General features: G+C 44.6%; 7 protein-coding genes across 9 annotated transcripts; 3 read left to right on the top strand and 4 right to left on the bottom strand.

Moving 5' to 3' along the window:
• Nucleotides 1-8,930: 8,930 nt before the first annotated feature.
• Nucleotides 8,931-11,193, top strand: LOC119159620 (heparan-sulfate 6-O-sulfotransferase 1). The gene is made up of 2 exons (XM_037412433.2): nucleotides 8,931-9,624; nucleotides 10,127-11,193. Exons 1-2 carry the CDS (start codon nucleotides 9,080-9,082, stop codon nucleotides 10,818-10,820), a joined length of 1,239 nt encoding a protein of 412 aa, XP_037268330.2. The 5' UTR covers nucleotides 8,931-9,079; the 3' UTR covers nucleotides 10,821-11,193.
• A 4,987-nt stretch (nucleotides 11,194-16,180) lies between these two features.
• Nucleotides 16,181-106,800, top strand: unc80 (unc80, NALCN channel complex subunit). Its single transcript, XM_075891430.1, has 62 exons — nucleotides 16,181-16,451; nucleotides 16,982-17,030; nucleotides 18,373-18,393; nucleotides 19,818-19,897; nucleotides 20,680-20,911; nucleotides 22,910-23,168; nucleotides 24,136-24,230; nucleotides 25,142-25,243; nucleotides 26,055-26,224; nucleotides 27,936-28,280; nucleotides 28,746-29,394; nucleotides 31,436-31,627; nucleotides 33,059-33,291; nucleotides 37,262-37,500; nucleotides 39,367-39,557; nucleotides 40,596-40,744; nucleotides 42,762-42,906; nucleotides 44,082-44,253; nucleotides 45,124-45,393; nucleotides 46,127-46,317; nucleotides 47,670-47,882; nucleotides 48,754-48,889; nucleotides 49,968-50,231; nucleotides 51,513-51,638; nucleotides 52,540-52,704; nucleotides 57,001-57,200; nucleotides 58,986-59,105; nucleotides 59,246-59,335; nucleotides 59,795-60,034; nucleotides 60,617-60,755; nucleotides 61,436-61,544; nucleotides 62,581-62,653; nucleotides 63,251-63,385; nucleotides 65,724-65,910; nucleotides 66,242-66,385; nucleotides 66,846-67,030; nucleotides 70,622-70,705; nucleotides 71,782-71,850; nucleotides 71,937-72,035; nucleotides 72,633-72,729; nucleotides 73,140-73,294; nucleotides 75,855-76,001; nucleotides 76,196-76,240; nucleotides 76,594-76,778; nucleotides 77,367-77,496; nucleotides 77,628-77,693; nucleotides 81,120-81,338; nucleotides 82,223-82,380; nucleotides 88,438-88,548; nucleotides 88,883-89,114; nucleotides 90,551-90,754; nucleotides 91,860-91,955; nucleotides 96,269-96,439; nucleotides 98,774-98,897; nucleotides 99,813-100,013; nucleotides 100,712-100,807; nucleotides 101,310-101,398; nucleotides 102,022-102,190; nucleotides 102,857-103,042; nucleotides 103,875-104,099; nucleotides 105,434-105,643; nucleotides 105,980-106,800. The coding sequence occupies exons 1-62, from the start codon at nucleotides 16,360-16,362 to the stop codon at nucleotides 106,312-106,314; spliced, it is 10,305 nt and encodes a 3,434-aa protein (XP_075747545.1). The 5' UTR covers nucleotides 16,181-16,359; the 3' UTR covers nucleotides 106,315-106,800.
• Nucleotides 106,801-118,003: 11,203 nt separating this feature from the next.
• Nucleotides 118,004-122,280, bottom strand: LOC119159618 (mitochondrial fission 1 protein). The gene is made up of 6 exons (XM_037412431.2): nucleotides 122,091-122,280; nucleotides 121,479-121,611; nucleotides 119,552-119,628; nucleotides 118,958-119,063; nucleotides 118,215-118,299; nucleotides 118,004-118,121 (listed from the first exon to the last, which is right to left on the bottom strand). The coding sequence occupies exons 1-6, from the start codon at nucleotides 122,133-122,135 to the stop codon at nucleotides 118,118-118,120; spliced, it is 450 nt and encodes a 149-aa protein (XP_037268328.2). The 5' UTR covers nucleotides 122,136-122,280; the 3' UTR covers nucleotides 118,004-118,117.
• Nucleotides 122,281-164,027: 41,747 nt separating this feature from the next.
• Nucleotides 164,028-187,833, top strand: LOC119159617 (uncharacterized). 2 transcript variants are annotated; one of them, XM_037412430.2, is made up of 7 exons: nucleotides 164,028-164,173; nucleotides 168,985-169,247; nucleotides 181,058-181,289; nucleotides 182,499-182,574; nucleotides 185,637-185,760; nucleotides 186,285-186,357; nucleotides 186,804-187,833. In XM_037412430.2, the coding sequence occupies exons 2-7, from the start codon at nucleotides 169,047-169,049 to the stop codon at nucleotides 187,373-187,375; spliced, it is 1,278 nt and encodes a 425-aa protein (XP_037268327.2). In that variant the 5' UTR covers nucleotides 164,028-164,173; nucleotides 168,985-169,046; the 3' UTR covers nucleotides 187,376-187,833. The 2 variants fall into 2 exon arrangements, with proteins under 2 accessions (XP_037268327.2, XP_075747546.1); XM_075891431.1 differs by lacking the exon at nucleotides 164,028-164,173 and adding an exon at nucleotides 164,762-164,901.
• An 8,140-nt stretch (nucleotides 187,834-195,973) lies between these two features.
• On the bottom strand, nucleotides 195,974-201,382 carry LOC142766996 (uncharacterized). Its single transcript, XM_075868211.1, has 3 exons — nucleotides 200,922-201,382; nucleotides 197,768-198,016; nucleotides 195,974-196,747 (listed from the first exon to the last, which is right to left on the bottom strand). Exons 1-3 carry the CDS (start codon nucleotides 201,327-201,329, stop codon nucleotides 195,974-195,976), a joined length of 1,431 nt encoding a protein of 476 aa, XP_075724326.1. The 5' UTR covers nucleotides 201,330-201,382.
• A 14,300-nt stretch (nucleotides 201,383-215,682) lies between these two features.
• LOC119166869 (retinal guanylyl cyclase 1) lies at nucleotides 215,683-421,395 on the bottom strand. Of its 2 annotated transcripts, none has more exons than XM_075891432.1 (20): nucleotides 420,333-421,395; nucleotides 351,205-351,509; nucleotides 350,155-350,343; nucleotides 349,331-349,565; nucleotides 290,786-290,876; nucleotides 286,359-286,440; nucleotides 259,195-259,338; nucleotides 258,802-258,882; nucleotides 248,357-248,533; nucleotides 243,962-244,121; nucleotides 242,588-242,740; nucleotides 236,650-236,821; nucleotides 234,702-234,842; nucleotides 231,915-232,107; nucleotides 230,990-231,161; nucleotides 227,687-227,785; nucleotides 226,290-226,381; nucleotides 225,867-225,949; nucleotides 223,146-223,160; nucleotides 215,683-216,741 (listed from the first exon to the last, which is right to left on the bottom strand). In XM_075891432.1, exons 1-20 carry the CDS (start codon nucleotides 421,030-421,032, stop codon nucleotides 216,072-216,074), a joined length of 3,954 nt encoding a protein of 1,317 aa, XP_075747547.1. In that variant the 5' UTR covers nucleotides 421,033-421,395; the 3' UTR covers nucleotides 215,683-216,071. The 2 variants fall into 2 exon arrangements, with proteins under 2 accessions (XP_075747547.1, XP_075747548.1); XM_075891433.1 differs by having other exon boundaries at nucleotides 216,128-216,741; nucleotides 223,146-223,209.
• On the bottom strand, nucleotides 356,838-358,942 carry LOC142771208 (uncharacterized). The gene has a single exon (XM_075872713.1). It carries the CDS (start codon nucleotides 358,940-358,942, stop codon nucleotides 356,993-356,995), a length of 1,950 nt encoding a protein of 649 aa, XP_075728828.1. The 3' UTR covers nucleotides 356,838-356,992.
• Nucleotides 421,396-538,970: the final 117,575 nt, after the last annotated feature.

Here is a 538,970-nt window from a genome sequence, read left to right on the forward strand (position 1 = left end):
AGCCCACGTTGGCCTCCTGTAGTTTGCGTCCTCAATCAATCCAGGTACACCGACCCTTACCCTAAACCTGCGGGTCGAAAATTTCTTGGCCTTGTTATAACCCGTGCAGAACGCCACTTAAGCAACCTTTGCCGCAGTACCCGGATGGCCTGCAGAAAAGCGTTTTAATATTTGAAAGGGGCTGTTTGCATATGTCACGAAACACATCACAGTGTGTTCAATTACTCATGCATGAATACGCAGCATAATTTTCAGTACTAGTATGATCATTGACGTTTAAAACCAGTTGCTGGCATTCATTTGGAGCTCTGTACAACATTTGTGCAGCCCTAAAAAAAATCAATACTATGCACCAGTTCCTCTTCTTTTTTTTCGCCACCCCTAAGGTCGCCAGCAAACAATACTATGCACCAGTTTTTTTTTTTTTTTCTTTTTGGCACCCCTAAGGTCGTCAGTTCGGCAGATTTAGATTTGAGTCCTCAAAGTATGTCAAAGTATTTGACCAGCATGGCAAATGCTAATGTGGACTTTATCATTGTTTGCCGGGTGGGTGGTACAAAATACTACTTTTATTGAAATAGCAGGACTCGTGTTCACTCTGCACGATTTAGGGAATGTTGAATGATTTTGTGTAAATGTAAGCCTTCTTTCGGATACAACTGCAAATTTGGTCTCTCGTGATAAAAAAAATCAATTTTTTTTTCTGTATTCTGCTGCTCCAAAAATTGCTCCAAGGTATATTTCGGTTGTTGCACCCCTGCCTGCATCTTACTTTATAGTGCACAATGCCATGAGTGACAACTATATACTATCATGCACCTGATGATCAGTGCAAGTTCATAGGAATGGCAATTTCAGAGCAGCTCGTGAAGCTCTAGACACGCAGAGCTTCCAGGCTGCTGACCAGGCCTTTTGCCATGACATTGCAACTAAAGCATGCCATTCTTTCATTGGGTGTTGACTCAGCTGTCGGACAACGGCAAGAATCTGTTGAGGCAAGGCTCTAGCACGAAACAATAGTGTTGCAGCTGTGGCATATTGGAGGATTGCAGACAAAGGACTCCTCTGTGCATTTGATATCTGCACACCTCGCCTGACCTGTACGGCAAAACTTGCACAATGTTCTGTGATTATGGCATTGTAAATAACAATAGATTTATGCCAGGAATTCAATTCAAAATAGTACGCTACAAACTTATATGCCAAGCATACATGGGCAATTGGAATATTCACAGGTTGCAGAGAACCGTTCAAGCCCTATTCTCTGCGCAAGTTTCAGTTCACTTTTTGCGGTGAACACATAGCTACAGATGGCAAACATTTTATTGTGCCTTGATTATGCACTGTCTATTGTGGGCGTCAGTCAGATCGGGTGATTTTATTTACCTGTAAAGCACTGTGTTGAACATTGAGAGCATTAACAGGGTAGCCAACCAGTCTGAGAACTGGCTAACCTTCCTGTCCTTGCATCTTCCTCCTCCTCGAGAGCAAGATCAGTTACCTTAAAAGGACACTGAACAAAATTTTTGCCGCTAATATTTTCAGCCAGTTCGATAGATGGGATCCTGAAATTGATAGACAACCTTCATTTCAAGCCGAAACTTTGGTAAAATAATGAATTTAATGGGTTTTTCACAAACTGTTCCATCTAGCGGCAGCGCTGTGAACTAGAAAATGGGTGACGTCGAACTCGCCGGAAACTGGCAAGCCAACAATGCCAGCCATCGCCTACGTCTCTCGACTTGCTCAACTTCCACTACGGTTCCCAGAACTGGTATGAACAGCAACAGCAGCGAACAATGCTTCCGGCTAGGGCTTTCCGGCTGCTTCCAGCTAGGGTTTTCCCTTCCACAAAAGCGCTGGCTGGTGCTTTTGTAGAAGGGAAAGAGTGAAGTAAAAGGACAACTGGAGAAAAAGAGAAGGGGGACAGGAACACGTGCATCCTGCATGCACCTCTGCGAGTTTGACATCAATGCTCGCACTCGCGAGCTGCCGCCGCGCGCTCACAATCCATCAAAGATACAACCAACTGTTAAAAAATACGGGAAATCGACTCTGTTTATGGGAACAGTGGCATCTTCGGAGTGGAATTTCAAGGTTTCGCCAGTTTTTCCAATTTTTGTTCAGTATCCCTTCAAGTCTTCAGAGTGTACACACATAAAAAGTATCATGTACTTTTTCAGTGTAAATATTTTTAGTAAAAGACATTTGACTAGAAATAATTTAGCAATGCTACTAGCTTTCTATATGAACAGTCAATGTAATTAATTAAAAGGAAATGGATATTTACATAAATTCATAGCATTGAGGAAGCATTTGGTGATTCATTGAGTTTGTTTGGAAGAAAGGAAGAGCATGTTAGGAGACAAATTATGAAGCTGATGAACCTGATTGCAGGTGTTTCCTCACTGTTTTAAAACCGCTTCTAAAAGAACCAAAGGTAGTTGTAACTTTACTCTTTCACATAACGGGGATCATGTTACGGGTAATGTGGAACTAAAGGTTCATAGTCACGTAGGCTACGTATGGGCTTTAAAAATCATGAATAATTGCTCATTTTATGCCTATCTTCATGCATTATGTCTGGCACATGGTATACTTCTGTGGTTTCTCGCCAAACTAAGGATCCTTGGTTATATTTGGTTGAACTATGTTGCACATTTCTGGCGGCATGCAGTTTCAACTGTGAAAGTGAATCACAGTTTTTTAGAGTCTTTAGAGATAACTATACAAGTATTTTTAACTCCACAAGTTAATGACAGCCTTTGGAGATAACTACACAATTACTGCCGAGTGTCGGAAGTATATTCTGCAAACTAGTAGGTTTGTGCAGGAATATTATGCTTTGATGACATCTTAAGTAAGCCACGTGAAGCAGATTATTTCTAATATTTGGTGGAAACAACTCCCAGGTTGTGGGCATGTAGACTGTGTCCAGAAAGACAAAGGAGAAATATTGTAATTATGAAATGGCAGTCCACAGTTTGCTCTTGCATCGTGCTACTCTGCGACAAGAAAAAAAAATGGAGAGAAAGAGCATTACAGTTGGTTACGACAGACTGATGGCATCAGTAAGTATTATTATTATTGATGTTATTTTTTATTTAGGAGGAGTTCTTTCAAATACTGGAACTATGATTTCCTACATGTGTTATCATTGAGCCATTGTTCATGGCCCCATGTTGGTCAGCCCACAACTACACAGTGATATTTCACAGGTTGCTCTTGTCCTCGAGTGCACCAAAAGCAGATGATAGGTGTTCATTGCAAAAACAGGAGCGAAGCGCTTCGAGCATTGAACATTTTGTCAGAATGACCCCAGGTGCACTGTCGTTCTTTATCAAAGGGAACACGCGATCGCGTGACCTGCTTTCTACGGCTGCCTACAGTATCTTGCAGCGCTTGTCCGGCAGCAATAACTCGTTTTGTTTGCCAATAGGTGACGCCTAAAGCCAATGTCTTTTCTTTTGCAGTCAGTTGATGATGGTCCTGTAAGCAGCTGCCGCAGAGCGCAGACCACGTGCTCACGTGTTCCCTTTCATAAAGGACAACAATGTACAAGTGATGGGTGGTGCAAGCATCACCTCTACAGAGTTTCTGGAGAGAATATCTTTGCCTAAAAAGGATTGTAGGCAAGTGATCAGACGTTCCACTGCTGTGGTACCGATGGTTTTAGTGTTGAAAAATTGGCTGCCACATATACATTAATAGCTTGGAAAATTTATGATGTTTCTTGCAGCTTCATCTCAACACTCACTATTGTTGCACTGTCCTGCGGGCTGCTACTGTTGCAGGGTGTAATATCCTTTTACTTGAGCGAGGTCTAGGTCAGCCAAATACGAAACCAATAAGTAATATAAAAGTACAGTACACTCTCAATAAATGAAAATCTGTTGAACGGAACTGCTGCTTGAATGGAACAAATGCTTCTGACAAGATTTGTTTCATTCTTGCATTGTGCACCCCTGTTCACTCTCAGTAAACAGAACTCCTGTTAATTGGAAAACATTTTACTGGTCCCTTGAGGCTCCATTTAATGAGAGCCTACTGTAATAAGCTTTGAAGTATTATTTTAGCGGCTGGCTTTTAAGTCTCAAAATGAAGATGATAGACAGGGGGTATCCGACCCACACAATAAGTTCTGTAGCTGTTCTTTTGTCATTTGCTGTTAATTTGGTTTGACGCCCTGACCATTGCGGTGAGGACTGCTATCATTATTTGTTGTCATAAACATGTGCGGGAGAGAGGAGGGGTGCAAAGTCAGCACTGTATACGTTGATATTACTAGGAGGGGGTGCTGTCATTCGTAGGGGGGTGCGAAATCAGCCCCATACATTGACATAATAGAGAAGAGGTGTGTGGGGGGGGGGGGGGGGGCACTACTACGAACCTTCCTCTGAAGGGGAGTCCTGCAAGCACTTATGGTCATGAAAACTTAATATGGCTGTTGACAGGTGACTTCAATATTTTAGAATGAAGTACTCTACAAACGTGCTGAGCAAAGGCAAGAATAGCACATGCTCTACAGACGACTCTAGAGACCGACTCACTTGGCAACATTAATAGGCACCTAAACTGCATTGGACATCATCCACATGTTTCCATGCACCCAAGGTTTCTCATAGGGCCAGGAGTCCAGATAGTGACGCATTTAAGTGTTGGTCGGTAAGCTGCAGAATAAAGGTAAATGCTGGGAAATCGTTGCATAGCCGCAACAATGTGACATGTGCAACAGTCCAGGTTTTGTTCCTTTCCAATCTTGTGAAGATACTGGCAAGTGTGTGCAACACCCAGTCATAATTCATGCAATGGTGTTTCCTGATCTCTCCGTAGCCATAGTGGAGGCTGAAAACACAGACCAGAGTCATGTCCACTAAGAAGCTCTCGCCGATAGTCGGGGTCCCCATAGTCATGTCATGGAGGCCCTCATGAGCTCGGGAGCAAGGCATTTATGTCGTATCTGGAAAGTTAATTGATATCGCCTATCGCCTAGCTTTTAGTATGCACTAATCTGGCTTGTGCATCAGCCTGTTCAGTTCCAGCTATTCAACAGTAGCTGGGAGTCCACTGCAATGTAGTAGTCCGTTCAAATAAAGTCACATGCCTCAGTTAGCACGCTCATTATGTCACATACCAGAGCACTATATGCGATTCCTTGCTTCGTATAATTGCTTATTAGCTGGGGTGCCATTCAGCCCTTTGAGGCTTTGACGCGCTGGTACATAATTGTGTACACTATCTATTTTTGATATTTGTATCAACTAGGGGCTCAGAAGGAGCGAGATATATCGAGCTTCAGATGAAATGAAGCTCCTGCATAATAAACTTGTTTTCATTAAATTTTGTTTGGTTGTGTGTTGTGGCATATGATCACTTTGTTGAAGGCACTACCACGTTGGACGAGTCATTTGATGTGCTGTATTCTGCGAGCCATGTGGAAAGTATAGTTTTCATTTGCTGAATATGGACATAATGAAAAATTGATTTGGACAATATTTCCAACCTGAGATTTTGCTCTAATTGTGCCAAAACAGAGCATTGATTGCTTCATGGCAAATACATATATTTGATTACAATCTAATTAGTATTAGTTACTATAACAGATACAAATTAACATATTATGACATTGTTTTGTGTTACAATAGACTACCAAGTACCTTCAAATAACGTATCTATTTGCCACACTTTCAGACAGTTCTCCATAGGTGCCATATTAAAGGGTAAGAATCGCCACTTAATGGTGTTCTGCTGTACTATGCAGCAAGCAGCCCATTGGACGCCCATCAGCTCAGTGGCAGTAGACTATGTGCTATCTTGAAGCTTTGCATGGTGCCCATTTCAGGTCCATGAAAACTGCTGGGAAAATCTGCATGACAGTGCTATCAGCATAAATATGCTGGACTTTATTGTGCATATATGTGGGGCGCTAATGCGGAAGCACAAACCTTGGCCAGCTCACATTTCCCTTCAACATGTGCCACTACGAGTACATTCGAGACCATTGGTTGGCAAACTCACTCAGATTCAGATTGAGCCATGAGTCTGAGTGAGCGCGCTCGAGTAATATTTTGGGGAGTTTGAGTTCAAGTGAGTCCGGTTGGAGAAAATTTTCGTGAGTGCTAATCTGAGTGAGTTAGGCTCAGGAAAATTTTCGTGAGCTAGTCTGAGTGAGTTCTACTTTTTTGCCAACCTATGGTCTTATCTACTCATATTCAGCACTACTATCAGTCTTACCTGATTCACGTTTACACTCACATCTACTCACACGCATTCCAAAGCCGTGTCATTCCTACACCATTTCAATATGTATTGATTAAAGGCGCGAATTACCTAGGGGGTTCCTTGAGCTATTCCCCTCCTCTCCTCCCCGCGAACTCTTCCAGAGAAGTTCTTGATAAATATTTCGTATGTTTTCATTTCTTTCACATGACCTTGCTGGTTTGCGAGCTCTCGTAACTCGCTTTCGAAGGTAATACATCAAAGGGCGCCAAGAAGAGCACCGATTACGTATGGGAAATCTTGCTGTTTAAGAGCATTGACACCATGGTCGAAAGAGCTGATTCTAGGCTAACAGACTCGTGAGTCGACTCATTCAGGCCGAGCTGTCATTTTGAGTCTGAGTAATGTTTTGGTGAGCTTGAGTCCGAGTGAGTCCAAGTGAGCCTGACTCAGGAAAATATTGGTGAGTCTACGTGCAAGTGAGCCCTACGGGCAAAATATATTGCATGAGTGAGTCCGAATGAGCTCCACAAGATTTGCCGACCTATGTCTGAGACTACTGAGTAGGCACAGGGACTATCCAATGGGTGTTGAAGGAACTCAAGGACCATACAGAAAGAAGGCCACCTATCTCCACATCATAAAGAGAATCTAGTGTACCTTCACGAAGAAATTTATATATGATCTTTAGATCCAAGAAAAACACTTTTACAAAATTGCTGATGTCCGTTTTTTTCTGGTTATAGACGGCAGATCTGTGATGCCGTCAGTAAAACAAGTGTCTGCAGTGGGGAATGGAAAAAAGAGCTTGTAGTGTGTGATTTTAGGTCTGTTCAACCTTACCAACTGTCTCTGAACAGATGGGCTCTTAGTTCCAAGGTTAAGTGATGCATCCAGCATGCCCGTCCTTGATTGCTTTGCGTGAAAGGCAAAGTTGACCTTGCACAGAACACCTATATACACCTTGCAGTCAGTAAGAGCAGCTTACAACAACACACTCTGTTTCACCTATTCTTGTTAATGGAGCCGCACATCTCTTCTGCATCAAACAAACATTTTATTACAGAAATTCGCAGCAAAATGCCTATGCAGCTGCTGTGGTATGCTACATCATATGAAGTTTAGAATATTTTACTAAATATACTCGACAGATTAATTTGGGCAAAAGTTGTAGAAGCCATATGGCCAATGCGCATGCAGAGTTAGAAGTGTGCCTTTGTGAAAAATTCAAGCAAGCATCGGTAACTAATATTTGGGCATAACGACAATATTCTCACGTACCATATGAAAACGATATGGTTATTTGACTTAGTATAAATCCCAATGATCAGGTTGCATGTGTGCGCAAGTAATCAGTTGCATATACTCAGAGGGTTTCGTACAATAATACTCTATGAGTATATGCAACTGTTGACTTGCGCACACATTTAAACTGATCATTGGAATTTAAACTCATTCAAATAACCATATCGTTTTCATATGGTACGTAAGAGACAGTACTGCAGGAAGCTCTATGCTGATACTGTTGAAGTTAAACTATATATGTACAAGTTCACACATCTGCTGCGAAGTGAAAAAGAAACAAGTGAGAGAGAGAGAGAGAGATTAATGAAAAAGAGGAAGAGACAAAAAGGACGCTATTTTCTGCCTCCCGTCGCGGGGGCACGGCTCAGCGCCTTTAGGGATCGGGGAAGGGGAAGTAAAGATGATAGGAAGAAGAGAGGAAGGAAAGAAAAAGTGAATGTCATGGCAAGAGAACGTCTTGTCGTTTCTTTTTATATTTCTCACTCGATTCTGCCCTCTCCCTGCCCCACGCGCGTACGTGCGGCGATCCTTTCGAATACATTTTCGACACCAAAAGACTCCACTGACAACACGCGACAAGAAGATGAGGCGAGGAGAAACAAACATATTCAATTTCACGCCCACGAACGCTCATGCGGGCACTGTCACCGTGGCGTTTTTTTCCATTCCACTAACACCTCATTCCGCTAAGCGTGCGCAGCGCCCACTGGCTAGCACGTTGTCTTTCGAACTTCTAGCTTTCCTGTGCTAGCCACCCTACCTATGCTTCCACGTTAGTATCCACTCCACGCAACTGGATGAAGGACGATAGTTAAAGCAATTATAGCGCGAGAACAGAACGACGACATAGCGCTCGTCTCGTCGTTCTGTCATGTCATACAAACTAGCCCAAACCGCCACACTAAGGGAGGAAGGAATGAAGTTTTCCCCTTCCTCTATGTTCACAGCCTTCTAGATTTCTTTTGCCCGTCGGATTATCGGCGGTCACTTGAGAAGCGGCCGTCGTTGGAATTTCAGTAGTAGCACTACTTAAATAGGGATCTATTCAACTGAGTTTTTACGTTTTTAGAGCCTATATACTCCAAAAATAACAAAGTAATTTTAAAAAGTTGCAAACGTATTTATAAATAATTATAGTTAACCCTACGTAAGTGACGTCGCCTGAGATGACGGGCGTTTTGCGCTCATTAAGCAGGCCACCGCTTCAATTCAAGACATGGCCTCTGAAGTTTGCGAAAGTTAACGTTGCTAATCTTAAAGGCTTAACGCAAAATATTTTAACACGTAGGTAGCGCCGTCATAAATGACGGGTGTTTCGCGCTCATTTGGCAGTCAAAAAATATATACATATATATAGGAGGCTATGCTGTGTTTCACCTGCTTCTTCCACTGGGCTTCTTCCACTTCCGTCCTCCACTCAGCACACTCTCCCTCATTTTTGTCAACAAACATGGCAGCTTGCGTGCTTGCATTTCCAAAGCGATGAGTCTAGTATTTCGCTTCTTCTGCCAAGCAATGTGCTTGTGTGTCATGAAAGTATAGAGAGTATTGTGGAATGCACTATTTCACGCCGACAGTCTGTCGGTCAGTGCTCGTTTGTGCAGCATTTGTGACCGCTTTCGTGTTTATTTTGATCAGCTCCGGCAACCCCTCGTCCCGACGTTCATACCACTGGGTGCGTCTGAAGCCTGCTAACGATTGGCAGAAGGCGAAAGGACATCAGCTGGCCCATGCATCGCTGCCGGCGAGCTATCATGCTTCCAACGGCACCGAAAACGGACACCAAAGTGAACTGGAGCCCGCGACCGTCGAAGACTTCGACATTAGCGGTTCGGACGTTATCGTCCTCCTGCAAATACAAAACGCCGGTGCTAATTTTTTAGAACGTCGATTGATCGAGGACCTTGTGTTGCAAAGACCTTGTGCGTGCCGCAGAGGTCGAAAAATTTGCCACTGCTACAGACCTCACAAGCGCAGTTCGTGGCTCTTCAGTAGGTACACGCTGGGATGGAAATGCGGCGTCCATCCGGACTGGACCGAACTCAATAGCTGTGTCGATCGTGTGCTCGACGAGGACGAAGGAGTCCCGACAAAACGCAGGTAAGTGCAGAGTGAAAATAAATGATATTTTTTGTGAGCGTAATGCATTTCTGCGTTTACTAGATTTCATAGCCGCGAAGAAGTGAAGTGCTGCAGTTAATTACTTTTTTTGTCTTTAAGAATAGGAGTGGTGAAAGGCTATGTTCTCAGCATTTTCGCTTCTTTATGTATTACTTGTCAGGCACGACTTGTATATCTTGTATGACTGTTCGCTTGTAAATGAGGGTGCTAACGATTGCAATTATATGCAGGTTGTAGTGTCATGTGCATGGGACACCCATAATATGTATATGTTAACATAAAAAAAATATTAATCATGAGAGCAGTTTACGGGATTATAGTTTTGGTGCTCACTAATATTACTCGAAGAAATCAAGTCAACCAGTGAGTCTCTCTCAATGAAATGAGTGAAGGTCTAGTGACATTAATTAGCTTTTTTTTTTACTAGTATGGAGTGTTGCCAATTTTCTGCTGATGTGCTTATTTTTTGTTTATTCCTCAGATACTTTTACATAACAGTGCTGAGAGACCCCGTAGCTCGGTTCCGCAGTGAATGGCGACGGTTCCACCAGAATCGAGGTTGGCATGGCTCCCGGCCTCATCCTCACTTTTGCTTGGACCAACCGGTGTCGATGCCTGCTCCCAGTGTGTGCTTCGAAGGAAGAAGACCCGAAAATATAACCTTTACCGAGTTTGTATCCTGCTCGGCAAACCCCGCACTTAACCGGCATACACACATGCTTGCGGACCATGGTCTCATTGATGGGTGTCCTCAAAATGGTTCGGTTGGAATGTTGCTCACCAAGGAAGACCGTGACTTGGTTCTTTTGACAAGTGCAAAGAAAAATCTCGAACACATGGCTTTCTTTGGCCTGGCAGAATTCCCTCGTCTTTCAGAGTCTCTTTTCGAGGCCACATTCAAGCTGAAGTTTCGCAGAAGGGCAAGGCCACGTAAATTTCTGCGTGGTCGGATGATGGGACGCGGCCGCGTGGTACCTTCACCCGGTGAAGTTGAACAGGTCACAGCTGCCAATAGTTTGGACATCGAATTGTACAACTATGCTAAGGAGCTTCTCTTCACAAGATTTCATAAACTGAGTGACAGCGATCCAGCTGTAGAAAAAGAGGGCAACAATGTAGATTCCGATGATGACGAGAACTGGGCAGAAGAGGAGGACTTTTTTGATAACATATAGCAATATTTTACTTTAATACCCGAGGTCATTGCAGCTATATAGTTGGTCTATCCCTATGTGTTAGTACGAAAGAAGAGAAATGGATGAAGGGCTCATGTCTTTGTTAGACGCAACCTTATGTGTTAATGTAAAACAAAGAGTGTTCCTAGGTGATGACCTTCATTCAATGATCAGCCACCCCATCCCCTGTGCATGTATGCCCCAACTAGCCCATCTTTCTACCGTCGGAACCTACAGTTCTTCAGCAGAAATTTGTGTCAGCAGCTCTCTTGAAACAGCCATTAATGTTTGTAAATTGTAGCTACATTTCTATTGTTGCAAGTTGTTGTTACTGTGTTAAGTGCAGCTTTTACAGAAGCGCCATGATGAGCAACTTATGCGGGTAATGTTGCAGTTTTTCCTGTGCTGCACCGGAGGCTAATACCACAGATTTTGTTTGAAGCAGCTGCTGCAGCCTGTGAATGTGTTTGCCGTGTTGCACAATCAGGGGGGAACCTTGGAGTGTATAGCCACTTACCGTAGTGCTGAAACAAAGTACACTGGGCTGTCACGACACCTATTTATGAATATCGATGTATATACTCACGCTGGCATATGGTTTATCCAGCCACTATCATCACAACATCTTTGCTTTTGACGTGTCTTGGACGTTCCTCACATTGCTGGTGTGTCGTAGGGGAAAACAATACAAGTTGTTACCATGCACAGTATGGTGCCATAGAAAGAAGTGAGTGTCGCTGTTTGCTGGTGTATAAATTCACTAAGCTGTAAGCTTATATTTACATTTTAATTTTTAGGGTGTTGCGCTGTGCCTGCACCGCTGAACTTGCGCTGCGAAATCTGAACTTTGCATGCACAGCCGTGAACCGGTTCCAATTGGTGCAGGTGAGTTGAACAGACCTCCTAGTTTGTCTTTTTATTTTAAAACAAGACAGAAAGATACCCCAGCACACCAAATCTGCCATACTAGCATCTTTCTTTTTGTTCTTACTGTTGTATCAGCACGTGGAATTCCCCCATGAAAGTCCATTGTTCAATCATAAAAACATGTGTTGGCATTGAATTTTTACAGATTTACTGATACATACAATGCTCTGTGTCAGGCCTGGATGTTCCTTTTGCAAGGGCCTTTATTTCATCGTCACGAAATGCTTTCACAAAAGCCTTTATATAAATGTCCTTCCAATACAGTGCATTCACACGGTCAGTATATATTCATATTCTGCAAGTGTGGTTGGATGGGCCAGTTAGCAAAACATTCGCCTTCTGTGTGTGAGGCCCCATGTTTGAAACCCAGCACTGCCAAAAGTGCTTATTATGTGTTGTTTTGTACATTTATTTTTTCATAACAATTAGTATTGATAACAGGAATAGGGATGGGCTCCCTTTTTCTTTAATTGGCATAAAAGTGCTTACACATTTAAATCTTTGTAGTGAAATCACAGTGCTAGAACGACATCACAAAGTTTAAAGTATATTTCATTATTTACACTACGGTGGCATAGGAAGCAGCTCAGGTTATGGGTGAGCAGAAGTGTGGGAGCAGCTGCTCTCCAGAATTTTTAACTTGCCACGCCGTCACCACAGCTGCAAGGCCTAGAACCTATCCGTCTACAAAGTTTGCCAAGTTTAGTCTTTGGGTATCTCAAGGACGCAATTTAGTTGATATTTTCGAACAAAAATAGAATAAGTTTGAGAAGATTTTATAATCTGGTGATTTTATAGTGAGCTACTGCAGTAACCAAAATTCTAAAGGCAACATGAAGTTTCACTTAGTCTAAGTTGGTTAAAAATTGGCAGTATGCTGTGGTCAAGCGAGCATTTCAAAACTCCAGGGCTCGTTGTTATCTAATTTTATTATAAGCATACTTCAAAACAGCGCCTAAGTACATGACGCGTGCTTCTTTATGGCTGTAGTGTATGATGTGCGAATTTGCCGGCAAGTCGCCCCAGTATTCTTCAGCATGCCATGGAAAGTCGGCGCAACTTCAAATCTTGAAGATTATGTCTGTGCATAACTTTAGATCATTTATGCATCATTTCAGATGAGCAGTAGTGTTATTTTATGTCACTTCAGAAATTTGAAAAGGTCTACATTGGTTAACCTTTTGTGATACATCTACTCATATTTCTAGTGTAAAATATTTCCATGAGGCTGCTATATATTTGCACTGTTTGAAATAAAGCTTTTCACATGCAGCTGATAATATAAGGGACGTTACCAGCCTGTCATTCCTTTTTGCTTCTTTTCTAACTTATAAAACCTCCTTTCAGTGTAGTGGCAACTTGTGCAGTGGTTTTTACACTCCAAATTATTGTCTTAGTGTTCTATTAAACAACTATCTCCTAAGATGATGCTGCTGTTGCTATCATATTTGTTTTAAGTGTACCTTTTCTGATAAGGAACTTGTGTGGCTACTTTAAGAAGTGTAACCCACAAGTAGAAAGGAGCTACTGTTCTCTTATTTGTATTTATAAGTGCAGCTTCTTTAATAAGTGACAAAAATCTGTCAAATACTTCAGACCTTTACTAAAGTGTCTGCTACAAAAAGATGGAATTTAGTGATCTTTTCTTCTTTTTATTGCGATAGAAATTATATGGTCAGTCTCGGTGGGTGTTTGCTGTTGCTGTCATGTCACATATAAAGTCCAAATTGATAAAAATCTCCCAGCACATCGTATGCTCTGCTCGCAGATAGTGATCAAATGCTTGCATGTTTTTTATAAGCATCAAAAAAGACCCAGGGTGAGGAGTGGTATCCTCAAGCAGCGACTGTCAGCTTTGATTTTATGGGTGCGGTCGCCATCGCTGGCGCGTGTCCTATCTCGCTATCTTGGCAGACATCAATGGGCAGCTCGGATACTCTTCTACGTGCTGTGCTCTCAACATGGAGAGGCTGTGCCGGAGTGTCCCCGGAGTGGCTGTATTCTCTTACACCAGGGTTTCGTAAAGTTGTGTGAGATTGGATCCAAAGAAGCTAGCTGCCAGCTTCACTTCATTATAATTTATTGCTATTGAATTCATTGCTTCACCCTTGCAGTAAAACTGTGACTTTTTGGTAATATTTTTCATTGAAATATACATGTTTTATGTATCATTCTACACATTGTCTTTATTCTCATTCAATTTTCATAAAATTTGTTACGTGATATGACAGCTGCCTCAAATATCTTTTTTGCGTGTAACATCATTATCATTGTTTGAAGATCGAGAAGAACTAATTGAAATATGAAATGTACTTTTGCTGCTATTACATAATTAAGAGAGAATACTGAATGTAAAAATGTGTGAATGTATGTTGCAAGACTTCTGCTCATGTGTGTGATATTCGTCATGAATCTTTTATGTGATGTAACTGCAGCATGAACATCAATGATGCCTTGCTTTTCTTATCACATTATATGGTAGATCGTACATTGAAGGTGAGCAGTGAAACGAGCTGAAGTTGACAATATGGAGGTTGTCCTTATTACTGTAGTTGCACATCTGGATCACCCGACCTTGAGTTTGAGGGCTCAAATGTGCCCATGACGAGGGAAATAACGCACTTGGCAACAATGTCTTGATAGAGCATGTGGCGAGTCACCTTTGCAACTTGCAGTAGATATGGTAAGCCTTGAGTTAATATTGGAGGGTTAATACTTTCAGAGGGTTAAATATCCTGGCACTTTGTGTATTTGGTATGAGTTATTGCACATTCCTTACACTCTTATGCATTGTTAACATTAGACATATCAATTTTATTGAGTGAAAGAACAGAAACAACACACGGCTTGAAATTTTTCATGCTCGCTAAGTGCTGCCACTTTTAATACGCTGTACAAAAGGTCCTCTGCAAATTTTGATCACCATGACCAGTTTCTTTACCGTATATGTTACCAGTGATTTTACTCTTTACACCTTGCGTTCTGTTTTTGCGTTGCAGTAGCAGTGGAAATAAGTATGGTCTCTGCATACCTTTTCTTGTTTGCTTATGCAAGTGTACCTAGTTTTCCTGTGTGTCTGTATCATGTTACAAATGTGACGTGTGTATGTAGTACATATCACAACAAGCAATAAATGCTCTCGATGTTATGTGTGTTGCACTTCGTGTCTGTATTAGTCTCAGCATGCTTTTTCATACTATTATCATTATTTGCAGTGCACAATTTTTTTATAAGCTATTGTAATGCAATTAAAACCCATGTGTGTAGTTGTAAGAAGAAAACCTTAAAATTGTCTTGTTAACATATAACCACTTAAAAAAATAAAATTATGGCACAACCTCTTACTACGAAATTTTACTTACGGGTGGACTATAATGCCATGCACGAATAAAGACCGCTTTTGCTCCTGTACAATTGCCACGTCTTACAAGACGCAAGAGAGTGAGAAAAATGCTTGGAATCTCTTCCTGCAGAGATGAAAAATTCGTGAACTCAAGCTGTCTCTGCAGCCAATGTTTTGACATTCGTACTTGTCTTAAAGGGAGCAACTGCCTATCTTAGTGCATGTAGGATAGGCACGCACTGAGGTAGGCATTTGCAGCTCTGAGGAAGAGAAGTTCGCCTGTCTAAACATTAGATATATCCGCGCCCTGCATTCACCAATTTCGCATTTCTTCAATCTTCCGCTTTCCCCTGAACTTTAGCCTTTTTTAGATAGGCACTATACGTCATCCATCACTATTTTAAGCAAGCATACAACTCTAGATGATTGTTGCCATCAATCACAGCCAATTACAACTTAGAACTGCTGTGTAGGGTCAAATGAGAGGTTCCAGGAGTTCACTTGACGAACGCCATCAGATGAATGATTCCAGAAGAGCAGCTGAAGAATGGTCTGTGGTCCTCGATTGCTTATTTAATTGGTAAGTAGGCTTCTCTGCATTGCTACGTCATATAGGAGTTGCGCGTCTAAATCGCTTATATTCCACGCTCTGCTCGCACAGCCACTAGCGTGGAAAGGGCACGCATAGATCACACACAGCTACCGTAGAGCATGTGTAAGAAGAGGGCTGACCGCACGGAATCTGTTTTAAAGGTTGATGCTCTACGGGTGTGCTACGCGGGGAAGCATCCTAGGCTCAGGTTCGCATTGAAAAAGAAAAAAAAAAGTTGTCTTTCACCAAAATGTATATTTGTGAGACGATTCAGTGCAGCACTAACCGTTGCTCGATGTACTAAATGTTAAACCGCTATGTTACTCAATGGTTAAAGTACCAACGCAGTATCATGCAAGTACCGCTTGTAAGGGTGTCGCGGCGGTGCATGAGGGGCTAAGGTCCCTAGATGAAACAAGTTTCCTTTTCATCTAGGGACCTTATAAAGGGCCGGATGGGAAGCTGCGCAGTCACGTGTTCTCCGGATGCGGGGGGATCATCGAGCAAAGATGGACGACAATACGTGAAGAGGCGCCGGCGAGCTCCTTTAATACGAATGTTTTTTCCCCCAACATTCCCGTTGTTTTATTCTTCCACATCCTGGTTACTACTTGGTAGCTCGTTAACGCACCCCGAAACAACGACGGCTTAGGTTTTTATTGCGAGATTCTGCCGGTATGCCGAAACGGAAACTAGAAGAGGATCATCATGAACCCGACGAACTGTCAGTGCCTCTGCCGATACAAACGTTTCTCTGGCGACAGACAAGGTATGTTACTTTTTGTCAAACATACCGCATTCTCATTCGTAATGCTACAGGTGGCCTGTTGAATTGTTGTTCTTCCGTGTGATGTGAAGTCGTTCCGTACGAGCGATGCTTGCGTTGTATCGCAATGAAACCAGTGAACTCCGTATCAGCTTAGCGTTTCTTGAAGATGACTGTTCGTGATTTAAGGACTGTGGTTTTTTTATTATCCGAAGCGCGCACGCCTTCATTGCTTAAACGTTCGCTGTTTGACTGAGAGGTTTATGTTAGCGCGCGCGTATAACCAGTGCGATATGTTTGTACCGCCGCTCGTACTTGCCTTTCTATTTATTCATGAAATCATGCCGCCGTATCTGCCCACGTTGTGTATGAGCTGTGCTCTCCCTTCGTTCTATCTTTTCTTGTACTTTTTCTAAGCTTAGTTTCACAGTCAAAGCTCCCGGTTTTCAATAGCCGACCGATCAGGCCGGATCGACGTACTAAATGGGGTGCACTTATATGCATTACACTTATGCATTACCCTTTCTTTGCAGCCCATTCATACGTCCGAAAATTGGCAAAGCCCATGATGCATCAGCAATGGTACGATGCTCCAATACATTTCTCATGGATCAACTTTGCTATTGAAGGTTTTCAATTAGACAACTTTATACGATATTACAGGTGCAGCCACTGGGCCCATTGATTTTCTATACCCCGACACTCACATAAAATGTCATTCACGCTAGTTATATTTTCTTCAGAGATCAGTCATGCTGTGGCCGTAAGTAATTGTGGAAACATTAATTCATTCCTTGAGAAAACACTGCCCACTGAGAAATCTTGCAGATTAAGCACACCCATAGACATGATGCAAGAAGTATGCCAGTTTTTTTCTTTAATGACATACAGGCATTCTGCCATGCCAAAGGATTTTAGACTTCTAGTTTTTGTGAAAGCCTATTTCTGCCTGTGTTATTTTGCAGCATCGTTCATGTTTCGTGCTAGCAGAAATTGTCCTTATATAGCTCCTTAAATACATGAAAACTCTTTGTGACAGTCTTCAAGCTTTTCTTCCAAAAGAATCATTTCAATATGCATTTCAAGTTAAGGGCATGCAGTGACATCACTGAGGCTGCCATTTGGTTGTTCCTGAAAAAGTGATTGAAAAACTGCAACTTCTCAAATTTGTTAATTTCCAGGAGCACAGTGGAATCTGGAAATAGTCCAACAAAATGTCATATGCTGATGTCATGAATATTTCCTTTGTAGTGCAGAATCTCGGTGTACGATTTGTTTACAAAGCATTTCTCTGCATGCGAAGTGTTGCAGGGGGTGGTCACAAACTGCTGACTCATACACCGGTCAGCCCCGCCTTTCAGTTGCAAAGTCATGCCACACGATGAATGTGTCTGGTTGAAAGCCATATGCATCAGAAGTGCCATTGAATTCCTACTACTGCGAAGTTGAAGCATACCATGTGGTATATTTATGCGTGCTCGATAAAAAAGTCAGATTGTTTCAGGTTTTATTGGTTGACGCTCCTGATGACCCTTACATCATTGAAGAGAGATAAAGACAACTTTGAAATGCAGTTTACTATTTGGCTTTACAGCACACCTATGCTGCTAGAGATATAAGATTTCTTCAGCTTTTTTCTGATCCTGAAGCAGCTGTTATTTCTCATGCCTCTAAATTAGTGACTCAGTATGTAACTAATTTGAATTATTGTCGGTGTAGTAGTACAGCACAACAATACCTGCATTGGTTACACCTTTTTAATTGATGCAAGAAATTATGTTTGATGTGAATGGCACTTGTGGGAGCTCTGAATCTGCGTTTACTTAGTAGAGTTTATTGGTTTCGGACTTGAGTTGCTTGTGATCTCTGAGTGAACTGCAAAACAATTTCTTTGATGCCTACACTTTTTGCTCTTGTTTTTCAGGAGCAAAGAGAAGCATGCAAGGTTAGTATTTTAAAGTTTCTGTTCCTGCCCCAGTGTGAATTTAGGTATTGGGTACCAGCATCATTTACTTTTGCAGTTTAGTTCTCGTTGTGTGTTGCAGGGGTAGGTAAAAAGGAAGGAAGGTGACTCTCTCTTGAAAATATTCACTGCGAGGCATATTGGAAGTTATTCTGAGAAGGCAAAAAATAATCGAACTGTCCTGTCAGAAAATGGCGAGACAGAATGTGTGATGTCGATCGAGGTAGTTAATAAATATTGAAGGTGTTACCTCGGCTGTAATAAAATTATATGCCGTATTGGTGCTATTTCTGTCTCTCACTATCTTCTTATTAACTTTCCTTTCTATTTGTTCTACTCCTTTACCCTACATCTTTTGATGAGGGACATCCATACAATATTTGCAACCTTTTCTTCTTTTTATGATTTGTTTATGTGCTATAAATACTTCTGCTACTACATATAGCTACTGCCAGTGTAATTTTAGGACTCTGGCTTACTAATGCTAAAAGATACAAGAAAGCTAATGTTACATGAGTCTGCCTATTGGTGGTACTACCAATGTGGCAGCAAAGCAGGTCTCGCTATTCAACTTTGGTTTGAGCAGGGCTGCCCAACACTTCTAAACAAACCTAATGTGGTGAACTTCACAATTCTACTAGAAAAAGAAAAAGTCAGCCAAAACGTAAAGGGCCCCTGCAGCACTTTTTCAGCATGGTCAAAAAACACTGCTCGTCGGTAGGTAAGGCTTCTGAGAACACTTGAGACTAACGTTATAGCGCAGCGTGTGGCCTAGAAATCACAATCAAAAGTCAGCTGGAAACCTCTCACTCCTCTCTTGTCAAATGATATCATAATCCAAAATGACAGTGTCATTAACATACAGTCCAAGGCCATTGTCTGATTTGAGCACAGAGATCTGCATAGTTACTGCGCCTACCATGACATGCCTGTGCTGTTTCGCAACAGTGCTTGCAATCACACTGGAAGTGAGTCATGCGTTCAAGAAAAAAATATCCAAGGAAAGTGCTCAGGGGCACGACATGCGCATGACATAACTTCTTTCCTCTGTGCCGACCCTCCATACTTAGCTTCCACTGCGCTCATTAGGATGAGAGACGAAATAAAACAATTACAGTGTAGGCCAAATCGCTATAACTCTGCTCATACTTGACAGATTAAAAAAATTTTTGCAGCGGTCAATCCAAGAGGCAATAAACATCCATTTGATTTTTACATGTAAAAGTGTTGCAGGGCCTCTGTAATGACGACTGGCCGTGTGATCATGTAGTGTTTCACTGTGTTTTCTCCCTAGTTAGATCCATTCATGTCTTGTCACCATCTCATTTTTCCTCTACTGGTGTCATTCATTGTATTATGTGATGTGTGCCTCACTCCTTTGTTTGTCTTTTCTTCTTTGTTTCCAGTCCTTTGAGAAAGTATTGGTTCAAAATATTCAGTTTGGCTTATCACCCAGTTTGACTGTTGCTATCAAAAGCATCAAAAGGTTTGTGCCTGTTTTATTTCTTCCTTGTTGTATGTATAAAATAGCTACTCTTGCATGTGGAGCTTAAGACATGTGTCGCGGAACGCCGGCCTTTGTTACGTGTGGTGCCGCCAAAAAGATAGAGCCGGGAAAAAGCCAACAAATGAACATTGAACCGTCTATGATGATGCTTGTGGTGCACGCACTTCTTGGTGCACAACGGTGGAGACAGCAACTAACGATCAATTTTTCTTTGTTGCCTTTTGCGGATTTCCGACAAAATAGTCTGCTGACCCGCAGGTCGCGGGATCGAATCCCGGCTGCGGCGGCTGCATTTTCTATATTGAATCCCGGCTGCCACGGCTGCATTTTTGATAAATGCAAAAATGCTGTAGGCCTGTGTGCTCAGATTCAGGTGTACTTTAAAGAACCCCAGGTGGTCGAAATTTCCGGAGCCTTCCACTACGGTGTCTCTCATAATCATATGGTTGTTTTGAGACATTGAACCCCAGATATCAACCAAATCAAAGCCATTGATCAAGACAAGAGCTATTCAGTGAACAGCGTGGAGTGAGAATGCAAGTACCTGAAAGAATAATCGTTTGTACATGCACTGAATGTTATTTAATGTTACATAATTAGACCAATTTAATTAATGTAATAAATTCTGCAATTCTACAATGCTCATATCCTAATATAAATTGTTGCAAAGCTATCTTGATAAAAATTTTCTGAGTATCTGTTGAGTGTAGTAAGTGTTGTCAATCTCGTTCGGTTATCCACTGCACGGTTCCTGTTTCCAGATGGCGCTTGGTACGGGCAGCTCTGCCTCATGTGATGCATTGCTGCGCTGCCCTGCTGTACGCAAGAAAGGAAAGCTGCTTGGAGAAGCTGGGAGCAGCAGAGACCAAGCTGCTATACACTCTTCACTGGATCCTGCTGGATGCTGCCGAAGAATGTACCGATGCTGAGCACAGTCAGACTGGCCAGCTGCCTGATAAGAGCCAGTACATCTTCCCAATAACCGTTATCCAGGTGATTACACTGTCAAGCTGTTTCACTCAGGCTTAAAGAAAAGTCTACCTTGATATTCTGATGGGCGAAGAGATGAAAAGAAACGGGCTATTTGCCTTTTACCTACAAAAGCAGGCTTGCTATAGGGTGGCCGTGTAGTCTTTTTTTTAGGGACCCAGAAGGTATAAGCATAGTCAGGAATTGTACTGTCACTGCTTCTGATTTTTTTCTTTTCAGAGCAAAAGTTGTGAGATGACTGTCTTTATTTCTGTACCTTGAACTTGTTTAGGGTAGCTGGTGGGTACGTTCTTTGGCAGATAGTGCCACCAGGTTCTGGACAATGAAATTTCGATTCCTGGCCAGGTGATGCGCTGCACACAGTAAGGTGTTTCTCTTGATTAAGAAGGAGATGGAAAAATTCTCACTGTTCTTGTGCACAAGTTTATAATCTAAAATGGTCTTTGAATCTCTTTGATAAAGCAGATAGAACACAGAGGCATCATGTGCAGGTCAACCACAGTTGCTCTCATAATGAGAAGCTTGCTTCTTGTGAATGCAATCTGTGACTTTTCCTCAAAACCGTTGCTTGTGGTGCACACAAAACGACTGGCCTATGCACAGCTGTGGCTTTTAAAGGAGCTAGAGTTGAAGTAACATTAACTTGCCAGATGTCAAAGTGAAAACTTGCTTGCACCAAGACCTGCACTGTCTGTTATCTTTCTTATAGACTCTGCACGGTCTTTTCAGCCATGGTGATTGATTGTTGGTGTTTAATGTCTCAAAACCATCAGCCATAGTGATTGTATCACAGTACTAACCCATGTCCTATCCCTATTTGCCCTGGATTGCCTGCTCCAACATCTTACTTTGTGTGAAGACATGGAAGATGCACCATAAACTTCAGTCATACAGTCATGCATTCATGGGTGTGCTTTGGACTTCGTGCAGATGTTCAGTGGCAAACATAATTAATGAGTGGTTCTTCGGGTCAAGCCTTTGTGTGTTGACGTGAGAGTTCTCCCAAAGTCCTGCCGCTTTGAACATAGAATGCATTTGAGATGTTACTCTTATTGTCCATAAGCAACCTCTTGAATTATTGAATGCATCCAGACTTATTTTATATTGCTGGCCAGGTTTATTTCATACAAAGGTCGATTTATTAAATATCTCTGATACCTTTAACGTCTTGTAATGTTGAATGATTGCATTTGGTGTCACTTGTCTTCATTTACTCTCTACTAATCTTGAAGGAGCATCTTCAAGGCTGCAGCCTTTTGTGGACAAAGAACCACATGCATCACCGCTTATGTGGAGCTTCAGAGGTAAAAGACTAGCAGAAGCAGCCGATGATCAGAGCAGCAGAATCATGACTAGCATTGAAAATGCTGGCTTCAGGGTGGGCTGCTCTCCTCTGGTCATCCCCATTAACATGTATTGTGCGTGCAACTCGTTATTATAGAATCACTTGACACTATTTTGCCACTTCACTCATCATTCACTGTTGCTGATCGTTGTCAACTGTAGCCATACACATTCTATACTATCTTCAAGATGAGTGCTGTCAAGCTGAATTTAAATTTTCATTGACTGCACAGGTTCAGATCTCTGTTTAGCTTAGAATACGTATCCATAGTATAGGTTAATGAGACACATTCTCAAAATTTATTAACTTCACCTCAGAGGAAGCCCTCTGTATATCTGTGTGGGTCTGTCTGTACTTGCTGAGGTTGAAATGTTAAGGTGTTCTCTTGTGTGTCTGCATCTTTTCTGGGTTTCCCTGAGGGATTGTTACACTATCCAAATTCGAGTATACTGAGTGCAATATTCTTTGCTGTCTTGAAAAGTCACATAATATACTGCTTCTGCATTCATTCTTTAATCATATTAGTGCTTGATGAATGTTTCAAGTGCACAAATGTTCAGAAGTTTCGTAATGTCATGCCTGGATTTTGTTCGGTGGCTTTTTTCTCTTTCTCCCTAGTTCACGTGTTCCATTTTTTTTTTTCATGTGTGTTACAGGTCTTTGTATACCTGTTTGCCCCACTGATTCCGTTCCTGAAGCAGTCAGACTTTGTGGGGAGTTTTCGTTTGGAAAATGGGGTTCGCATCTGGGAGCCCCTGTGGGAGCACCGACACCCTGCGGTTCCCTGCTTCACTGCCCCTGTGCAGCCACATGGTCATGCCATGCGGGCTGCACGAAGGGGCGACTTCGACTTTCGACGACACCAATATGGTGATGTCTTCATAGGGGGAGGCCCTCCGAAACTTCGCAAGCAAGGTCACTCTCTTTTTTTTTTCTTTCTCGTATTTTAATTTTCTCCTTGCCACCTGACACCATGCCTTACTGACCAAGGTGTTTTGCTACTGCTTGTGCATTCACATGTTCGATCCACGACCATCACAGCAATAGTAGTGTAATAAGCATTCTTACGAGGTCAGAGTTCCGAAATGCTTGGGTACTCAAATTAGGTATCCGTGAAATATTCTGTTGGTGAAGCCAATGCCTATTTTATTTCTTTCAATGTCAGTGCAAACGCGCGCTTATTAACGGGAGCCGTAAGTACGCCTTACTTCAGGGAGTGGTCGTGATGTGACGCTATATGAGGGGCCGCAGTGCTTACGTCACACGTGCTTCTGACACTTTCCTCCGGAGATGCGATAGACTTGTTTCTCACTCCAATATGACACGTCTGTCAGATTTTGTTCTTTCGGGCTCCTTTTTTGTGGCTCTAAGCAACGCTGCCGCCTTGTCGCGGCACAGCGCATGTAGTAGCTTTGCAGTGACGCTTCCCCTTCGGTTGCCCACATAGCGCCACGAACGCGGCACGCTATCTCAAAACACCGTATCCTTTACAGAGCCATCGTGACCGCCAACGTAGTCAACATGAGGAATGCAAGACGCCGCCCCATGGATCTGTACACATTTGAACAAAAAATACTTCGTATGATTTTCGTTGTGAGGCACTGCATTAGGGGCTCCCTCCCCCATGACAGCAAAGCACACGCGAAGGCTAGGCGATGGGCAAGAGCAAGAAAAGGCTAGAGGAGAGGGTGGTGAACGGCTGGATCAAGCGCATCTGGCTGGCATTGATGAAATGGAGGAGGCGTTGGTGAAGCACAGACTATATGCTAATAGTGCAGCTCAAATGCTCTGCTATGATTGATTCCGTTTGTGGCAGCGCCTGTTAGCATTTAAAAATAATCATTCAAGTGAAGTCACATTTCGTTTGCTTTTTCTTTATTAGATTCTGTAAGAACTGGCACAGATGAGATCGATGGTAGTGACCATGGCTCTCCCGACGTCACAATTACGAGCAGGGCATCATCGGCTTCTGCACTCGTAAGTAAAATTCGAGGTGAACTTGTGACTACAAAGATATGTCTAAATAGCCCCTTTTTTAATTCTCATGACCTCCAGTGCGGGGAACGGTGTTTAGAATCAAGGCGAGTAAAGTGCACAACCATTTGCTTATCTGTCTCTGACATTTGTCTCATAAACATAAGAAATAGTGTGTAGTGTGAACCTGCGAGGATTGAACAATCGACAGTGAATTCTGGATTGTCATGGTACATAATTTTAGTGGAATATTTTTTATAGCTACTATACTATGTGCTGTTATGCAATGGGCTTGATAGTGGAATTTGAAATAGGTGTATGTGGGGACAGCGACAAACACTGAGTAAATGCCAGTAGATGCTGGGTAAATTGAGGAACACTTGGTATCGTTATTTGTCGTTGAATTCGGCTACAGCTTTCTCAAGATTTTTTTGTTGTTGTTACTGAAGGAATAATTAAAAGCTTTTTTTTTGTTTCTAAAAATCGTTTGCCCATGGAGGAAGTAGTTACTGATAATGAGGACAGAAGATGGATAATAATACACGAGTTATTCTTTCTGCAAAATGTGTTACATTGTAGTGTTTTCATTCATGCAGGTGTTTTGATTATCACAGCTTGTATTGAAACTTAGTTAAACGTTGTGCACACATCACACTTCATTGCACTTCTTTCTCTGCTCAGTTGCATATTGCGATAGCGGCACTACTTCAGTGACTATTAAGGGCCATTTAACCTTGACAAACATTTAAAATGCAAATGTTAACCCACATGCTGAATTCTAATATATTGTGTGAAACATTCTGTACTCTTGCATTTTTTGTCGTAGCGTGGTTTACACCCTGCTGAATCTCTAACTAGTGAGGATGTTCGCTTTGTTAACAATTGTGTAATATAAATAAAATTTTGCTTCTCAGAAAGAAGCTACCGACTCCGAAGTGAATGTGCCTGTGGCAAAAGAAAGTGAACCAAAAGTGACAATCTTGGAAGGGTGTCGTCCAAGCCCTTCAAAATCTCAGGTAAAAAATGCCAATAGCTACTATTAGACACGATTTGTGAGTACCACGTGCACAGCAGTAAGGGAACATCAGGGCCTGAATGTTTCAAGATAGGGCTTTGTAAATAGAGACAAGTGCACATTACTTTATATTTTTTCAGTGGCCATTTTTTTACTGACTTAACATCGTATGGTGTAAGGTGCTACTACATTTACCTCTTTGCATCATGTATCTGTTGAGGCCTGCTTCATGTTAGAATGATTATCATAGCGAAAGTAAGAATGAGTGTTTTATATGACTTAGTACTCAAGTTCACACCTAAAATAAAAACTTACTTCTATATAAGTGATATGACATCACAATAGCACTGTGGTTTTTTTTTATTGCATTTCAAGTAATTTTAATTGCATGTTAATATTATGTTAATCTTGTAAATCTAGATGTTAGACCAACATAATAAAAATTAGTAATCAGTAGATGTGTGTTTATATGCACATTTTGAATGTGTTCTTTACTTTTTGACATAATAATAACACTAAATAGTTATTAATTTCCTGACTTGTAGTTAACTATTATTTATGACTTCTTTTCATTATGTCGGTCTAATTGGCATGACTGAAACTATCAAAAACGCTTATAGTCATGGTGAACTTGTCATGAACAAGCAGTGTTAAATTTTGGAGTACGAGACATGTACATGTGTGTGCAAGAATCACATTGACTGAAGATCAAATGGTGCGATTCTTGAGAGCACGTTTTTACTAGTGATTATAGTATTGGTTGAGTTCACTGGAACACTGATGCCAATTAATTCCTACTTGCCTTGCTTCAGGGGGAGCTGGCTGCAAGACCGGCGCCGAAGGCAGACGATGGGGTTAAAAAAGAAGCCCTGACAGATATCTGTATGGCCACCTACCTTGATGTGTCTGTTATGAGATGCCTCTTCATCTCCCAGTGGCTGGAAGAAGGTGTGCACTGGGCCCTGCAGTTTCTTCTGAACAGGTGTGGTGTGGGAACGTCTTTGAATTTTAGGGGAAGTTTTCTTTGCCTATTCTCCCGGCTCTGTGAGGGCTAACGGTTTTGATTGTGTGGAGGATTGTCACTTATTGTTAATAAATTACTGTCACTGCCAATCGGCTGCTAATTATCTGCCTGAATTGGGCTAGTATTTATGGCTTGGGCTAGTATCTACAAGTTAGGTTTGTGCAAATATTCCAGTAATTCAAATGTTCAAAGAAACATTAGAGTATCCAAATTCACTTTGATTCAAATTTAAATTATTCAACATTTTGAATTAGTCGAAATGAACAATTAGTGTATATTAGTCTGCATGTAAATCCCTGTTAAGGTGCATTCACCGCAGGAAGGGCTGCTATTCCATGAACACATCTATTCAAAGAAAATCTGCTCTGTCGCAAAGCCTCACTTCAAGGTTGAATGAACATTTTACTGTCACATCGATTTATAGGTCAAGTTTAAAAGCTTGTTATAATGGTTTATATGCTCTGAGTACAGTAAATTTTGAAACTTAACATATTTTACAGGCCATCACTTGCATTCTACCGAAAGTCAAATCTTGATACTATTCAAAGTTGCTTCCAGATCCCTTTGAACCAAAAAGAATTATATTTGTGCACACCTTGTTTAAATTTAAAATAATATTATGCAGGTTAATTGAGTCAAGACAAATATTCTCATAATTCTTTATAATATGTGACACATACTATTCGAATTTGTTTTGAAATTATTCTAAACAAATCACTATTAGCTTCGAGTTCACTTCTAACCTAAAATTTATTGTATGCACAAGCCTACAAGCCATAGGCATGCGTACGATGGGGGCGGGGAGGGGGGGGCGGCCGCATCCTCTAATCACCAAAGAAGTGGAGAAGCGCAAAGTCAGCCCCACATATTGACTTGATAGGGAGCGGAGGCGCTGCGACACGGGCAGGGGAACGCAGTTTGAGCCCTATACATTGATCTTATAAAGAGGGGGGTGCTGCGATGAACCTTTGCTTACCCTGACGGGGAACCCTGTGCCATGCACCAGAAGTGGCCTGCCTGCTGGCAGGGACAAGGTCTTATATTGGGTGCTATGTGTATTGGTGCAATTTCTGGTTGGAATGCACAGCATTGCACCATTGCTTGTTACAGTAGTGTCAAGAAAGAGTGAAGGTGAATAACCAGCTAAACACTATGTAGGCAGCCTTAGAGCTTGCTACAGACCTTTGAGCTTCTTACCCTCACGATAAGGGCAAACTTCAAATAATAATCATAAAAAAAAAGGCTGGAAGCTTACGCCAAGCCGTGTAATGCTCAATATGCAGCAAAGCTGGTTGGTCTCATGTTTATTTATTGCTGTATCTAGGCAGAGCGTTTGCTTTAAATTAACTTGACTGCAGTGACGTTGTACTTTTGCTTAAACTTCACTGTAATGATGACAGGATCGTCATTGACTGAGTTGACTTTAGCCATTCCCATAAGCGAAGCATCTCTACCTGATAAGGCACCCATCACGTATCACATTGGCTTTTATTAAGCACTCATCTTGTTTGCCTTACATAGCGTCATCATCTTTCTTGCACTCTAGTACTATTGGGAAATGCGTACTTTCAGTGTGCGAGGCGTTGCATTTTATGTTGCATTGTTATGATGTGAATGTATTAACAAATGTAATATTTTGACAATCTCTCATACGCCTCTTCACCTGCAGGCTGCAAGGCTTAGCAGAGGAACAGGCACGCGAGGTGCACCCGCGCAAGCGGAGCAGTTCGCTGCCTGTGCCACGACCAGAGCCACCGCCACCGCCCTCTCCAAAGCAGCGGGAGCAGCCAGCGCCACCATCCACGCCTTGTCCCCTGGCAAGCATTGCGGCTTCGGGCAGAGACTCGTGCCCGAGCCCGTTCCTGCGTGGCCTGCCCCTTATGCATGGCCAGGTGGGAGCCGGCGGTGGCGGACCGCCAAGCCACCACACGAGCATGCAGGAACTGCGGCAACAGCAGCAACCACAGCCGCAACCGTTCCCTCATCGCTGCATGGCATCCCCGGACTTGCGCCGGTGTGCCTTTTCTTTTTTTTTATGAAACGGCCTCTATTTTCTATATTCTAAAACAGAGCACAGGATCCTTTGTTTTACACCACATGTGTGTCACCATGAATCAGTATATTGTGCTAGATACTAATAATGAATACTAACTGGCCACGAGACAGCAGACAAAAAAATTAACACAAGACTCCGTGAGTGCTTGTGTTGTCTTGTACAACTTTTTGTATCTTGTGTTTTGTCTTGCACTGCTTTCATTCTATTATGGATCATTATGTTGCACTGGATACCAATACTGGATACTAACTGGCCTAGCATGAGCTAATAATTTCTCACTGAATCCATGATAAGCTTTATTACCTTCTTGCTAACTTAATGGTTTACTAAGAAAATATGATGTATATTCAGAACACTGCATGTAATGACAAAAAAAAAAAAAGAAAAAGACGCGCAAATACAACTATCTTTCCCCACTTGCAGGAACAAGCGCCTCAATCGAGGTGACCTGCGAGCTTTTGTTGAAGAGGGGCTCCGTCTGTCGGAACGCATCCTTGACCGCCTGGGCCGTGATGACGACAATGGCAGCAGCAACACAGGGAACCACCACCACCCTCACCATCCGACCATTGAGGTGGCAGTGGCGGGCGCTGGAGCTGGTGGAAGCAGCAGCACCACGACCACCACTACGACCACCAACAATAACAACACTGCCGTCACTTGCACTGTCGAGGAGACCACGAGCTGGTCCGAGCCCCCTAAGCCAACTGTCAGCCATACCACGACACGTTCAGTTACAGTACCACGGCTGCTTCCTCCGCGCCCCAGCTCAGCGCTGGGCCTCCTGAGGGACCCCGATGATGAAGAAAGAGCGTGCTCCCTTGGATTCTCGGCAGCGGCATTCTTCTCAAAGACAGAGATGGTACGTGGCAAGAGCCTGCCCAGCATCCACATTGAGGAGCCACCTGGCTTGAGGGAGCCAGTCGCCATGGCGACCATTTCAGTACCAGCCAGGGAGCCCCCTGGTGCACCGCATAAACTTCCAGCAGTGTACACACAAAGTGTGCCCAATCCGATCATCACAGTTACTGAGCACTCTCCCGTTGCATCCATCCAATTCTTCATCAACCAGGTGAGACTCAGTGCTCCTGTGAGACCGCTTCTTTGTTTGTTGCTTTCTTTCTTTTTTTTCTATCTCATTCATTCAATCAGACATTTAAATGTTAGAGTACATAATACCGCTTTGATATTACTTGGCTGAGAAAATACAGGGAAAAGAAAAAGCGTTGTTATGTGGCTTTGCACAGCTGCCGTACCCTGCCTCTTCGTTCTTTGCTCAAATTGCAACATGGAAAAAGTTTGTCACTTTGATTCATAATTCAGTGCACGTCAAAGGAGCCATGCTTGTTAGAAATGTTGAGCAATCTGCTGCAGTTGACTTTACTCTATGCTCGGTTTGAGCTGGAAAGTTCTTGTGGGCCAGTAATTACTTATAATATCACGAGGCTTTCCGTAGTCAGGGACTCCGGAATAGTACTGACCACTTTGGCTTCTTCAAGATGCACCTACATCCAAGTACACAAATGATTTTTTCATTTTGTTTCCACTGAAATGTGGCCACCATGGAGAAAAATCAAACCCACGTCCTTCAGCTTAGCAGTGCAACAACTTAACCAATAAGTCACCACGGTGAGTTGTTAGAAAAGAGGTGCTGTGTCTTTTTCTTGCTGTCCCTTGTTTTGAGTGTGCACTTAGCACCAGTATGACTGGATTGTTCAAAATAGCTGGAATCGCCACTTTGTTAAATATGTTATACCCGTGTGATACGGGCACTAAAGAGTCTTTTGAGCAAGAAGACTTTTTCCGTAAAAGAGTACCACGCAGAGACACACGACAGAGAGCGATATCTTTTTTGGAAACGGCCTTTTCTGAAAACGGCGTTCAACGAACTCTTTCAAGGCAGTAAAAGAGTACCCTCGAAGCCAGTGCACACCAGCAGTTCCCAACATGGCAGCGCCCGTGCAGTCCCACTTCAGTCAAAACTCGCCCTTGACGCTCACCCAGAGCCCTCACAGAAACAAATAAATGGTCTAATTAGCAGTGCTTTGTTCCATCTCATGATAAGAAAAAAATTGTCAGGTAGGCTCTTACATTATTGGAGAGATGAGCTGTTTCTTTAACTCTGCCTGCTGAGCCTACAGCACGAATTATTTGATAGTGTTTCAAGGAAATAGTGCAGTGTAATCATGAATACATCGCTGATGAAGCTCCAAAACATAAATTTAAAGCAATTACAAGCGTCAGTCTGGAACTTACGTGTCATAGAGCGCACGACGACGACTTGATAAACTCAAAGCAAAAGCTACCAGGGTCGGTGTGTGCAGCCATGTTTTATTTTTCTCAACGCTGCCGTGTGCTTGTTGAACATGTGTGTGTAGACGTTATATGACTACGCTTAGCAGAATACGTTACGTGGATGCATTCATGTGAAGGGACTAATCGCCCTTAATATTCGCTAAGGGGCTCTGTAGCCTCCACAGTGCTGAAGAGAACTTCTGTGACAGAGTTATAGAAGGCATCAGAAATATCACATGATGATGCCGGGACTTGCACGTGCCATTTTTCACAAGTGGGAAAAGCATGCTCAGCAGTCATGCGTGTACTCGATAATCCAGTAGTCCGAGCGTCTACGGCCAACCCCGGGGACCAAGGAGCCGACGGCACATGAAAAAAGCAGCGTCTGCAATGGTAATAAGCAGACACATGGAGTTTAGTCAGACTGTGGGAAGATAAACGCTTCCTTAACTTGTACAACAAACTTTGGGTTTCTTCATCTGTTATTCTTAAATTTATTTGAAGGAAGGAGTAATGCAACAAATTTCAAATTTCTATATCGGCATACATCAATCTATTTTCATTGCTTCTCTTTTAACTGCTAGCGCCACGTTTTTGTAGCGTCTTTGAAAGAAAACACTAAAGGTAGATTGTTCGTGCTGTGTGTCTGTGCCGCAACACTTTTTCGTTACAAATCTTTCAATTTCGTAAAGGACCGCTTACGTAAAAGACTTTTGGCATGCCCATGTGATAAAGGTATCAAATTGAGAGAGTAAAAGAAGAAACATTACATCTGGCTTCCAGACCTTATGCTTTCACGCTTCTGAACTTTTTTCCAGGACTCAGCTGAGAGCCCAAAAGAGGAGACACCTCCGAGCCCTATGTTTATGCCTCTCTGCCATCAGCTTTCTATCACACGAAGCCAGACTGACTCCAACATAATTTACAGCAGTGACGATTTCAATGAGGCATCTGGGTCAACCCATTACATAACTCCTGATGGCAAAATTAATCTTTCTGTAGTGCTAAAGGTAAGTAGCCTTTCTCTTTACTTTCTTTTTTCATTCTCGTGCTTGGTGCTCTTATTTTGTACCTAACACAGCATAGTTAAAAAAAACCCACAGCATATATACGGAGTGTTTGATGATGATTGGAGCGAAGCGTCTGTCCATCTGTCTGTCTGTCTGCCTGTCTGCTTATCGAAACATCTCAAACGATGCGAGCGCTATCTAATGAACACTTCACGTACTAGGGGTGGCTGCGGCAGACAAACCTATGCCTTGAGGAGCTTCGCCCCTTAAATATATGTTTTTAAAATCAGTGTTTAATATTGGTATGCACAGTTTGTCTAAGGAAAGCTATAAAAACAGCTACAGTGAAAGAGAGTATGGAGTATTATGTGCCACCTTCACTGCTGCATTTTCGATGACATCATGCATGAATATGTGAGAAAAATGGAGCCAGTAACAGGGCCTGAAGGTTAGCTGCATAAAGAAAGGGGAACAGAATACACGTTTTCTGTAGTAGCTAACTTTGCATATTTTCGTGAGATATGCTGGCTGTTTTTCTTTTTCTCTTTGCCATATGTTGTTAGTTTGAGTTAGTATGTGTAAAAATACGGATCTTAAAACCAAGCTTAGCTTGTATAATCTGCTCTCAAGGTTTATAAAATTGGAAAAAGACGTGAGTAATATGTATAAATGTATCCCTAAGACATGGCTTAATGGCAGTACAAATTTTGCTTGTAAGGGTGATTTTTTGTCACTTTTCAGGCAGACTATATGCAGAAAAATGCTTAGTTCGCTTTGAAAACTTTCACTAATAAAATTAGAACTGAAGTGAATATGCATGTCACAATGCACAATCAAATATTTGAAAACATCTAATATTCGCCCTAGTGCATTTATAAGCAGTGAGTGGTAGGCTTCTCTTGCTGCTGTGCTTGAAGTGGTTTTATTTAGTGAAACATGTTACGACTGGTCTGTACGGACCAGGCATCTTGCCGCTGGGTGGCACAAAGCCTCAATGACCATAGTATGTTGCAGCAAATAATGGCATAATCTTTCGTTAGCCTTTAGTGCCATTTGACACTGCTGGCATGTTTTTTGAATTAGAGATTAAGAATAGATGTTGTGTGAATGCACATTTATCTGTGCCTGACATTGCCTGGCAGATCACAGATGGTGTAATCAATAGCTATTGACCATAGATACCAGAGTGAAGTGCATAGTACAGTAGACTGTCGTATTTGGTTCACCGAAGCTGAAGGAACCAGGAAAATGCATTCCGTTTGCTGAGATATGAAAAGGGTTGCGGAATTCAAGTGTGAAATTAATCATATTAGAGGTGGTTGTTTGATTTGAACAGTGATATTGTTTAGATTTACATTTACTCAGAGCCTACTGTACTTATTTTTTGCCTTGTTGCAAATTGTGTGCTACTCATTGTCTACTATGTCCCAGGCTGTTCATGCTGTCACCTTGCGAGACACCAGCTGTTCCCTTCGAGTGTGTGGGGTTGTCGTGAGCATCGTAGAGCTACTCCTTAACCTGGGTGTGCTGCCCAAGAAAATGGGCCGATCTGATGAAACATCTGATCCGTGGGGACTGGACGACTTCAAGCCAATCAAAGCCGAATCGGAGAAACGCACTGATGAGCTCTCCACACATAACCTGTTTGTGGACAGCATCATCAGGTACGTCGGCTGCAGGCATACATTTGTGTTTGTTTCGCATGAGACCATACTGTCAAGTGATGCTTGTTTTCCTATAATTGTTTACCTATAATTGTCATAATTGTCACTTAAACAGCAGATCTTAATCATTTAGTTGCGCCATTTACTCTATTTACCCGACAGGCAGAAACTGCATACCGAGTTTCATGTTCCCAGCGGCTCAAGTTGTCTATGCGGGCACACACCCGGTGGTATGCAATGTGTACCGAAATTTTTCTCCATATTTTTCACTGCAATATCTGTGGAAAGCAGATGCTAATAACTGATTTTTCAGGTGTGTGTGAATTCTCATCAAATACGACTGGGTGTTTGTGGTTGCTAACCGAGAAAAGCTTTTTTTCTTGAAGTCACATGTAAAATAGTACCATGTAAGCAGTACTTGCATGCTTGGCTTTTTACATATACAATAAATTTCACATTGTGAATACCTGGGCACTGCTATCACTGAAAACTAGTATTTTGCCAATATTAGAACACTTTTAATACTCGATTTTGCTTCTATTGAAATTAAAATAAATGTAAATTTCAAATTATTCAAAATGAATGAATAGATGTCTATTAGTCCACATGCAGCTTTTTGTGAAGGTGGTTTCACTGCAGTAAAGTGGTGCTGTACTGTGGATACATCTATCCAAAGGAATTTGCACTGTTGCTAAGCCCCACTTCAAAGTCAAATGAACATATTACCCTCACATCTGTTCATTATTTTGTAAGTTAAGTTTAAAAGCTTGTTACCTGCATATGTCTTATATGCACTAAGTATAGTAAATTTTAAAGCTTCATATATTTTACAGAGCATCACTTGCATTCTACCTGCTACTATTGAAAGTTGCTTCCAGATCTTTTTGAGCCAAAAAGAAGGATATTTGGGTATGCCTTGTTTCACTTTAAAACAATATTGTGCAGGTTAGTTGGGTCATGACAAATATACTCATTTTTTTTTGCAACATGTGATATATACTATATGAATTTGATTCAGTGTTATTCAAACAAATTACCATTTGCTTCAAATTCATTTCAAACCTAAAACTTACTATTCACACAAGCCTACTGAAAACCTATCCTGGAGCATGCAAATTGACAAAGTTTACATATAGGCCTTCTGGAAACTATGCTTACTTAGATGCAAAATGAACCAAACTAAATGCTTGATCTACTGTGATTAGCCACACACTCAAATACACGTCACTCGGAACTGTAAGATCAACTTACTGAAGTTATTTTTGGCATGATTTTTTCTTCCATCTGATGAAAGATGATATTAAGTCACTCTGTTTGCAGAAAAAAAAATCTTGGTGGATTTTGTTCCTAATTTTGCTCCTGACTAAGGAGCTTGCTATCAACCCCTACGTGTACCTGTCACGGCTTGCTACTTAACATGCCAAACCACATTCCTTAAAAGCGCACTAGACCAGAGTTGATATGTCTAGAACATTTCATTTTCCAGAAAAAAATAGCAGAATGAAACAGGCTAAAACATGCACCAATACTAACATTTAGTGATCAGTCTGAGATATACATATTCTTCATTTTGTCTACTCTGCTGTGATGGTGTGCATTATGCTGTTTCAAAAAATTGGCAGATCCCACGTACAGTGGGAATCGATGATATGCGAAGCACAACTGAAAAATGTTGATATGTCACTTTAGGAAGGAAAATAGAAGAGAAGAACGGCAGGGAGGTTAACCAGCCTATAGGCAGCCGGTTTGCTATTCTGCGCATGGGAGGGGGATGGGGGAGATGAAAGATAGAGAGGAAAGAGAGATAAACACAGCACATTAGGCAGCACCCGCGCGCAATATTTCACTTTAAAATCAGCGCAACGTTACGAGGTGGAGGTAAATAATGCCGTACAAGACTTCTGTGTCATGATTATCATGTTTAGTTGTGCCGTTTACCTTTGTCATCTATTCACGTCACGTGATACCAAATTTAGTATATGTGGAGCTAGCGAAATGACCGCGAGCACCCTATGAGCGTGGTATGTTGTCATATTCTTACATGACACTCGTGTCAGGATTATTATGTTTAACCAGCCATATATTTCATCATCCATTGCCGTCACGTAACACCAAATTTGGTATATGTGGAGCCAGAAAAATGGCCGCGAGCGCATCATGAAGGGCACAATATACTGTCATGTAGCATTGATGCGCGCGCATGGTGGGCACAGCGACGCTATGTTAGCAAAACGCGAGCACTGTATAGTCTGATGCCAGGTGTGACCGGCGCGACCAGCGTCCGTCGACGCGGCCCAACAGCAACAGGCACGAAATGCGACATGCTGCATTTCGCACCGATCCGTTACCCAGACAACACTGCGTCTCCCTGTTTTCATGATGGAGGGACGCTGGACGCGCTGAAATGCCCATGCGTCAAAGCAACGCAGCGCGGCGCGCACCTGTGAGTATATGGCAGGACCGTCTCCTAGCGTGGCAACGCCAGCGTGACGCGACGAAATGAACGCCGGCGAACACGTGCACCGCGTTGCGTCGAAATGTATTGGCGCCTTGACTGTGGCATGTAGTCATGTTCTCACATGACACGCATCTCATGATTATCATGTTAGCACTAGTCATATGCCTTCGTCATTCATTGGCATCACATAATACCAAATTTGGCTTATGTGAAGCTAGCGAAATGGCCGCGAGCACATCAGTGTCGCACGTAGTCATGTTGCTACATGACATGCGTGTCGTGATCATCATTTTTGGATGTGTCATTTACCTATGTCGTCCGTTCGCATCCCGTAATACCGAGTTTGGTACATGTGAAGCTAGCCGCCAGTGCATGATGAGCGTAGCATGTAGTCATGTTGTTACATGACACGCATCTCATATTCATCATGTTTGCACCAGTCACATACCTTTGTCATCCATTCACATACTGTATTACCAAATTTGGTATATGTGACGCCAGCGAAACGGCCGCGAGCACATCATGAGCGTGGCATGTAGTCATGTTGTTACATGACACGCATGTCATGATTTTCATGTTTGGGTCTGTCGCTTGTGTTTGCCATGCAATCATGCCATGTCATACCAGTTTTGCAACATGCCATGTGAATGAAATCACCGCAAGAGTTGCAGGACCATGAAATGTAAATCATGACATTCATGACATACATGTCGTAATTTTTGTGTTATGACTAGTCAAATATGTTCTTCATACAATCATGTTATTCTATACCAAATTTGGTATCGATACCATAATCGAAACGGCCAGGAGAGATAAAAGTCGTAGGTGGCTAAATAGATAGATAGATACGTTCAATGTCGCCGAAGTTCGCTAAGAAATGCTTTGCCTTTAAAAAATTTTATACTTTGGCTGGAATCCCCTATAAGATGAAACCTTGATAAGATGAAATAAATAAGTAACGCACCATTAAGATATGTCAGAGTAAGAAATATGAGCTTTGATTCCAAGCAGTTTTATTTCAGTCGTGCCATGATACTGCATGATTTGAAGTCATTCTCTGTTGAGTATTAGAGTGAGCCCCAAGGTTCTAACATTCTTGTATAGGTGCATTTTGAATGAATGTGCCTTGTTATTTCATTTGTGGGGTGTTAAAAATAATTATCTTGTGTGCTTTTCCACTTCGATCGTTGTTGAAGACTGAATATGCAAGATGTCAACATTTTACTTATAGCATCCTTGCCTAGCATTCTCATTTCTGACAGTTAAAGAAATGACAAAATTTCACTATGCCAATGACAAAGAATTTTCAAAGTGCAAGGCCCTTTATCTAGGGGAGTGCTTGCTGCTACAAAGAAAGTAAATAAAAGTTCTTGATAATAGAGCATAGTAAACCCTGTTTAGCAGGCAGTTGAATAACAGGACCTCTTTGTGGCTGATCAATAGGGAAATCCATAGTGGCACTTCTTCATGAAATATGGTGTGTAACGCTTCCTTGTTTCGCGCCTGTTACAGAGTGATCAAGCACCTCGGTTGTCCTCATGGCTGTGGGGAAGGCCATCGGTCATCAACAGCAGAAACCGTACGCCGCCAGGCCCATGCCTGCCTGCTTCGACTGCACCGTGCAGATGAAGCCCAATTTCGGAAGTTTCTTCGGGAACTTGTGCGAGAGCGCTCGTTGGCAGAAGTGGTGGACATCTATCACGCTTTCATGGGTTTTTGTGCCGAGACCGGATCGCTGCTATCACCTATAAGTGAGTGCAGAGCCTACAATGTACGTGCAGCAGATAGTACTGTGTTTACTCGTTCAATGAACACACTTTGTTTTCTCGAAAAATAGGAGCAAAGTTGGGGGTGCCATTATTATGCAGGGCAAATTTTATGATAGCTTTTTCTGGATGAGCGAAAAATGTGGTAGTGCAAAAAAAAGAAGAAGTTATGTCGCTTAGTCATTTGCAATTGACATACGCGTATGCTATTTGGCAACAGCTCCTTTGTTGCTCTTAACTCATCTTCAGTGATTGGAGGCGCTATTTTCTGCAAGCTGTCTCTGCACTGCTAGCGCACTCTATAAAAGCATTTTGCAGCTTTCTTTTCTTGCAATCGTTTAACTGCAACAATGGTACCTGCTGTGATCTCAAAGGGCACCCCAAAAGTGTGCGCTACAATGCTACGAAGCACTGTGCCAGATTTGTGGCAACCTCGCATGACGACTGCGCCTCCGCTGTTGGCATTGCAGCAAGTAACCAACATTGCAGCAAGCTAATACTGAAGCATCAAAACAAACCGTCAATAACAAGGTTAACGACAAAATATGGTTGCCACCTGGCTGTCTACTTGAGTAGTTAACGGTAGAATAGTTAGCCTATATCTTGCATTCCTTGAAGTACGAACAGATAACAAGCATTAGGAGTAAATCGCAACTGAAGCGAGAATCAGGGGTGCTACCATGTTGTGGAAATCGTTGCAATATTTCTGGGTGACAAGTGAATTTTTCTAGTTTTCCGTAAACCTGCGACGCGATGGCGACAAATGGCCCTTCGCGACAAACATGGCAACAGCAAGTGCTGTCGTCGTCGCTTGAAAACTGTTTGCATGTGGTTGGGCCTTAAAATTTTGTATTTCCAGGAAGTGACTGTCAGTTGGCGCGGGCAGTTTTGGGGCCTTTGCTTGCTGTGTGCGTGTCAGCTGCAATGTCTCTAGACTCACACTGTTTGTGAACCCTGCTCTGATGCACAGTTAATTAAAAGAGACAGGGGTGTGTCGTGCACAAATAGAAGAAAAACAATACGGCGCGCGGCAGAGGAGGATGGTGGGGAAGGGGAGCAAGAGCAAACCGAGGTAGCCGTGAGGAGGGGGGGGGTTTCGCATAATAATAAAAAAACGAAAACATCCAACGAGCAAGGAGGTGCCTGGTGTCAGCTAGCGGGACTGTAGCGAATAAATGTAGAGGGCGCGTTTATATCACGGGAGAAAAAAAAATCAAATTATGGTGACTGGAGTTGGGGGCGCATTCATTATACGAGTAAAATGGTATATGTGTGTATACACAGTTTCATAATTTTATGTAAGCGCTCCTAAACTGGATTGTTCACCTCAGCTCTAGAATATGGAAGGCACTGCTGCTACTGAAATGAAATCTTTACTCTAATTTACCGAAATGATCTACTAGCTAACTATTTTCAGTCAAACACACTTGGTCTCTACTTGAAAGAACCTGAGCAGGGGCTAATTTCCAAGTCAAGGGGTTATCACAGGAATCAACAGAGTGCATTATCGAAGTAATACTTTATCGATCGTGCAGCACTCTCTTACAATTTCAACAAAATGGACTGAGAGCTTTAATGTGAATCCTCTTTATGTTAGTGTCACTCTGTGGACTACATCATATCTTGTGCAATTATACTACATATTGCAGTATTCTTCTCATGAAAATCCATCTAAAAGGCATTCTGTAAATTATGTTTGGAACTAAGTCAATCCGAATTGACAGAGGAGTATGGAAGATTAGTATTCTAATATACACGTGCTGCTTTTCCAGGTAACTCTGTACATGCATTTGTTCATAAGAGTATAGATTATGACTGAAATTAACCGGTACGTATGTGTTGGAATTGCAGCTCAGAAGCGAACCAGTACCACGAGCAGCCAGGATGGCAGTGTGCACAGTGGATATGCCAACAACTTTGGAGCAGGACCAGGTGGGATCTCTGGTAAAGGCATCGAGGGTGTGGTCGTGACCTGCACCTTCAAAGCACTGGTCACACGTCTGGCCAAGTGCAGTCGTGAGCTCAAGAACCAAGAAAACATGGTGAGTTTGCTGTTTACTTGCTAAAAAAAATTCTCTGTAGAGGTGTGTTAATGTGTGATTTCGTTCGTATTAGTAAGTTGGTCTTCTGAAGTATGGATACGTTTGCTGCGAGAAAATGATGCTTGTTTAGCCAGTGAACACAAGCACGTGCACGCAAAAAAACACCATGAAGATGGTAGCGGTGCCTCTTCACTCACTCTCCATTATGTCATCATTGGTTTTGACGGTGTCTTCCAGGGCCTTAGTAGTTCTTTATTAGTAAAAGTCAATCAGTACATTGCTTTTAAGGGGCCATAGATTTAACATTGCAAGCTTCAGAAAACTTTGTTGAGCCAATGTGGCCAAAATTAAAAAAAAAGGCATTTCAAATTCATGGTGTAACAAAGCCATCAAAATTCTGTGGTTGCAGAGTGAAATTCATTCATAAAACCTTGGCCTTCATCTTCTCTTTCAATGAGGAATTTGTGATCATAAAGTTTTGTGGTAAATTCAAAGAATAACTGACCAATCTAGGAGCAATCACTACCTCTCTATAGTGTACACTATTCTGTACACTCTCTTACGCTCTGGATACAGAACCCTTTAGCTTTTTCGAATTTTATGCATTCTACTACCAGCATAAACAGAGACATAGACAATACACAAATGTGTATTTTCTACATATATGTTTTTTAAATATCATTGGAAAGATACTGCCATGTGTAATCAATGACAGCAATGAAGCATAGCTAGCTAAACAATCTCATCTTATCATTGTGTGTCATGTGGAAATAAAACTCGACTGTGAGTAGTTGTGATACTGTTGCGTTTAAAGAGAATGTCAAAAATTATGTGTGTATTACCAAAATTAGGGTTAATGCATGGCATATATGGAACATTAAAGCCTTTGCAACTTTCATAGTGTGGAATGGGGTTGTTAGCAGATTTAGTAGTCAGGCCCTTGAAATTTAAATACTAATTCATGTAGAATTTAAGCAGGCTGATTATGATGGGGCCACTGTTGGGATGCTAATATCTTCTCTCCTTTTTTCTTGGCAGTCGTTATATTGTGATCTGCGTCAACTGATGAGCTACATTCATGACAACCACGGAGGCATATTTAGAAGAGTGGCCTTGAGCGGGATGCTTGACTCTGCAGACCGTCCAAACAAAAAGAAGAATTACGTTCCGGGTACAAGAATTGTCAGGTATTGAGTCCGTTTCCTTTCTTTTTTTTTTCACTTTCCTTTTTTGTTTTTCAGTATCTATTGAGGGCAGGGGCAGTGGTCAACTGGCGGTGGAGAACTGTTTTATTTTTAATTTTACCTTGTTGCGCTTCATGTTTAATTAACCTTTTCTGCCTATGAATGTTCCCATGAAACCCGAGACCCCTGCTTTCTGGACTCACTCAAGCGAGCATAAACCTATGACTGTTCTTTTTGTGCGACCAACAAGTTCTTGCCACAGCCTAATGTCGTGTGGTTTTGACTTTTCTGCTTCAAGTGAATAGCGGTACTTACAACTTGAGTAGCAGAGGTCAGTGCTCAATTCTGTCATTAGGGGTGGCCTTTCATATTTAACTACTGTTACTATCTTTTGGCCTTATACAATGCTTGGTATTTCTGAATCTAGGCATTCTTAGTTCTGGTTAATACTCGTCACCTTGAAAATGTTACATTGCGAATATGAATACTTCTTTGTAGCTGGGCATGATGTTTTTTTCTTGGCGTGCCAATGTGACATGCTGTAAATGACCATTTTTTTTTAAAAGTGGAACAGAGCAGTACCGTATTTACTCGATTCTACCGTGCCCTCGATTGTAACGCGCAACCGATTTCCACCGTGAAAAAAAAAAAAAAGATATCGATTGCAACGCGCACCCATTTTTCTCGCTGGCCCGCACGATCACACCACTCGAAAAAACGACTCCTTTCGGGAGCGTCGTCCATTTAAATATGAGGTACGGGCAAAGCTTGTGCCCATCTGACGTGTAACAGAGCATTGCCGTCACAGTAATTTTACCGTGGACCGATGTCAGCACGCGAACTTGCTTCACCCCCTTCTTCTCGACGGTTGTGGTGCCAGGCATGTCGAAGTAAAGAGCCGTCTGATCGGCATTCTCGATTTGCCCAAGCAGGTAGCCGTTCTTGCGCCGCAAGTTTAGGACGGACCTCTGAAAACTGTGAAGCTTTTCGTCGTACTCTTCCGCAAAACTTTTCGCATATGCATGTTCCCCTTCGGAGGGAAAAGCCTTTCCTCTTCATAAAGTTAGTTAGCCAGCACCTGCTCGCTTTAAACTGGCTCCGCATTAGACCTTTTTCTAAGACTAATTGCATAGCCCACACTTGGAGCAGTTCTGTCGTCACGGGCCGCTGTGCCGCTCGCTGCTCAAGCACATACTCGCCGAGCAGCTCTTTAATTTGCGAAAACCGACCCTGCTGTGGTCCACTGAAGCCTTTGCGTGAAGCTTTGCTGTCGACAATCTTCTGCTTTTGTTTCCGCCGGTCCCGCACGCACGTTTCGGGAACTTCGAACGACCGCAATGCGGCCTGATTTCCGTCCGTTTCTGCACACGCGATAACTTTTCTTTTAAAAGCGGCATCGTGGTGCAGTCGAGTTTTTGGTGTCGGCCCTTCCACGCTGTCGATGCTAATGCACTACTAGATGACGAACTCCTCAGCACACGTACGAAGTGCCGCACATGGGAAACACATAGGCAGAAATAGCCGACGCGCCATGCCGACGCACACGAAGGAAGGAAATGCCGACGCATGTAGGGCATAGAGAAATAAAAAAAAATGTATGCGTAGGGGGCGGCCATTTTGGATTTGCCGATGGCAATAGATTGACCGTAATTTTTTTGTTTGTACTCGATTCTAACGCACATGCGATTTATGAACTCGCTTAACCGGAAAAAAGGTGCACGTTAGATTCGAGTAATTATGGTAAGTGGAATGCTAACAAAATAAAAAAACCGTGACGAAGATAGACACATGCATAGCACAACAAATTTTTGCTGTAACTCCTGTATCTGTGTCCACCATTGTGCATTTGTTAATATAGTATGGAAGCATTAACTTTCCCAATTCAGCATGCTTCATAACGTTAAGAGGTTAATGTTGACAGCCTGAGATGGGAATGTCAAAGGGATGTAGTAAATTGTACAGATGTGGTAAGTTGTGTGCTCATGATGTGCAATTTTTAAGTCACTCTTATCTTTTAAAGGCATGCAAAGTCACTGGAACACGAAGAGTTGAAGGACCCACTCTTTTCATCAAATGTTTTTATTATTGATGAGACGGCCGTTGAGAAGAGCAGTCGAAAGTCTTTCTTCAGGAAAAGAGGTGTGAGAAAGGTCCCCAGTGCTCAGGTATGCTTTCGGTGCATTCTAGTGTTTCTCTTCAGAACGTCCTACTTACTTGACAACGAACTTTTCTAACATGCAGCGGCCTTCACTTGAATTTAGAAAACTGTTAAGAAAGAGATGTATAGAAAGAGCACATGTGAAGATCTCTTCCACATGTGTAAGCTTCACAAATGCTAATACGAATACTTCTAGAAAATGCACACAAGAATATCATTATCAACAGTTGTGTGTCTGTGCACTGACTTTATATAATTTGGCAACATGCTTTCTAGAATATGTGTTAATGTGCATGCACCCATTAAGTTCAAATGATGTTAAACCTGTCACAGAAGCTGTATGAATCATTGATTCAGTGAACTTAAAAAAAAAAAAATTCAGTACAGGACTGGTGGGCAAAATCATGGGGTTCTAACCATTAGCCAAATTATTTGAACACTATTTTGGTGTAGTCGACATTCTTAGTCTACATCAGCCACTTTGTGCCAGACTATCTTTCCTAGTCACTGTATGTTGCTTGCCAACGAAAACGATAGTAGCTATGATGCTTCCCATCATCTTCATGCCATCATAGCCATGCTGTCGTCAGTAAACGTGACTGCAACATTATGGTTGATTCATGGTCATCATCGAGCCTGACCATGCGATTCTCATCGTACTGACGTCATCACATCACCATATGCTCCTCGAGAAACATTTGCCGTTATTTCATTGGCCTTGTGGCACTGTGCCCCGCTCTCGTTGTTCTGCCATCATCATCAATTCAAAATGATCATTCCTATGTTGTCTTACTATCTTCATCGTCCAGTCAATGTCTGTTGCATCTTGGTCATTTCACTGTCGTCACTGTGTCATTGTCGCACAGTTGTCATCCTGCCATGAATGCAAGAGCCGACCGTGGTGAGTGAGTGAGGGTCTCTGCACTGTTGGCCAATCTCGGAGACAGCGCACGCTGCTTGTAGCCGAAGTGAAGCAGGTCTCAGAATGGTTACTTACAGTTTATGAATGTTGTTATTAGCAATATGGTGCATTACTATGTTGCCTTAATGCTAATCACATCAATGCTGACTGCAATTGTGAGATGAGTTCAGCTGTTGAAATTTTTGTTCCTATGCTGTGCTGTATGTTTAAGATCTGCGTATTTAAGGCAGTGAACAGGTGTGTTCAAACTGCCTCCGCAGAGCATCATGGATGAGAAGGAGGATGTCTCGGCATGCCCAAGCCCAGCGCCAGGCCAGACGACACCCTCGTTTCCTCGTCAGCACAGGGCTCTGACTCCTAGGCTTAGCGTGTCGGAGGGAGACAATATCTCCCTCACTCCTAAGCACAGCAAGAGCTCTAGATTTGCACTGGGTGAGTCCTTGTTTTATGTAAAACACCTAATACAGACTGTCTGTGAATATATTTGTACTGATAAGGTAGTGTCAATCGTGAAAGGCAGTGAAAAGTAAGTTTATAAAATGGCAAACTGCAATATTTGATGCAGCGCGAAAGACAAACACATAAAAAACACAGTGCACAGGACGAGCATTTTTTTTTACATCTGCATTTTTAGTGCAGCATCAATTCTCCAATTATTCTAAGTAACCCAACTTTCCATTCTACTGCATATCTGTAATGCTTAAAAGGATTTTGGTAATAAACATTAAACAGGCCACAGTGGTCTAGTGGTCATGGTGCTCAACTGCTGACCGAAATGAAATTCTGTGACAGGGTCTTGTACGAATTCCATGATGGAATGCTCATCCCTGCTGCATATGATTGGTCAAGGCTTGCGAGAATGTTTTGAGCGGAACATGCACAGGTGACCCTCTACCAGTCCTGTACAGGGGGGAGAAGTATTCTGTTATATAATGCTTACAAGATCGCACGTCTGGCTGGAACCATTGTGATGACTTATTTGGAGGTAACAGCATTAATACGGCTTCATCTTAGAATAAAGTGTAATGGCTACATCTTTGGACATTAGAAAGCTTGGCCATTCATAAATATTCCTGACCTGACAAATTAAGCATAGAAAACATGAACACGGTGATATTGTATACTTAATTCCTTTTTTGTTTGTGCTTTGTATACCTAACTTTTCAAACCAGGGACACTTGATCTTGATAGTTATGTTTCAAGTTTATTTCTCCACCCACATTTGAACTGCTTTTGATGATACCATTTCTAGTTTGTGATATCGAGGCAGTGTTTTCAATAACAAACGAGTTTTTCGTGCAGTGGGATGGCTGAAAGGAGACCGAAAAGGCGACCAAGGTGAAGAAGAGTGTGGTAGCTCCCCCGGAGTCGGCCTGGACACATCACCGAACACGACTGAACGCCTTATTCGACGCTCGAGTGGCATGAATCGCACGCCCAAGATGCCGCCCAAGTCTGCGAGCCACATGAGCCTGACATTGTTGCGCGCTCGTCGCCGCATGGAAGACCAGCTGACCAAGCTAGGCTTCGGTCGCAGTAAGAGCAAGCATGGCAGCTTCGAAGAGCCCCCAGGTAGGTGCCGCAAAGTATGCCTCTGCACTAACTTGGATGTTGGTATTCTGGCGAGAGGGCCTGTTTTCTCTGTCTGGACAAGCAGTTAGGTTAGTGGCGAATGAGTTTAGCAGAAGCCTGATAAGTAGAGAAAAGGTTTCGGACAATGAACACAGCTATGCGGCGACGCTAACATACGATTAAAAAAAACAAAAAAAAATTGGTTATATGAAACTGCTCAGCACATGACCTTGAAGTTAGTTTTCATCACAGCTCTAATTGACTCTGATTTAAATCTGACAGTAGATGCAATGTTTTTTTTTAGGCATTGTACAGGAAGTCTCTGTCATTAATATTGCTGGGGTCCGTGGATGTTGTTGGGAAGTGCATGGCAACATTTAGCCATTCCATCGTTATGTTCGTATATTTTAGTGATTGAGCCTTGTCTACCTATGAATAGCTTGATGAGGTTTTGGTACATTTTGAAAACTGGAGTCAGCAGACTTTCTTTTGTGTACTGCAGTGATTTCCAGTTAGAAGTATATTTGGCATGTAAAAATTTGTAAAAAAATGACTGGATGTGTTAGTGTATAGGTGGTTTCGTGGGAACATAACCTTCACTTTCGTGCCTAAAACGTGCTTTGCGCATGCCTTTCTCCTCGTATTTGAGTGCAGAGTAATTCTACTGTGTGTTAACATTCACTACTGTGGTGCCAAGGTCATCAAAATGCTTATCCTTGTTTTTTTGTCACAGATCTCAGCAGACGAAACTCTTTTGACCTGGACCACAATCAGCGGGATGGCGAGATGCTTATCATGAAGGAGAGCAAGCTGGTCAACACCAAGCTTGTCTATGACGGCATGCTTCGATTTGCCTTTCTGCAAGAGGTCTGCCAGCCTGGAACAGTTCCCGATTCTCCTTTGCTGGCTGCAGCCTTAGACCTGGCAAGTTCATGACTGGCTTCTGTCCTTTTGCATTCTTATAAAGAATGTTGACTCATTCGTTGCATAAAACAGTTGTGGTGTCTGTGTCTATCGCAGAATATGGTTCCATTAGCAGAATGGCCAGAAAGTCAAACAGTGGGTTAAGCTTGACCAGTCTTCTACCTAGGCAAGAAGTAGACAACATCTGGAACAGTGGTGGATGTAAAGTGTATATTTTTTTTTAGATAGGTGGTGGCACTGTGTTGTCAGGAGCTTAGCCTTTATTCTCCACAACGGGCATTTTCCCCTCAGCAGAAGGCAGCACCGTTTTTCGCTCTGACAAAGCTACATTTTCTGTGAGACATTACTGTGCGCAGCACGTATACTTAAATATTAATCTGAGCAACATTGACAGGTACTGTGAGTAAACTCCAGTACATTAAAAAAAATGCATTATTTCACGTTTGTGATCCTTAGGGCTGCTTCTCTTGAGTTTCGTCCGAGCACGCTAGTGTCTCGTTGTAATTCCCCTACCCCTTCCCCCTTTAAGCCGGATCATCAATAAAGTTGTTTCACTCTCTTACTTTTCTCAACATATGATATACTGCATGGAACTTTGCTTTCTGTTTCTCTTCAAAAAGAAGAAATGTTATGCATGTGTCATACGGAGCTTAGTTACTTTCTTTATGCCTCTTGTATAGTAGAAAGTACAGCCAATAATTGTGGTAGCATTGTGTTTCAATCAAAACTATAAGGTGTAAGCCCTTTCAAATATCCAGTCCTGCTCAAGTTCTGTAGCTTGAGTAATTGACATAGCAGCCATAGCTTGCGTCTCATTGGAATTGCAGTAACTAGCGTAATGTGCAAATGAGACTGTCAATGAATCTTACTCTGCTGCATGATAAAAACAAGGGTAGTATTAAGGACACTGATTCAATGCCATCTTAATCATTCGATATCTTACTCATCAAATAATTAATTCTGCTTTGTCATAAATACGAGATATAAACCCTGTTATATGGACAGCAGAGTTGGGATAACGTACTCATGTGAGGTGTCAAGTTTCCATGCGGCAAATGTTAACACTTTTATGAAGTGACAGATGCAAGAATGTGAACTTAAAACTTGCAGTTTTATTTGTGGCAACACTCTTTATGTTTACTGTGAACATGAAATAAAACAAGGGAATGTTTTTCTGGGAGGTCTTACTTATTATTTAGTAAAGCATAAAATTAGTAGCACACTTAACTTTGTGTGTCATATTTTCTTGTATATCTGTAGCTCTGTGTTGCCATAACCTATTGGGAATAGTTTTTGGGATAAAAAAACAACTTGCCTTTTCATTTTCTTTTTTTTTATTCTCATGCATGCAGAAAGCACCAATCGTGTCCCGTGCGGCTCTATTTTTGGAGTGTGCTCACTTTGTGCACCGATGCAACAAGGGTCAGTGGCCCACCTGGATGAAGCTAAACCTGCCCGTGTTTCGGCCTTCTGGTCCGTTAGCAAATCGCGGCACACCCTCGGGCCTACATCGCACGCACATCCTGCAACGGGCCGCTGGAAAGCTCTTCTTTCAATGGGCTGAGGTAGGTTGACATAGTTTTGCTTCCAACTTATCGTACTTTCTTGGTACACATCATGAACAAATGTTCGTCAGCACATATTTTCATGTACGGCAGTTTATCAGATGTTGTGGCATAGTGATTGGGATGTTCTTAACATGAGGTTGTAGGTATGATTTCCTGCAGTGCTGTTTGCAAGCCAATAGGGAGTGTGTGTGAAAAATGCCTTTGTATTCGGACGATTTTTGAAACAATGCCAGGTAGCTGAAATTTGAGTCTGCAACCATTCACTATGACATATTCTTTATGTAACTGAAGCAATAGAATTCATAATTATATTTTTGATGTACAGTATTGAAAGAGTTTCTTAGAACATTTATATTAAGAAGGAAGAGTGAATTCCTAGTCTCTCAGCTGACATTTTCATTCTCTCACTCCTTTTCTTTTTTAGTTGAGGCTTCCTATATAAAAGTTTGGTTAAAATTACCTTCCTTATATAGTATTACACAATTGATGGGCATGAATGCCAGCAATACTGATTAGTTAGTTATTACTACTTTTTAAATCAGTTCTTGTGAAGTGCTTATCTTGGCATATGTTGCCATGCCAGTCACGTTAGACTTCAATAATTAACACTACTCTTAGGGAAACAGTTTGGCAAAGTTGGAATTTCTGTCTTTCGTACGGTTGCTGCTGGAACTAAACACCTCTTTTAACCATATAGAAGTTGTCAGTAATGTTTTAAAAGTATCAATGTGATTCTGTACTTTTGTATGAAAAATATTCTTTTGAGTCTTGAGCAACGAAGGAAAATGCAAGAGACACTCTTTAACAAAAATGTGAGCACCATTCTTATTGTTTACCATTATCGCAAGTTGGTTTCTGCATCGTGCAGGCTATTGGGGCCAGGCTTGAAGAGATGCTTCAGGGCGAGACTCATGACTCCCTGGAGATCGCTGCCATCACAGCCGATGAGCAAAAGCGCCGGCAGTGCCGAATGGAAGATGAGGAGGAAGACTTTTTGGACGAAGGTGATGCACAGGCAGGGGCAGATGTAGCCAGCCTGCAGTGATTAAGACTAAGATCACTCAAAAATTTCATTTGTAGGTATGAAAATATCAGTTTGCCTGTCACATTTATACCTGCTGCAGTAGTTTACTGGCTACGGCATTGTTCTGCCAGGCGAAGGGTCAAGATATTAATTTCTAGCCACAGCGACCACATTGCAACAGGGGTGAAATGCAAAACTTTCCGCATACTTTAATTTAGTTGCATATTAAAGAAATCCAAGGTGATAAAATTAACTAGAGTTTCTCCCACTACAGAATGCCTAATAATGATATCACGGTGTCCGTGCATGACACTCCGGTATTTTAACTTTTTGCTACATTTGAGGTTGCTCTTCAAGGTGGATAATTTAGATATGTTGTCTAAATCTAAACATTCGATATTCAAGGCCATATAATTACAGCCATCAATGAGTGTCTGTTCCTTCAAACCAAATTAAAGAAAAAATTTGAATAATAAGGGAAAGTTCTGCTTACAAAGAAGTAATTGTCTGTCGTCCTTTAAGGGCTCGAATAAATGAGACTGTAGTGCTATATTGTAAAAGAGCAGTTTACTAAAGTATGTTTCTAGGCACGAGGTTCTGCTAAGCTGTGTTGTTTAGGTAAAAGAGAGATGCAACAACAATTTAATAACTCTTTTTTGCCATTGGGCACACAAGTGTAAAGAAAGTGTCTTCAAGACGGGCCAATGCTAACAATTACATAGGCTATGTGGGGGAATTTTTACATCTTGTTGATTTACGGACAGCCATATAGTATTTATGCTGCAAGAAGCACCGGAAAAAATTTAACAGTAATATAGTATGTATTTTCAAAACTTACTAAGCGCAAGGAAACATGGGATGCAACTATTATCAGGACGAGCATATTGTCTCATTGTTGCTTGCATTGAATACAAGTTTTTAAGATGGATGCACACTGACTGGCTCGGTAATCACTTCAATTATATTTTCGTTATATAACCAGCCACTTCGTGAAACCTTTTCTTCACTTAAATTCGAAAATGTGAGTGAGATTCACGTGATATTTTCGTTATCCACAGCGAGCATCAACCCTTCGGGAAATGTCTGCCCCTTTGCCCTAAAGATGGCAGCTTGCCAGCTGCTTCTGGAGATCACTGCTTTCCTGCGGGAGACTTACCAGCTGCTGCCGCAGAAGTCGGCCCGTACGTCGGCTCGCGACCGGCCCACGTTTGAGCCTCGTAGTGTCAATGCTAACCGTCGCTGGAGCATGGCCCTGAGCACACTGGGGGTCAGCCAAACTTCGGCCCACAGCCTGGTCTCGCTGGCCGAGCAAACCCACCCAGGTGAGGGGGCTGTTTATTCCAGCCCAGTCTGTAGACGTGCCACTTTTCCTTCTTTACAGAAAATAATGAAGATTTCTTATATATTGCTTTTGGGTCGCCTTTTGTGTGTGTTTGTGCATATTTCTTAATAACAAACCATTCTCATAATTGTGAAGCTAGCTTTCCTGCAATCTAGTTTGCCCGACTAATGGTGGCTAGTCACGTCTGCAAACAGCGTGTTCAAGTGCACTTTGCTTGTGCCATGAAAGGGAAGATGCAGCCGCAGCTCTCTTAATATAAGCTTGCGTGGTAGACAAGCTCCAGTACATGCAACTGCGCCCTCCTCTCCACCTGACCCGTAATGTGTGCCATTATTAGTTGGGCGAATCTGCAGCACAGGGAAACGCACTTGCAAATCATTGAAAGAGTCCACGGTATGATTTTAGGAGTGGTTGGTATGTGTCGGGCTAGCTACACTTATTCTCTTATGTGGCAATTATCTGTGCAGTGCTGTCAACAATGGCAATAATTGAATAAAGAGCACATGAACTAACACTCACTTACCATTAGTCTTAGTAATACAATATAACTGTTCGTTTAACTCAAGAGTTCACACAACAAAAATGTTCCCAAAACAGAAATGTTCATATGGCTGTGGACGCCCGTTCTAAAGAAGGGGCTTTGCCAGAAGCTTCTTTCCAAGTACTCAGGACCATTCGTCATTACTCAGTGCTTGAGTGGCGTCACTTTCGTTGTAGCGAAAGTGACAGCTCAGAACCGGCGTTTGCGTAAGACGCAAATTGTGCACATTGCCTGATTGAAGCCCTACAACAACCGATCACTTCTACTCGCTCGGTGAGCTTCGTCTTGTCCTGAGGAAAATGTAACACGGACTGAAAGAGCGAGAAAGAAGAAGAGGTAGGACGCTCTCGAGCGATGGTGATTCGGCAGTGACGGTTGAGCGCTGGCATTTTCAGTGTAAATAAACCCATCACATCTGTAACAATATATTCAAGGTTGGCATGTACAAGTGAAACCTCTCCTGAGTGCTAAACCCTTAAGAACAGCAAATATTGTGGCAAATGTGAGTTGGACTGAAGAACCCCTTATTTTAAGTCTGTGGAAAAACTTAAGTTTAGATAATTTTATGGGCTGTACATGCGCCATTACACTAATAAACTGCAGGCATCATAAATCAGAGTATGGTTTTGGCAAGCAGAACTCTGAAACCGTTTATAAGCTGACTCTTCTTATACATGATCAATGTGCGAGCTCTGATGCGTGTATTTTTTTTGTTTTCAGTTGTGGTAGGAGAAAGAAGAATTAGTTTTGTGCTGCACGAGGCAGATGCAGAAGGAGAGTCAGAGAACAGCAGCAACAACACGGTGAATGTTCAGGAGGAGCTCGTTCTTCCGGATGAGAAGAGAGGTATGAGCGCTGAAAAAAATGATGGCTCACACATTTTTCTGCGGAGCTTTTTTAATCCACTGTGCTTATTTTACTTGTGATTTTGCTTGCACTCATTGCAGTAATGTGCTCTTGACGGCTCCTCACCAATTGAAGCAGCAAAATTTATTTATTCATTAAAAGTGCCAGGAACCTGTTTTTTGCCATCGAAATTTTAAAAAATTGGTTCAGTCTGAAAGCTGGCAGAAGAAACTAGTGTTATATTACCGTGCTGCGCCAGGAAGTCCACTTCACTTCCAGAGTAGACTCGCAAAGCTGCAGCTGTATTTAATTTACCATTTGTCATATCGTGTTCTTCGATTACATATTATCATCTTCAGAATCTTTGCCTCTTATTAGTGTCATGATATAGATATGTCATCTTTGCCATACTTTTTCTAACGCACCTCAAGTGATTTTTCGCTTTCTTTCCAAGAGGTGCTAAGGGTTAATGGCTAGATTAGGATTAATGTATCTTCTTTCCAAAGCTTTTAATATTGGTGTCTTAATTAAGTCGTGTTTCTTAATGTTGGGGTTCTGTTTGAGTGCATGCTTTGTTCGACTGTTTGAATGATGTAAAGGCCCTTCAGCCTTTTTTGGCAATAGTTAACTGGCCTTCATTTCTTGGGTATAGGGTGGGCCCACACAAAAGAAAAAGAAAGAAAGAGACATATTCAATTTCACAAGATTGAAGTCTCATTACCCTACAGAAAAAGCTGTTTTTCTTGATACAGTAAAAAAAAATGCTGTTATGATGTCCTAGAATGAGAGTGAAACCTTTGAACCTATGCACGATTACGTTGCACCACGTAATAAAAAGAATTTTCTTGATAGCGGAGCTTTTGTCACCTGCGTCTGTGATGTTCACTTCTTTCCTGCGCAGGCCGCCGTATCGCCCAAGGGAGGCCCCACCTGCTGCGCAGGACGGGAGGCTCCACGGCTGGCCACAACTCCAGCTTTAAGCGCTGCAGCCTCAAACTGAAAAAGCCTGGCGACCGCAAGTCCAGGGCACGGTCCTCCACGTTTGCTGAAGATGAAGAGGAAGGAGGTGGGTACCTTACAGTATTGAGGAACAATGGCTTGAAGAAATAAGAAGTTGTTGAACTAGGAAGGAATAAGGGGTGTTGCTGGAGGCAATGTTTTGACAAGGGTACTTGTCTTTATCAGCTCTAGCAACTTCTCATTTGTTACCAGTGCATCCTATATATGTGCCCAACGTATCAGATGAGCCATGTTTCTTACGAAAGTGACCTCTGTTGACCTGGCTATTGTTTTTCTGATATTCCATGAAAAGAGCTAACACAACATCAATCTGATGCTGGGAGAACTGGCCATTCGCGTAACCTACGTTCTTGTGCATGCTTCGTTCACTCAAAACATGGTTCAGAGTATTGCATTGCAAGAACATATGAGTGCTGTCATGGGCCTCTTTCTCCATGTCTTGCAAATTTTCTTCACATAAGGAGAAAACAAAATCACCGTGATGGAGCTACGCTGCTACAACAACCAAATTTGTTTAGCCATTTCTGAACCCGTTTTAGAAAGTAATGGAATGCACTTGGCCTTAGAGGGAAGCTGACTAAATATTTGTCTCATTATTCATTCTAGTGCATCGTGTGAAATAATATATAAGATACTCTGAAAAATTCCATATAATTGCAAATAATATTGGTTTCATCAAGCTATATTTTACTGTTTTCCCTGGTCTTTAGCTAATGTGACACAACACACTTGGTACATATAAATCAGATTCTGTCTCAAGAAATTATGCTGGGAATCAGTGGTCATTTCATGCCTTTCTATATACATTTTTTCGAATTATGGTACTGGTTTCCTAAATTGTACTTTCTCGCTCAGCTCTTGGTCCTTTAAGGAGTGATATGGGGCTGAAACATGGATTTTTGAAACAAAAAAATGTGTGTTTTCAGATTTGAGTTGTTCTGGATTGCTGGTTCATCAAAGAACATGCTCAATGTCATGTGGATGGCCAGTCATGGTGTAGCGAGCATGCTACACCACTGCCGGCTCTATGCCAATAACAGCCTTGTTTCGGCGAACATCCGCTTATATACAGAGCACTGTGGTGCCATCTGTCACACGGGGCCTACTTATCATTGGCAGTGGCATCTGTTGCAAAAGTTTGACACTACACTCACCAAGTTTGGTTGTTATCTAAGCGGCAGAAAAGAAGGAAACAAATTCTTTTCACAAAATGATGGTGTGCATTTCCTGCCGAGAAATCTTTTTTGAAGTGCTCTTTTGAAGAGCAATTTGAAGAGCACTGCAGAGCAGGCAAGAAGCTGAACACTAAATAAATGCCCATTGTGATGTACCTGAACGGCCACCAGGCCGTTGTGCAGGAAAAGAGACGGCACGTGCGAAACAGACACCTTTAATGGAAAAAGTGAGAGAAAAAGAACAGATGGCTTCATGCCCTCGAGCAAGTGGTAGCTCGGGAAGAGCACTGGCTATGATAATGAACAGCGCCTGCCTAGGTCAGTGAAGACGAAATTCCAACATTCATTATAGAACATTTCTCATTTGTGCCTGCTAGTCATGGAAGACCTTCTGGCAAGGATACTCCAGAGGACAAACAAAATAAATGAAAGAGTAACGCATATTGTTAGCCACAGTGACAGTAGAGTTGTTGGCAAACTGAAACTGAAGCTCCCATTTGCAGAAACTTATCGCACGACCATTTACTGCTGGTTTTTCACAATTTCTGACTTGCGCTCCTGCTTTGTTTGTGCGCTGCTTGGCTTATCTGTTTATCTTTTGTTTCTCCTGTGAGTTCATTGTGAGTAGAGCACAGTGTGTGCTGTGACCAATATGGACAGCACTAAAGCTGTGAAAAAGATAAAATGATTAGATGCAATAAATAAAGTTTTTTCATTCCATTCCATTCCATTAGATGCAATCTTTACAGAACAGTGATGTGTTGAAGATAAACATCTTCGATAAACATTTTCGACAAACTTTTTTTTCACCGTCTAAATAGGAATAGCGGGTTGGGTTGTGAAACCTTCATTTTTCTCAGTTTGCACTTTTCGAGATAACAAACCTGCTACAAAAACTATCATTCCCTAGCTGCTTTTTCAACAGCTGCTTACAAGGTGGTTTCTAGACTGAAATTTTGCCAGGAACAAGATAAGGTACTTTTCTGATCGCTTATTATTTTCTAGCACAAAGAAAATATCATATGTAGGACATGCGGTGACATGCAAAAACATGAGCTATAATTTTATAATGCTGACGTTTTTACAGAAACTACAAAAATTCATGATAGGCCTTATCATGCACTACAAGCAGCATTGTAAGGAACGGTGTTCCAAGGAAGGAGCATACCAAGAGCTTGTTTCTTTTGGGAGGAATGCCGGCGTTTAATTCACGATAGGTGGAACATTAATGGTAACTTATTAGGTTTTCGAAAGAGGGGCAGGGGGAACAGCGTTTCTTTTGTAAACGATCCACGGCATTGAAGAGGCACTCGCATGCAGCACATCATGCCGAACAGGGCGAATGGCCTACCGCATCAGGCACGTACGACTCGTTTGCACCTTAGTTCTCACTTTAAGGCATCCACCAGAATTGCAGGCAAGCGTGCGACACCAAGACTGACAGCGTGTGGAAGGCACACTTCATTTTCTACTGCGCCACTGCTATGATCAAAGTCTGCAGTCTGTCGAAGCAAGAAAATTATCATCATCATGAACCAGCAGAAGCTCACTTCATCCTCTTCCTCTTCTGCTTAGCTTCAAGAGCACGTGCGCTGATTTGTCCAGTGTGGGATGTAATAACTGATGGGCAAGACAACTAGTACAGGGAGAGAGATAAAGAAAGTAGAAATCGAGAAATTCCTGGCACGAAAAATGTTCTCGGTGTCGTAAGATTTCAACCCGCGTATTCAGGACCTGAAGGTGAGCTTCCTGACAACTAGGCTATCTGTTCCTTTTTTTCATGGTATTCAAGATCATAGGTATGGCACTTGGAAGCAACTCAATACAGACAGAGAACCAACATGTTCATTCTGCTTGTATTGCGGCACAATGATCAACATATAGCAGCACTGTAAAATTCGCATTTAATTCCAGAGTAACCAAATGACAGCCTTCTTCTATTATACACTACAACAGTGGTAAAGGTAAGCATATCGCTGGTGGAATATACCGTTTTAGCTGACTTTCCATTTGCTCATATACATCTGTTTACTGAGTGACGATGCTAATGAAGTGAGCGTCAAGGAAACAAGTTATTTGCATTTCTCTCCAACATGCGTGCGTGCCAGCAGTGCGTAGCATAGCGCAGTATCGTGCTGTACATTATATACCAAGGAGGTGGGAAAGGGAAGTTATTGTGATGAGAAAGAAAAAAGGGGAGAACTAGTACAGCGAGAGAGAGAGAAGGAAAGATTTATGAAATAAAGAAAAATGCAGAGAAAGAAACAGAAGAAAAAGATGAGACAGAAAAAGAAATATATATGAAAATGTGTACGCTGACAGCAAACAAGAGATTTTGCTAAGTTGCAAGTGCACCTACTGGACATTATTTCCTACTCATACTAAAATATTGAATGAGCACTCATTAAACGTCTAGGTATTGTTCCTACCGACATAGTTTCAGGCATGAGAAATTTAATTATATTAGTGAATGTGTGGAAATGTCTATTTAGATATATGCAGAACAGTATCCTGATGGCTCATTTGAAGACCCACGTGGAAAATGCCTGATGAGCAAGACTTGTGATAGACGAGTACGAAATTCTTTTATCTACATACGTATAACCTGCTCTTAGCAATGTCAAATTCATTAAATATATGTTGTCAGCTTTAAATTGCTTTGTTTCACCTAGGAATTATCTAATAGTATATTTTGATTGACAAGTCTTATGTAACGGTATTGTAATGAAACATTTCAATTTTCGAAATGCAACTAACAAGTTCCTTTTGCATTAAAGGAACTTGTAACGGGAACTCATTCCGAAATTGGGAGGAAATTAGGAACCGGGTTTTGCTACTGTTTTAGGGGAGCGTATACGATACTGACTACAAGCTGTGTAGAGTGCATGTGTTTATAAAAAAAAATTGTATATTTTTATTATTTTTGAAATGATATTTTTCCTAAGTTGGCATATATGATTGGTCATTATAATAGCTATCTGTGTTATTGTATTCATGCTTGAGTGCTGAAATTTATAATAGTATGTTCTAATAGCAAGAAAATAAGGAATCTCTGAAAGTTTCATCAAAACCAGTGCAGCAGTTCAAAAGTTGGCAATTCAGCCGTGCATCCATCCTTAACTGACTGATTTTCTGTTGATTGGAGATGATGACTGTGTTGAATGCAGGTCTACGCAGAACGGAGAGCATAAAGTCCCGGCGCAAGGTGAGCGCGGTCTCGGACCGCAGTGACACGAGCGAGCGGGCAGACGTGAGTGGGGAGGAGTCGCCTGGCGTGCTCAGCGACGAGCCGGCACCAGAGAGCCCCGTGGACCTGCTGGATGCAGACGACGCCACGGTCATCGCCACCCGCATGCCCTGGCTCAAGGTTTGTCTCTGCCTGAGGGCGAGTTCCGAGGCAGCACTTGTCTCACCATCAGCTTCTGCTTCAGCTTCTTCTGCTCACCTTCACAACACAAAGCTGAAGATGTTAAACACTTGAACGCACTCGCCGCTCAGCGCGTTTAAATTCATTATCGCTTGTGGTGAACTGTCCCGAAAGCTGCAGCATTATTCTATACGATCAATCAGTCTCACAAATCTAAGTGTGCTTCTCTGCATGTTAAATTATTCACCCATAAACCAAGTATGGGCTTCAACTCTTCCTCAGTCGTTCCGAAAGTGAGCTCATTTATTTTTTTGGTTTCAAGTCCACGGAAACTTGTTATTTTTTTCATAGGTTTTTGAAGAGTATATAACTGTTTTAAAATTAATTAGGCTACTCAGAAAGCCGTAACTTCATGCATTATTTTACTTTCTTTGGCCTTCTCTTCCTTTTCAAATTAGGCTCTAGAAGATGCAAGCTTTAGATCATGTCCTCTAAAATAGAACAACCACTTTTAGGACTTGTGGAGCTGTTAGAGTTTGATGTTAGTCATGCAGCATGAACTAAAATATCATTCTCACCATCGGCCTCTATCTTCTACACTGTTGCTCGGTTGGCGCTTGTCCTCTTCATCTTTTTCTTCCTTCCCAGAAGATGTGAACCGATTTGTCCAGCGTGGGATGCAGTAACCTCAGATGGGTGAGAGAATGGGTGCAGACAGAGAAAAAAGGAATAGTATAGAAAAAAAAAGAGCAGGAATAATAGAAAGAGAAAAAGACAAAGATAGACTGATAAAATAGAAAGAAAGGAAGAAAAAAAAAGAGGAAAAGAAATTGAGGAAGAGAAACAGAGAGAAAGAGAGCATATTGCAGCCACTGTGGGGGTCTCGATGTGGGGAGCGCGTCATGCTTTTGGAGTGAACGGAGACAGTAAGCACGTTCGGACCAAACCAAAACAACACACATTTATTTAATTACATTTAGAACGATGATATCTTCAGCCAAATATTTATACATCAATTGTGCTCAAACACGCTAAAATAACCTTATACATAATTACTCAACACTCAACAGCATAACAAGCACAAGGCGGCAGCGCCACGCTTGACTCACCACAAGGGCCCTCGGCAGATGGCCCGTGGTGTCGTGCACCGGGGACCCATGCGAAAGACAACTATTCGAGCCAGCTGCCATGCGCCAAAGAACCTCGCTCAATTCTCTTTTGCCACCACCAAGGCTTGCTACCAGGGGTCATGGCTGGTGCTACTGATCTAACCATGATGATGACAGTGGTGATCAACGCTCGTGTACACAACGCCACCTACCACTCAATAGTTGTGACCCCGAAATATGGCTTCTGCGCGAGACACCTGCTTGACGCGGCGCAAACAACTTTATAAGGGTTATCAGCACCCCCACACCACATATAGTATAGTATATATAACAAGGAAGTGCGAAGAGAAAGTGAGGATGAGGAGTAGGGGGAGAAGGAAAAGAGAGGGTGAAGCGTAGTACATTCCTGTACGGTATATGAATGGATCATAAAGGGAAAGGATGGTAAGAGAAAGGGAAAGGTTGATACAGCAGAGCCATACATGGTAAGGATAGCCAGAGGTGGGAAAGAAATGTGAAGGTGAGGAGGTGAAGGCCACCAGCTCTGCCCTCAGCATCACTAGTAGTTTCCTCAGTCGTAGCTGCCTCAATCTTTTCATTTTATTGCTGTTTTGGTGTTTTTCTTTCTTTCTTTTCTTTCACTTAGTTTTTTTGTAAGTGAAATTACTGTTTTCAGGTCATCGTCCAACTCTGCGGCACCTTGCACTTTACCTGCACACACCAGCAGTTTTGCCACCACACCTGCTACAGAAGGCAGATGAGGGCCTGCAATCGGCTTGCAAAGAGTGTCCGAAAGGTAGCTTGCATGAGAATTGTGGCGGCAGTTAACAGCATTCACATCACTGCTTTTTGTAAAAATGTTCGATGATAATTTTCACTCCTTACGACAGACTTGCGCGCCGCCTGTGTTTTTTTTCAATGGTGCATCCCTTGCAGGTTTACGGAGATGACTTTGGACTTATTCAAGATATGGGCAAGCAACAGGAAGATAAAGAAGGTGGAAAAAAGGACAAAAAGTTTAAAAAGGTGAAAGTCGCATTTGTATGCATTCGTATGTAATGTACAATTGTGCACTATCTGTTATTTATACGTTTTTGCATAATGCTCATTCTACCACTCTATAATCTGCACGATTCTTTACCAGACACGACTCAGGTAAGAGCTTTTTTTTTGCAAAAGGGTTTCAGCACTTGCATGGTTCTGTGGTAGCTAGACTACTCGACTGACATGCGGAAAACCTGGGTTCAAATCCCGCTTGATCCTGGATATTTTTTTCCTTGCATGCTAGGCAGACAACCACACCACCAACATTGTGATCATATAACAGCTTTCGCTGTGAAAAGGACTACAGAATTGGTTTGTGTTCTATGATGCGCAATTTTCTGGTGTCATGCATTCAGACAAATATCTACACCCTGTTTATTGGTTCCACTTTTGCAGAAGATCCTGTGGAGCAAGCTTTAATCCACGGGATTACATGTGTAGATTATCACAGGGCCGAGCTCTCCGTTGAAACGCAAGGCGAGCCTGGCGCACAATCTAGAGAAACTGGAAAAGGCACTGGACGGGGCGCGCTCGCTGCACAGCAGCGCCACCTGCCTAGTGCACGATGTCGAAGGGGGCCTGCCGCCCGAGTCAAAGCCATCTCTACCCCAATCTAGCAAAGGCAAGGGCACCGCTTCGTCCAAGGAGGAGCATCCCATGCTCAAGTACCTCAAGACGCAGGTGCTGATCATGTGGCTGCAGTAGCAGCCTTCCTCTGCAATGCTTTCTAATCCCTTTAGATGCCAAATTTACCCATTATTTCAAGGCGCTCGACTTTTTCTTGCAAGAAGAGTACTATCGTATTATGTTCGTTAATGCCTTTATTATATTTATTAAATTTAATGAAATGGTAAATAAATATCTATCAATCCTGAAGTCATACACATTTTCTTTTTGCATAAATAGAATGAAATACCAGGCTAGAAATATACTGAAACTTTGTTTTTATTATTGTTCATTAAAGCAAAAAAGATTGTGCTTTTGACATGACTCGTAGAAAGCAGTACTTTGAACGACTCATCAAACATCAAAGTGCCATCAGAAAAGTGACTTTATGCAACAGTACACTGCAAAATAAGGTTAAACTTAGTCAAACTTATTACGCAGGAGATTCATTTCATCCGAATATTAGCATATCTCGCCCTCTCTTAGCTGTTAGCCTGCACAACTAGTAAAAAATAAGTGGTGTGCAAAATTGGGTTCAAAATGTCTCAAAGTGTTGAGAGGCATTTAGCACATTATAATTGTATGTTTGTATTTCAGGTGATGAGCCTGTTTCACAGTCCTTTGTCAATGCTTATAAAGGGCACCGTTGTAGCGTCCGAAGAGACTTTCATTGAAGCACTGCCCCTAGCTTGGGAGCTGCTGCTAGAGAATGACCAGCAAATGAGTGCTGTCGCAGGTACATCTTTTTCTCTCTCCCATTATCTCTGTTGCTTTTATCACAGTACTTTTCGTATCTCGATATTGCCGCTAGGATTGCATAAAATCATACTATAGTGGTCTGTTTATTTAAACGTACACGCTGTTCTTTTTGGCAGTCAACTTTGCAAAAAGATATGTGCAGCACACAGATTTTGTGAGAATGCCCTATCTTTATGGAATGTTCCCCCATATGATGTTTGATGGCTATCTTTGTTTCATAACATTTTGGCATCGCATGTATTGTGCCTACTATTTTCACTGATGTAATAGGATATTCTGGAGGGAAACATTATTGCGGCCAGCACCAAAAATTCAGCCTTTAATAATGAAAATAAACTTTCTTTTCTTCTTCTTATCAGTTATTAATGTAAATTATTATGATTCAATTACTTCAATAGCTATATGGCTCATTGCTTTTACTAAAATGACTTGATACTATATAAAATACATTGCTACGTCCCAATGCAAAAGCGTGTACTTACTGATGCGCTGTTCGTGCTTGAATGGTCGATCCAATAAGTGTCACATCAAAAGTGATGACCCTAATGGCCGCAGCTAATCACAGATTATGAGACCATTTGTTGCTTTTTGTGATTATAGTGGTTAGTGTTATTAAAATGGCTAAGTCTCATTTTACTGTTTTTCTTTTCTTCGTAGCCGTTGTATTTATCCTTGCTGCTGTGAAGGCTCCTGAACATGCATCAGAGCTCCTAGGTCGAGAACTTAAAAGTGAGGACACGACCCAGAAGATCAATGCCCTCCTGAGGTAAAAATATTTCCCACAAGAATCGCTGCTGCTGCAGTACCTCTGGTATAACAGATTAGCAAGTGATATAAGTGCACATATAGTGCACTGATTGTGAGGAAGTATTTATTACTGCAGAAATATTGGAAAGCTTTGTCTTGTTCGGCTGCGAAAGTCATTTAAGGCTGTGCACTCATTTATCAGCATTATTGAATGTAAATTTTCGTTAACGAAAATGTACCTGAAGCATTTACTAGTGGATGTATGATTATAAAAAGTAAAAAAGAAAATTACTTTGGTTCTACGTATAAGCATAGGCAGGAGACATATGAAAATGTTCACCTGCAAGGAAGGCATTTCTGTGAACATTCAGTTGAGCAGTGTTGTAAATGGCTTATTCATGAATATTGTGACTCGGGTTAATGTAATGCTAAAAGCAGCATGTGATATGGAACACATTGCATGTTTAAAATGAAGTTGGTGTTTTGCATGAGAATGCTTAATGAGCAATGAAGCTTATATGCTAATTATTTTCTTTTTTAATACGTCAGCCACCCACAGTATTCTTATTTGGTAGATGAAAAGGTAGCATTGTACAAAGCATGAAAATTGTGCACAAATACTATGCATGAAAGCATTTACTAGATCTTGTTGGAAATGGCCTTAAGCTGTGGTGCATGCATTCTTGCACATAGTACCATGTGATAAAGACTTACTATTTGTATCCATTGAAAACATCACTGATAGTATAATGTTAGGTATTCGTGAATATCACAAGGCATTTTTTTTTGTGACTGAGTAGCGTGTGGGTGTTTAATGCTTTTGTTGACGTAGATGAATGGTTCACATGATCCACAAGAACAACGGAAGTGTTAACAGAAATAAACATATTCATAAACTCCTAGAGCCAAGGCCTCATTGTTCCTTATTATATTTGCTCACAGGCAGTATTTGTAAAAAATTTGTTTAACAGAGCTTTGGGCCAAGCTGCTATACATTTCTCGATATAACAGCCCTGCAAGTGCACTTTTTGAGAGCCGCTCCCCTGTGCTTTCAGGTTCCAGGCACTTTGGAAATTTCGCTACCAGTGTTGGCTGAGGATGGAAGAGGCTGCACATTTAGTTTTCAAGGTAATCGATGAATGTTTGTCAATCAGCCCGACACTCATGCATGGTGTGGATAGGCTTTGAATACATGCTATCATTATGCTGTGTGGTGGTGCAAATTATGCACAGCTCTACACTCATTCCGAAATGTATTCCAAAAGTATTGACCTATATTGCAATGGCAGTTGGTGTCATGATTTATGTGTGGCATTATAAATCTATCTGGCATATTTATGAACAATATTATTAATACTCAGAAATTAACATTATTTTATACAGGTATGACCCATTGTCATTGTTGCCTGTATTTTAGCCACTAAACTTTGTTACAAGGTATGTCAGTGGTTGTGTGATAGGAAGTACTTGTTTGTTGCCTAAGGACAGGCAAATAAATGTGATATAGTTATTATTGATTTATTTGGAACACTAGCGAACCCATCTTTACACCAGGTTTGCCTTGATTGGTATTGGCAGGCCTCCATTTTCAAACATCTTCTAATAATCTTGCCTAAGCTTTAACTCAACAAGAGGTGCGTTGTCGTTTCCTTACAGTCTCTTTGCAGGCCTGTAAGAGTTTTGTGTTTGTGTAGTATAAACTATACCTTTTTGGGTTAAATGCAGGTGCCACCTCCGACCATCGAGTTCACCCTTCCCAGCCCACGCATTGCCCTTGACTGTGCCCCAGTGGCTGATCCTCCGTGGATGCCCCAAGTGAAGACAAAAGTGGAAGAAGTTACCATCAATCAGGACCAATCCGTAAGGAGATGAGAATGATTTTAGTATGGGGTCCCGAATTGACAGTGCACATTTCTTTAGTGGCATAGTTTAGTATCTTAAAGGGTTTATTTTAAAGGTTAACAGAGTTTTTCTTTAGAAAGAAGCACCAAGAAGGTAGAAATATTTTCTTAAAACGTCCTCAGGGCAAGCATTAAGTTGTGTCGTGGTGTATCATACACAACAGCACAAGGCTAAAGTCACTAAATTTTATGGTGTAAAGAGATGCCAGTGAATATTTTGGTCTTATTGACATACTGTGCGGCCACCTATGCTGAAACATCCTTTACAGTGCTTTACCTCGCCAATGTTGGTTGCGATGACCTTACCAAGAACTGTAAGAAGCACTTTCTATAATGCAAGCTATATTGATTGATATGTGGGGTTTAACGTCCCAAAAGCACCATATGATTATGAGAGACGCCGTAGTGTAGGGCTCCGGATATTTCGACCACCTGGGGTTCTTTAACGTGCACCCAAATCTGAGCACACGGGCCTACAACATTTCCGCCTCCATCGGAAATGCAGCCGCCGCAGCCGGGATTCGAACCCGCGACCTGCGGGTCAGCAGCCGAGTGCCTTAGCCACTAGACCACCGCGGCGGGGCAATGCAAGCTATATTGAAAAGGATTTACGCGGCTGATGTAACAATAACTACCCGTGATGAAGAAATTGCAGCCACTGAATTAATCTAGGTGGAGAAACACCAGCTGTGTGTTTCGTGTGTTTTCCACCCTCATTGGTCAATGGCTGCAGCTTCAGCCACTTGTTATCTGACCAAATCTGCTTCTGTCAAACTCTTTACTAAATAACATACATTGGCGAAATCGATACGAAACTTGGTGGCTTTCTGAAAGAAGCTTTTACTGCTTTTCATGAGCAGAGGAAACTGTTTCCATTAAGATTTCAGTAAAATGAAATTTGTGCCTCTGGTAAGGTCACTGTACGTTTTAACATTGTGAAACTATATAGGCTGCAGAAACACAAGAAATCTGCTGCATGTGTGTGTACCGTTTCTTAGTAGCATGCTACTTGCGGAACAGCTTGAATTTTGTCGAACAATGTGATCTTGCACATTTGGCATTTGTAAAAGAACACTGGACGCCGTGAAAGCTGGGTGTCATGTGACATTCAGCATTAGAACACACGGTACAGAGAGGGGGGGGGGGAAACTAGAAGGGAATGCAAAGAGTTGAGGAGGAAATGGAGTGTGTTACTCTTATTGGCTTGAAAAAAAAAAAACGAAAACTGTTTTTGTGTTTTTGACAGAAACTTATGTGGATAGATTGCATCAGATGGAGGTGAAGATGTATTGCTAGCAGGCACAGCTTGCCAGAGGCACACTGCTTGAGTTTCAAATGAGCGTGAGCAGCGGCAACTTCCGAAAAACAGTCAGTGGGGTTTCAGTATAGTGTTCAAGTAAAGTGATGGGAAGATCCAAACAGAAATTTCATTTCCGTTGAAAGCAAACGTGGCCTGAGAAATACCATACAGAGACGTGTTAGTTTTCAATGCAAACACTTGCATAATATTGCATACTTTAAGTATTGATGCTGTTGATGCTTTGTTTTGTTCAATATGCTGAGCAATGCCCCGCCGCAGTAGTCTAGTGGCTATGGTACTTGGCTGCTGACCCGCAGGTCGCGGGTTCAAATCCCGGCTGCGGCGGCTGAATTTCCGATGGAGGCGGAAATGTTGTAGGCCCGTGTGCTCAGATTTGGGTGCACGTTAAAGAACCCCAGGTAATAGTGGAGGCCTCGGAAATTTCGACCACCCAGGTGGTCGAAATTTCCGAGGCCTCCACTACGGCGTCTCTCATAATCATATGGTGGTTTTGGGACGTTAAACCCCACGCATCAATCATCAATCAGAGATCCTTTATTAACCATAGTGTTCAAGCAAAGTGATGAGAAGATCCAAACAGGAATTTCATTTTGAAAGCAAACGTGGCCTGAGAAACACCATACAGAGATGTGTTAGTATTCAATGCGAACACTTGCATAATGTTGCACACCTTAAGTATTGATGCTGTACTACTTCTTTGTTTGAGAAATTCGTAAACAGGGGGTGTGTGTGCTGGGGCCGACATTTCGACGAGTGGATTTGTCTCTCTTAGGGTTGCGAATCCTCCATTGTAGTTATCTGAAGTGTGTGTAGGTTGTTGGTTGTGTAGACATTGTAATGTAATTTATTTTGTTTACGTTGCATCATGTAAGAGCTTTGAAATGTACGAGCGCCGGTTAACGAGAAATGTTCTTACTGGGTGTTTTCTTGTTTTTAGCCCATTGTTTCTGTTCTCACACTGTGTGATTCTGCACAGCGATCATTTGTAACAGCGACTCAGACCCGCCGCAAGCAGCAGATGGAGCTCATCCACCGAGCTCTTCAGGCCGAAGAAGAGAAGAAATGCAACGAAAGGGAAAATTTTCACATCACCTCCGTTGCCGTCAATGTGCTTTCGGCCTATGAACCAGCCCTGTTCCACGCCGTTGAAGAGCACGAAGAGGGTAAGTTGCACTATTCTCCTTATGCTGAAACAGTTTTTAAATAAAGGTTCTGAGGATATGTATTGAGCTGTTTTCACAGGTGCTAAGTCTGAATTACACGTAACTGTTTCTGTATCCAAGTGCACCTGCAAACACTTTGGCCTGGAATCCTTTCTGATAGTGTGTGAAATGGTGAACTAGTTACTCTAGAAGAATTGTGCCAAAGATTATCTGTCTTGCCATAGCGGCAGAATTATGTTTGGATCTTACTGTGTTTGTAAATAACTTGTAGTTGTTGTATCGTCAATATTTTTTTCTCATTTTCTTTTATTTAATTTAATATTCTTTCTAGGAGACGAAGACCAAACAGCTGAAAGATTATCTGCTCATCCTATACAAGTGGCACATGCCTTGTTCCCGTCATGTCTCTGTTCAGCTGCAGTGTACATTATCAACCTGTTGAATGATGCTGAGGTCAGCTCCGATGGAGTTGCAGGTAGGTTACTTAGCCACTGCAACTGTACGTTGTGTGCCATAAATAATCAAGTACATTAATGCACATAAAAGGACATGTTAGTGCATAGGCAATGAACATTTAAAACTTAAACAGAAAATTTTCGAGCCATATATGACAAATTTACTCTCAGTGTTGCCTACCCTGCTATTTAGTTTTATGCTGCAAAAAGAAATTGTAGCTTTAGCTATCACAAGTTCAAATGTATCAATGTAGGAACCAAGAAAAGTAAAAAAAAGGTGGTCTAAGTTGCAGTTGAGAGGCTGGTTTGAGACATTAAATTTCATGAACTAAATGAACAAAATCTAGCTTTGAATGTCAAATAATTTTCAGTTTTGCAAATGTGTTCATATTTAAAGTGCGGAAATTGTGCTCCGACCCTTTTAATAAAAACAAAGTGTCCTCGCTGGATGCAGTCGTTGAGTGCATACATTTCTCACAGTGTATGAAGTGGCCTACAAGGTGATTTGGAACTGCTTGGTTGAAGATACAGCACTGTTCCTGCGCCACTTCTTGGAGAGGCTAACCCGTGAAAAACCCGACTCCGTGATCCAAATTCTGAGACGCCTGCTGCGCTTCGTGCCTCGGCTACCAACGCAAGCAGCACACACACTCTATAACTACTTGGTAACTCCACATTGCTTTTGAATACACTCATACCATGCTATAATGAGTGCAGATATAATGTGTTATATCGGTTTTAATGAAGTAAGTGAAAAATAGTCTTGTATAAATAATATGTTAATGATGTGGGGGTGCTGACACCCCCCCTGTAAAGTTGTCTGCGCCGCGTGGCGCACGTGTCTCGCCCCAAGGCTTTATTTCGGTGGTGACCACCGCCGGGCGATAGATGGCGTTGTGTTCGCTTTGAGTACCACTGTTGGTAGAGTGGTAGCGCCGGCGGTGGCCCCTGGCGGAAGGCGGGCGTTGGTGGTGGGCGACAGTTGAGCGAGTCTCTTCTGCGCGTGGCGGCTGCCGCGAACGGTTGTCTGTAGCGCGGGTCCCCGGTGCTCGGCACCGCGGGCTTCGCGCCGGGGTCCCGCGTGTAAGGTCAGGCGTTGGCGACGCCGCCTTGGGTATGTGCTAGTGTGTTGGGTGTGTTAGTGTGGGTTTATCATGTTATTGTGTGTTTAGTGTGTCCCTGCGTTATGTTGTTTGTATGGTAGCGTGTTAGTTGAAATTGGTGTATCATTCGGCGGACGATATCGTCGTCTAAATTAGTTAATAAATGTATGTATGTGGGTGCGTTGTACCGACCGTGTCCACTGTGTCCGTTCACTCCAAGAGCGTGGCGTGGCGATGCGCTCGTTCGCCTCACCGAGACCCCAAACTGGAGCCCAACGTGGGGCTCTTGGAGTATCGGACGACAGTTTTGCGGTTTGGTACAGGGATTTTGTTAGAGCCGGAGTAGAGTAGGCCTAGGGGGGACTTCTTTGCTAGCGTCGGTGGTGTGCTTTGTTGAGACGTGTTTCAATTGGTCGGCAGGTTGACTTTCTATTTATTTTTTTTTGCTCGCAAGTGTTGTTATTTTTTTGTTGTTAGTTTTCAAAAACGTTGTTGAATTAGGACGAGAGCCATGCGGTCCGCATCCTGGGGTGAGCAAGGCCTAGAGCACGTGGTTTGTAGGCCAGGCCCGAAGCGAGTGAGTACGGAAGCCTCGTGGGTGGTCCGATTTTCTGTGAATAGCTGCTTCTATCTCTTTGGGCTCAGGGAGCCGGGCGTCGTTGCTGACTTGTATTGCGGCTCGACGCCGAGGCGTCGTGACACCGCCCGGGGCGGTGGACGCCGATCGCTCGGTAAGCTGCTGTGTGCGGCGAGCGATAGGGCCACCTCACAGAGAGGACGTCTCCTCGCGGCTGCCTCTTCTGCGCCTAGGCTGGGTGGATGCCGGTTGTTGCCGAGCGACTCATTAGGCCTAAGGCTCTGCGCAGCCGCCTGTCGCACGTGGCACAACTAGGTGGATCGTAGCGTTGAGGTGTTGCGCTCTGCTTCCCTCACTTTTTTTTTCTTGTGAGCACGAGTTAGGAAAAGTGATTTTTGTTTTTATTTTGATGGGCGTCTCGGCCGCCACCGATGTATTAGCTAGCAGTACTAACCACCGTACCACGTGGCCGAAAAGCCTGAAGCTCCCTCCCCTGGGCCGCGCTCCTTTGTTTCTTTCGAGTTTTGTTTTTTGTTGATGTATTCAGCGGGAGGGATGTCATCCACGGCCGGCTGTCCTGCGCATCGTCAGCGTCGCTGGCCAGGAATGCGGTCGTGAGGTCGGGCGATGGAGATGCTTGGGACCTGAGCAACTGCCTGCAGTCCGGTGCCCTCGCGAGTGCTGGTCGCAACTGGAAGACGTGTCGGCGCTAGCGACGGATCGTCGTGCCGACGGCAACGTTGCTGTTGCGGGGCCGGTACTGAGGTGAAGTCTAGCCGGACAGTGCAGCAGTGTCGACCAGCGGCGGTGTCGTGGTGCAAGGACATTATGGTCGTGCGATATCATTTTTTTGTTAAAGCTTGTGTAGCTATTTTTTTTATTTCGGGGTATGGTTTGATTTAAGGTTGGGGGAATGTGGGGGTGCTGACACCCCCCCTGTAAAGTTGTCTGCGCCGCGTGGCGCACGTGTCTCGCCCCAAGGCTTTATTTCGGTGGTGACCACCGCCGGGCGATAGATGGCGTTGTGTTCGCTTTGAGTACCACTGTTGGTAGAGTGGTAGCGCCGGCGGTGGCCCCTGGCGGAAGGCGGGCGTTGGTGGTGGGCGACAGTTGAGCGAGTCTCTTCTGCGCGTGGCGGCTGCCGCGAACGGTTGTCTGTAGCGCGGGTCCCCGGTGCTCGGCACCGCGGGCTTCGCGCCGGGGTCCCGCGTGTAAGGTCAGGCGTTGGCGACGCCGCCTTGGGTATGTGCTAGTGTGTTGGGTGTGTTAGTGTGGGTTTATCATGTTATTGTGTGTTTAGCGTGTCCCTGCGTTATGTTGTTTGTATGGTAGCGTGTTAGTTGAAATTGGTGTATCATTCGGCGGACGATATCGTCGTCTAAATTAGTTAATAAATGTATGTATGTTGTGTGCTTTGTTCCGACCGTGTTCACCGTGTCCGTCACTCCAAGAGCGTGGCGTGGCGGTGCGTGCGTTCGCCGCGCCGAGACCCCACAATGATGAATGCTCATAACAAATTTTCAGTTAATGCAAAGTTACTTTCAATGCAAATGTGACTTTGTTATAATGAGGGTTGATTGTATTACTGGAATTTCAAATGTTGATAATGGTAGCTGCTCATTGACAGAATAAGTAATTGGCATTGAAGTCAAGCATAGGTGGACCTCCCATTGCCATTTGTGAGAATTACTGAATTTCGGCGATGCGTGTGCAGTGCTGAACTGTGCACTGTTACTTTGCGGATAATGTGGTTACACCTACAACATTTTCAGTCCTAACCGGCTTTTATGTGGCTATATTCTGCTAATAGTCTCCAGGTCAGTCTTTATTGTCTCTAAAGGCAAACAAATAAAATAATAGAAGAAAAAGTAGGGGAGTCTGACCAGGAAAAAAGGTATCAATTAATGTAACCTAAGCTGTGGATGAAGAAAGATAAGGGTGCAGATGCAGAAAGCTGGAAACCTGTCCGGGGAAAACTTGATATTTGTAAATACATAACAAATTCATTGAAAATATTTAAGAACATAGCAAGTTTGTTTACTGTTGATGCTTTGTTTTTTTTTCAATATGCTGAACAATGGTATATGCTTTCTTTAGGTCTTTTGTTTCAGTAAACATAGAGCGGTTGAGCACATCAGTAATGCATAGCTCTGTGATAACACATTGCTTTAAAAATGTTACAAGATGTTCTTTGTTAAGAGATCTGAGTCTATGCTAGAAGTTTTGCCCTTTTTCAGTTTTTACTCAACCTGCCAAAGCTGTCACTAATTTTTGGTAGTATCGGTCAAGAATTTGTTAGCTAAATTTATCAACTTTCAATGTCAACAGAAATGGAAGGTGCCTGATGACTAACTAAACTGTAGGATACTGAAGATTTTGGTCAGACAGTGGCTACATTAGCCAACAAAAGGTGCTTTCTCAGTCTGGGTGAAAACTGCATAGAGTATAAGCTGGTTTGTGAAGGCTTTGAGGGACTGTAACGCAAACTCTGGGATAAACAACGAAGCCACTTTCACTGGACCACTTGTAGCTTGAGCACTTGTGGATGCATAAATATCTCACATTTTCTTTTGCAGGTTGGCTACATTATGTTTTACATAAGAGCTCCTGTAGAAGGGGGAACGGAGCTGATTGCCAACGCTATTTCAATACTTTGGCTGGTAAGTACAAAGCTGTAACTGGCCCATACTATTTGTGGTCTGTGAATGCTGCGTGGGGCAAAATTTATGAGCTTGTCGGACTCACTGATCTGATGATCACTACAAATCGTAGACGGAGAAAATGGAATTTCATTGTTGTGCCATTTGCCCTTAATATACAACAGACGTTCTCAGATTTTTTTCAACACATCTCCCCATGCATACGTGAACACACATACTGAAGCTCCACACTAGCGTCAACCACATTTTCGATCAAGGCAAAAATGCTTGAGGCCATGTGCTTAGATTTAGGTGCACTTTCAAGAACCCCTGGTAGTTAAAATTTCTGGAGCCCTCTACTACAGTTTTCGGGATGTTAAATTCCAACAATTTTTTAAATTAAGGATGCACTGTTTCAGGAGCAATTATTACACAAACATATCTTATATTTGAACACACAGTTTTTTAATTACTCCTAGTATGCATGATGCCTCTGTAATGCTACTGGGTGTTGAGAGTAATAAATTTTAAGAAATTAAAATATACATGAAAATGCGTTTTCATGGAGTTATGGTCGTGTAAACAATAATTGTCTTCAATAATGGCACAGGAAGTGTGGTTAAATTTCACACTGTAGCAAGCAGTGTAGATTAAAAAAGGAATTTTTCTTTCTGTGTTGCTTGCTAGGCACTTTCAGCATAGAACTGTTACTGTTAGCTTGTACTAAGTACTTCATACATGAAGAAAGGCTTCAGCAACTTGTTTCCATAAAAATGATTCACCTTATAAATTGTCCTTTATTATTTGTTAAGGACCGAAACTCAACTTCTCTTAATTGATGAGATTTCAAGCAAATGAAAGATTGGCTTAGTGTATGTTTATCTTACTGGAAGTAAACAGCTGTCGGAAATTTAAAATTAAGTGGCACTGATCTGCTTAATAAGTTGCATAGCTTGCCGTGGAAGAGTGATAAAGGCAATTTATCACTTAAGTCAAACTTTTTTCACATTATGTGTTTCTGATGACTAAGCTGGCAGTGAACCTCGGTGTAATTTCTTCTTGTTCACTTAGTGTTGATACCTCTCATTGTGTTCAAGGTTGTTCCCAGTGTTCATGGACTCTACTTGAAAGACCTCAAGCAAGTGCTGAGAAAAGAGCAGTGTGATGTGAGTTGGCCTTTGCGTTCATGTCTGCTACTTCACGCCACTTAATCTTGTAAGCTAGAGCAGAGGTCTTGTGTCTCTTCTTCCAGGCTACCTTATTAATCACTGCAAATGTGCCAAGTGCCAAGAAGATCATTGTGCACGGACCGGACGCAGGTGGCATTCCGTCACAATTTCCAATTCATGAGGTATCCTCCTCTCTGCATTTCTTGTTTACATCCTCTCGCATCAATGTCGTCTCATTTGTATGTTGTCGTGTGTTTGCACTCAATCATATTATGATTGACATGTTCCCATTATGATTGGCAGTTGATTGACAAGCAACATTCATGAGTTATCAAACAAATAGAATTCTACTCTAGGCAGACACTGCTAGATTACGAGGCGTATGTCGCATTTCTTGTATTTATTTAATTGGTTCTTACTACTTTAGAAAGAAAAAAACAACCTTGGTTGTTCAAATTTATCTGTAATTGAGCCTCGTATCAATCAATCAATCGGCCAGTCCGTCGGTCGGGTCGGTTTAGGTCCAGTCGATCGGTCGGGTCGGGTCGGGAATGAAAAAGCCTTAAACAATAAAGCAGAAAAACAAAAGAAAAATCATGTCTTTGGTATACATATCTGCCTCAATAGTTTCATTAATATTTATACTTTAAAGTGCCAAAGTTGTCCTACACTGATATGGACATGTATGGTTGTTAAAGTGGTTTTAATATCATGAAGCGTTAGCTTTCTGCACTCTACTCCCGCCTGCATTAATTACATTTCTCCTTCTTTTATTTTAGGATACCCAGTTTCTTCACATTCTTCAAGACAGTCTTGATTTTTTCGGCATTGAAGAGAACCAGCATAATTGCTACTTCCTTCTTGACACAAAGACAAGTATGTGTGCAGTTCAAGCAGTCTTAGTATATATTTAATTGCTTTATTCGAGACTTCTTTATTAACAGTATTCAAGCTTATGTTTGTTATAACAGTACCATTCTGTAGCAGAAAATTCAGTTCAATGAAGCATCAATGGTAGATTGTCTCTTCTTTCAGATTACTAAAGCATGTGAAATTCATTGAGGGAGACAGCATAGCAAACACAGTATGATCTGTTGTTAAAGAAACACTAAAGAGAAAAACAAGCTTTCCTGTATTGGTAACTGTTTCACAACACCACTACTCTTGCAGCAAGAAAGACACTTCATAAATAAAAGGATATTGTTTCAAGTGAACGTGTTTCTCTGCTTTGCCTTTATGAGAGCACAGCTGTTATTATTACTGCTTGCTTTCCTTTCTCCTTGCAGATCAGATGCACAATCCAAGTGCATTTGTTCGTGACTTTTACTTCTTCAAGAGGTCCCAGTATCCTCAGTTAACGTTAGCAAAAATGGATCCTGATGAAGCCTTCGAAGCAGGGCAGCAACAGGCATTCTATCTGCATTTCATCGAAGTTGGAAAGGTAAGAGTATCATCATTTCTGAGGCAAACACATATTGTCTCATGTTCATTTCTCTTCCTGACCATTAACCACCAATGCCAGAAGTTTGTGTGACTGAAATAGGTTTATTTGTTATTACTGGTCTTCCGTGTGTTACTTGTGTTACTTTAACACAACTCCTCCATGTTTTTATTGCATGGAGCATTCTCGAGTGTTTAATCAGACCGTGTAATCTATGTTGATACGACTGTCAGAGACATAGTGTGCGTATAATATATATATATATATATATATATATATATATATATATATATATATATATATATATATATATATATATATATATATATATATATATATATATATATATATAACAAGTAATTTAGGCACTGAGCAGTGGTATGATTGTTAGTATTCATATTTCTGTATGAATATGTGCTGTAAATATTGTGTTATTTCATTTATTTATTCAATACTGCCAGTGGCCTATGCAAGAGTGGTTCAGGTGAAAATGCATGTAAGGGTAACAAATTTCGTTGAATAACCTAGAAAAGAAAAAAAATTATTAACGGCAAGAAATCAGCACAGCAAGGTACATGAGGCTTCTGAAAAAAACTTTGAAACAAATACTTCAAATCGAAAAGTCTTAAAATTAGTTTTTTACATGCTTTTAAAACAAAAGCTTTTAAAAAGGTTGCTTCATTAGCACTTAAAGGGAGAGGCAACTTGAAGACACTTTTTTTTAATATTCACTCTAGAGCAGTGAAACTTCACCTGTTTATAGAACTTTTTGTGCTGATTTCAAATATATAATGAGTTTTCTTGCAAATTTCATACTTTCAGTTCTGCAACATGACAAAGTGAAAGCTATTCGCCCCCTCTTTTCATCTCAAAACTTCCATAATTTTTGACGATAGAGTGTTCATAATCTTTCAAATAAAGTGTAGAATACACAAAAATAATTCTAAAGTCCATACAAAGGATGTATTAGACATGAAAAGTCGATATTTATCCTACCCTAGTAAAGATTTACATTAAATTTCTTATTACATAATAGAAATATTGAAATTTAAACAATATAATTGGATTTCTCATACTTTGGAAAAAAATTTGGGCAAAATTTGATGCAGATCTCATTACCAGAAATCCAGGGAAAAGGAGGCGCACATTGAAAAAATATGTCAAAATCTGTGTTTTGAGAAAAACGAGTTTTTTTAAGATAAAATTGAATGTTTCTTTGAAAGATGTCATTAAATGTGATGAAATTTGTACACAAGAAAGAATAATCCTCGTTGTAGTGGCCACTGGCTCTGAAATGTGCCAGCACCATAAGTTTGTCCCTCACGGCTCCTTCGAGCTGACTCCTGTTAGACATTTCGCTCAAAGACAGGGTCATGAAATACTTGCCAAACTTTTTTCGTTCCATCTGGCAGAGCCTTGTGCCGACTGCAATCTAGGAAGAAGTTTGACAGGACCTTGAAATCTAAATTAAGTTCACTGTCGGGGAACTCAACAGTGTTGATTCGACTTTGTGGCCGCATTTGTGCCACGTACCATTGCACAAACAGCAGTGTCGTCCCCGCATACTTCCCTGAATGAGAGCTCCTTTAACCTCGCAAGATTGGCGCAGATGGTATCCATTGCCGCATCATGAACTTTCCAGCTCACGGCTGTGAATACCTTTTGAAGTTTTGATGCAATGACTTTTGCAAGCCAACAACTGCCGCAAGTTGGACTAGCTGCTCGTAGTCCATTCCTACAGAGGGCGCCGCTACAACAGCTTTCTTGTTAACAGTGTAGCTATTGTGCAAACTACAACTTTCATCATCCATAACGGAGATAAACACACGAGAAAAGCATTATTAAGCTGTGCTTCTGAATAAGTCATGGATCCCGCAAGTAGGCTTCACAGCACATACAGGTGCTGAGTGGCCAATGGCGATCCCCGATTGGTACGTGATTTAAAAGCCAGTCGTGGTGTTTGAAAAACGTGGCTAAAGCATGCTTCCTTTTCTTATTTCTTGGGCCGCAGCAGCGCAGAAAACTGTCGTTATTTAAAGAGTGAGGCTCGGCTCTTCGCCTCATGTGATCGACAGTGGCAAGCGGGGGCGCATTATTGGCGGCAAGGTGCTTCAAGACTGCACTTCAAGCCTTTGAATAGCCACTTTGTGCTCTTTAGATGCAATTTTAAAGCATTATCAGTTGAGTCTCGACATGGATTTTTTTCTTCTTCAGAATGGTAGAGGTACTAATCTTATCAGAACAGGCGAAAATGAAAAATCGGTTATTTTAAAAAAAACTAGCGTTTTTTGACCTGCATCTCCCCTTAAAAAAACTTTAAGACAAACATATTCTACAACATAAAAACTTTTAAAATTTTGTTCACTGCAAATTTTAATAAATTTGTGTGCAGTCACTACGAATATGTTACGCCAATATATTTATTGTGGTGTTGTTCGTTGTTCTGATGTTTTTGACATTAGTTTATTAGCCACTTTCTGTCAGCTTACTGTGTTTCTTCAGAATTTCGGTAAGTGATCTTTGGGTGGCAATAATGTCGTACATCATTTCCCTGCACCAGGTCTTGATGAGTCTGGCCATTCTACGAACCAGCCATCAGCTCGCTCCCAGAGTTCTCTTTCTGCATGATGAGCTGACCAAGCTACCATCGTTTCCCCGCAAAGCTCTCGAGGCTGACTTCGAACTTTACACCGGCAAGTTTGGAAAAGTGAGTCACTAAACAGTCTATTGCAATTCGTTGATGATGTATGTTGTGGGGTGCATGTATTCATAGTATCCGACAAGTTTGACAAAGATCACTGTGCAATGTTTAGCTTGTGTGGTCTCACCATTAACCCTTTACCAGGCAAATTGATTATTTCAGTGTACTTCTTAACTAATATTACAAGTTTTGCTTTCCAGGAACTTCTTGGGATGGACACACTGCATAAAATGGTGTGGGTGAAAGTAAGTATCCAAAACGGATTGACCTATATTGGAGCAGTAGTCGGTATAATCATTTATGTGTGGCATTTTAAATCTATTTGGCAGTTTCATGAACAGTATTATTAACACACACCAAATAAAATTATTTGTTACAGGTATGACCTGCTAACCCTGACTTCTTGTTATTATGACTTTAGGCTTAAAATGGTCAGGCTCAACAAAATGCATTTAAGCTTAACAATATCTTGAGTCTGCCATGGCTGCTTTGAGCGGTGGCACAGATGATGACCGCTAACAAGTCTTGGCAGTGTTTAGTAAGCATCGACCAACGATCTCACATGCCTACACAAAGCAATTCGGTTTTGTTCTTGCAGCTGATGGCCCGAATGTTTGAAGCCATGGCTGGTTTCTTTGCCCATTCATCGGACATCCATTTGTTTCTGAACGTTGTGAATGGAGCTCTCGTTCTACACCCTGAAGATGCCACTATTCTTCGTCTCTGCATGGCCACTTACATCAATGCTGCGCATCAGTTCAGGAACATCTTTGCCTCTAATGGGTAAAACCATTAACTCAATTGTGTTCCTTTCTAGTCCAAAGCTCATGACTTGCCCATCCTGGGAGTTATGCTCTGAGAGGGTTGCTTGAACCCCTAGAAAGCGCAGCGGGAAAATCAATTGGGATGGAATTGTTACGACATTCCAGCCCTGTTGTCAAAATGTATGGAGGATGAAGTCTGTGATTTGCGCTGTTCTTTTCTTTCCATACATTCCAAAAATGTGAATTCAATGAGAGGTTTAAAGAATATCTCGTAGTAACCTGCGGTGATACGAAGGCTGTAGGTATAGATACCACTGACGGTTCACTTGAATTGCTTTGAATTTAAGTGATCATTACAAAACAGTTCAGAAACCACAAATGATGTACCCTATGCTTTTCTTTGCTTAAATGTCTGTCAGTTTCATGAGTTATGCATGATATACGGTAGAAATACGAGTCCCTCAGACCATTCTCCTTCTCTTGTACTGCAGTCACGTGTGCAATAGTAGTGGTATAATTCCTCTTTAACAGGTGCATACATACGTGTCATTATCATTGTAAGAACAGCCGCACACCACTGAATAATCACTGCGTCGATGCCTTTCAGGTACCTCCTGATCATGCCGACAATCCTGCAAATCTATTCAAACCACCAAACAAATGGCTTACTCTGTAGAACTGTTGAGTTTATCTGCAAACAGTTTTACATCATGCACAGAAAACCATTTATACTTCAGGTGTGTTGCTTATTTTGATTATTCGCATTCAGCGTTCTTTTGGCAGTGCCACATGTCTGCAATAAATGTTCTTAAGCGTGCGAGAATTTCAAGTTTGATATTTTCTCCTCAATGTGTCTTCACATTTTCAGATGTTTGGGAGTGTCGCTCCCCTCCTTGACCTTGATATCAATAGCAACTACGGAGATGCGAACAAGGCAAGTGAACTTAAAAAAAACAAAAGTATGCTTGCTTAACTTAAGATAAAAAATTTTATTAAAAATCGGGCCTTGTTTTTTACAGCAAAGCTGTATATGGCAATGTATTTTTTGTGCATGTGAAGTACAGAGTGAACCTCGTGCTATTAAATGTGGCGTCCCACAAGGCAGCGTCTTGTCACCATTTCTCTTTAACAGCGTACTTGCTGGACTTCCAGGCGGATTACTGCAAGAATGTGACTTTCCTATAAGCATAGCGATTTATGCTGATGACATCCCACTCTGGGTCAGTGGTCCATCACACCATGGTCCACATCTTCGTGGTATATTGCAGTGAGCTCTGAATGCAACTTGGGAATACTTGGTTGAAGTTGGCCTGCAAGTTTCACCTGCGAAGTTAGCTGCAATTGCGTATCACCCAAGGCAACGCGCTCGTCGAAGCTTTAGCAGGCTTTGCCTCGGAGACACACCGGTACAGTGGGTACACCAACATGGCTATCTAGGTGTAATCATCGATGATCGCCTTTCTTGGCGGCCTGCTGTTAAAACTGTGAGGTGAAAATCGGTGTCTCTGTTCAAGTATGTAGCCGCCTTGACTGCTAGGGGTAACGGCATTGATCAGAAGACGAGACCACAGGTTTACTAATCAGTTGTACTCTCTTGCGTAATGTATGCCTTGCCAGTCTGGAATGTACCACCTGCTTTAATGTCTCAGCTGGAACCATGTTGTTTATTTTGCACCTTCCGCGCTGGGACAAGGAACCGAAGAAGCAGAAGAGCGCGAGCAGGAGGTAGATGCGGGGACGCTCAAGTGAAAGCAGAGCGCTTCCGAGCGCAGCTCAATAAGCAAGTATCTTTTGCCTTGTGCCTTTACGACGGAGTTGAGTCTGATCATAGTGTTTGGAACGCCATGGTCTTAAAAACGGGATCATTGTGTTGCCCTCCGAGTACTGTTTGACTTACCTCGTGAAGCACAATCCATTTCACTACTGACTGAAGCACACCAGTTGCCGCTAAGCCTGCAAGCTCACCAGGGAGCACTACATCATATTGAGCGTATGAACCGAGCCCCAGATGGCAGACACTCCTTAGCAGGCTGTTACAGCCGCCACTTTCTCGGATGGGTAATATGGCAGCTTTTTTTCAATGACATTACTGGCAATTCTGGTGAAACTATTCAGTTGCCAACATCGACAGAGCACAGCCCATGTGCCTTCCCTACCCATCTGTCAATTCCAGGAATATGCAAAAAATGGGGCCCAACCTGTTTCGCAGCTATACTAATTAGCCCATTCACACTTATTTGAAAACTTCAAAGACTGTGCAAAATTATATATGGACGCTTCTATACGCAGCGATGGCTTGAACACTTCTGCAGCTTTTTTCTGCCCTTCAACCGATATCTGGCGGTTGTTTAAAATACCGCACACCTCATCGTCGGTGACGGCCGAGCTAGCAGCGATTGATGTCGCCCTTAAGTATGTACAAGAAGGGTTACCAGCATCGAAGGTTGTCATCCTCACCGACTCTCGTGGTGCCCTTAGCAAACTCACCAGCAAGGAGACAGACAGCCCTATTATGAGCAACATCATGAAATCCATCAACAATATTCTGTCACTTGGGGTATGCCCTGCTGCGTAGTGGGTACCTTCGCACGTGGGTGTTGCAGAATCACGTTGCTTTGTTATGCAACCATGATGGCTGTGACTGTCCAGAGAATCCATGTACGATGGACAACGCTTGTCTAATTTTACGTTGACACCACCTAAAGCAGCACCCAGACCAATTGTGGTGAATGGATCGTTACCTACTCGTGTTCGTGGTTGTGGCTTGCCTGGTCATTCCCGAGCGTTGTTGTACAAACTAAGAGTGGGCTCTGTGCTGATGCATGAACGATTACATCGTCAAGGGCGTGTGGGCAGTCCATTGTGCGCAGCTTGTGGCTCCTGCGAAACACTTGAGCATCTTGTAGTGCACGGTCCCACATTTGCTACACAGCAGTCTTTGCATTAAGGAATATAAATTCCTAGGACTTAAGTGCACGATCCTAGATGACTACCTCTTTCCGAGCGGTTGTGCTTCCCGACGCGACCAGGCTCACTGAGCTCTCTTCAAATTTACGAACCAAACGGACCTGGCCACCCATTTATAGACGTTTTTTAACTTTTTTTACTCATACTCGTCAAAGTCTTCGTAATTTTTTTTCCTTCCTCATATTCTTTCCTATTTCTCCCCTCCAGTCTTTGTTTTCTCTGTTTCTTCTCTCCTCCCGAAAGAGTGAGCAGGTGTTGTGCCCCTCCAGGTGGCAGTTGCCAGCTTGCTCTCTCCCTCTTTCCTCTGTGTCCTTGTGTATCTGTGTATGCAAAATCAAATCAAAGACCTTCAGACTCTAATGACATGTGTGGCTAGTTTCCTCTAGGCCCCAAGGTCATGGTAGTCGTTTACTCTGGAACACATTCAAATAAATGAAACTAGCTGCTGCCAATTAGTACAATCCATTCATGTTCGGCAGTTGGAATGATATGGCCATACAGTAGGGCTCCCAAAGAGCAATGTGCCTAGAGGAAAGACAAAGGGAACAGCAACGGGAATGTCAGTGGCACCAAAGGGTGGCAAACACCTACGGTGATCGTGCATGAACTGCCAAGCACATGTGGCGAGTCGGACAAGACGACGCTTGTTACATCTCTAAACAGTATGAATTTGCTATGTGGACTTCGCTTTCTTTACAAGCGTACCTCACCACAAACGTGTTGCACACTGTAAAGGTGTCTGTGTGCTTTTTTGTCATGGTTCCCACCAATCAAGATAATAAATGAGCTTGCACCGTTTTCAAAATATTATGTCAGCTCTGCATCATGTGCTAATCAGCTTCGCTGGTTATTTACCTTTACAGTGTGGAATGGCTCACAATCTCTTGCACATCTTGTGCAGGCTTGAATTTTGATTGACATTTGACGAGGGCATGAAAATTTTGTTAACTGGTTACAAGGTGTGGGACACCAGTTACACGAAAATTGAGCTGTTAGGATATTGCTCTGTGCATGTTCCAGTGAGACATGATGATCATGGTATAATTGAATGCTAATTTTTCGTGTGCTTGATAATGCATTGTCTCCTGAAAATAATTTTATCCCTGACCTCTGTTTGACGTAAGATCAGCTATGTACTACAATGCCTTTCATTTGAAGAGACTTTGGTGTACTTAAAGCATGGTGTAAAAGAAATATTTTTGCACCATGGCTCGGAATATGAACATGGTTATGTTAGTCGTGAGATTACCGCCTACAGGAAAGCTTGTTATTGGAATTGTATCTGTGGTGGCTCGTATTTGTTATCCGTTTGCAAAGAGTTGTTGCTTCCTTCACCCACAAAATCAAACTATTCAAATTATGATGAAACCCTGCTTTGTGCTTCATCCTACAGATGCAGCCCAAGGCTTTTTTCCAGCTGCTGCAGTCTCTTGCACAATACATTGTTGACCCACTGGACATTCTGGAACTTGTAGACGCTGAGAAGCCACTGAGGGCTCTTGACTTCTGCTACCAGATGGACCCTGACACCTTGACCATACTGGATGCCATCTCGCTTAGCGTCACAGTTGTGTCATATGCTTCCGACTCACACAGGGGCCACCAGATGCTGGTCAGTGTCCTTTTACAACTTATGTTGCTCACGCCTGGCAGAGCTTAATGGAAAGAGTGTGTGTTTGTTTCATGTTAATTAAAAAAATGATCAACTCTGAGGGAGAAAAACGATGTTGAAAAAAACATCAGTGTACTTTCTTGCGCGTCTCGGTAAAAAAAAATCTTGCAATCGATAATGGTGCAGCGTTCTTGTACACAAGCTAGGAGATTATAGAGATGGATGAGCATACACTACTTTAGCGTAATTGCGATCATGTTGTGTTGTTTGACAGTACAATTGTTCTGAGTGTGACTGAACCCTTAACTTCACAAGAAACAAACTAGTGCTGTGCTCCGGCCCTGCTGTAGTTCACACAAGAAGCAGCTATGGGGTTGTGCCACCAGACTGGTTGAACTTGTAGTGTGTGTAATGTGCTCTTCACTCTGAAAGGAGGGAGAAGTCATGGTCGCTACTAGTGTGCCTGAGTGCACGACTTACTGGTGGCACCAGCTGGCCTTCCGATACGTCACTGGTATGTAAACCAAGAGTAGTCTTCGTTCTGGTCTCGAGCTGGTGGGTTGCCTCTTGTCTTACTCGCAGCGCATGCCTTGTCAAGCCTACCCGTCATTTTACCGCATGTCACATGTTTCTTGCCGACCTCAGCGTGTAATAAATATATGCTCGTAATGTGTGTCAGCATGAAGGTATTTTTGTGCTAGTTGTGCAGTCTAAAAATGCATTTTGCTTATGTTAACATGTGCTTTTATTTTTCTCTGCATAATTTTTATTCTTCTTTCTGCGTAGGTTTTATGACTGTTATAGATTATCATGAACGTATTGTTTGTACTGCGATCCACTTATTGTGGCTCATACTGCCGCATTTCTGCCTTTGTTCCTTGCAGACCATCTTGGAGGCCGTGCTGCCTTTCTACCTGCAGCACCTGCAGTCCTTGACGACCAAAAAAGAAACTCCAGGGGGGCCACGAGCTGAGCTGCAGATGATCCACAATGTTTCTGTTTGCATGAAGACCCTTATCAGCAATTGTGAGGCTCTGACCAGGTTCGTGGGGTATTTTGCAGTGATGGCAAAAAGAATTCAGCAAAGAAGGTCATGATGTAAATTGGTGGTTAGAAAACATACACAAACACCAGTTAAAAAAAGCAACAAATCTTATTGGGGAAGGGTCTGTTCAACAAATGATTTTTAAATTGAGCAACAACAGGCCAATGTGTGCGATTAAATCCTGGTATAAATGAAAAGACTGCAAATAATGGTGACAGATTGAAGCATCCTTTTAGAGAGCTGAGTAGGAATTGCATATTTCAATCACGTTTAAATGTAACAATAAACCAGTATGTCGCGCACTCTACTGAAAGAGCCTTGTATTATGGAGTCGTTCACTTTCGTGTACGTATAAATTGCCACAGTTCGACATTCGCAGAAGATGCGTGAAACAATTTGCGTTCGTAAAAGCCGCCACACAAGTAGCAAGAAAGCGGTGCCATGGAACGCCGCCCTGCGCACGCCACGATGCTACGCCACGGGACCGGCATGAGACTTGAGGTGAAGAGAAAGAGACCGACGAAGTTGTAGTCAGCGAGCAAGGGACATTTTGGCTGACCATTTTAGTTTTGAGTTTACGGGCACAGGTTCGCCCTAAATAAATAGTTTGTATAGTACCAGGTGCTATACTTATTGGTAACATTCTGGTGGAGGTGCTGGGTATGATTCCAAGCCCACCACAGGCAAGGGAGAGAAGCCCAGATGCCAGAAGATTGGAGCCAGCAAAATTAACACCTGTGAACCGATGCACGTGTCGCCGAGTACGTGAGGAGCAGCCTGAGTTTGTCCCCCTAATTGATTCATCAAGACCTGTCGAGACCGCAAGCACAAGCGTCACTGCGATGGCCACCCAGTCGATGCCATCTCCATCTCACCTCATCGTGGATTCAGCACGTACACCAGAGGTCTTCCACGGTGACACCTTTGAAGACGCTGAGGACTGGCTTGAAGGCTTCGAGCGCGTTGCACGTTTGATTGGTTGGGATGAAGCCCAAAAACTTTGTTACATTTACGTCGCCCTGCAAGATTCGGCACGTACGTGGTTTGAGAACCACGAAGCATCCTTGCTGTCATGGGACGACTTCCGACAAGAGCTAATCACAACCTATCCAAACACAGACCGCAAAGAGAAGGCAGAGGCTGCTCTTCAGGCGAGAAACCAACGAAATTACGAGAGCGTGGCCATGTACGTAGAAGACATGTTGCGGCTCTTCCGCCGAGCCGACCAAAACATGGCCGAGGAGAAGAAGTTGCGGCACCTAATGCGCGGAGTAAAAGAAGAAATTTTTGCAGGCCTGGTGCGTAATCCTCCGCGAACTGTGGCAGAGTTCTGGTCCGAGGTAACGACCATGGAAAGGACACTACAGCAACGTGCGCGACTGTACAACAGAGACTTCAGCATCTCTTCAGTTAGGGCGGAGTCGACAGCCCTCCCCACCAATGTTGACATCCTCCGGGAAATGGTGAGGGCTATTGTTAAGGAGGAGCTCCAGAAACTGCAACTCACCCAAAGTCTTTCAGCGATGCCCTCAATCGCGGACATTGTACTCGATTGAGGGCATCCTTGAGGGCCGAGAGCTTTCATCCCTGCAGAAAGACCAGGTTGTGGAGTTGATCAAAGAATTCGCAGAGTGTTTTTCCTCTTCATCGAAAGTTGGACGCACTCCTGTAGCAAAGCATCGCATTGTAATCGAAGGACAGTTAGACCAGTACGTCAGCGTCCATACCGAGTAGCTCCGAAAGAAAGGGAGGCAATAAGGAAGCAAGTACAGGAGATACTCAATAACGATGTCATACAGCCCTCCAAAAGCCCACTGGCATCGCCGGTAGTACTTGTGAAGAAAAAGGACAACACCATGCGGTTCTGTGTTGCCTACAAAAAACTCAACCTCGTCACGAAGCGGGACGTGTACCGACTCCCACGAGTCGACGATACGTTAGATAAACTGTGCAATGCTCACTTTTTTTTCATTGTTGGACCTAAAGAGCGGGTACTGGCAAATAGAAGTCGACGAAGAAGATTGTGAGAAGGCGGCGTTTGTGACACCCGACGGACTCTACGAGTTCAAAGTACTCCCATTTGGTTTGTGTTGTGCTCCCGCTACCTTCCAGAGGATGATGGACACTGTGCTCTCGGGCCACGAATGGCAGTCATGTCTTGTCTATCTTGATGACGTAGTAACTTTTTCTACTACGTTCGAGTAGCACGTACTTAGATTTTAAACGGTACTGGACACTAGGTATTCGCACGGCTGCACTTACCATCAAACCCGAAAAGTGCCACTTTGGATTCAAGGAGCTTCAGTTCCTTGGGCACATTGTCAGTTCTCACGGTTTCTGCTCAGACCCGGATAAGATCATTGCAGTTGAAAGTTTTTCAAGGCCAAGAGACGAAAAGGTCAGGCGACGTTTCCTGCGGCTTTGTGCTTACTATAGACGTTTCTTTGAAAACTTCTCCAAGATTGCGGAACCACTGACACGACTTACGAAGGAAGGTGTACCATTCATCTGGCAGCAAGAGCAAGAAGACGCTTCTCTGAGATACGACGGCGTTTGCAGTCACCTCCCATACTTGCTCATTTTGATGAAGATGCCAAAACAGGCATTCATATGGATGTCAGCAACGTTGGCCTGGGTGCTATTCTTGTTCAGTGGCAGAGCGGGGAAGAAAAAGTTATTGCTTACGCAAGCTGAACTCTGTCAAAAGCTGAGTATAATCATTCAGCCACAGAAAAGGAATGTCTTGCAGTTATATGGGCCATCAGTAAGTTCTGTCCATATTTATACGGTAGACCATTACAAGCCATCAGTGACCATCATTCATTGTGTTGGCTCGCAAACCTCATGGATCCTTCCGGAAGACTTGCTAGATGGAGCCTGCGCCTACAGGAATATGACATCACCGTAGTATACAAGTCTGGCAGCAAGGACAATGACGCGGATTGCTTATCATGAGCACCAGTTCAGACCTCGTCCCCTGAGCATGAACAAGATTCCGCATTTATTGGAGCTGTGAATGTGTCGGAGATGGCTCATGATCAGCGAATGGACCCAGAATTACTTCTGCTTATTCAATACTTAGAGGGGCAGCAAGTTGAAGTACCGCGAGGTTTTGTCCGTGGACTGCGTTCTTATTTCCTCCACAACAACGTTCTCTACAAGAGAAACTTTGAACACAACGGTGAAACGTTCCTACTTCTGATACCATTGTCACTGCGAGCGGAAATTTTATAAGCTTGTCATGATGACCCATCGGCAGCTCACTTGGGCATTAGTAGGACTTTGGCAAGAATCCGCCAGAGATATTACTGGCCAAAATTGATGGATTCAGTACACATTATGTCAGATCATGCCGAGAATGCCAAAGACGCAAAGTACCGCCCCTAAAGCCAGCAGGTCTTTTGAAACCGATAGAGCCACCGAAAGTCTCATTTGAACAGGTCGGAATGGTTTTGCTAGGCTCATTTCCAATGTCATCATTCTGGAAGCGCTGGATAGTTGTAGCAACCAACTACGTGACTTGGTATGCCGAGACGTCATCTCTCACAAAAGAAACGACAAATGAAGTGACTCAGTTTTTTGTGACCCAGATAGTACTGCAGCATGGCACACCTAAAGTTCTTATAGCTAACAAAGGAACTGCGTTCTCTGCCAGGCTAGTACAGTCTGCCATGAAACTAACACACACCGACCACAGAAGAACTACAGCGTACCATCCGCAAACTAATGGGTTGACCGAAAGGCTGAACAGGACGCTTGCTGACATGATCGCGATGTATGTAGACGTCGAGAATTGGACTTGAGACACCATATTACCGTATGCTACATTTCCATACAATACCATAGTACAAAAGACAACCCACTTCACGCCATTTCAACTTGTTTATGGTCGGACAGTAATAACGACATTAGACGCGATGCTGCCTGTCATCAACACGAATGAAGAGGATCCTGACATCAGCGAATATGCAGAAAGGGCAAAAGAGGCGCGACAGCTAGCACGGAACCACATCATTCAACAGCAGGACGACGACGCGCACCGTTACAATCTAAAACAAAGGGACGTTCAGTACTCCCATGGAGACCAAGTGTGGGTCTGGACGCCTGTACGTGCACGTGGCCTATCAGAAAAGCTTATGCGGCACTATTTTGGCCCTTACAGGGTTCTTCGTCAGCTAGGCCCATTAAACTACGAAATGAACTCTGAAGGTCAAGTATGCACAACACAATGCAGGAATCTCCAGGAAGTTGTACATGTAGAACGGATTAAACTGTACTACGACAGGAACAGAACAAGCGAACTGACTCACGTCGTCGAGCACAAGGACAAGTCCTATTGTTTAGAAACTGTCAGCCGGCTTTACGCATCGGGGCTATGCATGCTAGGAGGAGAACTAATGCCACAGTTCGACATTTGCAGAAGATGCTTGGAACAATTTGCGTTTGTAAAAGCTGCCACACAAGTAGCAAGAAAGCCGTGCCATGGAACGCTGTCCTGCATGCGCCACAATGCTACGCCACAGGACCGGCACGAGACTCGAGGTGAAGAGGAAGAGAGCAATGAAATTGGAGTCGGCGAGCAAGGGATATTTTGGCTGACCATTTGAGTTTTGAGTTTACGGGCACAGGTTCACCCTAAATAAATACTAGTTTGTATAGTACCAGGTGCTATATTTATTGGTAACAATATGCATGCTCAGATGCTTTCATGTGCATCGTAATTAGCACTTAAAATAAGAGTATGTATACATGTATTATTATCTATCACTGCTCTATTCTGTGCCACTTAAGAGGTAAAGAAAGGTTGCACGTTGAGAAGCAGCACTGCCTTCACGACGACTAGTGTCGAGCAGTGCTGCATGTGTGTGAAGTCCACGCTTGTGCAGCAAACCACCGTGCGTCAAGCATAAACATGATGTGCTCTTGCTCTCACCTCCCATTGTTTGCAGCATATGTTGTGCGTATACGACTCCATATTCACCGTAGATTGAAAAATTTTGTAAATGTTTGACAGCATTGTTAACGCTAACCTAACCGCTGAGCTTTCTGTTGTGCTAAAGAAAACAGATACCATAAAAAATTGACCGTGAGTATCTTTAAAGGCTGATGGGTGGAATATGTGCTGGAGATGGTGGTTAAAGTGAACAATGACTAGGTAGTGTGGGATGTTGTTGACCACTAATGCATGGGCATCTTAGTCTAAGTTTTAATCAAGCTGCAGTCGTTTCACGCATTTCAAGCTAGAAAATGTGCAGAAAAAAAAAAACGCTTTTCGAGAAATTTCATTCACTAAAAGCAAGAAATTACATTGACACTTTCGGACATGCAGCTGACATACATATTCGAAACAGAGCACACATGCTGTATAGCTTACCTGCGGAATGACAGATGTCAAATGTGTGACAGTGCAACTGTGTGTGCCTGCAACTGTGTGTGCCTTACAAGAGATTGATTAAACTTGAATGATCATTTATAAGCTTCATTCACTGGATGTTCAATGCAACTTGCCTTAGCGTTCAGGTCACATGAGCGGGCACTTTTCTTGCAGCAGTGCACATCATAGAAATGTTCAGTTTCTGCACCCATCATTACCTCTAGTATTATTTGAAGAGACCTGAGAACAATTATGAGCCTGAGATTAAAGGAGCAGTAGAGGCAAGCACTGAATCAATCTGCACTGTTAGATGCATAGCTCTTTCAGAAACGCTATGCAGAGAGGTGGCCTAGTTGCTGAGGAATGGGCACACCATTTTCCACTATTCAAATAATCCACTAGTACAGATCGACGTACTCGAGTTGGTATCTTATACTATACTGTGGGTCTCAGAGGCCTTACTTCTTGAAGCAGAATTACTATCTGGTTTCGATCGGAAGTCTGCAGAGACAGTGCTATATCACAATGACTACATAATGTTGATGGTGAACATTGTTCTGAAAAAAAAAAAAGGATAAATACTAATAGATTTATGTTTATGGCTGTAGCAGTATGTGCTTCATGATGCGTAGATAGCTTCTTTGATGTAATGTTACTCTTGCTGTTGGCTTGCTGTGCAGAAATTACACCGGACCTCAAAAAGCGATCGACCTGAGGGGTTCTAGCATCAAGAATGCCTCACGAGGTGCTTGTTCGCCTCCTTTCGAAGTTGAGGAAGACCTGCCGTCAAGGTGAGCAACATCACTGCCAAAAACTCACTCTTGTTGCCTACAAAAAACAAATATTGTACGCACAAGTGCTAAAGAGTGTCAGGCTTGCGTTAGAACTTCCGAAGAAACTTTTTTATCCAGTGGTTTTTCTAGACCATCACATATGCACAACAGTGAGATCGTGCGCTTAGTTTCGCCTCTTCACTGCAAATTGAAAAGAAAAAGATAGCATGAAAGGGAAGTGTTGCGTTGGAACCCTCCAAGGTCCCAATTTTTCCAGCATAACAATAAAAGTGGAGTCGCATAGCTTTACTATTGTTTGTTCTTCACACAAATGTTTACTGCTGTGTGGCAGGTTTGTGAATGAGACGCTGTACGGGTCGAGGAAGCCAGCTGGAATTCACTATGAACGGGACGATGAGGACAGTGATCTTCTGCGACTTGAGTTCCGACAACCACGGGACACGCTGCTATCAGTGGTGGCAGAGTTTCTCACTAAGTGCTCAGCCCGCCTGGCTGATCTGAGCAAAAAAATCCCCGACTTGCCCAGCAAGGCTACCGAGCTCCTGGATGTCAAGTGCCACTTGGTACGTTAGACTTGCTTAAGCACTGTGTGAATTATATTTGACCGAGCTGATCGGGGGGGCTACTCTTTAGCATTTGGAGCATGTTGCCATGTGCATGCCCCCTTGTGTATTTATATAACTGGCCCATTACATGTGTAACCACTGCCTTGCACAAGCCATGCCAGAATGTTTGGGAGCCTTCCAGAATATTTTAGAACCTTTTGACAAGCAATGCGAATATATAACTGGCCCATTACATGTGTAACCACTGCCTTGCACAAGCCATGCCAGAATGTTTGGGAGCCTTCCAGAATATTTTAGAACCTTTTGACAAGCAATGCGAACTGTAGCAATTATATTGGACCTAATTCGGCCACCAAAGCTAATGCTTGAAGCTTCACTGCCGCAGGTATAAAATTCTGATGCACTTTACTGCCGAACATTTTATTTGACAGTCGAGCACTGTTCTCTCTGCTATCAGTGAATTTTTTTATGCTTGACTTTTAGATGCGGAGCATCTTATACTCGCGCCTTGTAGTGCGCCGTCCGCGCCGTCCGCACCGCTTCTCAAACATTCGACAGCTGACGCGCGCGCATGCGCCGTCGCGCCGTCGCCCACTCTTCCACCATCTGTGCACCCTTCCTCCTCTACACACCGCGTTCGACATCTACAATTCTCCTGATTCTCCAGTGGACGCGCATGTGGCGTCGCGCTTCGAGAACATTCAACAGCTGACAGTGCATGCGCCGTCGTGCTGTATATATACTCAAGGTCGGCGCTCGCTCGCTCAGTTGCCGCTCGTCGGTTGGTTTGTACGGCGTGTCGACGTCCAAGGTCGCGGTGAAATGAATTCCAACGAATCCACAAACACAATGATCGACGTCCCTTCGACCAGCACCGCCCTTTCGCATACGTGTGTACGTGTTCACTCATTTAACACCCCCTCCTACAACCACGTTAACCAATTTAGCCATCGACCCAAGTAAGTCGCAATTTAACACCCCATTTCACAACCACGTTAACCAATTTAGCCATCGACCCAAGTAAGTCGCACTTTAACACCCCGTTAACCAATTATATGGTCCGCATCCTCCTCAGTGTTCCCCCGAGGGAAGCTGCGGGCAATTTTTTTTAATTGTGGGGCACAAGCTCCCCCGAATAAAGAGTTACACATTTCCCACTTTTTCTGCAACACTTGTCACCATCACACCACATGAAAGCATGCAAAAAGTTAGAAGTGTTCTGTCCCAAGTAAATTCTTTTGTCTGCCATTGTCTCATTGTCCTATTCAACATGTCAACATGCAGCTTTACCACCCTGCCCAACTCCCTACTCTTGTCAGTTGTGCCCATCTCATTTTGTCTGTGTGTTTTGTTGTGTATTAGAAAGAATAGCCTCCTATGTTGGCCTAAGAGTTTAAAGGGGCTAGATGAATGAAGGTACTTTCCTTTCATAGCGTCTGGCGGAGGTGGCTCACAGTCTTCTCAAGATGGCTCCATATGACCCCCAGACCATGGCTTGCCGAGGCCTGCGGCGCTACCTCAACGAGGTGCTGCCACAGTCGGAGTGGGCACAAGAGGCTATGAGGCCTGCCCTTATCATGGTCATTCGACGCCTTGACAAGACCTTTACCAAGATTGCCAAGAAGCCTGCCATACGGGCAAGTCTCACACTTCCCAATTCCAAGCTTATATAATTGGTTGTTCTCATAGTGATTGAGAAGGCAAGTGCTCGATTACTGTTTTTATCACTCATGGCATCTGATATCATGCATTGTACTAGTCACTTATCTAGAATGGGTGAACATTTCTACTCTTAACTATAGTAGTGGTGTTTGTATGTGACTGTCGACTCGCATTCGTTTATACTGGGTAAAGGGTTCTATACTACAACTCCATGAAGACACGATTCTACACAATTACATACCCCTCGTGACATGCAGCTGAGTGCTTCAATGTGCCTGTGCCATTTTAAAGGTTGTCATATAACTCTTTTTTTATTCATAACCTAACTTGCCTATGCTGGCTATTCTGAACACCAACTGATGCAACTTCAGTGAAACGAATGACAGCTAAATTTTTTGTTCTGACTTGTCAACATTGTCTGCAGCACTGGTGAGTCATTGCATATTGCTTCCTGCATTATAGAAAGTCGCTGTGAAGTCAGAAGCTGCTGGTATATGTTTCCAAAACTTGGAAGAATGTAGCTCATGTGTTCTGGAAATTTAAAGTTTTGGATGTTGCTGTGGCAGGAAAAATGATGTTCTGTTGGACATCACAGCTACTCTTCATCTACCATACTTGGTAGATGAAGATTTCAGGTTCAGGTGCCTACTTTTAATTTCTTTTTGCAATATGAAGTCTCGTGCTTCAATGTTCTATGTTTTATAAAGATATCTGCAGCCAAAGTGCTGCCAGGGTGCCAGTTGTTCTGATAGAAGACATCATATTTTTCAACTACTGATAGTTAGATTCCACTGCCAAAAATTGTGCAAGTAATATTATAAGCAAACTATACATACATCCTCAAAAGTTTACTGTAAAAGTCCTACTGCAGGTAATTATGTAAGAAGTGTACTTTTTGTTTTCACTTTAGCGTCTAGCCTTTGCATGCTTAGATTATAGATAAATTGAAGAATATAAACTGTCTAACTCTTTACTTCATTACGATGTCAACGCAATTTGTACTGCGATATTGGTGTAATCAAACCTTGTTTTTTTGCTTACACTTGCCATCATTGACTGGATTTGCTCATTTCATTTCAGAGGCTTGTTGACTGGGATGCAGCGCGAAATCTGTTAAAAGGTGTCTACATGACACTCTACAAGCATCCATACATTGCTCACCTGCCTCATCTAAAGGTAATTTTTGTGTGAAGCCTTAAAGAAAATGCTACGACCTCTCAAATGAACATAGTGAATATGATTCCTGAATGTGTGAAATGTATCACACACAATCTTACTCCAAGTCAAAGTCACTTTACAATTTTAGGGTACATTGAAATGGAAAACAGTATAACAAAGGAGGGTCCTATAGTCAAAGACTGTGAATGGCCTTCCCCTTTTTTCACAATGCACTGAGAAAACTGCAAATGTTACTTGCATAGCTACATTTATGCTAGAGTGAGTAGATGGTTGGAAGGCTGACTTAATTCTGTTGCAACATTTCTGCAGTATTAGTATTCATTGTCTGAGTGTTCAGTTGCATGGTTGAAGAAACATTTACTGTGGTTCATTAATTAGCACATGTAGGAAGCATTTATGTAGCAGAATCATTTGAGCAAGACATTTGTGAAAGGTCTTCTTTAGTAAAGAGCAGTTTGCCAGCAAGTTGTCATTAAGATTTCAGACACTTAGAATATGTGTTATGTTTTGATTAGCGATGGGCGACTACAAGTTAGTTTTGAATTCAATGCAAATTCAAAGCAAATGGTTTTGAACTGAATACTTTGAATAGTTATATCGCATACTATTAAAAAAAATGAGCATTTTCGTCTTGACCCTACTAACTTTAACAATATTTTCATTAATTGGAATGAGGCATATGTAATTACTAGTCAAAATCTGCTACAACGAAACTGACAAGGCATGGAAAAAATTACGTTAAAGCAAAAATTTTGTTGTAGTGAAATCGAAAAAATATAGCTGATCTGAGCTACAAAACATAAGAATGTTTATTCTCCAAATTCAAAAAGTGTCTGCTGCTTTCTATTCTGTCCCAGCAGCGTCACAGTGTGATTTTTACCCTTGTTTAGTGAGAACATGGTGAAAAGCATACTGAAACAACGCCTAAAACTGCCTTCGTCAATGAACCAAACAATTGCATTAACACGTTAACGCCCAGCAGCTGTCCGCTATCAAAGTGTATCCGACAACGCCGTGATGGAGGCAGGGTATTGTGGAGCGGCGACTTTTGCCTTATTCTAAGCCATTCTTATGATCCATTACTCGCGGCTAGCTGATTTTGTTGATAAACCGGATGAACAGCTGCTCTGATTGGTTACCACACTGGCCAAGCGCGAACATAATGATAAGCATTGGAATCGGAAAAGGCATCGTTCCGAGGTTGCACCCAGCAGCTGCATGAAGGAAACCATGAACCATAGAGTTTCATACAATAATACCTAAAGAGGAATCTGGCGCTAGTGTCTATGCGGGCTCCTTCAGCGGCGCTTGTACCCCCATGGGAATTATGGGAAGTACAGGCTTCGGATCTGCTTCGGATGGATTACAATCTTGACATTCGCGAACCTTCTTTTCCGAGTGTAAAACAAAGTGATAATAACTTATAGTTCATTGAATCTTACTTTATTTATTTGTGCGCCAACTTTATTGCAAATTATTTTTGTTACAAGGTGACAAAAGTGAAACCGGGGCAAATTTAACCACCAGAGTATGCATCGCTCTTCCATTGTTCCAGACTTGTCATCAAAATTTAATGAATTATTTTTTACAACACTTGAAAGCAAACATGCTTGTTTTTCTCTCGAAAGTACACATTATCTATTTATGGAAATAAGGGTACAGTATTAAGTGAGAAACAATTAATGTTTCATCTTCTGTGACGCTAGGTGCGTCTGCCCAAATGGTCTGCCCCCAACGCACTTCTGGTTCTGTTATGAAGCCGAGTCAGTGAGGCGTGACGGTGCGTCTACTTAGCTTCATCACCGTTTCACAGTTGACTAAAATGAGTTTAGGTGAGGTGCGCTCATGGAAAAACATGAACTTGATGCGATATCCTGCACTGGCATGAAACGCTACATCTATGCGCAGTGGTGAGTGGATGACGCCTCGTTTGAACTGTCAAATATGACTCCTAAAGCTCGAACATCGCAGCTAAACAGGAGACCTAATGGTCTTCAGCCTCTTCGAACAACAAAGGCACTGCTTCAGCGCTTTTCACCACACCCCACTACCCGTGCTGTGTGAAGAATGAAACTAAAAGTGTAGAAAAAGGTTTGTAGACAGTTCACTAGCTAGCCCTATCCAATCCGAAGCCTGTACTTCCCATTATTTCCATGGGGGTACAGGATCGCAGCACCAGATTCCTCTCTAGGTATTATTGTATGAAACTCCATGCCATGAACTGAGCGACCGAGCTTCAGCTTTGGATTGTCTGTGGCTCAAAAGCAAGCCCGTGGCAAAAGCAAGGTTGGCAGGGCAGTCTCATTGCTATCGCTATCGAGCATTGGCGGCGCCCATGTTTTCTGAACAGCGGCGGTTTCTGGTGGTGCCAATGCGTGTTTTAGACTTCGTTGACGCATTTTCAGGCTCTGAAAATGCATCGAAATGTTAAAGATTGGGTTCACTGCATAGCAATAAGTATCTTAGCCTGGAATTGCATCGTAAAATTTTGTTGAAATGGGACGACCGAAGAAAAAGTCTTCGTTGTGGTGACAATATTTATGCATTGACTTCTATGGACTGCTGACGGGGTATTGTGAATTTTTCGTTGTAGAGGAAATTTCGTTGAAGTGGCATTCGTTGTAGCGGAGTTTGACTGTATCACTTTTCTTGGTTCAAAGTGAAGTGGAAACAACTTTGAATAATAGCAAGATTTGAAAAGCAGTAGAATGCAAGTTACAACTGGCATGTTATGTGAAGCTTTAATAATGACTACATTCAGTACATGTAAACCTGTATAACACACTTTTAGACTTAAAAATAATTAATCTTGGAGAAGTACTATTATGTACATTTAACCTTTAAGTCCGACTTAAAGGCAGTGTGGATTTGTTCTAGATTGTTTCATGGCATATTACGCCCGCACTGCAGTGATTTTGCTTTTATAGAAGGTTAAATGCGTTCAAATATACATATAATTATTCGTTTTGGATACTTCAAAAACTGGAGTAATATAAATTGCTATCGAAGTGGATTCGAATACTAGGGGGGGGGGGGTGACATTCGTTGGAATATTTTAAATGCTCAAATATTTGCTCATACTTAGTTTTGTTGCTTGATGTGCTAGCTTAATTTATCTGAACAAGTTTTTTAAGTTCAGAGCTTCCGCCCACCAACTGTAGTGGAAGTGCTGCTACACGAGGAACATATGCATTTTTTTTAGAAGGAAATTATGTATGTTATGAAAAAAAAAAGAAAAAGAAAGACCGTTTTCCTTCTATCATGAAAACAGTGAAATGAACATTGTAGACATGTCTTTCTTTAGCGTTTCTTGCTTTTAATGATGTTATTTTTAGTATTCTCCTAAAGGACATTAAAGGCATATATAATTTATGTCAGAGAGAAAAGTCAATGCTTAAGAGCATGTGAGAGACCAATATGATGTGCAGTAGCACTTCAGTAAACGAGAAGTTAGGATAAATATGATTCATGATTCGCACTACCGATGGGACATTCTGGAGTACAATACCGATGACCGGAAAAGCCTCAATACAATTAATCTCAAGTACTATTACTTCATCTGGTGGAATGGCTGACATAATTACGTAGCATTATATGTTTCTTGATAGAAATTATATGCTAAGGCAAAATTTGATCTACTTCTAAGTTTATTTCTGGAGAACACGTTTCTGTCATAGTGGATGGAAGCTTTTTACTATGTCACTGACTACTCCTTTGTGACTATCAGAAAAACGAGTCAACATTTTATGACCTTTACTTTTTTTATCTGATGGAAGCTATTTGTATTGCATACACGAGTGTTTGTGTATGCAGAGGTACTGTTCAACAATGTTTAAGGATGGTTTGATGTCCTAAAGTAAAACTGAGAGCTTCCTACATAAAAAAAAAAAAACTGATCTGAAGTGAAACAATGTGATTTGTATACTCACCTTATCTCATTGTACATGTCCTGACTTGTAGATCAACATTTTACACTCTTCAGAAGCTGGTGAAATAGTTTGTGGAAAAGAACTGAAGCTTGTACATTGTGCACTTAATGGTTGCAATTGTGAAATTGTCTGAGTTGCATATGTTTGCCATCGTTTGATATCGTGTAGCACGTGTAGCATTGTGGTTTCTAAAAAGGAAGTGGTGCAGAACATGCTGCCAGGCAACTAACTGCTCAAATCCTAATCCAGCTTGCTCTCTAGAATCTTGTCTCAATCATGGAGCTTGTAAGTGTTAAGCAGGAAGTTGCAGCAGCTGACAAAAAAGCACAAAGCATCGTGGAACAATTTGGCCCTAATGCAGTTCTTGATTTTGCTTTTCAGTCACTGGTTGCCATTTGCCAGAGCATCATTGTGGGTGATCAGAACGCATCTTTGGTAGCCGAGAGCAGTGGCAACGTTTCAGTGTCAGCGGCAGCTTTGGCTCAGTCTCCACCACCAGGATTTTGCTCTGTGGCTGTGCGACTTGTGACCATGCAAATGGTCGCACTTGGGGTGCGTCCTTTGGCCTCTTATGCTTACATTGCAAGTTTTTTTATAGTACCTTTTTAGTGTGCTTAGACAAAGCAAAGTGTTTGGCACCTAGTACTTCTTGCAATGATGCATTTGAGCTTCTGTAGAAATTTTGCATCTACAATTGCTTTTGCATTTTTGAGAGTGCTGTGTGTAAATGTTGAAGGTGCTTACAGCCAAGGTTTCATAAAATTTTCTGTATCGCAACGCTTTGAGTTAGTTGAGTCGAGTCGAGTGAGAAAGTGAGTGATGAGCCAGTGTTGTGTGTGCATGTGCGTGTGTGCCCAGAAAGAGGTTTGAGTACTTGATGTGCTTTATGGTATGGATCAGAATGATGAGTACTGATGTCACTTTTGAACTGCCACTATGCGAAAGGTGTACAAGTTAAAGCATTATGAGATTGTTATTGGGAAAAAATTATTCTGTACGGTTTTCACAGCAGGGAATTTCCGATTCCTCTACATCCATGAAGTCACCATTCACTGAGAATCTGTCTCTGAGATAGAGGTATTAGTCAATGAGGATCAAAAAATGAACCTCGATGCAATGTGACACAAAACGTAGGACACGGCATGAATAATTACGAAGCCTGACACACAAGCACCTGTGAATACACGTGCTCTCTGTATCCATTTCTTCTTTTTTGACACTTTAGTTGCTGTGCACATTTTATGCGTCCTGCATTTTTTTTTTTTTTATTCTGTACTGGTGCAATTCACAAAACATACCGTATTTTTGTGCGTATAACCCGCCCCTGCATATAATCCGCACCCCTACTTTCAGCTCACCGAGAAAGAAAAAAAAAATTCCCATACCGTCTTGATCCAGTCCACGAACAAGTCACTGTTCATCTACGCGTTCTCGTGTGCGCGCACCACCACACCGGCAGGCAAATGAATCTTTGGTAGAGTTTTCCTTTTCAAGATGACGTACGGCCGCAGTTGCGTGCCGTCGGCGAGGGCACAAAGCAAGACTGTGATGTGCAGTTTCGTGTTCCCGCCAGTCAGCACGCTCACCGAACTGCTGCTCGTCTTCTCAATCGTTGTGTCCAATTGCATTTCAAAATAAACAGGAGTTTCATCCGCATTGCCGATTTGCGAGAAAATGTAATTGTGCTGCTTTCGCAGGGCAATTACATATCTCTGGTACTTGGGCAGCTTCTCCTCATAAGAAGCCGGCAAGCATTGCAGTCCGCCGTCTGATTGAGAGCCCTTGCCGCTTCATAAAGCGGTGCAGCCATTTGCGGCTCGCACAGAACTCGTGAGGTAGGCCTAGCTCTCTCGAAAGTCGCCGCGCTTCCACTTGGGCCATCTCGGTCGATACCGCGTGACCCCTGCTTTTCACATCTTCGATGAACTTTACTAGCTCCGCCTCCAGCTCAGGGTAGGCACCGGTCTTGGGGCCGCGAAATGACCTACGGTCGCGGTGCGCAGCTTGTAGGCTCCCTTTCTTCTTTCTCCATAGTCGCACGCAGAACTCGTCCACATCGTGCCGTCTTCCCGCTTCGCGATTTCCGAATTCCTCGGCGATGGTGATGATCTTAAGCTTTTGCTGTGCCATGAAGGACTGCCGCCGTACGCTACTCATGGTGACAGAACAGATCGACTTAGGCTTCCACGACTTAGCACTACCCTTTCTAGTACACTGTAACAGCACCCTGGAAAAAACAGAACCGAAATGCATGCCTGCTACCGCGTCAAAAAGTAGTACATAAATTTACTGATAATATCTCTATCTCTCTCGCAAACGTCCATAAAATATACTTGTGGTGTGACAGTGAGATTTTACACTGAACAAACGAATTGTCTCTCCCCAAATGTTTTTCTAAACGCTTCAATGATGCAAGCAAGCGAAACCAAAATCGGCCGCAAGCTGCCGTGCTACTTGGGGAGCAACACGAATTTGCGGAAACCGCCTCCATAGCCTTCGCTACACTGTTAAGGGGCTTCACAGCACAACACGCATTGCTGTGAAGCAGCACTATAGGAAAAACCCCGTGTATTATTCGCACCTCCACTTTACCACTGAAATTTTTGGGTTTTTGGTGCGGGTTATAGGCGCGAAAATACGGTAAGTGTTCTGTGATGCTACTACAATATGAATCAGCTTAAGTTTACACCACAGGAATTGTCAAGAGTCAGTGTAAGTGCTGTGCTTGCACTGCATTGTAGTGACTGCAGAACAATACAGTTGTAGCTTGGTAATATTCGGTCTGGCATTATTCCAACTGGCTAAGTAAGATGAGATGCAGAAAATTGTTTCAAAGATTACTTGTGACTGTCTAGTGCACTTCTAATTGTATAATTTGTAATGCAGGACTCGCTCTCATTGGAGAGCATTTGTGGAGGCTCATCTGTTCTCTCAAGCACTGACAAGACCGAAATTTTTCTTATGAATTTTATTCTTCCCCTTTGCATCAGAGTGAGCAGTGGAGTAAAAGGTAAAATCTTTACTTGCTTGTAGAGCTTATTTGAAATACTATATACACTCCATTTCATAACAGTGTGAAATAAAGTATAATGGAGTGCTGCGTAAAATGGGAGCTTTGTATAGTGTCGAAGCTACCCTATGTAACATGCTCGTGTGTTCATTCAAGACTATCGTGTGGTTGAGAATGCTTAGTTCTAAGAAAGACAAATTGTCATGTTGGAAGAAAAATAGTCTAGCTACAGATTCATTCACTATATTGCACTCCCGATGTCTTGATTATACTTTAAGGTTGACTAAACTTAATGCTGGCTTCCGAAAAAAAAAAGAAGTGTGATCGGTATACTTAGTTCAAAGAACAGCCATGGCATCAGATAAAACGTGCATGCTTTCATTGAAATTACATGCCAGAAGGTTTGTCGCTTTAAGCTGATTGAATATAAGTAGACTCATTAAAAGGAACCTGAAGGGACCAGAGAAATAAGTTTATTTAAAAAAGGGTTTCGTTCACTGAAAGATGAACAAGGGTGAAGAGTACAAGAACAAAACATATCTTGTTAGAAGCACGTGTTCGATTTAAGCAGCAGTTCCATTCAACAGATTTCCATTTACGGAGAGTCTGTTGTACTGAAAAAGTTTGCTGGCAAGGTTATGCTTGCACTGTGATAAAACAACATTAAGTTTCCATTATAGCTCACCGTAGCACTGCATTTTTAGCACCTTACATCTCTTACAAAATTAAGTAAATTTCGAAGAAGACTGTACACCAGATTACCCAAAAATTCATATATTTGCATAGTATTTGGCAATGAAAGTAATATTCAGTGCGCGTGACTCTACAAGCAGATACATTACCATAGCTTTAGTGGCTTTTCCAGCTCCAGCTTAGCAATATGTTGACCACAGCACACGGCGCATACTTTTGCAGATGTGCCCAAGATGCGTCAGATGGACATCTCCTTTGGTTTGACTGTGGTGTTGAATGCCTTGTCTCCCGCTGGAGCCCACAAGCACCATCCGTCCAGTGCTGTGGGAAAGCCACCATCAGAGGCCCAACAGAACACTGCATCAACGCGCGAGAAGTCGTCCAGTGTCGTCAGAAGCTCGCTGTACCAGATTGGATTCCTTGGTAAGCATGCATGCACCGCTGTTTTCATAGCCACCAGATTAATGTCAGCACGTTTCATTGTTGTGGCTTACAGAATGAAATGGTGCATTGCATAACAGTTATCTTTTGGATTTAGTTTTGGATATGAACTCCCATGCATGGCTATCAAAGCTTTCAGTAAACTTCAATGGAGAATACGTCCTTTATGTTCTGTAGCCGATTTATGCATTACCAGTCTGAGCTTCGTGCTTTCCCACTTAGCACAAAGTCAACCAACCATTCTTTGCTACGGTATAAATGACTCCGTCACATGCTATTAGAGGAAAATCAGCAATGATATCTTGATCGTTATTACGATGTCAAACCAAACATTTATGTACTCACTGTCCCATGTAGTTATCTTTCAGAGTTATTTAATTGCATGAATTGTGAAGCTCCTCATAGGCCTCAACCATTACAACTCCAAAAAGTAGTGAGCTGATATTACTGGCTCGAGCGCAGCCTGGGGGGCAAAAATTTAAGTAATGTTTGCCTGCAAAGCCTCCAGTGTTAGATGAATGTTTCAGGGAGAAAAAAAATACAGAAGCGCTCGTCCTTGTGTATCGTTTTCTTTCATTGTTTGTTAAGTGCAAATTACCTTCAAGCTTCATTTTTGGCTTGTTTGTCCATCTAACCTATCTGATGTAACTTTGCTTTATTTTTCTCTTTTTTAATCACAGGGCTGAAAATTCTGATCGTGTGTTACGAGAGACAGCTTGTAGGCGACTGGCACCGAATAGCACGATGTATTCGTGAACTTGGAAACAGGTTACAAGGTGAGTTGTCATACTTTACGAAGGCCTCAAGACAGGACTTTTGCTTAGCTCTATCCTGTTCGCCTCTTGTATGCTGCTGACTTTGTGACAGTTCCCATCTGTAGTACTTCACTGAAACTTTTTTTATCCACGAGGGATGGTCTCTGCGTAGCAATGTTCCATGTCTGCAAACCGGTTATTGCGTTTAATACTGGATCATGAATGCCACCTATGAACGCAAGAGCGAATTCTTATTGGAGCATTGTGGAGGCTGCTTGTTTTTTTTTTTTTTTATAATCATTTATAAGCATTTGTACATGCATTCAGTGCCATTGCAATGTTGATGCAGCACTACGTATATATTTTTAGCTTTGTTTGGCTTTTATGACTACGTGAACCCAAAAATTGTGTGGTTTCTGATTTCAGCTGCGCTCCGTTCCTACAATAGGATAATTCTTTAAAACTTAAAAGTCCTAGACGTGTTTTAAACATAGTATTCCTTTCTCGCACTATCTCATTCTAGGTGGACTCGCTCTTTGGAGCTTTCTCGACTTTGTGGTTACTCACCGAACACCTCTTTATGTGCTGCTGTTTCCACTGATTAAATACAAGGCAAGTCCTCAAATCAAGAGTTTGATGAAGTCCCGTATGATTGGGGAATGGCATTGTAAAAAGCAGGGACGGAACTTTGACCATAAATAAAAAGAAAACAAAAGCGTTTCGGTTGCCACAAAAGAACCTTATTCACAATGATATTGTGAACAAGGTTCTCATGTGGGAACCAGCTCATTTTTTATTTTGTTTTTATTTATCACCAGCCTTCGATTTCAGCATTTTACAAGGCAAGTCTCATACTATACTGTTGCATGAGCCTGCTGCAAAATATACCTTACCCATGATGATGCATAAGGCATGTTGCCTAAAAACCAAAGGTCATTCGTTCCTGAATCTGTATCATAGCAGCACAAGAAGTTGGCTTGTTTAGGTTCCATGTCAGGCCATGTCGTTTTGACACAGGGGACGCACAGGCATATTTTCAATGCCACTTTTGTGTCGCTGTGGCATAACTGACAGGTGTGATGTTGGGCATTTGAGCATTTTTCGGCTTATCACTGTGTCGCGGTGCAGCCATACTACGATGCATATATAAATAAATTAAGAAGAAATGTTTAAATAGGCCGAGTCTACATGTAAACTGCACATTGGTGAGTCAAGTACCATTTTCATGTTTCTAGATATTGCAGACCATTTGTGACAATGAGCAGGAATACTACTACCAGCAGCTAATCAGGGATAAGATCAAAGGAATAAACCTGCCTACTCCTAAGAGCTTTGGCTGTATGTTTGTGGACCTTGTGAATGAACTGAAGACGCTGAAGGAAGACCTCGTTGCCTGGAAACTTGGTAACTATCGCATTATTTTGATTTGCATTTATATCTTTGAGTCGTAACCACGCTCATCGAATTGTACATTGCATGCTAAATCAGACATGTTGAAAGTCCTCAGACCGCTAGCTGTCACAGTGGATGCAAAATTTAGGTATTCTGTATCTCTGTTTGTGAAAACATGACATGAAAAATCCTCAAGAATAAATTTGAAAATGACAGAACTTGGACCTCAGGGCTCAATAATATATCATTTGTTAATACCAGTTTTCAGTTGCCTTCTAGCACATTTGTGTAAATTACATAATATCGTTTTGTAACTATGATAAACATTACTGTTGCCACATTTATTAGTGGCTGTGTAAATCAGGAGACTGACCTCATGAACAAGAAAAAAAAAGATTACCCTCTCCTTTTCCTTCTAACTGATTATTACTTTTTCTGTATTGTTATGGAGCAGCAAAATGGAAAAGATGATAGCCATGACAATGGAGACCCCATTTTGCTTGTGCCCTTTGTATCTAATGTAAAAAATCTGTAAATGGTTATAGAATTATGTTATGTTCACATAGATTGCAATTTCTCCTTGCAGAGCACTTAGTATCACATGTGAAGTGTCGTCGGTAAAGCTTAGATAAATGTCGGTGATTATTGATTACAATCCTGCCAACCTTGGCATGGCAGGAGGAGAACTGGAGCGTGGAAAGCCATCTGTGGAAGGCCATGGTGGTGAGATGTCCCAGTCAGTCAGCTTCACACGTGCCATGGTCGCAGGGGGTGGTCACCGGCCCAGCTTCACTGAACTTACACCTGACCATCAGAGCATCACTCGACTTGGCAGACCACCGGGCATGGGCTCAGTTGAATCAGGTGAGCTCAGCTGGGCGAGTCTATGGATTATTAGTTCTTCTTGTGTTGGTGCACCATGCTTTGTTGGCACTATACTTCATGTCGCTGTTCCTGTAGTAACTGATCGTTTTCTAATCTGCCTTTTTCATGATGCCACGGCGCATCCACCCTTCTTCTAGCAGAAAAGTCCTGCAACGTTTTTTGATCTTAAGTGCTCTTGTTGTAGTGATACTGCTTGTTGTAGCCTCTACCAAAACACTACAAAAATTGCAGAGGGGCTGCACAGGAAAATGAATAAGGTGGATTGGGTGTTCGTGTATGCAGCTTTATCAAGTAGAGAGAGTAATAATATTGTTATCATAGGTGTGCTGCGAGTTCTAAAACTTGAGGAGCCAATATCTCTGCAACCCTCCCCTTCACTCGTTGGATTAGTTTGAAAAAAAAAAAAAAAAGAAGTGCTTTGCAGTGGGTGCAAAAATGAAAGCGAAGCAATATCATGCTTTTAATGCTCATAAGGCTTTCAAGGGGGTGAAAGGAGGAAGTAAACCATCCTTGGAACGCAGCGCAAAGGGCTCTCAGCCACCATTATCGTCAAAAACCTGCATATCTATAACCCCGCATATTAAACAAATATGAATTAGGTACGACTGAGTGAGTGTAGGGAGCTGACCTGGCACTCCTCTTAGATGATTAGAGAATGGCCACCCCTCCAACACTCCCTGTGCACAGGCTTACGGTTCTCTTGCTGTTGCACTGCAACATTTTTGTTCTACTCATTCCGGCATCTTTTCTCTGCTGTGAATGCCACTTGAAGTGCTCCCAATGGTCTGATTTGCTGCTGTGGTTGATGCAGCAGAAGGTGCAGTTGGGGCGGTGCCAGCAGGAGGCCCAGCTCCAAGACCTCTGCCTATCATGCGCTCCGAGTCGCAGAGAGAACCTCATCGGGAGAGCCAGCAGCAGCGCGACTCACACCGGGGTCTTAGCATACGACTTCAATCACGCGAAGGTAGCAGCCGAAGGGTAATGCAACGCTTCCTCAGGAGGACCAGCTACCCTGAGGAGGAAGGACCTACCCAAGGTAGCCACCTTGGCACTCACATTGTAGTCTTGCACACAAATGTTTCCTTTTCTGATTGAGAAGCACCTACAGACTACTCTGACGGTTGTACATATGCTCCTTTGCTCGTACGTATGTCCTGTGGGTGCAAGCACTCGTCATGAATAATAGCATAGAATTCGAGAGTGAGCTGCAGTTACAGGTGCAGAATGTTTGTCTACCAAAAAAGCAACAGGATGTGATATCTTTTAAAGCATGGAACAAACAGAGTGCTACTTTATATATTCCAGTGGGGAGTCAGTGGCCACGTTGCATGCATATTAAATTATTAATATGTGATTGCACATCCATGCTACAGTGCTTGTGAGGGTGCTCATCCTTGAAATGCATTGCCCTCCTCCCAGTGCCATGTTTTTCGAACATGCGGGAGCAATGTGCTGCGTTGATGTGCACGTATGTGGTCGTTATGCATGTATGTCAGGGCAGATGTATGTGCTGCATTGATATGCTCGTATCAAGGCACTTATTTTAGTACAGCGAGACTGCATAAATTCACATTGTTGCAGTAAAGTGAGTTAGTTGTTGGAGCCAAAGTCCTTAGTCCGAGAACCATTTATACTGTAGCAGAATGTTCTTGTACCATATGTTCAATTTCTCTTTTTTTCTGTATTATGTGTCGCTCTAGCCCTTAGATGCCCTGTGACTAAACTCTCCAAATCATAAAAAAAGTTGGTGGAAAGTGGAAATGTGGTAAATGGATTTGATATAAGGTGATGTACATTTTCTCGCAGGCTATGCTGAAAGAGGAGAGGGGGCGTGGGGATAAGTAATTGTTTTATAGTGTTTGGTGTCTAATGCCTGCTGTAGATGTCTACTGCCTCTATAGTATTGCCGTAGCTAGTTGTCTAGCTGCAAGCCTGATAGGTTCGTAGAGTATGTACACCCGTGAGCAAAAGTAGGGTATATAGATCACGGAAGCGTGAGCTAAAGTTGGTGTATACGCTGTCTAGTCATAAGCTGTGTGCTGTCGAGAGCCTCACTTTGACGAAATAGCTGTTGGGAGCATTGCTCTGATGGAATTCATCAGAGAAATGGCCGCAATAGCAGATGGCTCACCACTGGAGGGTGCAGAGGTGGCAAAGGTATACAAATGGCAATTGTCTGTATACTTTGCTGGCAGTGGAATGTATACTTTTGCTCACGGGTGTTCATCATTATTTTTCCATGACTTCTAATTTTCACTTGCCCTATACAGCACGAAGTGAGGTATGAATAAAAGGCAGTGTAAGTGGAATATATCAATCTGTTATGACGTAAGTCTTCCTGCATGATGATATTTCTGATTTCTCTTGCAGTATATCGACCAATGGAAGCCCTGGACATGGAGCATTCTGCCGCATCTGAGCCTCGCTTGTTCAGAAAATCCACGCTTCTCATCAAAAAGAAAGGCAGCAAGAAGAGCACTGGCAGCAGCAGCCTAACATCTGTAGGGGTTGCCGAGAGTGGTGCAGCCACCGATGAGGAAACTCTACAGGACAGTATGCCAGAGGGGGTCGACTCCACTGGTAAGGGCAAGGCTCTGGGCGATGCTTTATGCTGTGGGCAGCCCTTTCAGTTTTGCAAACATGCCCGCCCTTTCAACGTTTTTACAATTTTGTTAATATGCTGTGAAATTTCTTGAATCATGCTTGAAAAAAAAATTTCTCCCATCTCTGAGCCTTCTGATAAAGGCCTAGGTGGGCTTTAATGTAATGTAATGAAATTAAAATCGAATTAGTAGTCTTCTTATCTGCAATCCTGGCTAGCTGTATTTTTAAAACATTTGGTGTCCATAATTTCATGTTTAGGATGTAGAAGTGTCGATGCGTTGTCATTTTATGGCTATGCTGTGTTCTTTCTAGGGGAGGGCCCGCCAACCCCAACTACCTCTAGACCGCAGTCCCCTGAGAGCGGGGAGCCGCAGCGGCCAAGGCACCGGCTTCAACGCCAGAAGGCTCAGAGCCGTAAGACATTCAGGTTTGGCAAGTCGCGACGGGGAGCTGGCTGGGCTGCGGCTGAGGTAGGAATTGCCACTGGGGACGAAGCGCCGCCCCCGACACTGGCCGAGGAAGAGCCCGAAGGTCGGCCTCGGCCTACTCGGGCATCCTCCATTCACGGATTGCCAGCCAGTGCAGTGGGTGCTCTGGCATCCTTGACTGGTGAACATAAAGCAGAGGATCGGCCAAGTAAAGATTAGGAGTGTACGTAATGAAAAAAAAAAGGGGGTTATGTTAGGCCGTGATCTTGGAATACTGTCAGTCCGAGCTTATGTCAGCGAGGGTTTATAACTATAACTAACAACACAGTGTAGCTGCCAACAATATTTGTTGCTGCATTGACTGTGCGTAAGAAATGTGCAAAGTGAAAAGATGGATGACGAGGGCTTGTAGCCTAGATGAAGAATGTTAAGCTTTGTAATGGTGCATAACCTAATACAAACCATTTGTGCAGCTGTTACGATAGGTTGTGTAGGAAATTAATTGTTGTCTAATTATACATGTTGGAATAGCAAAGAAAGGTGCAAAGCAAATGAAATAGACTCAGCATTAATGTTTAGCCTCCATTTTGTGCTTCCTGTTGATGAAAGCTTACCTTGGAAGCGAATTTTCATATCTCAAGGTAATTTTAGTTGGATGCAGTTTTCTGTATTTGCTTTGAACATGTACTACGACCTCACAGTATCCGAGATCATTGCTTCATTATTTTGAGAAGCAAGTCACACGTGAAAATTACAGAAGCTCATTTGATTGGTAGCAATGTAGTGTTCAAAATCTCTCCTCTGCCAAGCTGAAAAGATTGCTTTAGTCAGCTTGCTATGGCCTTGTTTGGTCAGAAACTCGGTAAAATGGTCCCCTTTTAGGTGCAGTATGGTTCGCTGTTAGATGGAACACTCATAATGTGTGTAACCCATTGTTGTAGACCCATGTGCAAACGATAACTGTCCACAGATGCGTTGAGAACAGTCGGACCTGCCAAGTACTAGTTGTGTGTGGCAATGGCAAGCCACTGTACTCTTGTTACAGAGCAAGATCCGGATGAACCCAGTATGCGAGTGTTCCCTTTATCAGTTTTACAGTACACCTAGCTTTAGAGCAAAATTTATTTTTTTTAGTCTAACTACCAGTTCAATGTGCCAAAGTACTAACAAATATGAACTTTCTTCTTGGGGGAAAATAAAAAGGGAACAAACATTCGAAAATGGCAGAAAAAAGACCAATTTCTTTTTGTGCAACAAAATGTTTTCACCTTGCCTTTTAGCCGCATGGCTGGCAGTTCCTGTCCAAATCGTTGCGACCATTGTATGAACAAAATGTGAGCACCTTATCGTCATTGCTGATTTACGTTAACCACTTGGAAGAAATGTTCGGCTTGATGTCGCATGACAGACATGTGAGCGTTTGACAGACACTTGAAAAATTTACGACAGTTTTAAACTGTTTGCCTCAAACAGGGTACAATGTCGTCGGGCATTCATTGTGATGCACACAGAGTGGGGCAATTTTCATTGTCCGTGAATTTTTGTTGTTATTGTATGTTTTGTATTTACAAGTCACAAATGCTTTTTATTATGGTTGTTGTTGTTATATTCAGTATTGTAATTTACACTAAGCATGTTATTTTTATATATATTTTTTTTGAACGGGGCTTTCACCCCGATCTTTCTTGTTATGCCAGAGTCGCACAATTCTCGCTCTGGACATTGTGAAGCTGCATTACCAAAGAATTAAGAGAATTTTATGAAGCATGTTCCAATGCTGTGGCTCTTATAGAATGTCCACTGAAAGACATCATCAAGTGCGAAATTGTAAAATGTGTGTATAGCCGATTTGTGGACTCATATAGAATGCCATAATTTACTTTGATTCGCATTTCACCCATTCTGCTTGTCCTTTCCTTCTTCATGAATATTCTTATATATATAATGCTATCTTCCTTTACTATAGAAATTTTATACACCAGGGGTCTCAAGCTCGCTTCAAACATGGAGCTGCAAGTGTTACGAGTGTTGACTGGGTAAGACATGTCAGTATGCATGTGCAGCCAAAATACTGTCTGACAACAGTGGCACTAGTGGCAATGGCCTCTGATGTGTTTTATGTGAGCAGACAGATGGCATATAGCCAGCCATTGCATCAAAAGTTTTGCGCACTTTGGTTGAACATGCTTTCAAAATGCTAGTGTGTTTCCTGGTAAGCCTTTGTCATGCTAAGGCTGTTGTTTAATGTGTACAACTATCCAATGGCTGCACTGTGGTGTGATTGAGGGACAGGCCACGGAAATGTGTTAGCCTTGCATCACTTTAGAAGTGGCACACATGTGTCCCCACGAGATGCGAGTTTTGAGGTCTTCGCCCTAATTAAAGTATCTAATGAAAAATATAATCTTTGTGCAGATAGCACGGCTAACACTAAGCAACTACTAGAGTGAAAAGATGCCAAACATTCAATTTTTCATGACAACTCTTTCTCTGTCCATCACCTATAATAGCCAAGTGTTCACACATGCTGTCCTTTTTATTGCACTTCTACTAGAAAGTAAGTATGATGGACATTTTGTGAAGCTGGCATGAAGTGCTGCAATGTCCACTTGAGCCTTTTTTTAGGGCTTGTATTATCACTTATTGTTATGATAGTGCACCAAATTAAGAGTAAACAAAGTGGTCTTCTGTGCCACTTTAAGCTCTCTGGGGGGTATGAAAAAAAAATTATATTGGCTGAATGCTGTGAGAGTTATATAATTTATTTCTTGCTCCTGATGCCCATCTTATGTTTAACTTTGCAAGTTTCTACTCTAATTTGCAAGCTGAGGAAATTGAGCAATATGTACACTTCAATGTGCTAAATAATTACTGTATGCGACTCATACCACACAGCTGCGAAATATGCAGCAGTTGTTTCTTGACAGTCAGAGATTTCTATCTAAATGAGTTATGCCTGGTTAATAGAGACAAATTGGTCTTTGCTGACATATGAGACTCATCAAGTTGTAAGGCGTGGTGGGGTCTTTTTTAATGCATTTGTTGTGGCAGAAAACAAAACAAACAAACAAAAAGAAAGGAAGAAGGCCATATCACATAGCTAAAGGTTCAACAACATGCATTTCACAAGTTTTGAAATGCAAGTGCTTATTTGGATGTTTACATTTGACCATTAAACTAAAAGATACATGGTACATAACTAGTGTAACATCTCGATCTGCGCTTATTTTACTTTGAATGGTAATATTCATAGGAAAAACAGAAAACATTTCGTGACATAAATTTTCTGCAGTGTTCTCTTGCAAGACATAGCTTATGAATTTCTGGTGACCAATGTTCTTAACATAGTTTAAGTAGCACAGGGGACTGATGGTAGGATGAGCTCAGTCAACTCTTGAGAGTTTAAATAATATAGGAGCACCTGTTTTCTTTTGCACTCATGTAATTGTACAGTAATGCCAACCTTACGCATAAAACTGCACTTGAGAACTTGCAGTGCCACCAGGATTTGCTGTGGCACATAGCATCTGCGAGTCCACATGTTGAGGACATGAGGCAACTAACTGTGGCAATGAGGATGTCCCATGCAAACTTCAGCAAAGAGAAAAGGAAGGTCAGCTTTTGGATACAAGTACAACTATAAGAATTTGGGAAGTATGATGCACTGGTTAAACACGCTTGAACTGCACATGCTGGCACGAGTATAGTATTGTTGGGATGTGCTACTGATACACAGTGGATTCAATGATGAAGCTTATCTAGTGAGAAGACAGCCCTGAAAACTTTGTGAATGCTCCAACATGTTTTTCTTGTCCACTGGACAGTATCCAGAATATTTACAGCCACTAGGTGAACAGTCAAACCGGCGCTGTTCGCTATAGCTCTTGGCAAACTAGCTCATTTCACAGGTACTTTTGTAATCATAGCAATATAGTACTGTTATATATTTAGTTGGAAGATTCATCCAATAAGTGGTGTCAGGTGACTCTCATGCCAAACTCTTTTCTTACCACATGAATGCATCTTTCAGATCCTGTCAGGGGTCACTTTGACGGTTTTAGCTAGTTTGTGTTCCACACTCAATACTACTAAGTGCTAAAGCTTTTATACGAGAAATGACAATGTTCATGTTTGTTGCAGTCTCTTGACAAAAGGATTTTTGCACTTAGCTTATGTTAGGGATACTACTTAAGAAAATCTAGTGCCATGCCAAACCAAAGAGACATTCCCATCCATAATATTTAAACAAAAATGAAGCTGGGCCTAACTGAGCTGGCCCTAATGGCATCAATTTTTGTGTGTTATGCTGAGGAGTTCATAAGTACAACGCATAGACCATCAGTGTAAGACATTTTATGATGCAAGCATATTCTAAATCAAAGTGTGGTCTTAATCATTTTCCTGTGCCTGCCTGCATTAGTTCCATTTTTTTTCTTCTTAAATTGCCAAGGTGTTTACGAGGGCAGTCATACCTCAATCTGGCGCATTTACCTATTCTATAAGAATATTTCCACAGAGTGACAGTGCATTATTTTTCTCGATTCTGTGAGGAACGTTTTTGCTGCAGTTGCGTCAGCTTCAGCAAAAATAACAGCAAATGGAAGTGGTGAATGAGATGCTTTGTCATTGTTGGCTGAATGCCTGGTTGGCACCCCCTGCACTTGGTAATCATGTGCTAAGAAATATTCAAGAGGTTGGGTGTTAACCACAAGCAAGTATGTTTATATATTTTTCTGGGTGTTCTTCAAATATTGTAAGTGCTTGAACAGTCCCCCATGTCAGGCCACATCAAAAATATTGTTTGTATATTGGAAGTGTACTGCTGTCTGGAGAGTGTTTCTTATACCAATAAAATTGTGCGAAAGTGCCTAGTCCTAGCAGAAGTTTAAGCAAATAAAATGTTATGAGGCAATGGTATGCGTATATGAGGTAAGGGCCTCGTAATAGGGTTTTTCTTTTTTTTTTTTTTGCTTCTAGTGATACTTGTAATCTCTACATCCTGTCATTCCCAACCCACCGTGTTAGCCCGGTGGCAAAAGTTCTGATGAACTGCCGAGCTTGAACTCGTGGGTTTGATTGCTGCCCTGGCGGCAGCATTTTGACGAGGTCAGAATACAGTAACATTACGCACTTACATCTAGGTGCACATTGACGAACCAGAGGCAGGCAAAGCTGAACAGGTGGCTACCCCTACGGAATGCCTCGTAATCAAATTTTTGGGGTGGCACCTAAAATGCAAACATTCAACCTTAAAAAAAAATCTACTCTTCTTGTCTTTTCATGCATTTGAGCCGAGAGCTCTCATGATGTTTTCTTCACAAGCTCCTCTTACGTACTTTCTCTTGCTGTGTAAAAAAAAAGCAGAAGTTGCTTAAATATTCAAGTTTTGAATAGTTGAGCAAAGAGGATGCCGACAAAAGAGTAACAAAGAGGACTGAAGCACTTGTACTGTCCTTTTCATGCCTCCAGTTGTCTGCAAGTAATTTTTAACCATAAAGCTTCTTTTCTGCAAGTTGCATTTCTGGTGGCTGCCTTGCATCTCATCATTAGAACTGCTTAAGTCTCTATTGTGACTAAACATTTTTTTGTGATTCTTCTAGTTTTAAAGTAGCCCCTGGACTTGATTTATTTTACAACTTCTAAGGCATAAGCAAAATTTATGCACGCTCTTAGCATTGTAGTACTTCCCTGGCTAGTTGCACACGACGCAGTTATTGTTACAGGGGATAATATTGATGAATCTTGCCAAAAAAGAGTCGCACAAGGAGGGGTTGTTCATCTTCAGTGCCAAAACTGCACTCTTTAGATGTTGAGCATGTTTCACTTGTTTAATGTTAACATTGCCCCTGGTCAGGTGGCGATGGTTACATTTATGTATCAAGAAGTTTTTCTGGCATCACAGCTGTCGCAGCAGGTTGCCATTATAGCTACTTTTGTAGTTGCAAGGCCAGGTTTTCATTCTTAAGGGATTGTACAACTCATTGTGAAGCCTTTATCCGATTTACTTGCGGCAACAGACTTAGGAAAGTCTGGTGCCGGGCCTCTTGGTACGTAGTTTGCAAAATCGACAAACCCAACCTTAGAAGATGCGTGCAAAAGAAGAGAAGTTTAGATGATCACACAACTCTGCTTTCAAAGATACGTACACAAGAAGTTTTGGTGAACACACATGCTGGGTGTGTGTGGTTGTCTAAACTTCTATTCTTGTGCACGTGTCTTTGAAGGCTGGGTTCGTCAATTTTCTAGTGAACTTAGTTGCTTCTTAAATGTGGGTTAAAGGGACACTAAAGGCAACTATTAAGTCGACGTTGATTGTTGAAATAGGGGTCCAGAAACCTCGTAGTGTTGCATCGGGTTATCACACTTCAAATTACTCGCCTCAAGAAGCGTACCCACCAGACCGATTCACGTCACTGTTGCCGTGCACAATGTTGCTCAGCCTTACTGCGCTAGCAGCAGCAGACTGAAAGCAGCGGGTGCCACAGCAGCAACAACAGCCATTGATTAATTTCCCGCCATTAGCTTCGAGATCGCAGACCGTTTTTTGTTTCAAATGCGCCCCTCTAGATGGCACCACTTGTCCCGTGTAACCATGCGAAAATTGAATTTTTGAACCACTCGCGCCATTCCCCATATAACGTCCGGCGGTTATTTTTTCCATGACTCAAACAGAAATGAACAAGAAGCATTTTATTGCATCTCTTGATGTACGGAAGGCCCTTTATTTAGTGCAGTTAGATAGATACTAGTGATTAATTGTAGGCGGTTCGTCTGATGTCATCGTGATCATTTTGAAAATGTCCTACTGTGGCGCTTGTGTTCTTGTGCACTTACCTTAATTTCTCAATAAGTAGTGCACTGTTGTTGATAATATTGTCGTTTTAGATACTGTCATACATTGAGGTTTCACTCTGACGTAACTTGTTATTTGACTTTAGTGTCCCTTTAAGAGGCAACATAAACTAAAATGCACTACATGCCATTTCACTTGAGAACTTTAACATTGTGTTTGACTAGAGACGCAATGTTTCTGTAGCTTGGCAACTTAATAATTTCTGATGTTGAGCATGTACTTCTGTTACTGACTTGCAATGGTACCATCTTAAGCGCTACTTGTGTAAAGCGGGGCTTTTGTTGGCAGTTAAAATGGTTTGTGATAAGGTTGCCACAAATATGAGAAGCAGTGAAAGAAGTGTTGTTAGCGGGCTGCAATTATGTTCTGCTCGTCAGATCGAGAATGATCACATCTGTGATGCACACTGTTTTTACTTTGGAGTGCTAGCATTACTGACCAGCCTTTATTCAGGTAATCCGTTGACTTTCCAAGACTTTAAGTGGCTGGATGCTAGTTATTTTCTCAAAGTATGCTTTACAGGGTTAATAATAAAGTCTCATTCTTTGTGATATTTTATCAAGCAAGCAGGCTGGTCAAACTTTGATTTCTGTGTTTCAGTTAGATCGCTGAACCGGGTGGTGTTAGATGAATGCATTCACTTCATAAATACATGTGCTTCTACTGTCATCACCTGCTTTGCAGTTTTATGTTTGCACTGCAGATGCTTTATTTTATCAACAGGATGCTCTCTACAAGCTGTGCACAATTTTTCATTTAGCATGTACCAAAGCACATTATCAGGTTTTATTTTGTTGGTGATAAGTTTGCAGACATTTTCTGAAAGGGTGATACCACATTTCATCCACTTCAAGCACTTGTGCCTCATGTTTCGTGCCAACAAACAAATTATTGCAATCTATTCTGTCCAGGCAGCAGTTGGGGAACGCTACACATGTCCACACTTGAGTTACATCGAATTCACAATAAATGTGCATTCTCTTCATATGGTGTACTGAAAAACCACTTAGGCGAGTAGCCATAGACTGAAAGGCTTTTTTTTTCTTTGTATCTGCCTGACTAAGATTCGTTTGCTTTTAAAATACTTTTTGTGCCAAAGCATCCATAGCTACTCAGGCTCTGGAAAAGGCAGTTAATCCAGACTTGAGATTGAGTGAAATAATTTGACACTGATATCAAGCTTCATTGGTTCCTAATGCACATATTCTGAACTTGTTCTATCTAGGCCATTTAAGAGAATTGTGCCGGTTTTGTATTATAGGTATTTTGTTCATTTCTGTCAGTGCAACTAATAGAAGTGTAATAGAAACATGGGACTCGCATATATTGGATGCCGTTTTAATTTATAAGAGGACTGTGCACACAGCATTTAAACTACAGGAGGGGAACATACAGTCGCATTTGTGCGATGTGTCGGGCAAGTGTATATAAGTGCTCCCAGAAATTGTTGCCCCGGGAGGAGTTGTGACATGTTTTGGTTGTCGCTGTGTACGTATGACGTTTCTGACATTGAATTGTTGCCCCAGGAGGAGTTGCAACATCTTTTGGTTGTTGCTGTGTACGAATGCCGTTTCCGACATTGAAAACAAGTCTTTTAACCACGATGTCTGTTGCAGCTGCCAAAATCCTTTTCTGAAGTGCAAGCAGTTTAGTTGTGGAAAAGAGCTGGTGTGGAGTTGCTGTCGCTGTGTGAAAAATCGATGGTTTTTGTATGAAGAAAGCTTCACAGTCATGGCATTGCAGCCTGGGGACTGAGGTGCCAATACGTATGGTACGAGGGAGCTCTTGTTGTTGTTACTTGTCAGTCATCTTTATCCGTAATGTGTCAATGTTGTGTGCCTACGCAGTGTCTTCCTTGTATCGTGATAGAGAAACAAAAAAGCAGCTTAGCACTAGGCAAGATAAGAGTTGTAGTGTTACGCCTAGGCTTTCTAGTTGTAGTTGCAATCAGTACCTGTTCATTGTTGCTGCTGTGCCAATGGTGTTCTAGTGGAACTAGGACTTGTTAATCAATGTGCAAAAACTTCATGTACCCGGTAGCATGTTGCTTGGCTGCTGCTAGCTAGTTGAGACTGCATGTTTTACATTTGTAGGCCAGTTGGCGAAATGTTTGCCTGGAGCTGTTCGTTGGGAAGTTTGCACTTGGCTTTACGAAGTGACAAGCTTGGCATATTGGTGCCAGTTCTTCCAAGCAGGCACCATGCCACAGCTTCTGCCTCGAGAATGTATTGTCACATGCCAATGTTAGTCTTAAACTGTCCATTCTTTATGCAGGAGCCAATTTTACAAGCATGCCATAATGTAACATAGTATATTTAAGTTTATCAATGTTGTGTAATAAAAGCTAGTCATGTGTTTTCTAGGCATTTGTTTTTCTATTGCAGTTGGTCTTATGCCTTGTATCTTGTATGAGCATTCCTATTTTGAATGCTTTTGTACAATAAAGCTTCTGCAAGACAATGCGTGTGTTGACTTCATTTATGAAGCCTGCTGATGTGGTGATATTTGCATATTTTTGAACGCTAGGTGTGACGTAGAGCATGAATGAAAAATAGATGTTGAACACTGGTTGCGATACACAAGTAGTCATTACAGTTCCTATTGCGGCATATTCATTTCTGTTTGCAAATGTTTATCGTGGTTCAGTTAGTGAAATTATGAAGTAAGCAAGACAGAACATTTATTAACCTAACTATAAAGAATCGGCACTGCTAGAAGCACCTTACTTTTGTACATGTGTGTACTATCTGCATTCAATGAAACCTGAAAACCGGCAAGCCTTTGCGATGGTATAGTGCGTGCTCTCCAGTTATCACCATTGACTGGGGCGCACATCCTGTTTGGCAGCTCCACGCATAAAACGGCGATAAGTGGACGGCGTGCACTAGAACTCTGGAAACTTGGAAAACAGGCACAGTATTAAGGGGACTCTAAAGGCAAATATTACGTCGTTGTTGATGGCGGAAATATCGATCCAGAAACCTCTTAGTGCTACTTTTGTGCCAAGGAGATGCTTATTTTGAAATATTAAGTTTTTGTGGTCTGCATAGCGTTAGCACACTTCAAGTCGCACGCCTGATAACGGGCTTCTCTGATGTAGCAGTTGCCTATACAGCGTGGCCGCCAACATACACAAAAGGTTGATTGATATGTGGAGTTTAACGTTCCAAAACCACTATATCATTATGAGAGACACCGTAGTGGAGGGCTCCGGAAATTTTGACCACCTGGGGTTCTTTAATGTGCACCCAAATCTGAGCACATGGGCCTACAACATTTCTGCCTCCATCAGAAATGCAGACGCCGCAGCTGGGATTCGAACCCGCGACCTGCGGGTCAGCAGCCGAGTACCTTAGCCACTAGACCACCGGGGCGGGGCCATACACAAAGGGTTGTAAGAATGCAGGGCTACTAGACGACGGTGTCGACATGTTGTGATTCTTTGTGCAACCAGTCATAGACACACTTACATTTGCCTAGCAATTTTGAGGAAAAAAAGAATGATTGAAAATGCAACTTATTCGTAATTATGTCGCTGAAATGCATTCACACCAGAAGTAAATTGCGCGATGTTTCCACAATCAAAATATTTTGCTTGCCTGGTTCAAAAGGGCTCCACTAGACACTGATCCAGCCTAACCGGGTGAAAACTAACTTTTGAACCAGCAACACCATTCCTCATGGTAACGCCAAGCAGCTTTTTTTAATGCGAATGCATTTCTTAGTCGGCCAATGCCAGGCATCCATTGTTGTCTGCTCTCACTCCCTCTCCCATAGCAACAGCTGCGGGCGGGCGCTCATCTTTGCCCCTAGCAACCAGAGCAAGTGGTGCGAGAGTGTAGGAGAGGGTAGGTGCAGTGCTTACCATTCACTCTCTCTCCTCCCTGCACCCCAATTTCCTGTTCACTCGCGCCTCTTGACTGTTCGCTGGCTGGGCGCCTCTCAAGAACATCCAAAAATGTGTGATCGAGATGCCGCTGTGAAACCCCAATGCCAAGCTGACAATGCTGTTTGTTTTGTTCACTTCATAATTTTTTTAACCTTGCACGCTAGCTATTAGAGCTGGAAAGACCCGCAGGTCGCGGGTTCGAATCCCGGCTGCGGCGGCTGCATTTCCGATGGAGGCGGAAATGTTGTAGGCCCGTGTGCTCAGATTTGGGTGCACGTTAAAGAACCCCAGGTGGTCGAAATTTCCGGAGCCCTCCACTACGGCGTCTCTCATAATCATATGTGGTTTTGGGACGTTAAACCCCATATATCATCATCATTAGAGCTGGAAACGCATACCCCGTTTATTGTGACAGAAAAACGTCAAGTGCACCTAATTGGCTGCACGGTGTAAGAAAAAAAAACTTACTCTTCTAACGCTGGGTTCTCACGTGTGAAACATCGATATGGATGCTACGCAATGCATTTGCATTTCCTCACGATTCCCTTCGAGGAGGTGGTGGCATTTTTTTTCCATGACCAAGCATAAACGGAGAACCAACATTTTGTTTCGAGTTGTTATGCCTAGAAAGTTTTCTTATTGCAACTGGTTTGATTATTAGTTGTTATTTGTAGTGGGACTCTTTGAAGTCATTGGTATCATTTGAAAATGTCCCATTTGTGGTACGTATAGTGTCTTACATTTACCTTGGTGTCTCTATAAGTACAGCGCTGTTGTTAATAACGAGGTTTTAGACATTTTGTTTCACTCTGACATGAATTATTTGGTTTTGCATCCCTTTAAAGTGTAACGTGAGTAATTTTGAAGTGTAAGAAACTGTGTTTGCTTGCCAATAATAACCGCTATCAGACATGATTTATAATCCTTAGCCAGTGGCTTGGCTTTACTACATGTTGCTAGCAGTAGTTGCTAAATAATGAACATGATAGAATACCATTCACAAATACCGTAATCTACCTAAGATATGCAAAGGCAAGATTAGTACTTATGCTCCACAGGCCTCCAGCCATAGTTGGAGATTTCTTGATGCATTCGTAATGTTAAGGTCTTGTTAAGTAATGTTAAGGTCTTGAGGCAGATAACAAAAAAAAATTGATCACAGTGTATTAGCAGGTCAGGTCATACTTGACACTTTATTCGCACACTTCGTACAGAATAAAAAATACAACTGGGCTCAGGTTGACAATTTGCAGGGAAATCTGGGAAGGAACGAAGTCCTCTTATCTGCAAAGCAAAAGATAAAAGTGATGTAGGGTGAAACGATTTGTGAATCGTATCATTTGTAAATGGGTGCAGGGAGTTCTCTCCGACACATACCTCTTGGCTAAGGCGATTCCAAGACCGACAAGCCCGCTAACAGCAAGAGCAGCACCGCCAACGATAGCCATGCCTTTTATTCCCTCTGGAATAAGTAATGCTTGTAAAAGCTATTCACAAGTAGCTAAGATATTCTACTGAAAGCATGAGTGCCTGGCTAAGGCCTTGGCCACTGACAATCACTTTATGGTTATAAGCAATACAATACAAAATAAACAGTAAGCTTTTTGCATAGAGGGACAGGAACATGCCTAAGTAATATTGAGGGTTAAGTTTGAGTGATTCTTTACATCGTGTTATCAATACATAAGAATAACTACACGTTTTAAAACAAGCTGGGTTTAGTAGGAAAAGCCCCTATGATGTGATCGCTAAGACCTCGATATTCTATCACGCTGCAGAAGGAAACTAAAATCTCCGAGTATATAGCTAAGAGCCATTAAGTTTTAATGTTTTGCACTTGGCTTCTAACATGTAAAATATGACACACAGTCTGTAAGAACACGTGCAGCTGTAACATTAGCAAGAGGCTACGCTACTAGTGAGCCTAACCATTGAACACTGTATCCAATACTCTGGCTTGTTCACTGAATCCCACACAATTAACATAAATGTCTCTTTCATATCTTGCCGTGACAGCAGACCTGTCAACACTTGATTTTGCAAAAAAATATAAAAAAAGAATTTCAGCCACATTACAGAGCTTCTCAATGGAAAGCCTGAGAGCTATATACAAAGCTTACCTTTCTTCATGCGATTTTTTATAGTTGCTTCAAGTTCCTGTGCTTGCCTGTTGGCTGGCTCAACATGAAGGAATGCCTTGATGAATTTTAACGCCTTTGAGTATTCCTGAAGATGAAAAGATTGTTAACAAACAGTCAAAATTCTAGACAGTAACATGCTCCTGTAATGCTTATTCAACATAATACATACAGGACTAGTGACAAGCTTTTACTATTAACTTGACAACAAGCATGCAAGAAGCTTCATTTAGTATTTTTTTCCCATTCGTGGTGAAGTAGATTTCTCTGGCATAAGCAAGGAACATTTGTTAGTAATCGAAGCTACGTATTACGAGACGATGCGGTGGTCGACGCACCACCAAGTGGCGAGCACTAGATTAGAGAGCAATGCATCATAAAGGCATTTCCTTGCATATCAAAATGTCTTAGCACTAAGTAATCGCGAGACCCACACTGTCAGCCTTGTGCTCCACTTTTCAAACATTTAAGTTGCACGTCATGTAAAGAACTGGCCACCCTCTGCCTATAACAAAAAAGTAATGTTTCTAGTTGCAAAGCTTTCGAGTGCATTTCTGCTATAGATTGCCAACAGACCTTAAGCTTGGTGCTCCCGACAGCCAGGTAGAAAAGGTAATCTCGCTTGGCTTCTGCATTGCCATGGTGAAACAAGTCTGTTGAATCAAACACATGGTTGTAAGGAAAAATGAAGCATCAGAAGCAGGCTTTCAAAAAAGGATGAAATAAAAAATTTAGGTGTGCCGTTGAGTAGTCTATGTAATGGTAACTAAAAAATATTCTGTGTGCTTAACTTCGAACAGTGAAGTTGGCTTGAGCTGAACTTGACAAGATGAGAAGAACTACTGCAATGCTCAATTACGGTAGCACCAACAGCTGCATGCATTGATAAGGGTCCATGATTGTGCAACGATGCTTGTCTTCGTGTCCTCTTTGTCAGTGCTTCATGGCTTTGTGTTGCACCGTTGCATATTATTCCATTTCTCTGAAGTTTTCTTAATGCAAACACTAAAAAATGAACCATTGCTTAATTTGAAAAACATCAAGTGCTTTGCTGCGTTAACAAACTGGCACTGTACTCTTAAAAAATCATCAAATGCAGCACCTCCAGGCTTATATTTCAAAATGGAGCAGTTGGTAGGAAAGTTTGTGATGCGTGCATCTGTGAATCGCAAAAATATCTTTCCTATCTGTTATCGTTATGAAGTACATATCCACATCTAATGCCTAGAAAAAGCTGTCACTTCGGCTAGTGTGTACCTCCTTTCTTCCTTCACTGCTTGCAACAGTGTGCGCATAAGGATAGGAACCCCACCCTGCTTCATGCACTTTATAACACTTATCTTAATAAACTGCGAATTTTTCTTGATTTTGTTAATAGTACTCTCACGAAGAACAGTCTGAAACTAAGCAATGTGACTGCCACATAGTAGCCATATACTGCACATCACCAGAACCGCCTCTACTTCGTATTTTTGTAACTGCTTAGCATCACCGATTTAAAAGGTTGTGGGAGCGGTAACTTTTGTTATGTAGTATAGAGGCACGCAGCTTACAACCTCCAGCAGTTTGTATGACATCATGCAAACACTGACTGCATGACATGTTAGTGCCTTATAGTGGCAAGGAGCAGCACTATCGTAATACTATGAGCCCGAGCACAAAGCACACTAATCACTTCAGAAGCGCACACACCATGAAAGGGTTAACATGGGTGTCTTAAAAAAAAACAATGAGAATGGCCACACAAGCATAATTACGATCAGTAAGCTAAAATTTATTCTATTTTTTTTATTCTTACTGGATGCATTATCCTGCCAACAAACTATGATAAAAAGGTATTTTCTGTGCACAATAGGGCCAAATCTAAGCCAGAATGTGCGGGCTTCAGAAGAGAATGGCATCTAAGACGATGCTTGCACTGCTAAATGTGTTGTTCACTTGTGTGCACTAAAGTTGATCCCACCATCTCCTGCTATTATAAGGCGCTAATGTGCCTTATACATGGATTACATGGCACAGTGTTCCCACAACATTATTAAAAGCTTAGGAGGCCGTATTTATCACATTTTTGGTTTAAGTTATAACTAAAATTTGGCAGACAGAATGTTCTGTTTAAGCAAAGCTTTAAAACTCTACCTATTAACGTAGCATGCGGCAGGCCAGAATTGGTGTCTTTATTCCGATTACCCAGAATCACCGTTTAAGTGACTTTCTATTTATCCGAAGCAAAGTGTCATTTTTAGTTGCAAACTTTGCATTAGCATTTAGCGCTCTATCTGAAGGGGACTTCAGCCTTTTGTCTTATAAGGAATGACAAAGGTTTTTTAAAGAAACAAATTTTGCGGAAACAAAAATTGCATTCCCAAGTAGGCCAGGAATGCAAATATGTGAAAGAAGTTTGATAACTACCGCGCAAGCATTCATTCACGTGTGCTATTTTGCTTTCGCGAACACCGATACTCAATGTACAAGCGATACACGAAACGCCTTGCCGGTGACTCACGTTCCATCAACAGAACACCTCGACGTATGTCCGCCGGATACCTGCTTCTGACAAGGCACCAAGCATACTCGAACTGAGTTTTTGTGTCCACTTCTCCATTTTTCATTTCTTCGTGATACTGCTGTTCGTAATGCTGCGCAAGATGGAGGCGAAATGGGGCATGAAAAGCGAACAAACAAAACAATTTGCGATCTATTGCGCCACAGCTTGGCCGACATACTTCAGTTTACATCGACTCGGATTCCGTAATGCTGACGCAACTCGGCCACGCAAATGTCTCGTATGTCATCGAAACTAGGAGTCCAAACGAAGTGTTCAAACAGTAAGGTGAATTCTCTATGAGTGGTTGAGAAGTGCTTAGTCGACGATGTCAAAGACACTACGAACATAACGTCTGCGCGAACATTTGCAAAGTGACGAAAACGTGACACGTGATTCACACGAACATAGACGGAAATACATAACTGGGAAAGGTTTATAGACATGACGAAATACAATATCTGTCCTTTTAGAAAAGCACATGACAAATAGTAAACGAAACGTTCTCGCGAAACGAGACGCAGCGTCGACAGTGTTCAAGTTTACCGAGGAAAGCCACGAAAACAAGCTCACTTTCAGATCCGTCGCGCTCACGTAGTCTTCAAGGATCGACTCCATTTTGCACTGTAGTGTCGCATATGAGTCACACGACACCAATTGATTGCAAATATAAAGGCAAGCGACTTTTGACAACGTATAAGTACTCGGGCGACTCAACCTCAAGCGCTAACTGCAAGTCGCAACTACATGATGAGCTACATTGTTGCGATGACGATGACAGTGAAAAAAAAACCGCAAAATAAAAACTCATCCGTCGCGCAATTGTAAAGATAATATTTAATACACAGTGTCATAAATACTTCTATACAATTGAATATATTGATTACTTTTTATGTTCTTATGCTAGAATTTCAGTTTCGGTTTCGGTTAGCCATCAATGTTTCTGTCGCTTATTGTTTACATATAACTTTGGTTTGACACCACTGGTTTAATTTATTTCAACAAACAAATAAATCACCGAGTGTTATTTGTTTACGGCTATCGGCGGAGGGGTCAGAATCTCGGAGGAGCCGAAGTTCGTGTTTTTCTGATCGTGGTGAAGCAGCCAGTGGGGAGGATGAAAAGGCTGGGTCGAACTGGCCTCATTTTTCTTCCCTGCAATATTTGTAGGAAATTTTTACCCACACGATGACATGAAACAGGGCTTCTTTCTCCGAGTTTTAATTCGAAGGTAAATTGGAAAGAACCGCGAAATGCAGGCGTGGAACTATATGTTTACAAAATGTACTGTGCTGCGATAAATAAAAATAAATAAATGAACGAATAAATAAATAAGCAAACAAATTAAAAGTGACTGTGTCAGCATGAATTAGGAATCATATAGGTTGCAATTGTATTCCCATTTGAATTAATTTCTAAATTCACAATTAGATTGTCCTATAGCAACGTGTTGGTAGACTGATTTTTGAAAAAAAAAAAAAGTTGCAGTTAAAACGTAATCTAATTAAAGAGAGTTCTACGAAGTTCTTGGTGAGCGAAAAAACTTTGATTCCCCGAAAAATACCTATGGGTTCAGTGTGTTATCAACTCGAATAAACTAATCATGGCCACGAAACCCGATTTAACGAAGTCTTTTGCTGAAGTGACTGCGTGAAAAAGCGGCGATTTCCTTCTTATTTTTGCCGGGACGCGTTTCATTAGAACATGCGCTCTAATGGTATCCTGTCAAAACATATAGGCTCTTATGTGTACTTTGACGACGCAGCACGTAGTGAACTGTGAATGTACGGAACAACGGACATTTGGATGGTGCTGGAGGCGGGAATATGTTGCTTTGATTATTTCATAGTATATGCGACCGACAGCTAGCTTGGCCTGCTCGCGTAATTAATTACTGCTTTCGATTTCCGCGTCATCGCATGTCACAGCCACACATGACCGTCTACCTAGCTGGCATTGCTCAGACAGAGGTCCCCCGTGAAAGCCTGCATGTGCCTCCTTCGGCCGCCCTGGCAGATTTTCCAGGCGCGCATTCGTGGGTTTCTGACAAAAACAGTGCCGTACGTGGTAGATTTTGGATGTTGCTGCGTTACAATGTTATAACACGAAGTACTGAAAAATAAATGTCTTTTCTTTTTGATATTACGAAATTCCCAATTCAACGAAAAAAAATTGAACGTGGTCATCACTTAATTTGTTAAATCGGGCTTTAACGTTATGACGAGTAGGCCTACTAGTCGTAAGTTACTAAGCCCGTTTCGATTTTACATAGTTGGGGAACCAAATATGAAGAGAGAGAGAGAGAGCAGGTGAGAAAAACACGATAAGGACTACATCGCGAAAGCTATGAGAATATTCGTACGTGAAATATACGCTGGCTGAAAAAAAAAATTCGTATTTTCGAATGACATCGGACATTGGGAGCCATACCAATAGAGAGCGGTGGACCTAAAACATAATGATTTATGACATTGGTGCGTAATTCGACCAGCACGAGGCCAACTTATATATTAGTTGAGAGTCATTACTTTCTACAAACTATTGCACAGAAATGTTTGATGCCGGCCCCCTATAGTGCATTCGAGTCCTTCACGTGTCTTAATTTGAGCGAATGTTTTGCCGTCGAGTGCTTTAGAATTATACGGATGGATTTTTGTGCCGCCACACTTGGCTGTTCACTTTGCCGATTTGTATCTCCACCAACTAAATGATCAGCGTTACGGTACACGCATACACACGAAAACGGTTGGGTCAATGCATTGGAATTTTCAAAAAAAGTTATCATAAACTTTTAATTCCCCCCTCGATATAAATAAATAAATAAATAAATAAATAAATAAATAAATAAAAGTTGGCAGATGCCACGTACCTGGGAATCGGCGTTATGCGAAGAATGCGGAGGGAAGGTGACCGTGTTGCATTTTTTTTATCGAGTGACCCGCAATGAAATGACGCTAAATATATGTACGAATGTTGCACGCGCAGACATATGTCGAACAGTTGCAGATGTTTATATAACCAGTGGTTTGCACTTGCGCAACGATGTCAACTGGAACATGCGTATTAGCAGCATCTGAAGCTGATATTGCCACATTGAATATGCAGCGCCAAGAGAACAACGAAGAACACGCGCAACGAGAAGAAGAAGACGAGGTTCTTTTCCGATCGGTTTGCCAGTGCTCTGGTACAATTAAAGTGAGTTTCCTGGATTCTACTGCTGCTGTTTCTGCATTGTGACACTGGTGGAGGTGCTGGGTACATGTTCGGGATGCCTGACAACAGCCCCGCATCTGGTCAAGAAAGACTTCCGCGCATCGACACCCCCGTTCACCGCAGCAACCGGCGCCTGTTAGGCCTCAGCCCGGAGTTTCGTCCATTGCCGGAAAGCGTGACTGTGCCAGAAAGCATGACGGCGCTTGGAAGCACTGGCCCCAACATGTCCAGCCCAAGCACGACACAGGTGACTGTTTTGAACCCTCGACTTCCGGTTGACTTCCACGGAAACGCATATGAGGATGCACATGACTGGCTCGAAAAATTCGAGCACACAGCGAATGTTAACGGTTGGAACACCACACAGAAATTGGGCTACGTTTATTTTCCGCTTCAAGACGGAGCCCGAACATGGTTCACGAATCGCGTGTGGTCGTCTTGGGACGAGTTCCGGCAGAAGTTCCTCGACACGTTCGCGAGCACTGAAAGACGAGAAATCGCACAGCGTCTCCTCGAGTCACGGATTCAGAAACCAAATGAATCCGTTACGATGTTTGTTGAGGACATGGCGCGGCTATTTCGTCGAGCAGATCCTAATATGCCCGAAGCCAAAAAGGTTAGCCACCTCATGCGGGGCATTAAGGAGCAGCTCGCTGGTCTCGTACGAAACCCGCCTACAAGTGTGGATGAATTCTCCAAGGAGGCGACATCTATCGAACGCGCACTGCATCTACGTTATCGCCAGTATGACCGCCAACCCACAGTGCACCGATCAGCGTGGCAGCCACTACCACAGCAACAACACCTGACGAAGGTTCTTTGCGCCAACTAATACGAGAAATCGTACAAGAAGAGGTCAAGAAACTCGTCGCCAAACCGAATGACTGCGCGATCGCCTCAGTAACGGAAGTTGTACGCCAGGAGATAAGGCAAGCGCTCTCGCTTCCTGAGCCGAACACGAGCACTCCCAGGGCAAGCTATGCAGACGTAGTCCGCCGACAGCCAGCGAACGTGCGACACCACATCAGTACCACCAGCAACATCCGCCGACAGCGCCTTGGTACTACAGAGAAACTTCGATGCCGAGGCGGCCACCACTTCGCAAAACTGACATCTGGCGTACCCCTGATCATAAGCCCCTGTGCTTTCACTATGGGGAAGCAGGCCACATCGTTCGGTATTGCCCGTATCGCGCCACAGGGTACCAAGGGTTTCCTTCTACGGTTCCTCGGCGCCATTTCAACGGAACACCTGACGTCGACACGAGTGTCATGACCCCGCGGGATGTTCCTCCTGGGTTTCGGTCACGCTCACCCTCTCCTGGGCGTTATTCTCCATCCTCTAGACGGAGCACCACTGACATGCCAAGAGGGAGATCTCCTAGTCCACGCCGGGGAAACTAAAAGCAGTGACCTCAGGGGGGAAGGTTGCGAATCGTCGAAGTGCTGAAAATCCCCCATTACTGCCGAGCGAAGAGAGACACATTTTCAATGAATCGACGAAAGATGGGGTTGTTACTGCCGAAGTTGCAATTACGATTGACGGACATGACGTCATGGCTTTGGTCGACACTGGCGCGGACTTCTCAATAATGAGTGAGAGTCTGGCAGACACGCTCAGGAAGGTTAGAATGGAATGGACAGGACCGCAGATTAGAGGAGCTGGAGGGCAGCTACTCACACCTACCGGAAAGTGCACCACAAGAATGAAGATAGGGGATACATCTTTCGTCGCAACTTTTGTTATCCTTTCTGAGTGTTGCAAACAGGCAATCTTGGGGATGGATTTCTTGCGTGAATATGGTGCCATCATCAATATTCCGGACGGTGTACTGACCTTTTCAGCGGATCAAAGCGCAGCGCTACACCGAAAATCCCTACGAGTCATTGACGATGTAACCGTACCTCCGTTATCGTGCCGCCTTGTTTCAGTGACGTGCAGCGAACGGAATACTGGAGAAGGAATCGCTGAACAAGTATTGACGCTCCTACTCTCTCGCGGTGTTGCAATTGCCAGAAGTATCGTCAATGTTGTGTGCGGTGAAGCAGAGGTTCTGTTGACGAATTTTACCAACGAGCGACGACACATTACACAAGGCACTACAGTTGCCTACTTCGACGAGATCACCGAAATCCGCGAGTGCTGTGTAGTACAACAGGACGAGCCGCAAGCCACGTCAGCCCCACCACCTATTGACGTAAGATCGGATTTGTCACCAGCGCAGAGACAGCGTCTAGTAGATCTTCTTCACCAGTTCAAAGACTGTTTTTCATCGACCTCGAGGGTCAGTCAAACGCCACTGACGAAGCATCGGATAATAACGGAGGAGACGGCAAGGCCAATACGACAGAACCCATACCGCGTAGCACCGAAAGAGCGTGAAGCAATCCAGGAACAAGTGAAGAAAATGCTCGATGATGACGTCATCCAGCCGTCAAGAAGTCCTTGGGCATCGCCGGTAGTGCTGGTTAAAAAGAAAGACGGAAGCTTGCGATTTTGTGTCGACTACCGCAAGCTGAACCGTGCGACAAAGAAAGACGTATACCCATTACCGCGCATCGATGATTCACTCGACAGGCTGAGGTATGCACGCTACTTTTCGTCAATGGACCTCAAAAGTGGGTATTGGCAAATTGAGGTCGACGAGCGATATAGAGAAAAAACGGCTTTTGTAACACCTGACGGGCTTTATGAATTTAAAGTCTTGCCATTTGGATTGTGCTCAGTCCCCGCAACATTTCAGAGACTGATGGATACCGTTCTGTCAGGCCTTAAGTGGCAGACATGTCTGATCTATCTAAACGACGTCATTGTTTTTTCAAAAACATTTGAGGAACACCTGAGCAGGCTGCTACCGGTATTCAGGGCAATAAGATCTGCCGGCCTGACACTGAAACCCGAGAAGTGTCATTTCGGTTTCAAGGAGCTTCAATTTTTAGGCCATGTGGTGAGCCATGAAGGTGTTCGACCTGATCCCGATAAGATTGCGGCCGTCAGAAAGTTTCCGGTACCAAAAGACAAGAAAGCAGTCAGGCGTTTCCTTGGCCTATGCGCATACTACCGAAGGTTTATTGCCAATTTCTCCCACATAGCCTCGCCGTTAACACGACTCACAAGAGAAGACGTTTCGTTCACATGGGGCGACGATCAACAGGTGGCATTTGACGATCTCCGACAACGCCTGCAGAATCCGCCTGTGCTTGCTCACTTTGATGAGGATGCTCCTACCATGGTCCATACAGATGCCAGCAACGTGGGTTTAGGCGCTGTACTCGTCCAGTGGCAAGACTCAGCCGAGCGTGTGATCGCATATGCTAGTAGGACGCTTTCCCGCGCCGAGTCCAACTACTCCACAACGGAAAAAGAGTGTCTTGCTGTCGTATGGGCGGTTATGAAGTTTCGTCCGTACCTCTGTGGTCGTTCCTTCCACGTAGTCAGCGACCATCATTCCCTCTGCTGGCTGACCAACTTGAGAGACCCGTCTGGTCGGCTCGCACGGTGGAGCTTACGCCTTCAAGAGTTTGATATGACGGTCGTGTATAAGTCCGGACGGCAGCACGCCGACGCCGATTGCTTATCAAGGTCACCGATAAAGCACGACGATGACACAGACGATGAGAGCATGGCGTTTGTAGGAGTCGTTGACACCACTACGATTTAGTGCAAGCAGAAAGAAGACAGGGAGTTGCTTCCTCTTATTGAATTTTTGAATGGCCGGACAACAACCGTCCCTAGAAGGTTTGCAAGGAGCCTGCCGTCATTCTGCTTACGTAGTGGTGTTCTCTATAAGAAGAACTTTCCCTCCAGAGGAAGCACCCACCTACTTGTCGTTCCGACGTCACTTCGTGAGGAGATACTTTGTGCTTGCCACGATGAGCCAACGTCTGGTCATCTCAGATACACACGCACATTGGCCAGAATCCAACAGAAATACTACTGGCCAAGACTTCCAGCTATTTTGAAGCATTACGTGCGCACGTGCCTCAATTGCCAACGACGAAAATCGCCACCGTTAAAACCAGCTGGACTATTACAACCAATTCAAGTGCCCACGGTACCTTTTGCCCAAATTGGAATGGATCTCCTTGGACCATATCCGACTTCCCATGCTGGCAACAAGTGGGTAATAGTCGCCACTGATTATCTTACGCGCTATGCGGAAACAAAGGCTTTGTCAAGTGGCACCGCCGTTGAAACCGCACGATTCTTCGTAGAAAATATCGTCCTGAGGCACGGTGCTCTAACAATCATAATAACGGATAGAGGTGCCGCTTTCACGGCCGCGCTCCTGAAGACAGTGCTTGAGCTCAGTGGAACAGCCCATCGAAAAACCACTTCCTATCATCCACAAACCAACGGCTTAACAGAACGCCTCAACAAGACTCTTGCCGACATGTTGAGTATGTACGTTGACGTGGATCTCAAGAACTGGGACGACATTCTACCGTACATCACGTTCGCCTATAATACAGCGCAGCAAGAAACTACATGAAGAACACCGTTCAGTCTCCTTAATGGCCGTGAAGTGACGACGATGCTTGACGCCATGTTACTGCACGACTGCAATGACATCGATTTGGACGCTGCATCTTTTACCCAACGAGCAGAAGAAGCGAGGCAGCTTGCGCGCGTCCGAATCACCCAGAAGCAAAATTATGTCGCCCAACGTTATAATCTGCGACACCGACATGTCGTCTATCGGGCCGGCGACAAAGTCTGGGTATGGAGTCCTATATCCGCCGCCAGGGACTGTCCGAAAAATTGCTGAAGAAGTATTTTGGCCCCTACGCAGTTTTACAACGCCTGAGCGACGTTAATTACGTGGTCGTTCCTGACAGCCCCTCGACAACTCGCCAGAAAAAAACCAGAAATCGTGCACGTTGTGCGAATGAAGCCCTACTTTTCGGACTGATTTACACCACACATCTACTCCACCGTCTTTTGTAGAAGAGCATCGGGACGCTGCTCTCTGGAGGGGGGCAAATGCCACATTGAATATGCAGCGCCAAGAGAACAACGAAGAACACGCGCAACGAGAAGAAGAAGACGAGGTTCTCTTACGATCAGTTTGCCAGTGCTCTGGTACAATTAAAGTGAGTTTCCTGGATTATACTGCTGCTGTTTCTGCATTGTGACAATATGATGCGCTTGATGCTCGCGAACATGCTGGCCCTGGACAATGCTACATAAACCAACTTCAGTGCATGGTACCCAGCCACAATTGACGTTAACCTGACGTGACGGCTGTATCAAGTTAAGAAGCACATATGTAATGTTTCTAAAATTGGGTAGGCAGCACTGCAACAACTCTTTGACATTTCACGAAGATTAGCGTCCATTTGAAAAGTATATAGTTCCGAGACCGGGCGTTGCTCTGTGGTAGAATGGTTGACTGCCATGCAGAATGCTTGGGTTGCGATTCCTGCTGGGACACTGAAATTTATTCTTTGCATTCGTCGGGGGGGGGGGGGGGGGGTAAACGCTGCTTATGTCAGGTTTTTCTTAAAACTGACAGATTCTATGCCTTCGTTGGGTGGACGCTACTGATGTCGGGTATTCCTTAACGCTTACGCGTTAAAATTGCCCATGTACGTTCTCGTCATTTTTGGGCAAATACTAGGTGTCAATCACCTGTGGCACATACCCGCCCGTGGTTATGTGCCACTGTCTGGCTGGAAGTGTTTGACAACGTATACGCGACGGGATTGTGACATTAATGATGTCTTGGCCAGCGCATAGTATTCGTCAAACCATCTTAGCCTTCCATGCTAATTTTGGCCCACGCCAAGTTAAGGGGGTGACTACGAGAGCACCCAAACGTAAGCGGCTAGATAAGTGTACGCTCAATGTCGCCGAAGTTTGCTAAGAAATGCTTTGCATTTAGTAAATAAATAAATAAATAAATAAATAAATAAATAAATAAATAAATAAATAAATAAACAAAAACATTAGTTCAGCAGTCTAAGTTGTCACTGCCCAGATGCCTAATGTTCATTGATTGATTGATATGTGGGGTTTAACGTCCCAAAACCACCATATGATTATGAGAGACGCCATAGTGGAGGGCTCCGGAAATTTCGACCACCTGGGGTTCTTTAACGTGCACCCAAATCTGAGCACACGGGTCTACAACATTTTCGCCTCCATCGGAAATGCAGTCGCCGCAGCCGGGATTCGATCCCGCGACTTGCGGGTCAGAAGCCGAGTACCTTAGACAGACCACCGCGGCGGGACCCAGATGCCTAATGTAAGATCCTCGTTGTGCACATCCGATGCACCAGCCGACGTTTTCTGGGCTCGACTGCTGACGCAAAGGTTGCGGAATCAAATCCCGACAGCTGCAGCTGCATTTTCGATTGAGGCGAAAGTACTTGATGGTCATGTTCTTAGATTTAGGAGGACGTTAAAGAACCCCGTAGAATTTTTCAGAGCCCGCCACTATCGCTTCGCTCATAATAATATCAGAGAAATGACTCTGATCGTATCGCGGTTTTCGAACGTTAAAGTCTAGCTGTTATCTTCATTACTTCCGATGCTCAGCGATAAAGGACAAGAACTAACAGAAAAAAAATGAGTCATTTTGATGCACTTACGCCTTCTGCGCATGCGCAGCCTCCTGAGCGCACGTGTGCTACAGGACGCATTCAGAAGCTTATACATGGGGTTTTCTTAATAGCCAACCGAGAGAGTTATGCTCCATGTGCTGCGCTAGCCTGCTGGATGAAATAAATAAATGATACGGAGTCACAACTGGCAAATGGAAATGATGCGACGACGGGTTGTACGCGCACCCACTTAATGATAGGTCCACTCGATTCAAAGCTGCGGAACCAATTACGACGCGGTTTTTTGTCCGTACACGCGAATACAGCCCGCGCTATAGGCTGGGGGATTGCGCGATCGTGTGGGGCCCATTTAACGTCGTTTAGTCGAATCGCGATGCGCATATGCCACCGCGGGCGCTCTCGATCGCCGGTATGGCTCTCGGTATGAAGCGAATAAACATAAAGAAGAAAAAGAAGGAGGCAGGAAGTCACGGTGTGGAGAGGTGTTGCCAAGCTCAGTGGAGCCGTGCGGAGAGCAACAGAACGGGCAGCGGTGGTCAGCGGGCCATGACGACCGTACTGCGTGCGGTTTTGTAACGCCGGGTCATTTAAATCGGCCTTACGTACCGGGTGGCAGGCATTCTTCTGTGCGGGATGTCGGGAGGATATGCGGGTTTTCTTGTCGCTGTGATGCTCGCATGCGATGTGTGGGTGAAAGCCAGTTTCAGCATCGCACGCTTTTCATCGCGTGCAGCGCACATGGCGCGAGTGCTTGGACGTTCTGCCGTGCGGACAAGTAAGATTGATGGCGTGTCATCGGGTGGCCAATTTGTGACGGACGTGTACGCTCGCTGCAGATAGATTTGTTTAACTTAGCTAGGATAATATATAGTTTGTTTTTATCGCAGCGTAACGCACTCAACAGTTTATAGCTGCGACAGGACGGGAAAGATGGAAAACTTGAGATGAAAAAAAATCCAGGAACAAGGGTTGTGTCGAGCCGACATATTCACAAGCGGACTTGTCTTCCTCAAGGCTGGAACAGAACTGTCTTCCTCAAGGCTGGATTTTTTCATAGTTGCTACAAATTACCTTGCAGCAAAAAAACAGCGCGGAAGCTGCGCACCAGTGAATGAACGTGCGACACAGAGCTCGTGTTGTGCGCAGATTTTCATGTTGCACTTCTTTGCGCAGTTAATTTTTTTTTATTCAAGAGCATTAAACTGTATAAGGTCCGCGTCAGCCGTGGCTTTCTTATGCAGCCTGACCAGAAGGCCTTTCTGAGCTACGTCATGCCGTAATCTTTCGGAATGATGGATGCTTTCTTCCCGACGTAATTGTCATTGCAATGCACAGCAGGGCTAAGCGCCCATCTAGTTAGTGGTGAAATATTGTACTCTGTAGGGACTTCTCTTTATTACACACAGAAAAAAGAAAGGACCACTACGAAGGCTGGTTGCACTGGCTTCGAGGAGGTGGGCGGGAATCTCTCCAGATACCGCAGCCTCCGCCACCACGTCCTGGATGAGCCGACGTCACTCTTCTGGCTCGGAGGCACGCAGGAGGTGATAAGGCCTACAAGAACCCCGAATTCTGCGATAAGGCGTGTCCTCACTATACCAGGGAAACAAGCGGAAGTGAAAGCGGCCGCGTGCCCAGCCAGCACAATTACACGGTTGGCGGCGATTCGACGACAAAAAGACCAGAACATGCGGGTTGTGCCGCTGAGTGGCGTCGATCATCTGACCGCACCTTCTCCTCCGCCTCTTCGCTTGTTCTTTCTCGTCGCCCAAAAACTGTAAGCGCCTGAGGCTGTGCGTTGTGCAGTGACGCGTAAGAGCCGCCAAGTCCGCATCTGCTGCCTGTGGCGCTTGGTTTTTAATACATAGAAAGAAGAGAGAATCTAACAAAAAAAAAAAAAGACGTGCACGTCAGGAAGGAACACAAGACAAAAAGAAAGCAATGTAAGAAAAGGCCGTAAGGCAAAAGGGCGAACGAACAAAAAAAAATTAATAACTGCTTAGAAGTGTAGAAGAGAGAACGATATGAAAGCACGAAGGAAGCCAACAACGCAGTTTGCGCACCGAGTATCAATCGAACAACCGTGGGGCGGCGCTACGGTTCATCACCTCGCTGTTCCATCCGCGGCTAGACCGCCCTCGTTGCTCGTCACGCCTGGTGCGGTTTTCCAGGTGGGTGGCGCGGGCATGCTGTAGTGGCGAAAAAAGAAACGGGGAGCGTAGCGGTAAAAGAAGACTACTGGTTTAGGCACCGGCCGAGTAACGTGTGTGCCTTGTGGGAAGGCGCAAATCGATACGGAAGTCGAGGCAAGGCGGGATCGGAACGCGATCGCCACTAGCCGAAAAACAAAAAAAGTTTATGCACATGTTAGGTGCTACAGGAAGTTCTGTTGTGGAGAGATCAAGGGCGAAAAAAGTATATTTTAAACAGCTTCGCGCTGTAGTACTACCAAGCGTGAAGTAGGTGCAGAGCCGGGCAGCCTTCTTAGTTTCTTCTCGGTTTTCTCTTTCTTTCCTACTCTCTTCCTTTCTTTTTCACTTTTACGTTTCTTGTCTTTTTTTCTCTCTTTATGTCAAGTTACTTCAATTTTTCTTCATAATTTTCTCTTTCTTTCCTTTTTCTATTTCTTTCTTGCTTCCTTCTTTTTTTTCCCTATCTTTACACGTGGTATGGCCAGCGTTAAGCCCAAACTCCATAAGCGCGAAAATGCACGCGACAGCGACGAGCGACGCTATGAGCGACGAAACAGGGCGTTCGCGCGACGTGTCGCGTGCTCGTTTTCGCGCGATCGTTCGGTTCTCCCGATTTGGAAACCGTCGCTCATCGCCCGGAAGTGCTGGGCTCAAGCAGTCAATAGCGAAATACCGGAAAAGACAAAGACTACATAGGTGCACGTGACCCTGCCCGAGTCACGTATGCGCAACAAAAAATAACGCAATGTTTATTACGCATGCGCATATAAAAAATGCTGCAAGGCAATAATAAACACTTTCCGTTCCATTACACAACAATATATCTTATTTTTAAATTGGAAACCGCTCGCTACGCGGTTTTCTTGGTGCGAGTTGACGGCCTCATGCCAGCAACAGTGGAATTCGCTCGCCGAAGCCGTCGCGTGAATGAGGTTTGCCTGCGCTAGCGACTGATCGCGCGACGCCGATCTACGTCGCGTCGCTCGTCGCTGTCGCGTGCATTTTCGCGCTTATGGAGTTTGGGCTTTATACGCCAAGCGATGGCAACACACGACAGCACACGACAGACCCGAAGTGCTCCACACTTGATATCATCATCAAGGCGTTCCAAGACCGAGAGAAAGACGCGAGCGCGCGCTCGACATGCTACAGATGTTTTGCCTGCCTTACGCCAAGATGACAGAATAGGACCGTATAAGACTGTCCACGTCCCCTAAACTGCTCCGCCGTTGCAATAGCTGCGCCGTTTTTGAGCTACGTCACACCATGCGCACAACCAATGTACCGAGGCATCGTTAAGAAACGCAAATTGATAGCTCTAGCAATAACTATTAGGCGCATGATATGCAATCCACCCTCCCCCCTAAAGAAAGTAACGAGAGCGATGTTCTAAATGGACTAGTTCTTGGGTCAGTTCCGAACACAAACCAATGAGCCGATCCTTCAGCCGATCGACATTCCCTGTGAACCTTTTTTTCGAGTTGGCCTCGACCTGCTTGGCCCATTCCCGATCTCCAGCTCAGGCAACAAATGGACCGCTGTCGCCACTGACTAAGCGACACGGTACGCTATCACACGAGCACTTCCGACGAGTTGCGCAACCGATGTGGAGGACTTTCTGGTATATGACATTATTTTAGTACACGGAGCTCCACGCCAACTTCTCACTGACCGGGGCCGCACCTTCCTATCAGCTGTCGTTGATGAAATCCTGCGCTCTTGCTCTGCCAAGCACAAGTTTGCCACTTCGTAGCATTCACAAACGAACGGCCTTACGGAGCGCCTCAACCGCACCATAACCGACATGCTTTCTAAATACGTAGCGGCCGACCACCGGGACTGGGACGTTCATTTGCCATTTGTGACGTTCGCATGTAATTCGTCACGTCACGACACTGCCGGCTATTCACCATTCTATCTTCTATACGACCGAGAACCCGCCCTACCCTTTGACACCTTGCTGCCCTCGGTCACGGAGTATGCCGGCGAAGCCATCGCGTGAGCCGACCACGCACGCCAACTCGCCCGCAGCCGCCTGCAGGCCTCACAGGAGCACCAAAGACAGCTCTACGATTCCCATCATCGAAACGTGCACTTATCACCAGGTTCCCTTGTCCTCCTCTGTTCCTCACTCGACGTGTAGGTATTTCTGAAAATGGCTGTCACGCTACACTGGACCATACCGCGTCGTTCGCCAGGTGACTGACGTAACATACGAGATCGTTCCAACCTATCCACTTTCATCATTGTCACCTTCGAGTGACATCGTGCACATAGCTCGATTCAATCATTATCATCCTCCTTCTACGACATCCGAGTTGCTCAAGCACCGAGACGGTGCTTCTACCACCAGGGGATATGATACACAACAGCCTGCACAGCCTTGCTGCAAGAAAGAGAAAGACAACGTCAGTTGCTGGTTGTTGATGAACTGTTGCCATATTGTTCACCGAGCATGGTCTATCGTGTATAATTTCTTAAATAAGTTACCCGTAACATTATGTTGTTTCATGTTCTGAACTCCTTCATCGGGAGCGCGATGAAGCTTGACGATTCTGGAAGTGCAAATGTTGCAGAGGCGAGACGAGACAAGTGCGTTCTATACGAATGAAAGCTGGATTCCTGTTTTTTTATTATTCTGTTTATTACTACTGAACGTGCCTTCAGTTCCCGCAGTCTTCTTCTTTCCGTTGTATTCTATGGCTTTTAACAGCTTCTGGGCATAAACAATAGTTATTTCCTTCATTTTTAGCGGACCACTGGTAAGTAGTGAGATTTACCAAATTTATTTATTTTATTTATTTATGCATACTATCAATCACAGAGGGATTATAACAGGTGTACAATCTAAGGCAGTGATTAAGTACAGTGAATAAAAAGGAAAAAAAACAACAAGAAGAAAAATAACAAAACAACAACAAAAAAGACATATAAGCACCTTTGTATAAGTACAATCATATTGACACTTTACTTAAATAACAAGAAAGATCACATAGCATTATATTATGTTTGCGAGGCTATCAAGTCGCCTTATACTAGTTTTGAGAAAGTGGCTAAGGATGTGCTACTGGTATTGGAGGGGGATAGGTTATTCCATTCTCTCATCGCAAGCGGGAAAAACGAGAATTTAAAGGCATCTGTGTGAAATCTGTAAGGGGCAAGGGTATGAGAGTATTTGTCGCGGGTAGTTCTAGCTGCGGATAGCTTTATGTAGCGGGACTTGTCTATGTTTAGGTGACCATGTAACAGTTGGTTAACTGGCGGAACATGGGAGAGGCTTTTGCCCATGCAGTGGACGTAGTCAGGCTGCTGCTGATGATGATGTAACAGCTGGTACATCAGATTTAAGCGTGCCAATATCGCCCGGTTTTTTACGGTTAGTAGTCCAGCCTTCTTAAGCAACTCCGTATGTGAATCTGTTCGGTTAAATTTGTTAGAGATGACCCTAAGCGCTTTTCGTTGAACACCTTCGAGCTTGCTGGTTAGCTTTTTTGTGTACGGGAACCAGGCAGTGTTTGCGTACTCCAAAATGGGTCGTATAGGTGTATTGTAGGCCAGTAACTTTGTGTGTGGTGGTGATTGTTGTAATCGCCTTTTTATAAATAACAGTCTTTTCAGCGCAGATGATGTGATGTAATGAATATGAGCGTCCCACCGTAGGTCATGTGACAGAATGACCCCTAGATACTTATGTTTCGTGACTTTAAAAAGGGTAGCTGATTTGATGACGTAATTGAAATTGGATGGATGTTTTTTTTTAGGCATGGATAAGCACGCGGACTTTTTTTCATTGATGTTCATTTGCCAATCACTGCACCAGGCTGAAACTGCGTCTAGCGCTGTATTTAAGGCGATATGGTCATCGTGTAAGTAGATTTCTTTGTACAGGATGCAGTCATCTGCAAATGATCTGCATCCAACATTAACAGATGAAGGAAGATCGTCCACGAAAAGTAATCATAATACCGGCGCCAAAACACTGCCTTGCGGTACGCCAGAGGTCACTGGTACGATTGAAGATTGGACATCTTTTAATTCCACGAACTGCGACCTGTCTGTTAGGAAGTTAGTAATCTAGTCAAGAATTTGGCCCTTGCCTAGAAAAGGTTGGAGTTTCAAGATGAGTTTGCTGTGCGACACCCGATCAAATGCTTTCGACAAATCTAGCAGAATAAGATCAATTTGTTTTTAGCGATCGATGCTTAATGAGGCGTCATGGACCATTTCAGTGAGTTGTGTTACAGTAGACATGCCCTGGCGGAAGCCGTGTTGAAAAGGGGACAGTATTTTGTGTTCCTCAAGGTGTTTCGTTATGTGCTTTAAGATTATGTGTTCGAGCAGTTTACCAACCGTACATGTTAATGAGATGGGCCGATAATTGGAAGGTTCGTTTTTATTTCCGGACTTATGTATAGGAATCACTTTTGCTATTTTGCAATCCATTGGTAAGGTACGCAACGACAATGATCGGTTTAAAAAGCAGGCACAGGTATTTTGTTATCCACTCGGCATATCTTTATAAAAACGCCTTAGGTATGTTGTCTGGTCCGGAACTTTTTTTACCATCCAACTTCAATAGTAAGTTAAAAACCTCCTCTTCTGACACGAATAATCGCTTAATCGATTTTTCGTCTCTAATTTCTATGTGAGGATGTTTTCCGTCATTAACGTTAAAAATTGATTGGAAATAACTATTTAATACGTTTAATTAATGTGACATATACCCATGTTATTGTTCCTCAAATAGTTGGCACAACCCAACTCGGGGAACAGGCCATGAACCGGATGGTGCCTTGCTTAAGAAATTAGTTCACTTTCTGAAGGAACGGGCACTTACTCGTAGAATAAACCGCGCTTCTTCGTTTTTTTGTGGACCAGTAGTGAAATGTGCGATTTACCAACTTCTGTGGCCCATACCCCTAAAATGCGCCACGTCATCAGCGTTACGTCATAATAGCGCGCGAAATACTCGACTAAGCACAGCTTGGTGGTTACAAAACGACAGCATAGAAATTGAGGCAGATAAATTAAAGTGCAATAAAGAGTGACAAAATACGTAAGGGCGAAGTTTAGACCAAAACCACATGTATTAATAGTCCTTTCCAGAGCAGCGGAATGGATTATTATAGCAGCGGCAGGTAAAATTTTGTACTAATAGAGGGAAGGAAAAGCGTTCCACAGTCACGAGTAATAAGCGATGATGCACCTCGTCGCTTTACGAGCCCTGTGGTGCGGGAGACGAAGGAAAAAACAAAAAAACAAAAACCTCTTGTGATGTCGTCCCCATGCGCATTTTGTCGGTGGCTGGACGCATTAGTAAGAAAGCATGAGGGGGGCGTTGGTGTCCTAGAGATTAGGACGCTGGCATTTGCTTAGCAAGGTCATTCGTTCGATTATAGTAATATTGTGTTCAAGTAAGTAGCTTTCCTAGTTTAATATTGCGAAGCATAATTCTCGAACTAAACCGTACTTTCAAAAACAGTCCCCGTATATCCTTCCTGGTACTAAACACATTTTCAGGGCTAAAGAAACGGACATCTTAAATGAAATAGAGCGTAAAAAATATACGAATCATTAAAGAAGATGAAATCTTAAACAAAACGTCAGCGAATTTTAAAACAAACTTGGTTCAATAGGAAGTCGTAATGGATATTAATTGATGAGGAAGAGGTTCCTGACTGCAGACACCAGCAACGGCAAACGTTCGCTAACAAGTGCCAAAGTTTAACGTTACATAGTGTTACCTAACTGACTGTTAACGTTAGCTACTGCTGCCTTAAAGTCGTCTAATGTAGGCTGGTTTTGCCAGTGCGACACGAGCAGGTCGACATTTTTAATCTGTAAATTTGTGATGACGACTCTTATTCGTGTGCTACCATTACACGGGTCAACACGGTAGATTGAAATTCGCTGCGCATGCGAGCTTCAACTGCACGTGTGCAACAAGTGCCTTTAAATCTGGCTTCTCTGCAATAACAACCCTCATGGGAAGAAGCCCGCTTCTGCAACAATTTCATTGCGCCGGCAAGTGCACAGCTTTCGAAGCGAACATTCGCACACCCGACATTTCTTCCTGGGGAAGCTTGGGGTGAATTTTTCAAACGCCTATGTGTTTATATGACTGCTCATCGAGAAAACTGTCACTCAGTGCGCCCGTTTCTTTGGCACGCACGACGACCATCATGGTAAAAAAAATAAGTTCATAAAATAAAATACTTTTTCTTAGCTATGCTGGGTTTCGAACTCAAGTCCCAGATGCTCGGAACACGGGTTTATTTATCATGAGCTACACACCTGGGCTTACAGTATTTGAACACATCTGAACCACGTGAATGTGTTGTATCTGCTGCGCAAAACAAACGTAAAAGGTGAACACTGCCCACGAATTCTTCGTTGAATTCTGTGGTGGCGCAATAGGAGCCTTCTCTTACGAACGCAACGGTGTAAAGCCTACACAAAAAACTGGGCGCGTTCGGAAAACTTCCCACGTTTCGAAAATATATCAACAAACATGAGTTTCAAGGGTCGTAAAATGTGCTTTCCATCTGGTCTTTCCGAACGCTTGAAGGATGAAAGACATCAAGCCGATGCCACCAAAAAACAAGTTCCCCCAAAAGCCACAACCAACAATAAAACCCGATGCTTACGCTTGTAACTGGAACAATTCTAGATCCTGGGTAGATAAAAACAAACAAAAAAAGCCACTCTTTAACAATTGGTACATGTGGAGAGCCAACGAAAACGGTTTGCCCTTTTTGCCTAGTGATCACGCTCACTAGTTGTCACAAAGAAGGCGGCTTCGAATACAAGGCGCTTATAAAGACACGGCACATCTCGAATCGATGCTCGTACCCACAGACGGTTAGCTCCAACTTGCGATCATGACGCCATCTTTAACACTGGGTAAGCGGAGAGAAGAAACTCATCGCGCATTGTTGCCGCGTTGCCTCGGCTTATCCTTGCACCTTTGCCCTTCACAACCACAAGGACCGGAACACGCTCCAGTTATTCTCATTGGACGAGGTCTTCATACTGAACAACATGGTTACGACGAATGTTCGCTTCGAAAGCTGTGCACTTGCCGGCGCAATGAAATTGTTGCAGAAGCGGGCTTCTTCCCGTGAGGGTCGTTATTGCAGAGAAGCCAGATTTAAAGGCACTTGTTGCACACGTGCAGTTAAAGCTCGCATGCGCAGCGAATTTCAATCTACCGTGTTGACCCGTGTAATCGTAGCACACGAGTACTGAGAGTCGTCATCACAAATTTACAGATTCAAAAATGAAAATATTGCATTGCGTTCAATGTCACGATGCTGCGCGCGCGCGCGTGTTTTTGCGCATGTTCGTGCTCCGCTCATCTTATTTCGCGCAGATTGACTATACGGTCCACGAACGCGCTCAAGAACCGACTGTAAACAGCGGCCGTGATAGGAGATATGAATAGCCGTGTTCGCGGCGTGCATCATTACATAAACGAACATCGCGTATCAAAGAATAAAATCGATTTCGTGGTGGTGCGCGGGAGTGAAGAATTGGGGTGAATTTCAGACTCACAGTTGTGAAAAAAAAAAATCAGACCAAAAAGACTAGGTGCCATGAAGTGGCCCCATAGGATTAGAATCGCGAAACGAACGTACCGACCTTACCCGAACATATGCGAGGTAAAACGCCTTAGATATGTTTATTCGTTTTGTTTTTATGTCGCTTCTTATTTTCTGGTTTCTACCTATTCAACGCGTATTGTGCTTGGTCTTCTTGCTTTTCCTCCTCGCTTTTCTTCTCACACACTCCAAAATATGATAATATGATGGGCCCTCATCTGATATAAATAATAAAAAATAAAAAGGTCGCACTGATAATTATAGATACTTGTACTTAATCACGTTCCTGAAGTTTTGTGACACTTCGTAGTTTGACAGGAATTCACAATATTGGGAAATCGTGCACGTGCTCTGCACCCCATGTCTTGTCTTATCCACACAATCGCAAATGTTTTTTTAAAAGCGTGAATTGATCGGTATCATACGAACAGGGGTCACGCCTAATTCCTATCACATTTCGTTGCTCACCGCACCCTGGCATTTGCAAACAGCGGTCAGCTTAAACCACGTTGAAAACCTGGCATCTTTCGGTAATTTTATAATACACTCACTATACTGTTTCGAGGTCGTGGCCACTGATGCCTTCATCATTGTGATTAGGACAATCATTATACAGCTAGTATCAGTATTTTTTGGCTGGTCGAAACGAACAGCGACCGCGTCTACAGTTTGGGGACCGAGCCCTCATTCAGCAAACAGGGCTGTATAAGTGCAGACATTAAAGTTGGGCGTTCAAATAGCCTTAAACTTATGTACCAGTGAATTTCGTTGTTGTTCTCTATGTGAACGTGTGACTTATGCAGCAGTAGTTGCGGTCGTAGAATTTCAGGCTCTCTGAAGCAAATGGCTCTCGCATTTTGTCAAACTTTCAGGATTATTAGTCAGGCCGGGATTGCGCGATGCCTGGTAATGCCGGGAACGGTGTTTTTTTTCTTTCTCGCAATCTAGCAGTTGCGTAACTTTCTTCGTTGGACGAACTTGATACACGGGCAAGGCTCAAGGGCAGTGCTAAACCTAACTAATGCTTTCGCTGCTGGCGTATTCGTGCAAAAATTTCCCGTTTTGAATAAACATGCGCTCAACAATTATTTAGCTACGGAGATTAAAGCTTCATTAAAAGTTCCCTTTTCGAAACACGTTTTAGCTTTTTATACGCCACGAGCGTTACACTATACCTTGCTTATTTTTCTTCCTTACCGATTTGTGCCACGTGTGTGTGACCGAACACAGGCGCATATTTAATGTTCATTTAAACCATGACTACGGTGCATGTGCGTATTTTGCACAAGACTCTTTGAAGGATCGCACAGATGGCCATAAAATGCCATGAGTGTTCTATAAAGCTTGAATATTTGCAAGTCAACTCATGACATACGCTTCTTTTAATCAGAGAAGCATAGACTTCAGCAAAGACATTCTTAAGTTATTCTTGCTGGAAAGAACATCGAGAATCGCAGTTAAATTTAAGCCCCTATTCCGAGAGAAGCTCAATATGAAAATAACGAAGTTACAACGTAAGCTTCCTGGGAAACAAGGAATTAGGGGTTAGAGGACTTCGAAAGCAATACCAGTAAATGATATTGTATAATACTATTTTTCTTCCCTTTGTAGCGGGTATTTTACTACCGCCGTAACGGTAACACAATACCTGCCGACCGCAGGCCGAAAGGGCCCACGTACGTCTCTTTCACAACAGCCACAAAATGTTTTCCCAAAGTTTTTTTTTTTTCTGATCTTACGCGAGGCAACCATTTTCCTTTCAGTCCTGGAACCCATTTAGTCTGTGATCGCCCGCTTCTTCCGTGAGCTTGTTGCCGGGCAGTCGAAGATCGCGGCGAAGATAAGGAGGCCCATAAAACCACCGTCGCAGGTCACACGCTCCATTAGCTACAGTGGGAGCCGTCTGCAGGCTAGCGTGCCTTGGCCGCTGCCAAATACCCGTAGCATTTCCGCGGGATACTGTCAGGCGCGCTTTCTCTGTCAGACCCGTTGCTCCGAACGCCGCCCAAAAGGGAAGATTAAAAGGGAGAATAAAAAGAAGGGAAGACAAAGAAAGGGAATCTGACCGTAATATTTCCCGCGCGCACACTCCCTACACCAATCGGAGAGATGAGATAAGAGATACTCGGGGCCGCGCCCCCCCGTTGCCTCGGAGCGCCAGTGCGGCGTTCCTCGCTCGCTCCCACGGTCATCGGAAGTTCGACGGGAGGCCGCTCACGTCCCGTAAAGAGGTTCCGTCGCGTGAGCGTGGCCGCAGCACCGTACGCACGCTGTCATGTCGATGGACGTGACGTCGGACGAGAGCTCGGCGGTAGGCTCCTTCAGCAGTCGCAGCAGCATCACCGGGTCTTTCCCGACACTCGACGCGAAATACGGTGGCGGCGGGTTTGTATATTTATTTCCCTGTAGTCCTTCTGCTGGCTGTCCGGAGCAGCGCGGGTGCGATCTTCTATTCGCCCCCCTCCCCCCATCCCCCGCTCCCTCCCCTACTTAGTTGCTCCGCTATTTCCAACGCTTGCGGCCGCGACCGCGGACTGACTGCGGAGCCGTCACCTCATCTCGCTGCCACCGCAAACGTCGACCTTCGTGTTCCGCTTTACGAAGAGCGGGAAGAGCGGCACTGCAACGGAGCGGCAGTATGCGCTTTCCTCGTCACATGAAGGGTGGCACAAAACGGGCTCATGTAGATGATAATACGTGTGACCATGCACTGTTATAAAGCAATAGAAGGTGTTGTCGAGCAAAAAAAAAAAGAACTGTATGCGACTCCTCTTAGGCCCTGTAGACACGGCGAAGAAACCACACCTAAGCCGCGTATCACAGAAAAAAAAAAACTGCCTCATGATGGCGAACACGTATGCGTAGAGCGAGTATGTGTGTAATAAATACCCACAGAACTTCTCCACGGAGGCGGTGGCGAAACACCTTTGGGCGCAACTATCGGAGTGGTCTCCTTGCAAGAAAAAAATACAGCTAACTCTGATGCTAGACAAATTATCAGAGAAGGCTGGCTAATGGCTCTTCAAGAAGGATTCCAGTGTTAGTTCGGCAGCGTATAGAATGCGCTTTAGCGAAGTTCGCGTATTTAGCGATACTCATCTGTTCATCGCAATCCTTGTGATAATTAAAACCTGTTATATTGGTTAGGCCAGAACATGACGGACAGCACCGTTATATAAACGTCACGGAGAAATATCACGTATAAAATTAAGCGCTTGACGCGAAATTTAATGAATATTCCTGCTTCTGACGACGTGATATGCTCTATACTCGCAACAGTGTTCCCGCTGCGCATGTCAGGAGTCGAAATCATAACGCTAATTTTTAGCAAGTGCTTTTTTTTGACAATGACTAGTAATATGTGCTAGTAATATCTAGATTCTGAATTGGCTGGAATTCACTCTTAACACCTGTTGCAGCTTCTATGGCTACGATGTTTGTAGTTTCATACCGCACACGGAACAAAGCTCCAGCTGCAGAGAAGTGGCTGCATCTGGGGTCTCAAACAGGTGATATAAAAAACAGCGGGACGGTCACAGCAACCGCTGGTATAGTGGCCCTTCCGCACTTTGTGAAGAAGGTTTCCTCTGCATTTGCAATGTACGGTAGGTTATCGACGCACCACCGCTCCGTCACCTTGAAGCGCACCGCAGGAAGAGGGGGAGTTACCATTAAATGAAAAGCCGCAATATGTAGGCTGACGGCACCCGTCGAGCCACGTGACAGGCCACGTGCCGCGTGTTCCCGCGTACTATTCGCCCTCTCTCCACATCTCATGTTATGCCTCGAGAGTCGATGTAAATGGCCATTCTCGGGGCGGGAGTTAGCGTAACACATAGGGGCTTTGGTGGGAAGGGGCTGTTGTGAGAAGTAAGGGGGGGGGGGGAGGGTGATGTGAGTTTGAAGGCTGACTCGCGGGTCGGGCGCACGGCGTGGCTTTTGTTCGGCGATGCTAATCTTGGCCGCTTTGTGTCTCAAATTTGTGAGATTAGAAAATGATTGTTGCCGAAAAAAAAAGCCGGGGAAAAGAGAACGGCGGGAAAGTCACCGAGTCGACAGCGGAGCGGGAAGGTGCGCTGTCGTGCTGGGAAGCCCCTGTGGCACAGAGTAGGCGCATCAAGTTGATCCTGTGAACTCCCGCATACTTGACGTCTGGTTTCGGTTAATGTTTGATTATATTTTTTCTAGCACTCGCTCTTCATTCTTTTGTGCTGTTCTTTCTTTCTTTTGCGATGTCCTTTTAATCAATGTGGCCTGTACTTTGCATGATATCCTTTCGTCCTTCGTTTCGCATCGCCCTTTGTTTCGCACTAATGAAACCTTATATATGTAATCGAAATCCATACCTTTTCATAATTCTTGAAATATTCATTCATTGATTAAGTCTTGTGCTTCGCCATTAATTTTTATGCTTTTAAAAACGTTTAGCTTCTACTACACACATTAAAACCGCTTGCCTTCTGAAGGATAAATGCCTGACCACAATGCCGGAAAGTCGGGCAGGAACTGGCGAAGCTTGAAACAGCTAAACTGGACAATTCCGAAGACCAATCTGATCGTTTCTAGGCCCCAGCGGTGACGAAGGTTAACGAAGGTTATTTCTAGATTGCTTCTAGGTCACCGCTTGGCTTTAGATAGGTGATGCTAGCTCGTTTACACATTGATTATAAGCGCAGGGAGCTTCGAGTTGAACCTAAGACAGTCACAGGCATGACACGGATCTCCGAAGTCCGAGGACAGAAACTCGCGCTGAAATCAAGTGTTCGCGCCTCTCGTATTGAGATCTACGGGCACGTCGTCGTGGGCTTAGACTTTCCGTCACTTCAGGGTCTTCCCGTAGCCGGCGTTGCGTTTCCCATTATCCAGTACTATAGTATTCCCTCGTTGTGCGTACTCGGGGTCTTCGATTCATCGCCGTCGCTTCGCAGCCATTTTTTGTTGGGACAACTGTTGCCATCATTTTTATTGGAGCACTGGCGACTAGTGAGATATACGCGTTTTGTGAGGTATGTATACCCGTTTATTATGATAGTTTTCCCGATAGGTCGTGGCACATACTCGTTTTATAATATGCGGTACAAAGTTCGGCTAGCCTTAAGAGCTTCGGCGTTTAAAGGTAAGCGTATATACGCTTTTGATGCGTGCTGCGTGTGACTCTCGAATCGCTTCTCTGCTTTCCATTCTCTCTCTCTCTCTCTCTTTTTCTTTTTCAGAGTAGGAAAACTAGATCAACGCTACGTACATCAACAAACTCACCCAATGAGAAAATAAACTGCAATTGTTAACAAGGTAACCGTATGTTTAGATAGCGAGCCTCAGAGTATACGTAATATAATGTTTAGGTAGTTTTTACTCTTAAACCGATTGAATCCTAAGAACTCCTGCAGTGGTTGAAGAAGAAAAAAAAAACGGAAGCTGATTAACAAACGAAAGTACTTCAGCAGAAAGGAAAAACAAAGAAGTAATTGAGAACTGCGCCGTCAGTTGTTAACGAGAACAGCGACATTCATCGCATATCGTGGTATCATGCTCCACACCTATAGACGCATTGCACGCGCAAACAATTTTTCTGTTCAAGTATCAGATGGTTAACAACTGAGCATTGGTGATTGATTGATATGTTGGGCTTAACGTCACAAAAACACCATATGATTATGAGAGACGCCGTACGTAGTGGAGGGCTCCTGAAATATCGAACAACTGGGTTTCTTTAACGTGCACCCAAATCTGAGCACACGGGCCTACATAATTTTCGCTTCGATCAAAAATGCAGCTGCCGCTGTTGGGATTTGATCCCGCGAGCTGCGGGTCAGCAGCCGAGTGCCTTAGCCACTAGACCACCCCGGCGGGGCAACAACTGAGCATTAATTACGGTAAATGAAAGAAATCCAGCGAAAGGTCTGGAGGATTTACACGTTACGAGAGGTGTTTGTTAAAGCAATATTTTTTTTGTATTACGAGCTTATTTCGTGGTGATTACTCGATTACTTGCCAAGGCTTCCATAAGAAAAAAAAAAACGGAAACACGTACATAAAAACAAACAAAAAACAACCCACTGGGTCGTCGGCGCAAACTGAAGCGTATGGACGCAGGTCAATAAAACACTCTGTAAAGTATCGTGCACTGATTCAACCTTTATAGTCACTGAGCGAACCTGATACAAGAAAAAAGCGCATAAGACGAACAAAGAGAAAAGGCTTGACACACATGATCGCTGTGTGTGTCAAACCTGTTCCATGTCTTCGTTTTATGTGCTTTTATCCTGTCAAACCAACAAGCTTAAACAGCTATCATATACTAAGTTAGCGATTAAAAAAAAAAACTTGACTTGCAATTTAAATATATTGAAGAGGTCCCTTTCTTCACACACTCTCAAAATATCATAATTGTGTCGGAGGCTTAACCTGCGACGCTTAACTGCTCGTCTGCCTCGATCATTAGCCTGTTCCCGTCTCTGCTACGTAAACATTCGACTGCTTTGATAGCCACGTTGTGTTATCGGTTGTCTCGGGGCACTGGATACGTGCGCCGCTTCCCGCCTTGCGAACACAGCGACAATACGTTCCCATCTCGTAAAGACCGCGACAAGGACCACTAAAATATCGGCTTCCCCTGCTGAGAAGAGGCTCCCGCGCGCCACGGTATACGAGCCAATGGTCAAAGCCGATAATCCAGAGTAAACAAGCAGCAGGCACGTGACACACAATGGCTTGGCTCGACTAGGTCCGACTCCCCTCCGTTACCCGCTCCCTTTTTGAGTGCTGTAGCTTCTGCGCGCGTGGCGCCCTCTGCCTTGGCGGCGCCTGCCGTGGCTTCGCGCCGAGCGCACGCAGCGGAAAGTGCTCAATCATTCGCGAGAGAGCGCTGCGGAGTAAGACATTTCTAGTTTTTCCCAGCACCCCACGGAGAAGAAGCCTGCACGGTCCCAAGAGCACCCGGCGGTCGTCATTTATTATGCGCAGCGGCGGAGTGTTGCTCCGGCTCGTCCCGACCTCTTGAGAGTCGCCGCCAAGTGTTACGGCACACTCGCAAAAGGGCACGAGTGCGGCGCCTAGATAGTGCGCAGGAGGCGTTGTATAGCTTCTCTGGAGAGTACAGGCACGAGCCCTTGGGGCCGTACCGCCTTTTTTCGCGTGCATACGGGGCAGTCTCGGTCGATGCTCAGTGCATGAGGCGCCCTGGTTTCTGCATGCTTCTAGCGCGGTCGCCGCGCGCAGCCGCATTCATGCTCTCGTATAGGCGAGTCGCGTGCATGTGCGAATGCTCAACTTCACGCTGGTCGGTCGTTGGGTACTGGTAGACAACGTTTCCGCATCATGGCGGTGATGACTACGTAACTACGTTGCTATACAAGCGGGGTTTATAGCGGCAAATGCGGCAAACGGTCGCGGGTCGGATGGCGTACAGTGCCGAGAGAGGACATCCACAGCTTCGGCAGGGAAACAAATAGGGAATAATCGTCAGCATGGCACGATGCGCTGTCCCTGTCGCCCATGGAAAGCGGCCCGTTCCCGTTTATTTAAACCCTGCACTCAGTCGTCGCTGTGGTTGGCAACCGGGCGTGGGTGAGGGTTGAGTGTAATGAAACCGCAGCGGTGAGAAAGCGACACCCCGCTGGCTCGTTGTCGTGCTGCGCGTCGTATCAACGTTCCCGCGAAGGACATGTATAGTATTAGGGCGGGTATGGAGAGTGCGCCTCCTGTGGCGAGGACGTTTTTCAGGAAGGCGCGAAAGTCAGCTCGAAATTTCGCACTCGTGAACGCCACTTTTGACGCGCGCCGCGACACTGACGGGAGACCGCGCGGTGACTTGGCTTTTGCGAAGCAAATGAGGGCGTGGCACTCTCGCTGTTTCGGTCTCTTGCCGGTTCTTCAGATCGTCCCTAGAGCGCACTGTTAATGAGCGTACAGTCGTGCTTGATCCTTTTTTTCCCACGGCCGCGTGTGATGTTTGGTTCCTCGCTTCTTCGGAGTGGGCGGGTGGTTGAAGTGTAGGTTCTCGGGGCTCGCCGGGAATGTAGTTTTTTTTCTCCTGCTGCAAGCACCGTGGAACACCACCACCACCATCATTACTACTACTACTACGACTACTACTACTACTACTACTACTACTACTACTACTACTACTACTACTACTACTACTACTACTACTACTACTACAGCCAGCACCACCACCACCACCATTACCACCACCACCACCACTTCATAACCACCAATTTTTTCATAAAACCCGTTGATGATATCATTTTCTCCCATTTTTGGCTCTATGCTGATATCCGCCGGATGGATGAATGGATGGATGGATGTGGCTGTACCCTTTAGATCGGGCGGCGGCTAACGCCACCTAGCCGTAATACTTAGTGAACTTTATCTTTTTATCTTTATCTTTTTTCCCTTTAAATAATGAAGTTGAGGATTCGTACTTCGCAGTAAAGGGTTTAATTTTCACTCGTGCCTTGACTTTAGCCACCAATCAGATAACCTCCTTCTAGTTAAGTCTATCCGCTTAAAGTCTATTTTGCCCTCGCTGTCCCTAAATCCCAGTGCTTTGACAAACTCTGCGCCATCATCCTGAACTATAGGGTGAAGCCCTTTACAGAACATTATCAAGTGTTCGGCAGTTTCTTCTTCTTCTCCACACGCACTGCATACTGTGTCGACCCCTTCGTATTTGGCCCGATATGTCTTGGTTCGCAGTACTCCCGTCCTGGCCTCAAACAGTAGAGAACTACCCCGAGTATTATCATAGATCCTTTCCTTGGCAATTTCCTGCTTTTTGGTGGAGTGAGAGGGCGCTCACTCCGCCACCGGGCGCAGTGAGCGCCCTCTGCGATTTTTTAACGGACGCAAATCTAACGAACTGTGTTTAGTTCATATTATACCTTGCCACTATCTGTACGGGCTCTACCCGCAATTTGATCCCGATATATGAACTAGATTATGACCACACATGCTGTACCAATTCATGCACTATATGCCCTATAATGTATATAGTATTGTACATATTACCTCTTGATTAGTTTCTTCTTATTTTATTCTTAATCTTGCTTTTTGTGTGTTTATATTGTACATTACTGTTATGATGTTGGGATAGCCGGCTATAACGTAGCGTATACCTTCCCATGCATTCCACCAAATATAAATAAAAAAAATCTTTGCTTAGGCAGTCGCAAACGCGCGGACGATGTGAAATCAGTTGATCGCGCATGATAGTCGTGCGAGACGAGGCGGCACGGGCACGCGATTGCACGGCAAAGCAGGGCAGAAAACAATGTGCGACTGATATCGCTCGTACATCCGAAGCTTATTTCCTCATGACGTCACGCGAACAGACCGTCGACGTCGTAGATCGCTCCGCGAAGATGTGACACGCCGGGATGTAGAATTACGCGTGCGTTCTTTATATTTTCAGAGGTTGTTTAAGAACCCTTTCATATGTGCGCATTGTCTTCTTTGTGAAAAATAAAAAAGAAACAGAAAACGCGTGTCTCAGACAGCGCTTCACGACCCATCCGGTCGGCGCGCCTGAGGAGAGGAGGCACTTGAGCGACTGCGAGGGCAAGGGTGGCATGCTGCTTGTATGCAGTCGGCGCGCTGCTCAACCGTCCATCTTCATTGCGACCAATCGAGGCTTCACGAGAACTGCGCTGACGTCACCGCCAACCGGAATAGAGCTTTTGTGCCATGCGTCTGGTAGCGACGGCTTCTTCGGCCTACAAGTTGCCCGCTTTGCGCTCGCGATTCATACGCTGATGTGGAGAGGGCTGTCGCATTTAGGAAGAAGTGGCGACGTGTAATGTTCTGATGGAACATATGCATGGAAAATAATTGATGATATGTGGGGTTTAACGTCCCGAAACCTCCACATGATTATGAGAGACGCCGTAGTGGAGAGCTCCAGAAATTTTGACCATCTGGGGTTTTTAACGTGCACCCAAATCTGAGCACACAGGCCTACAACATTTCCGCCTCCATCGGAAATGCAGCCGCCGCAGCCGGGATACGAAGCCGCGACCTGCGGGTCAGCAGCCGAGTACCTTAGCCACTAGACCACCGCGGCGGGGTATGCATGGAGAATAACATGCGTTGAATAAGTACGCGCACGATTTGCGGTACGAGATCAGTGCACTTAATATAAGATTTAGGATATTGGAAACAGAACCCTTTTTTTGTGCGTAATTGAGTACGCATGATTCTCGTTTCTGCAGTAATAAAATTGAACTAGACGCGTGCCCGAAACATCATTGATTCGATGATTAGTGCTGTTTTGAACTGCTGCAACGTTTGGTAGAACGCATAATTGTGTTAAAAGAAAACATTCGGTCTTTAGAACGAATCGAGCAAACACGGTGACAGTAAATTTATGCATCACTGTCATTTGTGTGTGTGTGTGCGCACGTGTGCATGCATGTGAGCTAAAAAAAACTGGTAATCACATCGTGTATAATTGTTTGGCAAATGCAACGCTAGAGAATTCAATATATTTATCACGCACTACAACGGCTTATTTTTTAAATAAATAAATAAATAAATAAATATATATATATATATATATATATATATATATATATATATATATATATATATATATATATATATATATATATATATATATATAAGACAGAGTGGGGTCATTGCGTCATACCAGCAACTTTTCTTTTCCTGCATAATAGTTGCAGTCGCAAAGTAATGAAAAAATGAGCAGACACAAATCATACAAATAGCAACATGAACGAACATTCATGTACTTAGTCCCATTAGTTCAAAAAAAAAAAACGTGTCCACTCATCATAAGCGTTTACACAGCACAGATATTCAGGAAAACAAACAAACAAACAAAAAAAAAAAAAACTCCACACGCAACATGAAAATTCGTAAGATGTTTTCCCAGCCGGTCACAAGTCACTTGCAAACCGACTTTTAGTTTTCTGCCCCCTTCCGAGCCCATTCTCACCACCGTTCCCTCGCATTTATTTATTCATTTTTAAGTCTCGCACTCCTGCTGCAATGGTTTGGTATTCACAGAATATCTAGTATAAGCAGGAAATAACAACAACAAAAAATGCAGCCAAGAATACCAACTATAATAATGCGAGCATAGTTTTTAACTTTTGCCCCGCCGCGGTGGTCTAGTGGCTAAGGTACTCGGCTGCTGACCCGCAGGTCGCGGGATGGAATCCCGGCTGCGGCGGCTGCATTTCCGATGGAGGCGGAAATGTTGTAGGCCCGTGTGCTCAGATTTGTGTGCACGTTAAAGAACCCCAGGTGGTCGAAATTTCCGGAGCCCTCCACTACGGCGTCTCTCATAATTACATGGTGGTTTTGGGATGTTATACCCCACATATCAACCAATCAATAGTTTTTAACTTTTCGTTTTGTCCTGGAAAAGACTGCGTGCTCCGTATGTGGTAAACCGTGGGCAGGCGGTGACGATCGCATCGCGAAGTGGTGGCTTTCGCGTCTAACCTACAGTAGAGAGCAAGGGGGGCAGAAGACAAATGGGGCAAGGGGGTTGTGGGGCCCCTAGCCGGCCCCCTCTTCAACCCTGGACTCTCTCGTCCCAAGAGGAACCCACCGCCGGCGGGGCTCTCTTTATTGGACGTAATTGTTGCCGTTTCCTCAATCAGGCGCCGGCGGTGCCTCGAGCCTGCTCTGTGTAGTGGCAGCCGACGCCCGTCGCGTACAGTCGCGTCGCTGTCGCAACCTCGCCCGCGGGTTTTCCGTATAGAGGCGACAAAGAAGCATGAGATTTTCGAGCAGCAGCTCTTCTCTCTCCGTTCTGAATCGGAGATTGTTGCTCTTTTGTAAGGATAGGCACACAAACCAAAGATAACAAGGCGTTGGTATAACTATATATGTTTTTGTGGCAACAGCCTTAGGTGCCTCATCAAAAGCGAAAAGTGGCCGTCGGCGTCAACTCGAGAGATGTATACAAAATCGTCATGACATCACGCCATCGCCGCGTTACCGATCGCATGAATTTGTGACATCATCATAATGTCAACACGACGTAATTAACCGCCATGATTTGCGACGTCATCCTGACGCATTTGTAACGTGATGCCACACGACGGCCTCAATACACGACATTGTCGTTTGGTCGTATCCTATAGATGGGCCGATTCCGGATGCACGTGAGATGCGGAGAGCTTGCAATCCCGTTGCCTCCGATCCCTGAGACAACGTGAAACTATGCTAGGTTCAGAAAGCTGTCGCCAGCGGTAGGGTCAGTATAATCGACCAAGAAAACAAAGAAAAGAAGATATCTTTCGTCTTTTAATCATCCTACACAAATGCACGAAGGAGACGAGTTTATAAATGTCCCGTTAGGTATAGTTTAGTTTAACGCGTCTGGCTAAATTAACTGAGTTTATTTTCTCGCATTTATTTCGTGTCACCGTTGAGCACTCAAGTCTTCTTACAATTGTCTTCTCGGCCTATCCGAACGTGCTTGTAGCCAGCAACCTATGAGAAGTGAAGGTGCGTACGCTGCTAGTGTCGACTGATTGCCCCGTGCGTGTGGTATTTGCAGATCAAGTTGTGAGAAAAGATGCTGCAAGAACACACAAAAAAAACCCATAAGAATATGAGAGCATTTATGCACGATAAAATGCCACTACTATGTGATTATGTAAATAAAAAAAAAGAGAAAAGTGCCGCCCGTAACAGTCTATCATAACGATGACACCTCAACAGGTCGGCACGAGGGATTGGGTAGTGGGATAATGTGAAAGGTAAGAAGAAGAAAAAAAAAAGTAAGGAAAAGAGAAAAGAAAATCGCATTCGATCCGCCCCACGTATGCGCGTAAGAAAATACGCACAAAAATGCCAGCAGGATCAAGCCACTGAATCGCAAGTGTTGAACTGATAGTGGGGCTGCAACACCGTTTGCACACCAAACCCTTGAATTACACGGCGAAGAAAGTTGTGTGAGAGAGGCGAAAGAACGGAAAGTGGGGAGGTTGGTTGAAAAAAAAAGTATGCTGTTTGCTACCCTACAATAGACGTGGGGTAAACAGCTAAAGAAGTTAAGAAGAAAAGTGAGAATAGCAGGGGTGTACACTAACAGTGCTGCAGCTCACAGCGCACGATGATACTTTTCAACAGTACTACCTTGATTCCTGCAGGCTTGTTGTTCAATATAACTGCAACAACGCATTCGTAGCCACATGTTTCGATGACTTATATGCTCGGTAATTTCAAATTTACGTCTGGTAATGGCTGTCGTGGACAAGACAAGTCATTGTCTAGCACAACCACAGTACGGATGTATTGGCGACAACCATGTCACTCTTTCTCGTGCAAATAAAAAAAATAATTGAAGCATCCGACGAAATTTTCAAAAAAAAAAGAGTAAATCATAAGTGAGTGTTCATGCATCTTGTCCCCATTGACAGGGTCCTGTCACTGCTGGAAATCGAACCCGTGCCTTTAAGAGAGAGAGAGAGAAGAGGAAGGTAGGGAGGTTGGCCAGAAGGAGGTACCCGGTACGCTATCCTGCACTGCAGGGTTGGGGAATAGGGAGTTGAAAGAGAGAGAGAGTGTGAGTATAAAAGAGAGAGAGAGATAAAATAAATAATAACGCACACACACACACGCGATAGCGTTGCTCTCAGTGTTGTTCTAACAGGGCAGTAGATCACAGGAAGCCTAGGAGCGCTGCTTGTAAGGTCTTCTGCGACGTTATGTCTGGATGATGGCGTAGTATGACAGAGGCTTCCCGTCTATCTTGTTAAAAGCGTGACAAAGAGATTCTGCCTGGTAACTTGCGGGACGGCTCCATGCTCTCCCATAGTAGAGTACCCAGTACTCTAAATCGTTAACCACTTTTTCTAAACACACAAAGAGATTGTAATTGCGTGCTATACTACAGCTTTGCAGCACAACACCCCGAAAGGTCTGTTCCAGAGAGAGAAACATTATAGTGGAGAGCTGCAGATTTCTTTGCCTGGCTTTGCGCCTGACATGCTAATAAGGGATGATTATGATATATACATTGATACACACGTAACACACAAACAAATCCTTCTTTAGAGTTATTCACACCTGCATGGGACCAAGTCTCAGCGATGTAGCAAGCACAAGGGTAATGTTAATGTATTTAAATGGCAACTCCGGTGTACGAATGGACTTGGAGCAAAATAGGTGAGTGGAGTGAACAAGGGAGTGCCTTTCAGCGGTTATAGGCTAACCTTCTGTCTTTTCCTTTTATCTATTTCCATCTATGATATCTATCCATGATCTATGATACCTTCCGGTTTTCTTTTTTTTCCGCGGGTCGTTCATGAGCGGAATAGCCTAGATTCATGCATAACTAACATCGTATTACAGTCAGTTTTTGCTAAGTTGTTGGAAGAAGTTATAAGCAATTAGTAAATAGTCTTTGTGTAATAACGCTCTTTACTTTACATTATCTAAATCAACTTTGTACTGATGTTTGTTCAACTTCCACATTTCAGAGCCAAACTTAATTCTTATTTTCTATGTGTTTTTTAGTTGCATATTTCACTTCGTTGCAGAATTATGTTGCACATTTTATTCGTCTATTAGTGTGCTAGATTTCAGTTTCACTGTATTTAAGTTTATTACATTTGTTCGTTGTATCTTCCCAAAGAAAAAGTGCTGTATTTGTTTACGCCCTGTGTAATGAAACCTCTATTTGTGTAAATAATACGCCCACCTGCTATAGTCTCAACACGAGATTGGCAGTATTGTAAATAAAATACATAAATCTCTCTCTTTCTCTCTTTATTGGAAACACAGTGCGGATAATATTAAAGACAAAAGTCGTAAACGTTTTTTGTTTGCCAATGCTTCTTTCTAGTACCAGTCATATTACCTAATTATACATCACAGTTTGAATTGTCTTGAATGTGCCTACGAACAATTCTGTCGCAATAGCTTTATGTAAATAGGGGTCTAGCTATTTTATTTTCGGAGTTAACGGAATGTCTAATACTTTTTCATTGCGTAAAATTTTATATTCTTTAGGCTTTATTGATAATCATAAAAGTAGGACATCATTTCTGCGATAAAGTTCAAGCCCGCGATTGGATATGCATTACCGTTTTGCTAATTTTCCTTTAAAATTCGCATGACGCCACGTGTTGCGATTTAGAAATTGTAGCTGCGGCCTTCGCAAGCATAATAGTTTAAGATTTTGAGAATAACAACTGTACCTTTATGTTCATTTGCAAAATGTTCTATATATAGATGTTCCAATGGCTTTCATCATGGTGTAAAAGGGTGCCCTAACAAAGGGCTTCAACCGTGCGTTTACAGTCAAATACGAATGTGATAATCTCAAAACCGATACAACCTTCTGCACTTGGAGATCGAACTAACCAGTTTTGTACAATTTAGAAAGAGTTTGTGCTCCGTTAGTAAATGACGCTTCTAATTTAGCTGGCCAGGGCATAGGCCGCAAGAATTACTACAGGCTGGAACATTTCATCAAATGCTATCTATATAGACCAATGGAAATACAGCTCTTTTGAAAATTTTGCTCCCCGAAAACTGTTGCTGAAGGGAGTACACACATTTCATATGGTTGCCTGAGCGAGTTGGAGTCTAATCGAAAACAAAAAATTAAAACTATACCAGTCCTTTTGTGAGCCATCTATGGTGTGGTGTACCTGTGCTTTTAAGTATGCCCACAATTTACCTTCAAATGCAAGCACCGCAACAGTTGCTAGGCTCTTCCCCAGTGTATGTGAACCTCCGTCACCACAGACTAAGCTCGGCCCTGCTCCATCGAAGTTCAACTGTTTTAAGAGCATTTTCAAGTCCACACATGACTGCTGAACCGGTGACACACCATTCCTTACCTTCAGCTAGAGACACACCAACCTTTCTCATTTCTTGAGAGCAGGTCGCCAGCCAGGACTAGCCTGGGTGATGTGTTGGTTGAAAAATAGATCGAGGGGCTGATTTCTTTGATAGACTCAACCCAATCAAACCAGGAATAGTGCGTTGGGTATATTATTCGTAGTTTTCAATTGTAGTCTATAGTAATGATATGCCACAGACGTAAATAGGGTGACAAATAGACTTGCTGCCGGTGGGGATTGAGCTGACAACCTGGACAATACGCGGTCGTTTTATAACCTTCTTAATAAATTAATAACAACCTCAGAATAGCAGAAAACTGAGCTGCTTTGTAAGTATTCATTCTGAAAGACATGGCGTTAAAACACGGAAGGAAGACAGAAGAGATAGTCCTGACTTGTAGTGTAGTGTGTCCATGCTTGTACGCCGTCTTCAGAACTATTAACCACTCCTTTCCTTTGGGTTCTTGTTGTTGTTGTTGTTGATGATGATAAAAAAGATACTACTACTACTACTACTACTACTACTACTACTACTACTACTACTACTACTACTACTACTACTACTACTACTACTACTACTACTACTACTACTACTACTACTACTACTACTACTACTAATGCCCACGTGTTGAATATCACCATATCTTTGCCAGTCGCATGCTTACTTCAACATAACCCCATGACGCCTAAATGCACTCTTCATTACTTTTTGTTCAGTGCATATACCTTGTTTTCTTTAGTTATTTACTGATGCGCTCTTACAGTATGGGCGTTCGGGAGTCGCTAAATAACTGCGATCTTTTTTGGCAAGTTAGTCTGAGCTAGGGCAGAACCTTGTGATGCGATTTCTAAGATTATCTTCCTTTTTAAAATTTTTTGTTCTGTTGTTGCTGTGTCGCATTGTATAGAGGGGGCTTGAGACACTTTGCCAGGCATTAAACTTTGTATATTTATTTATTTTATTTATAATATACTGCGGACAAAAAGTCCAAGCAGGGTGAGCAAGAATAAATACCAATAACAAACAGCAAGATTGCAAAGCGGCATTTACAACATGATTTTGGCCGTAAGACCAGAAAACAAACAAACTTGGTCATGATACAACCATAAGGAAGCAGCAAAAGAACAGCATCTGCATAAACGGTCACGGGTGCTCGGGGAATGCTTCCGCTAGTTTATTCCAATCAGCAATCGTTTGTGGGAAAAAGGAGCAGCGAAAAGTGTCAGTCCTTGCGAAGATTGGCGTTAGGGACTGAAGATAGTGGTACCGATCGAGTGGGTCTTCTTAACACGGAGAAAACGTACGTTGCGGTGTCCAAAGATATCCTGAGGTTTACTATGTCGGAAAGAAACTCTAGACGACATTTTTTTCTCCGTGTTTGTAACAATTCAATACCACTTGCAAGTAGTAGTACAGTTGGGAAGTCAGTTGACTTAAGTTTACTGTAAGCAAACCGTAGTGCTTTCCTTTGACTTCTTTCTAGGTTTTGAATGTTAATTTTTGTGTGGGGATCCCAAACTATGGAGGCGTACTCAAGTTTTGGCCTAATTAAGAAAACGTAGGACAGGAGTTTAACACTAGGCAGAATAATCTTGAGCTTGTGGCGGAGAAGGCATAATTTTCGGAAACCGGCTGAGCAAATGTTATTTATGTGTATATTCAGGATAAGTTACTCGTCAACGTTACACCTAAGTATTTATAGGAGGCTACTTTAGGCGAAGGTGCTTCAGTTAAATTGTATGTGTAGTCTAAGGGGGCTTTTTTGCACGTTAGAGGGAGATACACACATTTATTTGCATTAAGTAGCATACCCGATTGTTCGCATCATCTCGAGATATTGCCCCAGTTAGTATTAAGGTTGTATTGGTCACTAATGCAGGTTACTTCACTAAACAAAACACAATCGTCCACAAATAGACAAATTTGTACAGGGGTGCTAATTACACTGACAGTGTCGTGTATGTAGACCAAGAATAATAGGGGGCCGAGTACGCTTTCCTGCGGAACCCCAGAAGTCACGGGAAGGCAGACGGAAGGTTGTTCTCCCACCTGAACGTTGCCAAAAGTAGACATATGTCAAGCCAGTGAGCAACAAACCTTGTTGTGTTCACAAAAAGCACTTTCGCTACATAGCATTGCTTGTAAGAAATCATTTCATCTAATAATGATGCTGAACATGTCGCTGGAGACGGCCGTTGGGCAATGACAAAGCAAACTTTCGAGCGAAAATATTTTAGAATTAATCCCTGGTCAGGTATCATTCCTCTATTAACTGAATAAGGGACACTCAGAAGAGGAAATCGCACAGACCAAGAGCGCTTAGCCGTAACTAAAGTTTATTCGAAAGAAAGGTAGATAAGTATGTATCACTTCTAGCTGTCACAAGACCTGACAGATTAAAACAGCAAAAAAAAAAACAAATAAAAAGAACAAATGGGGGTATAAAGCACGTGCTTCAGATCAGATCCTCAGATGGCTCGTGAGGTATGAAAATCTTTTTCTGTTAACGTGATGGAGGGTGCGCTTACGCATTTTCCCCACTTCTCCTAATGTATCACAGCCATATCAGCCCTCTGGTGGTCCGATATGGCTGTTTTGATAAAACAATGGCATTACGAAAAAAATATATTTCGAATCTGCATGTTACACTGCTAATGTCGTCGAAAGACGATAGTAGTCTTGCGTCTGGAGAGAGTGAACGAAACGTTTATTTGATGTTCTGCGCAAGAAAGTCGGTGAATGGTATTCTGGAGGCGCTGCGTTAGAGTGCCTCGAGCGTGTAGCGGAGGCGAACGAGCGCTTCGAGCACGTTCGACACGGGCGCCATCTGGCAGTTATCTTCGAAAACGAAGGCGTGCGCGCCCGCGGAGAAAGATGCGCGCCAGTCTCGGAGGTGATAAGGTGTAGAACGCAAAGCGACAGGCAGGTGCCACCACCGTGTAATTGTAGCACAGCGTTGGAAACACCTTTTTTAGCATCGCGTTTTATCGTCAGTGCAGCGCGATAAACGCTGCATTCCTTAGAGTTTCTTGTGCGTGCCTCTTTTAGTATAAAGGCACACACACAAAACATAGACGTGTTGTTATGGCGCCTCAGATATGCACAATAATTGCTTTTTAATTGAAAATCGCGCAACTATGAACGCTAAATCTTGAGCAATATTGGTGTGCGCTGCGGATTGGGTTGGCCGTTTGATGCCGTTTGAGGTATTGCTAAGGGCAGACAAACAGGCAAATGTACAGACAGGCAGACCAAAATTTTTCCGTGAAAGGTACCCAAGAAAGACTATCGTCTTTAAAAAAGGGTTGCAACCATACGAGCGGCCATGTTCGGAAAGTGTGAACTATATTTTGTGTCCAACAATCTCCTATGTTCTGGCAACCTGGTGTTGACACACCTTCCCGTATATCCTATGTAGATGAGACCACAGGACAATGGTATCAAATATACAACACCTGTTTCACACTTAACATACGTCTGCATATAATTCATACTGCATTCTCCCCGTTTTCGACCCTTAGCGTTTTGCGCTATTTTTCTATCTATTCTGCTACATAGAGAGAAAGAGAGAGATAAATAGAGAGGAAAGGCAGGGAGGTTAACCAAGCTTGGCTCGGTTGGCTATCCTACACTTGGGGTGGGGAAAGAGAGAATAATAGAAAGGAAAGAAATAGAAAAGAAGAGGAGTAAGAAAGAGAAGGATGAAGAGTCAGCTCGAGACTACACAGCATGATGTCACACTGTTCTTTCACAAGCGGTCGTGAAGTCTGGTGGTCCTTAAGAAGTGCAAGAGGGCTTTCGTGGCTTCGCGTGTATGGGAGACCGTCGGCCAAGGTTCCAGGATCTTTTCTTCTGTAAGCGGCCGTGAATCCAGCTGACGGAGCTTGGCTTCCATAATACGTCGTTCAGACTGGTATGCTGGGCAATGCATAGAATGTGCTCAAGCGTTTCCTCGCTGGCGCAGATGTTGCATGCCGAAGTGCTCGCCATTCCACGGAGACGAGAGTACGCATTCGTAAATGCCGCGCCAAACCTCATGCGACATAGTGAAGTTTCAGCACATCGTGGGAGCCTGGATGCCAAACGAAGTTGCAAGTTTGGGTCGATCGAATACAGGTGCGTGTTCGAAAAAACCGGTGTATTCCATTGCAGGAGAGTTATACGGCGAGCAAGTGATTGTAGTCGTCTTGCAGCGTCCGTTCTCAAGAGTGGTATGGGCGTACGCAGGTCTTGGTCATGAGCCGATCGAGCAGCTTCATCCACGCTACATAAATTGTTGAATTTGTTTGGGGCCGAGAACTACACCAACGTCATATAGATTTGCAACGTTTTTTTTAATACCATGTGACATCTTGCGCATGTAGGGGATGACAAAGGGCTTTTTAACTGGTTACTTTATTTTATCATTTTTTTGGTCCTCCATTTTTACTTTTTTAAGTAGCTTCTGTGCAACCTTGCGTAGAACGGGCTGAGGGAAGCCAGCGCTGTTCAATCTTTCAAGCTGATTTGAGAAACTTTCTATCGTTTTTTTCGGAGCACGATTTTTTACTGGCGGAACTCAGAGCAGACATAGCCATTTCCATTTTAACAATTTTAGAATGTCCTGAGTTAAAGTTTAGTAAGGTCTTTTTTGAGCGTGGCATGTATGCCCAGCATATGTGGTTATAGGTTCATGGTGTAATTTTAAATCTGAAAACTGTATTACGTCATCCTTCGGAAGTTCAACTGTAAAGTTAAGTCCACATCCATATTGGTTAAACACCTTCAAAACTTCGTTCACACTTTCTCTAGGGAATCTGGCCTGATGAACACTAGAAAGTCATCAACGTGCGGAACAATGTTCGTGGCTGTAAGCACCCTAAACTTTGTGGCACTTGCATGTCAAACCTTCCAAGGAAAATGTTGCTAATAATAGGGGCAACTCTGGAACCTATGCAGACTCTTGTTTTTTGAAGATATAGCTGCCCATTCTATTGAAGAGTTGAGCCTAAATAAAACGACAGGAGTTCTAAAAAAGTGCCAACTGACACTCCACAATCACTCGTGAACCTTTGCTCGTCATTGTATTCCGTAAAAAGCTACTTAACACTCTTCATAAGTTCATCAAACGGCATCAAATAATACAAGTCCTGTACATCTGTAGTGAAAAACTGCAGTCACTAGGGTTGGAAACTTTTAGAAAACTGACCAGTTAATGTGAATTCACTATGCTGAACGGGTCAGTGATAGATAGTTCCTGTAGGTGTGCTTGCTGAAAGGTAGACATAAACTTTAGTTGCGAGTATAGGCGCTCTTGGTCTGTGCAATTTCCTGTTCTAGTGTCGGCGTGTCTGTGCGCGCGCCCTTATTCAGTTAAAAGATGAACCAATACCAACTAGCCCAACTATCCGTGCTACTGCAGGTATTCTTCTTTTTTCTGAACAGACTCGACAAATTCACTGGTTACACAAATGATTTCAGCCCCGCCGCGGTATTCTAGTGGCTAAGGTACTCGGCTGCTGACCCGCAGGTCGCGGGATCAAATCTCGGCTGTGGCGGCTGCATTTTCGATGGAGGCTGAAATGTTCTAGGCTCGTGTGTTCAGATTTGGGTACACGTTATAAAGAACCCCAGGTGGTCGAAATTTCCGGAGCCCTCCGCTACGGCGTCAATCATAATTATATCGTGGTTTTGGGATGTTAAACCACACAAATCAATCAATCAATCAATCAATCAATCAATCAATCAATCAATCAATCAATCAATCAATCAATCAATCAATCAATCAATCAATCAATCAATCAATCAATTAATCAATCAATCAATCAGAAATGATTTCATTTATCAAAAATCAACTTGTTCGCATGCGGTTGCAAATGTTCGCGAATTTTCAGGGTAGCCACGTGCTGCAGAATTTTGTTTATGCAATTTGGTTCTGTGACGACTCAAAACGATTTGTAAATCAATCAAAACAGTGTTTTTGCCCCGCCCACCGATGCTGCCTACGCTACTCGCAGGAGGGAAAATTCATGCGCCGCGGAGGGTTACGGTGCCTGGCTGCTGACCAAAAGTTCGCAGGATCGAATGCCGGCCGCGGCGGCCGCATGTCGATGAATAACAAAATGCTGGGCCCGTGTACTTAGGTTTTGGCGCACTTTAAACATCCCTAGGGTATTGAAATTTCTAAATCCCTAATCTAAGGCGCCGCTCATAATCATATGTAGGTTCTGAGACTTAAAAACCCAACAATTAGAAAATAATGTTTGCGTTATGGGGATTGCAGTCTGTGTACTCAGAAGTTGGTGTATACATGCACAATTTTGAGCAATGCAATGCATTTTTTATTACTAAGGTTTATGGAGATGAGGTAGTTACGCTATATGTAACATAAGAAGTACGCTAATTACAAATTTAACTAACAAAAGTTTAATGCTTCAAAGCTGAGGGTAACAGCCAGAAACACCATTATTTGCTTATAATTTAAGAAGCAATTAGGCTGGGAATCGTTGTAAGCTGCACTTGTTTAGTGGAATCGAAGACAAGAAAAAGACAACGATGAAAAGAAGAACGCATTTAAGTGGCATGGACGCCCACTCCGCTTGTTCTTTCACGTCGAATTGAGGTAATTTTCAAGTACATGTGCTTCGCCCTTTCCACTCATGCTGTTGTTTAGCTTTAGTTTATTCTCTTTTGATGGGGTGGGTAGTGACAACCTCCTCACCTAGCTACAGCAACATCTATTAACGTTACAGTCCCGTTGGTGGAACTATGAATCCACGAGCCTGCTTCGGACTTCCACTCTCTCACGAGCTGGGGGTCCCAACCCTGCCAGGGCACAACTCCCTCCCTGCGGCGCCACTATGCACCACAACAGCAGGTTACGTCGGAAGCAACAAAGCGCTGTCGAAAAGTGAAAACGGGGGAGGCCAGTTGGCGGGGGAACGATGGTTGGGCACCCGACTTGCCGGCGCCTCTCCCATTGGCCCGCGATGCGCAGCGAGCGTCGGGTCAGAGTGGGCGGAGCTTGGCTCGTTAAACTATCAGCGACACGCTCGTTGCCCGATGCAGACGTCCAAATATGGGCGAAAGGCCTTCACCTCCAATTGACGCCGAATAGCGAGAGGAAGCGGAGGGACAAGTCCCGAGTCCGCAAGCGGGAGACACCAGGGAGCGCTGCTGCACAGCCTAAAAGGACGCAGCCAGTTTGTCTATGCCACGGCTCAGCGGACGGTGAAGAGGAGCAGACTGTCCGGGACCCAAGGTGCGGCGTTCAGGTGAGCCCAGGTTCTCCTTTTCCGAAAATCTCCTTTTCAGGAAGATTCCCAGAAATCCGCGCCACCCGCCGGAACGCGCCGAGAAAGGGGCACGAGCACGTGGGAGGTCTCAATTGGCCGCGCCGCATTGTAATGCCATCTTTCGGGTTTCCCTAATATCGCTGATGATTGCTAATTGGTTCCAATGAGTCCGACCGGCGGAGCTCATCTAGAGAAGTTAGGCGCAATCAGGCATCGTTGCCGGCGATTCACCGTCAATGACGGCAATTTCTTCTCGTTCCTTTTGAAGGGCCGTGTCCTGATTTGGGCCTTTGGCGCCGCGCGCGCGCGCCTGGCCAACTTGGCTTATGGTTCAGACACAGTTGCGCTGCTCCGACGTTCTGACCGTGGGCGTTTGGTTTCTTCGAGCGTTTTCCCGGGTGTCCAAGATTTCGGTTTTCTGAAACGCTCGGCCGTCCACGCAATGTTTACGCGAGTTTTACGAGCTGAAAGTTTGACTTAAAACTTCTGTACCGCCGAAGTCATCGCTGCTGACTCAGCACATAGCCAAGCTTTATCAGCGAGGATTACGATGGTGGTGTTTCGAGACTTGCCCTACGTAGTTTTTGTGGGTGCTGTGCCGGTATTTCTTGGGTAATCCGAAACTCTCTCATTGGATACGACCCTTAGATGAAATAAGTGTCACAGTATGGAATATTGGCGCTACCACGCCCTCAAGCCGCCATGAGGTATGTGTCTATTTCGGGGGCTGGCATGGCCGTTTTCGTTTTATTGTTGTGGCCGCGTTTCCTGCTTTTCTCCGAGCTTTTTATCAAGCTGCTTATAAGTAGTACATAGCCTTACATACACTTCAATTAGTATTATCACTAACAAGATGTACAGAATTAGGGCTGGCTTAAATTTTTTCCCTGTGAACTGTCTCAAAATAATATGTTCTTGCTAATACGGACCCCGAAGCTTAACAATTGTCGTTGAACATTACAGGGCACAATGTTTCTCTGAAAACCACCCTATTCTCGGCAGGGTAGCATGAGATAAAAGAAGGGAATGAGAAAACAGGCGACAACAGTGGCTGCTGAAAGTAAAGCACGCTACACTGCGCGTCTGGGGACTACTGATAGCCACAAGATTTACGGCATTTATAGAAATCAGCTGCCTCCAGAGTTATCCATGCAAGGTGGAGCCATATGACAGATTATTTGTCTTACTGGGATGGAGAACGTGCCGGATAAAGGCACATATATATATATATTTCAATCCAAGAAATACTGGAATTTGGATGCTCAGCAATGGGAACATCACAGACAACCGTGACAGCTGATGACATAGCCGATTTCTACCTCTGTTGATTTATGTATATCAGTCGGATGTTGAGCGATTTCGTGAACTAAATCCACTGGTTCCGGTATGGTCGGATCTTAAATTCCGCCTTATATACTTGTGTGTTTGCCGTAGAGCATTGTATTTGGAGGCTATTTACCAACATTCTTTGTGCTTCGAAGGATACTAAACAATACTGTTAAGTAAGGCACAAATGGTAATTCATTACATTTCCGCAACTAAGAAATAGAATAGGTATAGGCCCGAATAAGGTGGTGCCTGCCAATATATCTTACGGTATGCGCGGTCGCTAAGGCTTGTGCTCGTGCTCCAGCCTGCACTAACCCAGGTGCACTCACAATAGAACTCACTAACGTTTATGCATACATCTATCCACGCTCGCAGTATATTCATACTCACACGCCTACTCACCCTCGCTGGCATTCTTACGCGCTCATACTAATTTCACCTCTCTCACCTTAATGAGCTCACTCGAGTTCACGCTGGCGTCAGCGCAATCACACCCACTGGCGCTGAATGGCGCTCACATAACGCAATCACTCGCAATCACCGCCAGTCCCGTATCCTCAAGGATGGAAGGACATGAGTATTTTAGTCTTACAGCGAAGCTTCTATTTGTCGAGACCTTCATGCCCGGAATCCGTGGTAACGCTAGTGGGCATCATAAACGTGTGCGGGCCACAAACATTGGGTAAATACCACTTCTCCAAACTAGTGCATTAAAAATGAAGGCAGCTGTTATCCCAACAATAGGGTATGTGCCACAGAAATCTTTGCGACCTATCAGAAAACTACCATATTTGTAAACGCGTTTGTGGTGCAGAAATCGGGTAAAGCACACATATTGCACTAAAAATGAAAAATGCAACAGTTTGTCCAAGCGTTACCATAGTCACACCACTGTCACGTAATACCTTGCGGTTATGACTGGTGCAGTTACACCACCACTTCAAAGCTTAATCAACAGTGTTTAATAAAAAGCACAAACACAACATATTGGAGCATCTTTGTCAAGGCTTCTTTGTAAACATTTGTATAAGAGTGGTATATGAATAACTTATGTATAAGAGCGGCACCATCATGGCTTCACCATAGGCAAGATTTCGGGTGCACGGAACCGCGCATACAAGTTAATGTAACGATTGTGCTCAACTGATTAAGACACAGATGTGACTCACCGTCTGCGATGTTAAGCACATAACGGCCGTTTTGTCGACGGCATGAGTGACATTTCTCTCCTTCTCTCTCTCTCCAACTTTTATTCCCCTTAACCCCTCCCCAGTGCAAGGTAGTCTACCGGGCTCAGCCATAGTTAACCTACTTGCCTTTCTTTCATCCTTATTCTCTCTCTCTCTTTAACGAAGAGTGTTTAATAAAGAGCATTAATACAACACATATGAAATACTTTCAAGAGAACAACAGAGAAATTCGTTAGCCCGGCGAAGGGAGTGCCACTAGCTACGCTGTTACATCGAAGTTGGTGAAATGGAGCTGGTTGAATTTTTTTTGTTTTTAGTATAATGACATTCATGAGCGATTTCTCGAGACAACTGCGTGGTATCGCTTCCAATCTGGCCGCTAAAAGTAATGTTTGCTCTGAAGTAAGTGTTAGAGTTAAAAATTACGCCGATACGACACCGACTAAAATAATTGGAACGCAAAGAAACCGCATTATTTTGCCCTGAATTGTCACGTTTAAGTCCGCGAGAACTGTGCGTTACACTTGCATCCACTGTCTGGCTGTCACCAACGCTAGTATATACTCATCCGCGTTCGTACCCCCGCCAACCCAGGCACTTCGTTACTCCGCAGTGGAGTAACGTGTTGGTAGGAGAAAGTAGGCCAAGCCATGCGGGCATGCCCATGATGTAGTTATCGAGACTTGACTATAGTTAGGTAGGGGCATAAAGAACGAATCATAAGTGGTAATTTTACTTTGCAGTTCATTTCAAAACAATCTTATCCTTAAAACGGGATTATATAAGATATAGTTTGTACGCGGATTCATCATTAAGGAAAGTAGGCGTTTTAAACACGGGCGTGATAGATCAAGAAAACACAGACGCCTAATTCGGTTTACTTATTATATGTATTGTTATGCAAAAGAACAGGGATACAAAAAAATAGGAAAAACAAAATAACAGGAATACGTTTAGATATTGGACTACAGGCTGTGTGCGCTGTCATAAGTTTTGACACCTTCTGCTGCTTGAGTTCAAGCAAGCGGAGGCGTAGATGTCTGCTCAATACTTGTGCACCCCCCCCCCCCCCTTAAAAAAACTGACCAAGAGAAAGAAATACCGGTTAATCGAAAACCGACACACATGACCATTGGGGCGGCTACAATGTGATATTGCAAAACAGACTATTGTTTTTCAGTTCCTTTCCTAAGGATAGCCCGAATTTTATTCAGAGTAAGAACATGGGGTTCTATAAAAAAAAGGAAACACAAACAAGAAAACAAACACACGCTTAGGAAAGCTTAAACTGACTCAGTCGTACTAAAGTCGAGTTTATATACAACTCACCAAATTCAGTGGACTATAGTGTGTCGCGGTTGAGACATTGCGATTCAGCCACACCTAGCTCGCATGCGGCCTTAGCCATCGGCGAACAAATCTAAGAAGCAACGGCAACCAAGAGCTCCCCCAAGCACCCATTCCCGTGTTTGAAATGTGAAGGGTGTATGCAATCCTATGCAAAACACGTACAATAAAACAGAATAAAGAAACACGGAATACTTGATTGTTACAATTAACTAAACGGCCACAATAATTAAAACAAAGTAAGAGAACAGCGTAGAAAAGTTAATCTACCACAGCTGCGAGAGACAAACCATCGTGTCCCACGTTTCGCAAAGCGTAAGCATTGCACGCATTATGCGATAGTAGTTGGTTAAACTCCGTCGGCGCAGTAAGTCGTCCCTTTCGAACATTTTCTATGTTTGAATTAGGCTTACCTGTTGCTAAAGCTCGCGGTGGTGGTGTGTGGTGTTCGGCATCTAACCCGAAGTTCGCGGGTGCAGGCGAAATGCTTGGACCCCGTGTGCTTAGACTTCGGTGGACGTTACAGAAACCCACGCGTTAGAAGTTTCCGGAGCCTTTCACTACGGCACCCATCATAACTATATATCGAGATTTCGGGACCCAGAATAATTCTTACTTTAATCGAATTCTTTTACTACTAAGCATAATTTGTTGGGGCTTTACGTCGTGAACTATAGTATTACGAGAAACGCCGCATAGAGAGCTCCGAAGATTTCGACCACCTGAGATTCCTTAATGTATACCTATGCCTAAGCACACTGGCCCAGAATATTTTGCTTTTAACAAAATGCTGCCGCAGAGGTCGGAATTCCCTAGCACGACTTTATGGTCAGTAGTCAACCACTAGACCACCGCAGTGGGTCCTCTCTTACCATTCTCGCTCGGAGTAATTAGACGATAAGTTTAGCCACAATCTCAACGCAGTAACGGGCCTGCGAGTCAAGCGGCGAGTGCCATCATCCATCCAGCGGAAGCTGGATTGGGTCATGCATCTGAGCAGCAGCGGCTGTGCCAGCATCGGCTCATCAATGCTGCAGGACGAGTCGGCGATGCAGCAGTCCGTCGACGAGGACCCGCAGGCCGAGGAGGACGCCCGCGGGCACTTCCACAGCATCCAGGTCATGCTGGGACTGCACCAGCAGCACACGGGCTCCTCTCCGCCGCACCCGCAGCAGCAGCAACATCAGGTGGGCATTCTGTTTTGCAAGGACGCTGCTGTGCGAGTCCTCAGCTGAGTTTCTCTTTTACCTCGACATGATATTCTAGACATGTTCCCAGGTTTAAACACATATTGCGACATTGAAAACGTGTGTTCGCTCAGCAGGTTTGCTTCATTTGTTGTTGCAAATGAAACGTATGAAAAAAAAAAGAGACAGGATAACCTCTCATGAATTGAGAACGCGAATGCACTGCGATGTCCAATTGAGAGCTCGAGCTGGAAAACAACATCAATATTTATATTTAACTTGGTTACAGTGCAAATACAGGCAAAAAATGGCCACGTATCTGCATGTTTCTGCAAATGTCGCCGAAAGACGATAGTCTTGCGTGTGGAGATTGTGAACAAGATATTTATTTGATGTTCTGCGCAAGAAATTTGTGAGTGGTATTCTGGAGGCGCTGCTTTAGAGCGCCTCGAACGTGCAGCGGAGGCGAACGAGCGCATCGAGTCACGTCACATGTGAGACATGAGCGCTATCTGGCAATTATCTTGAAAAGCGAAGCGCGCACGCCTTGCGCGCCCGTCGAGGAGGTGATAAGGTGTAAAACGCAAGGCGACGGGTAGCTGCCACCACCGTCTCGTCTTAGCAAAGCATTTGGAAACACTCCCCATTCCGTGCGACCGTTGCATGGTCAGCGCAGCGTGATAAGCGCTACGGTCTTTAAAGTTACGTATGTATGCCTTTTCTAGTAAAAGACGCACATGTACAACATATACGTGTTGTTATGTTGCCCCAGACATGCGCAATAATTGCTTTTTAATTGACAATGGCACAAACATGAACGCTAAACCTTGAGCAACATCGGTGGGCGCTGCGGATGGGGTCGGCCGTTTAGAGTACCCGATGCCGTTAAGAGCAAACAGACAGACAGACAGACAGACAGACAGACAGACAGACAGACGAAAATTTTTGCGTCGAAGGTCCCCAAGAAAGACTATCATCTTTGAAAAAAGAAATGTGCACCACGACACTGTTGTGCGTGTTTCTACCTTTCGTCGTTGTCTGTGTTGCACTGCCACAAGGTTAAACATGAATCTTGACCAATTGACCCGAATCGCCAACTTGCAACCGTATCAGCAAGAGGTGCCAACGCCGCATGCCTCCGTCGTATACTGCGACAGGGGAGACAATTAGCCTTAAGCATCCAGCGCACGAGACAAGGACCTATAGTGACAACCGATGAACCTGGAGTTTTCTACAATGTCTATTACTCTGGCGCTGCGATTGTTGAGACACCGCAGAAATGAAGGGGTAGTACGCGGATTCGCCTAATCTTCGTGCTTGTGCATTTTGACGCAGCTGTGGCTTGCGCTTATTGCTTTGTCTCGGCTTCTGTTTTGAATAAAAGTAGGGATTGTTGTGAACTTCGTGAGACGATTTGAATTGACGAATGTAAAGAAGTCAAAGTGGGGAATAAAATCTTCTGACGTATGGCTGAACTACGTTCTCCAACAAAGCGGCTGCAGTTTGCATGTAGCCAACCAGAGCCGAAAAAAAAGGCGATGCCCAGAGAAATGTGCTTCATTTTAGTCATTACTATATAAGTTATAAACACTATGCGTTGCAGATTCCGTAGAAACTATAGTACCAGATTTTCCTCTAGCGTACTATAAATTATCTCTATGCCGACGAAGACGGTCAGAAACTTCCAACAGATAGTTTTTTTAAGCGTCACACTCACATACACATATGGTTGATGAAAAGCCTGCGCAACCACATTCGTCACGACGTAAGATACTGTGAGCAGTGCAAAATAAAAGCCGGCAAGAAACTATATCTTAAGGCCCGCTCCCACCTGTGGTCGCGCACCTGGTCGCGCGACCACTGGTCGCGCGACCAAGGTAGTCGCAGAGCGACTGGTCGCGAATGGCCACTTTGGTCGCAAATTCACTACTTTTGCCCAGTAGCTCGCTGCTCCATTTTTCAGAAACGCGACCGCAGACGCCAACCTCTGAACCAATCAAATGCGCAGAAAAAGGACGTTAATAGGACGTCACCTTATTTTTGGGGGACAGTGCCAATGAGAACAGACATGATTCCTTTGTGTCGACGGGGTATATAAGTCGAATACAGCTATGAACACCGGTCACCCATAGTCTCTTTTTAGGCGCCAGTCACAAATGGTCACGCTACCGGGGAAAGTAGCAGATATAAATGAGCCTTTATAGCTTTAGCTGCCATCGGTTTGGTGCTTTTGTTGTAAATGCGAAGCATTTCTTAGCAAACTTAAGCCACTTTGAGCAAATGTATCTATCTAGCCGCTTACGTTGGGTGTTCTCGTGGTCACCCCCTTAACTTGGCGTGAACCAAAATTAGCATGTGAGGGTAAGATGGTTTGACAAATATGACGTGCTGGTCAAGCCATGATTAATGTCCCAATCCCGTCGCGTACGTCGTCAAACACTTTTCGCCAGACAGTGGCACGTACCCACGAGCGGGTGTGCCGCTGGTGCCACAGGTGATAGACACTTTGTATCTGTCCAGGAATGGCGAGAGCACACACGGACATTTTTAACGCGCGAGCGTCAAGAAATACCCGACATCGGTAGCGTTGACCCGACGAATGCAAAGAATAAATGTCAGGGTCCCATCTGGAATCGAACCCAAGCATTCTGCGTGGCAACGAAGCATTTCACCACAGAGCTACGCCAGGTCTCGAAACTCCTTTTCAAATAGACGCTAATCTTCGTGAAACGTCAATAGTGGTTGCAGTGCTGCCTACCCAATTTTATAAACATTACATATGTACTCCTTTGATACAGCCGTCACGTCGGGTTAACATTAATTGTGGTTAGTTGCTATGCGCTGAAGCTGATTTACGTAGCAGTGTCCAGGACCAGCATCCTCGCGAGCATCAGTGCTTCATATCAGCTTCTGGTTTTCCTAATATGCTTGTTCCAGTTGGCATTCCAAGTGCAAACAACTGGTTATATAAAAATCTGCAACTCTTCAACATATTTCTGTGCGTGCAATATTTGTACATATGTTTAGCGCCAACATCCCGGCTGCGGCGGCTGCATTTCCGATGGAGGCGGAAATGTTGTATACGCCCATGTGCTCAGATTTGGGTGCACGTTAAAGAATCCCAGGTGGTCGAAATATCCGGAGCGCTCCACCACGGCGTCTCTCATAATCGTATGGTGGTTTTGGGACGTTAAACCCCACGTATCAATGTTTAGCGCCATCTCATTACGCGTCGCTCAAGAAAAAAATTTCAACACGGTCACCTTTCCTCCGCATGCTTCGCATAACGTCGATTCCCAGGTACGTGGGATCTGCCGATTTTTTTTTTCAGTTTCTAGTGTTGATCAGTATGAGGTGAAATAGCAAAACGAAATACCACCGGGACACGCGTCTGGTAATAAACTTTTCTCAACGCCAGAGTTTTGCTCACGTCTGTACATCGGATTTACAAGTTGTCTCGGAGGGAACATCCATTATACAATGATCGCCTCGGTGCATAAGGGGCTAAGGTGTTCTGCTGCTGCCCCGAAGGTAGTGGGTTCGATCCCGGTGGAGGTCCTTGCGCTGTGTGATGTCAGCGCATGCACGTTAAAGAACACCGAAGGGCCAAAACTTTAAGAGCCATCTACAGCGTCCTTCATAATCATAGCGTATAGCTATGGGACGTAAAACTCCTGATATTATCATCTTTATTCCACAAGCCTTCATTAAAAGTATGGTTAGATTATTATTTTTAATCACTGGTACGACGCACTACATTGGTACAGATATATATTTCCGTTAGGCAAGTGTGTGTGTGTTTAGCCCAGTGGGTAAAACGCTATTCTACGAAGCGTCAGGCTCTAGGTTTGAAATCCAGCAGGATGAATAAATTTTCGTTTTATTTTTTGTTTCGCATGCATTGATTACTTTTCATCGATTCGTCTTGTGTGACAGATGGAAACGGACAGGCCGCTTTCTCACTAAGTCGGCACAGGAAATTTAAAATTCACGAAGAATTTGTTTTGGGTGTTGCTTAAGTGATCCGCAAGCGCAGAACATTACATCAGGAAAGCCTAAGGATGCAGCTTTTTCTGGGATGTTATTTATGAACTGTTTTGCGGATGGGCTTTAGTGGCGTAATGTTGAGCTACTCAACTTGCCGTTGCTTACTTTTAAAAACTAAGCGAACAGTGTTGAGGTGAGATTACACGCATAAAAACGGCTGGTGGATGTATTCGACTTTTGATGTCCCTCTCAATTCACGGCACGATACGCAAAAATAAGAAAACATCCGTCTAATAGCCCAAGGTGGCAGCGCCAATATTTAAAATTGTCTATAAGGCAGCATCGACTCGGCGTCTTTCTTCTTTCTAGTTTCTGTCAGCGTCTGGAACGGTACACGAGAGATCGAGTTTTGCTATAAATACACTAGAGGAAACTCTGAATCTAGCGTCTATGGGAGCTGAAACGCACGGTGCTTCAGATAACATGGGAATGATGGGTATAGTACACAAATTTGTCTAATCTTAGTACGCTTGGCTTCGTTTGGCTTGGCGTGACCTGGAGTCGATTTGTCACGAGACGACAATCACCAAGTGCTCAGAAGTTGCACTTCATCATCTTAAGCCTTTAGGCTCACCCATTCAAATTGTGTCACGAAGTTCAAGACAGTTCGTTCTTTTATTCGAAACCAAAACAAAACGTACCAATAAACAAAGCCACAAGTGCGTCTGAAGCCCGCAAGCATGAAGACGAGGCAAACCAACGTATACCAATCATTCCCATGGTTGCTGAACGATCGCAGCGACAGAGTACCTTCTAGTTTTTTTAGGAAACTATATGCAACAAGAGGCCTCTTCTGAAATTGCATGTTTGGGACTAGTGTTTTTTTTTTTCGAAAACTGAAGTTTTATTTATATTAGCTTTACATGTGCTCAGACAGAATTTTGGGTTCGCTATTACTAAATATCTCTGAAAGATGTTTATTAATTAAATACTGCCACGTTTCTTCCTCAAGTTTTGCTATCTCCCCGTTGCACTGTATGTAATTCTCAGCGCAAACTGTGCCTGCATTGTTCGGCAAGCTTCGGGACTGTAGTAGATCATTTCGTTAAGATCATGCCCACTTCACGAACATTATATATTGTTCTGCATAGAACCTACGTGGCTGCTAGCGATAACGGTATAGAATATACGATGGGACGCCCTAGAATAACATAAATATTACAACAGTGGTCACTCGGGCCAGAAGCGGTGGAGCTATAACGCAGCTTCACGCCAGCCGTAAGATGGCTACACATCACTCACTGCTTCAAGGAAACACGCGTACTAGTTATTTACCACAGTTTCTTCTCTGTTGCATTATACGTCTACGTGTATTTGTGACTGTGATAGCGGCCTGAATCTGTCTTTATCATCTGCGATTGTACGGTGCGATATCACCGGGCTGAGACGAGGCATGAATGGGACGCGAGAGAAGTGCACATGGCATCGACGCGACGGCAACGTTGTCACGCTCCATGTTCATGAGCATTTAGGGCAATGAAGAAGTACGGGCAGCAGCAGGGAGACGCCATAAAGATGTGTGTTAACGTGCCCGGCGTGCGTCGTTGTCTTCGCTTGTTTCGTCTGCCTCTAAATTTGGAGGCTGCTCTGTGCCAACGCCATCAATATTTTGTTAAGTGCGTATTGCATTTGCCATTGAAGCCGTAACCTAACCTTTCTGGCATTGTGCTGTTCGTCGCAGATATCTTGTTTGTGCTCTTCACTTCGCGTGCTGCTTTTGCAGATTGCTTCACATGAATGAAAACTGGTTGGAATGCTTCGCAGCACGTTTGCGAGAAAATTGTTTCTTGACCCAAGAAATTGAGTCACCGCTCGCGTTGTTAGATTTCCTCTGTGCCGTATACGTGTATTCGAATTCGCTGCATGAGTGAGAGTTTGTAAAAAAAGTGCCGTTAGCAAATTGCTTAAAGCTCTAACGAGCACAATAAGAGAGAAGTGGTGAATCTAGAAAAATGTTTTTAGCTAAAACTAGGACATAGTCTTTGAGTAAACACTCTTGCCTCGTTAACGGCTTGCGTAACACCTTAGCTTTGTTTTTGCAGCGGCAACTGCTTGTGGCTGTTTTTCGCGAAAGAGCGATGTAAAGTTTATAAGAGAAAATTTGTGAAAAGGTGAAAAAAAATGTAGTCAATATTTTTTTTTTCTTTTTTTCGGTTCATGCCGGAGTCAAGTGCTGATGAAATTACTGCAGTGTCGTGATGTGCAATGTATGTGTAGCTCTGTGCGTTTATTGCAATTTTACTTTCTCGCGTGTCGTCTCATATTGTTGCTTAAGGTTTATTTCTTGTGTGCAATTTATATTGATGATATGGCAGCTGTATTTTAGCATCTAGCAGTGCAATGAACCTCTCTTTGTGCCTACGTTTATCAAACATAAGCAAAAGTGGGCATGTCCTTACCGAGAATATCACTTGAAAATAAAAGTTTTCGCTTCTACAATTATTCCCGTGTTTCAATTAAAATGTGTGCGTAGACATACATTGGCATCGTGTGCTTGCCACTATAGGGGTGCAGCTTACACAAAGCTCATCAATGCATGCAAACGACGCGTTAAAAAAAATAAAATACGGCCTCAGAGACGAGCACAAACGTAGACATGGTCTTGGAGGCGGTGTAATATTTCTAGGCTCTACGAAATGGCCTTCAAAACATCCTTTTCTGTGGTCTTAGATCTCTTAGGTTGCGAAGGTTCCCGACGATCGTTTGGAGCATTGCGAGCCTAAATAAGCCACAGGGGCCTATGAGAGTGCCCTCTCTTTGAAATCTTGTTCGGCTACGTCAGCACAGCATGTTTCATCTTCATAGCACTCGCCAAAGTCCGAAAGAGTCTAATGGAAGACGTATCCCATAATCACTGAAAATTTCAAAATGTCTGGACGTTCCTGAGGTGTAGAAGGCTGTATATCGACCTGAAATGCCTTGTTTTAGAAAAAGGCTCTTGTTTCACTACCTCAAAATGATTCGATGAAGCCTTCTGAAAGTTATTTGTTTGCTTTTATGACTGGCACAAGCCATTGACAGGGTTCAGATTTATTCACGCTGCGCAAGCGCTGGCGTTTAGTGCACTTGGTAGGGCACTCGCCTTCGGAGTGCAAGGTCAGCGGTTCGAAACCCGCCACTACCTTGAACCATTTTTTACAGCAATTTCGTCTTACGTGATTGAGAGATGAACGGATGAACAGACATACTTTTGATTCAATCGGGTAGAAATGCTTGTGCGTTTTAAGACCTCCATGTCAGTCGATTCTGGTTATATATGTAGCCACATTGGCACTACTTCCGAGGTGTGCTAGTTGCTCTTGATAAATACAAAATGACCCAGTAAAACGACAGTGGTTACCATATCGTCTTCGACGTAACTAAGTTCTGATAATGAGAACACTTCATTTAATGAAGCAAACCTCTTCATAGCTCCATCCTTCGCCTTCACAACGCGCCTGCTTGGATGGTTTTCATGTATTTGAATAAGAACATTCTGAACTAAAAAGTGCATTTATATACTGTGGTTATAAGAAAGAGCCTTCCCCGTTAAAACTTCCCATGATGCGTTAGCTTCCCAGCAAGGCATGTCAAAAATCACTCGAAACAGTTGAAGCCTTTATCGCTCATGATAAGGCTCAACTTTTGGCTGACGTCACGTCCTACAATGATGTACTTATATACCGTGGGTATAAGAGTATTCCGAAGAAAAAAAAGTTCCCCTGATACATTCGCTTCCCAGCAAGACATGTCAAAAAGCACTAAAAAAGTTCAGGTTCTTATCGCCCATGATGAGGCTCAACTTTTTTCTGACGTCAAATTTTCCAAGGATGTACAGCCGCCCCCACGTTTGTGTAGAGCACACGAGCAGCCAGTTCTTGCTCCACGGCGCGAAACCTTGCGACAGTTTCGGGCTCTTAAGTGGTGTGTCGGGAGCATTCGTATCATAGTTGTGAGGCTGACCACATCAGAGCCCGATACTGCCTCAAGGTTTCGCCTCACAGAGCAATAACCGGCTGCTTGCGCGCTCTACACATACGTGGCCGCGGCTGTACCTATAGTGTGGGTATAAAAGCCTTCAAAACAAAACAAAAAAAGTTTCCCTGATCCGCGAACTTCCCAGTAAAACATGTAGAAAAGTGCTAGAAAATGTTGAGGCCTTTATCGCCTATGATAAAGCTCAACTATTGTCTGACGTCCCGTCCTACAATGATGTACCTATATACCGTGAGTATCAGAGCATTCCGAAGAAAAAAAAGTTCCCCTGATGCACCAGCCTCCCCGCAAGACATGTCGAAAAGCACTAAAAAAAGTTGAGGCCCTTATCACCCATGATAAGGCTCAACTTTTGTGTGACGTCACACCGAATATAGCGTTCGGTATGAGTGGCTGCAGCGTGTGATACACCGCCAGAACGGCTCTGGCGTAAAAAGGGGAGAGCCTGGTATTAACAGCAGCTGCGTCATCCTGTCCCCTTGTCGCGACAGCAAGATAACTTCACAACAGCGAAGATCACGGGAAAAAGTTTCGAATGGTTGCTGACCCATTTAGAACAAAATATAGGCGTTGTAGGCTCACCGCTGCAATGTGTGACGTCAGACAAAAGTTGAGGCTTATCATAGGTGATAAGGGCCTGAACTTTTTCGACTGTTTTTGGACAATATTGCGGGGAAGCAAACGCATCAGGGGAAGTTACAGTCCGGAACACTCCTACTTAAGTAGACGAGAAATGTATTTTATATATTTTTTTCACAGAAATTCATCTCTTTCTACAGAGGGACATAATTAAAAGAGACGATTTTCTCATTTAACGAGTTTAAAAATGCTTACTGATTTTAAAACATCGTTATTAATCTGTTATGTTATGTAGTGGTACTGAAACGTACGCATGCTAGTTGCTGATGATGAACAGCGCAGCTGGGCAGTAAAAGGAGAGATTTTACCTTCTTTTGCGCTGAGCAACGAATGCATGTGATCATATACAATCATTGCAAAGCGGATATATTTCATTATGATACGTGGAAAGTTTCAAAAATTCTAAATATAGCGGGTGTTCAAAGGCTTACCTTTCTGAAAAAAGTGTCTCCACAATTAATTTTATTATTAGAGGATGCAAGACTGAACCCCCCAACCCACCCCGGCAGTCTCAATAAAATATGATGCAAAATTGAAACCTACAAAAGACAAAAAAAGCAAACAAAAAAGAAGAGTTCCAAAGGCTTGCCCTTCTGGCCATAAATCTATCCACAATCTATTTTAATAAAATTGATTGCACGATTCGAAGCTATAAAAAAGATTTGGAAATGCTGCTGGGTCAACTTACTGGGGAAATATGCATCCTCCGTTGGAAATCGAAGAATTCAACACTTCTTGGGTCTATAAGCTTGGCTTTATAATACCAGCGCCCACAATCATTTTATATATGTAGGATGGAACAGATAATCTTACGCGTTTTCAAAAGTCAATATTACTCTTCTCGCATTATATATAGCAGCATCGAAACTACATAAAAAACTGTGCTTGGTGCTTCTGCTATAATGAGCACAGCTGCGTAGTGAAGCAGCAAACCTCACATTGATTGTATTGAGTGTAACGAATGCGTGAGATAATGAGCAGAGTACATTTAATCAAGCTCACCTCTCAATACGTCTCCTCTTGGGGTCGCCGGTTCGGTACGCCTGCTTGGTCGGTTATCATGCATTAAAATAATATCCATACTCGCTAAAACTTCCCCTGATTCGTTTGCTTCACCGAAATACGTGTCGAAAAGTGCTCGAAAAAGTTGAGGCCTTTATCAGACGCGATAAGGCTTAACTTTGGTCTGACGTCACATTTTGCAACGATGCGTCTAAATACTGTGGGTATCAGAGCATTCCTCGGTAAAACTTTCCCCGGTGCGTTTGCTTCACCACAAGACATATGAAAAAAGCACTTGAAAAAGTTTAGGTCCATATCACCCACGATAAAGCTGAACTTTTGTCTGACACCACGTCTTGCAACGATGAACCTATACTGTGGGTATAAGAGCATTCCGAACAAGAACTTCCCCTGACACGCTAGCTTCCCAGCAAGACATGTCGGAAAGTACTTAGAAGTTCAGGTCCTTATCACCTACGATAAGGCTAAACTTTTGCATGACGTCACGCCTTGCAACAATGTACCTATACGCTGTGTATAAGAATATTCCGAACAAAAAGTTCCCCTGATACGCTAGCTTCCTAGCAAGTCATGTCGAAAATTGCTAAAAAAAGTTGGGACCCTTATCACCCATGATAAGGCTCAACTTTTGTCTGACGTCACACCTTGTAGCGACGAACTGACTACGCCTATTTTGCGTTCGTCAACTGTCAGAAAGGCCCAAAACATTTTCCCATGGTCCGTATTGTTGGGAAGCCAAATACCTGTCACGCCTGGTGCAGTGCGCCGTTCTGGCGGCGGATCGTCTCGTTGCATTAGTTAAAATGGGACGCGATATTTTGAGCAAGGTTAAAGAAAAAGTTCAGCCTTATTGTGAGTCTTAATGTCTTCAACTTTTTTGAGCACTTTTCACGGAGAACCAAACGCACGAGGGGACCTGTTAGTTCGGAAGGTTCCTATTCAAATACACGATAAGCGACCAGCTAGGCGCACCTAAACGGAAACACCAAAAAAGGAGGCACGGAGAGGTTTACTTCGTTAAGTAAAGTGTGCTCATTATCATACACATTTCTAACGCGGAGGTCACTAAGGTAAGCTTTGTCGTTTTATTGCGTAGTTTTGTTTATAGCAGGGGTAACCACCACTCTGGGGGAGCAGTTTCGTGGCGGCTATATGCAAACAGAATCGAATAATACGGAATTGTTCAAACGCGCAACCATTTCTTTGCTGACTGAACGAGAAAACGGTGTTGATCCGTCTGACCCTCACTCAAGTACGACAAAATGCCAAAAAGAAAAACAACAAATCATTCCTTTTAGTGTTGGGCTTCGAACCTTGAACTTTTCGCACCGAAGGAGAGTGCCTTAGTCGCTGGGCTAAACGCGAACGCTTGCAGAGCGCGAATGAATGCGAACCATATGAATGCGTTGTACCAAGAATAAAAAAAATAAAAGGTAACACTTTATACGATAGTTTTGTTAAAGTATTTCGTTGTGGGAAAACAAAGGACCTCGCTATAAAACATGTCAAGCTGATTCTACTTGGCACAGAAATTGCGACTTCGCGAAAGCTCCGTTCTAAACACCCGGTCAGTGATCATGGAAGGCGCCTTCCACTGGGACGCTTTAGGCTGCTGGCCGACGTCTGAAAGATGAAAGACGACGTGCCGATGCCGACGGGCAACAAGGTTTCAGAGAGGGACGCAAACATTGAGTGTCCTGCAAAATAAGCTCACTTTTTACTCGCAAATCTTACGGTAGATTCTTATTGTTGTAATAAATGCGGGTTTCCGTGCTTTCTGAAAGAGAAAGGTGTATGAACGTCCACCCCTTTTTTCACCTCTCCTTAGAAAAAAGAAACATTGAAAAGTAGGCTGAATCATGTTGACGGCAACGTGTTTTGAACTCAGACTTACCGCCTTGTTAAGGCGAGCGTCTTAACGACTGGCCTAGGTTCCGACAACGTAACGGGTTTCTATTTATTTCAATTTTTTTTAAATTCAATTATAATTATTTTTAATCTCAAGAAATATTTCCTGCCCCCCTCCCGGAAAGTGCTGTGTTCAGTGAATACCCGACAGATTGGAGTTAAACGAAATTTGCTCCAGCACTTATCACTTCTTCCCTCTTGCATGCATTCATCTCCAGCTGTGCAACCAAGGAATCGTGGACTACGTTCCCGCCACAAGTGTGTCCACACTGGACCCAATGGCAACCAGCATGAGCGGCCTCCTGCCGGGCCTCATGTCTATGGCACCGTGCGTCGGAATGCGAACTCGTGAGCTGTCGGGTCCACTGCCCAGCATGGCTTCTGCGCAGCCAATGGGATGTCTCGGTGGCGCTGACGGCAGTTTGCCGGCTTCAGCACCCAGGAAAGAAGGTGTGCTTTGTCTGGATAACATACCTTTTTCCGATAAAAAAAGACCAAACAAAACAGATGAAACACTGATTCAAAACTTGTCAACATTTTCACGCGATAGCGCTAAGGGCCTCGTTTTTCAGAAATACCGGCGTCGACGTTGGTGTCGCCGTCGGCGACGTTGGTTGTGAGCGAAAAATGATTATCGTGTGCGTGATTGAAAAATCAAGCAAGATACAAACAAAATAAAAACAAAAATTCTGGGTCCGAGGGAGGATTGAGTCCGGGCCGTTTGCGTGGGAAGCAAGTGTTCTACCACACAGCCACCACGCGTATGTTTGGATATCCAGGGAAGGTAACTTCTGCTTGAAAATGCAGTGAAATTAACTTTTATGCCTTACATACAAACACACGCGTTATGTATATAGGCTTCACCATACAACGTGTAATATCAGAGTAACATTGCGTCGTACAAGCGTACATTGCCAGCCGGCGTCAGAACATGTGATTGTCATAACGAACTCATGGTTTAAAGCCGGCCAGCCACTAGTTCGAAAAGATTTCTCACTCATAATCGCTCGTAATTTAAAGCACGCTAATCTTTACACAGAATGCAGTCATGTGCGAAAGTTTCACAGACGCAAGCCACTTTGAGTTTTATCAACTATAGTAATCCACCTTTTAATCTTCTCGAGTAACATCATAAAATAAGGAGTATGGACTAAGTGGTTCAAGCACACACCATAGAAACAGGATATCGCTATAACGTTCAACTCTTAAAGGCGAAGCTTAAAGATGCTTCAGTTTTTCTTCTAGAGCCCCAACGACATGCTACCGCCATGATAAAACTCTGTGTTTGGTTATAGCTGTCAGATCATCGTCTTTTCACTCTTAAATTACCACAATTCAGAAACCTATAGTATGTGAGGTGCTTGCTGTAAATAAAATAAAAAAAACTGTCACGTGCGAAGCCCTCTTAAGTTAATGCCAGAAAGGCTTCATGTCTTCAGCTTTATTTGGAGGATCGCCGAATAGACAGTTGATATTTGTGTGGCGTAAAAAACGTAGTCTCAGTTATGACGACGTTGAAAATCACTCACATACGTGGTAATCATGCGTAATTCAACAAGCAAGCTTGCGCACGCTATGACATCTATGGCTTGCGGTCTAGTATTTCTAAAGTCAATTACCTTATACTGCTACCCTAACACACCACACATTCTGTTGCAGAAGCACAGAAGAGCAAATCCTCCGAAAAATCCTCGTCCTCAGACGCCGACAAGACTGTAAAAAAGAAGAAGACAAGGTAATCTTTTTTTTACGTTACATAGCGTTTCGTTCTGTCTATTTATTTCCTTTCGCGCATTTTCTTTTATAATATACAGTGTGGCCAATACCTCAGCATACAGTGTGGCCAACCCCAAGTTTAGCATACAAAACAAAAGACGCCAGCCGAATTTTCGGTATGTGGACTCGTGCTCGATATCTGAGAATCGTGCAGCTCGGCCATTCCTGAAGGGCGAGCTCGTTCAGTGCCAGTTTCATTTCTCGCTAGCGAAGAGTCCTTGACGTCAAAGAACTTGCATCGACGGGCCTCTTTTTCAATGCGGATGGCTGTAGCTGTACACGCTAGGATATAGTTGCAGCTGTATTGCCGTAAATGACAGTTCAATGCCAGCGTCTCCCTTCACAATGGTGCAATGCAATTTGTGGATGTACTGAAGTCTTCGCGAAGTTACTGCGCGATAAGAACAAAATTCAACAAAGTGCAGTTAACAAAGAGAAAGTACAAAGTATGTGAAAAGTGTAACTTGGCTCGTGGACAAACTTTTGGGAGTAGGACTAAAACGTATCGGCGGCGAAATGGGAGTTAACAAAACCAATACAGTGAGTCAGGCTCTAGGAACAATCTTTCTCGCCCCTTCAAGATTGAGACACGCGAAGAAAAAGACGAGTGGGAGGAAGAAAGTGAATGCCTCTTCTCAACAAGATGATGTAACGTGGTTTCGTTGTGTGAAGCAGTCAATTTCAAGTTTGTGAGGCGCGAAAAGTGTTCACTCAGTAGAAGAAACGAACAACACGAAAGCGCATTCGATGCTCGGTTGGGTAACCATTAAAGCTTTCAGCAGACGCAGGCAATTCGATCGTCGCCTACGCTATCCACGCGGAAATCCGCTAGAAAGCAATATCGTTGGCTTCTTGCAGCAGCCTCGCGTGTTTTTTTTTTAATTTCCATAAGAGGCTAAAATCAGACAAAGCGATTATAACCCGACGCTTGAGCTGATGGCGTCGTGGCCTTCGGTCGCGGGCACTGAGGTTGCGATGATGCCTTTCTTTGATTGATATATGGGGTGTAACGTCCCAAAACCGCTATATGATTATGAGAGACGCCATAGTGGAGGGCTCCGAAAATTTCAACCTCTTGGGGTTCTTTAACGTGCACCGAAATCTGAGCACACAGACCTACAGCATTTTCGCCTCCATCGAAAATGCAGCCGCCGCAACAGAGATTCGATCCCGCAACCTGCGGGTCAGCAGCCGAGTACCTCAGCCTCTAGACCACCATAGCGGGGCCGATGCCTTTGTTTCTATTGGTGCAGAAGGTCTGAGCGAGAGTTTAGTAAACTTAAGTTAGGATTTACCAATGTGGCATGTAGGCGTCATTTTCAATTCTTGCTTTAAAGAGGTAGTCTTTCAGAGATCATTGGGTGAGACGTAACATCGGTCTCACGTCTTCCAAGAGGCAACACACCTACAGAACTTAATGATGGTGATAAAACTTTATCAGAATAAATTGTTCGTTGTGTTTCCAGTTATGGTGGGGCTCGAGAAACGGGAAATACCGATAAACCTTGTTATCTAATGCGGCATCGCACTATAATACAACCTATTACACGGCAAAAGCCTAGAGTACTCCAGAGACACTGCCGGCCTCCAGGTTTTGCTTCATTAAGTGAAGGGTTGATTTAGCGTTTTCTATTTCATTTTTATTTAAAATCTTATGCGATAAAATAAATTTTAACGTTATATGCTTCATAACTTAGTTACTCAGTTGTAACGCGAAGGGTGCATTTAGGAAGAAAGAAAATGTTTTGATATTTAATTTTAACTGGAGGAGGTGAACTTCACATAAAAAAAGTCCGGGGAATAGCTCGCGTTACATTCGTGTAAATACGGCAGGTTTTTATTGAAATACGGATGCAGTCACGGAGGCTGGCCACTTGACGCATGTTCATTCGTTGTAAGGCTGCGTATTTGGGCAGTCGATCATTCAATCATTGCTCTAGCTTCCCTCTGTAACGATAGTAGTGGTTTCGTCGTCTCTGCCTGGAGGCGTCTTATTTACATAAGTATACGCCAACACTCAAGTACATCTACCGTGAATGGCAGTACTAGACCACGCCTGGTGCACGCGGACTTGGTATGCGTGTGGCTATAGTGCCCAGAATATACTGGTCGGCAGCTCTGAGTGTATGCATCCTCCGCAAGCTTGGTGTCTTTCATTGCTCAGGTGTTTGGTGCTACGCGCTACGTTGAGTCATGCTGGGTGATACGGTTATAACATCATTTAAGAAGGCAAGTATTCCCGATGGGCGCCATACCTTCGAAAAAAATTTTTACTCAATAAAGTTTTCATGATTTGTTCTAAAACGTGAGGATTGTTGGTCTTCGTGTATACGACGTTGCAGCTCAAAGCAGGACAGGATAAGCGTTGGAATGCGTGTGCTATCGACAGTCACGAGTTTCGGAGTTCTTGATTCATAAGCTTGATGCAAGTCGGCGTTGAGCTCTATAGGGGTATGCGCCTGAACCCCCTATCGAAAAATATCATCATCATAAACGCGTACGTGTGACAGAAATGGGGAAAATCCTACTACTCGCCACTTAAAATGAATTAGGCAGCAGCTAGATCGAGAAATTGCTGCGACAGCAGCGAGCCGAAGACCCCAAGTACGCCCGACGAGAAAATAATATGGACCGAGAAAGGCAACTCTGGATTCGAGAAAACTCGGAAATGATGCAAGGCATACGCCAACGGCGACGCGCCCGTAAATATACGAGAGGTGCGAACAACCGGCTTCAGCGCGAGGTTCTGTCTCTGCAGTCGTCCAGCGTCGCGGTTTGAAAGCTTCTGCGGTTTAGTGGAAGCTTCACCAATTTTTTTTTGTTTGCCTCCCCTCTTATTATCAGTGCATTGTATCGAAATATGCGCATTTTGTGATTTTAATGGTTTTCAGTGAGTTACACGAAATCTCGTAACGCTTGTGCATGTTGCTTTCTAGCTGATGCACCGGCAAATTTGCTCTACGCTCAACAAGGAACTGAGGACAATTTTTTTAACCCTGTTTCGCGCGTTGACTCTTACAGGACGACATTCACGGCATTCCAGCTGGATGAACTGGAGAGGGCCTTCCAGCGGGCGCCATACCCAGACGTCTTCGCCAGAGAAGACCTCGCCCTCAGGCTCAATCTCAGCGAGTCCAGAGTACAGGTAAGAACAAGAAAAATTCGGAGTGTAATTGATGAATGTTTCAGTTGCGGCGTTCTTGCGCGGGCCCCTCTTGTGATACTCTTGTCATTGCCGACCATTCACAATTATTGGTAGCTAACTCGATTACAGGACGTTGTCTGTCATAAAAGAGAAGGACCCGTGCATTTGACTCCGTGACCATTCATGCACGACTACGAGTAAATGTGATGGCTACTTGCTTATTCCTCTCTTCAAGGGTGTTCATTCTGCGGACTTCCGTATGATAGTGTGTCATTGAAGTAAATTGGATAAACTTCTCAATACCATTTTCCCTTACCTATTTTGTTCAATAAAATCTGAAGAATATTTAGAATAGAAGTGAATATTCTAAGACAGTAGTTTTCAAATGCTTGTTTTTGACCTTGTTAAAAATATCTTTACCGAGACAGAGCCGATTGCACTAACTTGCTGCTTTCTTTAGTAGCTTACTCATCACAATGCAGCGCTCAGATACATTCTACGTTTCTTTTTGTTTTCGCTCCCAGGTGTGGTTTCAAAACCGTCGTGCCAAGTGGAGGAAAAGAGAACCACCTCGCAAGACAAATTTTCTTCAAGCAGGTAAGAATTCCACGGTGTCTCCGGTCTAAGAACTGGCTAACTTCCTTGTCTTTCCGCTTATTTCTCTCCCCCTCCTCCTCCTCCTCCTCCTCCTCCTCCTCTTCACACAGTTCGATCTGTAAACGTCACCTTAAGAGCAAAGATATGAAAACTTTCATACCTGTTTCAACTTACGCCTTTGTTACTTGTGGTGTTCTTGCATGAATTTCCTTGATTGTTGGCTATCATCTTCTATAAATTTAGTTTTCTTGCACGTAAGTTTGCCAGTCCAGCTGAGATACGCTTCTATTTGGTCATGGCTATGTTTTAGGACGACTTCCTTTCTCGATCTATGAAGGTGACATTAGTAGATGCATATTTTATTGATCCATTAAATACACAGTTTAACGTTGGTTTCCCACGTTTCTTTGCATTCTATTTTACCTCTGGAAAAACGACGAAACCAGCGGCTGCACAGAGCATGCAGAAGGGCGGCCACCCGTACGCCACCGCGTCGCCGACGCTTCCTCCACTGAACGCTCCCTTAGATTCATGGGGCTTTAGCACGGGAAACCCTTATGACTTCGGCTTCCAGACGTCCTCACCTATGCAAGGTTCGCCAGGGCAGGGTTACGGCGCCGCCACTTTCTCAACCGCGGGACCACCACCGGGATCCATGGGTGGCATGGCGGCCAATCCAAGCTCGTTCTACAGTACCATGCTGCCTCCGACGCAAGACCAGCTTCTGCCGCAGCTTCAGCCACCCGTCAGCTCGGCGGCTACGGGCATAGGGCAGCGACCCTGCGGTGCGCCTTCACCCGACTCCAACCAGAAGTGTTCGTCGCCCATGCCTTACGCCTGCTCCTCGAGCCCCGATAACATCAAGAAGCAGGGCGGCAATGGCAATGGAGGCCTCATGGGCACCAATGGTCTCCTGGACACTGCCGATCTGCACCAGATGGGTGCCATGCCACACCTTATGATGAAGGGAAAGGACAACTCCCTGTCGCCGTTGCCACCCCTAGACTTCTTCACTTAATAAATGCGGGCACTTTGTTCGCGTCGTGCACAAGGGTAGCCGGTACAGACTCGTCCACAGAGTCTTGAGACCCGTGACAGCACGCGCACAGTGACCTACTGTAGCAGAAGACTATGCTGACGCTAGGAAGTAAGTTGCGACTGTCTGCAGGAAAAGAAACTACGTTGACACTTCGCAGTAAGGTGTGACGACGTTCTGGCTGGGATGGTGTGTTGGTCAGCCAGTTCCATGTCACTGGCTTACGGCGTTTGCGGCAAATGCGGGGACAAGAGTCACGCATACTTCGAAGTGCCTAAGCGCTATTCCATATAAAGTGTCACGGAATACAGTGAAGTACGCCGTTTAACTATGATAAAAACACGAAAGAGGACACGAGGTCGCGGATGTGACAGTTTTTTGTGTACGTTAGGACTGGAGTTGTTGTGTGTGGGTTATGCAACCAATTATTCCTGCTAGTAACTGGCTGTACTAAGTGCACTGTCTTTGTTAGTAGCTACCGGACGACTTTCTTTCTTACGTGCCGTATTGTCTATTGTATATAGATAAGTTCCTGTAAGACATTATAAGCTAACAGTCCGGCTTTTTTAAAGTCTGGCTTTTCAGTGTGGCTTTTCGTCTGTGTCATGCTAGAGATAGTCGACCTAGAATACTCTCTTGTGTCATTTCTTTTTACCAGCGAGTGAGACTGCCTATGATTTTGCAAACATACATAAAAGTTCTGCGCAAACAGAAGTCGCTCCTCAATGCCATATTCTAAATGATTATTGCTTAGTAACGCCATCGACGTACACATGAAGTGCACTTCAGATTTGAATGAGCCAGTGCTTGAGACTTTCAAGTTGACCCGCTTAATGCAATCCCCCCCCCCCCTTTTTTTTTTCATTGCACTATGAATGTTTGCAATGACCTGTACGCTCAGTAACAGGCACGTTATCTGTAAACAAGACTGATGTGCTTCAAAAAAAAAAAAACGAACATGTTTGCCTGTTTTCATGAAATTAGAACGAGTGATCACCGAAGAATGTTCTTGTTAAGCGTGTTGTGGTCTTTATTGTCGAAATTCAAGGTAGGGTCGCAAAAAGCCCAATCAACTGACTTTGTTCGCTTCGGAAAACAAGTGCCATCTAATTTGGCCAATACCTAGAAAAGTAGCGCAATTGAATCTTCTTCTACGTGTATAGCCAATTAATTACACGCATATCAAGTTATTTCCAGTTTTACAAACACATTCCTCTCTAGAAGGTAACCAACCTTACCTTAATGAGCACGAGTTTATAATTAGTGTTTTCACTGGAGCGGGGAGAAATGCTAATTTAAAATATCACTTTTCGCATATTTAAGTGTTCTTATAGCATCCAAGTGTATACTTTCAACAGACTTGTACAGTTTTGAATTATGCTGTGGCATGTGTGGTTAAATATATGTATTGGACAATAAGGCGGGCCCACGTGCATTTTCTGGTCATTGCGTGTCTGTGTCGTTTGTGTTGATTGAGAGACCTTTGAAACGAAGTATAGAATGGCATCGCGACTGTAGCGCCACATTCCTGTCATGTTCTCTAAAATGTATAGCACTTAATTTTACTTAGTGTACCACATGAAGCAGTGTGTTGGAGGTTCACGTCAGCCATCACGGAAGGCAGATGGTATTAATTGTTAAAATAAATGCGAACTCTGCATGTTAGGCTGAACGCGCTGTTCACGCATCGCGAATCACGTCAACCCGACAGCAGTGCTAAGTTAAAATACGGTTTAAAGCAGCAATATGTTTCCGATATCTCGTAATCCTCACCTCACAAGTAATTGTGTTCACGAGGTAAGAGAACACGCCTTCTTTCTTTTAGGCTCAAAAGCAAATATTCGTGGCATATCTCACTATATAGGCCAGGTTTCGAAGGCTCATTCGGTGGAAGATTGAGCAAAAAGAAAGAATCTCAAACACTTGTCGGAAAAAAGCCTGCATGAAACTTCTAGCCTTTGAAAAAATATGTAGCATATGCTTTAATGGCCTCGCTTAAAGGTCTCGCTTAAAGTGCTGGATGTAGTTAGGAAACCTGACATTTTTCGTCCGGTTTCCTGAATAAGGCCGGCATTTCCCCAGGACCTGATCAAGAGCGTAATGTGTGAAAGTGGTCGTGTGTGACCGCATTTATGAGTGCGCGGAAGCGGAGGTATTGTTTTTGCCTGACATGCGGCACATGTGATAATGTAGCGTCATTACTGAAATTATGAGTTCGTATAACATCTCTTGTTCCCATAGACTTGAATTTCGAGCTCTCTTCTCCTCGGAAAGAAGCGAAGTCCGTGACAGTGCCAAAAAGTGCCTTCATTCTGTTATGCTACAGCGTTAGCAAATACTTTTTGCGCGTCCAATGACAGATGAAGAAACACTTGTAAATATTTTTGTATTGCATGCGACGTATTTGTTCGTGTATGTATTGTGCCGTCAGTGTTAACGTCATTGCTCAATAAGGCACACACTTTCACATATACACACGGTAGACCAATATAAAGATAGAACTAATCGATACCATAAGGCTCCATCACTGTATTGTATATGTGTGGCAGGATTTTTATACCAAGCCTCTTGAAGAAGTGGAATCTTAATGACAATCTTCAAGCCATGAAAGATAAAGTCGGATAACTCGAGAAGTGCAGTTGAATTTGACATTGCGTTTCAATACGACGAAGTTTACTGCCCAAGACAAGCTGCGAATTACTTCTAAAACCGTTGCATTGTTGTGTATTTCAAGGACCCCGTTCATCTTTTATTTGTACATGAGTGTGCCTTTCAGAAATATATGCAGTATTTTCGTATATGTCTATTCGTTGCGTTTATGTCCTACTGTCGCGTATAATTATATTACTCTGAGATGTTTTTTACATATTTTATTGTCATGTGTAATGTACGCCCATCGAGCAATACACTCGTGTTTGCCTTTGGAGCTAGAGCAACACCGACGTGCCTTACTTTTGTATAAAAATTTGAACTAAGAAATAAACGTCAATGTTTTTCTTCATGCCATTATGTCGCCTATATATGAGAAAAGGAGCTCTGCGATGGGGAACCAGTGCGTTAAGTCCCCGTTATCGGCAGCAGAGTAACACATACTCAAGTTAAACATACTCAAGCGGGTCTTTCAGGCTTTCATCAAGACATTTTAGCAGTCGTCTCTCCGATAGGTGTCGCGTCCTACGTTGTTCCGCGCAACAAACACTTTCCAAATTGTTTTCTTCTATAAAAAGAATGAAAAATTCGGAGAGCGTTCCTATTCGTGGGAAGCGGCAGACAAGACAGTTGCCAAGTGAGCTTCCATTTCTCAAATAGTTGATCATAACACATATCGAAACTCTTTTAGAAAACGAAATTGTATTCCCCGGATTGCGAACAAACATACGTGTGTTTTTCGAGAAGAAGCGTTTTCGGAATTACTCGAGAACGTGGGAACAACGTAATGCTGTAGAAGTCAACGTTAGCAAACTCATCGTATATTGAATGACGTATTCGAGATCATTTCAACAAGTAAAAAAAAAAACACTTTCAGCCAAATCGCAAGCAGCATTCAAAACAAAAACGAGGAAACGCGAAGCCAAATGAAAGCTTCATTTTGGATATTTGAGACTCGTACGGTTTACAGCAAGTATACTCATCCCTAACAAACAAATGTTGCGTAGCGGCTGGAGTGATCCAGCAAACAACGAAACTTTTGCATGTATACATGAGTGTTTATTCATGGCCCGGGTGGCTGGTCGTCTCACGGCGCTATTTGGCATGTGGTTTCGGGGCGAATTTCTTAGGGTCAACTTTTGTTGCTGCGAATGCTTACGTGAGACAAGCACGGTTCCCGAACGTCAGACATCTCATGCAAGCCTCGCCTTGCTATTACTAGCGCGTCGGCATTAACGATGCAGACAAGTGGAGAAAAAGTGTGTTCAAGAAATCACTACGCCATGCAGCTCCGATTCTTGAAAGTTTACGCGAGAATTACATGCAAGTATGAAAATGAGAGAGAGAGAGAGAGAGAGAGAGAGAGAGAGAGAGAGAGAGAGAAATAAATAGAGAGGAAAGACAGGGAGGTTAACCAAGCTTGGCTTGGTTGACATGAAAATGGATATCTAAAATGTTTATGACATGTTTAAATGACTACAAAGAGATCATCCGACAATAAGATGACCGTGTCCGCAGGTGCCTTTCGATAGCCAACGTAAACCGTTTCAGATATTGTGTTTCTTCTGACCACTGACGTTCTACGCATGTCTATATTCTTTTAATGGAAGTACCATCGATCAGCCTGTGCCTTAGGCCCATGTCAGCATTCGCAACAGCAGGCGTCAAAGAATGCGGGTATTGAGATCATGCGTGTTCGACAAATGAATCGACCGCCTAAACATCTCGCCAAGAACCGCAGGCTCAGGGTTAAAATTGTCATACTTCAATGTAATCATTAATTTTCATTATCACAAAGCCAACTGAAAGGTTCCTCGAAAGGAGGACCAACGTTAGGGAGCGGCTCCACGGGCCAGTGGGCCCAGCGAACGAGGGAAGATGTAATAATGCGCATGCTCAGCTTGCTGCGCAGCCAGCGTTCTTATGGGACGGGCCGCTCGTCCGATGACTCCTCAGCAAAGCGTGTGAACGTTTTTCCAAGCAAAGCCTCCCCTCGATTGACAGCAACTTCAACTTTGCTCAACAGGCAGCACAGCGATTCGCTCCCCTTTAGAGTAAAGGTAGCACGCACAGTAATTTTACTCCCCTTCACTCCCCTGTCGACTCTCTTGAAACAAGTGGGGCATCACTCGCCTATTACTTTTCCTTTTGTCTTGAGCTCCGTTGGCCCCTCCGCTCCTCGGCTGGGTCCACCGGCCCGCTGAGCCGCTTAACTATGCTCACTTAAATTTTTCTTTAACTGTTACGTATTTTGCTACAATGCAGTTTGACGTCTTAGTAATTTCGCTTCATTACCACTGGCAACACTTAAATAGTAATGCTCAAGTGAATATAATATATATATATATATACATATATATATATATATATATATATATATATATATATATATATATAGCGGAAGCGAGAAGCCAGAAAGAACGACGTACGAGAAAACACTTTTATTAATCACATACGTTTCGGCTGGTGGACCAGCCTTCGTCAGTGTGACATGTAATGCAGCTTTGGTAGCCATTATATACATTTCTAAAATGTTTTGGGACATGCGCAATAGCAATCGGAAGTGATTCGACGTGATTATACAAAAAGGCAGAATACATTTAGTGTGAAGATGCAATGCGTAAAGTAACATGGACACAGCGGTCACCTCTTATCGTTATAGCGACATCAGTACGAGTGAAAGAGATTTTAAATATAAATATGGCGCATGTTGTGGAAAGCTTTATGACAACAGAAACGAAAGTTGGGCTAGTTGAATATGCATGGTATGTCTGTCAGTTCAAGCGTACGAATAAACAGAAGGAAGAGAGGACAAGCGCTTCTGTTTATTCGTGCGCTTGAACTGACAGTTATATTATGACAACCATGCGTGCAGATTGAAGCACATGAACGAGCGGTATACATACTAAAGATAACCAGGTAAACCGAGTTTGTTAAGCAGGGAACAAGGGTGGTTCTGCCGAAAACAAAAATAAGAAGTAAAATAACAGAAAATCAACTAGAAATTTTGGAAGGGCATCAGACACCTTAAGTGGTGGAAGGTAGATTAGCGAGTGTGCCTGCGTGTTCGTTTATTCCAGAGTTTAGTGTACAGAACTTGTAGATTAGAAACAACTTGCACATTTCCCGCTCATGATGTGAGCGGGAACCGGATTCCAGTACCGTTTCTTTAATATTGTCAAAAGAATGACCAGGTATTGCTAGATGTTTCGATAGAGGCATATTTAGAAGGGTTTTGACATGCAACTTATGATTATTATATCGAGTTCTAAACGGTGTTTCTGTATGACCTATATATTGTAGATTACAGATATAGCACTTCCTCAGCAGAGACACTGGACCCCACCACCGCAACGTGATAGGTGCTTTGACCTATATATTAAGGCTGTAAAACAAGATGTCATAGATTCTTACAAAACTCGTGCTCCCCATCGACATAACCTATCAACAAAAGAAAAAAAGGCCACTCGAAGAGATAGCAAATAACCCCGACATCATAATCAAGCCGGCAGACAAAGGTGGCGCTATTTTTATTCTTAATCAATGTGACTATATAAGTGAAGCTGAGAGGTAGCTCTCAGATCGAAACTTCTAGAGACCACTCCCTGCCAATCCTACAAACCACTACAAGGTCGAATTGCAGGACGCACTCGCACAACTTGTAAAAAATGAAAAGATCGATAAAACGATAGCCCGGTAACTCGTTCCATTCAGCCCTAATGTAGGTAGATTTTATCTTCTGCCCAAGATACATAAAGTAAATAACCCCGGACGCCCTATCATCTCTGGCATAGGAACAGTAACTGAATACCTATCCAGGTTTGTCGATAGCCTCATAAACAGGATCCCACCTACTTTCTCGTCATTCATAAAGGACACAAATCACTTCTTGAAAGACATTTCAGACATTGGTGTTCCCGACGATAGCTTTCTGGTAACACTTGACGTCTCGTCCTTTTACACAAACATTCCATACAACGATGACATTTGCGCTCTCATCAAGGCTTACGATGATTGCTGCTTTGACAAGCCAGTTGATGGTGAAACCATTGGTACTCTTATGAAGCTCATCTTAGAACTACACAACTTCCAATTCGATAACTTGCACTACGTTCAAACAAACGGGACATCTATGGGCACTAGAGTAGGCCCTATCTACGCAAATTTCTTTATGGGCCTGTTAGAAGCTAACTTCATAGAGAATTCACCTTTGAAGCCATGCTTCTACAAACGCTTCATCGATGACATCTTCATGATTTAGCCACATGGCGAAGCAAGTCTTTTAAGTTTCACTAAGAATTTCAACAATGCTCACCCGCCATCACCTGCACCCATAATTACTCATCAACAACGATAAACTTTCTTGACGTTACCGTCACAGCTAGCGAAGAACGGCTCTCCACAAATCTCTTTCGCAAACCGACTGATAGGCATCAACTCCTCCATTTCCATAGCAGTCACGTCCGACATTGCAAAACAGGGATACCGTACAGCTAAGCTCATAGGCTTAAAAGAATATGTTCCAACCACAAAGGTTTCCTTTCGAATTGCCAGGATCTGAAACGTTCGCTCATTCAACGTAAATATCCACGGGGAATAATTGATGACGCCATAAAGCGCGCTGACAAACTAAACCGAATTGACCTGCTCAACGCTGACCCCAAGGCGTTGTGTACATCCCAGGTTAACCTTGTGCTCACCCATTCAACGTCAGCTCCAAACCTCATCGCGATTTTGAAGCGACACCATAACATATTAACTCAAAGCAAGCGCCTTAAAAATGTATTCGCAGAGCCACCGAGAGTCGTGTACAGACGTGCACGTAACCTCCGTGATATTCTTTCATCGTCTAAGCTCGCTGCCCGTAAACAAAATGGCTGCGCTCCTTGTGGGAAGTCGCGGTGCAAGGCGTGTGCGCACATGGTAACTACGCAAACTGTCACCAGTTCATCCACTGGCTTTTAGTTAACAATCAGGGGCAATCGAAATTGTGACAGTTCCAACGTAGTATACCTGCTCGAATGCGATATCTGTAATCTACAATATATTGGTCATACAGAAACACCGTTTATAACTTGATTTAATAATCATAAGTCGCATGTCAAAACCCTTCCAAATCAGCCTCTATCGAAACATCTAGCAATACCTGGTCATTCTTTCGACAATATTAAAGAAACGGTACCGGAATCCGGTTTCCGCTCACATCATGAGCGGGAAATGCGCGAGCTGTTTCTAATCTACAAGTTCTGTACACTAAACTCTGGAATAAACGAACACGCAGGCACACTCGCTAATCTACCTTCCACCACTTAAGGTGTCTCATGCCCTTCCTAGATTTCTAGTTCATTTTCTCTTATTTTACTTCTTATTTTTGTTTTCGGCAGACCCATCCTTGTTCCCTGCTTAACAAACACAGTTTACCTGGTTATCTTTAGTATGTATACCGCTGGTTCATGCGCTTCAATCTGCACGCATGGTTGTCATAATGCTTTCCACACAATGCACCATATTTATATTTAAAATCTCTTTCACTCGTACTGATGTCGCTATAACGATAAGAGGTGACCGCTGTATCCATGTTACTTTACGCATTACATCTTCACACTAAATGTATTCTGCCTTTTTGTATAATCACGTCGAATCACTTCCGATTGCTATTGCGCATGTCCCAAAACATTTTAGAAATGTATATAATGGCTACGAAAGCTGCATTACATGTCACACTGACGAAGGCTGGCCCACCAGCCGAAACGTATGTGATTAATAATAGTGTTTTCTCGTACGTCGTGCTTTCTCGCTTTCGTTTTTACTACGGAGCCAGTGCGCTTCCTTCCTCGCTACGTCTCTCTCTCTCTCCCTCTCCCCCCCCCCTCTCTCTCTCTCTCTCTCTCTATATATATATATATAGGGCGCAAGCATAGCCGACTTACTCTATTCACTAGATGCAGTGCCATTGCCAGTGTTGTTGAGCGCCGTGGTGACCAACTTATTGATGGTTTTCATAGCTTTGGGGTTCATCTGTATGATTATCACTACATAGGTGGTGAGCGCGGCGCACACGCTCAGTATGAAGCCGCGATTGATGGTGAAGAAGTTCCAGCCGGTCATCGAGACCGGTGACGACGAGAGACGACTGAGAAAGAAGTGCGCCTCCATCTTTGTGTTCATGTCGAGACGCCAGCTGCGCAGGGTCAACTCGTGCAGGTGGGGCAGCGGCGCGAGCGCCTCCTCTGATACCCTAGACGCAGCCAGGCACGTCCCGAGGAAGGAGAGTAAGGAGTAGATACCGCGCAGGCTGAAGAGAAAGCCTTCGTCTTCCTTGGTGTTCTTCAGCAGGTTCGTGTCGCTGAACAGTTGGGTCATGTCGATGCAGACGCTGAGGACAATCATGATGTACCAGGAAAAGATAACCGGGCCAAATATCTCGTTCAGGTCAGTGACCAGAGTGCAGATGCGCTCGTAGAAGATGCGGATCTGAGCCAGGGTGTCCGCTTCGACCGAGCGGCCCGACCGGTGCACATCGCGGATGACGGCGTTGTGCACGCGGAATGCGCGTGCCAGGATCATGCAGAAGGAGATGAACAGGATGGGGACGAACACGAGGGTTCCGTAGACGAACAGGGTGTTCAGGTACCAAATGAGCGCCACCAGGAACAGCAGAGTGTTCTCCGAGTACTTGTGGCTCGCCTCCGTGAAAAACACGCCCTGCGCGACGGGTATTGGATAGAATACGTGATTGCCTTTAAAGAGAGGTTGTACAGGTATACAAGAGCATTTGAAAAGCTAATGACGGTGAAGGTGCATCAATTGTCATTTGTACTCTTTCTATTCACAAAAAATTTCCATACTCGCATTATGCACAGCTGCATCATTGTACTGAACGCAGAATACGCTACGTCGATGTGTCGAAGTAAAATATGCCTAGGTTAACATGTGTACTTGACCTTGAGCCTTAGTTCTAACGTAAAACCACTGAAGTATAGTTAAAAATGCAAAATACGCGTAAAATTCGTTCACTGTGTATTCCAGAGTGTCTCTGATTTACCAAGTGATCACACCATCCTCCCAATTCAACCATATACCAGTAATCTCAAGTTAATTCTAAATTGTCGGCGCTTTGAACGGAGACGACTGGTTATCCCCTGCCGCAATTTATTACGAAAAACGAAAAAAAAATACAACATATCCACGGACTGAATGATGATGAGTGGAGCGAAGCGTCCGTTCATCTGCTCGTGCAACCGTCCGTCCGTCTAACCGTGGGCCGATCTGTACGTCCGTGCGTCTGTCCGTCTGTACGTACGTCTGTCTAGTGAACACTCCAAGGACCACCATCTCGCATCTTTTCATCATATATTGATTATAAAGAAGTACCACCATTTAGCGGACACTCCAAGAACTACACGAGAGGTGGCTACCTACTACATACATTGACCATGCACGACCCACGGCTTAAGGAGCTTCGCCCCTAAAAGTATATCCCCTGTGGCACATAGCCGCTCTCTCAGGTTACATACGCCACCGGTGGTTACAAGCGGGTATGTGCCACCAGTGTTTATAAACGATAACGGCACGAACGGATCACGCCTAAGGAGCTTCACCCCTAAAAAAAAAAAACACTAAATTTCTCTCATTTTGAGAGTGCAGCCGCGTTCGAGGGAAGCAGTCCGTGTGGTTGGGATCATTCAGCATCGTCACACGTCGCAGACCAGGAGCGTCGTTTACCTTAAAGACGTCCCTTGGCGGCTGGTTGTCCAGCACCCAGGTGACGGCAACGAATCTGAGCGCCATGTAGAGCCAGCCGACCACGGTGAGCAGGCTGATGGGCATCCAGTACTGGCGCAGGTCGCGCGGGCAGTGCAGCTCGAAAAGCGTGTCCTCGACCTTCTCGATGAGCGCATTAAGCCGTCCCGGGCTGAACGCTAGCAGCACCGAGCAGATGATCGAGCACAGCGTAGCCAATACCAGTGAAACCTGCCACGAGAAAAATGTATACCACCCTCGTCTTCAAAATCAATCAGTTCTGTTTACTTCAGCAGCCTGACTGCACACGTTTGCGGCTCTGTACTTTATATTTGATAAAAGCAAGTTCCTTGAAATTTGGAAACGGTTGAATTAAAAGTGCTACATACTGCTGACCGAATGAACTGAAATATAAAAGCGCGAGAAAGAAGAGATCGAAAGCAAGGAGAGGAAAGACTAAAAGGAAAAGGCAAGCGAGTGGTTAACCTACCCTTGGAGCAACGAAATGAGGAAACGACACATGAAGAGAATAGAAAAGATTAGCATGGTATGCTCGCAGTATAAGGGCTCACAGCAACCCTGCAGTTGGCCACCAAAGTTGCGCTGCTGGGAAAGTGCAGTAGCACACGAATACCTTCTCGCGGGATTTGTATTTAACGCCCAAAAATATTTGAATTTCAGCAAATGTGCTACCGTCCCCTCGTTTTTGGGTACTCTGTGCGTATGAGTTTTGCAGACGCGAAAGCCTGTTAACGTTTTTGCTGGCTGCGCGAAGCAATAAGAGGCGCGCCACGCCGCACCCGTTAGCCAAGGCTCCAAAAGCGTGGCAGCTTGGGCTAGTTGGTATGGCATGACGATAGTTATAGCGCGAGAACAAAACGACGACACAGAGTCTTTCGTGTCCTTGTCTCTGTGTCGTCGTTTTGTTCTCGCACTATAACTATCGTCATTCCAAAAGCGAATTGCCGAGCGACGAGAAGAAATCACGGTTGGATGCGTGCATGCGTGCTGGATGCTAGCTGGCTTGAATTATATATTGAGATTTCAGGTGGCCAGGGGTACGTTATCGCGCTAGATAAAGGCGTCGTGCTGGCTTTAAGCTTGTTTGAATCTGGCGTTGCGAATGCGTCGGAGGAAACATGCGTCAGAGCTTTCAAAGAAATAGCGAGGTCACTGCGCATGCGCAAAACCAAAACGCTGTTTGGGTTTTGGGTTGGGTACGCTATTTCTCGAATTTAGCGGGAGTCCCAAAGCCTGCCCCAACGGCACGCACTAAAGTGACGGCTCTCGGTCCAGACTAGAGTGACATAGAATAGGGGGAAGTGTCCAAAATGCCGCAGACCGCATTCAAAAACTCGTCGCTCTTGCTTGACCCAAAGCGTTCATACGCGAAAGTCTATTCGAAAACTCCGTATCAGATGACAGAGATTAGCGTGATTCCGCTTCTCTGCGGAAAGCGGAATAACACGTGTGGTATTCGGAAATATGGGGTTATAAGCATTGATTGATTTGTGGGGTTTAACGTCCCAAAACCACGATATGATTATGAGAGACGCCGTAGTGGAGGGCTCCGGAAATTTTGACCACCTGGGGTTCTTTAACGTGCACCCAGGTTATAAGCACGGTGTAGTTATAAGCGAGGAATATTTTTGTCTCCCTTGAATCTGTCCTCAAGTACGTTTTAAGCACACGTTCCCAGCCAAAAGAAAACATTACGAAATTTTATTCGGTGTTTTACGTGTCCCAACCACGACATGATTATAAGGCATGCAGTAGTGGAGGGCTTAATAATATCTAGAATTTTACATCCCAAAACCGCGATATGATTACGAGAGACGCCGTAATTGAGGGCTTAGGAAACGAGGACCATACGGTGTTGCTTAGCATGTACAGTCGCAATCATTGTGATAATAAACACGGGAGTGCGTGGCTTTCACGGCTCTCAGCGCCGTTCAGCGGCGGCAGCGAGAAGCATCGCTCGTGCGCAATGTGGCCGAGCTGCGAGAATTCTCTTCATGCACATTGCGTCAGGCGAGTTAGCACGCGTCGTCTGCTGCACGCGCCTGGCAGTGGGAACGCCGTGTGCTTCCATGTGGCAAGAATGTTTAACTTCTGCTGGTTATGCCCCCCCCCCCCCCCTTGATTGACGAATAAACTTCGAAATATGTTATGATTTCAAGATCATCGATGATTTGTCGCTGGGCGCTTTCCCCGACGAACATATTAGGTTCCAGCTTGACCTGGTGCCGCTGCAAACTGCAAAAATTATGAAGAGCACACATGAAATAACCTGATCACGGTGCTCTTCTGGCAAGCATGAGTGTTTGTGTAAAATTGTGACAATACACATAAAAGAAGCTATGGTGCGGCGCCCTGTTTACACGACGACTGCGGACTAATGAAGGTTCGCCAAGAGTGGCAGAACGTGCGAGCGTATTTTTATTTTGTGCTAGCGCTGTACTCCTCAGTATACCTTCCAGAATGGCAGCAGTGCTCTTATTTTTTTAAGTGGGACATGACAAAATACTATTGTAACATCTAGGTAAACTATTCCAGATTACTGATACAACTTCCTTAAATTGATAGGTCTTTCGCGGAACGTGTAACAAATAACATTTCGAGTGTTTGTTTTCCCTTGCTTGTTCGTTGTACGATTACGAGAACGCAGGAAAAAAAAAAGGAAAACCAAGTGACATGACAGGCATAAAATGTACGCCGTTTGAAATCAAAGCATCCAAATTTTAGTTGCCATTCTAATACGATCACCGAGTATACCGAAAATCAGCTACACGCGAGCACTGTGGTGACGTCATGCGTGCGACAAGAAGATATACCCTCCTTGCGCATGCGCGCAGATACTGTGACGTGTCAATTAACGACGCTGTAGTAGTACCGAAAGCCACGCACTCTTGCGTTCACTCTGGAAAAAATTGGGACTGTACTGACATCGCACAGCATATATACGGGTCTCTAGCATTTCACCGTCATCTATACGGGACCACCGCGGCGGGGATCGAACCCGCAACCTTTAGGTCAGCAGCTGAGCACCGTCATCACTGCGACACCGAGGCGGACTCTGCAGGGCATAAGCAACAGAAGGGCACATTGAAATAGATAAGATGCGAGCAAACGAGACCTGATCGAGGAGGTAGCCGTGAAAGTTGTTGGACACCACTCCCATGACGGTCATGCAGACGTTGATGCTTTGGAAGGCGACCGAAATGATGGCCCACAGAGTGGAGCAAGCCGACAGCACCACGTGGTCATTGCTGTCGATGATTCGCAGGCCGACGCTGCGCAGCGAGATGAGCACCGGCAGGAGCACGTTCTTGTTGATGTTCGGCAGCCAGCGACTACGAAACCTGGCCAGCCACGACGAGAGGCCCGGACCAACTCTGGCCGCAGTGAATGCGGCGTCTCGTCCGCCGAAGCGGTGCTTGCGGAAGGCGGACTTGGACAGGCGTATCACCTTGGGTCGCCCGTTGAGATTCGAGTCGGGTGCCACCAGGGGACTCGGGCGGGTTTTCGAAGTCCGGAACATCATTTCGGTGCCTTCACGACAGTTCTTTCACTGGAGCGGTGAGGTGTAATTCCGTCCGTGAGAACCAACTTCAGCAGAGAAAAAAAAAGAGCATGGTAATTAAAGAGGTTTAAGTGGAAGTGAATTTTTCTTGTGTTTTGTTCGAATATACATCAATTGGTTTTGGCCCTCTGCTTAAGTGAACGTGACCTTTCTAAAAACAAAAACAAAACAACGTCAGCCTTATACGTGAAACAAGCAGCACAGTCACAGCGAAAGATAGAAGAGCGGTCTTTCTAAACTCTTTTGTAAACTCGCTTGGGCGAATGCTGCAAGTACAGTTGCAAGGTAACCACTGTGCCACAAATTATCACTGTGAAGTACCCACAAGGCTGTTATTCATCATTCTGTGACGAAGTGAGATGATCGTTACATGTCTGTAAGATATGCGCACGCCGTGGCTGAAGAAAATGAACGATTACGGCTGAAACCTTTGCAGTGATGCCTTTGTGATTGTATGCATAACTTTTGCAAAGACGGACAAAATTCAAAGATCCTCTAAAGCGTAGGAATCTTTATACGTAGTTACGATGTAACACTTCGCATGATAGATGAATGAGGTGAAAGAGAGAAAACGTCAGTTTTAATTTTTTTGTGACTTGCAACCGTACTCAGGTAACCTACAATGAAGTCAGCATAGTCCCAGCTTGAATCGGCTGCTCTTTTGATTGATTTGATATGTGGGATTTAACGTCCCAAAACCACCATATGATTATGAGAGACGCCGTAGTGGAGGGCTCCGGAAATTTCGACCACCTGGGGTTCTTTAACGTGCACCCAAATCTGACCACACGGGCCTACAACACTTCCGCCTCCATCGGAAATGCAGCAGCCGCAGCCCGGATTCGATCTCGTGACCTGCGGGTCAGCAGCCGAGTATCTTAGCCACTAGACCACCGCGGCGGGGCTGGCTGTTGTTTTTAATTGAAACATAAAAGCCAATTGGCAGAATGAAATGTTGGCAGATGAAGAAATAATTTGCGCAAGAGGGAGTCTAGAAAAATTAAACACATTTTTTTTACTTCACAAACAGTTGAGGCCTCTGGAAGTTGCGGCCCATCTGGTGTTCTTTGACGTTGTCCGATATCGCACACTACACGGGCCTTTATTCGCATTCCGCCTCAATCGAAATGCCACGGCTAAGATAAGAGCGAGGCTATACTACATCTGCATTTCGCGTAAGATGCTGTACGACTGAGCTGCAATGGCTGCTCTCCTACCGGTCACTTAGATAGTTGTGTAGACTCACTAAAAGAGAGGACGTATAAACACGGACACAAGAAAGAACGACAAACACCGACGAACAACTGAAGAAGCGCACAACGGTGGAAGAGAAAGAAGGCACGAAAGCTTATCTGTGCATGCCCAGGTAATAGTTGTACCTGTCAATCCTGCAGATTGGGTGTCCATGCCACGCACCCGTTTTTCCTTCTTTTGTGCACCTTTTTATTCGGCGTTTGTGGTGTCTTATTTTCTTGCGTCCGTGTTGGTGCAACCTATCTTCTAGAATGAATACTGTGAATCGTCTCCGCTATTTCAACAATAGGGATTAATAAATCCGCAAATCAAGCTAACTGCTATCAAATGTGGTCAGAAAATGACAAAAGCAAAACAAAGGTTTTGTATATTTGATACGGTATCACTGGTACGTGCTTTCGCTATAATCTTATTCGCTGTCGATATGAGTGCGTTTGTTGCTGATAATCATTACTGTGTTCGACCGATAAAACCAACCAAAATGAAATAAGTAAAGGGCTAGAAATTATAGATAATAATGCGTTTCAGTCTCTCGTTGAGTAGTCCGTGTTCTCAGGATACTCTACCACACCAAAGTGACGGTGAACGCGGCTTTTGATACGTTTATATACAGCAGGTGACGACCCAGTTGGTGTCACGTGGAGGTGAAATGCAATTACACAAGCCAATCGTCCTTAATAAAACACGAAATCCCCACCGAATTTCTTGCGCGCCGATAAAACGGCGAGGTCCCCAGCGCGGTGGTCTAGTGGCTAATGTACTCGACTGCTGACACGCAGGTCACGGGATCGAATCTCGGTGGTGGCGGCTGTATTTTCGATGGATGCGAGAATCTGTAGGCCTGTTTTCCCAGATTAGGGGTGCACGTTAAAGAAACCCAGGTGGCAAAAATTTCCAGAGTCCTGCACTATGGCGCCTATCATAACCATATGGTGGTTTTGGAACGTTAAACTCCACAGATCAATCAACCAACCATCAATTAAAATGGTGAGGTACGAATTTCAGAACCCTGTTTACAACTAAAGGCTGGTCGTATTTCTGCCCTCACGCATACAAAATGCTGCTTCGTAGCAAATAACATTCGCGGCATAATAGATTTGTGGCCTGTAATCTAAAACACGAAAAACGGGCAACCTGCTACAAACCACAGAACACGCTGCGCAGCCCTGCTTCGGGAACAACGATGTGCTTCCCGAGTTTCGCCGAGTCGTGGGGTCCGCTGGCTTGAGTGGTGACGGCAGTAGCTGCGACGCGACGTCGCGTCTACCCCGAGCCTCGTGGCGTGTCCAGCCACCGTCGCTTCCTACTCGCTTCCAGAAGTGGTGCGGTCACTTGGCGATATGAACGCATCAGTCTACGCCGTCTTGCTAGCCAGTGCATGTTGCTGGGCCGCTGCGCAAGCTGTAAGGCGATCGGCAAAAGAAAAAAAAAATAGAGAACACAAGCGACAGTGCAGGGCGAACCAGAGGGCTAGTTTGCAAAGAGAAAGGGGTCACGTGGTGTTTAGCGAGCGTGGTACATACATAGCACTACCCGACAGTAACCGTCACTCTTTTTTTGCATGCGTGTGCTCTGTGCGAATAAGCGGGGCGGCTGTCGGAGTATCAATTTGAACAAGTTACTACACTGAATGTTTCTATATACTGGTGCGAAATAATGCGTCGAAGTTTGAGCACGACAAAAGTACAATGTCTCGAAAGTTGGTTGTCATTGCAATAAAATATTAAGCTGCACGAAATGGTAATTGAACATAATTTACGAAGAGGTCAGGGATGTGACCCGGATGGAGTTCATCGAACACTGCACAAGCACTCACTGGAAAGTGCCTTTATTTGTCTACAATCAAACAGGTTGTTAATATACACGCAAAATAGGGTCACATTACACTTACAGGTTGAAAGTGGTGCACACCACTTGATTATTCCACCAAAAAAGCGCTCTTTATCATTCAAGCACGGGCACAGCTGTTCGCATGGGTTCATATGTTGACTTGTATATTGTATAAATGTATAGTCACAACAAAAATACAAGTAGGGCTAAAATCATTCACGAGATTGTTGAAACTTGCCATGAATATAGGAAAGCAGGCGCACACGTTCGCCAAGGCGCTATCGTCTTGCATGATAAAGAAGCTCCTCTTTTTTTTTTGAAGGCATAATCAAACAAATTTCTCTCATCTCGACATGCGCTAGTAATGTGACTCTATTTATTGCTTATAATAAAAGCCTGTTTGATTGAAATAAAAGAACTCTCTAATGCAAATTTAAAAACCGAATGCCAACTAAACAACACGATTCCGGCATTTTTCAAAGCCAATTAAGTTTGTTCCTTCAGCGCCACTGCAGGTAATGAAGCATACACAAAATACATGGAGCTGCAATTGAGGTTTTCAGCTCTTGTGTTTGCTCTTTGCCGGAGTGTTGTCCTTAAAAAAAATTAAACTTTTTGCTGCATCTTGTACCACTGCTTATAGTCGGCAATGGAAAACATGTTCGTGGAGAGTTACCTAAAGCTTCTTTGTAGATGTCGACCTCATTCCAAGCCTGGCTATCTGCGACAGTTCTGTACGGGTGATCGCATGCTATCTAGCGGGCCTGCTTGTTAGGATTAATTCTGAGCGGTTTAACTGAGCCGCCTAAATGGGCTGGGAACGACGTGGTGTGCTCGCGCGAAATTTTGACAGATCTCACGCTTTGTGAGAAGAGATTTTGTGAGACGCCGTCAGCGAGTAGGTGCGCATTCTGAATATCTTGGATTTAAGCCAGGTCTTGCCAGATTGATGGTTGTTTTTTCTATAAAATTCAGTATCGTTACGTGAATATGGGAGGCTTACTAGGCATGCCGACTACCCGGGAGTATGAGGTAGAGCTCCTGGCCCCGCCGCGGTGGTCTAGTGACTAAGGGATTCGAACCCGCGACCTGCTGACCCGCAGGTCGCGGGTTTGAATCCCGGCTGCGGCGGCTGCATTTCCGATGGAGGCGGAAATGTTGTAGGCCCGTGTGCTCAGATTTGGGTGCACGTTAAAGAAACCCAGGTGGTCGAAATTTCCGGAGCCCTCCACTACGGCGTCTCTCATAGTCATATGGTGGTTTTGGGACGTCAAACCCCACATATCAATCAAGGTAGAGATTCTGGCACCGACGTAACTTCGAAACTCAGGCTACAAAACGACGTTATTAGATAACAACTTTAGTTCAGCGCGCGCAACCGTCTTGCGCACGCAACGGGGAGAGAGAGAAAGACTGCGCATGCGCTGCACTTAAGATGTGCGTGCGTTTGCGCACACAAGGGATGCGCACGCCAGATAGGCAATCAGAGGCGCTTACATTGTGGCCCCTATTACCGTTGCGAGCCTTACCGACGGCTCTATTATGAGGTTTTAAACTGCCGAGACCAAAACAGACGAAATGGCTGCGACCGACGACAGTACGGTGGTCGTGGTAGCGACGAAGTCCGTGTGAATTGGCGTTCCTCTTGATTTTGAGCTTAACTACAAGTAAAGTGAAGCCAATCGATGAACAGGTGCAGTGGATTTCGATCACCATAGAACAAAGCAGGACGACCGCAGAACGCGAGTTTACAAGAAGTAGGAACCCGATGTTGACGTGAAGCTCCGCGACGGAATTGTGGATTGTGTACGGGGCATTGTGTGTGTGATCCCTTTGAACGGTGGTGGTTGCTACGTGTGTCACGCAGTTGTGTGAATGATCACCTGAAAACGCATTACAAGTGTTAGAAGATGAAGGCATAGGCATGTTCATGCATAGTAGCGCACGTGTATGCACGTCCGTGTACCACAAAGCTCAAGCGATTTTTCTGGCACACGGATATAACCGACCCGGCACTCTCATCATTGCGAAAGCAGCTTTCATGACACCTGAAGAATGACACGTACGCATTAAGGCGCCGTCACCAACGGAAGTATTTTTGTATTTGAACGTCTGAAGCAAAAAAAAATGTTAAATTGGCAGCAAGCGATCGTATCCGTCTCATTTGTGTTCCTCGTGCGCTGCTAGTTCACCTAGCGGGAACACCCCGAACCGCTACTCGTCGTCGGATAATCTCGGCTTGTCTTATGCCTTGGCCTTGACTTGTATGCTGGATTGACCCATATCCGTTATTACAGCTCATCGCTTCGCCACTATATGGCGCGAAGCTACACTCAAAGGCAAAGCTGTTGACGCTCAGGTGCAATACAAGTTTTCCGATGTTGCCCACGGTAAGAGAGAGAGAGAAAGAGAGAGATATAATATAAGAAATGTAGGCAAGTTAACTAGACTAAGTATAGTTTGCTACCCTATATGTGGAGAGAGGGAAATAAGAAATAAAAGAGAAAGAAAGAGAAGGAGATGCAGAGACGTTCAACACAACACACGCTGTGCAGGGTTTCACAGGCGGTCACTCAGTGATGTTGCCTTGAACAATAGTGGAAAGACTCGTGTAGATTTCTGCGTTGATGCACTGTGAGACCATGTACACAAGATATTTTCCCGAGTAGAGAGACCATCATACAATCTAACGGTAAACTAATGCTGCAGGAGGCACGCTCAGACACGCTACGTGCAGCACATTACGGATGTACAGCCTTGCATTCACTAAAGCGAAATTCTCTTTTATCGAAACGAAGTGTAATCAGTGTTCATTTACACGCAGCCTTCAGTAGCTATTATTTCCACTACTTATTGCTGTTCTCTCTCGTGGTTGTGATTACAAACGAGCAAATAGTGTTTTTTTTTTTGAGAAAATGAGGGCCCGTTGGAACCGGGAGCGACGTTTGATTATATGTGGGGTTTAACGTCCCAAAACCACCATATGATTAAGAGAGACGCCGTAGTGGAGGGCTCCGGAAGTTTCGACCACCTGAGGTTCTTTAACGTGCACCTAAATCTGAGCACATGGGCCTCCAGCATTTTCGCCTCCATCGGAAATGCAGCTGCCACCGCTGGGATTCGAACCCGCGACCTGCGGGCCAGCAGCCGAGTACTTTAGCCACTAGACCACCACGACGGGGCGTGAGTGATGTTTACGCACTTCCGTATATGTAATGTTTATTAGAGGTTGCCATGTGATGTGTAATGTTTGTTGCAAAAGTAGTCATAACTACATAACTACACGTTTATTCTTTATTGTATAATTGTAAAGTGGACAACCAACACTGCCAGCCGGCAGCCACCAGCACTGCAACCACGACTGACGTTGAACAAGCACTGCAACCACACGTAGTGCTAGGCAACCATCGACATAATACACCTATTTACAATCTGTACAGCGTGATTACTGGTTGAGGGTCATTGCACCACCTTTGCGAATGTTAGTCTGCAACATTTAAATTGTCAGCAACAACGAACGGTATGCCTTCCTCTCTTGTAACCCTTGCATATATTGTTTAAAAATTACAATGTATGATTCCGCTTTTCCTGGGTGAATAGTGGACTGTGAATGACCATTGCCGCATCGTATACATGCATACCAAGGATCTTGGTATGCGGGTATGCGTCGCACGTGACTGGTGAAAAAGATTTCATGACGTACGTGACGGGCATGGGGTGCTTTTTATGCCAACACTTATGAATCTTGTTTGTCATACACTCATGTCCTGTTATGCCGATTCTGGTACATAGCTAGTCAAATATAAGTAAATAGATAGATAGACAGATAGATAGAAAGATAGACAGAAAGATAGATAGATAGATAGATAGATAGATAGATAGATAGATAGACAGACAGACAGATAGATTATGGTCAAATTAGTACTGCCCTGTGAACTATATGGACGATTGTCTCGATAGTCCCCTTATTGCATTGCACGCTTGTCGTATTTGTATTAAGGGCTTGAAAATGTAGACTTTGTGCTATGTGTTCCCACACCGCCAAGTTTTCTTCCTGAGCAGGCAAATTAAGCAATTTGTAAGATGTGTAATCAAGATCGTTTATTACATTTTAGCAACTTATTCCTCTTTTTCCTCTCTCTTTTCCTACTTTTAGTCCCCAATCCCTTCCCCACGCAGATTTGCATGAACCAGCTAAATTCTCAGCTTTTTAATAATAAACAGTTCTCTGTTTCTATCTCCCCCTCTCTTGTCGAATAGCTGGAATTGGGTGCTCCTGTTGAGGTCTCGCTATCTCTTAATATTCACAACAATTAATACTTTTACGCAGTGTACAGTACGCAACACAAGTTAGTTCGGTACATCACATGCCGTTGTGGCAAAACACCCGCGCTGCCGTCTGACATCACACTAGTTCGAGTAGCACATGGCTTTCTGTAAAAAAAAGTGTTACTTTGAGTGATTACAATGGGATATTATCGCTGTTACTGAGACACATGGCTTCCGAGATGAGCGGGTGTACAATGATGATCCTCAGATAAAGACACGAGCGTGCATTTCCGGCATTTTTTCAATATTTTTCCAATAAAAGGGAACGGTATTAGTCAGATGGGCATCGTTGAGGAACCACTAAGTCGTAATAAGAGGAGGTAGCAGAGATATGTTGTGGCGGCGTAAACATAAGCACTGCCCGGCAAGATGCAGTAGGGCGCTGTGACCCCATAACGGCCAACGTCATTAGTTGTGTCAGCGTTACCGTAGAAACGCATGTAGCATTTTCTCTTACGCGTCAGCACGTGAGATTAGGGCAAATCCAGGTCATAGCCAGGGCAAAGTTTTGTTTTTGGACGCTGGTGAAGTGGCCATATACAGCTATACGCCTGTTACGATAGGTTTACGTCCCGCCATTGCACAGATGCATAGTGCTAGCGGCTGCATTCGATTATACATTTGCCAGGGTGCTCTTGTATCCGGTACGAAGGGCTTCCAGGAATTTAAGGGCAGAAAATGTTTTGAATAAGCCATCATTGACTTCGCTTGGGCCTAAATGGTACATAGCATTCAAGGAGAAAACTTGAGCGCAAATTAAAATGAACCACAAAGAATAAAGAGACAAGCACTGGTGTCTTTCTTGTCTCTTCTATTATTTGTAGTTCGTCTTGATTTGCTCTGAAGTTTTCTCTTTGAACGTAGAGTAGATTGATAGAAGTACTCTTTTGATTGTCGGCTAAACTTTGTGTCTAAAGCGGGGCAATTGCTCAAAACATGTACAGTTTAAATGAACCATGCGCACGTTTTCATTTTGTAATCTTATTGAGTGTAGGCCTAAATTCAAACACGTTCTTTCCAAGCCCTAGATAACTTGCAAGGCAAAATGCTTTCAGCCATTAGAGATACAAGAAAAAAAACAGACACATTTCTGATTGACTAAGAAGGAAACCTGCCACGGCGTATTTTGTCACCGCATGTTATCGTATACACATGTATGAGCTCGGTGCTAGTGGGAGTACGTGCTCGGTGTCAGTTTCTAATTGTCCTGATACTGCTTCGTTATTCCTTAATACATATTCAAGTTGATGAACTCGATCTTACCGATAAAGCGCCGCACAACAAACTCCTTGTTACGACATCGTGTTTGTGTGGTGTGATATAGGAAGCATGAAGGAAAGAGTAGGCATGAGAACGGTTAAGTTGTTGTCCCTTTGCTGAACTCTAGGCGATATCGTTGCTCCGAATTGAAGTTCTCATGTCGAGCTTGTACCTATAGCTAGAAAAAAAAAAGGAGGCTTTTAGTGAGAAATCTGCAGAAGCCTTAGAGGTGTTCTTTGTGCTCCATATGTAACTCATATGTCAAGAAAATGCTTCCTTTCAACTTACAGTATAGCGTCAAGGAACGTTAAAAACGTGAGACACAAGTTGTACCGCTTTTTCTGAGCCAACACATAGAAACTTGCATGGATATCTGACGCTGAAGCTTTTGACACTGACCTCCGCGATGGATCCTATAGCGAGCGGAGAAATCATATCCTGCGTTAGCAAGCTGCTATGGGTCGCTGCTGCAATAAGGAAGCGCATCAAACTATAGCGGTCACACAGGCGTAGCTGTGTAGCTACTGTGACTATGCCGAAGTGCATGGAGAAACAATGAGTGGTCTCGCTTCCCCTTGTAGGAAGCTGGAGCAGCCGTTGATTACAGTGAGAGTGCCCAGTGTTTATATAACGAGTGCGCCGAACGTGTTAATGGTTACCACGCGACTGATGCAGTGTTGCCCAAGCAGAAACATTAAATACGGTGGCTGTAAAACTGGGCAATCGAGCAAATTGGCGCACAGAAACGGTTAACCGAATCAGAACGACGAAGAACGTTCACAAACAGCAAAGACAACAAGGGATAAACATTTTTCTTCGCTTTATTAAAAATAAAAGAGATCAGAAGGGCTAGCTTCGGCTGAGGCACCTGAAGCCGCTGAAGTGACGTTCAACATGGTCACAATAGGCAAACACATGGCGAAAACATTTCAGCATCGTATTCGGAGAGACGTTAAAACATAAGACTATCGGCACATTTCTTTTTAAAGCGCAGCATAAAAAAGTTCGTCGCGACAAAGTTTTCCCGAATCCTCCGCCAAGCTATTCGTGGATAGACTCTATAGCTCGCTGTTCTTGGTTCACACACAAGTAGCGAATGCTCGACATCCAGGACTTTCATGCAGGATGCTGTACTGTGAGTGCTTATCACACAGTTTGAGTGTGATTTTTACTAATCTCGAAGACGAGCTTGAAAAAAGCGCGTTGATGAAGCTGCCGCTTATCGACGGGTAAATCGACACTGTTTACATTGCATAAGCCGTTGTTTACAGGGATGCATGGATAATGACGAAAAATAAAAAGACAGCTCTTTCACATCACAAGGACAGCGACGCTACAAAATGTCAAAACTGCACAAAGCTCTATACTGGCAAGTGGTTTTATACTGAATATTTGTAGTCCCATTTACGCTAAAATAAATAAATTTTACGTATGCGCGTGCAAGACACCATAACTTACTTGAACTGGCAACGTTTAACGCGAATGAACAGCATCTCCCCGCGATTGGACGAGGAAAAAGAGATGCTGAGATCACCGGCGTAAAAGGTAATGTGGATGGAAAACACTCAATGAGACAGCCGCCAAAATATACGCTAACGGTCGGCAAAACTCGTTATAACCATGAATATCACACACAAACAATCATATGACACTTAGAAGAACATCAAGTGCCGCGACGAATGCATCAAATGTTCGACACGATCGAAGAAAAAAAAAACATCGCAGATTGCAAAGAGCAGGCCAACGATTGGTATAATCATTGGACTATCACGCAAGCGGGAACACTCGGATAACGGGTAGATTTAGAAAATAGAAAAAAAAACATCAACAACAACGAGGGGACGCGAATGAGGGCACACGTTTGCGCTTTGAACTTTGAAACGCTCTAGACGGCCAGCCTCGAAACGGGCCGACAGTGAAACGGCTATGGGTATTTATCTGGCTGCGTTAAGGATGCATTGAAAAAGCTCATAAGAATAATGAAAAAAAATAAGAAGTGACTAAGAGAGACTAAACGAACAAAGTTGGTGAGTGTATAGCCTGCTACAGCGGAAAACTGTGGCGGCAGACTGGTCGTGTAACGAAATAAGTGACGCCACCAAGCCGCTCACTACGACGTAAAGCTGTGTACTTCCAGAGCAGCAATCATCGCTACAACCTCACGAGTAGCTGACACGAACTGCCTAGAAATGAGCAAAAAAAAAAAAAAAACACCTACTGTGAAAGAGTGTGGGGGTGTCGTCTCGTTAAGGCGTATAGGCACTGGCTCATATCAGCAACGGTCCTTTCACTCCGGTAGCTACTTGCTGGCTGCGATTCTAATGCCGCAAAGCTGTCTCCACTTGAATGGCGGGTGTGCACAACAGTGATCGAAGTATAGCGTCGACAGCTCTCTATAAGGTCTCAGCGAAGGAGCAACTCCGACAAAATAGCGCACGAAAAAAAAAAGAAAGGGTCTGCACCACGGTGCAAGAATACTTTAGGTGAGCGAACGACGTGAAGCGAGCGCTTGGCAGGGAGGGACCGATTATGTTGTCGTTTGCGGCATGCCGATAGGTGGCTCGCCGGACTGAGGACCATGGCGGGATGCTGGCAAATTCAACAAAGCACACCCGGCACGTGAGGGATGGTTTGGGAATCTGAGAAAACCGGGTAGTCGAGCGACATCAACCACGCAACACGCATAGAGCGGCGCCGCAAAAGAGAGGGTGATGAGGGACGAGGTCGGCGAGGGTGTTGTGGTGGTGATAAATGAGCACCGCTACTTTCCTACATCACCGGGCTATCCAACACCGAGAAGGGGGTGGGGAAAGCCGATGGATGGATGGATATGGCTGTACCCTTTAGATCGGGCGGTGGCTAGCGCCACCAAGCCGTAATCCTTAATGAACCAAAAACTAGATTTATATTTTTTCCCTTTAAATAGTGAGGTTGAGCAGTCGTACTTTGCAGTGGAGGGTTTAATTTTTATTCGTGCCTTGACTTTAGGCACCAATCAGATAACCTCCTTCTAGTTAATTCTACCCGCTTAACGTCTATTTTGCCCTCCTGGTCCCTAAACCCCAGTGCTTTGAAGAACTCTGCGCCATCATCCTGAACTATAGGGTGAAGCCCTTTGCAAAACATTATCAAGTGTTCGGCAGTTTCTTCTTCCTCTCCACACGCACTGCATACCGTGTCTACCCCTTCGCATTTGGCCCGATATGTCTTGGTTCGCAATGCTACCTAGAGCAAAGTTTGAAGCGCCATCTTCCTGGTTCCTAGCGAAGCAGAACATCATCGGTCAGCGGATTGTCCCGGCGTTCGCTCACACAAAGTATTCTTGCACCGTGGTCTGCACACAACACGATTCCGTTTTAAAAGTTGCATGTATGACGTACACAACTTGCAAGAAACTTCATAATCAAGAACGGCGCAAAAAAGAAAAAAAAAACACAGGGCACAAAACGATGAGAACACGAGGACGGGCACCGAACTCGCAACTAATCTTTGTTCACGTCGACTCACACATATATACAGGCACGTATAGTCACAAAAACTAGGTGATACAACGCGCAAGGTTTTGCCACGCTTTTGTCATGCGCCGTTCTTAACTATGAACCCACACTAACTCGCTAAATTGTCAGCGCTGTTGCAAGAAGCTAGGCTTTAAAGCTCAGATGCTTTAGAGTGTTTTCACAGCGTCGAATGTTTTTGATCGTCTTGAGAAAGTGCGAGGTGCAGCTTGATCCAGGATTGTGTTTGTGGTTTCAGCTGGACCTTTATAGATTGTAAAAAGAAAACTCTGAAACACGAGAAGCGCCATTCGAAACACCTAAACTTATCAAAACCACGCCGAGAAACCAGATCATGCTCTTTTGAATAATACTAACGAGGTAAAATTAAGCTGTTATGAAAATACTTTAATCGAAGAGGCTGACTGGAACAAACGTAAAATACTAGATAAAAAAAGGAATGACTTCTGCAGTTGAGATAATTCGTAACAGTGCTTTTGCCGTATAGACGTCAAATTGTTCTTTCATTATATTTCAGAGTGTACTTGTACGTTTAATGTACAGATAAAATACTTAAAAACGAAACTGAACGACACGAATAACCGGAACGGCAGGCGGCAACACCGCGATTGAAATTAGGACGTACGTGTGAATTCGGATGAAGGTAGCAGTCGTGAGTTTGCGCGCCTGTGAACCGAAAAGGTGCGCCTCAACATGTATGTACCTAATTAAAAACATTAAGAATGGTGCCGTATAGTAGCATAAATGCTTCAGATTTGGTGCGTGGCTTTAAGTGTTGATCACAATAACCGCGACAACAGCACAGCGTTTATGTTTAGGCTCTGATCTGGCAGGTGGATATAGGAACTGACTTACGACCTTCGATGTTCGATGAGTTGGCGGGCATCATATGAGACTGAGCAGTCTGGCTATGGGGTAAGAATTATCTCAGTCATCTTTTAGCAAACACGGAGAAAGAAGCGCGAAATTCGTATGCCTAAAGTTTGCCGCCAAACATTGAGAAGAAGAAAGTGCTGTGTGACTTCCAGAACTTTGCCGTGAATTTGGAGATGCAACTAATCTTTGTGCAGCCCCCCCCCCCCCCCCCCCAAAAAAAAAGTCTGACGCTTAATAATACACCGTGTATATCACTTATATAATATTGTTAACTTTTTGTACGTTTTCGTTTTTTTTTGGTATGAGAGTCCAACTGCTGACATGCGTAAGAATGCTTGCTGTCCTTACGTGCGTGTACAATGCATTGTCTATGTAATGTTTTCTTTGCTGCAACTACCATTATGCTGACGTGTGCAGGTTGTTTAATCTGTTCTCATTTCCTGGTCTCCCAAAACATTGTTAATAGTAATACATAACAGTTTAATTCAGTTTGATTCAATCACTTTGAGTATGGTCGTATCTTCAAAGCGGTACAACGAAAAAAGAAAACAGTATTTCAATTTTACAAGCTATTACGTGAGTTTTTCTTGTGGACAGAAATAATTGCTTTATCATTAGCTTGTTTACGCATTATTATTTTAATTTATTTGCGAAATGTGTGGTTTAACTTGTGCGTGTCTGGGGTTAATTCACAACCTTCTGATTCCGCTTATTTATGTTAAACTTGGTAGTACAAAAAAAAGGGCTACTTGTCGTTCGATCTTATCAAAACGCCATGGTATTGTGCGCTGTACATTTGTTATTATTTCTATGACTGCTTGTTTGCTGAAAATGGAATAACAAACCACGCCTAAAGCGAAAACTACGCAAACTCCAAATTATCGCGACATCTTCTCTCAATACGCTCATTTCATGTAGTAAAGAAACAAGTAAGAGAGATGGACCGGAATGGCTAATATAAACACAAAACCTTGGCGCCAGAATGACTAGAATAGACATCTACTATCCCACAGTTTATACGTATGAGGACGTTGTTGTGGGAATACTGTTCTCAGGGGGGGGGGGCACTTTCAACAAAAGGGATTGTATAAATGACAAGAATTGTTCGCTGTAGAGCTTACATGGAGTTAGAAACGCTTCTTCTAGGTAAATGCTTAGACGTACAAAAGGTCCACACAACCACACAGTACTTCCACGGGAAGGGCAGAAGAGGAAAGCCAAACTGCTGCATTTTAAAGTAGCCGTGGCGCATAGAGAGAGCTTTGTTCGTTAATGTGGTAGGTATCCCTTCAAGATACTTTTAAACACTGCACAAAATTTATGCATCAAGCAGCGCGCAAACCATCGCGTAGGGTGCCAGAGATGCTCCCGATACCTTGTGCAAAAGTAAAAAAAAACGTCACTAAGTGCTACAGTGTGAATTTGCTAGATGGTGATGCTTCTCGGCGTCTTGCGCAGGTTGGAAAAAAACATCTGTGGAACCAAAGATACAGAACTCTGCAGAAGGCTTGTGGCAGCTCGATAACGTCCTATGCGATGAATGTCACAACTTGTCAGTCCCGAAAACTTCGTTCACCAGCATACGCACACAGATGTAAAACCAACTGGCCGCGAAGAAGCACGTGGCTCGGAGGAACAGTCACACATGTTCCGTGTCGCTAGGTGACGACAGCTGCCTCAACGAGCTGCAGCTATGCCTGAGCCACGAAGACTGCGAAGGGGACGTGTTCCTCGTGGCAGGCCACGAAGACCGCTCCTCGGAGGAGTCTTTGCCACCACTCACATCACCGCACACAGCACTGTCACAGATGCCAGGAGGCACAACGCTAGGGTCGTCGATGGCAGTGACGTGGTTTTCGGGCCAGGACGGCTGGACCACCGGCTCAGACTCCTTGGCGGCCACCTTGTTGCTCTTCTTGAGACCCGCTCCCAAGCCCGCGACTCCGGTCGCCGCTGCGGACAACGTGGTGGCAGCTCCCACGCAAAAGTCGGCAGCGGCCTTTCTCGACTCGCAGTTCCAGGAGGTCGGCACTGCGTGCCACGAGTGACTAGGACTGACGGGACTCAGGCACGGGCTCAGGCTGTGCGGTAGACCGAAATCCTGCTCCGACGCGACGGAAGGTCGTTCCACGCGAGCGTCGTCTCTTTCGGGTAGCGACGCCGATATGCAGCCTCCTGCGGAGCCATCGCCGCCGTAGCCGCCTACGGCAGTCTTGTTGCCGTACGGGGACAGCGGTGACGCCGGGGCGTCCAGGATATCGTCCGCTTTCTTGCGACCCAGTGCCTTGAATATCTCCTCGTCCTTGAATCTGCACGTCGCGCAAGGGCGTCGAGTGTGAGAAAATCAGATGGGAAGGACCTCCCATGTACAACTTTCTTTATTGACACGATATCAGGAGGTGTTGGCTTTCAAGTAAGGTACCGATCGCTCTTGAGCTCTTAAAGAAGCTGAACGAAAGATGACACTTAGAACAGTGTTCTCTGCGTAAAGCTAGAAAGCAACAAATACGCAGCTCACGCAATGTGTAATTTGAAAAAAAAAAAGTTCATGATATTCCACAGTTAATGAGTATAGCAACGAAAACAAATATTAAACAAAGCCACGTACTGCGCATCACTTAAGAGCAAGGACGAAGAGGGAAGGCAGGACAATTGCTTTTGATTTTTATATCTAGCGCACTGTTATGCAGGTAATCCTTTCGTACCGCTGTTGGATTTCACCAAGCCAGTTAGGTGATCAGAATGAGCCAGTTATACACCGAAGCAGAATACATATGCGACCATAAAGATAACCAACAATAATCACATGAAGTGACGGAGAAGAGAAGAAGTCTACGAAAGTTAGAAAGTTGAGATTCGGCAACGAAGTTAAGAATGTCAGAGTGAAAGGTGAAATGAACAGAAATGCGCCGTTTTTTAATCTTGGCGCACAACCTAAAAAAAAAGAAGGAGGTAAGTACGACCAGTTGTGTTCTCATGCATACTAGTAACCTTTGGACTATTAAAAAAATCCGCTGTACTTTGCTTTCCTTTCATGGGCCGACACCTTAAGGGAGGGGTTATGCAAGAGGCCTTGTGTGGCCTCTTGCCCAACGTTCACGCTCTCAGTCACGACGGTTCTCTTTTTTTACATTGATTATTTTCTTCCGTTCTCGTTCAAGATTGAGTTCACTTGAGTATATAGAAAAGTGAATTACCGGAGGAGAATGCACAGCACAGGATTGCAAGGTCCATGAGTGGTGCTGAGATTGTTTACACGTAAGACACAGAAGCAAATTACCACCACCACCACCACCACCACAAACAACAAAATAATAATAATAATAATAATAATAATAATAATAATAATAATAATAATAATAATAATAATAATAATAATAATAATAATAATAATAATAATAATAATAATAATAATGATAAAGTCACAGCTTTGCCACAAAGGCGAGGAAATGAACGCGAAAGCAACAGCGCGCCCTTGTTGCAAACGGAGAATGTGCAACTATTGCAGTGACATTTGAACGCCCGGTAACTACAAAAGAATCATTTCAGTGAAAGCCCAAGGTGTATGATTATCCCCACCGCAAGACAAGCACACGCACGCGCGAGCGTCCACCCCGCACCCCTCTTTGCGGGGCAAAGTACGCGTGGGAGATGAGAGCACGCGCCACCGCGTCGTGACGATCTGGCGACGCACGCTCATTGCGCCATCTCACTGGTAATGTTAAAAACGCGATAGTAGTTCCCCCGAGATGCCCTTCGCCAGCGGGAAGTGGCAGATATAAATAGCTTGCCGTTTCAACGTTGAAAGAGGTGCTCCTTCATGGCTCTGTGGCTAACATCTCGCACTCACAAGCAAGAGGTCGAACGTTCGATTCGCGCCGGAGTCTTTTACAGCGAAAGCTGTTATGAGTTTACTTTTTGGTTCACGCGCAGTTGTATGTTGTCCACCGTTGCCACTGCCGGTGTCCGTAACCATATTGCGCGAAATTAAATAAAATAAACCTTGCAGACAGGCATGACCTAGCACCAATGGTACACTAGGGCTCGAACCCGGGACCACTAGGTGCCAGTCCACTGGGAGCTACACCGGTGCTTGTGACTTGTTGTCAAACTTGCCTTAGGTAGTCTCGATGTCGGGAAAGCAATCGCAATAATACGACTTATAAAGCGTTTTAAAACAGCGAAAGAACTACCACTCGTCGCATAATACGATTAGCATAACGAGTGGGCCATCCAATGCTCCAACCCATTACAAAAGATTGTTCTTGTTTTCCTATTAACTGTGGCGCATACCCACTACAGCCATAATTCCTCATCGTCGTCAGCCACTGCATGGATAATTGGCACAAAATTCCTTGCAAGTGTTTACGGATAGCACGCTTTTCAGAAGAATGACAAAAAATAGCATAGAGATTGCCAGCCTACTACCCAAAAGTTTATTATTAATGACCCAGTGGGTACCAAGCATGTGTGCTTGCTTGGTACCCACTTGCAGTAGTCACCCACTAAGTGTTTTGAAAAGGCTCTGAAAGGCCGCTCTTCTCGCTTTTGCTGTGACTGTGCTGCGCCTATACCACGCAGGCCTGCTGTTTTTTTTCTCGATCATTTTTTTCTTCTTAAGTTTATATATATATATATATATATATATATATATATATATATATATATATATATATATATATATTGTGGGCATTCAATATGCGCTTATTATATATGCATTATCATAATCACCATCATCCCTCTGGGTCTCTGTCCTCATCTTCACTGGGGGTCACCACAATCATCATCGGGTGTGTGCCCGCTCGGTCTCAGACTGCCCATTCGTTGCTGAGCCCTTGGGCTGAATAAACGCCGTCTCAACCCAGACGTCATACGTGGTGGAGGTGGATTTTCGGTCCTCGGTCCTCTCCCACTTCGCTCGACTACCTGGAGCTGCGTTCAGGCCGCCGATTGCCCCCACTGTCTGGCAGCATGTCACAGAACGAGCCTGCCGGCGCTGCTACCATCACTGCTGCCATCTCTCACCCGCCGTCTTCAGCCGCGCCTCCTGTGTATGTACACAGCCACCAGCGTGATCCCCCTCTCTTCGCTGGACGTCGCGGGGAAGACGTGGAAGACTGGCTCGATGAGTACAGCCGCGTGAGTGTTGCTAATCGCTGGGACGATAGCGCCAAGCTCCGTTACGTATCTTTCTACTTGACTGGTGTGGTGAAGACGTGGTGCTTTAACCACAAAATAGACATACATACCCGACTGGGCTACCTTCGAGCAGCAGCTACGTCACGTTTTTGGCACACCGGCCATTCGGTCCGCAGTCGCGAAGAACCCTCGACACTCGCCAACAACATTCCGGTGAGTCGTACACGTCGTACATCGAGGATGTTCTTGCGCTCTGCCGGCGGGCCAATTCATCTAAGCCGGAGTCCGACAAAGTACGCCACATTATGAAGGATGTAGGCCCTGTTGCCTTTAATGCCCTGGTTGCTCAGAACCCGGCTACCATAGCCGACGTCGTCATGACATGTCAGCGCCTCGATACTCTCGACTCTGTTCGTCTACAACCAGACATAGGCGAACAATCTAACAGACCTCTCCGTGACCTCATAAGAGGCATAATACGTGAAGAGTTGCAGAACATGGGTTTCCCACCTTTTCCACCGTGTCCTCCACAGTCTACGGGAGCGACATTACGCGAAATTATCAAGGAGGAACTGACATCTCTGAACTCTCTGGCTCACGTGCAGTCAGCTTCGTCTCGACCCATACGAACCTTCGCGCAGGTCGCTGCCGTGCCTCCCATCGACGCCCACGCGACATTGCCACGTTTGTCGTACGCGTCGGTCACTGCCGCTCCCCTGGTGAACTACCGTTCGATGCCCCCTGACCCTTCTTCGGCCCACCTGACCGCACTATCTCCAGGGGCTCCGAACACCTTCTACTCCCCACCCTGGCATTCGTCCCGCCCTGTCTGCTACTACTGTGGCTATCGCGGGCACATATCTCGTTTCTGCCGAAAGCGACAGCAAGATGAGCATCGGAAAGACATACGTGAACGGGATTTGTACAGTGGGGCCTCTTATAAAGGTCGGCGTTATTCGTCGCCCCCGCACTGGTCTCCATCTTCTCCGGCATCGACTGCACCACGGAACAGCCGAGACACGAGACGCCGCTCGCCTTCGCCCTTCCGCCATTCCACTTCTCCACTTCGGCCCGCCTCAACCTCCTCTGATATTCATTCGGGAAACTAAATGACGCAGTTTGTGGAGGAAAAACTGCATTCGAAATAAAAACTGAAATTCCTCCATCAGGCCCGTGTAACATAGTTTCTGTGGAAGTAGAAAAAGTGCGAGTCGATGCTTTGGTGGACACAGGTGCGACATTGTCTGTTATACGTGCTGATTTGTGTGAACATTTAAAGAAAGTAACGACGCCTTTCGATAGTCCCACGTTAGTCGCTGCCCAGGGGAACGTCATTCGCCGTTCCGCGTTTTGTACTGCGCGTGTTTTCATCGACGGCATCCGCCATCATATCCAGTTTGCTGTCCTGTCCCGCTGCTCTCACCGACTAATTTTAGGATGGGATTTTCTTTCTTCTGCTTTCGCGGCTATTTGCTGTGGCGAACGCGTCGTCCACCTCACCGACACGGACTGCACGCTCAGCGACGACCCCCAGAGGCCGCTTCGTTTGACAGCTGCGGAAGATAACGAATTACCACCAGGTCAAGAGCGACTTGTAACTATTACCTCCAAGGACATCGACCATGGCGACGTCTTGGTCTCACCATCATTTAGATGCGTCGGTAAAGGCATCATTCTCGCTTCCGGTGTAGTTCGGTTTCTCAATGGTTACGCACTTATCACCGCTGTGAATACGACATCCGAAAAAATTCTACTTCCCCAGAACACCACGGTGGCCTGCGTGACGGATCCCGAGCCTGCGTGCGTCGTGCCACTTCACGCCGTCTCCTCCAATGACAGCACTAGGGGTGAGCCTGCATCTTCTTCCGCCTTTACTGCAGCCATTAGCGACGACTTGACACCTTCACAGACGCAACAGTTACTTGCTTTGTTAAAGAAACACGCAAGTTCCTTCGATGTTTACTCCTAGACGTTGGGCCACACTACTACTATAACGCATCGAATCCACACAGTCGGAACATCTGTTGTACGCCGCCGGCCCTACCGCGTGTCTCCTGCTGAGAGAAAAACCATCGAAAAAAACGTAGCTGACATGCTCAAACAAGAGGTAATTCGCCCTTCATCTAGCCCTTGGTCGTCGCCTGTGGTTCTGGTTCGCAAGTAGGATGGCTCCGTGCGCTTTTGCGTCGATTATAGGGCACTCAACAAGATCACTCGCAAGGATCTGTACCCAATGCCTCGCATTGACGACGCCCTTGATTCTCTACAAGGCGCGAAATACTTCTCTACTGGGTTTGCAGTCTTGTAAAAAAATAAAAAAATAACTAAATATATAAATATGCCAGCAAGAACGATGAAAGCAATGCAAGTAATAAAAAAGTAATAAAGTGAATATACCAAGTTACCATATCTAGCAAAATATTAATCGAAGAAGAAAACACAAGGTACCTGAACCACACTTGCGTGCAATGAAGCAACGAAAGTGATTACAAAGTACTGTTAGTAAAAAGCACTGTGGACGGACGCCAGTCTAACGATGTGAATTATGCACATCATCATAATAATTATTACTAGTGAATTTTCAAGCACAAAAACACACGAAAATATTTTTAGACTGTGAATAAGTAAAATAGCGTTGTTATCTACATGGAACAGCGATGTAGGCAACTGTAATTTTTTCTGTCATAGGATGAGGCTTCGCAAAGGAACAATTTATTCCTTGAGGGGAATGAGTGGAACTAACATCCAACATGCATGAGCTCATTGTTAAGAAAGCTCAAAAGCCCTATTAAAACAACTAAGTATAGGTTAACTAATATTTGTGAGTTTTATTATCTACGCATATGGCGCTGGTATTTATGATGATGTCATAGCTAATGCATAGAGCTTCGCTTTTTATGTGTGAAACAGAAACGTGATTCTCGTAAAGGTTACCCTAAACAGCCGTAAGCGAAGTGGTATGGCTATATGAATGAATATGCGATAGAACGAGAGGAGATCATCTTTAGAAAAAAATTATATCTGATTAGATAGTAATATATTTTTAATATTGGTAAATGCGATTACTAAAGCTTAGCCGACGGTGATTGTAGACATTGATAACGCGACCACCGTCCGAAAATTGAAGCCCGATATTTGTGCATTGACTCGTTGAATATGCGATAGATTGGTCATTACATTTGAAGGGCCAGTCAACAGGCTCCGACTTTTTTATAACCTCCAAACAAGCTCGCGCATTTTTCGTACACCTGACCAACCTCCTTCCACGCGCAGTAATGTGAACTTGGTGATCGGCCACGTTGACTTCATTGCTGTTTGCTGAGACCTGGTTTAGACCAATCGACAAGCTGCGTCACGTCGCCGATCACCGAGTTGACGTCACTGCGCGCGGAAGGAAGTTGGTCACGCACAGGAAAGATGCGCGAGCTTTTCCTGCGCCTTACGGAGCCTGTTGGCTGGCCCTTTAAAACAGAGGCCCAACGTGGTGTGACGCGGGCAACAATGAGACGCGGGCCACAGTGAGACGCGAACTTCTTCGCCACGAACAGGAAGGCAAGACGAACTGTGGACTCACCCGTGATTGTTCCAGCTGGCAGCATAGAAGCAAAAAAAGACACGTTACTATCTTCATTTCATTTCTGCAGGAGACAAAAGAACAAGACAAAAAAAATGTCGCAGGATCTGGTGAATTCATTCGTCTGATCGAGCTTAGCAGCAAGCAAAAACGTGGTCATTGGCATTTTCCAAATCGAATTATTGCAAGCTGCATGACAAAGGCATAGCCAGGAAATTTTCACTGTATACGGGCCACTAATGAAAACCGAGCTCTTTCGGGAAAGCATGGTGGCAGGAACTTATACATCGTGTTTTGACTTGCTCTTAGGGGCGTGGGCAAATGAGTGGGGCAGATGCCAAATTAAAGGAACGTGCGGCCGCCTGCCAGTCTTCCACCCCTCCCCATCCCGGCACCATGCCGGCTGTATGTACTTCGAGCGTAGGATGGGCCCAAACTCCTGTTTGAGCTTCTCGAGAACGTGTCTGTACTATAGCTCGCGATTATTGGCGTGTTTGCGCAAAGCAGCGTTCCGCAAATCACTTCCGGGGATGATGCCTTTACGTGGATGCCCGCATGTTTACGGACAAATCCGTTGATTAAGCGTGCATAAGCTTTTTCGATAATTATAGCGTGAAATTTCGCAAAACTACTTTTATTTTCCTTCCGTTCGCGCTTCGATTCCGCATCGCAACACGCGAGAAAAAATTGCGCTCGTTTTGAGCTGCAGCGAGTAATGTCGGCATGCTGGTAAAATACTAAATAAAAAAAGAAAAAAGAGCACAGGAATTCAGCCATAGCAATTTCAGAAAGTCCCGACAAGATGTTGCGAAGACGAAGGCGTACGTGTTAAAGTAATTGGAAAAAAATTGAGAGAGCCGACATAGGAAAGAGCTCCACCCGATAAGCGTAGTTATTTGCTTTACATTATGTCCACTTCCAAATCTGGAGGACTAACCTATAGGCCCGCAAAGAGCGTGCAAAAAAAAAAAAAAGAAAAAAAGAAGAGAGACTACGCAAAAGAGAGAGATCCAAATTAAAGAGAGGTGACGTTTCCCTTGCGTTTATTCGCCATTACGCGCGACGTGGAAATCCCACTGAGATCGAGTATGTTGTTGTTGGCGCTATAGCTACCTTCCAGCATTCGAAGAGCGTGTGCGTGCATCTTAAACAGAACGCTCCGAAACCGGAGCACAGGCTTCGTGAAGCGTGCTCTGGTGCTCCAGGTGGTGATGAAAATAGTGCTGACTATATTTGAGCCGTTCGCACGATCACGTTCCCAATTGGGTGACGTCAGCTGCTCCGATTCCACTACAGCGTTCCCGTTATTTAAGAAATAGTACGTGTACGTATAAAAATGGCATACAAACAATTAACAGATTCAACGCCCTCGTTGTTATTTACATAAAGCCATGCACGATTACATCTCTGCTGTTTACAGAACGCTCAGACGTGCACGACGATCGTTCACTTCCGCCCAGTTCTGTAATATATAGGGTAAGATGCCAATGGTCTTTTTGAACCAAACTTGTTTTGTAGGCCTGGCTTAGCCCCGTATTCACAAACGCTCCTCGACTCGACTTTCACCCTTCAATTGACAAAGTTGAGCACTGCGCTACCACTCGGCCGAAAATCACACTGTGCTACTCAAGAATAGCAGCAGACTATCACCGATATGCAGTGACTTGCCGCACTTAGAGATGGCGCTCCCATCGGCTTTCTCACGGGAAGGCGAAGCGTTGAGTGAAGGGAGGTTACGGGGGTAAGTATACCCGGAAGTCGAGTGTAGATTGGAAAATAGTCAAGTACTGACCAGGCCATAGAGTTTCCTAAAATCAACTAGACGATACTGTGGCGCTGCGATCGCTCAGCGACCATGGTAATGATGGGTAATTCAGAAGTTTGCTTCGTCTCCGTACTTGAGGGCTTCGAGCTCACTTGTAGATTTACTTAATGCTGCGTTTTGGTTTCGTTTCGAATAAAACAATGGATTGTTGACTACTTCGTGAGCAAATTTGAATTCGTGAGCCTAAAAGGCTAAGGTGGTGTAGTGCAACTACTAAACGTTTGCTGATGCCATTTCGTCACAAAGCAGCTTTAAACCACGCGAAGCCAGACGGAGGCGAAAGTACGTTGATTATACAAATTTGTGTAGTGCCGTGCTCGCTGAAGCGCCGTGCATAGCAGCTCCCATAAACATTAGCACCAGGATTCCTGCTAGTGTATTCATAGGAGAAGTTAAAGGCAAGAAGTGATCTTATTATACCGGACGTGGGAATTGGCAGTAAATGTTATATACCAGAAATGGAAACCAGCGGTCAGTTCGCATATACCGCACGTGGTACAACGTAAGTTAGGTGTGACCGTGTTGGATCTGCGACAATACTACTTAGGAGAATTATTCAGTTAGAAAGTAGGTCGGTAGCCATGGTCAGGAAAATCAGGAGAGTTTCCCAAAAGCTAGTATGAGTACGGTTACACTAGTGATTTATTTTATTTATTTCTTCATACGTATTGCAGCCATGATGGACTATTGCAGGACTATTGCAGGACTATTGCATTATATTAACTACATTGAATTATATTGGCATTGTATGGACTATATCCTTTATATGGATTATATGGACATCATATTGTATTATGTAGATAGAATGTTGCATTATATATGAATATAAACAGTCACTTATGCACAGCGACAACAAAAATAACAATAAAGAGAGCACGACAGAGGATTGTGCTTACTCGTCATCCTGAGGCGGCTCAGGCAGAGCCTTGTTGAAGCCTTGTTTTCCTATCAGCCAATACGTGGGCTGTCGACCACGGCCCTGCACATTGGAGAAACCACAGAGTTTGCACCGCAGGGCAGCAAACCGATTCATTTCTTTCTTCTCATAGCCGATGAAGTAAAGATCGATCAATCGAAGCTTTACCAACTTCCACGGGACACGTTGGTAAAGTAAGATCACCAGATTCAGATTGACGTTGCTGCTGACGCGTCAGTGAGCTACCTCCCATCCCCCCACTCTTTCCCACTCAAACGTTTGTAGGCATAATTCATACAGACATACAGAAAAAATGATATAGATATGAATAGACTTCAGATTTGAAGACGTCGTCATTGAACAACTTACAGGCGTCATGAATGAATACCCAAGTGCCACTAACCTTGAGCACAATCTCTCCTCTGTACTTGACAATGTAGCCTCCGGCTTGTCGTAGCTTTTTCTCTGTTGTCTTACTGATGTGGATGCGGTACGCTGTGGGAGGCAAAAAGAATGGTGAGTTATCACGTTTATGTAGGCATACAGACAAGGTACTAGTATTAAGCGGGACGTCACAAAGATACCGAACCGAGAAGCTGAAAAAAAAAGGCTTTAAAACATTTAACGCTTTAGTATCATAACGATCACGACAAGATACATGGGTGCATATGTTGACCTTTTGTGGATGTGAACGTAATCATACTCGAAGTGATCAGCGCCAATGTTGTCGCTATTTATTTCGGCGTTCGTACCGTGGTTCCACGTGACACAACAGAAGTTGACATACTCTTGTAGGGGTCCGCCAATAATCTCGATATAATAAATTCTTTCATAAAGAGCGATTCGTAACGTGTTGAGAATGCGAATAAGGGTTTAGTGAGGCTACTTATTGTAAAACGTGAAAGCGACAGTGATAGAAAAAAATTAAGTTCAATTTCCCGATGTCATCTCGTGGACGTCACAGCTGGCGCTATTCAGGCGTGAAACTTCCTAGAGTGGTTTTCGATTTGTCAGCTTACGAAAAATATTCTTTCGTGTTCTCCAATGCAAAACAGATGAAATACGCGAGCGGCTCAAGAGCCTAAGAACAGAGCCGCATTATCGAGCTGCCACGCTTGTTGTGCAAGCATCACGTTTTTCGGCCAACGATATCGTTTAGTGGTCGGCTGAAGTGCGATGCAGTTACTACAGCTTTCTTCAGTTAGGCGTTGAGAATCGAACGGTTTGCAGCGGCTGAAACTCGGATGAGAAACATTCCACTGCACGAAACACACGACATCACAGACGCAATGGAGCAAATTGCGGTCATTGACGGTGCGCGGGGCTTATGGCCGGTGGCTTGTAGGGCTCGTTTTGCGACGGAATATTCTTTTGCACTACATTTTTCGAACAGACACAATAGACTCCTCTGTTTCTGTCCATCGTGGTGGAGCCGTAGCTAGGCTGCTCAGCTGCTGATCAGAAGGTCGCGGGTTCGATGCACTTCGATGGAGTCGAAATGTTTTCAGACCCGTGTACTGTCAGTGCACGGTAAATAATACAAGATGGTCAACATTTCCTGAGCTGTCTACTAGGGCGTCTCTTACAATCATATGTGCTTTTTGGACGTTAAACTCCAGATTTTATTATTATTATTATTATTATTATTATTATTAGTTTTAATATTCTTATTATTATACTCTCTTTTTATATATTTCGCCGAAAACCTCAATTCAAACAGATGTACAGGTGTCAGCGCAGTAATGCAGCCTAAACTAATTATGAGTGGATTACATCATATACACCCGCCGACTGACGTACCTCTTCCCGTAGACTCCATTCTGGACGCCGTGTTCACAGTGTCACCAAAGAGGCAGTATCGTGGCATGGTAAGACCCACCACTCCGGCCACGACAGCCCCTGCAGGAGAGAGGGGAGCGAAAAGACAAAAATGTCAGCGTCGGGAGAAAGTTTGCCTTTGCATTGCCATTGCGATAGGCGTATTTAAGCACCACAAGAGACTCGCAAGTCGCTTCGCTGCTGATGGTCAAAAGTAAAAGAATATGAATGCACCCTTTAGAAAATGTGTTACATCTTCCCTTAAGAGACCATGAAGAAACCACGGATAACTTTATTTTGGCAAATGAACAACTTTGCTTGCCATGAACTTAGATTGTATTAGCGCGGCACATATGAAAAAAAAAAGGGGGCAATATGACAGAGACATCTAGCACCTACCTTTCTAGACGATTTTCTAGGGAGTTCATTAATGACTCTTCAATAAATATTGGAGCTAGAAGAAAAGATAAAGTTTGTAAAAATAGCAATGTCTTTAATTATTTAATTAATTAACTAATTATTAATTATTTAATTTGCTCGAAAAAAACGCTGCTGATACTACCGGACGCTGCGGTTATATAGCCTGCTTTTTTTAATATCTGACATGAAGCCTAAACAAACAAACAAATAAACAAACGAAAAATAAATAAACAGACAGACAAAGAAACAAATAAAGAAAATAAATCTTACGAGGTTTAATATCAGCACTATAGTTTTCGTATGCATTTGTCGTAGCTCCACGAACACATACAAGAATTCTTGTCTTGTACAACATCGTTATACCTAGCTGGAAGAGTTGCCGCTTAACGTTCTCATCTGGGAGTGCCGCCCGCCTATACGCGTACGCTTCGTTATGCCACGAAGGACAACTAATTGTCCCTTTGCGAAACTTCGCCCCCACTATTTACGCAAAAATCCCGTCGGAGAACCTAAGCCTCTGCGTTGTCCGAACCGCTTAGAACGGCGGCGATGCGGCGAAGGCTTAACGCCGACCAAATTACGTTCGAGTGTGACAAGCGGCGGGGTTCACGTCCTGCGTGGGAGGACACGTGACGTTGGCTCTACGCATTGCAGCCGTGCCACGGCAGTCTGTGCTTAGCATCGTACGTCGCATGGCGTCCCAGTTCTTACGTCGGCTTACGCAAACGTCACGGAATCGCGGCTTCGGAAGTGGCGCAATCAGGATTTGTGGCGCGGAGAGATACTTCTGTAACTGACGTCGGTGGGCGCGCGGTAAGCTCTCGATTATCGGTGCGTAATACGAAAAAGTGGATCAGAACAGTTTCTATCCGGCGCGGGACTCACTGGAGCACGCACAAAGATAGTCTCTGCTTTTTGATACTTTCCTTCAGCTTGGAATACACTCAATGAAAGCAGGGAGTTCTCTAATTGACTCGTCTTTTGTTTGTCCTGACTCACTACGTATAACGCTCTTTAACTAAATACGTGAACTCTCTCATATACTCTCGTCAAAGAGCGTTGCGACCCTACAGAGAGTTAACCTGTTTACTCAGAAAGAGTCATATATGTAATATTTTAGGCCTCAACGAAAACAAAAGCACATAGCTATTCCCCCCACCCCCACCCCCCTTCTTTTTTGGTCGTGGAGCCATGTACTCAGTTTGCAAAAATAAAAAAAGGAGTAATTCTGGTGCTCATATTTTTACCGAGATAAAGTATTGAAAGCTTTAAAAGGTCAACACGTTGCAGACCATTCGCGCGTAGCTTGTAGGCGTGGCTACGCGCCCTCTCCTCATAGAATGAGAGGGAGAGGGCACACAGTTTCTTGTAGCTACGCCAACTCTAGGGACAGGTCCGGTGCCGCGTCTCCATGCCACGCGCTAACTCACTGCAACGCGCAATTGTGACCAGGAGTTAGAACAACCCAGTGATGGGAACCTGCTGGTATCCTAGCTGGCAGTCAGATATCTGACAGTAGTTCACAAAGAAAGAAAAATAGCAGAAAGAAGAGAGGGAGAGAAATAAAAATGGCAGCATATCCACGGAGTGAATGATGGAGAGTGAGGCGAAGCATCCGTCCGTCCATTCGTTCTTGCTTTCGTCCGTCCATGCGTCCGTCTGTGTGACCGTCTATGTGTTCATCCGCCCGTCCGTGCGTGCGTCTGTTCGTGCGTCCGTCCCTGCGTCCGTCCATCCGTCGGTGCAGCCATCCATGAGTCCGCCCATGCATCTGTCTGTTTGTCCGTTTGTACATCTATTCAACACTCCATGTACCACCATCTCGCATCTTTTCATCCTATATTCCGCATATGCACCGCCATCCAGCGGACATTTCAAGGACTAAACGAGACGAGGCACACGCACACTTTCTTACGGCTTGCGCTTCGTATCTACTTCCCACCATTAACCACCTCGAGTTCATGGTATATACTAGTTCACTGTATTCATGGCACTGCGGCCCAACGCTCGCTAAACCTTTCTAAAACCAAGGAGGTTACGCCCAGCGAGTATAACGTAGCAACCCTTTCTTGTCAGATAGTGCTCAATGTACATGCCAATGGCTGCTAAGGGGGAATCAGAGAAAGGAGAATTCGGCTTTTAGTTGACGCGCACGCTGCGAATTGTTCAATAACGCACAGAAGAAATCTCTCACCGGCACCACCTTGGAGGTAAAAATGTAAGACTGGTTACACACTATGACTACTACGACTACGAGGGACGAACGGGTGCCGATATAAGGAGCTTTGCCCCTAAAAGCTAGTTGAGCGCACGCAGGTTAATTCGCAGAATGTCTACAAACAGTGTCCGAGGCTTGTGAACTTCAAGAACCGTAATAACTTTCCGGTTGCTTTGTGCGAGGATGACAATGGTTTAGCAACACCTGTTTTTTAAAATTGTGTTCAATCTAGGTTGATTTAATGCTTTCCGGAGGATATACAAAGAAGCCGGCTCACGTTCGTGAAGAGCACGCACGCACGCACGCACGCACGCACGCACACACACACACACACACACACACACACACACACACACACACACACACACACACACACACACACACACACACACACATTTCCTGTTTTAATCTTTACTATACGATCACATTTAACTTACAAAGGCCATTGGGATGAATAGGTAAAAGATGATTGGGATGAGTAGGTAAAAAAAAAAAAGAAGGTGAAATAATCTCGCGATCATTGCCGAATTCAGTGCTATTAATGTGCAGCCAGAAGCGACGCGAAATCACGCCTAGTATAACAGACAGCGAAGTCGCAGAAACAGGTCACGTCGAAAGCGCGCGAAACAGTGCAATGTGTCGCCCACCTGTGTGCAGTCCGATGCGAAGCATGAGAGGCACGTTTGGCATGTGCCGGATGCGAAAGCGGCCGCACAGGTGCAGGAGGTCGAGAGCCATGGTAGCCACCTGCTCGGCGTGGTCTCGGTTGCGCTCAGGTAGCCCACCCACCACCATGTACGCGTCCCCGATGGTCTCCACCTGCAAAGGAAGGTAAACAGGTGACGGGAGAGCTTGCGTGTGAACACTGTCCACGCAGAAAACAGGAACTACGTGTTTTTCGAAAAAACAATTGGTTGACTATTTCAAAAGCTGCATTGATTTTCTCGTAATAGTTTTCACAATTAAAGAGAAATAAAGGAGTTGTTGCCCCATTTACTTGGCCACGGACACCCCTTTTCCACGGCATTGTTGTGAATTTAAAAAAATTGAGAAGCAAATATGACATATATGCATACATACAGTACTACACCATGCAGTCCAAGAGTTCTCGTTTGGGGAGAACAAACACGCAGTCACGATACGCGCTTTCAAGCTAGTCCACTCAGTATTACGTAGTAGCCACATGAACCACATCTTGTGGTTAGCTGACTTATTTCTTGTGTCCGTGCTTAAACACCCTGTCTTTTAGAATAAATACTCGCCCTCTAGATCAGCTCTCTGGTAACCTAGACATCATACCGAGGTGGTTATATTATCGAAAGCCAGACAATCTACAGAATTATACATCGTTTAGAGGAGGAACATTAGGAACATCAGAACGAGAAATGTGTCGGTGTCGTTTTTCGTCCGTATTCTTTTGTACGCTTAAAAGTGCGGCAAGAACAGATAGTCAGGCCTATTCAAGAGATGAGCATTTCGACTTGTTCTGTGCGGGATTGTGTACGCAAGCTCTGTTCATCCACAATATATTGAGCTTTGTGAACACTTAGGCAGGTTCCAGCTTTAGCATACCTTATAGACGTTGTAGTGATTGATAGTCGAATCGAAAGCCGTGTAGAGGTCGTTGAGAAAGTCTACAATCTCCATAGGTTCGCTGTACGCTGATATGGTCGTGAAGCCGACGATATCGCTGAAGTAGACGGTTACTTCCTCGAACTTCTCTGGCACTACGGGCAGGCCGGCCTTGAGGGTCTCTGCCACAGAGCTGCAATGGAGGAGAGTGAAAAAGTAACATTAGATCTTTAATAGAGTAATTAAGTTTGAGTATTACTACAGAGCCAATTTTTAAATCTTTTCAAATCTGAAGTTCAAAGTTTGACAGAAATCCGGGTCGTCGGGATGATACATGGTGAAAGTAACAAAAATAGCAGCATATCCACGGAGTGAATGATGGAGAGTGGGGCAAAGCATCCGTCCGTCCATTCATTCTTGCTTCCGTCCATCCATGCGTCCGTCTGTGTGACCGTCCGTGCGTCTATCCGCCCGTCCGTGCGTGCGTCTGTTCGTGCTTCCGTCCCTGCGTCCGTCCATGCGTCCATCCGTCCATGCAGCCATCCGTGCGTCCGTCCATGCATCTGCCTGTGTGTCCGTTCGTGCATCTATTCAACAGTCCAAGTACCACCATCTCGCATCTTTTCGTCATATATTGGATGGATGGATGGATGGATGCTATGAGCGTCCCCTTTATAACGGGGTGGTGACAAGTATGCCACCAGGCTCGAAAAAAAAAAAAGCCGTAATATTCCCCATATAGAAGCACCGCCATCTAGCGGACATTCCAAGGACTCTACGAGAGGTGGCACACGCACACTTTCTAACAGCTTGCGCTTCGTGTTTTCTTCCCACTTTTAACTAGCTCGAGTTCATGGTATATACTAGTTCACTGTATTCATGTCACTGCAGCCCAACGCTCTCTAAAGCAAGTATAATGTAAAAATTCTTTCTTGTCAGATAGTGCTCAATGTACATGCCAATGGCTGCTAATGGGGAATGAGAGACAGGATAATTCTGCTTTTACTTTCTTACGGCTTGCGCTTCGTATCTACTTCCCACCTTTAACCACCTCGAGTTCATGGTATATACTAGTTCACTGTATTCATGGTACTGTGGCTCAAAGCTAGCTAAACCTTTCTAAAACCAAGGAGGTTACGCCCAGCGAGTATAACGTAGCAACCCTTTCTTGTCAGATAGTGCTCAATGTACATGCCAATGGCTGCTAATGCGGAATGAGAGACAGAAGAATTGGGCTTTTAGTTAACGCGCACGCTGCGAAGTTTTTATTGTTAAACAACGCACACGAGAAATCTCTCACCGGCACCACCTTGCAGGTCAAAAGGTAAGATTGATTACACACTACGACTACGACTACGACTACTACGAGGGATAAACGGGGGCCGCTTTAAGGAGCTTCGCCCCTAAATACCCTGAGGAAGGGTGTGCACGCTGCCTGCGTGAGGTATTCAAGCGTACATAAGGCCAACTGCCTGGGCACTCGTTTTCGTCGTTGCACTTGTGAAGAATGCTCCAGCGTGAAAGTCAAAACGTCCTTTTGCGTGAGCGATTTATGTTGTCACTTTGGTCGGCACAGTGCCTCAGTGTTTGTTTTTTTTATCTTCGCCCCTTTCAATTGCGTCGAGGCTACACCATTGATATACAAATATATGAGATGTCACCACAGTCGGCACGTCAGCATCCGAGCTCAAGTGAGATCAATTCAGCTTTAACATTTTTCTACATAGAAAACAGGAAACAGCTGAACAAAAACTACCGCATTGCTAAACTTGACAAAGGTGGTGTCCACCTCGTTTCAGAAACGGTTAAGATAACAAAAAGTCATTGTTATTTATACAACATGGAGTCCTTTTAGATTGGATGATTGTCCCATTTCACGTGAGGTTAACAAAGGTGTTTACGAGTAGTACCATTTCATACCGTTTTTTTTTGTTTAGAAACCACTTGCGTTCAAGCTGCACACGCTTTCGCCGTGAAGCGCCTTGCTCGGCGTAAATGTGGGGGGCGCTTCAACGTCGCGGATACATCGAGAGATAAATTGAGCACACATTACACCCTGAGACAAACAGGCTGATATAAACACCACACTTAGCGTGCCTTAGGGTGCTTTTTTTTTTCTTTTCACCCACAAACGACACTTCGTTGTCTTATCCCTTCCTTAACGACGTCAACTAGATTCGCATTTACAAGTATAAGCATTCACAAACATACATTTCACGCTGAAATGTCTCCTGGGCTGAAAGTGCCCACGCTGTTCATACAGTTTCACACTCTCGCTCTCAAGCGTTCATCCGCACTTCTACGCCACCGTAAGTAATCTACCGCCTTGAAGTTTGAGAAAATAGACATAGCTAAACAGGCGCTGAACATCAAACTTTTTTCTCTAGCGAGAAAGTCCTCTTAATCTCAAACGCAGACATAACTTCCCTTGAACGAAGAAAACCGCGGACACAAGAAGTACGTAATTATCGCTCTGTTATCGAAAGAACTTTCGCAAGAGGTTCGCGGAGTAAGAACATGGTGTTGAGATTTACAAAAAAAAAATATCGTCACAGAAACCAGGAGTGTTTCTACGCTTTTTTCCTTTCAACTTCCTATATTCTAGTGAAACTCCTGTACGAAGAAAGTACAGTCTAAATGACGTTAAAGTAAGTGCACCCGAACACACACTCATTGTACACCGCTTTCACGTGGCACGTCCCATGAAAGTCCAGCAGTCATTAGAAACGAACGGTGCTTTACGAAACACGCAAAACGTGCGTAATGGGAATATGAATCGCTGATTACCTCGGGAGCATTCTGTTGAGAAGGTGCTCGGTCTTTTTCTTCTCTTCATCCAGCTGCACTGTCCGCTCTCTGATAAGGTCCTCGAGGTTGTTCGAGTACTTTTCTAGCATTTGAAACATCGTTTCCACGATGTTTGCTTTCCTGCGAATGTAATTATCAGCATCGTTAAAGTGAGAATGTTTTCAGTGTATTGAGAACCCTAATATTGTAGGACAATTTTATCGACACAAGAATATTGTACCCGAGAACAAAGCAACAAAACAGGCAGCACTGATATGTTTTATAAGTGATAAGTGATTAGAAAGTTCGATCACATTGCGGCGTGCAACATATGGTTGTATGTTTTCACAGCTTCAGCCCTGCGCAATGGACGACCAAACAGTGTCAAAAACTGCTACAAAGGCTGTTCTAGACTTTATAAAAAGCACTGGAGTAGACTGTAGGGTACTACGCTAAGTGGCTATTGTACCTACGCACCACCTCTTCTTGTCCCCATCATCACCCTTCATCCGTCTTCACTTCCCCTTTCCCTTATCCCCTGTGTAGAGTAGCAGGCTAGAGCGAACTAGCTCAGGCCGACCTCTCTGCCTTCTAAAAAATTCTCACTCTCTTTCTCAGCCCTGCGCAAAGGGTTTATTAGAAGAGCGGACTATCTTGATACAGCCGTGTTATGCATGTTGAAATCCCAGTGGTCAAAAAGATATGAATCTGCTGCCGATGTCATTCTTTCCGCAAAGCTTTGGTACTCATTAGTTATCTTCGGCGAACTTTTGTCATTTACTGCCGCACTTTTTAAATGCAAGAATATTGATAATGTGACCTTTAGTAGCCAATTATTGCGGTGGATTAACAAAACCACATGACTGAATATTTTTGTTATGAAATAAGTCTACAAAGTTTGAGAGAAAATTTTCAATTGAAATTAGAGTACATGTACGTCACTTCTACTGTAACACTAATACTTCATCGCTAAAACAAGATCGCCAAAATTCATGTTTGTTCCTGTCTCTCAGAAAATTTGAGGCTTAGCTAGTCATTACCTTGGCAGACCTGTTCGGCTTAAGATATCCATTCTATTCACCCGAATGTAAAAAATGCACGTATCAAATATAGATGCAAAATGTTTCCCTGCCTTTTAACCTGCGACGCGCTATGACGAACGGACACAATTTCTGACCTTTTTGTTACCCCCTCCCCCCCCCCCCCCCCTGCGTAGCTTTCAACTCGCTCTCAGTGCTTAAGGAGATCGCGCGACAAATCCCTTTTTGGGAGCCAGCTTCCACTTGATCCTTTCTGAAAAAATAATAATAAAATAAAAATGTGCGGCAATCTATCCGCAAGGCAAATAACTCTTGTACTGAAGTCATTTGATGATTACTTTAAAAAGAGTTGCAGGGCCTCATTAGGCATAGAATTTCCTGTAAATACACCAGAGGTAACTTCGGCGCTAGTGTGTATGGGAGCTACAGTGCACGGCGCTTCAGCGAGCATTAGAATTATGGGTAGCACACTGATATGTCCAATGTTCGTGCTACCGGCTTCAGTTGGCTTCAGGTGGCTTGGAGCTTCTTTGTCGCGAAACAAAAAAATGAGCAAATCTTCAGTAGTTGCGCTTCACTATGTTAATCTGTTAGGCTTACCATTTCAAATCGGGTCGTGAAGTTCAAAAGGGTTCATTCTTTCCTTCGAAACAAAACCGACACGAAACCGAAACACAGAAATAAACGAAGCCACAAGCGCGATTCGAGGCCCGCAAGTACGCAGACTAGACCAATCTGTGTACTATCCATCATTACCATGGTCGCTGAACGATCGCAGCACTGGAGTCCCCTTTAGATAGTTTAAAAACGAAACTAAGTGCAGTTGCGCACTCGATAGCTGCACTTTGCACTTTGTTCGAAGCAGCGCTCTGTGGCATCGTGGGAAACGCCGTTCTCAGTTTACGCACCTCCCGTGATACAACGACTTGAAGCGGTCCGCGATGACGTCGAAGTCAGGCCGCATGTCGGGAGACTCCGCCCAGCATTGACGCATTATGTGCAGGGCTTCGGGTGGGGCTGTTTGCTTCGACACGGACGGCCTGATGAGAGGCGGCGGGTGCTTCAACTTCTCTATGATTTCTGCGAGGAAGACAGTGATGAAGCAGGGCCTCGAAGTCGGAAGTCGACACCCACTATCAGCTTGGCCTATTTGCTGACAGAGTTGCCTTTCCACTTTTCATTTCTGCTATGGCGGCTCGAGTAACGAGTGACACTCATATTTCTACTCGAAACAATCCGAGTCGAGCACTTCAGGTTTTCAGAACACGCAGAAGAAATCTTGCAAAAAAAAAAGGCAGATATCACATACCTTGGGAATTGATGTCATGCGAAGTATGCGGATGGAAGTTCACTGCGTTGTAATTTTTTTATTGAGCGAAACGTTACGAATGGCACTACAGAAATATACTGATGCAAGTACAGACACACGTTAAACAGCCGCATATGTTTATATAACCAGTTGTTTACAGTTGCTTAACGATGCCAACAGCAACATGAATACTAGCAACACCAGAAGTGGTAGGCTGATATGGAGCGATGGTGCTCGTGAGTATGGTAGCCCTGGATTTTGTTACATAACTAAACTTCAGCGGATTGCGCCTAAAGGACAACTCTGGCGTTCCTTTTACGATGTCAGGGTAATGATGTTTTTATGTTCCTGGGGCATTTTTGTCACGCGCCCGATAGCTGAAATGCTTAAGAAAGTCGAAAGTTAGTTTTAGTTGTCAAAAAACCAGAATACCGAAACCAAAACCCAACCAAGTGTGCTTCTACGTATGACGTAACACTTTGCCAGAACCTGCCTGGTTGTGCATAACGCCACCAGATTGCACTACTTGTTCAGGCCACAAAAGTTTGTGCTTGCGGTGATCGGCTAAAGCGCTTACGCTGTTATTGTGAATATATGGCGAACTGTGTGTGACCCACAACACAACACCAATTGCCACCCAACGCACACCCACCAACAAGAAAAAGGAAATTGCGTGCTCAACCAAGGAAGCGCCAGCCGAACGCACACAATCCATAACAGACAGGCAGACGCTGCAGTGGCACATCAATTCAATCACTTCCGCTTTGCAAAAATCAACGTCACACACACACACACACACACACACACACACACACACACACACACACACACACACACACACACACACACACACACACACACACACACACGCACGCACGCACGCACACGCACACACACACACACGCACGCACACACACACACGCGCACGCACGCACACACACACACACACGCACGCACGCACGCACGCACACACACACACACACACACACACACACACACACACACGCACACACAATGTTGCCATTAATTCTGGCAAGCGAAGTGATGTGTTTGGGGGCAAGCTACGAAATTTAATTAAAAAGATTCTGCAAAACTCTCAAGCCTGCAATTTGACATGAATGGAGAAAACGAACGTATCAAGTGAGAGAGAGAGAGAATAAAATAAGGGGAAGGCAGGGAGGTTGGCCAGAAGTTTGGGCATCCGATTCGCTACCGTGCACTAAAGGAAAGGGGAATGGGGAATGAAGATGAGAAAGAAGGAAAAGAGGAAAATAGACGCACGGAAAAGAAAACAAGAGGGCGGGGTGCTATAGCCTATTCAATAGGTCACTACCAAGCGAAACGTTCTAGGTTTTCAATGATTTTCTGTGCGAAGACAGATTGTGTCGGCTTTCGAGCTGTTCTGACAAGGGTCTGTCGTCAAGGCGGGCTAACGCAGCAGTTAGCGGCTGTCTTTGCACACTGTAGCGAGGATTGTGACAGAAAACGTGTTCTATCATTTCATAGCTGCCGCAACCAGTGATTTGCTTTGAGATCGATTGACCTCGAAAAATTGCCTGAGTTGACCTTTGACTACAATTGAAGTAAATCCGACGTAATGGCTATATTATAGAAGCACATATCCAATTCAGGCCTTGCGTGCCTTAAAATGCACATTTGTGTTTTACCTATGCCAGATACGCGCGCCACTATTATAGCCACTTTTTACGTGCAACCGCATTCTCGGTCATGTGTTGTCATCTGGTCAGCGTTACAGGAAGCACACTACAGTGAAAGCGATGTTTTTACGCTTTCAAACAAGGCGGAATTCTCATCTTCGCGTTCTTCTGACAGTGTCCAACAAAGTCCCGAAGTACTGAATAATCGTGTGGTATATTTTTAAATTGATGTTTCAATAATCTTGGTAAAAGTGTATGAATAATTTCTGCACTTCATGTCAACACAACGACGATTCTTTTTGTTATCACAAGGCGTTCATTTAAATGTGCATTATAATGTACACTCGGTCTCAATACGCGTTTCAGCACGCGTACCAAATCCAGCCTCAAGCGGTTGGTGTTAGGCTTTTTTGGGATTAAACTTAGGCATTTTTCACCTAGGAGTGTTTTTTGAAAAGACAGAAGGTTTTCTCGAGACAACAACCATAACTCAGCCCTTGCACCTCTAAATTTCTGACGATGAGGCTGTTTTTTGTTTGCCCGTTACCTAGCCCCGAAAAACAGGTTTGGTGCTGAATCTTAGCTGAGCCACCGCGAAAGCTACTGAAAGCCGAGGAGCCTCCTGAACAAAAAACTACGCGAGTAAGCAACATGCCAGAGCTTGCAAATAAGGTATCTTCCTCTGGATGCTACGACTTGGGATGTCCTCAGCGAACAATTAAGTTCCGGTGCTGCATCTTCCTATGCATCACATCTGCGTGACACGGGTACTAGGATATTACCAAACAACAAGAGTGTTTTTCGCGAGCAAATGTAAAATTTTGGTATAGGCGAGTTTGGTTCATTCCTTGCGCATTAGGACCCAGTGTGACTTATAGTACACACACATGGGAGCAAAAGCTGTTAGCCATGCAGGCGCAATTTTTTTTTCTCGAATAATAATGTATGTGCATGCATTTCAAAGATGTGTTTTGATTTCACCTTTGTGAGACCAAATTTATCGGTGCTTGAGGAGAATGTGTAATGTTTACTGATATGGATAGCCATCACCACAGCCACAATTGACGTTTCACAAACATTAGGGTCTGTTTGAAAAGTACTTTCGATACTGGCTTGACTGTCTGGTAAAATACTTGAATGCCACGCAGAAATATGGGGTTCAATTCCTGCTGGGAACCTGGCATTTGTTGTTCATTTGTTTGTTGCCTGTAAGCACTGGCACATACCCACTCTGGGGGATCGGCCACGAAAGCTTGCAGTAGCCTATATGTGAGACACTGATTGTAAGCCTATTATTAAAAGAAGAAAAAAAATAGCAAAATATATTTCAAAATAAAATAATAAAATAAAGATGAATCAATAAAAGAAATAGAAGAGCTAATACTAGCATTTATTCTAGGTATTCTTTGGCTCATCGTGCCGATGTCAGATTTTTCTTTACACTTACGCGTTGAAATATTCCATGTCTGTTCTGAACGTTCTTGAGTATACATAAAATTTTAATCACCTGTGGCACATACCCACCCGCGGGTATGTGCTAAACGTCTGGCGGAAGGTCTTTATGACGTACGCGATGAGATTGTGCCATTAGCCACGTCATGAGCAGCCAGACATATTCGTCGAAAAATCGATTATACACTAGCACCTCTAATACTAACTTTGGTTCACCCCGTGTTAAGGTTGTCATCATCAGAGCACTCAGACATAGGCGGCAAGATAGATAGACGCCAAAAGTGCCTGCAGTAAAACACACACACCCACACACACACACACACACACGCACGCACACACACACACACACACACACACACACACACACACACACACACACACACACACACACACACACACACACACACACACACACACACACACACACACACACACACACACACACACACACACACTTCGCATTTTTTTGCTTCCGTGAAATCAATTGTTCTAGTCAATTGTTCGAAATTCATTGTTCTGGGACCAAACCTGGTGCGAAATCCATTGGTCTAGTTAAACTTAAGAATTATATTGGTACATATCCTACATCTGGCATACGTTTGTTGCGTATATAAGTCAATCAGCTGTACAAATAAATAATTAAATAATAAACGATTTTATTAAAAGCACACGTATTTCTTGTGAGCAGCAGAAATAGTATAGCGGCACCTGGTGGAGCAGATGTCAACCACACGCTTCATTCTGAACGGTTTTTGAGATCTGAGCCCACCAAGGCCGACGTGCGAGCGCCACTACCAGACACCTAGCTTAGGGCCGATTCAAGATGTAGGGAACAATAGAGCGATCGACCGCTGATAAAGCAAGAAAATTGGTTAGTAAGCCAGCGTGCCACAGCTTGCTCAGTAGGTCACTATTCAACATTCACCACTTTATTGCTGTCACCAAAGCACACATAGGAGTGGCACTACTGAAATATTCGCTCGAAAATCCACAACAATCGGCGCGATTGTAAAAAGAAAGAGTCGGTAGTTGTCGAGATACTGGCCACACTTTTCCAACTTTCCCACCACTGTCATTTCGGAGCAGAGAGACAAAGAACAGCGAGTGCGCTGCTCGCGTCACGCCTTACGCTGTCATGACGCAAAGAACGTCGCCGCGATTGGCCTAAAGTAATGGGGCGTCCAATCTGTCCTCGCCCAATTGCACGGCAAGTGTGACGGCTTGTCCGAATCCTGTCAAGAGCAGAAGCACTGCGCCGCGGATAACACGTCGAATGAGTTGGAAGTACGATGCCAAAGTAGACTTAACGAGGCGTTAGAGATCTTTCCGCGTGGGCTGAGCTTCCGGAATTCCCCGTGCACCCAATCTCGAAGTAGTAGAGCAGAAAAGTGAAAAAAGAAAAAAAAGGTAATAGGTAAAAATTTGCGCCAACTGGCTCTCATAAAACCGTAAATTGCTTTAGATGCCAAGTGACGTGAACCCGAAAGGCTGACGTTGCAAAAGAGACTACGAAAGTAGAACTAGAAACAATGTGAGGTATAGTAGAGTAATTCTTGTTTATGAATGGGCTCGCTGTCATGGCTACTTGTTCAGCTAATACGTTTTTTTGCTGAGAATACGACTATAATGAAGAAAATATTCTCACAATAGAACACGTTCCATGGCTCTGTTTCGCGAAGGCACGTGACCTTTGTGGAGGGTCTTGTATGATGGCGTGGAAATTGCCGAATAAGATGAAAAGAAAGAAGAAGTAAAAGGAGAATTCAAAAAAAGAGAAGAAGACGAAAGAAAAAAAGAATTGAAGAAAACAAACAAGCAAAAGAATAAATGAGAAGACAACACTGGCAAGAGGAAAAAGGAGAAGATAAATTAAGTAAAAAGTAAAAAAGTTAAAAGAAGTAAAAAGAAGTTGTGCACAAAAAAGCAATAGCAGTAAAAGAAAGAAAACAATGAGAGAAAAAAATAAAAAAAGAATGAAAGAAAGAAATAAAAAAAGAAAGAAAGAAGGAAGGAAGGAAGAGAATAAAGAAAGGGAACAAGAATCAATGAGAAGTACGACGGAGCATTAGTAGTAGAACAATGAGTAACAAGAATAAGATGGAGAGAGGAGAAGTAAGGAGTAAATGAAGAACTAAGGGGAAGGAGGAGAAACGCAAATGGGACTCCCGTACACGGACTCATTGCAGATCCACTCGCCGAGCTGTTACGGCACCGCGATTTATGGCGATCCGCTCGGCCTTGCACGCTTGTCTAAGCGTTCCCCGGGGCACTGCAACTCGCGAAGGGTCCGGTTAATTGTGTAACCGAGTTCGGACGCAGGGCCCGGGCACGTCGCACGCGGCAACGGTGCCCGACAGCAAACACGCACAAAGCGGTCCACCCGATCCAAGCTGGCTTGCTCGCTCAGGCATGGCGGCGCGCTCTCACCTTCGGCCGTTAGAGGCAGCATGCAGTAGGGGTCTCCCCGGAGCAACACCTCCTGCATCACGATGGCGAAGCTGTACACATCGCCGGACTGAGTGCCACGACGCAGCAGAGAACAGTCTCCGCGGAGCAGCTCGGGCGCCGTCCACAACAAGTCTGCGAGCGATGAGAGGAGGAAAAGAAAGAAAGAAAGAAGGTCCCGTGGGACACGGAGAGATTTGTGCCGCTTCAACTGCAACCTTAGCACTTGTTTTGTGACCTTTTTAACCCGCAAAACTAGTTTTTCTTTGTCTTCGCGAGACTTCACGATGACATTTGCTCACTCCCTATTTCTTCTTTGTGTTAGAAGGTGCCAGGAAAAAAAAGAAGAAAAGGAAAAGAAAAAGACATACCCAAAGACGCGAATCCCAAAAGCCAACAGGAAATCAGACATGAAACGTGCTATTCGAAACCTCGTTCTAGTTGAGCGGATGCAAGTTTGCATTCTCCGTTTGTCGCTAAACTTCAAAGGCCAGTTCCAAAAAGGCTAGTTCTTTTTACTCGCGTCAGAACACTGCGTGCTTTGTTTGGGGTTTGCTGTGGTGGCGCTCCCTATTCGACACTTCAGAGAAAGGCTCTTGTATGTGAGTTCTTTCTTATAAGGCTATCGAGAATGGCAGGATGCTTGTGAGGGGAAGGGAGGGGGGAGGAGACGTGGGAACCGGAAATGAAGGCAGTTTTGCCTCCTGTGGTCTGCCTTCCCCCGCCCCCCACCCCGATTACGAAGCTTCAAGCAACTCAAGCACTGCCCTCTCAACACGACAAACTGCTCTCTGTTCTTTATAGGTGATTGCCGATAAAATCTCAGAGCAATGCTTTGTGAGCAAAAGACTATTAGTTGTTAGTATCTGCTGCAAAGGGGCAGCTGTGTGTAGGAAGTCTAATTAAAGGCTCTAGGCCGAGACGTATTAAACCAGAATAACGAAAAAAAGAAAGTAACAGATGAATAAATAAACAATTTATTATTACTATTATAAATAGTATTATAATCATCATCATCATCATAAACAACAACAGGAACAACAACAGCAATAGTATCTATAATGTATATGTGCAACGACACAAGGACACTCGCTGCGTACAGATGCGTTCGTAAATACATGAAGATAATCGTTAAAGTTTCCGAAGTGCGAGTGGGCTACTGGAATGGTCCCGAAATGGGCTGGTCAGATCGTAGAATTTTCCGGCATAATATATACAGTAAAGAAGGTAATAACTGAAAGGCATAAGACAAAGAATTTAACCAGAAGAGCGTCAGGATGTCCATCACAGCAGGTGGGAAGTAATGATAGAAACAGAAAGAAACGAGCGTATCACAAGGGCGACCGAGGTGTTTACCTTTGGCTGACCTTACTAGAGTTGCGATGGCCTGAAGATCCTGGAAGGCAGGCATACCGTAGTCGGTGACTTTGAGCACCCAGCGTGAGTCGATGACGCAGTTACGTGACGTCAGGTGTCCATGCTGTCTAATTGGCGAGTTGTGCAGGTACCTCATACCCTGCAATATATATACGTACAGACTGTTTGAGATATCGAGTGCGCATGGACAATGTGCGACCACTGCGAGGGCAGTAGTTGAATGTACTATCTTACACGCTGAGAAAGAAATAAACGCTGAGAAATGAAACATGCCCGGAAAGAAATAAGAACTTAGTAGCTTTGTTTGCTAAAAAGTGTTATTTTTACATTACATATTTTTTGTATTCCTTCGCACTGAGTGTCACACCCTGCGAATGACAATGCCTCGATTTTTGAAATGTTAGTGTTTGTGTGCGAGTGTGTGTGCGTGTTTGTGTGTGTGTGTTTGTTTGTGTGTTTGTGTGTGTGTTTGTGTGTGCGTGCGTGCGCGCGCACGGTTGCGTCGGGAAAGTAACTTTTGTGGAAGCACCAGAAACGCATATGTACCGCAAATGATGTTGAGCAGAAATGATTCGACTCATAATAATAAAATGGTATGACATTCATCCTAGAAGAAAATTGGGGAACGTGCCCATATGAGGAGCAATCAAATAGAAGTGCACAAAATTGCTAGCTGGTCGGTGGAAGATATATGCAAGGAAGCTTTGGAACATGGACAAAAAATGCATCAACTGTGAATTGATGGCGTCGCATTTCGAACAAGCATAGGTAACCATGGGATATAAATGTAGAAACAGGCAATTGCCAACGATGCCAAACACAAGCAAAGGAAGGAAGGAAGGGAATTGAAAGTGTATCATAAAGATGAGAAGAAGAAGAGGGAAGACAATGTGTGGTGGATTCGGCCGCATATGTAGGAGTGTACCAGGACACAATGGAAGCTTTCAACTAGTCTAGTTGTCTATTTGAGTCCATCACGCAAGAGAGCTGACACCATTAAATACCGCCCCCAAACCATCACCAGTAACATAGTCCTCATCATCATCATCGTCATCATCATCCACAAGAATGACGAGGACGAGCACGACATCAATAACAACTAATAAAAACACTTACTGAGATTTACGGTTCCTAAAAAAAAACGATACCATTATGAGGTACGTCGTATAGAGGAAGGCTCCGTAAACCTCGACCCCTCTATGTTCTTTATCGAAAAATGGTGAAGAAGCTCACATGGCAAAGACTTGAGGAAGGCGGGGTGCTATAGCCGAGGATGAAATCGCTATGTAAATCTCGCCTCGACGTGCCACTGAAAAGTTTGTTGAACGCATGGAAAGCATTGAAGAATAGTCGATCGAGGTTGCCGCACCGTTAGTGCATCTAAGTGTGTCTGACCCTTCCTTCAGATACTTTGGAGACAAACAGCGCAAATTAATGTACGTACTGTTTTGACACAAGCCAATAACATTTACATTTCAAAACTCCGAGTCTTCGATCACGTAAATGGCGTCTGCCGTGATGATGTTTGCCGTGGTAGAGAGCCTCAAACAGTAAAAAAAAAAAATGCAATGGTGTACATAGCAACCTTTCTCACTAAGCGAACCTGACCCTTTCAGTATTTTCAATGACGCGCTCCATTTTCACCGAGGGGGAAAAAGTAAAAAAAAAAAGAGAAGAGGGTTGTATCGAATAACATTCCTCCAGGCTTCGCCGTTGGAATGTATCGCCGAGGGCACCAAACGGGTCGTGTGCCAAAAAACGACGTTTGTTTTAGCGCCCTTATATTTTCTCTTCAATCGTTCTGCCTTCGGGGTTGCGTTCCATCAGCACTGCGGACGAGTATACGCGATCTCGCAGAATTTGACTGACGTGCATTCCAGAGCCTCGGAGGCTGTATTTGATTCCCAGGGAAGAGTGGGAGGAAAAGATGAATGTGGCAAAACAAAGAAAACAGATATAAAAGACGAGACGGGGCGTAAGAACATCAAGTGTTCTCGTACAGCTTTCATTTCTCGCCTGTGCCCCGAAAACAAAGCACAAGACAAACAGACTACAAGCGAATTTCAAGAAGAAGGTGAAAGCGAGCGAGGAGAATCACAAAACAAAGGCGAAAAAGAGAGAAAAACGACAGGAGGCGAAGAAAGGGGTTTGGCACGGTTAAATCGTGCGGGCGCTGTCGGCGGCGTATGTGAACGATATGCGAAAGCCCCTCCGGAGCTTCCAAAAGAATGATAAGGATATTCGCCTAGAGCGCGCCGAAATCGAGAGAAATGATGACCGAATACAGAGAACGGGTGGTTGGTAGTGGAGGGGCTTAAACAAAGAGCAAGAGGCGAGCGATCCGCAGCTGACGCCATGTAGATAGAGGTGCACATAAGTCAAGAAATCAGCGGTAAGTGACGAGAAGGAAGATCGAGCGAAAAGAACGCCAGGAAAGGAATTTTGCTGAATCTGATGATATACAAATAAAGAATAAATCGACAAAAGAGAGAAGAAAAAACGGGAATGCCTGTCGCGAGCATTGGGTGAGCGGGAAATGAAGTGCTATACGGTATAACGTCGGTACGTCTTTCGAACGCCGGAGGAATCGTGTCGCCGCCTGTCGAAAGGGCGGCGCTGCTGTCGCCGTACGTAATGCAGCGTGAGCTCTGGGTTGTGTGCGTCGCGCAGTCGTTGAGACGGAGAAACAGTGAAATGGAGAGAGTGGTGCTGAGAAATGACAACAGCTCCGCGGTGCCGGTTCAGCGACATTGGCGGCTGAGTCGATGTCGACACTGCAAGGTTAAAGACGGTCGCTAGCTCACTCACTCGCCTGGCCAGCCGACGACAAGCGCCAAAAGGCACGAAGTTCTCTCTCTCCCAAATATAAGGAGTAGTGTCGAGACAGCAGCTTGTTTTATTTCTCCTGAAGGCGCTACGAAAAGCAGTGAAGCAAAGAAAAAAAAAGAGAGAAGCGTTTTGAAGGAAGAGAAACAGTACATCCCGTGTACGCAAAATCACGTGACAAAAAACACTGGCGCTTGTCTTTTTATGACCTCTACGGAGTGAGAAAAGGTCCGCCACTCAAGGACCACCAGTAAAGAGCCTCGACGCCAAGAGAATTAAACCCGGTGAGTTGGTCGTAGGAGTTCCGGCCGTATAAGAACACATGCACTCATATAAAAAGTGTAAGGAAGATAGCATGAGTGGTGGCTGTGTTCTCTCCACTGAATCCTTGTAGGATAGAGTTGCTGCAACGATGCGATTGGTAAGCTTAACGGGACCGCGTCTCTTGATCGTCGTCACTGGTGGGCGGAGAGTAATGGCAGTCGGTACATACGGTTAGTGATTCTTGTTTTTGATAGAGCGACGCACACCAAGTCGATGTGCGGGAAAACAAACACAAAGCGAGTGTTTTTGTGCGCGCTGACTTACGGATGTCGTCATTTATTCAGGCCACTTGCGAAGAGACTTGAAAGGGAAGGCGAATAAGTAGAAAGAGAGAGAGAGATAGAAAAAAAACGAGGGAGAAAAAAGATGTATAGAGGGATGCCTCTTGGCGAGTTCAGCGAGAAGCTGAACGGTTGGGTGTTGTTATCGTTTTGGAAGGTACGTAAACCAGCTTTGGATCATTGCCGAGGAGGAGTTTGAAAGGCTCGAAATGTTCACGGGATGGACGAATCGGTGAATGATTGATGCCGCTGTCTTTCCGGTGGTGTTCGAGTCCGGGAGAAGATATTGAAAACGGACGGAAGTGCTTTTTAGACATTAGGAAAATGAGAGCTTGATGGTACTGTTTTGATGTGTCTATAGCTAAATAAAAGGCTCTAGAAAAGATATAAGAAAAAGAAATAAGTTTTTTTCCCGGTAAGGTGGGAGATACGCCATATGATAAATAAACACGAGATAAAATAAAATGCTCCTGTTTATGCCGCCGAACGAAAAGTCAGGTTAAACGAAAAAGAAGCCCTACGCGTATAAACGATGTACAGTCCTCAGCTACGTACAATATGACTTTAGTTCATTGTTTAGGCTTCACTTCACGTTTAGGCTTTACTGATGACACTTGTACATACCCCTTCTTATAACATGATGAACAAAGATAACTATTCGAGTTTTAAGGTATTTATACCTTGGAAATGTTAGATATACAGGCCAGGGAATCACACGAAGTGTTCAAAAAGGAAAAAAAAAGTTTGAAAATAAAAAAAAAACATTTCGGATACTATCATAGTGTATTAGAACATACAGTGGCTAGAATAAAGCTCTCGAAAGAACTGGCAGCTGCAAGAACGTATTCTGGTTCCTAACCCGGGGAACGAAATTCCAATGAGGAAAAGATGAGGGGATGGTATGTTTACGATGGCTCGCTTCACTTTCGAAACGGTCGCGTACCTTAACAAGGTCGTTGAGTAGCGACAGGCGGAATGTCCAGTCCAGGCGGATGTCCTCGCTGGCCAGCACGTCGGTGAGCGAGCCTCGCGTGCACATCTCCCACACGAGCGCCGGCTTCGACGGGTCCGCCAGGCAACCCAGGAAGGAATTGATGTTCTCGTGGCGCATCTCATACATCTGTAATAACGACTTTGTTATTAGGCATGGATAACCTCACTCACATGTCTCAATCGCTTACATTATTTTCGGGTTTTTGTATTTGTTACTGGTCTGTAAGAGCCCTGAATCCCGCGTCTCCTAATAATCGAAGGTTTCGGTGCAAGTTCGTTAGGTCGGACCGTTGTCGGATCTAACTGGTGGCAGTGAAATACGGTCATTGACCCAGTGTGATGATGGAATAATGTTCCGTAACGACGTACAAATTTCTTGTTTGTCGATTCTTCTTCACTCTCAGTGAATAGTCGTAATTATCTTTCATCTCGATTTAATATCGACCTGTGAGACTGTACGAAATAAGATCCGCCATTTTTTCTCTTGAGTAACAAAAGCTGGCACTACTGTTTACATTTCACCTCGTACATTTTGGATTAAATTGCAACAAGCCGTATGTAAAGATGCACGAAAATGCCCTTCGTCACACTTCTCATGCTCAATAACGTCCGACCGCAAAAAATTATTGTAAGAAGGGATAAATTAGCTCTAGGACACCATGTTTTTTTCACATTTATAGTATCAGTCTCACATGTTTAAAAACTGAGAAATTCAAAAACTGTAGAGTAAAGAAGTACTTCTGCAAGACAGCGCCGCATATTATACTGTTCGGGAGGTACTGCCTTCTTTTCTTTCTCGTCTCTTCTTCGCTCGGTTATGCGTGACGCATGACAAGGTTAGACTAAAAGGAGCTTCGCCCCTAAAAAATCGCAGCATATCCATGGAGTGGGCGATGATGAGTGGGAAGAATCTTCCGTTCGCCCACGCGTCCGTCCTTGCGTCCGTCCGTCGGTGGATCCGTCCATCCGTCCGTCTGTCCATGCATCCGTGCGTCCGTCAATTCTTCCGTGTGTGCGCCTATGAGTCTGTACTTTCGTCCACACGTCCTTGCGTCCATCCATCCATCCGTCCGTCCATATGTGCGTCTGTCTGTCCATCCATCCGTCCATCCGTTCGTCTGTCTGTATGTTCGTGCGTCCGTCCGTTCTTGCGTCTGTCTGTCTGTCTGTCTGTCTGTCTGTCTGTCTGTCTGTCTGTCTGTCTGTCTGTCCGGCCATCTAGTGAACATTCCAAGTACCACCATCTCGCATCTTTTCATTATATATTCATCATATGCAAGTACCCATGCAGCCGACATTATAAGGTGAGATTCTAAGAATGTCGCCATGTAGCCGACATTCTAAGGACTAAACAAGAGGTGCCTACTATGACGACGACATGGGACATACGACCCACAGTGTAAGGAGCTTCGCCCCTAAAACGAGCTGTTATGGTCGACGTTTGCTATGTGATGTGTATAGTAAATGATCATCAACATGAATCGACACGCGCTCAATCACGTCCTAAGCACACTGTACTGTAGGTTGACAAGAGAAGCCGCAGCTTGCAACCACTAATCGGTGTCTGCCGTCCGTGTGTTGCTTTGTTAATTTTTAGTTGACCCGTATGGCGAGTGGGGGGACTTGCCAAAGTCCTGAGGCAAGTGCTATATGAACTTTTCAGGAGAGCTGTTATAGTCGAGGTTTGCGTGTGTCGCAGTTGGAAAGAAAAATAAAGAAAAAGAGACTGGAAATAATAAAAGTCGAGGAAGACGCTGTAGAAAGAGGTAGAGAGAGATACTTTCAAAAAGAAGGAGAAAAGGAAGAACGGAAAGAAAGATAGAAAAAGATAGTCAGAGGAACATACCTAAAGAAAAAGAGATAGAACGACACAGAATCTAAAAAACATGAAAAGAGAGCAAGCATGATCATGTATAGTATAGTATAGCGAAATGTGGGAAAGACATAGGTGAGAGGGTAAAAGCCTAGTTAAATCAGGACAGGCTAGGTGCCCACCAGATCTGTTGTCACTAATTCTTGCGCAACTTAGTGCGAGTTGTGCTTACTTTTCCACATCTTTCTTCCCCTTTTATTCTCATCACTCTGTTTTAGGGGCGAAACTCCTTAAGGTGTGAGTCGTGCGTATGTAGTAGCCACCTCTCATTTTATTCCTTGGAATGTCCACTGGATGGCGTACCTGTATATGATGAATGTATGGACTTGTCTTTTTCCAAGGCTTAAACTGAAATTATTGCCGCTAGTCAAAACGTCGTCTCCAGAAACCTACCCCATGTTTTTCAAATTACTCATCGCATTCTTCCATTTTCCTTTTCTTGCTTTTCTTTTGTTTTTTTTATGCGCTTCCTCTCTGTCCATTTGAATTTGTTTCTTTCTCTTTCCTTTGTTTGTCTGTTTCTCTATATCTCGCTTGCTCATACATGCTCTTCTTCTCGTATCTTTTCTCTCCCTCTCTTCTATTTCATTCTTTCTGTGTGTCTATTTTTCTTTATATTTCTATTTTGATTTCTAAGTTACGCTTTCCTGCCTCTTCTCTTCCCTCCTCCACATCCTCACAGCGCTTTTTCACCCCCTTGCCATATTATACTATTCAAGGCTACGTTTCGCTCTGCTTAACTACCTGGTTATCCGAGGGGTTACGACAATCACCTGCACATCGTCGGTACGCGAGTTTGAATCCCGTCTCGCCAAGGGGGTTTTTCGCTGACAACTTCTGCATTTTTCTCTCTCCCCGTATTTATTTATATATTATGTTTATTTTATTGCGATAGAAATTATATTGACACTCTCGGCTGGATTTTGCCACCAGCGTCGCCGTTACTCACCCTACACACACACACACACACACACACACACACACACACACACACACATATATATATATATATATATATATAAATATATATATATATATATATATATATATATATATATATATATATATATATATATATATATATATATATATATATATATATATATAGTCTAGTAGATCCTCCGTGAGCGGTCACAACGTGGTTTATTTCGACGTTTCGGCCTAGAGTCTAGCCTTCCTGATGAAGGCCAGACTCTAGGCCGAAACGTCGAAATAAACCACGTTGTGACCGCTCACGGAGGATCTACTAGACTATATGCAACGCTACGGCCACTCAACCACCATGCCTGCCTATATATATATATATATATATATATATATATATATATATATATATATATATATATATATATATATATATATATATATATATATATATATATATATTGTTACGGTGAGATGCCTTTATTTACAGGAAAATGATGAATGCGATACTCCAGGGATCTGGCCGATCACCGCTCGTGCCAACCTCGTTCTCCTCTTCTTCCACGCGTCCCCTCAGTAACGTAGCAATTCCCCCTTCGCAAACGATGGCCACCGGGCGAGTTAGGCTTCGTTGCGATGATGATAGCGTTTTAAACAGGCAACATGAACGACGTTGGTCTTGCTTGAGCGGCGGCCAGTTGATAACAGCTGAGACGTTCCAGGACAACAAACGGACCGGTATAGTTGGCCAGAAACTTTTGGCAGAGGCCGCGCTTGCGAAGCGGCGTCCAAAGCCACACCACATCCCCTTTCTCAAACAATACGTGCCGATGACTTCTGTCGTAACGGTTCTTGGAGCGTTTCTGGGAGACGAAAGTTCGAAAATGGGCTATGCGCTGGGCCTCTTCTGCGCGGCTAATGGTTTCGGCGAGAGTAGGTTGATCAGTCTCGGAAAAAGGGAGGATAGTGTCAAGAGCTGTGCGGAGTTGGCGTGCGTAGAGCAGATAAAATGGACTGTATCTCGTTGTTTCGTGATGTGCAGTGTTGTAGGCGAAAGTTATAAATGGCAAAATCGCGTCCCATGTTTTGTGTCCAGAATCAACATACATAGAAATCATGTTCACGAGAGTCCTATTAGTTCGTTCCGTCAAACCATTAGCCTGCGGGTGATACGGGGTAGTGTGACGAAAATGGCACGAAGTAAGACGAAGGAGGTCTTCAACTACATCGGCCACAAATTGGCGCCCGCGATCACTGATGATGACACGGGGGGATCCATGACGTAATATAACGTGTGACAGCATGAACTGTGAAACTTGAGTGGCCGTTGCCGCAGGAATCGCCACAGTTTCGGCGTAACGTGTGAGGTGGTCAACGCCCACGATAATCCATCAGTTGCCGTTCGTTGATCGCGGAAAAGGGCCGAGCAGGTCAACACCTACGACGTCAAATGGTGAACTCGGGGGTGCTATGGGATGAAGTAGTCCGGCTGGCGGAGTCGTAGGACGCTTGTGGCTTTGACATTGCTCACAGCTCGCAACGTATGCTGTCACACTTTTACGCATCTTCGGCCAGAAGAAGCGTTCTTGCGTGCGATAAAATGTCATAGAAAAACCCATATGGCCAGATGTTGGGTCGTCATGCATTGCTCGAAGTACGTGTTGTCGTAGACTTGTAGGCATAACTAGAAGTAGGCGAGGGCCTACGCCGGAATAATTCCGGCCATCCGGAAAACGCCATCCTTTACGACGAAACTACGTTAACGGTTCGTTCCGGAAATAAAGAAAGAAGCGAGACTGTTGTCATTGCGTTGATCTGCTCGAAAAGTTGTAGGGTCAGGAAACGGAGTATCCACTACAGCCAAATATTCATCAAAGTTGTCAGCGTCACACTCGGTTGTCGGAAGGGGAAGTCGTGAAAGGCAATCGGCGTCGGCATGACGACGACCGCTCTTGTAACAGACTTCAAAGTCGTGTTCTTGCCATCGTAACGCCCAACGAGCAAGACGACCAGATGGGTCCCATAGTTAAGTGAGCCAACATAAAGAATGGTGGTCCGTGACAATCGAGAATCGGCGTCCATAGATATAAGGGCGAAACTTGTGCACGGTGAATATGACCACGAGACATTCCAGCTCTGTGACAGTATAGTTTCGCTCCGGTTTAGTTAAACAGCGACTGGCTTAGGCAACGACGTGTTCAGCAGCTCCATGGCGTTGGACCAAGACGGCGCCGATACCTACACTACTGGCGTCGGTATGAACTTCTGTGGCAGCAGATGGGTCATAGTGGCGAAGTACGGGCCCTGACGTAAGAACAAACTTCAGTTGCGAAAAAGACGACTCGCATTCCGCTGACCACCGAAAATGTGCGTTCTTGTTGAGTAGGGACGTCAAAGGGTAAGCGAGGTCAGCGAACCTGGGCACGAAGCGACGGAAGTACGAGCATAGGCCCAAAAAGCTTCGCAACTCTCGTACCGACTGAGGTTGTTTGAAGCTGCTGACTGCAGAAACTTTCTGGGGGTCGGGTCGAACGCCCTGCTTGTCCACCAGGTGACCGAGAACGAGAGTCTCACGGCTGCCAAAGTGACACTTCTTAGAGTTCAGGGTGAGCTTAGCTCTCTCAAGGCAGGCGAGAACAATGTCTAGGCGATGGTTGTGTTCATCGAATGTACGGCCAAAAATTATAATGCCATCCAGGTAGCAAAGACAAACTTCCCACTATAGTCCATGTAACACAGAGTCCATGAAGCGCTCAAAGGTGGCTGGAGCGTTACATAGGCCAAATGGCATTACATTGAATTCAAATAGACCATCTGGGGTTACGAAGGCCGTTTTCTCTTTGTCATTTGGGTGCATGGGGATTAGCCAATAACCAGATCTCAAATCTACGGAGGAGAAGTACGATGCCGAATGCAAACAATCGATGGCATCATCAATCCTGGGAAGCGGGTAGACATCCTTTTTAGTAACAGAGTTGAGCCGTCTGTAATCCACGCAGAATCGCCATGTACCATCCTTCTTTCGGACAAGAATGACAGGGGCAGCCCAAGGGCTACACGATTCTTGGATGACCCTTTTCTTTAACATCTCTTCTACTTGTTGAGCAATGACCTTGCGTTCCGCAGATGAGACACGGTGTGGTTTCTGCCGGATAGGGTGAGCGAATCCTGTGTCAATCTCATGGCGAGTACGCGACTCGGGTACACTTATTTGCTCTTCATTCTGCGCAAAGTCAAATATAGTAGCGTGCTTTGCAAGGACTTCGACCAAAGCTTGACGTTTTTCTGATGATAGCGACTTGTTTACCATACTCAGAAAGTTGGCTTCTGTATGGTACGGTGCACGAATAGGATCTATGCTCTCGTCGCTTAAAGATGCAATAAAACTGGTCGCATTTTGTTTGAAGAGGGCGAGTCGCATTCCACAGGGTAGCATGACAGGTTCATTTGAATAGTTCGGCACCCATAAGGCCGATCGCCTATCACTGATCGACAGAACACAATGTGGAACGAGCACATTTTTTCTTGGCGCAATTGAGAGGAATGGGCTCCACAAGAACATCAAATTTTCTGGCGTCCGAGGCAGAGGCGTCAACGCGTATGGTCTTCATCGAGTTGGGCGGCAAGACAACAGCCTCAATGACGGTTATAGATCCTTGACAGTGCCTAGGATCGTCAGTAAATGCCGATAGCATAATCTCTCCAGCACCGCAATCTACAGTAGCCCCACACTCGCGTAGAAAATCGATCCCCAAGATGATGTCATGGGTGGAGCTGGTCAGGACAGCGAATTCAGCCTCGAAGACCTTGTCACCCAAAGTGACACTAACAACACACACACCGATCGGGCACAGTGTCTCCCCGCTCACTGCACGAAATGATGCACAACTGTCCCAGCGAAACATCACTTTATGTCCTAGCCGCAATTTGAAGTTAAGACTCATCACTGAAACAGCTGCTCCAGTATCTATCAAAGCCACCGTAGGAAGTCCATCAATAAGCACGGGGACCCTATTTTGCGTCATAAAAACGGGTGGAGGCATAGGTGGATGTAGTGAAAAATGTTCGGCGACCTCACCTCCATTGGCCGCACTACCTAGTTTCCCGGAGGCGGGGAGGTGACGCGTCGACCAGGAAATGGGGAACGGAACCGGCGTGTTCTGGGGGGGCGTCAAGCTTCGCATGGAGGAAGGCGAGTCATTGCGTAAATTCCGGTGGAAATTGCGTCCTACATGTGTATCACTGTGGGTCGTTTGCTGGAAGCCGTCCCCAACGTACGCGTCCCGCATTGAGCGCATACCACCGCGCCAGCGGTCTTGTCGAGAAGAAGCTGATGATCTTTCGTAGTAGCGCTGCTGGGGGCGACGCCTTTGACCACAGAATCGAGCCACATGTCCACGGAAACCACAGTTATAGCACACATGGGCCTCACGCACGTCGCCAAACCTTCCATGAGGTGCCATGTGCCCATGATCGTCCCACGAAGACACCATTGTAGGTGGTTGGCGGAAGCCGTTCTGGAAACCACGGCGATGATGTAAGTTGTCGGTTGGAGGCTCTGGTGCTCTTGATTGGGGCACATCATATAGCGTGGCATCAACGGCAGCGCACATTGCGTCGTATGGCGGGGAGGTGTTGATAGCAGGTGCCCTCGGTGGGTTGACAGCATCACGTCGTCCAAGCTCTTCGCGTACGATTTGCCTGATCATTGAGGCAAGATTACAGGAGGATGTTGGAGGGACGTCGACACTTGCAACGGTGGTGACGTTGGCAAGTCTACCAAATTTGGGAGTGATGCGCCTAGCCTTCTGGGTCTCAAACGTGCGGCAGTGTTGTATTACGTCCGCTACAGACGCCAAGGTGGCCTTGCTGATGAGGAAATTGTAGACATCCTCAGCAAACCCTTTGAGGATATGCCGTATACCTTGTCATCTTCTTTCATGCGTGGGTCTACAGAATTGCACAATTTCAGAATCTCTTCAATGTACGTTGTGCATGTTTCACCGGGGACTTGGTCACGCTGCATCAAAGTTTGCTCAGCGCGGTTCTTCATCAATGGGTCCCCGAAGCAGCTCGCTATTTCTTTCTCAAACGCTTCCCAGGTCGTTATTGTTTCTTCGTGGTTTTCAAACCACACTAACGCCGTTCCTTGAAGAAATAATCCAACGTTGGACAACCGGGAGGCGGCATCCAAACAATTGTATTTACTCACACGGTTGAAGTGTTTCAGCCATTCGTCGACGTCTTCTCCGACCCTCCCAGAGAAGCTTCGTGGTACTATGTGTCGGGGCCACGTTGCGCCAGACAAAGAGTGCGTGGTGTCGCCGTCAGCAATCGTATCCATAGAGAGCGGTGGTAGACCAGCCAGTCGGCGGCTTCGGCGTAGTTCTTGAGGTAGCGCTTCCGTGATCGTTCGCTTGGGATCGCTCCGCTGTACCCCGCACCTTCCACCAATTTTGTTACGGTGAGATGCCTTTATTTACAGGAAAATGATGAATGCGTGAGTCCACGGATCTGGCCGATCACCGCTCGTGCCAACCTCGTTCTCCTCTTCTTCCACGCGTCCCCTCAGTATCGTAGCAATATATATATATATATATATATATATATATATATATATATATATATATATATATATATATATATATATATATATATATATATATATATATAAGGGAAAGAAGTGTATACCTAAGGGCTCGTTTTTCCTTGTTTTAACACAATATTAATGAGATATAACAGACAGTAATGCCAAGGAATGTACAGGGGAAGTTATTAAAACCAATGGAATGTAAATAAGAAGACAGAAAAGTGGATGAAAAAATTACCAACTGTGAGCAGGAATCGAACCTACGACCTTCGTTGGCAAGTCTACCAAATTTGGGAGTGATGCGCCTAGCCTTCTGGGTGTCTGTTATATCTCATTAATATATATATATATATATATATATATATATATATATATATATATATATATATATATATATATATATATATATATATATATATATATATATATATATATATATATATATATGACAACGCAAGAAAGAATAATAATCAAGAAAAAAACTCCGGCGCGCGAAATAGAACGTCGAACGTCGGACCTATGAATCGTGAGTGCGAGGCGTTAGCCACTGAACCACGAAGCAGCACCTCCTTTAAGGTTCAAACGGCAAGCTATTTATATCTACCACTTACCACTGGTGATGGGCATCTCGGGGGAAACTATCGTGTTTTCAGCATTGCCAGCAAGATAACGCAATGAGCACGCGTCGCCAAATCGTTACGACGCGGTGGCGCGCACTTTCATCTCCCACTCGTACTTTGCCCCGCGGACAGGGCCGGGTGGATGCTCACGCGTGCGCTTGCTTATCCCTCGGTGGGGACAATCATACGCCTTGGCTGCCTTGGGCTTTCACGGGAATAATTCTGTTGTTGTTACCGGGCGCGCAAAGGTGACTGCAGTCATTGCACAGTATCCGTTTGCGAAAAGGACGCGATTTTCAGACACAGCGAAGTAACACCTGGGACGCTTATTCGCGTTCATCTGTACCCGTGAGTACGTTCGGTGCGTCATTTGTGCGTGAGAAACGCTTGGAGCGTTTCGATCTGCTTGCCATTCTGCGCGTGACCTTCCAATTTGTTGCGTTCATTGCTTCGCCTTTGTGGCAAAGCTGTGACTTTCTTTCGTTGTCGCTGCACTCATTCTCTCGCCTATCAGAGTTATCGCATCCGACATCAGATGGGTTGGCGCACGTGTTCTGGGAATGAAGCAGACGAAGAGGAAGTAGACGACAAAAAAGAGCATCCTGGATGGTGATAATGATGGTAGTTTTTTTATTTACACTGCTTGGACGAACGGTCGACGTAAACAGCTTCGATGTCAAATAAAATGTCAACAATAAATTCGCACCGTAACTTGCTAACTTGCGATGATAATACTTCTAGACGGGGAGGGTGGTCAAAAGACCGAGTGAACCACAGCCCTCTCCCCGTTTAACCGACTCCTTTTGTTATGCGCACTGCAAAATTTTAGTTTTTTTTAAATTGTAGAGCTGGCTTTGCCACATAAAGAACTTTTGTGCAACAAAGCATGCTTTACAAAGCTCAATATCAAGGTCAATAGCTGTATCCGTGTGCCCCTGTGGCATTCTGAGTAGCAAGGAAAAGATGTCAAGGAAGACACCTGCCCATTAGTCGAACACCCGCATTCTTCTCCAAGCATAAACATATCTCTTTCGAGGAGACCAACGCGCCTTTGTTCCCAGTGAATCCACTTACAGTTTTGGACCTCATGCGTAGACTCGAATGCTTTGTAGAAGTGATCTGGCAATGAACTCATGATATGTAATGTCACTTGTATTACCAGTTACTAGATCATTAATTCAAAGACAAGAATCACAGCTTGCTGCGAACGCACAGATCACTTAAAAATTGGGAGAAAGACTAGTAATCATGGAGTTGTGGTCTGTGCGAAAATGCACAAGATTGGCACTTTGTGTTTGGCTGAATGAAAAATGAACTACTCATATGCAATCCAATCAAAAGCAGACAGATCACAGTGAAATGGCAGTGAATAGCAGTGTAATACTTACTATCTGAAGTTGCTTCATTGCTTTCGTCTTGATCTCGAAGGCGCTATGGACTATGAGATACTTTAGGTAAACTGTATCTCCCTGCAACAAAATGGATGAATAAGCCATAAAGCAAATGACAATTAACTATAGACAATGTAAATATGACAAAATAGTATTTAAGTTTATTAAGCAATAAAATTTGAACAATGACGATGTTGACGAGTGGCCCAATTAAGTACATCGAACGTAAGAAGTTTAGAGCGACAATTAAAATGTCAGAAGTGGCCATTTGTCTACTGAAATGCTGTTCCTGAAAAAGGCTAGAAGGCACAAATTTTGGCCCCTGAATTGTAAGGTAATAAAGATTGAAAATGAGTACTAAGAGAACAATCTATATAAACAAGTACAAACCTTCGCCTTTAGCCTTGCACAATTAGGCCTTTCGTCGAGGCTGGCGTGCAGACTCTGAAGGCTGCTGTTGGTGTGTACCTGCCTGAGGGAATCGTGGGAGCCTTTCAGTATGTCTGGACGTTCGAAGTAGTAACCATCGAAAGCCTGCGTGGAAGGCATCAACATGCTCTTTCATATTCAAACTCTGTCAAGTGAAAGCTACAGAAAGAGTAGTGCACACTCAGAGAAAGATTTAGTAGCGTAAAGCGGCTCTATAGCAGGTGGCAGAGGTTGCGGATGCACGCGATAGCCTGAGATTTCAATGCTCTCTGACACATTGCCGCGGACGGAATCGGTTAAAAGTGTTGCAGCTATAAATGGCGATGCCTGAGTATGGCACCGCGTGGCTACAGATATTGTGCGCAAGTTATGCCATAGCCTGCAAAAGAAATGTAAGCATAGCTGAACAGAGAACAATTTGACTCATGGCTTAGCTTCATTGTTGATAAGGCTGTACCACGGCCTTTATTAATTTAATGGATCGCATAACATTGAGCCCCTCACTGCAACCCCTACCTCCATCCAGCCTTCATTGAAGCTAAGCTTTCTCTTTTTATCAGCTTAGCTCGAGTTGCCTTCATTAAGGCATGTATAACATCAATCAGCATGACTGCCAGTACGGCATGCAATCTTTGCGCCTCTTACCAATGGATCACTTGCTATGCCATTGTCCCCAATTTTCCTGACAGAGACAAGCACTTTAGAATACGGAAAGCAAGATGAAGTGCTTTCGGCGCAGGCGCTACTGGGACGCTGTCCAGAGGCATTCGCACATGGCCTTGTCCGAACACCTCAAACTTTGGCGCTGTCCCCCGTCTTTTTTTTTCGTTCTCTTATACACTTCTATTTTTCTATCTCTATATATCTCTCTCACGCAGGTTGCTATACCCATACCCAATCCTGTTGTGTTGCTTTGCTTTCTTCTTTTTGCACGCCATTAAATTCCAGCACACGTCGACAGGATCCAAATAATTTTACATGACCGAGCCTACATACGTAAGAAAAATTAATTTTCCGTGCTAGTAACGTGCACACTATTTAGTATACCTGCGCTTTCGTTTTCAACGCAACGTAAACATAGAAGACACGATAATGGGAGAAGCACAGTGGCCTCATTAATTACCTCCCCGGTAGACACTTATTAATACATTGAGGTTGCTAACGGTTACACTGTCTTCACATCATAACGAAAATGAAGTAATCTGCCAGGAAAATGAAGGAAGCTATATCGGCCACCCGACACACGTCTCGAAAAAAGCCAGTCTTCGTCAGTAAGTACATCGGGCTCCGCCCCGTTGGAGCTAATGGAAATCTCCTGTAACTTTGGCGGCCATCGATATCTACCCACAAATGCCGCTGTTTCAATGATTCACGTAGCGAAACTCGTGTAAGATTTTGTCTTGTTCCCTTCCCGCCGCCTGTTGTATCAGCAAGCGATACAAATACAAAATGAAATAGAATGGACGCTTTGTATATTTGGATATCGGTTCTTACATGAAACCACATTCACTGTCGGCGGATATAGTTGATTTGCTTTAATTTTATTGTCATTTTTGTGAGGCAGTGTCGTAACTAGCTTTTTTGTGTATTGATGTAAACAAACATGTGGGGCATTTCCCCATGCGATAGTTTTTATTTGCTGCAGGTACATTCCTGATAATTTCAAGAGAACACTGAACTCAAACAATGAATCAGCTTAGATTGATAATTTGTGCTATGAGAGTCCTATTGTCTTAAATTTCACTACTATGGGTTATAAGAAGAGTTGGGGGTGCCTTAAGCTTCGCCTTCAAGAGATGATCGGGATAGCAATATTTTGTTCCTAGAGCGTACTTCAAACACTTAGTATATGAAATCTTTTCGAACTTGCTACGTACCCACTACGTGGCCTTAAGGGTGCAGGAGCGTGTGTGCCTTTTGTAGTGGTTGATGGCTTTAAACTATGAAGACATTGCAATAATCTCATGTTCTGACGCCTGCTGGCAGTATATACGCTTGTCTCAGGCATTATTACGGCATTATATTATGCTGTACTGTAAAACATGCACACAGGACACGTGTTTTTGTAAAGCATAAAAGTTACTTTCACTGAATTACCAAGCAGAGGAAGTTATTTTCACTGTATTCACAAGCAGAGGCGTCACTGTGCAAGAGAACGCACCTCTTGTTTGATCCTCTCCCAGACAGTAGATAAAGGTAAATCAGTCTTAAAACAATTAGTAAATGCGTTACACACACGAGTGGTAAACTTTTTATTGCTGGAAAGGACGGAATCAAGTTTCCAAAGAGCCCGACGGAGACGGAACTTTACATCGGAATTTTTACCTAGTCGAGCAATGACAATGCAGTTGCCCGTAAACGGTACCGTTTCAGCAACACAAGACCGTATTCACCGGTATGTTCAGAAAAGGTCGTTGTTAGATGTATTCGTTTTAGAGATGGTGAACTCTTGGGTGCTGTGTACTCACCACTGTGTCGCGATAGAAGAATAATGCACATAATAGTTATTTGTGTGTATTTGCATTACAGCTACGTTTAAAATAAATAAGTACCATAAAAAAGAAAAAAAAGGTGTGGCCGTGTGGTGGAACACCCGCTTCCACGCAAACGACCAGGGTTCGATTCCCACTCAGACCCGGAATGTTTCATTATTTATTTTATTTGCATGTTTCTCAATTTTTCGGTCACACAAAGAAGGCCAATTTCTAGGTCACGCAAAGATGATGATTTTTCACTCACAACCACCGACATCAACGCCGGGACACTCTGCGATACGGGCTCTTTAACGCTATCGCGTTAAAGTCAAGGCCGAAGAAATCTCCAGGCACCACGCCGCGGACGCCAGAGTTTAATTTTAGTTTTCTAGTGGCACTGGGCCAATGAAATCACCTGAGACGTGGTATGTCAAGTATATTGTACCACCGGAGGACACTGTATTTTAGTTTTAATGACCAGAAACTACGTAGGTTATAGTAGGCGCTATCGAAATCCAAGATGTCATGGGCTGACTTCAAAAATGTGTCGCCACCCAGAATTTATTTTCGCGCGTGCTTTCTCGACAAGCGTGGTCATTTCAGTATTGCGACAAAGTAATTTAATAATATGAGAAAATATTTTTCTCTATCGCACCATAATAAAAGCGTCTCACGAGATCATTCACGTTTAGTGAAACAGAACACATATCGCATTAGGTGGACATCAAGGTCACCTCAATATGTGTCAGCTGGTAAATAAAGTAACCAACGCTGACCTTTCCAGCAATTGATCGTAAATGTCCCGTTTCTCTTAGGTTTCGCTCCACGCTTGTATTCATACGATATACTTAGCCGCGTCGTTGTTTTTAGGTTGGCGTTTTATTAATTCATTTTACGTTCCCATATTGCGTTCAAGTGGCGCGTTCTATTTTTATATCGAATAAGAAGTGAATACCGTGAGACAGGTTGACACTGTACTGCTGCATCTCTGAGATACACCCAAATTTTTCACTGATGACAACGAACGACGCCACAAAATGTTTTGAGCAACGTACTGCAAAAAAGAACGAACGTATCGATGTTTTAATCACAATTTTGAAACTATAAGTTGTGAAATAAAATAAAATACATCTAATGCTGTAACGCTAAGCTATGTATGTCGATTAAATTCAAATCGATCCATCAGCCTGACTACACCCACTTCAAGGCAAAGGCCCCTTTGATGTTTTTTTTTGCTCAAGATAACCCGGTACTGTGCTTGCTTCATTAAAGTTATCTCCGCAAAATTTGTCATATCACCGGCCCACATAACCTCCTGCCTCCCTGTCCCGCGCATGTCGCCTCTGAGCTTTCATATTTGCGCTTAACTTGACCAGAGCTCGAGCAGAACAGCACCAAGCATTTATTACGACAGTACCCGACTGAAGGCATAAGGGGCATTTTCGCAAACCACCAAAAAGATTCCATTGTGTTTTACCTGCGTTTCGAGAGATGTTGACGCAGTGTCACAACAAATAAGTGAAACTGCAATGAAAGATAAGGCTGATAACAGACCAGCAAGGAGGGGTTCAATGTCATCTGCTTCGAAAATGATTAACTTTTTGAGTGTGATCCGGTAAAGAGGTGGAATCAACATGTTCAGTGAATACCCAACACGTCAATGAAGTCTCATGGAGGAGGCGCTAATAGCGGTTTCTTTAACAACACCCAGTCGTTTGCGCACTTGAATATATGCCTTAACTTTCCACATAAATCAACGCGTTACTTGTGGTCAACTCAATGTTACAAGGACGCTCTTTGTGTTTTGTTTTTAGTGTATGGTTATCTAGTTACCTTCAGATGCTTCATCAAACACAAGAAGTGGCAGGCAGCGTTGGCGGCGTCAGCATTCCGCCAGGACGACGTCGCTACATGACATCATCACGACGTCGGAAGTGACCAGAATTGTGACGTCAACATTACATAGTAATGATTTGAGTTATTCAATCATACCAGGTGCGAAACTGCGTTCCGAAAGCCGGTCACGCAACTGGCCGACTTTGCGGGAACTAGCACACTGTCGTGCCATCTGGAAATGGCAATACAAAACACAAAATAATGCGTATAATAGTTGGTGTGCTGATCAACAGATGGCGCAAAAATCTTTACATTCCCGGCATCTGGAATGATTGCGTGTTCGGATTTTGATACATGGAGCCTATGGGGAGTTTCCCAACTCATATGATTGAATAACTCTGGTCATGACGTCCCATTATGACGTCATCACATGACCTCGTTGCTTGACCAAAGGTGGGCTGATCGCGGAGGCAGTGCATCAAAGCCAGATAAGGTGCAAAAAGGCCTAGAGTTTCACACAATAATACCTAGAGAGGAGTGCGGCGCTGCGATCGTGTACCTCCATGGGAATTATGGGAAGTGCAGGCTTGGAATTGGATAGGGTTAACTAGCGAACTGTCTACAAACTTTTTTCTATAGTTTCAGTTTCGCTCTTCGTGCAGTGCGGGTAGTGGGGTGCGGTGAAAAGCACTGCAGCAGCGCCATTGTTGTCCAAAGAGTCTTAAGACCACTAGGTGTGAAATTTGCTGCGACATTGGAGATTTACGAGTCGCATTAGACAGTTTAAACGAAGCGTCGGCCACTCAGCGCTGCGCATAGATGTAGCATCGAATACCAGTGCAGGATATTGCATCGAGTTCACGTTTATTGACGAGCGCGTCTTGCCTAAACTCGTTTTAATTCGACTGCAAAACGATGATGAAGCTAAGTAGACGCATAGTTATGCTCCTCCGACTCGACTTCACAACAAAACAATAGGTATATTGGGGGCAGACCCCTTGGACAGACTCACCTAGCATCGCAGAAGACGAAACGTTTAGGTTTTCTCGCATAATACTGTACTGTTATTTCCACAAAGACATACTGCGTACTTTCGTGAGAAAAACAAGCATGCTTGTTTTCGAGTGTTATAAAAAATATTTCAATAAATCTTGATGCCAAATTTGGAACGCAATGGCAGAGATGTCCTGATGGTTATTTTGCCTAGGTTTCACTCTTGCCGCCTCGTCACAAAAACCGTTTGTAATAAAGTATGCGTGGAAATAAATGAAGCAAATTTCAATTAAATATCAGTTCATATCACTTTGTTTTACACTCGGAACAGAAGCGTCGCGAATCTTAAGAACGTAATTTATTCGAAGCAGATTCGAAGCCTTTACTTCCCATAATTCCCATGGGGGTATAAGCGCCGCTGAAGGAGCCCGTGTAGACACTAGCGCCAGATTCTCGTCTATGGTATTATTGTGTGAAACTCTATGCAAAAAGGATAACAATGTCCACAATTTCGGAGGCAATGCAATGCCACGTTAGAGGCAGAAAGCTTTCAGAGGGAGGCAGTGGAGGACCAGTACACTGACTGAGAAGAAAAAAGGTTTTCGCCTTCAAGTAATCTTAGGAGAATGCATAAGGGCCTCTTGGGAATAATTTTCGCAAAAGTCAATGCGCAACTTATGCAGCGTTTCATTTTCTGCATTTACTTCATTGTATTACCCATACGACTGAGCATTCATTTAGATCAGGAGGTCATTAAAAAGCCTTAATTGCCAGTTTATCACAACTAATTAAGAATAAGCAACACTCTAAGCAAAGCGGCCGGCTTTTGTTTGTTGTAGCTCCGAAAACTCCCTCGACACAGAAAAAAGAACGAGATAGTAATTTAGGAAGTCGAGAGCGCATGTTGTACTGAACATGAAAAAACAAAAATGACAATAATGATGATCCGAACGATAAGAATGAAAACGAAGAAAAAGAGAAGGGGGAAGTTGTTCCCCACGGCAAAGCGCCGAAGAGACTTCTACAAGACGAATGGCTGCAATCTATCACCGGGAACTCGGCAACTTCTATCTCGTGCTTCGCAATATTTATGCGGCTCAAGGGCACCGTTTAGGGGGCCCGCACGGAGCTGCACCACTATCTCGTGCTTTAGCATTGTCGTCGTTACGTTTGGTTATGCCATAACTTACGGCACACTTTTCCGCCGTGACAGTGTATAGGGAAATAGCTGGCGCATTCGGAGGCCTCGTTTCGCTCGTCGCGCAGTGTGATGGTGGCCTGCGCTTCAGACGGCTCGTTAAGGGCGTTTCATTATCCGTCACCACTCGAGCGTTCTTGGAGGAACATAGAGAACGAGGAGAGGAGGAGGAGAATGATGAGGAGACGTAAAGAAAGAAAGGAAGAAAGAGTAACAGAACAAGGCAAAGAGTGACATAGATTAATAGATAGATAGATAGATAGATAGATAGATAGATAGATAGATAGATAGATAGATAGATGGATAGATAGATAGATAGACAGACATAGATAGATAGATTGACATATAGATAGATAGATAGATAGATAGATAGACAGATAGATAGATAGATAGATAGATAGATAGATAGATAGATAGACAGGACAGGATGAGGTAGAATGAGGTGGAAAGTGAGTGACAGAGCGAGATAGAAATAAGAAGATGAAGAAAGAAGGAGAGAAGATGCCGGGATTGAAAAGTTAGCAAGATGAAGAGTGGAAAGATGAGGAGAGTACGTCAAACACTAATGCGTTTGGGCGATGAGCACCAAGCCCGTACGCCGCAGCAGCCTCGATAGATCAAGGCTCCAGAGCATCCGCGCTCGTGTGGCAATCGTTGTAAATGCGATCGGCGTTTTTCGGTGGAAGCCTCCTGTTCGGTGATACGCGGCGCGAGATAATTAAGCGCCCTTCGGCTTCTGACTCGTTTCGTTCGCGACACCCGGCTCGATTGTCGTGCGACGACCTTTCACTCGAATTCGGATCTCTCCTCGAAAGTGGCGGCCTTAACGATGATGACTTCCAATGGCGGCTACCCTCCCCGCTGTACCGAAAAATTTACTCGTACGCGACTGCCTTTCACAACGCACTAGAAAGGAACGGTGGTTTGTTCTGTTTTGTGTCGTTTATCGCCGCTTCGTTGGCTGACAAACAACCATACAAAAAAAACGCAACGTCCATGTAAAACAAAAAAAAAAATCCAAAGTGAGGCACTAATGATGAAATTGTTCACATCGACATGATCAGAAGAATAAATACATACAAGGGTGGAAGCTTGGGCTAGTTGGTGCGTAGTTATATTTGCAAGGTGTTTCAGCGCGCGAACAAAGGAAAAAAGGACAGGGTAGACAGAAGTCAGCGCTCTTTCTGGAAGTCAGCGCTCTTTCTGTCTACCCTGTCCTTTTTTCCTTTGTTCGCGAGCTGAAACACCTTGCAAATATGAATAAATACATGCCCTGAAATGCAAATAAGGTGTAGTGATAGATGCAGGAAGCGTAAATTGTTAAGGCGGTAACACGGCGTTGCTTTGTTACCCTCACTTGTCTACCCCTCACCATTGCTATAGTACACAAAGTGTGCTATAACCTTTTTTTTTCGTATCTTCCTTCCCCCTAACCTCTGTTTCTTTCTCGCACACTCTTGATTTACATACTACAAATGTCTATGCTCTGCCTTATCCTCTCGTACACCTGGTCCCTACCACTCTCATCTCCAGCGTACCTTTCCCACGACTTTGCTATGCTCTCTACCCTGTTCTTCTCCCTTCTTCGCTATGCTGTGAACATCAACAGACCCATCTGAATTTGGCTTTAATAAATTCACTGTAAAACATATGTCCAGCGTACTGTTACTTTGCAAAGCCCCGAAACGCTGATTAGGAAACCTTGGTCAGAACATTTATCACCACTGCCTCAAGAAAGAAAGCATAAGAAATATTTTCACAAGCATTAAATTAGCTACTTTGTGTTTTATGTGTATTTCGAGACATCGCAAAAAGACGGCGAAGAAGTAAAATCCAATAGAAAGCGCCAACGTCGTTACCAGAACAAGAAAAGCGTTTCTGGCAAAAGAGCGAGAACACAGGCAAGTGACACGGTCGGCGATCAAAGGACCGACTTCATGGAGCCGCGAGAAACTGCCTCCAGATTATTTTCGCGAGGACTGTTGGAAGACAACTCTGTAAAGTAATTGCAGCAGTACCACAAAGCTGGTACAGCAAAACACGTGAGGACACTATTATGACAGACGAAGTTGTTCGAGCACGCATGAACGTGTGAAAGCAACACACAACACACAACACACACACACACACACACACACACACACACACACACACACACACACACACACACACACACACACACACACACACACACACACACACGCACGCACGCACACACACTCTTACGCGGAATTTTTATTTGTTTGAACGGCACGGCCATTGTTGGGCCGAGTTAGCGTCGGTAAAAGCGGGGCTATCAGCAACCTGATGGCGGATAGTTACGGTAACAACTACATAGAAAAAATAGAACTGTCGGGAACTTTACAGAGCTACTTCTATTTTTCGTTGTTTGGCGTTAATATGAAAGTGCCATTTCTACACATAATTTTATGAAAACCGAGTAAAGAACCGGAGGATACCGACGGCAGCTGTGATTCAGCTTCGGATGATCCTGCACACAGTCAATTGAATAGGGTATTTATGGACTCAGAAAGATGAATAACTCGCCTGAGATTGTGTTGTTTTTGCACTCGGATTTTTTATTTGTTACCATTTGCTGTTACAAATTTGTATGAGCAAATTGTAATTAGTTTTTCCTATTGTACGCATATTTGAAACTTAACATATGTATGCCACATTGTAGTTGCTTTAACCTGTCTCTCCTGCTTCACAATATTGTGTTCCACACACCTGTGTATCGCCGTGAATAAAATGTAGTTCATAGTTTTCTTTCCTTCGTCCAAATTATTACTTTTGATGGCAGCATATTGAATATTTTGCTGATGAAAAGACAGACGGACGCATGTACGCACGCACACGCATACACAAACATGCCAACCCTGAATTTTACAAAGAGTGCCACAAAGTCTCAATGGAAAACATCGATGAAGTTTTGTTCTACATATTTCTAAAGTTATTCCCCGTAGTAGATCCACCAGTTTTTCTTTCGACTGAAACTTTCTCTTCATTTCATAGTGATTTGTTAATGATGACAGAAACCTCCATACGAGTAAGAAGAAGATTACTGAGTCAGTGAATGTATAATTTGCTAGATAGAACGGCTACAAGGTTGAAAAGCACCATTTATCGTCGGAGCGAGGCAAACTGTTTTGTACCAGAATAGTAGGGCCCCATTCGTTCAACGTCCTAGCATTTGAAGTTTTTCTTCTTTTTTTTTTTCTCTCTTATGGTTACTGTACGGGACAGAAATTGCACCACTATACATTTGACTCCTCACTGATAACATGCGACTTTCTTTCTATGCAAATGTTATTCGTCCTCTGTGCAAAGCCTTTCTACCCTAAAAGAAAAGAAAATCAACCTATTTTTTTGGGAGTTATATTTTATGACTGCTTGATTAGTTGGGAGGACCATCGTGGTTACGTTTGAAGTGCTATTTTAAACATATTGTGGAAGGTGGCTGTTCGACAATTATGACACGATAAAAGAACCTTCCCTGCGGGGTCTGGCGCCCGCGCTGAGAGTAATCAAAACGCAAACTCGCACGTTGTGAGAATTACGCGTACTGACGTAATTTCTGTCACTTAGAGTCTCGTAGACGCTCGCTTAATGTTCTCAGTTAAATTGAGGAACTGGCTGAGTCAGATTACGATTCAATAGAGGCAAGTTGGCACTTCGGCAAGAATAAACGGAGCATTGTGATTGAATTATCGATTGATCAAGTAAGTAACACTTCTGCTAACAAATTTTCATTTTAAAACGGCATAACATGGTTGCATTAAAGAAATGCTAAGCATATCTTTCTAAAAAAAACATTATTTTGGAATGCATGTGGAGGCTGAACCACACAAACAGGCTCAAATTGATGAGGAGTCGTCGAAATAGGAGCCGACGTTTGAACAAAGAAAAGAACTTGTCTGTTTAAGGGCTCTATAGCAAAAGCACATCTTCTTGTCGAAATGCCCTTTTCCCGCGAAATTTCTGGTTTGGCGATTTTCTACTTCTTAAAGTCTCCATCTTATACTGAAAATTTGTGTTGCTCGAACAAATGCAATGACGTAAGTAAACGTGAAGACAAGACGTTCGAGGACTAAAGTTAGAACAGCTTATTGAGTTTAACCCAAATGCGAGAATTTTCGTAAAAGACGGACGTGAACGAGACTTCGTGATCCCGACAGTCGAGAACAAAACGTTTACACCGGCATGCTCACGTCTATAAACGTGGCTAGTCCGGCATCGTTACAAATATAATAAAAAAATGAATGATAAATTCGAGCAACAGTGGTATAGACGATGGACACACGCTTACATGCAAGCGAAAGAAAGCTTGACGCACACGTTACCCGCATGACTCGCGCATCTGCGAGGAACGTGGCTACCACGTCCCGTCGTAAAGTGAATACACCGCATGCCGTGAGGCTGACAGTGATACTTGGGCACGTCGCAAAAACACACCGAATGAAGCAAGAGTAGGATGAGAGATGCCGTTCAAGTTCTTCGTAGCTATGCCTGTCCTCTGCACGTGATGCCATTCTTACTGTGGCGATTCGGGTATCGCGATTAGAAACACGCCAGAGAAAATCGAGGCCTCTGCTCACGTTCACACTCTTCACGTACAGAGCGTCCAGTTTCACTGAGGTTTCTAGGAAGCGGTAAATAATAAAAGAATCACGCCATCGCTGATGGATATAGTATTCCCCGCATGGGAGACGTAAGTGTCGACAATACAGGCTGCTCCCGCTGTTGAATCCTATGCATTGGTGTGTGGGCTCCTGTGCGTGCCAGCTAAATCCGAGTTTTCTTTTTTTCACATCAAAGCAAATCTAAAAGACAACACACGCAATCTGACTGACGCTCTCAGAGGCACATATTCGCGAGGCAGAGAAAAATCACCATTCCCGGCCAGTACATTCACAGTCACCTCGAAATTCACACAGCCATCACCAAACTAAAAAAAAAAAAGACCGGAGAATTTGTGGCACGGATGAATGATTCACCACGGCTCCAACAAGCGTAGAAGACTGCTAAAAATGGATGCACTTCGATCGGCTCTCCTCGGCTTCTGTCACTAGCAGAATGATATACTGCGTTCCTATTTCTGCAATACAAAACACGACGCCAAGCGCCTTTTGTATAATACGGAAAACTACCAAAAGGGCTCTGGGCCTCTCAATTACCACATCTGACACGTGTTTGACCACACTTGACGTGATCAACGCGCTCCAGCAGCTCACGGAAATTCATCTAGTGAAGCAGTACACTCGGCTTGCGCCGAAGCCATCAGGTCGGTGACTTCTCACTCACCTATACACACAACAGGACCATGAAACAGAGGACACGCTCAGTGTATACGGAGATTTCGGGGCACAAACTTTTTGTACAGCGTCTACCGAGAAACATGGACTCGGAGTTGAATCAGGGATGACGGGAAGCGTACGTTCAGATTCTAGACATACGGTATGGTAGCAAAACAGGGTTTTACTACGTGTGCGTCGCCGGACCGGGACCGAGGGGATGCTATACGGCAGCAGTGTTTTACAGGACAACGCATGCGTATGGTTTTTCTTTTACGGCTCCCACCTCAACGCAGGCGGAGGAAGTCGCCATAGCGTTACCTCGTTCGGACCGAGTTTATAAAGTCGTCACTACAAATTCTCGCGAAGCCTGCATCTGCTACTTGGCATAAGAAATTTTACTCTTTGCCTACGGAATTCTGAGTGCGAGCACGACCTTGTATCACGAAAGAGTCCGCCAAGCGCACCTACGCTGATGCACTGAGCCCACGTCAAGTACTATCTGGAAGCCAACAGCAAGAAAACCTCGAGCATGTTATTCGCGCTCTGTTCACCGCGCTACGTTCACACGTCGCGAAGATGCCCGCGAGTTCAACGAAGGATATGTTGGAAGCAGTCCTGGCTCTAGAGTCAGTGTTACTTTGCTCTGCTTCCACAAACACACAGTAGAATAATGGCAATGTCTCGCCCACCTGGTCTATTTCGTCCTTCAAAAGTGCCCTTAATAATGCAATGGAACTGCGCCGGTCTTCTAAAACGCCTGTGCGAACTCAACCTTTTCCTGCGCGACATTCCAATACCGATTCTAGCCCTTTCCGAAGCCGGTCTACCAAATGCAAGGACGCTCCCAGGGTACACCCGACACGGCAACCCGAGCATAACGTCGTTTGCAAATAGAAGCGCAATGATATACATAAGGCGGGAAATCCCTCACGTCGCCTTACCAGTGCAAGACCTCTGTTCCAACTCACTGGAAGTCGCTGTTGTGCAAGTGTGCCTGGGAAACCGAAAACTGAGTGTGGTATCGGTGTACATAAGCCCACGAAAAAAGGTCTCTATGGAGAATTTCCTAAAGGACCTTTGCACTCGACGTCCCGCTCCTCGAATAATCTGTGGTGATTTTAACGCGCACCATCCACTCTGGGGAGATAAGAGTGTAGATTTTCGAGGCAAGGAACTTCTAGCAGCTGCGGATGCTGCCGACTTATGTGTGGCGAACGATGGTAAACCTGCATTTTTTAGGCCACCAGATTCATGGAGCGCAATGGACCTTGTACTTCACTCCACGGACCTTCTGGTATCATCGACCACGGCTCCAGACAAGATGGGCAGCGACCATTTCCCCATCTTCACCAATATCCTGGGATTTCGAACTGCTGGTCGACAATTCTGCAATGTAACACGCTGGGACACCTACAGAGAAGTGTTGGACAAATACACTGGTGAGCTGTTCGCAGATATGTTGCAAAGCAAGCGATCAGCAACTTCATTGCAGAAACTGCCCGACCATTTTCCTGCTCCTGACTTGAAATTGAAGAACCTCTGCGCAGCACGTAGACGGGCGGAGCGGAAATTAATGAGAACAAACAGAAATCCGTCTGCGAAAACCGAATATAACAGGATAAACGCTGTGATTCGTCGCCATACAAAAAAATTAAGACGAAATCAATGGGCCGCTTTCTGTGAGAGTTTATCAACGTTTACGCCCTTGACAAAGATATGGGCAGTAATAAATAGTCTTTCTGGGAAGATCCGAACACACAGGCCATTCGAAGCACTCGCTTTGAAACAAGGGATAGATTTGCAAACCCTTGCAGAGGATTTCGCAGACGTGTACATATATGGTAGATCAGCAGGAGCGGCAATTCCTCTATCACCCAAGTTTTTTCACACAATGGATACGCCATTCACCTTCCGAGAGCTGGATATGACACTTAGCAAATTAAGAAGACGCTGTGCCGTTGGTCCCGATTTGATCAGCAATCAAATGCTGACAAATCTACCATATGAGCGAAAAAGGGCCCTTTTGGACATATTTATTCATGTCTGGAGCACGGGAGAGATTCCATTTGTTTGGAAGACAGCTTGGGTGGTGCCAGTCTTAAAGTCCGGAAAGGATCCTGCGAGCCTCGCGTCATATCGACCGGCATCTCTTACATCATGCGTATCTAAGCTGATGGAAAGATTAATATGTACAAGATTAACTTGGTACCTTGAACAAGGAAGACGATGGCCATCGTGTATGACCGGATTTCGCCCACGACTGAGTGCCTAGGACAGTGCTTTGGACCATGCTTAAATTGAATGATGCGCTTATAACAAGCCACATCATTTATCAGCTGCCCCTGATATCACCATCACCAAGCCAGTTCGAACGCCTAGAGGCAGTGCACAGAAAGGGTCTTCGCTTGGCGATGGGAGTCCCTCAGGCGGCTTCAAACACGAAGGTCACCAATGAAGCCGAGTCTCTTCCGCTCCGCGTTTTGGCGTCTCAGGTGTTATTGACGCAGCTGTCAAGACTGGGCGAGTCCTTCGCAGGCACGGCGCTTCTCCGGCGGCTAAGAGCAAGAACTGGCTCACATTTCAACGCGGCACTAAACACATTTCATTATTTAGGCTTGAAACTGCCTAAACGGCGCCCTATGGACCCACCATGGTCTTTTGTGGATGTTGCGTGCAACTTCAGCGTACCCAAGCTACCAGCGAAGCGCACCATTCCAGCCGCGGAAGCAAAATTTCTTGCGCTGGACCACTTGAAACCATGTACCGCGGCCACCTACAAGTGTACACCGACGGATCAGTGTGCACACAGACGGATAGCTGCGCAGCGGCTTTCTGCATACCCTGCCTGGGCGTGTCATGGTCGGGCCGCCTGGATCGCGTGGTTTCGTCCACAACGGTAGAAAGCGCTGCAATTACGGCGGCTTTGCGAAAACTGTGATCCTTTTCTGCACGAGATGTTGTAGTGCTGACGGACTCCAAATCGGCGCTACAAAGACTGCATCGTGGCCTACCTCAAGAAAAGTTCACCAGGCAATCTCTGGCACTAATCAAACACCTAAATGGCAAGAGTTTTAGTATAAAGTTCCAGTGGATCCCATCCCACGTTGGCATTGAGGGCAATGAAAAGGCTGATGCCCTTGCTTGCGAAGCACGTACATCGTTTCCAAAAGTAAGAACTCCCAAGACTTACCAGAACAACAAAGATGTGATACGCAATCATTTCAAGGCGATCTACAAATTTCCACACCAAGCATGTGTAATTCATGGACTTTCTCGTGAAGAAGCGACGCTGTTGTACCGCATTAGAACCGGCTCCGCATACACCCCGGCCTGGTCATTCAAGACTGGGGATACGCTTCCCCGTTCTGTGCCTTGCGTGGTGACATTGGAGATATTGAACATTTTATTTGGCTTTGCCCACAATTTCATGTGCAAAGAGCAGCGATAATCCGCACCTTGCGAAAAGGCTGTCATAGACACCGGACAGTTGATGGCATCATCTTTCCTGAAGGACCCGCGGCAACTAGGAGGAACGTGCAACGAATTTTGTTAGTCTTCCTGCGAGACACTGGGCTGTCTGACACGTGGTCACATTTTCCAAATTCAGGAAATGCTCAGGTGGAACAATTGCCGGCCATGCAGGCCAGGCTAACCCCGCCTGCTACAACACCACCACCACCCACCACCACCACCATCGCCGAACCCGCCTCAAAACACGAAGTATGGGCCCGAGGTCATTAGGTACTTCGAGGAAACGAAGCTGCAAACGTTGCTGCCAGTGTGTTTATTCCCCGGGCACCTCAGTTGAGCTCAATAGGGACTGGACCCGACAACGGTCACTGCTCAGGTACCAGGAAATTATAGCATACTTTCGCACCTTGCATTGCCAGTATCCACCCTGCTCGAAATGTCTGAATGAGACTGGTCCTTGTCTACCTTTACATGTGTGAAACGTTATGATTGCTCACAGCGATTGCGCGGGAAAAATTACGCGGATGGTGTCAGTGTGCTCGCGACCTGTCAAAAAGGGGCAAAATTCTGCTCTGCCATATTTTTGGATTCGTGCATAAAGCTACCCCTGCGCCAGTCAGTACATCAACGTAAATATTTGTTTTGTTACTTTTGACTACAAGCTACATAACGCCAAAAGTTTAGTTCGTTTTGGGGCCGGGAAAAAGTGTATTTTTTTGTTGGTTCTGGAATGTGAGAGGGAAAAAACGTGACAAAAAGGCATTCAAATGCCTTAGAGTGTCTTGTTAATTAAACCATTAACTTACACTCACTATATCTTAAGATTATTTGTTTAGGAGAGTTTAGACGTATAAAATAATGTCATGCAAAGCTTCCTGACAGGAAAACGACATGGAAATCACTGATTGCTGTTCCGGACAAGACTCCCACCATTCGCGCTGCATCGAGGTTTTTCCATGTTTCCAAAGATGCTCTCAAAAGACGCATAATGAAATAACGGAAGCTCAAAGTCAAGTCGTTCCCAAATGCATTTTAGGATTGAGTTTTAACAACGTTTCTTCAATATCATAAATAAAAAAGTGCTGGAAAATATGAATATAGCACAGTTCTATATTCGTTGCCCCACAAAACCCAGCGTACGAAGTTTAAAGCCATGAAACACCTGAGTAGTTCTGCATAAAAACGGCAAAAAGAGACAAAGAGGTGCAAGCGTTCAAGAAGAGATAACATTAGCACAAAGAAAGACTTGCGGTGTTTGACATGCAAGGAGTGTCGGAGCAAACACGACACCACGTTATGTCCAGATTCAGTTATTGGAGTCCAAGACTGGGCTTCTTAAGACTGCGTAAGGGCCCACAGAACGAACTTCGAGTCTCTCTTCTGCAGAAACTGAAGGAATGCTTTTTTACACTGTCTTGTTTTGCCCCGCAGGGTTGGGGCAAATTGAGACATATGGAGCATTTTTTATTTACTTTAAAATGATGTTTTGAACGATGGCAGCATGGCAGTATTTACGTAGCACATATCTTGTAGCCAAAACAAAGTATAGGCATTCATTGATGTGTAATTGTAAGGAGTGAAATTAAAAGAAATATTAACTATATTAAAATTTTTGTCACATTCTACCCAACCATATATATTTGTTCGAGGTTTGAAACAAGACAACGACGGTGACAGCAATAACAAAAATCCGCTGACAGTGTTCATATAATTGCTATTGAAGTAAAATGAGGAACACGGAATCGAAATGTTTCCCGCCGACGAATACGGCTGTCACGTTTGCTCGTGGTTGGCGCTAAAGCTGGTACAAATAAGTAGAAACTGTACGCAACAGTGTCTCTCATTCAAAACATCCGAATGAAGGAGAATAGCTGCCGAAGGGTGCTCCGAAAGCTGCGTAAAAAAGGGCCACGGAACTGGATAAGGAATCATAGATGCACAGAACAAAGGGACTGTTTATGTGCGCTTGTGTTGTGCTGAACTCTCGTTGCAACAATCACGATTTTCGGGCGTTGCCCCAAACATGCCTCAAACGAGCTTTTTTTTTTAAATAATAAATACCATGTCTAGCCAGAAAAATTACGCCGAACATTGGTAAAAGAGTTATTTGTCTTTACGCTTAGTCATTAATAGAGAACATTATGTTTTCAAGGGCCTCTAAATTACCCCCGATGAATGGAAAAAATCCCAATGAACGTACACACAGAGTTAAAAATGACGTTGTGATTAAGAATAATAACTCGGCAGTACGACGAGCCACGGGTGTCCCACGAATTCCAAGCAACAATTCCTTCTCTTCTCCAGGCCTTTCGGCTGTGGTGAGACCTTAAATTTACCGTGACATGAAAACTTTCGTCCAATCGTCATTCGTAGTAGCAGCATGGCCACTGGCAGTTACGTTCGCTCACCAATTTTCCTCTTCATATAAGTGCTTTAACTTAGACGAAGACCTATATGAAGACTTTAACATAAATCGCAAGCATATGTTCGTTGTAGATTTGTGCCCAACTCCACTTTAACTAAATTTCGGTCTCTGGGTTGTTTAGGATCCCTTTATGCGGAAAAAGACACCTTTCTCAATTAGTGCTGCAGAACACGTCGGGCAATTTTAAGTGCTTCGCGTGCCAAGAGCTTGTGCATGAATGGTATTTAATTGGAAATCACCTCGATATTTTTAGATGCAAAGTTTCTTATGGTAGAGTTCAATCCGGTGTGCAGCGTGAACATCCTCACCGTGCATGCACCCCTCTCCCCATCTCTCCTCTCCTACAACCGCTCCCTCTCTCTTATTCCTCTAGGTGCCCTAGCTCCCAGTGGTGTTAACAGCCCCCGCTGTCTTCTCTCCTACGATCATTCCTCTATTGCCTTGCCTCGCAACGCTGACGCTGCAGCGTCTGCTAACGAGTTTGTTGATTGAAAACAAAACAAAAAAAAAAAACTGATCACGCTGCACAACCGTTCATTGGCTGCACTATATATATATATATATATATATATATATATATATATATATATATATATATATATATATATATATATATATATATATATATATATATATATATATATATATATAAGGGAAAGAAGTGTATACCTAAGGGCTCGTTTTTCCGTGTTTTTAACACAATAATAATGAGATATAACGATATAACAGACAGTAATGCCAAGGAATGTACAGGAGAAGTTATTAACATTAATGGAATGTAAATAAGAAGAAAGAAAAGTGGATGAAAAAATTACCAACTGTAAGCAGGAATCGAACCTACGACCTTCGAATTACGCGTTCGATGCGTAATTCGAAGGTCGTAGGTTCGATTCCTGCTTACAGTTGGTAATTTTTTCATCCACTTTTCTTTCTTCTTATTTACATTCCATTAATGTTAATAACTTCCCCTGTACATTCCTTGGCATTACTGTCTGTTATATCTCATTATTATTGTGTTAAAAACACGGAAAAACGAGCCCTTAGGTATACACTTCTTTCCCTTATTTCATTGAACGAGGGTCTCGTACTGGCAGACTTGGTGTGTTTAGGTTGTATAAGAGGGACAATTAATCAGCTGCCCGCTCATAATAAGTTCACGTGCTACGTGACGCCAAACATGCGCATAAGAGTGTTTTCACACTCGTTGTTTGGCTTATAGATGGCGCTGACTGTCGCTCCTACTTCTAAATTCACAGATAAACCCAAAAAAGTGGATGGAGGGAGTGCCGCTGTAATAGCTCAGTGGTTAGAGCATCGAACGCGTAATTCGAAGGTCGTAGGTTCGATTCCTGCTTACAGTTGGTAATTTTTTCATCCACTTTTCTTTCTTCTTATTTACATTCCATTAATGTTAATAACTTCCCCTGTACATTCCTTGGCATTACTGTCTGTTATATCTCATTATTATTGTGTTAAAAACACGGAAAAACGAGCCCTTATAGGTATACACTTCTTTCCCTTATTTCATTGAACGAGGGTCTCGTACTGGCAGACTTGGTGTGTTTAGGTTGTATAAGAGGGACAATTAATCAGCTGCCCGCTCATAATAAGTTCACGTGCTACGTGACGCCAAACATGCGCATAAGAGTGTTTTCACACTCGTTGTTTGGCTTATAGATGGCGCTGACTGTCGCTCCTACTTCTAAATTCACAGATAAACCCAAAAAAGTGGATGGAGGGAGTGCCGCTGTAATAGCTCAGTGGTTAGAGCATCGAACGCGTAATTCGAAGGTCGTAGGTTCGATTCCTGCTTACAGTTGGTAATTTTTTCATCCACTTTTCTTTCTTCTTATTTACATTCCATTAATGTTAATAACTTCCCCTGTACATTCCTTGGCATTACTGTCTGTTATATCTCATTATTATTGTGTTAAAAACACGGAAAAACGAGCCCTTAGGTATACACTTCTTTCCCTTATTTCATTGAACGAGGGTCTCGTACTGGCAGACTTGGTGTGTTTAGGTTGTATAAGAGGGACAATTAATCAGCTGCCCGCTCATAATAAGTTCACGTGCTACGTGACGCCAAACATGCGCATAAGAGTGTTTTCACACTCGTTGTTTGGCTTATAGATGGCGCTGACTGTCGCTCCTACTTCTAAATTCACAGATAAACCCAAAAAAGTGGATGGAGGGAGTGCCGCTGTAATAGCTCAGTGGTTAGAGCATCGAACGCGTAATTCGAAGGTCGTAGGTTCGATTCCTGCTTACAGTTGGTAATTTTTTCATCCACTTTTCTTTCTTCTTATTTACATTCCATTAATGTTAATAACTTCCCCTGTACATTCCTTGGCATTACTGTCTGTTATATCTCATTATATATATATATATATATATATATATATATATATATATATATATATATATATATATATATATATATATATATATATATAAGATAGTGCCTGTGGGAGATTTCTCCTGTGTATTGTTGAACAATAAAAATTCACAGCCTACGCAACAACTAAAAGCGGACGGCAGGTTTCTGTGTCCAATCGGAGTCTTGAGTCTCTCATTCCCCATTAGCAGCAATTGGCATGATATAGAAAACACCGGTTCATCACTGTGTGCTTTGCGCCTGCCAGGTTTCTATCCTGCGCAACGCCGCGATGAGCGCCAGCGTCAACGATGCCGCCAGTGTAGAGCGTTAGCACCCACTTCTTTGCATCTACACATATTTCCCTTTAGTGGGCGGTGATGTAATAGTTCATATAGGAGCGCCATGTTTATCGAGTGTTTGAAAATAATTCAGCATGGCTTGTCCACGTCGTAGAATCTGCTTCGCATGGTTGGATTACTTGACTCCCACGTCCATACAACTGATGTCCATAAAAGTAAGGAAGTAAGAAAAGCGGCCATGTCACGAGAAAAAAAAAAGAGGTAATGCAGAAACATTGAATTCATCAAGCTTTTCTGGCTGGAAATCTTATTTATCTCATGTATATTACATGGATGACAGATTCACTTTCAACTATAGCGCCTTGCGTGCTCTCTACCCAAGATGTTATGTAGATAATGAGGTACCATTTGTAGCTTTTAAAGAGCAGTGATGTCACTGCACGAATTTTAGGAGGTCGCGCATATGGACTGCTTGAATTGATCGGGTCACAAAAGTGAACAAATTGATTGATTGATTTGTGGGGTTTAACGTCCCAAAACCACCATATGATTATGAGAGACGCCGTAGTGGAGGGCTCGGGAAATTTTGACCACCTGGGGTTCTTTAACGTGCAGCCAAATCTGAGCACACGGGCCTACAACATTTCCGCCTCCATGGAAAATGCAGCCGCCGCAGCCGGGATATGAACCCGCGACCTGCGGGTCAGTAGCCGAGTACCTTAGCCACTAGACCACCGCGGCGGGGCACAAAAGTGAACAAACTATGCTAGCAGTGCTGGAGACAACAACAGCGTCTTTGTTTGCCGTTGTTGGTTCCTGCATTGCGAGTGCACTTAGCAACATTGAGGCTCACTTCCTTGATACCTAAACGATGAGCAGCATTTAATAATGTTCATTATGGTCTTCAATAAATATATCATGAAAAATAACTTCATCGATTACGATACTTCTTAATGTGAATTCTCAGCGCAGCTTTGTGTTCGGGCAGCGTCACCTGTGTTTCGGGCTTTGGCGATTTGCAGTTGTAGTAATGTAAGATCATTCATTATATATTGCTGCAGAAACTAGCATCTCTCAAGCGCTATACGCACACCACTGTGTACCTCGCAGGTGTGGCAAACCAAGCGAAATGGCGAAATCCCTGTCGCGACGAGCGAAGACAGCCGCGGCGCACCTGCCAGCCCTGCGTGCGCACGAGCTTTGACTGAAAGCTGGTCTAGAGGCCAGTAGCTCGTGATATGGAGGACAGACTCTGCTTATATAGGCATCGGCAAGGGGATGCAAAAAGGGGCACTTGCCTCCCCCCACCAATCTGCACGAGCATCCCCCCCCCCTCATCCCGCAGAGAAATACCAGTTCCCACCTCTCCCGCCATGATGCAACACGGGTTTGCACCCCCAAGACAAAAGCCTCCCACCGCCCACGTCCGCATTCGATCTGTTTTGTCCCAGTTCGCTCTATCGGTCACACCGACTTCGCCAACGATGAGGTGACTCAACGTCTAAGAGCTGTGCTCTAACAAAGAGTTACCGAAGACATGACCTAGAAAGCTCTAGAACGAATCAACAGCCAATATTCCAGCCAACCTGTCTTGCTAATTATAATTATTAAGAGACGTTGCAGTGACACAGAAAGTAAGAGCATGTGTACGAGCGCGCATTGCAAGTCAACTCGTTTAGCAGCTAGCGCATCAGCATAAATGAATAATTGAAAGAACGAGAACACTTCGACAGTTAAATAATAATAATAATCAAAAGTATCAACACTAAGCGCACACACTTTGATCTTGATTGTCGCGTGCACCAATTCAATAGTTAACGTGACTTATTCGCTCATACACCGCTGCAAGCACAGTGTTACGACACTGTGAGACCTGCTATTCGAGCAACACCACTTAGAATGAAAGACGCAAGCAACATGCAAATGACAAGGCATGGTCTCATTACTGATGCACTTTGCTTTCCCCGAGGGACGGGATCCGCGAAACACATCTTTTTTTTTCTTCTTTTGTCAAAGCTGCCAGCGTCACAGCGAGGCTGAAATGCGGCACCATGTCGACACAGCCCCGAATAAACAAGTTAGCACAAATCACTTTTCATTGAGTTCGCCTTTTGGCCCTGCGATTTCCTAACAGGGGGGATGATGATAACAAAAATGTGCTCTTTCGTGGCGCTAACGCACATCTACAGACACGCGCGCCCCCCTCTCAAACCGTCATAGGGGCGGCCGTGTAGGCCGGTGTAGTGTCCACGCCAGGCCGTCATTCCCTCGAATGCAAGCCCATCGAAAGGGATAACGAAGCGATCCCTTATTCCGGCCATCTGGCGTTGCTCGGCGCTTGGCTCGATGGAATTAGCCGCAAAGCATGTCATCCCTGCTACCTCAGCACATTGCCGGGGACAGCGGGGCGCGAGAGGGAAGAAAGGGCGGGGCACCGTACAGCCGAAGATCGAAGAGGGGGGGGGGAGACTACGATGACACCATTACGTTTTAAGAAGGCTGCAAGATCAAACAAGACAGCGACGAAGAGGATATTTCCGGTTCGCGCCACCCCTTGAAGCACACTCGTTCGATGCTGTCTCAGTGGCGGCCGCGTCTGTTCCGACTCACATTATGTCAAACTTAATAACGGAGAGGACCAGTGACGCGTGATCTCATTGGAAAACTCGTTGGCCCAGCGCGAGCCATAACTGAATAGATAGATAGATAGATAGATAGATAGATAGATAGATAGATAGATAGATAGATAAATAGATAAATAGATAAATAGATAGATAGATAGATAGATAGATAGATAGATAGATAGATAGATAGATAGATAGATAGATAGATAGATAGATAGATAGATAGATAGCGTGTGGCACACAAATCCCACAGGCTCTATACTGGTCACGGGCATGGGAGCGTGCTAGCTCGGCGCACATTTGCGCGAGATCGATGTTTGGCGAACGTCTATTTTTGCGCTCCTCTGCTCTCAAAGGTCGTTATGTGGCAGACTGGATGGCGCCCCGCCGGACTGGTGTTTGAAGCAAATGCTGACCTTGGGGGGCAGCGTTCGAAGAATGCAAGAAAAAAGAACTCAGAAAAAAAAAGTCGAAAGACGCTCGAGCTTCGTTTTCATGAACATACTGCGAGAGCGCGATCGAGTCCCCTTCCCATCGGCTTCAACCGTGTCGCAAGAAAGGGAACGTTTGTGCTTGTAAAATGGACTGTTTCTAACTACCGCAGAAGACTTACCGGATGCACGTTTCTCAAGTGGCCCATGCGTCAAAATTCTTCCTTTTGCTCACTGGTAGAGCACCCGACACGCGTCCGTAAGATGCCACGTGTAGTTGTGCACTTTGCGTAGGCGGGGAGCTTTAAGCCACCCGCTCGTTGCGCATGCACTTCGTAAAGTCCGCACTGTTCATCGTTATCAGGGCGTTCGAAGGACAAGGACAATAATGCTATTTGGCGTGAGCACGTGCTAATTTTGCGACAGTTGGCTATGCTGTACATATATAGTTTGGCCCGAGTTACGTTAAGCCACAATGACAGCATACGACAGCCCCCACCCCCCCCCAGTTTTTCACATTTGAAATAATCTATAGCATAAGTACACCGCCACGTCTAGAAAGCAACTGCTAAGTAACTCAGCGGAAACAAATTGACCGATCCCACGTACAGTGGGAATCGATGATATGCGAAACACGAATGAGGAAGGGTGATAAGTCACTTTAATATCAGCACAACGTTAAGAGGCGGAGGTAAATTATGCCGTACATGGCTTCCATGTCATCATTATCATGTTTAGACGTTTAATTTACTTTCGTCATCTATTAACGTCACCTGATACCAACTTTGGTATATATGGAGCTAGCGGAACGGTAGCGAGCGTGCTATGAGCGTAGCATGTATCCATGTTTTACATGAAATTCATATCATGAATATCATAATTGGACGTGTCAATTCCATTCATCATCCATTCACGTCACGTAATACCAAATTTGGTATATGTGAAACTAGTGAAACGGCCGCGAGAAAGCTGTGATCATAGCATGTAGTCATGTTTTACATGAAACGCATATTATGATTATCAGGTTTGGTCATGTGATTTCACCTTTGTCGTCTATTCACTTCCCGTGATACCAAATTTGGTACATGTGGAGCTAGCGCAACGGCGGCGAGCGCGTCATGAAGGGCCCAATATACTCCTACGCACGGAGGAAGGAAAGGTAAGAGAGGGCATGCCCAGCTGGCGCGCTACGTGAAAAGTGTGGAGGAAATGACATCATGGCGGCCATATTCACTGGGCACAATGGCGGCGTCGTTATTGTTACGTGTTGCGCAGTGGAGCTGGTCTAGCAGTGAGCGGCCGTGGCTGGTGGCGGCATGTGTGCCTCCCCAGGTCTCGTGCTGAGCCGTGGCGGACAATATCCGTGCTCTGCGCCGCGTTATTGGTTACGCAGTGTTCTCCTGGCAGTTACTGCACTCTTAGCAACGTTTACAAATCTTTTTGTCGATCACGGGGTTTCAACAGTGCGTAGAACGAGTGCATATCCACGTGTCGTGCGACAGATGACGCGGATGAAGCAATTAGTGTTCAGCGAAACTGCGTTGGGCACCATGACAAAGAGGAACGACAACGAACGCCTTGCAGGTCAGTGACGGTTGGGCAGTGCTCCTGCTTGTGACAACGGACGACGCTATTGAGCCCAGCAAGACGCAATGAGAACCATGTGCACATACGTAGTTTCGTGTTGTGTGTGTGCAGTAAGAACTTGCATGTGCGTATTAAAACACCTTTTCTGTACCGCTTCGTATACTCTCCCCCCGCATTACATGTAATCTCAACGTAACAAGAACCGCGTTCAAGTGTCACTTGAATCATGCTTGAAGTCACCACGGTCGCAGAATGCTGACGCCGGTGAGTTTCACGCGGAACACGGACACAGTGGCCGGACGCTGCGTCGGCCGCGTGGCGGAATGCAACCGTAGAAGGCCGATCGTGTTGTCTGTACAGTTGCTGAATCAATGACGTGTAAACACTCGCCGTTGTCAGTGAATCTAGTGCGCGTACTCTTATACTTGCTTCGTTGTCGGTGAGCTGTTACTAGCTATTAATACTCGCACGAAACGATTTTGCCGAAGGTGTCGTTGAGCCCCGTTCCATTAGTTTCGGATCGTTACGACACGCGCGCTACGCAGCTCACGTGCTTTCCGAGCAGGAGACAGAGAGTCGTGCCTTCTGCTTTACACTCGGATGTAAGCAAGAGAGGAGAATTTGCCCAGTCAATATGACCGACTTCCGGCTTCATCGCGGCTTCACAACGAGTGACGTCAGGGCCTCTAATTTCTTTCCTTCCTCCGTGCTCCTACGCAACGTTGACGCACGCGCAGGTTGGGCGCAGTGACGCCACGCTAGCAAAGCGCGAGCACTCTGTAGTGTGACGCCACGCGCGACCGGCGCGACCAGCGTACGTCGGCGCGACTCGGTGGCAACCGGCGCGAAATGCGACCCGCTGCATTTGGCGCCGACGTCGTTACTTAGCACCGCGTCTGCCTCTCTTCGTGACGTAGGGACGCCATGTGCGCTCAAATGCGCATGCGTCAAAGCAACGCAGCTCGGCGCGTGCCCGCGAGTATATGGCACGCAGATCCAGAATGAAGGTCAGTGGGCAGATCCACTGATCTCTACCAGGGGGATAGCGACGCCTGACGTGGCATCGCGGGCGTAACGCGATAAAACGAACGCCGGTGCGCACACGCACCGGCTCACGTGGAAGTGTATTGGCGCCTTGAGTGTGGCGTGTATTAATGTACCTACATGACACGCATCTCATGATTATCGTGTTTGCACCAGTCACATACCTTCGTCATCCATTAACGGGACGTAATACCAAATTTTGGCATATGTGAAGGTAGAAGGTAGCAAAACGGCCGCGAGCGCATCAAGAACGTGGTACGTAGTCATGTTATTACGTGACATGCATGTCATAATCATAATGTTTGAACGTGTCATTTACCTATGTTTTTCGTTCGCGTCACGTAATACCAAATTTGGTACATATGAAGCTAGCGAAACGGCTGCGAGCGCATCATGAGCGTAGCATGTAGTCAGGTATTTACATGACACGCATCTCATGATTACCATGTTTGCACAAGTCACATACCTTCGTCGTCCATTCACGTCCAGTAATACGAAATTCAGTATATGTAAAACTAACGAAACGGCCGCGAGCACATCATGAGTGTGGCATATCGTCATGTTGTTACATGACACACATGTCATAATTTTGATGTTAGGGCCTGTCGCTTGTGTTCACCATGCAGTCATGTCATACCACATCAGTTTTGCAACAATGAAGTGAATGAAACCACCGCAAGAGCAGCAAGACCATGACTTGTAAGTCATGACATTTATGACATACATGTCATGATTTTCATGTTAAGACTAGTCAGTTATGTTCGTCATACAGCGATGTTATATCATACCAAGTTTGGTATTGATGCCATTATCCAAACGGCCAGGAGAGCTAACATTTTTAGTCGTAGGCGGCTAGATAGATAGATAGATAGATAGATAGACAGATAGGTAGATAGATAGATAGATAGATAGACAGACAGATAGATAGATAGATAGATAGATAGATAGATAGATAGATAGATAGATAGATAGATAGATAGATAGATAGATAGATACGCTCAAAGTCGCCGAAGCTCAGTAAGAAATGCTTTGCATTCAAAATACCAAACAAAGAAAACTGTCTTACCTTTTTCGTTGGAGGTGAGAGGCTGATGTCTTGTTGCGAGAGCAGAATTCGTCGGCGCATTTGTTTGACAGCCAATTTGCGTCTGCGGTAAAGAGGATAATGAAGCAGTTTTGAACGAAATCACTCTCATAGATACGCGAATAGCAAAGTCCAAGAAATTTAAACTTGCTCGTCTGCAAGTATGCATGGGTCACGTAAGTGCACGTTTAAACACCGTCAGAAATATCCGTGTTACCCGTACCAGTATACGTACGGTGGGCTAGAAAAAGTTTCGCATTTCACCATTTAAGTTTAGCATTAAAAATGAGATGGTTTTTTCTGTTCGGCATCATACGTTTATCATCGGGGAACGTGAATACAACTCGTCGCCAACTTTATTTCACAGTTTCACGCTCCTCCCAATCTCGGCACTATTCGGGCATGAGAACAAATCCGAAACTTTTCTACAATAGACAGAAAAAAGATGGTGCCCTTAGGATCAGTTAAGCTTGCAATTGAACCAGAATAACTTGACACACTCCTCATCCCCTTAATGTGGGGTATGCACAGCTGCAGCTATATTTATCTAACTCGATTCCGGTTTATATTGGCTCTTTTTTGTTAGAATGTAGAGATTAACAAAACATAATCCGTCCACAGCTCGCTTCCTGCTTGCATCAAAGTACAAAAGTGTTTGATATAAGGTGCAGCAAACTGCGCTATAACTTTTGCTTCCTACTTTAAGATTCGCCTATAAAATTTATTTACATTGTTTCAGAAAACAAAAGAAAACATTGGGGTAGCTTTAAACTTTGCCTTGAAGAGTTGATCGCGATAAAATATTCTCGACTTAGTGCATACTTGAAATACTTAGTGCATATTTTTATTGTTTGATGTTTCTCGAGAACTTTAATTGGTGTCCACAATGTAATCTATGAAGGTGAATGTGCCTTGTGTCAGTGAAGCTCTAATCTATGACGGCATTCTGTGTAAAAGGTAGCATGCTTTAATTCATGGGCAATTATGGGCATGAAATCTTTTCGAACTTGCAATACACCCACTATGGGGCCTTTAGGGAATATTCACAGTAACGCGTGTGCCTTTTGAAGTGGGTGTGCGGCTTTAAAGCATGAAGCAGTTATAATAATCGAATGTCCTGACGCCGGATGACAATGTGTACACGCTTGCACCACGCATTATGACTGCGATATTGCATGTTGCACTGTGAATAATGAATACACGGTGCGTGTGTTTGTAAAGCATGAAAGTTACTTAAATTTCACTGCATTTCCAAGCAGAGAGAGTTATTTTGACTGCATTCCCAAGTAAACGCGTAAAAAAAAAAGACGTACGGCTGTGGGGTAGAACATCTGCCACGCAAATCCAGAATTTTTTGTTATTTATTTTGTTTGCATCATTCTCGATTTTTTGGCCACACACAAGAATATGATATCTCGTTCACAATAAACGATGCAGACGCCGGACTTTCTGCGAAACGAGCTCTTTAACGCTGTCGCGTTAAATAGACAGCAGGGACAAACATAATGCTCAACTAGTGAAAAGAGTAGTCAGTGTTACCTACGGAATATTTACGAGAATTCATTGCAAACCTGTAGAAAACAGTCTTCGATCGCTTCTTGCGCAATAACTTGAGGCACCATTGTCACACGCTGCTATATGTCCACTACGTCTCCTCTAGACTTACATTGCTCTTCTTCAAACTGTTTGATCCCCTCAAACACACAATTTTCACTCACTGTTTCACCACCGTACCACAACTGCGTTAATACTGCGTGAGTGTCCATCAGTGTATTGCCTAATTTGAAGCGAAGGCTTCGCGTTGAAGGGTTACTTTATTGATGGTCTATTTCGCTATTCTTTGTTAGCTTGGTCACAGCCTTTACCGCGGCTTCAGTGACCTACGAGATAAGTGGCACGCATTCATGTCTCTCAATGCGCATGCGCAGGCTTCTTATACTACCCAGGGATGCTTCAAACTATTTGATTGATTTGTGGGGTTTAACGTCCCAAAACCACCATATGGTTATGAGAGACGCTGTAGTGGAGGGATCCGGAAATTTCAACCACCTGGGGTTCTTTAACGTGCACCCAAATGTGAGCACACGGGAATCCTTTAAACTATGAGGCCATTCAATGAGCTTTCCAAACACACCATCGGAATGATAATAAATAACATATATTTCGGGTTTTACGTCCCAAAGGCACAATATGATTAAGAGAGACGCCGTCTGGCGTTTTTTTAACGTGCATTGACGCCGAACAGTACAAGGGCCTCCGCCATTTCGCCTCCATCAAGATGTGAACACCATTGCCAGAATCGAACACGCGACCTTCGGGTACCTTAACCACTGTCCAGCCGAGTACCTTAACCGGAGCCGCCATGGCGGACACACCGGCGGAATCATCTGGCTCTGAATATGCGTGTATGAATAACGTACCCATCAGTGTTTCAGCAGCTTCGTTTTTGTTTACGTTTATTGTGCTGTAATTGTTACAACCACCATATATATTGATTTCCGGTTTACTTCACCTCAGCGCAAGCACAATGTTCTCACATTCCAGATGAACGTTATAAATATTAAAGATGTATGTTCAGAAATAACCAGTCCCATTGGTCCCATGGCAAATGCACCTAAGCGAATTTGTCTGTTTTTTTTATTTCGACAAGATAGTCCAATAAAAACAGGATAGAAGAAGGCTTTCAGAGTAGCTGAATAAAGCAGCACAGTTATTCCTTAAAGACCCCAAGGGAACCACCGTTACCGCCGGAACATGGCGCAGGCGCAATTATATTTTTTTTTGGTGCAGCAGGTAGAGAAGCGTCAGTTAGAAGCTAAAAAAAGGCAAAAAAGTCCACCCGTTCAGCTCCCGTGTTCGCGAGGGAATCGTACACGCGTGAGCTCATCACTTATCTAACACGTAAGCCGATAAAAATTGCTTCTTTGAAGACATTGTGGAACAAAGCAAACTACAGAAGCTTTTGCGTTTGGTGTTAGAGAACGGAATAGGAAATGCAGTGGTAGTTAATATTTGTCTGTAGGTTTATTTCAAAATTATACGCATGTATAATTGACCACAATTTTGGCTAGCGATAAAGTAATTATTAAAGACTAGGTTTTACCACAAGATACGAAATACCAGGAAGCACTACTTTATTTAGCGAAGAGGTAAAGTCTTCAAAAAATAAATTTATTTTGCTGTTTTAGGACAAAAGGTAGAGATTATTGCGCCTTCACTGAGTATTTTACTTATTTATGTCTAGGACACACAGTTGAAACGGGTTGATACTCATGTCTAACGAAGGCCCATTGAAAAAGTGATACAAGCACTCTTTTAGAAATTTCTCTGTAAAGGGTGCCCCGCCACAAGAACACTATTACTGCGGTAAAGCTAAAGCATGCGTGCTTGGTGTTCCAAATTTAACCACTAATCAGCCTTCCCCCCCCCCCCCCCTCTCGCCCGACATATTTTCAAGTTCTGAGTGCAATATAAAACAATTCGATTCTTTAACACATAGTCTCATTTTAAAATAATAAGTCTCATGCAAGCGCGCAAACACCCCCCCCCTCCCCCGCAAAAAGAAAAAAAAAACGAACTCACGCACAACTAAAGCGACAGCTCATTCGTCATCAGAGCAAACTGTGCAACCTATAAGGTATGTAAAAAAATTCGTGAAGCATTTACAGCTCGGATTTTTGGTGCACTTACTGTTAATAAGCAGAAGCACCAGCGACAGGAAAAGAACAAAATTCTATGTTTCTATGTTCAAGCGTGAGTGTCTTCAAACACGGCGGTTATGTTTGCATGTTCCTGTCTCGTCTCCTCGCACTTTTCCGTATAAGCAGTCATGTTTGGTGATGTGTGATTTACCAATCACGGATGTCTTCTATGAACACCGCCGAACGCAGTTAGGTTGCCTTGTTTTGTGGTATAGACGTGTACTCTGCTTCGAGACGAACAGACGGATGAATGGATGAATGAATGGATGGATGAATGGATAGATGGATGGATGGGACGGACGGACGGACGGACGGACGGATGGACAGACAGACAGACAGACAGACAGACAGACAGACAGACAGACAGACAGACAGACAGACAGACAGACAGACAGACAGACAGACAGACAGACAGACAGACAGACAGACAGACAGACAGACAGACAGACAGATAGATAGATAGATAGATAGATAGATAGATAGATAGATAGATAGATAGATAGATAGATAGATAGATAGATAGGTAGATAGATGGATAGATAGATAGATAGAAAGATAGATAGAAAGATAGATAGATAGATAGAAAGATAGATAGATAGATAGATAGATAGATAAAAGTAGGTGTGGCTGGGTGATGGGAGCTGGAGGGCCGTCATACATGGTCTATTTTGGGATGCCAGAGGTAATGGGCGAGCGATGCCTACTCACCTGACCAGAGCCGTGACTCCCAAGGCTGCCGATATGCACACTATCAGGGAAGCTGTCACTCCCACCGTTTCTCCACTTGTTAGGGGAAAACCTGGTAGAAAGCGGTACAAAACAATCGGGTTAATATATCGAAGCATACTGTATCTTAAGATAAAAAAAACAACAACAACCACTAGACTGAATAAATTAATCGCAACGCAATTTTAAGCATCACTGTTGTGGCCGGGGAAAGATAATTTATTTCCTCGCGATGGGGAAAATTTCTGTTTGTTAGCATCTCATTGATTTTGTCAATAGAAGCGACTAGCAGGAAACATTCAGTGCTGTCGTGAATTGTATGTGCCAGTTTAATTAAAAACAAAAAAGGTCCCCTCATGCTATGGGAAACATCCTGCGAAACATTGCAAAAAAGCAATTATAAACAAATAGTCAATGACAAAAAATAGAGTGATATCACTCCTATATATATAATAGCATAAGCAGCAGTGATATTAGTACAGCTCTAATGAGAAGAGACTCAATTTGCTTCTGACTGGAGTATGCGAAAGCTCAGCTTGGTAGCATATGATCGGTCATAATAAGAGGAACACAGTTCAGGACACAATATCTACTGGTTTTTTAATTGTTGGGGTTTAACGCAACGAAACCACCATGTCTATTATATATTGTGTATTGTCACTTGCTATAAGAGACTGTCACATAAGGTAATTATTAAAGACCTTCATGTGATTCAAGAAATTTTTTGAGCATTCTTGAAAAAAAAACTACAACCAATGACAAGAACCTGAATGACACGACGGAACAGGCATGGTATCATAAAAAAGTGCCTTTTCAGCTCATGTTGAATAATTGATTGATGGAGTATTTGGAGTGATGTACGTACAAAAAAGAATTCCTATGCGACTTTATCAAACATGATTAGAGGTAATGCACTTATAAGACGACCTAGACTTTTTGTACAGCACTGCGAACTTTATACTAAATAGATGCGAATGACGCCATATGAGGCCGCATGGAAGTTTTACGCTGGTTTACATAGTACAGTAAGTTTGCAAATTAAATGACAAACTGGAAACCTGACGTGCTACAAGAAATACACAGAGAGAGATGAGAGAGAGAGAGAGAGAGAGATGAGATGAGAGTGACATTCGCGTTAGAAGGCTCTACAGGTGCTACTGAACTTCGTGCGATCTACCGGATATTTGAACACGCAACGAAAAAAAAAATAGCGAAAATCACAATTTTAGCGTCAGCGCTCGGAAAGTGAGTGAGCTTCAACGTGCGGAAAGGAGGGTAAATGGTCTGGTCTGCTAAGAACCAAGGACGGCAGGGGTGGCGTGAAGATTACGCGGTGAGCCTACGCGAGTGGGGGCGAGCAATGAGCCACCATACGCGCGACGTTAACCCTCGTTTTGTTCCTCGCGTGCATGCGATGTCTGTGTGCACAAGCGGGACTTAAAGTGCGCCCGTAGAGTTGGACACACAAGTCTCGTCTTTACAAATGGCTCGAGAAGCGCGGCGAGGCCAGAGCCAAGCGCTCTTTCTCCAACTATTATAACAGCGTCTGACAGTTAATCGTGCCTTAGCGAGCAAGACCTCCATTGCCTCGCTTTTTTCCCCCTTCTTCTACTAGATACCATTCCCCGCAGTGTTGCAAAGGCGTGTCCCACCTGTGCCCCAGGAATTATCGTGCGAGAGGCCGCGACCCGAGCTTAAATTTCCGACGTGCACGCGCCCCGCCTCGTAAAGTGCCAACTCCCCGCAAGAGCTAGCTGTCACCTTTTTCGCGTTGTGCCGCCGCTGGAAAAAAAGTGACAGCGTGGAACCAAGAAGTTGGCGGCATCTCTCCAAGCCCCGGGCGGTTCGTAGAGGTGGGAGAGAGGGCGGTTTAACGAGCGCAGCAAGATTAGGAGGGCGGTGCATTTATTAGCAACTGCGTTGTGCGAGGCCACGCGCGTTCCCGTGTCGTTGGCCCGAATAATAACGGCCTTCTAACGGTGCACTTTCCGAGACGTTAGTTTGAGACGCAAACTTTTTACGAGTTGCCTCGAGTGTCCACGTCTTGTGGAGTGAGTGGAAAAGAAGCACGAGACGTTTGAGCCGTACTCGAGTGGAATGACTGCAGATCGATAAACGCCGCGCGTAAACGGCGCCAGATCGTGTCCCGCCCACTGCGTGACGTCGACAACTTTCTTATCTTCCTTGAAGTTTTTCTGCGGGAACTGCAGCAGACGCATAATTTATGCGCCTAAATTAATAGCTGCGTAATACTCTATAGGAGGTCTTGTTGGTCTCGGATTTAACTGAAACACTGAGTGGTCTGTCCAATAGTAGGGGACAAGGTTATATATGCGTTGTTGAACAGTGGCTTGATTATGTGTAAACATGCTAGAAACTTCTGAGGTTTCGTAAGATGCCCAAGCGAAATAGGTCGATACCTAAATAACGACTGAGAGAGAAAGAGAGAGAGCGAAAATTTATTAGAAGGCAGAGAAATCGGCCTGAGCTAGTTCGTTCTAGCCTGCTATTTTACATATGGGATAAGAAAAGGGGAAAAGAAAGAGGGATGAAGGATGATGATCGGGACAGAAAGATGTGGTGCATTTACAATAGCCACTTAGCATAGCAGCCTATGGCTTAGTATCTAGGCCAGTGCTTTTGTAAAGTCTAAAATAAAGATTGTAGCAGCTTTTGGCACCGTTTGGTTGCACGTTGCTGACAAAATGTTGCTTTCACTGAGTGGCGTTTGTCCGATGCCTGCCAACGCTGAATTTAACATTTTTCTTGGCATCACGTAGTGATCGCAATGAATAATATATTGAGACAAACACCACGAAATGCTTTGAGGCAAGAACACCACTTTTGGCAACAAAATTTTAACGTAATCAGGTTATCCCTGCTGGAAAGAAGCACATCATCAGCAACATGCTTCTTTTATGTGCAGGAGTATACTACATTGTTATAACAAAAGCCCCATTAGGAGGGAAAAAGAAGCCACTGTTGAAATCTTCACATATAGAATGAAATAATTTAATGATAGTCAGCGGGACGCACCAGCAACGACGTACTCTTAAACACATTAATTAAAATATAGTAGTTTACAATCGTCTTCAAAGGGGGACACTATACGTCAACGCCCTTGAAAAAGAAAGAAAGAGTGCTAAAACGCCGAGCGAATCACAAGTAAGCGCAAAAGTATTGCGAGTGAGTCCTTAGCCATGATTTCGACACATAATGCGATCGATAAACAGGCTGCGTTAGCAATTCTTATTGATGAGCTTGCCCGATAATTTTTTGTGCACACAGCACGGATGGGGAGCGCGCGACACGAGGTGACACCGCCGCGCGGAACAAAACAAATTTATCTTTAACACTCGCTGTCGCCACCGACGCTTGTTGGGAAACACTGGCCCTGAGCTTACGTCGCACTTTCCTAATGCCATCCTCAAACTAATGCGTTGTTGGCCGCTGAAGTATGTATTTGAAATGCGGAGAGAATGTATTATTTTTTGTTTCTCTTCATTGCCGTGAACGGCATTTGATGTATACAAGGTGCCGAAAGCTCACCTCCACAAGTGGCACGCAGTGACAAAATTTAACCTTGCAAGGACCGAAAAAAAGATTAGATTGGACGATAGTTATAGCGCGAGAACAAAACGACGACACAAAGACAAGAAGGACACGAAAGACACGACACGTGTCCTTCTTGTCTCTGTGTCGTCGTTTTGTTCTCGCGCTATAACTATCGTCATGCCATACCAACTAGCCCAAGCTGCCACACTTCTAGGTTAGAGTGGAGACGTGTAGTGGAGGGAGGGGGGGGGGAGTGTTGAACAACACGTCTTTCAGCACTGCCCCATATCCCCTTTGTCAATTCTTTCTGAGGAAGATTTGACGTCAGGGTTACGAAAGACGCATCGATACTTTCAGAATGACTCAAAACTGAACGGAGATTGTGAAATATACCGATTTTGTTCCGCGTTTGTGTTCAAATACATGGTGACCACATGGGATGCCTCGCGAAAAAAGTGCTTGGGACGAGTCCTATCTTGGTATCTTACACAAACAAAGCGTTGTTAATTGCTTTAGGCAGTAAGCGACGTGAGAAACATGTACGAAAGTCACAAATATTTCTATATTTAGTAATGTCACAAACACTTTATTCCTTTTGAAGCTGCAGGCCATGTGTTGGAGACCTGTTATGCATACGGTTAGAGTACGTGCGCCGCCTGAAATGCTCAGTTTCAGACACCGTGGCGAATAAATGCGCGTGCTTATAACGCATCACCATTTGCCTCGACGCATTTAACCTGACTTGTATTTTCTATGCTCAATTAGGTTTAAGGTGATAATGTTAAAAAGTCCTTGTGGCAGAAATTGTGGTGGAAGATGGGGCATTGTTTGATCAGAGCGAGGGTAGGTGTTGTCCGAGCAAGCATTAAAAATGGAAAATATTGAAAGCTGGGGTTTTGAGGTGGAAATGTACCCAGTCCTATTGCGTGGAAGCCGAGTGTTGCAGCACAGAAGCACGCCCAATTTATTTATTATTTTTTATATGTTTATTTGTTTATTATTGAAATTTTAATTACTTACTCCCCCAAAGGCTAGTAATATTCACGGAGCACCACGCTATGTGAATAGAGCGAAAAGAGGGTAGAGCGTGCGTAAAGGCCCACCAAGTAAGCAGAACTCCGACAAAGTCAACCTTATCAACCTCCGCGTAAACAAGTTATACAACTATGTAAGGGTTTCTATCGGCTTGCAAATGCGCAGTGGCTAATTCACAAAATGATGAAGTATGGTGCAATGCGCATTCGGCAACTGTATATATACTTGCAGTGCCCATGCGTTGTTACAGGAGAGTGTAAAAGAACCCATGCTACGCGCCAGAGGCTCCTTTCCTCGAGCCACGGCCGAGTCGTGCACCGAGAAGCAAACCGTGGCAGGCAGATGAGAACGTGAAAGCGAACGGGACCCTATTAAGCTACTGCGTTCCACTCATGAAGGCAAAGCTCAAGCGTACTCCAGTCTTTTGTTCCTTTGTCTTTCAGCTGCGTTCCCCTTTTTCAGGTTCTGCTAAGACAATTTTTTATTTCAGCGACCGCAGAGGCCTAATAAATAGGCTGCTCCCCTGCTGAATCAAAAGACGACGATTTCGACCCCAGCCATGGTGGTCTCATTTCGGTGGAGCTATTATGCTAGTGGCCCGTGTACTACGCGATATGCTGTCGCAGTAGAAGACCCCAGGTGGTCGAAGTTTTACGGAGACCTTCACCATAGTGTCTCTTTTATAGGCCGACTCACTATGGAACATTTAACCCCATAAACTAACCAGTCTAACGTTCCTTTGCCAACACCTTCTCTACATCAAGTTCACAGTTTATGCTTAAGGTTAGAGCTATTTCTTTCTTTTTCATAACAACTACTTCCCTTGCGAGATGTTCTACCAGCATAGCGTATACATAGAAAGACAAAAACACTTCACTTAAGAGAAGGCCATCAGGTTTTCGGGCCGGGTGCACGCAAAGCACTCAGGCAAACTCACTTATCCATACAGTATACTGCTGTAACCTCACGCCGTTTCCTGTCTGATCATCCGGTGTCATGTACATACATACATACATACATACATACATACATACATACATACATACATACATACATACATACATACATACATACATACATACATACATACATACATACATACATACGTACGTACGTACGTACATACATACATACATACATACATACATACATACATACATACATACATACATACATACATACATACATACATACATACATACATACATACATACATACATACATACATACATACGTCGATACATACGGTTTGAACTGCTTTACTTTCTTGTCTTTTCATTGATTTAATTTCCATTTCATGCTGTTCCAATAGCTGACTCTAAGACAGCCATCTTCCAGCGTTTTCCAACAACAACAACAACAACAACAACAACAACAACAACAACAACAACAACAACAACAACAACAACAACAACAACAACAACAACAACAACAACAACAACAACAACAACAACAACAACAACAACAACAACAACAACTCTATCTCAATGATCAACGCAGATATCGCAACTTAAAAAAAAAACGTACAAAAAACGGCTGCAATTCACTCGGCTCAAAAGGCATGCGAGGAGATAGCGGCAAAATTACGCAAGAAAACAATGAACACTTTTTTTGTTTTTCTGTACCGTCAGTTCATCACCAGCTAAGTCCACCCATCAAAGTTATAAAGCTCCACTGTATTTTCGATAAAAATATTGCGTTGCATAAGCTCATTAGCCTATCGTCCTCATTAGCTTTTAAATTCATTAGCCAATGGCGAACCTTGACCTGCATGAGGAATTCACGTCCTCGAAGTTTCGAAATTAGCTGCGAGTCACGTAATGACTAGCGGCTCATTTAAATTCATCGTCCGCTTGAGTGCGTCGACCTCGGAAAAATAAACAAAGTAGATGATCGCAATTCATTATGAGCCAACGCACTCATTTATGCGAGAACGCCCGCAACGCGATTGCTTTCGTTCATATGAAAGAAAATTTAGGGAACCTTAAAGCTTTGCCTTTAAGAGTTGAAAACGATAGCGATGTCCTGTTTCTAGATCGTAGTTCAAACACTTAGTGCATGCAACCTTTCGCACCCACTACGTGGCCTTAAAGGGGTGGTGTCACCAAATTTCGAGGCTATCCCAAGCCTGTTGTGGGTTTCCTCTGTATGCAAGGACTCTCCACACGAAGGATCGGAGAAAACAAACGCGCAAAATACATATTTTAATTCACGTTTAAAAGTGTAGCTGAATGCCCACTCTTACGATCTAGACCCATTGCTTGCGCAGCAGCACTGACGTTTCAGAATAGGAGAAGCAATGGCAGTTGTCGTGACGTCACACCAGATCTGTAGTGACGAGTGTGTTCGCGTTTCTTGCAGAGAAACTGCGCGTCCGTCAAGGACACTGGGTGCTTTCGAAGAGACACTCGACGCGTCCTTGTCCGTTAGAGACGCCGCGCGCGTCCAACATCGGGGCTGCCCCGTGCTCCTTCAGCGTATCGGCCCCCAAAAGAGGCCGGCCCATCTAGCGTCAGGAGGCTTCCTCGTCCGCGTTCTGTACACACGTTGAAAATATGAACATATTTTAGATGCGGAAGCATCTTATGCTCGCGCCTTGTAGTGCGCCGTCCGCGCCGCTTCTCGAACATTGGACAGCTGACGCGCGCGCATGCGCCGTCGCGCCGTCGCCCACCATCTGTGCCGCGCGCGCTTCTCCTTCGAGAACATTCGACAGCTGACAGCGCATGCGCCGTCGCGCTGTATATATACTCAAGGTCGGCGCTCGCTCGCTCAGTTGCCGCTCGTCGGTTGGTTTGTACGGCGCGTCGACGTCCAAGGTCGCGGTGAAATGAATTCCAACGAATCCACAAACACAATGATCGACGTCCCTTCGACCAGCGCCGCCCTTTCGCATACGTGTGTACGTGTTCACTCATTTAACACCCCCTCCTACAACCACGTGAACCAATTTAGCCATCGACCCAAGTAAGTCGCAATTTAACACCCCATTTCACAACCACGTTAACCAATTTAGCCATCGACCCAAGTAAGTCGCACTTTAACACCCCGTTAACCAATTATATGGTCCGCATCCTCCTCAGTGTTCCCCCGAGAGAAGCTGCGGGCAATTTTTTTTACTTGCGGCTGCCTTTTGCCTTGCCACTGCCTGGATGCTGCTGCAGCTGGCCATGGCGACTGTCAGCGCGTTTGTTCTGCGGCACTTGTGTGGCACGTGCGCGTGAGAGCAGACGAAACTCAGCACGATGTGCGTCACAGCTTTCTGTGGTCACGTGGCCAAGCCACCTATGCATCAACGTCATTGCCCTACTTGTCGCCGCGAAGGCTAAACAGAGAATGGCCCACATAAGTAGAGTAGTATTAAACTATTTACCGAAAATACACGAATCTTGGTGTGTGTATTACTCTTCCTGGAGCTGAAGGAAACGCTTACAGCAAAGAACGCGCATTCCACAAATTTGGTGTCACCACCCCTTTAAGGAAATCGGCGCAGTAGCTGTGTGCCATTTGTAGTGAGTGACCGGCTTTACACACGAGGTTTTTATGATGATCACATGTTCTGCCGCCCGCTGGCGATGGGTGCTTTTACCGCGCATTATTACTGTAGTACCTAATATTCCATTGAGAAGCATGTATAGGACACGTGTGTGTAAAACATTAATGTTACTTTCGCTGCATTTACGAGCAGAGGAAGTTAGTTTCACTGTATTCACAAGCAGACGTGTGTCTGTCCGGTTGAACATCCGCGCTTGCCATGCAAACGACGAAGGGTCCATCACCATTCGGACTGAGGATTATTTTATCATTTATTTTATTTGTATCGTTCTCCATTTTTTGTTCACGAAGAAGATGATTTTTCGCTCACAACCGCCGACGCCGGGATTTTCGCAAAACGAGCTCTTTAACGCTATTGCGTTAATATATATGTTGAATTGATTTTCTTGGCTGTGGAAATAGGACGACAGTGAGAAATATACGCATGTAATGATAACCGGTGCTACAACGACGTGAAAGTTGACGCAACCAAATGAATCTAATAGACAATTAGCCACCGAAAGCATGGGGACATAATTTGTTGTTTTTTACTGCATTGTTGGAATTGTGGCATAAATAAGCTTCAGAATTTATTGCTGCAAATCAAAGGAAGGTCAGAGCTGGGTAATGTTTTCCGACTCCGAAGAAACTCCGGAAACGAATAAGAAACTTCATTTTCATATGGATGATAGCAGCGTATATGAAATCCTAAAAGAACGATGACCATCGATTCTCTGGCGTCTAACAAGATGTGTTTCAAATGGTTTCCGAGTCACGTTGGAGTCTTCGAAATGAGATGAAAGACAAGTTGCAGCTCGCAAAGCAGTCACTTGACACCAGCGCCCATTTTCTTCTTAAACAGCAATAATGTTTATTCCGGATGGCACCACAAAATGTACAAGGGTGGTTGGTTTGGTGTCCGCATGAAGTCTTTCCTGTTATAACGAATAGATACGTTTTCCCGATTTATACCCAATAAAAAGATCGATTGACCCCAATTCACTCCCTCCTGCATTGTCGACGATCAGGTGTTGCATGCACACCTCCCTTTTTTTGCCGCATCAGAAGGAGGACGTCCCCGCATTGCGACACTGTGTTGATCCCGATGCAGCAATGGAGCATATTATTATTATTATTATTATTATTATTATTATTATTATTATTATTATTATTATTATTATTATTATTATTACATAGAATGTCCACAATATTGTCACGGGGTCGTGACGTGGCCGAAGACAGGAGACTTCGTTTTGGTGTTTTGGGGCGATAACAAAAACTTGGGAAATGGAACGTGGCGTTGCCCCCCTCTGAAAACAGGCATCGTCCCGATGCTTTAACTAAAGATGAAGGTACAACAAGAATGCAAGAAAGTACAATGAATAAATTACGATACAACAATAATACAAAAAAAAACACTGTTTCAGTTTGTTAACCCGCATGAAACGGCTTGAGGCGCGCGACATGGACGACTTCAGGTCGCGATCGGCGTCGTTGAGAGTTCGTGATGCCGTCTGGGACAACCTCGTAATCAAGTGGGCCGAGACGTCGAACCACCCTGTACGGTCCGAAGTACCGTCGCAGAAGCTTTTCACTTAGTCCACGTCGGCGTATCGGCGTCCACACCCAAACACGTTCACCGGGCTGGTATTCCACGAAGCGTCGTCGAAGATTGTAACGGTGGCTGTCGGTCGTCTGTTGATTCTTGATACGGAGACGCGCAAGTTGTCGGGCTTCTTCGGCGCGTTGAAGGTACTCGCTCACATCTAGGTTTTCTTCGTCGGTGACGTTGGGTAACATGGCATCGAGCGTCGTTGCCGGGCTCCTTCCGTAGACCAATTTGTATGGAGATATCTGCGTCGTCTCCTGCACCGCCGTGTTGTATGCGAAGGTCACATACGGAAGAATGGCGTCCCACGTCTTGTGTTCGATATCGACGCACATTGATAGCATGTCGGCGATCGTCTTGTTAAGCCGCTCGGTGAGGCCGTTGGTCTGTGGGTGGTACGCTGTCGTCCGGCGGTGGTTTGTTTGGCTGTATGCCAAGATCGCTTGAGTTAAGTCGGCAGTGAATGCCGTTCCTCTGTCGGTGATAAGGACCTCCGGGGCGCCGTGACGTAGGACGATATTTTCGACGAAGAACTTAGCTACCTCGGATGCACTGCCTTTTGACAGGGCTTTTGTCTCGGCGTAGCGGGTGAGGTAGTCGGTAGCTACCACGATCCACTTGTTTCCGAAAGCCGACGTCGGGAACGGCCCCAGTAGGTCCATACCAATCTGCTGGAAAGGTCGGCAAGGTGGATCAATTGGCTGCAGAAGTCCCGCTGGCCTTGTCGGCGGTGTCTTGCGTCGCTGACAGTCCCGGCATGTCCTGACATAACGAGTGACGTCGGTGGTAAGACGTGGCCAGTAGTACTTTTCTTGTATCCTCGCGAGCCTGCGAGAAACACCGAGGTGCCCTGCCGTCGGATCGTCGTGCAGGGCCTGCAGGAGTTCTGGTCGCAGAGCTGAAGGCACCACAAGGAGGTACTTAGCTCGAAGCGGTGAAAAGTTTTTCTTTTGTAGAAGACCGTTTCGTAGAAAGAACGACGCAAGTGCGCGCTTGAATACCTTCGGGACTTCAGCGGTCCTGCCTTCGAGGTATTCTATTAGGGCCTTAAGTTCTGGGTCGGCCCGCTGTCGCTCAGCGAAGTCGTCGGTAGTTATCGTTCCCAAGAAGTAGTCGTCATCCGGGTCGTCGGGTAGCGGTTGGTCGACAGGCGCACGAGAGAGACAGTCGGCGTCGGAGTGTTTTTTGCCGGACTTGTAAATGACAGTAATGTCATATTCTTGAAGTCTCAGGCTCCATCGTGCGAGGCGCCCTGAAGGGTCCTTCAAGGTGGCTAGCCAACACAAGGCGTGGTGGTCGCTCACAACTTTGAAGGGCCTGCCGTAGAGGAAGGCGAAATTTCGACGTAGCCCAGATGATGGCGAGGCACTCCTTTTCTGTTGTGGAATAATCTGCTTCTGCTTTGGATAGCGATCGGCTGGCGTAACTAATAACCCTTTCAAGTCCGTCAGCCCTCTGCACAAGAACGGCGCCAAGACCTACGCTGCTTGCGTCAGTATGTATTTCTGTCTCGGCGAATTCGTCGAAATGGGCAAGTAACGGAGGCATCTGGAGGCGATGTTTAAGCTCCTGGAAAGCGTGTTCCTGTGGCGTTTCCCACTTGAGCTCCACGTCGGCCTTGGTAAGGTTAGTGAGAGGATCGGCGATGCGGGCGAAGTTTTTCACGAACCGCCTATAATAGGCGCACAGGCCCAGAAATCGGCACACGGCCTTCTTGTCAGTGGGCGGCGGGAATTCGGCGATGGCGGCTGTTTTCCGTGGATCGGGACGAACTCCAGACTTGCTGATAACGTGCCCCAGAAACAAGAGCTCCTCATACGCAAATCTGCACTTTTCTGGCTTCAGTGTGAGTCCGGAAGTCTTGATGGCTTGAAGTACAGCTGCAAGTCACCGAAGATGCTCGTCGAAACTCGAGGAAAACACGACGACGTCGTCCAAGTACACAAGGCAAGTCTACCACTTCAATCCTGCCAGTACTGTATCCATAACGCGTTGAAAAGTTGCAGGCGCTGAGCAAAGGCCGAAGGGCATCACCTTAAACTCGAAGAGGCCGTCCGGTGTTATAAACGCCGTCTTCTCTCGGTCTCTTTCGTCGACTTCGATTTGCCAATAGCCAGTCTTGAGGTCCATTGACGAAAAGTACTTGGCGTTATGGAGCCGATCAAGTGCGTCGTCTATTCGTGGGAGAGGATACACGTCCTTTCTTGTGATTTTGTTCAGGCGGCGATAATCGACGCAGAAACGTAGGGTCCCATCCTTTTTCTTCACTAACACCACGGGGGATGCCCATGGACTCTTGGACGGCTGGATAATGTCATCCCGCAGCATTTCATCAACTTGTCTCTTCATGGCCTCACGTTCTCGCGTTGAAACCCTGTACGGACTCTGACGGAGTGGTCTGGCATTTTTTTCGGTTATGATGCGATGTTTCGTGATTAGGGTCTGCCGAATTTTCGATGACGACGAAAAGCAATCTTCGTATTGCAGGAGCAGGGCCTTGAGCTGTTCTTGCTTATCGTTCGGAAGTCTGGGATTGACGTCGAAAGCTATGGGAGGGGCTTGGTTCCTCTGAGCAGGTTCCGCAGAATCCGCGAGGGCGAAAGCACTGGTGGCCTCGACAATTTCTTCGATGTATGCGACCGTTGTTCCTTTGTTCACATGTTTGTACTCATTGCTGAAATTCGTGAGCATAACCGTTGCTTTGCCTCCCCGCAGCTCTGCAATTCCTCTTGCTACGCAAATATTTCGAGTGACCAACAGATGCTGACTGCCTTCAATGACGCTTTCCAAGTCAGGTGATTTAGGAGCGCCGACTGAAATAATGACACTTGAGCGAGGCGGAATGGTGACTTGTTCTTCCAGCACATTCAAGGCATGGTGTCCTGACGGCGTGCGCGGCGGTAGTGCTTCTTCTGTGGATAACGTTATCGACTTTGTTTTTAGGTTGATGACAGCACCATGGAGGCATAAGAAGTCCATGCCAAGGATGACATCTCTCGAGCAACGCTGTAGGACTACGAAGTCTGTAGGATAAATACGGCCGTTAATGGTGACTCTCGCTGTGCAGATTCCTGCAGGCGTTACGAGATGACCCCCGGCTGTGCGGATTTCAGGGCCTTTCCAAGCTGTCCCAACTTTCTTTAACTTCGCGGCGAACGACCCACTGATGACAGAATAGTCGGCTTCAGTATCGACGAGAGCGGTCACACTGTGGCCGTTGATAAGAACGTCGAGGTCGCTAGTTCGCCGTCTCGCATTACAGTTAGGGCGTGGCGTCGGGTCACGGCTGCGTCGGCTTGTTCCGCTGCTTCCATGTTGCGTCGTCAGGCCACCTTCGGTAAATGAGCTTTCGCCGTCAGGGCTTTGCCTGGTTGGCGTTATGTTCGGAAAGCTCCGTCGCGGCGGCGTTGTCGTCGTCGGATCTTCGGTAGTTCGTCGCACAGAAACCGCACCTCCATTGGTTGCTGCCCTTAGTTTCCCGGATACGGGCTAGGAGACCGGACCCGCGTTGGGCCAGAGTACTGCCGGGGGTGGGGTGACATGCGGCGGCTGGGCGACGGCGAACGGGAAGGACTTCGTGGTGTCCATTGAGTTCCTGCCAGGTAGTCGGCGATGTCACGTGGCCGATCTCCTGGCTGCGGACGCGGTGCATTGACGGCGAAGCCACGCAGTCCCATCTGTCGGTACTGGCAACGGCGGTATGTGTGCCCGGCCTCGCCGCAGTGGTAGCAGAGCGGGCGGTTGTCAGGTGCACGCCAAACGTCTGTTTTCCTCGGCGCACTGCGCTGGCCCGCTGGGGAACGGTAGGACGTCGGTGGGGGTGGTGGCGGCGGTGGCGTCTGGCGACGGAAGTGCGACGGGGCGGCGTTATGGCGTGAACGGGGAGGAGTGTTGTGGCGCACTGCAGCGGCGTAGCTCATAGTTTCTGGCTCGGGCAGCAGTGTTTGGGGAATTTGAAGCGATCGCCGGACTTCTTCTCGCACAATGTCGGCGATCGAATCCACTTGAGGCTGCGCCGAAGGCAACAGTTTGCGCAGCTCTTCCCGCACGATCGCTCGGATCGTTTCACGCAGGTCTTCGGAGTCACTGACTTGAGCAGCAGCGCATTCTGGAGTCAGGCGACGATTATACTGTCTGGTGCGAATGTCCAGGGTTTTTTCGATGGTGGTCGCCTCGGAAACAAATTCTTGGACGGTGTTCGGTGGATTCCTCATTAGTCCCGCGAAGAGCTCCTGTTTGACTCCTCGCATGAGGAAACGAACTTTCTTCTCCTCAGGCATGTCTGGGTCAGCGTGACGAAGTAGGCGGGTCATCTCCTCTGTGAAAATTCCAACCTTTTCATTTGGTAGCTGAACCCGGGTCTCGAGTAGAGCAGCGGCCCTCTCTTTGCGAGCGACGCTCGCGAACGTTTGCAGAAATGCGCCGCAGAAGACATCCCACGTTCGGAGCGTGGACTCCCGATTCTCTAGCCAGGTCCTTGCGGTGTCTTCCAGGTAGAAGTACACACGACGGAGCTTTTCTTCGTTGTCCCAGTGGTTGAGGGTGGCCACACGGTCGTATGTTTCTATCCAGGTTTCCGGGTCTTCAAACGATGACCCATGGAACGTTGGTGGTTCCCTGGGTTGATGAATAACGATCGCGGGCTGGGACGCTCCGGTTGTCATTGTCGCTGCAGTCGAGGTCATGGCCTTGGTCTTCCGCGCCTTGTCTTGTAGAAGGCCGTACTCCGGTGGGAGACCTTGCTGTCGGCGGCTTGTTCGCTGCTCTTGGTTGGCGTCGGTGTCTTCTCCGCGACGTGGTCTGGGTTCACGGCTTGACGGGGGCGTTCGGTACATGAACGAAGCAGCACCTCCACCAGATGTCAAGGGGTCGTGACGTGGCCGAAGACAGGAGACTTCGTGTTGGTGTTTTGGGGCGATAAGAAAAACTTGGGAAATGGAACGTGGCATTATGATAGACAACGCACTCAAATTAGTGGTCGATCGAAGCGCTTCTACAGACGACCGCTTACAACTGGCAAAGTGTTTGGACCGTGTCCAAATCCTGATAATCAAAGGAGTACAGTGAGCGCTCTTCGTGCTTTTGTTATTAAACACAAATTTATTGAATTGTCTGTAGTTGTTATTATTGCTTTCTTCCGTAGTGTTGAGTAACAGCGAGCATATCTCATAGTCGAAACAGACGTAGTTAGACTGCGCTCATGCTTTGTGCACCTCATATTTTATGTGTGTTCTAAATATTACTATCATGATAGATTAGCTGGTTCATACGTAGCTTACTTCTTCATACTTTTTAATAAATAAATAAATAAATAAATAAATAAATAAATAAATAGAGATAATGAAATCCAGAGTTGAACTATTCAACTATTGCTACAGCATGAACAACAGATATTGCAACAGCATGAAATGAATATTAAAATAATAAAAAGACAAGAAAGTAAAGCAGTTCAGACTCTGTCTGTCTCTCTCTCTCTCTCTCTCTCTCTCTCTCTCTGTGTGTGTGTGTGTGATTGATTGATTGATATGTGGGGTTTAACGTCCCCAAACCACCATATGATTATGAGAGACGCCGTAGTGGAGGGCTCCGGAAATTTAGACCACCTGGGGTTCTTTAACGTGCACCCAAATCTGAGCACATGGGCCTACAACATTTTTGCCTCCATCGGAAATGCTGCCGCCGCAGCCGGGATTCCATCCCGCGACCTGCGGGTCAGCAGCCGAGTACCTTAGCCACTAGACCACCATGGCGGCTGTGTGTGTGTGTGTGTGCGTGTGCGTGTGTGCGCGTGTGCGTGTGCGTGTGTGTGTGTGTGTGTGTGCGCGTGCGTGCGTGCGTGCAAATGATAACCGTCTGGTTGGAAAAACACACAAAAGGAAATAAAATCAACTTTGATCACAAATAAAAACTCCACAAATGCAAGACGTTTCGTCAACAAGACGTACGCTTGGTGAGAGTTTTGTGAAGAAGGCTGCCTTGCGGGAGCGGGAACGTGTTTCTTTTGCGTTGTTTAAATTGAGATTACTTAAAGCGGACGAAAGAAAACGCCGTTTCCATCAGTGGGCGTCATCGGCGATTGGTTCCAACTTCTGTAACAATCTATGTCATAACATAACCCTTAAATTGAACCAGCACCAACAAATTCATACGAGATTGATTTTGAAAGAACATCTTCTGAAGATTCGAACAAAAAAAAAAGTGCTGAACCGGAAGTGCCTGGAAGAGAGACAAACGCAAAAACGAGGAAGAGCTACACAAGATAAGCGCTGTGTAGCTCTTTTTTGTTGTTTATTTTTCACGTTGTTTATCTATAAGAGTCCATACCAACTAGCCCAGCTTGACACTCTCTAGTTTATCAAACACTGTAATGTACAATCCACCTCTTGCGCACGATGACAAATTGAGGTACAAATGTTCAAAGAATATTTGAGACAGTTTTCTCTGAAAGTCAAAGGACAACTGTGGGCATTCATTCACAACGCCGTAGGCTATTGATGGTTTTCTTATGTGACTTAGGGTATTATTGTTCGATGTTCCAGAGTTATTGTCGCTTGTTCTTTCTTTTCTTGAGTTAGTGAAATGAGCTAGGGGGCACATCATTCTGGATATTTATTGCCGTGCGATTAGCAGTCGGGCGGCAATACACCACACTTTAGCATGCAAAACAGGTGTGCAACTATAAAATCAAGAATAGAAGAGAAATATATAACAATATTCATTGAAATTTCTGAATATGTTAGGCTGCTTTTGTCACTGCTTCCTACTCCAAGTCTCGAAGCTTGTGAATGACTATTGTTTGTATATGTACGCGATTGTGATTGTACGTACTATTAGTGCGTAAAAATGAGCATTGTATATATCACAGTGAAGAACAAAGAATAGCCAACACTGAATTCGTCATTTAACTACTTCTGGATACGAAATGTGTCAGCGAGACAACCACGTGGGCTTCCACGTTTACACAAGAAAAAAAAACAGACACAAACGTTTGAAAACAGCTAAAAAGAAAGAAAGATTAGCAGTCGCTACAAAAACTCCGTGAAGACCCATTCATATTGCGCTTCACATACATAGACGTGGTAAATCGCGTCAGTCGAGTCGGATGATATACGGCCGTGATACATGAAAAAGTGGAATGAAACGGAAGCATAAAAGTGCCTTTTCCTTTTACCATTTTCTTGTGACGATAGAGCGGAAGTGCTAAAACCTATCTCATACGCCACTGCCATGCAAATAGTTCAATAAGGCTGTAATAAATTTATTGAGGGAAACTTGGCAGCGCTAACAAACGGGACTCAAACAAACGCAGACGAAAAACTTCGTCATAGATTATATATATATATATATATATATATATATATATATATATATATATATATATATATATATATATATATATATATATATATATATATATATATATATATATATATATATATATATATATATAGGAGGCTAAGTGCAATCACAGATCGAAGTCAAGTGTCGTTCAGAAACGAGATCTCACAACAAAGGCTTCAGCATTCTGCTTAATTTTCATGTCATGATTAACGCACAACACAAAGGTGCGTGAAAATTTCGATACTCACCCAGGCGTTCGCATGAGGAAGAAAAGGAGGAAGGGGGCAACCGCCACCTCCCTCATCACCTGTAAGAAGGAAGAGCAAAGTCTGCCCTATACATTTACTTATTAAAGGAAGGAGCTGCTGCGATCAGCCTTCCTACACTCATGATAGGGGACCCAGCGTGCGCCTATGGATACGCAACCACACTTCGTGCGCCTACAATGCGCTAAAGTTTGCGCCAGGTTCACACTTGCCCACCCGTAGCGCAAACTGTGGTTGCATACGGGAACTTTTCACGCAGATCTATTCTGTACGCTAATCATAACGCGAACACTAGGAAGATTGCTGAAGCCTTTTTCTTTTTTTTTATAAACAATAACACTAGCAGTTCAGTCAGTTTGCGTGCTGTATCTCTCAAATAGTGAGATACGGTTTCTTGACGACACTTGATTTCAGTTTACCCTTCTCCCTATATTTTACTTTCCCCATGCGTATATATATATATATATATATATATATATATATATATATATATATATATATATATATATATATATATATATATATATATATATATATATATATATATATATATATATATACGCATGGGGAAAGTAAAAGTTTTCTCAATGCATCAATTTCAACAAAACCGCCTGTCAATGCTTTTGTTAATAAATTTACTGTAGGATGACAGTTCGGGCCAGCATTCTAGTACCGCTCTTCTTTCCAGATTCCTTTCCCTTCTTCCTACCTCTAGTGTGTGTTTGTAAGCAGAGTGTTGGATTTTGGTTGAACCGCTGTTTTTCCCTCATTATCTATCTCTTCTGAAGATTCCTAGGCATTCCTCAACGTAAAAGAACAGCGTCTCAAGAGCACTAAAGTAAGCAATGACCGAGCTTTCACAACAAAAGCATGCATACAAGAAGGCGTGCACGGGAAGCAGCAGCAATACAAAATTCGTGACGAGTGCGATTATGACGCGAGACAGGAACGATGTAGAGCGAGAGAGTGGTCAAAGAATGATCTGCGACACAATGCAAACAAAGCGGCCACCCTCCGCTAAGCGATGAGAAGGGAATGAAGCGAAACGGAAGGACAAAAGGAGAGAGAGAGAGAGGGAGGTAGAGGGTGAAGATGCGTGGCCCACAGGCGGCTGCGGAGTGCTAAAATGAATGGCCGTCAGCGGTGCCTGGCGCATATCGCCCGTCCACTTCCTCGCCAAGAAGCGACGATGCTGGCCTTCACTGGCCTCCAACGACGCTGGACCAAGAGTCGCCGCCACCACCACCACCACGGCATGCCGCCAAGCTTCAGCAGCAGCCGCTATCCTTGGTGTGGTTGTGCATCGATCCGCCACGCTTGCTCGCAAATCAATGACCGCCGCCGTTGCGTTGCTCCGACTGGTCGCACTGACACGCATTCGTTGTAGGCGCTAAGGCTCTCTTTCGCCGCTGTTAGAAAGCTGTCGTCGACGAAGGTTACGGTGTTCAGGGCAACTCTGACGATGCATGGTTGGCGGGAACGCTGACAGTGTGCCTTCCGTTCTACACCATGGTGATGCATAATGCAGGAATATTCTTTTTGCACGGTGTCTTAATTCCTTGGTTTAACGGGATGAATAGGACCCAGGGCGTCAGTATGGAGGCGAAAAAGAAAGAAACACTTGCCCACTTTCCCCAACTCGCAAACTACACCAGTGCTCCTTCGTTTCCCCACGGCGATGCAAAATAGCTTTGAACTCCTCAAGACAAAAGTATAGGAGAAGACGACGACGAAGTGCCAGTGTGGCTGAATGCCAAATGTTTGAGTTTCATAGTTTTTTGTGAATAATTTTCTTTCGCCTATCAAGCGCAGTCTCCTGCTGGTGTGCTACGGAGGTGGAACCTTACGCAAGGCTACCTGACACCGGAGTGACCACAGGTGTTGCTTCCAGGATGCGCTACAGCTGCGAAAGCGGCACTGACAGCGATGACAGCATACACTACTACGTCAACAGTGAAAAATTGGGGGACGACACTTTCGAGCTTGTGAGAAGGCGCAAAGGAAAGAGACAATTTCTGAGCACGTCGCTCAAATCGAGTGAGTCCACCATGCGATCTTCGCAGTATACTGATGTATTAACTATCCTCCTCATGCCAATTCTCGAGTGGTACAACATGGGACGCCTCAACCGGCAAGCCGTGTCTGTACAACTAGAGGCACTGGTGCCGAATGAAGTAAAGGATGTCAGAGTGAAAAGCCGCAAGGACATCCTCGCGATTGACGTCAATCAGGTGGCTGGACTAGACAGATTGCGTGAAGTTACGGAATTTAATGGGATGGGATGGAAGTCCGCTCTCATATACCGATGGGCAAAGAAGTGAGCGCTGGGTTAAATATGATGTCGACAAAGCCATTACCAACTCGGACATACCAGTCTTGATCAAGCCGGCTTCATGAAACACCATTTTTGCAAAGTATATCTCGCATCGGAACATCATGAAGCGTAAGGATTACATTTAATGGCGAATCACTCCCATCACACGTAATACCGGGCCACTTCTGACCCACGGTTCGCCCTTTTGTACCGAAATCGCTTCTGTGCTGGAAGTGCATGAAGGTAGGTCCTGTAAGTGGTCTGTACACGAACTCTATCATCTGTTCCCGATGCACTGAGCTCCCCAACACGAAGAGGTGCCAGGCTACGATACTGAAGTAATAAAATTGCAATAGGTCACACAATGCCTCTTCACATAACTGTGTTTTTATTCGAAGGGAGCTAACAATAGTGAAGGAAAGGGCTAGAAATGACATCTAACACCGAGAAACAGCTGCATCCATTACGTGACGGCGGTCCCATCTCTGGCGCTGCACCAAAGCCTCCAAATCCTCGTCGCCTCGCGAAGGACATCTAAGACCACCTCCACCTTTTCCACTCGGGCCAAGCGCTGTCGGTTCTAAGAACAAAGACGCTACTGCTAGCAGTGGAGCTGGTGCTTCATTCTTACTATACCAGTCTAAACGCAACCGTATCGAAGGACAGTGACGCCTCTACAAGCAATGCAGTTGATGCTTGGCCCGAACTCCCAAATATGCATGCGCCTAATGAGAGACATCAGTTTTCGACTGTGAGGGACACTTTATCGGTACCTCACAACCTTACGGACGAAGACGGACAAATTATCGGCATGGTCAGCACCCTGGTCAGCGCTATGCGCGTGCTGCTGAGCAAGATGCAGACACCGAGAGCTTGTGACTTCTCTCTTCTTCTCTTTATCTAACTTTCCTTCACCCTCTCTCCTTCCCCCACGCAGGGTAGCCTACCGGGTTCAGTCATGGTTAACCTCCCTGCCCTTCTTTATTCTTTATTCTCTCTCTCTGTCTTAAAACTAACTCCCGTATTCTGGAACGTCCCTTCACTCAACGCTTCACCTTCACTTGAGAAAGCCGATGGGAGCGCCGTCTCTAGGCACGGCAAGTAACTGCATATCAGCAATAATCTGCTGCAATTCTTGAGTACCGCAGCGTCATTTTCAGTCGAATGGTGGCGCAGTGCTCAACTCTGTCAAGTGAAGGGTGGAAGTCGAGTCGAGGAGCGTTTGTGAATACGGGGGTAAATCCCGTCGACGCTCATGGATCGAACTGAAAGCAAAAATTTAAGTATCAGCAAACGATGTGACATTGTGACTTCAACTCTGACAGATACCTCCAAGCCATAACTGCCACTGTCGGAAAGAACAATATACGCGGGAAATGGGCATTTGTATACGTCATAACACGCAAATAGAAGCAGTATGTGCAAATATTGACAAGTCCTGATCTTACTTGAACAGAAAAAAAAGTAATGTTTCCCTGATATGTCGTCTGTTTCTATAGGCTAAAACACTTGTCAGCGCAGCGCGGATTTCGGTTTCGTGTCAGCTTTAACGGAGCTTCATGCAAGTTATCTGCACGAGTCGCACGCCTTGCACCTTTTTGCGGACTTCAGACTGGTCGTGGTGGTCTTAAAAGCTAAAAAAAAAAAAAAACAAATCTCACAACCTTGAGACGAACCTAGAAACTGAAGTCATAGTCAATTGATCAAAAGGCAACACAATTACGAAACAGTAATTCTTCACTAGCTGTGAGCAGACTTCATCTTTCCATGGCATATGAACAAAAACTTGATAATGGCTAGTTAGTTCCTCAACAGAATTCAAGGTATAACAGCATGACTATAACAACGACACAGAAGAAGAAATACTTTAGGAGAAGTACTGTCAATCACGTACAGACCATAGCACTTGGCTAGTAGTAATTGGTTTAGCATGTGAAGTACTAAGAACGCAGGACAAAAAAAAAAAAAAACGCCGACAGTTCTACTTCATGCAAGCCATTGAAACAGAGAAGCTGATACCCCACTTTGCCAGGCTATTGCCTTCCTTTTTCTTTTACGAATCATCATCATCATCATTATCATCATTATCATCATTATCATCATCATCATCTCGGCTGCAGCGGAGAACTTAGTCCCACAAGGGCCAGGTCAGGGAAGAATGCAAGAACGAAAGAAGGGTTTGAAGCAGGGGGTTAGTTCTGGTTAGTTCTTAAACAGTGTCAGCAAACTCCACCATTGAAAAGATAACGTTTTCCATATCTCATAATCAGATCATTTCTGAATAATGTTTCGGGCAGCCACGATGTAATGCAACAACATGTCAGTACCGATCACCAAACTGAGTAAAATGGGGGCACCAATTTTGAAACACCGTTTTTGTTTCGCGATTATGATTCCATTCATGGCGACCACACGGGGTGTTTAACGAAAACAATGCTTTAGACCAGTCATGCCTGTGTAGCTAAATAACGTACTTATAAGAAACATACAAAAAAAATGGAAGGAACAGAGCCATGTAGAAGCCGTGGGCAACAAGCGAGAGGTTCAAGGGCTGCGCGTGGTCCGCGTGTTTGAGACTTCTGCCTTAGGGGGATGCAAACACAGTTTCACTTCTTTTGAAAGGCTGTTTTCATCGTGCCGCGCTTCTGCCATTTACAAGACTGGTTCTCGTGACACGTTTAACTTCCCATTCAGCGCAGTTACGCTGCACTGCGATAGATAGCACCGGTGTTGTTCGCGGGGATGTTTAAACTCCATTTTTTTTTTATTATTTCTGAATAAACTTATGCGGTTCTTCAAACACTGGATGGTATTGTTAGGCGTTCTCACTTCGTAGTAGCGTGCGACTGAAAGTTCTGGTAGGACAAGAATAAAAATTATATCCAAGGCGTCCTTCTTACGTCTTCCGGGTAAAAGCGTCAGGCGAGGAGTTGATTTCGGTAACACCCGATTCGTGAAATGTCTGCTTTCCCACAATACTTAGCAGAGCACCTAGAATTTGTCTTCTTCTTCTTTAGCTGTTTTCACCTTTTTCTCCGATTCCACTTTTTTTTCTACAGTGGCTCTAGTCGTGAGTATTCTTCAGAAGCAATTGAAGACGATGCGAGCATTGCTTCCGGAGCCTGGCAGTCGTGAGATTTATGGACGCTTTTTTCGTACTTCTTTTTTGTACTTGTCACTGCTATCGAAACACACAACCCATTTTTCGAAGGGCGTTATTGTCAACGGCACGTCGCGAGTTTTTGAAAGAAAAAGAAGAACGCGTAATATTTCTACTTGACAGAGAGAGCTTTCTGAAAGAATTTCGCATCCGCGTGACGAACATGACGTACTTGTAGAGCACAGTAACGGAAGAACAATTCGTGTGAGAAGATGACACGAAATGTGCTTTTTGTTTTTCGTCCTGTATTTTTTTAGTTCATTACTTGCGATGAGACCCCTGAGAAGTTCATAACTAAGTGTCAGTGTTTGTTGAAATTGTTCGATTATGTCTATAATCGAAGCTACCATAGTGCTCTTACAGCAAGTTAAGGAGATCATCACGGACATAAACAACTAAAAGATAAGGCTATCACACGTGCGTTACGAGAAGGACTGGATTTGAGGGCTGTTTCTTGGGTGAGTTGGAAATTCATAGCTTAATATAATATTTGTGGCGCAACTCAGACAAGAAAATACAAGTAGGAGACAGGATAGGGCGCAAGTCTAGCAACTACATAGTTTTTTGTTGAAAATCCGCCCTTCATATATACATCCTTCGTCACGTGACATTTTCAGTGCATTGACGAACTCAAGAAGAGAATTTTTTTTCTCCTATAACAGTAACAACGATGAGCTGACACAATTATCCCCTTCAATGATCCTTGTCATTGCTTTGATGATTTCGCGAGTACACTTATCTTTGTGCCGGCTGAATATGATACATCTTGAATACATAAGTGAACAACCACAGTCGTTGCAATGTGTGGAGATGTGCCCATCTGTGTATCGAGCTACGTTCTGTTCGTGCTCGCGTAAATGATCATTGATACAACGGCCCGTTTGGCCGATGTATTGAATGCGAAGCATTTGTCAGCCAACGTCGGTGACTTTGAGCGTATCTATCTATCTATCTATCTATCTATCTATCTATCTATCTATCTATCTATCTATCTATCTATCTATCTATCTATCTATCTATCTATCTATCTATCTATCTATCTATCTATCTATCTATCCGCTTACGTTCGGGTGCTCTCGTGGTCGCCCCCTCAACTTGGCGTGAACCAAAATTACCATGAAAGGGTAAGATTGTTTGGCGAATATGACGTGCTATTCGCGACATTAATAATGTCGCAATCTCGTCGCGTATGTCGTCAAACACGTTTCGCCAGGCAGTGGCACATACCCACGGGCGGGTATGTGCCACTAGAATGCGGGTATGTGCCACTGGTGATTGACACTTAGTATCTACCCAGGAACAACGAGAACACAAATGGGCAATTTTAACGTGTGAGCGTTAAGTAATACCCGACATCGGTAGCGTCGACCCAACGAAGGCATAGAATAAATGTCAGTCTTAAGAAAAACCTGAAATAGGCAGCGTTGACCCCCGGACGAGTGCAAATAATAAATTTTAGGGTCCCAACAGGAATTGAACCCAAGCATTCTGCGTGGCAGTCAAACATTCTACCACAGAGCTACGCAAGGTGTCGGAACTACTTTTCAAATTGACGCCAATCTTCGTGAGACGTCAGCAGTGGTTGCAGTGCTGCTTACCCAGTTTTATTAACATGTTATATGTACTACTTTGATACAGCCGTCACGTCGGGTTAACATCCTTTGTGGTTAGGTCCCATGCGATGAAGTTGATTTATGTAGCAGTGTCAAGGGCCAGCATCTTCGCGAGCATCAGCACTCCATATCAGCTTCTGGTGTTGCTAATACACACGTTCCAGTTAACATCGTGTCGCAAGCGCAAACAACTGGTTATATAAACATCTGCAACTCTTCAATATACGGCTGTGCGTGTAACATTTGTACATGTATTTAGCGTCATTTCATAACGTGTCACTCAACAAAAAATTGAAACGTGGTCACCTTCCCTCCGCATGCTTCGCATAACGTCGATCCGCAGGTACGTGGGATCTGCCGAATTTTTTATTGCAACATGTCAGTAGCAAGATGTACACCACGCGTACGACGCATACCACGAAAGGATGGCGTTGTTTTTTCTAGCGTTCTAATGACTTTCTAGAGGCTGGTACGGTAAGCTTACACAGGTGGCTCAGCTTAACTGGTGCTGAAAAAAAAAAAACCATCTTTACACCAACATGTCCTGCTACTTCCTTCAGCCGGTGTGAGACCGCCACCTTCTGCTTCCTTCTAGATGTGGTGGCTAATTCACAATTCGGGTGGCGAACGTTCGTGAGCACATTGCCCGCTACAGAGACGAGCACCTGCGTAGAGCATCTTGCCAAACCCAGCCGTGCTGCTAGTTCATGCAGGCTTGTTTCCACTGTGTGAATGAAAGATTTCCGGACAGCATTTGTGAAGCAGAGGATGACAATACCGCGCATTACCAACTTTGAATGGGATGAATTGTTCTTCAAAAGTGGCTTGTTGGCTCGGGGGTGATGGATCCAGCATGCGTGTCCTTTGCCAAAGGTTAGTCGAAGATTGAGAAACTGCAAAACATTGTTTGCTGGCAATACATGGGTTAAAATGTGTGGGGCGAGGCGATTCCGGAAGATTTCTAAAATCTTTGCTTCCTGGCCATTGCTGCCTAGGGCTTTTTCACGTATACATAATAATCCGTGACGAAATCATCGCCACACGTGGTGTTTTTCTGTCACGAAAAACGTGGTATGCGTTTACAGCTCTAGTAGCTAGCTTCACAATCATCATCATCATCAGCCTGACTACGTCCACTGCAGGACAAAGGCCTCTCCCATGTTCCGCCAGTTAACCCGGTCCTGTGCTTGCTGCTGCCAATTTATACCCGCAAACTTCTTAATCTCATCTGCCCACCTAATTTTCTGTCTCCCACTAACCCGCTTGCCTTCTCTGGGAATCCAGTTAGTTGCCCTTAATGACCAGCGGTTATCCTGTCTACGCGCTACATGCCCCACCCATGCCCATTTTCTCTTCTTCATTTCAACTATGATATCCTTAACCCCCGTTTGTTCCCTAATCCACTTTGCTCGCTTCTTGTCTCTTAAGGTTACACGCACCATTTTTCTTTCCATTGCTCGCTGCGTCGTCCTCAATTTAACCTGAACCCTCTTTGTAAGTCTCCAGGTTTCTGCTCCGTAGCTAAGTACCGGCAAGATACAGCTGTTATATACCTTCCTCTTGAGGGCTAGTGGCAATCTACCTGCCATAACTTGAGTGTGCTTGCCAAATGTGCTACACGCCATTCTTATTCTTCTAGTCACTTCAATCTCGTGGTTCGGCTCCACGGTTGTTACCTGCCCATGTAGACATAGTCTTTTACAACTTCAAGTGCACTATTACCTATCTCGAAGCGCTGCTCCTTTACGAGGTTGTTGTACATTACTTTCGTTTTCTGCAGATTAATTTTAAGACCCACCTTTCTGCTCTCCTTGTCTAAGCATGCGGTAAATAGCATTGGGGAGATTGTGTCCCCCTGCCTTACACCCTTCTTGATCGGTATTCTGTTGCTTTCTTTATGAAGCACTATGGTAGCAGTTGATCCCCTGTAGATTTCTTCCAGAATGTTTATATATACTTCATCTACGCCCTGATTCCACAGTGTCTGCATGACGGCTGATATTTCTACTGAATCAAACGCCTTCTCGTAATCTATGAAGGCTATGTATAGTGGTTGGTTATACTCTGAGCCTTTCTCTATTACCTGATTGATAGTATGAATGTGGTCAATTGTTGAGTAGCCTGTTCGAAATCCTGCTTGTTCCTTTGGCTGATTTAATTCTAATGTTTTCTTTACTCTGTTAGTAATTACCTTTGTAAATAGCTTGTATACTACAGAGAGCAAGCTGATCGGCCTGTAATTCTTCAAGTCCGTGTCATCTCCTTTCTTATGTATTAAGATGATGCTAGCGTTCTTCCAAGACTCTGGTACTCTTCCTGTCAGGAGACACCTCGTAAACAGGGTGGCTAGTTTTTCTAACACAATATGTCCTCGATCTTTCAGCACATCTGATGTTACCTGATCCTCACCAGCAGCTTTGCCTCTTTGTATGCTCTCCAACGCTTTTTTGACTTCTTCTGTCATTACTGGTGGGGTGTCATCTGGGTTACTGCTAGCTACACTAAGCTAGCTTGCATGGTCAAAAAAAAAATTGCCCGCAGCTTCCCTCGGGGGAACACTGAGGAGGATGCGGACCATATAATTGGTTAACGGGGTGTTAAAGTGCGACTTACTTGGGTCGATGGCTAAATTGGTTAACGTGGTTGTGAAATGGGGTGTTAAATTGCGACTTACTTGGGTCGATGGCTAAATTGGTTAACGTGGTTGTAGGAGGGGGTGTTAAATGAGTGAACACGTACACACGTATGCGAAAGGGCGGCGCTGGTCGAAGGGACGTCGATCATTGTGTTTGTGGATTCGTTGGAATTCATTTCACCGCGACCTTGGACGTCGACGCGCCGTACAAACCAACCGACGAGCGGCAACTGAGCGAGCGAGCGCTGACCTTGAGTATATATACAGCACGACGGCGCATGCACTGTCAGCTGTTGAATGTTCTCGAAGCGCGACGCCACATGCGCGTCCACTGGAGAATCAGGAGAATTGTAGATGTCGAACGCGGTGTGTAGAGGAGGAAGGTTGCACAGATGGTGGAGGAGTGAAGCGCGCGCGGTGTGTAGAGGAGGAAGGGATGCACAGATGGTGGAAGAGTGGGCGACGGCGCGACGGCGCATGCGCGCGCGTCAGCTGTCGAATGTTCGAGAAGCGGTGCGGACGGCGCGGACGGCGCGGACGGCACACTACAAGGCGCGAGTATAAGATGCTCCGCATCTAAAATACTATGAAGTGAATAAAACAAACAGCGTTCTTGGCTTGACTCGGCGTTGGCGTTTTACAGCGGCGTCTCGAGCACACGTTTACGGGTGTTCTTGAGAGGCGCCCAGCCAGTGAATATCCGAGAGTGAGGCGCAGAGAGGAGAGAGAGTGAAGGGCGTGTAAAAAAGCGGCGAAGCACTGCACCTACCTTCTTATACCGTCTCTCGCATCAGATGCTCATGTCGCTAGAGGCGAGGATAGGCGCGCGCGCGCGCCCGCAGCTGTTGCCATGGGAGAGGGTGGTGGACGGATCCCGACGGACGCCTGACATAGCCCGACTAAAAAATGCATTTGCACCTAAAATTACGTGGCTGACACTGTCAATAAACCCATCGCTTTAACTACACAGTACATTGAGTTGCTCTCGAAACAAAAATTAAGGCAAAAATTGACAAATTAGCTCACGGATCAACCGTGACAGCGTTCAGCATAAAGTTCGATCCGGTGTTGCTCAGCAGTTAGTGGTGAAAAACAATGTATGTGTAAGGACAGGCGCTTCAACTAAATCTTGCTTCCCGGAGGTTACAATAACCACGACTGAATAGCGAGCAAAAAAAAAAAAGGAAAAGAAAGAGAGGACACTAAACGTGCTTGAGCATCGAACGGAAAATCGATCGAAAAATAGAACACCGCGGAGATCCATCGATAAAGCGGTCGAAACAGAACATGCGTCAAAGAAGATCCAGTACCAGGGTGTGAGGAAAATTCACCATACAAAAGATATTCGTAGAAAAAGCTTGTCTTTCTTATTCGGTCTACAAATCGTCATCGCAGACTCGTGACTGGGTGATCACAGTGATGCTTGCATGAGAGTTACACCTACATATATAAAATACACAAAAAGTATCATTGGGCAGTTTCGATGTATTTGTACAAAAGACAAGCTCAGTAGGTGCCTGTGCGGTCATTGAGCGCCAAATACGCATACTTGCCAAACAAGAACGAAGAAAAGCTGCATTTTTAAAGCAACTTTTTTTGTTTGTTAACCTAAACACACATATATTGAAGAGCAAAGGTTCTGCTTGCGAATCAGAACGTTCGCGCTTTCACACTTACGGTTTCTCAAAGATTCAGCGCTCCACAAATAGCAGCGATCGCTTGTAAGTCTTTCGTATGAACTGAGGAGACACACAGTTGCAGCTGCGAAGTCTAGGCCACACAAAACCATTCATTTGTACACAAGCCTGTTGTTAGTGAGACCCTTTGGCAGTGTGGCCTTATTTTTCTGTCGTTTTCGACATGATTCGTCACGGGGGGGGTCATGACAATGACATTATTGTCCGAAGCTAAACGCTTGTGCCCTTCAATGCCACGGCAGTATTTTGAGATGAAACTATTGGAACGCTGAGCAGTAGGGGGGGTTTTTTTTCTCACTAACCTCGTGCAGCTCATATCGGGTTTCGTATATGGGCGCTGTGTGCACTACTCTGTGGAGTGCAACACTTGACGCGTGTTAGAAAAAAGATTATGGTAAGAAACATAAGTTTAAGTATAAACCACATGGATTAAGCCTTAACCGCATGCACGCAGTCTCCAAGCAACAGTGATAAGCGGCCGTGACAAACTTGCTCCGTCGCGTCGTCGCGTCGCGACGGCTGCAACCACATGTTGGCGACAAAGTGTCACTGTTGCTTGAATGAAAACTCTCGCGTGCATTCCCATAAATTGGGAACAGAAGTTTAAAAGTTGGTCGATGACAACATGTCAAGTTTATTACTGTCTTGTGTGACAAAAAAAAAAAATTGGCAGCAAATCCATGGAGTGAATGATGGAGAGTGGGGCGAAGCATTCGCCCGTCCATTCGTTCTTGCTTCCGTCCGTCCATGCGTTCGTCTGTGTGACCGTCCATGCGTCCATCCGCCCGTCCGCGCGTGTGTCTGTTTGTGCATCCGTCCCTGCGTTCGTCCATGCATCCGCCCCTGCGTCCGTTCATGCATCTGTCCGTGTGTCTGTTCGTACATCTATTCAACACTCCAAGCACCACCATCTCGCATCTTTTCATCATATATTTCCCGTATAGAAGCACCGCCATCCAGCGGACATTCCAAGGACTAAACGAGAGGTGGCACACGCACACTTTCTTACGGCTGGCGCTTCGGGTCTACTTCCCATCTTTAACCACCTAGAGTACATGGTATATACTAGTTCAGTTCACTGTATTCATGGCACTGCGGCCCAACGCTCACTAAACCTTTCTAAAATCAAGGAGGTTACGCCCAGCGAGTATAACGTAGCAACCTTTTCCTGTCAGATAGTGCTCAATGTACATGCCAATGGCTGCTAATGGGAAATGAGAGACAGGAGAATTCGGCTTTTACTTTCTTACGGCTTGCGCTTTGTATCTACTTCCCATTTTTAACCACCTCGAGTTCATTCATGGTATATACTAGTTTATTGTATTTATGGCACAGCGGCTCAACGCTCGCTAAACCTTTCTAAAACTAAGGAGGTTACACCCATCGAGTATAACGTAGCAGCCCTTTTTTGTCAGATAGTGCCCAATGTACATGCCAATTGCTGCTAACGGGGATCGCAGCGTGCGCGTTACCAAAAGCCGAATGCTCCTGTCTATTATTCCCCATTAGCAGCCATTGGCATGTACATTGAGCCCTATTTTTAATTCTTCAACAACGCACAGAAAAAATCTTTCACCGGCACCACCTTGAAGATCAAAATGTTATACTTGTTATATACTACAACGGCTACGAGGGACGAACAGGTGCCGTTATAAGGAGCTTCGCCCCTAAAAAGCGCCGATAACAAGCATAGAGAGAAAATTGCAACCAAAGTGAGGACCAGGGGCGCAGCCATGTCGCCAGAAATGGCCACGCTGGCTTCCGGGTGACAACCGATCTTTTCTAGTTTTAGAGAAACGCGCGACATGACGCAGCGGCGATGAATGGGCCTCCGCGACAGCGAATCTTGTCTCTCGTCGCTGTCGTTAGTCGCTGTCACGAGAAAATCGCGCGCATGCGGTTATTAGGGATTTAAGCTGCACGAATGAACAAGATGACGTTCCCTTTCACTAATTTAGGAAGTTATGCTACGACACCAACTAGACTACACGACTTCGAACAGGTCACGAGAGAGTGTGCAGTTAAAATCAAACGCTTCAGACGTTGATCAGCATCAGCACGAGGGAGGAGATAGGGGAGGGGAAGGAAAGGTCTCACAGGTTACAAAGCAGCATTGAAGCATCGGATCATTCCGGGCCGTCTGAAACCAGCGGAAAGTTGTCTCAGACACCCAATGTCTCTTTCAGTTATGTTTATCGACCTAAGGAAACCACATGAAAAGAAGTGGATGGGAGAAATCAATGAGCATTCGCGAAACATTTCGGACCGATAGCAAGGCACTGAATGAAAGCGCCCCCTCTCGCGGGCTTCTCGGTGCTAACAAAGTCGAGGCCTCCCGGGATCGACTTGACGCACAAGGCGTCCTCGTGCAAACGGACCAAAACATCCGCAGGGGTCACCCAACGCGATACCATCTATCAAAAGATTTACGAGAAGCGAGCGGCAGGCAATCGATAAACAGGCCGAAACTCTATATACCAACATCATTAGCGGGGTGCCAGAGCACTTTCGTCCCAATCGACGAAGCACGGGACGATAGAAAAGTTCTTTTTCGATGATGGAGGCAGGAGGGGGAGGAGAGAAGGATATGGAACCCGAATGGCGACATACTCATTTCGTGATGACGTCCACTTTAATTGCGGACTCCGTTACTGCAGTGATCGCTTTATCGCCGAAGAAGTGGCGCCGCTAGATAACAGGGACGTCCAGTGCCGGCCATTGTTTATCGTCGGTCGTCCTAAAGGGGATTTGCGAAGAGTACTGCATGTATGCGAGCACGCTGAAAACGGGTTTTGTATTTCGCAACTTTAATTAAGTGCCACATAAGTGCGCCGGGCGCCGGTGTTCAGACAGCGTAAAGATAATGCCCTGGCGAAGATTGGGCAGACGTGGCAGCTGGCTGAGTCAGCACAATAAAGATTGAAAAGTACCGCCACTCTACGAAGCGAGAGAAGGGGTAAAAGAAAAGAGGAAGAAAAACGTTCCATGTCGACAAGCCCCGCCTGAGCCAGTGCATAGTATACGCTACTCTTGCCATTTCAGCCGTCTTGTCGCAATGCAAAGGGTTGCAAAAATTTAATGATTACTCGTTCTGGGCACTTCCCTCCCGGAGTCGATGACATTTTCGGACCCTTTCAACGTTATTGCTGGCTTGCTTTATTCTAACTAGCGATGGACTGCGACGGCTGTTCGTTCTATCAACATGGTTTGTTCATTAGGGAATGGTGGATGAACAACAACACCATGACTACGTAAAAACAAAAAAAGAAAGTGATTCACTTGACGTTTGTTTGCCTCGCGGCGACGCAGACATGACGTGTGCGATGATGCTGAGTTGTATGTCAGAAGAAATAACGCTTGGAGCAGTAAGAAGTCAATAAACTACGTATTTCTGCGGTTTGCATCTTGCGGACAAAGAACTAGAAATGTGAGCTGTTTAATATAGCTGTCAGCCTTATGAAAACCTCAAAAAAGCTTTGCCTAAAGAAGATTGTGAGTTTTGCTGAGAGCTCGCCATGCTATATTACATGGCAGAGTGTTGCGATTAACTCTGTTTATACTTAAAGAAGTTATTGTAGGCAGAAAATCATCAGCAAATCGAACCATTCCAATTTCCATGACAGGCTGTAAAAAGGAGACAAAAGGGCAAGAAACAAGTAGCAAGATGAAAAATAACACTGTATAGTTTACATTATATCACTCACAAAAACTTTGTTTACATTTAGTGTCTGTAGGTTTGATGTTTCTATTTTTTGTTTTCGCGGCATGCGTGCATGTTTCCTGGAAAACGGGCATAGTCGAAATTTTTCAGAAGTGTGTTCGGATAGCCGGCTGCCCTAGCCTCTCAGAGACTTATTGAACAGCAATCGTAATGCAATGAAATGTGCGGACGAGCTAGCACCACAAGAAAGCCATGGTATGAGAGACAGATCGCCTGATGATCGGAAAATCACGCAGCGGCTTCGAAATATCAATACTAGGGGCGCCATAACTTTTCACAGTTTTATTAAATGGTTGCGACTACAACTTCCAAAATAAAAAAAAAACGATCAAGGGGAGGGCAGGGGCATCTTGTCTGTAACGTTTACAGGAAACGAACAAATATTCTTACTTGTGCAACTTCAGTAAGCGACGAAATGTCAGCAACCAGAATACTAATATCATCGGGGGTTTTACGTTGCATAACCACAATATCATAACGAGGCACGACGTAGTGGAGGGCTCCGAAAAATGTCGATTATCTGGTGTTTTTATAACGTGCACTGACCTCGCACAGTACGTAGGCCTCCACCATTTCTCCTCCAACGAAATACGACCGCCGCTGCCAGGATCAATCCGCCACCTTCTGGTCGGCAGCCGAACAGAGCAGCCACCGATCTACAGTGGCGGACAACACACATGGCAAACGCTTGCGTGCACGGCGAGATCAATTGCGAGTTTTATTACAGCGGGAAACGCTTACGTCAGCGTTAGCGAGCGTCTCAAGGGTAACACTATAGAACAGAACGCCCTTCATGCCAACTGGTAGACCTTCAGTACAGCGAAAAGCATTCTAGCTAACGCTAACGCAAGCACTTATACGGCGCCACCTAGACATGAAACCAAGGATTGCACGGGAGAAACCTTAAAACTTTTTAGAAATAACTAAGGAATATTCGCCCAGCGAGAAACTAACTAACTAACTAACTAACTAACTAACTAACTAACTAACTAACTAACTAACTAACTAACTAACTAACTAACTAACTAACTAACTAACTAACTAACTAACTAACTAACTAACTAACTAACTAACTAACTAACTAACTAACTAACTAACTAACTAACTAACTAACTAACTAACTAACTAACTAACTAACTAACTAACTAAACAATCTCAACACATGCAAGCTCTTTTAGCAGTCACAGTATTTGCCATGCAGATACCATTTGCGTTGCCTATTACCACAAGCTTCAAATTTCGCAGAAAAAAACGGGAAGGCCCTATTACGGGTTCTGTTCAAGAGCCACTTACCGTAGGAACAGAAAACGAGAAGAGAAAGAGAGATAGAGAGACAGAGAATATAAAATGAAGGACGAGATTGGAACACCGCTAAAGCGTGCTGAGATGACTGCCACGAGAATCACAAAAGCATTTACGTTTTGGGGATATCTCATAACACGATTCAATTGGGCGCCGTCGCCGCTAGGCTGCGGTACTCATACAAAAGAGTAGCAAGTGATAATATTAGTAATAATAAATGAAAACAACCTATAATGGCCTTAGTAAGGACCCTCAGGAGGCCGCTGAATCCATTGGTCTACTTCAAGCAGATGTTTTGCGCAGGAAAAAAAAAAAGGTAGTAGGGAACAAGAGAATGCAAATTAAAAGATGAGTTCAACGTTCAGGGGACGTAGTAAAGATGCCCTTAAGGACGAAAAAGAGTTTAAAAAAGGGCTACCGCGTCTCGTTTCTCATCTTCCCGGCATCATTCACAGCTAGAAAAAGAAATAAATTAACGTCTGTTCAAGGCCTCCTATATTTCGACTAATTTCATTATTAACTGAGGTCATTCGTTAAAAAATGAAAACACAGTAATGTTGCTTCTGAGCATAAGTTTCTGCGTTCACGATATGTAATTAATTCCTAAGACACAATTGAAATCTAGTAGTTTGTAGGCACGTGAAAATAAAGTTCATCTGTCTGATTTTAGGCACGTGTCGCGTGCTATGCTCAAGAAAAAAGAATAGTCCGACGTAAAAACGCAGTAATGTATGTGGAGGTAGATGTCCGCTTACAATTCAGCTTTACAAACACCGGAAATATTTTGTCAGGGGAACCAGAAGAGTAATCACACCAAGCTCTGTGGAGCTTCTTAACTATTTCAAAAAAAAAAGCTTGATGAATTATGCAGTTGTTACGGGGTACTAACATGTGTTATTAACATCAAGCAAATTCATTTATTACACATCAGAACGTAGGGAGGCCTCCAGCGATATCCATAACTATCGAGCTGTTGTACGTAAGCAAATTTCTTGCTCCCAAGAAACGTACACTGTGCCGTCGAAGCATTTTAAGAGCGCAGAGCTGTTTGCGGATGACACTCCATTGTGGCTACGAGACAACCATTGCCCATGTCTTTGTCCATGTCCTAACTATGATTCCTATGTGGAAACAACTGCTCTCAACAATGTGGCACGCGTCGATGACCATGCCGATTTTCGAGCAATCAATTTCGGAATGCCCGAACATTTCAGCATCTAAGCAGAAAGAAGTGAAAGCACTGCTGAAGTTTTCGCGGTCAACCGGCTTCGCTGAACGACTATGACAATACCGGGCTTTAGTGTGCGTGTGTCCGTTTTTACCCTTTTACATCTCTGATTCTCTCTCTTTGCAGCAGTTACCTTTTTGTCTCCATTTACTTTTTCTCCAGTGCTGGGTTGTAAACCAGATAGTTTTGTCTTTAGGGGCCCTGCAACACTTTTTGAGCATGGTCAGAAAACGCTGCTGATCGGTAGTAGAGACTCCCGACAACTCGCGGGCCAAATATTATAGCGCAGCACGCGGCCTGGAATTCACAATAAATTATCAAAGTCAGCTGAAAATGACTTTTTCTTCTCTTGGCAAACCCCGGAAAACAAGCCCAGTAAGCCCATATAGCAGTCAAAAAAAGAAAAAAATGCTCAAGGTCACAAGGCACGAGTGACGTTTTTTTGTTTGCCCCTAACATCCCTCCCTGCTCAGCTTCCAGCGTTTTCGTCTGGACGAGAGAATTGCCGCGTGTGACAAATCTTTAACTCTGCTCGTACTGGACGGATTCTTAAAATTTTTTTGCGGCGTTCAGTTTGTGAGGTAATACGCTTTTCCAGTGAATTAGTTCCATGGTTACTCAAAAAACGTGTTTTGGGCCTCCTTTAACGTCCTCGTCTTTGGCGTTAGTTACGGGTTCGATCGCCGGACCAGGACGAATTTTTCGGCTACTAAGAAGATTTTGCTTCTGACAAATTCGTAAGAATTTTCTTCTGGCTTTGTGCTACAAATGAGTGCATTGTCTAACTCCTCTTTCTTGTCCCCCCTTTTCACTCAACCTTTCTCTTTCTTCTCAAAAGATAGGGCTGGAAATGGGTTCAAGGTTATCTGTATTGCCACTGTAGAGAAAAAAATATGTTGTTTTTTTTTTATTCAGCACATGTACACGATTTCGAGAGTTCGCTGCTAAAAGTATATTTCTAAGCTTGTAGACAACAGTGGCGAGCCAACGGTATACTATGTTGCGAATATGCTGCTGTTTCACCGAGCGCCGGCGTAGCAGTTTATCCGCGCTAAGCGTGGTTGCATGGCTTCAGTAAACAAGGTCGGTGGTAATGTTACAAAACTAACTGCTATGCTCTTTTGTGTCAGACCGAAGCCGGGAGGCTGCGGCAGGAAACGTGCCGTGAACTGTGGTCTGTTGTCTTTGTTGTAGGCGTTATGTTATTCTGCAAGGGCACATTATTATAAATGTTTTGTGCTTTTACTGAAAAAAAGCGTGTGTTTGAGAGAGAGTACGAAAAAGAGATATTAACATAAGAGGACACTTGGTACTTAAAACCATGAAAACCATAAAGGGACCGCGTGGATCATGATAGGGTGGAAGCAAAAGACAGACAGACAGAAAGACAGACAGAAAGAAAAAAATTCTAGTTGTTTACCCGTTATTATTGCATGTAATAAAGATGGTTTACTTATAAAGGCAGAATCGGGAGTTCTCAAAGCTAGAAGCTGTCAGGGGAAGCTCCATCATTAGTGGCATACATAAAAAGCAACGACAGCAAAAGCTAAAGGTTCTAAAAGAAGAAAACTAATAAATAAAGCAAGACATGAAGAAAACCCGCATACACGTGAACGTATGCATGCACGAATAACCATGCAATGTTGATAAGATACTTCCCCGTCCGGTTCTCTTGTGTAGTGTAGCCATAACTGCTTAAGGCTAAGCCCTATACCTGCCATGTACTTTAGGCAAAGTTTATGTACTTTTTCTCTATAACCATAGGAACTACAGTAATTATTTCACTATCATTAGGATCATCAGCCATTCCTGTTATCGTTGAAGCAGATTTAGCGCTGAAAAGTATAATGCTCAATTTTTTGTAGTTTTTTACTTCTGGTACATAACTCGCTTATAGCTATTATATGTCATGTTGCAGATGAGCACTTCTCCATGCAACAATAATTCTGCTTTATCATGTTATTTATAACCTTATCTAAATAATGGTTGAAATCTATGATACCAGATACAATGGTTGCTGAGAAAAAATAACATAAGTACGAAACTGCATGTGCAGAGATAATCGCATTTAAAGATGAAAACGTGTATTATTCAAAAAGTACAACAAGATAACAACAAATTTACGGACCCGTTCAATAGGCGTCAGCCAGATACTCATCACCAATATCTAGGTTTTTCTTGGAAACATTTCGGCGCGCACATAGTGTACGGAAAAATCAGATTTGGGTGCACGTTAAAGAACCCCAGGTGGTCTAAATTTCCGGAGCCCTCCCCTACGGTGTCTCTCATAATCATATAGTGGTTTTGGGACGTTAAACCCCACATATCAATCAATCAGTGTACGGAAAAACAGAAGGCGAGAAGACAAACAAGCATGACTGTTTGTCTTCTCGCCTTCCGTTTTCCCGTCGACTGTGTGCGTGCCGAAATTTTTCCAAGAATGTCATCTAACCGACTCGATGAACTTTCCATACTATTACGTCATTTTTTGTATATTGCAATGTCTCGCCTGGCGAGCCTCATTAGTCGCCTGCTATGCAGCCGTGTCAGCAGAGAACTGTCGACGCAGTTCAAAGGTACGTAGGCCCTGCACTGTTCAGAACCCTGGTAAATTTCAAAATAGTTCAGCACATTTGCACGGCCTATATTGCCACCAATAAATGGAATATAGCATCAAGAGCGCACATTTATAGTATTTGGTGCCAGAGGAAAGCGTTTTTTCTTTTATCACGTTCTTACACGACAATTCAAGGATTCGTTGTAACGATATTTAGAGCGCGAGAACAGAACGACGACAAAGGGACAAGAAGGAGACGAGAGCTCTTGTCCCTTTGTCGTCATTTTGTTCTCGCGCTTTAACTATCGTCATGTCATATCAACTAGCCCAAACTGCCACACTTCTAGATGACTAGTTATAGTTTTCAACTTTCCCATGGAGGAATTTAGCGAGTAATTGTGAATGAGCTAGTTCTAGATAATTTGGCTTAACAGCCTCAATAACGGATGCTGGAAGGCGCCTTTTATGAACGAATGGTTCAGCATCAACTTGGCTTTGTTGAATTCACTCCAAGTTTCAGCGTCCTTCGAGCAAAGGCCGTTGGACTAATTAGTACACTTTGATGCTACGTGAAAATATTTGGGCCGGACAGCTTTTTGCACGTAATCCAGCCGGCTATATTTCTTTTAATGGCACAGCAATAATAGTTTTGGCACTTGCTAATGACGAGATTACTAAGACGTCTACGACCAAATATAGATTTTCCAACAGAAAGCTTCATTTGATGCCTCTGCGCTCTTTGGTCGTCGCAGTTCTGGGCCCATTCTTTTCACGATGTGCCAAATGCACTCCAGCTTGCAAACTGTAACTTCTCCATAAGTATATGATGTCTGAACTGCAAGGAATTCTTCGCTACTTAAAAGACACTGAAGGCAACTATTAAGTCGATGTTGATGGCTGAAATATTAGTTCAGAAACCTCGTAGGTTACTTTTGTTCCAAGGAAGGTCTTATTTTGAAATAAAATCACGTTTTAATTGACCGAATTGAAATAGCACACTTCAAATTACCCGCCTCAAAAAGCCGACCGACTCACGTCCTGTGTCGTCGACTCACGTCACTGTTGCCGTGCACAAAGGTGCCCGGCTTTATGTACGGCCGCCGACACTAGTAGCAGCAGAACGAAACTAGTGGGAGCCACAGCAGCAACAACGGCTATTGATAAATTTCCTGTCATTGGTTCCGAGATGACAAACGTATTTTGGTTCAACTGCGCCCCGCTAGATGACACGACCTGTCCAGTTTATCCCCGCGAAAGTTGAATTTTTGAACCACTCGCACCATTCCCCATACTAACGTCCGGCGGTTATTGTTTTTCGTGAATCAAACAGAAGCGAACAAGCAGCATTATATTGCATCTCTTGATGCACGGAAGGTTTTTTTTTTGTTTAGTGCAGCTATTTGGATTACAAGTAACTAATCATAATGGTTCGTTTGACGTCATCGGTATCATTTCGAGAATGTCCTACTGCGGTGTATGTATTCTCTTGCATTTACTTTAAATTCTCTAAGTGAGTAGAGTAACGCTGTTGATAATATTTTCGTTTTAGATGTTGTCATACACTGAGCTTTCACTCTGACGTAAATTTTTATTTGACTTTAGTGTCCCTTCAGGAACGGGAGCATGGTAGGCCACCACAATAGTTTGAAAATATGTCATTTTTAGAGAAAAAAAGCGTATAAGACAAACAAACGAATGATTATGGGTTAGAAAAGGCTGGAGATTTAAAATACTGCGAAAAAGTTATTTTTTTCAATATCTTTGCTTATCCTGTCCTCTTAATCAACTTGTCTTTTCTTCTATACTATTTATTCTTCTTTTCTCTCTCCCTCTCACTCTCTCTAGAGAGAATTGAGTTCACGGGTGGCAGCATAGCCCATGCCTGCAGTGATTTCATGTGTGTGCCTGTCACATGTGCCACTATGGCGCCACAGTAGTAGTGACAGTAGGCTAGCACTTACTGTCAGGCTAGCACGGGAGCAATCACTGTGGATAAGCTGTGCGTATTGTACGTCCTCCTTCACTCAAGACTAATTTCTCTCTTCATGTTTTTGTCGCCCTTGCTCGAGTGTGGCATGCACGTGAAAAGATGGACACATCAATCTGGCTTCAGCATTCCTCGGAGATCGTGCAGGTAGAGCAAGAGTAAGTAATGCGTAAGTTGTTTTTTCTCGTATGTCGCTGAACGAAAGCCGCTGTCGAATGACGTTCTGATCTGCTGGATATCGCTGCCATACTACTTTAAACAGAAGGGGCAATGATACCATGATTTTCGGTTGCTGACACACCTATTAAAATAGGGCTGGTTCTTAAATGCGAGCAGAATGAAAGTAGGAGTAAAAATTGTTGTGTCCGCCTCGTAATACTCAGGCAGTAACTATTAAGTTTATCTGCAGTATACTGTGGTCACGAATGACCATGCAGGCGGGAAATTGTTAGTGCGATTGCACAGTTATATACATACTCGAAAAGTAAGCGTGAGCACGACGGAGACACAACACAAGAGGAAACGGATACAGCGGGACCGCTGATATTATGTCTTTTATCTCGTTTGTGTCTTCGTTGTGCCGTGATGACTTTCCCAGTATGCATATATAGTTTCCGACACGCCTACCTCACTGCGTTACCACAGCTCTACAACGCTCGTTCTGTAAACGTTGGCGGCATGAGCAAAACTGGGTTTATCGCTATGAATGAAACGATGCTTTGTTTTAGAAAAAAAAATGCGTTTTGCAAACGGTTCTCCGACTCTTCATCCAACGTGTCGACAGCAGCGTTGACTCTAACAACGCAAAAACGTTCCTTCAAAAGAAAATGACATTTTGTGTATCGCCATGGCCACCATTGTCACTGCCGAAAATCTTAACGATCTGTCATAACTGTAGGAGGTCGTGCGGCCTGCTTTGTTAGCTCTCAAAGGAAGGCGGATTATTACGTCTCACAGACGCAAAAAAAAAGAGAAAAAAAAACACAGACAAACGTCTTGAAGTGCTTGCTTCAGCTTCCGTTTTTATGTGTTTGCTGCAGACCGGAATAATTCCGGTTCATGCGTCCATAAAATAGAGTCGTCTCTCAAGCACGAACTTGCGACGTCGGAGGCACTGGGTAAGATAATTAGATGGCTTTCATGTTTGCCCTCTGGCCCGTAGCCCTTTCGCTTTTTTCTTCTGCGTTGGGTGATTAAGGATTACCTTTCCTCTGTACTTCTTCGTAACCGAGCCTTGCCAACGTGGCATATGTATATTTCATGCCCCACTGTTAGCGCCGGTGCCCTTGATCGGCTCCAGTCGGTAGAAAAGCCAATTAGTAACTTCCATTACGAAAGCGTCCGGGAGGCCCCATCCTATTCGTAAGCCGGCTTCGATGCACAGGCTGCCGCTTTGATCCTTGATACCACAAAGGCGAACAAAGGCTCGGTTCGCCGAGGTTTCTTCCACGACGTAGTCTATACCCTAAACTGGCGGGTCTAGAAAAATAAACTTCACTGTTGGTTTTTCTACGCACATTTCGTTAAGTAAGTACGTCGTATAACGCGGAGATCGCAGTTTTTTTACGAAGATCAGGCAAAAACGTGTTTAGAAAAGAAAAACAAACAAAAAACATTCCACATTATTCTATTATAATGTTTTCTGAACTTACCAAGCAAAATATTGACTCACGTATGTAAAACAGATAACATTGAACACGCTAGCCCATGCTCTTCTTAAAAAAGAGCTCTCGAGGTTGGAGATGGCGTCCTGAGAAGATTCGCGCGGTGCTGCAACACAGAATTTTCAAATCTGACTTTGCCGAGAAGGCAGTGGTCATAATGCTAAAAAAAAACAATATATTTATAGTTTAACGGGGCAGCGCCGGGTTAAAAGCTCGAGCACAGACGGTACTGAAGTAAAGAAAAAAAAAGCAGAACGACGCACATCGACGCTCGTCGTGTAATTTCGTTTTCTTACTGCACGTTCCTTTTGTTCGGCGATCTTGTATTTTAAACCAGGCGAAGTTGCTGGCTGCCCATTTTAATCGAAATAAAGTGCTTCTTCAAGGTTGCCAGACGCTACCGGTTTTAACCTGTCGTCTTGTTTTCGTCATTTTCTTGCGTTGTTCATGTTTCTTACTTTGTTGAATGCTCTTCAGGAAAAGAACTATATAAGCTAGAGATTAACGGCGGCCATCAAAAAGACAGTCGAGACACCAAGTCAACGTAATTCTTCACACACATACAAATAAAAGGACGTCCTATGTTTACAAAAATTGCAAGCATGGTGCTACAAACCTAACCAGAAGGACAGCGCCTCATATGCGCGGAGAAAATGTTCAACACAAGCTGCCGTCTGATGTAAATATAACCAGAAAAAAGGAAAAAGAAAATTATCCCTGTTGTGTATAAAAAGCCCTGGCGATATACAATCAATTTCAGTTGACCACGCAGAATTATTCAGACTAGGTTGATCGGCTTGCTGTGTAATAGAAAATCCGAGAGCGACGTCAAAGCCCGTCTTTAGTAAGCGGCGTGTCAGCGTACAAACCAAATAGTTTTGTTGCGTAAAGAAAAATTACACCTTCCCCTGAGTAGCTTCACTTTTTGCCAAAATTATAGGTTGATTTTGATTATTAGTGTCATGCTTTAAAGCGGCAGTCAATGCGTTCACAGGCATAAACACAATTCCATGGAAAAGTAAAACAGCACAAATAAACGTGAGGATATGCCTTCACACCATGGAGAGGAATTACAAAGTAACGAGTAAAGGGAGGTGGGAGGCCCAGATTCTGACGGTACGAAATGAGGTGTATAAGCCATTACGGCATCAATATCGGCGCTGAACATACTACGTAGCTACATCTTGGTTATATCGTAGAAGCAAATATAACCAGATGATTTCAACAGACAATCCACCAGACAAATATCACTGAAAATTCTCAATAACTTTGTTCATTCGTTTCTTGAGGCAGCCCATGTAGTGGCCACGCTCTAAAGCATAACCGTAAAAAAAAAAACTAGGTATTAATTTAATAATAGCTATGCGCATTGCACTCTTTGTGTACAGCAGTATCAATATGCTTTTTGAAACCTTGCATCAAGTTTGTCAACGCTTGCAGTGTGAGCTGACATACTGTCCCAGTTCCTCCTCCTTAACCCCCCCCCCCCTTTCTTGCTTCCCGCTTCAACTTTCTTGCGTTTGCCGGTCCCCATGCGACTGAATTTCGGGATTGTGGCACCGATAGCTGAGGCGAGTTTTACAAACCTGGTCAGCGCAATTACACGGGGACAGTCCACGTGTGCCAGGCACTCTGCCCTTTCAGTGCCAAGAAACGTTTCGTTGTCGTGGTGGGCGTTCTTTCGTAACACTAATCACGACTCTCGCTTGTTAGATTTTTTTTTGAGAGGGGGGGGGGGGTGAAGCTCCTCATGGCGTGGCTTGTGCGTCCCCCGTTATCGTTTTGCGTAACCGCCGGTGGCGCATACCTGAGAAAGCGGGTATGTGCCACAGGGCATAGACGGGCACGTGCAACAGGGGAAGGAGGCAGACAATCGAGCGACTGCTATCACGATGAAAAGGTGTGAGTGAGATGGCGGTACCTGGAGTGTTCACTAGATGGACGAATGGACGGACGCATGGACGAACGCAGAGATGGACGCACGGATGAACAGATGGATGCACAGACGGACGCATGGACGGACGGAAGCAAGAACGAATGGATGAATGGAAGCACGGATAGACTGACGGACGCTTCGCCGCACTCATCATCATTCACTACGTGGATATGCTATGATTTTTTATTTTATTTCGCTGTCGCACCCAAAACGCATGCCGTTGATGTTCCACGAGTGTCATCAGTCGAGAGAAAGTTAGCGTGTGCGCTTTCCCTCCATTTCTTTCCCACTCTAACAAGAATCGATTTCAAAAGGGTGCAGTGGTGCGTCGCTCTCTCAAAAGCTGGTCACCTACGGGGCCGCGCGTGCTGTTCGGCCGGTGACTATTCGCCTATGGGAGTTCGCGCTAAAGTGGCGTAGGCGGTAAATTGACGGAAGGGGAGGGATGGAGTGGGATTGTATCGTGGGATAGAGCACCGAAGAAGGTCTCCTGTCTCTCTCGTGTCATGTGTTTTCTTTCGCGTCGACGAACGGGATTGATTGATTGATATCTGGGGTTTAACGTTTTAACGTCCCGAAACCGCCATATGATTATGAGAGACGCCGTGGTGGACGACTCCGGAAATTTCGACCACCTGGGGTTCTTTAACATGCGCCCAAATCTGAGCAGACGGGCCTACAACATTTCCGCCTCCATCGGAAATGCAGCCGCCGCCGCCGGGATTCGATCCCGCGACCTGCGGGTCAGTAGCCGAGTCGACGAACGGAAGTTGGCTCGCGAAGACACTCAGTACAACTCATTCCCGTGTGCGCGGCAGTGTGCGCATACCGTTGCTTCATCCCTTCCATCCTTTCTTCCCCCTTTCCAACCTCCCATCCCTGTAGTTTCGGGAATCGCACTCGAGCACGAAGAAGCACGACGAATGAAAAAACGACGGCTGAGAGTAATTTACCTTAAATGGTTATCGATGCAAGCACGAAGCGAAATTACGGTAAAGCAAAGAAACCGAAGTAAAGAAACGCGTTGAAGGAACGCGGAGGATGGAGAAAATCGGGAAGGAATGGCGGAAGCAGGTGGGTCGAGCGGGTCGAGGGGCGAACGAACGGGAATTAAATTGATTTGCCTTGAAGCACGTTCTGCGGGGTGAAGCATCGTTTCGTCGAGCGCAGAAGCAAGGAAGCAGCAAACCTCGAGAAGGAACGGCGAAGGCTCGGATGTAAAATAGGGAAGGTCGTGCCTTACATTAAAAAAAGGAAATGTAGAATGAGAAGAAAATAAAAAAAAAAACAGAAACGGGAATCCCTGCTCAAATTCTCGTCGTCCTCCGTCTGCCCCCCTGACTGTGTCGCAGATGCGACTTGCAGTTTTATTTAAATGTATACGTTGAAGTTCGATACATCGTCAGCGCTGTAGTTGATTGCTTGGGCGACATACATTGCCTCGGGCACACTGACGCACATAGGACGCGCATAGAATGGGGATCGCAGTTTTTTTTTCACTCTATATGAATGTTTATTTTCATTTCCTCTGTCGAGGGCTCGTCGCTTAGGCTTTCTTACACATGAGAACGCAAACTGTAAGAGGAACATTCCCTACACTCGTAGCGGTTGCAACAGAAAGTTCACGCTCAACGGCGCGTACCGTAGTGGGGCATCTTGAACTTTGTGTTCGAATAATGCAAGCAGTAAAATTCCACAAGTCAATGCACCCATAGTGGGCCACGCTCACGTTTAAAAAAAAACAGAGTAAAAAACTATTGAAGAAAGCGCAGCGATGCCTTGAAGTCATTGCAAGAGGATCTTGAGTAGGTCATACAATGAATGTCTCCTCCGGAGCTGCCGTAGCCACTGCCACCACTGACATCACTGGCCCAGTGGAGTGAGGGCAATGGCGCAATGGAGGGGATCTTAATAAAAGCTGAAGTAGAAAGCCTTCCCGCACGCAGCGCGTGTTACTTTACTATAGGAGGTGACTGCAGAACTGCGCAAGGCTCTTGAAGAGCTATTTTTCATTTGATGAGAAATCGACGTAGTTGATAACGCCGACGTTTGGACAAACAGACTTGTCTTTTTCAAGGCTGAAACAGTTGCAGTATTGAAAAATACAAGTCCCCAGTGAAAACATGAGATTCTGCATACCCACCCCGTTTTCGGATTCCTCATCGCAAGCTCCCATCTTCCCTTTCTTTCCGTTATTTTAAATTTTTCACCTGAGTGTGATGTAAACTCTGAAGGTTCCTCATGTATTTGCCTAATACGAATCGAAGGCCGAATTTCTATTCATCTTTTTCTTAGTCGGTGTACTGAGCCTCCCCCGCCTTCCTTCAAACATGGTCTGCACCTAACATGATTGGATTGCCTCCGATCTTGGAGGCAATCCAACCATCGGAGGCATCGCAGGCTTTTTGCGCATTACTTGATTTTGCTATGCCTCCGTGATCGGAGGGCCTTCGAAAGAGCGACGATGTCGTGGGATGACGCCATCATGCAAGGTCACACGCGACGTCAAGGTGACCTCACATGACGATATCATTGCGCATCACTCGAGTAGACGCCGACGCCACGGGTTGTAGAAAGGCAATTTTCGCGTTTGTTGAAGCATCTAAGGCTTTTACTTTAGCATATATGTTTGATGTGGAACTGTTTCGCTTAACAATTATGTTGCGGGGCCCACATTTTTAAGCGGAATATTTCTACGCTGGAGCAGCACTATTGCAATTACATGGCAAAGGGCTCTACGAGGGCATCTGTTTCAAATTTAACAGGCAGTTGTGGACAGATTCGTTCGAGCTACCGCAAAAAAGAAGAAATACTTGAGAGTTATGTCGAAGTAAACAAAAAAGAACCATCACACCATCTTCCTAAGGAAACCTTATGGGATGCGAAGCAGCAACGTTGCTCACGGGTGGCGTCACGGGTTGAACGGCGCTAACACGGATGCTGCGGTGAGCGCTAGATTATTCGTTTGAAGCGATGGCTGGAGTAGGTCTTGTGATGGCTGGCGCGGTGGGTTTATTGCACGTGGACCGACGAGTCGGCGGTGTAGCGAGAGGCGGGCGCGGTAGCGGAGCAAGTGGCGGTTGCGGCAGGTATTGCGGGCGAATGGATGAGGCGGCAGCTGCGGGCGCTCCGGCGAGCGCGCGGTAGGCGAGGGAGAAAGTAACGTCAGCGCGCAGCTACGGCGTGACCTACTTGGCACCACTTCAACACCCACGGCGAGGAGAGCGTGTTGCGGCGTGTTCGTACAGACGCACGGAGGGACAGCTTTACACAGGCTAATCACAGAGCTGCTTCGCAACCAGTAATTATGCAAAAACTAAACCAGACTTCACTTGTCATAAGCACCGCACCATGGCCGTACGCTCCTACGTGCTATTTCTAATTGTGGAGGCATTTGAGCACGCGGGATACGTGCAGAGTCGCTAACAGTAAATTCACCTCAATATCTGTTTTTATGTATGCTATGGTAGTCAAGTCTCGCAAAGCATCTGTACTTTGAACGCGGAAGAGAGAGCTGTCCCTAAAGCAGACGTATGAAAGATGACCAAATGCAATGGAAGATTTGTTTTTTATGAGCTATCAAGAAAGAATGTCACGTTCTGAAGCGTATATAGCAGAACGAAAGCAAGGCTAAGTGACGATGGAAAGTTTTAAGTAAAAGAGGCAGTAGTGGACTCTTTTACTTCACATAAAAAAGAGGGGACCAGTACGAGGACTGTATGGTTGCGTTGACTTAGAGGAGGTAGGCGGGGATCCTTTCGGATACCGCAGCCTCCACCGCGCAGCTGGAACTAAAAAAAAAAAAAAGAAGTCTTGTCTGAAAGGTGAATAGTGCAGTGTAGCAATAGTGATGCATTAGAGAGCCACTCAAAGTAAGATTCGTAGGGTTGACGGGCCCATTAAATGGTAATAAGCAGCCATTTACGAAGTTAGCAAGCAGAATGTCACATGTTCATGGTGAAAGAAGAAAATGTAGTTATAGGTGGCCACAATTATCTGACATGACAATTCTGGCTTCGGTAATACCTCAGGCAGAAGTGAGCAAACGTTTAGTGTTCCGTATGAAGGTCAAGGCGCCTCTGAAACATTAAGGCAGTGCTACCTCCAACACAGTAGGTGCGTGTGTATCAAGCATGGAGTAAGATCTTACTCTACGGTATTCAGACAGTGCACATCCTGGCTCAATGCTCTCGACTCCTCAAACCTTTGAAATCAAGGCAAGATTACTTTGGAGGCGCTCGAGCAGTGTACGGTCTCGACCAGGCGTAGAGGCGTTTCAGCGGCCATATCTACGGTAGAGGAGGCGAGAGCACAGCTACCTCCTAGTGCTCTTCACCTATGAACGGCATAAGTAAGGATCTTTTCCTCATTTGAGACACTACTACTACTACTACTACTACTACTACTACTACTACTACTACAACTACTACTACTACTACTGCTACTACTACTACTACTACTACTACTACTACTACTACTACTACCACCACCACCACCACCACACCACCACCACCACCACCACCACCACCACCACCACCACCACCACCACCACCACCACCATCTCTCGTGTACCATCGGTGTAGCCGCTTCATCCCGTAACCTTCAATGCTAGGCACGTACAAAAAGTGGGCGCACCAAGACAGCGCGAACAAACCGCGAGGAATACGACGTATATAGCTACCGACACTGTCTTACAACAAAAAGACAAAATCAACCCAAAATATTTCAGCCATTGATTGATTGGTCGGAGGTGGCTTTGGCTGCAGCTTTGACTTGTCTGACCAATACGATCTCACCTAGAGAGCATGATCAACCGGCTTCGGAGTGTGTCAAACCAGATACTTCCAACCACAACAACTCTCTTTCAATATATCCGTAAATAAACCTTTTGATGATCATCAAGTTCCTTTCACTATCAGCTAACCCTTGCCAACTTTCCATTGCTTCTGCGGCGTATGGTTCAGGGGACATGTCAGTAGCTTAACTTTCTTTAGTTTTATTCAGCATATCACGGTGACGGTGCGATGGCCCACAATAAAAGACCGACAACTAGGTGTCCCCCGCCTAGGCACAGAACCAATAAAAAACAGTGGAATCCTCCAAAAAATACAAGCTAAAATAAGCGCCGTCTTAAGCCTGTCTAAAATCTACATCTGCTTACTTTCAGTTCTTTGCCATTCTCTACGAGCGATGCTGCAGCATAGCTTATAACGTTCAGGTACACCGCTGCTCCGAAACACTACGCCACCAAAAACAGCATCAACAAATGCCAAAAAGAGCCCGACGTTCAACGTGGCTTCCTCAATTCTGCTACCGCTCTGAGTAGGACTGCCGCCACAGCCGTTTCTTTTTCGAGATTCTTGTTGCAACAGAAATGCGGCGCGTTGAACTCGGCAGAAACACGGGCTTATCTCTGTTGCAACAGATGCCATCGGGCGCGCGGCTGCTGGTGAACGTTTCGCTCAACGCTACCAGCAGCGTGTCTGCCTTTCTGGTCCATGTAAGCAGCTCAAATCGAAGATGTAGCTGCTCGAGCAAATAAAGCCGCCGCGAGCCGCATAACGGCGAAGGAGAAGCTTCGGAAAGCGTTATTCGGGAATAAGGAAGAAAGGCGAAAGAGACAGAGGGAAGAAAAAAAAAGAATTCTGCGATCGACAGATCTCCCGTATTTGTTTCTTCCTTCCTTCCGTTTTCATACTTCCTTCGCAGCTAGTTTTATGTCCGGTCTCGACCACAAAAGGAGTTTCACAGGAGAAAGAGACGGAACAGGAACATATACTCTCCCCACTGCTGAAGTTCATACAAAAGAACGACCATGAAAGAAAAGAAGAAGAGATATGCTGTAGAAGAAACGTGCCCGAAAATCCCGCGGGACGTCAATGGAGTCCGCGAAGCGATTTCAGAATCTGGCGAAGGGGGAGAGCGAGAGTGCGAGGCAAGAGAGTCGGAGAGGGCGGTGTGTGGAAGGCGCGAACTCGCGAACATCTCACGACGCCTTCAGTAAGCTGCTTCGGGCGTCGCCAGACTGGAGCCGCGTGCGGCTACACTCGCCGTTGCATAAACGAAAAGTGCCACGCCAGAGAAGGCAAAGGAAGGAACGGGCGCCTCCAAGCGGCGAGCAGCGGCCAAGGCCTCGGCATCGCGATGCAAGGGCCGCCGCATATAGCTACCCCCGAACAACCACGATGCGCTCTTGCTTGGTGCATGTGGTGTTTGCTTGCTCGCTTGATGACGCGTTCGGGCAGGAAATATTGCCGTCGTGCACGACGTCGCTGGTCCACGGCACGGGGCCGCGGGTGCATATAAGCAGCGGGACTGCGCGTCGCCGAGGGCGTTGGAGCAACGCGGAGTTTTGTCGCTTCACGCGCGCCACAAAGGGGCAGCCACTCGCAACTTTTCCGGCGCTTCGGGGAGACCTTTTCTTTGTGGGTCCCTGCTTAAGCGGCGGCGCGGCGCCTCGACAAAATTAAACAAGAAGAGATGTATGAGCCTTAGTAAAAGTAAAGCGTGGAGGATTGGGGAAAAATGAGGGAGTGGAGAACGAGAGTGATGGTGCGCCGCCGGCTCGCAGAGTGGGGTTCGAAAAGAACAAGTCCGCGCACCGCGGCTACAAGTGGAGCTCGACGCCGTCGCGAACGATGTGATTTGGCACTCTGGTTGTGCTCCAAGGACGCGGCTGAGCTCGGAGCTTTTCCCGCTGCTTTTGTAGATGGGGAAGAAAAGAAAAACACGTCTTGAAAAAAAAAAAAGGCGAAACCCAGTATGACATCTGTGAGCTGTGTTTGGCGTGGCGCCGACAGTTTCTGGCACGCGCGACGAGCGCTCACATCCACGACGCATAATGAGACGATTTCGCTCTGCTCTTTTATTAGCCGAGAGTTGCAACTCCGGAGTTTTGGAGAAAAGAACGAAATAAATCAATAGATCACCGTAATTAAGCTGAGCACAAAGTTTTGAAATGCTCTGGTTTTGCTGGTCTTACTGGAGGCGTGATGATTTATCCTTTGTACATTTCACTCTCAACTGTCAGTAGGAGACATATAGTGAATTCAATGCTTTAGCAGTTTGACTTACACGGGGGCAATGCTAATAAGATGACAATGATTTGACATCATAATCCGGAAACCTGTTTATATAGATGAAATATATTTGGCACGTTGTTACTATCCTTTGTAAACTTGTGACTCAGAAGTTACAAACTTCCAGGCTTGAAACAGGTATCGAACCATTCGTGTTATACACCATGACAGCTTTATTCAAACATTACCGAGGGCAGGAGCGTTTTAACACTGCACTGTCACATCGAGGACCAGAATGGTGTACTCAGATTAGCACGAAAAGTGAAGCCACATGGAGAACCTCCTGTTACTCGAAAGCGGTCGCATCGTCCCTCTCAGGACTATCCTAAAACCAAGGTGCTGATCGCGGCCTCTCCTGAAGCCCTCGCATCGCCTACATGAAAACAAAACTCAAAATGATCACCCACGTACCAAGGTTTTTTGCTGAAAAAACGTGGGCTGCATGTGTACGAACGATGATTCAACAGACTGTTCTGTTCCTCGGTTTTATGCGCTACCGCATACCCGTGCTTTGCGGGCTCCGAAGAATAAACATGCGCGTCCTCCAGTTGCTTCAAGCCCAAGCACTGCGAATATGCCTTGGACTTCCGAGATGCGCATCTACAGCATCGACAGTCGTCATTGCGCGTGATTATCCAGTCAACACATACATCCGCATAGATGTTTAAAGAATGCACTTAAGACGTTTCGCTTGGATTCAATCTCATCACCTCACCTCATGTCAAACTTCTAGCCCATACTCAACGTTCAGCGCAACTGTAGCTCAGCATTGTTCAATGCTTCCATCGCACTTAACATATGCAGAATGGCCGCCGTTACCTTTGTGGTGACTACACCCACTAAGAGCTCTTCTTACCATTCATGGCATGCAAAATAAGAAACAGTTGTCACATCTAGCCCTGAAACAGGCCACACTATACTGTTTCTGCACGAGAAGCACAATAGACGCCTTCGCATTTACACGGATAACTCTATGTTTCTGGCGATGGTTATACTCACCAAGTCCGTCGCAGTTAAATTCAAGACATCGCGTTTGGCGTCATCGATAGCTGCCGAACTTGCCGCCATATACGTGCAGCTCTGGAGTTTACAGTTGAAGAACCTTCGGAAGTTTGGTCCATCTTCTTGGACTCGAAGGCAGCTTTTTAATGTCTTATGTCACCCTTTTGCTATGGACCTAATGAACAGTTAGTAGCCGATATAAGGCTTCTTCAACACAAAGCAATCTCTAGACAACATAGCATAGCGTATCAGTGGATGCCAGGTCATTGCGGTATATATGGCAACGACCGTGCAGGTGAGGTCGCTAAATGTGTACATGGCGGTACGCAATACACAGGCATCCCGTTCTGAAGAACTGACGCAGCTCCATAGCTTCGTTCGCTTAACGTGACGTCACACTATAGTACAGTGGAACTTGATGGAATGCACAAACCTTTGTCTATATAACTTGGATCCCGATCTCAAGCTCCGTCTCCCCTCAGGAATACCTTGAGCTGAGGATACTCTTTTACGACGCCTGTGCCTTGGCATGGCCTTCACAAACGCATGCATATTCATGTCTTATCGGAAGGCCAACATGTCTACTTGTAATTACTGCGGCGGCGAAGAAACAATCACCCATCTGTTCAAGTGTGCCCATTTCAACGCTCCAAGACAAAATTTACCGAAGCTCTAGATAGATAGATGATCGGCCTTTGTCGAAACAAAGAATTTTGGGTAATTGGCCGAGTCAATCCTCAGCCCAGAAGGCTTTGAAAGCTTTATTAAGCTTACTATCAATCAGGTAATAGAGAAATGCGCGGAATAAAACCAACCCCTATACATAGCCTTAATAGATTAAGAGAAGGCGTTTGACTTAGTCGAGACATCAGCTGTAATGCACACGCTACAAAATCAGGGTATCGAAGAACTCTACATACACATACTGGAAGAAATTGACAGTGGATCCACAGCCACCATAGTTCTCCATAAAGAAAGCGATATAATTCCAATAAAGAAGGGTGTAAGGCCGGGAGACACGATCTCTTCAATGCCATTCACCGCGTGTTTACAGGAGATATTCAGGACCCTAGATTGGAAAGAGTTAGGGAAAACAGTTAATGGAGAATATCTTAGTAACATGTGATTCACTGATAACATTGCCTTGATGAGTCACTCAGGCGATGAATTACAGCTCGTGATTACTGAACTGCATATGCAAATCAGAAGAGTAGGTCCGAAAACTAATATGCATAAAACTAAAGCAATGTGGAGCAGTCTCGGCAGAAAACACTCCTTCGCAATAAGTGGAGAGGCGCTAGAAGTTGTAAAGGATTATGTCTACTTAGGAGAGGTAGTAACTGCGGAGCCGAACCATGAGAGTGAAATAACTAGAAGAATAAAGATGGGATGGATCACGTTTGAAAAGCATCCTGAAATCATAAATGGTAATCTACCTCTAACCCTCAAGAGGAAGGTATATAATAGCTGCATCTTGCCAGTGCTTACCTACGGAGCAGAAACCTGGAGGCTTAAGAGGGTTCCGCTCAAATTGAGGACTACACAGCGAGCGATGGAAAAGAAAATGATAGGTGTAACCTTAAAAGAAAAGAAGAGGGCAGAGTGGATCAGGGAAGAAACCGGGGCTGAGGATATCACAGTTAAGTCTAGAACAAGAAATGGACGTGGGCCGGGCACGTATAGCACGTAGGCAGGATAACCGCAGGTTCTTAAGGGTAACTGAATGGATTCTCAAAGAAGACAAACGCACGAAGGGGAGACAGAAAGTTAGGTGTGCTGATGAGATTAAAAAGTTCGCAGAGATAACGAGGCAACACAAAGCACAGGACCGGGTTGATTCGCGTATCATGCGAGAGGCCTTTGCCCTGCAGTAACCGTAGACAAACTGATGCTGACGATGATGATGAAGTTTTTTGGCGGACAACTGGCCATAGAGACAGAGTTAAGTGTCGTATTCTCCTTAAATTTACTTTCCCTCTTTCACAATTTTTTCGTCTTTTGTCTGTCTCTCTCTCTGTTTGTAGCCCAGGTGTTCAATTAAACTTTTCATGCTAGAGACCAAACTTCCCTCGCGCCAGAACTCATCGACACTGCGTTGCGGGCACGTGGTTCCGGTTTGGTTTATCACCTCTATTGACCTTTTCACTCAAGGCTCCTGGGTGCCACCATAGTCCCCTCTAGGCTATTGTTATTGCACGTGACCCCCCGAAAAATTCACTGCCGAGGCTGTGACGTCGGATTTTGTACTCTTGTTAACAGTCCAGAAAGGAGAAAATCATCCTCTCGTAAAAAAAAGATCCATACTCGTGGACAACTTTTCTGGGCAATGAAAGGAAAGCTACGGTGGCGGAGCTTGTGCACATGAATTTTTGAGCCAAGTAGTCCGGTTTGGCACGCGTCTCCTGCCACTATGAGAAGTGATGGCCTCGCGCAATCAGCGTTTACTCCGACAGAGACGCCACTTGAAGTTTGAGGTAGACGTAAAAGGCGGGAGTTTCTCCTGCGTCCCAAACATGCAAAGTGACAATGTGTGAAGTAAAATAAGTAGAATTATATCACTAGTGTGTGCTGGGTTCTATCTCAAATAGCTGTATATAGTAAATAAAGGAGTAAAGTTTATATATCACGTAGAAAAGATGCATGACACTGTGAAACTAGATTATTTGGCGGTAGGATAAGCGTGATTTGTCCCTGTAGCGTTTGCTTCATGGACAGAAAAAGTTGTCCGCGAGTATAGCAGCTATTCGCGCGGCGCCTTCGCAATCAGCCATGCCAAAACGTGCAATATATACAATGCTTGGAAACATAGCATGTCCACTCGGTGTCAAGAAAAAAAAAAAAAACAGACGACGCTTCGAAGAATGCCTGCCTTGTATTCCCCAGCATGAAAGTGTTTGAATTTGTTTTAGGTGGTCATTCGGACGACTTCGGAACTGCAGCGTTGTGATCACGCTGCACTAAACGGGAAGAGGAAGCCCGCGACTTACCTAAATGAGCAGATTGAACTCAACGTTGTAGCACTGTTTGTAGGACACTTATTTAGTGTGTGCACTGTAGTGTGCATAGCGCCTACGACCCTTCGCGTGGTAGTTGCAAACAGTTCCCAGTATACACTTTCATCGTCGCCTCTGGCAGTGCTCATTCCTTTTCCATGGCTATCACACGTTCTACTGCGCCGAATAGAACGCAAGATCAAGCTGCCCCGAGTGACTCCAGTGGACGGTGTGACATTTAGAGGGTCAAAGTGTAAAGTATAGGGGAAGTATGAAGGAGGAGAAGGCAGTATCACTATTACGTTAGCAAAAACGAAAATGCACCAGAACTCTTGAATAACTCGGATAATGCGATTGCGTTATTTGTGCGGGTAGGGGTCTAAGTAACTTTGATATTGCCGTTGTTGACGTTATCACTCTTGTGGCCCCGAGCGTCCTTCCTTGCAAGACAGGTCATTTTTCTTTTACGCATTGTTTCACCTTCATTATTTTATTGATTATACTTTGTTAAAACGATCTGCAGAAACTAAACATTCTAGGTCTGTAAATTTAGCTTGCAAGAGTTCAAGATGCACTGTTCATTCAATTAATATAAGGGCTGGTAGCACTAGAAATGATACGCGGATGCCTGAAGCAATCATGAAGTAAAGAAGCGGAGATTTAGGGGCTTGTTTGTTTTTTTGCTAGCCATGACAGCAAGTGTTACACACTAGCCGTCATGGCATATACTATATCGGCGCTCACTAACACTCCCAGGTTTAATGCACCAATGCACCAAGAAGTTACATGATAGTAGAAGGTTTATCTACCTCAATGGTGCTTGGCGGTGTTGAAACTTGTCGTGATGCACGAGGTAACATTGTTAGAGCTGCTGCAGTGATCTTGAAGAAGAAAGCCTGCGCCGTGTCCAGCTCGCTGCAGTTACGAGACAAAGCAACTGAGCTGAATGGATGCAGTTGGGTCAGTGGGGTTTTCAGGCTACGAGCATTACTCCATATTCGTGACAGCGGCTTCCTTGGGTCTAGTTTTGAACAGAAGAGCCACCATTGCCTCTTCTCTAGCTTGTCCAGGTTACGTTTAAATCGCTTTTGTATTTGCCTGGCCTCACGAATGTCATCTGCAGACAATGTGCTATGAGCACGTCTTTCAGATTGGCTAGGAATAGCCTGCAGCCTCTCATACTCCACGTCGACCATTGAGTGAGTTTGAGGTGGTTCCAGATGCTTGGTGCTGCTTTGGTTTGCTCGATTCAAAGCAGCCACAAATTTTTCATACGTCATTTCAGATGGCTCTGCGTCTTCGACTGCAACATTATATGCTTTCCAGTCAGTGCACCGAATCCTCCTTCGCTTTGTGTTTAGCGTAGGATAGATGTAGGTGGGCACGTGGTCACTCCCATGACTTTCGATATCAGCAAACCAGGTCACCGTAGACATGAGGCAGGTGGAGATCATGGTGACGTCCAGGGTGCTACATCGGTCGTTTCTAATGAAGGTTGGCTGCCCATCATTAATAATCACAAGGTTTTTTCGATGAGCGATGCCGAAAAGGCGTCTACCGCGCACTGAAGTCCTCCTGCCGCCCCAGGCTAGGTGATGTGCATTGATGTCCCCGGTTAGTATGTGAGGTCCAGGTGTTCCATCTATTATGTCCTGCAGTCTGTCTACATCGAATGGGGTTCGAGGTGGTATGTAGGCCGCAATAACCGTAAATACTAGGTGATGTGCATTGATGTCCCCAGTTAGTATGTGAGGTCCAGGTGTTCCATCTATTATGTCCTGCAGTCTGTCTACATCGAATGGGGTTCGAGGTGGTATGTATGCCGCAATAACCGTAAATACCAAAGCGTCCATTTTCACTGTCACTGCAGCATATTTATTGTATGCGTCAGCTGATATATGGTGAACATTGAAAGTTAAATCATTGCGAACAGCTAAAAGAATTCTACTGACATCCGTTCGTGTCGATGAGACTGTGATGGTGTATCCTGTAAGACGTATGCCAGTGCGCACTAGGAACTCTGAGATGGCGATTACTGGAAAACGGTGCTTGTATATAAATAGTCTGAAGTCGGAAAGACGACGGCGGAGACTGAAGGAATTTAATTGAAAAATGGTTGCCTTTTCATTAATGTTCTTTAGGCTGGGTGGAGATGTAGCTGAGTTTGCAAAGCATTGGACGCGTTATCCGAAGGTCACAGCTTCGGTCTCTGCCAGCGCCAAGTCATGTTTTCGTCCACTTTTTTTTCTTAACATTTGCATTGCGATTGAAACTAATGTAATCGCCTATACTTCCCTTGGCCTAATTGTCTGTTAGTTCACATTAATTGTGAAGCAATCATGATATTTCAAGAGATGGAAATACCTTTGAGTCTCGAAAAGGCCATAACACATTGTCAAAGGTGATCATATAGACATGCCGAAAGCTTAACACGCAAGACTACTGTCAACATTCTTCGAAGCTCATTTGATACGTTCCAGGGCATTAGATGAATGAGTGATTGTGAACCGTACTTGAGAAAGTGCAGTTGCTGAAATCTTTCCGTTGTTCATTGTAAGGCAACAAACCCGACCCTACACATAAACTAGTTGACATTTTTTGCTTTCTTTCACGCTTCTATATGTCTACCTGCTTCTACAGAAATAGCAAGTATTCTGTGCGTTAAACCTGATTACGTGTAGGTGTGAAATGTGGTTCTGACTCATTTGTCACGACACGTCAACTGGACTCGGACCTCACTTTGTTAACAGTTCTTCAGAAGTAACGCGCAGTGACATTGGCTGACGCCTCGGAAAGACATCGATCCGATAATCATGTGGCCAGGCGAAAAAAAAATGAAGGAATAAATCAGAACACGTTTCATCACAGAGATAGCTGTTATTCTGTGGTTAGGCTTCAGACACGGTGTAGTGGTGCTGACAAACCTGTCACGTGTTGCGAACTATTGTTTGTCATAACGTGGTGGCGAGAAAAAAAAACATACATATACGCAATTGGCGCATGTTATTCCGTGCCTCGTGTGACTGCAGGGGCGGATATATTAGTGAGAGGAGGAGACCAGCACGATAACTTGCACCCCTGCTTTGTTTACAGAAAAGAAAAGAGGCTATCATATGAAACATCCGATGGAATTATGAGCATTCAAACGTAAAGCTATTTATGAGATGCATTTCTGATTAAAAAAACAATTTTTAGCACCTTTAATCTTTGTTTGGGATTGATTGCAACGCTGGTTACCATTCGGCCTTTTTTTCTTCTTAAATATAAACCTTCATATAAAACGTGTATACTTGCGAATACTTTTTACGCTGTATGAACAATGACAGCAGAAAACAAAATTCTTTTGGACTAGGCGATACAGACATGGAAGGAAACGTACAACAGAAACAAAGTGCTAAGGACTTTTTTTGAGCTCTATCAGTGTCGTGTAGCGTAAATATTTTTCGGACTGTGTAATGACCTCGGCTATATATTTGTATTTATTTGGAAATGCAAGCGTATTCGTCGTATGCTAATAGCGACAATCTGTGATAGCTAAACACTCATTGTTTAAGTAATAATGTTCTTTTTTGTATTCGAGGAGGGCTCTCTTTTCGAGAGATATGTTTAAGAAGGCAACATGTGAGGGATTACACCACGGCCGGAAGCTCACACCAGAAGCGAAGTAGCGTTTACTTAAGTCATCTTCGAAAAAAAAAAATTGCATTGGTGCCCGCAGAGATGCCCCAGCGTCAAGATGATTAGACGAAGGTGCGCACCGGCGCGATTTCTTGAAGATGACATTAATCACTGCAACGATAACGTTGCGTTTGGCTAGCAGAGACACTGCACCATCTCTCCGGTCGTTCACGTTTACAGCTATCTTGGTAAACTCCAGACACTAATAAACTTGCGGGCATACCAAAACGCTATATTACTGCATATTTTTTTCAAATCCACATGAACAGATAATATACGCCTCGAATTATATCGCTCCCGTCACAAATTGAGTAACTTACTAGCAGCACTTGACACATTATCTGAACAATGATAAGTGGGGTTTTACGAGCGCCCTAGTGGAGAAGTTCGAGAAATTTTGACCATCTGGTGTTTTTTTTTTTAATTGTGCCCTGACATTGCGCAGTACGCGCGCCACTAGCATTTCGCTTCCATCAAAATGCAAGCGTCGCCGCCGGGATCGGACCGGTGACATTCGGGTTTGCAGCCGAGCACCGTAACTAATTTACTATTGGCATGTTGACTTAGCCAAATACATTCAATACTGTTTTATGAGCAAATAGAGTCAGTGCGACGGCTCACTGGACCATGATCCTCCGCAGTTGACCTCCTTGAGGACGCACTCGGGGTCCGGCTCAAGCCGGCGACCTCCCGGCCAGTCGACGCGCCCTATCCAGGACCGCGAAGAGCCGCGATCCGAGACCTGGTAGGCTCCGCTGCGGAGCGGCTGGGCAGCATCGCGGAACTCCGTCTCGCGCACCGACACGAAGCCCCGAGCTCCAGGACTGTAGTCCAGCAGCACGGCTTTACTCTGAACCTGCACGATGATGCACACAGAAGCTCGGATTCAGCTTCTCTTGTTACCCTTCGCTGAGAGAAGGCTTGCGAAGACAAAAAAAAAAAAAAGAGAAGATAAAAGAGACAGATGGACAGAATCATGCGCACAACTGAAGGAGCAAATCACGTGTACCGATGGTTCCACAGATCTTTTAACGGTCATGTAGGATGACAACTTTAACCGACTGCATGAGCAAGTCTTTCTTATACAAGACTGAATGTAAAATAATCACTTAACGCAGAAAGGCTATAACTTAGTAATGCATAGTTAGTGACTTCATGAACTTCACAGACAATAAATGATCCCGCCGGAAGAGTGGCCGTAAAAGGAATTACCTCGTGGCATAGTAACACCGCTTCATAAAATAGCAGCCCGAATCACTGGTTGATAACTTAAGTGCTAAGAGACAAAAGCTAAATTATTATGCTAACGCTGTGCACCTACATAACGCACGAGTTGACCGATTTTTGTGTGAGTTCGTCATCTCTTGTACCTGGGAGTACGGACTAATTACACTCTTTGCTGCATTCATGTAATCACTATTCCCTTCTCGATCGCCCTAACTCACCTGTCCTCGAGGGTCCGCCCAACTGGTGGAGGTTGGCAGACTAGGAAAAGTGCCATTGATGAAAAAGGAGCTGGCCGGCACCGAAGAAGCAGGGGCCCCGTTTGACGGTTTCGACTTGGACGACCGCCAGAGGGCAGTGACGAGGAGCGAGATGGCGTTAAAGTAACGAAAGGCCGCGTAGACTTCACTCTGTAAGCGAAGATGACAAGGGAAGACAGATGACATGAACACGCTGTGTTATGGACTTCTAACTCTCTATAGAAAAAAAAAAAGCTCTCTGACTATGTGCTGTTATCTTCGAGTCCTGACTTGCTAAGTACATGGCTCATTAAAGTGACACGTGCACTCTTTTTGAAGATCAATATACTATATTAGGAGAGTAGCTGGACACAAAATAGAGTCAATGCGTCTCTTGTAGGATAATGATATACCCTACCCTGCAAGTAAGAATTCACTAGAAGGAGTAACACGTTTTTTTGTTGTTGACAGAAAGAACCAGTGCCAAGTGATTGAATTATCTGCTTCCTGTGTGTTTTCAAGAAGTAGGGGGGTTTATATTACGCTAGATTTATGTTATTCTATTGTACAATAAATGGTTGCTCTTTAACGCGGTACGAATGTCAGTGAAGACACCCTCTGAGCAGTGAATAGATGCGAAGCATGAGCGAAGCAGCCCAGTATTCAGTGAAAAGAGCAAAGAAGAAGCGTTAGGCAACGATCTTGATTAGATTATTTTTTTTATTTAACAGAGGATGGCCAACTCGGCTGATTGCGTTACAAGCGATGTTGCAAACTCGCGCCTTTGTAGGGTCTCTCGCACTTGTTTGCGTATTAGTGCGTCAGGGAAGATAAATGCAACAGTCATTATTCAAGTGATTAAGCTGTTATGCGTACAAGGCATTGGCAAGGTCTCGTCAAGCTGTTTTAGGGTCACCCGTCGCAAACGGTCGTGTGACCGGTGCTAGTCGCAGGCATAGTACGGTCTCACAGTACGTGGAAAAAAACGTAGAAAAACAGGAGACGTGATCGGAATGGGCAAAATCAACTTACGACCGAAGTTCGTGCCACCATCTGCCGGTAGAGCTGCTGCGTTCCGCGGTCCTTCCACAGCTTGGCGTAAGACGTGTCGGTCGACACGAACGTCACCACGAACAGAGCGCGAAGCAGCTCTGGTGCCACAGCGTCCAGCGCTAGCAGGGCTGGCGACAGCAGCGCACGCGGGTGCAGGTCTCTGGGTGCGCTCACCAGGAAGAGCGCCGGCGAGTAGCCCGTACTTCGACCCACTCCTTGCGCATGCAGCGCCTTCAGCGAACGGCTCAGCAGTGTGCCCCACGGGTCCATGGACAGCAATACGGCTGTGGCAGAGTTAAGAAAAAGAGAGGCTGTGGTCAAGGCAACAAGCTCCGCTCAAAAATTACACTGTAGCCCGACTCGTGTACGACTGAACCCCTGTATAGTGGGTTCTAAACCAAGAGGTTTAAAAAAAAGGTTCCGGGGTTGTTGTACTCGCCAGTTGGAAGTGTCAATTGCAATCGTTTGATGCCGTATAGACCTTTTAACTCCTCTCTGGGTTGTTAAAATGCGTGACACCCCTAAAATGCACAACCGAGGCTGTAACGTCAGCCTTTGTACTCCCGTGCAACAGCCCATAAAACAACAACAACAACAAAAATTCTCCTCTCCGTAAAAAAAAAAAACGTCTTTACCGCCATGTAATATTACAAGTCTCGTCTGGTACCAACTCCTCTAAGGTGCTACTACCAGTAGCCGAAAAACGTTTATTATTTATAACGCGATAGTGTTAAACAGCTTGTTTCGCAGAAATTTCGGCGTCGGCATCGTTGATAGTGCGCAAAAATTCATGTTACTCGAGACTGAGAAATCGAGAAAGATTCAAATATAATGTAATTATTAAAATTTTCGGGTCCACGTGAGGGTCCAACCCGGACCGTCTGCATGGCAAGCAAGTGTTCTACTACAGAGCCACAATATGCGTTGAAAATGCTATGTTAATGTCATGTAGTGTATGGGGTCCCTTTAACGCATCACGCATTGCGTGGCATTAGCGTGGATTCCCGTCAGGCGTCAAGACATGTGAAAGGAGCCCCAAGTGGGTGTTCAAAAAAAAAACCGCCCATTACAAAGCGCTCAAGCATATTTAATCATAATCAACAGAGCCATCAACAAGGGGAACAGCTGCGTATTCACGCGTTGCTCTACGCATGCGCAGTGGGCCCCACCCTGACGCGCTATAGGAACAATTGTGGCATAGTGCGCACTTAATAACAGTGGTTGCGATAGGCATTCAAGGATAACTTTAAACGGCGAATGTTACTCACACAGTTGTTCATTTCCTGACGGCACGGTTGAAGCATGCACAGAGAAGCGAAGTAGGTTAGCCGTTCAGACGGTGATGCACAGGAGGCCAGGCCTACTATTGAAGGCGGAACTAAAGCACCCTTCAATTTTTCGCCTTCGTGTCATTACTTCCCTAGTCACAAAAAAGGCATTTGGAAATTTTATTCAGAAACCTAAAATTACTCTCAATTTCCAAAGTATTCTACCTTAGGAGCACCTGGACTTTGCTACAAATATACAGAAACGTCCGCCTAGCCACATGCGATTTTTTTGGTGACACAAGAAGAACCATTTCTTAGTATTATTCGCAATGAATGTTTAGTATTTAGAAATTTTTCTTACTAGTTGATAGCATCCGCTTTAATTGTATTAGGGATTTTCTCTATTCTATACAGGTAGCACATTTTTATATTTTTGTTTATACCCTAATCGACCAATTTATTTTCAAGCCGTCGTTTCAAATAAAAAACAGCAATCGTAATAACCTATCTACATAGTAAGTATGAGCCGCCATGTCACATTCGAACAGGCAGGCAAGCAAGCATGCAAGGCAGCAAGCAAGCGAAAGCATGCACAACGCCACAATGCGCAAGCAAGGCAAAGATGAAGCCATCTTGAAAACTCCGTGCCATCCGCGGGTAATCTCTTAAAGATGTTGTTTTGCTATTTTAAAGCGAACCCTAACTTGACAATGACGGGAGAGCTAGTTCTTCCTGACTAAAGTTACATAACGAGAAGTATAATAAATGAATACTTGATCCCCAATAAAACTTATCAAAACATTAAGGCTTCTTCCAGAAACCATTAACACCAGAAAATATTCTGGCCAATATTTGTCCAGAAACAAACATCTTTTCAAACTCGTAGGGAATGTGAGTCAAAAGCTCTTTTTTTTTCACTGTACGCTGACTTGCTCCTAGTAAAATGGAGGAGGCATAATTTTCTTTCAAGTGATTGTTTCTAGACCTTTTTAGTTTTAACCCTGATCAAACCGATACACTAGTAAATGGGAAAATGATATAGTATTGTTATCTGGGGTTTGACGTCCCGAAACCACGTTAAAATTATGAAAGACGCCGCAGTGGAGGGCTCTGAAAATATCGTCCATAGGGTCTTTTTTTTTAACGTGCCCTGACATTGCACAATGCATGGGAGTCCAGCATGTCGCATCCACAAAAACGCAATCGCCATGGCCGGGATCGAATCTGCGACTTTCGGGTGAGCAGCGGAGCATATATCCAGTAGACCACCACGACAAAGTAAGTGCAGCAATGCGTCGCGCTTGGAAAGCGCAGCTCTTTGAAGGGCTCGAGCTTTGGCAACGGGAGAATAAACTTTAGCGACTAACAGCGCAAAAAAGGACCATGAACTAGGAAGTAGCACAGACGAGCGCTGAACCTATACAACTCGTCGGTGTTTCCTTCTAGTACCTTGTTCTTTCCTGCGCTGTTAGATATAATGGGCCATCAACTGGCCCAAATGCTCACACTCTTAACTTGAAAATGAAGATTTGCCATGGTCAAATGAAATAGGATGCGTATGTTTGGCAAAAAAGCGGTTCAAAATCAATTTGCCAGCGATATCCGAAAGAAGAGTTAGGGGTGCTGTGATTAATAGCTGAGTGTCGGTGGATGCGACAAGCATTACTCATGATTGAACTAAGTTTCAATCAAGGGTGAAGGAATCCTTACGCATTACAAGTGGCATTTATTCCACAAACAACATAATTTAGGTACTATGTTCAAGAAACTTATCATAATGTTTAATAAGAAAACTTTCTTGGCTCTTTCTTGGGGTCCTTGTAAAGTTCGCTTGCGAAGACACGCCACTTCACGCGTTTTGGGGTTTCGCAGTTGCATGCGTTATCTGATTGTCGCGGTGATAATTGAATTGTCGGTGTACTTGGAGTTGCCAAGAGCGTCTCATCGTGAGTGAACGTGTTGAGTACGCTGACCAATGGGAGGACGTGGCTAACGATTGACGCCAGACGCCTTCTTCGATAGCTGCGAAAACGGTTTTCTGTACGTGCGAGGACGCAAAAAAAAAAAAACACACCGACGCTATCTACTATATAATAAATCGAAGGAATGGTTCATAGCGGTGAGCTCTTTATTACTATTTCTGCAGACCGGTTACCCTCGAACACGCAGTAGCCATGAACAATTCCCATTGACGCCGTAGCATGAAGAACTCGTTTCGCAGAAATTCTGGTTTCGGCTTCGGTGTCAGCGTCATTGGTTGCGAGTGAAGAATAACTTTGTCCGTGATAAGAAAAATTGAGAAACAGGCAAATAAAATAAAGAATAAAAAAATTCGCAGCATATCCACGGAGTTAATAATCACAAGTGGGACAAAGCACTGGAGGGTTTAATCGCTAAACCGTGAACGATCCGCGAATATCGCCTACTACATCATCAAAAACGTGACAAACACTGTATATATTTATACAAGAAATTTTATCATTCTTGAGTGGTAGCCATACATCGCTTCCGTTCCACCTTCATTATTAACAACGTCATGGTCAGTGAAGTGGTGGATCGATAATGAGGCGTAGTGGGATGTTTGCAAAGGCGAAGTAGGGGGCAGTTTGCAAAAGATGAACTATAGGCGGTCACGTACAAACAAGAGATGGACACAATGAGACAATCTATGGTTCTTTACCGTGCGCCTAGATACAAGGACACAACCATCTTGCATTTCATATTGGCTACTTCTCAAAAGTATTTGCTTTATGGTCGGTGAGGTGGTGGATCGGTGATGGGGCGTTGTAGGATGTGTGCAAGGACGAAGTCGTGGGCAACTTGCAAAGGTGGAACTATAGGCGGTCGCGTAAGTGCATACACGGGATGGACAGACCCACGCCTTTAGGAGCTTCACCCCTCATATTTTCGGTTCGAGTGAGAATCGAACTCAAGCCATCTGCGTGACTAGGAGATGCTCCAGATCAAAGACACTATTTCATGAAACTTCAAAAAAAAATATACGAATGCCATGGTGTGGAAGGAGCCTCCTTGATGCATGTATTGTTCCGTGAAATTGAGTTGCACCAGGCGCCGAAACATGTAGACTGTCCCACGAGGGGCTTTTTTAAAGGTACAAAGCGCTCAGAAATATTTGAGCATCAGCAGCTGCAAAAGCAGCAATAACGTGGGCGGCTGCGTAGGTTTGGGTGTTGCCTTACGGACAGGTATAGTGAAGGGTTATTCGTCCAAGGATGATTGATTGATATGTGGGGTTTAACGTCCCAAAAACACCATATGATTATGAGAGACGCCGTAGTGGAGGGCTCCGGAAATTTCGACCACCTGGGGTTCTTTAACGTGCAACCAAATTTGAGCACACGAGCCTACAACATTTCCGCCTCCATCGGAAATGCAGCCGCCGCAGCCGGGATTCAAACCCGCAACTTGTGGGTCAGCAGCCGAGTACCTTAGCCACTAGACCACCACGGCGGGGCGCGTCCAAGGAAGGGGGATAGCGTAGTGGGCACTTACAGTGTTTGCAGTGGGCATTCCATTGTAGTTTAAAACGACCAGTGTTACGCGCACAGTCGTTCTTGTCGTAGGACACCACTAAAGAACCGAAGCCAGAGTAGTAATTAAGAAAGTGATACACCTGTGTCCAAGGTTTCGCCAGTGAGCAGATCGTCGCCAAGTTAAATTCCGAGCTACAATCGTATTACCTGCGTACTTTACAAATCGGAGCATTTATCGGAGCATAAAGCAAAACACAGTGCGCGTAGTGTACATTCACTTACACATAATTACGACACATGGTGATTATTGTTTATGTATACTGTAACATTTCGTTATTGTGGCCATTTAATAAAACTGAGGTGTCATAAATGTGGCGAGTCTAGGCGTGATTTATTCTTGACCAACTGAACCACACGAGGCCTACAAACAGTATTTAGTATACATTAAGACACATGTGTATGCGCTAATTAAGCAAGCAACGATGCTTCAAGAGGTACGCTTCTGCTTTAGTTAATCCAACTGCGGGAAATTTTATGAGCGTAGGAATAATATTCCAAGAATGAGGACGTTCCACAAACCAGCCATTTGTAGCACGCCTGACGCTCATCCGAGGAACTACAGGCGGGTGGTTGTCTTTTTTTTTCTTGACGCGGTGGAATAGTGCGTTACCCTTTTTAGAAAATGCTTAGTACACTTACTACTGCCATAACTGGTCTTAATCTACTTTGTCTGCTTACACTTGTTACAGTTAAAAAAAATCTAACCAAATTTTGTATACAAAACAGAGCATTATCCACCTCTTGTGAGTGAATTTTTCAAGTTTTACGATTACTTATCACCCAGCTACCTGTCGCAACGACATATCACAAAGCAACGCTCACATAGTCAACAAGACAAAACACCATCTTTTACTAATGAGTTTGAATCACGTGTGCAACTTGGCGAGTGGTTGCTTCAGACCAAAAAAATGCGGAATAAATCACAGCCTTCGTTAAAACATTTACTCATGCCAGCTTGCTAGCATGCCGAACGATCAACGCGTCACGAAGTGCCCTGAGGACGGGGAACTTATTGCCGCATTCGCCGCGGTGATCGTCAAAGTCCAGGTCAAAGACGGCCAACCCGTCGGCCAGCTCTGTGGTGAAGCCCACGCTCTGTGGTCCCAGCGAGGACATCCAGCCTCGATCCCCGTCCCAGGCCACAAAACACTCGCTCACGTTATCGTGCCAGTGGTGCCAGGGCTGGCTGCAGATTTCGCGGTACGGCACCCTGCGAACGAATGTGGCCGGTGAGCCGACGTCGTGGAGGCTACGGTTCTTCAGCTGGAACTTCAAGCCGCCGAAAGAGACGCCGATGAGGTAGCGTGGCGCCTTCGGCTGTTCCAGTGCAGTGGCCGCGTTTCCAGAAGCGTAGTCGACGCTGCCATCCGCCACTGACGACAGCAAAGTTCTCGAAAGTTGGTAGATGAATTCGAGGGACGAGCCTTCGTGGACACTCCGGCGAGGATGTGGGCACGTGGCGAACGTCGGACGTAGTTGTCCGTTATCGTAGCCTTGCGACGGGGGCGAGATGACTAGCATGTCCTTGGTATTCGCGTAGATCTCGGTGCGGTAGTAGCGCACCTGCTGGCGCAAGTCGCGCGGCAGCACCACCGCGACGGATACACCACGGACGGCCATGATGAGGTCGTGAACACGGAAGGCGTGTTTCAGCAGCTCCACGTCCTCGAGGTAGACGGCAAGCCCACCCGCTCCCCGCCGCTGCGCCTCATCGGCGAGTTCGGTGGCGAACCTTGCAGTGTTTTGCAGAGCCGCGTCCAAGTGGTGAGCTAGCGCGCGGTGACCTCCCAGTGTCAAGAAGAGGTGACTTGGTGGCAGAAATTCATGGTTCATTACATTTATGAACTGCTCCAGATTCTTGCTTATCACCACCTTGCCCTTGGCGTTCACGTCGACGCAGCATAATGCTACGTCCGTGCACAGTTGTACCGGAAAATCGTACACAGAGAAGCCCGGAGAGCGTGTGAGGCTCCTGTCGTCGTAGAAACAGAAAAGCAGCCATGCTGAGGAGCCAGTCTTGTGTTTGTTTGGACTATAAGCTTCCGCCGTGTAATCCGCAGAAGTGCTCCGTGTGGCGTGCTGGACCCCGAAGTGCTTTTCGCTGGTGGCCACGATAGATGCCGTTGTCTTCTGCGACGCTGAGCTAGTTGTAGGCGGCGTGGAAGTCACGTCTGTGGAAGTCACAGTAGTTGGACGCTTCGTACGGGCAAAGGTAGACAGGTGTACCGAAGATTTTTGAAATCGCGACGGATTCGACGTATCGGAACCTCCTCGTATAAGTGGACTATGCTGCAGGTCTCGCTTCGCATCTTCCATCACCGCGTCATCGGCATCTTCCGCTGACACATCGAAGCCGTTGGACACTACTCGGTAATGGTCCTCCCCACTGGCGAAAGACGGCGCAGTTTCCTCCGTTACGATAGTGCCATTGTGCTCCAGAGTATTGTTACTGTCGGCGTCGAGCTCACCATGGATATCGTAACCGTCCGAGGCATTGTCGCTTTTCCCAGAGGTCACGGGAGAGGTACTAGTTGCCATTCTTGACGCGTTAAATAACCGGCCTTGATGCCGGTTGCCTTTGTGTACCTCACCGGATGACGGCGAATCCATGCGCTTGGACTGGTGGCCTGGTGCCGGCTGGGTGCGAACAGCGTCCTTTCGTACTGGAGCCACTGGAGGTGCAGTCCTTCTGGCCTCTAAAGACGCGGTCTCTTTTACCTCGCCCTCCCGCAAGTCACGCATGATGAGCGTCAGCACCACCGCTATGCCGCACACTCCCAGGAGAGAGAGCACAGCGAAACCAGTGGTGGCCGCGCCCTTGCTGCAGCCTTTCTTCGCGGTGCGCCGTCGACGAGGAACATTGTCGAGGAAAGCTAAGGACGACTCTACACTCATTTCAGAAAAGTGGCACGCGTACTTCCACAAGAGCCAACGGTTCCGGCGAGGAATCGAAACGGTCGTCCGATGCGCGCGTGTCACGAGCGCTCGTTGCGCCACTACTTCTTCTTTACCTCCAGGCATGAGCCAGCTTTATTTAGACGTCGCACAAAAGTTAGAAGGATAGGACTTCGGAAGCCCACAAACGGTTTATTCAACTACCATGAGAATGCGGCGAGTGGAATCAAAACTAGCGGTGACTGCTCACTCAGAAGCCACAGGCCATTCGTAACAGGCTCAGACATTGAATGACGCATAATGACCAAGAAGCGTACGGTTGGTGCCTAGGTGAACTTTAGGTGTGTAGAATTATCTAAATAAAATCAATCCCTTACCTAAAAAAACTGAATACTCTTACATTTTGTGAATAGGCATATGTACACATGTTGTTGGTTATGTTGCTTTTTGTTTTTATTTTTGCATGTTATCATACACGATTGTACCTGATTCTCAACTTTTCTATTCAATAAATTACAATATTCTTAAGTTTTACACTGAAGTTATGAAACAACCCGGTTCATGGTCAGTCCTTTGTATGAGATTTCAGCCGCAGTGACTGATGAACAAGAAGAAGCTGTACTATTGTATTTGTTTCTTGGACAATCCCCCAGACTGGGTGCCGGCTATACATATAAGCTATCAAAAGCCCCATCCTAACAATCATCATCATCGTCGTCATCGTGAACAACAAAGGCCACGTCGCAAATTTAGGCTAATGCATCTCGAACGTGCGCGTGCTTTGGAGTTTTGATTTTTTTTTTGCAGTTCAGGACAGCTCCGACGCTTGCGGAGCAGCTTTTGAAACTTTTTTCAAGGCGCAGTGAAGGTGTCAGCTGCTGCCGGAAAGTTACGGCCCCACACAATCGTTCTCTCTTGTTTATTCTACATCTTCTTGGGTATTACTGTGCATACGAAGGGGTCTACACCTGCACACTTGCGTACGCTTGGGGGATCAAAAACGTAAAAGGAAGCGCACCAGATATTCTTGTTTGAATGAAATGCACATGATAAGTCTTAAATTTTTTTTAGAAAAATAAACACCCAATCATGTTGGCGTCATCTTCACTGTCCTGTTCTTTTTTAATGGAGATGTATGACGAGCTTTTTTCGTTCAATCGATCGTGCGTGTTGATAACCTTGTTTGAATGAAATGCACATGATAAGTCTTAAGTGTTTTTAGGAAAATAAACACCGAATCGTGTTGGCGTCACTTTCACGGCTAAGTTGTAGCTTTAAAAGTTTTTTAGTACTTTACGATTGTTTTTTTCTACTATGAAAAAAATAAGGTATTTAACAACTTTCAAATTGATTGACCACGTAGTGTCAAACGAACGCGAATGCACGACTGCAATGCCTCGAGAGACAATAAACAAAACGCTGACAATCTGTATATAACAATGCCAGGAGCAACAAAACCTTCCAGGCTTTTTCACTGCCTTTCTTAAGAGTTTGACGTGTATGTTATACAGATGAATAAACAATTATATTCTTGAATAGCAGTGATAGAAGAAAAGTTGAGTTTAGCCTCAAGAATGCAATAGCATCATCTGGCCCCGTTCGCATCACCTTTTCAATCAGTAGCCACACTTAGTTTCCCGTTGGACCCCTTTACAATGCCGAAAAAAAAAAGAACGTCTGTGCGAGCAACACTGGCCGTTTAAATTTATCCTACAATGCCTGCAAGTACTGTTTCAAAGAGCCCACTATGCTATATTTTGTCCTTGCACGAATCAACGAAGTGCGCGTCCATAAGGCAACACGCAAACGCAGAAACTGTTTTGTTCACACTTTTTTGCTGCTGATGACGAATACATATGCCTAAGCCCTTTGTGATGGGCGGGCCTTGAAACCTCTCACATTTTGCCCGATGGACATGTATGAACGCCTGGCGCGATTCTACGCTTCGCACCCACAACATTACGTTGGTTACGGAGACTCGCTGCATAAGATGACATTCGCGTGGTTTTTTTCAGCAGTTTCAAGGAGTGGCGTGGCTCTGTGGTAGAACGCCTGCCTGCCGCGCAGAAGGCCAATGTTTAATTCGCATTCAAATAGAAGTTTCATCATTATTTATTTATTTGTACCTATCCCGAATTTCAGATGGGTCATGTGAAACGCTGGTTATTCGCTCACCACCAAAAAACGCCGACATCGACGCGGACACACGCATTTCTGCTAAACGAGTTGTTTGATACCATCGTGTTAATAAAAGAAATGAGTTGCAATTTTCGTCTAAGGAATAAGTTAACAAAACTGAAAGAGTCACCGGCGCACATATTGCGAGCATTAATCCCGAGCTTCATCTTCTCATCTGGACATACTAACCATCTCCACTCTGGCTTGGGTAGTGGGACTCAGGCTTCGCGAATAAAAAAACTCCCAAGCACTTCCCCGAGTGTGACCATGGTTAAGTGCGAATGCACAGGGTGATGCAATCCACCGCGGTACCGTCACCTCCAACGACGGTTGCAGTGCTGGCATTCGGTTGTACTGCATTCGTTGTTGATGGTAGCGTTGCCTCCGGGACATCCATCGCACGACCTGCTCTTGACGGGAGGCTGAGAGAGAAGGCGGGCGCGCGAGAGAAAGGGGTGCGCGCGCAGCTGCAGCGAGCGAGGAGAGTGGAGGAACGAGCGAAGGGGAGGGGGACGCGCGCAGCGGCGTTAAAGATATAAGGCGCGTTACTGACACCGATATCAGCGTCGCGTCCGTGGCTTATTCGGTAGAGCGGCCCGCCAAGTCCTCTTTCTTTTAAAGATAGAGAGAAGACTGCGGACGCCGCCGACGGCGGTGGATGGTTTGGGGTCGCTTATAAAGTGTATTCACACTAAAGAAAAAGAAGTTATGTGACCTAAGCGTTCTTTCACAAGTGATGGAGGCACTGGGTACAGATTAGAAGTTGTGCAGATGAGAAGATGAAGAGCATGAATAATACACACGGTGCAATGTCGCTCTTCATTTGAGGTGACGCATTCATAGCTCGCAAATTTTGGTGACGTCACACGAAAAAAAAAACATGATGTAGGTGAACGTACAGGAGCGTAGCCCTCGAAATGCGCCACAAATTCGTACAGGTGGTTATTCAATAATTGATGCTCCCTCGATGTCGGACTTGTCGGCGATCAGATGCTCCTGATGTGGAAGTCTTATCTTTTATAGAGATAATGACCTGTCATTTCACGTTGCCACAATTTATTGCCACTCGAATATTAAGGCATTCCAGTTGTTGTTGCCTTTGGCAGATGAAGTGTTGCTCTGCTGAGCAGATAGCTGAAGGTCCTATTCCCGGCATGGAGGAAGGAACCAGTTAAGAAGGAATATTGCCCACTGAAAAACAGAAGAAAAAAGCAAAAAAGAAAGAAAAATTAAGTAGAACGTCAGGTACGCAGCCACTAAGCGCCGTTTGCCTCCGTTTTTACGATAAGTCTGGGACTACTGAATTTCGTCTCGCTCCCACTGTTTCAATGTTACAAAAACAGTGCAATCTATAATGTTCCAGTGAATACGATTCAACCAAAACCTGTTGGGGGGTCGAAAACGTAAGAGAAAACGTTGAGGTAAAACATAGACACAGCCACCGCGTACAAAAATAGGAAGCACTTTTTGAAAAAAAAAAGCGTTCAATCATTCTGGTCGCTTAAGAAGGTTGCTTTCAACGTCCTCGTTGCCCTTTAGAACATTCGATCAACAGGAGGCAAGGTCATTTGTCTGCTTCGAATTCGCCCTTGTTATCCAGGCGGGCAACCCCTGATAGCGTAAACACAATCAGGTAAAAATGTTGTTATCGTTTCGATTCAATTTTTTCGAACTGCCATAACTTGAATGTATCACGAAGCGTTCCGTTGGGGAGCACCTGAAACAAACAAACGAAAAAGACTTACTAAGATTGCATTTTGAAATGGACCCTTGAAAACGTACCTTTGTGCGTCGTTTGTCATTCTAGCATAGGTTGCCCTAATGGTCTCGGGGCACGCGCGACGTTATTTTGGAGTGCTGCGCAATGATCGTTGTCGTTCCAAAAATACCCGAAAAAGTCCTTGGTGCCTTACGACGCTATTTTACGCCAAAAGTTTGCTGGAAAGTTTTGAAGGTCACCTAACGCGCCGTTCTTGAAGACGTTGAAAAAACCTATGCATAGATGAGACGTCGTTATGGATAGGATGCAATGCAGGAAAAGGAAAGCTGGTACTATCCGGGACAGATAAGTTTTTACTACATTCGGGCATGGAAGATGGCCCAGAACATTCGACGTCTATGTAGCTCGTGGGAGGAAGAGTAAGAAGCATACAAATTTTCGCCATGGACGTTCATAAAGCCTACGACAACGTCAGCCTCTCTGCGATCATGCGCGTAATGCAATGTCTTCAACTTATGCCATGTGTTTGCGACTGTGTGGTGCCTTTTTGGCACACCGTACCATCTGAACCCGAGGCAGCAAGGAAAGAACCAGACACTTTGTTACGAAGCTGGGTGTAACAGGACTCGGTCCCGACTCCGATACTGTTCAATATTGCCCCATTGCTTCTTGCGTGGCAACTATCCAGTATTCCAGATACGTAATTCCTCCTGCACGCGGACGACGTGGCCGTGTGGACACTACAACCAGACCTGCAACGACAGCAGGATGGGATCCAAAGTGCTCTGGAGAAGGCCTCGGAACGGTTTGCGCGCGTATGACTAACACGAGTGTCGTGTTTCACACGAGTGTCGTGTGTAGCGAGTGTCGTGTTTTCTTGTCCTTTTTGTCCCCGTGAATTTGCGCTACTACACCATATGGTTAAATGATGACTAACACGGTCTGCCACAAAGATTGCATCCATGTCCATCGCCAAGAGAAGAGGTGATCATTGCTTCAAGCAGACACCAATTTATTTGAACCTAATTGGTCAAGCTCTCACAACTGTATTCGTGATTCGTGTGCTCGGAGCCGAACTGGACGCATGTGCCTCAGTGAGTTCGTGGGTTTGTTCTGATCGTAGAAAAGGGATAATACCCTAAATAATATTTGCCGCATTTCTAGGAAGATCGAAGGTTCTTGTTCCCGAATGACCCATGTTTTAATGCATTCGATACTGGAACCTCGGTTTCTTTATCAATATCCTTCTCAACGCCTCACATAGGGAGAGTGAGGCTTGCTCGAAACCGCCAACCGAGACGCTATGGGGGTGATCCTCGGCTAACACCTATCGCAACCATGCTGACGAAAGCGATGCCAAACAACATCGACAAAATTGTATACTAGCGTCGCATCGCCCACCACTTAAAGAGCCAAGCTGTCCGTTCGTGGCTGCTCTTAGCACACTACTGTATTCCAACACTGCCCCAGCCTGTCGCACCCTTTTCTGAAATTCCGTTATGGCTTAAGGCAAAGGCCAGTGACAACGAACCCCTGACTCGGCTGCGACAATCTAACTGACACGTGGCACAAGAGGCCATCATAACTATACCATAGAGCACTCACAAGGGGCATACATAGACGCAGCTGTCGATGGCTGCGCTCTGCACACCGGCCTCGTATGCTCCACGCTACCTGAAACGTAACAAAAAGTGCTTTCATATTACAGAAGAACCATTCCCATGAGTGTTGCGTGTAGCTCGCGATTAAATGGAACGGATTATTCGTCATGATACCCAAGGTGGATTGCTTGTCAATGACTAGATAGGTTATACAAATGGACCATACGTATATGCTCTTTGAGAGCTGCGAAAGGTGATGATCCCCTAGTGTGGCTTTAGGTTCCCACCAAATTATCCACTGATGTGCCCGTCCTGTCCAAGTATTATGGACCGGTCCGTCGGTCTGGCCCAGACCAATGGGACACAGATGCCGCTTTCCGCCCAGTGAAAGCTCATCACCCACTGCTTCAACTTAGTTTGTTCAAAAGAAGATCTTGCTCCTGCACAAAGAAACGCTTAAACTCAAACGCGCGTGCTCATTCCTCCACGTGGGTTGGACCTTCCAAGTGGCTTAACTGGACGAGAGGAGGTTGCGCTCAGGAAGATTCATGCCGGCACCGCCTTGACTCCTGCCATCTGGGCTGCATCGGCATTCGGTGCACACTTTTCCCAAGGACATGTTCCTTCTGCGTTGCACCAGCCACAGAGGCAACGCTTGATCACTTACTGGGGAACTGTCCGGACTTCAAAAGACCCGTACAGAACCACGTACGTGGCCTTGACTACCACACTAGTTGGCAACCTCACTTAGCAATCCAGGAGCATGGTAATCTGCATCGACCACTCCTGATTGTTAACGAGGAAAATAAACTATTCCTCTTTATTTAACTTATGCCGCATGGTATACTGGTGCCAACAATAATAACAAAAATTATAAACATTTTAAAGTTTGTTTGCAGGGTCGTCTCAAAGATTAGATCATCCAATTGTGGGCTAGCCTGTACTTCCCTTGAAGACTGATATTTTTAACGCAAACGCTTTATATGCTTCATCAAATGAGAAAAAAAGTGACCGTCGGTGTCAGCGACAACACGATTGCCGTAAAAAATCACCGTGCCATGGCTTCACCATATGACATCATCCCGACGTCACATATCACCAAAAATAGTCATGTCATCGTGCTGTGACGATTGCGTCATGACACGACGCTGTCACTTGGTGAAAATTAGGCAGACTATTGAGGCCCCGCAAAATACGGTGCGATGAAGAAATCTTGCAAAGCATCCGATGTTGGAGAGAATGTGAAACAACGTTAGGTGCTGAAAGCTCCTATAAAGGTGGGTGCATCAATGCGCCAACGTGGATGAAAAAGAAGACGAAGTAGATTGCTTTCTTCGCGTCGTCTTAGCGAATTCATTAGGGCCGTATCAGTTTTTGTATGTATCGCTGCATGACAGACAGAGACCGTAAGTACTCCCACGTGCCTGCGAGTTTGTCAAGAATGCACTCGTGGTACTTAATAAACTTTACCGGAAGACTACATAGATGACAGAAGCAAAACAGCTCGAGCCCTCACGAAACCCTCGAGAATAAGAGAAACACTTCTGGCCGCAGCGCCTCCAGGAAATCGAATTACGAAAGTGCGAGTTCTTGAACGAGTCTCCCACGTCGTCTGATTTCAGTGACTCGCCATTTAATGGAGCGGAGGAGATGTGGGGGCGACCGATCGGCGAACGAAAGGAGACAAACTGGTCACACATTGGGGATTCGAGAGCCAAGACAAAACGACCGGAAATGGGTCTCACCCGAAATGGGCAGCGGATGTACTCGCAATGACAACAGCCACATCAGCACAACGAGGTTCGCCAGCGCAAACAACCGAGCAGAGTATACGAAAATGAAGCAAAGGCGCCTATAGATTTAAGGAAAGGAAGACCGGACGAATGGAGTGACAACGCCCGTGACAATTGAAACGATGTTCCGGAGGAAATGTGGCGCCGTTCGAACGAACAGACGGCTGCGATGCACCGTTTGTCCGTTGCCTGGCAGGCCGAAATGCGATGCTTATACGAAACGCGATCAAGTTGGATTTCTCCCAGAGGAAAAAAAAATTACAGCATATTCATGGGTGAATGATGGGGAGTGGGGCGAAGCTGGGTCCACACGCCGCTTTGGCTTCCCGTTGTCGTACTGCAGCTTCGCGGCGTGCTTCTGCCTCGCACGTCCGCACATCGGGGTTTCTTCTTCGAGCGCGAGCCGCTGCCGCCGCCGCCCTGCGTGATCCCCGCTCAACATCCTTGTTCATCCTCCGTCGCAGAGCCTCTAAATGCACGCGAGCGCCCATACGGTGCTTTTATCGTAGTATAGAGCGCCCCCTTGTGTACGGTGCCGCCGAAGAACACGTGATCGTAGTCGCTCGACCGTCTCTCTCTCCTTCCATACGTGCGACGTCAATCCTTTTGTTTTCTACAAGTAATACCCTCTAGTGTCGTCACATTAATATTTTTCAGCCCATAGTACAAGTACCGACCTCTATAGCCGGTTCAAGAATTAACGAAGAGCGGTTACCCACAACGGGGATGCACAAACCACGCCAAAAGAAGCTTCGCCCCTAAAAAACGAAAGTATCACGAGAAAGGAGGCTGCGAGTGGCACTGCATATTTTGTGTCTAGCGTGAATGCCATTTAGTGGGGCATGTATATTCACCTTAACCAACAAAGTGAGGAAGCGGCTGTGGGAAAATCTCTTTATAAACGCGCCGAAACATTCCTAATGCAATGTCGCCATTGTTCTCAACGCTTTGAGCCCCTCAAAGTGTTGAAAGCTATTCTCCCACTGCATTTGGAATGTCAGCAATCGAAAGTGAGCTTTTTTTAACTGGTGAATCACACACGAATGATGACTCATAGTATCTTTGGAAATTATACAGCGGAAATTACACGTGAGTAAATGTGTCATCGTGCGCGAAGCTCCGTAGCGATTAATGCGTCTCTCTCACTGTATTTCATGTTGGGGCTACACGTGCGCAGAACTTCGAAACTAACACTGAAAGAGTGGAGACATGAAGCAGAGCTTTCAACACCTTCATGACATGCTTATTCCCTTCTTTAGTGTGTTAACGATGATTTCAAATGGAAGATTTGGCGCTGTCTTAGTGCATTTGTACAGCTAATACCATTTAAAGGGTCATCGAGGCAATATTTTATCAGTTTCGCATTTCGAGTCTTTTTTTTTTCCGCCACGGGGAGATTGTCTAAGCTTCTTTACAGACAGCGAGGCGAGCGCTCGTGGTTTTGATTGTGGCGTCGACTTAGCTGTCCCTCTTTTTTTTTGTACAGAGTAGCAGAGTACTAAAGCGAAGTAGCTCAGGCCAACGTCTGTGCTTTCTAATAAATCATCTCTTTTTTGCTCTTCGTATTTTTTTTTCACTGCAGATGATGTTAGAGGGACACCTAACCCCACAAGTAAGTATGCGCACGAAGATGTATATTTTCGAAATGGCGATGCACATTGAGCCAGCCTTTGTTTCGCGGCGTCAAGAAACTGCTTCGCGGGGGCAAGAAAGGCGCTAGTAGGTATATTGCAGTGCGTATGTAAAAACATTTGTACTTACTGAGCCTATATTCACAGTATTATTCTCTAAAAATTGTCTCTTGAGAACGAATATTTGCATTTTTTATGCATACACTTTGTTAAGTGCCATTCACCTTCTTATGAGTTTTTTCTTGTGCAATTTTGTCTTGTTTTGATAACGCTATGATAATATTCGAAAAAAAAATCTGTTAGAAGTAAGCACAGTTGGAAAGACCAATTCTTTTCACATCAATTGGTAACCTATTATTTAGCATCAATTTTGTTCTGTGGCACGAAACAAATCTTTTCTGGGCTGCCAAAAAGCAACCTGGTATTCTAACACTGAGCCATGCCGGTGCTTACCGAAAAAAAAAAAACGATTTTTCCACGATTCTGAAAGTGTTAAATGGAGGTCCGCAATGATTTTCTTTTTCCGAAGAACGCTCGTGTGAATGCGTCAGGGATTTAAAAATTTAAATGGAACACAAGTGAGTTAGTTCTTCAAATTTGCTCTCGGGCGTTTAAGATACTGGGTTACTACAATGTATCTCTTTAAACCAAGAACAACCGACGTGCTCTTTATAGAACTATCCTTTATTCAAAATTTTCATTTCTAGCCAAACTTAAGCGCTTTGTGAGTGGGAGATGAGTTTGAAGCTCTCGTTGCGGCGGCATATTACTTCAGATTGGAATGTGCGAAGAACTTGACTTAATCAGCTAAGCTTTTTTTTTCAAGTACACTAGCAGCTAAAGTTGCTTACATTTGCGAATAATATTTCCGTAAACACACAATAAAAACTATAAATCCCAACAAATCTACTTGCTTAGAGGAACAAAAAAAAATCACAGCATATCCACGGAGTGCATGATGATGAGTGGGGCGAAGCGTCCGTCCGTCCGCGTCTGTTCGTTCATGCTTCCGTCCGTCCGTTTGTGTGACCATCCGTACGTGTCATCCGTCCGTCCATTCACCCGCCTGTGCTTCCATTCGTGCGTCCGCCCCTGCGTTCGTTCGTGCGTTAATCCATCCATGCATCCGTCCATCCATCCATCCATCTAGCGAACACTCCAAGTACCGCACATATTTGTGACGTATGAAGCAATGGTTGGTAGAGGCTAAGAAGGAAGAAGCGAGAATAGGAATAAACATGGCGCATAAGCCAGGCCACGGCTCCCACATCTAGCGTTACACGAGACGACAGAATGAAGACCTGGCAGTCACTTCATCAACCAGCCATCATCATCGAACACATCAGCAAGACGCAGTGACTGAACATGGAGAACACAAGTGCATCCCAACTTTACACCGTGACCAGCATCATGACAGCACCATTAGCTGACCTTCACATCGCCAAGTACACCGGATCAGTGGCTGACGGAACCGTACAGGACTGGTTCAGCCTGTTCGAGCGCCCCGACGCCGCTGCATCCTGGTCAGAACGGGAGATGATCATCAACTTTACTGATTACGTCTCCGACGAGGCTTTCAAATTCTACCTCACCCACATATTTCAAAACGACGAATCATGGGAAAAGATCAAAGAAGAAATCATCGTTTGGTTTAAAGAATACAATGACGACTACGATGAAGACTAGCTTAAAACCCACTATCCACAGATAACCGCATTCGGTCGTCACAGTCAGAAGCAGTCTTCACGCATTGACCCACCTCCTGCTTTTCTATCGCGTGGATCTTCGGTCGCTCACAACGCCCACATCACGTCTCACACGTTCACTATGATCGGAACAGAGCAGAGGAATCCGGCGGGGCCTCGACCCAGCCCATACTCTTCAATACAGATTCACGCATTAGATGAGCCCAGCTCTTTAGTCACGCAGACGGATCGACATTTACAAGTAATATCTGATGAAATCACACCTGTCATGGTGTCCACGTCTAGTGCCCAGCCTACTGAGAGTGCAAACAACACAGGAGGCTCAGAAGCATTACCTCTCAGGCATTGCCATGAACCAAAAGCGTCCGTTAGGAACGGCATTGCAAAGCCTCCGAAGTTCTTCCTGTTAATTCTAGCCTACAACCTTTTTTGCCTGACAAAAATCGTGAGGCCTCAATGAGTACCCACTATTTACTGGTCGCAAAGTTGGAAAGAAAAACAGGCTCATGATACTAAAGGAAAACTACCTCGTCACATTCCGCAACTACAGCAGTTACATGAAATAGCACTACGACGAACTAAAATGACACCACAAGCAGAGTTACCTCTTAAGAAAGTCGTCAGAAACGGCAATACCTAAAGGAAGGACAAAGTCAACATCCGAGCTATCTTCGCAGAAAAAAAAAAAAACGTGAAGGAAGTCTTCTACACCACATATCCAAACACCGTCTACGATGCGAACAACGGAGCCAACGTCACAGAAAACTACGAAAGAGACTGAACGTTATAATTTGTACAACGCACGGACATAGACATAATTCCTTGAACTTCAGTTCTTGTACACGCAGGCTGCAAGCACTGATTCTGTCTCAGCACGCAGGCTGCAAGCACTGATACACGCAGGCTGCAAACACTGATTCTGTTTCAATACAGCGCGTACGACATTCGACCTTCAAATCTTGTTCGTTCTTCGCAGCTGCTCAAGTCGTATCATGGTCAGTGCAGTTTTGCAAGACGCGGTTACCTTCTACAGAACGCCACAGCCAGCCTCGCTTAACATAACTCACCCATTTACCGGACTCCTGCCCTCTTTTTTGAGGTTTTGCAAGTTTACGGAACACCACTGGGCCATGAAACCAACTGTGCATTTTGACATTTGTGACTTCTCAACATCTCCTTGTTTACTCTTTCTTGTTCGTAATCCATGCGTTCTTTCGGGGGGAGGGGGAATCATGTGACGTATAAAGCGATGGTTGGTAGAGGCTGAGAAGGAAGAACTGAGAATAGGAATAAACATGACGTATGAGCTAGGCCACGTCTCCCACATCTAGCGTCACATATTCAGCATATAGAAGTACCGCCATCCAGCGTACATTCCAAGTACTAAACGAGAGGTGGCACTCGCGCACTTTCTTAAGGCCTGCGCTTCGTGTCTACATCCCACCTTTAGCCGCCTCTAGTTCATGGCTTTATATTAGTTCACTATATTTATGGCACTGTGGCTCAATCCTCGCTGAACATTGATAAAACCAAGAAGGCTACGCCCAGCGAGTTTACCATGGCAACTCTTTCTGCTCAAATAGTGCTCAAACAGCGTCCTTCTGATACTAGTTTTTTTTAGTAATCATCAAATTCACGGCAAATTTTATTGGAGATCTCCCATCTCGCAACACCTGTGGCACATACTCACTCTAGAGTGTCAGCCGCTCTAGAGTGACACACTCGCTCTAGAGTGATACTCGCTCTAGAGTGACACAGAATACAGCGCGTACGACAGAGAATTCGGCGCCTGCCCCGCCGCGGTGGTCTAGTGGCTAAGGTACTCGGCTGCTGACCCGCAGGACGTGGGATCGAATCCCGGCTGCAGCGGCTGCATTTCCGGTGGAGGCGGAAATGTTGTAGGCCCGTGTGCTCAGATTTAGGTGCACGTTAAAGAACCCCAGGTGGACGAAATTTCCGGAGTCCTCCACTACGGCGCCTCTCATAATCATATCGTGGTTTTGGGACGTTACACCCCACAAATCAATCAATCAATCAATCAATCAATCAATCAATCAATCAATCAATCAATCAATCAATCAATCAAGAGAATTCGGTGCCTACAGAATTCAATAGACCCACGCCATAAGAAGCTTCGCTCCTAAAATGAAAATGGAGGTGGCAATCAGCACAGCCGCAAAGCAGTTTGATCGCGTCGGATATAGACGAACCCGAGAAGGCTCTCGGCACTCTATTAAGTCGCTTACAATGCGGGTTTTACTTACTTGGTCTCACCACTTCCACTTTGGTGTCCCTGCCTGCCCTGCCCTGACATGGGTCCGGTGACCCTGCACCCACTTAACATCCCAGCTCAACCCAGTAGTCAACACAGCGGCCTTTGCTCTATCCCCCTCGTCTCGCCTCGATGACAAACCATCCAACCCCACCTGGCTCTTTTTTTTCTTTTTTATTATTCTGCTTGCTTTCTGTGTTGTTATTTTTTCATGGGTGCCACAGTCGTGGCATTATTTTTTTTTTTTTGTTGTTGTTGACCACTCTCACAAGCCCCGCCGCGGTGGTCTAGTGGCTACGGTACTCGGCTGCTCACCCGCAGGTCGCGGGGTCGAATTCCGGCTGCGGCGGCGGCGTTTTTGATGGACGCGAAAATGCTGTAGGCCCGTGTGCTCAGATTCGGGTGCACGTTAAAGAACCCCAGGTGGTCTAAATTTCCGGATCCCTTCACTACAGCATCTCTCATAATCATATGGTCAATCAATAAATCAACCACTGTTACAAGCTTTTCATCATCTTTTTCATTCTTTTACACCCCTTTGCTCCCCTTTTATGTACAAGGTAGAAAACTGGAGGCTTCCTTTGGAAAACCTCGCTATCTTATTTTATCTTTTTTTCTCTCTTTCACTATCCTTCGCTGCGAGGATTAAAAAAAAATTGCCCACCTTGGTGGTCTTATTGTGCATAACTGCTGAGGGAAATCTCGTGGCATCAAATCCCGGCTGTGGCCGTCACACTTAAATGGAGGCCGAAGGCTAGAGGCCACCATCTAAGCCTTTGATGTGCTTATATTTAGGTGCACGTTGAAGAGCTCCCCTTAAAGAGGTGGTCAAAAGTTTTTGGAGCCCATCTCTCACCCCCTCCCCTAACACCTCTGACATTCATATTGCGCTTTTGGGACGTGAGGCACTGCCAAATATACTATGATTATGACTAGAATTTTGTAATATGGAATTCGCATTTTACGACCTCGATGGAATAAAATGTAAAACAAACAAACAAATGAGCGAACGAATGAAAGAACGAAAGTGAATCGTTTCTTTCTCACAACCAGACAGGATGGACACAATGTTTCACTTTCAGAGTTTATGAAGGAAATAAAAAAGAAAACCACCACGCGTGAAGCAGTATACATAATTTATTGTCATCATACTTGTTTCTTGGCTGGATCTGTTTTTCTTTCCAAGCCAATCGATTTCATGCCGCAAACCGGGTAGGGAGAAAGGACAGTGGCCGATGAAGGGAACTGTGCATTAATTATAGCAAAAAAAACATAAAAAGTACATAACGTAGAAGTAGTGTTTATGAACGTCCATATTGAAACGAATGCAAATGGGACAGTGCGCCTCGTAGCAGACAAAAAAAGCAGCAAAGGATGAAATCACGAACGGCCAGTGCAGATGCCTCTTATTGCAGCTGAAACTCAAGGATATTGATTGGAAGCCACACGCACAGTCACAACTCGGCTGTTTAAATAAGTTGGGAGAGGTGGGACACAAAGAAAGAGAGGATTATCACAAAACGTCCGCACTGGTACCTCTCTTCACTTTGGCATTGTAAGAGCCAGACTGTGACTTTCACATAACACTAACTCTGCGAGAGCAGCGAAAACATGACTGCGTGTTTGAGAAATAGAAGGGGGTGGCCTCGCAGAAGTCCCCGAATGCACTTTTAAAAATTTAAGCGCGTAGCGAAAGCCGGGTCTGAAAGCGTCGCTTGTCCACGCACCGTTGCTGCATCGCTTGTCCACACAACGGGAAAGCTTGCCTGGCCTTCGGTACATCCGAACTCGGCGGTTAATTAAGGGGGCGGACTCACGAAGCGCATGGCTCTGATTGCCAGCGGCTTTTCATAGTACGCGATAAGCTTGCGTGCACGCCGCATGTTCGCTTTGTCAGCGAGCGCTTCGTGTTTTGGCCGCCGTGGAAACAAATGCAGAGAGGAGAGGGTTGCATGGCCGCTGGTAAAGCACGCCATGAGCTATCCCGACGCGGCGCGGTCACTGATTAGTGGCACCACTTGTCCCACAATAACAGTAAACCGCAAGAAAAGTGACTTATTGCAGGAAAGAATAATGATGTCTGTTGTCACGCGGGAATTTGTTAAAAAAAGCGTTAGTTCAGTTGGAAGAGAAAACATTTTCAAGCCAAGCCAAGCTCGAATCCGAATCTCGCACAAGAGTGCACCGGCATTCCTCTGGTAGCAACCTCGCCTGAATGATCGCGTTTCTTTTTTAAAGACGATCGTCTTTCTTGGGGACTTTCGGCGAAACGTATTTGGTCTGTCTGTCAACCCTTAACATCACCCTAAAAGGTACCGAAGTGACCGGCCGATACCCCAAACGGCCGACCACATCCGCAGCGCCCACCAATATTGCTCAAGGTTCAGCGTTCATCCTTGGGCGATTGTCAATTAAAAAGCAATTATTGCGCATATATGAGGCATAATAACAACACGTCAATATTTTGTATGTATATCGTTTACTAGACAATGCATACATAAGCAATTATAAGGACCGTAGCGTATATCACGCTGCGCTGACCATGCAATGCTTGCACGAAAGGCAAGTGTTTCCAACGCTTTGCTAGGACGACTTGGCGGTGGCACCTACCCATCGCCTTGCGTTCTACACCTTATCACCTCCAAGACGGGCACGCACGCCACGAGCGCACTTCATTTTCCAAGGTAACTGCAAGATGGCGCTCATGTTTCACCTGTGACGTGACTTGATGCGCTCGTTCGCCTCCGCTGCACGCTCGAGGCACTCTAACGCAGAGCCTCCAGAATACCATTCACTGGTTTTCTTGCGCAGAACATGAAATAAACGTTTTGTTCACTCTCTCCAGACGCAAGACTATCGTCTTTCGACGAAATTTGCAGTGGAACATTCAGATATGGGGCCAATTGTTTTCCTCTGGACGATACCGTGAAACATTTGGTGACAAAGCTTGAGCTTAAGACCAGGAGGCCATGCCTTATTCTTAGTAATTAAATTTACAAACGTTTATCTTCCTTCATCACTTGTCAAAAAAACTGAGTGCGCAGTTTGTGTGTTGATTGAATGGTATTAAACTCCTTCAGAAAATGAGCTGATAACACGAAGATGATTGCACAATGAAAGAGGACATAATAAGAAAAAAATAAAGTAAAAAAGCGAAGAATATGGGAGAATGAAAAGATGGAGGCAATAAGAAAAGGAGGAGGGGGGGGGTTGCCCTTCCTCTCCAACACGGAGATGATTTGCAATGTGGCGAGCATACGTCAGTTACCGTTGCTTCAATAAAAGCAGAGATGATAAACGTGTTTGGAAACTGGAAAGCCCACCGATCACACACTTCTGCGTACGTGTTAAACAGTGCGAGGAATCCACTTCTTTTCAAATGTAACGTTTCAGCAAAGCATGTTTCTGCTATAGAGTACAGAGTAAATCCCAACAACCCGCTGGAAGAGCAGACATTATCGAACATAAGCGATTTGGAGAAACGAAACAAGCTCGAAGTCCTGTTCCCTGCCACAGCACGGGTGTTTGTTCTGTGAGCGTTCAGCAGAACTGAATTAGAATAGCGAGGCTGGTCAGCCGTGTATTCGCATGGTGGTACAGGGGTACTAAGGCCGGGGTTTATTGAATGCAGAAAAAGCAAAAAGGAAACAGAATAAGAAAAAAAGCAGACACTATCGACGGAGGCTGGATAAGGGAAAGAACGTGCCGTTTTCGTATAGAATAATGGTTTGAAGCAAGCTTTGGGGTGAAATGCTGGATTAATGGTTGCCCAGTGGCACCGGTAAGGCCATTCAAAGGCTTTACCTGCTTGTATCGGCCGCTGGGCTCACTTGCTTCTTGTTCGAAAACTTCATGTGAAATAGTTTTGTGCAAAAAGAACGACCATATGTGTGCAACTGTTAACTCTCGATATCATTGTAAATACGTGACGATTCTTTTGCATTGCTTTTTATTTAATGTGTATCGTTTCACAGCTGTAGTCTAGTAGCTTTAATTGTCTTCTCACCTTCCTCTTTCCCGTAAATAAAGGACGAACATTGGGCTACCCCCCAGACAATCCAAAGTGTAAACAAGGACCAATTAGCTTGTCAAGAAAATGAGCGACGCTTAATAGACATGGTTTCGACCGTCTCCGAGACGAGTGATTAAGCGAATCTCGGAGGCCACGCAGAAAGAAGAGCGTGGTTAAGATGTGCTCCGCCAAGTGGCGCCACAATTTCCGTCACTCTGAGGCACGGAGGAAGCAAAAACAAAAAGATGGGGCATTACGTCACGCAAATGAAGCCCACAATGTAGGCCCAACACGTGATCGATGCATCAGAGCGTGCGGTAGGTCTTGGTACTCTCGGGGAGTTACGTTTTCGAACCTCCTGCTCGAGCCTGCCGGTCTGCTCCGAACAAGCGCGTTTCGATTAAAAGCCACCAGGCGTCTTGCCATAAAGTATCGGCAAGTCTCGTTACCTTCGTGATCTTGATGCAAAAGGTCCCGTGCTGGGCTGAAACTGCTGGCTTCAAAACGGGTTCGCTTGCCACGAATAGCTGCATGACGTCATGCTCCTTCCTTTCTTTTTCTTCATTCATGCTCTAAAGCCTCCCTACCTTTAAGCTGCTCATAAGAAAACCATTTGACCCGTAGGAAGTCATTCAGTCAATTTCTGACATTATCGTTATAATTCATGTGCCCTTATACGATATGCATTCATCACAACTAATAATTCTGCAATGAACATTTTTTTTCTTACCAATTTTATTTTTACAAGACTCTGAATATGCGGAAAACCTCAAGTAAATGCTGAATCTGAAGTGTTTGATGGAGAAACAAGGGCACTTGTGCCACTAAGAAAGCTGTCATTGAGAGAAAGTACTGGATTGAAATAGCATTAAGAAGTGGCAGTAGAAGAGAAATAATTTCTTTAGAACACGGAACAGTACGCTAGTGCCGCTGCTGAAATGTGTTCGAGGACGACCCCCCTTGGCTACTGTAAGAGCAAGACTTTCATTCGCCTCAGTATCACCTCAGTGCCTTCAATTCAACTCTGTTTGTATATATGTCAATATACTTTCATCGTTTCTTACGTTCCTCACGACTAGCACTTCCATTAAGGCTAGTCCATTCTTGCAAAGCTATAGATCCATTTGCTTCCAGCTGAGACAGCTCTAATTTTCATTTCATTTATAGAAATACGGAAAAAAATAGACTTCACCTAGATAAAATGAAAGGCATTAAAATTTGGTGAGAGCAAGCCTAAAAAAAAGAAAAGAAAAACGCGAAGACACGTTAGTTATTTTAGCTGGGTGTCACTGTTTCAGCAGGCGGGGCCTATTTAAAATCGTAGCCGTTATTGCGTGTCACGAGTATGCCTATGAAAGATGGTAAAAAAAAAAATAACGGCATGGTGACATGCTCACGTTGAGCGCATTTCTATAACGTCACATGCCTTGCTTTATCGATCGAAAATCATTGCTTTATTCAAAATGCCTTACTTTATGATTTTAAGGATCAATTCACCTTCTTTATTAACTTTTTGGACTAAATAGTTCAGGATGCTGTATAAAGTACCCCCTTTTTATGTTTTGCTCTACTAGAACAACTACAAAAAAGATCACTTTTCGTTAATCACCACTACGGAATGACATAATGAAATGGCTAGAGGGAATGAACTCGAACTGCTGTGTTTTCATTCAGACAAGGCTGCGCATGCAACGCCCCACATATAATTTCTAGTTCACGACCTTCCTTCGCTCTATGTCAGAGTAAAAAAAAAAAAATAAGCACGCAAGACAAGAGGCTGCATCGCGCTACCAAATTACGACATTGGAGCGTAGGCCGACCATAAAGTTCAATCACGCTCTAAGACAGGGCGAACAATGGGACAAGGTCACGGTACATATCGTTCTCGCACCGTGCCGAACAAACAACGGGGGCACATATTCGGGGATGGCAGCGTATATCACGGGCGCCACCAGGTTGTATGCGAAGCAAGCGTGCGCGTTCAGGAAGCAGGATGCTGCGTCGTCACCCTCATCGTGTTGCCGCGAATAGATATTCTCTGTGTACACGGAGGAGGGTGCAGTCAACAAAACAGTGAACGGCCGGATGACAGCTGCAAGCCACTCGGGTGGCGAACGTCGCGCGAGTACGACGCTTCCTTCTCGCTCGACGTCGTTGCCGTCACAGCGACGAACGACGCTCGAATACGACCGCTCCGCAGCGCCATTCACTTTATGAGGGGTCGCGGCCGTTGTCGGGGGCAAGCATGATCCCTGTGCGCTCTTTTTTTCTTTCTGCTCGGCATAGCGTAACAAGAAGAAGAAAAAAAGAACAGCGAATGAGAAAACGTTTATGCGTTCGCCATGCCGGGAATGACTCGAGGCGGTGTCTCTGTTCTTAACGCATAGATTATGCGTGTACAATGGTTAATTCTTTCAGAGTTGGTTAGGGACGTTGACGCGTGGATATTGCGAGCGAAGAAAGGCAGAGGGAATTATGGTGCGCGGAACTAGAGAAAATGGGGCGGTAAACGGGAATGAATGGCACAGACGAGGAGATCTTGATGTTCCTGCTTTGCATAGTACATAATGAAACAAGTATTTGATTAAAAGAGAACGAAAAACTCGTTATTTAAACCGGCACTCGAAATTACTCTGCACATTTATGTGGGAGACCTGGTTCAAAGTACCACAAGAAGTGAAATGATGGCTGAGATAAAGCTTAGCGTAGGAGCAAGAAATACCGAAAACTTACTAATTTTATATCAGGGTGCTCCGAATTCGTGGCTGTTAAGGATATAATTAAGTTTCTCCCTTAATAACACTTACCTTTGTTCTAAATGTGCAATCACACATACTTTGATCCGAACAAGAAATGTTGCAACAGCCGCCAGTTCCCGGTAGGAGGGTATTTTTGTTGCATTGATTGACACAAATTTTCTTGCCGGAATGTCACATTCGGGAACATTCTGTGCTCGATTGTTGTCATGAATAATTTAAGTCTTTGCCTTAATCGCGCCGCATGTTTTCACTCAGCAGTGTTTGCGTCCTTCCCCGACCAGCCATTTTCTGAGCAATGCATCTAGGGACGCCGGAAAGTTGCAGCTTCATGCTGGAATGTGAAGAATGTGACGAAGGCGTTGCTGAAGTATGTGCGAGCGACCCGCCTTGTTGACCCCTAATGACACCCCCGTGTTCTTGTGTGTTTCCGCTTCTCTCTCTCTCTATCTATCTCTAGCTTATTATTCTGTTTCTCACCTTTCTATCTCCCTTGGCTACTTTTCCAGTGCACGGTAGCAAACCAATTATTTGTTTTCCGGCTAACCCTTTCTTGTCTGTATCAGCTCTCTTTCGCTTGCGTTTTTTTCCACATTGCTTACATTTTCTTGGCGAAGCATCTATCAGCCCCAATTGCTCACCTTTCCTCTTTTTGAATTGCATTGAGCTCTCTCTCTCTCACTCTCTCCTTTTCACTTATATTTGTGTTCCCGGACTCTATTGCCAACTTTCTTGATTTTCTTGTTCCTGTAATGTGGCAATTATGAAGCACCTAATTTGCGTTTTCCAAGGCATAATAAATGCGAGGCATTTCTTTACGTACTGCAAGCAATTTTGGCATTCATTAAACAATGACGGAGCTGTTCTAGGGCTGGCGACTGATGGGCGTCCCCTTTGTGACTCTCGGATTTCCAAATACAACCCTAGATGGCGTAATTGCCTCGACCACGGACGAAGTGGTAGCCGCACGGTAAAACGGATACCACCCACACATTCACACAAAATCGGAAATTTTAAAGAAAATGCCAACATAAACAAATAAAAATCGCAGCTCTACTGCTTCTGCAGATTTCGCCTGTTTATCCTTCTCTTTCACTGCACGGTAACAAACTAGCCATGCGTCTCGTAGACGTACCAACCTTTTCTTGCTTCTCTCTCTCAGGCACAAACACTGGGTGGACAAGGCGTAAGTTTTGTCATCTCTTAAACCGCGCATCTATGAAGTCTGAAAGAAAAAAAAAATCTTAAACTATGGGTGCAACGATTACTTATATGCAAAAAAAAATTATAGTAAAAGAAGGCTCGCGTAATAACCATATCGGTCACAAATTTCGATTTAATAGAACTACGGCCTCCAAGTGTGTTTATCTACTCATATAAAACACGTAAAATGACACCCCCCCCCCCGGAAGCATCATAGCAACAATATGTAGATCATGTCGGGCTAGTCTCTCTATAGATACAAAGATAATAAATTGAAATATTTATCGGCTACAGTTGATGCATGATGTCATGTATACTTAGCGCATAAGAAAAGAAAGGGGTACGCATTCGAGGGAGAATATATATATATATATATATATATATATATATATATATATATATATATATATATATATATATATATATATATATATATATGTGTGTGTGTGTGTGTGTGTGTGTGTGTGTGTGTGTGTGGGCGTGTGTATTTTACAAATTGTAGTGCTCCTCATTGCTGAATGAAGGCAAAATATTGATTAGAGGCAATTCAGTAACAAGAGGAAGTTTTTATTCAAAACTTTCGAGTGAATTCACCACATGAATAATGCAAATATTTCTCATTATGCTCTCCGTACTAAATTGTCTGATACCGCTGGTGTTATCAGATCGTCACGCTGACAGTCAGCTTTAATTTCCTACGTGATTACCACTGATCGGAGATCTTCAAAAACCACGTTCCTTGCCGCAGGAGACACTGTTTGTGCAAGCATTGATAATTTTAATATCAGAGGTATTACGTGCCAAAACTACAACATGGTTATGAGGCACACTGTAGTGGAAAGTATGGGAAACGCAGACCTCCTCGGATTTTTTAAGGCGCACCTAAACATGCTTCTAGTATTCTTGCCTTCATCAAAACGCGACCGCCGCTGCCGAGATCGACACCTCGACCTTCGCGTCTGCTGCCGAGCACATTAACCGTTGCAGTCTCCGTGCAAGGGATCAAGTGCGGAAGTGAGCGTTCCTTTATCGCTCACGGAGGCTATTATATACGTCCCAATCTGGAGATGGCAACGGCCACAGGTCGCTACGTAGATGGCCCGGAACAACGAGCGTAAATAATAAAAGCCCGATGCGCGAAATTTCCGGGTCGTTTAGCACCGGACGCCGCGCGCCGTCGTCCACGCTCTCGTAGGATCTCCTCGCTCCGCGGCTTCTGTTGTGACGTTCTGTTCGGTAAGGACCAGCATAGCACTGCTACGGTGTCTAATGAAGAGCACGGTGATTGTTAGCCATAGGCAGGCAAAGATTATAGTTTTACGCTCGGTAAACGTTAAGCGCAACGAGAAAAGCCTGGCATTGAAGAGGCGCGAACACACGACTAGCAGCGAGTATACAGTTGCGTAGAAGCCACACCCGAGCTACTTTTCTTTGATTTTAGAATTAGCAAGCAGCGACATTGATCTAGTATTGTCGATCGTAAGTTATACCGGTGTCAAAAGGGCCCCTTTGGCGACCGCCAGGGCCGACGTTGATGGAATTTTTCTGCAGCGATCAATAATGGTCGCTCCTATAGACGATGCCAACTATTCCGGATCGTGTTCGGTGCTGCCAAACTATTGTCCGAGTGGCAGAGAGTTCAGTATGCGCATACTGGGAACGGCTTGATTCCAATTTGTCCTGGTACGATTAAAAACAGCGTCTGATTCAAATCGATCCCAATCTGGAATAGCCGTGATCCTAATCTAAAGTGCCCGTTTGACGCGTGTACACCCCGACACCTGTATAGACCATGTTTGTAAACAACTGCAAGTGCTGTCGACGTACTGTGGCACTTAGAGCGACGACGCGCTGTGCTCGGGGGTAGCTTTGCACCTGTTGTGCCAGTTGTCACGTGTTCGTAGAGGGTGGTGGCGAGCTTTGGGCTGGGCCGAGCGGAGCTCTCGTGCTGCGACATCGCTAGCAGCGCCCCAATATGTCGACGGCGCTGACCGCTGTTTGCAAACATGAAATAGGTAAATATGTCAATCTATCACGGGGTTGTGACGTGTAACGACTATGGTAGTCGGCTCGTTTAAGACTGAACTTTTTATTTGGGTAAATGTATGGCCGAAAAAATGAAAAGGCAAGGTGAAAGTAATTAAAAGGGCCCCTAAAACACATCAAGTTCAAAGGTGAGGCAGTCGTTTCTTTCACTTTTCCTATATGCCCAATCTCCTCCTTGACACTTATTTCTTCGGAAAATACGTGGAATTTCAGTACTAAAAACGTTGAGCCGTGCTCCCTATACCAGGCTGCACCTTGCTCCCTATCGGGTTATTTGTTGATTTCCTCTGCGCATGGCTTGTACTCAAAGGAGGGGATCGGCCGACTATAAGGTGAATTCGCCCGATACTTTCTGCATTGCTTCTTTCCTAAAAAAACTGTAGTTATTTAATTATGATTTGAAGTGCCAATTGCGAATTTGAAGAAAAAATTAAATGGAAAGAAAAAATAATGAGACCACAATTGAGCGAGAAAATCGCTTAGTCGCAGTGTTTTTAAACGGCGAATAAAACATCCCTGTAGCTGAAACCCAGTGTAGAGGCTCTGAATGAAAGAAGCGCAGGTTCTGATAATTGCAAGCCAAGTTTTTGAAGAGGTGTTGCTAGTATGCTTTGCCTGAATAAATGGAAACGGTGACAACATAATAAAAAATGACTAAACACTTCCACTTGATTACAGTAATTGCACATGGGGGAATTAAATAAACCTGATCTATGCAAGTAAAAATGGAGGGACGTAACACGGCAACGAAATCTTGTGATGACAACTTCCATCATCTTTGAATTAGACAGTTCACTGCGCCAGGAAAATGACAAGTTTGTGTAGTTTGAAGATGCCGTCAGTGCAGGGTCTGATATATTTTGCCTGATTTTAAGTGTGCGAAATCGCGCCGCCGTAATGTATACTGTAGGAGGGAAAGTGGGAATGATGGGTGTCGAAAGCGATGCCTTCGCAAGAGAATCAGCTATTTCGTTTAACAATACACCTTTGTGCTCTGGTTGTTCTTGTTCTTGTCGACCTTCTCTTGTGGCTCATACCCACTGTGGGGGACCGACCAATAATTCAGTGGCCTTATAAAATATTTTTCAATTTTAGAGTAAAGGAGGTTGTAAAATGAAAACGTTACAAATTTCAGAACGAAATTTTGATGCTCACTGAACTGTACCCATTATAAAGTTTTGGTATTAGTAATAGATAGTAACCTATCCGGCTGCAGCAACTAGGCGCCTTCTTCTTCTTCTTCTAACCACTACCACCACCACCAGTCAAAATTTGTCACCTTTCGTTTGCACACTGCTACTTACGCTAGCGCAGTCGCAAACACAGAAAGAAAAGTGGAATCTGGTTGTGGCGCGTGATAGCCACGCGATACGAGGCAGAGCGGGCACGTGACTGCATGGCTAAACAGGGCAGGCGACAATTCACGACAGATGTCTCTCGTATGTCGATCAATCAATCAATCAATCAATAAATCAATCAATCAAGGAAGGAAGGAAGGAAGGAAGGAAGGAAGGAAGGAAGGAAGGAAGGAAGGAAGGAAGGAAGGAAGGAAGGAAGGAAGGAAGAACAACAAGAGAGAAAGCAGGGAGTTTAACCCGGCATGCACATGCCCGGTTGGCTTACCAATGCTGGGGTAATGGGAGAGTATGAAGATGCGATTAAAAATAAAAAGAGGGAAAGAGACAAAACATGGTTCATGTGCTTGCTCCTGTGGTTGCCAAGCAAGCTCCTCAAAAAAAAAAAAAAAACACGCAAGTGGCGGTATGAAACTTGATGAACAGAATGGATGTTGCGTGCCTCAGGCAATCTAGTTTGTGTTTAAATAAGCGGATTTCATGCGTTAACGCGAGATCCGATTATTATGCCCGCCAGTGGTGCAGCCTGTGGTTAGCATACCAGAATTGTACACCCCACCCCCACCCAAAATTTTTTTCGCCATAGCATAGCAAGCCCAAAATAGCACTCGACCACATCTGCCTGTTCTGTCGCTCTTCCAAAGCATGTCCCTCCTCTAAATCATGGAGGTGCTCCCCGCACAAATTCCACATTTCATGGAAAAAAAGTCTGCCTACGTCCCTGCTGCTCGCCTTATACAATTTCTTAAAGTTTCTGTCGCACCCAGAGCAAGTAGGCGGGAGGTACATGACGAACCTTGTAGCACACCTTGGCAGACACGAAAGAAGAATTCGAACAGAGGACGTTCTGTTCTCACTTTCTTCATTCATATCGCGTCTTAGCGCGATACAAGCTCATCGCCAACAAGCCCATTCGTGCATCATTTGAACCGCGTGGTGTTCTGCAGAGGCGGGAACACTATTCCGCCTCTCAGATGTAGCTTCGTGCATCGCTACCGAATATCGAAGCTCGGGGCTCTTATCTTTCTGAAAAGCAAAATTCGAGTGCCAGTTCTTTCATGAATAGTTTATGCCTGTTTCTTTATCTTCGTTATTTTCAGAGAATCGCTATTGAGAATACGTACAACGGAAGAGGAAGCAGTACAAGCACATATCCCACAGCAAGAGAAGCACCTTTTATTACACGCCTGGTTTACGGTAAGCACATTCATATGAACAAGAGCGAAACGTAAGCCTCGCTATCAGGATTAAAAAAAAAAGAAAGTTGGGCTGCCCGGAAGACATGACTGGCTTGTGCTTGCAAGCTGCCACTTGTGCCGTTTCTGAGTCATGCTGCGTCAGCGAATCGAGTATTCCACTTTTTTTTTTTCAACGAATCTTTGAATGCGACCGGATATATCTCCATTTTCTCTCGTTCAATTTTTAATTACTCACTGCCGCATTCGCGACAGCGAAACTGTTCTCAGATTCCGCTTTTTTCATTGTTGCTTGCGCACATTCGTGCCTGCAGAAATGCACAAGGAAATTATTAATTTTTAAGCACTTGGTTCACGTGTTCCTCTGAGCCGTTCTTACAATTGAAAAATATGGCTGATGCATTCCTGTGATTGGGGAAATGAGTGATTTGAGCGTCGTTCTTTTGCTTTTTTTTTCCCTTAGGAAACGCGCCTAGTAAGTGGGCCCTTAAAGTGGGGTGAAAAACTTTCTCCATCCAGGTCCCGAGTTCTTTGTTTAGTTAAGACTCAATTCGAATGAAAGTATTCATTTCTCTGATAAAACTTGGGCGCAGTCACCCAGAATGAGCCGAATGTGGAGTATTGGGATACGCAAACTATATTGTTTCGAGGCAGTGGGCAGCGATTATGTTTAATATCTTAGACATGATCATCCGATAGTATACGTAACACGATACACAAAGACCATAACATTAATTAATGAATATATATTGAATGGCTGTCATAGTTGAGTGACGTCGCGGAGTGTTTCATGTCAATAATTTAGGAAACCATTCTCGCAGCTGTGATAACTACCCTGGCTATGGGGAGTTTGTTATCCAAATTGCAGAAACTGAAAACTAATAAAAATAGTATATATTCCAGTTTAGCGCTGCATTCACACTTCGGCTACGAATATGATCTAAAAGAACATGCCTTGCAGTCAGTCAGAGCAACTTGCTACGCACATAAGCTGAATCTCCGATGGTCGGTCGGAAAGGAAGATAATATTAGGCAAATAGGCACTGTGATTCAGAGATCACTGGACGTTTTATAGCGTAGCGTCTCCTTTTTATGTATACGGAGCGAATCAGCGCGAAAGTTTTCTGTAAAGAGCGCAGTGCTTCCACCACAAATTTTTCCTTTCGTATAGAGCGCTTGCGTAACATTATGGCGGCACTTTTGCGATTCCTGGTTTATACTGCGCGCATTTTATGACAGGGTATACAGAAATATTTATAAACGTAGAGGGTCCTCACAAGTAGAGGGTCCTCACAAGGGCATATATGTAAAACGGAGATGTCATAAAGCCAGACGTTCCCATCTGGACACGGCTATATGCGTTTATGGCGCCCGTATTAAATGTATATTCCTAATATGACGACAGTGCGTTCGATCGTCAACTGGAAAGTCTCACTAGAATTATGGTACCATGAAATATTTTATTATAGATGCAAACCGACTTCCTCGCTTTGAAGCAGAACCGCTCAGTTTATGATCTCACCGGTTTATTACATGCTTCAAAATCTGTACGCTGCCGTTTTCTCCGACTAGCAGCAACAATGGGGGAGGATTCGCTTTTGACTGTGCGGTCACCGATACCAGCTCTACGAGGGTTCACGGAGGTCGCGGGCTATTCAGAACTCGCAGCAGTGTCGCTGCAAACCGAGCCTCTAGCATTCATCTGCATTGGCGGCAAAATAAGGCACTCTCTACTACCACGCTACTACCAAGGGAAGATCCAATAAATTCTCTTTTTCCTCAAAGGCACTGAATGGTATCTCTTCGACAGGAGGCCGGAAGTAGGGAACTTTTCTGAGCTAATCACTGAAAACGATCCACTGCACATAACGATCGTTAGCGTAATCCACGTTTTTTTCGTGGGACTTAAGCCTCTCGCATTACTAAGCCACGCCCTTAATTGACATACGCGCGGCTTGATTTTAGTGGCAATTAGCTGACTTTATGTTGCAACTTTCACTCAATCTTTGTCTGAATACGCAGGACAAGTACTGAGAAAATGCCGATGTGTGTATACTAACGGGAAAATCGCATGAAACTTTCACGAGTTTATGAACCAGCAGTAAGGCGTTCGTTTGAGCTTGTTGGTTCCCGATTACGAGTATTCGGGAGATTCCACGTACCTTGGGAATCGACGTTATGCGAAGCATGCGGAGCGAAGGTGACTGTGTTATAATTTTCTCATTAAGCGAACCATTACAAAATGACGCTAGATATGTACGAGTGTTATACGCACAGATAATTGTTCAAAAGTCACACATATTTTGTGCAACCAGGTGTTTACACTTGCGTAACGATGCCAACAGTTACGTAAGTATTAGCAACACGAGAAGAGTTAAGCTTTTGTACCGCTTGTGCTAACTAGAATTGCCTTGGACACTACTACATAAATCAACTTCAGTGGATCTCACTTACTACAATTGACGTTAACCCGACATGAGGCTGTAATATAGAAGCACATATGTAATGTTTAAAAATTAGATAGCCAGTACTTTAACCACAATTGACGTTTTACAAACGTTAGGCTCTATTTGAAAGTACACTATAGTTTCGACTCCTGACCTGGTTCTGTGGTAAAATACTTGATCACCATGTAGAATGCGTTGGCTCGATTGCTGCTGCAAACCTGGCATTTAATCTCGGTATTAATGGGGTAAACGAGGCCGATGTCAGTTCTTTCTCAACGCTCACGCGTTAATGGTAGAGGCGAAATGGTAGAGGACCGTGTACTGTATGATGGCAGTGCACGTTAAAGAACACCAGATGACCGAAATTTCGGAGTCCTCAATTACGGCGTGTAAAACACTAGATAATATTTAAAATAGAATAGCCAGCATTGCAACAGAAACTGACCTTTTGGTTGCAATTCTTTGGTTACTTGATTTCCAGGATTTATTCCAGGGTTGCTTGATTTCCAGGGTTACTTGATTTCCAGGATTCCAGGCTTGGGTTAGATTTCTGACTTGACTCTGATATTTATTCTTTGCACTAATTGGGTCAACTCTGCCGATGCGAGGTTTTTTTAACGCTCACGCGTTAAAATTACGGCAGTTTGTTCTCGCCTTTCCTTGGTAGACAAACTGTCAATCACCTGTGGCACATACCCGCATACCCGTGGCACGTACCTGTTCGCGGGTATATGCCACACGTCTGTCGGAAAGGGTGTGATGACGTACGCAATGGGATCATCGCATTTTCGATGTTATTATCAGTGAGTCGTATTCGTCAAACTATCTTACTCTTCCGTACTGATTTTGGTTCACCCGAAGTTAAGGATGTGATCACAAGGACACCCAGAAGGTGGCTAGATAGATAGCTAGATGCCAAAAGTGCCTGCAGTACGCAAAAAATGCTTCGCATTAAAAATCAAGCCAACTTCTTTTTGCGAACACTGTCTAAACGGTAAAGCCCACCCCTCTTTCATCAGTATATTGCACTCGTAGGATATATATTTTTAAGTCTTCCCCTTGTTGACTCGACCACGACATGTTGTCGTCTAATCCAATACCAGCTATTCATGCCATATACCCAGATATCTACCCGGATGATACGTGTAACCAATGCAAACTCTCTGGAGCTACATTTAGGCTCATGCTCTGAGAGTTCACTGCTATCTACAGCGACGCTAACCCCGATTTTACCTCGGCAAGACGTGATGATGCCTTGCATAACGCCATCCTAGCCGACCGGAAAGTGGTCGTCTTGCAAGCCCAAGATGCGGCTCTTAGGCTATAGGCCTTTCAGTCTGAACGTGGGAGCCCTAAGCGCACTTGTGCGCTGCTTGCCACTCATTGATAAAATAATTTCATTTCAATATACCTCATGTAACTGAGCTGAGAACGAAGGGATTGGGTTGCATTTGTAATCATCACTCACACTCAGAGTCGTCATATTCTCAACTAGGAAAGAGTCCTTGCACGTTTTGTTTATGGCGAAGTCTGCGAAAGATGTGTCTGGTATGGTGGGAAACTTGGACCTCCAGCGATTCAACGGGACGCAATCAGCCTTGCACGTTGCGCACTACTTTATCTCGGTCAAGCTGCCTACAGACGTATATATTCAAAGTCTTCGGATCGCCATCATCACTCCGCAATGATTTGTCGGGTTCACTGTTGCCTACTTCAATTCTAGTGGACAAGTGTTGAGTAGTGAGATTCACCAAATTTCTGCAGCACATACCCGTTGTAACACGTAATCATCGCGTTGCCAACGGCGGATACAAAAGCCTACATTAAGAAAATGGTAAATGTTAAGCTTCGATTACAATCAGGACTTTAATGGGCAGGAGTCACGTATTTCACTGTGTTGAAGGAATCTAGTTTATACGAGACGTACACCCCATTTCCCGCTCTCGGTATTCATGCTATCTCGAACAGATATCTTCTAATATTATTAGTATTGTTTGTTTTACGTTCCAAATACGCAATATCATTACGAAAGACGAGGCCGTAGTGTAGGGCTCCGGAAAATTTGACCATACGGTGTTCTTTACTTGCACTGCCATCACACTGCAAACAGGCCCCTGTAATTTCACTTCCATCCAAAGGCGACTGCATGCCCCGGCCGGAATCAAACCAGCGACCGTTATCAACAGCCGAGAACCATAATCACCGCTCCACAGAAAAAAAAAACAACACAAGCCTTCTCTCATATCTGTTAAGAGATGCGCTTTACATTACTAGTACTAAAGATGAGCTTAAATAGTTAAAAGCTATCAGTACGAACTAAATTACTATTTAAAAATGATTGTCACACCATCTATTTACTGTTTAATTGTGGTATACGAACGGTCAGTATCTGAAAACTATATGCTATTCGAGATACACGGAGTAAATCGCATAATAGGCCTGCAGTTGAGTTGAAACAACTTATACATTACTTTAGTTAAGCCCAGCAGACAAATAAAAAATTCAATTTAACTCATTTTTGTTTACTTCTTTCGCTCTCTTACTTATGATGTTCTCATCTTTCCATCTGTGTCTGCAATAAAAGGGAAAATACTTTTAATTGACAAACTTTTCTACTTCCAAGTTAAGCCCTCTCATTCTATTAACAATGCCAACTGCGTGGTAACGAAACAGCCATGAGCACTGCATTCATTTATTTTTTTAGAGGAATTGAAGTCAATGTCCCGATAACTGTTCGTTTTCAATATATTGTCGTTATTCGATAACGGACGGATGTCACGTTGACCTTGTACTTAAATACAATAAAACTATACCTGTACTGTAGTGAAGAGGAATGCCCACTACTGCAGCGACATCGACACGTTGGCACGAGACGCGAGCTAAGGCTGCCTGGTTGCTGCTGCCGCGCTGCCCGTATACCCGGCCAACTCTTGCTGCTTCTGCATCAACGCTGCTACTGCTTTTGAGCTTGCATTTACATTATATTTTGGGGGAAGTTCTCCGGCTTTCCACGGCCCTGCAACTGCGTAGCCGAAAGCTGCCGTCCGTCATGCCTGACGACGCTGTCTTCACACCCCTACCGGCTTCGCCACGGAGGGGCTCTCCGGGTGCCAAGCTCTTGCAAGAACCCGACATATTCAGTGGCACCGAGGACAATCGGCCAATATGCTTTGCCTGTGACCTGCCTGGCCACATAGCGCGATACTGCCATCGGGCGTCCCTCTCTACTACCAGAGCTACCACCAGAGCTTCGACGCTGCCCCTTATGTGCCACCGCGCCCTTCGTTCACAGGCTCTCAGCACCCCGACCATATGTCATCGTACACCTACCACCGCCTTCTTGTTAACCGGTGCTCGCCATCACCTCAACGCCGCTCGCCATCGCCGATGCGTCGTCGTCCTTCATCGCGGGAGCGGGAAAACTAATTGCCCCATTTCCAGAGGCCGGCGTCACCCACGAAAAGACCAAGGCCTCTCGCTTCACCGACGAATATTCTCAACGTATACGTGGACGGCGTCGCTGCACTCGTTCTTGCCGACACTGGTGACGCAGTTTCAGTGATCAGAGCCAGACTCAGCCGCCTGCTCAAAAAAGTTATGACGCCACTAGCAAGAATATCGCTACGTACATCCAGCGCAGAGCACGTCACGCCGGCCGCTGCCTGTACTGCTCGCATTGCAATTGATGGCCTCATCTATGTCGTTGAATTGCTAGTGTTGGATTCCTGCTCCCATGACCTCATTTTGGGTAGGGACTTTCTCTCCGCTAATAAGGGCGTCATCGAGTGCTCTCGCGCTGAGGTGGCATTTGAAGCGTTTGGCGACGCTCCGCTCTATGATGCTCTTGAAATCGGGGACAAACTATTTGTTGCTGAATACGTCACCAAACCGCCGCACTCTTTTGCCCTTCAAATGATGTCTCGCAACTCGCTCGCCGAGTCGTGTGCCCTGTTCACGCTATCTGACCTTCTCGTTAGTCGCAAGTGTTCGCCGCTATCTTATGCCCTTCTAGAACTTCATAACGGCGTCAGCAGGCTGCTCATCTTGAACTTGTTGTCATGTCCTGTAACACTACTTCAGAGTGAGTGCGTCGGGCGTGTTTACAGTCTCGACCCTTCTGCAATTACCGGCAAGCCGACTAGTCCTTCCACCGAACACGAAGTCGCGGGAGTGACCTGTGCCTCTTCGCCGCAGACTACTAGGCCTGACGTACTGAGCAGCTCCATCACCGACACGTTAACCTTTTCGCAACGTGCTCAGCTTCTACGACTCCTGGACAAGTTCCGTTCTTCCTTTGACTGCCAGCATTCTCCCCTTGGTCGCACGTCAGCTGTGTGTCAACGCATCAACACGGGTACCAATGTGCCACTGTGTCAAAGACCCTATCGCGTGTCCGCAGCCGAGCGTCAAGTTATTGATGACCAAGTAGCTGACATGCTCAAGCATGGCGTCATCCAGCCTCCGATAGCCCCTGGGCATCTCCAGTCGTTTTCGTTAAGAAGAAGGACGAATAAATTCGCTTCTGTGTTGACTTCTGTCGTCTTAACAAAATGACTTGAAGGGACGTTTACCCCTTACCGAGAATAGACGATGCTCTTGACGGCCTCCAAGGTGCGAAGTTCTTCTCTTCTATTGACTTACGGAGTGACTACTGGCAAGTCCCTCTGGCACTTTAAGATCAGCCTCAGATGACTTTTGTGACACCTGATGGCCCTTACGAATTCCGTGTAATGCCTTTGGTCTTTTCAACGCGCCCGCAACATTTGAGCGAATGATGGACAATCTATTGCATGGCCTGAAGTGAAAAACGTGCCTGTGCTACTTGGAAGGCGTGGTTATATTTTCACCAGATTTTCCAACGCATCTCCGCAAGCTAGATGAAGTACTGCAGTGCCTAACTGACGCCGATCTTCAGCTCCACCTGAAGAAATTCCGCTTTGGCGCAAGTCAGCAAACCATCCTCGGCCATGTTGTCTCTAAAGACGGTATTCCTGACACCGCCAAGCTTCGGTCAGTTGCAAAGTTTCCTAAACCTGCGTCTCTGAGAGATCTGCGCAGCTTTCTTGGCCTCTGCTCGTATTTCCGCCGCTAAATTCAAAATTTTGCGATGATCACCACCCCCTTGAATGAATTTCTACGCAGTGACTCGAAAAGTTACGCTTGGTCACCCACCTGTGACAATGCCTCCGAAACGTTGCGCCGCCTGTTAACCTCACCGCCAATTTTGCGTCACTTCGACCCGACTTCTCCGACTGAGGTACACTCCGATGCCAGCGGTGTTAGACACGGCATCGTGCTCGGACAGCGCAAATCGGGCTTCCAGGAGTAGATAGTCGCATACGCAAGCCGTACCCTCCCCAAAGCGGAGAAGAACTATTCTGTGACAGAGAAGGAGTGCCTGGCAAATATTTGGGCTTTAGGTAAATTTAGACCATACCTATATGGTCACCCCTTCAACGTAGTCACCGATCACCATGCGCTTTGTTGGTTATCCACGTTGAAAGACCCGTCCGGTCGTTTAGCTCGCTGGTCTTTGCGGTTGCAAGAGTTCGACATGCGTGTCGTCTACAGGTATGGCTGACGTCAGACTGATGCCGACACCCGATCACGTTCACCTGTGTCCTCCGAAAGCTCTGCATGTCTATCTGCCATGGACGAAACGGTTGCGTTCGAAGCAAACTGTGACATGGCGTCTGAGAAGCGTAAAGATGACTGCATCAGTGCTCTTGCGGTGCGATTCCTTTCAGACCTGACGACTTCTCGATCTTCTCGAACGTTGCGCCGTCAAGTGGCTCACTTTGAGGTTCGCGATGGCCTCCTTTATCGCAGAAATTACGAAAGTGGTTACTGCGACTAAGTCCGACGGTCGAAAGTGGTTACTGCTCATACCTCGCCACCTTCGTGCTGCAATATGTTCAGCTTTCTACACTGACCCTCAGTGCACACAAGCGGGCGTCTTCTAAACATACGCCCGGCTTTCCTCCCGGTTTTATTGGCGAGGCATGCACACCTTTGTGCACAAGTACATTCAGTTATGCCCGCAGTGCCAACGACGGAAAGCTCTGCCTCATCATACCTCTGGTTCGATCCAGCCAATCTCTTGCCCAGCCAGGCCTTTCGACCGCATTGGGATCGATCTGTACGGGCCTCTTTCATTCACGGCTTCCGGAAACCGGTGAATTGTTGTCGCTGTCGACTATTTGACGAAATACGCAGAAACAGCCGCTTTGCCTGCTACCACAGCACGCGACGTATCTTCTTTTCTCCTGCGGCACTTCATTCTCCGTCACGGCGCACCGCGTGAACTTCTCAGCGACAGAGGACGTGTATTCCTCTATGAAGTCGTCATCGCACTCCTTGCCGAATGCCGTATCATTCACCGGACTACCACCGCCTACCATCCGCAGACGAATGGATTGACGGAAAGATTCAACCGTACCCTAGGGGATATGATATCAAAGTATGTTGCCTCAGACCATTCCGACTGGGACCTCATTCTGCCTTTTGTGACGTACGCATATAATACTTCTCCACAGGCGACTACGGGCTTCTCGCCATTTTTCCTGTTATATGGCCGAGACCCTTCCACCCCACTAGATACTATTCTGCCCTACCATCCCGATTTCTCCGAGTCTATGCCCATCTCTGCAGCTGCCCCCCACGCCGAAGAATGCCGTAAGCTTGCACAGTCGTTCACAACCATCGACCAATGGAGACAAAAAATCTTGACGTGGCGATAACCAGCCGTACCCATATATAACTTTGTTCCAGACACCCTTGTGTGTTTTTGGGTTCCCGCTGTCCCTAAAAACCCTTCCTCGATGCTTGTTTCCAATTAACAGAGACCCTACCATGTTGTCTTGCAGACTTCACCTGTTAACTACATCGTCGAACCCGTTACGCCATCCACAGACTAGCTCTTTCGGGGACGTGAAACTGTTCACGTACAGCGGCTGAAACCTTATTACGATCCGCTCGTACTCTGTTCTCTGCGAGTCGCCAGGATGGCTCCTTTTCCAACGGGGGACGCACTGTAGTGAAGAGGAATGCCCACTACTGCAGCGACATCGACACGTTGGCGCGAGCTAAGGATGCCTGCTTGCTGCTGCGACGCTGCCCGTATACCCGGCCAGCTCTTGCTGCTTCTGCACCAACGCTAATGCCGCTTTTGAGCTTGCATATACATTATAGTGCAAACATAACGCGGTTTTACGAATGACATCCTTATGTACGTTCAGGACTGCTCCCACAGAGAAATATTCTTTGTACGCTATAGCTATATATCCAGCGCATGCAAGTTGCGTTTGGTTATTTCTTCTTTTCATTTGTTAGACTACTAGTCAGTTGAATACTGATTTCACGATATGATTCTTAAGTAGCTGGTTCTACCGAATCGCAAGTGGACATCTTTCATTTCCTAAATAACAAAGCTATAGTGATTGATTAGGTCGTGGGCCTAATTTTTTTTTTAGAATGCGCCGCGCGCAAGCGAATCCGGCAATATCTGCGCAGTGGGCTAGCCACACTAACTTGGGTAACTACGATGTTCCTGGCGTGTTGGGGCACTAGTATATAATTAAAACACCACTAGTGAGGCTTGTACAGGGAAGGCTGTCGTTAATTAATCTTACTTCGCCTTGTGCCTACCCGCGAAGACGATACGCTTGCCTGAAACCAATAACTTACGCCTTAATTACGTAACCCGTACATTCATCCGAGAAGCGTTAAGAACAGTCCTTAATGCAAGAATGCCGCGGGCACCTTTCAAGAGAATAAGGCGGACAAGCCTGATGGCGGAACACCATATGGAGCACTGTCATGTAACACGACCTCGTGAAGCCCAGCGAGAAATCGGAAAAGGTGTTTTTTTATCGCTTTAGCATTTATGTGATTAGATGAACGTAATACTTACGCCCTTTGTACAGACGACAGACAAGAAAAAGCAAGATTAGGTTATTCTGTACAAGTGTGCGCGAGCGCCAGCGTTAAGCTTAATGGGAAGTTTTCGTTTTTTTGCTTTATTCGTATAACATGTGCAAAGTTATCAGCATCCTTAATTGGGCCCTTCATTTCTTAGTGGAAAGGCGTTAGAAGAAGTCAACGCTGCTGCATAGTTCTCCGTTTTTAGTTCCTTGAATAAGGCTGCGGGGCACACTTTAGCTTAGAGATTATTTCTTCGTAACAAGGAAGGTTAGAGGGCTTTTCAAGGTGGCCTTTCAGTTATGTGGAGCATCGTGTTCACGCGAGGGACCTGCCTATGTAGATTTTAAATATAATATTGTTGCTTTGCTCATTTGTTGCTATTTCTAGTATTCTGAGCTATTTGATTGTACACTGAGAGAGTCTGGACACCGATTCGGAAAGATGGCGTCTATTTTCAAAATTTTATATTGGTACAAGCATCGACGGTGGCATGTTGTCGGTGTAAAACTGAATAAATACGACGGACAAATATAGCTGCATCGAGGCCAGACCAACCTAATTAAAATAATAAAAAAACAGCCATCTCTACGAGGTGAATGAAAATTGATGGATGATTGATTGGTAGTGTGTAACGTTAAAAATCACCTTATGAATTTGGGAGACGCCATAATGGAGGGCTCTAGAAACTTCGACCACCTGGAGTTCTTTAACGTGTACCCAAATCTGAGCATACAGGCCGACAGCAATTTCGCCTCCATAGCCCCGCCGCGGTGGTCTAGTGGCTAAGGTACTCGGCTGCTGACCCGCAGGTCGCGGGTTCGAATCCCGGCTGCGGCTGCTGCATTTCCGATGGAGGCGGAAATGTTGTAGGCCCGTGTGCTCAGATTTGGGTGCACGTCAAAGAACCCCAGGTGGTCAAAATTTCCGGAGCCCTCCACTACGGCGTCTCTCATAATCATATGGTGGTTTTGGGACGTTAAACCCCACATATCAATCAATTTCGCCTCCATAAAAAATGAAGCCGCCGCAGCCGGGATTCGATTTCACGACCTGCGGGTCAGCAGCCGAGTACCTTAGTTACTAGACCACCACGGCGGGGCGTGAACTAAGATGAGTGGAGTGAAGCTGCGATGCTTATCTGCAAAACTATGAAACAGTCGCCCACACATCATATGAATACTCGACACTTTGTTATAGACGTGATTGCATATACACAGATATACACGATGTTTATTATTTACATATCGACAGAATTGTATACAATGATATACACACTAGATGTAATCATTTACGTATGAATGAAATTTTATATAGAGATTACAAAGTTTACTGATTACCGATTGAAAAGTTTTGGGACACGAGTTTTTCTTTTAAGATTATAACTTGGTGGTCGGTGAAGCATGTGGCGAGAGGATATTTATTTGGAGGTTGTAGTTGGAAGTTCAAGAAAGCAATGTCGACACAGGTCCCTCGGATGGTGGTGGGACGCTCGTGGTCGCACGAGCTGCACGAGAGGCCATAACGGGACATCAAGTACGATACTATCCAACCGTTGTCAACCGCCACGATGTCCACGTTGAAGTCGTGCACAGATGAACCGTGTTCGAATTCGATTCTGTACCAATGCATTGCAGCCGCGTTGCGAGCTTTCCACGCCACTGCCTTCCCTTCCGAGGTGCCCAACATGAATGGCTGCGTGGAGATGTGCACTCACTGAGCTCCCGGTGATGAGAGAGGAGGCGCGCCAAAAGCGCCTGTGCTCGCCTGGAGAGCTTGTGGACACGGTGCGACGAAGGACAAGCACAAGGAGCTTCGCCCCTAAACATTATTGCATACATTAGGGGCTGCTTGTTGAATTTTTTTACCACTTCTTCGTCAAATTAGCAAGTGTTCTTATATGCATTCCGGGAAACAGAAACAGTGGGCTAGTGATTGCGCAAAAGGACAGCAAATCGGGACTGCATCTCTGAAATAGTACCCACCCCCACTCTCCGCCGCCGCTTCCCTTTTAGGGGCGAAGCTCCTTATGGCGTGGCCTGGGCGTCCCTCGTAGTACGTAACCACCAGTGGCACATACCCGAAATACGTATAACATTTGAACTTCAAGGTGGTGCCGGTGAGAAATTTCTTCTGTGCGTTGTTTAACAATAAAAAATAGTGCTCAATGTACATACCAATGGCTGCTAATGGGTAATGAGAGACAGGAGCATTCGGCTTTTAGTCAACGCGCACGCTGCGATCCACATTAGCAGCCATTGGCATGTACATTGAGCACTATCAGACAAGAAAGGGTTGCTACATTATACTCGCTGGGTGTAACCTCTTTAGTTTTAGAAAGGTTTAGTGAGCGTTGAGCCGCAGGGCCATGAATACAATGTACTAGTATATACCATGAATGAATTCGAGGTGGTTAGAGGGGGGAAGCAGATACGAAGCGCAAGCCGTAAAAAATTAAAAGCTGAATCCTCCTGTCTCTTATTTCACATTAGCAGCTACTGGCATGTACATTGAGCACTATCTGACAGGAAAAGGTTGCTACGTTATACTCGCTGGGCGTAACCTCCTCGGTTTTAGAAAGGTTTAGCGAGCATTGGGCCGCAGTGCCATGAATACAGTGAACTAGTATATACCATGAACTCAAGGTGGTTGAAGGTGGGAAGTAAACCCGAAGCGCCAGCCGTAAGAAAGTGTGCGCGTGCCACCTCTCGTTTAGTCCTTGGAATGTCCACTGAATGGTGGTGCTTCTATATGGGGAATATATGATAAAAAGATGCGAGATGGTGGGACTTGGAGTTTTGAATAGATGGACGAACGGACACACAGACAGATGCATGGATGGACGCATGAACGGACGCAGGGATGGATGCATGAACGAACGCAGGGACGGGCGCACGAACAGACGCATGGACGGTCACACAGACGGACGCATGGGCGGACGAATGCTTCGCCCCACTCTCCGTCATTCACTCCGTGGATATGCTGCCATTTTTTTGCGATTACGTGACGTCTCTCAGGTGGAAGGGACGTCACGTAATCGCGTAAATGGCTCCCTCGCCTCTCGGCCGTAAAAATGTCGAGCCAATTTGAGTGGGTCCGCTTCACCACAGCAAGCGAGGCTCGAGACTTCCTCATTGTATCGGCGTTTTGAAACACCTTCAAGTGCTGCGATCTTATTTGCACTCCGTCGACGAGCCTGACCTGTTGCCATATATGACCCAGGTCCTTTGTTACACACTTGCTCGCTTTAGAGTCAACACGCTCAAACAGAACATATGTGGACTCGTCCACCTTTAGTAGGCCTAGATGTGAACCAAGATGGCCGACGTTGCACCAGGTTTACAGCGTTGTCGCTGGGCGCCGGAGCTCAGCCATGAATACCTTCAAAGGCGAAAGCCTGATATACCCCAAATTGACTATTTGCGCGAACAAGAGGGACACAAATAGTTATCCTACCTCAATGAGGCCAACATGACGTCCTATGCTGATGTCGTCACGTGAAACCATCGCTTAGTCAATAGTGAAACGATTAAAGAGACAATGCAAAACACATTAATTAATTACTAATTATTTAAATAAGCAATAATGGTTTAAACATAATTATTCATTTATTTCATTTGGAAGCTTTTTCTTCAGCTTTAATTCAAATGACGTTTGTGGTGGTGTCTTATTTCGTTGTAAAATGTAAATGTATAAAAAATATAGAGCGCTTATCCCTTATACAATTTACAATGTTGCAATGCAATTTTCTATATACATTGATTTAGAGAAGCTGAAACCGAAAGAGAACAGCCGACGATGAAAAAAAGAAAACACTCGTAGTGAACTAAAGACAGATGTGGAAAGAAATTGTGCAAGCCAAGCTCGGCGAAAAGGCCAGGCGGAGATCCAGTACAAACACGGTCTTTCTTTTCTCCGTAAAAATAGGGAGCTTTACACAGCGGCTCAGAAAGCAGTAGAGCTAGGCTTGTAGCTCAAAATGACGCAGCAAGCATGCCAGAAGGAGCACATTGTTTTGCTTTCTTTTTTTTTCTCTCGTGTGTGAAACATTTATTTCTAGCTTGCAAGAAAAATAAAAAGTGCCTAATTTCAATGAAGATTCATTTTTTTTTCTGACTAGATGCTGTTGACAGTTCAGGAACTGCTCTCGCGACGCTTTAGCCTTCAGCTGAGGTCATGAAATAACATAAACTGAAGTAACTTATTCCCGCATCCTTTTATTTTGTTTGACGATTACATTAAAACAACGAAAACGATCAAGAAAATGACAGTCCTGTAGTATTTAATCTGCACGTTACACCTTTTTTTTGGTGTATGGACTGCCTAACCATGACCAACTAGAGGTGCACTGCAGTACATCAACAACTCTACTACTATTTCCACGCGAAGTTATGTAACGATTAAATGAAACCGCTGAGCCACCTAGCCCTCCGTATCAACAAATGGTACCTTTACGTTCAGCTTTGCGGAATGATTAAACGAATTACGCTACAGAACACGCTCATGAGGCCGTGCCCCTGATCAATAGATAAGCATGACGGCGTAGTAAGATCATTCTCTTAAAGGGACCCTCTCTTTTAAAGGACGGGATAGCGGTCTCGCTCACGTTTACCTAGATTGAAGAGTGCTAACGGTGATCGACTCGTAGGTCACGGGTTCAACACCGGCCAGGGTGGTGACATTTTGGTGTAGGCGTAATGCTAGAGGCCCGTGTACCGTAAGATGTTAGTGCCCGTTCAAGAACACCGGATGGCGGAAACTTCGCAAGCCCATCCGGTCTACGGTGTATCTCATAATCATACCGCGGTTTCGGGACGCGAAAACCACGGATGAAAAATAATTGGTTTCTTTCTCGCTTTTACTCCTTCCTACAGGCGCTATTTTCTCCTCACCATTTATTTGATCATAAAACGCGTGAACACTGCCCAGCATTAGGTGTTGAGGTTATCAGGATTCCGAGGTTTTAGGCTACAGGGTTCGTTAATACCGATTTAGCAATCCAAAATACGCAAAACGAAGTGAAATTAGTCGGCAGAGCCCGATAGTCGAGTGGTATCAGGTAAAACGGACGTGCGGCGTCATGGCAAAGAGAGGCAGGAGACGATTCGAGACCGATATCTTTCACATAAGGAACAATCGAGAGCCTATGTCATCACGACACCACGCGAAGCAATTTCTGGAGTCGCGAATTGTGCCAAAAAACGAAAAGCTACAGGAGGGAGTAACGTATACCCGTTATGTGTAATATTGAAGGATGCTTAGGGGCCCTTCAACGAATAGCGAGTGAATGAAACCCCGTTTATTCAACTCTCTATAATGCACCAAATGCGCTGCGGCGGAGACTTTAATGAAGTGCGCTGGTGACTGCAACGTTGTTAGAGACAAAAGGGAGCTTTCATTTACACTAAAACAAAACGATTGCTACCCCCCACCTGCCCTCCAAAAAAAAAAAGTGAGGCTAACTTATTGGTGGAAAAGTTTACGAGGAGTCTAAACAAAGAAACAAGAAAATCAGAAGGCGGTCGACTTGAAGAGGAAGCAGTCGGGATAAGGTTGAGCCAAACAAGTGACTTCCGCTCTGCTCGGGTTTCATTTGTCAATGGTGACGGAAAACAAAAGTATGAAGTTCACACTGAAAAAGCCCAAACAGTCAGAAGTGGTTAGAGTGGCATCCGACAACACTGAGACCATAAGAACGACCGTTCGTGACGAAAACACTGACTCAACAATTTTTCTAAGGGGCTGTTATTTATTTTATATCTTTTGTTATGTGGTGCTCATGCGTTGCGTATCGCTGCGTGTTCTATTAGTGCTAGGGCAGATTTGGGAAGAAGATAAACTAAGATAAAGAGGATACGAGAGTCAGCTAGTGTTGAAACAATAAAGATAGATCAGTCACTGTTTAACGATGAGCGAAGAAAGAGAGAGAGGGAAAGGAGATTTCAATAAAAAAAAGAAGCTGCTGGAGGATACGTAATCAAAGTACAGGTACTTGGCTCCCGAACAGTTCACGCTAGCGAAAATACTCCTGAAGCCGTAGAACAACAGGCAAGAAAAATAAGCAGCCAACAGCCACAAAATCAACAAATAAGGACAGCAAAAGGATCAGACAAAAAAAACTGAAAGCTGGCAGTTGGGAATGGAAGGAAGGACACCTCTGACAAAATCCAGGAGAAGACAAATTACAGATGGTTAGGATAGAGGAAATAAATATAGAAAAACCAGCATCAGGGAAATGCCATGATCAATACCCTTGACTTCAAGATGCTGCTTTTGTCGAACCCGGAAGGATAGCAAGCAAATCAAGAAGAGCGCACGAAAGGAATGCCAGACTGCGGAGATCTAGTAAACCTACTACTGGTACCAGCCCGTCTCTAGATGGTATGCTACGCTATATAGCCCTCCAAGTCCTTATTTTGTTGTATTATTGTTATTATTACTTCTCGCATTCCTCGTGGTATACAGCCCCGAGCCTTCCACGCAAAACGCAAACAGGGCCTCCGCAACAGGCAACGGGCCCAAACCGAGCCAGGCTTGGCCAGGTCCTGGTGACATCTGGAGGCGCGGTAATTGGCCACGCTGTGTTAGCCGGCGTGGCTGCGCGCTCGCTCTTTTTTACCTTCAGCGCAGCGAGCAGGTATGTGAGCGGCATGCGCAGTCCAACACTTTTTTCGCCGTCGTACATCAACGTTACGTACATAGACGCTTCTTTTTCGTTTACCTGGCAGAACGAGTGACCGCGGATAAGACCATGACCCGGTTGACAAATTAGTTGCAGCTGCGCGCTGAATTCGAGTGGTGGCTCAGACGGCGACGAGGACCTCGATGTTTTACCCACTAAGATTACCATAGGAAGGAGATCGAAAAAAAATAGAGAGGCTGAGTCGCCCATTGTGCACTAACGTGCATCTTGCCGGAAAACAAACTGCACCTACGGAAGGACCGTGCGTAATGCGCGAGGATGTATCGGCACGGCTGGCGAGTTCTTGTGAAAGTGTGACAAAGCGAAATCCCCTTACCTCGACGAGGAATATTTGGGGCAGGTTGCATCATCATTACGTGGTGGGAGAAATGCGTGATTACGAGCTTCTCTTCCGAAGTTGGCCGCGTTAACTCCGACTCCCCATATGCAAAATGGTTCGTCGATTAATATATGAGATGTACGCTGACCCTCCGCGTTCAGCTTTTGTGATTAAATGAATACTCATTGGGGCAACTGCCATTCCGTTGCGTTAGCTGTTATGATATACTTGCAGAAGCTAGTGCACTGGAGAGACAAATGATGATGACGATTATGATGACTGCTCCTTTTTAGCATTAGCATTCACCCAATATAGGGAATAGGCACGATCCAAATGTTGCAATAACAAAATCAAAACGCTGCAGTAGTAAATAAAGCAAAATCATGTGATTAGACCTGTTGTGTACTTTTTCGTCCCCGTCTTTTCCAAAAACGGAGGTGAACAAATATGATCTTACTGAGAAACATGACACTTCATAAGCATGAAGGTATGTGATTTTGCTACTAAGCGTGAAATCGTTATCGTTAAAATGCAAAAAAAATGGAAAAGAAAGTAGTACTGAAAATGGTTCGTTTCGGCATTAGCATTCAATTGCCCGAAAATTTGTGTGAGTATTGAGTAGGCACATGAATGGTGCGGTGGGAATATGTGCAGTGAGGGCAACGTGTGGCGACGTATACAGAGCACATGTTTGTCCGTACGATCCCCTTTACGCACATGTCTGTCAACCCCTACTGTCTGAGCCATAAATAGCAAATATGTTTCTACACACGGACAATGCGTTAACCCTTTAAGTACAATCACGTGAATCTGTCATCCCCGAGTTAAGCACTGAAGCTGATGAGTGTTGAGAAGATGGCAGTGGATCTTATACGTTGTCATCAGAGCAATGTTTTCAAAGCTCTGAACAAGTTTTTGCGAGAAACAGAACTCGAAAAAAGACTAAATATTTTTTAAACTTTCAAGGTTTTAATTCAACGTAGCCTTCACCTTCATCATAATCAAAACCTTCTCTCTCCTTTCTTTATTACCCCTTATCTTACCTAACGCTGGGTAGCAGTTCAGAAAATTGAGTCAGGACTACGTCTCAGCTTTTCTCACATAATAAGGCCCCTCTCTCTCTCATTCAACAGAGCGTTTGTGGGTACAGCCAGATACAGAGGAAGACGGAATGGCACAGAAGGAACACACGCGAGCACTGTAACCAGAAATACTCCCTTACCAATTAGTCCAATTTTCAATACTATTCAATGTAGTTCAGTAGAGTTTGGGCTCACGAGACTGATTCTTTTTTGTGGTTTTTAAACTCGCGGAAAGCACACAACCCCGAATCGCAATCAATCGGGCAAAGTGGGCCCAGAAGTAGGTGAATTTCGCAAGGCGTTTCTCTGCCCACTATCTAGGGCTTTCTCGTTTTGAATTCTTTTGTGGGTTTATGAATAAAGCAGCAAAGACGGGGAATGAGTTCTCTGCGATTGGAAAAGACGGACAAGGAACCAGCGAGTTAAGGTTATTTTTCAGTATAGATACGTTCAGCATTGGTCACGGTGCTTCAGCCACGCCTATATGAGAAAACAATTCGTCTTAGAATACGCGACATGCTCGGAGGACCTTAGTAATTATTGATACAGTGTTACTTACTACACACTATTCTTTTTTATTTCATTGTTGTTTGGAAAGTTTTAGTCTTTTCTGTGGCTTTGGTGACTTCCAAAGGTCTGTATGTGGACCCCCCCCCCCCCCCCTGCAAAGATATTTAGTTTTAAATACTGTTACAAGCTGCCACTCTAGCGTCGCCAGCGCGAAGTCGGCGACGGGAATGACAGCAGGTCGGTTCGTTCCGTACGCAAGCAGAGACAGTGAAGAGATCAGAGACGTGAGAAAACAAAACAACTTTACTCTAGTGATATTGCAGCACACGGGATCTAATACAACACTTTAATACAACTAACAAAATACATCGACACTTGAGACAACTAAAGAAATATATAACAGAAGCAATAAATCAGCTTACGAGAGAGAACTATTACAAACTACACAAACTAACACAACAGAACTACAGAGGAGAAAGTTCGAAGATATAAACAGGTGAAGACATACGTGTGATGACCGGCAGCGTTGTGTCCCCGACGATCGGATGCGAGAAGTCGAAGAGAGTTCTGGCACGACTGCGATGTCGGCGGTGTTGCAACGCTGGTGGCTCCGGGAGGCTATAGTGCTGGCACGTGACTTCGAGCAGGTTGAGCTAACTCGAGGCGAAGTCCCGATGTCTACGTTGCAGACGTTAATATCGCGTCACAACTAGACGAACGGCTAAGTTTAGGTGGCCAGCCGATACAGAGCCACACTAAACACTTCTAGAAGAGATGCTTGTTGATCTGCTACACCATCTTGGTCAGCGACTAGTCTGCCTAGCAGGGCAAAATCCTGCGCTTAAACCCCCGCGTGTCTCCTCGCTCTCTTCCTTGGGGACAAGAGACCTCTACCTGGGTCCAATCATGCGCGTTTAATTGAGAGGAAACTCCGCCCCAAAAATATTTTTACCCCACCCCTTTTTAATTGGGAGAGGGTCCTCAACTAGCGAGAGTGACAACCTGTCGGGTTGTTGTCATACGGCTTGGCCACCAGAGCGTTTCCCACGCTTTTCGCCGTGGGAACGGTCAACCATTTAGCTCTCAGCCGGCGTGTCTTGTAGTTGAATCCTTTTTCGGGGTATACCGCGGCCTTCTACGACCTTGCAGACGCCGCCACAGTTACAAAAAGATCAACTGTCAGCGGCGACGTTCTAAGGAGAGCACCCCATTTTGCACTTCTCGGATTCCTTTCAAACGCTGCCGTTTCTCACGGTCAGTCGGGGGAGTACGGCGCCCGTTAATTGCCGTGACGCGGTGTCGCCAAAAATAGCCGTCCGTGACAAATACCAATGTTTACCAAGGTTAAATATCACTGTTTTAAATACCAAGAAAAGCTTTGGAGAGCATGCAAAGAGGCAAAGCTGCTGGTGAGGATCAGGTAACATCAGATCTGCTGAATGATGGAGGACAGATTCTCTTAGAAAAACTAGCCACTCTGTTTACGAAGTGTCTCCTGACGGGAAGAGTACCAGAGTCTTGGAAGAACGCTAACATCATCTTAATACATAAGAAAGGAGATGACAAGGACTTGAAGAATTACAGGCCGATTAGCTTGCTCTCTGTAGTATACAAGCTATTTACAAAGGTAATTGCTAACAGAGTAAAGAAAACATTAGAATTCTATCAACCAAAGGAACAAGCAGGATTTCGAACAGGCTACTCAACAATCGACCACATTGATACTATCAATCAGGTAATAGAGAAATGCTCAGAGTACAACCAACCACTACACATAGCCTTCATAGATTACGAGAAGGCGTTTGATTCAGTAGAAATATCAGCCGTCATGCAGACACTGCGGAATCAGGGTGTCGATAAAGCATATATAAACATCCTGGAAGAAATCTACAGGGGATCAACTGCTACCATAGTGCTACATAAAGAAAGCAACAGAATACCAATCAAGAAGGGTGTAAGGCAGGGGGACACAATCTCCCCAATGCTATTTACCGCGTGCTTACAGGAGGTTTTCAGAAGCCTAGACTGGGAACAGTTAGGGATAAGAGTTAATGGAGAGTACCTTAGTAACCTGCGCTTCGCCGATGACATTGCATTGCTGAGTAACTCAGGGGACGAATCGACACTCATGATTATGGAGTTAGACAAGAAGAGCAGAAAGGTGGGTCTTAAAATGAATCTGCAGAAAACGAAAGTAATGTACAACAACCTCGGAAAAGAGCAGCGCTTCGAGATAGGTAATAGTGCACTTCAAGTTGTAAAAGACTATGTCTACTTAGGGCAGGTAATAACTGCGGAGCCGAACCACGAGATTGAAGTGTCTAGAAGAATAAGAATGAGGTGGAGCACATTTGGCAAGCACTCTGAAATTATGACAGGAATATATTGTAATAATACTGATTGTTGGCCTAGTTGGTATTTACTTAATGGCATGATTTGGCCGCAAAAGAGACACACACAAGAAAAGGAACACTCAAACGACAAGCACAGGCGGCACTTCCAACTAAAGCAGACTAGGTGCAGACCCAGACTTAAGTACGAAAATATAGACATGCGCAGTGTTCATACAGCCTTACGCTATCCAACAATCAAACAATCTTGTCTCCGAAGCATACAACGTCACCGACGGTTCGCTGATACACCTTTCACCTTTCTTTTTAATGTAATAGGCTTCCATCAGCTCACGCGCAGTTTTGTACCTGCTTCTACCCAGAATCTTAAACTCATTAAAACGTGGTACACACCCACAGGCTTTACAGTGCATAGGCAAATGCGCCAAGCCATCGTTCATTAAATTTAATTCGTGCTCCCTAACTCGTTCATTGATGCAGCGCCCGGTAATCCCGATGGCGTTGTTTATGAGATTCCCTTTTCGTGTGGCAACTCGTACATCGGGATTACCGGGCGCTGCATCAATGAACGAGTTAGGGAGCACGAATTAAATTTAATGAACGATGGCTTGGCGCATTTGCCTATGCACTGTAAAGCCTGTGGGTGTGTACCACGTTTTAATGAGTTTAAGATTCTGGGTAGAAGCAGGTACAAAACTGCGCGTGAGCTGATGGAAGCCTATTACATTAAAAAGAAAGGTGAAAGGTGTATCAGCGAACCGTCGGTGACGTTGTATGCTTCGGAGACAAGATTGTTTGATTGTTGGATAGCGTAAGGCTGTATGAACACTGCGCATGTCTATATTTTCGTACTTAAGTCTGGGTCTGCACCTAGTCTGCTTTAGTTGGAAGTGCCGCCTGTGCTTGTCGTTTGAGTGTTCCTTTTCTTGTGTGTGTCTCTTTTGCGGCCAAATCATGCCATTATGACAGGAAGATTGCCACTATCCCTCAAGAGGAAGGTATATAACAGCTGTATCTTTCCGGTACTTAGCTACGGAGCAGAAACCTGGAGACTTACAAAGAAGGTTCAGCTTAAATTTAGGATGACGCAGCGAGCAATGGAAAGAAAAATGGTAGGTGTAACCTTAAGAGACAAGAAGAGAGCAGAGTGGATTAGGGAACAAAGGGGGGTTAAGGATATCATAGTTGAAATCAAGAAGAATAAATGGACATGGGCCGGGCATGTAGCGCGTAGACAGGATAACCGCTGGTCGTTAAGGGTAACTGACTGGATTCCCAGAGAAGGCAAGCGGGTTAGGGGGAGACAGAAGGTTGGGTGGGCAGATGAGATTAAGAAGTTTGCGGGTATAAATTGGCAGCAGCAGGCACAGGACCGGGTTAACTGGCGGAACATGGGAGAGGCCTTTGTCCTGCAGTGGACGTAGTCAGGCTGATGATGATGATGATGACCAATGTTTCGAACGAAACGCCAAGAGAGATTTGCTCCAACGAGGTACGCTTAAGCAAATGTTCGAGCAACGAGAGTAAGCTGAGATAGTGCCATTTATACTCATAATATTAAATAAATGCGTGTCTGTCATCGAACACCAATGCAGGGACAGTCCATTGTTTGAGATGCGTGATTTACGAGCGATAAAGCACTGAACTGCACTTATTTCGTGGGTTCTTTTTGTCATTGCCTCATTTATTTTAGAAGCATAAATTAGTTTGGTGGCACTTCGATTCGTTCCCGTTTGAATTTTCAGAATTAGAAATTTCATACCCGCAATTTATCCTCGTTGAGAAAACGTATGGTATTAGCACGAAAAACAGATTTGGCCGTAAAGCACGCGACACTAGAAACGTAGGGAAAATGCATTTCCCAGTTAGATACCCCTCTTTCACCTCCTTCAAACATTGAGTGTCTTTTCATTAGTGAACACTATCTTGTGTACCATTAGATTTGGAAAGAATAAAGTCTTGAAAGAAGCAGTTTGATCTAATAATTCATTCCTCTAAAAATCAACGGCCTTTCCTGGAGGACAATAACAACTCTGGAAAGATGCACGATTTTGCCGACTGCGTGTGCAGGAAATGGTTGAAGGAATGTGCCGTTCTATGCAACGCTGATTTTAACTGTTGAAAATAAACAGCTGCTCAGGCATGTTGCAACATTCAGAATTAATCATAAAATAGACTGCGTTTATAAATAAAACGAGGAACAAACTCGCGTCAGCGGTCACAGAAGTGCGACACCGTAGCATTTAAGCTGTTACAGTGGTTGAATGATGAAACACATCTTTTAAACAACGTCATGAATACCGATAAATATCAACTTGTCTTCCATTTGCTTCACAAACAACCGCTTCATGAGCGCAAATACTCGCAATAATGTGACAGTTTAACTAAGTGTTAGATCACCATACCAACATAATGTTTTTGGGGCGTAAAATCCAAGTTATTTTTATTATTATTATTATTATTATTGTTATTATTATTATTATTATTATTAATACTGACTGAAACTTTGTCAATCTGAGAAATAACGTCGTTCGCATAGGAGCTGAAGCTGCACGAGCAATGCGTGACAAGCAGTGGCTGATCCGCTGCCTTCAAAAAAGGACGTTTTGTCGCTGCTGAATTCATCAAGTTAGGTAGTTGTAAGATGCATATTGTCTATGGCAGAAACAGCTTGTCGGTTCCAGATCACTTACGCTGTAAGGAGTCCAGTGTTTCGGCTCCTGCGATCGAATATAAATTTCCGGGAAAGTGTTCGTAACCAGTTAAGCCATAGCATGTACGAGAGAAAGAACAGAGATTTTGTTCTTTACTATAGTTTAGTCCTATACTGTACTATATTAGTACAATATAGTTATAGCATATAGAGACTCCGCGTTTCTTGTCACGCCACTTGATATTTGGATTTGCTTTGTGCTTGTTGTTGACATCTGATGTCCCCATGATGTTTATCTTTTTAAACACTACTTGCTATTTGATGTACTTTCCCCATGCAACGACCCACATAGGTGGGTGACAGTATGTTCATATAATAATAATATTATTATATTGTAGTATGCTAGTATAGTGCAGTATACTAGTATAATATATTACATATAGACTAGTACACAGGAGATTCATACAAACGGGAAAGTTGCTAATCAGGGGGCCACGGATTTCAGCCGCATAGTAGTCAGGTGAAAAGAAGTAATGGCTGAAGACAGAAACCAATCAACTTGGTGGCACTCACCGACATCCAACTTTAAAAAAAGTGCTCTTAAGATTAATTCGTCATTCAGCACGCATATTTATGAAAGCGAGACATTGCACGTAATAAAAAAAAACAAATTTCTGGAGCAGTATATGTAGACTCAAGCCGGTTAGATTGCACGGGTAATGGGGATTTGTAGCTGATTGAAACTCGTTAAAAGTATTTTTTCTTCTACAGAAAAAAAAGCAAATAAAACAACAACCCAACACATGAAGATAATGGGAACCGGATTTGAGAGCACTAAAAATATAGAGTAAAAATTGTTTTTAGTGATTTGACACGTCCATCTGACGAGACTTCTTAAACTGCAAATATATGAAAATTTTTGCTCTTATCTCATCTTCTATTCGAAAAAGCACCCGATCCACCGAGCGACCTGTGCCGATTTAATCAAAACGTCAGCTCTCGACGAGTAATGTTGGATGTTCGCGAAGCAGCGAGGAAAGAAAATATTGCTATCCTTTATGGAAGCTACGTCGCTTTCTTTTTTTCTCTCTCTCTCTTCGCCCTTATTTTCTTGGTGCTGGATGTATGTCACTGAATAACGTCCTGGCAATCAGCTTATTTCGAAGCAAAGTACTCTCGCGATGTGGCTCTAGCGATTTCATCGAGGTGAGATGGCTCCTAGATTCTTAGTTTGGCATCCCATTAAGCCCGCGATGATTGCTTTTATACTTGTGGAACACTTAAAGACAGGCACAAGAGTGGGACAAAATTATTATTAAGGGACGCAGAAAAAGAAGCGCGTTACATACGACTCGTGATTCGTAGCACGTTTGGTTTTTAAACGAAAAATAAAGTTCGTGGTACCATCAGACTTCGTTTTTTCTTTCTTTGCAGTTTATCTTACGAATTTCGCGAAACACCCAAAACGTTCTTGAGACGCATATTTTATCGTATGAGAACTCTGATAAGGCTAAGCGGAGACGTTCTATATTATACAGACCTAGTGAAAACATAACTGTACTTGAAACTTTAGGCTATGCACACCGACAGAACAAGGAAACTCAAACAAGATACAAAGTAGAATGAATTTGGCGAAAGAGACCTCGAGAACACCATAACTCACTCACTCACTCACTCACTCACTCACTCACTCACTCACATCAAAGTTTTCGCAGACTATGCACCCCAACCCTTGTTTACTTACAATCACGGACAAGAACCTTAGAATGACGGCGCGAACCTCTTCGCTCCCTTTCTGCACTTTCATCATCCAGTAGCCATCTAAAGTTTAAAACTGATCATGCAATCGATGTCTCCAGCTATGCGAACATAGAGGAGTATTCCACGAATGCTGGTTTCGGACGACCTATACCATCTTGTGCCAATGAAAAGGGGCTAAATGATGTAATGAGTGATGTACATTGAAAAATAATAAATTATTCTTAATGTTACGCAATGACAATAAAGCAAGATCGAACAAAACATGTCTAACGGCCCCGAGAAACAAAGGAATGTTGTTGAACAGCAAACTGAATTAGCTGCTTTCATTTATTTACATTTATCGCTTCTCTTTTATTGAGTAATCACGTTAATTATGCTACATTAAGAGAGAAGGTTCAAGAAGCAATAGCAGCGGCGCGATTCCTCTCATGAAATTGATGAAATAAGGTAGGGTGGAGGCTCATGAGTAACTCGTAACAGTCTAGGGGATGGAGAGTGCTGACAAAACTCGCAATGGCAGCTGCGCAGACTCTATTGCACAAAGGCGGACAAGTTCGTGGTTCAAAATGAATCTCAGCCGCCGTGCGCCAACAGAGTGCCCGATTCGAATATTACAAGCGCACAGAATTTGTCGCAAGATCTCCCCGAGTGACACAGTCAGGATGAATTCTTTGGTGAGGTGTTTACTGCAGAGGAGCGAAGTCGGGAAAAGGAAGGACAGAGGGAAAAAGGAAATGAAGAAAGAGAGGAAGAGAGACTGATGGCCGTGAGCGCCCGTCTTCTTGCTCCACTTACCTGCCTCCTTTTTGTCTAACTTTGCGCTACTGCAATATGTTGAGTCAGCCAAATACTGTCGCCGCCAGCTTCCCCTCGGTGTGGTGACGAGGGTTCCTCGCAGGTCCCGTGTCGCTCCACGAAATACATTTCGAGAGTGCCATCTGGCAACTTCCGTTAGCAATCCCCACGAAGAGCGTTCGCATTCAATTATTTCTGCATCAGGGCGGGCAAAGTTGTTCGGAGTGCGCGAGGCTTAGGTTCGTAATCTTTACCGCACCAGCAGAGCTCCCCGACGAAGAGAGGATTATAAAACCGGCCCGCTGGCTTTGCCAACCAAAGCACGCAGTACCGCTACCGATCATGCAGTACCATCCACGTGTGGAATTCGTTTGCCCGGAAGGGTTTGTACGTTGAAGCATCGGGCAAAAAAGAAAAAAGAAACGAGGCTGGCGGAAGCCCACGCATTACGTAGACTTCGCTTAATGATTTCAGTGCGGGTGGGCCACGCTGTTATGTTGGGAACGCGCAATTATTCTTATATAAGGACGCTGCCGCCATTTAATGCACCTTCCGCATGCACTCTACAATCAGCTGTAACGTGCACTGAAGTTATTACAGAGAATATAGGTCTGCCACTCAGGCCATGATAAATAATAATAATAATTTGTGGTGAACTGATGAGTGCTCCTATGTACCAAGTTATGAGTAATTCCGTAAACTGCAGATAGAAATTGGACACTGGTGTGTGCGTCTGAGCGTTCCATTGCTAATTGAACTCCTGCAAGCAAAAAGTTTGTTTCCATTGTACTTTATTTCTTGAGTTGGCTAGATGTTTCTTTATTCGCTTGTTCCTTTTTAACAGCGGATTTTTTTCAGCCAGCAGTAAAAACGTTGGTGTGCGTAGAAAACCACAGGCAGGTACGGTGCCAGAGAAATTGGCTGAGCCCCGCGACCGAGTACAGAAGGTGCAAGAGTCAAACAAAAACTCTGTTCAATCAAGCAGAGCCCGTTAAACACGTGAAAGAGAAAAGAGAGAAAGGAAATGTTAGAAAGAAAGAAAGCGATAAAATAATAAGGCGTAAAGGGAACAAAACCACAAAAAGACACAGACTGAAAAAGACATCGAACGAGGAATAAGAAAGACACGAGATAAAGGTAGAAAATGCACGGAAAAACAGAAAGAGGAATAACGATAAGAAGTAAAGAGAAACAAAGAAGGAGAGAGAAAAGGAGAAACAAATGAAAAGAAAGCAGCAGATAAAATAGAAGAAACAGAGTGAATGAGAAAGAAAGAAAATATAAAAAAAGTCATGCTTTCACAGCGCGGGTGAAGCAATGAATGCGATAGCAACAACTTGTTAGGTTATAAAAAGGGAGGCTGGCATCTAAATTTTGGACCCGATTTATTGCAACTCTACAAAACACTGCTGTAAAAGAATACGGACGCTCTAGTGACACTTTTCGCACAGTCTATTCGGGTTGGGAGCGCAGCATGTGGAAAGGTACTTGAGCCACCCCCTGAAAACTGGTGAGATAGCAAGATAGCACGCTCGCCAGTGATATCGACCTCGCTAGTAGTTGTTGTTGTTGAGTGATTCTGGAAAGAGGAAGAAGGCCCCTAATTTCTGTCAGCCCCTTGGACGACACGGCGCAGTGCCTCGCTCGCGGTGCCAAAGTTTACAATTGCTGCTCGGAGAACCCTCCCACCCCCTCTCGTCTTCCCATGCTCGGTAAAGACGGGCGGGGCATTTCCTCTCTGCATAAGCAACCGATGACCGGTTTAACAGGCGGGAGGATCTTATCTCATGCGCCTTTCGAAAGACGAACATGGCCACGCTAGTTTGATCTCTGCTTCAGCGGCGTTCGTCCCCCCACCCCCTTGCACGTTATGACCCGCGGGGGATCTTATAGAGCGGGGATCTTATCGATTTGGACTTTTTATGGACATGACGACAACGGCGACAGCGACGGCAAAAAACCCCTCGATACTGTGCATATACTTATTATTGCAATAAACTCAAGCGAAACAAGGAAGCCCACAGAGCTCCACGCTTCCTTCAGCCTTGACACCACTAGCGTGAAGTTGCCATAAGTTTTCTATCTATCTATCTATCTATCTATCTATCTATCTATCTATCTATCTATCTATCTATCTATCTATCTATCTATCTATCTATCTATCTATCTATCTATCTATCTATCTATCTATCTATCTATCTATCTATCTATCTATCTATCTATCTATCTATCTATCTATCTATCTATCTATCTATCTATCTATCTATCTATCTATCTATCTCTTCAAGCGCACGTGTTTACATATTGGAGAGTAATCCAAAAAGTACTCAACCCCGTCGCTCTCTGCGGCAATAAAGAGCGTCATCTACGCATTACTATTCGCCAAGTTCATTCGATAGGGCACAGCGAGCTTCTGCAGTTACAAAACGGCCAGGAGAACCATGGTATTTTTTAAAGGAATAGACTTTTCATCACTGTACGTGTTGTTTTCGATGCGGTAAATGCGTCAACAACTTGCAAAAACACAAAAAACAAAAGAGGCTGGAGCGTATTGATATGATCCTCTTCCAATCGCAAATGAGGTGCTGAAAGTCGGCGTGAAGCACGTCAATGGGGCTTTCTGTTCTGACTGACGTTCATGATTTATCTTGCGAAAGGGGCCACATGACGAACTGGTCGTTGCAACTGTCGATACAGAGAGAGAAAAATAGAAGGAAAAGAGACAGAAAAAGAAATAAATATAAAGTAAATAAAAAACGCAGGCTTCGCGATCCCTATGACCTGTAAGATTATTTACAGTGACAACATCTACCATCAGTGTAAGCAGAAAAACAACAGCGCGTTGGAACCTGATAATGTTGCAGCCAGGTTTTTTTGTTTTTTGCCAACCAGTTGTAATGTAGGTTTCTTTTATTTGACCTCACAGCCGCACTACGGCTACCATAGAACAACTGCTTCATTAAAAGTATCTTGCTTTCCAGAAACGTTTGAGCACTGCTCGTGTTAGCAATAACACCTATAATTTCTCACATAAAAAATTCGGCAGATCCCACGTTCCTGGGAATCCACATCATGCGAAGCATGCGGAGGAAAGGTGACCACGTTGCAATTTTTTATTGAGCGACACGTCATGAAATGACGCTAAAATGTTGCACGCACAGATATGTTGAAGAGTTGCAGATGTTTATATAACCAGTTGTTTGCACTTGCACAACGAGATCAACTGGAACATGCGCATTTGCAACACCAGAGGCTGATATGAAGCGTTGATGGTTGCGGAGATTCTGGCCCCGGACACTGCTACATAAATCAACTTCGGCGCATGGAAACTAACCACATCTGACGTTAACCCGACGTGACGGATGTATCAAAATAGCACATATGTGATGTTTATATTAGGCAGAACTGCAACCACTATTAACGTTTCACGAAGGTTAGCGTCTATTTGAAAAGTAGTTCAGAGACCTGGCGTAGCTCTGTGGTAAAATGCTTCATTGGCACACAATGTGCTTGGGTTTGATTCCAGCTGGGACTCGTCAGGGCAACGCTACCGACGTCTGGTATTTCTTAACACTCGCGCGTTGAAATTGCCCCTGTGTGTTCTCGTCATTCCTGGGTAGATACGAAGTGTTTATCACCTGTGGCACATACCCGCATACCAGCGGCACATACCCGCCCGTGGGTATGTGCCACTGTCTTACGGGAAGTGTTTGTCGACGTATGCGACGGGATTGTGGCAATACTCATGTCTTGACAAGCGCGTAGTATTCATCAAATCATCTTACCCTTTCATACTAATTTAGGTTTACGCCTAGTAAATGGGGTGACCACTAGAGCACCTAAACGTCAGCGGCTAGATAGAAATATACGCTCAAAGTCACCGAAGTTGGCTATGAAATGCTTCGCATTTAAAACAGCACCAAAAAATGGGGCACAAGAAAAAGAAAGAGACAAACAGCGGCACTAACTTACAACAAGATTTATTCGCTTGAACGAATTTATGTGAGGAACGGTAAAAAAAATCGAATTCACCTAAGACCACGTAATTATCGTGAAATTGCGCCATGATCATCACGTGTGCCAGCGTTTTAAAGAAAAACTATTTAGTTTTTTGATAGCATAATCGAAGGTCTGTTGACACGTATACATTTTCCAGTCTTGCCATTTCTGCGGCCTCATAAATTTCGCGTATCCTTTGATCCCGATGACGCTTAAAGACAGCACACTGCTGAAAGGTAGGGGAACAGCCGCAGTCTCTGCAATAAATGCCGAGGTGGCCCGATACTGTAGAGACATTGTGAGCGTGCTTTTTCAGCCGCTCATTGAAATACTGCAGTTGCCGCACGACAGGCGTACAGAGTACACCATGGTCACCACCCCTTCAATGCATGGAACGAACTTGTTTCGGTGCTTGATTTGGCAGGCTCGCACTCCCCCGAAACAAGGATTCACGGCCTTGCATATTTTAGGAAGTTTTTTATGGAGCTGAAAAAAACTGAGTCTACGTGGCACCTGCTGGCCGAGTGAGGTTGCGAGTGACACCGTGGATAGGGAATAACGACAAATGTTCTTTTGGCACGTTCCTTTGTACGGGTTCAAGGATTAGACTGGGCTCATCCTGACTTCTCTGAGCAGACACTCAGCAACGACGGTCAGAAAATACATCCCATGCTCAATGAGGCGTTCCGTTTGCTGATTAAAGCTAAACCGAATCACGCGATGGCAAGACTTTCATAGTGCGTGTGTTTAGCGCACTTCACTACATTTGAGTGTGCCGAGCCAAAAGGAAGGATTGAATTTTTCGTACGTGGTTCATATGGCCAACACTCGTGGGAGCATCACGTTAGCATCATATTTAAAGAAGCTAATTGCCCCTCTGTCCGGCACTTCATGGGTTAGAACAAGCGGAGAAAAGCACTTAAGAAATATTTCTAAAATACTAGTCAAAGAGGCAGCAGCCGCCGAGATTTTAGCTTGAAACAACACGAGAAAATTGTGAACACAGCGGAATACTATCTTAACATTTGTAGATTCTAAGCAATTCTGAAAGGCGCGGTTATGGCTGGCTAAAAATAAACCACTTAAAATTGGTATAAGGCATGATTCAATGCACACTCCTTGACGTCTCAAATAAACACGATGATCCCACTCTGCAAATGTTGATCGGGCAGCTCCATAAATCCTTCAACAGATATGCCTAGAGCATTCTTTCAAGTGACAATGCCGAAACTGTACCGCCACCTCAAAAAAGGGACCAGCAGGTGTGACGTAGACTTGATTTTTTCAGCTCCAGAAAAAAACTGGCTGGAATGTGAAAGGTCGTTAATCCATGGTTCCAGGGGAGTGCGAGCCTGCGAAAGCAAGCACCAGAACAAGGTCGTTCCATGCATTGAAGAGGTGGCGTACTCTCTACCCCTGTCCTGCGCCAAGAGGTATACATCGGCCACATTGGCCGGTGTTCATATATGATCGGCTGAAAGAGCACGCTCACAATATACAGTATTGGGCCACCTCGACATTCATTGCCGAGACTGCGGCTGTTCCTTCGACTTTCAGCAGTGTCCTTAAACGTCATCAGAATCAGATGACACGCGAAATTTATGGGGCCGCCGAAATGGCAAGGCTGGGCAACATATGTGTCAGGAGACCTCCGATTGCGCGATTGATCATGGAAAGAAAGAAATTTTCTTTAGAACGCTGGTACACGTGATGTTGCTGGCGCGATGTCTTGATGATTACGTGGCCTTATGTGAATTGTGTTTTGTTTGGTTTATCGTTCCTCATATATTTGTCAGGCAGCGCTCAAGTATATATTACGCGGTTCCAGCAAATAAATATTGTTGTAAGTCAGTCCCACAGTCTGTCTCCTTTTCCTTGTCTCCAGTTCTGCCGCTCCTTTTATGTGAATAATGCCGTACCAATTTGCTTAAGCAACCATTTTAGCTTATAGTTTATTCGTTCTGCCACTAGCAGTTCAAGTCCTCGGCAGTATCCATAACCTCGTCTCCATGACATACACAGCAGCGTGAACTCATTATTGTTCGTAGGAATTAAGTCACAGTTACGAAATCTGAGCAAGAAATAGGCGCCCTATAAGCCTTATTCAGATAGGTATGCTGGCGACTACCACAGGTTTGAGCTTTCTCCCAATGTAAACGGCCCGACTGCAACCTTGGCCTATACTGACCACTCAGCAGAATAAACAATAAACAACGCGCATGTTTATTATCTGTTATTGACATAGCTATATATCGATAAAGCGCAGGCCCTCGTCTTTGCCGAAGCAATATTAAGCCAAGAGTACGGTCGTTCTGGCGATAACGTCTGTTTGTGCCTAAATGTCGAGAGAACGTCTATATTTGCATCGGTTTCCATGGCAAAATGTCGCTCAAAACACTACGAGCGTTTTTAATACGAGGTGTGTTTGTCGATAACAGGGCGAATAGCAATTCGTGGATGACGCTCGTTATTGCCACAGCGAGTGACGGGGTTGAGGACTTGCGCGGATGCCTCTGCGACATACAAACAATTGTGCGCTTGATATCGATAGGGCGTGAACCACTGCGGCTTGGCATGATAATGAATTTTCCAACTGGCTTCTGAAGCAATCATCAAAGATACGCGAATAATCTGCACAAAATGCAGACTCATTGCTTTATTTACACAAAACAGAAGAAAAGTTAAGCTAGTTGGAATATGTTAATTTGCCTCTCCCCGCTTCATTTATCATTCCTCAGCGCCAACACAATTTTAATGATTGCGCCAGCCGTCAAAAAAAAAAGAAGTTAATAGGCAGGCGAATCACGAGAACAGCGTCACACCGTGTATCGCGGACAGAGTGCTTTGCATTCGCCTACTGTGCACGAAAGAGAGAGAGAGAGTGAGAGAGAGAGAGAGTCACAAATGTTGGGCATTTGGAAAGCGGCAAACACCTGCAACTTTCAAAGAGATTAGCAGTGCCCATCATGTCGCCTCTTATGGAAGGGTGTTGCAGATTTTTTTTCTAGGGAACGAGAACAGCCGTATATCAACGTAATGAGGCTTATTCGTTTTTATTGGCCAGTGTTTTGTCTAATTGAAGGGAACTTATATGCGAGACTTGGAAAGTATAGACTTAAAAGGTGGCTATTTTGAAATTATGAATTCATTGTAGTTATTTAATAAATATAATATCAAAATTGGGGGACCCCCAAGATCGAGAAGGTTAAATTGTCGATACTATACCGTAATCGATCAAATTGAAAGTGGATTGCGTCAACGATGCTTACGCATACGGCGCCATTCTGTGTAATGGGTATACAGCATGCTTGAAATCACAAGAAATGATGCATGTGAAATCTTTACGCAGTTGCTATGTACCCTCTTCGTGGTCTTAAGGGAATAGCTGTCAAGACTGGGCGAGTCCTTCGCAGACACGGCGCTTCTCCGGCGGCTAAGAGCAAGAACTGGCTCACATTTCAACGCGACACTATAAAATTATTGTGAACAACCGACGCTGTTGTGCCGCATAAGAACCGGCTCCGCATACACCCCGGCCTGGTCATTCAAGACTGGTAGATACGCTTCCCCGTTTTGTGCCTTCTGCGGTGACCTCGGGGCTATTGAACATTTCATTTGGCTTTGCCCACAGTTTGATATGCAAAGAGCAGCGATGATCCGCACCTTGCGAAAAGGCTGTCATAGGCACCAGACAGTTGATGACGTCAGCTTTCCTGAAGGACCCGTGGCAAAAAGGAGGAACGTGCAACGAATTTTGTTGGTCTTCCTGCGAGACACTGGGCTTTCTGACACGTGGTGACATTTTACAAATTCAGGAGATGCTCAGGTGGAACGATTGCCGGCCATGCAGGCCAGGCTAACCCCACCTGCTGCAACACGACCACCACCACCACCGCCGCCTTAAGAGAATAGGCAAGAGTTGAACGCCAGTCGCCTCACCATTCCACACAAAACAAAAAATTCGAGAAATGACAGAAAGCAGCCATGTTACATTACGTAGGTTCACAATACGCAGGTTCACACGTAGCTTTGCGCGTTCACGATGAAAACAGGTTCATAATGAAGCACAATAGGTGTGGTACATAGCCACGGGAACAAGAAGCGTTAAAAAATTTCAAGCATCTCACACACATCCAAATTAATGCCGAATACTAATGGTTAATAAGTGGCGAGAAATGCTTGGCAGTAACGACATTCATGGTGACGTCTACGTACGCGCTAACATCTATGAGGAGTGCGCATCCAGCCCTTTTGTTTCGCATTACTCGAATCAGCCATTCCGTTCTGTACCATGTCGTGCACCGTTGTACACACCGGAATACACACAAAAAGTGATTAGCAAGAGCTAAAAAAGCGTGCCATTTTGTCACGAGAGCAAATCAATTAATATTGAGCGGGCTTTCCTGAGCGCTGCTGAACAAAGCCCACGCTTTGTGATTTCGCGAAGTTACGTCGGAAGCGGCGTTATTCCTGGCTGAACGGGACAGCTGTTGTCATTCTCCACTCCGCGAAACCTTCTCCGAATTCATGCAATGGTAAACGCCTCCATGCGAATTGAAATACAATGTTAACCAGCTGGAGCAATGCCCGAAGAGTGGATCAGTAATATTGCTTACACGTGCGGGCAGATTTGAATAAAACATTGTAATCTTATACCGAAACGGACACCCATAGTTTTTTTTTACAGACAACTGTAATAAAACGCACGTTCCGTTGCATAAGGCTCCTTCTTTCACCTTACCGAAATTTGTACGAAGTCACATGCAAATTAAACTGCCAAGACTTTATAAAAATGAAATTTTATGGAAATTCTTGCTTTCATGTTTACGAAATAGCACTAAATGCGCTGTAAAACACTGTGCAGCGTAACATAATGAACTAGTTTACCAGTAGCGATCAGTTATATTTAATGAAATAACATAACAAACACCACAAATTGAATGTACTCAGTTACACTAAAATACGACGCGACAGCTTTCGTTTAAAGAGGAATGTCTTACGCAACGAGAAAGCTTAATGTAGTTTAGGAACGTGATACATTAGGCTACTCACGTTCTTTTTTTCTCGTTGTGCCGATTGCGGTATAATTGCAGTCCCCCCCCCCCCCCCCACCACACACAAAAAAAAAATGGTATACTTGAACGACGGAAAAAGTTTCGGCAGTCATGATTCATTTTCACGAGCATTCTAATTACGGCATAGTGACTGCATCATTTTCCGGCGGATCAAGACTAAGCGGTCTAGCTGGAATATAGAAGTATCAGCAAACGTTTTTCACTGAGCTGTTCAGTCCCGCATCTGACTGCACCGCACGCAAGTGTGCACATTTAGCCCATACAAGCGCTTTTTAAACATACTGAGTGAAAGACGATTTTAGTTACCTTTAACAGGCGCCTTGATCACTCTCAGAGCAGCGTCCACTTCTTCAAATTTGGCATTGGGCGAAAGGGTGATGACCCGGCGCACAACAAGACCGGAGGGCCGTAGCTTGGCTTCCAGCTCGTTGGCCAGAGCGAGCCATGGCTGCTGTTCGCACACCACCAACACCGCGTACTTGACACGGAGGTCGTTGAGACACGAGGCCACGGCGAAGGCAGCCAAAGCCACATTGGGCGACACGTGGCCGAAAAATACGGACGACGTCTTGTCACCGAGCGCAGTGCCACCACCGGTGTGACCGTGGCAGTTCCACACGACCAGTGGCTTTCGGTGCACCTGTGCCAGCAATTCGCCGGCCGCGCACACTTCTTCGTCCAAGCCCCCGACGACTCCCGCGACTCGAGGATTCTCCATTGCTTCAATTAGGGGCAGCAGACCACCAGTGCCACAGACGTTTGTCGCGTTGTGCACCGTCAGCGCAAGGTTGGACTCGGCGAGGTACGCTGCCAGCTGCGTGTGGTTTGAGACCAGCGTATCTGTGGCGAACCGCAGCGTGCTGGCGTTGATCGTGCGGCACCGGTCTTGGTGAGGCAGCAAGACTATCTGCCTTGCGTCTCGCTGATCTGGAGCGGTGGCTGTCACGCGACTGAGAAGCGCGCCGCACACCATGCAGGCGACCAGCATGGGAACCGGCGACGGCATCTCACGCAGCCGTCAGCAGCTGATGACGACTTGTCGCGGCAACGCTGCCGCACTTGTCGTGGTTCGAGTAGTAGCTGCTGTTGCCGCCGCCGCAGCAACAGCTGCTGACGTTGCGCATCGCGGACAGGACGATCAGCGGACGCGGCACGACGGCCCTCCGCGATCGTCGCCGCAGTGTAACGGGGCGTCTTTTTGAATTTCCCTCCTCGCGAGTGTCACGGTGGTGACGGGGCACTTAACGGCGGCGGCAGTACCGCGGTCATCATCGCCGCGGCGGAGAGCACGAGCCATCCCCGCTCCGGCGACTTCCCCGCCGCTTCCTGGCGGAAGGCATCACGTGCCGGATCGCCGGTGATGTGCCTCGGGCCGTGCGCCGTGTCCGGACACCACGGCGGAGAGTGCGCGGGCCGAGCGCTGGTCGTCGCGATGCTTGCGCCGCCAGCGTGGCTGGTGGTCGCCGATCGAACTGCGCCGCGGGGGAAAGCGTGTGAAAGCGTGATTCGAGCGGTAAGATAGGTCAACGTCATTCGTTGAGCGGTCCTACTGTGGACTGCCCTTCAGATGCGTGTTTTGCGGGCACGTGCCACGTTGTTGTCGTTCTTGATTTGCCTTTGATTTGGCGATTTCCTTCGAGCAGTGTGTCAAACGTAGATAGGCACGGTAGTTAGAAAATAATACAGTTATTCGAAGGAATACAAGATAGAGTGCTGATAAGAGGCTTGGTGGACAGACACTGCGGCTATATTTCTTCAGGCTTTATTTCTTCCCTACGGTAATTCTTTCATCGGCTACGACAAATTGATACAGTAAACAACACAACAATAAAAAAATGGCCGATCCCATGTACAGTGGGATTAGATGATATGCGAGGCACGAATGAGGCAGATTGATTTGTCACTTTAAAATCAGCACAGCGGTACAAGGTGAACGGATGTACTACACAGAAAACAAAAGTAGACATGTTATGCGCTCTCACGTATCTAGATAAGATACAAGTATGTTGTTTATCGTCGCGTCCGACGACGCCACTAACGTTTGCAATACCAGCACCAGCAGTGGTGGGCGTGTAAATTATGCCTTACATAATTTACATGTCATCACTGGTATTTGTGTTCGTCGTCTATTCACGTGATGTAATACCAAATTTGGTATATGTGAAGCTAGTGAAACGGCCACGAGCGCGCTGCTAGCGTAACATGTAGTCATGTTTTACATGACGGGCATGCCATGATTATGATGTTTGGACGTGTCATTTACGTTTGTCGTCTATTCACGTCAGGTAATACCAATTTTGGCATACCTGAAGCTAGAGAAACAGCCGTGAGCGTGCTATGGGCGAAGCATGTGGTCATATTTAACATGACACGCATTATATGATTATCATGCTTCGACGTGTAATTTACATTTGCGTCCGTTCGCGTCACGCAACACCGATTTTGGTGTATGTTAAGCTAGCAAAATGGCCGTGAACGCATCAAGAGCGTAACATGTAGTGATGTTCTTACATCACACGCAACTCATGATTATTATGTTTGTACCAGTCACATACATTCATATATTCTTGTCACCTAATACTAAAGTTGGTATATGTGAAACTAGCGAAAGGGTCACGAGCGCATCATGAGTGTGGCAAGTAGTCATGTTGTCACATGAGACGCATCTCATGATTATCATGTTTTTGCCAGCCACATACCTTCGTGATCCACTCACACACCATAATACCAAATTTGGTATATGTGACGCTAGCGAAATGGCCGCGAGTACATAATGAGCGTAGCATGTAGTTATGTTGTTACATGACACGCATGTCACGATTTTCACCTTAGAGCCTGCCACTTATGTTCGCCATGCTGTCATATCACACCACACCAGTTTTGAAATATGTCATGTGATTGAAGCCACCGCAAGAGCAGCAAGATCATGACGTGTAAATATTGATATTCATGACCATGATTTTCATGATATGATTATTCACTTATGCTCGTCATACAGCCATGTTATGTGATACCAATTTTGGTACAGATCCCATCATCGAAAAAGTCAGGAGAGCTAAATGTCGTAGGTGAAGAGATAGATAGATAGATAGATAGATAGATAGATAGATAGATAGACAGATAGATAAACAGACAGATAGATAGGTAGGTGGACAGATAGATAGATAGATAGATAGATAGATAGATATGGTAAAAGTTGTTGAGGTTCGGTAATAAATACTTAACATTAAAAACAAATATAATGCGTGTGTCGTACGTTATTACGAGCGTTCGAACCAAATGATTTCCTACATGCGATTGCCCAGTTCTGCTTAAGGCACAATTGAAAATCAAGGAGGGGGTTAAGGGGACTGATGTTGGCTGAAGCTATATAGTTACTATAGATGGGAGAAAAAAAGACTGGTAACGCACTTCGTTTGGTGTGACAGAACACGCGAAGTTTGTAGGCTGCGTCTAATGACGCAGTGACATTTTAGGAGTGTCAAACGCGAAGTCGGTCTTCTTATTTCGCTAACGCCATACAAACAGATACACTATTTGCGGGAGTAAGTATTTACCAGCAAATGATTTCAGCAAAACTTCTGTTAGGAAATTTGCAGCACGCGGGCCATGCATGCGGGCATATAGAAATCGCCAAATGCGCCGCTATGAAATTCATTAAATGAGTAGCTGTTACAGAAACGCTACTGTAGCTCCGGCCGACATCCCTGCCTTTCGGTAAATAAATTCTCGATTGATTTATACGTGGGGTTTAACGTTCCAAAACCACCATATGATTACGGAAGACGCCGTAGTGGAGGGCTCCGGAAATTTCGACCACCTGAGGTTCTGCAACCTGGTCCCAAATCTGAGCACACGGACCTACAGTATTTTCGGCTCCATCGGAAATGCAGCTGCCGTGGCCGGGATTCAATCCCGTGACCTGCAAGTCAGCATTCGAGTACCTTAGCCACTAGACCACCACGTAGATACATTATAAGTGCACTAGTGTTCATACGTGCACAATGCACGAAGGTAAGTTTGTTTTTCTAATTTTTGTAACATAGGAAATGAAACAATGGTTTTAAGATAGCTGACCTTGACACATAGATTCTGCTGAACCTTCTGCATTCAAATAAAAGAGAAGGAACACTTACAATGCTTTAAATTTGTCTTTAAAGGTAGTCCCCTTTGTGCCGTTTTTCATCCTCATATTGGGAAACAAAAGAACACTATTTGTTTCATATTACTGCAACAGAGCCGCGTGGATGCCGTGAAAAAATGTCGTTAGTGCCACGTGTCTACCCGATCTCGTTCAGAGAAGGTCAGCACGAATACATCATGTGTTTATCGAGATACAACGGCAACCTAATGTCCCACAGAAAATAAGGCAAAGAGAAAAACAGATAGAAAAAATAACCACAAACCCGAAAAAAATCGAGACGTTTTCTGAAGGCAACTTCAGGGAACCGGCTTTAATAACGGCACCATGTGGGTAGAAAAAAAGTTTCAGAACACGAGTGGCATGGTTCGTTTCTCGAGAAGAGCAATATTAATAGCTCCCGAAATTCGAAACGGATAACGAATGAGCGGGTTTACGAGTGTCTTTGCTTCAAGTTATGAATATCTCTACAGAGTACGCCCTCGGGTCATCTATGCCTCGTTGGATGTGCTTCGTACACGTCCAACAACTGATCCCTGTTCGTATTGAGCCCAAATGATTAGACAAAGAGTGAGTAAGCTACGAACCGGGGAAAAGGAGAAAGCCAGAGAACAAAGAAACGGACGCAATGAGACGTGACACGAGGCGGAAGTTTGTCTGGTGTGTTGGAAATTGTTTGAACCTCCCGCGCGAATAGCGCGCGCACCAAGAGACGGAGAACGACGAGGAAGAGGAAGAGACCAGCCGAAATAGAACACGCTCTTTTACCATGGATGCTGGCGTTTGCGTCTCCTTCATTTGGTGCCTTTAAACTCCGAAGCGTGGTTTTCCCACATCGTGCGTTGGTCCGTGGTTTATGGAAGGCAACGGCCTGAATGAAGAGATTTCATTAGAAAACAACACATAATAATGGGGCAAGAGTAGAAACGAAAAAATGATACAAAAACATATCCTTATTGTTAACGTTTGATAAGATTGCAGAAATTCAGACTGACCCAGAGAAAATATTGATGCGACTACAAACACCTCATAGTTCTATCTCGTTCTCCCTCGTTCGTAGCTCACTCACTCTATCCCTCACCATCTGCGCTCATTGCCAACAAACACCAGCTGTTGGACGTCTAAGAGGCAGAGCCACGAGAGATAGATGACTTGCGGGTGGACTCTGTAGACTCATACCTTGAAGCGAAAGCACTTGTAAACCCCTCAGTCGTTGTCCGTTTCGATTTTCGGGAGCTATTAATATTGGCTTCTTCGAGGAACGAGGCATGCGACTCGCATTTGCAAGCTCTTGTTTCGTACCCACTTGGTCGTGTTCCTTTCTTTTTAACGGTGTTTCGCTCCTTCCCCCTCTTGCCTTCACCAAAAGATCTCAAGATTTGTTCAGGCGTGTTGGTGGTCTTTCTCTTTATTTTTTCTCCCTTCTTGCTTGCTGTGTGACTTTAGGCTGCCGTTGTATCTAGATAAAAGCTTGATACATTCGTGCGTACCTTTTTTGAAATAAACAAAGAACTCGAACAGACACGTGGCGCTAACGACTTTTCTCATGGCATGCGCGTGGCTTCAAAACAGTAAGATAAAACAAATTGGGTCTCCTTGTTTCCTAATATGAAAACGTGAACCGAGCTAGAGGCAAACCGTTTTTTTTTGAGATACGCAGATTCGACGATTTGAGGCTTCATATTTGCATAGGTTTAAGTGCACCAACGCCCCACCGCGGTGGTCTAGCTTCGACACCGCCCTATTCATTGAAACGGGAGTTAGCTGCACCGAAAGGCAATTCGTGGAATCTTGGCATATTCAAACGCCAACTGAAACATCAACAACTCAGCTGGGACCCCACCGAGCGAGTATACTCGCTCGGTGGGGTCCCAGTTGAGCTGTTGATGTTTCCAGTTGGCATTTGGATGCACGTTTTCTGGTACCAAAGGAGAAAACAATGCAGTAAATAGAACGAAGGGAAAGACGATGGTAGAGAGGGAGACAACAACTCAGAAAAATCGCTAGTTTCGAAGCCGGCTAAAGCGCCATCCCACGATGAAGAAACCGAATGGATCTCGAAACGTAGGGACAGTTTTAAATATTACAAACATACTAAACGTGGCTGGAAAGTTCTATTTATTCGCATAATTTTACCCAGGCAGACAGAGCTTTGTCAAATATGCTTACGTTTAAATCACACTGAATATAATGCATCTACGGGCCCTGTAATAAGGGCAATTATGAGATGAAGATCTCCGCAATTTTAGTGCCCGAATAGAAAATCGCACAGAGCATTCACCAAAGGTCATTTACTATGTGCACAATCACTGTAACATTATTACCAGGGAGTCATCAGGGAGACAGCGCTTATTCAACCGCCATCCCATTTATCTTTCTAAAAAATTGAAGGGTATATCAGCATGTGCACATAACCACGTGCTAAAGCTTTCGTAACAGAAGTGTCACCACGAGCATTTGTTAATCAATATTCACTCCTGCACAGATGTGGATCTCTTAGTACAGTGTTAGCCTAATGAGAAAATTGACCACACGTTTGACATTCCTAGACCATCCTAGACATTGCTAGACCACTATTCGACGTAGCCTACAAGGTACGCTTAATCTTTTGGACCAGATGAAGGATGTCTCCGCTCTTCTTTCTTCTGATGTCTAGTGATGATGTAACCATACACCCCTCCTAGATTTGTAATTGTGCATAAAGTAAACTGTGCAAGCCCATGTACACAATCGTTTGCGTCGAAAGTCCGTGTTAACGTTGGACACCAGTATTGCTTTTGTTTTTTTGTTCTTTATTGCAGTGGTTTGTTGCAACAAATGAAACAATTACCGTATAGAACTAACGAATGCGTAAGGAGGTAGAGCAGCAGCAGTTGTCGACGAATACCCTTATCATTATGCTCTTCCATATTCCTTTTAAATATTGTATTCTATGGAAATACCTGCTACTCTCCGCAAATGGCTTATTTCAAAATGAAATCAGGTGCCAAATCGAAAGCAAATCAAGATCTGCAACTGCGTGGCACATGTAAGTAAAACATGCACTCAGGCTTGCACCAAGGTCTCTGGTAAGATCGTTCAACGGGTGATGGTCTCGCGCTTTTCCACCCTTTTGCCACGACTCAGTTTGATGTATATTATAAGGAACATGATAGAAATGACATATTAAGATTCCAGTCCTATTGACATAGGCATCTATGATTAATGTAACCGTAGGCGGTCACCTTCTTTAGCGTAATGCAACATTCCGTGCACCAGTGGATCATGTATGACCATTCCTCGGTCGACGGTAGAAGTTGATTGCTGCTTGAATCATGTGGCTCTCACGGCAGAGATGAGTCACCCCAAAATACGATAACATGTTGTAACTACCGGTGTCTGCTGATTGATGTCTCGCAGAAGAGAAGGAGGGGTATAAGGGGTATTCTGTAGCTTTGGCACTGCTCCTGCCACCGTATTACGAAACAAACAAAAATACAACTAGGATAAGTCAGTCAAGTAATAAAGGGCCAATAAGAAAGAAAGCCCCCGCAGCATCCCGCGGTTCTTCGCAGAGGCCCACTCCTGATAGGCGAGTTTCCTCACGTCGTGGCGGCCACTTTCCCCGTGCCAAGAGGAGGCCTAGGAAAGAGCGAGTGACCAATGGTCAAGAGGAATGGCCACGCATGGTTCGCACATGCCACCACGATCCTGTGCTTTTGCACCCGTCTAATGAAAACACAGAAGCAAATGGCACTCGGGAAATAGATACGAGTGCCTTGCTTTTCCACTTTTATATTAGATCCATCCTTCCTCTCTCTCTTATAGAGGACAATCAGCGAGGCACGTTTGACAGTAGCCCCTCGCTGCTGCATGCCCCTGTGTATGTCGTAATGCCCAGTAGTATAAAGTGGTGGTTTAGGGTCGTATCGGTCATGCAGGGGCAAACAGAGAGGCCTGGCAATATCTCGAGTACGCTGGCTGCTCGCCTGCGGCACTCCGAGTTGGTTTTTGCGCTCCTACACTTTTTACTTGTCGGCCACACGCGCATGCACTCGCATGTTGTGTCCATCGCAAGAGTACCACTTCGCCAGTTGAGCCCTTATTTGCCGTGGCAAATAACGCGGTTGGCCATCACGTCGTCGTCTTTGTAATAAGCAAGAAAGGGAAAGGAATCGCGGCTTGGTTATCTGCTATCTACTCGTGGTCTATCTGCTCGTTTTTTTGCTGGCAACAGAAATAGCACGCTAGTTTGTCGTTCGGTGGCCGCGTGTTTAGTGACAGACAAGAAAACATGTTTGTAATTGAAAAAAAAAGGAGAAGTGTGTGGCACGAATGGAAAGAAGACACAAGCGAAGGAACACACAGGACCAGCCTTAGTCATTCACTTGCATCCCGTCTCCTCTTGCGTTCTTTTTTTTTCACTTGCAAGTGTGTGGCCAACTAAGCAAACAAACTGCACTTCTGCAAGGAAATGTACCTTTTACACGTAAGTGCATTCTGTTAGTTCAATATTGTACTGGCCATATTGTAAGGACGGTTATACAAACATAACTAAAAGCAAATTGTGCAACGGTCGTAATGAGAGAGAGAAATAAAGATGCAAGGAAAGGCAGGGAGGTTAACCAGACGCACATACGGTTTGCTACCCTGCACTGGGGAAGGGATAAAGGGGAGAAAAGAGGTTGCAGAAAGATGAGAAGGTACACACAATCACGAGCACACTCGGGGAGCACACACAGTCTACAAGGCGATCACTCAGGTTTGTTGACTTTAGGTAAAGTAGCAGTGCTTTAGTTGCTCTCTGCGCAACTGAGGCAGATGCCCAAGCTCCTAGTATCATCTGCACACAAAATGGTCCGGGGTCAAGTTGATTCAAAACCATCCGGAGCTGGTATTGCTGTGTGCCGTAGCAAGCGCAGCTGCACAGGACGTGTTCGATGGTCTCTTCAGCTCCGCAGTAGTCGCATGTAGGAGTGTCTGCCATACCAATGCGAAAGGAGTACACCTTTGTAAATGCAACACCCAACCAAAGGCGGCATAACAGTGCCACATCGGAGCGAGAAAGTTGTGATGGTAGCTTTAGCTTGAGCGAAGGATCCAGTTCATAAAATTGACACCTTTGGAAGCTGGTAGACGACCAGAACGTGCGTGTGAGATCTCGAGCCAGCAGGTAAAGTTGTCTTGCTGCATCATTGCTTGATAGAGGAATCGGGACTACACGGGTTCCTTCATGGGCTGAGCGGGCTGCATCATCGGCTAATTGATTTCCGGTAATACCGATATGTCCAGGCAGCCATTGATATATAATATCATGCCCTTGTGCTAGAGCTTCATGATGGCAATGTCTTATTTCTTGTACCAATAGGTCATGACTCCTCCTACCCAACTATAATACCACCAAAGGGCAATCACTAAGCAAGAAAAATACACGAGAACGAAAAAAAATGACAGGAAATCCACGGGGTGAATGATGGAGAGTGGGGTGAAGCTGAGTCCACACGCCGCTGCCACGCCGCTTCGGCCTCCCGTCGTCGTACTGCAGGATCCTCGCGGCGCTGCCGCGCAGCATTAAGGTGTGCTTCTGCCTCGCGCGCCCTCACGTCGGGGTACCTTCTTCAAGCGCGAGCCGCCACTACCTGGCGCGGACGCCGCTCAGCAGCCTTGCCCATCCTCCGTCGCTGAGCCTCTGGATGCGCCCGCGCGTCAATACGGTGTCTTTATTATACTATAGAGCACCCCCTGGCGTACGGCGCCAATGAAGAACACGTGATCGTATTCGCGCAATAGTCTCTCTCTCTCTCTCTCCTTCCGTCAAACCTGTTTTTTTTTCTACAAGTAACACCCTGTAGTGTCGTAACATTTGAATTTTTCACCATGTAGTACAAGTACCACCCTCTATGGCCGGTTCAAAATGAACGAGGGGTAGTTACCCACAGCAGGGACGCACAGGACATGCCATAAGGAGCTTCATCCCTAAAGAATAGTGGTGCTTTCAAAACAGACACACACACACACACACACACACACACACACACACACACACACACACACACACACACACACACACACACACACATATATATATATATATATATATATATATATATATATATATATATATATATATATATATATATATATATATATATATATATATATATATATGGGATATGGCACAACGGGAGCGTTGTCAACAAGGATAAATATATTTATTTCCCAACAGTTTCGGGAGGGGACCTCCCTTCATCAGGGGAGGTCCCCTCCCGAAACTGTTGGGAAATAAATATATTTATCCTTGTTGACAACGCTCCCGTTGTGCCATATCCCATACCTTCACGAAGACTAACTGGCCCATTGAATTATTACTCCCACTATATATATATATATATATATATATATATATATATATATATATATATATATATATATATATATATATATATATATATATATATATATATATATATACACATATATATATATATATATATATATATATATATATATATATATATATATATATATATATATATATATATATATATATATATATATATATATATATATATATATAATTTGTAATATTTATAGATGGTGAAGGTGGTGAGTAGAGTAGGCCAAGTGTACTACTGCCCACTCCCTGCTTAACCAACCCGTATGGTTATAAACACTGCAAAACTGCTGTAGTTCTTAAATTTGTAAAGCTGGCTTTGTCGCATACAGATTGAAAGTGAAACAAAGCACGCTCTACAGGGCTGTTCATCGAGGTTAATAGCTGTATCTGTGTGCCCCTGCGGCATTCTCAGTGTTGTCGAAATGATGTCAAAGGTCTACAGATTAGTGGAACAACCAAGTTTTTCTCCAAGCATAATCACCTTACTTTCCAGGGGACAATCGCTCCCTTATTCTCTTTTTTAAGCGCGACTAATTCAAGCGTAGTTGATAGGCGCCACCTCCAGCTCTGCTTCCTAGACCAGACACGCCCGAGTCGTTTTTCAAGGACAAGAGAGCATCAGAACACATGTACACTGATGTATGAACACTGAAGTATGGCCAGTAATACCGAAATTGCAGCCAGAAGCGCAGTCACATTCAAATTACAGCATAATCCACAGTGACTCGAATGGTCGTTCTTCATTCCTTACCATGATGCAGGGTAGAATCCCAGATGCTTGTCTGGTTAACCTCCTTGCCTTTCTTCTGCATACTGAGTCTTTAAAGAGAGAGAGTAAGCACACTCTGAACCACTCACGAACTCCAACTCTAAGGAGTGACGCAACGCGTGAAGAGATAGTTTTCCCTTCCAACAATTTAGGAAAGTCAGAATGCTATAGGCGCAATAGGCGCCTCCTTCCTCTTTCCGACGTCTCTGTTGGACGGGAAGCCAATTGTCAACACGAAAGCCTTGTTCCGTTACTAAGACATTTCAGGAAAAACCTGGTCCGTTTGATGGTGACCAGTGTATAACAGCCCTACCTTTCTCCGAGTTTTACGTCGCTGGTGCGTTTTCGCTCAAGAGTTCATAATGGGTGACCTGACTCCGATGTTTTTGTTGTGACTTCTTTATAAGGCACCCTTGTCTATCCCCCCACCACCCCCTCCGGAAGTGGTCTATTTCCGGACGTTTCTTTTGCAGTCTCAAATATCCGCTGCTCCTTGTTTGTCCGCGGCTCTCGTGCTTGCCATTTCATTTCCTTTGCTCTATCATCTGGCACTTAAAAAGAGTTGAGGTGTCGAACAGATAAAGGATGGGGTTGAGAAAAAGTTGCGTAATCATAAAGGAACTAGGTTGCTTTCCTAATTCGCTTTGCTAGGGGCGATGTTGCAGGAGTTCACGCATAATTAGCAAAATACCTTCACCGGTATGACTGCTTTAAATGACTATTCAGGGACATTTCAACACACTTCATTAAACGTGTCGTTAAATAAGCAACGCCGTGAACCATAAAATGAAGGCATCCTTTATCTGACGAGCTTGTAATTCAAATGAAGTGGTTGAAGTAACGTACAGGCATGTCTTTTGTTATAAGTCATTTTAAGGGTTGCAATACCAGAACTTTCGTGAAGGAAACCTCGTTTTATTAGTGATGTTAATAACAGCTACACTGTTGGTCGAGTATCGCGTATGTCATGTGGCCCATGCATTCATTGTTTTCACGAGTTACTTTAAATAAAAAATGAAATAACAAGGTTAAATAAAGTTTTGTTGAATATTTTACTTGCAGTTTGCAACTGATGAAATGTAGTATAGGTGTGACCAGGAGACATATCGACTCGAAATGGAATCTCTGGCACGAGGATTTTCAGATATGCGACCATGCAGTAAATATCTGCTTTTGTACAATGCATTCGGCACTTATAAGCCATGCAGTTTGTGCATTAAAACACAAAATTCACTAGAACCCATTTGAGTTTAGTACTACGATTTCAGAATAAGCATTTTGCAACCGGCTTCCTCTAAAACGTTTATTCAGATAGGCATTGCAAAGCCATTAGGTGCCATTCGTATATTGTATCCGTCAACTTTGTAAAATTTTGAAGTTCAAAGACTATTTGTTTTTAGATTTGTGTCATGGCTGGTCGCATATATGTCATTCTCAGGCACTGCTTTGGGCAACTGAGTTTAAAAGCAATTAATGGGCAATATGTCACATGGTTTTTACGAGACTTCTGTATTGCATACACACGCACAAACACAAAAAAATATGGAAAGACGTCTTGGTATTGCATTCTTAAAATGACCGTTACAGAAAGTAGACACGTAAGTAGAATGGCGTCATATTAGGCGAACTGTCATAGTATTTTATTCACACGCATGTTCGATTTTTAAAGATGAAAAACTAGCAAACGTTCCACTCGCTTGCAATACCACGGGTATCGAGCGGGGCTAGCTTTACTTTCTCCGCTGTGATAAAGTAAAAAAAACAATCACATGACGAGTTCAATGGCACAACAATCACCAGGGCCCTCTCTGATGTTTCCAACGGCCATACATATATAGAACGAAATGCGAGTGCGTGTCTGTCACTATTAGTAAAAGTTCAGAGAAGACGACGAACGATCCACGAAGAAAACATTTCGTAGGTTCATTTCAAAATGAAGTCTGAGTAGATCTATGTTTGTTCCAGACAGAACTTGAAAAAAAAGAAAAAAAGCACACTTTTTAGATTTTTGGTATGGGAAGAGTTACATCGTTTCTCTTGCAGAGGATCGATGAGGTTCATCTGTCCAGAATATCAGATTTTCCTGCGGTTTTCTAGTTGAAAGAATCAAAATGGGAAAGAGGACATGCTTTGCTGATCGAAATGAGGCGAGTGGTACGAACGGGGTATGAGAAAATTTAAAAAAGCAAGAAATAGACCTTCCTAATAAATAAAAAAACACAGGAGAGGCCCAAACTTTTATGTACCCTTACTTCAAATTTAACCAGAAAATATATAACGATGTCACATCGGTGGTACAGAGGTTGCGAGGCTGAGCTGCAGACCAAATAGACGGTCGTGGGTTCGACCTCACCGCAGTGGTCGCAATTCGATGGAGGCGCGATGTCAGTGCATGGTAAAAAACATGAATATTTCCGGAGCGTGTCGTTACTGCGTGCCTAAAGTTAATAACGTGGTTTCCGTCTGTCTAACTCCAGATATTACTAAACGTCCACGGAGAAACAAAAAAAAAAACTACAGACCAGCGTAGAAGGCGCAGCACAGTCACAGCGAAAGCTAAAAGAGTGGCCTTACAGAGCCTTTAGAAAACACCGGTTGGGTAACTACTGCAAGTACACTTGCTTGATACTCACTAGGGCAATAATAATAAGTTTTTTTGGGTAGTAGGCTGGCATTCGCTGTGATGTTTTTCGTCATTCTTTTGAGAAGCGTGATATTCACTAAACACTTGCAAAGAATGTTTTGTCAATTGTTCATGCAGTGGCTGACGACGATGAAGAATTATGGCTGAAGTGGGTATGCGCCACAGTTAATAGGGAAACAAGAACGAGCTTTTTGTAATGGGTTGGAGCATTAGATGGCCCACTTGCTACGCTATTCGCATTGTGTGACGACTGGTTGTTCTTTCGCTGTCCTTAAACGCTTTATAAGTCATACTATCGCGATTGCTTTCCCGACATCAAGCCTGCCTAAGGCAAGTTTGACAGCAAGTTACAAGCACCGGTGTAGCTCAGTGGTAGAAAAGTGAGCTGGCACTCAGCTGACCTGGATTGGAGTCTACTGTGTCATTGGCACTAGGTTTTTTTTTCTAATTTCGCGCTATGTGGTTACGGACACCGGTGGCGGCAGACAACTGCGCGTGACCCTAGTTGTGATTTAATAACAGCTTTCGCTGTAAAATCTTTAGTAAGTCAAATTGTCTTACAGCGACAACACATGCGCGGTAACACAATTTGCCCTACTGTGCATGTATGGTCCTCTGCGTATATGTGCGGGCCAACAAAGCTATATAAAATTTATCGCATATCCCATGCTTCCTGATTTATGTGAACATCTATAATTTTTGTTTCCATATTCCCAACAATCATGCTTCATCTCAAGCAATATCCTGTTATGTTAGGGGAGATAATAGCTGCTATAGTATTGTAGTATTGTGATAATCGTCGACCTTTATTTTAATGTCTCTCTCGGAACGAAGGCCTCTCCCGATACCTTCAATTTATCCTTTCCGGCGCGTGATAATTCCATTTTATGCGTGCGAATTTCTCAACATCCTCGCCTCATCTTAACCTCGACCGTTTTCCCCAAGTTTCCATCTCGTGGTATTCATTCCTGGGCTATAAGTGACCACCGGAGATTTCTAAATAGCATTACGGGAACTGCCTAGAAACAATTTCTTTCTTTGTAACATAGCTTCGCATAAACTGATGTGAAAAACTTGACGCGCAGGAGACTTGTAGCGTTACACATAAGTTAGCTAAAGTGGATGCTTGAGGGAGTTGGTAAGGCATACCAGAAATCAAAACAGCGCAAAGGAAAAGCCGCTGGAAAAAGGAGAAGTACAACTCTAATGCCTTCGTATTTCTGTTATTGGAATTGTACTTAGCGGTGTTTTGGTTTCTAGTTTTTCACTTTGTCATCTGGTTTTGTAGAGGTCATCATAGACTGCAGTTACTTATTGGAAATAGGCTCTAAGTCGCACTCGCACACACACAACAACGCAAAGAGAGAGAGAGGGGCACAGAAAGAGAGAAAGAGGACAGGTTTGAAAAAAAAATATCATAGCATATCGAATGAGTCAATAAGAATGAGTGGGGTGAAGCGTCTATCCCTCCGTCCGTCCGTCCGTCCGTCCGTCCGTACGTCCGTCCATCCATCCATCCATCCATCCATCCATCCATCCATCCATCCATCCATCCATCCATCCATCCATCCATCCATCCATCCATCCATCCATCCCTCCGTCCGTCCGTCCGTCCGTCCGTCCGTCCGTCCGTCTGTCTGTCTGTCTGTCTGTCTGTCTGTCTGTCTGTCTGTCTGTCTGTCTGTCTGTCTGTCTGTCTGTACATCTGCTCCTATCATTTTAGAGTCCGCATTGGACGGACGGATGGACGCTGCACCCTACTCATCATCATGCACTCCATGGATATGCTTTGAATTTTTAATATAACTGCGCCTTATATACTCTTCAATCGTCCAATATACGCAAACCACTAACGTCATCTAGTAATACTATTTTCAAGGACATATAAACACAACGCCATCTTGGGAGAAATTCTTAAAATTAGCTAGAAGTGGCTATTACAATATAGTACGAGGGGACGACCCACGCCTTAAGGAGATTCGCAAAAAAAAAAGCCTCCCTCTGTAAATACCCAGAATGTAGTGCGTTGCGCCGATAAGTATGAGGACGCTTATTAAATCAACTTATCAGCCCCAGAGGGGACAAATAATATTATTATCTGGAATTTGATGTCCCAAAACCACCATATGATCATGAGAGACGCCGTAGTGGAAGGCTCTAAAAATTTCGACCATCTAGTGTTCTTTAACACGCACTGATATCAATAGCATTGTGCACGCCCTTTTACCATTTCGAACCCATTGAAATGCGGCCGTGACGGCCGGTATTAAACCCGTGATCTTTGAACAAAAGCCCCAACTGCATAATAGCGAAACATAAAAGCACCCGTGTACTAATATATGGGTGCACATTAAGGAACTGCAGGGAATCAAGATTGATTGAGGGAAATACAATACAGAAGGAAGTGTCGCATGAAGAATCTGAAGTTTCATTACAAAAAATATTGAAGAAAGAAATTGACACAAGTAACGTGACATACAAACTCTGCAACTGGTTTGTCTCCCTAAATTGTGTTGGCGGCGGGTTTTGCGGGAGCCTGACCCTGTTCGAGAGTCACCATTTGACAGGCCGTGTAGAGTAAAAGAGGCGGTCAGAGGACGTTGGCATACGGAAGCTAGTGGAATCACGTGGCCCTCTTTTCTAGGAATTTTAATCCTCCAAAAGGGTCAGCCTCAGAAATATAATTTGGCTTTGATACATTAGTAAAAATAATTTTCCGGAATGAGATCCTGAACGAGATCGCCCACGCCCGAGCATGCGGACATAATCGCCACGCTGGTATAGTCTGGAGGTTTTCGGACGTCAACTTTGCACCCCCCTAATGATCCTCTTTTTTTATTCGACAAGGTAGGATGGTCTTCCACGTTCCACATGGCACATACCCAGCGCGTGCTTCAGACCAGGTCAAACTATGCTCCTTATTCCCACTACTATATACTTCATCGAAGGTCTTGATCTAACATGCCCAGATTCTGGCTCCGCTTGCACTTTAGATCGCATGATTTGGCCATACCCATTACTACAGGGAACTCAACACACTACCAAAAAGAAAAGAAGCTCCATGCTCAGGAGTCCAGATCTTCTACATAAAATCAGGGCCGTCCTGAAGGCCCGTAACGGGGTGGTGTCTTGGCATACTCGTCCCGATAGGGAGCGTTCGGCTGGTCTACCACCACAGGCGTGCGCACAAAAGGCGAGGGGCGTGGTCGGGGGAGGGGGGGCACAAACTTCGGCACAATTAGAGGGTGCTGCAATGAATAAACTTTCTCCCCCACCCTTCCCTGAAAGGGCACCACAGGCGCACACGTTGATTACCTCCTTCTGCGGGAGCGGTCGTCAGGGCCTAAGTATATCGCTAATTGTTTTATAACGCCAGCTTCTAGCCCCGACATCGTCTCTGGCCCATGATTTCATCTAATAATATCCATAATTGATTTGTGGGATTTAACGTCCCGAAACCACGATATGTTTATGAGATACCGTAGTGAAGAGCTTGGGAAATATCGACCACTTGGGGTTCTTTATTGTGCACCCAAATCTGAGCACACGGGCCTACTACAGTTTCGCCGTCATCGGAAATGCAGCCGGGATTCAATCCGATTACCTGCAGGAATAATAATAATAATAATAATAATAATAATAATAATAATAATAATAATAATAATAATAATAATAATAATAATAATAATAATATTTGTCATTACAATTACAATTTAACGAAGAAATATAATACCTATAGTGGGTCTGTGAGAGCGTTAAAGCACACGTCATCATCCTTATAATCGAGAAAAAACGAAGGGAAGTGAGCATTCAAGGTCGTAGTGTTCAGACAAGCGAAATCTAGACCGAGTTCATGGCCGAGCCCTGGGTTGTGCTGAATGAGGACGACTACCCCTGTCCCGTGCTCCCTCCGGCCAAGGCGGCGGGTTCGGTGCGTGACGCGTGCTTTGCCCAGGAGCTACAGGGACCTGAGAAGCGGACGCTGGCCGAGGACAAGTCGGCTGAGCAGCAGGACGCTGAGGAAGCGGTGACTGGTCTGCACCAGTCCGTGGTCACAGGTTCGTTGTCCCTGTTTGTGATTCTTCTGCCTGTGGTGCTTCCGCTGGTCATCTATCTGGGCGTCTCCAATCCGATGCTTGAGGCCCGCCACGGCCGCCTCGTGGAGGGGATTTTAGATTTGGACGACGACATCCATCCTCCGGTCCGGGATCCTGCGCACGAGGTACGTGACCCGCCGTACGAACAATTTCACCCGGTCGTAAATGAGAACGGTTTGTGTGACCCTACGACGAAACCATCTCCGCTCTGTTTGGTTCATGTCATCTAAAAGACTGTCATTTAAAGAGAATATCTCGCGAAGACCACCCTGTCGAGTCACACATATCGCACCAACAAAACCATCGAGAGTCATTTAGCGGAAAAACAAAACAGGTAATTTAAGATGAGCCAGATATGGTGCTCTAACAGAGCGCAATTGATAGTAGGGGCGTTCGTAAAAGCGGCGTTGTTGCTGCTGTTTTAATTGTATTACGCTCATATATTAAAGTATGGGAACATGAACTACGTTAAAGCGGGGGTCAACAACCCAATATTACTTTCGAAAAATAACGAGAAAAATAACAACAAGGAAGATTAAAAGAATGAGATCAGGAGGATAATAAAAAAACTTAGTGCAGGAAGGTGTACGGTTCCAAAGTCATTGTTCAGAAGTAACAGTGGCTTTCCACGAACTCATGTTGAACTGTACCGGAAGCCAGGCGTATATCACAGTTAGTCGCCGTGTTTGCGATGCTACCAATGTACGAGTTAGTTCGAGTCCACCGCTTTCCAGTATAGATGCAGGCTGATGCATTTTCTTCGTACGTTCGCACTCAACGCAGGGGCGCCATCTCCGGACTCTGGACGGCAACTTCGCAGAAGAGCTCAGCTGGATGACGGACGAGACTTCGGGCTCGCCAACGACCATCGCGAACCCGGTCCACCCACCGCCGAAGTACAAGGCGGTGAGGGAATTGCCAGAGGTCACCTGGCCTTTGGCCAGGAAGGGCGGGAACGTTACCCTGGGGCCGTGGCCGCTGGACGAGAACGAAGACTTGCCCATGAAGCGCAATCTGCCTTTCAAAAAGATGAAACGTGACGGACGAAGCGTGGTCGTTGACGATGTGGCTCTTGAGACAGCCTGGAACCATCGTGTTCAACGACGTTATAAAACCACGCAAGTTTACCCGAAGAAAGAGTACCATGAAGGCAACACATCGTCTACCCGCATCCTCATCATGCGGGTAGCGCGCGACTAGTGAGTGTTTTTACCGTAGTTGATCTATAACTTTTTTTCTGCCCGGCTCATGCATGAACAGTATAAAACTTCTGATGCATCTTGATGCGAGACTTCGTGCTGCCGTGAAGTCGAATAAAGAAAATATCAGTTTGCGAAGTGGCTTCTCATCGTATATTTGCTTCCAGTATCATCAACATCTCTCATGGTTACATTACGGTTATCATATACCGCTTATGAGTGCTACAATGTTGCCGACTTTCATATTTGTGGTGACGATTGCATTCTGGTGGGCCTGAAACGTATTTTCCTGGTATTTGGATCTACGTATTCGTTTATTTGGGGAATCAAATGTTCCTCCACTACAACCACATTCCCCACAGAACAGGTGCCACCAGGCGATGTAAAGCTTCATGTGTAAGTAGAGAAATTGTATCCGAGATTGTTGAATTCTAAATGTGTACCAAATGGTGGGAATGTTTATAATGATCTGTGATTGTTCGAACTTTACATCCCAGAACTACGATATGATTATGAGGCATGCCATAATAGAGGGCTCCGAAAGTTTGACGAAGTGGTGGTAACGTGCGCTGACAATACAGTACGCGCGCCTCTAGCATCACGCATGCATAGAAATGCAAACGCCGCGGGTGGGACCAAGAAATCGAACCCACGACCTTCAAGCGAGTATCCGAGCATCATAACCGCTACAGCCTCGCGGCGTACGTGGTCCAGAATACTAAATTTTGAGTAAATTTTATACGCTATGCTCGTTTGCTGATTTATGATACACGCATACGCAACCGAGCTCTTGTTCTTTGAGATCACGACTATTGGTACCTAAATTTCTCGCTTATTTCCCGCGTGAATTGTGGCACTGCAGTGGTTGCTGGGAAGGCATAATTCTGCGGTTGCCTTCGAGTGAGAAATTGAGAAAACGTTGGAGGTAACCGGCAAAACAATGGGACACACGCCTATAGACGTGACGTTGCTACGAAATGAGGTACCGATCTTTCCAGAATAAATCAAGAACTTGTGCAAGAAACGCGAATGTCTTCATTTTGTTAAATAAAAATTCTAGGGCTTGCGCTCAACGTGAAAGCTGAAGCAAGTGCGAAGTGGTGATTCGCTGATCCTTCGGCGACGAGCTTAAGAAGCATGTGGTGTGGATGTGGTGAGGTGGGGTATAACTGGTGAAACAGTTTTTTTTTTTTGCGTAGACAGCACTTGCACAGAAGGTCTACTCAGACTGGAAGCGGACGGTGACAGCCGACACAAGAATCACAGCGCAAGGTTAACAGCTTGCGCTCGGTGCTTCTGGTTAAAGAATTGGCCCACTACAGCTCATTTTTCTTCTTCCTCATTACAACACGCCGGAGAAAAAAGAAAGCCATTCTGACGAGTCAAGGTGATGACAGATGGATGGGCTCGTGACATGGCTTGAGGCAACTAACGTGAACTGTCTCGCGACCAATGCGGCGCCTGTCTGTGAATGACTTGACTGGGTCGATCCCATATGCTATATGAGAGCAACGTTCACGATGCGGTAAGGACCGTGATACTTTAGGGCAGACTTGAAGGGCAGACCAGGAGAGTGCAAAGGTAGGCGGAGCCAGACGAGTAAGACTACGGCAAAACTCTGGATTTGCTGGTCGCGGTCATGGCTTTCCTTTTTGAGGCCTTGTCTGTTCGATGTGAACGAGTGGGCCAACTGAGCACACTCTTCAGAATGCCGTATACTTTAGCATGCCATAAGTACGGGGATCGATACCCCGCAGCTCCACCACTCTGAAACGGGGTTTATTGACGTAGACAGCACTGCACAGAAGGTCTATTAAGACTAGAAGCGGGTGGGTACAACCGACACAAGAATCAAATCAAGTCAAGTAAAGATCCTTGACGATGTGGCGCACACAAACGCTGAGGAATTGGCCAAGAACCGGATAGTTTTCATGAACTTCTTCCTTCATAATAGGTTAAGATTAACATATTTACGAGAAATAAAAAAAAGATGCAACAGGACGAATTGGGTGGTTGAATTGTAGATAATCTGTAGTGTAATGCAATAAAGTGGCGTATTTGATTATGTGAATTTGAAAAAGTTAAAATGTACCGAAGAATGATTTCAACACTTAAACCTCTTTGAAATTTTGACGAACTCCTGCAATGCATCAACAATATTCCCGTCGCTGTGGCCAAGAGACAAAGCCCCGAAAGAAAGCCCATTTCGAGCACTTACATCTATTCCGAGAAAGTGGCAAATGGCACCTAAAGGGTTTTTTTCGTAAGGCAGAGAATCTATTACAGTAATTGAGGTAATGTTCAGTTGACTCATTTGCTCCACAAAAAGGACAATGAGGGGAGGCGGCCAGACCAGCTCTGTGAAAACATAAATTCCGCTGCGGAATTTGACAGCGCAGTCTAGTGATTGCGACTTCCGTTCCTAGCGTTTGACATATTTTACTATTCCACTGGTATAACAAGTGCTTGAATTCTGGTGTGGCTGTTTGTGAAAGTGTAAAAAATTTCTCTAACAGCAGTTTTCTTCTTAATCTAGCACCAATTAAGAATTTCGATGCCAGTTATACCTCAAGGACAGACCCATTTGAAGAAGACTTCGCCAGCGCATCTGCCATTTAATTCATATAAATGCTCTTATGTCCTGGAACCCAGACCAATTAGATCAGATTGATATGCGAGGGAACTAATGCTTTGAAAGCACTCTGAAAATGCGAGTTCACTTTTTGCGCGGGTAGAGCTTGTAAAAGTTAAATCCAGCGCTGAAGAAGTATGACTGCATACGTGTGTTGGGCTTCTCGAATTCTGACATGAAAAATGATTATGTTAGGCCCAATGCCACAACCGGCTGCCACACGTATCAGTTTTTACTCCCCATGTAATATGATGGGAGTCACCTGCCAGTAAAATATTTCCTTTACACGTGGTTATTAGGGTATCTAATGGCTGAGTATCATGTACGCCCGAAGGAAAGTAAGCATTTACTACTGACAAAACCTGCTCAGTCGGGAGAGTTAAGCCTAAAACTAACATTTCGTATGCCGGGGAGAGAAGCTTTAACGTCAGTTTGGCTTTGGGGCAAAGTTTGTTCGAAATAATTGTCACTATTCCGCCACTTCTCGAAGGGTGGTCCAGTCGGAACAAACGGTAATTCTTTTAAGTGAAGATTAGTATCGAGTGCAATGCAAGATTCTTTCAATAATATAAATGGGGATTTAGTTTATCGCACGTAAGTCAGTAAGATCAGCAAATAGAGAGTGAAAATTCCACTGCAGAACTCTCAGTGACGCTATTTTCATGAAAGAATTGTTGCGGAGATAAATTTCTGCAAAATACTTTCTTTGAGTATTTTACTGGATGGAGTATTTTTGGGATTACACGGAAGGGAACTTGAAGCGTCATGGTTCAACGGGGACCGGCTTCGTTTCTGTGCCCGAGCATCAAGCTCGACATCAGTAGACACATTTACGTCTAACACTTGTTCTTGGTCAACGTTTGTCATGCACTCTGAGGAGCCCTGAATGTTATTCGCGATATTCACCTCATTACATACTGCATAGCATCACTGGCAGCTCGTATTTTATTGGGCTCAGGATTACACAGAGCCGTTGCAATCAACAGCTTAGTAATTTGATTATTGAAAACTTGTGCTATGCATTCGGAGATGCTAGCTACCAATTGGTCCATAACCGTAGCCATAGCTCTTCCTACCGCTACCTCAACTGCCTGCGCGATATTAGTATCCTGACATGAATGACGTGCTTTAACGCCAGCATAGTCATGGGCTCTCTCCTTAACAGCTGCAATGTCTTCCTTTCTAGAGCATCTCATTTGGCAAGGATTTTTGGAATTTGTACTTCTTCATGGCGCATTAGGCACTCTGTGAGATCAGCTGCGTGATGTCCACCGCACAAGCAACACAAGTACAATCTTGATCTGAGTGGCATTCACCGCATCTATGACATCGACCCTCCAATTCACAGCCACGAAAGCTATGCCCAAACCTCCAGCAGTTCTGACATTGTAATGGGCGGGACGCTAACTGATCTACTCTAAATACTAATGGCCACGCTTTAATTTCTGAAGGGCTCGACGTACCTGCAAAAGTCGCATTCAGTAACCATCCATCCATCCGTCCATCCATCCGTCCGTCCGTCCGTCCGTCCGTCCGTCCGTCCATCCGTCCATCCACCCATCCATCCATCCATCCATCCATCCATCCGTCCGTCCGTCCGTCCGTCCGTCCGTCCGTCCGTCCGTCCGTTCATCCGTCCGTCCGTCCGTCCGTCCGTCCATCCATCCATCCATCCATCCATCCATCCATCCATCCATCCACCCAGAAGTAATGGTAAGACATGACATCTAAGATAAGAATATTTTTGTACATTCCTTATATATAAAAGCAGAGATGCCTTGTTACGTGTATGGTCAACGGTCGTTTCTCCTTTCACAGCAGCATATGCTCTTTGGCATCGTAATGAAACTTCTTTGACACGTTTGCATTTTTTTCCGCCTCAAAAAAAAAAAAAAAAGCCTTCTCGAAAGCTTATATGGCTTTCTGTGACGACAGCTGTGGCGGACGTTAACGCTATCGCCCCTCTTTCTGATTCGTTGTCGACAACTTGGAATAGCAGAGTGTGCTTCCGGGGCAAAGCGTATGGCGTATGGCAACTTTGATGCAAGTTTATTTTTCAACTATCTTGCGTAATGTTATTGCGAACTCATTTGCATGACATTGTCGTACACGAATAACGTTGAGGTACACGTTTTATAAAACGGCAAATACTTTCTTGATAGTCAATGCACATGTTATAATATACGAACTCGTGGCATACGTTGCTAGACAGAGATGTTTAGCTAGGTATTGAGGGAAGGGGAAGGGGTAGAGTAAAGCCCATAAAGGAAAAAAGAAAACGGGGGAGTATCACATGGTAATCTTGAAGCAAAGTAACGTACGTGGACGTTGTTGAGAAGTTAGAGAGGGTCAGAAAAAAAAAAGAGGAAGATGAGGACATTCGCATTAAGGAACATGGTTGACACTACAGCTTAGCCGAACTGCGTGTAATTACAAATTGACGCAGCCGGACGTACTTTCCTTGTAGACGTTCAAGTAGGGATGTGAAGATAAAGATATGTAGACATGTGCAACCATACCGCGTCTCGGCAATACTGTCGCTGCGCAAGCAGTGAAACTCGAGCGAATACCCCATGGATTACTCCTTTTACGTACACCTATCAGTGCTCTTCGTTTTAACATCTACTGGATGGAGAGGTAACCACCGAAAGAAAGTGGCACAGCCTCAACGCTTCTTCAACTTCGCCTTCGAGGACTTCACGGAAACCATTGTCAGGTGAAGATGTTAAGACGCTTTTCCTGGAATAGCGAGGCTTTAAAGGATATCTCGAGTCCACTAAAAGTGCGAGGTACCATTCAAGCTGAATTATACGACCATGCTGCTAAAAAGAAAATTCTACAGTAAGTCAGCTAAAAAGAAAATGGGGATTCAAGGCATTAATAAAAAAGGCGTTTGATGCACATTCATCTGTGCATTGGTGTCGTTCATTACTATTGCACATAAGGTATATGGAAGTACCCGTTATGCACGGGCTACAGACAAACGAAAGAGCAGAGTTTTTCATGTTTCCTATGCTTCGTATGGTTTCTGTCATAAATGAATAAAGTGGCTGCAGGGTGTTTTAGCACAATGACCAAAGTAAAAGTGTTCAAGGAAATACAGGAAATATTCTACTTTCATAGCTCCCTTTGACCTATATAAGTAAAATTGACTCCTAATTGGATGAACTAACTTATGCTTTCGGTTCCGAAAGCTATGAACAATGTTTTGCAACCATTTCTTGGGAAGTGTTATGCCGTCTATATCAACGATGTAATATTTTACCCCCTCCCCCTTCCCAACGAGGACCAACACTCAAACTATTTTGCTTGTGTACGTCAAGCTCTTTGTGATGCCGAGCTCAAGATTAACGACAAGAAGATTTAGCTTTTCCAAAAAAAAGTCGTGTTTCTGGGTAGAGAACTCAATGGTCAAACCATTTTGACGGCCAAATCATTTGAACTAATCGCAAAAATGCAAAAGCCACACGAGGTACACTCTTTGCGAGTATTTTCAGGGTTTTTCAAAACATTTTCGGGCCATTCATTAGGTACCACACGATAACAACCAAATGGCTCACAGAAATGACTACAATGTGAATTTCAGAGGAAATACGCCCCGAACCCCAAAGGGATAGATTCAGGAGTACCATATACAGATCGTCGACGCCGAAGATTAATTTTCCCGAAGGTGTACACAAGAGGCGCCGCACTCATGCTCGACGACGAAATTGCTCTTAACGGCGAACTTAGGTCTTCTCTGTTACATATTACTCGAATGAAAAAGAGCGTAATCTATTGCCGTGCGCTCAACGGCGTCTCATTTCACGCACACATTTACTTCAGTATATGCCGCTAACGAGCTCGGAGAAGCGTGCGTGTATGGACTCCGAGGCAAATCAGCGCGATTATCGGTACCCGCTCGTGCGCTTTCCTTCGTCCGCTCGACTGGTCACCGATCCCGTCTCTCTTTCTGATCCCGTCTATGTTTCTGTGATAGTATATTATGATGTTTTCGCAGTCTTGCTTCACAGCAAGCAGTCATTTGAATGGCTCGCGGCATGCTTGTTGATGTTTTGTTCGAGCAAACGTCTATCATACGTACGCTCTCGGTCGTCGTCGCTTTATGATAAATGTAGTAGGTAGACACCGCTTTCTTCTTTGACGCATGCCACGACACGGGAAGCCGGTTCCATTTTTATGATCAACAAAGAAAGGGGCCCGTTCTAAATTTGGTATGGATGACAGGGCTATTGCGCTGGACTTGTCACTGGATGGGAAGGGGACAAGAATGGTAACCTTTTACGCACTTGTTAGAGGAAATCACAAAACATCACACCATCTTCCGCTAAAGGGAACCATGTGTATAGATGCGAAGCAGCGGAATCTTAACGCTTGCACTGGCGGCGCCATTGACGCTGGCGCTCATCGCGGTGATGCGCAGAAGAGTAACATGGGAAGGCGCAAAGCACGCAGTGATGTACCAACGTTTATTACTGGAACAGGCCAATCGCTGCTAATGGGCAACGAGAGACAAAAGACTCCGATTGGACACAGCTACCCGCAGTCCACTTTTAGTTAGCATGCATGCTGCAATGTTTTACTGTTCAACAACGCGCAGGAGAATTCTCCCGCTGGCATTATATCATGGAAGTCATATGCGCCTTTCTTAAGGAGAGAAGGATTTACTCCTTTCTGAGCTGTTGCTTGAGAGCACAAAAGCTGACGTCAGAGCCTCGGCAGCACATGTTTCAGGGGGTCAAGCCTAGAGGGGTGAACGAGATGCACGTGGTCAACGAAACGAAGTGTACGTACACCCGATGTGCGGGATATGGAGACGTCGATTGCAGGCATAGAAGACTGGTCGGCAATCCCGTCGTGCATCAACGCCAGCCTTGCATTGTATTTGTCAAATTGTTTTCAGATGCCTATCTCACGAGCCAGAAGTGACTGATGTCGATGCCTTTTTAAGTCGCTGTAGTACACTCGGTTTTTCGGTTTTTCACCTTACGCGGGGTGAAATTGGAAATTTACAGCAGCGCTATGCTGCGTTATGAAAAGGAAACAAGTTACCCGACACCACAACCTGCACTTCCCTCCCCCTCCACCTTCTTTTTTTACCCCACCACCTTGAAAAGCGGGATACTTTATGTTAACACGTTTCTTCTTGTATAGTTGCTTAGTAGTTAGCTTAGTGTTAATTACTGCAGCCTGCGTAATATTGGGCCTAGCGTTTATGTAAGTTATACTGAAGCAGTTTATAAGTATGTAGTTTATAGGCGTCTCTAGCGCTTACGTGTACTAGTCGAATAAAATTTCAGTCGTGGATAAAACCTCCATGCAAATTTTCTCTGAGTAGGGCAACCACAGATGTGATGGAGCTTCTTCGTAGTTTTCAGGCCATGGTAGGTATCCAGCGAGAATGGCATGAACTGCCATTGAAAAATCCCCGAGAAATAGAATCACAGTTTTCTTTTCTAAAAAAAATCTTAGTTGAGATTTCGTTTATGTCAAATGCTCTGCTGGCGCACGCTGCACGAAATTTATTATGAACCCCAACAAGTTAGCTCAGCTTATCATCTTAAGAATCACTGAAATGCCTCGGGTTTCTCATGATAACTCCAATTCACTGAAATTTGAGAAGTGATTGTGCACTGTCACTCACGATAATCGTTTTTTTTCAGTGCTCAAGTACGTTGGTGCAATCCGGTTGTAACTTCATGCTGCCTTTAAAAGCTTTAAACAAATAATTTATAATCTGACAAGGAATACAACCTGTTGTTATTTTAGAAGTTCCTCAAGCTCTGAATGACGCAATTGCCTTTTATTCACTCGCTTGGGATTCAAGCAATTTCAATCACAGACTAAATGAATTGGTCGTAACAAATTATATTGCGACATCAGTGCTGAAAGAGAGAATGGTTTAAAAGAAATTAACGCTGCGCTCATGCCATCTCCTTTTCTTTGATTCTTCGTGCAATCATGCGATGATCTTCCTAAAAAAGTGAATTTCGCTCCCTTTGCCACTGAAGTAGAGTCAGAAAAATTCACCTTGCTCTTATCATTCACGTTTTTATTTTCATCTTTCTTTCGTGAAGCACTCAAGCTTGTTGGAGGAACATAGCTAATCGTTAATAATGCACACCTAACACGTTCGGCCCTAAAGTTTAACGTACGTGAGGAACACAGATATACCCCCCCCCCCCCCCCAAACCGAAGCAAGCTGATGGTGGCTTTTGTTGTTCCGCGCTTTCTATGTATGTAATATTACGCCGTAAAGTGAAGCATACGTTGCCGTTTAACTAGATCCTAAAAGAAAAAAATATAAGGTAACGCGGCTTTACCAGCAGGTATGAGCTAAGCTTTTCGTCTCAATCGTTGGTCAAACAGATGTGCAGGCATATTATAGTGAATGTTTAGCAACTAAAACGCGTGGCTTTATGAAGAAATGGCAAATTTCGTAAGGTTATTGCGTAAGTCCACATGGTTTATACAAGTCTGTACAAGTCTTTCACGGTTGTGTTAACTCTACCTGCGCCATGTTTGGCTGACAATCAAATCTACAACACGAAGGTGCTTGCTTAAGCGCACGAATATTTTTTGGTAATTAACATTAATCTTGCTCCATGCAGTCACGTCACGCACTGGTACAGGAGGGGTTGTGACACAAACCAGCCCGATCTTAGAAGGCTTAGGTCAGTACTTTGACGAACTGTAATAAAAGCTGTGATAACTGGGAAATAATGCACACTTCGGCGTAGTTGGAAATTTTGATTTGATACACAATTGAAACAGGTCATTTGAAAGTGTCAGTCCAACGGCAGCAAGACTAATGATTTCCGAGCAGTTTGAACATTTAGTATTCTTAATGAATGAATGAATGAATGAAGGAAGGAAAGAAGGAAGGAAGGAAGGAAGGAAGGAAGGAAGGAAGGAAGGAAGGAAGGAAGGAAGGAAGGAAGGAAGGAAGGAAGGAAGGAAGGAAGGAAGGAATACAAAAAGGCCGCGTAGGCGGGTTAACCAGACAGCAGTCTGGTTGGCTACCCCACATTAGGGAAAAAGGGAAAGGGATGTAGACAGATGAAATAGACGAAAAGAGAGGAGCACGAGAAAAAAAAGACAGGAAGTTATCAAGAAATAATCTATTATGAGGCGTTGGCGCTGCACAACAGTCAAACAAGTTCACAAAGGCCCATGGTTCTTAGGAAAGAAAATAGGACTTTAACTGCCTTGTTGGACGAGGAGCGATGGCGATGGTGCTCTAGCAGCTTCTGCACGTAGAGTGGCCGATCGTCTAATCATCGCATCACATCAGGAAACGTTTGTCTTTCGGAGGCGAATCGAGGCAGTGACATCGCAGATAATCAATGTCCTCGTCGGTGCCACAGACCTCACATGCCGCACAGTCAGTTACTCCAATCAATGTTGTGTGTGAGTTCGTTAGAGTAACTCCCAGCCAAAGCCGCAAAATAATTGGGCTTCACGTCGATGAAGTGCGACTAGCGGTCGGAGTTACAGCGCTCGGTTGATTTGGTGTAGTCGAATGTGTTTTATACTTGGCGTGTTTCACTGCGCCATAAATAGAATACGAGCCAGGTGTCAAAGGTGTAATCTTAACGAAATTATCAAACCACTCAAGCCGCTTTTTCCCATCTCACAGACACCATACAATGGACAGAAATTTCGGGTTAAGCATTAATCCGAATGTATTAGGCTATAACGCTAAAGTAGCCGCTTTCGTTCAAGACGCTTTTACTTTCTGTGAATGCCCAGCCGATATACAAAGTGCGTACAATCATTTTGTTTTTGGCCCCTCGTATGTGTAAGCATCCCCAACACCGTGACAGATGGATAATTAATCCCTGCTGCCTTACTTAAACTGGCCTCATGAGAATCTGCGATCTAACACTGACCGAACAATCTTAAGCAGCGTTATTCACAAAACTTCCAACATTGATTGCGTGATGACCTTGTCTGTGAGTTATGATGAAAAAGTTAGCCCCAAAATACTAATACTTAGAAATTCACCTCGAGAATGGAATTCCCCTCTGTCTCGAACGCATACAGCGACATCTCCAGCGTGCGTATGCATGCATGCAACTATTGCAGCTTGGCTCAAAAATCACCCTTGTGACAGCGCCTACAATATCACGAAGGTCGATAGTTAAAAGAAAGGTTGTCCTCCTTACCGACGAACACGGTTACGTAACAAAACTATATTTGAACTACATCGCAGCTTTCGTACTCCAGGTTAAGAAATCAGTAAGTGCAAAGTTGACAGCGATATATTTATTACGGCGAGATTAAAAGAGCGTGAAGGGGGAATTTCTTTAAACCGTAAAATACAAACAAATGATCCGTTCTTGTGACAGCCCCTTCAGACTTTTCAGCCAGTGGCTTTGTTTAAATTTTGTTCCTGCCTCTCTTACCTGCCTTTTGAAATTTATTTTTGTATGTTTATGGTTTTCTTCTCATCTACTATGCTACGATGAAAAAGCCAGCCCTATAGTAATGTGCTTTTTTCCCCTCGCATAGTTCTTTGCATTTTAGACAAACCTCTACCACATAGTCCTGCAACATTTCTCCTTCCAAGGAACTTCCATCTTATCCTCACGCGATTTACAAGGATACTTCTATTCTCTTCACCTAGGCTCTCGATCGCCATGGGCAGAAGCCATGTTTGCCTCCTATGCACTCTGTCACCGAGTAACTTCATCTTCTTTCGAGAGAGCAAAGCGAAACATTGGAAGGGGGCGAGCCAAGTCATACAAGACACCATGGTACCGCGTCTTTATAACCTGTCAAGCGACGTCCTTGCCAGCCCTCCCATGCCTTCTTCATCATACGTCGCTTCGCTAGCTGCTCCGTTCCTATCCGTCAAACGCAGCGGCGACCCACGATGGGCCCGTCCGATTGCCCATTACGCGTTAGACTAGCCTGTGCCAGCGGGAGTTATCGATCACCGTTAAGCGCCTTCTGCCTACATCTGAATGAGAGAGAGGAAAAGTGTGTGTGCGAGAGAGAGAGGGAGTGAAAAGAGGGGGCTATTTCGATGGCGCGGTAGGTTGTGTTTGAAGCCGTCTTGGTGGCTACCAAACAGAATTACATTAAACTCAGGTGCGGTGATCTGGGAGCCACATGACTTTTTACGCACGTATTATACATTTCCAGTGCTTTTGAGAACTTGGCCCGAAGAATGGGCAGGACGTGAGCAGTGGTGTGACATTTTCTAACAGTGGAGTGTTCTTGGCAAAATAGATTTGACACTGTATCAGCCCTTCGTCAGGAGTTAGGGAGGCATTGCCTGTAATTTTCATTTAGGAATAACGCGCCTTCCTTTGCTTTCATCGAGGCCATCTTGCGCAGTCCATCTGTCTGCTATCTATCTATCTATCTATCTATCTATCTATCTATCTATCTATCTATCTATCTATCTATCTATCTATCTATCTATCTATCTATCTATCTATCTATCTATCTATCTATCTATCTATCTATCTATCTATCTATCTATCTATCTATCTATCTATCTATCTATCTATCTATCTATCTATCTATCTATCTATCTATCTATCTATCTATCTATCTATCTATCTATCTATCTATCTATCTATCTCCCACTTACGCTGATAAAATTAGGTTTTACACGTGTCTCTCGTTCCTCGATTTCTGTAGGTTTCGATTCCTGCTGAATTCAGGCTGGCTCACAATTTTCTAAATAAAGAATATTTGCAGCACTCGGCAACATGAGGCGTCCTTTCTGCGCTGCGTATCGCTTCCAGCCGATGCGTCCCGGACTGTTCACTTGGTCAACACATTTGCATCAGAATACTTGTAAGTTGGACACAAAAGTGTAGCTCAAGACATTTTTTTGTGTGATAAAAATGATTGCGGGACAGAAATTCGATCATTATGGCGTTGTGAGAGAACGCCCTCGCCCAGCCCGTCTAAAGTGGGCCAAGCTCTGTCAGTGCGTGACCTTTGGAAAGAGATCGCTTCGCCCAGGGTGGGTGAACACGAACCAGGTTGTTGTGCAAAAAGTAGTCAGTTGAGCGAGAATATTTAGTGGATTGTCTTGCATACAGGGTGGTGAATGGTTACCACACATGATAAGCTCTTCACATAACAGTAAATCCGAATCCACGCAGAAGAAAATATTGGCGTATGTGTTTCTAAACGAAAATTTTGCTCTCCTCGCTTATGTCGTTAGGTTCAGAGAAATAACGAAAAGGTTAGTGAGCAGACTACGGGTTACGGTACGTTCTATAGTCGCATTGGTTATATCGGTACGCTCATTGATAGTCACATTGGTTATGGTAGCCCCTTTCCATTTATTCGCTCCAACTTTGCGGGAACGCTGAAATTCTACGTGGCCCGTGATTACTGACAGCATTGCCTCTTTCCATATTTGCTAACTCGGCTTTCTAGATCAATGAAAAGTTTTCTCAGAGTGATTGCTCCAAGGTTTCCGTGCAGTGGCAGGCCTAGCTGTTCTTTTTCTTTAACTTTCCGCGCTATATGGCAAATACGTGAGAGGTTTTCCGTATTAAATTTCTATTACCTTGGTCATTGTGGATCTACAGTCGTCGTGTTACCATGATTTCGTTCAAGTTCAATTTTGCTGCGAAAACTTCAAATCGATATCTTAGCGTAGGTATGAAAAAACGACAATCGAAAGTACTTTTGCAAAAAGGTGAAAAAAGTTTTGGTAAATGAAGTTAGGCAGACCAGAAGCGATTCGACTTTTTTTTGCACAAAACGTTTCACCGCACTTTTCAAATTAAACCAATTTCAGTAAAAGAAGTATATTCTTCAGTGTTACATTTATTCAGCCCCAAAATGTCTGCCAATAATATTATGACGGAAGTTCATCATTACTCCTTGAATGATACGCTCCACAGGAAGGAGGAGCTAATGAATACTCCTTTCACAGCACTACTTTCATATGTGAGCATTTCTATGTGCTACCTCTGTACAAGTAGAGACATCTGTAGATGCATGTGCATAATCTAAGCGTCTATCGATTGATTCAGCAATTTGTGGACGCGTGTTTTCGGGCATCAGTTGTGTTGCCCAAAAAAGCAGCAGTAACTCTTTCAAGGTGCTAGACAAGCAGAAGAATTAAAGAAAAATGCTCATGATGGAGCGAAGCGAGGTCCTAAGGTCCATAATGTCTACGTTGAAGTCATCGATTAGCATAAAGGACAGGTGGATGGATGAACGTACGGATGGACGTATGTACGGATGGGTGTACGGACAGATGCACGCGCTTATGGACGGAAGGACGTACGATAGGACGAACAGACAGACAAAAAGATATATGGTTAGTACATTTTAAACCTATATGCGCGCTATGAACGATCTGTGTAGGGGTATATGTAACGGCTGTGTTTCGGTCCGACGGGAAGAGATGACAATGGCGTCAGCGGACAACGTGATAGCGTAAGAAGCTTCGCTTCTAAAAAAATAACAGCAGGCTCACGGAGTGAATGATGATGAGTGAGGCGAATCGTTTGTTCGTCCATCCATCCGTCCGTGCATCTGTCTGTCTGTCTGCCCGTCTGCACATCCATCCGTCCGTCCGTCTAGTGATCACCCTAAGTACCACCATATCACATCTTTCCATCATATATTGGATAGATGTATGGATGGATGGATGGATGGATAGATGGATGTATGGATGGACGAACGAACGGACGGACGGATAAATGGATGAATGGATGGATGGATGGATGGATGGATGGATTAATGGATGGATGAATGGATGGATGGATCTGGCTGTGCACTTTAAATCGGGCGGTGGCTCACACCATCAGCCATAAAGTTAAGTACTATCACTGTGTGCTTAAGGATTGAATTTCACTCAATCCACGGTTGTAGCCACCAAGCAGTTAGCCTCCTCCTGGTTATTTCTACCTATTTCAAGCCCATTTTGCCTTTACTGTTCCTAAACCCCAATTCTTTGAAAAATTCGGCGCGATTATCTTCGACTATAGGGAGGAGCCTTTTACAGAACATTATCAAATGTTCAGCTATTTCCTCCTCCTCTCCCCACGCACTACATACCATGTCTGTGCCTTTGTATTTTGCTCGGTACGTCTTGGTTCTCAATACTCCCGTTCTAGCCTCGAAGAGCAGAGAACTACCCCGGGAGCTATCGTAGATCTTTTCTGTTGCAATTTCCTGCTTAAAAGTTCGGTAGACCTCCGGTGATGATTTCGTAAGCATTCCTATCTTGCACCTGTCCCTCTCTGTTTCCTTCGCCTTCTTCTTACCCAATGTTTCCTTTTGGCTTGGTGTTCTGCTGTTGTCTAAATATTTTTTTGACAATTTTTGAATTCGTTTCCTCCATTTAGCACCGACCTTCTTCATGTAATCATACATAAGTACCACCATCCAGTGGACATTCTAAGGACTAGACGAGAGGTGGCTAGTACGACGATGACACCGGACATACGACCCACGGCGTAAGAAGCATTACCCCTGAAAAAATTTGCAAATCAAGAAATGCTTACTAGGTCATCTTTTCGAAACAATCACTTTAAGAGCTAGCGCGCGTGGAAACGTTAAGAAAACTGCTTTTTCAAATGAAGAAAACAAATGAGTGTTACCCGACGCAGAGTTATACATATATGGAAGGCATCTGGGGAAGAACCCTCTGGGACAGCAGCGATGTACGTGACCCCCCAATGTAGTTTATTTAGAGCACTGTAAGGCTAAATATATGAGTAATATTTCTCCGCGTTTGCTTTTCTCCGTGGTCTTGCCGAGGACGAGGCGCTGGTTGCCGGATGTCCGACTCCGCTTCGCTACACTTTACAGCCTTTACCATGCCCTAGTTTTTCTTCCATTACATCCGGTGCACTTACTGCACTGAATTTCCCGCACAAATGTTTTGGCGAGTTTTTACGTTCTCTGGCCACTGTGTCATGCAAGTTAATTTTTATTACAATAGTCACAATTGTAGACAAAAAGTATATTCGAAATGTTTGCGGAAATGATAGGAAAAATCACCGCCATATCCACAAAGCGAATCAATGTTAGAGGAGTTTGCTCGAAGGAGCACGGGGCGTTTTTTGGCGAAATAATTTCTATAGGAAGGCTTGTTAACGAGCAGACGCATGATGTGTACGTCGGAAGCAGCGTTGTCAGGCACGTGGCACGGCCGCCACTGCACAGTGGCTAACGGGCCGTGAGTCCAATGCCTAACGCTCATAAATGGCAGAAGGGGAGCTATCAGGCATTCTTCAAAGTGGTTGAGAGCAGGTAGGTGATGGGGCTTGGGAGTATATCGGTATTCGTGTGCACCACTCATCGTAGGAGCTTTTCTCATGCTGCCGGGTCTACAAAGTGACGAGAACACCGTGGACGTAGTCGCGGGGACGCGAGTGCGAGAGCCATCGAAAAACGACATGGATGGATGGATGAATGGATGTAGCCGGCTGTGCCCTTTAGATTGGGTGGTGGCTCACGCCACCTAGCCATAAAGTCAAGTACTATCACTGTGTGTTTTTCTACCCGTTTAAATTCTATTTTGCCTTCACTGTCCATTAACCCAAATGCTTTGAAAAATTCGGCGCCATTATCTTCGAATATAGGGCGGAGCTCTTCACAGAACATTATCAAATGTTCAGCAGTTTCCTCCTCCTCTCCACACGCACTAAATACTGTGGCTGTGCCTTCGTATTTTGCTCGGTACGTCTTCGTCCGCAATACTCCCGTTCTAGCCTCGAAGAACCGAGAACATGGATTAATGGACGTATGTACGGATGGGTGTACGAATATTGTCACGATGAGTCACAAGTACTGGGGGATTTATTAAACCACCGGGCAGCTAGCTTTAGGACGATGCGTCAGTCGTGGCTGGCGCTCGAGCAGAGAAGAAGCACGCGATCTTCTTTTTTTCTCCAGATTGAGAGCCGCTCTTGCTGTCGACCCACTACGTGCTGGTGGCTGTACCCTTTAGATCAGGCGGTGGCTAATGCCACCAAGCCGTAATACTTAGTGAACCAAGAACTAGATTTATTTTTTTCCTTTTAAATAGTGGAATTTGAAGACTCGTACTTTGCAGTGAAGGGTTTAACAGCTTGAGTGGCGGCACACCGTCTAGTGAGCATTTTTGGAATCACCGCAGAGGGTGCCGTGAGCAACCGGAGAAGTGTACACTGGCAACACTGGTGTACACGCCTGCGGATGCCTGACAGGGTGCAAACTCTTGAAAAAAAAAAAAGCTGTGTTTAAAGTATTTTACGTACCATGGTGTATTGAGTACTTCAGCGTATAAGGGGATTTATTCCTGCTGCAACATTTGACTCGAACAGTTGCGACACAAAGAAAGTTGCCACGAGACGTGAGGGTGTCGAATTTCTTCGTCTCTGACTAGCAGCAACGCAGCCAAGTTGGCGAGCCAAAAAAAAAAAAAAAACGGATACGCATTAGCGAGCCCGGATCTGAGGCGTCAAGGCGGCACACTCGATAGCCAAGTCTTCCTCGGAAACACTGCAGACATAGAAGTAAATATAAGGGCCAGCAAGATAGCATGGCCAGTGGTAGAGAGAAAATAACTAGTTGTCTCATGTGCTGCCGAAGAAGCTTTAGTGTCACGCGTCATCGACTAATATTAGCGGGGAACGGAAGGAAGTTGTCTAAACAGCTGGCCGTATAACTGATCTAATGGTAATTCTTCCGCGCATTCTGTGTATTTTTACATCCGTAGAACATAAGGGTGAATTCGAACATTTCCTTTTAATTTTGTTAGCTCTTGTTTAAGGTGTTCCCGTGTAATGAACCGCATTTCGGTTCTGGTGTGTAATGTTTTAACGTCTCTATAATGCTAGTGCTGTGAGAAGAAAGATTTTTAGGTACCTGGAAAAGTAAAGTGTTTGTTGAATGAACGAACAAAGTAAACCTGCTTATTGAAAACCTCGAACAGTGATTTATGCTCCCGGAACAGTTACTATATTGGATGCCAAGGTTCCAGAATATTGAAAGGTCAGGACTGATGAGAAATTACTCAGCTAGCATTTTCAATAGGGAGTGAAGAGGCTTTCATTAGCGCGGCGGCGGCGGTAGCATTTTCAATAGAGGTGATGTGCTAAACGCCTGGGTACTCTGGGATGTCAGCCAGTGCATGTCGAAGAATACAAGATGGTCAAAATTTTCGGAGCCGACCACTACGGCCTCTAAGGTGCAAGATATGTAGAGTATATATCCTTATTGTATAGGCTTTAACGCAATTTAGACGAAGACCAAGAACACACACAGAACACTGACAGCGCTCGTCTGTGTTCTGTCCGTCTTCTTGGTCTTCGCCTAAATCCCGCTGAAGGCTATCCAAGTATGTACCAACTCTCCCTAGTCAAAGTTCTATTGGAACAGATATATCCTACACAGCGGTCGCGACAGATAACAGTGGATGTGGTCCCTCAAGTCAGAAAGTTAGAGGAGATGTCACTGTGATCAGACTGTTGGGTTTTTTTCTTTTTTGTTGTAAAAAATAACGTTAAGTGAAGTATAACCAGTTTATATTTTTATCGAATTCAAGGCTGTTGTCAGCTTACAAATCTAAGCAACCTGCTTTGTCTTTTTTATTCCTACATTTGCTTGTACGTTACATGTTCACGAAGTAGATATTGTTTTGTCCGAAAACTATAGGCTTGCTTTCACCTGATGAACAAGTGTGGTTATGAACACGCGAGTATGCTTGTGTTTGTTTTTCTCGTGTCAATCACATTTATTATCAACGTGATTTTTATTGAAGATGCGTGATTATGCATAGGTTCTTTATTTACTTATTCTCCTGCTCACTGCATTAGTTCAGTATAAATAAAGCCGTTTCGTATATTGTCGCTCTTCAAAAAACGTCCATATTGTGCCCTCGTATACAGTAAAAATTATTCACCTAACTGTTTCGAGACACGTGGCTAGTACACTTAAACACGAAGAAAAAGACGCCCGAGTCACGTGTCATTTCGAGTGTGCATTAAACACTCATCTCTTGTTAGTGGTACACATTAGGTATCCTGCAACAGTGTTTTATTATGATTTTATTATTTTTTTCGCTACAGCTTTTAGTCTTGTAAGGGGGGCGTTTGACCTAGAATTCAACAGGCATGTACTTCGTTATTATTCCGTATCTTATAAAAGGGCTCTGACAGCGCATTACGACGCGTACTTTTAACTGTGCGTTTTTTCGCACGCGAACAACATTCTGGTTGTTCGCACTGACGACAGAGCCCCCACAAGCGGCGCGTTTTTTTGCAGCATGAAACGGCGCCATCTCGGTCAGACCGAGGCTTCTTACACCCACGAGTTAATTAATCCACCGATGTTTGGCGTAATGCGAGCCCAGGCATGCATAATTCATGAAAGAATGAGCCGTGTACATGTTGCGCACTGTCTGGTTTGCCGTCGCTGTTCATACGCTAATATAAGCGCGTTGGTTATGTTCTCTGATGAACGGGTTTTTTATTTTTCGTACTGTATGCCGAGATTGTTTTCTGTTCATTGTGCAGATATACGAATGAAGAGTGAGGAGGAAGGAGGCGGATGTGTTCGCTGCTCGCTGCTTACCGAACGAGGTTCCCGAAAGCAGCTTTCCTGCGTGAACTTGCGTGGGATGACCACGTTGACAATCGTGCGTCTGGTGGTTTTCGACGGTTAGCTTCGAAGGACTCATCTAACTACATAACTTGCCAAGTGACCGTACATACACACTTCCTACTCGCGCTCATTGGTCAAGTTTTTGCACAGTTGTCAACTAGTATACTATATACTTGCTTCCATACTGTATGTTTATCTCCAGTAAGAAGCTACGAAAGGAGACCTGTAAGCAACACTAACAAAAAGAGAATGCTACGCGTGTGCAAATGTAGAGGACTACGTGTTTCCAAGCCCTTCCGAAATACCGTCGTCGTGTTATATTTTTCTTAACAAGTGCATTGAACCAACGATTACACAGGGGTGTTGTTGTTTTAAGCTGTATTGTCATCTTATTTTGCATTTATAAATGCTTTACACATTGACAGCGTTCAAACAGAATCTCTCTCGTGGTATCACGTAATGCTCCAAGCAGCGGCTATTCACTACACGTGAGCAACAAATTGAGCAGACTTGCACTGTATCGTCGCAATTTACTTTACAACTGTGTTTTAGTGAAGCAACTGCTGAGCTAGAGGTTTCCCGCGGTAATATAAAAGGTTGATTTCCAATAGACATGACTTGGGGATACCACTTTCATGGAACAAAATACTGCCAGAGATTACAACGGTTGTCAATCTGGTGATCAAGCTGGTGTTCTCGTCGCGTAAGGCGGAAAAATGTGCTGCTCTATTTCCTCACCTACCTCTTTTTCTTGTTAAAGAAACGATAGCACGTAACCTTACAGGACGCAGACACGAGAAAAGAGCAATGAACTGCATGAACAAACTTCATCATTCCGTTCTTTTTTGATCAGCAGGACGAGTACCCAGCACTGAAGCTATAACTAAGGATTTATTGCATAACAAATACGCCTTTGTTACGGCTATGTGCTAATTAGGTAGCGCTAACGACTGATAGACTAAGATAGAACAAGCACCTCGTTGCACTGATTACCTTGATGATCAGGGAATCGTGGTGGTTCATTATCTGTATGGGTACACTTCCATGGAGACGATAGCACACTGCACATATATCTATTGAATGCTCATACCAGTATGATGTGGTGTGTGCTCGTGAGGGTAGCGTATACGTATGCGATCGCAAAAAAAAGCAGTTGCATGTCTAGGCAAACAAACATTTCTCTTGGATACTGCCAACTTGTCTTTCCTGCCCAGCTGCGTCTCTTAATGCGTTTCCGCAAGGGACCTTGAACCCTTTACGTTGGTCCTGTGACGAAATTAGCTGCGAGAGCACGTGATTGCCACCTATGCATCATTTGAACGAAGGTTCCCTCGGTACCAACATAGTCTTCTCTGGCAGTTGGCAACATGCATCACGACCCCAAAGCGCACTGCAAAGGCAGCGCCCCCAGTGTGCGTCAGCCTTTGCAGTCGCGTGCAATATTCCAGAAAGGAGGTGCTTCCGCTGTGCGTTGAATAGGTTTATACGAGCTCCCACATGTTCAAGCTCCTCTCCGCGTTGAAACCGCACTCAGCCGCCTTCTATCACAACATATATTGCTTTCACCATTGGCTCTTCCTTTCCCCCTTCTTCCTTTTGTCCTTCCGATAACTATTTTCTTTTTTCCTTCTTTTGTTTCACCTCCCTCGGGTGTCATCGTTTGGTCCTCAGCTTCCCCGGGAAAAGTTCCTTTGTGGTTGGCGTAAGGCGCAGAACAGCTCCTCGAGGAGTAATGAGAACAGAAAGCAAAAGAACGAGGCATTGAAAGGGAGGTGTGTCGATTGCCATTGTTCTCTTCCTTGTCCTGCTTTACGAAGGATGTTCTATGGCATCGATTCCAGTGCTGCTACGAGTGATTTGCTTTCCCTGGCTGCTCTTTGCTTTAAAGCTTCAGTTGAGTGCCTTCGTGAAGGACACCATCATAACAAATATTACAGGTTTTTCATACGCAGGCCCATGCGGTTTCTATGACGACCTGACTGCAAAAAAAAAAAAAGATTGTAGGATTGCGAGAAGGCTGCTGTAAACACGGCAGATGAGCACGGCTAATCTTGATTATTTAATGAAAATAATGATTATGTGTTATGTTCTCACTCTTCGAATTATTTTCCTTCACGGCAAGAGGGTGTCATTTCTCTGACGTGAATCATTTGCACAGCACCGAGTATGGGGCTCAACAAGCTTCATGAGTGCGTGTGATACTGCAACAAAGGAAAGCGAAGTTCTCTGTAGAATTTGTCGCTCCGGTTTTCTTACCTCGTACTTTTTGCGTCATTGCTGTCTTTGAAGTAACGTGTTTCGGCGAAATACCAAGGAGGCGCACACCAATTAAAGCCGACACGTTTGCTCGTCTCTATTGATGGAATACCCTTGTAAACGAAGGAGAAACTCTTTATCTTTTGAGAGCGAAGATGGAAGGCGTTGCCAGTGCATGTTGAAGGGTTTACTATATGCTGGCCTCGCTCGAACCTGTGATTAGGAACATCCGTCCAGGATAGGAGCTCCAGGCACGCCTACTCACAGAGGCGAGGCTCGCTGTATAGGCACCGCTGTAAACAAAAGCAGATGACATAGAAGCAGTTCTACGGTGTTCGTAGGGTTGCAAACAACGTAAAACGTTGCCGCCCAACTCCGGTACCAGTGTTGTGGAACTTTAGGTGCATTTACTCTAGTTTTATATGTTTGTACGAATGATGGCAGGTATAGTGTAGTTCTTAGTGGTAAAGCTTCTTAGAGTCTATTCTTGACGGCTTCCGCCACCCTCCACAAAACCTAAACCGATACTCAACAGCTTTGTAATGAAAAAAAAAAAAAGAGCTGCATGAAAAGCGGATCTTATGTATACACCAATCAAGTAAATGACACCACATGCGCCGTCCGGTTGTCTGTCGGTCCGTGCGTGCGTCCCTGCGTCCGTCCCTCTGTCCACCTATCCGTCCGTCGGTCCATCCATCTGTCCCTCTGTCAATCCTTCATGCTAGCCGTTGACTTCAACGTAGACATAGACTTTACGACGTAGCTTCGCCCAGTCGTCGTAATTCATTTCGTGAAAATGCGGGGATTTTTAGCCCTGGTGAACATTCGCTCTTCAATGATTGACCTCAGTTGTGTGGGACCTGTGGCATAATTACGCCTTTCAAGTGTTTTCCTCACTGCTAATACAGGCGTGCAACAGGCCTTGACGATAGCGTAGGCACCCTCACCCCCAGGCCCTCTCGAAAAAAAAAAGTGAGGCCGTCCTTACGAAAGACGCATCGTGCACCTCTTTGATTTACAATGGACGATGTAAATTTGTATTCTTGACCGCAAGAATTCAGCGAAGAGCGGTTGACACTCTCCCCAGTTGCATTCCCATGTCCCCTCATAGACGGGAAGGTAATAATTAGGTCAATAGAAAATGAGTTTTTTCCCCTTCTGGCTCCTCGTTGTTATCTTTCGCTACCGAGTTTTGTGCTACTTCGATATGTTCAAAAGAAAGAATAAGATGATGATGATAATGAATAGGGGTTTTTGCGAGGAAAAAGTCAAAGGTGGCCAAAGAGCACCATCTCTTTTCATGTGGTGTTAGCGATGATAGAGAGTTAAAATAAGGTGTATTAGGGCTGTGTAGATGCCTAAGTCCCGCGCTATACAGAAGCATACAAGGTGTGTAAAGTGTATAAAATTACAATAGTTATACGTGGTGTGTTATGGGTGTGGAATGAATTACAGGTGATTATGGTATTTTATAGCGAAAAATAAGAAATAGCACGAATGACTCTAAAGGCCTTTGAGGCCAGATGCAATGAGGCTGGTGCTTTTCCTAGTCTAGCCACCACCCTCGTAGACGTCAACGTACACCAGCATTTGAAATTTAGGATGCTATAGGTCTCCGGCGTCTGACTTTTCTGAATTCCTGCCTACATTTTAGGTCCAGAACCACTCTAATTGAGTCCCCACCTCTGCCACATCCATCATCTCCACGTTGGAATCAGCGTTTACTTGAGTCAATACATTTACAAGCACACCGAAGCTTTAGAGCAGGCTTTGCCGCAATTCCTGTAATTTCATAAGGTGAAGCATTTAAAAATTTCAAGGGGACGACGTATTTGTTTTTGTAGAGTTCGAAAAAAGCGGTGCTTGAAAGACAGCTTTGCCCCAGTACGAAATATTATTAGGTGAAGCATATTAAAATAACCCCAAGAGGTCAATTTTAAGTAGACGTTAACTGTATTGTTCTTAAAAAATTGGGGGACCCTTAAGCTACACCTTCGAGAGTTGAACGCGATAGCGAAATCCTATTCCTAGTGCGTCCTTCAAACATTTAGTGTATAAAATGTTTTCTAACTTTCTATGCACCCACTACGTGGCCTTAAGGGTACAGTGACGTGCGTGCCTTATGTAGTGGGTGACTGCCTTTAAACTATGCAGTAATTACGATAATCCCGTTTCCTAGCGCCCGAAGGCAGTGTACGCTTGTACCACGCATTATTACGGCAATATTTTATGTTGTATTATGAATTATGAATACAGGACGCGTGTGTTTGTATAGCATAAAAGGTAATTTCACTGCATTTCAAAGAAGAAAAAAGTTATTTTCACTGTATTCACAAGCAGAAGCGTGGTAGTGTGGTAGGACACCCGCTTGCCGCACAAACGACTCGGGTTTGATCCCTACTCAGGCACACGTTTGTTTATTGTTCGCATCTTTCTCAATTTTTTGTCACACAATGAAGCCGGAGTTTTCGCTCATGCAATGACGATAATTTTTCGCTCACAGCCAACGATGCTGACGCTGACACCACCACCGGCTCCGGAATTTCTGTGAAAGGAGCTCTTTATCGCGGTCTCGTTAATGCTCGACTGTGTCTAAGCTTGAAAAGTAGCTTTGTTGCAATACAAAAATGTATTAAGATGAAACATTATAATTGTGAAGAGGTCATTTTTAATTGGATGTTGACTGCATTTGTCATTGTGAAGTTCGTATGAATTGAATACTAAAAATTCTAATTCAAATAAAATATCCAATACCTAAAAGTTCTGAGTTTAAAGAAATTGAAGATTCCAGTATTTTTATTGTTTTTAGAGCTTTTATCATACTCAGTGAATGTGCGCCTTTGGTATAGCTTTACCATTTAAATGTGTTTCACGGCCACAAGTGTCGCATAGGCTTCTGCTGTGCAAATGCTTGTGTTAGGACGCATTACGCCGACATCTTAAAAAAAAGATGAACCAACGACTGCATATGATGCAGAAGCGTGGGACTTTAAGGCATCCGTGAAGAATTCAGGACAGGTGTAATTGTGCTGCAGCTCAAGGAAGTACGTGCAAATATGTGCAAGAGGGACGTGCTTTGTAAATTACACGAACAACAAATTACAGTCTATAGAGTTTCACTATCACGGTGGCTAATATTGGAGGGGGGGCTGCCAGACCTTGTTAGAGAAATGGCATACGCATTTCCTCAGCTAGGCCCCTCACATGGTGTACGTAGGGGCTATCACGCCGAAGGATTGACGTTTGTGAAAAAAGGATAGAATTGGACAAATCATTGGCTGTGGAGTATGAGAGGTGTTTCTTGTTTGCGTACACCTTGAGAAAATATACAAATAGTAAGTAGGAACTCTACAGATGAAGTTACCAATCATTGGAATAACGTAGAGGCTTTCAACCGGGCTATTGCGAAAGGCGCCCGTAGATGGACAAGTGCTTTGCTGGCGAACAATATCAAGCACCTGTAAGGCGCTTGGTGTTGCAGACTGACAGATTATTGCTCCGTTGTATGAGTGACTGCGTATCAGGATTTTATACATCTTTATCAGACACTTCTAGTCACTGCCCTACCTAGTGTGTGAGAAAACTTTTAGAACATTCTTTGCCTATATGCATTTGTTTTTAAATACTTAATGCGCAATATAAAAGATAGCTTACCATCCAAGATTAGGTCTCAAAATTTGTGCTCCATCTTTGCAGAGAGATGTTGACAATGGAGGTCAATATCTGGATCAGGATGAAAGCCTCTCTTACAACAGAACAAGACCCAGGAGCTTTTTGAGCATTCAAAATAAAATCATTCTCGTCTGCCCCTTTTGAGATCTCGTTCAGACCTGGCTGGACTTGCCGCTCACACAATGAAAGATTGCTTCATTTAAAACCGCTTTGCACATCGTCGACATACGGGTTATAAAACATATTTCATGGGATTCATTTGCTGATCAAAATTGTACAAATAAGTACACCACCATGTGGCACTCCTGTTTCTCGGACATAAGTTCGGACAAAACATTGCTTTCACAAACACGGACTAACCGGTTGGACAAGTAACATTAGATTATTATCAACATTATACTCAGCTCAAGAGGGTGGGAGTTTAGGTTTCTTAATAATCTGAAACGCCATGTTGTGCAATAAACTTTTTTTAATATTGAGGAACACAGAAAGTATTGATTGTAGACGAAAGCATCTCGAATCTGTGCCTCAATTGATACGTACCAGGTGGTCAGTGGTGGATCTACCATTACCAAACTCACACTGAAATTGATTGATTGATTGATTGATTGATTGATATGTGGGGGTTTACGTCCCAAAACCACCATATGATCATGAGAGACGCCGTAGTGGATGGAGGGCTCCGGAAATTTTGACCACCTGAGGTTCTTTAACGTGCACCCAAATCTGAGCACACGGGCCTACATTTCCGCCTCCATTGGAAATGCAGCCGCCACAGCCGGTATTCGAACCCGCGTCCTGCGGGTTAGCAGCCGAGTACCTTAGCCTCTAGACCACCGCGGCGGGGCTCGCACTGAAATTGGTCGGGCAGATTGTTTGTTTTAAGGAAATGTATAAGTCAGCAGTTTATCAATTTTTTTTCGAAACGTTTACAGAGGCAGCTTGTTAGTGCCATGGGCATGTAACTCGAAACTAGGGATGCATTCTTGCCCCGTTTCAAAATGGGGACATTAATAGCCTCTTGCCGAGAAGCAGGAATTGTGTCGGAAAACCAGATATCATTGTATAGGGAAAGTAAGTCCTTTTTTTGCATTTCGAGAGGTAGCTTTGTTAACATTATATATACTACGCCGTCAGAAGCTCGGGCGGATTCATAGTGGCAGTTTAGAGCTGCCTGTAGCCAAGGTAAAAAAAAAGAGATTAAATGTATGCCGCATATTTTGTACATTTGCGTTCCGTACGGAGAGAAAGAGAGAAAGAGAGAGACAGACGCAGACAGATGGACGAACGGATGGACGGGCGCACGGACGGACGGAAGCAAGAACCAACGAATGGACGCGCGGACGGACGGATGGACGCTTCGCCCCACTCATCATCATTCCCTCCGTGGAAAAAATGTGTTTCATGTGCAGATGGTTTTTATTTGATGTTTGCTTTTTATTTAGGTAATGAACTCGGAATACTTGCTATCATTATAATAAAACGTTTTCGAACAACAGATACGAAGTTATTGAAGAAAAGGAGAAATTATTTCACGGCACACACGATTAAGTCTATTTCTATCATTTTTGGTATAAACAAAAAATAGATAAGATTAGCTTTCAAAAAGAAAAAAAAAAGACGTGCAGCGCGTGCTTCTAGACTGAGAAATCACTCTGAATTCTGCTGTCTAGCTGTCGAATTCTCCGCTGCTGATCCTGTTCTGCGCTGCTGCTCACCGGTTGGAACGGCTTGAACGACGGGCGGCGGGATTTCACTTGAGTTTAACGTTTGCTTCTTTGTGGTTTTAGTGCTTTTTTGGCAGTTGTTTGTGGTTTGTGCCATATGATTTTCTGAGTTCAAGCGACTCAGGCTATTTAGATGTCGGTTTCTTCGCCTGGCCAAGGGCCTTCTCCTTGGCTAGCATCTATACCGGCCAAGGATTGGCCGATTGATTGTTTTCTTTGCAGTGGGGTTATCAACGTCCCCGTGGCTCTGGTACTGACCAATGGAGGTACGATACCTATGAAGAACCCGAAGATGATTCAAATGAAGCTTCGAAAAGCCACAACACACTTTCAAAAGATCACTGAGGTCCGGCATTCGGTCGTGGTGGTATTTTGTGCTGCTCTGCCGATCAGGAGTGCGTCCGAGAGCTTCTCAATTGTTCTGAATTTGCAACGCAGCCGGTGAGCCCGTTTATTCCAGCGCATCTTGCATGTTCGAAAGGCATAGTCCGCGGTGTAGATACGAGCCTGACCCCTGCAGAAATTCTTGAATTATTTTCGGTAGCAGGTGCAGTGTCAGTATACAGGTGCACGTGTCTGGTTGACAATAAAAAATCACCTACCGAATCAGTGAAAGTAACCTTTGCGGGAACGATAAGACCATCTGAAATTAAAGCTTGGCCTCTTATCTATAAGGTAGAGCTTCTATCCCCTAAGCCACTGCAGTGCTTGAATTGTTGGAGATATGGCCACAGCGTGAAAGGGTGCAGATCAACTGCCAGATGTCGACTATGTGGAGAAAATCACGACAGCCGTAAGTGCAACTCGACGGAAGATAAGTGCTGTTTATGTCATGAAGCGCATCCTGCAGACTCTTTAGATTGTGAGGCGAAAGAACGAGACGTTAAGCTGCTGGAAATTGTGGAACGCAGGCGTTGCTCCCGGAGGGAAGCTGTGACTGAATTACAAGAACGCTCGAAAGGTTACGCAAGTGTAACAGCACGGCATACCACTGCTGCGGATGCATCGTTAGCAAAATATATAGCAGAGGCTATAGAGAAGGCAACGGAAAAGGCGATGGAGCGTCTTGCCAGCAGTATTATTGGAGTCGTGGCTGAATTGTTAACATCTCAGTTGACCCAAATCATTGCTTCAGTGTCTATGAAAAATCAGACTTCACAGGATTTGGAGGTTTCAAAGTGTGCCGGGACAGAAAGTCCGATAGCTCCTACACGATGCGCATCTCCTAAAGCAGGACCCTTCAATAAGACACTGCGGGCAGATCCAGAACCCGTATCAGATGACACTGATGCATTCACAGATATGGATGTGGAATCTCATAATTTCTTGAAGCGTGCCAGATCTCCCCTATCGAAAAAGTCATCACAGAAATCAAAATCTAAAAAGTTTCTGTCAAAGAAAGACTTTTTGGAGAACCTCCCCAAAAAAGACTTTTTGAAGAAAGATCTTTTGGATCAAGCAGTCTCTGCGGCGGGTTTATAGAGTCAAAATAGGCTCCTTAAAAGTATTACAGTGGAATTGTCGATCAATAGGGTCGGCTACCACAGATTTATCGTGTATTTCTTCGCAAATTTCCCCAGATATTATTACTTTACAAAAAACTTGGCTTACAAATGGACAAAAATTTTACCTAAAAAATTATCGCTTATTTCGTTTTGACAGACCTAGCAGAGGTGGTGGACTTGCCATTTTTATATCAACTAAATTTAGTCATAGAGCGAAGATTAACTACCTGTGCATGGATTCTAACTATGAAATTATGGTATTAGACATCACTCTGCCAGGCTGTTCCCCTTTTTCTTTTGTTAACGCATACTTTCCGGTAGGAGTACAGGACACAAGATGCTTAGATGCAATGTTAGCTTCCTGCAGGAAGGATGTAATATTAACTGGTGACTTTAATTCACACCACGTGTCTTGGGGTTTCAAGACTGATGTAAATAGAAGGCGCTTGTGGGAATGGACTGTTGATCATAACTTATCTTGTGTAAATTTCCCCACTGTTACGTTTATTAGGAGACAATAAAAGTTGGTGATAGATCTGACCTTTTCCAGCTCCTCACTAAACATTTCGTCGTGGAAAACATTAGATTGCGCAACAAACAGTGACCACCTTCCTATTAGCTTCGATATTAACTTTCTCGGGATATTTTTAACTGGTTAAATTGGCTCGTTTGTAAATTATGCGCGTTTACAAAAAGACTTAAAGTCTACTTTGGTTCTTCGCAAGGACATGCAGGAAGACATTCGGGCTATGAGTCTGTGTGCGGTATTGAGAAGAGCAATAAAAAAGTCAACCTTTTCAATAGCTTCAGGCACAGGCGGGTCGTTTAGCCCATGGTGGAACGCTTATGGTATGAGAGGGTATAGAAAACTATAAATACGTGGCAGCAGATTTTAAACGTACAGTACGCAAAGCAAAATGACACTAACAAATTTAGCTATCTTTCAAAACCATACAACAAAGCGCTTTTTAGATTTTTGCGTTCCAGAAAAATGATACCACCATCAGACAATATTGATTCTTCAATTCTATCGCCTAGCGAACTCACTGAAATATTAGAAAATGTTGCTAAAGGATTAGAAGAAAGATTCAGATCAACAATTCCAAGACACATAGTAAAGCCAATTGCAGGGGAGGAGTTCAATGAGGTGACATTAGCGGAACTAGCGGGTGTAGTGAGGCACTTACCTCCTACAGCACCTGGAACAGATGGAGTAACCTCAGCAATGATAAAAGTACTATATGACATTTCCCCACATGAACTCTGTAATATGGTTAATTACTCTTTGAAAAATTCTTGGATACCGGAGGATTGGAAACTTTTTAAAATAATTCCGATACTTAAAAAACAGGGACTTGGGTATACACTTGACAATGTGAGGCCAATTTCTCTTACATCTAATTTGGTTAAACTAACTGAAAGAGTTTTGAATGCACGTGTAATAAAATACATTGAGGAGAAATCAATACTGAACCCCAGTCAAATTGGCTTTAAATCGGGATGCTCCATATGGTGTGCGCACGCGGATTTGGAGAGTCGTATACAGTTGGCTAGGCGTAGAAGAGAGTATTGTGCATTAGTTACTCTGGATTTGGCCAAGGCGTATGACAAAGTGGAGCATAAAATACTAATAGAGCAGATGGAAATGTCACACTTACCAAACTACATGACAGCATGGGTAGCAGAGTTTTTAAGGGAGAGAGAGTTTTATTGCTTTCAAAGGGGTTGTTTTTCTAACAGATATCGACGATACCGTGGCGTACCACAGGGGGCAGTGCTCTCACCGGTGTTGTTTAACATCTTCCTCAGTTCGATTCCAACACATAGCGATATTCATTTATATGTGTATGCAGATGACATTGCTTTCTTTGCGACAAACAGTGATCTGCAATTACTTTATCAGACATTACAGAATTACCTAAACATGATAGAGGAATGGCTTGAAAAAAATTGGAATGTCTCTAAACGTAAACAAAAGCGCGCTTCTAGCGTTCTCGTTCAGGGATTCTGTCAACATCTCCTTGATGTATGGCACAGAGCAGATTCCCCAGGTGGGATTCACTCAAATACTTAGGCATCATATATAACAGCTCGTTAAATTGGAAAAGCCACATCGATCACATTGCGTCCAAAGCAACACGAGCCATAGGGTGGTTACGCAAGCTTAGCAACATAAAAAGGGGGTTGCGAAGAAATACATTGGTAATGGTCGATAAAATGTACATTCGTCCTATCATGGAATTCGGCTGTGTCTTATTTTCGGGCAGTGCGACATATAAAATGAGACCGCTAATACTATTAGAAAGGGAGGCTTTACGACTGTGCCTTGGACTGCCAAAGTTTGTTGCTAACAATGTGCTATACATGGAAGCGCGTATACCGTCATTGTTGAATAGATTCAAAATGCTTACTATCCAAACATTCTTAAAAATATGCACTGTGCCCCAGAGAGCATCGTTTTATGCTTTTATTAAAGAACCAAGCTTATTTTTTGAAACTTGGTGGTCATGATTCCACTGCCCACAGATCTTGTTCGTTCAAGCGCTGCTAGAACCACTGAACGTCAAAATAAACATATTTTCTCAACAAGAAACGTTAATTTAGATCTTAAGATAGAATTTGAGAATATTTATCCCTCTAACGCAAAGCAAATGCCATTTCAATATTTAAATGATCGGCTGCAGGATTACTTGGCACATGTGAACATGAACAACATAATTGCGACTGATGCATCTGTATCAAATGAAAAGGCTGGGGCAGGTATCTTCTCACGTTCCCTTGACTGGTCCTTTTCGGTTAGACTCTCAGATTACACACCAATATTCATAGCAGAATTATTTGCTATTGTACTGGCACTATGGAAACTTCCTTTGGGCGAATCGGAAGCAGTCGTAATTAAAGATTATTTTTCAGTATGTGCTGCTCTGTCTTCAGGAGCCAACTTAACACTTATGCCCATGTTTCGACAACTCATACCGACAAACTTAAAAAAACTGCAGCTCTTATGGGTACCAGGCCATCGTGGCATATACCTCAATGAGATGGCGGATGCACTAGCCACAGTATCTCTTAGCGGTCCCCTTATCCCGATTTTGCCTGATACGGCTTACGCGACAGCAATAAGGTTTAGAAACCTCTGTTTGCATGAATACGACTGCTACTCATTGGATAAATATCGAGATTTCGCACATCTAAGATGCCGCTGGAATAGACAGTGGTGTGCAACACGGCACTTGGAAGTTACTTTTACAAGATTGCGTTGCAGAATTCCGCAACTGAATTATCATTTGCATAAAGTTGGTCTAAAAGCGTCACCTTTATGTCAGACTTGCGAAGAAATGGAAACGATAGATCACTTCTTTTTGTTCTGTCGCCGATATTCTCATCAGCGGAAAAGATACCTGGTAGCTCCACTTGAAAAATTGGGATTAGAATTAAATGTGGCAGTAATTTTGTCGTTTGAAGCATTAAATTCGGTTATAGCCACAGGGACGTCTGCTCTGCGGTATTTGAATACATAATTGAAACAAAGCCATTGCCATGTTAATCCGCCTATATATATATATATATATATATATATATATATATATATATATATATATATATATATATATATATATATATATATATATATATATCTTTTTAGACGCACCATTGCCTCTGTCTCAAATCGCATCTGATAGCCTGCATCGCTCCCTGCTCAGATATACTCCTTTTTCGATTTTCGGCTTTTCTTTCTATTTTTTTTTCAGCCCAAAATTACGTTTTGTTTGAAAAACCATTAGCCTTTTAGTTAAGATCCGGCCGCCTGGTTCTTGGCCGATCCCTCTTTGTGGGTGTGCGCCAGAGTATTAAGGATCATCATCATCATCTTCATCACTCTGACGACGAAGACATAATGCGCTGCTAGAATGTCACATTTACACACCGCCTTGAGATCGTCACATCTTCTCCGCTCAAGCTTTCCACACTCTAGCTTCGATTGCTTGTCTTACAAACGCCCTATATACGTTTCACGAAGAGCACACAGAACCCTCTAATAGATTCCGCAGGTTCCATCTGATTCCGGTGTGCCATCAAGCGTACTGGAGACAGATGGAAGTCTTTACTCGTCCTGTAGTCATGCTTGACGATCATTTAACTGGATCAAAAGTAAGATTACTTGACGAAGCGTAACAAAAATTAAAGTAGCCTTCTAAAATAACATGTGCCATTGCGTAGTGATTAGAATATACATATATCGGGATGACTGTGCAACCTGCGCTGATAGTATTTCTCACTGGTGAGGTTTACCACCAAATTTCTCCATTTTTAGGGCGAAGCTATTTAGGATGTGGGTCGTTCTCTCGTAGTATGCTGTCGTAGCTACTTCTAGTTGGTTTTAGGAATTACTCACTAAGTTACGTTATGTGTATATGTCCTTGGAAATAATATCACTAGATGGCTTTAGTGGTTTTCGTATAGTTGATGTTCAAAGATGATAGAAGGTGCTGTTACAATAAAACATTTCTAGCATATCCACGGAGCGAATGATGATGAGTGAGGCGAAGCGTCGTTCCATCCGACCGTCCTATGCGTGCTCTAACATGATATGAGCGGACAGACAGACAGACAGACAGACAGACAGGCCAGCCGGCCGGTTGACCGACCGACCGACCGACCGACCGACCGACCGACCGACCGACCGACCGACCGACCGACCGACCGACCGACCGACCGACCGACCGACCGACCGACCGACCGACCGACCGACCGACCGACCGACCGACCGACCGACCGACCGACCGACCGACCGACCGACCGACCGACCGACCGACCGACCGACCGACCGACCGACCGACCGACCGACCGACCGACCGACCGACCGACCGACCGACCGACCGACCGACCGACCGACCGACCGACCGACCGACCGACCGACCGACCGACCGACCGACCGACCGACCGACCGACCGACCGACCGACCGACCGACCGACCGACCGACCGACCGACCGACCGACCGACCGACCGACCGACCGACCGACCGACCGACCGACCGACCGACCGACCGACCGACCGACCGACCGACCGACCGACCGACCGACCGACCGACAGGCAGACAGACAGACAGGCAGGCAGGCAGGCAGGCAGGCAGGCGACACATGGACGGACGGTTGGACGGATGCTTCGACACACTCATCATCATTTACTCCGTGGTTAGCTGTGAATTTTTTTCTGCAAATTTAGCCGAGAAGTCTACGTGCACCCACTTTCCATGGTGGATTATATTCGCTGAATAACCGAGGTGGTTGTCACCATTAATTGGTTATTCAGCGCTCATTTAATTTTGCGAAACACGAAACAAAATCAGCGTCATCGTCGGGTTCGAAAATACTTTCGCTTGGTTCGCGTAAAAGAGAGGGACATGGTAAGGGACGGGGGTGAAAGAGAATTCTGGCTGCCCGCATTCTGATTTCGGTGTTGAGCGTAAAAGCGATTATCTGCGTAGGATGGGAAACTCAACGGAACGTGAACTTGTCATAGCTGCGTCGCCCTAGATAGTCCGAGGTGCCAAATCCTAGTAGTTGAACGCCTAGAATCGTGCGGCCTGCATTGTTGGCGCATGATTTGCGTAGTTCTATGAAAGTGAAGGAGGGGTACACGTTCTCTAGTCTCAATATTTATTCTCATATGACCTGATCCCCCTGACACGTTGGGACACGTGTGCCACTTCCGAACAGGCCATGCGGAGTGAATGACTGGCCGTCATAACTTCGTGCTATAAATAACCTGGTGCTATAGTTCGACGAACAGGCAGTTTTCTGGGCGTTGAGTACTTAACGAGTAGGTAAACGATGATAGTTGTAGTGCGAGAACAAAACGACGACACAGAGACAAGAAGGACACGAAAGACACCTGTCCTTCTTGTCTCTGTGTCGTCGTTTTGTTCTCGCGCTATAACTATCGTCATGCCATACCAACTAGCCCAAGCTGCCACACTTCTTAGTAGGTAAAGTTCCAGGAATGGAGCGAAAAGTCACGTCCCGGCAGCTTGACGGAGGCTCCAGCCTTGGTTACACTTGCCGAGGAAGTTTTCATTACAAAAACGAGTGATAAGATATGAAGTTGCCACATATAATTTTTGCATGTTGATATGCGAAGCACAAATGAGGAAGGTTAATATGTCAATTTAAAATCAGAACTACGTTACTAGGCGGAAGCAAATTATGCCGTAAATTACTTCCATGTCATGATTATCATGTTTGGACGTGTCATTTATCTTCGTCATCTATTCACGTCACCCGATACCAAATTCGGTATATGCGGAGCTAGCGAAATTGGCGTGAGCGTGCTATGAGCGTAGCATGTAGTCAAGTTTTACATGACACGCATATCATCTTTATCAAGTTTGGATGTGTCATTTACCTTCGTCGTTTAGTCACGTCAGGTGATACCAAATTTGGTATATGTTGAGCCTGCGAAACTGTCGCGAGTGCATTATGAGCATGGTATATAGCCGTGTTGCTACATGACACGCATCTCCTGATTATCATGTTTGCACCAGTTACATACCTTCATCGTCAGTTCACATTCCGTAATACAAACTTTGGTACATGTGAAGCTAGCGAAACGGCGGCGAGCGCATCATGAGGGGCCCAATGTACTCCGACGTAACGTTGACGCACGCGCATGCTGGGCGCAGCGACGCCACGCTAGCAAAACTCGAGCACTCTATAGCCTGACGCCAGGCGCCACCAGCGCGACCAGCGTCCATCAGTGTGGCCCGGCGGCAGCCGGCGCTAAGTCACATGCCTTTGTCATCCATTCAGGTCCCGCAATACCAAATTTGGTATGAGTGAAGCTAGCGAAACGGCCGCGAGCGCACCATGAGCGTGGCCCGTTGTCATGCTTTTACATGACACGCATCTCATGATTATCATGCTTGCATCAGTCACATACCTTCGTAATCCATTCACGTCCCGTAATAGCAAACTTGATATATGCAAAGCTAGTGAAATGGTGGCAGGCGCATCATGAGTGTGGAATAGTCATGTTATTACATGACACGCATCTCATGATTTTAATGTTAAAGTCTGTCGATTGTGTTCGCCATGCAGTTATGTCTTACCATGCCAGTTTTGCAACATGCAATGTGAGCGAAACCACGGCAAGTGCAGCGAAACCACAATATGGAAATCATGACATTCATGACATACCTGTCATGATTTTCATGTTATGACAAGTCAATTATGCTTGTAATGCAGTCATGTTATGGCATACCAATTTTGGTATCGGCACCGTTATCGAAACGGCCAGTAGATTTAAAGTAGTAGGGGGCTAGATAGACAGACAGACAGACAGACGGACAGATAGATAGATAGATAGATAGATAGATAGATAGATAGATAGATAGATAGATAGATAGATAGATAGATAGATAGATAGATAGATACGCTCAAAGTCGCTGAAGTTCGCTAAGAAATGCTTAGATAGATAGATAGATAGATAGATAGATAGATAGATAGATAGATAGATAGATATATAGATAGATATATAGATAGATAGATAGATAGATAGATAGATAGATAGATAGATAGATAGATAGATAGATAGATAGATAGATAGATAGATAGATAGATAGATAGATAGATACGCTCAAAGTCGCCGAAGTTCGCTAAGAAATGCTTCGCATTTAATACCCGAAGTTCAATCGTGTACACTGCGAATTTCCAGCGAGCATCTGCGTTGACCTGGTGAAAGTTTCTTCATTTGAACTTTTTAGACACAGACGAGAGGCCATTGACAACTCTGACTTGTTGTCGCTTTTACGAAATTCTTTGCTTGAAAGATATTGCTACGTGTGGTCACAGGAGTAGTGAAAAAACGATCGATCAGCTTCTGTGCTGCTGTCTCTGTTTAGCACACATGAGCAGTCGTTTGCAGACGAAGACAGACAGATTGGACAAAATGGTGGGGTCCCACGATAAAAATATCAAGTGTCGCTTCACACACAAGATGAAGGAAGAAAGGAAGAGACACACATTGCGCTGATAATACACATGGTGATGATATATTCAGTGCCGTGAGAGCCCTTTATTTCCTTCGTCATCTGTGTAAAGCACTGTTTTACATTTTTATCATGGACTCGTTAGCGATCTCGTATTGATCAATCTCGATTGCAAACAGGGCACTCTCGTAGCAGTTGTTCTTCGAATGCCGGCCTAATCAGCCTTCGCATCAAAAGTCGGTAGCGACACTACTGAAGTTTTAACGTGTGATTTTCGTCCTGACAGCTCGTCAGCTTTAGTTATACCAACTTTTACCGCGAGAGCTGCATATGGCTAGAAGAAATGAAAAACAATTCGGCATTGGTGCAACGAGCAGTCTCCATTCACTGTGCTATCATTTATGTCAGTCTCAGCGTCGTACTCAAGCACCCATGCCATTGGCTGCGTTCTGAGTGACGTCGTCCATCCCGTCACCGCCATGACACCGAAAACGCACGAATCAGTTTCTACTGAGAGCTTCCGCACGAGTATTCTATGGATCCTACGAGCTCCCGCACAGCGGACACCTTCAGAGAGCGCCCACGGTGGAAACGTGAGAGAGCTCGCATTCGCCGAGCCGATGCTGTAGTCTGGGCACAAAAACAGGCGCGGGAGGCCGAGTGCCAGCAGCAACTGCGTACCGATGATCCAGCACGCTAAATGATGAACGGGAATGCAAGCGTTGGTAGCGGGCAGATCCTGCAAAACACGCCTTCGAGTTAGCCCTCGATGTCAATGGTTGCGTCAACGGCGCGCTGAACAAGCGGCGTTGCGGGCGCAACACTGTCAACATGATTGTTGTGAGAGCGCGTTCGCCTGGGCGAACGCCCGATTTCGGCGGGAGCTTCTCCAGTGGCACTTTGGCTTCGGCTTCGACGTCTGTGAGCGCCTGTGGTTCGCGAAGAAACTATGATTAAAGCTTTGCAAAACGCATTTAACAACTCATTACACTCTTCCATGATCGCGATAATGCGAGGCACAATCTGTGCCATGTGATATAAACACTGTTGTAAACACAAGGCAAACGTGTGTATAGCCTAATTAGGAAACACCAACATGTAACCAATAACTTTGAAATGCTTCATTAAACCCACTGCTTAACACCGTAGTCGCACGTCTCAGTTTTCGCTGGTTAACCGTTTGTACAAAAAAGTTGGGCAGTGATTTTTTTATAATCTTTTTACCCTCCTTTTTCTTCTAGCTTGTTCAGGACTCACTTGCTGCAGCTCCTTTTTTCCTCATTTTATGGTTCTTTCAGTGGCTCACTGACATAACCTGTTTCTAAAGGTCCCCTATTTTCTCAACCATTGAGTTGTGTTCGTCGTATAAGCACACCATTCCTTGGTAAACATGCCACAAATGATGTATACCCTGCATTCGTGATCACAGATTCATGGGTCGCATAAATTGAACAGTGCTTGCAGGTAGCTTTTGTTTGGATGAAAACTTGAAAAGGACACTTTATTTGCCAAAGACTACAACAAAATCATCAAAAATACGCAGCTCGCGCAGACTTTAGAGCCGAGTATATAATATGCGCTGCCATTTCGACGGCAGGATATTTCTGCGAACACTCTAATGCATACTGCAGCTTCCTGGCGCCGTCGACAAAGCGCGGCCCACTCATATCAATCTTTGGCGCCTTTGTGCAGTCGGTACGTGCTTTTGTAGCTTCACAAACGTGATTTATCGTCATCTGCGACTTTTCTGAAGTTGTAGTTTGTATTGCATTTTCATATCTGAGATAGAAGACGTGTCTCATTTCCGTTTTCAGCACTGACAACTTTTCCACTTCCTTTCATATAAGAAGAAACCTCGAGCTATCCATTGTCGCATATTTCTGTTGTTCCATTAGAGTGAAACAAAATTGCATCGCCATAGCCCGGCAGACACAATTCAAGTGCTTACGCACTGCATGAATACTCTTTGTTAAAAGCAGCTAAACACAAGTATGTGAATGAACGTTTAAAAATAAGACCTGACAGCAACTAGTCTTAAAATGAAGCAAAGAATAACAATACTGGGGCAGCGGGGTTGAATTGTTAAGTGTTTTTCCCGCCAAATTTCGTGGATGCTCGAGCTACCTTTTATAATAAAAGGCCTTAGATCGCATTCGCAAGGTGTGATCAATAGACATTTTAATTACAAGAGCTGTGCACTTGTATTACGCTCTCTCTTCCCTTAACTTCGACACACGTTCGGCTCTGACAAAAGTATTCATTTTGGCTACGACTTTTGCTTCAATCTCACCGTTCTATCGAATTGAGATAATGTCGCCAGAGGTATTTTTTAGCAGGCCCACACATAGATAGATCATCATTGCGCGGATCTCGGAGAAGCTTTCTGTACTTTATGTCACGTGCTCTGGCAGTGTCTTGGGTTACAGAGGTTGAAGAATAGAGAGAACTGGGAGAAGGTCATCTTGAGCTACAAACTGGAATAGCAGCCCAAAGCAGTTAGAGGACCTGCGAGGGAGCCGAGAGACATGGCCTTCCGGCTCCAACATGGGATTAGCTGGCAGCAAGCCAGGGGTCCCCCGTAGAACTGCACTGGGTAGCTCCACTGGACCTTAATTAAGTTCCGTGTCTGTCTTCCACCCGTCAAGTCCTACACGAACGCGTATTGTATGTTTAGGCACTTTGGGGCTTCAAGTTACCGTAAGTCAAATGCCTCAGCTTGGCCAACCTTGCTATGAGCACATTATTGGAACCCCCGCGACCACACTGTATACCTTATGCTTCTGATTTATTTCCATATTTGTATTAAACTTGCTTCAGTAACCGATATGTTCAGCTCCTGGTTGTTTATATTGTGAAACAATTTCTTAAAGTAGGATAACGTGCTAATTCGCTGGAACCATCACAGCTACGAAACAAACAGTGTCATGGCTTGATTACTTTGGTTTTTTTTTCTTCACAATCACATTGCTCAAAGCAACAACTTTTGCGTTATAGCGCACTCCTGCATAGGCATACATAAAAATAAAGTAATCACTTCAGTGCGCGTCTGAACGAATTAAAGGGAGTACATTATTAGGTAGACCACTGTTTGATTTTTTTGTTCTTCTTGCTGCTGATATTTGGATGGTGTCTTTTGTGGGAAGCACCACTTTCTGGTCCTCTTGCATCAAAACATTAGTGTTATCGCACCCTGATGTCATATTTGCTTTCTCGCACCTAGAAAAAAGCGGCAAAGATTTGGACGTTCTTTATTTTTTATGCGATAAATGTTATTGCAGTAGGATAATGACTAAGCGATTGAAAAACATTTAACGGGGGGGACCAATAAAAGACTAGAAGATGAACTAACAGCAACAGATTGTGTAAATGCGGCTAGTTAAAGCATTACGACTGAGCTTCACCGATTGAGACGTTTGACTTTGTTGGTGGGACATATGTGCTTGAAAAGATAACGACAACCGAGCAAGATATGCAGGAAGACAGACCTACAGCCGGTAAGTAAGGACTGCAGCTCAACAAGACATTGGAACGGAACTTACTCAAGCCGAATTTGTACTCAAGAAAATTGTGTTATATCACTTTTATTCAGAAGGATATAGTAATATAGGCCCGTAAGACATCGTTAGGAACACGGGACTAATTCATTATAATAAAACGTACTTATAAAACAGTCTGTGCTATGTAGTGTAGAAACTCTCTCTATTATTATCAGGGCGTTCACTCAGCGGGCGCTGCGTCCAGTGAGAGAGTCCAAACGTCACGTGAGAATCAGCTTGGCTCGCGGCAACGGTTACGTTAATACCGGATCTCCTGGTGAAGCGTCGATCGTCACGTATATCAGATATCGGATGGTAAAACGTATATCGGATAGTTAAATCCTGTGAACGGGGGTATTGTATGTTGTAGAAGCGGAAATTTAGTTCAGATTCTCGCTTTTTTTTTGCAGGCTAAGCACACACTGTGCTTAGTAACTGCTAGGCTAAGTACTCGGAGCAGCGCCTAAGACAAGGGTGTATGTGGATGACAGCCAAAGCGTCACGTAAAGATGCTTGTTTTTTCCTTTCAATGAATCGCCTTTACAATAGCCTCATTTGAAGCACGTAAAGGGTTTAACGATTTAGAATACTTAGTACTCTACTATGGGAAAGCATAAAGCCACCCCGTGGGCTTCATTGTACGCTCCTAGTGATCTTTAGAGGCAGAACACGTGTCTACGATAATATAGCTAAAGACTGAGTTCAACCACATCGCTGTTAATGGCTCTGCGTCATCTCATTAGTTTGCAAGTAGCGCGCATGCATGCGCTTCTCTTAACCCTGTAATTCGTACAAATATAGAATCGAGGGTGTTTACCAACCAAATACTTTCATTTCACCTATTCAAAAATTATAAAACATCTTCGAACATTTATTGCGTCTTCAACATGAAGGTGAATTACGGGAGCATGACTGATGCTACGCGACACTATTTAAATGAATGTGACTGTGAACGCTTGAGAAGAAATATGTTTAGTGCAGCGCACGACTGACGCTTTGCCATGTTGTTAAAGCGGCTATGGCTGTGACGTCATGTACAACGACAGAGTTACAAACTGTTGATTGATATGTGAGGTTTAACGTTCCAAAACCACTATATGATTATGAGAGACGCCGTAGTGGAGGGCTCCGGAAATTTAGACCACCTGGGGTTCTTTAACGTGCACCCAAATCTGAGCACACGGGCCTACAACAGAGTTACAAACTGTGACTGAATGTGTGTGTGTGTGTGTGTGTGTTGTGCTATGTGCTGTCTTTCTCTCCATCTTTTAATCTCCTTTATACCATTGGAACTCGTAGGGTAGCAAACAGGTTTTCCTTAACTGGTTAACCTACCTATCTTCTTTTCATTACTATTTTTCTTCTTATTATTGTGGAGCTGTACAATTCAAAGAATTAAATTGAGCTGAAAAAAAGAAAACACCAGGCCTGCGTGCAACGCTCAGCACAGTGACAGCGAAAGCTGGAAGAGCGGCCTTTCTCTTGCCTTTTGCAAACACTTGTTAAGTAACGACTATGAGCAAACTTGCATTGTAAACATTACGCCATACATCGCCGTAATGTTTTGTGTAGTAGGGAGGCATCGACGGTGCCTTCTTCGTCATTCGTCAGAGAAGCGTGGTCCTCTCTACACACTTGCAAGAAGCTGAGTTCATTTGTTTTCATGTTATGGTTGACGGCTATGAACAATTCTGTCTCCAGCTTCCTTCGCGACGTACATTAGGCAGGGACGAACTCCGAGGCCAATCGCTGCTGCCGCTACCGCGGAGGGCAGGAGCCGGCCTCCGCGGCATCTGCGGTCACTGTTGCCGATCGGCGGCGTCAGCTAAGCTGCCGCTGGGAGGCGGCACTCACCAGGAGGGGCGAGCTGGCCGACGAGCTTTGGGCCGTCCGGCAAGCCGAAGATGCCGCCCGGGTCCAAGGATTTTCAGTGGTTACCCAAGGCACCGCCATCATAATCGACGGAGAGTGGGAAGGGACGGGGGCTAATCCCCTCTTCCCCCACCTCGCCCGGTAAAACTGAAGGACTTTAAATCAAGTTTATTCATTCGTTCATTCATTTTTTCCAGCTTTTGTAATGGGTTGGAGCATTGGACGACTCATTCATGACGCAATTCGCATTGTGTGACACCTGGTTGTTCTTTTGCTGTTCTAAAACGCTTTATTGCTCATATAAACGCAATGGCTTACCCGACATGAAGCCAACTTAGGATCAGCTTGTAACAGAGTCTCAAGCACTGGCCTAGCTCAGTGGAAGAATACTGAATTGGCACGCAATGGGCCCGGGTTTGAATCCCATCCAGTTATTGGTGATCTTATTCAGTTTTTATCGCGATAGCTATAAAGAGCTCTTTTTCGAGAAGTTCCGGCGTGGGTGTCAGTGCCGTTGGCTGGGAGCGACAAATCGTCATGTTGTGCATGACCGAAAAATTGAGAAAGTTACAAAAAAATAATTAAAGACTTCTGCGTTCAAGTTGGGTTTGAACCCGGGTTCTTTGAGGAGCAAGTGGGTGTTATACCGCACAGCCCCGCATCTGCTCGTGAATACAGTGAAAAGAACTTCATCGTCTTGAAAATGCCATGGAAGTAAATTTCACGCGTTACAAATACACGCATCCGGTACTTATGCTTCACAATACAACATGAAATATCGCAGTATTATTGCGCGGTACAGTGGTACATTGTGATCGGGTGTAAGAACATGTGATGATCATAATAGTTTCATGGAAAGCAGACATGGAATAGTTTCATGGAAAGCAGACACATACTGCGCCTATTTCTTTATTTCATGCAATAAAATTTGAAGAATGCACTTGGGACCAGATATCGCTATCGTGTTCAACTATTAAAAGCGAAGCTTAAGCATTCCCCAATTTGTTTTTTCTTATTTAACGCTATAGTGGTTACGGCCACCAGCAGCGGCAGCCGCGATGGACAACTAAGGCGCCAAAAATGACTCTTGTTGTGATCTAATAACAGCTTTCTCTACGGAGGATTAGCCGGGTGGCACGGGGTCACCCTTGCGTATTCTTTGAACTAAAATAAAGTTTTAATGATAATCCTCATCATCACTGAATAGAAACAGAAATGAGAAGCAGGTGGGTGGGATGCTTTGTTCAAAGCTCCACTGTGTTTAGCAGCCCACGGTGCCTGGTCATGCGAAGCCATTTGGAACTACTTTTTCTCTATGGTAACCCAAATCTCTTGTCTCAGATTACGGCGCAAATATTCAGAATGGGGCAGTAAAGAACCTTGCTAAAAAAAAAGGGGGGGGGGGGGGAATTCTTAGATGCATTATTTGTGGCAGCAAAGCTGACTTTTTGTCACATTGCTAGGAATATAGTGGTAGTGAACGCTTAAAAAGAAATATTAGGCAAGTTGCTTAACACGATTTCTATGACCCTGACAGGAGATGGACGTGAAGTAATGAAAGGCGAACAATGACCACCGAACCAAAACGTGGGAGGCCAAGCTCACGCTCGATAACCTGGAATACCAGCGACTACTTAACGCCAGTGCCAAGAGGACAGTTGGCGCCAGAACGTCCCTAAAGTAGAGGACCCTCCCACATCATGGTGACACCGGGCAGCACTCTAACTTCCGGCTGCATAACTGATATTTCGCCACATTGTTAAAGTAATGTAGCTGTGGACGTTTTAGAGGAGGGATGTTTAGATTATTTTAACCACGCGAGTAATGCTTTGCCGCATTGCTAGAAGTATAGTGTACGTGCATACTGTAAAATAATATTGTTGAAGTGAATTGCGGATGCAAAAGTAGTGTTTCACCGCAATAAATGGATTGATGTGGCGGTGCACGCTTTGAAGGAGAAATGCTTAGCGTGTGTGTCCGGCAAGAAACTGTCCCCCAAAGAGAAAAGCAATATACAAAAAGAACTTGAAAAGGGTAAGTAAAGACAGAGCTTGTTAGATTTTTCAAGTTTCTCTGGTATTTGTGACATATTTTATTGGAATTACCAGATAAATACACATTTTAATACATACAGGCGCAATATCCTCATGAAATTCGAATTCAAGATCGAACGAAGGCTTCTTGACAAAAGCGTAGATAGATAAATTTTCATACTTTTTTAATCGAACGCCTTTTAAAAGTAGACATAATGTAAGAAAAAGATAATAATAATAAAAAATATTATTCTTTTCATCTTCAGCTGATTTTACGCTCACAAGAATGCTGAGTCGGTGTTTGTAGACGCGTGGTGGTTTCGGGACGTTAAACCCCTCATATCAATCATTTAATCAAACTTACACTTGTGAACATTTTTTCATGTTTATGTAAAAGACGATCATTGTTTCTTTCGTTATTAACGTAGTGTAAATGTTACTCTTACTGAATTATTGTTTTAGCCTGTTTATTAGGTAATTTTTTTTACTACATATTCCACAGGAACAACCACATACGCCACAGGAACAACCCAAGCTCGCAATTTTGGCGACCTCCTGCTTCACGCATCCATCACCATTTACGGCCGCAGGCATCGAAAACTCTCTCTATCTCCATCAACTGTGTAGGTCACCTCCCAGTAACACTGTTTTCTATTTTAGATTTCTTTGTTTCTTCAAGTGACCACCTTTGGTGGCCTCCAGTCCGTCTAATAACGAGCACGATGGAGAGCGTTAAGCCAGTCGTTCTCGAAACATCGATCTTGCGCTAATTCGGGGTTTTCTCTCCCGCTAGGCCCGGAACCAGAGAGTCTACATGACTTGCCACTCGCCTGTTTTCCGCGTCGGTGGAAGCGTTTTGTGTATGCTCTTCGCAAGCTTTCCACGGCATCCGCCCACGCAACGTGCTGGCTTCGGCTTTATTGACTTTGATAGTAGGTGAGAAAAACAGACGACCACCGGCCTGCTGACATCACTAGGGAAGTTTGTGTTAGCCATGACCATGAAATAACACCGTCACGCATGTTTTACCGAGTCTCACGACTAAGTTTGGCATCATATAGGTTCTATGCGCCGTAACAAGAGTATTTTAGACAGTCTTAGAGTGATATTTTGCGAGCGTTTGCTGTTGAGATGAGCGGTTCTTTTCTGTACACTAATAACATTCTACGATAGGGCATTTCAAGAATAGCACACTTGATTTAGCAACAGCCTGCCGCCATCATTAGTGTTCATCGGTGGGACACGAGAGAAATGAAGATTAGGAATGCGAAGAACTAAGAGATTTCTCCGTGTCCCTAGTTTAAATTTATACAGCTTGGCATAGAGTATTAAATTGAAAAAACCTCGAATAAAACATATCTTGAATTGTGCGGAATTGAAAAGGGGCTTGTAAGCACGGTTGTCTCAACTCCACAAGCCTAAAACGTGGGCAGGAACGATGCATGCAGTGCGCACCAGTGTTTCATAAAAAATCTTTAATTTTAACTTCTTTAATAGCTCCGATCTGCTACCACTATTACCATGTCGTTTGGAGATATGTTCAAATAAGACGGTGTTAAATGTAGACGATTAGATCGCAGTGATGCACCCTTTTGTGTCTGGTTTGAGATATGAAACTTGAGTGCCTTGGTAAATTTTGTCAAAAATTGTGACATGATTTTTTTGGGTATGCATAGTATGGGCCAGTAGCGAGTAGTGAGTTGGAATCGCTGAGTTTCTTTTTTGTGCTGCACACGCAGTTATGATGAACCTTAATGAAGAAATGACACGCCGACAAGCCGAGACTTCAAGGTGGCTTGTCTTTAAAGGGCTCGTAAACCACCGAGAGGTCTAAATTCAGTTGTGGTGGGGAAATTGTGCACGCGTGTACGACGAACAAGGAATGGAATGGAATGAAAAAAACATTATCTCAATCCTGCAGGACGAGCTTCTCCCACGTAGGGACCGACAGGGAGTACCTGGCGGCCGCTTCGTGGGCCTGCTGGACGGTCCATTGCTGGTCGGCGAGAAGTGAGCTCCTGAGGGACCACTTGTTTGAGGTAAAGTCGGGAGGATTGTTTCTACATTCCCAGAGCATGTGTGCGAGTGTCGCCGTGTGTCCACACGAGGGGCATGTGTCGCTGTGGTATGCATCAGGATAGTAAACGTGAAGCGTGGCAGGGTTTGGGTGCGTGTGTATCTACAACAGGCGTATGGTTAATGCCTGCGGTCTGTTAAGAGGGATAGAGAGAGATAAATAGAGAAGAAAGGCAGGAAGGTTAACCAAGCTTGGTTAACCAAGACCACCATGGCGGGGCAGAGAAGGATGAATGGTCCGCTCAATTCGGATGTGGGTGTGGGGGTGGAAAAATGCGGCGTTAAAGGTAAAAGTGCTTTGTTATGTCGTTGTACGTAATGTGTGCATCCCGATTGCTCTCTAACTCAGCGAGATTAGGTTGCCCTGTGGTGGCACAGTCGGTAGGGTGCGCGCGCTGCATCATGATCGATCTCGTTGAGATTGGAGGAGGCACCCGGCACTTGGCCGAGAAGGGCGGGAAACCAGATGACAGTGTGGTGCTTCAGGGCACTCGGGTCCGCTCTGCGCAGAATACATAACGCCTGGTCGGAGATGACTTTAAGTTCGAAGGCTTTGATGGCCAGTCTGGAGTCGGTGTAGATGAGTTCCCGTTTGCTGTCGAGCGTACATATAGCTATAGCGACTTGCTCCGTGACTATGGGGTTTCGGGTGACGATCGTGGCAGTGTTAAGAATCTGCTGCGTGGATGATGCCACGACCGTGGTGAAGGCTTGGTTATTGTAACAGGCAGCGGCGTCCACGAACGAGACGTTGTCCGCTTCCATGTCTATGCACTTGAGAATGGCGGTCGCCCGCACAAGGCGCCTGCCTCTGTTGTATTCGGTGTGTAATTTCGCGGAATGGGAGCGATCTTGATAAGGTCACGGATTTCACGGAAAATCAGAGTCAACTCTGGGGGATCCCTGGCCGTCGAGGGGAAGAAGCCGAGCTCGCGCAGAATATTGCAGCCCGCCTTCACGGTGGTGAGTCAGGTCAATTGCATGCGTTCCTGAGCTTCGGTGATCTCTTCTATAGCGTGTTATGTACGCCAAGCTCGAGGAGTTTGTACGTTGTAGTGGTGATAGGGAGTCCAAGAGCTCATTTGACCTCCTTGCGAATAAGCGCATTGAGTTGATCGCGCTCAGCACGGAGCCATTAGTGTATAGCGGCGACGTAGGTAAATTGGCATAAAACAAACACGTTTACAAGACGCAGCAAGTTGTCTTTTTTGAGGCAATAGTGCCGGTTGGCTACTCTATGTACGAGTTGTATGGCATTGTCAGTCTTAGTCCTGAGCTTGTGAGTGGGTGTTGGTTCCGCGGCACTCGATGATCATGTCGAGGACCTTGATGGTGTCTACCCTGGGTACTGTACGGCCATCTCTGGTGTGAAGGGTGATATTTCGTTCCACTGGAGCTTTCGACCTTTTGGGCTTGGCACCTGGTTGTTTGGGCAAATATATTGCTACATGCATGCAGCAAAACGAGACACTACGTCATACCACCCACAAACCAATGGACTCACGGAGTGTCTGAATCGGACTATTACAGACATGCTCGCTAAGTATGTTTCTACCAACCACACCGACTGGGATCTTGCGCTGCCGTATACGTCACATTTGCCTACAATTCTTCGCACCATGACACTGGCGGTTACTCTCCATTTTTTTCTGCTGTTTGGCCGAGAACCAACATTGCCTCTAGACACCGTCATATCGTCCCCTGGAGTACCGACCAGTGAATATGCCATGGACGCTATCACTCGGGCCGCTCACGCACGCGAAATCACCCGTACTGCCTTCTGACCTCTCAAGAGAAGCAACGGCGCTTGTATGACCAACGACACCGCAACGTACACTTTCCGCCTGGTTCATTGGTCCTGCTCTGGTCTCTGACCCATCAAGTTGTGCTTGTCAGAAAAACTGCTTACTCACTACAAAAGCCCATACCGAGTCCTTCGTGTGGTCACTCCTGTATTATATGAAATTGGTCCTGCCACCCCGTTGCCTTCATGTGCCCAACAGGCTACCGATATTGTACATGTTGCGTGCTTGAAGCCCTACAACTCTCCTAGTGACGTTGACATTTAGATGCGCCGAGACGGCACTTGTGCCACCGGGGGTTGTGCGACATGCATGCATATTGATATTCTAGGGGGCGACGCGCGTGTGTGCCTGACGAGGAAGACGAAGAGTTGTCTCTGCTCGATCACTGGTGAACAGGTTACGCCATTACCGCTGGTTTTGAATATATCTAATCCCCAGCCTCGTCGTTACGGCGTCTCTTCTTTTCCGCAACAATATCAACAGCGCCGACTTCGCGGGTGAGCACCTGAGACCGGTGTGGTCGAGGTAGGACTCGGGCGTGAGAATTCTTCGAAACGGTGCCATAATAGCGGAGTTCAACGCGTTTTATTATCGAAACCATGAGAATCACTGTTTTCGCTTTCTCCTGCTCTTCCCTTCATGGTGTCCTCTCTCAAGCCACTTTGCCCTCTTGCCGAGCGACCCTCCCGATTTTGCGTGACATGTGTCATCGCTGATGCATACGCTGCTTGAAACACCATCTACAGTTGCGGCCACTGTTAGGGTAAACATGGCTCCGCGTGGCAGCGCTCTGCGGAACGCCAGTGCAGCCAGCGCGGCCGCACATCGAATCGAAGTGGCGCAGGCGCACACGAGCGTGCCGCTCTTGCTGTACTAGATACAAGCAAGACCGGTGTTTGGCTACTACACAATGTCGCGCTCAAGCGATGTAGCAGCCAGCGTAAACAATGTCCCTTGTGTCCGTGTACGCATGCCTCACTACGCTTCGATGCGCGGCCGTGCCGGCACACTGGCGCTTCGAGGAGCGCGGCCACGCTGAGCCGTGTTCACCGTAACAGCGAACGGGACAGTACTTCCGGTTGCCACGACTCCGTCCGCCAACTCCGCCAGTTGCGTTGTAGCTGCGTGCTTGTTGGTGAACCACGGCTGCCGTGCCATTACGAATCGTGCCAGTATAGACCCTGCGTTGCGCGCATGCCTTCAAACGATCGCCAACATGATGAACCATAGCTGGGCACGCCGTGCCAGACAACCATGGTGCATGCGTGCACACACCCGGGTAACATGAACAACAAGCAGCACGGACAGCTGTCTGCCGATTGACCGGAAGTCACAGGCTCTTGCTGGACCAATCACATCACATTTTTATCAGCGCGTCATAGATAATCAAATGGTGCGTCACTCGGAGGCACGAAAGTCTCGGAAAGAAGGGGGTATTGTCTTTAAATTTCTGGCATGCTTGCGGCTCGCAGTGCCATCACGTGTAGAATCGTTGATCACGACAGCATTCTGCACGCGATGCGCGTGTTTACTTGAAATGTTTGAAAAATATCGGAGGTGGTTTAGTGGCCCTTTAAAAGAAGTCGAAACAGGGCGATTCATGCCACTAATAAAAAGAGCTTGATCAGTCAGCAAATGTGGCGAAAAAGAGGGTGTTGCTGGGTGACTTCGCAGTGGATGAGGCACAAATAAGAGGGAAGAGAGACATGTTTTTTTAGTGACTGAAGATACACATATACAGGAGCAACAAGAAGGGTTGTATCAAAGGCAGTAGTAAAAAACCGACCAAATAATTCCCACAGCCGGGTGCGTGACCGAGTGGCATTCCACAGGACGCAATAAGGTTGTTTCCTATTTCATTTCACTCTACTCAGCAAAACGTTACGTACAATGCGTCAACCGCTAATTTAGAGCTTTTGTTATATCATATCACTATTTGCACTACTGATACCTTATTCAGCTGTGTCCTGGTGTCATTCTACTTGCATGTGATATCGAACATGTGTTGTCTCTCTGATTTCTACAGTGCTATGCCATAGTTTCCATCTTCCTTATGTTACATAGGAACAAATAACGTAGACGATAGCCGGAACAGCCGAATTTCCACAGAATTTGTGGCTGTACATGTCAGCGGCACAGATAAGGCGGCAATGGAGGGGGTGAGACCCTTGACTTCGTATCCATCCCAAAGCCGTATATGCCAAATCAATTGATTGATTGACTGATTTTGGGGGTTAACATCCCAAAACTACCACATAATTATGAGAGACGCCATGGATGACTCCGGCCCCGCCGCGGTGGTCTAGTGGCTTAGGTACTCGGCTGCTGACCCGCAGGTCGCGGGTTCCAATCCCGGCTGCGGCGGCTGCATTTCCGATGGAAGCGGAAATGTTGTAGGCCCGTGTGCTCAGATTTGGGTGCACGTTAAAGAACCCAGGTGGTCGAAATTTCCGGAGCCCTCCACTACGGCGTCTCTAATAATCAAATGGTGGTTTTGGGGCGTTAAACCCCACATATCAATCAATCAATCAAATCATGGATGACTCCAGAAATTTCGATCACCTGTTTTTTTTAACTTGCATCCGAATCTTAACACACGAGCCTACAACATTTTCAACTCCACCGTATATACCGAAAGCCTATAATTGTCGGTGTATAGATATTATTCGCATGAATACGCGTACATATACGCATAGTGGTACAGAACCAAACACAAACTATTATAAGACTACATCTACACCCTTAATGCTTTTGTACACACACACAAAGGCATACAAGACACATGCGCGCACATAGGCCAACAAGCGTTTAGAGCTTGTCACGGTAATGGCGATAAGAGCAACAACTACCTTGGAAGCTGAGCAGTAGGCATCTGCTTCGGCCACACCGCCATCAAGGTGACACGTTCTGCCCTGTAAAAAACGTGGACAATTCTAGGTGTGTACTGTGAGCGTCAAATAAAACACGAGCAGCGGCATCTCTTTGCGATGGTAAAGTGCGTGCCGTCCCGTTATCACGATGGACAGGCGCCTGCATCCTGTTCGGCAGCTCTGCGCATACGTGAGTGCCTGTCCATGTTGATAAGTGGATGGCACGCACTATACCATCACGAAGGCTTGCCTATGTTCTGGTTTCATAAGACGCAGATAGTACACGTAAAAGAAGTTGTAAGAGCGTAACCAGACCATGGCGTCCTAAAGTTTCTGCCTTTCGCATTAATGATGTCACCGTGTCATGTCAAGGGCGAATACAGCAGTCAACGCCACTGAAGTGGGACGCCAATGGCCAAATTTATCGTTTCTTGAGAGATCTAAGATTTTTGCCTTAATAAAAAAAATAAATAAAGTTGTGTTAGTTTTATTTGTGTACGGTAACATGTTATTAACGGAGTCACGTTGAGTTTTTAACAATCTAAACAACCCAAGATATCTTGGTCCGTGACATTTCACAGCACTGTGGCATATATAGCAACATTACTTTGAAAAATCTGGCCCCGCCGCGATGACCTAGTGGCTAAGGTACTCGACTGTTGACCCGCAGGTCACGGGATCGTAGCCCAGATGCATTTTCGATGGAGACGGAAATGCTGTAGGCCTGTGTGCTCAGACTTGGGTGCACGTTAAAGAACCCCAGGTGGTCAAAATTTCCTGAGCCTCATAATCATATAGTGATTTTGGGGCGTTAAACCCCAAGTATCGATCAAATCAATGTAAAAAATCTGTCATCTATTGACTTGCCAAGTGGCTGACCTAACTAGAGGACATTCACGATTTGCCACGACGTTCTTATTTTTGAAGACGATAGTGTTTCTTGGGAGACATCAACGCAAAAAGTTTCTGTTTGATTGATATGTGGGGTTTAACGTCCCAAAACCACCATATGATTATGACAGACGGCGTAGTGGAAAGCTCCGGAAATTTCGATCATCTGAGGTTCTTTAACGTGCACCCAAATCTGAGCACACGGGCCTACAGCATTTTCGCCTCCATCGAAAATGCAGTTTCTGTTTAGACAAATTTCTTTAATAACATTCCAATAGAGCATCGCGACCGGACACAGCGTGCACCGACACACCGAAGCTTGTTACAAAAAAATATATGCTTACATATGTTCATCACGTGGTAAACAAAAACAGGAATAAAACTTTGGTCTGTTCGCTTATGTGTTGGTTGTGCCGAGAGATTCAGCAACCCGATAAAAATTTAGTCATGCACTTTCTCAACACGCAGCCATTTTGATGTACTCTCTGCTTTCATTCTTTTGAAAATTTTGAATAAATAGAAGTATTTGGCATATTTTAGGTAAACACTAATACATAAATGGTAATCCTTGTGTTTATTTCTAAGATGCATACATAATAATTCTAAACAGTGCAGTGCTTAGTTCCTAGTGCACGAAAGTGCAAAACAGCCTTTCTTTCCTTCCTTCCTTCCCTCTTTTCTTCCTTTCCTTGTCTTTTTCTCTTTCTTTTCTTTTTTCTTTCTTCCTTTCTTTCTGTCCTCCCTTCTCTCCTTATTTCCCTTTTGTTTCTTTCTTCCCTTCCTTCCTTTTTCCTTTTTTTAGTGCGTACCCTCTTTATTTTTTCTTTCCTTATTTCTTTCTTTCGCACTTTCTTTCTTGAGTGAGCGATTTTGTTAGTGAAATTAGCACTGTATGATGCACATAGCCGCAGGAACTAGCACGCAAGGCCTATCATTAAGGGCGTCCAGAAGGATAAGGTGATTTTCTTTGCAAAACATTATTTGCCCTCATTAAGCCAACGTGAAAGTTCTAGGTGCGGCTTTTTTGTTATTACATTAAAAAAATGTACTTCAAATGAGTCGGACTGGTTTGAACAAAGCGGCAGTAGGGTTAGGTCGTTCCAAAAATCTCGTTGGAGTGCCTATTTCATTACGACCGAACTATCACGCGGAAAATTGAATTTACGCAATGAGCACATGCACACTATAGGCTTCATTTACAAATAATAATGTTTGCTGTTCGTATGGTGCCGTGCGCTACCCGCAGAATGATTCTCGTGTTGAGGCATGATACTAGATAAGTACGGCCTCCTTGAAGTATGTTCTCATGCATTCGACGTCCGTAACGCCGAGTATAATTAACGTATGAAGGAAGGGCATGTCCTCTTCATTTCACGCTTCTATTTTCTTTGCGACAGATAAAGAAACTGAAGAGACGGTGAAAAGTAATTATTTATGAAGTGTTCTTAAGAATATCTGCAACGCCCGCCTCATGAACCATCCCTGAATAAAATGAGTCTATGCGGGCTGCACACCAATAGGTTCTGCCACACGGCTAATGCCGACAACGGGTAATTATTGCGCAAAGAAATTCAATGTCGTATGAGGCTGAACCCGGGCAAAAAATATCTGACGTCAGCCTTCACGACATAAAAGTGTGCCTGGATGTAAGCCACGAGATAAAACTTCCTAAGGTGATGGCGCATGCAGCCTTCTCGGAAGCCCGATCCAGCCTACGTTTTAGCATTGGCTCAAGGTTTTCCAACTGATTACGCGAAGTGTATTACAGTTACGAAGACAATCTTCCACTTTCACCGCTTAGCTAGACAGTTAGGATTGCTAGGCCCCAAAGCGTTGAATTGTGCCATTTCGTGTTTTTTTTCTGTGTTCGGAAAAATGGGGAGGTATTTATGCGTTCCTCTTGTATTTAAGCCCCTACTTGCTGGGAAAGGATATGGCGGTGCTCTTCATATCTGATGAGGCTTAGGCACTGCTTCTCGTGTAATGTACGGGGGTTTTGAAATGAGAGACTTTAGAGCATACCGTAGAGCACGGATGTTGTAACGTTTCCTTGTTTTCTTTTCTCTCATCTATTTTTGTTTACATGCTATTCAAAAGCGGTCTCTAAGGCATAAACGTAATCCGTCCTCGAGCACTCGCGGCACGCACCTAACTTTATCGTTACGTAAGGTTCAATCACTACGGAAGCACCACGAATCGAGGGTGAAAGGATAACGCTAAATATAACCTTTTTTTCCCTCTGGTGCACGTACCACACCTATGAAACCGTCAGCGCCAAGTGAAGTACTGGGGCCCTTGTGTATTATGTAGGTTATGCAAAATTCAATAAGCTGCTGCCGTTTCGAGAGTTGGTGAAATGTCAGGTTTGTGCACCCGGTGACTTATGGATGATTCTCGAACTTTTGGTTAAGATGACGACGTAACTGAAATGTGAACTCTAGAAAAAGTAGCATTTACGTAACTTTAATACTGTGATCGTAGTTCTATCGAATTTTTTATAGTGATGTTCCTGAATAAGAATTAAATTCGTAGCACTACATTTCTAACTGAATTAACGGACTTTCTCAAAAAGTAAGCAAGAACTACTAACATGATAGAATTACTTCAGCGCCTTTTTTGGCAAGGTTCTTACTTGACGGTCCTGGCCTGGTTGTTACTACGTATTTTTTTACATTTGTTGCATGTGGAGTTTCTTTGCGTGTGTTTAGCTATGAAAAACGTAGTTCAGCTCCATTAAAACTAGTCTACCGCACTGACTTATCATGAGTAACATTGAGGAAGGAACTGCTTTCATGTCGGAATGACCGCATGCAACCGGCACTCGCCAGAGCACTAAAAGGGTAGCGCTTTTGATTGTGAGCACACTTCCGTTGGCTGACGCTCGCTCTGTTCGTGTGCGATGGAGGTGGAAAACCATCAGGTTCCAGCAAACTATATGTGCTCACACACATCACACAACTATTAATAACACTCTTTTGCAGACGTTGCATGGAAGCTCCGGGGGCTAAGTCCCTTATGCGTCTCGTCGCAAAAGAACCAGCCGCACCCAATGGGAGCTGAAGTTCTTATTTTATTCTGAAGAAAAAAAAATGAAATCAGAAGACGTGAAAAATAATAAAAACAAGAATCAGTTATTACCACAGAACGCACTTTTGCGCGCGCTAGTAATTGACAAACCAGCCGCGACACCAGCGTGGTATTTGTGTAAATTTGCCATCCCAGACCTCGAACGCTAATCTTCGTGATACGTCAATAGTGGTTGCAGTGCTGCCTATCCAATTTTATAAACATTACATATGATATATCGTGGTTTTGGGACGTTAAACCCCACATATCAAACATTACACATGTACTGCTGTCATACAGCCGTCGCGTCGGGTTAACATCAATTGTGGTTAGGTGCCATGCGCTGAAATTGATTTATGAAACAGTGTCCAGGGCCGGCGCCCTCGCGAGCATCACCGCTTCATTTCATTTCATTTCATTTATTTACTTTCAGGGCCCGAGGGCATTACAGAAAGGAGTGGGGTTTCACAACTAAAACTCGCAACAATACATTCAAAGCACTTCTTGGTGGGTGATGACCTTGAAGTTATTTACATCTGTGATGGAGGCGATGGCGGCGGGAAGGTGGTTCCAGTCTCTGCTTGTTCGTGGAATGAAAGAGTCATAATAAAGATTAGTTCGACTAGATGGCACACCAACTTTTAAACCATGATCCAAACGGGATGAAATGTAGGAGGGGTTTGTGAAAAGCTGTTCTTTTAAAATGGGGTTGTGATGAAATATTTTGTGAAAAAGTGAAAGCCTAGAACATTTACGACGCAACGACAGATCAGGCAAGTTTAGCGACATCTTCATTGCAGTTACGCTAGAATGGCGGGAGTAGTTAGAAAATACAAAACGAGCTGCGCGGTTTGAATCGATTCGAGGGCGAGGATTAGAGTATGTTTGGAAGGATCCCAGATGGCGCATGCGTATTCTAATTTCGGACGTACTAGCGTTTTGTAAAGAGTTAGTTTTAGTGATGAAGGTGTCATATGAGCTTCTGGTGTAACTAATACGTATGTTCCTGTTGGCATCGTTGCGCATGTGCAAACAATTGACTATACAAGCATCTGAAACTCTTGCAACATATTTATGTGCGTGTGACATTTGTACATATTTTTAGCGTCATTTCATGACGTGTCGCTCAATAAAAAAAATGCGACACGCTCACCTTCCCTTCGCATGCTGTGCATAAATTCGATTCCCAAGCTAGACGGGATCAGCCGATTTTTTTAGTTCATGATTGAATGCGTAGAATATTGAGCAAGTAGGAAGAAAGGAAGCCGAGAAAGGAAGGAAAGAGCTCAGACTTGCTACTATTTTCTGATTTTTTTCAGAACAACGAAACACTATATAGGAATAAAGAACATATGCACCACTCATGTGCACAAGCCCCCAGGCCTTTGTGCACGCTGTTGCGCAAAGTAGCACAACAGTAAAATAGTCACACGTATGCAAAAATGCAAGCACAAAGTATCACATATACTCAAGCACAACACGTGTGCGTAAAACAGACTATCGTCTCCTTCGCACCATCACAAGGCAAGCCATTTTTTCTGATGGTGATGTCACAGATTACTGCTTCGATCAACATGAGCAACTAAATAGAAAAATAGAGAAGTGGAATTCATTGCAGCAAATACGTATTTATTATGGTGATAGTTTTCTTATGGGCTGTACCGTGGCACATCGTCTTCCAACGCGCACGCTTTTTTCTTGGGGGGGAGGGGGAGGGGAGAACTAGATTTTAAAGGAGCACTGACTTCAAATTTACTCATGCCAATATCTTTGGGTCTACGAGTAGCTATAAACCCCATAGCAGCAATTCACGACCTAAAACACAACTTAGGGATGAATAACTATCACTTTTATTCATTTATATCACTGGGATCTAGCACTGTTTAAAAACGGCCGGTAAACCCGCAATTTATAGCGCTGGGAGCACCAGCAGTGGCGCTACCTCGCAGTAACCTCCAGATCACGCCACAGATGACCGCTTCTCCACAGAAAAGAGTGACGTCAGGCTCAGCTGCTCCGCAAACATTTTGTCTGTGGGCGGACACATTCCATCATGCCTTGTCACTTGCATTGCTGTCGTCGCCGCACTAAGTGTCAAGTCGGGTTCAATACGATAGTCTGTAGCTTGGAATCTCCGTGATTCGCGACGTCGCGAAATATTTTTCCTTCGATTGACCTTTTGCAAAACAGTGATTCTGAAATGGACACCGTTCCAAGCAGCACTGCAGAGGCGCCCGAGGATGCACGCTTCAGCGATGTTCGCTCGTGTGTCTCAGTTAGCTATGTTTGGTGTGTTTTGTCGGGCAAAGCATTCCGGTACGACTGCAACTCACCTGCAACTCACAACGATTCCCCGACATGCTGACCGAGAAGCACGCGTTTAATAATGTTCTTTTCTTTCGATATTCTTTTAAAGGTGGTTTTTATCTTGATAATTTCACGTAATCATTCAAACCGGTGCGATGAAGATCAGACGCGGCGAGCCACGGCCGGGCTAGACTGCGCGCGCTAGCCCGGCCTTAGACGAGCGAGTGCGTTTCTGCACTTCAGCGCCAGTCGGTGCCACGATAAGAACAATCGGACCGTACACGTCATCGCTACTTGGGCATCGTCACTCAGGATTGTATTTGTGGAATGTATCACACCGAACACGTAGCACTTGTGTCGATGTCGCAGAGCAGTCTATTTTCCGTTTTTTTCTCCTTAGCTTTTCTACGCTGTTTGACATTGAATTAAAATAACTTCCACGTGACGGACGCCGTTCAAATTTGGCCAAGAAAACCTATGCATACCAAGCTATCGAATGAAGGGCACACCTCGATCTTGAAATTCGATGTCAGTGCTCCTTTAAAATTGCGTGCGCGGTAGAGTCGAGTGCAGACGTTCAAACTGCCTCACAGCTGTATTCTTGTTTTTAGGTCATGCAAGTCAGGTGCGCGTTGGAATATGATAAATACGGTATCCGTTAAAATGATAGTTTCCCGCAGTCTACTCACATGAAACAGTTCACTCAATTACCTCCCATTAGAAGAACTGTATCGGAGGCACGAATCCCAATGATTGAGGCTTATGTTGATCGGAGTAGTGGTGTGGGATATCATTGCTAGAAGAAGCGACTTGTCTGGAGCGAAGAAGATGACAGTCTGTTTTATGCAGGCGTGTGGCGTTTGCACACGTGTGAATCTTGGTGCCTGAAATTTTTTGCACACGCTTGTCACCTTTTTCTCGTGACACTTGTGCAACAACGTTAACAGAGACTAGAGAGTTTGTGCACATGGGCGGCGAATGTGTTTCGTAAACTCATATATTGGCTTGTTCTAAAAAAATTAAGTTGAAAGTATGCGCTATTTTCTGTCTTTTGTGCTTCTTTTGTCTTCTTTCTTTGTCTTTGTGCAGTATGCTACCCGTTCAGAGTCAACGCACGCCACTGAAACGATTTCCGGGCGAAAAACAGGCAGTCGCTGACATCTGTGCCCATTTCGTCATGCAGTGACGCTCGATACAGCTTTCTTCCAGGGCAGCCTATCTGCATCAGCACTCCTTGCTCAGAAATAAGCTAGAAAAAGGTGACCGCATTTTGTAAAAAACAACCCTGAATGTAATTTTATTATTCATTATGCTGATGCGAGATGTACCCACCCTGTCACTTCCCCTAAGCACATGTGATCCTCTCTTTCGCTGAGAAGTAGCCATTATTTTCGTCATTTATGCTTAGTCACCATTGAAGCGTCGCCTGGCAGAAGGTGAAATAACCAGTTGGGAATCATCGTCCGTGTTTCCTCATGGGCAAGCAAGGCGTGATATTGAAAACAAGAGTGACGAGAAATGCAATTATAAACATAGTGCACATGTGACGCACAATAAAGCAAAAAGAATACCACATTACTCAACGAATTGAACTAACGAAACGGGGCAGGTGTCTCCGAGATAATAAAATTGTAACGGAGCTTTCTGCCGTTATGTTCAAGCTATTAAGCCATCTATGAAAATAAGGTACTCAAAAATGTTGGCAAGTGCGTAAGTGCGAATACCTGGCTTGCAAAAAAAAAAAAATTGAAGAGACGAACGTTTGAGACATGCAACCCAGGTGTTACTGTGTGGGAGATGTAAACACTCTGATTCACATATTCTGTCTAATTAACATTAGCTGAATCTACTGCCAAAGCACAACCATCCCCACTACATAAAAAAGAAGGTCATAACATTGCCTTTTAATTGCTAGTTAACTTATACGTTTCGGTATACATTTCCTGTGATCCTCTAACGTATACCAAAGTCCTTTAACGTATACCACAAGTTCCTGTCAACGTTTTAACCTGTTCCTTTGTTTATTTCTCGAGAATCACGACTGTTTCAATCATGCACTTATTGATCTAGCGCTTTTTTTTAGATGCGAAGAAGCTTATGGTAGAACTCAATCCAGTTTGCGGCGTGACCACCTTTACTGCGCATGCGCAGTGGGCCAGTGGACAGTCGTCGAGGAGAGGGCAGGAGGTGGAGTGGAGGAGGTGGAATAGTGCTGTCTCCGCTCCGTTTCTAATCTCGCGTTTATGTCTCCGCCACAGCTGTGCACTCATATACAATGCTGCGCTTGCACGCATCGTCCCACTCTCTTGTAGCAGTGCTGGGTGTTTACATTGCGGAACACACACGGTAATACATACAAATAGAAGGTAGGAGGGAACATAAGCGCTACACAGCATATACACAACTGTACACACAAAAGTATACGCGGAATCATACAAACAGAAACTATAGATGGAAACACAGTGAACACCAGCACTCCTTAACATTATTACATGGTTTTATTTAGTAAAACTCGTTGTAATTTTTTGTTATTTATCCATTTGGTACGCACATGCTTTCGGTGAACGAGGTTGCTCTGTACACTCTTTGAACCACGAAGATGTCATAACTCTCAACCATGACAGAACAACAGACAACAAACGATAACTACCACCAAACAACAACAAAAACACTGACGAAGCGCCCTATAGAAAAGCATGACATCCGCGTATTTATGATCTGTCAACGCGACGCCGGCTGGCCCGATGGCTGGCCTGCGCCCAAGGGCTGTCCTACTAACCTCGCGCGACCTTCCAACTCGATCGTCCGTCGCCGACGAGTATCGCGCGACTGACCATTAAGCTGTACAGCCCACGTCGACACAGTTATTTATCACCGTAAAGCGCTGTTTTCTAAAGTGTCGGAGTGAATCTCGCTCGCGTAGCAGATTGCATTCGAAGCAGTTGTCGCTATTTTGCAAAGAAAGTTTTTTCGCTGGAGCACAGTGGTGCGTTGCTTACGGCGACAGCAGCTGCTGACGTCAACTCGGCCACCCGTCGCCACTACTGTGAACTTAGGCCTCGGCAATATATAAAAAAATGAAGAGAAGAGAAGAGAATGGGGGAGGTCTGATTTGGATTTCCTCGAGAGCGTCTGTTATCTTCGCAAGATGGATTTATATTGGCGCTTCTGTCGTTCAGTGGCGCGCGTTTCTTTTATGTCTGGCGTACTTCAGGAATGGGTGCGTGCGTTTTTTTGCATGACATATTGCCTCCATATACTGCCAGGGGGGTTTCGTTGCCAATACAGCTAACGCAACTTTTTTTTTTCTCTCGCTGTTTCAATGTTACTCATGGTACGCAGTACCAGCTTGGAAAATCGTAGAAATATAAAAAGCTTAGTAGTATGATAACAAAAGCCTTCAGAATCACTGTGGAACTACCCACTATAGCTGCTACTACACGCTTCCAATAGATGGGCGTTCACAACGCATGGCAAGAGCTTGCCGAAGCCTACAAGAACACCCAGCTGTAACGACTCAAGCTCACTCCTACCGGGCTGTTAGCACTCCCGTGCCTTCAAACTACAGTGATGTGCGCCACCGACAGGGACAGGAAAATGCGCACTAGAGAGGCCTGCCACCGCAAGGTGGGAGGCCGCCGACAGTGTATATTCAAGTTTGTAGACAGTACATATCTCAAGGAGCCGTTGATGCGCTGATCAGTTTAGCCCAGAGCGCGAGCGGCGGCAGCTCTTCGTCCTCCTCGCCAGGCATACATGTGCAGGTCCCAGAGATTGGCAATATGTACGAAGCAATAAGATTCATCGCTCGAAACTCTATTTTAATTGATTGATTTGTGGGGTTTAACGTGCCAAAACCACCTTATGATTATGAGAGACGCCGTAGTGGAGGGCTCCGGAGATTTCGACCACCTGGGGTTCTTTAACGTGCACCCAAATCTGAGTACACGGTCCTACACCATTTCTACCTCCATCGGAAATGCAGCCGCCAAAGCCGGGATTTCATCCCGCGACCTGCGGGTCAGCAGCCGAGTACCTTAGCCACTACCACTAGACCACCGTGGCGGGGCGAAACTCTATTTTAAGAGTATATATATATATATATATATATATATATATATTGTTACAGCTTGAATTTTCTGTGCTGACATATAGTTGGCCCTGGCTAGTAAAAGCAAATCCGTTATGTGATCACAAGCTCACACGTCACTTGATGCCACGCTCAATGTGCCCCAAGATAATCGTAAAGGTGCGTGCTTTGTGCAGCATAAGTTAATAAAAAGGAAGCAATGAAGTGGGGCAGGAAATGTCCTACGACTTCAAAAAAAAAAAAAAAACAGAAAACTGAACATTCAATGTTTACTTTCAGCCCACTTGCTCTCTTTCTGTGTCTTTTTTTATTTTATGCTGCGGTAAAACCACACGAACTAAACTGGATTTTAAAGCGTTGTCACTTCTGCACATTATCGCTATGAGTCTCTCGATTATTTATTCATTCCCACACAAGAAGAAAAGATACGTGATTGATGAAAGTAATTGCAGGAACCAGCCACGCACTATAGGAATTATGGTGCATCAGCAACAGCTGGGCCCGGTGCCAGCTACTTTTCAGCCACAACCATTGTTTACCTAAAAAAAGCATGAAAGCAGCTTTATAGATTACGAGAAGGTGGCATAAAATAGCAAAAAAGGGCCATTTTTATCATCTATGCTCCATCAACTTGATAAGCCACTGCGTTAGCCACTGGCGAGTGTTTTCTTTACGCGGCTCTGCCACCAAGCTAAACCTTCACTGGCGTTACCTACCTATGGGGAGCAAATAAGCACGCTGAGAAAAGCAAGAATAACGAAGTGAACGGCAATTTTGGCAGAGTGCTATGTAATGTGCTAAGCATCAAAGGATCGCTTCGGCTGTCGAACCACTTGTGGTTCGAACACCAAGGTAATCCGGAACATACAAACTTGACGGTTGAATTCAACATCGATTTTGGTGCTTTGGAACAAGGCGAGATGCTAAGGCTAATTGAGTACGAAATTTCGCTGGTGTACACATGATTAATGATCTCTTAACAAGTACTCATGACAGCGCCCAAACAGGTTGGTAAGCGGGATCGAACACATTCACAGTTAAGCGTTAAAAGAAAGTTCATAGTTGCTGAAAATGCTTAGCGTACCTTTTTCATATGAATTATGTCGTATGCTACAACCTTGGTAGTGCGTGATAGTGATCCTGATGGAAAAAAAACCAAAACTGCAAATAGGGAGATAGGTGTTGGCGAACATGGCAGTCAATGCAGCTGTGTTTCGTGATTTGGAAAAGTGGCTACAACAACTAGGTAGCAAAGAAAATAACTGCAGGCACACGTATTGCAAGAAGCAAATTTTGTTAATAAGTCCTCTACATACGTCGCTACTGCAAATGTAAATTACTGTGACACGAGCTCAGATATTAAAATGTATGTTTATTCCGACTGATAATGCGCTCCGTGGTTGTACACGGCTCCCGTGCTTTGCATTGTGGTTCCGTACGTTACTTGCTAACATGCCTGGCTTTACAGTGTGGGTTATCCCATTGCGTTTACCTAAAGGCGTCCGCAGGGTACGAAAGTTTGAAGTAGTCTCTAAATTCTTGGAACTTCGACTTCGTGTTAGTTTTGGCCATGTTGATTCACTGTCATTTTGTATTATTACTGCCGTTTGTTAGTTTGTCCGTTTGCGTAGCGCTCCTATAGGAGCAAACGAGTAAGATTCGCGCCATGGCGAAGCTTTTCAAATGCCTAATTTATCATTTCACAGTTCAACAAGAACAAGAATCATAACTTCTACAAAACAAAGTAGGCAAGCGTAATGCCCTTTGAAATTCCCCCTGTAGCACTGCCATTGAATATAGACAAAAAGTTGATGAGGCCCCTTCACTAGGGCGTTTATTACTGAATGTCAGTGCACTTTGAATTTCGCACGTACCAAATCAAAGGAATACCGCAACAGAAATTTATAGCTGTGACAGTCTGAGAAATACTAAAGCAAGTAATGTTGAATTTTCTGTCTGTTTAGATGAAATGAATATACCAAGAGGGTGACGAAACTGAAATACATCAATATTACCAAGAGAAGAAAAAAAAACATTCGGCTTGTTATTCAGCTATAAGGAAGAAAAACATGGTTGATCAATTCGTCATCAGAATCGGTAAAACACGAAAGTAATACGTGCCCTTACAGAAGTAGTTTACTGTTTACTGTACGTAGATATAAGTGAGCTCACGCAATATATTCTTACGGTTAAAGTCGAAGGGTGTTTATTAGCAGGGCGGATTTGATGGTTCGGTAGTAATGGCGTCGGTCTCTGCGCCAGTTCACCTCTTCCTCCTCTTCTCCTCTCTCGGCTCATACCCGTTGCAATATATTGGTGTTTGGCCGCTCTAGCACCGCTCAACGGGGTTGCATCCTCGTCAATAATTATTCGTACATCTCCATCCCGACTACTGACGTCTCTCATTAGTGATCATACTAACCTTTGTGGTCAATATTGTTTTGACAGCTTACTGACGATGAGAGCGGAACAAGAAAATTTGATGTGACAGCGGGACAGACTTGACACTGAACTTGGGCTAAGGTCGGCTCCTCGTGGCATTTTGGAGTTATTGAACACTACTGTTCGTCCAGGGGTGAAGCGCAGCGCACGTCGTGTCGTCCCTTTCGCCGGACGTGATTATTCGTGGGGCGAGCGCGAGGGGGGGGACGTGCAAAACCAGTGAGCGTCGCAGAGCTATTGTTGGTATGGATGGATCTTATGAGCGAAGGTGATACTTGGGGTAAGGCCGCCACCTGCGGGTGTGTTAAGGTGTTGACAAAACTTCACTCTTCCTATCGAAAACGCACCGAACGGGACGGACACTTAGAAATGACGCGTTGAGGGAACGAATCGCGGATGCCACGGTCATGATGCATTACTGCATTTCACTACGAATATTGTGAGAGAACAGAGGTAGCTATAAAAGGCGTATTTTTTAAAGTGCATCAAGTAGTGATCGTGGTGCAGGGGATAGCGTGCCTGGCATCTGTTGTCGCAGACCCAGAGGACATGGGTTCAACACCCGTTAATAAAACTTTTATTCTCCTGATCATGCGTATTTTTCTGACGTCATTTACTTGATGGGAATACGTCACTGAGGCCTTGGAGTACCCCAGCATAAAGAACTTTCATATTAAAAGGGCGGGAACTCGGGGGCTGCTAAGTAGAATGATAAAAAGACAGAAATAGCAGCAACACGATTATTACAGCTGACGATTCGCAATGCCCACGGCCTATAGGTGGTGCGTTGTGCAATCCAAGATGGCTGCGGAAGGTTATACAATCCGTAAACTCGCATAAGAAAATACGGAATGCACTGACGTACTCCCCAAGCCACTTTAACCGGGTGGACTCTTGATCGTAATTTGAATGTATATAGCACCAAAGTACTTTCCCAAACTATAGGAGCATCTCAATCTTCATTACCTCATTTCTTGCCGCAGTGTGAACGGCGGTGGCGTTAGCTTATCGTCCGTGTATCAACGATGCTTCTGCGTAATCCTGTGCGTGCTAGAGAAAACCACGCGAACTAGAATTCACGTATGAACTGATGAATTTGCCGCAGTGGTAGGCCACTAGCGAGTTGCGCGCCGTCACGTCTGCACCAGACCGAATGTTTACCGTAGCGATGGTTGGCAAACATATTACGCCGTCGTCATTACTTGTGGTGTAAGCATCATGCAGCTGCTTCTTCAACGGAACACAATCATTTAACTTCCTATTAAGTAGCGCTTGTGTCACAGCCATGATCAGACTCCAACAGTGCGCATTTCGCTGCACTCGGAAGTTGCAGGTTCCATCAGCGCGATCGAAACAAGGATATCGAAACGAATAAACGCGTACGCTTTTTGCAACGTCCAATCTGTAAATATTTTCTAACAACGTGGTTCGGACAACACCGGTGAAGTGCAGAAGAAGTTAGCATGCACTATAGTCGTAACTGCATATTTCATTGCTCTAACCATTTCGCTTCACTGGTCGAGCTCGAGCGTATTGGCGGCATGCGGCGTTTTGTAATATTCACTCTCATTTGGCTACATGCAATGCATAAAAAACTGTTTTTTTTAATTTGAGCTTCTGAAGAATATTATTCAATAAATACAATCACAGTGACTCACGAGCGTGAAAAAAATTACGCATGACGGGACTGGAAGTGAAACTCGATGCTCGTGAGCTAACAGCTGATCGTTCATCGTCGCTGTCACTGTCAGTGCGTTGACAACCACTTACTTCCAGTGAAAAATCCTCGACGTCAAGACGGCTTTTTTTGAACATCACTGCTCAAAGTAATCGGAGGAATTCTCTCCGCCGAACGACTTCGATAGCACCAACAACGCGTCATTGCACAGCCGCAGCACGGCGTCACTCACCACTTTTATCTGAGGGTGCCTGGAGGGTGCGGAATACATTTCGCTCAGATACCCGGCAAGAAAGGAATCGCTTGCAGTGTACTGCCATCTATAAACGAACGTAGAAAATAAGCGGCGCAGCGTAGGCCAAGGTTTGGAAGCGCAAATTGTAAGCCTTCGATACTTTCCTCTTGCAATGAATGTTATGGAATTCGTGCACTACAAAAGCACTGACGAAGGCCATACGCGCGTAAAACAAGGTGAGTTTCAACTGCAAAGGTTAGACAATAACATTTATCTATCCAACGTGGCTGCATGAAATCCCGCGAAACTGATATGTGTACTCTGCGGGCTATATTAGAAAGCGTGAGTTGCCGCGTATTTCAACGAAAACTTCATCTCTCGCAAGAACGAAATCAGATTTATCGTGTCACGGACGGCCTGGTATATTGCGTTGGGAGCGTCTGTCTACTGATCATCTTTAAGAGGACGCGCCTCAATGCCGCATGGTGGCGCGACAGTCTATGAACACTACGATATCACTTTTACCATATATATATATATATATATATATATATATATATATATATATATATATATATATATATATATATATATATATATATATATATATATATATATATAAGGGAAAGAAGTGTATACCTAAGGGTCGTTTTTCCGTGTTTTAACACAATATTAATGAGATCTAACAGACAGTAATGCCAAGGAATGTTCAGGGGAAGTTCTTAGAACCAATGGAATGTAAATAAGAAGAAAGAAAAGTGGATAAAAAAATAACCAGCCGTGAGCAGGAATCGAACCTACGACCTTCGAATAACGCGTTCGACGCTCTAACCACTGAGCTACCACAGCGGCCTTCCCTCCATCCACTTTTTTGGGTTTATGTGTGAATTTAGAAGTAAGAGTGACAGTCAGCGCCATCTATAAGCCAAACGACGAGTGTGAAAACACTCTTATGCGCATGTTTGGCGTCACGTAGCACGTTAACTTATTACGAGCGGGCAGCTGATTAAATGTCCCTTTTATACAACCTAAACACACCAAGTCTGCCACTTTTCTCCACTTTTCTTTGTTCTTATTTACATTCCATTGGTTCTAATAACTTCCCCTGTACATTCCTTGGCATTACTGTCGTTAGATCTCATTAATATTGTGTTAAAACACGGAAAAACGAGCCCTTAGGTATACACTTCTTTCCCTTATTTCATTAAACGAGGGTCTCGTAATGGCAGACTTGGTGTGTTTAGGTTGTATAAGAGGGACAATTAATCAGCTGCCCGCTCATAATAAGTTCACGTGCTACGTGACGCCAAACATGTGAGCGATCCTCCGTGAGCGGTCACGACGTGGTTTATTTCAACGTTTCCGCCTAGAGTCTGGCCTTCATCAGGATTCAGGATCATCATCAGGATCCTGATGAAGGCCAGACTCTAGGCCGAAACGTCCAAATAAACCACGTCGTGACCGCTCACGGAGGATCGACTTGACTATATATATATATATATATATATATATATATATATATATATATATATATATATATATATATATATATATATATATATATATATATATATATATATATATATTACGGCAGCAACTTGTGCTGGCCTGTTACCAGGTTGTGGTCGTCTTTAACTGCGAAGGATTGTGAAGTCGACGTTCTAGGTTAAGTTGTTCTCGCAACGGTCTTTGATCATAGGAAGGAGATCATATGTTATGGCGCATATCTCCTGAGCTGGAGGACGCTGTTTTGATGAAGACAAAATGTAGAAATGCTCCGCATTTAAATGAAGTGCGCACTGAATAAAATTTAGCTTTAGCACACCTTAGTATTCCCCATTTAACTGCTTATATCTCAACAGCTACTTCATACGTTCTCAGATACTCTGAGAGGATGCCTTTGGATCGAGAGTCAGCCTTTTGCAAAGTGAATGTCTAATTTAGTTCTTACTCTTGCTATAAGCCACGTGCAATAGAACGCTAATGCAACTGAACACAGTGATATATACGTTGACCTTGAACAATGAAAAAAAAACAAAGAATTAAAGATTATTAAGATAGCTTTGGTTCATTTAGAATGCACGAAGTCCAACCTTGCCCAATCACTTCGTCGTTAATGCCAAGTTCACGCACTCCCCTTAAATTGTGTTTTTTTTTATTTTGTGGCTTCATGTGCACACTTTTCTTTACGATTCACAGTCGACATAAAGAAAGGTCAACACTCTTTGCTTGGCCGCTCAAAATGTCAAAATCACTTGATCTGTCCTTTAGAAATTTACCAGCGAGAACAAAAGTATTGGCTAAGTTGTTTAATGACGAAGTGGGTAGAGGTGCGGCAGAAGCAGCGAAAGGTAAATTAGTGCGACTTATTTGAGGTGCTACAGCTCGCAGTGCAATACTAAATATTGCGCGAATCTTTCAAGGACCCAACCCCTCATTAAATCCTCTACAAATGTAAGAAGAAGAGTTGTCAGGTTTAGCGGCACAGTAATTAACTGCTGCGAGAGGGATTAGAGAAAAGAAAATCCTCTGCACTAACTTCAAAAAAAAAAAAAAACAAAAATGGAAAAGTATATAAGAACGCTTTCTGCGTCAAACTACAAGAAAATGGTTGAGCACGTGGGAAAAAATTCAACCTTTCTAATGATAGATGATAAGGCGAGAACAGTCGCAAAATAAAGGACGGAAAGATTAAGAGAAGCAGTAGAATACACGGTCAAGCGCATTATGGCTTCAGATTGCTCCGAGAAAACTAAATCACGAACCTTTATTGATGTTTATTTATATTGTAAGAAATGTTCAGAAATATTTGTTAAGACGGAACATGGAAGCCCGGAGGGTAGATATTAGCGTAAGTACAAAGATGCAAACGAAATGAACGTGCCTAATTTGAGGTCATTTCCAACAGACATAGATAAACACTGCTATGGTGATTGTCGCGAATTGTCGAGCTCTCATTGACGACCATGTGACGCTATTTCTCAAAGGCAACTATAATCGACAATATTTAAGGACAAAATATACGGCCATAATGACAGCGCGTAGCTTGATCTTGTAGATTACAGTGATGGTGTCATGGGAGCTTAAAAACTCTAAACCTTACAATATGCCGACTTCAGGGCCAACGAAAAATGAAAGTATAACGAAGTGCAATATTAGCGAAAGTTCGGCTACTTGGTGGTTGATGCTTGGGAAGTAAAGGCAAAAGTAAGTCTCATCCTCTGTTCTTGTCTATTTTTGTGCGCTGTTTTTACTTCCCAAGAATAACGACGTGAATCATCAATCTGTGAAAGAAGGTTGATTGATTGATTGAATGATATGTGGGGTTTAACGTCCCAAAACCACCATATGATTATGAGAGACGCCGTAGTGGAAGGCTCGGGAAATTTCGACCACCTAGGGTTCTTTAACGTGCACCCAAATCTGAGCACGCGGGCCTACAACATTTCCGCCTCCATCGGAAATGCAGCCGCCGCAGCCGGGATTTGAACCCGCGCCCTGCGGGTCAGCAGCCGAGTACCTTAGCCACTAGACCACAGCGGTGGGGCATGAGAGAAGGTTCGGGCTCACTGCCTCGCATGAACAATGCGATGTTCAAAGATAGAATACATGTGGCCATGACCAGTTCGGGCGATTGCTCGCTTATTCGAGCCCGTGATTTGAGTTTCACGCTTTAGCACTTTTCGTACGGCTTTGGTGCTCCCTGGCACAAAGGCCACATATTCGTGCCTTCCGTGCTACGATAGGGCGTCCTGTTAGTCATGCTCCCTTATGGGTTGCAGAAAGCATTGCCTTTTCCTTACATCCGAACGCTACTAGTACTACTGCCCAGTTCAGTTGCTATCTTCACTTTTTTTTACTTTTTTCTGTACAAAAGAGCATTTATAAACGTCAAAGCTAAACCATGAAAATAATTTTGCAGGTTCAATGCACTTTTTTTGTCCTTGCTTTCGTCAACAAAATCATGTCGTGTGTTCTGCATACAGGGCGCCGCTGTAGCTGCAATGCCCCCGCCATATGCAGGACACGTCCGAGGTTCCATCGAGGTCACGCTGCAGCTTCTGGTTTGTTCAAAGAGATATCTGTCCGATATTTAAGGCTTCCGTGTATGTTGCCTTCACGTCTCAACAACAATCAACTAGGGTTGAAAGAATGCCGCATTATTTATACAAACTTGCCTCCTGAACCATTAACCACGTATTTTTTGTTTAAGAAGTTGTATTTCACCTGATCTATAAAAAAATTAACTGGAGTATAAAAAAAGTTTCTTTCGCTTATGGTGGTCTTCTTCACTGTGCTGACAGCAACCGAGCACACGCACGTGCTCGTGTACCAATGTGTGCGTGGGTGCGCGTGTGTGTGTATAGCCTGCGTGCTCTTTTTTTGCAACAAGAAACTCGAACAGACGCGCCCATGACCTCGCCGACAACGCCGGACCCATTCGACGTTCAAGCTGCCAAGCGTTTTCCATTGGCTGCCTGCCTCGCAAGATGAATGACGGCCGAACGACGGATTCAATTTTTCTTTCACGGTTTGCCACCGGATGTTCTCTGACATCTTCCTTGCTATCGCGGCACAGCGCTTAAGCTGCTTTTCTGGTTCGCTTGACACGTCAGCTGAAGAGTATGACGTTCTCTGTAAAGAAACACAAAGAACGTCAGGTGAATAACGACGCTTGTTTGGCCATTAATCAATTTAATAGTTATTTTGGAAAACTTATGTAAAGCCCTTTTGCTGTTCTCTTTTCTGTTACGTCAGTGTCTGAGGGAAGCCTCCGCTCGCTTTTTTTTCTCGGATGTTCACATCACTCTCGGTCATAATCAGCTAAGCGGCGTGAGACTCAGTACAGCGTTCTATTTTTACTAAAACTGACTAATTGAAGTGTACGGTCCACTGGAGAAAGAAATGTGGATCTTCCTGAAGAAACACAGCAGGCTCCTGGTTTTGGATGAAAGTTGTTCACTGCTGCAACTGAAGATCAAATACGAATGATGTGGTATATTACGTAAGCCGCGATCTGTTTCAACATCTGCCTTCAGTTTCTGCTGCATCATTATCGATTTCAGTATCTAACCTACAGTAAGTGATTGCATTCAGGTGAGACTTTATAAGTCAGCATCTTCTATACGCTGCAATTTCGCTTGGGCATTTTCTTCAGCTCCTATTTTCGCTATTATCAAGATCCCATTGCCTTCAACTGTAATAATAACTTCTGATGTTCTAAGAGTCAAAGCGCGATATGATTGTGAAGCAAGTCGAAGTAAAGGGCTCCAAAAATGAATAACATATTTAGGGGTAACGTTCATAAACCCCGATAGGATTACGAGAAATGCCGAAGCAGAGGCTTTGAAAACATAATACGGGGTTCTCTACCTGCACGTAAATTAAAGTAAACCGGCCTCTAGTATTTACGTTCGTGTGCTGTCTGTGTGATATATTGAAGTACAACACATTGACTTTATGTTGCCGTCTGTAGCTGATACATGCAGATTTCTCCTAGTCATTGCATAATCTAAGATATACAGCGGAGTTGAATCTCTACAAACAAATGATCTCATCCTTTCCCAAAGCCAGCAAGACCACGAGAAATGAGAAATTTTGCATGATAAATTTTGTTTAATTGCGTTCAACTATTGCATTCCATCGCCCTTTGAAACAAAAGTGTTTTATTCTGGGGTCCGCTACAGCTCCACTGGCGCATTTCTATGCCGGATATGACGTTGTGAATTATATAGTAACCGATTGCAATGAAAACAAAATCCACATATCTCCACGAAGTGGATCCCGATGAGTGGGTGAAAGCTTTCGGTATCTCGTATCGGTGAGTGACCATACCCTGCACAAACACACACACACACACACACACACACACACACACGCACACACACACACACACACACACACACACACACACACACACACACACACACACACACACACACACACACACACACACACACACACACACACACACACACACACACATATATATATATATATATATATATATATATATATATATTGTGAGCATTTGTCATGCGCTTCTTTTCATATATGCATTCTCATAATCATCATCATACGCCTGGGTCTCTGTCCTCATCTTCACTGGGTGTCACCACAATCATCATCGTGTGTGTGCACGCTCGGTCTGAGACTGCCCGTTTGTTGCTGAGCCCTTGGGCTGAATAAACGCTGTCTCAACCCAGACGTCATACGTGGTGGAGGTGGATTTTCGGTCCTCGGTCCTCTCCCACTTCGCTCGACTCGCTGGAGCTGCGTTCAGGCCGCCGATTGCCCCCACTGTCTGGCAGCATGTCACAGAACGAGCCTGCCGGCGCTGCTACCACCGCTGCTGTCATCTCTCCCCTGCCGTCTTCTGCCGTGCTTTCTGTTTACATACACAGCCACAAGCGTGATCCCCCTCTCTTCGCCGGTCTTCGCGGGGAAAACGTGGAAGACTGGCTCGAGGAGTACAGCCGCGTGAGTGTTGCTAATCACTGGGACGATAGCGCCAAGCTCCGTTACGTCTCTTTCTACCTGACCGGTGTGGCGAAGACATGGTATTTAAACCATGTCATTGACTTACCCGACTGGGCGACCTTCCAGCACCAGCTGCGACATGTTTTTGGGACACCGGCCATTTTTTCCGCCGTCGTGAAGAGGACCCTCGATACTCGCTGACAACATCCCGGCGAATCTTACACTTCCTACATTGAGGATGTCCTTTCACTGTGCCGGCGTGTCAGTTCATCTAAGCCAGAATCGGACAAAGTACGCCACATCTTGAAAGGCATTGGACCGGTTGCTTTTAGTGCCCTCTCTGCGCAAAATTCAGCTACCATCGCTGACGTCGTCGCGACATGCCAGCGCCTTGATTCGCTCGACTCCGTTCGTCTCCAAACGGACATTGGCGACCACCACTCCACGTCCCAAGGCCATCTGCGTGACCTCATCCGGGCCATTATACGAGAAGAATAGTGGTCTATGGGCTTCACACATTCCTCACCGCGTTCAACGCAGTCTTCGGGAGTTCCTTTGCGTGGCCTCATCAGGGATGAACTTACCTCCATGACCGGCCCTGATCTCGTACAACCACCTGTTTCTCGCACCATATCAACCTATGCTCAAGTCACTGCCGTGCCTCCGAGCAACGTACACATGACATTGCCGCAGCCATCCTGCGTGTCGGTTGCTGCCGCTCCCCCGGTCAACTACTGTTCGATGCCACCTGACCCTTCTTCGGCCCACCTGAGCGCGCTATCTCCAAGTGCCCCTAACGCCTTCTACTCCCCACCCTGGCGCTCGTCCCGCCCTGTCTGCTATTACGCTGCGCCCAAGGGACCCGCTCCACGGTGGACGCCCTCGGCCTGTGCGTGCTCGTGGGCCGGCGCCGTCTTGAGCGCAGCGTCCCGGCATCAACTGCCGCGGAGTGGACCTCCGGGACTTCACGCGGCCAGACCAAGAACCGAGCTACAGCATCGGACAGATGGTCTACGCACGACGTCCTCGACTCGGCGACCTCATCGGCTCCGACAAAAAACTGTACGCTACTGCTTGACTATTTCGCGTAGCACGCCTTATGTCAAATGTAACTTTTACTATTCGTTGAGTCCTGTCGTGTGTGTAAAGATGTCCTACGCGTGTTTGTCCACTTGCGTGCTGCATCATTCTTTCTGGAGCGAATTCTGAACCCAAACATAACATCACAAACTGGCGAGCCTGCCAGGATTAGCTCAGTAACAGTGAAAGAAAGCAGTTTCGCTCGTGTAACAGCACACGTTCGACTCCAAAATGGACTTAGAAAAGCTTACCGCTGTAGGGATTCAACTCGGGCTGACAGGCGCAGAACTGAGCAGGTGGATCGAGGCTCAGTAGGCAAAACAAAGGGATGATAGAGCTGCGGAACGAGAGGCACTGAAAGAGGCTGCGGAGATAGCGCGCTTAGCTGATGAGAGGCAGCGTGAGATCCTCCAACTAAAGCTACAGCTTCACGAAGGAGCTAGGAATGTACCGGCCGCCGCTAATGACGTTCTACCTCTACTTAGCACTTCATTACCACTTAACCCACAGAAGCTAATTCCTATCTTTGACGAAAAACGCGATGACTTGCACGCGTACTTGCAGAGATTTGAGAGAGTAGCATTCGGTCAGGATTGGCCGCAAGATAAATGGGCCCTGGCTGTGAGCATGTGCCTCACGGGTGACGCCTTAACTGTGATCAGTAGGATGACTGCCGCCGATTCATTGGACTACCAGAAGGTGAAGAAAGCCTTGCTGCAGAGGTTCTAATTTACGGCGCAGGGTTACCAAGACAAGTTTCGAAAGGCAAGAGCTGCGGACGGCGAAAGTGGAACGCAGTTAGCCGTGAGAATTGCGAGCTATTTTGATCACTGGATCGACATAGCCAACGTGTCGAAAACGTACGAAGGGCTACGTGATCATATAATCTCCGAGCAATTCCTACGCTGTTGCCAACCGAAACTAGTTATCTTCTTAAAGGAGCGAGAGGGCAAATCGCTTGACGAGCTTGCTAAGCTAACTGATCGCTTCCTCGAAGCACAGAATTTACCAAACATTGGAAAAGATCCCGATTCCGGGCAGGGTTTCAGTGAGAAACTTAATGAAGCACCCCGGAAACCGCAAGTGAAATGTATGCTCTGCAATCGATTCGGCCATTCAGCTCCCGACTGTCGCAGCCAACCTAAACAAATGGTAAAGTGCAACTTGTGCGGCAAACCGGGACACACAGCTGAAAATTGCAGAGGTCACCACGCAGATAACAAACCGACTTCGTCCTCTGCATTCACAGAAGCACAACCGACTGGACCTCGTCAGGGCAAAACATCAAAGTGCCCACGAAAGCAAGCTAGCCGCTCAAGTAACGACGACGAGAGCAGGAAATCCGCTGTACATTTCCTAAGCGACGGGATGCCAGTAGTTGAAGGGCGAATGCTAGGACGAAAGGTTCGCGTGCTTCGGAACACAGGCTGCAATACAGCAATTGTCAGGCGAGAGTTGATTCCTGAAGAGTGCTTGACGGGCAAAACAAGCAATGTCGTTTTGCTTGATGGCTCGAGTAGTCGCCTCCCCGAAGCCATCGTACAAGTGAAAACGCCTTACTTTTCAGGCAGTATAAAAGTGGCTTGTATGAACCACCCACTGTACGATGTGGTTTTAGGAAACCTTCCAGGCGCCAGAGGACCATACGATCCTGATTCGGACTGGGAGCGAGCAGATGCAGCTGAGGAAGAGTGGAAAGAAACGAACGTGACCAGGAACCCTCCACAGGCTTCAAGCGTGGCTAAATCCAAAGCTCCGCAACAAAAACAAAACAAGATGCGTCCCTTGTACGTCCCGGAAGTTGTGTCGAATGACATTACAAAAGCGCAACTCATCGAAGGACAGCAGAATGACCCGAAGTTAAAATCTTTTTTTAATAAAGTGAACAAAGAATTTAAATCTGGAAAAGGCCACAGCTATGATTTCGTTGAAGAAAATGGATTACTCTACCGTCGTTATCGCCTTGGGACAGGTAGAACATTTAAGCAGGTAGTAGTTCTGAAGGCGTTTCGACGAAATATTTTAGAAGTTGCTCATGAAAACATCATAGCTGGGCATCAGGGAATCAAAAGAACAACCGATCGTATTTTGCGAGAATTCTACTGGCCTGATTTACACGGAGACGTAAAACGCTTCGTGAAGTCATGTGACATATGCCAACGAACAACACCTAAACGAAAAATAGGAGTCGCTCCATTGGGCAACATGCCTCTGATCCGCACACCTTTCGAAAGAGTCGCAGTGGATCTGATCGGCCCCTTCTCACCAATGTCAGACCGAGGAAACCGATGCGTTCTGACCTTAGTTGATTTCGCAACTAGGTATCCGGATGCTGTAGCACTTCCTGCAATTGATGGCGTTCATGTTGCCGAAGCGCTTATAGAAATGTTTTCACGCATTGGTTTGCCCAAAGAAATAGTGACCGACCAGGGAGCAAGCTTTACCTCCGACTTAATGAAAAAGGTTAGTCGGTTCCTCTCCGTGAAGCTCCTCGAGACGACGCCATACCGTGCCCCGGCGAATGGCCTAGTCGAGAAATTCAATGGCACCCTGAAGATGATGTTAAGGAGAATGTGCCAAGAGAGACCACGAACATGGGACAGAAACCTCGCCCCACTGCTTTTTGCGTACCGAGAAGTTCCACAGGCAAGCCTCGGGTTCTCTCCCTTTCAGCTTATCTATGGTCGTCATGTCCGAGGACCGCTGACAGTATTAAGAGAGCTGTGGACGAATGAGGAACTTGACGGAGAAACACGGACAACATATACGTATGTCTTTGACTTGCGGAATCAGCTGGAGGAGACGTGCAAGATTGCACACGAACAATTGGAGAAAGCTCGCGCCAAGCAAAGAACATACTACGACAAGAAGAGTCGTCCTAGGAAATTGTGTTCAGGCGACAAAGTTCTCATATTGTTGCCTACTGACTCCAATAAACTTCTAATGCAGTGGAAAGGACCATTCCCAGTAATTGAGCGAAGAAATGACGTGGATTGCGTCATTGACGTCTTCGGGAAAAACAAGATATTCCATATAAATATGCTCAAGAGCTACGAAGAACGGGAGCCTAGCGAGCCCCAAGAGGTGTCAGTTTTCACAGAGGTTAACGAAAACACCACCGAAGGACAAGATGAAGTGAACCCTATGCCAGTACTGAACCTGCATCGCACGCAATTTTTCACCGATGTCAACGTGTCTGCAGACCTTACTGCTGAACAAGTTGAAGAAGTGGAATGCTTATTGGAAGAGTATGTCGACATTTTTTCAGACCTGCCTGGAAAGACTGCGCTCGTGGAGTGTTCTTTACGTCTTACATCCGATAAACCGGTGCACGTCCCTCAGTACCCTATACGATTTGCTTTGGAAGAAAAGGTCGAAAACGAAGTGCAAGAGGTGCTAAAGTTGGGTATCATTGAGAAGTCTAAGTCACCGTACCATGCACCGATCGTCGTGGTGAAGAAAGCTGACAACACGCTTCGACTCTGCATTGACTTCAGGGAACTAAACAAGGTACTCATCCCAGATTGCGAGCCAATACCACGCATTGATGTCGTACTTGCACTTGTTGGTCAAAAGCGGATTTTTTCCAAATTTGACTTTACGAAAGGATATTGGAAAGTACCAATGTCTTCAGAGAGCCGTGAGAAAACTGCTTTTTCCAGCATGTCTGGTCTCTACCTCTTTCTTTACATGCCTTTTGGTATCAAGACGGCGCCGGCCGTATTTGCGCGCCTGATGAGACATGTACTGGGTGGTGTCGAAAACGTTCATCATTACTTCGACGATGTTGTCATTGCTACCGACACATGGCAAGAACACATCGACACCCTCAGAAAATTGTTTGATCGAATCAAACAAGCCGATCTCACGATCAAGCCAACGAAATGCGAAATAGGAGAAAGCAGCATCGTGTTCCTGGGACATCGCATCGGGAAGGCTACAGTCTAACCCCTTCTCAAAACACTGGAGAAGATTCTGGCTGCTAAGCGTCCTGCAAGCAAGAAGGCAGTACAGTCATTCCTTGGCTTGACTGGCTATTACCGGAGGTTCATACCGAACTACGCCGAACTAACAAAGCCATTGACAGACCTTACAAGAAAGGAACAACGTCACAATGTGTCGTGGGATCCAGCTCAAGAAGCAGCATTCACAACACTACAGGAGAAGCTCGGTGAGGCGCCAATACTCCTCACTCCCTACCTTTCGAAGGAGTTTGTACTTCGCACAGACGCCTCGTATACGAGCCTGGGTGCGGTATTGCTTCAGATGGGGGGTGCGCGAGGGTCGGATTCCCAAAGCTGGGCTATCCTTCGCTGGGCGTCCGGTCCATGGGAGAACCCGGAGTCCTACCTCCTGCTGCCTCGACTTAGAGCGCTCCCGCCTGTTCCGCTACGAGGAGATCGGGCCAGGGAACGTGCACGAGGCCGGGCCAAGGACTTGACGCTGTGTGCAGACGGGCACAGTCAGGGTTCGGCCCACGAGCACGCACAGGCCGAGGGCGTCCACCGTGGAGCGGGTCCCATGGGCGCAGCGTTCCGGCATCAACTGTCACGGAGTGGACCTCCAGGACTTCACGCAGCCAGACCAAGAACCGAGCTACGGCATCGAACAGATGGTCTACGCACGACGTCCTCGACTCGGCGACCTCATCGGCTCCGGCAAAAAACTGTACGCTACTGCTTGACTATTTCGCCTAGCACCCCTTATGTCAAATGTAACTTTTACTATTCGTTGAGTCCTGTCGTGTGTGTAAAAATGTCCTACGTGTGTTTGTCCACTTGCGTGCTGCATCATTCTTTCTGGAGCGAATCCTGAACCCAAACATAACATCACTTCGATAGCGTGCTGCGCGGCCTTAAATGGAAGACCTGTCTCTGCTACTTCGACGACATCGTCATTTTTTTGTCAATGTTTCCTCAGCATCTGCAACGTTTGAATGACGTTCTGACGTGCCTTGCCGCCGCTGGTCTCCAACTCAACACGAAAAAATGCCGTTTCGCCACAAAAGCTATCAAGGTTTTGGGCAACGTCGTGAGCAAAGACGGAATTCGGCCGGATCCGCAGAAAATTGCTGTGGTGCTTCGCTTTGCGCGCCACGAAAGGCCGAAGGAGTTGTGAATTTTTCTTGGTCTCACCTCCTATTTTCGCCGTTTTATACGAAACTTCGCATCAATAGCGGCTCCACTGCACCATCTTCTTGCTTCCGGCGTGCCCTTTCGGTGGTCGGAAGAATGTCAAACGGCATTCGACCTGTTAAAGTGTGCCCTCACGTCCGAACCTGTACTCCGCCACTTTGATGAGGCTGCCCCAATCATCCTACATACGGACGCTAGCGGCCGCGGTATAGGTGTTGTTCTGCTCCAACGCGACACCTCTTCACAAGAGAGAGTAGTTGCGTATGCCAGTAGAGTATTGACCGTGACCGAAAAGAACTATACCATAACTGAGCAGGAGTGCTTGGCTGTGGTCTGGGCAGTGCAAAAGTTCCGTCCCTACCTCCACGGCCGTCATTTCACGATCGTTACCGATCACCACGCCTTATGCTGGCTTTCCACGTTGAAGAACTTGTCTGGACGCTTGGGTCGGTGGATTCTACGTTTACAGGAGTATGACTTAGACATCACTTTCAAGTCAGGTAGAAAACACTAAGACACTGACGCCCTTTCCCGCTGCCCGCTACCAAATACCCAGCTCAGCATCGGTCAAAGTTCGGACATCACTTCTACTGCAGCGCCTGCGCTCGCCTCAATAGACCAGCTATTCTCGGATGACAAGCGCACATTTCCCTCCTGCTAGTTGTCTGATCCGTACGGTAGGCGTATGATGGACCAGCTCTCAGGAGCTTCCCATCCACCTAACATGCGACATCATAGTCAGCTCTTGCGATTTAAGCTGGAGAATGGAGTTCTGTACCATCACGTCTACCACCCAGATGGTCAACGCTGGGTTCCCGTGCTACCACGCTGTCTTCGACTTGACGTGCTTAAAGCCTTCCACGACGACTTGACTGCCGGACATCTTGGTATTCAAAAATTTTACGACCGCGTCCGAAGTCGCTTCTACTGGTCTGGTATTTCTACTAGCATTGCGCTCTAGGTCAATTCCTGTGTCCCGTGCCAGCGTCGTAACATCCAGACAACTGCACTGGCCGGGCCTCTGCAGCCAATTCCGTGCCCAACAACCCCATTTGAGGTTGTAGGTATCGACCTTTACGGGCCTCTTCCCGTCACATCTACTGGCAAACGATAGATAGTGACTGCAGTAGACCGCTTGACAGGCTACGCGTAGAGAACGTCTGTATCAACTGCCTCTGCTTCGGAAGTTGCCCACTTCGTTCTGCACGTCATCATTCTGCGCCATGGCGCCCCTCGTATATTGTTGATTGACCGTGGAAGGGTGTTCTTGTCAGAAGTGCTAAATGAAGTATTGCGCGCCTTTGGAATAACACACAAGACGGCTTCCAGCTACCACCCTCAAACCAACGGTCTCAACGAGAGGTTTCACCGTACTCTTGCTGATATGATAGCCGTGTACATCAGTCCAGACCACAAAAACTGGGATACTCTTCTGTTATTCCTCACCTTTGCCTTCAACACGGCCGTTCAGTGCACCACCGGATATTCACCGTTCTACCTCGTTTATGGACGTTCCCCTACTTTCTTCCTCGACGTTTCCTTTTTCAACACTGACGTCAACTCGTCTCCGTCTACCAGCGAGGAATACATTTCAAGACTAGCCCGGTGTCGCGATCGTGCTCGCATCAACACGGAAGCGCGACAGCAAGATCGAAAAGTCATTTATGACGCATACCATCGCCTTGTATTCTTCCGACCTGGTGACGAGGTGCTCCTATTCACACTGATTCGTACACCTGGCCTGTGTGACAAGTTCCAGCCACACTTTATTGGGCCTTACATAGTTATCGAGCAGACTTCGCCCGTTAATTACCGTGTGACCCCAACTTGTCGTCCCAAAAGACCGCCGTCACCGCAACACAGAGATCGTGCACGTGTCTCGCATGAAGCCTTTCAGGCGACGTTCTCTGTCACATTGACTTTCTACGGTCAGGTTGGCCGTTTTGATGTGGGGGGAATTAGTGTGGGCATTCATCATGCGCTTCTTTTCATATATGCATTATCATAATCATCATCATCCGCCTGGGTCTCTGTCCTCATCTTCACTGGGTGTAACCAAAATCATCATCGTGTGTGTGCACGCTCGGTCTGATATAGATATATATTTAATATTATATATTATATATATTATTAATAATATATATATTATTACACACACACACACACACACACACACACATATATATATATATATATATATATATATATATATATATATATATATATATATATATATATATATATATTGTAGTGAAGAAGAGGAGCTTCAGCGGCCTTTCTCGGTGCCTCAGGGGCATCGCCGTCAGCATAAGCTCGTGCTTGCTGCGCTTGGCCGGACGCTGCTGACTGCTTCACTTTCTGCGTTCTGCTCTGCAATTAAACGCCGTAACAAGTGGTGGAGTCTGCTAGGTTTCAATCACCCTGGAGCTTCGGAATCGCATTTTACCATCCATTATGCCTACCGACGCAAGCGCCGCTCCAACTCCTCCACCGGCACCGCCTACTGTTCTCTGCGCCAGTTCTCTGCGTCTGCGAGATCCCCCTGTTTTCTCAGGCACAGAAGACAAGGACGTTGACGACTGAATTTCAATGTACGAGCGAGTGAGTACTCACAACAAATGGGATGAGGCCGCCAAGTTGGCCTACGTCTCCTTTTACCTGTCGGACGTGGCCAAGCTGTGGTTTATAAACCACGAAGCGGAACTCCCTACATGGTCGGTCTTCAAAACGAGCCTCACACAAGTTTTCGGACGGCCTGAGGTACGCAAACGCCGTGCCGAACAACGCTTACATACTCGGTCCCAGCAGCTTGGTGAGAATTTCACAAGCTATATTGAGGACGTTCTGGACCTTTGCAAGCGAGTCAACGAGTCGATGTCCGAAGAGCATAAGATCAAGCACATCATGAAGGGCATTGAGGACGATGCTTTCCAAATGTTGCTTTCTAAGAGTCCTCGCACTGTCCTAGAACTGATCGAGTTATGCCAGAGTTTTGACGAGTTGCGCAGGCAACGTCTTTCCACCCGACGTCCAAAGGTGCTCGACGACTCTATGTCCAGCCTTTCCACCCTTGGCATAGGAGAAGACCGTGCCCCTCTTCTCTTCAAGATCCAAGAGTTCATCCGCGCTGAGGTCGCTCGTCAGCTCTCTTTGATATCCTGCGTACCCGATCAACCACGCAGATTGACGCCTACACTCCGCGACTTCATTCAAGACCAGGTCGCACAAGTTCTTCTTCCCGCCCGTGAACCACCCCCAGTCGCCGCACCTCTCACGTACGCCGAGGCCGTTGCTCGACCTCGACAACCTGCGTTCCAGCCAGCGCCTATGTATTCGCCGCCGCCCTTTTCGCCGCCGACCTATTCACCGCCGCCTATGCCGATACCACCTCGGCCGCAGTTTTCTGCCCCCCAGCCGCAAGTCGTAGTCTACTCCGACCAATGGCGGACCTACGACAACCGTCCCATATGTTTTGCTTGTGGCGGTGTTGGCCACGTGGCACGTTATTGTCGTCGTCGCCAGGCTGCTCAGAACATTCGACGAATGCCCTCTTTCGACCCTCAGTTTTCTTCTACGCCTTCAAGCCCTCCTTCCTCTTCCTTTCCTTCTGATCGTCCACACGGCCCGACCCACCTCTCCCCATCTCCACGTTGACGTTCGTTTTCCCCTATGCGTCGCCGTTCGGACCCACCGACCAGGAAAACTAACGGCCGCAGTTCCCGAGGCACGAACTGCGTCCCCGTTGCCATGCACAAGTCCTCGCCCCTGTCCAGCTAACGTCATTGAAGTGTCAGTCGATGGTATCGTCGTCATGGCGCTTGTCGACACCGGAGCCGCTCTATCCGTCATTTCCATCAACCTGTGCCGCAAACTCCGGAAAGTTCTGACGCCATTATCCGGCCTCTCTCTTAGAACGGCTAACGCACAAATTGTAACACCTCTCGCAGCCTGTACCACACGAGTCGTCATCGAAGGGATTGTGTATATCGTCGAATTCGTAGTGCTGCCCTCATGTTCCCATGACATGATACTCGGCTGGGGCTTCCTTGCGAATAATAATGCCCTCATTGACTGTAGTTGCGCTGAACTTGAGCTATCTGCACTTCCTGATGTTGACGCTGTCGAAGCCTCCCTGCCTTGTTATAAACTGTTTGTTTCCGACGACACCACCGTACCAGCGCGCTCTTCTCTGCTGGTGACTGCGTCGTGTGACGCTATTTCCGACGGTGATGTTTTACTTACGCCCTCTGCGCTGTTCACTCAACGCAAATGTTCTCCACTGCCCGTCGCTCTCCTTATTCTCCACCATGGCGTCACGAAGACGCTCGTGTACAATACGCTAGAAGGGCCTTTACCTTTAGTCTATGGTGAATGTCTCGATCACGTGCATCCGATCGACGCCCGTCACATTTTTGACGCTCCACCTAGTTTACTTTCTACGGACCTGAGCGCACTCATTTCTGACTCTGTTGTTGACCAGTCACTCCTTGACGCTTTCCACCGCTCCATCGATGTCGCAACGTCTTTTTCAGAACGAAGCCAGTTAGTGAACCTGCTGCAAAAGTTTCGTACTTCTTTTGACAGCCACGCTTCTGGCCTCAGTCGCACATCGAACATATCTCACAAGATTAACGCAGGAAGCCATACGCCTCTACAGCAGCGCCCCTACTGAGTCTCAGCGTCGGAGAGCCATATTATTGACGACCAGGTTGCTGACATGGTCCAGCGGGGTATTGTACAGCCATCTAACAGTCCCTGGGCGTCACCTGTCGTTCTTGTTAAGAAGGACAGCTCCATTCGGTTCTGTGTGGACTATCGACGTTTAAACAAGATCACCCGTAAGGACGTTTACCTGTTACCGTGAATTGACGACGCCCTTGACTGTTTGCAGGAAGCAGAATACTTCTCTTCACTAGATTTACGGTCTGGATACTGGCAAGTTCCTATGGAAGCATCTGACCGACCGAAAACAGCATTTGTCACACCTGATGGATTATACGAATTTACCGTTATGCCTTTCGGCTTTTGTAATGCTCCAGCCACTTTTGAAAAAATGATGGACACTATTTTACGGGGCCTCAAATGAAACACATGTTTATGCTACCTCGATGACGTAGTTGTCTTTTCCACTGATTTCGACACCCATTAAAGTCGTCTCGAGCACGTCCTCACACGTCTCACCGACGCCGGCCTCCAACTCAACCTCAAGAAGTGTCGTTTTGGTGCCCGGCAGCTCACCATTTTTGGCCACGTCGTATCGCGGGACGGCATACTTCCCGACCCCGCCAAGCTTCGAGCAGTCGCCGATTTTCCGAAGCCAAAGAACTTGAAGGAACTTAGAAGTTTTATCGGCTTATCGTCATACTTCCGACGCTTTATTAGAAATTTTGCTTCCGTATGTGCGCCCCTTACGGACCTTCTTAGCGGCGACAAGGACCTTTCCACCTGGTCACCAGCATGCGACGATGCCTTCACGAAATTACGCCACCTGCTGACTTCACCACCCATCCTCCGCCACTACGATCCTGCCGCTCCCACGGAGGTTCATACTGATGCCAGCGGTGTCGGACTTGGCGCTGTGCTCGCGCAACGAAAGGCAGGGTTTAATGAATATGTCGTCGCGTATGCAAGCCGAACTTTGACGAAAGCCGAGGCTAACTACTCCGTGACCGAGAAAGAGTGTTTAGCTATTATTTGGGCTCTTGGAAAATTTCGCCCCTACCTGTATGGTCAGCATTCGACGTCGTCACTGACCTCCACGCCCTTTGTTGGCTATCCACACTTAAAGACCCTTCCGGACGACTTGCTCGCTGGGCGCTGAAACTTCAAGAAAACGACATCCGCGTTATTTACAGATCCGGTCGTAAGCACACAGACGGCGACGCCCTTTCTCGCTCACTCATATCGGATGAAGGTGTTTGCCTCTCTTCCCTCGAGCCTGCACTTGCGTCATCCGCTTTGCGCAACATGACGGTGGAACAACAAAAGGATCCCTGGATCAGTGGCCTCATAAGCATTCTTTCTGATCCTCTCACTCATTCGCCGTCTCGCGTTCTCCGCCGCCAGGCTAGCAACGTTTGCCTAAGGGATGATCTTCTTTATTGACGCAACTACCTTTCTGACGGTCGCAAGTGTCTCCTTGTGATACCCCGCCATCTTCGAGCTGCTATCAGCGAAGCTTTTCACGCGGACCCGCAGTGCGCCCACGCAGGCCTCTTCAAGACATACGCTAGGCTTCGACTCAGATTTTATTGGCGTGGCATGTATAACTACGTGCGAAAATTCATTCGCTCGTGTGCTCAGTGCCAACGACAAAAGTTACCTCCCGGGCAAGTCTACTCGTCACAACCTCTTCCTTGTCCTAGTCGACCTTTTGATCGCGTCGGCATTGACATTTACGGACCACTACCATCAACTCTAGCTGGTAATCGTTGGAATATTGTTGCGATAGACCATCTGACACGCTATGCCGAAACAGCCGCGCTGCCGACTGCCACAGCCCGTGACGTTGGAACGTTTCTGTTGCAACGTTTCATTCTGCGTCATGGTGCCCCTCGCGAGCTCTTAAGTGACAGAGGCCATGCCTTACTTTCTGACGCCTTGAAGGCATTACTCAACGAATGCCGAATCGTGCACCGCACAAGTACAGCGTACCACCCTCAAACGAATGGCATGACGGAGCGCTTCAACCGTACTCTTGGCAATATGCTGTCGATGTACGTCACCTCTGATCATTCAAATTGGGACCAAGTTCTCCCGTTCATCTCCTACGCGTATAATACTGCCGTACAAGCTACTACTGGGTTTTCGCCATACTTTCTTCTGTACGGACGAGAACCTTCAAATACAGTAGACACTATTCTTCCATGTAAACCTTATGAGTCCGAAAGTACAACTCTGTCCGAAGCTGCCCGACATGCTGAAGAATGCCGCCAGCTTGCCCGCTCTTTTTCTACTGAGGACCAGTGGCAGCAGCAATCCCGCCAGACTGGGGACCGTACGGCTCCAAACTTTCCGCCTGGTTCATTGGTATGGCTTCGGGCACCTGCTACCGCACCTGGCCGCTCCGAAAAACTTCTTTCCAAATACGTCGGGCCATCCGCGTTGTAGAGCAAACGCACTCAACTATACCGTGAAGCCCATCATCCCATCCACAGACCTACGCTACCGCGGCCGCGACACTGTCCACGTCTCTTGTCTCAAGCCATATTATGACCCATTTGTCGTTTCTTCTCCCTAATCCACCAGGATGGCGTCTTTTTGTGCGGAGGGCGATTGTAGTGAAGAAGAGGAGCTTCAGCGGCATTTCTCGGCGCCTCACGGGCATCGCCATCAGCATAAGCTCGTGCTTGCTGCGCTTGGCCGGACGCTGCTGACTGCTTCGCTTTCTGCGTTCTGCTCTGCAAATCAACCCCGTTACAATATGTGTGTGTGTGTGTGTGTGTGTGTGTGTGTGTGTGTGTGTGTGTGTGTGTGTGTGTGTGTGTGCGTGTGTGTGTGTGTGTGTGTGTGTGTGTGTGTGTGTGTGTGTGTGTGCGCGCCAAGTGCACTACTGCCCACTCCCTGCTTGACCGACTCCTCTGGCTATGAACACTGCAAAACTGTAATTTTAAAATTTTAAAGCTGGCTTTGTCAAAAACAGAATATAGGTGCAACAGAGCACGCTTTACAGAACTCAGTATCGACGTCCATAGCTGTATCCGTGTGGCCCTGCGGCATGCTCAGTAGTGTGGAAAAGATGCCATGGGAGACATCAGCACATTAGCGGAACAACTGTGTTTTCCAAGCCTAAACATCTTCCTATCCAGGGAACAAACTCTCGTTTTTTTCATTTTTTAAAGCATGACTTTGTCAAGCATAGCTAATAGATGGCACCTCCTCCTCTGCTTCGTAGACCAGACTTGTCCGAGTCGATTTCTGAGGACAAGGGAGCATCAGAGGACATGGACACTGAAGTATGGCCAGTATTACCAAAGCTGCAGCCATAAGCACAGTCACAGCCAAATTCCAGTGCAATCCACAGTTACTCGAATGGTCGTAGCAGACATCGACTGTGTTAACCAAAGCGCTGTTTCCATACGACTTGCCTGGGAGCCACCAGGACAATCATACGATGCTTCGATCTATTCTTGACATCATAGTTATGCTTTTGAATAAGCTGAATACTCGGACAGCCGGAACCACCCTGCAACTGCGGTAGTTTTTATTACGGTGTTTTCAGTGATTGATTAATGACCGCGTCTCGTCCACGGCTCTATCAAAGGTCGCGATTTTCCACTCACGTGTCAGAACGCTGAAGACATGTGGGTCAAAGAAGCTGCGGCTTTAGTGACTGACTGTATACTCCATTGTACATGCAGGGCTCTCCATCCCTCTTTCTTTCTTTATTCTCCATTTCACAGCCCGCGTTGCAGGGTAGCAACCAGGATGCTCGTCTGGTCAACCTCCCTGCCTTTCCTCTTCTTTCTCTCTTTAGATACTAAGGATATACGCTCTGAACGACTTACAAACTCCAACTCCAAGGAGCGACGCAGCGCTTGAATAGATTTTACGGAAGTGAAGATGCGATAAGCTCCTCCTTCCTCTCTTCGACGCCTTGGTTAGACGGGAAACTGATTGTCCGCACGAAAACCTCGTTCTGTTACTCGCAGACAGACCATAACTTTTGCGTCGAAGGTCCCCAAGAAAGACTGTCGTCTTTATTACCTTTGTGAAAATATGCTTCAGTTTTATGTTATACCGATTCTCAGATAGAAGGCTCAGCCACTTCCCTTTCCTGAACTCATTTCTCCCTAAGCAAAAAATAAAGGTTGGTTCATTCAAGTGGGACAAGGTCCTGTTAGGACTTCTAAGAAAAAACTACATCGGCTGCATCGACATCGTGTTCCTGTCTGCAAATGCAAGCTTTGCTTGATATTCTACACGTTGATCTCATCTTATGACGATAGTTTTTTCTTCAATGTCTTGGAAGACGACTGGTGCTGCCAAGCAAGTGGTGTACTTGGCTACAAACTTGGGCGCATGGTGTATAAGCCGCACTTGGCTCCTTTTAGATTGCCATGCTCGCAAACAACGTTTCTTGGCGCCCGTACGCCGAACGCAGATGTGTAAAGCGTGACAGCACTGCGCACACAAGTCATCTCTTCGCGCTTCCACGCATCTCGAGCATCTCGGAAGCATGGCAAATCTGAATTGCAAATTGCCTCCCTCTTTCGACGGCCAGCATATCTCGGCCTCAGAGAAAGGGGTTGAGGCCTCAGTTGAACATAAGTCTACACTTTGAAAGTTCATTCTTGGGCAGTTTCTTGAAAGTATAAATACAGTGAAACCTACGTGAGACTAACCTCGTGGGATAAGGAAAAACATCCGTGAAATCCAAAATGTGTATCACTAGAACACATGAAAAATCTGTATGCGAAAAATTAAAGCAGGCGTACATTTTTGCTTATTGCCTCTCGAGGTCTCAGAAACACCATGAACAGCTCTGAATGACTGCCAGTAAAGTTTTTAGATGTCGAAGATCACACTTTTACTCGCAAATATTCGGCGCATGCACAGAAACACACGCGCTGTGGTCCGAGACGGTCAGTAGCCCCTTCCTAATTTTCGTACACTTTTTTTGCAAGACATTGTAGTTTTGCCATGAAAGCAACATAAAAAAATTGGCAGATCCCACGTACAGTGGGAATCGATGATATGCGAAGCATGAATGAGAAGTGTTCATATGTCACTTGAAAATGAGCACAAATTACGAGGTTGAGGTGAATGATGCCGTCCATGACTTCCGTGTCATAATAGTCATGTTTGGATGTGCCGTTTACCTTCGTCATCTATTCACTTTACGTGATACCTAATTTAGCAAATGTGAAGCTAGCGAAAGGGCCGTCAGCACGCTATGAACGTGGTATGTTGTCATGTTCTTATATGACAGGTGTGTCAGGTTTATCATGTTTGCACCAGTCATATATTTCGTCCTCCATTGACGTCACGTTACACCAAATTTTGTATACGTGAAGCTAGCAAAACGGCTGCGAGCGCATCATGAAGGGCCCATTATACTCCTATGTAGCATTGACACGCTCGCACGCTAGGCACAGCGACGCTACTACGTTAGAAAAACGCGAGCTTTCTATAGACTGACGCCAGGTGCAACCAGCGTCCGTCTGCGCGAAATTAGACATCCTGCATTTCGCGCCGATGCGTTACCCAGAAAACACTGCGTCTCCCTCTTTTCCTGACGGAGGGACGCTGGACGCGCTGAAACGCACATGCGTTAAAGCAACTCAGCGCGGCGTGCGCCTGTGAGTATATGGCAGGACCGGCGCCTGGCATAGCAGCGCCGGCGTGACGTGATGAGATGAACGCTAACGAGCACGTGGACTGCGTCACGTCGAAATGTATTGGCGTCTTCACTGTGGCATGTAGTCATGCTCTCAAATAACACGTATTTCATGATTATTATGTTTGCACCAGTCACATATGTTCGTAATCTATAGGCGTCACGTAATACCGAATTTGGCATATGTGAAGCTAGCGAAACGACCACGAGCGGATCATCAGTGTGGCATGTAGTCATGCTGGTACATGACACGCATGTCATGATTTTCATGTTAGGGCCTGTCGCTTGTGTTCACCATGCAACCATGCCGTACAATACCAGTTTTGCAAGATGCCATGTGAACGAAACCACCGCAAGAGCTGCAGGACCAAGAAATGTAGATCATGACATTCATGACATACATGTCATGATTTTCATGTTATGACTATAGTCAATTATGTTCTTCATACAGTCATAGTATGCTTTATCAAGTATGGTATCAATACCATTATCGGAACGGCCAGGAGAGTGAAATGTCGTAGGCGGCTAGATAGATAGATAGATAGATAGATAGATAGATAGATAGATAGATAGATAGATAGATAGATAGATAGATAGATAGATAGATAGATAGATAGATAGATAGATAGATAGATAGATAGATAGATAGATAGATAGATAGATAGATAGATAGATAGATAGATAGATAGATAGATAGATAGATAGATATGCTCAAAGTTGCCGAAGTTCACTAAGAAATGCTTCGCATTTGATAGGGAGTGTTGTTACATTAACGGTTCACCGACTTCATTGTGTGGGTGCTTGGGGTGCGCTCGTAATTACAGCAAGCATGACCTACATATGACAACGAACGGGGAAAAACTGCACCCATGTAACCACTGTCTTCGACAGTGACGTCATTGTAGTCGTCTGCTTGTTGCACTCATTGGTCCTTAAGTTTCGGTTTTGCCGCCAAACTTGGAAGAATTTCATTAATTTATAGTTATTACTACAAGGCGCTTTTCCGAAATTTCAAAGTGGCAATGGCTTCTTCGCATCGAAGACTTCAATTCTAATATTTTATTTCACTACCTAACTCGACCCATTAAAAAGGTAATAATTTTACTTTTCTAATTACTGTTTTTAATGTCTTCAAACGTTGTAAGATGCATGTCTACACAGAAAAAAGCAACTGTGAAGACAGCGAGCAAAGAGTGTCTTTTGCTGATTAAAAAAAAAATATTGGACACACTTCTTGAAACACCCTGTATATACTACCACACTAGCATCAAGGGGAAGGCATAGAGTTGTTTACTCTGAGGGTTCGGGCTCGCTTTCCCTCCACGGTGGTTAAATGTTCATTGTCGATGGAAACAAAGTCTCATCTCGGGTTAGTTGGTACGCCGTTCTAACGCAGTCACGCTGAGCGAAAGGCACGAATGACTACGGACAAAAAGTAGAGGACTGTGCGTATTTTGTTCTCTTTGTCCCTACTGGGTCTTTTTGCCTTTAGCTCAGCGCGCTTACGTTAGAGACTAGATGTAAGGCTTTTGTAGAAGTAGAAGCATAGGTGACTCTAATTTAAAAAAAAAAAACCTGATAACACGGTCTCCGAAGACGTATTGAACCTTGCTTGTGCTAACGGGTTATTAAATTTCTATTTTCATTATGTGCACAATTACAGAAACATTTAGTTATCTATATTGTGTAGCAACATAGCTGACGCATAAGTTCGAACATTTCTCAACCATTATCATAACCGTCTCTAAATGATTGGCGCTTTCACAAAAGCACCTTTTTTAAAGTACACAACAATCTTGCGAAAGAGCTGCCTCTCTTGTGGCAAACAGTGCGTCTCGCCCACATTTATATAAAAAAAATATGTGTTCCATATAGTAAAATTCTGGGAATATAAAGTGGAACTTAGTCTACGACGAGCTACCGGCCAAAAAAAAAAAAAAAACGGCTTGCTCACAATCTCCACTACTTGTTCCTTTCGTGCTTTATTCCGTAGTGAAGCATGAAAACTGCTGCTTGCAATCTGTCTCTTGCAATTGACTAAAAGCGAAGAAATGTTATCCTGGTGTTGCCAGCAGCTCAAAGTTAACCGACTTCCAAGTGCGACATTGAGGGAGAAGAACAGAGTGCCAAGTTTTTTTTAATTTCTTTTTTTCTTATCAGCAAATCTGACAGGTCGGTAAACGGCCAGAGTTTCCAGCTGCCATAAATCATTGTTAAGCTAATTGTTTCTTCTAGTCTACGTTGAGTTGAAGGGGCAGCGTCTGAGCGCAGAGTGAATGCGTTTTCAGGGTAACTGAAGGCTCTGTATGCCACACTAACTGTTTATAAAAAGACATTTCTTTCTTTCCTTCTTTGTTTACTTTTTTCCTTCCTTCCTTCTTTCTTTCTCTTTGCACAAATACTAGAGTCACGCGGCTTTAGTTTCATGAAGTTCACTTGAGTGAACCTCAAAAGGTAGCCTATACGATGTACTTCCTAACTATAAGGTGAGCAATGTAAACGTGTAAACAATGCATCACGAATTTCCCAATGTAGCTTAGTATACCAAATATCTTCGTAATTTTGCTATTGGTCGTTATCCCCTTTTTTATCTCGATGGAAAGAATGATCACGCTGAGGCAAGTAATTTCCACGTGGATGGTTGTTTTATGATGTGTTGTGCAGTCGTAGTGGTTTCTCAGGCACAAAGTATTTCTGGAACAATTGTTTCAATGTGTCGTAAACCACTTTCTGAAGTTAAATATTAAAGTAAAAAGAAACCATCAGGTACAAGTTTGTTACAAGACCAATTATTTTGAGACTCCTTTCTATCTGAAGCCAAATGGTGATCCGGATCGTCTGAGATCTTTTAACAGCTAAATAATATAACCATTGAATGACTTCGATATTGGATTTTATCGCCTCATGAATTCAGTATGGCGAAAATTTCCTGAATCATTTAAAGAGGACGAGCGAAGTTACGGGGGTAATTTGTGTGCTTTGAGTCGTTTCTCTCGTTTGGCGTCGCTACCTGCGCTTGAAGCTTCTAAGGAAGGAGCCACACGGATAAAAGAAGTTACCCCAGTGCACGTCGTGACCTTGAGCACATGGGATGAAACTCACGCGCTCTCTTTCGTTGTGATATCCGCATGCACCCTTCCACGTAAACAGGACATAACAATTTATATTTATGCAGACGATATCACGTTTTTATTGCAATGGCAGATAGCATTCAGATCTTATATGAATGGCAGCAGACTTACCTTAATATAATGAAGAGCTGGCTCGATGGCAACTGCTTTCTACTTAGTCCGAGTAAATGTTCCCTCCTTGTTTTCCCGCTGCAATACCCCGTACACATCTCTCTTACAATCATGAGGATATACCCCAGGTGGAATCTGTTAAATACCTTGGAGCAATTTATCACACAGTGCTTAACTGGCGACCTCATATAGAATATATCGCCGGAAGAGGTGTGCGGGCCATTGGCATATTACGTAGGCTAAGCAACTGCCGCAGAGGTATGAAAAGAGACACATTGCTAATGATATATCGCATGTACGTTCGTCCTATTTCGGAATTTGGTTGTGTATATTTCTCTCGATTTCCAGCTTAAAATTTGCGGCCTGTTGTTCTTCTGGAAAGAGAAGCTTGGCGCTTATGCCTTGGCCTGCCTAAAACAGTTTCTAACGATGTGTTGTACCTCGAATCGACGGTCCCTCCTCTTTCCTGTAGAATTCGCCTTCTGACTGTTCAGACATTCTTAAGCATTTATGAATCACTATTAAGACATTCAGAAACAGCCTTTATTTCCACCCCGGATTCATTTTTCGGTGCTAGATTGCGGCGATTTCACACACCACAAATTTTATTTGTACAAAATTTACTGGAGCCTCCAAACGTACGTATATGCGAGATCATGCCGAGTCGTGATAATTCATACCTTGTAAAAATTCAATTGCACGATATTTTTCCTAATAACGCAAAATTACCTCCCCATATTATTTTGGATGGTTTATTACAAAATTACCTGCGCAGTATTAGAACAAACATTATTATTGCCACAGGCGCATCGCAATGTGACGAAAAGTCAGGGGTTGGTATTTTCAGCCCGACCTTAGATTGGATTTATTCCCTTCGACAACGCGATTTTATACCTATTTTTATGGCTGAATTTATAGCAGTACTCTCGCCTTACGCAAGTTAGATACAGCATTTACATCAGCTGTGATAAGAACACATTCCCTATCTCTCTTTGCGGCACTTTTTGTTGGTGCTGATAATCAAGTAACAAAAGCATTTCGTGCTCTAGTGCCTGCGCATTTGAGAAAAGTTCGATTAGTTTGGGTGCCTGAACATAAAGACTTATTTCTAAATGAAATAGTCGATTCCTTAGCTAAGTCGTCAATTAGCGAATCGATTCTACCACACTGTCCATCATCCGCTTATGTGACTGCTGCTCGATTAGCAGACGTACGCTCATGGAAGTCTTTAGAAGTACAGCACAAACTCTACCGAATATCCCTATTCATTATATCCCTGGCGAAGAGACTTCTGTCGCACTCGTAAACAAGAACTAGCTATCACAAGGCTGCGTTGCCGGGTACCAAACCTGAATTTGTATAAACTCAGGTCTGCTCAGGCACCTTCGCCACTGTGCACGTTTTGTGAAGCACTTGAAATAATAGATCATTTCTTTTTGACCTGCAGGCAGTTTAACACACTACGAAAAACCCTTTTAGAAATACCTTTACGTGGTATTGGATCGGACTTATCTGTGCCTACCATTTTGTCTTTTGGAGCTTTCATTTTTGGGTTCTCTAATGTGACAGTATGCGCGGTGGTCCGGGATTATATTGATGAAACTAATAGGTTGACTAATTATTCTGTTTCATTATCCTAACGTGTCTAGAAAACTATATACCTATAAAAATCAGATTTTTGCTCAATTCTAAGAATAAATTTGTTGCTTTATTTAAGTATTTGTATGCGTTATATCATGCACCGCACTTTCCTAGGTTATCCGTAATCTTTCTAATACATCACCATTACTCTAAATCTGAAGAATAATTTGTAAAACCACTCGATTCTTGGCCAATCCCCCACAGTGGGTATGTGCCACGGTCAGTAGGTGAACAAGAACAAGAACATCTGCGTGCGAGTGTGGATAAGTGTGCAACGTTAGCAGATTAGGAGGTGGAATAAACTGCATTGATGCCGAATGGGAGCAGGCATGCAGCGGAAAGCCCTCCAGTATGAAGTTTGATGATGAATGTAATGGAAAGAAAAGAAAAAAAAATTCCCCTAAGCACTTTGTGCGGATGGTTCACCATCAAAAGACGTGGCCGAGGTCTTTATCATTAGTTTAGCCCCAACGCTTCATTAAAACCTTAAATCAATTTTTGTTTAAGTCTGTCCAAAAATAATCGACGCTTGCTGCACGTGTCCTAACGTCTTCATTCTTAATAAACGAGTTGTAAGATTTGCCTAATTTCTGTGGCACGTACACGTTGGGAGCTTCTGCACAAATAGGACGAACTAAATCAGTTTCATTGTAAAAAGAAAACGACAAGTGTTTAATCCGGGTGCACAAATAATGAAGTCAGAATTATGTGATTGTGAAAACGCGCTATCATTTACACGCGTGCCCAATGGTCTCCATCACTGCTCCGGTGGGTCACGAGATCGGTTTACAATGGCTACAAAGCCACGTAGGAGTGCTATGGAAAAAGACTGCAGGCAATCTAGATACTGCAACGCACAAAAAGTATCTTGCTCTCAGCGATCACTTCCTACTGTTAATGCGAGAATGTTCCTTCCAGCCTGCGCCACGGACTGGGCAAGGGTGCATGGTTTCAGGACCATGCAAGGTCTTCACTTTTGAAACAAGTGGATCTGCCTCAGCCATTTACACCAAAGCAACAGATAGATCGCACCTTTTGAACACACCTGCGTTCTCGACGAGTCGATATTGAATACACACATCACTTCTTGTTCTGAATCAAGAGAAAAAAACGTCCCGACATTGCGGCAACTGTAATAATCACGCTGCAGCTGAGAATAATCTCATCATAAGATATCGGCAATATGAAGAACAGCGTGTTTCCCTGAATGATCGTCTGAAAAGACTTGATAAACGACTACTCCCAATTTGTGAAGTGCTTAGACTATGACCAGATAATGACAACCAAAGAGGCGCAGTGAATGCTCTTCAAAATTATTTTTATTCAACACTGATATAACGAACTTTTTCTAATTATCCTTATTTCTTCCTTTATATTAGGTTATTGTGTTATTAACGGTCATTTATTATAGTCATGTCACATATAAGTTTATAGAAAACTATTTGTACGCATTCTTTCCGCACTAATTTATGTGACCTCAATTTATGTATTGGACTCTGCCCTTCGACGCTACTATTTATACTTCATATATCGTATATATAGAGCTTCGGAGTGAGTTTTTCTTTTTTGTTATTTTTTTCTTCAAGTCTTCGTTTATTGTCTTCATCTTCAATACTACTATCATTATAATAATAATGGGATAGTCATGTATAATGTCACATACCCACCCATGCATTCGTTTATTTGTTGAATTAAAAAAAATTCTCTGGCCCGCTCTCGACGACCAAACATGAGCGACCGAGCACGCCCATGAGGCGACGTCAAGGCAAGCCCTTGACGTCCTCTCATGGGAGGCCTAGGCTCGGCCACCAAACCCTTCTGGTTTCTGGTAATAAAGTTCATTTCTCCTCCACTGCATCAAGTCCCCAACTTTTTCCTAACTTCACGAGTTTGAAACTGCTCTGCTCTGCAGCGTGAAACGAATGAACTCCGATTTGTGAACTTAAGCACCAAATCGTGCTCTGGATGTGCTGGTCAGGTTTTGCTTTTACTTTTCCGATTGTCTGTCTCCTTTTTATTGCTTACTTTCACAAATTCACTTTAGAACTGCATGAGTGCGTATAAGTTCATGTCTTAGTGTAGCGTTGTTGTTAGAAGACACAGAAAGACGGTTGCTTATACGCATACAACCTGAGCGAAAGACGTGCAGCACATGAGGCAAAGTCTTCTACAGATGCATTTATTATTTGTAGAAAAACGACCTCAAAACGTAGTTTGCGAACTGTAGGCCGAAGTGTACAGGTCGTCGAAAGAGGGAGACAATTTGCAATTCAGATGCACCGTGCTTCCGAAACGCTTGAGACAGCTAACTAGGCGAAGAAAGAGGGAGGTTCAAGGCGCAGCCTTGTCACGCCTGGCGTATCTGCGTTCAATGTTACGGTAACGAAAACGTTCTTTGCGAGTATCGTACTCGAAAGAGCAGTCTCTGAAGTGGGGCTTCTACAACGTACAATTAAGTTTGCAGCCATGCAGCGAGCTGCCTAGTCCTGCTCAGTCATCTTGCAAGAAACTGAAGGAAGGACGATAACCAAGGGGTGAGATGAACGTGTCCAATATCAAGCAAGGTCGCATTTGCGGGACGGTTACACGATGTCCTGAAAAGCGATTCATTTCGTGTAGCCCGAGTGGTTCTTATTAAAAACATGGAATAACCGATGCCCAATTGAGTTAGTACGACGACAATCGGCTGTTGTGCCACTGAGGACGATGCAGTCTCAGTTTCAGTTTCAGTTTATTCATCGTAGTGCAGGCTTCGGCAGGAGGAGTACGAGGAAAGAAAAAATGCAGGCAGGTCAACCAGACGCACGCCTTGTTTGTTACCCTACACTGGGAAAAAAGAAAGAAGGAAGAAAAGGAAAGACGAGGGAGCTATATGTGAGCCTGTTCAATACACACCTACAGTAATATGATGCCAGAGTTGCAGTCGTAACCAAAAGAAAAAAATATAACTACACACGTTACTATTCACGGTAAGAAAAAAAAAGGAGCGTGTTACAACCTTGCGTGACCTACTAACAGAGAATAAGCATTACAGTTACCGAAAAAAATGTCACGCACGTTACTTCTAAAAGAATTTGAGCCTGAGTGTCTTCGCTGCATGAACCCACAGCAATAATGTTACAGAGATTGTATTTATGTTTTACACAAAAATTCAGATTTTTTTCGGAAATTTTCATTCACAGAATGCAGGTAGAAGAAAGCGATTCATGTCACGTAGCCCTAGTGGTTCTTATTAAAAACATAGAATAACCGATGCCTAATTGAGTTAGTACGACGACAATCGGCTGTTGTACCACTGAGGACGATTCAGTTTCAGTTTCAGTTTATTGAGTGTGAAGCAGGCTCCGGCTGGAGAAGTACGAGGAAAGAAAAATGCAGGGAGGCCAACCAGATGCACGCCTTGTTTGTTACCCTACACTGGCAAAAAGGAAAAAACAAGAACAAAATGAAAGACGAGGAAGCTATACATAAGCCTGTTCAATACATACCTACAGTAATATAATGCCAGAGCTGCAGGCGTTACCAAAAGAAAAAAAAATGTAACTACACACGTTACTATTTACGGTAAGAAAAGAAAGGAACGTGTTACAACCTTGCGTGACCTACTAACAGAGAATAATCATTACAGTTACCGACAAAATGTAGCACACGTTACTTCTAAAAGAATTTTGAGTAGGAGTGTCTTCGCTGCATGATTCCAGAGCAATAATGTTATAGAGATCGTATTTGTGTTTTACACAAAAAATTCAGATCAAAACAATGGTTTTCTCGAAAATTTTCATTTACAGAATGCAGGTAGAAGCTGCCTCTTTCAAAGAGCAGCTTTTACCGGCAGCTTTCGTTCATCAAACGTATTGATGAGAAATAAGTATTGATTGATTGATTTGTGGGGTTTAACGTCCCAAAACCACCATTTGATTATGAGAGACGCCGTAGCGGAGGGCTCCGGAAATTTTGACCACCTGGGGTTCTTTAACGTGCACCCAAATCTGAGTACACGGGCCTACAACGTTTCCGCCTCCATCGGAAATGCAGCCGCCGCAGCCGGGAATCGAACCCGCAACCTGCGGGTCAGCAGCCGAGTACCTTAGCCACTAGACCACCGCGGCGGGGCGAGAAATAAGTATAATAATAATTATTATTATTATTAAATTATTATCATTATTATTGTTACCTTGAACATGTATGCTTGACCCCTGCAATAACATCGTCGCTTATGAAGTTGCCTGTAGAGTCACATGTGGTGACATCTAGCTTTGAGGCAGACGGTATAAAGTCATTTTTCTCCGCTTCATATTAAGCACAAGATGACGGTTCATCATAAATGACTTCAGCCAAAGAAACATCAATACATTGTCAGAACACCTAATGTATTATCTTGGAGCCTACACTAACAAGACAGATGCTCAAGAGAAATGATTAAACGGATTAGTTCCCGACGTAAGTCGGCAACCTCACGCATGAGTCGGCTCAGAAGAACTTAGATGGAGCCGTGAGTATGAGTCCGAGTTAGTACGAACGCGTAATACTCCCTTCAGTATTTGAGTCTTAATAAGCTTGACTGTGAAAAATTTTGGGGAGTTGGAGCACTAGCGAGTCCATTTGAGCAAAATTTGGTGACTCGAGTGCGGATTGATTGATTGATATGTGGGGTTTAACGTCCCAAAACCACTATATGATTATGAGAGACGCCGTAGTGGAGGGCTCCGGAAATTTAGACCACCTGGGGTTCTTTAACGTGCACCCAAATCTGAGCACACGGGCCTACAACATTTCCGCCTCCATCGGAAATGCAGCCGCCGCAGCTGGGATTTGAACCCGCGCCCTGCGGGTCAGCAGCCGAGTACCTTAGCCACTAGACCGAGTACCTTAGCCACTAGACCGAGTACCTCAGCAGCCGAGTACCTTAGCCACTACACCACCGCGGCGGGGCGTCTCGAGTGCGGATAAGCCCTAAGAGCGAAATATAAATTGCGGGTGAATGTAAGAAGCTTCATGTTCTTCTGCCGACCTATATAGTTATTTGTATGTCTACTTACTTGCAGCCTTACAATAAGCCTTCTGTCAGTTCACGCTTATGCTAAAAATCTGCTCACGTCTACTCACTTCAGTTTACTATCATTCATACGTCACCTCCATAATTTCGAGATGTAGGCGAAGCCCTAGCCCACATGATAAAAAAAAATTGGAGTGCAGATTGCGCATGTGCCAGCAAGCAAGCTTTAAGCTGACTAGCTGAATGTGAGGAACCCTCTCCCTCGGCAACGTTTTTTTGTTGTGATCTACAAGACCTCATGTGCCGATCCTGAATCGGTGTGCATTTGCCAAAGTGGCGATTTCTGCAGACGTCTATAGCAGCACAAGAATGACGTCGCCAAGGGCCACACAGTGACAAACACGCTTGCAGAACATGCCGCGAAGACGGGCCACGAGATAAATTAGTATAACGCACGCATCATGGCTACAGGAATAATTTGACACGGAAACTCAGCCATGAGTCGATACATTCAGACAACGAGTAACGCAATCAATAGATCATTTGGCAAACCAGCTGTACTCCTGGACTTTGCGTCATGCGCTTAACGCTACACAAGAACCTGTTGCTCTGCTATCACTTCATTGTGAACAAAAGATTCGTACGGATCCCGAAACGTCATTCTTGTTCTGTTTTGACATTGGTCAGTCACCTGTTTTTTAAACAATGAACTTACTTGATCAGATAGTATTCCGTGGAACTTACGAATACGCGACCTCAATATTATTCTGAGGCGCGAGTTTTGACCTCCTATACCTTTTGCATAAATTTTTAAGGGAAGTTCTAAACAAAGATATCCCTAAAGAGTCATACCTTTTGATAAAAATATCATTACTAGATTCCGACCCTAGGCAACTCTTATTTGAAGGTACGAGATCAAGAGGGGACAACTAGAGCACCAATTATACATGACATTGGAGTTAAAGAGCATTTTCAATAAGGTCGAAAAGGCAATGAGCAGACTGACACACACACGTTAAATTCAGATAAAGCAGTAAGTTTGAGTACGCGGAGTCTAGTTGCGAAAATCTTCAATGAGTTTGAGTCCAAGTGAATATCATAAGAAAAAATTTGGTGCATCTGAGTCTGAGTGAACCATAGGCGCAAAATTTACTTCATGAGTTAGTGTCAGTGAGCTCCACGTTCTTCGTGGAACAATAATTCCCGAAGAAAATATTTCAATATGTAAAGATTTTTTTTCGATTTACTTTGTACAGGTTTCTCACAGTATTGTTGGTGTGAGCATGGTGTTCAAGGTACAGGCGTCTTTTGGTCAAACATTGAGTAAATATAGAAGCGTATACCCACCCCACCACGATGGTCTAGTGGCTAAGGTACTAGGCTGCCGACTCGTAGGTCACGGGATCGAATCCCGGCTGCAACGGCTGCACTTTTACTGGAGGCGAAAATGCTCTATGCCCATGTGCTCAGCTTCAGGTACAGGTTAAAAAACCCCAGGTGGTCGAACTTTCGGGAGCCTTCCTTCACGCCGTCTCTCTCGATA

The sequence above is a fragment of the Rhipicephalus microplus genome, chromosome 1 (assembly GCF_043290135.1).
Source record: "Rhipicephalus microplus isolate Deutch F79 chromosome 1, USDA_Rmic, whole genome shotgun sequence".
NCBI classification, from domain to species: Eukaryota; Metazoa; Arthropoda; class Arachnida; order Ixodida; family Ixodidae; genus Rhipicephalus; species Rhipicephalus microplus.

Bases quoted from the DNA above. Each gene is read 5' to 3' on its own strand.
- LOC142766996 (XM_075868211.1), bottom strand. From the start codon at position 201,329: ATGATGTTCCGGACTTCGAAAACCCGCCCGAGTCCCCTGGTGGCACCC. The intron at 198,017-200,921 runs GTCTCGTTTGCT...TTCTCGTGGCAG, and splicing joins ACGGCTACCTCCTCGATCAG to GTTTCACTGGTATTGGCTAC. The intron at 196,748-197,767 runs GTAAACGACGCT...CCCGTCGCGCAG, and splicing joins CGCCAAGGGACGTCTTTAAG to GGCGTGTTTTTCACGGAGGC.
- LOC119159617 (XM_037412430.2), top strand. From the start codon at position 169,047: ATGCATCTGAGCAGCAGCGGCTGTGCCAGCATCGGCTCATCAATGCTG. The intron at 169,248-181,057 runs GTGGGCATTCTG...ATTCATCTCCAG, and splicing joins CGCAGCAGCAGCAACATCAG to CTGTGCAACCAAGGAATCGT. The intron at 186,358-186,803 runs GTAAGAATTCCA...CGACGAAACCAG, and splicing joins GACAAATTTTCTTCAAGCAG to CGGCTGCACAGAGCATGCAG.
- unc80 (XM_075891430.1), top strand. From the start codon at position 16,360: ATGCCGAAACGGAAACTAGAAGAGGATCATCATGAACCCGACGAACTG. The intron at 76,002-76,195 runs GTGAGTCACTAA...TTTGCTTTCCAG, and splicing joins ACACCGGCAAGTTTGGAAAA to GAACTTCTTGGGATGGACAC. The intron at 98,898-99,812 runs GTAAAATCTTTA...ATACTTTTGCAG, and splicing joins AGTGAGCAGTGGAGTAAAAG to ATGTGCCCAAGATGCGTCAG.
- LOC119159618 (XM_037412431.2), bottom strand. From the start codon at position 122,135: ATGGAGTCGATCCTTGAAGACTACGTGAGCGCGACGGATCTGAAA. The intron at 121,612-122,090 runs GTGAGCTTGTTT...CATCTTGCGCAG, and splicing joins TGAGCGCGACGGATCTGAAA to CATTACGAACAGCAGTATCA. The intron at 119,629-121,478 runs GTGAGTCACCGG...TTGATTCAACAG, and splicing joins AGGTGTTCTGTTGATGGAAC to ACTTGTTTCACCATGGCAAT.
- LOC119159620 (XM_037412433.2), top strand. From the start codon at position 9,080: ATGCACTATTTCACGCCGACAGTCTGTCGGTCAGTGCTCGTTTGTGCA. The intron at 9,625-10,126 runs GTAAGTGCAGAG...TTTATTCCTCAG, and splicing joins GGAGTCCCGACAAAACGCAG to ATACTTTTACATAACAGTGC.
- LOC142771208 (XM_075872713.1), bottom strand. From the start codon at position 358,942: ATGAGTGTAGAGTCGTCCTTAGCTTTCCTCGACAATGTTCCTCGTCGA.
- LOC119166869 (XM_075891432.1), bottom strand. From the start codon at position 421,032: ATGCCGTCGCCGGTTCCCATGCTGGTCGCCTGCATGGTGTGCGGCGCG. The intron at 349,566-350,154 runs GTGAGTTAGGGC...ATCATCGTGCAG, and splicing joins GGGCGGACCCTCGAGGACAG to GTTCAGAGTAAAGCCGTGCT. The intron at 242,741-243,961 runs GTAAACACCTCG...CATCGCTCGCAG, and splicing joins TCTAGTAAGGTCAGCCAAAG to ACTTGTTGTGGACGGCGCCC.